The sequence below is a fragment of the Podarcis raffonei genome, chromosome 2 (genome assembly GCF_027172205.1).
Source record: "Podarcis raffonei isolate rPodRaf1 chromosome 2, rPodRaf1.pri, whole genome shotgun sequence".
NCBI classification, from domain to species: domain Eukaryota; kingdom Metazoa; phylum Chordata; class Lepidosauria; order Squamata; family Lacertidae; genus Podarcis; species Podarcis raffonei.
Genome location: NC_070603.1, coordinates 107,511,434 through 108,000,127, shown reverse-complemented (window position 1 = coordinate 108,000,127; position 488,694 = coordinate 107,511,434). Strand labels below are relative to the sequence as shown.

The following is a 488,694-nucleotide window of genomic DNA, read 5'->3' as shown; positions in this document are numbered from 1 at the left end:
ATCCTCGCGACGGGGTGAGCTCCCATTGCTTGGTCCTGCTCCTGCCCACCTAGCAGTTCGAAAGCACGTCAAAGTGCAAGTAGATAAATAGGTACCACTCCGGCGGGAAGGTAAGCGGTGTTTCTGTGCACTGCTCTGGTTCGCCATAAGCGGCTTAGTCATGTTGGCCACATGACCCGGAAGCTGTACACCAGCTCCCTTGGCCAATAAAGCGAAATGAGCACTGCAACCCCAGAGTCGGCCACGACTGGACCTAATGGTCAGGGGTCCCTTTACCTTTACATTTACCTGCCAGCCATTAAAAAAATTAAATATCAAGCACCATTGTTAAAGCCAGGGGTCCCTTTACCTTTATGACTGTATTATTATTATTATCGAGTCCAACCCCCTGCAATGCAGGAATTGGTCGGCCATTTTTATGACTACAACTCCCAACGAACATGGTGATGGGAGACAGCATCCAGCAGGTTCTCCACCCCTAGTATAAAAACCAATACATTTTAGGGAAGCTTTTAATGTTTGATGTTTTATCGCTTATTATTATTATTCTCTTAGGAGCTGCCCAGTGACCAGATGGGCTGGGTATAAATAATAAATTGTTATTATATTATTGCACTTAATACACATTTAAAGCACATATCTCCTCCCCAAGAATCCTGGGAGCTGTAGTTTATCCCTCACAGAGCATAAAGCTGCTGAATCCACACTTGCATGGGACTGAACAAGCATATGATCTGCCTGTAAAAATAATAATTAACTGTGCTATTCCGTAAGAGTCATAGAATCATAGAGTTGGAATAGACCACAAGGGCCATCGAGTCCAACCCCCTGCCAAGCAGGAAACACCATCAGAGCACTCCTGACATATGGTTGTCAAGCCTCTGCTTAAAGACCTCCAAAGAAGGAGACTCCACCACACTCCTTGGCAGCAAATTCCACTGTCGAACAGCTCTTACTGTCAGGAAGTTCTTCCTAATGTTTAGGTGGAATCTTCTTTCTTGTAGTTTGGATCCATTGCTCCGTGTCCGCTTCTCTGGAGCAGCAGAAAACAACCTTTCTCCCTCCTCTATATGACATCCTTTTATATATTTGAACATGGCTATCATATCACCCCTTAACCTCCTCTTCTCCAGGCTAAACATGCCCAGCTCCCTTAGCCGTTTCTCATAAGGCATCGTTTCCAGGCCTTTGACCATTTTGGTTGCCCTCCTCTGGACACGTTCCAGTTTCTCAGTGTCCTTCTTGAACTGTGGTGCTCAGAACTGGACACAGTACTCCAGGTGAGGTCTGACCAGAGCAGAATACAATGGCACTATTACTTCCCTTGATCTAGATGCTATACTCCTATTGATGCAGCCCAGAATTGCATTGGCTTTTTTAGCTGCCGCGTCACACTGTTGGCTCATGTCAAGTTTGTGGTCAACCAAGACTCCTAGATCCTTTTCACATGTACTGCTCTCAAGCCAGGTGCCACCCATCTTGTATTTGTGCCTCTCATTTTTTTTGCCCAAGTGCAATACTTTACATTTCTCCCTGTTAAAGTTCATCTTGTTTGTTTTGGCCCAGTTCTCTAATCTGTCAAGGTCATTTTGAAGTGTGATCCTGTCCTCTGGGGTGTTAGCCACCCCTCCCAGTTTGGTGTCATCTGCAAATTTGATCAGGATGCCCTTGAGTCCATCATCCAAGTCGTGGATAAAGATGTTGAATAAGACCGGGCCCAAGACAAAACCCTGTGGCACCCCACTAGTCACTCTTCTCCAGGATGAAGAGGAACCATTGAAGAGCACCCTTTGGGTTTGGTCAGTCATAGGATCGTAGCGTTGGAAGGGACCGCCAAGGAAGGAAGGAACAGATTGTCTGTGCGTATCCTTGCGATAAGCTTGTGGAAACTATTTTCTTACACTGATAACTCGTTTTTCTTCCCCAAAAAAGTCTCTCATCTAGATGATGATCGGAAGCAGACCTACCTGAGCAAAATGATGACCTCATGCGCCTTCAAAACAGAGTGACATCAACAACTGGCTCCTTTTCAGCCACTGCACAGTTTTCTCTCATATTTTTGTTTAAAAAAACAAACACAATTTCTAGGCTTGGCAACCCCACCCCCATTTCCACTGCTGAACAGCTTGAAACACCTGACTACCCACCCCAACCTCCATAGATGGTACCAGTGCCACGTCATGCCCATTCGGCCTTTGCAAGACCTCGACCGTCTTTGGAACTCCCTGCCTCTTGATCTCAAGTAGGCGCCTTCGCTGTGTGCTTTTCGGCGCCTGCTGAAAACACCCTTTTTTAGACAAGCCTCCCCCCCAGATACTTAGAAAGCTGAGGTTATATTCCTCCGTTTTAGTGGTTTAACCTTCTGTGTCTGCTTCTTGAGAACGAAGTACAGTGGTACCTCGGGTTACATACGCTTCAGGTTACATACGCTTCAGGTTACACACTCCACTAAGCCAGAAATAGTGCTTCAGGTTAAGAACTTTGCTTCAGGATAAGAACAGAAATCAGGCGCGGCGGCAGGAGGCCCCATTAGCTAAAGTGGTGCTTCAGGTTAAGAACAGTTTCAGGTTAAGTATGGACCTCCGGAACGAATTAAGTACTTAACCCGAGGTACCACTGTATGTACATCTACACTTTCATGAGCGTGTGCATGCACAGGTCACGAACCTTGAAAGATGTCGTCTTAAATCCCGAAAGAACCTCAGATCACCGCACTGTATTCTACTCTTGCAGATGTGTGACTTGCACTACTGTGGAGGCAGCTGACGACTTTCTCTGTGCATTGGCCTTCAATCACTGTCATTTTTTTTTAATGGATGACTTTATCTCTTCTGTAAACCAGTTTTTGTACAATCTAGCAGTGTATAAATGTAATAATAATAATAATATTTTTAAAAAATTCTTTATACCCTGCCCTTCCTGGTTTAAAAACCAGGCTCAGGGTGGCTAACAACAAATTTAAAACACTTAATTGATGCAACAAAAAAAACAGCATAAAATACAATATAAAACGTGAATAACAATAAATTCAGAATTCAAAAATCAATTTAGGGGGGAAATCCATCCAATAAACATTAGATGATCACCAGGGCTAGCTGGCTAAATTAGTCCTATTTGGGCCAGCGTGGAGACCAGGGGAGAATTAGCTGTGGGATCCCAGAGCGGGTAATATTCATAAAAAGGGGAGGGGGAGGGAAGGAAGGGGAATAAAAGATCAGGCTAAGTTCAAGTTGAAAGCCAGGCGGAATAGCTCTGTCTTACAGGCCCTGCGGAAGGAAGTTAAATCCTGCAGGGCCCTGGACTGAGAAGGCTCTGGCCCTTATTTATAAAAATCCCATCCCTGAAAAAGCTCTGGCCCTTATTTCTAAAAAAAAATTAAAAAGCACTGCTGCAAATTTTCCTCGATTTAATCTTTTAGTAAAACAGTTTTGAGGGGTCTTTTAAAAATATCAATAAAGGGGTGTGTATATCTTTTAAGAAACGAACAAGCAAGCAAGCCAACAGTCCTATTCCTTAGTAGTTGGGTTGCGAGGCGGTCTCCATAGGATGCTTTTGTGCTGGAGATCACGCGAAGGCTCCCCGCTTCTTCTTCCTATGCCGCAAGAAAAATCTCTGCATCCCGCGACTCTTAATGCAACAGCTCAACCTTCTCCCCCTCTATCTCTCTCCCCAGCTGCGGGATAGACTCCCTCTCCCCGCCCTCCCTAACTTTTAGACGCCACGAGCGACACCTGGCGCAGGCAGGCAGCGTCCAGCAGAGGGCTCCTCCTCCGCTTATTTCCGAAGGAAGCGGCGGGGCGAGAGAAATACGTTATCCACCGGGGCCCTTCCCTTCTCCCGCCCACGATCCCAGCAGATCGACGGGAGCAGGACCCCCTGCTGGGGAGGGATCTTGGGGACGCCCGCACGGAAAGGGACGCCAAGCTGCCGCAAGGGCCCGGATCCCGCGTTGCAAAGCCCGAGCCCGACCGAGGTGAGACGCAGCAAGCAGCCCTGGGCCGCGGCGGCCATTAGCTCCTCCCGTGCAGCCCGTCGAGTCTCTTTGCAAGACCGGAGGGTGGGGAGATTGGGGGGCGAATCGCCCCGGGGAAGACCCCGTCCAGGGGCCGAGCAGGGCTGGGGGCGAGGAAGCCCCCCAATCTGCGCCCAAGCGGTTCGGTTGGGAGAAAAGCAGAACGACGGACGAATGGAATGGGTTTTTTTTTTCCCCTGTCCGCAGCCTAGGATCTGCTCAAAGGGGGAGATCCGCCAACGAGGCAGGCGCTTTAGATCCCCGCGATCTCTCTACGCGTGAGAAAATAGGGGGTGATTCTCACGATCAGGACAATTAGCCTCATCCAGCCTCGCGCTTTGAAGAAATCGGTGTGGCGTATATTGAAATTGCCACGTTTTGCTTTTCAGAACAGCCCTGGGAGGTAGGACGGGCTGAGATACCTCTGGTTACAGACGCTTCATGTTACAGACACTTCAGGTTACAGACTCCGCTAACCCAGAAATAGTACCTCGGGTTAAGAACTTTGCTTCAGGATGAGAACAGAAATCGTGCTCCGGCGGCGCGGCGGCAGCAGGAGGCCCCATTAGCTAAAGCGGTGCTTCAGGTTAAATACAGTTTCAGGTTAAAAACAGACCTCCAGAACGAATTAAGCTCTTAACCCAAGGTATCACTGTATCATATGACTGCCACAGGCCTTGAGGAAGTGTGGGAAAAGTTGGCCATAGCGTTCTCCCCCAGTTCCTAGTTAGCGGGATTTGGAGAACAGCGCCAAGCAGAGCTCCAGGCCCGCTCAGCTTATGTGTGCTGGCAGTGCCACCCTGTTAACTCTGCAATCGTAATGCCACCCACAGGGCACCGCCAGCCAGTATAGATTGCTTATCTGGGACTGGGGAGTGTGGGGCAGCTCTGGGTCTTGAAGCCATGGGTTCGAATCCTACCCTTCAGAGTAGGAGAAAACAAGCTTGCTCCCTCTTCCATGTGACAGCCCTTGAGATATCGTAAGATGGCTATCATATCTCCTCTTTCCCAGTTTAACATACCCAATTCCCTCAGCCGTTCCTCATAAGGCTTGGTTTCCAGACCCTTGATCATCTTTAGTCGCCCTCCTCTGCACACCTTCCAGCTTGCTAATATCCTTCCTAAAATTGTAGCCCCCAGAACTGGACACAGTGTTCCAGGTGTGGTCTGACCAGGGCAGAATAGAGCAGTACTATGGCTTCCCTTGATCTGGACACTAGACTTCTGTTGTCGCAGCCTAAAATAGCATCAGCTTTTTTTTTTTTTGGCTGCTGCATCTCACTGTTGACTTATGTTAAGCTTGTGGTTACTAAGAGCCCTAGATCTTGGCCACCCTTCTCTGCACACATTCCAGGTTGTCAATATGTTTCTTTAATTGTGGTATGTCGGGGACAGGACTGGCATTATCAATTGGGTGAGTACCACCCATGGTGTTCACTCCAGCAGCGGTGAGTCCTACTGGTACCCCAAAGAGAGAGAAAAAGGAAGGGGGGTAGCATAACCGCAGAGAACAAAACAAGAGGCAAACTCTCAGAACAGTACTGGAAAAGGAATCATTTTATCACGTAAACCATTTTATCACTTTAAATTGATTGATTGAATTTATATACCACCCAATACCCGGAGGTCTCAGGGAGGTTCACGGAAAAGACCACAATATACAAAATCAAAATAAGAATGATAACCCAATACTGTAACACCCCTCCAAAAAAAGAGCCACATTTTAAAAGGGTATAGGATGTCCATCAGGCCAGCCAAAGGCCTGGTTAAAAAAGAATGTGTTTGCCTTGTGCCTAAAGGTGCATGATGAAAGCACCAGGTGAACTTCCTTGGGGAGAGCATTCCGCAGACGGGGAGCCACTGTAGAGAAGGCCCCGTTCTCGTCTTGCCACCCTCCGGACCTCTCGAGGAGGAGGCACACGAAGGAGGGCCTCAGAAGATTATCTCAGATCTCAGGGTCCAGGTAGCTTCATATGGAAAGAGGTGGTCCTTGATGTATTGTGGTCCTAAGTATGCTGCTTATATGCCCAGATGGCTTCAATGTATACGAAAAAACACCACCACCACAAACTGGCTTTGAAAAACTTTTTCATATTCTCCAGTGTGCTACCTTTGCCGTTGTGGCGGCACGGGGTTGCTGTTCTGTGATTGGACTTACGCTACTTGTTGAAGGGTTCATTTATCCAGTCTGTATAACGTTTACTGCACATGTAACTTGTTAAAATAGAGTTGTACGTTTATCCGCTCCATGTTTACAGCATCTCCAGGCTTTGTCTTGCACATGGCACCTTAGTATGTTTGTTGTTTCTATTCTAGCTCTTATTCTAGTAAATTTGGTTTTATACTTATAAGCCGGTTTGTGGTGTTGTTGTTGTTTTGTTGTATTATTATTACTGTCACCACATTTGATACTTTGTGTATATACTTCAATGTACACATTCAGTCTCTTCTGCTTTTTTCCTCTTCCATCTTAAGGTCAGACCCAAAGAGCAGCTTAAAAAATTTTTAATCGATAAACAATGCACCAAAGGCTGAGAAAATGGGAAGAAGGGCTTGTGAACATCAGTAAGGGGATTGTATGAATCGTTGAATTGTAGAGATGGAAGGTATCCCCACAGAACATCTCTAGTTTGACTCTCTGCAATACGAAACAATTTTTGGAGTCCTCAGCGCGGAATAATGCCTCATCTCTGTTTTTTCTCTCTCTCTGTTTCTTTTCAGCTATTGATAAAATGTTGACCCAACACAAAGAGGAGAAAACCGACCAGGAAAGTCTCTTGGAGGAGGGCAGCTCTAGGAGCACGCCTCACTTGAAGGCCTTTCTGGAAAGGCATGGAACTGGGATGCCGGAAGAACAAGTTCTCAAGAAGAAACACACGTGTCCCGATTGCGGGAAGAACTTCTGCCGGCGTTCTGACCTTGTCCGGCACCGGAAACTCCATACGGGAGACCGTCCGTTTATCTGTTCCAAGTGTGGGAAAGGCTTTGTTCAGAGTACCCACCTCATCGCGCACCAGAAAAGCCATGTGCGAGAGAAGCCCTTTTTCTGTCCTCACTGCGGAAGAAGCTTCAACCAGATCCTGAACTTCAACAGACACCAGAGAACTCACTTAAAGGAACCGCCGTTCCAGTGCTGCGACTGCGGGAAGACCTTCAGCCGCAGCTCAAACCTTATTATGCACCAGAGGGCGCACACAGGGGAGAGGCCCTATAAATGCTTCGACTGCGGAAATAGCTTCAGCAGGAGCTCCACTCTCGTTACTCATCAGAGAATCCACACTGGCGAGAAACCCTATAAATGCCAGGACTGCTGGAAAAGCTTTGGCAGACGGTCGACCCTCGTGATGCACCAGAGAATCCACACTGGGGAGAAGCCTTATCAATGTCCCGACTGCCCGGAAAGCTTCAGCGTTAAATCGGGTCTTCTAAGTCATCAGAGAATCCACATGACCGAGAAGCCCTACCTTTGCCTGGAGTGCGGCAAAAACTTCTGCCGGAGCGCAGACCTTATCATCCACCAGAGAATCCACACGGGAGAAAAACCCTACAAGTGCAACGACTGCGGCAAGAAATTCAACACGAACTCGCACCTCGTCACTCACCTGAGGATTCACACAGGGGAAAAACCGTACAAGTGTCCCGAGTGCGGGAAAGGCTTCTCTTACAGCTCGGTGCTTGTGGGCCACCAGCGGCTTCACACGGGAGAAAAGCCGTACGCCTGTCTTGAGTGCGGGAAAACCTTTCGCAACAATTCGCACCTTATCACACACCAGAGAGTGCACACGGGAGAGAAGCCTTACGAATGTGCCGAGTGCGGGAGGGGTTTCAGTGTCAGTTCAAACCTTCGGAAGCACCGGAAAATCCATGAAAGGGAGACCTCTCTTAAAGATTCTGAGTAGCAACCCTAGCTGATGAAGTCCCAGTTAGGTGCTAGCAAAGCTTGCAAACCAGCGCTTCTCAACCTGTGGGTCCCCAGATGTTGTTGGACTACAACTCCCATCATCCCAGAGCTCTGGCCTTGCTAGCTAGGGACGATGGGAGTTGTAGTTCAACAACATCTGGGGACCCACAGGTTGAGAAAGGCTGTTGGAAACGGAAATTGATGCACGGTGGGAGGTGCCTGAGAAAAACATCAGGAAAATCTTTTGCAACGCGGAATAGGCAACATGGCGCATAGGGTAGCAAGGAACGCAGACCAGATCTAGTCTTGGAAAGATCTGGTTCTGGGAAATCCTGACAACTCTGCTTCTCTAACGGGTGGGATAGGATGAGGAATCTTCCGTATTCTTCTTCTTCTTTTCACCAGAAAAACTCGCACGCTTTTTCTCAAAAGGAGCTAACGCCAATAAAGTAGATTTGTACATGCTTCCTTGGCAATGCCTGTGTTTCTGATGTCCTGCTTCTTCAAAATATAGCTGCAGCAGAGAGCAATATGGAAAGGGCATGATGAGAAAGGGAATGGGTGTCGGGGGCTGCGCTGGGCGGCGAGACGGGCGAATAGCACACAGATCATTCAAATACCTAACGTCACAAAAGTCAGTGCAATTCCAGTGGCCATCGGCTGAACAAAAGCTTGTGCACAATCAATAACGGGCAGATGGGGTAGAGCACCACAGAGATGGAATGGGGAGCCTTAGACCTTAGGGGCTGAATCCAGCCTTCTAGGCCTCTTATCTGACACTTGGGACTTTCCCTAGCCCCACCCACTACTGACCCTGCTCCACCCTCTCCTTGAGTGTTTTTGCCTGGCTTGACTTTATCCTCGAACTCCGGTGATGCCGGCAGCTGGGCTCGAGTGCATGCAGAAACTTGCCTACTGTACAAAGGCAAAGTTTAACATTCATTGCTCCGCCTCTTTTTGTCCCTGGCTCCTCCCACCGACTCCTCCCACCACTGGCACATGGCCCTCAGAAGGGATTGTGGCCCTGGGCCTGTAAAAGGTTCCCCACCCCAGAGATAAGAGGGTAGAATATCATCTGCCTCTGGTGGGGACAGCACAGATTCTGTTCTTTGCTAGGTTGATGTTTTATGTTTTTAATACTTTGTTAGGAGCTGCCCTGAGTGGTTGGGGCATCCCAGTTAGATGTCCGGCATATTATTATTATTATTATTATTATTATTATTATTATTATTATTAACAATAATCATACACACACCTGTGTGTTCAGTTTTCTGTACCGCATCTCATTCAGTGCTACAATTATACTGTCACGACAGCAGATCCAAGTATCCAGAGGGGTGCAAAGTGAATTTGGGGGGTGGGCAGAGGTGAATTTTGTTGGATTTCTTATAGAGAACCTGCTGGTTTATTTTAACACTCTCATCCTAAACCATGGGTGGGCAACCTAAGGCCCGGGGGCCAGAGCTGGCCCAATCGCTTTCTAAATCCGGCCCACAGAGGGTCCGGGAATCAGTGTGTTTTTACATGAGTAGAATGTGTCCTTTTATTTAAAATGCATCCCTGGGTTACTTGTGGGGCATAGGAATTTGTTCATTATTTTTATTTTTCAAAATATAGTCCGGCCCCCCACAAGGTCTGAGGGACAGTGGACCGGCCCCCTGCTAAAAAAGTTTGCTGACCCCTGTCCTAAACCTATGACCTTTGAAGCAAATGCTTTTACATTTTTTGATAGGGTTAATTTTCAAGAATGCATGTTAAGCCTTAATTTGAATTTGATGTCAGCTGTGCTAGTACAGCTGGAAATTGGAAGGTCGTGCCTCCAGAGATTTTAAAAAAAATGCCACCGCACAAGGAGACACTGGATTTTACGAAGCTGCTTTATACCAAGCCAAGACCATTGATCCATCTAGCTTAGTATTGCCCACACTGACTGGCAGCAAACAGGTTTCTCTCCCACCCATACCTGGAGATGCCCGGGATTCAACCTAGCACCTTCTGCATGCAAAACAGATTCTCTGCCTCTGATCTGTAAGGCTGTCGCCCTTTTTCATTGCATCTGTTGATATAACATCGTGGTGAAGGGCATGAATGATGAAGTCCCCAGGTCCAGTCTTTAACTCAAGCTTTATCCAAGCCATTATTCTCTGTCTCACTCTTCCTTTCCATCTGCAATATAGGGAGGGGGTGATAGCTCTCTTTACCAGGATGCCTGTGAAACACTGTAGATATTCAATATGTGGTTTTAGGGACGCGGGTGGCGCTGTGGGTTAAACCACAGAGCCTAGGACTTGCCGATCAGAAGGTCGGCGGTTTGAATCCCCGCAACGGGGTGAGCTCCCATTGCTCGGTCCCAGCTCCTGCCAACCTAGCAGTTCGAAAGCACGTCAAAGTGCAAGTAGATAAATAGGTGGGAAGGTAAACGGCGTTTCTGTGTGCTGTTCTGGTTTGCCAGAAGCGGCTTAGTCATGCTGGCCACATGATCCAGAAGCTGGACGCCGGCTCCCTTGGCCAGTAAAGCGAGATGAGCACTACAACCCCAGAGTCAGCCACGACTGGACCTAATGGTCAGGGGTCCTTTTACCTTTACCTTATGTGCAAATGACCTGCCACAGACCCACAGTTCCTTCTTTCAAGAAGGTTTACCAAGAAGTGTTTCTCCCCAAACTATCCAGGTCGTGCGCCTTCAGTTCCAGCACAATTAGATCTCAAGACCCTCGTCTTTCAGAGCTGTTGGTGCATGTATCTGCAAAACTGGTTGCTGCAGCATTCTGAATTCTATTTTTCAAATGCTCAGGGAAACCTCCATGTCCAGATGAACTCTGTTTGAATACCACATGCTGCGGAAGCACAATGGCAGCAGAGAGCAGTTGTCAATCACACCCCAATTGTGGATTTCTGGTCACCTCTGGCTGGCTACTCTTGGAGGCTGGATTAAATGCGCATATCAACCTGATCTAACAGGGGCCTTCTTCTATATTTCACCTGGGTATCACAAAATCAGTGACAGCTTTCCCATCCTCTGACATCACTTCCAATTGCTAGTTTTCTGAGGAAGCAATTCACATACAGTGGTACCTCGGGTTAAGAACTTACTTCGTTCTGGAGGTCCGTTCTTAACCTGAAACTGTTCTTAACCTGAGGTACCACTTACCTAATGGGGCCTCATGCTGCCGCTGCATGATTTCTGTTTTCATCCTAAGGTAAAGTTCTTAACCTGAGGTACTTTTTCTGGGTTAGTGGAGTCTGTAACCTGAAGTGTCTGTAACCCGAGGTACCGAGGCGTGCGTGTTTCTGTTTAGAAGATAGGGTGAAAAAGGCACTCCTAGCAAATTGATGCAAGAATCAAGCGCCAACACTGAATTCACATTTTTAAAACACTGCGGGATGGGGCTTCACAAAACATTGCAACTAAATAAAAACAAAAGGTACCCATGGCCTTGAAGTGCCATGGGAACACAAGCAAAGAGGAATATTAAATTATTGGGGGAGAGCTTCACATACAGGGCACTGCTATGTTCATGTGTTGTCGTCGTCCGTCCCTCCCCCCCACGCACCTCAGAATGAATATGCTCATGCATGGAGCCCTCATCAGTTGTTCTTAAAGAATGACAGATTCACTTTAGTCCCAAGTTGTCATAGGCTTCAGAAGGTCATAATCCACACCTTGTCCTGATCAAGGGAAGTAATAGCACCTCTCTATTCTGGCTTGGTCAGGCCATACCTGGAGTACTGTGTCCAGTTCTGGGCACCACAATTTAAGGAGGATATTGGCAAGCTGGAACGAGTGCAGAGGAGGGCAGCCAAGATGATCAAGGGTCTGGAAACCAAGCCTTATGAGGAACGGTTGAGAAAACCAGAGACTTGAGAGGAGAGATGATAGCCATCTTCAAATATCTCAAGGGCTGTCAAAATGGAAGATGGAGCAAGCTTGTTTTCTCCTGCTCTGAAAGCTAGGACCCGAACCAATGCCTTCAAGTTACAAGAGATTCTGACTAAACATCAGGAAGACCTTTCTGACAGAGCTGTTGGACAGTGAAACGATCTCCCTCGGTGGAACAATATTGCATCAGTAACTTAATACCTAGTGCAGGCATAGGCAAACTGCCCTCCAGATGTTTTGGGACTACAACTCCCATCATCCCTAGCTAACAGGACCAGTGGTCGGGGATGATGGGAATTGTAGTCTCAAAACATCTGGAGGGCCGAGTTTGCCTGTGCCTGACCTAGTTAGTGGAGAGAGGTGAGATAGCCAGAGAATAATAATAATAATAATAATAATAATAATAATAATAATAATAATAATTTATTTCTACCCCACCCATCTGGCTGGGTTTCCCCAGCCACTCTGGGCAGCTCCCAACAGAATATTAAAAACACAATAAAACATAAAGCATTAAAAACTTCCCTAAATGGGGCTGCCTTCAGATGTCTTCTGAAAGTCAGATAGTTGTTTATTTCCTTGACATCTGATGAGAGGGTGTTCCGCACAGTGGCGTAGCGTGGGGGGTGCAGGGGGGGCCGGCCGCACCGGGCGCAACATCTGGGGTTAGGGCAAATCCACGGGTTAGGGGGCGCAAATTACTTGCCTTGCCCCGGGTGCTGACAACCCACGCTACGCCACTGGTTCCACAGGGTGGGTGTCACTACCAAGAAGGCCCTTTCCCTGGTTCCCTGTAACCTCACATCTCACAGTGAGGGAACTGCCAGAAGGCCCTCGGAGCTGGACCTCAGTGTCCGGACTGAACGATGGGGGTGGAGACGCTCCTTCAGGTATACAGGGCTGAGGCCGTTTGCTGGTGTTTGAGGTGAACTCATGGCTCTTGGGGACTGCCCACAACTGGAGTCAGTTCACTGGCTGAAACTGGTTCCCCACCCTTGGATTCAGCCATGAGTTAGATATTGTGTGGGTGGAGTTCTCACATAATTATTGTGTGCATAACCAACGCAGGATGAATCAAAGTGACCAAATTTAAATTAGAAATTGTTTGCCCTGGTTGACCCTAAGCCTTCTCCTTAGACAGATTTTCCCAAGCAGAATTTTAAAAAATATATGAAATCAAGGCATCAAAGCCATTGCCTATTTTTTCTTCAGATTTCCTGTCTTTCATTCTTTGAACTTATCTAGCCCAAAAAAAAATGTAAATACATTTGGAAGTAAATATCTAAATAATTCCCTTGTGATATAGAGTAAGTGGGGTTCCCCTCCACCATTTGGCCTGCCTCTTATGTGCAATCGGAATTAATTGTATTAAATTTTTATTTAAATAATCCATCGATAATATAAATTATAAAACAGATTTCCTCTCAAACAGAATTATTTTAATTTTATTCACTAACAGCATTCATATGCCACCCAGTAATGACGATCTCTGCGTAGCTTACCAAAAGCAATGCATTTCGAAATACAGAAATTATTTTAAACTGTAGCTCTGGTCTACTTAAAAGGGGGGAAAGGAGGCTTCCAAATCAGACTAAATTTAACTAATCAGACTAAATTTAACTAACTCACAGAATCGCTATTTTTTAATCCCTGGCTCCTTTTTCGTGGTCATAAACGAAAGAAAAAAACCAGTTTCTGAATCAAACTAATGAGGAAGATGTAGCTTGATTTATTGTTTCAGGAGCAGGAAGCAAACACAAAATGTAAAGGCAAACCTAACGGAAAATGAAAAAGGTAAATAAGTACCGGTTTCAGGGGAAACACCAGCGTCTTACCTCCAGCCTCCTTCGGTGTTTTACAAATGGCTTGGGGTTAAGATGGGCCCCAGCTGAGTCGATGTGTGAGGGGCAGTCAAATCCTAAGCATACCCTCCAGAACCCCAAAACTACCTCTTTCCTGGAGGAGAGACTTGGCACATCCCTCCCTTCTGTGGTAGGAGGGCCAGGATCCTGCTCACCTATGGGCCCTCCTTTCTCTTAAAATCTCATCACCCCCAACCTTCCCCACCCACACCTGCTCTTCCCATAAAGTTGCTTTGGTTCTCTGTCTCGCCCCTGGGTTGGGTTCACTATGGGGGGATCCCTGGTGCCTGTGCTTTTGCAGTTCCCCCTGCCATCTGAAGCATCTGATGAGAAAGGAAAGTGCCATTCTAAACCTTGAGGCTTTGCCGCTGCTCCTCCATCTCCCCTGATGTCCACCCTCCTTACACACCAGCGGGGAAGATACGGTACTTTGTAGAGAGAATATAGGTCTGAATGGGTAACTTGTTGTGGGATGTAATCCGCTGAGAGCAGTCAAGCACAATATTCCTTGTTTTCCTAGAGTGGACACGTGGTGGAATGTTTGGTCCAGCCAGTCGAAAACTTCCTGTTTCCTCCTGGCTGGGACATTCTTCCTTTGCATGTGACTAGAGGTGGGCGTGACCTTACATGTCCAGGTAACAAAAGGACAAGGCGTGCTGCCACACTCTCTCTTTTTCACTTCATTCTTCGTTTGACCGGCTTCTAGCTTGGTCTGCCCTGCTAGCTTCTCAGCTAGCACAGGCTGGGATCATTCCTCCATATGGGGTAGATCCATATGTATATATTTGTAACTAAGTCTGCCTTCAGGGATCCAATGTTGAACTGACATGAGTAAACAACTTTTATTGACTTTAAATAAGATTGTTGTGTGTTTATTCTTTTAAGAGGGATAAAAGGGAACTTACCAGGAACATACAATTCAACACAGTGGTACCTCGGGTTAAGAACTTAATTCGTTCCGGAGGTCCGTTCTTAACCTGAAACTGTTCTTAACCTGAAGACCACTTTAGCTAATGGGGCCTCCTGCTGCCGCTGCACTGCTGCTGCACGATTTCTGTTCTTATCCTGGAGCAAAGTTCTTAACCAAGGGTACTATTTCTGGGTTAGTGGAGTCTGTAACCTGAAGCGTCTGTAACCTGAAGCGTCTGTAACCCGAGGTACTACTGTACTGAATTGTATGATAGTGAGAGGTTTACACAAGCCTGCAACCAGCTATCTGCTGTGCATGTTAAAAGGGGAATGTAAACTCTTCTAAGTAAAAGAACTTGCTAGCGCAAGTTAGGAAGGATATTAATAAACAATATGTCCTCTTCTGTCTCCCTGAACATTCCCACACTTGTAGGGGACTCCCCTTCTCCTACTTCCATCACTCCATCTGTTTCGGCTTTCTCCTCTCATTTCCCCCCAGACTCCTCCTCTCCATCCAGGCTCCTCCCACCCATATGAGATTATTAGGCCAAGGACTTCAGGATTATGCTCCCTGCCGCTTGGAAAGAGTGCAGTGGTCAGGACAATCTAGGCCACATTCACACCATGCATTTAAACAGGGCCATGGCGCTTTAAAATGGCTTCCCCCAAAGAATTCTGGGAGCTGTAGTTTCTTAAGGCTGAATTCTTAAGAGACCCCCGTTCTCCTCACAGAGCTACAGTTCTCAGAGTGGCTTAACCATAAGTCCCTCTTCACAGGGAACTCTGGGAAATGTAGTTCTGTGAGGGGAATAGGGAGTCCCCTACAACTCTCAGTACCCTTAACAAATGACAGCTCCCAGGATTCTTTGGGAGAAGCCATGACCGTTGATGCTTTAAAGGTGACCCTAGTCAGGAAACCACCATCCATTGATGGTATTCGTGGATTGGGAAGGGGGTCACCTGACAATTCTACCTGATGTCTGGGAATGGTACATGGTTTGCTTGCTTGTTTATTGTACAGTCGTACCTTGGTTCTTGAACGCGTTGCGACTCAAACGTTTTGGCTCCCGAACGCCACAAACCCAGAAGTGAGTGTTACGGTTTGTGGATGTTTTCTGGAAGCTGAATGTCTGACGCAGCTTCCGATGGAGTGCAGGAACTCCTGCCGCCAATCCATAGCTCTCAACGTTTCCCTTTTTTTAAAAGGGAAATTCCCTTATTCCGAATAGGATTTCCCTTAAAAAAAGGGAAAAGTTGACAGCTATGAGCCAATCGGAAGCCGCGCCTTGGTTTTCAGAAGTCAAACAGACTTCCAGAGCGGATTTTGTTTGATAACCAAGGTACGGCTGTATTTGTATCCTCATCTTTCTCTTCCAAACAACTGAAGATGGTCTATACAACAAGGTTTTATCCATTTCATCCTGCTAACAGCCCTGTGAGGTAGGTTAGGCTGACATGACAATTGGTCCCAGGTCACTGGCAAGCGTCATGGCCGAGTAGTCATGTCCAAACCAGGCCAAGCCCAACACTCTATCTGGTACATCTGGCTCTCAACTGCAGCAAAAGGGTTTGAAGTTTGAGTGAAAATGCCTTTTTCCAGCCACCTTCCCTTCAAACTCTAATTGTAGAAAGGATCTCACCATTTGCAGTTATGCGACAGGGTTTATCAAGGTTTCCCTTTCTTTGTTTTAGCCCAACACAGCCGGGACTTCACTGATTCGCTCCAGGACTGTAGCCACTGCCTTCCAGACCTACAGAACCGGGGGCAAATGGGTCACTCTTAATGGTCACAGCTGCAATGGGCAGCTGATAGCTTTCTCCAATGAGATGGGACATCTTATGTTGAATAAACTTCTTGCTACCACTGAAGTTTTTCCCGCAGTCCGGACATATGAACGACGTCTTCCCCGCGTGAATTCTCTGATGTGCGACAAGGTGCGAACTCACGCGAAAGCTTTTCCCGCATTCGGAGCACTGGTAAGGTTTCTCTCCCGTGTGGATTCTCTGGTGGATCATAAAGTGGGGTCGCTGGCTGAAGCGTTTCCCGCACTCCAAGCACATATATGGCTTCTCTCCCGTGTGAATCCGTTGGTGAATCGCTAGGTTCATTTTGACGCTGAATTTCTTCCCGCAGTCAAGGCACTCGTAAGGCTTTTCTCCCGTGTGAATCACTCGATGTTTCGCCAGGTGAGAGTTCCGGCTAAAGGTTTTCCCACAGTCGGAACATCCATAGGGTCTGTCGCCTCTGTGGCTCCTTTGGTGCCTCTTGAGGGCTGAGTTCTGAATGAACCTGTTCCCGCAGTCTGGGCAGACGTAAGGTTTCTCTCCTGTGTGTATTCTCAGGTGGTTAACCAGATGGGAACTGTACTTGAAGTTCTTTCCACAGTCGTGACATACGAGTGGCCTCTTAACCCTAGCAGGCCTTGTCTTTATCGTGACATCTTCCTGAGATATGAAACTACCTGTTCTAGAAACGACTTGATCCTGGGCCTGCTCTGAGGGGTTTCTCTGAAAGCTTCCCTGGTTCCGAATCTCTTTTTCCACTTGAGGATTGTGAGGGGAAACTCGTTGTATTCCAGGTGGTTCTAATGGCTCACAAACTTGCTGCTGAGGCGTCTTCTTCTTGCTCCTGCAAGGTATCCCTATAAGGATACGAAGAAGAAAAGGTTAAGGGAGAGAATGTAAAATGTAGGGTAGAAACTGCAAATCCCTAAAACAGGGGCAATCTGTGCGCCAAGGAGAGCTGAGAATTGTTAGGAGACCCTTATTCCCTGAGAGGGTTACAATTGCCAGAGTTCCCTGGGAAGAATTGATTGTTAAATTACTATGGGAATTGTGGCTCCTTGAGGGGCACAGGGGGGGGTCAGGACCCTTAAGAAACTACAGCTCCCATAACTATTTGGGGGAAGCCGTAATTGTTTAGAGTGGTATTTTAGTGCTTAAATATATGGTGTGTACGTGACCGTTATGCATGTGAAGTCCTCTGTGTGGGAACTGCAGTCAGAAAGTGCTAGTTGGTGCATGAAAGGGTTAAGACAGCAGAGCTGGATTCCTAGACACAGCTAGGTCATGCCTCCTCTTCTCTGACAAGGGAGGAAGTGAAGCCTTCTCTTCCTGTTCCATCTCTCTCCTCACCACATAACTGACAAAGGAAGACGTGTCTAAGCTTTGCTCCAAGCTTAGAGCATGAGTTTGAAGCTATCTTTTTGTATTTTCTACCTATTAGTATTCTGCATGTGTTCTCTTTGGTGCCGCTTGGATAAAGGCATGAATCTGACCTTTGAAACGTTTCGTAAGGAAAACATTTTTAACTTACTTAACACTGCGAGAGAGTAGAAAGAGGACAAAACTCCTCTGTTCATTGCCACAGGAGTTTGCAAGCAGACAAAAAGGGATAAAAAGGTTTAACAGCCTACATTTAGCCACACTATACCGCTGCTTGACTACTATGAGTTTAAACTCAGCAGCTGAGGGCTTTCTCCTGCTGAAGAGTGAGTTTAGCCCCACATTTTGAATCCAGGCACCCAGCTGGATTCTTTTGTTATTTACCCTATGCTTGTGGGTTACAGGATCATAATATTTTCTTGCCGTGCTCTGGACATTCTCTAGTGAGATATAACACGTCAGTGAATCAATTTTGTTATAACCCAAAGGAGAATGATTAACAGGCCTCAGAGGACAACATGTGAATGGGACAGTAACCACGCTTCCCTACCATTATGAATTTTCTGATGTGTAATAAGGTTAGAGCTTTGGTTGAAGCCTTTCCCACAGTCAGGGCACTTGTAGCATTTTTCTCCAGTGTGGATTCTACGATGCCGTATGAGGGCCGACTGGTAAATGAAGCTTTTCCCACAATCAAGGCACGCGTAAGCCCTCTCCCCGGTGTGGATTCTCTGATGTTGAGTGAGGGCTGAGCTCTGACTGAATCTTTTCTCACAGCTGAGGCAGGCGTAGGGTTTCTCCCCAGTGTGGATCCTCTGGTGCTGAGTCAGGGCTGAGCTCTGATTGAAGCTTTTCCCACAATCGTGGCACTGGTACGGCTTCTCTCCTGTGTGGATTCTCAGGTGTGCAGTGAGTGCTGATTTGTGACAGAAGCTTTTCCCACACTTGGGACAGGAATCCTTCCTTTCTCCCATGTCGACCGGATGACATTTTGCAGCGCTGATGCTCCCTTTGAACGGGGCTGTTTCGCCCGACTTCTCCACTGGTTGTTTCTCCTCCTCGTGACAGGGACTGGGAGATTCCCTCTCTCGGGAATATTTCAGCAATCTCCCACAAGGCTCCGTAGATTTAAGGTCTCGTTGTTGATAGCAACCACCTGCAAAGAAAGAGTCTGGACATTAGGCAATATGGTGGAACTAACAGCAGAAAAGGAACAGCAAACAGGTTTTCTCTGCCCTCTCCACCTGCTTCAAATCTGATTTGGATGTTTGGAGGACCCCTAGGAATAGATTTAGGGGTGCAGGCAGAGGAGGTGGGGGAATTCCCATTGCACAGCCAAGAGGATTTGTGCCAGCAGAAGGCCTTTGTTGGCTACCCCCCTCCATATTGCCAATAATAATAATAATAATAATAATAATTTTATTTATACCCCGCCCAACTGGCTGGGTTTCCCCAGCCACTCTGGGCGGCTCCCAACAGAACACTAGAAACAGAATAAAACATCAAACATTAAAAACTTCCCTAAACAGGGCTGCCTTCAGATGTCTTCTAAAATTCAAATAGTTGTTTATTTCCTTGACATCTGATGGGAGGGTGTTCCATAGGGTGGGCGCCACTACCGAGAAGGCCCTCTGCCTGGTTCCCTGTAGCTTCACTTCTCGCAGGGAGGGAACTGCCAGAAGGCCCTCGGAGCTGGACCTCAGTGTCCAGGCTGAACAATGGGGGTGGAGACGCTCCTTCAGGTATACTGGGCTGAGGCCGTTTAGTGTTTTAAAGATCAGCACCAACACTTTGAATTGTGCTTGGAAACATACTGGGAGCCAATGTAGGTCTTTCAAGACCGGTGTTATGTGGTCTCGGCAGCCGCTCCCAGTCATCTCTCTGGCTGCCGCATTCTGGATTAATTTTAGTTTCCGGGTCACCTTCAAAGGTGACAAACACCCAAGGCAGCCTTCACGATCCCCACCATTATCAATAAAGCTAAAAAGTAGCAGGGAAAAACAAATCCAGTTTAAGATGCCAAGGCTCAAGTGTTTAATAGAGGAAGAGACAACAGGCGTGATACTTACTCAGTGAAGTCCAGCGCTCGTAATTCTCCCGCATGACGTCCCAGTAAAGCGCTCGCTTGCTCGCATCCAGCAAGGCCCACTCCTGCTCAGTGAAATACACAGCCACCTCCTCAAAAGCCACCTGCATTTTAAAGGGTTGGTGTGTGTGTGTGTGTGTGTGTGTGTGTGTGTGTGTGTGTGTATGTATATATATATATATATATATATATATATATATATATATACATACACATACACAGTGGTGCCCCGCAAGACGAATGCCTCGCAAGGCGAAAAACCCGCTAGACGAAAGGGTTTTCCGTTTTTGAGTTGCTTCGCAAGACAATTTTCCCTATGGGCTTGCTTCGCAAGACGAAAACGTCTTGCGAGTCTTGCGATTTTTTTCGCTCCCCCCCCTTTTTCTAAGCCGCTAATAGCCTTTTAGCCGCTAAGCCGCTAAGCCTTTAATAGCCGCTAAGCCGCTAAACCGCTAATAGCGCTAATCCGCTAAGCTGCTAATAGGGTTGCTTCGCAAGATGAAAAAACCGCTAGACGAAGAGACTCGTGGAACGGATTATTTTCGTCTTGCGAGGCACCACTGTATACACATACATATTTAAGAATTCCTCCTCGGCCACCACCCACAATTAAGGTTCTTTTTCTTTGTTTCCACCCTCTCCTCCTGCATCAAGAATCTCAGCACAGGGCTACTTCCAACAGCCATATAAGAAGCTCCTTCAGTGCTTGGCATTGAAAGTCACCTCTGCTGCCTAGGAAGCCCATCAAACAGCTTGTTTCTGCAGATCTGAAACTGGTCTACGCTTCTAGTGCAGACATACCTGTATAGCCCTACACTGGCTTAACTGACCCGGCATGTGGAAAAATCCCTTCCTGTGTTCCTTTCACCAGCAGGCAAAGACTTTTTTTGTTCCAGTAGGCCTTTGGTCACTAACTGGCATTTGAGGCAGGATGAATGCTATTCTTAAAAAAAAAGAAGTTGAAAATGTTTTCAGTGCTGTTTTCAATATTATTGGTTTGTTTGTTTTTAATACAGTGGTACCTCAGTTTCCGAACGTAAGACCATTCGAGTTCCGAAACATTCGAAAACCAAGGTGCAAAGGGCGGTCTGCAAATTTAATAGAGAAAATTGAGAAACATATGCACTCAGTGGAAGCCGTTCGACTTCCGAGGCGTGTTCAAAAACGGAAGCATTTATTTCTGGGTTTATGGCGTTTGAGTTCCGAAACGTTTGTCAACGGAGACGTTTGAAAACCAAGGTACCGCTGTATTTATATCCTTGTGTGCTTTCAGTTGCATCTGCTTTAACTGCTGCTCGCACCCTGTGATTTATCATCTTGTGAAAGTGTTGCAGCCACAGGATAATTATCTCCCCTGTGGGGAAGGTCCTGGGTTCAATTCCTGGTGTCTTCAGGTACAGCTCCGGAACGTTCCTCCCTTAAGCCCTGGAGGGCCTCTGCCAATCAGCATAGGTGATATTGAGCTAGATGAACCAATGGCCTTACTCGGTATAATACAGTCTCCTAGCCTCCTCCATCTCCTCACAACTACAAATTCCAGAGATCTTTAGGGAAGCAATGACATAAAACAGTCAAAATGCGGGTCAGGACTGCAGCATATACAACACCCTAAGTTCTCAACCAGGCTGCCCCTGGTCCCTTGCCTTCTTTCACACAGGAGAAAAGGAAATAATGAGGCACCCATTTTCTTTCAAAACTTGCGTATTTCACCATAGCTGTCAACATTTCCCGTTTTTTAAAGGGAAATTCCCTTATTCCAAATAGGATTCCTCGAAAGAGAAGGGAAAAGTTGACAACTATGTATTTCTCTCTCTCTTTCTCTCTCTCTCTCTCTCTCTCTCTCTCTCTCTCTCTCTCTCTCTCTGTCTCTCTCTCTCTCTCTCACACACACACACACACATTCTGTCTTACAATTTAGAATATTAATTTAGACCTTAAACTATCAATGACTTCCCTTCTTCTCTTTCCATAGTTCATTTTGCATAGCATAAATCCCTGCATATTTTATATAAACTAAACCATTCAGAATTCCATTGTTTCTTCCATCAAAACTTATTTAAGCTATTGAATTTATCTTAACGCTGCCAATGTTTTCAAGCATACACAATTATCCCCCATATATTCAATAAACATTTTCCAATCTTCTTTAAACGAAGGTTCTTCTCGTTCTCTTATTCTGTAAGTTAAGATCTGCAAGCTGCGCATATTCCAACAGTTTAAGTTGCCATTCTTCTTTAGATGGGGCCTCACTCGTTTTCCATTTTGGGGCAAACGAAACACAGGCCACCGTAGTGGCGTACATAAATAACCCTTTTTGACACCTGGGAATTTCCATATGAATTATCCCCAACGAAAAGACTGTGTTGTGTTTTTTGAAAGGTGCTTTTAAACATTCCCCCCCAATCCATTATAAATTATTTCCCAATACTATTTTACCCTTTCACAGGTCCACCACATATTAAAGAACATACCCTCAACCTCATTACATCTCCAGATGTAGATGTTACACTTGCGTATTTCCTGTCCACTTCGTGGAACAGGCCCACCTGCAGATGCCGGCCTACCTGGGGAATTTCCATGCTGACAGGAGAATGGGAGGGTGCCAAAGGAAGCCAAGATGAAATCCTGCCATCTGTTGGGGTGAGGAGAACACCTGGAGATTAGAGAAGAGCCTTCTGTCTACACATCATGCCTCATGACTTTGCTCCCCACTCTCTCTCTTTTAAGGAAACACCTCCATGAGACCAAAACCCTGCAGTAGCATCCTGCCTCTACCCACCAGACCTAGATATTTAAAGGAAGGTTTCAAAGAAAAACCCAGGAGGAAGCTAGGAGCCCATTCCAAAGCAGTTTGGAGGGGCTTAGCACATACAACCTATGCCAGGCCTAGGCAAACTCTGGCCCTCCAGATGTTTTGGAACTACAATTCCCATCATCCCTAGCTAACAGGACCAGTGGTCAGGGATGATAGGAGTTGTAGTCTCAAAACATCTGGAGGGCCGGAGTTTGCCTATGCCTGACCTATGGGGTGTCTTGATTTATAGGCGCAAATGAGGGTTTGTGAGGGTGGTTTGGTGCAGGGATACCAAAGAAGGGTGCCAAAAACGTCAGGGTGATCCATTCCAGTGCTTTATTAGAAGGAAGCGTAGACTCACAACACAGGACTCAGCTACCTTCGTAAAGAAAAAGCGCTTTATGTGCGTTATAACACTGTGACACACCAGATGGCGCTGTGGAGTCCTGTCTTTCACCAAGGTGATTTCCCTTTGCAGAGTTTACAACGCGTTTAACCAAATCGCTTTTTTGATGTGTGATCCAGTCACAGCCTGGAGAGCATTGCTGCCTTTACAGATCCAGGATGGACACCACACCAGGGAGAAAGTGCCATGACTTGTCTGCACCTGGGAAAGCATTTATGCATTACTTATATCAGGACAGCATAAGCCAATCGGGCCAGAACCTCCCATTGATTCACCTGCCAAGGAAGGCATAGGTGGCAAGACTCCAAGTCTTATGGATAGCTCCCCTCCCTAGAGTAATAACTACGCGTCTCAGGCCCACAGATAAACATGGCCACAGGGTTCTGTCTTGGGCCCGGTCTTATTCACCATCTTTATCAACGACTTGGATGATGGACTCAAGGGCATCCTGATCAAATTTGCAGATGACACCAAACTGGGAGGGGTGGCTAACACCCCAGAGGACAGGATCACACTTCAAAACGACCTTGACAGATTAGACAACTGGGCCAAAACAAACAAGATGAACTTTAACAGGGAGAAATGTAAAGTATTGCACTTGGGCAAAAAAAATGAGAGGCACAAATACAAGATGGGGGACACCTGGCTTGAGAGCACTACATGTGAAAAGGATCTAGGAGTCTTGGTTGACCACAAACTTGACATGAGCCAACAGTGTGACGCGGCAGCTAAAAAAGCCAATGCAATTCTGGGCTGCATCAATAGGAGTATAGCATCTAGATCAAGGGAAGTAATAGTGCCACTGTATTCTGCTCTGGTCAGACCTCACCTGGAGTACTGTGTCCAGTTCTGGGCACCACAGTTCAAGAAGGACACTGACAAACTGGAACGTGTCCAGAGGAGGGCAACCAAAATGGTCAAAGGCCTGGAAACGATGCCTTATGAGGAACGGCTAAGGGAGCTGGGCATGTTTAGCCTGGAGAAGAGGAGGTTAAGGGGTGATATGATAGCCATGTTCAAATGTATAAAAGGATGTCACATAGAGGAGGGAGAAAGGTTGTTTTCTGCTGCTCCAGAGAAGCGGACACGGAGCAATGGATCCAAACTACAAGAAAGAAGATTCCACCTAAACATTAGGAAAAACTTCCTGACAGTAAGAGCTGTTCGACAGTGGAATTTGCTGCCAAGGAGTGTGGTGGAGTCTCCTTCTTTGGAGGTCTTTAAGCAGAGGCTTGACAGCCATATGTCAGGAGTGCTCTGATGGTGTTTCCTGCTTGGCAGGGGGTTGAACTCGATGGCCCTTGTGGTCTCTTCCAACTCTATGATTCTATGATTCTATGATTCTATGGCATCAAAGCAAGCCAATTGGCATATATCAAGGCAAGTGGATAAACATACGTGATGTCATTCTTGCAGCAACTACCAGTTAGTCTTGGGGTTATCTTGACTACCAAGATGGCGTTCACAGACTTTCTGGAACATTTGCTTCTATACACATGGAAAAAAGCTATTTGCAAATTGTCCATCACAAACCAACCCGGCACCTAAAATAGCATGGGGGCTACACAGAGAGCAGAGCAAGTGTAGTTCTCAAAAGCTGTGGTTGCCAGACAGATTTTGCATCCACACTGTGGGTGTCTCTCAATGCAAACCCCGTAGTTTCTCTGACGCGTAAGAAGGATTGCAGATTACTTCCTTAGCACTTGGGAGCACTGCTGCAAAGAGGGCAAAACCTCAGCTCCCTCACTCACACAAACCATGACGGATTCTGCAGGTGCCCATGAGCAAGAAAAACATAGGCTTGCCGATCGGAAGGTTGGTGGTTCGAATCCACACAACAGGGTGAGCTCCCGTTGTTCTGCCGCAGCTCCTGCCAACCTAGCAGTTCGAAAGCATGCCAGTGCAAGTAGATAAATAGGTACCACTTCGGTGGGAAGGTAAATGGCATTTCCATGAGCTCTGGCTTCCATCATGGTGTCCCATTGCGCCAGAAGCGGTTTAGTCATGCTGGCCAAATGACCTGGAAAGCTGTCTGCGGACAAACGCCGGCTCCCTCGGCCTGAAAGCGAGATGAGCGCCGCAACTCCATAATTGCCTTTGACTGGACTTAAACCGTCCAGGGGTCCTTTACCTTTACCTAGCCCTTCTGATTTAAAGTGCATAATACAGAAGGAAAACACTTTCTGTCTCCACAGATCATCATCATAAAGATGATCCTTTCTGCCATCAAATGCGCAACTATGATTGGCTTATGCCTATTGATTATAACCTATCCTGAGCCTTAATAATGATAATAATAATTGTATAATTTATACCCCGCCCATCTGGCTGGGTTTCCCCAGCCACTCTGGGTGGCTTACAGCATATACAAAACATAGTAAAACATTCCTTAAAAGAGGAATGAGTGTAAGATTGTATTAACAAAACTAATGTATGGCTTCACTGCAGATGGTAACAGCAGTCACAAAATTAAAAGATGCCTGCTTCTTGGGAGAAAAGCAATGACAAACCTAGACAGCATCTTAAAAAGCAGAGATATCAAAGGTCTGTATAGTTAAAGCTATGGTTTTCCCAGTAGTGATGTATGTAAGTGAGAGCTGGACCATAAAGAAGCTGATCGCCGAAGAATTGATGCTTTTGAATTATGGTGCTGGAGGAGACTCTTGAGAGTCCCATGGACTGCAAGAAGATCAAACCTCTCCATTCTGAAGCAAATCAGCCCTGAGTGCTCCCTGGAAGGACAGATAGTGAAGCTGAGACTCCAGTACTTTGGCCACCTCATGAGAAGAGAAGACTCCCTGGAAAAGACCCTGATGTTGGGAAAGATGGAGGGCACAAGGAGAAGGGGACGACAGAGGACGAGATGGTTGGACAGGGTTCTCGAAGCTACCAGCATGAGTTTGACCAAACTGCGGGAGGCAGTGGAAGACAGGAGTGCCTGGCGTGCTCTGGTCCAGGGGGTCACGAAGAGTCGGATATGACTAAACGACTAAACAACAACCACAATAGGAATGAGTGTAAGATTGTATTAATAATATTAATGTATGGCTCCGGTGTGTTTTAGAGAGATAAAGAACCGGGTTTCTTTTAACTTGTTTGCTGGATCCTTGAAAAAACAACAATCCTGCATGGATCTGACAAATCCAAGCTTTTAACACTAGGCAGAGCACTTACCGAGTGAAGTCAGGTGCTCGTAGTTCGCCTGCATGACATCCCAATATAAGGCTCTCTCGTTCGCATCCAGCAAGGCCCATTCCTGCTCAGTGAAATACACAGCCACCTCCTCAAAAGTCAGCTGCATAGTATAGAGTCAATAGCTATCATTATAAACCATCACAATCCCGTTTTCTTTCCACCCTTGTGTTTTTCTTCCCTGACCCAGAGTCCAGCCCTCCTACAGAAAACTGCCTACCTGGGGAAGCGCCATGATGCTTGATGAATGGGGCGGTGCCAAAAGGAAGCCAAAATGAAATTCTGCCGCCTCTCAGGGTCAGAAGGGTTCCTGGAGATTTACCACCCGAAGCAGCTGCTTCAGTTTGCCTAAGGGTGGGGCTGGCCTTGGTGGGGCTTGTACTCTACCCTGAGTTCCTAGAGGCAGGATAAAAAGATGTTAAATTGAGGAAATGGATAAACAAAAGGCAGAAATCCTTCAAGAAATGCAACTAGAGAATAAAAACAAGGCACACACACATTATTACACTATTCCCCCCCCCCAATACAGTTTTGTCTGTACTGATGTGAAGAAGATGCTACTAACCAGAGGTGGGAAATATGCAGTCCTGTTACTTTTCACAGCTCCTTTTTGCACCAGAAGCTCAGCCCTTCTGTTTTGCCTATGCCTCTTTCCATTCAAAATCACAGCTACAGAACCCAGGGGAGTTTTCGGTCTGAAGCAACAGGGCACCCCTCCTCCTTCCTGGCTGCAAAGAAGGCTGGCGCTAAGATGGTTCTTGCAAATCCCCTTTTGGAAGGTGCAGCCGCTGCCTCAGCTAAACCCAGTTCCACCTCTGCCTGCAGAGCAGGGTTGTGTGAGAAGAGAGGGTTGCCTCTCTTTCCTGCTTTGCAAACACCAGCGCCCTCTGCTGTCAATGTACAATCATGGCACTGGTTGTGGGGAAATTTCCTTTTGACAGCCCTCCTTATTTTTGCACTGGCTTCTGAAATGGGTGGAGGGTGGTTGCCTATTTGTTTAAATTTAAAATGTACACACTCTTTCCACCCTCCAAGGGTGTAAGATGGCTTCATCACATATGTAAATGTCCCACTGATTGTCTTCATTCAGTCATTACTGCACCAGAACAGCTGCAAATGAAACAGATTTGGCAGTATTTACTATCCGGTTAGGCAGCTCTGACTGGGGGGGAAAGGGGTGGAAAAACAAGAGATCAATGCAACTGCAATACCAGGAAGATGCTACAGCAAATTATAAATCAGTCAGCTAGTCTGTAAACATCTTGAAAACAATGCTGTGATTAGCAGAAGCTAGCATGGATTTGTCAAGAATTCTGTCTCCCTCACTCTCTTTTTAAAATTAGGTTACTAACCGGTTGGGGAAATGCTGAAAACATAGGAAACCCATACTTTCAGGTGAGAAACAAAAGTTGTCCTGTAGTTTGATTTCCAGAGTATATATAGATTAATAATGAAATGAAAAAACTTACAATGCCCAATTAAAATGATCCAGGTTTGTATTTGTTCGTGTGACTGATTTCTCTTAATCATATGTTAAATGCTGAGAGTCCTGATTCAGGAAAGAACTTTCAAAAACACCTTCTTTCTGGAAAGATCTTAAAATAGTCAAGTGCGATTTATGGTCTTTTCCAGACACCTTCCACAGTATTCACACCAGTATTCGCACTGCTGATTTGAGAAGCAGTGGACACACATTATCAACAATCCATACCTATCCTGTCATTTCTTGTGAAATACTGCATTTTGATGGGATGTCCTATTCCATTATTATTATTATGCTATTTATACCCCGCCCATCTGACGGGGTTGCCCCAGCCACCCTGGGCGGCTTCCAACATAAATAAAAACATAATAAAACATTAAACATTAAAAAAAACTTCCCTATATTGTACAGGGCTGTCTTCAGATGGCTCAAGGTCACATAACTCCATACCCTCCAACATTTCTCTGATGAAAAGAGGGACATTATATTATTATTATTATTTCACAGGTGTCATGGATTCTTCATCTGTCATGGATGCTTTAGCTGAGATTCGTGCAATTCAGGGGGTTGGACTAGATGACCCTTGGGTCCCTTCCAACTCTAAGATTCTATGATGATGATGATGATGATGATGATGATTTTACTATTTATACTCGTAAAGGTAAAGGGACCCCTGACCATTAGGTCCAGTCATGACCGACTCTGGGGTTGCGGTGCTCATCTCGCTTTATTGGCCGAGGGAGCCGGCGTACAGCTTCTGGGTCATGTGGCCAGCATGACTAAGCCGCTTCTGGCAAACCAGAGCAGCGCACGGAAACGCCGTTTACCTTCCCACCAGAGCAGTACAGTGGTACCTCAGGTTAAGTACTTAATTCGTTCCGGAGGTCTGTACTTAACCTGAAACTGTTCTTAACCTGAAGCACCACTTTAGATAATGGGACCTCCTGCTGCCACAGCGCCGCCGGAGCACGATTTCTGTTCTCATCCTGAAGCAAAGTTCTTAACCTGAAGCACTATTTCTGGGTTAGCGGAGTCTGTAACCTGAAGCGTATGTAACATGAGATACCACTGTACCTATTTATCTACTAGCACTTTGATGTGCTTTCGAACTGCTAGGTTGACAGGAGCAGGGACCGAGCAAGCTCACCCCGTTGCAGGGATTCAAACCGCCAACCTTCTGATTGGCAAGCCCTAGGCTCTGTGGTTTATGTTAAGTTGTGGGTGAACATATCAGACGACACAGCGATTCTTCAAACAGCTCTTGTTTATTCACAGGCCAGAACAGAACTGAACTGAAGGCTTCAGCCAGCCTGCCACTAGAACGCAACAGTAACCACTTTCTGTAACTATCCAATCACTGAATGTCACTTTCAATCCCTTATTTGCACATGTGGACCTGAGTGAAAACTATCTACAGTATCCCCATGCTGGCCCAGGGTGAGAACTTCAGTACATAACAGTTTAACCCACAGCGCCACCCGCGTCCCATATTTATACTCATAGGGACATTCTATTCTGTTGTTGTTGTACTATTTATACCCCACCCACCCAACTGGATTGCCCCATCCACTCTGGGAAGCTTCCAACATATATTAAAAACACAATAAAACAAAATATTAAAAAAATAATAATAATTAACCCCCTTCCCTAGACAGGGCTGCCTTCAGATGCTTCCGGGGTCCCACACCCTCCAACATTTCTCCGATGAAAACAGGGACATCCTCACTCCCAGCCAGTGGCTGGTCCTCGATCGGCGCTTCCCCGGCCTCCCGCCAGCAGAGGCCGCTGTTCCCTGCGGAGGCGAGATCCCTCCGCCTGCCCCCGTTTCCTGCCTCTCTCGCTCTTCTCGCTCCCCGCTCCGAAGCCTCGGTCAGCGGCGGACTTCCGGCCTCGGCAGCTGCGCGGCCACCATATTGGGGTTTGTTGCAGCCCGAGGAGGCCTCGGTGCCAGCTCTCCCTGAGGCCGCCCGAGCAGCGGGGACTCTTCCGGGGGACGGCGGCGTAGGCGGCGGCGGGGGGGAAGCGGCCCAGCTCCAGGCTCTTCGCGTCCTCCGAGAGCCCTTGGCTGTGTAGGTGGAGGCCCCGGCGGAGTTTCGGGCTTTCTTCCATACTTGCAGTTGTGTTTTTAAAAGCGGGGCGGCGGGGGGGGGGCGAGAGATCTGAGGGAAAGTGCCAGGAATGGGCGGGGCTGGAGGGCGGGGGGAGGAATGTTGGGGGGAGGGTCGTGGGGAGGGGGAGGGAGGGAGCAAAGGGGGGTGGGGGGGTTAAAAGAAAAGGGAGACCCTGCTTGTGGGACTCGCCTTTTGTCTCTTTGGAAAGAGCCCCCGACGCGGAGAGATGAGGGAGAGGGGATGCCCAGGAGAGCGACTCAAGTAAAATAAATTATTATTTATTATTATGATTATCATTACTATCATCACTATTATTATTATTATTCGGATCTTGCGAGGACGGGTGTACGTGTGAATGTGTCTAGGGGTGGGTTGTGTCAGGCTTTCGCACTGCCGCCACTTCCGGCTTTTTGGAGGCACAGATCTCCCCCCCATCGCGCTGAGGAAGGCGGGTGGGAGTGGGAGGTGAGTCATAATAACCGCTGCAATTATTGCATGCCCTGGCACCAGCTTTATTTGCGTGTGTTTTGTTGTTTTTCTCTCTTCCTCCCCTGGTCAAGGTGGAATCGATCGCTCGGGTTATTTGTTTTTTAACAGTTTCCTCACACTTCTCTGTGCTGTGTCCTTAATAGCAGAAGTTCCCCACAGTGGGTTGTTGTGAAGCCATAAAAGGGAAGGGAAAAGCAGGCTAGTGCAAATCCGGAGGGAGATGACAGGAGTGTAAAAGATCTAAGGGACATGGGAAATGTTTTCTAAACCGGTCTTTACCTGCTGCTGAAAAGAACCACAGCACAGGTGCCGGGAAAGTCAAACTGGGGAGGCCAAAACTGGCACAATTGGTGTCAGCACTCTCAGTTTAATAACAGACTTCTCAGCACTCATATATTGCTTAGGAATCTTTACAACAACCCTGTAAAGTAGGTCATTGACAGTTGGTGTTGACAGCAAAAACAGGAAAGGTTCTGGGTACCTGAGTGGGAGAGAATCAATCATTCTAAAGGCCCCTAATGAGCCATGCAGCTTGTTATGAGTGAGATTAAATAACTGGGAGCAAAAGTATATCTTTGTCCCTGAGTTTGGATTGTCTGAAAACTTTGTTCTGTAGAGGAAGTTAATGTTAAAATCGGATCTTGCTGAAAGGTGGAATCGAAGCACTCCAGTATATAAGTAAGCAAAGCAGAACTGTACAGTGGTGCCTCGCAAGACGAAATTAATCCGTTCCGCGAGTCTCTTCGTCTTGCGGTTTTTTCGTCTTGCGAAGCACGGCTATTAGCGGCTTAGCGACTATTAACGGCTTAGTGGCTTAGCTGCTATTAACAGCTTAGCGGCTTTAAGAAAAAGGAAACAAACTCGCAAGACGTTTCGTCTTGTGAAACAAGCCCATAGGGAAATTCGTCTTGCGGAACGACTCAAAAAACGGAAAACCCTTTCGTCTAGCGAGTTTTTCGTCTTGCGAGGCATTCGTCTTGCGGGGCACCACTGTATTAACTGGGAAAGGAAGAACCCAGAAGTTGGTACAATTAAGGCAAAGCGTGCCAACGTGAGTGCATGTGTCCCACAGAGACCTTTCGTGGCACCCTTAGGGTCTGCTCTGCCAGCTAAAATTAGGCTTGAAAAGAGCATTCTGTTGTAGCTAATAGAATAGATTGTGGTGTGAACTTGATTGTGGTGCCCACAACTGTTTCTCCACTTTGCAAATGTGTCCTTAAGCTCAGAAAGGTTGTTGACCCCTGAATTAAGGTAACAATTCTGGTGAATATCAGATTCTGTTTGTTTTGTGTTTTCATATAAATTCAGCGGAATACAAGTAAAGGAATTAGGGCAGTCACAAGTTGATGCCTGTTGTGTGTAGCTACTAAATAAGTAGGGCTTTATATGGGAGAAGACAGACATATAGATACTGCACAGCCCCAAACATGAGTTGCTTATGCTGGCAAAAAAAAAGTAATATTTGTGTGCTGAGGATGCAATGTTAATAAAATAGAGAATCGTTTTTGTGATTTTGTAATAAGCAAAAACAATGTTTAGAGCATCAGCGGAGTTAAAATATATAAACTGGACTTAGCAAAAGAGGAAGCTGGGAGAGAGAAACCTAAGCCAAGAGAATAGCAGCCATTTGTCATCATACTCATATTCTTTTTTTATTACTTAAATTATATGGTATCTCTATATTGTATAATGTATTTATATTTCTGAATGTAAAGACATTTGGACCTAATTAGGTAACCAAAAATAGTAAATAACTATAGATATATTGATATCTTATTCTTTTATTGTTTGTTTAAAATAATTATATACTGCTGTTCCTCATTAACAAGACCAGGGTAGTGTACAATAAAAGTTTTTTAAAAACCAGTAAAATGTAACTGACAATGTTTATGTGATTTGTTTTGTAGCTCTTTTCCGTGTTTACAGTTCATTTCAGTTCATTTGACTTTAGATGGCCTTGGGTGCTTGTAAGAAATTAGTACAGAAAGTTTTGACACTACTGTTATTGTATTGCTGGTCGTAAATAGAGCTACACATTGATAAGTGCCAACTGGCAAACCCAATTTAAGAGTCATCTGAGGCTAATTTGTTTGTAGCAAAAGCTTTACCGGCAACGCCCTGCTGGTATAGGAAAGGCAATAAGTCAGTTCCAGCCCAGTCCTGTGTGCTAAATCTACTGTGTTTAGCGCAGTGTCCTCTCAAGTGAGAGTAAAGGATTTCAGCCCTAATTTCAATGCCTTCTGCCTTTGCATTTATGCCAGAAGGAAGTGGACTGCCTATCCCTGCCAAAAGTTGAAAAACTCTTCTGCTAGGCTCTACAGCAATATCAGTGCCCCGAATCAGTGAGCTCTGCTTGGTGGCTTGTGCAGTGGGGTTTAATGGGCTTTTTCTGTTGTCTGTTGCAGGGGCTGAACGCCTTCTTGAAGACTCTGCTCAAAGCACAGGAGGGGGGAGGGAAAGTGAGAAGGGGAGATCTAGGGAGATCATGGAAGAGAATGGCGAGGATGTGACTTCCTTGGGTAAGGATCTCTTACGTCTCGTTGGAATGGTTCTGCATGTCCCGGTGGTAAGCCACAGTATGGCTAACTGATCACACAAACCCGTTGGGTCCCAGCAAGGAGCTTGAACCCCTCTTCCTCCTCCCTGGGCTTTTTAGGTATCTAAGTCTAGTGTATCTACTGAACCTAGTATCATGGTTATGGTTCCTCCTTTTTAACCGTGATATGTAGCCGTTTGGTACAGATCATGGTTAAATGACAGATCTTAGCCGTGATCTCTGGTTGAGTCAACATGCTAAGCCAAACCTTGGCTTGGCTGTCATGCTGCACCGACCTAAAAAGATCAGGGAGCTGCACATGGAGCATGAATGCAGGCACTGTGAAGACTCAGGAGTGCTTAGATATGTTTAGAAATTGTTCCTGTAGTGGATGTGTACCTGAAAAGTGGACCCTAATAATTCTAAATTTCGATTAGTTGATCCTTCCACAAATTCATGGAGCACAGAGCAAGGTGAGTTGAGAGTGCTTGAAGGCAGCTTTGCAAATAAGGTCATAAAAGTTACAAGCCCACAACAGTTGCTGATGGGGTTTTTTTGCCCCATTCATATCTGTGTTGGAGATCTGTGGCACATAGATGGCTTAGGAGGGCAAAAGCACACAGAATCTTAAAGGGTACAGAAGTTTCCTTGTCTGGTTACCTGGATGAGATCCTTGCTCTTCATAGACGAGCAGCCACTGCTGCCTGTTGCCTACTATGAAAAGCAGCCTGAATAGTAGGAGGAGTTCCAAAACACCTTGGAAGGAGGAGCTTTAATACCTTGTAGCATCTGAGTTGGTTTTCAGTCAGCTGAGATTTGTAGCATTTGCCCACGATCAAAAGGATGGTGCTTTTTTGGATTGAGCAACACTTCAGAGTTTGCTCAGCCAAATAGACTATACGGTGACTGCTTCCTAACAGTGAAATCAGAATTCCAATTATTCAGAAAAATCCCTAGCACCAGCTTGGGATTTATTTTGGCTTTAATGGGTATTTGGTGCAAAATTTAGATTCCTAAAAATCTGTTTCATCTCGTTTTTGTTTCAAAAAACCACATTTCCAGCGCTTTTGGTCGCGTGGGATAGTTGTTCCGTTGATTGCCCTTTCCTCGTGACTTTCAGTCACTTTTCCCCACCAGTATTGCTCATAAGAGATCCAGAAGTCTTCACCTCTAATTTTGCCTGTTTCTCTTTTCTCCCCGAGCGGCCTACATTTCAACAGATGGCAGTTACACAGGTGAGTAATTGTTCTTTTGCATGTCGATCAGGCCAGGGTAAAGGCAGGTGTGTCTAGAAAGCTGCTCTTAAACTGTTACGCGATTGGAATACGTTACGAAAATTTTCCTTAACTTTGTTTTTAATATATGTTGGTTTTTTTCTGGTCAGGGGCTTAGAATAGTGGAGGTTAAAGAGGGATGGAGCTTTTAAGATCGCTTCACACGTTACGCTAGACACGTGTATCGCACCGTTGTCACGTATCTTTTTTTTCGCATGTCGGAATGCAGACTCCCGTGCCATTTCCTCGAGGTCACACGTGTTTTCTTTGCAGGCCAACTTGCGGGAACAAAGATGCGAGACGCGTGTCTCTCGTAACGTTTGTGGGAGGTGCACATGTCTCAGCGGGGGAGTTGCCAGCGTGACCATAGAGTGCATTGTACAGAGCGTCCCGCCTCTCTCTATCCGCACTCTATCGTTAGGAGCTTCCTTGTTACACTCCCCCTCCTTCCCGCTAGTGCTCTTTTTACTGCGCCCCAGTTGAGACAGTTTCCTGCTGCCATTTTAAAAACAAATTCCTGCCACCGATATTGGCCGGGTCACCCTCGGAGCACACCATGTTGTCTGATACCCTTCCAGAGACGGTGCCGATGCCGAACCACGGCACCATGGCAGCTTCTTCGCAGGGCTCTTCGTCTGCCACGAAATCGAGGCGCCAGCCCGTTTGGACCGATGAGGAAACCCGGGCCTTCATCCAGGTTTGGGGCGACGATGCTGTGCAGAGCGCCCTGGCGTCCAACTACCGCACGGTCGCGCAGTTCCAGTGGATCGCGGACGAAATGCGAGCTCGGGGTTACAACCGGGACTGGGAGCAGTGCCGCGAGCGGGCCAAAGTGCTGCGGCGTGGCTTCAAAGAGATAGTGGATGGCAACAGCAACGCCGGCCACGGGCGCAGAGTGTGGCCGTACTACGAAGAGCTCAACCGGTTCCTCTGCATCAAGCAAAACCTGGTCGTTCCGCGGCTTTCAGGGAGCAACGCGCGGCCACCGGTGGATCGCCGGCGCCGGGAACACAGGGAGACTCAGGACCCTGCCTACGAACCGCCTTCCTCGGTTGGGAAAGGTGACAAAGGGACTTTTGAAGAGCCGGATGGGGACTGCTTGCTCTTGCCAGAATCAGCTGGGTCGCAGCACAGTGAAGCCAACATGGAAAACCAAGTGGGGTCTCCGGCAGCCAACTCCGATATATCCATGGACGGCAGTGCCGGCCCTGGCACTCCGACAGATCCATTGCCATCCAATGACTCGATTTCTGGTGAGTTTTGTTTGGAATTGTGGCTTGCCTGCTGTGGGGGTGGGCTTTGGTATGGTACATGGTTTGTTTCAGTTGTCTGTGGACTTCTGGACAGGGTGGATAATTTTGGGACAGGGAGGGGTTGCTTTATCACATGCACTTGTTTCCAAGTGCAGAGCAACGGAGTGAAGTCTGAGGATCTTGAGCAGGGCTCGGCAAAATAAGGCCCACGGGCTGGATCAGGCCCATTTACCTTCAGGATTTGGCCCACGGGCTGTCCGTGGATCGGCGTGGGGATTCTGTTCATTTGGGCTGCAACATTTCCCCCCCACTCTCCCTCACACACATTGCAGTGGCGCCTCCTCCCTCCCTCCCTCCTGGCTTCTCCCTGCCCTGCCTAGAGGAGGAAGGGGACTGGGCTGAGCTGGCTGAGTGCCAATTTAAGCAGTCCCTCTCCGGAGCCAGCCCTTTCATGCTGCTCATCTTCCCTCTGCTGCTGCCACTGTGCTCCTGTGGGCCAGAGAGCAGAGTGGACGAGCTTCATCTGCCTACCCACGAGACGTGGCAGCCCCTGGGAAGGTAAGTGCAGCGGCTGGGGCTGGGGAGGAGGACTACTTGCCCCCCTCGCCTCTTCTTCCAGCTCCCCCCTGCCGGTGCCGCTTCTTCAGCCTGCAACAAGGTCTGAGGGACAGTGGACCAGCCCGCGGCTAATTTTTTTTGCCAACTTCTGAACTTGAGAAACACAGCTTTAGTTTCAGCAGCCGGGGAATCAAATCCTCAGTCGATTTGGGATGGGTAATATTATGCTTAGGGGAAAACCTGGTGAGATTTCTGAAGTTGTAACAGGGCTGGGCTTCAAAGTGCAGGGTGGAGCTGGAGTTCTCTGCTTAACAGAATTTGTTGTATGACAGGTAAGCAAAGATATAGACATCTGCAGAAATCCAACAGTGCTGCCAAATTGCAGACTCGTGACTTTTAAAAAAAAAAATTTTTAGGGTGGCCTTGTATGGAATCTGGAAGCTGGCGTGTGCACGTATGAATGTTTTAGATTAGCGTGCGGTAGGCTGTTGCAAAGTCGCATTATTCATCGTTTTGTTCAGCCTGCTTTCTGATGTTTGCCCCTCCAGCGCCGAACCTGCGCCCTCGACCGCTGACGGCCGCCGAGAGGATGCGCAACCTCCGTTGCCGGCAGAGGAAGAGGAGGGGGGACACCTTGAAGGAGCTCATGGAAGTCACCTCGCAGGCCACCAGCGAACTTGTCCGGACACTGTCTGACCTCACGCACAAGGAGGTGGCTTCCTTTGAGCGTGCCTACAAGGAGGACCTCTCGGCCCGCAAAGACGAGATGGAGCAGAGCGCGGAGGACATTGGGAGGCTCGTCAGCGCCCTGGAATCGAGCGATCAGACGCTCAAGGAGCAGCTGAGCAGCCAGACCAGCGTGTTGCAGGGCATCCTGGAAGTTATGAAAGACATACGGGGCAGAACGTCATACAGTCCGCCCTACCCTTCTCAGTATTACGACTTCCCGGGCCCTAGCATGATGCATGCGGCGGCCACCTCCTCAAACGGCCAAGAGATGCCCTGCCCCTCCCCTTCCAGCCTCGCATTCGCTTCCCAGCAATCAGCCACCAGCAACGGAGACGTCTCTCCCCGGAAGCGAATGAAATGAAAACTGCCGCAACCCAGAGGCCCGTCTCATTTTAGTCTCATTGTGGGAGCGGGGAATCCTCCATCCCTCCAGCTGTCCGTTCTTCTCGTTACAACATATATATTGCTTTTCTTATTGCATAGTTAGAATGTGTTTTCACCACATTTACACGTGTGTCTCCCCACAGCGCTAACGGTTGTGTGGAAACGGCTGCCAGCAATGTACATTTAAATTTATTCTTATTGGGGGGGGGTTGGGTTCCTTTTTTTTTAGTGTACCTACATCTGTTTCCCTTCCATCTTGTTTCCAGAGGAATGCAGTGTTTGATGTACATGTGTACAAGTTTTTTAAACAAAACCAATAATAATAATAATTACACTTAACACATTACCGGCTACCTGTAAGAAGGTAATCTTTTAAAAAGAAATAAAGATGCACTGTTGTTCCAAATTGTTCAACACGTGTTTTCCAGTAGCATCTTAAAGATCCTGAGAATTCTTATGCTGGGTCAGAGATGGGAGTTCTGTCAAATTCAGCATTCTGCCTTTCGAGAAAAGAAGAGTCCGTGATGGGGTTCTGGTGGCATCATTCTCTCCTGTTCTTACCACCCTGCATATCTGGTCAAGGTTAAACCATCTCTGAAAATGGAGCCTGTGGTTCATATCCACCAAAAGAAGCGGCATGCATGCATTTACATAATCCTTTTTAGACACTGTTTTCGTGCATCCTCTGGTGATACATTTCAGAGCTTATAAAAATGCATTGACTTCAGAAGCACCTCTCGTTTTCCTTCAACCCACTACCTCCCAATTGCCATGGGTACCTCTTTATGTTTTGTGTACGTTGAGCAGCCCTGAATTTTTCTCCGCAGCGCTCGAGGCTCCAGACCTTTTGTGTTCTTCATCAAATGCCTTTTCTAAGCAGAAAAATCGCTTGTTTAAGGCACCAAACCAGACATGGATAGCAGAAGACCATCAATAGGTGTAGCCTGGTGATGTTCAAAAGCAAGGAATTGAGCAGGGTGTGGTTTGCTAAGCAAGAGACTTGAAGGTCTAAGAAGCTGAACCTCTCCCATATTTGCCACTCCAAATACTTTTCTTCCAGTCACGCCCACTGGGCAGGGAGAGGATTTAGCAATCCTCAACTACACACCTCTATCATTCTATCACTGGTAATTTTTCGCACCGCTTTGTATCCCAAGGACATTAGGCTCACAAGGCTGTAGTTTCCTGGATTTTGGCTCAAGGATGCCTATGTTCCATTGAATCATAGAATTGGAAGGGACCCCAAATGTCATCTGTTCCAACCCCTGCAATGCAGGAAACTCAGCTAAAGCATCCATGACAGATGGCCATCCAATCTCTGCTTAAAAACCTCCGAGGAAGGAGAGTCCACTACCTCTCGTGGGAGTCTGTTCCACTGTTGAACCGTGCTTACCGTCAGAAAGTTCTTCCTGATGTTTAGTCACAATCTCCTTTCTTGCAACTTGAAGCCATTGGTTCGAGTCCTACCCTCCAGAGCGGGAGCAAACAAGCATGCTCCCTCCTCCATGTGACAGCCCTTAAGATATTTGAAGATGGCTATCATATCTCCTCTCAGTCTCCTCCTTTCCAGGCTAAACATTCCCAGCTCCTTTAAGAGCTCCTCTTAGTTTCCAGACCTTTGATCATCTTGGTCACCCTCCTATGTTCACGTTCCAGCTTTTCAACATCCTTCTTAAAATGTAGTGCCCAGAATTGGACACAGTATTCCAAGTGTGATCTGACTAAGGCAGAATAGAGCGGTACTATGACTTCCCTTGATCTGGACAGTATACTTCTGTTGATGCATTCTAGAACAGCATTAGCTTTTTTTGCTGCTGCATCACACTGTTGTCTCATGTTAAGTTTGTGGCCCACCAAAACCCCTAGATCCTTTTCACATGTACTGCTAGTAAGCCAGGTGTCCCCCATCCTATATTTGTGTATCTGGTTCTTGCTGCCTAAGTGCAGAACCTTGCATTTGTCCCTACTGAAATTCATTTTGTTAGCTTGCGGTTCCCAGTTCTCCAATTTGTTAAGTTCATTTTGAATTCTGATTCTGCGGCATTAGCTACCTCTCCCAGCTTGGTGTCATCTGCAAATTTGATGAGCATCCCCTCGATTCCTTCGTCCAAGTCATTTGTAAAGATGTTAAGCAACAAGGGGCCCAGGACAGAACCCTGTGGCACCCCACTTGTCACTATTTCCCAGGATGACGAGGAACCATTAATGAGTACTCTAGGTTCAGTCAGTCAACCAGCTACAAATCCACCTAACAGTTACGTCATTCAACCCACATTTTACCAGCTTCCCCGCGAGAATATCATGGGGGATTTTGTCAAAAGCTTTACTGAAATCAAGATACACTATGTCCACAGCATTTCCCTGATCTACCAAGTTTGTAATTCCATCAAATATATCATTTTGGTCTGGTGTGACTTATTTTTGAGAAACCCATGCTGGGTCTTAGTAATCACAGCATCCTTTTGTAAACGCTCACAGACCGACTGTTGAATTATCTGTTCTAGGACCTTCCCTGGTATTGATGTCAGGCTCACTGGTTGGTAGTTACCTAGGTCTTCCTTTCCCCCCTTTTTGAAGATGGAGACATTTGCCTGCCTCAAGTCTGTAGGGACCTCACCTGTTCTCCAAGAATTCTTTAGTACCCTTGGATGCAGCTCATCAGGCCCTGGAAATTTGAATTCATTTAAAGTAGCTAGGTGTTCCCTTACTACCTCTTTTCCTATCTTGGGCTGCAGCTCCCTCCTTACATCATTTATTCCATTATCACCAGGTTGGGCATCACTTTCCTTTTGGGTGAAGACAGAGGCAAAGTAGGTGTTGAGTAGTTCTGCCTTTTCTCTGTCACCCAATAGCATTTCTCTCTGTTCCCCACGCAGAGGATCTACCGCTTGCTTGTTTTTCCCCTTCGGACATAGCCAAAGAAGCCTTTTATTATTATTTTTAACCTCTCTTGCAAGCCTGAGCTCACTCTGAGCTCTAGCCAACCTGACTTTCCCCCTGCAACTGTTGGCTACTCATATATACAGCTCCTGTGTGATTTCCCCTTTCTTTCATTTCTTATACATGCCATTCTTAACTTTCAGCTCATCTGTAAGTTCCTTACGCAGCCACGCCAGTTTCCTTAGATGCCTCTCACTTTTCTCTCTTGTTGGTATTGTCTGCATTTGGACCTTCAATAGTTCTCCTTTTAGAAACTCCCATCCTTCTTGGACTCCCTTCTCACTGAGTATTTCTGACCATGGGATCACACCCAGTATCTTCTTCAGTTTTTCGAAATTGGCCTTCTTAAAGTCCAGAGTGTGAGTCTGACTACACTCAGTTTTCCCTTGCCTTTGTATCCTGAAACCCAAGAGAACATGATCACTTCCTCCCAAGTTTCCGAGCTCTTCCGCTTCATCCATCAGTTCCTCCCTATTGGTGAGGACCAAGTCCAAGTCCCCTTGCTGGTTCTTCCACCTTCTGGGAAATGACATTGTCAGTGACGCAATGGAGGAATTTGTCAGACCTTACACTCTTGGCAGAGTTTGAGTCCCAACAAATATCGGGGAAGTTGAAGTTCCCCACGATTACTATTCCTCTCCTTTTTGAATGTTTGGTAATCTGCTCTAGGAAGGCATCATCCAAGTCTTCAGTCTGGCTTGGCAGTCTATAGCAGACAACCACAGTAAGGTCACTGTTGTTTCTCTCCCCTACAATTTTTACCCATTTTTGGTTAAAATTGCTTTTTAAAACTACCATTTTTTCTCTCCTACAATTTTGAGCATTGTTCCACCAGGTGGTGGTTTTGTTTCCTATTTAATGCCTATTTTGTCCACTGCCTCCCAATACTGTTTCCTATTTCACTCTTACGCTGCAATCCTATGCACACTTACCTGGGATTAAGCCCTGCTGAATACAGCAAGTGAACAGGCCTTGGACTGTACTGTTAAGTCTTCCAGTATTTGCATCAGTGCTCCTGTTGCTAGGAGGTCTTCCCTCCTCCTGCAGCACAATGAGTTGGTCAAGTGAGCTGGACCACTTCAGGCTGCAGATCGGGAGACCATGTGTTTGTTTGTTTGGGTGGTGGTGTTTTTAATGTTCTACATAAAAAGTTCCCTTCAAGTAGAAAACCAGCACAGCAGGTGAGAGGCTTGGCTAGAACTTCCATCCCTGATGTGCTATGTGTTTTAATTTCGGGGAGTGTGTTACGCAGATAGGAGGAGCATTTATTTTTATTTTAAGCCTGTATAATCCCGGCTGCAATCTGAAGTGGTGGGCTTCAGTATTCTACCACCTCTTCTGCATGCGTAGCTAATGCTATGAGTTTTCTGGAAAATTTGAACTGGAAAATGTTTGTATGCAAAATAGGGTAATTTAGAGCACAGGGGTGGGAAATTCTTTGGCCCTGGAGTTGTTGCTGTGCCACAATCCCCATCAACCCCAACTTTTGATACTGTCAGGCTGGCCCAATAATTGTATTTGATATACATGCACAGTTGTGAACAGAAATTTTTCTATAGGGGGGCAAACAAAAGACTCGGAAAACACATGCCCCACATGTGTGGGGCAGACCAGGCCTTACAACACAAAGCTGTGTATGTTTACTCAGAAGGAAGTTCCTTTGAATTCACTGGTACTTAATTCCCAATTTATGCATATATAGGACTGTAGTTTGCTGCCGACACAGCTGACCTGCTTTATCTACACATATAGCAGAGTGAAAAACTTCAGATGATGTGATTCTGGACTGTATGACTGAAGGTGGGGGGTAGAGAGCTTTTTTCAATGCCCCCCATTGGGTCTTGTTTTCAAAAACCTTCCCCACAAGTTAATTTTTTTAAAAGCACATTCCCGAGGATGCTAAAATTTTCTCCTTGATGGCTAATCTATGGGAGCTTTCAATAATTAAATGTAAAATGTTATAAATACACTTTTAGCATTGTAGTTTGTTTTTTTCAATTTGCCTTCGTAAAGTAACAACATTGCCGTGGTGTTGTTGATCGTATTGAGCAGGGATGGGAAACCTTTCTCCCTCAATGAAAATGCGTTAATCGCTTTCAACACACATCTTGAAGGCGATAAACAAAAAGCAGTAAAAATGGATGAAGACAACATAGAAAATGATAGCAGATACATTTGAAAACAGTAACAGCATTTGAAACAGTTAACAACAGGTGCATTAAGAAAAACTAACGGCAGATACATTTAAAAACAGCACAAAGTACCGTAGACACACATAACAGAGACATATTCATCTAGCTAGGAAGTCTTTGTCAGAAGAAAAATGCCTTCAATTGTTTCTGGAAAGTGCAGAGAGTGAGCTCCTGTCATGTTTGCAAGAATGCAGTTCCTCAGGACAGGGGTAGCCAGACATAAAGCTTTGCTCTGCGTTACTGCGTTTGGAGCCAGTGTGGTGTAGTGGTTAAGAGCGATAGACCCATAATCTGGTGAACCGGGTTCGCTTCCCCGCTCCTTCACCTGCAGCTGCTGGGTGACCTTGGGCTAGTCACACTTCTCTGAAGTCTCTCAGCCTCACTCACCTCACAGAGTGTTTGTTGTGGGGGAGGAAGGGAAAGGAGAATGTTAGCCGCTTGGAGACTCCTTCGGGAAGTGATAAAGCGGGATATCAAATCCAAACTCTTCTACTGTGGAGCAAGTTTCTGATACTTCTGAACTTGCAGAAAAAGCTCTCTGGCTTACATACTGGGTATATAAGGGAGGTGGTGGTCTCTCAAGTAATCTGGTCCTGAGCTGCATAGGGCCTTATATGTTTGATACACCTTGAACTGGTAGCAGATTAGCTTTTAAATGTGTTTCTGGGAAAGGGGGGTTATGGGCTCATTTTGTTTTGTTCTTCTATTATGCATTTTGTGTTTTTGTTTTATATTTTTATGCTGAGATTTGGATGAAGGGGCAGTATATAAATTTAATAAATTAGCAGCCAGGTCAAACCCCGCAAGCCAAGTGGCTGGCTGTAATTTTCCCCCAGAAGCGACCTTGCCATCTTCTGCACCAGCTGGGCCAACCTCAAGGGTAGCCCTACATAGAGGGTGTTGCAGTACCTTAATCTTGAGGTTATCAATGCCTGGACAACTGCAGATGTTGTTGGGCTCCCATCAGCCCCAACCAGCACATCCACTGATCTGCAATGATGTGAGCTGGAGTCCCAACATCTGGAGGGCCACAGATCCTTATCTAGGCCTAGGCTTTTCCAGGGAGTCTACAAATCTGCTTCTAGATCACCAGAGTGGCTGCTGAGCCTTTTGTTTATGTAACAAGTGAGGATGACCCAACCTGCCCTCTCAGGAAGTGAGGTAATAAGAGAGGGGCTTGAGCCCATTATTGCTTGATAGCTTCTGCAAGGGGGGACAGTGATGAACAGGTAAGATGCAAGTGCCTATGTTGGAGAAACTTGGAACGAACTAAGCAGGTAATTTGGAGGGTAAAGCATGATATTCTGGCATGGGGGGGGTACAGTAAAAGGCTGCTTCATGCACGCTGATGGTCTGTGTGCCTTACATAGCTTTCATTCCTTATATCCACCAAGGCAGCCTGTGTGGGACATCACTTTATTTAAGAGGAATTAACTTGTTGAGAGTGCTCTTGTATAGTTCAGTTGGTTAGAACATGGTGCTGATAGCGCCAGGGGTGCAGGTTTGATTTACCCCTGTGGATATAGTTGGACTAGATGTCAGGAGCGGTAAACCTGATTTTGAGAAATTATAAATTAAATTAATTTGGTTTGGTTTGTAATATTTTGGAAAATTAATAAAATAATAATTTGGGAGTTGGACTAGACAAGGCACCCCCCAAACTCGCCCCTCCAGATGTTTTGGGACTACAGCTCCCATCATCCCTAGTTAACAGGACCAGTGGTCAGGGATGATGGGAGTTGTAGTCCCAAAACATCTGGAGGGCAGAGTTTGGGGTGTGCCTGGACTAGATGATCCTCTGGGTCCCTTACAACTCCCTCCCAGAGGGGCCATCCTGTTAGGCTGCAATACATTGTAATGGGTTGCTTTGAAGGGCTTCAGCACCAAATGGAAAGAAAAGAATAATCGCATTTTGCCTTGGTTCAAATCCGCACTCAGCCGCGAAGCTCGCTGGGTGACCTTGGGCCAATCGCCGCCTCTCAACCTAACCTACCTCGCGGGGTTGTTGTGAGGGATTAAACGAGGACAGAGGGAAGAACCATGCGCACCACCTTCAGTTCCTTGGAGGAAAACGTGCCCTAAAGAGAAAAAGGCGCAGAGTTCAGCGGAGCTTCCTTCCTCCTTTGCAGGTAAAAGAAGTGGCTCTGGGGTTGCAGCCGACGCTTTTGCTCGGCGAGGCCAGCAGAGGTCTCCGGATTATTCCTGGCCGCTTTTGCAAAGGGCCGCCCTGCTGCTCCGAGGAGCCTCGCCGAGGTTGCGCTTCCTGCGCCTGACTCAGCTCGCGTCCGACGCCGGGATTGGCTGCCTGGGGCCGGATCGAAGGGATCTCGCCGCAGTAACCCCTGAGCAGCCAGCGCGGGCGGAGAGAGGCGGCCGATGGTGCGGCTCCTTTTTGCTTCTGGCAGACACACACAGCCAGCTTCAGTTTTTGCGCGGCTGCTGCTGCGCGCGTCGTTGCGCGCGGCGCGCTTTCGCGTGTCGGATCGGATCTGCCCTGCAAATCCCAGCTGCTCTCGCCCGCTGCTGGTGAGTAACCGAGGGATCTCGGGCACTGCGCTGCGGGGAGGGCCTGTGGCGCCGCCATCGAGCACTTAAGCGCTGCTTATCGCCAGATCTCCGGAGCTAAATCCTTCCCTCGGCTGATCCCCCGGGAAGGGAGCGGGGGTGGTTTGCGTTTCGCAATCCCCTGCCGCGCCGGCTTTGCTCGAGTCTGGGTTGGCCTGGGCTTAGTCGCCTCCTTGTTTTGCCTCCACCTGGTCTCCTATTGTTTTCCCGCTTGCAAATGATCGCTAGAATGGTTTGTGGGGTTTTTAAAAGGTGTTGCCAACAAAGGATCCCAGGAACAGCTTCTAGCTGTTTCTGTTCCAAGTCGGAGGATCCGCCGCCCCTGAAGCTCCATAACCCGTAACCCTCGTGACAAGGTTTTCCGCATTAATCCTCAACAACAATCCCGTAAAATGGGTGTGTTTTATAATCCCCAGGTTGCAGATAGGAGGCCGAGAATGACAAAATTAGACCCTTCAGGACGACTACACCCAAACTAGAGCTTTCTGTGTTTGATGGGCATGGTTCTGTGATACGGGAAAGGACATTGAAGCAAATTGCTTCATCGCCCTTTTAATGAAGTTTCTAGTTCTCATGAATGGACAGAGGAGTTTGAGCATGCAGCGGTCATGCAGCTTGAAAGAAACAATAGGTGTAGCACTCCCCGTGAGTGCACGACATCCAGGATGTGTACCTCCTCTTGTCAGTACAAAAAAAAGGATGCTTAAAATATTTTCAAAGTGGCCTTTTATGTATTCCTGTGGCTCAGAGGTCCTGAAAACTGGTCCGTAAGAAGGATTCAGGTGGTCTACAGACAGCCTGCTAAACAGTTGAGAAGGCACATTTGGTGACAAAGAACAAGGCAGGTTTGGACAAGGCTGGATTATTGAATAGGCTGGCAGAGCCCTACATGACTGCAATATTCAGCAAAGGTTCCCAATTAGCTACTGTGGTCCCCCTGTTTTTCAAAAGCCAAGCCATGGAACCCCTACTTTGAGAGGGGAAATAGTAGGTTTTTAATATATGTGAATGTTGCTACAGACCTGTCCTTGGACTACCAATCTGGAACCACTGATAGCACAAACCAGTGAGTGTCCCAAAGGAAGGACCCAAGGTGTTGTGGCCAATTGTTATTCAAAGGCCTGCTTCAGGGGCCAAAGTCAGAGTGAAAAACAGCCTGCAGAGATCTCTGCTAATGGTATTGCCTGAGCAGAGATTTCCTGTAGTCGATGTGTTTCACTTTGACCACTGAAGAAGGCATTTAAATAACAATTGGCCAAAACAAAACCCTCACATGTGTCAGCATATGGAGAGAACATCTCCTTTGTTTTGGGGTGCAGTTCCTGATATCAGTTCTGTATGTCCTCCTGCTTGTACAACTGCAGCAAAAAAGTGGTTTAATAATTTTCAAGTATTTGGGGGAGGGAGGTAGGGAGTTCAAGAATTGCCTGCTCTAGTTCTGTATCACTGGAGATGTTCTGAAGGGGTCTTTAAAACCATTGTTAAGAGTTGGGGTGGATGGGTTATAGGATCATGTCCTCTTTCCTCTCTGCGTCTCCTCTCCTGCTTCAACAGTAATAAAGGATAAATGTCAGCAGTTTCTACTGTTAAGGGATGGGGAGGGATTTGCGGCCAGGGGAAGGGAATACTTAATCCTTTCATCAGCTCTTGGTCTTTCTAACCACAGTTAAGATGGCCCCTCTGTGATTTCTGCTTTTCCTCTGACCAGCATATGTCTGCTCTTCTTCCTTGCCCAAAATCGTCTGAATTCTGCAAATAGGGCAGGACAAAAACCTTCCGGCAACGTAAATTTTCTGGGCTAAGAATGTTGATGTTGATAAATGCAAAATTTCCAGAATCACAGATCAAATGTTCCAAACAATACAACTATATGCAAATTAAAATATCTACTTGTGCAATTTACATAGTTGATCTGTGTTTCTGGAATTGGGTTTGTTACTTTTATTTATTTATTACTTTAATATGCCACCTTTACCTTCAAGGATCTGAAGGGAGTGTACATGGTTCTCCCCCATTTCATTCTCACAACAACCCTGTGAAGTAGGTTAGGCTAAGAGATGGACACCCAGTCAGCTTTGTGGCTGAGTGGGGGATTTGAACCCTGCTCTCCCAGGTCCTAGTCCAACACTCTAACCATTACGCCGCACTGGTTCCTTACAGTGTGGACTTCTAACTTGATGATGAACAAACCACAAAGATCTCCCAAGGTCAGGCAGGGTGAGGCTGTAGCCCTCTAGATGTTGCTGGACTCCAGCTCCCATCAACCTCTGCGGACATGGCCAGTGACCCAGGGATGATGGGAACAGCAATATCTGGAAGGCCGTCGGTTCCTCACCCTGTTCAAGACAAGCCGTGCAATCCTGCACACTCTTCCTCACAAGCAGGCTTCCCTGTTTTCCGTGGGGCACGCCTAGAATTGCAACCTACAAATGGTTTTGCAGCACAAGCTTTGGTAGACCAGAGCCCACCTGAACACAAATGCCAATGAGTAATACTGAATACCTTGCGGGTTCTTTTTCCCCTCTTTCCTTTCCAGCAGGTGAAAGGATGGTGAACGAGGAGGAGGAAGGGACTTCTCAGCAGGGAGGCCCTAAGCCGGCAGAACTACATGGGGCGCTGTCGGAAAGCTGCCCCAGGCTGGCCTCCCCAGACCTGGAGCTGGAGGGAGAGGAACTCAGCGAGAGCAGTTCAGAGACGGACCCCAGGAGCTCTGCCCAAGAGCTGGAGAACGACTCCTTTCCCATCAACGGAGACACCCTGGGGAACGAGACTGGTGGCGCCTGCCCATCGCAGACGCAGTATATCTGCCCTGTTTGTGGGGAGTGTTTCAGCGGGAGCTCCTGCCTTTCTGAACACCAGCAGGTCCACAAAGAAGAGAAGCCGCATGTGTGCCCCGTGTGTGGCAAGGGCTGCAGCCAGCAGGCGGAACTGGCCGACCACATGCAGACGCACACAGACGAAAAGCCCTTCACCTGCCTGGAGTGTGGGCGGAACTTCCTCTTCAGCTCCGACCTGGTGTCCCACCAGAAGGTCCACACCGGGGAGAAGCCCTACATCTGCCTGGAGTGTGGGAAGGGCTTCTCCCAGAGCTCGCAGCTCATGTCCCACCGCCGGGTCCACACGGGCGAGAAGCCGTACGAGTGCATCATCTGCGAGAAGAGCTTCCGCTCCAATTATGACCTGGTCAACCACCAGAGGAGCCACACGGGAGAGAAGCCCTACATCTGCTCCGACTGTGGCAAGAGCTTCACCCGCAGCTCCCACCTGATCTCCCACCAGCGGGTCCACACCGGGGAGAGGCCCTACCCCTGCGGGATCTGCGGGAAGCGCTTCCGCGACTGCTCGCACCTCATCCGCCACCAGAGGGTGCACACGGGCGAGAAGCCCTATGAGTGCTCCATCTGCGGCAAGAGCTTCCGGGTCAACTACGACCTCGTGACCCACCAGAGGAACCACACGGGCGAGAAGCCCTACGCCTGCCCCGACTGCGGGAAGGGCTTCAAGCGCAGCTCCCACCTCATCTGCCACCAGAGGGTCCACACCGGGGAGAGACCCTACCCCTGCGGCATCTGCGGCAAGAGCTTCAGCTACAGCTCCGACCTCATCAAACACCAGAGGATCCACACGGGCGAGAAGCCGTACGAGTGCCACATCTGCGGCAAGAGCTTCCGCATCAACGCCGACCTCGTCACCCACCAGAGGATCCACACGGGAGAGAAGCCCTACACCTGCCCCGACTGCGGGAAATGCTTCGCTCGGAGCTCGCGGCTCGTCTCCCACCAGAGAGTCCACGTCAAGGATGGGAGCCTTGGTGTTTCCCTAGCTGAAGCCGACACGTCTCCCGTGGCCGCTACCTGGTCGCCGGCTCCTGATGGTCTCTGGGGCCCAGGAGAGAAGGGGGCGGACGCGTCCCTTAAGCAGAGCGGTGACCCTGCGGCTCTCGCCGGCCTTGCAAATTCTAGTCAGCCATGCGATGCGCTTCCAGAAACCCAGATAGTTGAGATCAAGATGGAGGACCCGTCTTGATTCGCGGGACATGGGGGAGCTGAGTGGCAAAGGGGCTGTTTCCGATGGACCCTTCCTTTCCTGCGACGGAATAGTAACGAGCGCCAGAGGAGTCTTCCTTCCGTTTTTAATCATGCAGTTTTAAAGAGGAGGCTTGAATGAGCCTTGCGTTGACTGAGGGACGGAGTCAAGGATCTGTCTCTCCCGTTGTGTGTATCAGAGCAACTGTGCGGTGGCCGAAGCCAGGGCAAGAAGTTGCCCACGGTTTGGTGCCGCCAGCCGTGTCTCAAATTAAAAGCCATTTTTTTGGGAAGCTGCTTGGTTTGTCGTTGCTGCCCCCCCCCCCAAGGAATCCAAGGAGATGTAGATCAGTAAGGGTGCTGGGAATTCTTGGATTAGGAATCCCTTGTTGCTTTTATTTGGGGGAGTTAATTTTTAAAAAGGGGGTGCTTCACCTGTAAAATCAAAAATGCAACTGTGGAGCAGGAAGGAACACTGTTAATACATGCATTTCATAGGAATTTCGGAAACGAGCAAAAATGTAACTCTCCATTGTTGTTTGTTGTGACGTCCTCTCTTCAAAGATAATTTATTTCGTGTGTTAGGATTTTTTCCCCCTTGTTCCCAAGAGATCCATAGGAAACGGCCACCCAGCTTCTTTTGTTCCTCAGTGGGGAAACCGTGCTTCTGAAAACAGTTTCCGTGTGCAATCCTGTACTTTCTTGCTTCTGGGAGTAAAACTTGCTGAATTCAAGAGGGCTTGCTTCTGAGTAGACATATACAGCACTGCGCTATAGGGGAGCCTTTCTCAACCTTGGGTCCCCAGATGTTGTTGTACTACAACTCCCATCATCCCTGCCCGCTGGTTGTGCTAGCTAGGGATGATGGGAGTTGTAGTCCAACAACATCTGGGGCCTAAAGTGGAGAAAGACAGCTCTAAAGGGGGCATATTTAATGTAGGTCGCGCTCAGACCAGGCTGACTGAAAGGACTGGACATGACTAATTTAGGTCTATTAATTCCAGCAGGTCTACTCTTGAGTAGAACTTAGTTGGCTACAACCTGCCATGTAGGCCTGGCCACAGATTCTTTCCTTCTAAGCACAGATAGAAGACCCCGCTGTTTGCTATCTTCTAGCAGGTTATCCCGAACTTGTGTGGTTTTTTTAAAAAAAAATTAAAATTGCTATCAGTGTAATAAAAGTATTTTTTAGCTGGATAGTGTGGAGCTTTAATAAACGTTGCTTAACTTAATTTATAGGGTGTGGTCCTCCCTGGCAGGGCCGACTGCCTGCTCGTAAAGGGATCCCTATAGGACAAGGCAGATGATTGCTATTTCGGTTCTTCCCATACCTTCTCAATATGAGCATCCCTGGCACATGTGGAAGTGGCTGTCCAGGTTGTCACGACAACAAAAAGGCCTCCTTTCCTTCACCCCTCCAACCTTTAACATGTTGGGCAACCTATGCACGATTCCTAAAAAACAAGCCCCACTTTATTCACTGGGGCTTACTTCCAGGGAAGGGTGCAAACGGCTGCAGCCTCAGTTGCAGAAAAACGAGCACTGAGAGCGCATGTTCATTAGCTGAGCAGATTTGAGGGTGGGGATATGAGAAGTTTTACATCGCCCTCCTCCTCTCTCTCATGGGTCGGCGGTGTGGCTGTGCAGGTGTACACACTGAGCAGGGAGCAAAGTGAAAAAATGCCTTTGCGAGGCCCTGTGGCGATTCCTCTCTGCCGCCATGCAGAGAAGGATCACGGCCACTTGTTTTTCTTTTGAGGTGCATTTTTAAAAACATTCATTTCCAAGGAATTTACAATCCAAGTAGAAAAAAGAACTATTATGACATTTTAACATTGTTGCTCGAATATGATAAAAAAATATTTACTGTCTTCCCTAGTAATCTGACCCCTTTGCTTCTCGGTACTGTTGCTGTAATCTTTTTTTTCTCCCCTCCTTTGCCCGGATGTCTTTATTTTTTTGCTAACCTTTCATCTGTTGTAGTTGATGGGGGAGTCCGGTGCCCGTGAGCGACTTCCAGTACTTTAGTCAACATCGTTTGATAGCAGCCAGTGAACAAATCATGAAATATCTGGTCAGTCAAATGTCTTTGGTTTCAGCCATTGGTCAGTCTTGCATTTATGCACTTGGAACGGTAGCCTACCATAAAAGGTAAAGGGACCCCTGACCGTTAGGTCCAGTCGTGGCCGACTCTGGGGTTGCGGTGCTCATCTCGCTTTACTGGCCGAGGGAGATTAGTGGAGTCTGTAACCTGAAGCGTATGTAACCTGAGGTGCCACTGTATAGGTGATAAGGTTACCCACAGCTGGGATTAGCAAATTGTTGCAGGTTTCGCTAACCTCCTGTAGCTTAATATAAAACCCTAGGAGATCACCAGGAGCACCATACTATGGGTAGTGTCATGGCTGATATTCTCAGTTGTATTTTGACCATATTTGCAAAAGCATTGAATTTGATGAAGCAGCTGTCTCTCGGTGGAACACATTTCTGTTCCTTCCCCTATCTAATAAAATCCCAGAACACTTAAATCTGGAATGAATTTTTGATTTGCACCAGGCTCTTGCACTCATAGCTGGCAACTTTTCCCTTTTCTTGCAAGGAATCCTATTCGGAATAAGGGAATTTCCCTTTAAAAAAGGGAAACGTTGACAGCTATGCTTGCACTCTGCCTTATTTTAAGAGACTGGGAATTGACCATTTCAAGCTTTTCACCTACTGCTAAGGATGCTTGCTTTAAACCCTCCCAGTCCCTAAGGACGACAGAAACAGGGCCTTTTATTACTATATATTTGCTGATCCCCAAGCTCTGAGGTAGGTAACGCCAATAGTACAATATGTAAGACTGGATGCATTTACAAAAATCAACACAATAATTTTTTTAAGTTCCCCCATCATGTTATATACTGTATTTCTTCAACCCCAAGTAAGAATGCAGCGTTGATGTGACTTGATTTTGTATTTGCCTCTCATTATGTTCCAGTTTCCTGTTGATGTGGGTTTTTCGAGGTAGGCTGTATGGTTAACCATCTAGTATTAAGATTACGGTACAATAAATAAATATTGTGATACTAATAACTCCATTGCATATACAAATCAGCATTTATAATGTGGATACTTAAAAAAAAAAATCCCATGTTGAACTAGGTGTGCAAAAAAGAGTTGGCCTCAATCACTCATAGTTGAAACTGATGTGGAACTAAATCAGAAAAAAAAAATCACTTTCAAATAATCTGCCAGATTTTGGGTTTGTTTACCCTATGCCACACTCCCACCAAAAGTGGAGTTGTTGGCAGCAGCCAACTGTCTTCAATATTGTAAACTTGCCTGTTATAATCCTGTATCATTTAAGAAACATAACAGAGGTTAAGATCAGTTGGCCAAAGCCGAGTGCAAAATGCAAGACCAGAGATTGTGCACAGGTTAAGGAAAGGAAGGAGAAAACGCTGTTAGCTTGGAAATCTGGATTAGCTAGTTGTGGTTACATGGGGGCAAAGTTCTGATCTTTGTTACCTGAAGACCACCATCCATTACTGAAGGACAGACCCTCAAAGGCATTGCTAGCAAGGACTGAGATACCTGTGAACAAGGTAAGGCTTTTCTCTCTCTCTATATTTAGAAGGACCCAGATAGTGTTAGCTTGAACAGAAATGTACTCTCTCTTCATCTTGGCCAGCTGAATTGAAAGGAGTTAATTTTGGAAAAATATTCTTCTGTCTGGATTAACTCTCCCTTTGAGCTTTCTCTTTTTAATTTGTTTATTGATCTGTTTTGTTACATCTCTCTGTCTGCTGTTCTTCTCCTTGTATTATTTCTTCATCTATTATCCCTGTAGACTTGGGCTTTTCAATTTGAATTTATTGTATTCCGGTTTCTTACGATAGTCAATAAAGTTTGTTAAAATGCATTCCCGGTGTCTCGTCTGTTACTTGGCAACATCAGTCCGAACCTAAGAGGGAAGAGAGTTGGCGCTTTCTCATACAATACTGCTACTACGCCGATAATTTGGTTCCATGGATAAGCTGGAAGGATGGAGAATCCATGGTCCTTCAGACATTGGGCTCCCAACTTTCATCAGCCCAGTTAGTGTGGCCAGTGATCAAGGATGATGGGAGTTGTAGTCCAACATAAAGGGAAGGCTGCAGATTCCCCATCCTTACATTAGCATCCCCCTGATTTGAGTTGCTGCAGACTGATAAGTAAAGGTAAAGGTACCCCTGACTGTTAGGTCCAGTAGCGAACGACTCTGGGGTTGCACGCTCATCTCGCTCTATAGGCCAAGGGAGCCGGCGTTTGTCCACAGACAGCTTCCAGGTCACGTGGCCAGCATGACTAAGCTGCTTCTGGCGAACCAGAGCAGAGCACGGAAACGCCGTTTACCTTCCCGCCGCAGCGGTACCTGTTTATCTACTTGCACTTTGATGTGCTTTCGAACTGCTAGGTTGGCAGGAGCTGAGACTGAGCAACGGAAGCTCACCTCATCGCAGGGATTCGAACCGCCGACCTTCTGATTGGCAAGCCCAAGGCTCAGTGGTTTAGACCACAGCGCCACCCGTGTCCAGACTGATAGTTAGGCACATATTTATTGGAGAACAGAACTGATTTCAGTACCCTTCCCTAGTTCCACATCTCAAGTGCACAAAATTCATATATGACCCGAAGGGTTCTGTGGATTTAAATCACATGGACTTGTTCTTTCTTACGCTTAAAAAGGCCACACACACACACCCTCCCCGCTCATAAAAGGAAGCCTGTTCTCGAGTGATCAGTTGTGTGCTTATATAAGTGCATCAGCGTGACTGGCAGAACAGTCCTACAAAAGCAGTCACATTCGGTGGTCTTACTCCTGGGTAAGGAGGCACAGGATTATAATCTGAATTACCTTCTGAGATCCAAGCAGACTCCAGAAACCACGTTTAAGCTAACAAAAAAGTGCTGGTTACACTCTTAACCAGGGGTCAGCAAACTACTTCATCAGGGGGCCGGTCCACTGTCCCTCAGACCTTGTGGGGGGCCGGACTATATTTTGAAAGAAATTTTTTTTTAATGAACTCCTATGCCCCACAAATAACCCAGAGATGCATTTGAAATAAAAGGACACATTCTACTCCTGTAAAAACACGGGACCATCTGCGGGCCAGATGGAGAAGGCGATTGGGCCAGATCTGGCCACCAGGCCTTAGTTTGCCTACCAATGCTCTTAACTGTTTGTCTGCCAGCCTGCCTTTAAATAGGTTGAGGGGTGTGTGGGTGTGGGTGTGTTAAATCAGGGTGTGTGAATTTAAGCCCCCTTTTCCCCTCTAAATAAATATTTGCCTCTAAATAGTAGTACCCTTGACTGTTTGGTCCATCATTTTATTTTCTGTTGGTGTACAGCGTGGCAAACACAGCTTCCTTGCTCTGGCAGCAAACAGAACTAGCCAGCTATGTGCTTTATTATTATTATTATTATTATTATTATTATTATTATTATTTACCTAAGAACATAAGAAGGGCCTGCTGAATCAGGCCAAATGCCCATCTAGTTCACCATCTTGTTCTCATAGGCCAGGCAGATGCCCACTAGTAGGATGTGAGTGTCTAATCCTCTTTTAAAGTGAGTGTCTAATCCTCTTTTAATCCAAATTAGTGGCCATCATTGCCCCTGGTGGATTTCAGTCTCGTCAAGGTTGTCCAAAGTTCTCTCCCAAACCATCCTCTCTTCTCTTTTTGTTCTGTTACTTTTGGGGTGTGTACTTATCACCACAGAGCTGCACATTTTATACCCACACAGTGCCTGGTGTGTATTAGGTAAGGTAAAGGGACCCCTGACCATTAGGTCCAGTCGTGGCCGACTCTGGGGTTGCGGCGCTCATCTCACTTTATTGGCCGAGGGAGCCGGTGTACAGCTTCCGGGTCATGTGGCCAGAATGACTAAGCCGCTTCTGGCGAACCAGAGCAGCGCACGGAAACGCCGTTTACCTTCCCGCCGGAGCGGTACCTATTTATCTACTTGCACTTTGATGTGCTTTCGAACTGCTAGGTTGGCAGGAGCTGGGACTGAGCAATGGGAGCTCACCCCGTCACGGGGATTGGAACCGCCGACCTTCTGATCAGCAAGTCCTGGGCTCTGTGGTTTAACCCACAGCGCCACTCGCTTTATACATAATAAATTTTGACGTTTTTCTTGCCACCAGTCCATTTAAAATAGGCAGCTTACTTAAACAAACCCCAAAACAATATAAGAACAGTAGCAACAATACATTACAGCAACAAAATGCAGCAAAATTATTTGTATTGGATTTTGAACACTTCTACCCTGCCAAACTTCCAAGGAAGTCAGGTCTCTTAACAAGTTACGGCGCCAAAATAATATTTCACGAGATAAAACAACCCCCAAGTTAAACCCCGTCTTAAAAAGCAGTACACTTGAAAACGTTGGCAGCATTAAGATAAATTCAAGTTTTGATGGATGTAATAATGGAATACTGAATGGTTTAGTTTATGTAAAATATGCAGGAATTTATTATATGTGAAATGAACCATGGAAAGAGAAGAAGGGGAGTCACTGATATTTTAGGGTGCTTTAAATTATTATTTTAAATTGTAAAACAGAGAATTTAATAAAAATTATATACAAATAAAGCAGTAAGAACAAAAACAACAGAATAATAATGAACGCAGCCAAGAGAAAATCATCAGTCTTAAGGCCCTTTCAATCAGCTGTGCCTGAAACTGTATAGTCAACCAGAAGAAGAAGAAGAGTTTGGATTTGATATCCCGCCTTTCACTCCCTTTAAGGAGTCTCCAAGCAGCTAACATTCTCCTTTCCCTTCCTCCCCCACAACAAACACTCTGTGAGGTGAGTGGGGCTGAGAGACTTCAAAGAAGTGTGACTGGCCCAAGGTCACCCAGCAGCTGCATGTGGAGGAGCGGAGACGCAAACCCGGTTCACCAGATTACGAGACTACCGCTCTTAACCACTACACCACACTGGCCAAATCATAATACAGTAATCAAAAGGCATCCTAAAAGCATACAGCTTGAATGACACAAGTATCAATATGGCTTTACTGCTTTGCAGAAGGAGAACAGGCCTGAACAGAGAAGGTCCTGTCCCACTGTACCTCTGATGTACAGTGACAACCTCAGCAGTCAAGGAGGCTCATATGGGACAAGGATAAAGATCATGATACCCTCAATCTTAGGTCATTTAGGACTTTAGGCTGCAATCCTATGCACGTGAAATAAAAAAAAAAAAGGTCCTATATATATATATATATATATATATATATATATATATATATATATATAAATAAATAATAAATGTTCATGGATGTGCCAGGCAAAAACGTACATAAGTGTATGGGCCACATGTCTGAGGCAGAGAAAACCAAATGTTTTCTCTGAAAGGTCAAAGGAAAATGGAAAAGCCTCCCCATTGTTTTTTCATTCACAAAACCTGTCTTGAGGGTATATCTGTTTATGAATAGGGTGAGCCTGTGACCTGGCTCAGGAACAAAAGACTGGCCAGGCTCCCCAGGGTATCCAATCAAGTAAGCATTAATAGGTAACCTGCCAGACAGGAGATAAACAATGCACTCAAATTTCTGTTGTAGACCGTCCCTTCTGTGATGTAGGCATGATGTGTCTGGGGGGTGGTCTTGAGCTACACCCCTTCTGTGATGTAGGCATGATGTTTCTGGGGACTCCAGGGCGGGCAATTTAAAATGTCTATATAAGGGCGGGCACACCTTTGTTCAGGGTCCTCCTCCTTCTCCTGCCTGTGAAGGGGGCACCCTGTTGCAACTGTTCAATAAAGATCAGGCTTACTAGCTGCTTTGCTTCTCAGTATTCTCTGGTTGGCCTCTGTTATTTTCTCCAACCGATGCAGAACCTGCAAAGGACTCTATAAGGGCTCTTGTGTCCCCCATAAGGGAATAAGCGCAGATTTTCGTTGATTACACACGTTTAACCTAAGAGTCATTCTAACTCTACACAAAGCAAAAACTCGGGAGAACTGCATTGTGAAAGTCAAAAGCATATCTTGCACTGGACCCAGAAATGACGGAGATGGTACAATATAGGGGTTACATTCCTGAAACTGTGAGCCCCCCCCCCGCTTAACTGAGCTCTCAGGGTAGCAGACCATATTCTGAACAGATTTAAGTTTCCAAATGGGTCCTCAAAGACGGACCCGTGCAGAGTGCATTGTAGCAATCTGCTGAGAGACCTGATCCATGCAGTAGAAGCCCTTCCCTCGAAGATAGATATGGATCCACTGCAAAGGGGAGCTTCGGTTTCCTCTTTTCCCAAGAGGAAGGGCTTGTACTGAACCGGAGCAAGCGCCTCACGCACGCTGGAAAGAGTCGTGCCCCTTCCACGTCGGAAGCTGTCCTATAGAGAGGCAGACCATTGGTCCGTCGACCTCAGTACTGTCAACACGGATTGGCAGCAGCTCTCCAGATTTTCAGGCAGCAAGTACATAACTACAAATGTATTTCTGGAAAATTGAGTAATATGGACATTTTATAGAAAAAAATATTTATATAGGGTATTTGTACCCCTCTCTAAAGCCAGAAATGCTCTCAAAGCGGCTTACGTTCGGAACCATTTTTTCCCTTTAGTACAGGTTAGGTATGCTGAAACCAAAATCTATGATTTTGACCTATTTTGGGGTTTGGGAAACTGACTAGAAGATGAACCCCATTATTTTAAATCTCGTGATATCCCCAGTGCATATAAAGTCTTTGATTCGCGTGTACCGCTAATACTCTAGAGTTGATCGGGCTAATTAAATACGAATGCAATAAATATGACGTGATCACATAGCTCGAAGCTCATCTATTCCTATTTCGGCCCAGCGGTCGGAGGGTTAATTGTGCGGACGCCAGGAAGCAGCGTCCTGGTTGCCCAAGTGAGGGCGGAAGCTTCAGCACGGCTTCCGCGAATCTACTGAGCATGCTCGGGTGACAGACACGCCAGTAGCTGCTGTGTTCTGTGCACAACTTGCGGGTCTTTCCGGTTTCCCCGCGTTACAGCTGGCGGGGATCCTGCGGGTGAGTAAAGGAAGGTAAAAGTGCTGCTGGGGATCTTGGAGATCTGTGGGCATTCGATCTCCGGCACCCTTAACAGATTGCACGATAGGCAAAAAAATTAGCACGTGCGGATCTTTCGCCCCACCTGGACTAATATATTGTTTTTAAAAAATCTGTCACCATTGTCCCTTCTCACTTTTGCAGGAGCTTCGTTATCGTCCACGTTTCACTCTGGATTGTATTGTTTAAAAAAAAATGGGGCCGGGGGGGAGAAGGCAGGAGAGAGTTACCACCCTAATTTGTAGAAATGAATAAATTAATAAAGATTTGTCTTTGCTTTAGTTGAGATTCCTGCATTGCAGGGGGTTGGATTCGATGACCCTTTGGGTTCCTTTCCTACATTACCTTGTCCAGTCGTAGAATTTTACAGCTGGAAGGGACCCCAAATGTCATCTAGTCCAACCCCCTGCAATGCAGGAATCTCAACTCAATCATGCAAGACAGATGGCCATTCAACTTTTGCTTTGAAATCCTCCCAGGAAGGAGAGTCCGCAACATCCTGAGGGAGTCCACTGTCAAACAGCTCTTGCATTTCGAAGAAGAAAAAGAAGAAGAGTTTGGATTTGATATCCCGCTTTATCACTACCCGAAAGAGTCTGAAAGCGGCTCACATTCTCCTTTCCCTTCCTCCCCCACAACAAACACTCTGTGAGGTGAGTGGGGCTGAGAGACTTCAGAGAAGTGTGACTGGCCCAAGGTCACCCAGCAGCCGCAGGTGGAGGAGCGGGGAAGCGAACCTGGTTCACCAGATTACGAGTCTATTGCTCTTAACCACTACACCGCACTGGTGTACACCCGCTAACCAAGAAGGAAGCAAACAGCGCTTTGTGCCACTCAACATTTATTGTAGTGAGAAAGCTCATACAGAGACAAGGGAGTCAGCAGTGGGTGCCTGTGAGACAGAGACGGAGATCCTATTACCTCTCTCCAGAATTTGTTCTTGCTAGTCTTCCTTATACAGGTTGTAGAAAACATGTGTTCCACATCCTAAACACATTACCAGAAAGTTAATGCCACCAAAATGCATCCCACTTACATGGGAGGCATTGAGACCAAGTGATTATAGCCATGCCATAGTCCCCTTTATTCAACTACAACTTGCCCAAGTCAGTTCAAACAACCACAGGGCAAGCAGCATTAAAGGAGGAGTGAACGTCTGTATTTTTGCCTGTTGGACAGGAGAAACAAATTTTAGTAGGTGGTGCTTCTCAGCCCTGCATGATAAGCTTCCATTCCTGATTCACCAACTCTTTGAAGCTCCTTTGCATCCAATCACCCTCAGCAATAGTACATGCCAAGAATTAACTTGAAAAAGGGATTCTGGATAGACCTCAATAACTCATCAAGTTCCTACCTGGAGGAGGCAGGTGTGTGTTTATTTTGCAAGCGAGCAAGTGCTGAAAGAAACTGCAAGTGGGACTCTGAAGACCTGCAGAATCCAGAACAGCTTCAGGGTCTCCACAAAGACTCTCTCTGACAATTCTTCAGAGACTCTGTTGAGAGATGAAGAGCAACAATTGCATAGCGGGATCTTTCTAGCTGAGCATTCCATTTTGGAACAGCAGCTTAGATGCCTCCAGGACTTCACAAGCAACCCATGAAGATGGTGGAACTTCTGTTTACAAAACCAACCCAGTACCGATGCCAAGGACAGACCAGAGCAGGAGCAGCCAACATGGTGTTGAAATGTGGACTACGACTCCCATCAACCCCAGCTGTGGCCAATGATTGTGGCCAGTGATCAGGGGTGATGTAGCCCAACAACATTTCAACAGGGTGCCACACTGGGTACCTCTTTAAACTAGAGGAAGAGCCATATGATTAAAATTCTACAAGGAAGGCTCAAGCAGTATGTGGACCAAGAACTCCCAGAAGTGCAAGCTGGATTTAGAAGAGGCAGAGGAACCAGAGACCAAATTGCAAACATGCGCTGGATTATGGAGAAAGCTAGAGAGTTCCAGAAAGACATCGACTTCTGCTTCATTGACTATGCAAAAGCCTTGACTATGCAAAAGCAAACTATGGCGAGTTCTTAAAGAAATGGGAGTGCCTGATCACCTCATCTGTCTCCTGAGAAATCTCTATGTGGAACAAGAAGCTACAGTTAGAACTGGATATGGAACAACTGATTGGTTCAAAAAGTGGAAGACAGGAGTGCCTGGTGTGCTCTGGTCCATGGGGTCACGAAGAGTCAGACACGACTAAACGACAACAGAGCCATTCAGTTATAATGGTGAAAAACAGTCAATGGCCCTACCCCTTTAAGAGCTGTGCACGTTAGAGAACTTCCCCACACCAACTTTGGGTAGTGACCTGCAATACAGATTATGGGTTTGGGGCCCGACTGATAATAATCAGGTGGGAAAGTTGCCAAGTCAAGTAGAACAAAAAGTTGGGCTTCCAAGCAACTATTCTCAACATCACCAACAATGGCAATGCTCCTGTAGCTTTTGTTCTTGCTAATGCAGAGCCGGCTGGTACACGTGACAAATGAGAAAAAGAAGTTTGGGCAAATCTCATGCAAACCCACCCTCTGGATCACATCCTTTCTATCAAGGAAGCATTAAGCTACACTGGCTCCCAGTATGTTTCTGAGCACAATTCAGGGTGCTGATGTTGACCTTTAAAGCCCTAAATGGCCTCGGCCTGTATACCTGAAGGAGCGTCTCCACCCCCCATTGTTCAGCACCGAGGGCTTTCTGGCGGTTCCCTCCCTGCGAGAAGTGAGATTACAGGGCCTTCTCAGTGGTGGCACCCGCCCTGTGGAACGCCCACCCCTCAGATGTCAAGGAAATAAACAACTACAGTGGTACATCGGGTTACATATGCTTCAGGTTACAGATGCTTCAGGCTACATACTCCGCTAACCCAGAAATAGTACCTTGGGTTAAGAACTTTGCTTCAGGATGAGAACAGAAATCGTGCTCCAGCGGTGCGGCGGCAGTGGGAGGCCATATTAGCTAAAGTGGTGCTTCAGGTTAAGAACAGTTTCAGGTTAAGAACAGACCTCCGGAACGAATTAAGTACTTAACCCAAGGTACCACTGTATCTGACTTTTAGAAGACATCTGAAGGCAGCCCTGTTTAGGGAAGTTTTTAAAGTTTGATGTTTTTAATATTTTGTTGGGAGCCGCCCAGAGTGGCTGGGGAAACCCAGTCAGATTGGCGGGGTATAATTTATTAATTATTACAGTGGTACCTCTAGTTAAGTACTTAATTCGTTCCGTAGGTCCGTTCTTAACCTGAAGACCACTTTAGCTAATGGGGCCTCCCGCTGCTGCCGCGCCACTGAAGCACAATTTCTGTTCTTATCCTGAAGCAAAGTTCTTAACCTGAAGCACTATTTCTGGGTTAGCGGAGTCTGTAACCTGAAGCGTCTGTAACCTGAAGCGTCTGTAACCTGAAGCGTCTGTAACCTGAGGTACCACTGTATTATTATTACTACTGCTATTATTATTATGATGCCCACCTGAAAGGGGCTGGAACTGAGTTCCGGTGAGTTCCCACTGAAAAAAAAAAAACCCTGCTTGTGGTGTAAATACACACACACACACACACCAAGTTACCTGGGTTGGGGGCATTTAGCTCGGCCTAGCAAAGTCTCCTTGTTCCGTTACTCCCCTTTCCTTTCGGACCACCTGGTTTGTGGAGGTGCAGATGTCTCTTGAGGGCGGGACGGTGGAAGAAGCCTTTGTTGCACTCGTTGCAGAGGAAAGGCGGCTTCTTGGAATGGATCCTCCGGTGCCGGGCCAGCTTGGAGCTGGAAATGAACTTCTTGCTGCACTCGGCGCAGCCGTACGGCCTCTCACCGGTGTGGGTCCTCTCGTGCGTGTTGCGGCTGGACAGGTGGCTGAAGCACTCGCCACACTGACGGCAGGCGTGAGGCTTTTCCCCGGTGTGCGTCCTTCGGTGCCTGTTGAGGTTCGAGACGTACCGGAAGTTCTTCCCGCAGTGGAGGCAGCTGTAGGGCATCTCCCCGGTGTGGACTCGCAGGTGCTTCACCAGGTCGGAGCTCTGCGCAAAGCTCTTCCCGCACTCGGGGCACTCGTAGCCCCAGGCCGCGCCGCCGGCCTGGTGGCTCCGCTGGTGGATGAGCAGGCTGCGGTGCTGCCTGAAGGTTTGGCCGCACTCGGAGCACAGGAAAGGCATCTCGCCGGTGTGGATTCTCTGGTGAATGAGGAGGTTGGAGCGCTGGGCAAAGCATTTCCCGCACTCCGAGCACAGGTGGGGCCTCAGCCCGGCGTGGAGCTGCTGGTGTTTGAGGAGGTTCGAACTCTGGCGGAAGCACCTCCCGCACTGAGGGCAGTGGTAAGGGGTCTCCCCTGTGTGGATTCTCAGGTGAATGGTGAGGCTCGACTGCTGAGTGAAGCGCTTCCCGCAGTTCAGGCACTGGAAGGGCCTCTCGCCCGTGTGGATTCTCTGGTGAGTCAAGAGGCTCGGGCCTCGGCGGAAGCTCTTGCCACATTCCAGGCACTGGTAGCTTTTCTGGGCTGGCTGGGCTGTGGAAAGAATGGCGGCCTCCGTCTCTGCCTTGATGCTGGGCTGCCCTCTGGCTTCGTTGCTAGGGGGCTCCATTGTTCACTGAAATTATAGGGAAGGATGGGAAGTCTGTTATTATTATTATTATTATTATTAGAATTTATATACTGTCCTATACAGCCTCGGTCGAGTATACCTGAAGGAGCATCTCCACCCCCATCGTTCTGGCCGGACGCTGGGGTCCAACGCCAAGGGCCTTCTGGCGGTTCCCTTACTGCTATAAACCAAGTTACAGGGAACCAGGCAGAGGGACTTCTCGGTAGTAGCACCCGGCCTGTGTAACGCCCTCCCACCAGAGGTTAAAGAGAAGAACAACCACCAGACTTTTAGAAGACATCTGAAGGCAGCCCTGTTTAGAGAGCTTTTAATGTTTAACAGACCACTGTATTTTAAAACTTTGTTTGGAGCCTCCCAGAGTGGCTGGGGAAACCCAGCCAGATGGGCAGGGTATAAATAATAAATTCTATTCTGTTCTATTCTATACCCAGAGGAACAAAACAATTGAAATAGTAACCTGGTTTATGTTAACATTTGCAAAGCTTCCTCCCTTTTTTCCTTTGTGAAAAATTAATAAATAACAGCAGCAACAACCGTTTATTTGTACCCTTCCCATCTGATGCGGTTGCATATAAAAACGTAATAAAACATTTTTTAAAAACTTCCCTGTACAGGACTGCCTTCAGATGTCTTCTAAAGGTTATATAGTTACTCATCTTCTTGACATCTGATGGGAGGATGTTCCACGGGACGGGTGCTACTACCAAGAAGGCCCTTTGCCTGGTTCCCTGTAACTTCACTTCTTGCAGTGAGCCAACCATCAGCAGGCCCTTGGTGCTGGACAACAGTGTCCGGGCTGAACAATGGGGGTGGATAAACAGGAAGAGAGAATCTGCATGCAATTCCAGAACCAGAGAACAGAAGAGGAAATCGCAGGCACGACCTTCTTCCCCTAGTGGAGCTTCGCAATAGACAGAAATCCATCAGGTGAAGCCTTCTCTAACACGGATCAATGAAGGAAAAGTTTCAGCTCCTTGGTTCCTCCCCATTTGGTAATTGGTAGAGGCACATGTATTGAAAGACGGTCAGCTTCAGTCTTCAAGGAACCTGGGAGAGGAAGGAATCTCCAGCATCTCCTGATAGGGCTGAGAATGCCCCCTAACCAAAACCCTGGAGAGGCACCTGCCGGACAGTGTAGACAACTCTCAATTGATTCTGTATAAGGCAAGCTTCCTTTGCAACCTTAAACAGAATGATTCCATGCATATGTGGAATGACCTCTCCTCTTCAGCTAAACCTTTGGAGAAAGAAGTGCTCCCAGTGAGCTATACATGCAGATTAGGAGCAAGCAAAATAACCACCTGGCAAATGAGAAATATTGGTTGTAATATACAATGACTGACTCTCACTTGCATTCCTGGAAAAGTTAACCTGAGTCCTGAGCTCAAGGTGCCAGTGGGTGTAGCTTAGCAGGCTCCCAGCAGCCTTTCTCCCCTGCAACCACCTTTCTTGCTCTCTGCTCTTCTTCAGTGAAGCTGAAGTGAATGAAAACTCTAGAAAATATTTTTACAGCCTGCATCTTCGTTAACGCAAAGACTGCATGATCATTTTGTAATGGAACCAAGTTCTTTCCAAGTCATTTGGAACCTTCTTTATTTTACTGCCAATGCGTGGATACTTGTTTGCTGTAACTTGTAGAACTCTGAGTAAAATCGTCACTTATTTCCAAAGTCGAGGGTCTGTGATTTATTCTAGCCTAAGTATTTTTGTGGGGAATGTTTGTTTCAAGGTGGGTGAGGCTGATAAAAATCTAAACAAGTTTTAATGTGCTTGGAGCAATCACCATTGTGCTAATTCCGAATCTCCCAAACCTCTCTCTCCAACAATATTGTGGGGTTTATTAGAAACAATGGGCAAGAGAAGCTCTTTAAGAAGCCAATAGATCTATTTCCATGAACTCCCTGGGCTCCAGTTCCTAAAAGTGCACATGCCAACCCATACATGCCTTCCCCTTTTATCTAGGCTCCCCATTTAACTAGAGTTGGGGGCAAGGCATTGTCTGTTGGAAACAAGCACTTTGCATGTTTCCCAATAACTTAAGATCCCTGCTCGATCAGGCCTGTGGCTCATCTATTCCAGCATCCTTTTCTCAAATCAGCCAACCAGATGCCTAAGGAAAATCTGCAAGCAGGATCAAAGCATAACAACACCCTCCCTCTCTGTGGATTGCAGGAAGCATTTCTGCTATGGAGGCCAAGCTGCTAAAAGCACAGGAGCCCCTTTGAACCAGAATGGGAAATACTCACTTTGCCCCAAGCACCCCCAAACCCCATCTACTACTAGCGCTTCTCTGCTGATGAGCAGACTGTGTTGCTCTCCCCACCTGAGCAGGGGGCAAGTGAGGAGCAGAGAGCAGTCACTTTGTCATGTGGGAGGCCGCTAGCCCTTTAAGACTAACCTTGGATGACTGGCAACTGAAGCTAATTTGGCGCTCTTGTGCAACCAAGCCGCTGCCTTTCAAAACTGAACTTTTTTTTGCAATAGGGAAAGTAATAGGAAAATGCTCCAGAAAGCAAGCTATCAAACCTCTCCACAAACGTTGTGCAAACAAATCAGTTTGCAAGCTGAATAAAGAGGCGGTTTGGAAGAAGAACAAATGAAATTATGAATGAAGATGGTCACACTTACGTGAGAGCATATGGGGGTATTTAGCATGCAGGGGAATGAGCTTTGGGTGTGTGTTACAAATAATGAATGGATAAGGAGAGAAAGAGAAAAGGGGTTTCCTTCTCCATATGTACCTCACTATTGCTTCTCCTTCTGCTAATACTGCCCCAACCTTCAAAAAAAGTTACCCTCCCCTGTTTCAAAGGGATGGGCCATAATTCACTGGACGGCATCTGTGTTTTTTTTTCACATGCAGACTATTCCAGTTTCAACTCCCAGCAACTCCAAGTAGGACTAAGGGAGAGAGCCCTGTCTGAAATCCTGGATAGGAGCTGCTACCATGGGCCACAATGAGCTGCAGATGGACCAGGGATCTGACTCAGTGGAAAAGAACTTCCTGCATTCCTAAGGCAGAAAAGTCAAGGTCTTTATGATAAAAACGCAGAGTGCAGGAACAGAGGGGGGGGTGGGAACCCCATATTGCAGTGCCTTCAGAATGAAGCAGCCATGGGACACAGAACACAGAGGAGAAAGCCTTAATATAAGCTACTCTTTTTTATCACCTGTCCTTCACAGGTCACAACAGTTGAAACACAATATTCACAACGGTTTAAAGGAAGCAGAAAAGCTCCCAGTTTGCCATTTGGTTCCTTAGGGAAACGTGCAGAAGGAACAATTAATCGGAAACAGAGTATCAGCAACAATAGGCAAAGTTAGAAAACAGCACTTCCTTTCAGAGGCTCTCGAATAAGGAGCAGGTAATAATATCTCACTCACCTAAGTCAGATTTTTTCCTCTGTAGGCACTACTGTTTTTTGTTGCCTTCTCTTCTAGGTCAGGGTCTTCTAGAAGAGACCTAAAAGTGGGATGGGGTGGGTTTTATAGACCTTCTAGGGTGGGGTTGTGTGCTAGCAGGTGGCGGAAGGCTTTTCCATAAGCTGGGTCAGTTCTGCAGAAATTTCTTAAAGTAAAGTGACAGAAATGAAAGAGAAACGAAAGAGCGCAAAGCATAATGGATAGCTTGTTGATGGGGGTGGGGTGGGGGTTCAGACCCCTGGAGAAAAGCCCCCTCTCAGTGTGTGTGTGTGCAGAGGATAAAATGCAAGGTTTTAAAAAATAAAATAAAATAAATCAAGATTTTAAGCAGGGTGGGAGATTTCCATTTTTTACTTTTACACAGGAGCATGAAAAAAAAATTAAAAAAGAAGGGTGAGAGTAAGAAGAAACCCATTTTTGGGGGGGGCAGATGAAAAACTAGGGAGACTCGACAGAGGGCTTTATGGAGCTAGAGGTGCCTGTTTAATGGTACCTGCAATAGGTTAGGAGTTGTCACCTGTTAAAATTAGCCCCCCCCTGAAATATTTAAGATATGCAGGATGTACAGTGCAATCCCATGTATGTCTACTCAGAAGTAAGTCCCACCAAGTTCAGTGGGGCTTACTACCAGGTAAGTGGGCGCAGGGCTGCAACATCAAACAAGTGAAGTCCCCTCTCGCATCACTTTCTCTCATGCCAGGAAAAACTTCACTAGCCATATATAAGAATGTACACCCATATACCCAGGGGGAAATCCCTTATGCAGATCTTAACATCCTGACTGGGACATAGGGGAGGAGCAACCCTTGCACATATTCCCTCCCCCCCATCACTGAATCACAGAATTGTAAAATTGGAAGGGACCAAGAGGGTCATTTAGTCTCAACATTTTGCAATGAATCTTTTGTCCAATGTGCATCTCGAACCCACGACCCTGAGATTAAGTGTCTCATGCTCTACTGACTGAGCTGTCACAGCTTTCTCTACCAATTTATTTTATTGTTCTTGTTTTTTGTGCACGCCCCTTGGATACATTTGCTTGGAGGGCAGTTAAGAAAGAAAGAAAGAAAGAAAGAAAGAAAGAAAGAAAGAAAGAAAGAAAGCCTATATTCTGAGATATGGAAACTCTTGCCCCCAAAGAACAGACACCACACATTATCAAACTGGAGGTGGGTCTAAACAAAACAAAACAAAACAAATAAAAATCCTTCCAGTAGTCCCTTAGAGACCAATTATTTTAGTTTGTTATTGGTATGAGCTTTTGTGTGCATGCACACTTCTTCAGATACACTAGGTCTTGTACAACCTCTAGCCCAACTCCTTGCTCCATAACAGGAAATCCAAGGCTAGAAGGCATAGGGCAGGCCCAGGCTGCATGATATTCCATATTCTCCCATTCAAAGCTGCCCAGTCTCTGAAATCTGCAGGGAGGGGAGGCCCAGCACCCTCACAGACACACTGGGTGCGGGGATGCAGGACAGAGCCTTCTCGGTGGCTGCTCCCAGGCTTTGGAACTCCTTCCCTCAAGAAACTAGACTGGTTCCCTCTTTGTTCTTCCACTGGCAGGCGCAGACTGCCTTGTTCCAACAGGCCTTTGGGAACTGACAGCTTTTAAAGGAAAAACCACACTGTTTTCATTCTTTGCATTTCCACAGAGTTGCTTTAATTCTGTTAGAGTTTAATTCTATTTGAGTTTACAAGAAGGGAGATTATGGCTAAACATTATAGAATAACTTTCTGGGTTGACAGTAGAACGGTTTCCCTCTGGAGGTGGTGGACTCTCCTTCCTCGGAGCAAAGGCTTCAGGTAAAGGGCTCAGTGAGGGCCTTCTGGCAGTTCCCTCACTGCGAGAAGCAAAGCTACAGGGAACCAGGCAGAGGGCCTTCTTGGTAGTGGCACCCACCCTGTGGAACACCCTCCCACCAGATGTCAAAGAGAAAAACAACTACCTGACATTTAGAAGACATCAGGGAAGTTTTTAATGTGTGACATTTTGATGAATTTTTAATTTTTGCTGGAAGCCACCCAGAGTGGGGAAACCCAGCCAGATGGATGGGGTACAAATCATCATCATCATCATCATCATCATCATCATCATCATCAACTGTCATGGATGCTCCAGTTGAGATTCCTGCATTGCAGGAGGTTGGACTAAATGACCCTTGGGGTCCCTCCCAACTCTACGATTCTAATTGCTTTTTAGCTGTTTGTATTTTATCCGTGTTAACCCAGTCTGGGGGAAGAGACGGGACATTAATATTACCAAGAATCACAGAGCACACACATCCCCACAAATAATGCTTGTCTATCAGCCTCTGTTCATGTCCAGAGATCTGACTGAATGACCAAAAGGCACTCATGCGGCTGCAACTTTCTTGCCGAGCCGGACTCTCTCTCTCACACAGAGAGAGAAAATTACCCCAACGTAGAAAGCTGTTCCTACACGGCTCCCTGCGTCATTTGCCTGGGGTGGGAGGCAGAGATCCTGGCTTTGTGCATTAATGCAGGCGGGGGGTGGGGGGCAGCGGGTTTGGTTTTCTTAAAGGCGCACGTGCGTCCAAAGTTGGTGCGCCGTCTTCGGGGCGCGCGCCAAGCTGTCTTCCTCCTCCTCCTCCTCCTCCTCCTCTTTCTCCCGGCTCGGAGCTTGGCCGGGTTGCAATCGGGAATGGACAGCCGGCAGGAAGGGGCTGGAGCCCAGCGCCCGAGTGGGAGGAGCCGCTGCGGGAGCGGACGACGCGGGGGCGAGAGAGGGGGCGAGGAGCGGATCGAGGCCGCCGGGCTCCCGAGGCGCTGCTGGGGAGGTTTGCGCGCAAAGGCGCACGGTCGGGTGCGCTCAGCCGGCGCTGGGGCCGCTTTTCGAGAGGGCGCAAAACAAGACCCCTTTCCTTCCAAAAAACGACCCCTTGGTTCCTCGTCTGCTCCTCCCACCCTCCATCCCTGGCTTTACCAGAGCCCGAGGGAGATCGGGAAACTGGCTCTCTCCCCTCCTTCCTCCCACATCCCCGCGGGGGGGATCTGCGGCTCTTTAACCCCTGAGCAGCTGGAGCGACGTCCGCGGTAAATGCGGCAGGAGAAGAGGGAGACTTGGCGAGGGTCCCACCCCGACCCAAGGCAAGGGGAAAGCGCTTTTCTTCTTCTTTTGCACTCCTGAGGGGGTGGGGGGTGCGGCGGGGCGGGCATCTCCCGGCACTCGAGGAGAGGGGGAGGGAGGGAGGCAGCCGGGTGGGGTGGGGGGGTCTCGTCTTCCAGTCAAGGGATCGAGCATCTCCGCCGCTCGCTCCCGTACTCCTTGCAGCATCAGATGTCCCCAGACCGCTCGCTGCACCACTTGTGGGGAATGAATGGACAAAGGAGGAATCGGACGGTGGGTGCCAGTCCATGGGTGCGAGTAGGTCGCTTCAGGGCAGGGACCTCGGGGGCGAGGAGACGCAGGAAAGGGGCTCCTGCACCTTTAATAGTTGTGTAGCGAAGGGAATGTCAGCAGATGACATTGCTACAGCTGCTGCAATTGCCTTTTCCGCGCTGCTGTTAAAGGCGCACGAGCCCCCTTCTCTCTTTCCACCTAGAGATCCCCACCCAGCCATTCCGTCAGCCGCACTAAGGATCATTCTGTAGGGTGAACAGATGTAGAGAAGGAAAAGGAGTTTGGCCAGGTGCAGCTTGCCTTCCTGGCAGTGTGAGAAAAGCCATAGAGTTGGAAGGGACCCGAGGATCATCTAGTCCAACCCCCTGCAATATGCAGCTGTCCCATACGGGGATTGAACCTGCAACCTTGGCGCTATCAGCACCAGACTCTGGCCAACTGAGCTATCTGGCTGAGCCATCCCAGCTGAGATATTGGGACACTTCTCTTGTCTGTCACATTTCTAGCCTCCCTTTCTTCCAAGGAGCTCTATGTGAGAAAGGGCTGTCACTCAGTGGGCAGGACACCTGCTTTTCAGGTAGAAGGTTCCCAGCCAGGTTCAGCCACTGACATCTGCAGGAAGGTCTGGAACTCTGGAGAGTCACTGCAGGTCAGAGTAGACGCTAATGAGCTTTATGGAGCTAGACGGTCTCATTCAGCATGACTTTATTTATTTATATTAATAATTTCCACATAACAAATTATCAAAACATATCATATTCATTATTTTCCACCCTTTTCCCCACCCCTCTTCAAACCCTCCCCCCCAAGAGACTTCCCTCACTCCTCTCTCTGATTTCTCAGCACATATTATTCTCTGCATGTTATAAAAATTATACAGATCCTTACATTATCTATCTGCCATGTTACCAACCAGTAAGTTTGTGTATGTTTATTCAAAGCCTGCCAAGGAGTCCAATTCCTTTTGTTGTCTTTTTAGATAAACTGTAAAAAGCTCCCATTCCTCCTTAAAGTCACAGTTGTCCTGGCATAAGGTGACTTTATGTTCTCTCCTTGTTTTATCTGCAACAGCAACCCTGTGAGGTGGCTTAGGTTGAGACAGCGTGACTGCCTCAAGGTCTCCCACTGGGCTTTGCAACGGAGCTGGGGGTTTGAACTTGGCTTTCCCCATGCCTGAGCCTAAATATGCATGACACAAACGAAGGCCTAGAATCCTAGCATTGTAGAGTTGGAAGGGACCCCAAGGGTCATCTAGACGAACCCCCTGAAATGCAGGGATCTTTTGCCCACAGCTGACCCAGCAGCCAGCAGCCTTCTGGTTAACAGCCAGACTCACTGACCCATTGTGCCACTATTTTCCCGGTTTATAACTCCTCCCTCCCTTTACCTCTGCTGTCTCCTCTAGGTTGGATTTCAAATTGTGGGCTCCTACAGGCAGAGATCTTATTTGCTAGTGCTTTGTGAAGCACCGTGCATATTGACGACACAGTACGATTTAGAAGATTATAAAAATCCTGCAAGAGATTTCCATCTCCACTCTCGCCCAGCCTCAATTTTGTAGCATTTGCTTATGGAAAACCTGGATTGGCTGTGCAACTAATATGACTGCACTGTAACTATGTCCTTAGAATTAATAGGGAGAGTAAGAAAAGAGGGAACCTGTACACTTACTGGGTTAAAAACAAACAGCTGAGTTAACATAAGAAGAGAGCCAGTCGCCCGTCTAGTCCAGCTTCCTGTGTTCACTCTGGCCAGACATACACCTTTGTGGACCCTGCAAAGGAGGACCTGAGCAGAAGAGCTATTTCAAATTCCTGCTATTTCAAATTCAGAACCATTACTGTCTCTGACTGTGGAGGCAGGGCATAGCCATAGCTGGGGTTCTGTTTAGCATGTTGAATTTCTAGGCACTAAAAGGACTCGGGGTACAGCACATGGCAGAAATGGGTGGAAAATGTATATTGTATGCTTATAATAATTTATACCCCACCCTCCCCAGCCAGAGCTGGGCTCAGGACAGCTAACACCAATAAAAGCACAGTAAAAACATAATAGGGGAAAAAGGAAAAAACAACAAACCAATTTAAAATACAACTTAAAATGCAGCCTCATTTTAAAAGTAGCTGATAAATCAAGACCATAAGGGGAGGGAAACTGAGTCCAGGCCAAAGGCCAGGTGGAACAGCTCTGTCTTGCAGGCCCTGCAGAAAGATTTCAAGTCCTGCAGGGCCCTAGTCTCTTGTGACAGAGCATTCCGCCCAAGTCGGGGCCAGTACCGAAAAGGCCCTGGCCCTAGTTGAGACCAATCTAACCACTTGCGACCTGGGACCTCCAAAATGTTGTCATTTGTGGACCTTAAGGTCCTCTGCGGGGCATACCAAGAGAAGCATAGATACCTCTGGACAACTGATAATGGTGCTTAATAGCACTGTGTTTTCTGGTGGTTCTGAACACCTTGTAAACAAAAGTTAAAAGGAAGATGGGCAGTAGTTTTGGGGTCTGGAGCAAAAGACCCTCCGGGACTTTCAGGCTCCCTGGGTCACCCTCTAAAACGATGCCCCTGGTCAAAGGTATGTCATGGGCCTGAAATGGATGAAGGACAAGTGATTTGGAGTAAAATCTCAGACGTGGGGATCTGTTCTTTCCCAGCAGGTGAAAAATGCTGAGCGAGAGCGAGGCACAGACATCTCTCCAGGAGAGAACCGAGCAGAAGATTCTGCAAGATGCTTTGCCGGAAAAACCAGGCGCCAATGTTTCCCAAGGCCTGGATCGAGAGGAAGGCTGCGCGATTCAGTGCAATCCTGAATTGCCGCTGGTGTGCCCGCCAAAGAAGAGGAAGCGCAAGTCCTCCCATCGTGAGGAAACGGCCCTTGATCTCAGCAAGAGAGCAGTGAAGAAGAAAAAGGTCCCCCAGCCGGCAAAATCCTACAACTGCCCCGACTGCGGGAAATGTTTCAAGCGGTGCTCCCCTCTCATAAGGCACCGAAGGACCCACACCGGGGAAAAACCCTACGTCTGCCGTGTGTGTCTGAAATGCTTCAGCGACGGCTCTGCCCTCGTGAAACACCGGAGGATCCACGCGGGGGAGAAGCCTTACACCTGCCCCGAGTGCGGGAAAAGCTTCTCGCAGAGCTCGACCCTTATCGCACATCAGAGAATCCACACGGGCGAGAAGCCCTACAAATGCCCCGTGTGTGGGAAAGGCTTCAGCGTCAGCTCCAACCTTGTGGCTCACCAGCGGATTCACACGGGGGAGAAACCTTACGAGTGCTCCTTCTGTGAGAAGAGCTTTCTTGTCAGCTCGCACCTGATCAGGCACCAGAGGATCCACACGGCGGAAAAGCCGTACATTTGCCGGGAGTGCGGCGAGTGTTTCACGCAGAGCTCTCACTTGGTCGTCCACAAGAGAATCCACACGGGGGAGAAACCTTATCTGTGCGCCGTGTGCGGGAAGAACTATCGGGGGATCTCAGACTTCATTCTGCACCAGAGAATCCACACAGGTGAGAAGCCGTACACCTGCCTGGAGTGCGGGAAGAGCTTCCGCCAGAGCTCCTGTCTAACGAAACACCAGAGAATCCACACGGGAGAAAAACCTTACGAGTGTCACGAATGTGGGAAGAGCTTCAATCGGAATTCGCATCTTACAAGGCACCAGAAAATTCACACGGGGCAAAGGAACGCCAGGCAGGTGCTTATCAAATAAAAGTCTTCCGTTCCGAAATGGAAAGTTAGGCTCATTGTCATCACTGGCATTTGGCAAGGAGAAAGTCTAGCTGGTGGACATTTTCCTATCTATTGCTGTAGCCTTTGTTGTACCATCCTGCACCATGGATGTCTCTAAAGGAATCCAGGATTTCCCCAGAACTTGATGTGCTGTTGCTGTTAACCTTGTTTGATGAATATGGTTAATCTAATTGTTGTTGCATTCAGAAGAAGAGTTTTTGGGGCAACTGTATCCCTGCATCCGTTACAGAAAAGCTGTGCTTGCGGACCTGCCGGCTTATAACTTTTCCTCTTAGACTGTAAGGCGTGAGATGCTCTTAATGGTCTTCCCGGGAATTCGTGGAATGTCTTGCTTATTCCTAAGAGGTGAACTTGAAATGGACACTCTCATGATGTGAACTCTAGTCTTCCTTCCTCTGGGGTATTCAAATGCACCTAGATCGCACCGTTTCACATGATAAGTTGGGTTTGAAGAAGAGTTTGGATTTGATATCCCGTTTTATCACTACCCGAAGGAGTCTCCAAGCGGCTAACAATCTCCTTTCCCTTCCTTCCTCACAACAAGCACTCTGTGAGGTGAGTGAGGCTGAGAGAATTCAGAGAAGTGTGACTAGCCCAAGGTCACCCAGCAGCTGCATGTGGAGGAGCAAAGACGCGAACCCGGTTCACCAGATTACAAGACTGCCGCTCTTAACCACTACACCACACTGGCTCTGCACAATCCCTGGTGCAAATGCTCTGACTGTTACTCGCAAGCCCCTTTTCCGGTCGAGGCTAAGAAGGGAGGATTTGCCAAACTCTACACAACAAGCAAAGGCAGAAGTTGAAGGACATGGCTCTTTGTACATCAGTGGTTCCCAAACCTGCCCCCACACTGCCTAGCCGACTGCCTGAAAATTGCTTCAGGTTTATGTTGACCATCTACTGATTTTCTTCTGCCTGTTGTAGCAATTGTGCTGTGCTAAACACTGAATGGTTTTTCATTGCATTTTCATTGCTTCTGTCGAATTGCAATTTGAATGCAATAATATACAATGTTAGAAATAAGAGATGCAATAAAAAAAGATACAGCTGTAAATTACAGCAAATGTTTAATGTTGACATGCTGCAGACCACCTGAATGAAGCATGGGGATCACTCGTGGTCCACAAACCACAGTTTTGGATCGCCTCTTCCAGATCAAAAACCAGCTTGCTATATCCAGGAGCAGTATAGCTGCCCGACCTCTTTAACCTCACCTTCTTTGGGTTGCAATTCTAAATTCCCTCTCTAGGGAGTAAGTTACAAGAAAGGAGATTCGGACTAAACATCAGGAAGAACTTTCTGACAGTTAAGAACTGTTTGACAGTGGAACGGTCTCCCTCAGGAGGTCATGGACTCTCCTTCCTTGGAGTTTTTTAACCAGAGCTTGGATGGCCATCTGTCAGGGATGCTTTAGTTGAGATTCCTGCATTGCAGGGGGTTGGACTAGATGGCCCTTGGTATCCCTTGAAGCTCTACAATTCTGTGATTCTGTCTGCTGGTCTTAACACCCAGGAGAGTCTGTAGGGGAGAAGGCATTTGGGGCTTGAGCCACTTAGGGCTGCAAATGCTATCATCAGCATCTTGAGTTTTGCCTGGAAGAAGAAGAAGAAGAGAAGAAGAGTTTGGATTTGATATCCCGCCTTTCACTCCCTTTAAGGAGTCTCACAGCGGCTCACATTCTCCTTTCCCTTCCTCCCCCACAACAAACACTCTGTGAGGTGAGTGGGGCTGAGAGACTTCAGAGAAGTGTGACTGGCCCAAGGTCACCCAGCAGCTGCATGTGGAGGAGCGGGGAAGTGAACCCGGTTCACCAGATTACAAGACTACTGCTCTTAACTACTACACCACACCAGTTTTGGAAACAAAGCGACTTGCAGAAAGCTTTGGTGAAGGACAGAAATGGCAGGCATTTTGCATCTTGTTGTTGATCCATTGGCATTGATAAGGCCCTGTATGCCACTTACACTGAAGTAACTTCCCCTGACCTCACAGAAGCAAATACAGTTGACATGACAGTTGGAGTTGCGGAGGCTTAGGGGATGTAGAGTATATTATGTGGAGAACTGGTTGGTTTATCTTACTGTGAGCAGTGAAAGATGAACAATTAAAGAGATGTTTGTCAAAGTAATATGATTATGATATTTTTGCAGTGCCTTTAACAAATGCATCACAGACAAAACATGAAGCTTGTGTCATCTCCATGCTGGAAAAGCCGCACCTGATGAACTTCTGCCTGCTATGCTGGTGCTAAAGGATGGAACAAACAAACCAGCAGCCCTAGTTAGTGCAAAAGCATTTAACTGTTTCCATTCCTGTGGAGCACTGATGAAAATGATTGAAGCACATATTTTATTACACCCGTTATTTTAGAAAAAAATGAGCTAATGAAACTCCATTCTGAAGCAGAACAAAATATACAATATCCATGTTCAGGTTCTCTAAAGTGATGGTTCTCATTCACACGGTTTAGGAATGTTATCAGTTTGGATTGTGGGTTTTTCTGTGTGTGTGTGTGTGTGTGTGTGTGTATTTTCCCTTTCAGTTTTTATGACTCCCTCCTTCATTTGTGGGGAGATAAATGTGACTGGACTCCTTACATTATTTTGGGAAGATTTGAGTTTTAAAAAACCGTGCAAGCTGTGAGTCTTGCCACATTTACAACGGTCACAAATAACCATAAACTGTATGATCATTCAATAAACAAATGCAGTGCTTTATATTGTGCTTTGATTCTCATAATAATCTTCTGAGTAAGGCTGGGGGAATGAGAATTTCTGGATCTTGATGAAGCCTACAAAACGTTGCCAGATTTGATGTGGGAGGTTTGTGCTGTGCTTTTCAGTTTATGAGAAAGTGGGAAAGGAAGTACCCATAAGAAGAGCCCTGCTCCATCAGCCTGAAAGTCCAGTAGCTCAACATCCTGTTTCCTGCAGTGACCAATCAGAAGCCTCCAGGAAGCCCACAATCAGGGCATGAGCACAGTAGCCTCCTCTTGCTGTTGCTCCCCAGCAGCTGGCATTCAAAGCTTTTCTGCCTCTGATCCTGGAGATCATCATCATCATCATCATCAATCTTTATTACGGTCCAGAGACCCAACAAATCATTACAAAGCAATACACAATTCATACAGCCTACCTCCAGGTTAAACAAGCATTTTGTTTAGAATATAGGGATCATTTGTTCTTGCAACCACCGATAAAAACTTTGCCACTGCTAATTCCTGTGGAGCACTGATGAAAATGATTGAAGCACATATTTTATTACACCCGTTATTTTAGAAAAAAATGAGCTAATGAAACTCCATTCTGAAGCAGAACAAAATATACAATATCCATGTTCAGGTTCTCTAAAGTGATGGTTCTCATTCACACGGTTTAGGAATGTTATCAGTTTGGATTGTGGGTTTTTGTGTGTGTGTGTGTGTGTGTTTTTGTCTGGTCTTCCAGTAGGAACCTGACATAGTGAGCCTCTGATTTTCCCGGGAAAGGTACCAGCAAGGGTAGTATCAGTTCAGCCCTGGCTTGCTGATATTTTGCACAATTCAACAAAATATGTTTTATGGAATCGATGTCTTGAGCACATGAGCAAAGTCTGTCTTGGTAGGGAACTCCTCTCAACCTGCCATAGAAGAAGAAGAAGAAGAAGAAGAAGAAGAAGAAGAAGAAGAAGAAGAAGAAGAAGAAGTTGTTGTTTTATTTATACCCCGCCCTCCCCAGCCAAGACCAGGCTCAGGGCAGCTAACACCAGGGAGAAAAACAATTGATTAAAATACAACTTTAAAACAAGATTAAGATACAACATTAAAATGCAGCCTCATTTTAGTAGAAACTCAAATCAAAAACTTTTTGGGAATGAAAACGTCAAATCTTCACCAAGGCCCACTATCCAGACTGGTCCTACGTGGGCTAGAAAAAAGCCAGGGAAGTCCACAAATAGGAGTTCCATCACAGAAAGAGAAAGGAAAAAGGAAAGAGGGGGAGGGGATCAAGTTGATTCCAAGCCAAAGGCCAGGCGGAACAACTTGTCTTACAGGCCCTGCAGAAAAAAATCAGATCCTGCAGGGCCCTGGTCTCATGAGACAGAGCGTTCCACCAGGCCGGAGCCAGTGTTGAAAACGCCCTGGCTCTGGTTGAGGCTAATCTGACTTCTTAGGGCCCAGGACCTCTAGGGTGTTGCTATTTATGGACCTTAATATGATACCTTTGGCATGGCTAGTAACCATGTATAGACTTGTCCAATTCTCTCTCTCTCTCTTTCTCCTCCTTCTTGAAGTCCTGCAACTTGGGACTCACCTACACAGCTGCAAACAAAATGTTTTAAATGTGTTGTCAAGTGCAGTATACAAATGTGATGCTAGATGGCGACAGTGAGCTATGCAAAATTCAATGTCTTTTTCAAAACCTCTTTTTAAAAAGCATTTTCACAGCGTTTTTTTATACAGTGTGCGTAGATTCCATCTTGGTGGCCATCACTGCAGCAGTTCAGGGGCAGAACATCTGCTTTGCATGTAGTCAATACAAGGGTCTAATCTCTTTTATTTTTAGCTAGGGCCAGAAGAGGTTTCTGTCAATACAGTACTGAACTGAATAGATCAATGATCCAACCTGCGCTATAATCCTAGGAGCGTGCGTGCCCTTCACGCATGTCCTTGAAAAACGAGATAGAAACTTATGCAGGACTCATATTAAGGGTTGTTCAGAAAATGTTTAAACAGTTGATTCAGACCACATCAAAGGTTTCTTTGGGCAGCCAAGAGAAGCACCCATTTATTACAAAACATCAAAGAAATTAATCATCAGCTGGATAATATGGTGCAGCATAAACATAAGGTCACAGGTGCATTTAAACCAATAGCTTAACGCATTCACCTTCCTAGCCTAAAGAAATGAGAGACCCTGGTCTACAAGGAAAATTAAGCACTGGAGTTATGTCACTCCTAGGAAATAGAGAAAGACTGCAAAATTTCTACCTACAATGTGATTGGCAAGGCTCTTGCCATGTGATTCATTTTGTTTCATAAAATTTATATACTGCTTGTTGTTGTTTTTTAAAAAAACAACCACAACCACAACCTGAAAGCGGTTTATACATGTGAAATATGGTATATGGTAGAGTGGAGAGCAACTGTATATGCCTGAGTGCATGTGTTTGTAAGTGTGTGATGCAGCCAATGAGAGAGGCAAGGATGAGGACTTCCCAGACTTGGGAATGTGCAATTGAAACTCATAAGCTCTGCCTAGGGCAGTTGTTCTGAGTTTTAGGGATGACAGCCATAGAGGGAAAACTCAGCATTTCAGTCCTGTGGGTGCTGCTCCTAATAATGAAAGTGATGATGACTGACTGAATGGGTGAAAAGTTCTCCCTTTTGTAAGGTTTCAGACTTGATCTGTGCACATGGAAAGGAGGAAGCAGTTTGTTGAAGAAGAAGAAGAGTTTGGATTTGATATCCCACTTTATCACTACCCGAAGGAGTCTCAAAGCGGCCAACAATCTCCTTTCCCTTCCTCCCCCACAACAAACACTCTGTGAGGTGAGTGGGGCTGAGAGACTTCAGAGAAGTGTGACTGGCCCAAGGTCACCCAGCAGCTGCATGTGGAGGAGCGGGGAAGCGAACCCGGTTCACCAGATTACAAGTCCACCGCTCTTAACCACTGCACCACACTGGCACATAGAGGAGAACGGGAAGGGCTAATATGAGAGTTTGTAATATTCCTTCCAGATGGGCTTCAAGATTATCATCTTGCCTACATGTGGGACAAATTCCCGCATGCAGGGAAGGGAACAAGCTTTATTTTACAAATCCCTAAGTGTCCTAAATGAAGCCTACGAAGGCAGCAGCACTTGTTTGGAGTCACACTCATCCCTAAGGAAACTCATCTAATGGGTTTTCCTGGTTGCCAGAGGGTTTATCAATGCAAGCACCCTTCTAGTCTCTGCAACCAGAAAGCCTGTTGTTGCATTGTGTGCCGCAAACTGGGTCAGGGCTACAGAGGGACAGGTCTTCTACTGCAATGCAAGCAAGACTGATGCCTTGATCCATTGCAACAGAACCAAAAAAAGTCAGGAGAAGCGTTCTCCTGTCGCATTTGGTATATGGCAGCTTCCTATCTTCTAGGAGCAAGGATCCAGATGTGGGAGAGGAGGAGCCAACCAGATCAGGAGAGGCAGCTACAGAGGTTGCTGGACCCAGGTCCCAACTTTCAACTCGGCATTGAACCAGAACCCCAAAAGGCAGAGCCTCCAGGTTCTGCCAAGATACCAGAACCTTCAATGCCCAGAGACTTTGTGTTCCGCAATGCTTGTTTGTAGGCACAGGGCAAGAGACCAGCTCAGAACTGACCCAGTCTTTGCCTCCAGCCCCAGAAGTTGCCCCTTGAAGCGCTCCACTTTCCCAGGAACTGGCGGTGCTGCAATCAGTTGGATGTGCGATGCTATCAGGCAAGTAGTCTGCACCCAATGGACCTGTCCAGGGTCCTGAAAGGCCTTTAGATGGCTGCTCTTTTTTTGTCCTCTTCCCTCAGGGATGGGGAACCTGTCCCCCAACAAAACAGAGCACAAGAATATTAAGAAAGGCCCTGATGGATCAGACCAATGACCCATCTAGTCCAGCTCCCTGTTCTCACAGTGGCCAACCAGGTGCCCGTGGGAAGTCTGCACACAGGGCCTGAACGCAAGAGCACTTTCTCCTTCTGCAGTTTCCAGAAGGGTCTCCATTGTCTCCCAAGACACAACAGATGCCAACCAACCAACGTATTATGTTCTTGTATTCTCCCACACAGAGAGCATCCATGGTGTCTCTTTCTCCCTTGTGGGTTCTCAGAGCTGACAGTGAAGCTTCTCCCACGCTAAAGGCACCCACAGGGCGTATCTCCTGTGTGACTTTTCCTCCAATCCACCTAGGACTTCTCCCTCTTATGGGCTGAGTCATGAGGGCAGAGCTCTGAACAAAGCGTTGCTCATATTTGCCATACTTAAAGCCATCTTTCTACATTTATTTCATTCAGGGCGCTTGTGGCACTTTACTAGGGTAACTGGATGGGAAGGCAAAGCACACAACCGAGATGATATTTAAAGCACTTTTTAATCCCACCTCCAAAGTGTCTTTTGTTGTTGTTGTTTAGTCGTTTAGTCGTGTCTGACTCTTCGTGACCCCATGGACCAGAGCACGCCAGGCACTCCTGTCTTCCACTGCCTCCCACACTTTGGTCAAACTCATGCTGGTAGCTTCGAGAACCCTGTCCCACCATCTCATCCTCTGTCTTCCCCTTCTCCTTGTGCCCTCCATCTTTCCTAACATCAGGGTCTTTTCCAGGGAGTCTTCTCTTCTCATGAGGTGGCCAAAGTATTGGAGCCTCAGCTTCATGATCTGTCCTTCCAGTGAGCGCTCAGGGCTGATTTCCTTAAGAATGGAGAGGTTTGATCTTCTTGCAGTCCATGGGACTCTCAGCACCATAATTTAAAAGCATCAATTATTCGGCGATCAGCCTTCCTTTATGGTCCAGCTCTCACTTCCATACATCACTACTGGGAAAACCATAGATTTAACTATACGGACCTTTGTTGGCAAGGTGATGTCTCTGCTTTTTAAGATGCTGTCTAGGTTTGTCATTGCTTTTCTCCCAAGAAGCAGGCGTCCAAAGCATTAAAAAAACAACAACCACACTAATGAAATATACAATTCAACAAGGAAGCAAGGGTCAGCATCCATTCAACAAAGTGAGTAACTCAAATACCACTTTGAAGTGGCACTTAAGTGCTAGCAGTTTTACCACCTGGATTATGGTTTGGGATTTCCGTAACTGAGCCCAGGATAAAAATTACATAAAAAACCATTTGCTGCAACACTCGTAAGTGGCCGCACTTGGAATACTGTGCACAGTTCTGAGTGCTGCCTCTCAATAAAAGGATATTGTACAGTTGGAAAGGGTGCAGAAATGACAACCAAAATGATTAGGGCAGGCATAGGCAAACTCGGCCCTCCAGATGTTTTGGGACTACAACTCCCATCATCCCTGACCACTGGTTCTGTTAGCTAGGGATGATGGGAGTTGTAGTCCCAAAACATCTGGAGGGCCGAGTTTGCCTATGCCTGGATAAGGGGATTGGGGCAACTCCCCTACAAAGAAATATTACAACATTGGGGAGAGGGAATAAATAATTTTTTGGGGGAGTTATAAATAAGGGGAAGTTATGACTGAGGGTTCTAAAAAGATGTGTGATGTCAAGGAAGTAGATGGGCTTCTCCCTTTGATAACTCGGGGTCATCCAATGGAACTGAATGGTATGCAATTCGGGGCCGATGGAAGCCTGTGCTTCTTCACAGGGCAGACAGCTGCACCGTGGAATTCACTGCAGTAAGATGCAGCGGTGGCTGCCAACTGGGACAGCTTTAAAAGAGGATTAGGCAAATCCATGAAAGATAAAGCAATCAACGGGTACTAGGAATGGAGTCTAATTTCCAGGCTCCCAGGCAGCAGGCCTCTGAAGACCAGTTGCTGCGGAGTGACAAGAAGTGAGGGCTGTCATGTTCATGCTCTGCTTGTAGGTCTCTCATAGGCAGCTGGTTGGTCATTGTGAAGATCGGGAGGCTGAGAGCAGAGAGGCGTTTGTGGACTGAGGCAGCAGGGCTCATTTCATGTTCTCTTGATATGTACAGTGGTACCTCGGGTTACATACGCTTCAGGTTACAGACTCCGCTAACCCAGAAATAGTGCTTCGGGTTAAGAACTTTGCTTCAGGATGAGAACAGAAATCGTGCTCCGGCAGCGCGGCGGCAGCAGGAGACCCCATTAGCTAAAGTGGTGCTTCAGGTTAAGAACGGTTTCAAGTTAAGTACGGACCTCCGGAACGAATTAAGTACTTAACCTGAGGTACCACTGTAGAGAGAGAGAGAGCGCATGAAACACACTCTCCAACTGAGGTATCCAGCTGCTGTCCTGCTTACACATGGAAGACCATTGCAGGTAGGCCGCCGTGTTGGTCTGCCATAGTCGAAATAAAATAAAAAAAATTCCTTCCAGTAGCACCTTAGAGACCAACTAAGTTTCTTGGTATGAGCTTTCGTGTGCATGCACACTTCTTGGCTACGACGGGTCGCCAGAGGAGAAGGCAACCGTCTCTACCATTCGTGATAGTATTCTTTCTTTTGGGGGGGGGTCACTTCGGTGCATTCTTTATGCAGAAAAGCGAGATAACCAAACCAGACCAGCTTTGCTCGTGGTCCAGAGCACCGATCCCACGACGAGCCTCAGCTGCCGATTGCCCGGGGCAGGCTCAGCGCGCAGTTCAATCCTAAGAGCGCTTCTCAGAGGCAAGCTTAACCGGCTCCGATGGCCTTAAAAAGAAAAACTCTCCAGCCTCGCAGCACGAAAATGCACCGCGCGATTGGGTCCCCTTGCAGGCGCTTCCACGTCTCATCCCGCCGGCGCACGAGGCCATCTTGCGGAGGCGGCCGGGCTGCGTGGAAAAAGCCCTTGCGCGCCCCGCTCAGCTTCCCGGGCCTCCCTTGTCCGTAACGCAACATGGCGCTTTCCAGCGGGTCTCTTCAAACCGTCCTTCGGAAGTTTAATATCCTACCTTTCCCCCCAAAAAATCCCGTCCCGCGACTGTCTGGAGACCCATTCCCCGCCCCAAAGACCCCATGGCGGGCGCTGAAATGCGCGCTGCGCAAAAACGGCCGCCCTGTTTGGAGACATGGAGAGCGCCATGCTGTACGGACGAGGGCGCAAGGGAAGGGTGGTTTCCCTGGGGTCGGGGAGGGGGGGTTAAAGGAAGGATTTCCGTTTCCGCTTGGGCGGGGGTTGGAGGAGGTTGCAGCTGGAGCTAGAGGTAAATAGAGCGATTTTTTTTAAAAAAATATTTTTTTGGGGGGCCCGTGGTTCCGGCTTCCCTGCGCGCGCTTCCCCGGGAGGGGACCCGGAGGCCGACGCAAAAGAGGGAGGGGATCCCCGCTGGAGGCGGCGCGTAGAGGCCCAGCGGGGAGAGGAGGGCGATGACAGCTCGAGCCCGGGTTCAAAGCGGGGTGGTGGTCTCTTGGGCGCTGGCAGCCTCCCTTTCCTCGCCTCCGCCGAGGGAGCGACCGACCGCCGGGTGGTAGGGGTACTGGCAAGGGTGGGTGGTTCAGTCCCCGGAGAGGAAAAAAAGCCCTTATTTAAGCGGAGAGTGCCGCAAAATTAATAATAATAATAATAATAATAATAATAATAATAATAATAATAATGGATAATTGAGATTTCACATAGGGCGCAGCTGAAGGCGAAAGGTAGCAACTTCAGTTGACCATTTCCATACGGTGCTGCCAGTGTTTATGATGTCTGGCAGACGATTGGGGGGGGGGAATAAGGACAGGTCCCTGCCCCGGAGTAGCGTACAATCTACATATTGACCGGGGCTGGGGGAACTGGGGGAGGTGCAGGAGTGAGTGGATAAGGGAAGTTTTACTACTACTACTACTACTACTACTACTTGTACTACTACTACTATTTATTCCCCACCAATCTGCCTGGGTTTCCCCAGCCACTCTGGGTGGCTCACAGCAAATATTCTTGGTTCAATTAGACATGTTTGGACTCTGCTTCTGCAGGGGAGAGGGCCGTTGAGGCATGCCCAATGCTTCATAGGATTTAAAAGGATTTGAAGATGGGCAGGGATGGTAGCAACAGAAAGGAAATTGAGGGGTGGTGATGAGGTGACTGTCGTTTCTAGGCAACTAGGGCAGTGGGATGTTTGTCCCGTCTCTTAGTGCTTTATCTTCCATAATGATCAGAAGCCTTTCAAAAGTTATAACAAAGCAGCTCTGAAGTTTATGTGGTTTTGATCTTGCAACTCAGAACGCACAAAGAGAGAAGCAGTTTAGGTCACAGGCAAATGATCTTGGTCCTGATAGCTCCAGCAGGCACTGTGTGTGTTCATAAATAAACAGCTGATCTGATACGAACTGTGTGCTGTTGATTAGGAGCAGTAGATACAGGATTGAGCTGTGTGTCTCCAGTCACAGGGACAATAAAGTTATTATGGCAATATGTGTTCCCAGAAGCTTAGAAATGAGTTATTGGCATCTAGCAATCTGGAAAATGTGGATTATATCTATCTCGGGCACTGATGTTTAGTGTGGGAGAGAATCAACACTGAGCAGGAACAAATTGTTAAATATTTAAATGTGATTAGAAATATTTTATGCATTGGGCTGCAAGCTCCCTGTGGCCTCTCCCACAACCTATTCCTATCTGTCGTTGTGTTAGATGCCTAGAAGAAAGCGATAAACATTTCTGGCAGAGCTTCAAACCTCTTACAGTTGTGGCAAGTGTGGCGATGTGCTTCATTGTGACATGTAACCATTGTGGCAAGAGATTATCTAGATACAGATCTGGTGGGCGGCTTCTGTTGTATGCTTGCGTCACTTTTTGTTGAAGCCAGAATAACATTTTCAGGTGCCAGAGGTACATAGGTCCGAATTAAATTCCTAGGCATCATTGCAATTTGTGGCGCAAACGGAATAAGATTGCAAATATGTAAACGCACACAGAGTTTGCAGTTGGCCGAGTGGGATGTAGCTTTGCTGTTTGCTGACTTTTACAATATGCGTTGGGACACGGGTGGCGCTGTGGGTTAAACCACAGAACCTAGGGCTTGCTGATCAGAAGGTCGGCAGTTCGAATCCCCGCGACGGGGTGAGCTCCCGTTGCTCTGTCCCTGCTCCTGCCAGCCTAGCAGTTTCAAAGCACGTCAGCGTGAAAATAGATAAATAGGTACTGCTCCAGCGGGAAGGTAAGCGGCGTTTCTGTGTGCTGCTCTGGTTCTCCAGAAGCGGCTTCGTCATGCTGGCCACGAGACCTGGAAGCTGTACGGTGGCTCCCTCGGCCAGTAAAGCAAGATGAGCGCCGCAACCCCAGAGTCGGTCACAAATGGACCTTTACCTTTTTACAATATGCATAGTTAACCAGTCTCCTTTTTCATTTCCCCCCCAGCCCAGCCTGCACTTGACTGCTTCTGTTCTCTCGCCTTTGCTGCTGGATGCGGCCTTGGAGGAGGTGTCTTAAGGGTGTGCTGTAGATGAGGGGGTGGAGGATATGCCTGGTGGGGAATTTTCTCTTTTTTTTTTTATAAATTTTTTTTATTGCTTTTTTCCAGAATCTAAATCCATCATCAATAACACAACAAAAGCGGTTTTACAGAAAGAAAAAGAAATTAAACAAGAAAAAATTCATTTTTCGAAGTCTTTTTTTTTTTTTTTTTCATCATCCACTGGACTTCCCCATCTCCTCCATCCCTGCGTTCTTTATAATAAATATAAACAGCAAATTAATACCTTGTTTCCTGTGTTTTTGTATTTTCATCTAATTATTCACTCTGAAATTAAAACTTTTCTCAATCATTAACTTTGTTTCTATCAACTCCGAATTTCAATACTGAAGCATATTTACCTCAAACCTTAGCAAATTTTTAACATTCATATATCTTATAATGTTTTTGTAAATAGTCCTTAAATTTTTTCCAATCCTCTTCCGCAACCTCTTCTCCCAGGTCTCGGATTCTGCCAGTCATTTCGGCTAGTTGCATATAGTCCATCCTGGTGGGGAATTTTCTCCACCCCCTCCGTGAGTGAGCAACTGCTGCTATGTGCCTCTCTCAGCACCTCCAGGACTAAAGCCCTTTTAAGTTCCTCAAAAGAATCTCCTGGCATCCTTTCTTCCGTTCCGGGCAGCGCGTGGTCCCGGGAGGGTGCCCCATCGCTCTCCAGACCAGCTCTGTAGATTTCTGCCTGCTTCCCTTGCCAAATGCATCCTTGCAAACCCAGAAGCCCTGTGCCAATGCTCTGTGGATGGGCCTGGCGTTAGAATGGTGCCTGCCTTTCTGTGACGAGGCCAAACCGCCCGGGTGAGGAGGCTGCAGAGGGGCGTCGGAGGCTGGGCATGGAGGACTCTGACCAGAGGTTGGTGCTGGGTATGAACATGGGTGATGGGCGGGAAACACCTCCCGGGGAGCTGAGGACGCCCACCGAAGAGGGAGAGGAGCAGAGGACACCTGTGTCTGAAGCCATCTGTGACGGTGGCAGCGGTGATGCCAAAACTTCTCAGAGGAAAGAAGAGGAGCAGGAGGAAGAGGAGGAGCTTGACCCTCGCATCCAGGTCAGAACAATAGCATTTTTATTATTTTATTTTATTTTTTACTCTGCCCATCTGACTGGGTTGCCCCAGCCACTCTGGGTGGCTTCCAGTATACAGTGGTACCTCGGGTTAAGTACTTAATTTGTTCCGGAGGTCCATTCTTAACCTGAAACTGTTCTTAACCTGAAGCACCACTTTAGCTAATGGGGCCTCTTGCTGCTGCCACGCCGCCAGAGCACGATTTCTGTTCTCATCCTGAAGCAAAGTTCTTAACCCGAGGTACTGTTTCTGGGTTAGCAGAGTCTGTAACCTGAAGCGTATGTAACCTGAAGCGTAACCCAAGGTACCACTGTATACAGAAACACGATAAAACATCAAACATTGAAAACTTCCCTAAACAGGGCTGCCTTCAGATATCTATCTAAAGGGAGGGCATTCCACAGGGTGGGCGCCACTACTGAGAAGGCCCTCTGCCTGGTTCCCTGTTACCTCACTTTTTTCACAGTGAGGGAACCGCCAGAAGGCCCTCGGCGCTCAATCTCAGTGTCCGGGCTGAACGATGGGGGTGGAGACGCTCCTTCAGGTATGCAGAGCCGGGGCCATTTAGGGCTTTAAAAGTCAGCACCAACACTTTGAATTGTGCTTGGAAACCAGTACGATACTTCTTCCTGTATTCACTTGCCTGATGGCAGGCCTGGGAGGGGTTGCCATTCAGTTCTTCGGGGATTGCTCCATGTAAGCTTGTAATCTGGTTTGCTCTAAGGCTGTATTGAAAGTGTGGACAGAAACCAGTTGAACTACTGTGACTCGCCTCTTGGCCCTGCTGCCAGCGAGCCACTTAGCATTTCCAATCAAGCAGGAACAGAATGACCCAATAGTGTGTTTGTTTTTTCCCTTTGCCTCAGGGCTAGTTGCCAGCATTTTTGTTTTAGTAAATGCAAAAATTCCTTTGAGCAAAAGTAAGCAGCAGTCAGTTTGGCTCTTGGCACCCACCCAGCGCAGCAACCCTGTGGAAGCTAAGTGGGTCCATTTACAGTCATGGGATGAACGGGGGACCATTAGCATTATTTATTGGTTTTCACACCCCGCCCTTCTTCCCCAAGGAGCCCAAGGCGGCAAGCGAATACACCATTTAAGAGGAAAAACAAGGCGGGAACTTTCCGAAACAGTTAAAACCATTTCAGATAAAAACATTCTGAAAGCAATTACAGATGAAAATGCTCATCCATCCAGTGATCAGGGGTTTGCCAGGAACAGTATGCTTCAGGCACCAGGAAGCTCCCTGCCCTTTTCCAAGTGGTACATTTCCCCCAGTAAAAAAAAACCTTATCCATCTATTTCTGGGGGATAGTACGGGAGCTTATTGCTATTTACAGGGCTGGCATTAAGAACCATCAGCAATTGCAACCCCTGGGTTGGTGTGACAACCGCTGCCATCTCATCCTCCCCCAGCCCTTCCTGCCGTTTGGCGCTACTGCAGAGAGGAAAGTAAATTGGGTGGGTGGGTAAGGTAAAGGGACCCCTGACCATTAGGTCCGGTCGTGGCCGACTCTGGGGTTGCAGTGCTCATCTCACTTTATTAGCCGAGGGAGCCGGCGTACAGCTTCTGGGTCATGTGGCCAGCATGACTAAGCCCCTTCTGGCGAACCAGAGCAGCGCACGGAAACGCCGTTTACCTTCCCGCCGGAGTGGTACCTATTTATCTACTTGCACTTTGACGTGCTTTCGAACTGCTAGGTTGGCAGGAGCAGGGACCGAGCAACGGGAGCTCACCCCGTCGCGGGGATTCGAACCGCCGACCTTCTGATCGGCAAGTCCTAGGCTCTGTGGTTTAACCCACAGCGCCACCCGCATGGGTGGGTACCACGCTTCAAATCTGCAGCCCAGTGGAAGGTAGGGACCGCACTCTGGATTTGTGTAGGGTTTTACTCCTTAGCCTTTTCTTCTCCCAGCGATAACCCAAAAGACAGTGGAGTTTAGGATAAGAGTTTTCCTTCTCCCACCTTCCCAGGTTGATGAACCCCATCTGTCCCTCACTTCCCTTTATAGCATGTGCAGAATGGCGCCTGGGAGGTGCCAAATGTCTTGTCCTGCTTTCTGGACCACATCAGTGAGGCCGAGAGCGGGGTCTTGTCCTCTGGGCAGCTCAGGGCCTCCATAGACACTGCCCAGGCTTGCGCCCCAGGGAGGTCACTTTGGTGCTGCTAAGTCAGCGGTTTGACTTCACCCCCAGAGGCACACTCCATTGTCTCTTGAGACTTCCTGGCATCTTGGGCGTCCCAAGGTGAGGAGGATGTTTTCTTTTCCTTTTCTTTTTTTGATAATAATTTTATTACTTTTCAATTACCGTAATCCAATAATAGCCTCATTATAACAATCCCAAATTAATAATACCAATCACTGAGATACCAAATTATACAATTTAGATGGCCCCAGTCCGCATGCTAGAATTGATGGTTTGATGATTTACTTTACTTCTGCGTTCGTAAATTTCAATTACGCTCCAGTCGAAATAACAATCCCTTGTATTGCAACTGCAGTTTTAACAACTTCCATTCAACATTAAACGGTTTATGCAACTTTAAATGATTTATACGCCTACAGGCGAAGCATTCAGACTCTCTCCTTGTTCTTCCTGTGTGTGGCAATTATTCTGTCCCTAATGTTTCTTCCTGTCCTTGTCATATATTATGTCTATCCGTTGCTGCTGTTCTCCATCATGCCTTGGACTGACCTAGTGTCCCACTGTTGTTTCAGAAGTTCTCCATTGCTCCGTCCCTGCTTCATTGTTTTGCAACTTTAGCAGCAGGAGGATGTTTTCTAGCCCTGCTACCTGAGATTCTTGAAGTCAAGGATGGGGGACCTTTTGTGGGCCCGCCAAAGGTTGCTGGACTACAACTCCCATCAATTCTGACCATTGACCATGCTGGCTGGGGTTGATGGGACTGCCAAGATGGCGGAGATTTCAAGACTGAACCTGAGTCCCTCTGTGTGCCTTCTGCCTCTACATTCAGGAATACGAATTGGAGGCCTGACTGTTTTTCTTTCCTGCCTTTCTTTCCATCTATTCATTCTCTGTTGCCTTAGACCCCCAGTTTATATATACATATGCTCTATCTGTTAAGCAGAATATGTCCAGCAAGCAGCTGCATATAATTTTCCATCACTTATTGTGAGGAATGCAGGTTTCGTCCTAGTAACAATTTGCATGTGTTTGCAGGTAGTGCCAGGTACATATGCCGACACTTTTCAAGAGTTACAAAGTTAAACTGCGGGATATGCTCTCGCAAGTGGCAGTGATGGCCACCAACTTGGATGGCTTTTAAAAAGGAGGAGGAGGATTCATTGAGTATATTGTTTTTCCCACCAAAGTGTCTCAGAGCATCTTACATAATAAAAATAGCAATCACACACACACAAAAGGATTAAAGCCAAATATAAAAACAGAAATGAAACCGGGCCACGATGACGATGACAATTAATAAAAATAATAAAAATAAATAAGTGCTCATCGAGAAAATATAGAAATCAACACATTCTTTCCCATTCCACTTAATAGCATGAGCACAAAAAGAGACACGGCTATCAATAGCTACTCACCACAGTGGCCACACTCTAACTTCACTGTTGGAGGCAGTAAACTGAGTATAATCGTAATAATAATACCTGTTTATCTACTTGCACTGGCATGATTTCAAACTGCTAGATTGGCAGGAGCTGGGATAGAGCAACAGGAGCTCACTTCATCGCAGGGATTCGAACCGCCGACCTTCTGATCGGCAAGCCCAAGAGGCTCAGTGCTTTAGACCACAGCGCCACCCATGTCCCTATTGCAAGAGGGGAGTCTGTAGCAGTCATGTCTTGCTTCCGGGCGTCCCATTGGTTACTGGACTAGGATGAGCCAGTGGCTGGATCCAGCCGCTTCTCTTGGGTTCTTATAAGCCTGCTAGGAAAGGGTTCAGGGGATGAAGGGGCGGAAGTTGTACAAATGTGTCCTTCTGCACTATGCTGGTGCCTGTCTCTTGAGTCTGCCTTTCTCTCTGACCACAGGAGGAGCTGGAGCACCTCAATCAGGCCAACGAAGAGATCAATCGAGTGGAGCTGCAGCTGGATGTGAGTAAGGCAGCAGCTTCAAAGCAATTTCAGCATCCCTTCTGCTTCCGAACACTTCCTGCCTTCTGTCCCCTCCACGGAGGCTGCTTTATCCCTTGGCAAGTCAGCAGGCAGGGGTTCCCAGTTTCACTCACCGCCTGCACCATGGCGCATTTGGTAGAGTGAACTGGGGAGGGAAATTGTCCCTGCAGTTACTTAAATGTATAGGGATTGCACTGAAAATTGCCCTTTCGTGTGGGGTAATATGTTCCCTCTACTAATGTGAGGGTGAAAGATAATTGCGGAAAAACAAAATAATAGGAAAATATCAGCTAATAGGTACAACTCAGTTTAAGCTCTGTTTTCTGGCTTCTGTTTGGAGTCGTCTTCATCCTTCCCCATACAGACCTGCCTCATACTTAGAGGACCACGGATGTAATAAGGTTACCGTGGTTGTATCCAATGGCAATCAGCATGACCAAATTAGGTCCATTCATTTCAATGGGTCTGTTCTGAATATAAATTACAGCCCCGTGTCTCAAGGCTGGTTGGTGGTTAGAGACTCCTGTTGTAGTGAAGAGAGTCTGGCCTCAACCAGAGCCAGGGCTTTTTCAGCTGTGGCTCCGATCTGGTGGAACGCTGTGTCACAAGAGACTAGGGCCTTGCAGGACTTGACATCTTTCCACAGGGCCTGCAAGACAGAGTTGTTCCACCAGGCCTTTGGTCAAGGCACAGTCTGACCCCCTCCTTCGGTAATCCTCACAGAACACTAGCCCAATGGTTGCCATCAATTTGATTTGAACTGATTTTATAATGAATTGATTTTAGAATGCTGTATTATTTTACTGTTGTTAGCTGCTCTGAGCCCGGCTTCAGCTGGGGAGGGTGGGATATAAATAAATTATTATTATTATTATTATTATTATTATTATTATTATTAGTTGAGGTTGTCATAGGAGGGGCCTTGGGGGGGGCCCAACCCGCTGCTCAGTGTAGGATCTGCAGAGTGCAGCTGCAGCATCTCTGATAGGCAGCCGTCCAGCCTGCGGTTCAATGCCTTCAGGGAAGGAGAGCTCATCACAACCAGTAGCAGTCTGTTCCACAGCCAAACACCTCCTAGCATTAGGAAGCCTCCTCCTGATATTTGGCCGAAATGTGATGGGGTTGTGTTTGCTGCCTGTTTGCAATCTGCAGCTTTGTGCACCAGCAGTGCACCTCCATCAGGGCCCCACGGATATGGGTGTGCGAAGTAACCATGCGTTCCAGACACCCTGTGTGATCCGCCCTTGTGCATATATGATTCACACAGCACTTGAGCTCTGTGGGGCCAGCCACGGCACTGCAGCAACCCGTAAAATGCATCTTAGGCATGCATTTAATGCAGGCCAATTCCTTCAACACTGACATACTTTGCGCCATTGGTTTCAATAGGAAGCCCGTACCACGTATCGGAGGATCTTGTCGGAGTCTGCCAGGAAGCTGAATGCTCAGGGCTCCCAGCTGGGGAACTGTATCGAGAAAGCACGCCCCTACTACGAGGCCAGGCGCTTGGCCAAGGAGGTATCTGTTAACATTTCCCTCTGTTTCACCCCTGAAGTTGCCACTATTCCTCGGCTGTTGTAGAGCAATAAATCTTTAAAGGATCCGATTTGGGGGTTCCGGAATTCTTTAAGCCTTATTTTGTGTCACAAATAGCCACAAGTCATTGTCAAAAGTGGAAAGAAGCTGCCCCCTATGAAAAGTCTCAGTAAACATTCCCTTAAAAGTCCACAATGTGTCAAAAATAGTTTGCTTTTCCTTCAGAATTCCTGTTTTGCACATTAAATGCCACTCTGCGCATACTCATATTTCATTGGGTGCCAGGATTGGACACCCAGCCTCCCACCCAAAGCTGCTTCTTGTGAGCAAGCACAGTGATGGCCGACGTAGGTGCCTTTTCCTCATTCGTTTTGGGCGGGGAAGCCTGCACCATATTGTGGACCCTTTCTGTTCTTATAGCGTTGCCGCTCTCCCACAGTAGCCATTTTGTGACTGGTGCCCACGGAACTTTCTCAGAATTCTGCCTGGTTCCTATTGGCTGCTGACCCCTGTTCTGCTCCATCCCCCGTACCTAAGATTGGAGGCTAAAACGAGTTGTCACAGGACAACTGATTTTATAAGCAGGATTTAAGCTGTTTTATGAATTATTTTGCGTGGGGGAGGAATGGATTGAAAGGCTCTTGGCAGGACCTTGGGTTTTTGAGCTGCTTCTGGCAGAAGGCCCATCCTTTACCTGTGAGGAATAATGTAAACACAATGCTATCAGCAACACGTAATCCTGTTCCCAGCTTTAAACAGCTGGGCATATCCTGTACAGAGTGGCTTACGGCAGTGTGGAGGATCAAAACCCACAATTAGCAGTTTCAGATAACATGAATGTCAATGGATGATGTGGCAATGATGATGTGGGTTTCTGTCAACATGAATAACTGTATACAAAACAAAACAAAATAGCCGACTTGCACTTAATTAAAACCCTACCCTGTCAGCACTGTTAGAAACTCAGATATATAATCTAATTGCCAAATGGCACTTTAAATCTAGTTTACGGTCACCACAGTGGGATGGAGTCCCCCCCCCCCCAATGGGGTTTATTATTATTATTATTATTATTCATTTCTATACCGCTTTATATTTTAAAGAACAAATCTCAAAAGTGGTTAACCACATATTAAAACATGAAATAAAACAATCCAGAATAAAACAAATTCAAACTTCAAGGAAAATATTTCAGATCCTTCTCCCCAGTCGCTAGCCTGGCATCCAGAGATCTCCACATGGTTGCAATTGGTTGCAAAATGCTCCTGGCGCCTGGCTAATTTCTAACACTGCCTGTCAGCGAAGAGGTATTCTGTTGCAGGCTCTTTTCTGATACGCTAGTTTTATTTATGAAGAGAGCTGCTTTATTTAAAGTAAAGGAGCAGTCGAATGTGCCACCTCCGTGTCTGAAGTGGTACACCCCAGCAAGAGCTGCACCGTGCAATTCTTTTCCCTGTGTGTTTCAAATCTCCACCTTTCCCTCCTCTCTGATTATAACTCTACGTCAAGGCTGGCCAATGTGGTGCCCTCGGGATATTGTTGGGCTCCAGCTCCCATCATGCCTGACTGCTGGGGCTGATGGGAGTTGGAGTCCAACAGCACCCAGAGGTGGCCTCACATCGGCTACCCCTGCTCTATCTAGTGAGTGAGTGAGGAGAATTGGGGTGAGGGAGTGCTTAAAAGAAGGGGAGAGGGGTGTGTGTGTGTGTGTGTGTGTGTGTGTGTGTGTATGTGTATGTGTGTGTGTGCTGGGGGGAAACTAAAGCTTGGGGGATTTTTAATGGGATTTTTGTTTGCGTTGCGTTTCTCTCCTCCACTCACTACAGGCACAGCAAGAGACCCAGAAGGCTGCCCTGCGGTACGAGCGAGCCGTCAGCATGCACAACGCGGCCCGGGAGATGGTTTTCGTGGCTGAGCAGGGGGTCATGGCCGACAAAAACAGGCTGGACCCCACCTGGCAGGAGATGCTCAACCACGCTACGTGCAAGGTGAGGGGGAAGGCCTGCAGGAATCAGGAGCCAGCACAAGTCAACGCTCAGGAATGGTGGCCGCTGTAGTCTGGCCAGATTCAGGGGTGATGGTGTCCCACCAACACTGAAAGGACTGCAAGTTCCCCAATGGGGTAGTGGTCTGGAGTCATGGGAGGTTGAAGGCCCGTTGCTATTTCTGGAGCAGGGTCCGTCCCTGTCTCTGGCGTCTTAGAGCCACCCAGTCAGCATGGAAGGGGAGGTTTTCAGTCTTTGGATGCCCCAAAGCTAGGATTCAGGGACGCTGGAAGCACAAGGTGCTTCGGTTTCAAGACAACAGTGTGCGAGTTCTGTGACGTTCAGTGGAACTTCATGGAAAATGCAGCTCAAAGGGCTCTTAAGGAAGCTACGGAGCACTCCAAATCATGTGCCTGTGTATGTGCACATAAAATAGCAGATCTAGCTGAAAGGCAACACGTGGAGATCTGCACCGATCGTTGCAGGACACCTCTCATTGTTACTGTATAATTATCAGATTATTGTCTAATCTTAGAAGGGGGCTTGGCTGTGAATATCATAAAAAGACCCTGCACTCCTGAATTTGCCACTACGCCGCTGGATACAGACCATACCATCCAACACACTGTAATAATAATAATAATAATAATAATAATAATAATAATAATAATAATAATAATAATAATAAATTTCTTATACCTTGCCCATCTGACTGGGTTGCCCAGCCACTCTGGGTAGCTTCCAACAAAAAGACAATTCTTGATTAAACATTAAAAGCTTCCCTAAACAGGGCTGCCTTCAGATGTCTTCTAGAAGTCAGATAGTTGTTTATTTCCTTGATATCTGACGGGAGGGTGTTCCACAAGGTGGGTGCCACTACCGAGAAGGCCCTGTGCCTGGTTCCCTGTAGCTTCACTTCTTGCAGTGAGGGAACCACCAAAAGGCCCTTGGAGCTGGACCTCAGTGTTCAGGCTGAGCGATGGGGGTGGAGACGCACCTTCAGGTACACACAGGGCTGAAGTTGGTAAGGTTGGGAGAGTCCACACACGACTCGCATCTTTGCCGACTAGAGGAAGAGGGAAAGGACTGGTTGCTGGGGAAGACAAAGTGAAGGCAGAGTGGGTGGGAGGTTGTTCCGAGGGTGAGCTTTCAAGGCCTAGAGAGCATCCTAGCTCTGACTTAACCCTTTCCCGCCCTTCAGGTGAACGAGGCCGAAGAGGAGCGCCTGCGAAGCGAACGGGAGCACCAGCGCGTCACCCAGCTCTGCCAGCAGGCCGAGGCCAAGGTGCAGTCGCTGCAGAAGTCCTTGAAGCGAGTCATTGTGAAGAGCAAGCCCTACTTTGAGCTGAAGGTCCAGTTCAACCAAATCCTTGAGGTGAGACCTTCCTCTGGGTCCTAGGACTCGCCCCACACAGGCAGCCTTTGTGCCCTTAACAAACGACAGCTCCCAGAATCCTTTGGTGGGGGAATCTGCCACTGTTTAAAGTGGGTGCCTGAGGGTTTAAATGCCTGGTTTGTTGAAAATGTTGTCTATAAGAGTAAAAGAAAATTATTATAAATTAGTTTGGAGATGGTATTTAACACCAGTCAGATTAAATCAAACAAGCAAGCAAGGAATATTTGGTGTTATGTTGGAGGGGATGCCAGGAAACAGGGAATTATGTTCACATGTGGCGGGGGTGTAAATATGTACATTTTTTATTGGCAAAGGGTGTTTAAGGAGATAACAGAAATAAATCACCGGGTTAAAGCTGATGGAAAGTCCAGAGGTAGCATTATTATCAATTTACAATGGAGTGGAAGGTTCGCAGGCTGTGAAGGACCCGCTCGTAAATTTATTGACAGCTGCACAAATTATTACAGCTAGGAAGTGGAAGGGGCAAGCAGAATATAAAATAGAAGAATGGTATAAAGAGGTGTGGGATACAGCTATTAATGATAAATTAACCCATGCCATTAAGGCAGGACGTGGAATATGCAGGAGAAATGAGTTTGAGAAGACATGGAAGCTGTTTGTAGAATGTGTACTGTTAAAATGGAAAGGGGTAAAATCATCGCAAGAGGTGTTGAAATTTTGGGAGGTTGGATAGTTAAACGGAATTGTCTCGTGGGTGAGGTACACATTTTTATTCTTATTTATTTATGATTACAGTGGTACCTCAGGTTACATACGCTTCAGGTTACAGACTCCGCTAACCCAGAAATAGTGCTTCAGGTTAAGAACTTTACCTCAGGATGAGAACAGAAATGGTGCTCCAGTGGCGTGGCGGCAACGGGAGGCCCCATTAGCTAAAGTGGTGCTTCAGGTTAAGAACAGTTTCAGGTTAAGAACAGACCTCCGGAACGAATTAAGTACTTAAACTTAGGTACCACTGTATTACTTTGTCAAAGTAAAATAAAAAAATAAAAATAAAAATAAAATTGAAAGCATTTCCAGAAAAAGGAAAAAAAGGCTGGTTGGTGTGTATGTTGGCCTAATGCTTCACCTGTTCCTTCTCTGCTGTGCAGGAGCACAAGGCCCGGGTGACGTCCCTGGAGCAGCAGGTGGGCCAGGCCAAGATGCGCTACTCTGTGGCCTTGCGGAACCTGGAGCAGATCAGCGAACAGATCCATGCCCGGAGGCTCCAGCGCCTGGTGGGCCGGAGGGCTTCCCCGGTGGGCGCCGAGGCCAGCCCGACGCTGCTCTATGGGGCGGCGGCGCTGCCCCCCGAGCCGGCTGGCTCTGCCGACACGCTCTCGGTGCTCAGTTTCCAGACCATTGCCTCCGACCTGCAGAAATTCGACTCGGTGGAGCACCTGCTGGGGCTGTCCGACGCCGCCAGCCTCAACAGCGACGAGCTGGAGGAGCGGGAGCAGCGCCGCGAAGCCCAGCCCCACCCCTTCAAGCACCACCGCAGCATCAGCCTCTGACATGCCCCCATCACCCCCGCTCTCTGCTGCAGTCCCTTTCGCCCCCCACCTCCTGGGGAAATGGGGAGAAGAAGGGGGTCGGGCATGAGAGGAATGACCACGCCGAGAAAGGCAGGTCTTGGGAGCGCATTGGTCTGAAGTGCGGCTGTGGGGCTGAATTCCCCCCGCAATTTGCAGCCTTTGGCGCAACCCAGACGCCCTGCCATCCTCTGCAAACCAGTTCCTTGGAAACTTCGAGCATTTTGCTGGCCCCCATTCATCGAGCCACCATTTCCCCCACCCCTTATTTCCCCCCCTCCCCTCCCCCCAGCATGCACCTGTTTCCTGGGAGCACTGTATGCTGGGGACAATTCTGCGCCCCTGCACATTTCACCTTAGGTTTGTTGGCTAATTAGCGACGCCATCATCTTTCTCCAGGTGGGCTGGAGCGCTTGAAACGGAGGGAAGAAAAGCAGGGAAGGGTGCAGGAAAGAAACAACACTGCTGCTTCGTTCTCTCTCTTTTTACATGATTTGTTTTGGGTGGCTGAGTAGGTGTTGAGAAGGCGACTTTTTAAAAACCTCTGTCTGCATTTTAGAGAACCACCCCAGTCTGCTTTCATTGGATTGCCACCACAGACTGCAATATAGGAAAATATCCTTTTTTAAAAAAGAAACGGAACTCTTGCGCTCCCTATGGGGCTTTTTTTGACATACACTACAGTAAAATGAGGCATGCCATTCATTTATCTCGCCCCAGCAACAGATATATAACGGCAGGCACCAGTCTCTTTATAGCTTCTCCAGCGTGTAGACACGTGACCTGCTCTCGGTGCAGAAGCTGGGGAGAGACTGGCAGCCTGAGGGTGCCTTTCAGCGCTACCACGTGAGAAGACAGACGGCGGGAGGCTCCCTCCACTGAGACATCTCCTACCTATCTAACCCACTTGGTACATCCCTGTTTGCCCCAGTCAAAAGATGGGAGGCACTTTTGCTCCATGGCGATGACATTTGCACTAATTTAAGTAGCAAAAGGTGGGTCTGGAAAGGCTTTCTCTCTTTTCCCTCCTCAGTGGTCTCCACAGGCCCCCGTGTCTCTGTTTTCTGGGGATGGGGGCGGTTTTGGCCTCTCAGAACAAATTTGCTAGACCTTGGCTGTGATGAGAACCAGTTGCTGGTTTGAGGCAGCCTGATAGCGACTCTGTGTGTGTGCGCGTGGGTGTTTGTATGACCGGCTTCTGATGTGTATTTTATTTAAAGTAAAGTTTATGCCCTATCAAAAGAACCTTTCCTCTCTCTGTTTGTTTGATGTTTTGTTTTTTTGCCAAGTACACACAGATCCCATATTCAGTCGCTCATTATGCACAAATTCACTTATCCAAACTTGAATTAACACCTAAACCTTGCTATACGTACCACAGATTCAGATATCCAAACAGCCAGACCTGTGCATAGTACTGCAAACAAATAAGTAACCTTAAACGAGTCTCACTTTTGTGTGTGCAGTCATTTTGCCAGAAACCATGAGGTGGGAAGGGGAGGTAAGGAGATAGATCAGACAAATGAGAGCATTTCCCCCTTGTTTGCCTTTTGCAAGGTTTCAGAGGGTTTTCCTGGTTCCTACCCCCTCATGCTGTGGTTGAAATTCTATGGTCGGGAACGCATTAAAAATTTCCCCACAGGAATAAATGGAAATCATCGACTCATTATGCAAACACTCACCTAACAAACGATTTCCTGAGAAATCGTTTGCACTGCCTACCCACCAAGTCAAGGTGCCCAAAGCCAGGCAAATTGTTTTGGCACTTGGTGCAGAAAATTCTTCAAACTCTAGTCCCCCAGCAGTAAAAATATATTCATATATCATCATATACTTAAGAGTTTGCTGACACAAATCCTGCAACCCGATTCTTGTGTGACACAAATACTGCGTAGGAAACACAGCCATGTACCTATAACTGTGCAGCACCGTTGAGCTTTCTTTAAATAGCTGTGTTCCTGTGCTTGCTCATGTCTTTCTGAAATTACCCCTGCCCTCTTTAGAAGACTACCTTCACCTTCTGGTTTCTGCACAAAAGCATTCTTAATCAGTCCTGGTTGTATAACAAACTTCCAGTCTTGTTCCCAAAGGGAAAAAAGCTAATGAAGCGCACAAGATGTTAGGTTCATTGCATTTCACACCCATATAAGCACAGTGTTCTCCACAAAAGCAATAGAACGACATTTCCAAGTTGATCTGGGAGTACGGGCGATGAGTGTGTGTGACAAAAGCAAAGGAGCACATACAATAAAAGATAGAAATCTCAGTATCACTGTTATTTGCCTCCTAATATTGCAGCACTAGCACCTCAGTGGCCTCTCTCACAGAGAGAGCCTGGTCCATAATTCCAGCTGCAACCTTTGGGATGTTCCTGATGAGCGGACAGATAAATTCTTTGTTTTAGTCCCCACATTGAAATATCTAGGTGAAGTCTCGAGGTGGCTTTAGGATGCTGCAGTTCAGCCAAAGAGCCCCATCTTCCTACGTCCTTTGAGGTACAAACGAGGGCTCATCTCACACTGTTCAGAAGAGGGCAGAAGTGTAAGGAAGACCCCAAATTCTTCCTCAAGCAAAAAATGTTCCAACCATTGCAATATGTATACTTGACATGCCAACCAACAGTTCCTCCGGACAGGGCGATTCCCTCTTCGGTGAAGCAGCATATCGCCTATCAGTATTTACAAAAGGGTAACGTTTTTCAGTCCGAGGGCCACATGAGCTTCTGGGGGCCACATGGCAGTGATGGGCAGGGACAGAGACAAGAATGGGTGGAGCATCAAATGCACATTACACCTTTACAAAGTAGGGTCACTTCTTCACAATGACACATCAGAGGCATTGTTCAGAGTTCAAGGGCATAGTCCAGTCCGACAAAGACGTGAGGAAGGTGCAAAGTAGGGCTGGTGAGGGGTGTGGCCTGGTAAGAGTCACAAGGGCCAGGGGGAGAGGCCTAGAGTGCTGCATTTGGCCCCTCAATTCACAATATAGACACTTCTTGAGATGTTTGGCTTGTCCCCAAAATATCTTGCAACAGCCCAGCTCACTGAGCCATTCCTATGTGTTAGAAACATTGACACACCATTGCTTGATTGTCGTTCCCCTGCCTCAAGAATGCTGTTGAACTCCAGTTCCCATCAGCCCCAGCCAGAATGGCTAGTGCTTAGGGATGATGGGGGTTGGAGTTCCTGAGTCCAGATTCGCCCCTCCCTCCCTTATTTCCTCACATTTGACCACAGTTGAGTTCATATTCCCCAGTCTGCTTCCAAGAGCTTGAAAGGGCGATGGTTTTCAGATTTTCTCCCTCTGCTTTCACGCTAGAGGAATGCTGTCTTTAAATAAGAGCACAGCAAGAACCAGCCATTCCCAGAATGCTCTGGGGCAATGGCAATTGGCCTGTTATTGTGGTCCTGTGAGAGACAGGTGCTTTGTGGAATACACACCAAACAAACAGCACCCTCTCAACATTTTAAAAAGCACCATAAAGTACAACATTTTTTTTAAAAAAGTTTGATTGCACAAGATATAAAGTTGCTTAGTAAAAGAGAGCTTTGTGTGTGTGTGTGTGTGTGTCACTATTTTGGACTTTTTGCAAAAAGTGATGGGGGGAGGGAAATGCACTGTAAAGTGTGGGATGACACTTGCTTTGACACGACATCATCTAACCTCACCACAAACAAACCAGAGTGGATGCTTATTAAATCACCACCGTCCAAATACTCAATATAGCAGGTCACAGGGAAGTGACATTAAAAACAGACTACAGTGGATCTACCATTGTCAATGGTTGCGTCCCAACCTAAGACGTTCCCCCTCATAAAATCACGAGCTGAACCAGGACGTGGCCCCACTTCATATAATTCTCCCACAAGTATTTGATGTCCAAATAGCTCTTGACAGAGGATTCCTCCCCATTCACTTATTTATGGAGGTTTATCAAACGGACCTAGGAATGTAGGAATCTCAGATTATTGATCTGTCTAACCCAGAAGTGCCTAGTCTGACTGGCAATGGCTTTCTGGGGTCTCTGGCAGAGGGACTTTCCCTACTCCCTTGCTTCCTGAACCTTTTAAAAATAAGAGTTGCAAGGAATTTGAACCCATTACCTTTTGGCATGTAAAGCAGGCCTCCTGCCACTGAAGTAGAGTCTCTCCTCAGGTATAAAGTGCCCTCAAAGGTAGTCTGCCTCTCAGTATCAGCTGCTGGGCATCACAGGTGAGGAGAGGCCTATTGCACCCATGCCATGCTTGTGAGGATGCCATAGGCATCTGGTTGGCCAACTGCGAGAAAAGGACTAGATGAGCCTTTGGCCTAATGCAGGACTCTTCTTGCATTCTTATAATCCAGACCCTGAGCCTGACCTTGTCTCTGAAGAGCTTACAAGCTAGAAAGCAGAGAGGGCACAGGAGATAAGAGGAAATGGGGCGGATCCAACATCTACAAAAAGCCACTGGCACAGCAACATAATGACATGCATGCAGGACTGATCCAGAGGTCACATTTTCCAGCGTCACCAAGGAACTAGAATAGCAGATATCTCAGAACAAAAATGGGCAAAACCTTCGAGCGTATTAATCAAATGAAAGCAAGAGATTGGCAGGAGTGTGTTGTCGGTGTCTGGTACTAGAATCTCTCTCTACTTATGTTATGTGTGTGTGTGGACTCAGGCCTTGAATACCTGAAAGACCACCTCCTTCCTGACAGATCCCTTCAGGTGTTAAGTTTGGCCGAGGAAGCCCTCTTGGCTGTTCTACCACCCTCCGAGGCTTAGGGCGGGTGGGCCACATCTTCTGTGGCAGCCCATAAGTTGTGGAACTCGCAGCCCACCGAGATGCACCCACAAACTTCCCTATACAGCTTCCGGTGAATGCCTGACACACCTGGCTTCTGACACCTGAGGTGTATATTTTAAGAAAACACCTTAGACCTGCAATTGTGAAGTTGCTTTAAACTGATTTTAATATCGTGGTTTAATTAACTGATATTGTTGCAATCTGGCTATTATTGGGGCAATTTTGGAAAACTATTAAAAAACTTATTTGCATAATAATAATAATATTAATATTGTGGTTTAATTGTTGTAACCCACCCTGGGACCTTAGGGTGAAGGGCAGGGAAGAAGAAGAAGAAGAAGAAGAAGAAGAAGAGGAGGAGGAGGAGGAGGAGGAGGAGGAGATGTGTGTGTATGGGCACATATTTATATGGGTGGGTGACTGGGTGCATGTAGAGATTTTTTCAGCTGGATCTCGCTAGAACTCAATTCCAGGATCTCTCAGGTCAGCGCCATTGCCATTCTAAGAGAACACGGGAGGTGTTCATGGTGAGTTCTGACACCCCTTTTTCTAGAAAAAACAGCACTGGGTGCGTGAATGTATGGGTTTGTATATATGGCATAAAATGGATAAAGCCTGGAAAATACATAAGAGATTTGCGATGCAAATGAGAAAAACAAGTTCTGGACAGAACAAGGCACAAGAGTGGGTAATTCACAAGCATGAACACCACAACAGCAGCGGAACAAAATGGAGGGAAACAAAATGGAGGGCAATCAGGGGGGACAGCAAAGGAGTAAGAAACAAAGGAGTTGGAATGTCTCCTCCCAAGGAAGAACCTAGCTGAGAAGATGAGGCAGCTGGAAAAGGGCACTGAGCAGAAGGGGACGGAACAGAATATGGCCGATTTCTGAGGCAAACACCTGAAGCCATGCTGAGGAGCGTTAAGAAAAGTCCTGCTGGATTGGACCAAAAGCCCACCTAGTACACCATCCTGTTCCCCACAGAGGATAACCAGGTGTTTCTAAGAAGCCCCCAAGCAGGGCAGGAAGGCAACAGGGAGGATGTTATGGGGCCTGATCAGAGGGAACAGAGAGCAGGAAGGGCAACACATGAAGCCTATGAACTGTGTCACCAGGGAAAAGAGAGTCCCAGTTCCTCAGGAAAAGGGGGGATAACAGAGTGCGGAGAGCAGCCTTCCCCATCCTGCTGGACTACAACTCCCATCACCCCCTGACCACTGGTCATGCTGGTTCTGGGGCTGAGGGGAGCCAAAGTCCAACGACTTTTGGAAGGAGGAGAAGCTAGTTGATCAGAGATGAGGCCTGGGCCCCTGAAGGGGCAGGTGAAGGGAAGGAGGGGTGCGGGAAGCTCCTGGAGGGAAAGGACAGGGCCCAGGGCAGGTCCAAAGAAGGGATCGGGAGGGACGATGGAGAAGCAGGGAAGGCAGGCAGGGCGGGCAGGGGCCCAGGTGAAGCGAAGGAGGCTGAGAAGGCTGAGGCGGGCAGGGGAGCGGCAGGTTTGGCAGGGCTGGCGGCCAGCAGGGTGGTGTGGGCCGTCCCGGCGCTGCCGGCCGAGGCCTTGCCGTTGCTGTGGGTGCGCTGGTGCCGGTTGAGGTGGGAGCTGCGGCTGAAGCACTTGCCGCAGATGCCGCACTTGTATGGCTTCTCCCCGGTGTGGGTGCGCTGGTGGATGGTGAGCTCAGAGCGCTGGATGAAGGCCTTGCCGCACTCCCCGCAGGCGTAGGGCTTCTCGCCCAGGTGGATGCGCTGGTGCTTGATGAGATTGGAGCTGACACTGAAGCACTTGCCACAGGCGTCGCAGCGGTACGGCTTCTCCCCGGTGTGCATGCGCCGGTGCTTGGTGAGGTCAGACTTCTGAATGAAGCCCTTGCCGCAGTCGGCGCACTTGTAGGGCTTCTCGCCCAGGTGCGTGCGCTGGTGCTTCAGCAGGTTGGAGCGGACGCCGAAGCTCTTCCCGCATTCGGCGCACTTGTACGGCTTCTCCCCGGTGTGCATGCGCCGGTGCTTGGCCAGAGCCGAGTTCTGGGCGAAGCACTTGCCGCAGTCCAGGCAGGAGTAGGGCTTCTCGCCCGTCTGCGTCCCTTGGTGCCGCACGCCCTCCCCACCGCCCCTCCCGCACTCGCTGCAGGCCGGGCGCCGCCACAGGAAGCTCTTGCCGCAGTCGCTGCACTTGCAGGCCAGCAGGGCCCCTCGCCGCCGCTGCCGCCGCGCCCCAGCGAACCCGCACTCGGCACAGCGGCATGGCGGGCGCTCGGCGCTCCTGTGCACCCGCTGGTGCCGCTCCAAGTGGGAGCTCTGGGAGAAGCCCTTCCCACAGTCCTCGCAGCGGTAGGGCTTGTCGCCGGCGTGGATGCGCCGGTGTCGGTCCAGGTGGGAGCTCCAGGCAAAGCTCTTGCCGCAGTCGCCACAGGCGTACGGCTTGGCCGAGTCGTCCGGGTGCCGTGTCCGCCGGTGCTGCAGCAGGGCGCCATTCAGACCAAAGCTCTTGCCGCAGTCCTGGCAGACATAGGGCTTCTCTGCGGCATGGTGAGCGCGGCGGTGCTTGGACAGGGCCGCGTTCTTGTTGAAGCCTTTGCCGCAGTCATCACACCGATAGGGTTTGGCGCTGGCTTTGCTGGCCGGTGCCGCGGCCGCAGCCAAACAACAGCTGCATGACGAGGCCTTCTGGAGCCCACCGAAATGCGTCCGCCGGTGGCGCTCCAGGTGGGAGCTCCAGGCGAAAGCACGCCCGCAGTCCTCGCAGACATACGGCTTCTCTCCAGTGTGGATGCGGCGGTGGCGCTCCAGGTGAGAGTTCCAGTTGAAGCCCTTGCCGCACTCCTGGCACTTGTAGGGCTTCTCTTCCAGGTGCTGCTTCTGGTGTTTGATGAGGTGGGCCGGGAGCCCAAAGCTCTTGCCGCACACATTGCACTCGCAGGGCCGGGCTGGACCGGGCCCGCTCCGCTTGCCGGAGTGGGTGCGCTGATGCTGGATGAAGGCCGAGCCGACGCTGAAGCTCTTGCCGCACTCGGCGCAGCGGTAGGGCTTGGTGCTGGTGTGGCGGCGCTGGTGGGTCGCCAGGGTGGAGTGCAGCCGGAAACCCTTTCCGCATTCGCCACACTTGTAGGGCTTCTCCAGGCCGGCGGCGCCGTGCAGCCGGGAGCGCTTTCCGAAGCCGAAGCCCTTGCCGCAGCTGTGGCACCGACCGGTGTGGCCCAGCAGGCCGTGGTGGTGGTTGCGTGAGGAGAACTTCTTGAAAGCACGGTGGACGCTCGACTTGGCCTGTCTCTTCCCCAGGGGCTTCCTCGGCCGCTCATCCAAGGCCACCTGGTCTGGGCCTTCTTCGCTGGCTTTCAGCTCAGGCTCAAGAGGCTCTTTGGTGTTCTCCGGCAGGAGATCCTTTTGGGCCTCCACCTTCTCAACGGCAACATCCCCTCTGCCCTCTCCTTCTCCGTCCTGCGGTGCCTCCTCCTCTTCGTTCCCGTTCTCATTCTCACTCACCATCCCATCATCTGCTGGAACAACGAGAGAATCCAGTAACTGCTGAGGTCTGGGAAAGGAAACTTGGGAGAAGGGAATTGAAAAGGCCGTCATGGGTGAGCCACAACTCATCGCTCCCCCCGGCAGACCCCTGCCCTCCTCCTCCCCCAACCGCCTCCTGCACAGAAGAGAGGGAGACCAAATCTCCATCTGGCCCACCACCCCACACTGGGCAAGGAGATGCCTCCAGGACGCCCCCAAGCAGGGGAGCAGGCCTCCCCTGCTGTTACCCCACCAGCAGATGGCATTCAGTTCCATGGAGAAGGGGTGGAGGACCTTGTTCCAGCCATTCATGGGCAACCTTCAGGGGCCACTTGCCAGTGCTGGGTGGGGCCAGTCAAAAATGGGAGGAGCAAGTAATGTTAAGTTTCCCTTTATTTAGTAGGCTAGTTCTACACACACACACACACACACACACACACACACACCCCATTCAGGCAAGCAAGAGGCAGAGTTCAACACAAGGCAAAACTTCTCAAGGAGAGAGCGAAGAGATGAGTGTGGTCTGGGGAGAGCCCAGAGGGCCAGGCAGAGATGTTGGCTCCCCCACACACATTTGGCTCTTAAGCCGGAGGTTCCCCAATGTTTCTCATACGGCCATCATTGATTAATTGATTGATTTGTATTTCTGTGCTGCTTTTCATTCAGATGAGTCCCAAAGCAGCTGACAAAAAAATCAACAACAGCAACAGAATACAGCATCCTCACAATTACAGCATAAATCATACAAAACAATTAAAACAATTGAAGTCAGAACACACTATGAGCAAAGCAGCAACTAAAAAAAATAAGCTAAACCTCACCATTGCAGCAAAAGTCACATTATGTGATTATAAATGCTGTATTGTTAATCTATAAAACCATGCTTAAGTGTTCCTCTGCTATGCTGTGCTCAGCTATCCATTCCCCATTTTTTGCTCTTTGGAAAAACCCAGAGGGATGGCTGGAGAGAGCAAGGGCTAGGCAGGAACCTGGGTTCAAACCTCGGCTCAAGTCTTTGGCCAAGTCCCTCTCCTTCAGGCTCAATATTCCCATCTGTAAAATGGCCTAAGCCATCCCACACAGCAAGCTGTTGGGGTGGTGTTTCTTTCTTTGGCTGCAACTCCCACATGTTGCAGTCCTCTGGGCCCACAGTTTTCTTTGGTTGCCAGACCAGCCCCAGTCTCTTTCCAGCCCGCTGACAGAAGCACACAGGGCAATCCTGGTCTGCCTTGCTGAGTGGATTGTTTGCTCTGTTGTGAGTTTGCCACTGACATCAACGGAGGCTCCACAACAGACCCGAGCCCAGCAGATCATCTCCTCTGTGTGCTCCCAGAGCAAGTTGGTGGATATCTGGAAGCAATTAAAGAGGAACTGCAAAGAAAGAGTAATTGCCTAGCAACCATAAAATCTGTATCCGATTTCCTTCGCCTCCACCTTGCTTCTCCCTGTGCAATTCCTGGGGAGGGGGGAACCTCAATTTTTTTGGGGGGGGCCTTAAGTACATGTTGCTCAACCCAACTCCTTCACAGGTAGTTGAGGCCCTTGCTGCCAGATGGCCTTTGAAGGGAAGGTTTTTTTGCTTGGAATCCTTTCCCCTTAAGACTTCTGTTGCTCTTCCTTGCTTCCTGTCTCTCTTTTCAGCAGACCCTGATTTGGCTTTGGAGCAATTCGGAAGGTATCTAGGGCTCACAGACCGCTCATATGCCCCCACCCTGAACAGGCATACTGAGCCTATCATCTGCATTAACGGCCTCAGCCCAGTATACCTGAAAGAGCGTCTCCACCCCCATCGTTCTGCCGGATGCTGAAGTCCAGCGCCAAGGGCCTTCTGGTGGTTCTCTCACTGCAAGAAGCAAAGCTACAGGGAACCAGGCAGAGGGACTTCTAGGTAGTGGTGCCTGCCCTGTGGAACGCCCTCCCATCAGATGTCAAAGTGATAAACAACTATCTGACCACTGAAGGCAGCCCTGTTCAGGGAAGTTTTTAATGTATGACATTTTAATGTATTTTTAATCGGCCCCTCCCATTTCCACCTATAGGAACAAGACAAATTTGCCCACACCTGAGGCAACAGACAACTCACGCATAGGGCACACCTAGCCCTATCCTCCAATACTTGGGTGTGACTCCCTGTCCCCCGGAACCTGCTACTTGGGTGTCTCACTCTGCCTAATGATAGGACCGGTCCTGCCTGACCCTCTCACTGAAAAACTCCTGGGTCCTCTTGTAATCAGGTCCTGCATGCTACACTTCCCACAGACATCTGGCTGGCTGCCTACTGCGAGAACAGTGTGTTGGGCTAGATGGGCCATTGGTCTGATCCAGAAGGCTCTTCTTAGTTTCTTGATGTAGTTTGAAAACTACCACAGCTCTACAAATAAGCATCATGCCATGAGAAGCACAAAAAAGTAGAACAGATACCATTGATCTATCCTGATCAGTGATACCCTTCACCAAGCCAGTGGTCCTCCAGATTTTGTTAAGACTCCCCATAGATCTGGTCAGCATGACCAATGGTCAGGGGCTGTTGGAGTCCAGCAGGATCTGAAGGAACACAAGCTCCCTGCATCCCTACTTTTAGTGAAGAAGATCTTCTGTAGTGTGTGAAGGAGAAACTTCACCTCCCTCACAGTGAGATAAAAAGGGTAAAGGGATCCCTGACCATTAGGTCCAGTCATGACCGACTCTGGGATTGTGGCGCTCATCTTGCTTTATTGGCCGAGGGAGCCGGCGTAGAGCTTCCGGGTCATGTGGCCAGCATGACTAAGCCGCTTCTGGCGAACCAGCAGCGCACGGAAACGCCATTTACCTTTCTGCTGGAGCAGTACCTATTTATCTACTTGTACTTTGACGTGCTTTCAAACTGCTAGGTTGGCAGGAGCAGGGACCGAACAATGGGTGTTCACCCTGTCGTGGGGATTCTAACCGCCGACCTTCTGATCGGCAAGTCCTAGGCTCTGTGGTTTAATCCACAGAGCCACCCGCGTCCCCACAGTGAGATACCACCCTACAAATATACACAACAAGCTGTGGCGGTCAAGATGTGTGAGATGCGCAGTTCCATACCGCACATTACACTGGAAGCACAAGTCGCTCAGGAAGCCATGGTCACCTTATCATGCCCAGGCATGCTCAGGATACCCGTTCAGAAATTCTGCTGTATCCTGTTTCTGTGGCCAAGAGGAACACGGATGCAAGCTCTGCATCAGGGAAGGGGAATTTGGTTCCCTCCAGGTGTTGATGGACTACAACTCCCATCATCCCTGATCACTGGCCACAGTGGCTGGGTTGATGGGTGTTGGAGTCCCAACACCAACCTGCTCCGCAGCCTCCATTTTCTTCTCCGGACACTTGACTTACCAGGTGCCAACCCTCTTCTTCTGTGAGACTCGGCAAACGCGGTGATCCGGGGCCAGCTGATTGCAATTTCCTCCGCTGTGCGGTCATGCCGGAAAAAGAGGGGGAAGATGCAATTGGAAAGGAAATTAGATGCAGGGCTTTGGTTACCCAGTAATTCCCAACCGAGACATTCCACCACCTTTAGGATTCAAGAGCCTGCCACTTCCACCCACTGGGCCACATTCACGCTGGACATTTGAAGAACCATGACACTGTTTTAAACAGACGTGGCTTCGCCCCCAAAGAATTCTGGGAGCTGTAGTTTTTGTTAAGGGCGTTGAGGATGGTTAGAAGACCCCTGTCCATTTTACAAGAGGTACAGTTCTGGGAAGAGGTCTGAAAATGCTTTGCACTGGTATGAAATCTACTAACTGCAACAACAACAAAAGGCCCTTAACGGCTTCTAAATGGCATCTTACTGTTGAGCCATAGATGAAATGAATGGTTTGGCCTGGATGGAGACGTTTTCAGAATCTGTGCAATGGCAGAACTGGAGGAAAAACAGGGGAGGAAAAGCAAAGTGGACTCTGTTTATTTGATAAGTAAGTTGTTTCCAATTCGTAGAACGCTTTTTGAAACGATGTCCCAAACAATGGAAATGTTAGGTATGATGAGACAGATTACAAATCAGTTCTCAGCAGGAGTAGCCAACATGGTGCACTCCAGAGGTTAAAGGTAAGGATAAAGGGACCCCTGACCATTAGGTCCAGTCATGGCCGGCTCTGGGGTTGCGGGGCTCATCTTGCTTTATTGGCCGAGGGAGCCGGCATACAGCTTCTGGGTCATGTGGCCAGCATGACTAAGCCGCTTCTGGCGAACCAGAGCAGCGCACGGAAACGCTGTTTACCTTCCCGCCAGAGTGGTACCTATTTATCTACTTGCACTTTGACGTGCTTTTGAACTGCTAGGTTGCTGGACCACAAATCCCCACCATCCTTGGCCTTCGGGGAGTTACGGCTGGGGATTCGGGAAGTTGGAATAACAGAATCAGAACCACAGAGTTGGAAGGTATCACAAGGATCATCTCTAGTCCAACCCCGTACAATACAGATGTAGTCTAATAACATCTGCAGGGTACCATGTTGGACACCCTTTGTTTAACAGGCGAGATACTGTGCACGCTATAAATGTGGACATGCCAATATTGAATGCTTTGAATTGTTTTGGTGATGCCTTACCCAGAGAGATCACATTCTCATAGTTCTCCTGCATGTTGTTGCTGGGATGCAGAATAGCCCCTGCAGCATCTCACCTGGAGGACAAGAAGAAGGCGCAGTCACCCACCTTTTTTTGCAGGTGACCTTAACTCTTGCAAAAACAACACTCTCTGGTGCCCATTATCCTTCCACCCAAACCAGGCCCTTAACAACCATGTCAGGGTGTCGCAACCAAACTCCCCTAAAATTGCCTTCAAATTGCCTTTGTGCTTCCTTCTTCCAGGTGCACACCTCTTTAAGGAACTGGAGATCAGCGACTGTCATCCTTTGAATTTCGATCTAATAGAAGGGTAGCATCCAAAGAAATCAGAGTTGGGGAGCCTGTGGCTCTCCTCCAGGTGTTTCCGATCCCTTCTTTAATCCAGCATCAGGTCTCTGTGTGTATAGGATCACAGGCGCACAAGCTCATGGAAAACTGCCTTGTGCTACCTAGCACAGTATCCCCGACACTGACTGGCAGCGGCTCTCCAGAGCTTTTCAGGCGGGGGACATGATTCCCAGCCCTGCGCAGAGGTGCCAGGGATTGAACCCCGCGCCCTTCTGCACGCCAGACAGCTGCCCGACCACTGAGCATAGAATGATGTGAACATATATATATATATATATATATATATATATATATATATAGTCTGCTAGCCTTACCCACTGAACCGGGCGGTGTCTGTCTCTGCCGCATCCGGGTCCGCTTCTAATCGGAGGCGCCCGACACCGGGCGCGCCGTCGACCCTAGGGGCCCGAAAGCGGAGCCCGATCCGGAGTCACTCCCTTCCCTACCCATCCTGACTGCACTTCGCCTGGGTTCCCTCTGTGCCTTCTCTTCCTCCTTTAAGGGTTCAGGAGTGAGAGCCTTTGCAATATTCTTCTTATTCTTGGCGAGGAGTGGAGCAGGGTGGGTCTCACTCTGGTAGATTTCACCCCAGGATCTTGCAAGGCGCACAAACCCCACAATGAAACCGCGATCGGTTGCCGACCGGCTTGCTATTGCATGGACACAGGAAGGGGCTGGAGCAAGGCTGGGGGTGCTTGGGATCTGATGCTGGAGAGGAGGGGAGGGGGAGGCAGGAAGGCTCCGGGGAGGAGGGGGAGGCGGCTGGAAGGGGGGGCGGCGGATTGGAGAATCATAAAGAAAAGAGAGACAGGAGGAGGAGGTGGAGAGGACCAGAAATCGTGGTGGGAAGGGGCTGCCTCCGTCCTTGCAAGCGGCTCCTAAGCTGCACGCAGTAACCGAGCTGCCTCCGTTGCAGATCGCCAGCTGTTTTTTTTTTTTGGGGGGGGAGTCCCCCCTCCCTGTCACAAAAGGCTGGTGGGGTCCTCGCGCCGCCACGAAAGGGCCTCTAATAAAGATCGCGAGCCACGCAGGGACTTTCTCATTGTTTGAATTGTTCGGATCGGCACCCCAGAGCAGATTTATATTCAGCACCCCCGGCTCGGGATCTGCAGATCGTCTCCTTTTTCTACCCCCACCCCTCGCTCCTGAACCGGACTTATCAGGTAAATGCATTTTTTGGTGGCGACCCCCGTGCGAAAAGACACCCATTATCTCCCCCGGGGTCGACGCATGGGGTGAGAGGGGGCAGTGGATCAGCGGTGGAAGAAGTGGAAGGAGGTGGGGTGGGGTAGCTGGATCCAGAACCGCTCCTTTAAAAAACAACAACAATTGACACCTGATCCTTTTACGCTCGCGCAAGGGATGGATTCGGTTACCTGGTGGCCGAACGGAACAATGGACCAATCAGTCCCGGGGGCGGAAGGTGGTGGGCGATTCTGTTTCGTCTAAAAGTTTCCCAGGTGCTTTCGAAAGATGAGCGCAGACAAAACAAAATTGCCCTCAGGGCCGATCCTCTTTGCCTTGCTAGAGAGCTCCTTTGTGCAGCTTCCAGCTTTGCTGCTGTGCCGCACGCACTCCTTGGGTTGTAAAGTCTCCTCCTGAAAATTCCTATTCGTCCTCAGATCCCCGCTTTTTAAAAAAAAATCGGAAGAAATAAAACAATATTACAGTATTTGGAAATGATATGCCAGTGTTTATTGCAATCGCTTGGCTTGAGTGGCCTTAGGAAAGTCAGCCTCAGTTTCTCCCTTTCTGTGAAATGGGAATAAGAGGGGTGTGCTTCACGGATCTTACTGAGAAGGGAAGGAGATGTCCTTAAGCCAGATCCATCATTGTGCAGTGGATAGAGGAGCCCTTGAAATGGGACGTTTGAGGTTTGGCTTGAGGGAAATCCCTGAGTTGATGCCCATCTCATCCTAAATTGGGGGATTTGCAGGGTTTATATGCATGTTGTTGTTTAGTTGTTTAGTTGTGTCCGACTCTTCGTGACCCCATGGACCAGAGCATGCCAGGCACTTCTGTCTTCCACTGCCTCCTGCAGTTTGGTCAAACTCATGCTGGTAGCTTCGAGAACACTGTCCAACCATCTCGTCCTCTGTCGTCGCCTTCTCCTTGTGCCCTCAATCTTGCCCAACATCAGGGTCTTTTCCAGGGAGTTTATATGCATAGCAAAGTCTAATTGCAATTGGCTGTGTATAGTAACACCAGATATCGCACATCTCCCCTCCTTCCATGGTCCCAACTCTTGCTGCTGTCGGCGTAGAAAGCTCCATGGAGCGCAGCCACATATGGATTGGGGATCTGCGGCTGCACTCTCCATCATCCCTAACCATTGGACATGCTGGCTGGGGCTGATGGATCCAACAGCAACTCATAGGTTGGGTTTCCAGTTTGAAACTGCAACAAGTTGTCAGATACTTGGAAGGTCACAATAGGTGTGGGTTGGTGCCATTTCCCAGAGCTCTCTAGGAAGAGGGATTGATTGTTAAACCACTCTGGGAATTGTAGCTCTGAGTGGGGGGAAAGGGCTCTCCTAATAACGCTCCGCACCCTTAACAAACTACAGTTCCCAGGATCCCTTGGGGGAATCTGTTTAAAGTGGCATTGTGGTGCTTTAAATGTATGCTGTAACCATGGTCCTTGTTTGCTTACGGTTGATGAGGACAGTCCCTCTTAAAAAAGTCAGGAAACTGGTTTCCGAAATACAGGAGGATTTAAGGGCTGGTTAACACTGACCTGTGCATTCCCTTATTTCTCCATCACTTGGCTATCATGAATATAAAGATCTCCTGCTGTCTGTGCAAACTGACTGTGTTTGAGGTCATGCAAGGTGCCTTGGAAGTTCCGTGTGTGATAATTTATTCACACAAGTCGTCACCGGATGGCTATCCACAGTTAGCAAGTGATGAGTGCCCATGTGCGTGAATTGGCTCCTGACATCCTGGCAGCTGGACCAGTGCAAGGGGTATCATAGATGCCTACCTCCAAAGTCAAGGATAGGGAATTTGGTTCCCTGCAGATGTTGTCGGACTCCAACTCCCATCATTCCTTTACCACTGGACTGGGGATGATGGGAGTCTAACAACATCTAGAAGGCCTTAGATAACCCATCACTGCCTTAAGGTGTTTAACTTTTCTGCCATAGAGTCAGGATGGCTAAAGAGCAGTAAATTGTACTCAATACCTGACGCACTTTTAGGTAAAGTGAGGTATTCCACAATAACTATGTGTAGGTTAACAGTGGTATTTATTTTAGGAAAATTTAGAGCCCAAAGTCTGGCCCAGTGTTTGAGCTCCAGATATAATTTACTCCCACAAATAATTATAGCATTCTCTCTGTGACTCCCTTGAGACCAAATTACAAGGCGGTAGCTCAATATTTGTGTGTGTGTGTTAAAAAAGAGAGAGGCTAATTTGCAAACTGCCATTAAACACTAGACTGATGTGATATTGCTACTCTGCTCTGGTTATTAGGCTTGAGCAAGCAGGAGAATACTAGCTTAGCAGGGGCTACATGTGTGTTTCATGGATGGAACGATTGTCTTGTTTTTAGGAGCCTGTGGCTTGCTAGGACCTGGCTTGGCATCAGATCATGGAGGATGCGTGGCTAGTTGCAGATCCGAATCAGAAGCCCGTTTACAGGGAAGCTCACCAGGAGACCTGTGACAGTCTGGTGGCACTGAGTAAGTATCTCCTTCAGAAGATCCCCAACTAAAACACGCCATGTTGCAGAGCCCAGAAGCAGTAAAGTGGTACCTCGGGTTACAAACAGTCCTGCTTACAAATGCTTTGGGTTAAGAACTCCACAAACCTGGGAGTAGGTGTCCCAGGTTGCAAACTTTGCCCCAGGATTCGAATGCAATCTGCTTCCGGGGCTGCAGGAGGCCTATGTAGGGAATGTGCGTCTCGGGTTAAGAACGCTTCAGGTTAAGAACAGACTTCCGGAATGAATTAAGTTCGTAACCCGAGGCACCACTGTACTTTCTTTCTTTCTGCATGTTCTAAAGCAGGGGTCATCAAACTTTTTCAGCAGGGGGCTGGTCCACTGTCCCTCAGACCTTGTGGGGGGCCAGACTATATTTTTTGGGGGGAAATGAACAAATTCCTACGCCCCACAAATAGCCCAGAGATGCATTTTAAACAAAAGCACACATTCTACTCATGTAAAAACACCAGGCAGGCCCCACAAATAACCCAGAGATGCATTTTAAATAAAAGGGCACATTCTACTCCTGTAAAAACATGCTGATTCCTGAACCATCTGCGGGCCGGATTTAGAAGGCGATTGGGCCGTATCCAGCCCCCGGGCCTTAGTTTGCCTACCTATGTTCTAAAGAGTCTCTGAGCAACCTCCAAGTTGTGCCTGTAGGGGAGGCTTGTTCAGAAGCTGCAGTGTGACTTAGAAGGCAGTAAGTAATTAACAGTGCTGACAACTCTTGGAAGAATTAGTGCAGTAACTAGAATCTTTGCCTTATCATAGTGCATAAACTTATTTAAATTCTGAACTTGTATGGCTTTAAAAAAAATGTTTGTTTGCAAGGTCAAATGGGAAGATAACAAAGGCAGCCATAACTGCTTTTATTAATTTATATTTATTAATAGGTTTTATATACCCTTTGATCATCAAAACCTCTTAAGTGGTATACATAAAACAAAACATATACGTTAGAAATAACAGTAAAATTGGGTGTTAAAAACAGGGCTGGCCTAAAAAAAAACCAGAATATAAATAAAACGAGCAGTTAAAAATACGTTACAAAATAATATTAAAAAAATAATATTAAAAGTATATGTCAAATGTACATACATAGGTTGTTGTTGTTGTTTGTTGTTGTTTAGTCATTTAGTCGTGTCCGACTCTTTGTGACCCCATGGACCAGAGCACGCCAGGCACTTCTGTCTTCTACTGCCTCCCGCAGTTTGGTCAAACTCATGCTAGTAGTTTCGAGAACACTATCCAACCATCTCGTCCTCTGTCGTCCCCTTCTCCTTGTGCCCTCCATCTTTCCCAACATCAGGGTCTTTTCCAGGGAGTCTTCTCTTCTCATGAGGTGGCCAAAGTATTGGAGCCTCAGCTTCAGGATCTGTCCTTCCAGTGAGCACTCAGGGCTGATTTCCTTCAGAATGGAGAGGTTTGATCTTCTTGCAGTCCATGGGACTCTCAAGAGTCTCCTCCAGCACCATAATTCAAAAGCTTCTATTCTTTGCCGATCAGCCTTCTTTATGGTCCAGCTCTCACTTCCATTCATCACTACTGGGAAAACCACAGCTTTTACTATACGGACCTTTGCTGGCAAAGCGATGTCTCTACTTTTTAAGATGCTGTAGGTAGGCTTGGCTAAACAAAAAAGGGTTTTAACAGGTGCTGAAAACAATATAGTGAAGGTGCCTGCCTCATATCAATGGGCAGGGAGTTCCACACTGAAGGATTGATTCCTCGCAAGTGCGGAGCTCACATTATGTGGCACTTCTAAATGTGTCATTTCCATATATTGATGGAGTCAAGTTGGGCGTATATGGGGGAAGGTGGTTGGTTCTTCTTTGACCCTTTAATGGAAATCTTTTTGCCAAAACTTGCCCCATCCATTGTGGGCTCTCAGGCAGCCTAGGACAGCATACCCAAAAGTGAAAATGTGTTAGAAAATAATAGGTTGGCTTCAGATTTAAGAAACGGTTATGCATCATCCAAACAAATGAATACAGTGCACAGGAATGAGAGACCCAGGGCTCTCCAGATATTATTAGATGACAAATCCCACCATCCCTGATGATGCTTGGGGCTGACGAGAGCCGCTCCTTCCTGCTCCTCACCCCTGCAGCATTTTTATTCCTGTAAATCACACAGATTTGCGGTGGGTCAGCAAGTGGTTTATAGCTGTGCAGCTGCTGCTGTTTTGGTGTGAGGAAGAGGGTAGGACAAAGCAGCACAGCACTAACGTTAGATGGGGGAGTTGTGTTTTGATGATCACTTTGAAAAAACCAATAATATATATTATAGCATGGTATTCTTCTTGTTTTTTGGCGATCACTCGTAGCCGAGTAAGATTGTCTTCCATAAACATGGTTTTAACAGTGAGTCCGTAAGTGACTGTGGAGGCCAGTTCTGGATCCACACGTCCTTCCACAGTGGGGACATTGGTTTCCGGGCGGGAATTGATCACAGTGTGGATTTGCCAAGCGTGCCTTCTTCTTAGCACATTTCTCCCTTGTGTCCTGAGTTTGAGCATCTTTGATGAGTTTGGATTTGATATCCCGCTTTATCACTACCCGAAGGAGTTTCAAAGCTGCCAACAATCTCCTTTCCCTTCCTCCCCCACAACAAACACTCTGTGAGGTGAGTGGGGCTGAGAGATCTCAAAGAAGTGTGACTGGCCCAAGGTCACCCAGCAGCTGCATGTGGAGAAGCGGAGACGTGAACCCGGTTCCCCAGATTACAAGACTACCGCTCTTAACCACTGCGCCACACTACACCACATTTTGAAGCCCATTACACATTTGGTAAAGGCTGTTCTCCAACTGGAGCGCTCGCAGACCAATTTTTCCCAATTGTTAGTGTTTATACTACATTTTTTAAAAATTGCCTTGAGACAGCCTCTAAACCTCTTTTGTTGACCACCAGCATTACGTTTTCCATTTTTAAGTTCGGAATAGAGTAGTTAGTATTATATGGTATTGTGTGGTATTATAGCATGGTATTAAGCAAGGCGGAAGTATCATAGCTTTGATATAGCCTGTTTTTCCTTCTTTATGTAGGACCTGCAAGTCCCAAACCCAATGAGATTTTCCTGGTAGAAGAAGATGAGGAAACTTGTGTCCCGGCATCTATTAATAGGGAGAATGCCCGAAGAGCCACCTTAGGTGAGTAGTGCACTTTCAGTGGACCCCAATCTTTTTCTTTGACAGGGCCAACCGATTCTCTTCATCTGTAGTCTCCTGGAGGCAAGAAGTGTGAGAATATGGACCAGGCCAAACAATGGTACTGCAGAGACGAAGGCTGATTGATGGGTTTTCTTTTGCGCCTGAGATCTAACTGGACACCTTACCTAGGGTAAAGGAGATATTTTTATTTGGCAGGTTGGCATTGGACCCTCCTGTTCTTCTGCCCTCTCCTGAAACATGTCACTTGGCTCATTTACTCGAGCCACTTAACATTTAGTGCCCTGTTGAGTGTTGGTTGTGCTGTTGCCTTGCACCTGGAGGAAGGCAGCACCTCATTATTGCTGTTGTGATTTATTTAATTAGTTATTTCAGTTATGGATCATGTGACTATTAAAAACCCTGGTCCCAAGCTGTTATGTGGCTTTGTATACAAAAAGCAAAACCTTAAACTTGGACGGGCAACATTTTGGCAGCCAGATCAGCTCCTTCGGCAAAGGTGTCACACAGAGGTGTTACAAAATTAAAAAAAAAATTCCTTCCAGTAGAGCCTTAGAGACCAACTAAGTTTGTTATTGGTATGAGCTTTCGTGTGCTCATGAGTGTATCTGAAGAAGTGTGCATGCACACGAAAGCTCATACCAATAACAAACTTAGTTGGTCTCTAAGGCTCTACTGGAAGGAATTTTTTTATTTTGTTTCGACTACTGCAGTTAAGTGCAGGAAGCTTCTGCAGCCAATCAGAAGCTGCGCCTTGGACTCCCGGAATGGATTAAGTTCAAGAACCAAGTGGTACCTCGAGTTATAAACGCCTCAGGTTACAAACGCTTCCGGTTACAAACTCCGCTAACCTGGAAGAATACCTGAAGTTGAGAACTTTGCCCCAGGATGAGAACGGAAATCGTGTGCCGGCAGCACAGCGGCAGCAAGAGGCCCCACTAGTGAAAGCCCGCCTCTAGTTAAGAACAGTTTCAGGTTAAGAACGGACCTCTGGTTCGTAAGTTCGTAACTAGAGGTACCACTGCACACAACTTTTAGAAGACACCCGAAGGCAGCCCTGTATAGGGAAGCTTTTAATGTTATTGTGTTTCTGTATATGCTAGAAGCCGCCCAGCGTGGCTAAGGGAAAATAATAATAATAATAATAATAATAATAATAACAACAACAACAACAACAACAATACAGTGGTACTTCGGGTTACAGACACTTCAGGTTACAGACACTTCAGGTTACAGACTCCACTAACCCAGAAATAGTACCTCGGGTTAAGAACTTTACTTCAGGATGAGAACAGAAATCGTGTTCCGGCAGTGCAGCGGCAGCGGGAGGCCCCATTAGCTAAAGTGGTACCTCAGGTTCAGCACAGTTTCAGGTTAAGAATGGACCTCCAGAACGAATTAAGTTCTTAACCCGAGGTACCACTGTAATTATTATTATTATTATTATTATTATTATTATTATTATTATTATTACCACCACCACCTGAAAGCTGAGTTTTGAAGGAATCCTTAGCAAGGCTTATATTTTCCTCGAGCTTTGCCTGCTCCTTCAATGTGCTGACTGTCCTAAGGGAGATTTCTTTTCCTCTGTGTCTTCCCAGCAGTCGAGGGACTGGGCAGTGAAGAGGAGGAGGAGAGCGACGAGGAAGATGTCCAGCAGCACGACAGCCCTGCAGTGGTGCAGCTGGAGGCCGGGAACTGCCAGAGCCTGCACTGGAGGGTGGTGCAGCAAGTGGGCGGCGGCAAGGTCCTGGCGCGGGAGGGGCCTCCCCTCATGGTCCTGCAGAAGGGCTACGAGTGCGAGGACTGCGGCAAGGTGTTCAGCTGCAGCTCGCACTACAGCAAGCACCGGCGCACGCACACGGGCGAGCGCCCCTTCCGCTGCGGCGACTGCGGCAAGAGCTTCAACGTCAGCTCCAACCTCTACCGGCACCAGCGGGCGCACGCCAGCGCTGGCGCCAAGCCGCCGGCCCCTGCCCCCTCCCTGATGCCCAGCCGCGGGCTGCCCTACCAGTGCGCCGAGTGCGGGCGCTGCTTCCGCCGCAACACGGAGCTGGTGACCCACCAGCGCCTGCACACCGGGCGCCTGCCCTTCCAGTGCGGCGACTGCGGCAAGAGCTTCTCGTGGAGCTCCCACTTCGCCCGCCACCTGCGCATCCACACCGGCGAGAAGCCCTACCCATGCGACGAGTGCGGCAAGCGCTTCAGCCGCAGCTCGCACCTCTACCGGCACCAGCGCACGCACGGCACCAGTGCGGCGGCCAGCGTCACCCGCGCCTACATCTGCACCTACTGCGGGCGCAGCTTCAGTACCACGCTGCACTTTGACCAGCACCAGCGCACGCACCGTGGGCGCAAGCCCTACAAGTGCACCCTGTGCGGCAAGGCCTTCGCTGACGGGCTGGCTCTGGTGAAGCACCAGCGCCTGCACCTGATGGGTGGGGACCAGAGCCACCAGTGCGCCGAGTGCGGGCAGAGCTTCGGCGGGCGCTCGCAGCTGGCCCAACACCGCCGGCTGCACGGCACCGCCGAACAGCCCTACGGCTGCGGGGAGTGCGGGCAGAGCTTTGGCACGCGGGGCCAGCTGGCTCAACACCGCCGGCTGCACCTGTCGGCCGACAAGCCCTACCGCTGCGGCGAGTGTGGGCTGAGCTTCACCTGGAGCTCCCACTGGGAGAGGCACCGGCGCATCCACACGGGCGAGAGGCCCTACTCCTGCGCGGACTGCGGCAAGCGCTTTGGGCGCACCTCCCACCTCTACCGACACCAGCGCACCCACGCCGGTGGCCAGCCCCACGTCTGCCCGGACTGCGGCAAGAGTTTCAACAGCACCTTGCACTTCCAGAGGCACCAACACACCCACCACCTAGAACCGGATGGCGGTCCGCTCCCCGGCCGGGCCTGCGGGGACTGCGGGAAGCCCTGCGCCGCCTCTGCCGCCTCCTCTCTGCTCAAGAACCAACACACGCATGCGGGCGAGAGGCCGTACCCCTGCCCCCAGTGCAGGCGCCGCTTCCGCGACACAGAACATCTCTACCGCCACCTCCGCAGCCATGCCCACCGGGCAGGGGAGACTGTCCTCATGCCGGCTTCTACACAGCGCAAGGAGCTTGTCCCATGCTAAGGCGCTGAGGCCGGTTCGCCCGGCAGCGAGAGCGCTAGGCTTTGTGCTGGGGGGTCAGACGGGGGCCCTGCCCACGGCCAGCAGACGTTCAGTGCTTCCCAGGTGTTGTTTCCCTAGGTGTAAAGGCCCGGCCCAAAGTCCATTGGTAGGGGCGAGTGCGCTTTGCGTTCTGGAGGTACGAAGGAAGTAAAATGGGGCAGTATCCCGTTCTCTCGTTCCGTTAGCAGGAGGGTTTGTGCGGCGTTCTCCTTTTCCCTGCCACTGCGCACCCCTTCCCAGGTCAGCAGGGTGAGGTACAAGTAATAAATTGATTATTATTTTTCTTCCCAAATTTCTCCGGAGAGTTGGGAGACCCCCTAAAGCAATTTTAGGGGGGTGCGAGGAGAGGAAGAGAACATTACTTTGCGCAAGTGAAAATCCTTGTGTTGATGGAGCAATTGCGTAGCGCTACTTTGGAATCAACCCATGACGTCCCTACTGGACTGATTCGGGTCAGCATAAGCATAGGTGGAGTTTCAGGTCCCACTGATCTTTACATCAGGCACACTCTCTGCCTGTGAAAACGTTCTGTCCAATCCAGAAGCTGCCTCTGCACCCACCTGACCTTCTCCAATACGTTCTTCACCTGCCACTGCTGCTTTGCAGCTGCTCTCCTTTGAGTTCAAGATGGCTGCCATTGGATCCTCCGTTCCTGAGGGTAAGCTGTGTGATTTGTGCTTCAAGTAGCGCACGCTGTCCTTGCGGAAGAGGAAAGGGCCGGTGGAGATGGTCTGGGTGCATCTGCACGCCAGGCCAAAGGCACAGTCGCAGCAGCACGAAAGAAAGGAAGGCAATTCTTCACCAGAACAAATCGTGAAAATCGCACAAGGCTTGCAAAGCTGATTCTGCGACTGCACAATATTCAGTTTTTTTATTTCCAAGAGCGTTTTTGGTGAGGATTTGGAGAAGGGTTGGACCAGGCCTAGCCAAAGTAGGAAGAGGAGGGTGGCAGCCAGCACCACAGGAAGTCACGTAGGACACAGATGGTTGGCCTTTCAGGTGATGTTGGATTCCAACTCCCATCATCCCTCACTGCTGGCCCTGCTGGCTGGGGCTAATGGGAATTGCTGTGGCACAACATCCGGAAGACCTCAATAGGAAGATCACAAGAGTCCCATTTCTGTGGTACAGAAGGCTTAAAACCAGGCTTCCTCAACCTCGGCCCTCCAGATGTTTTGAGACTACAATTCCCATCATCCCTGACCACTGGTCCTGCTAGCTAGGGATCATGGGAGTTGTAGGCCAAAAACATCTGGAGGGCCGAGTTTGAGGAAACCTGTTTTAAACAGTGACAGACACACACACCAGATGATGTTGGACTCCCAACTCCCATCATCCCCAGCCAGCATGGCCAATGGTTAGGGATGATGGGAATTGTAGTCCATCAACATCTCTGAAGGGCCATATGTTAGCTACTCTGGATATGCAGCCCTGCCCAAGTCATATTTTGCCTCCAACAGGCCTGGCCTAAATTATTTTTCTTCCTGAGGGTGGAAAACGCAAATGGCACTCATCCCAGTTCAGTTGTCAATATGGTGTTGTCACCAATGCTAGTCCCACTCAGAGTAAACCCACTTGAGTTACCGACTGTCATGCGGCCGTTCCATTTACAAGAGCAGTGTCAAGGCAGGATTGGGGCCAGGTCTCTAGGATTCTGCTCAGCAGAATGAGGAAGAGTTCCCTCAGCCATGGCAGGGTTGGTTGAAGCAAGTGAAATGATACATGTGACCATCAAAAGAGGGGCTCACATAAGTTCATGAAGTGCAGAGTATAAAATTATCCAATGGTGCCGCTGCAGAGGAGCCCTGTGGAAAGGGCAAGATGGCTGCTCTGTTCCCACCAGTGTTCCTACCCCTGCCACCAGATTCAAGCGGTGGGGAAGGGAGACCAACCCTCCCAGAATCAGAATTATTGTGCAAAGTAAGCAACACACCACAGATTTTCTTATCTTAACACGACGGTCTGTGCCTCCATTTGTGTTTAGGTTCACACTAGCAATTTCTCTAACCTGAAAACTGCCCGTTTTGATCCATGGCTGTATTTTACCTAAAAAATGAAGCGAGTTGCAAAGCAGTTTTCCCAGCAAGGTGACTTTGGAAACTGAAGTTTTGGGGAGGTTTTGACCTCTTGCTCCCTTGTGGAATGCCAAGGTCTGTTGAGGAAGCTGTGCTTGTTCACCCGTTTTAAGTTTGTAGTACAGTGGTACCTCGGGTTACAGACGCTTCAGGTTACACACTCCACTAACCCAGAAATAGTACTTCAGGTTAAGAACTTTGCTTCAGGATGAGAACAGAAATCATGTGGCGGCAGCGGGAGGCCCCATTAGCTAAAGTGGTGCTTCAGGTTAAGAATGGACCTCCAGAACGAATTAAGTTCTTAACCTGAGGTACCACTGTACTGAAATGTCTCCTATTAAAAAGGCTTAACCAAAAATCTCCCCCCACCACCAGCGTGATGTGGTACAATCCATTCTACCGCCTCATTCTAATTTTGCTTTCCAGCATGGATAGACTCTGTTCTATTCCATGGCCATTCCAAACCTGATCTGAGCTGTCATTGCCAACATTTCACAAGTTTTTGTGCTTGGTTCCAAGACAGCTCTGCCTAATTGCGTTAAAATATAGCAACCATAGACATTTAGGACTAGTTTATACAATCAGCAGAACATGGTAGAATGTCCTCCTGGACTTTTAACACTTCAGGCTCCAAGTAAGAGGTTCCATGTCTTTATTCATGTCTATCATGAATAAAAATCCCTGCACCAAGAAAACTAGCAGATCAGGGGAATGACTAGGCTAAACTCTCTTCCCTGACATCCTAGTTTTCTATATGCATAAATGTGGATTCCATCCTTCAAGTAAGTACAGTCCAGCTTTACCTTTTGCAGAATGTATCATTAGCCTAGCTTCCTGCTCTCCAGGATCTTTCTAAGCCATTACCAATATTCCTGCATTGCAGGGGGTTGGACTAAATAATAATAATAATAATAATAATAATAATAATTTATTTATTTATTTATTTATTTATATCCTGCCCTCCCCAGCAGCTGACAACAATAAAAGTAACACAGCATTCTAAAATCAATTCAAAAATCAATTCATTCTAAAATCAATTCAAAATCAAATTAATGGCAACCATTCTGAAGGCAACCCTGTTTAGGGAAGTTTTTAATATTTAATGCTGTATTGTTTTTAACACTCGATTGGGAGCCGCCCAGAGTGGCTGGGGAAACTCAGCCAGATGGGCAGGGTATAAATAATGAAAATTATTATTATTATTATTATTATTATTATTATTATTATTATTATTATTACCATTGGGCTAGAGTTCTATGAGGATTACCAAAGGAGGGGGGCCCTTGCAACTCTACCATTTATGATTCTACGATCCTTTGAATTGGAACTGCTAGTAATCAACCTTCTAGAGCCCTAAGACAAAGGGCTATATTTCGTTGCAACATTTAAGTCAGATCTCCGACTTTTATTTCAATGGATTTTGGATTGGGCTGCGAGGGAGGGAATAGATTAGGTGGGTAGATTAGATAAAGAAGTAGATCGGAGCGATGTCGTAGCGAGGGATTGGATATTACGTGGAGCTGGGCAGTTCCTGTTGTAGAAGGCTTGGGGGGTCTTTTCTCGCATCCCGTATAAAACAGTTCCACTGGAGCAACTGGAGCAGACTGCTCTGTACCCCTTTGTAAGACCCCATTGTGCCCCTTTATAAAGAGGCTGGTGGAAGCCAGTTGGCAGTTCTGTCACTCTTGGGGCCATGGGAAACAGCAGGAAAAAGTCTTACCTGCAGAACTACCTTGATAGTTTTCTGCATAGGATGACCTGAGACAGACACACAAACACACACACACACCCCTCTCACAAAAAGACCTTGGACTGCCTTGAATCTCACTTGGGTGGTGATGGTGCGTTTCGTTCCTTGCGTCAGCACAATGATTTCATACTGGATGTTGTTAAGAACCCGTTTTTGGTATCCTGGGGAATATCTACGCCCCGCGGCCCCAATTTCTTCCTGCGTTGTACCACTTCCCACACCTCTTGTTGTAACGTTACTACCTGTATACACCAAACTGACCTCATTTGACCGGAATGCCGTCTGCTATCAGAGGTTTTTCCTGGGGGAAAGAAACCCCAGCCAAGGTCTCAAAGAGTTGATTTTTAGGCGTGTTAAGATTATACATGGTGCCCAAGTAAGGAAGGAAAAGGCCAGTTTTAAATACTTGATTTCATCTTTGAGGGTTTGCAACAGGCCAGAAAAATAAGCCAGCCTGTTTCGCTCCTTTTCCTTTAATGAAGGCTTAGTAATCAGAACTGATGAACATGGGAGTCAGACCATTGGTCCATCTAGTTTAGTATTGTCTGCACTGACTGGCAGCAGCTGTCCAGGTGTTTCAGGCCGGGGTCTCCCAGCCGTACCTGGAGGTGCCAGGGATCAAAACTGGAATCTGCATGCCAAACAGACGCTCAGCCACTGAGCTTTGGCCCTTTCCTGCAAAACCAGCCACATGAAGCTGTTCATGGCACGGAGTTACAGCATTGCTACCGCCTGATCATAGAGTTCGAGGGGACCTCAGAGGTCATCCAGTCCAACCCCCCTGCTAATGCAGCAAATCCACTTCTTGAAGCATCACTGGTATCCTAACCACTGCAGGTCAAGCAGCTGCTTAAGGGACAATAAAAGGGGCTTGCATCGAAAGCTGATGCAAAAGTTTTCATAATTCCCATCCTTTTTACTTCCAAGGAGAAAGCCCAGCACACTAAAGGGAGATCTAAACCTGTCATATCTGCTATTCCAAAGAAGGGACAACCCTGCATACTTGAGCACTGGAGAAAGGCCATTCACTGTCTTGTACCTGCCTTCCTTAACTGGGACTTAGGAGTTGTGCATTGTGATTTCCTGTCCCTTTACTGTTTTGCTCTCAAGGCCAAATGTTGAAGGGAGCACTTGGCAGTTGCTTAGCAACCGCAGGCTATAATGCCTCCCCAGCCACTTCCAGCTGGACCAAGAAGTGGTCCAGGAGCATCTCTTCCAAGTCCTTCCTTCTTCCCACGATGCCCCCACAGTCAGGTGAAAGTGGGTTGTGTGTCCCCTACAGCCAGCTTTGCAGTGTCTCCAACCGCCCCGTCCATCATCTTGAAGAGATGGAACAGCTTTTCGAAGGATGTTAGAAATTAGAACAGCTTTTCTCCCCAGGAGGAGGGCACACCTTGCGTGTAGTGGTCGCTCACAGACAGCAGCAACTCTCAGCAAACTGATTGTTGTTGTTGTTTAGTCGTTTACTCGTGTCCGACTCTTCGTGACCCCATGGACCAGAGCATGCCAGGCACTCCTGTCTTCCACTTCCTCCCGCAGTTTGGTCAAACTCATGCTGGTAGCTTCGAGAACACTGTCCAACCAAGCAAACTGATTAGATGAAACCAAGTGTGGGTTTAGAGAGAATTTGGTGGTAGGCTGTCCTGACCTTTTGTCCGTTTCTGATCCAGCTGTGTCTGAAGTGAGCAGGAACTTGTACGTACGTATTGTGAATAAAATAGACTAGGGGAATAAAAGCGAATAAATCTTGATCAATGTTCAGAGCTGTTTTTCTCCTCAGTTTTCTCTGGAAATAGAAAGGATGGGCGACGTCATGGTTAAGTCTCCGAGCTGTCCTTTTTATGTCGAAAGAAGAGCCTGCCAGTGGCCCACCTGGGCCAGCCTCCTGTTCTCACAGTGGCCTACCAGATGCCTATGGGAAACCCGCAAGCAGGATCCGAGCGCAAGAGCCCTCTCCCCTCCTGCCATTTCCAGCAACTGGCCTTCAGAAACATTAGTGCCTTTCAACCATGTAGGCAGAGCAGGGCCATCAAGGTGCTATGCAGGGCTAATGGGTGTTTGTGAAGAGGGATTGACAGTTAAACCACTCTGGGAATTGTAGCTCTGTGAGGGTCTCCTAACAACTCCCAGCACCAATAATAATAATAATAATAATAATAATAATAATTTTTATTTATACCCGGCCAGAGCTGGGCTCAGGGCGGCTAACACCAGTAAAATTACAATAAAAACATAATAAAGGTAAAGGTACCCCTGACCGTTAGGTCCAGTCGCGGACGACTCTGTGTGGTGCGGCACTCATCTCGCTTTATTGGCCGAGGGAGCCGGCGTACAGCTTCCGGGTCATGTGGCCAGCATGACTAAGCCGCTTCTGGCGAACCAGAGCAGCGCACGGAAACACCAGAGCGGTACCTATTTATCTACTTGCACTTTGACGTGCTTTCGAACTGCTAGGTTGGCAGGAGCTGGGACCAACCAATGGGAGCTCACCCCGTTGCGGGGATTCAAACCGCAAGTGTGGTGTAGTGGTTAAGAGCGATAGACTCGTAATCTGGGGAGCTGGGTTTGTGTCTCCGCTCCTCCACATGCAGCTGCTGGGTGACCTTGAGCCAGTCACACTTCTTTGAAGTCTCTCAGCCCCACTCACCTCACAGAGTGTTTGTTGTGGGGGAGGAAGGGAAAGGAGATTGTTAGCCGCTTTGAGACTCCTTCGGCTAGTGATAAAGTGGGATATCAAATCCAAACTCTTCTTCTTCTTCTGATCGGCAAGCCCAAGGCTCAGTGGTTTAGACCACAGTGCCACCCACGTCCCGAAAAGAAAACCACATGGGGGGGGGGTCAATTTAAAAAATTTTGGTTACAATGCAATATAAAATGCAGCATCATTTTAAAAGTAGCCCATGGATCAAAACCGTAAGGGGAGGGAAAACATAAGGGTCAGACTGAGTCCAAACCAAAGGCCAGGCAGAACAGCTCCATCTTGCAGGCCCTGTGGAAAGATGTCAAATCCCGCAGGGCCCCGGTCTCTTGTGACAGAGCGTTCCACCAAGTTGGGGCCGGTACTGAAAAGGCCCTGGCCCTAGTTGCAACCAATCTAGCCACTTTGCAACTTGGGACCTCCAAAGTGTTGTCATTTGTGGACCTTAAGGTCCTCCGTGGGGCATACCAGGAGAGGCGGTCCCGTAGGTACGTGGGTCCTTAACAAACTACAGTTTCCAAGATTATTTGGGGAGAAGCCACGACGGTTGAAGCAGTATATTGGCGCTTTAAACATGTGGCTCATCATAGCACATGCAACCAAACCCCTGCATTATCACTGAGGCTCTTCTAAAAAATTCATATTGACTGATCCTGAAGTACCTTCTGAGACATACCAGGAATAAAGGTAAAGGTAAAGGAACACCTGGCAATTCAGTCCAGTCACGAATGACTCTGGGGTTGCGGCGCTCATCTTGCTTTAAAGGCTGAGGGAACCGGCGTTTGTCCGCTTCCACAGACAGTTTTTCCGGGTCATGAGGCTCTTGTGGTACTAGGGGGTTGCCCCGTGTTGTTGTTTAGTGGTTTAGTCATGTCCGACTCTTTGTGACCCCATGGACCAGAGCACACCAGGCACTCCTGTCTTCCCCTGCCTCCCACACTTTGGTCAAACTCATGCTGGTAGCTTCGAGAACACTGTCCAACCATCTCGTCCTCTGTCATCCCCTTCTCCTTGTGCCCTCCATCTTTCCCAACATCAGGGTCTTTTCCAGGGAGTCTTCTCTTCTCATGAGGTGGCCAAAGTATTGGAGCCTCAGCTTCAGGATCTGTCCTTCCAGTGAGCACTCAGAGATGATTTCCTTCAGAATGGAGAGGTTTGATCTTCTTGCAGTCCATGGGACTCTCAAGAGTCTCCTCCAGCACCATAATTCAAAAGCATCAATTCTTCGAAGGAGCGTCTCCACCCCCATTGTTCAGCCTGGACGCTGAGTGAGCACTCAGGGCTGATTTTCTTCAGAATGGATAGGTTTGATCTTCTTGCAGTCCATGGGACTCTCAAGAGTCTCCTCCAGCACCATAATTCAAAAGCATCAATTCTTCGAAGGAGCGTCTCCACCCCCATTGTTCAGCCTGGACACAGAGGTCCAGTGCTGAGGGCCTTCTGGCGGTTCCCTCGCTTCGAGAAGCCAAGTTACAGGGAACCAGGTAGAGGGCCTTCTCAGTAGTGGCACCCACCCTGTGGAACGCCCTCCCACCAGATGTCAAACAGAAAAATAACTACCAAACTTTTAGAAGACATCTAAAGGCAGCCTTGTTTAGGGAAGTTTTTAATGTTTAATAGGTTATTGTATTTTAGTGTTTTGTTGGAAGCCGCCCAGAGTGGCTGGGGGGACCCAGCCAGATGGGCGGGGTATAAATAATAAATGATGATGATGATTATTAGGCGATCAGCCTTCTTTATGGTCCAGCTCTCACTTCCATACATCACTACGGTTGCCCCTTACAGGTCCTGAATCCTGATCCTTTCTGAGGATCCAGCAGAGGGCTCCGGCGGCTGCTTCTCAGCCATGGAGGCTGCTGTCTTCTCCCCTCCTTTCCTCCGGCTGCATCGGGGTTGAGCTTCCTGGGTCAGCAAGCGGCAGCTGCTGCATCCATAGTGACCTGGGCGTCCGTGAGGCCTCCCCACCCCGCCCCCTGCACGCTGCAGCGGAAGCTGCCCGCACGGCCCACTTTGCAACCCGATCCCAGGAGTGGGAGGCTAGATCGGGCCGCAAACGCCGCCACTACTCCGCTCCGGGAGAGGTGGAGGAGGAGCAGGCAGCCCCGGGGTCTTTTCACTATTAATTCCAGAGCAGCAACTGGAAACTGCAGGGCATTGCAAAGCAAGGCTGAGCCCGAGAAAGAAGCAAGCAAGCAAGCCACGCTTGCAATCTCTCCGGAGAGAGGCTCCGAAAGGGCGGGAGCAGAATCGGCAGGGATGGAGCCGGGCTGCAGTCTCTCCCCGCACTTCATTTGAGAGTAAGTCCCCTACAATTCAATGGCGCTGAAAGGTTGGAAGAGGGCCAGGCCTCTGTCTGAAGTCATAGACGTAGGAGCCAGTTCCTAGGGGCCCCGAGTCTTGCTGGGTGACTTGGGGACACTCCCTGTCTCTCTCAGCCTGGCCTACTCCGCAGGGCTGTTGTTGTGAGACTAAACAGGGAAGGAAGAGAACCACATAATAATAATAATATTTTATTTTATATCCCGCCCTTCCCAGCCGAAGAGCGGCTAACAACAATAAAACACATACGCTGCCAGGAGCTCCTTGGATATGAATGCCAATAATGATATAAAAGAAATAAACAAAATGTTGGGATTTGAGTCTTTGGGTTCTGACAAGTCGTGTACCAACCAGCCCCTCTGCCCCTTGGTCTCTCATCTTACAAAGACCGCCTCTCCCCCAAGCCCTAGGCCTAGAGGAACCTGATTAACTCCTCTGCATTCATTCCTCAGTCCTACCACATCTTTAAATGCGGAGGACGGTTGTCGTTTCAGGGGTTTCCCACATCTGCTGAAGCGCCTGGTGACCAAAATCATGCAGGAGAACTACGACAACGTCATCTCACTGGGTAAGTAGCCATTTCCATGCTTTTTTTTTTTGTTAGATATCAAGATGCTGACATACTGTCTACACCATCTTACCCCAACCTAGTGTCTCCCATCCTTCTCTGATGCTGTGGGCTATAAGTCCCATCAGTCCCAAATACTTGGCTTGCTGGCTGGGACTGATGGGAACTATAGTCCAAAATATCTGGAAGGTACCAGATTGTGGAAGGATGGTCATCTGTCAGATGCTTTAGCTGAGATTCCTGCATTTCAAGAGCATACGATTCTATGAAATATGCCAAATATAGCCATATTTCATCGAGACTTGCCACCCCTGTGCTTGGCCTATTGTATAAGTAACAAACGGTTGCCAAATGGAGGCAAAATGCATAGGTTTTGCTGCACCTTGATATGTCCTTAATTTATAATACTTTGTAAGTCAGTTTCTCAGAGATGAGAATAAACATTACTTGACCGAACCATCTATCTAAAGGAAAATCCAAAGACTCTATCCTCTGTTTTGGCTAGCAGTGCATTCTACTGCTTCTAACAGAAGCTCTTCCCTACATCCTGCTATGGGACCCACTTAACTAGGCATGCCAGGGCTTGGACCCAGGAACCTCTGCATGCATAGGGTTGCCATACTGCAGAAAGTAAAAACCAGGACTCCCTGAAAGTTGTTGGGCCTAAGGCATATGGCAGCCCTAGGCATGCATAGCTTGTGCTCCACAAACTAGGCCATATGGCCACTGTCTCCAAAGAACTTAGCCCTGGACTGATCCCTTAATGCGCTGCTCTAATCTTGGGAGCATCTCTCAACTTCCTCTGACTTGCCCCTTCTGTTTCTGTCTCCACAGCGGAGGAGATCGCCATCAGTTGGCCCCGGATTACAGCTTTCGCTGAGTCCCACAGGAGAAGAGGACTTGTGCCTGGTAAGTTGGCACCTGCCCACCCACCCCTAGGGCTGCGCGATACCTGCTTTTCAGCATCGCAAAAAAAATAATCACCAGCAAAACACCGCAATATACCGATAGATCACGAAGTCTGAAATAAGGATGGAGCTATGTGGAGGAATTGGCTGGCTTCACGTGTCTTTTTTTCCTGCGTCGTGATTTTTGCATAGCACGCACACATGCAAACAAGTACCATGATGCGCGATATATTGCCAGGTCAAAATTAGGAAGCCAATCTCACGATACCGGCTTCAAACTGGCCTTCGGCGATATGTCACCTAGCCGTAACACACATCATGTACTGCAAGAGTGCCCCTCTGGAAGGGAACACAGTCAAACCTTGGTTTTCGAACGTCTCGGCTGCCGAACAATTCGGTTTTCGGACGTCGAAAACCTGGAAGTACATGCTTTGGTTTTCGAACGCGCTTCGGAAATCGAACGTGCCACGTGGCCTCCGCTGAGTGTCGGCTGTTGCATCCTGAGCAACCGCGGAAAATGGAGATGATATTTGGCGCTATGTAGTTGGCTTATTATGATTTGGCTTATGATTTGGCTTATTTTATTTTATGCTGATTTGGTGTGAGAAAACCGAGGTACCACAGTATTTGGCTTATTTTATTTTTATTTTATTTTATGCTTATTTGGTGTGGTGTGAGAAATGGAAAGAAGCTGCGAAGAAGCCAAGAGAACCATGGACAGAACAACAACAGCGGTGGAGAAGGAAAATATTTCCAAACGCGCAAGTGGTGTCCCTGTATGTCGTCCGACAACGCAGTTTGGTATGGCCGAATCTACAATTGGTAGCATCTTAAAAAATAAAGGAGCCGTTGGAGGAGCCGATGTCGCAAGAGGCGTTGAAACACTTGCAAGACAAAGAACACAGACAATTGAAGAAGTGGAAAAATGGCTTACCATATGGATAAATGAAAAACTGTTGGCCGGTGACCACATTTCTGAGAACATAATTTGTGAAAAAGCTTTACAGTTGCATGCCGACCTCACCCAAAACACCCCTGGAACAAGTGCTGAGAGTTGTATTTTTAAGGCAAGTCGTGGGTGGCTTGATAATTTTAAGAGGAGGAGTGGCATTCACAGCGTGGTGAGACACGGCAAAGCTGCCGACAAAGAAAATGCCGACCGATTTGTTTTGGAATTTAAAGATTACGTTAAGGCCGAGGGTTTCCTTCCGCAGCAAGTTTTCAACTGTGATGAGACAGGCCTCTTTTGGAAAAGAATGCCAAAGAGGACCTACATAAGAAAGGAGGAGGAATTATGGCCAGGGCACAAGCCCATGAAAGACAGACTTACCCTTTTATTTTGTGCGAATGCGAGTGGAGATTTTAAGTTGAAGCCGTTGCTGGTCTACCATTCTGTGAACCCCAGGGTATTTAAGAAAAACAACGTCATGAGAAGCAAATTGCATGTGATGTGGAGGGCAAACAGCAAAGCTTGGGTAACCAGGCAGTTTTTTATCGAGTGGGTTCATGAAGTGTTTGGGCCAAGTGTGAAAAAATACCTGCGAGACAAACATCTTCCCATGAAGTGCCTGCTTCTTGTGGATAACGCCCCGGCTCACCCTCCAAGCTTGGAAGGCGAGTTGGTGGAAGAGTTCAGCTTTATCAGTGTAAAGTTTTTGCCGCCCAACACGACTTCGCTCATCCAGCCCATGGACCAGCAGGTCATATCTAATTTTAAGAAGCTTTACAACCGAGCCCTGTTCCAAAGGTGCTTTGAGGTGACCTCCGACACAGGCCTAACCCTCAGGGAGTTCTGGAAGAACCATTTCAGTATCCTACATGGCTTACATCTCATAGACAAAGCATGGAGGGACGTGTCTCAAAGAACACTGAAGTCAGCCTGGAAGAAATTGTGGCCAGAAGCTGTCCCGGACCGCGTACCTGAGGACGTTGAAGAGGATGCTCTTATTGTTGAGGATATTGTGTCTCTGGGGAAGTCCATGGGCTTGGAAGTGAGTCGGGATGATGTGGAGGAGTTAGTGGAGGAGCACAAGACGGAACTCACCGCAGAAGAACTTCGAAACGTACTGATGGAGCAACAACAAGCGGCAGCTGAGGAATTGTTTTTGCAGGAGGAGGAGAGAAGAGAAAGTGTTCCTACAGCACTGATCGAAGACATGTGTGCAAAATGGGCTGATCTGCAAGTTTTTGTTGAAAAATATCACCCCGATAAAGCTGCCGTGAGTCACGCCACGAGCACTTTCAATGATCATGCGATGTCTCACTTCAGACAAATTTTGAAACGTCGGGAAGAAGAGCAGATGTCCATTGTAAAATGGTTAGCGAGGAAAAGATCCAGTGAGTCTGAACCAGGTGTCAGTGGTGTAAAAAAAATCAAGGAAACGCAGGAGAGGAGTAACCCACAGTGATTTTTGAAGCAGGACCCCCCCCAAAAAACCCCATCATTGCAGGTAAGAAAAATTTACGTTTATCATCTGCGTTGTGTTTATTTATTATTGCTTTTACAATACAGTTTAATGTGTTGATTGCTTTCATTGTGTATCATTAGATAGTAAAATCCAAGTTAAATTGCTGTATTAGGGGTAATAATAATAATAATAATTTATTATTTGTACCCCGCCCATCTGGCTGGGTTTCCCTAGCCACTCTGGGAGGCTTCCACAAAGGCCAAAAATAAACTAAGATGTCACACATTAAAAACTTCCCTGAACAGGGCTGCCTTAAGATGTCTTCTGAATGTCAGGTAGTTGTTTATCTCTTTGACATCTGGTGGGAGGGCGTTCCACAGGGCGAGCGCCACTACCGAGAAGGCCCTCTGCCTGGTTCCCTGTAACTTGGATTCTCCTAGCGGGGGAACTGCCAGAAGGCCCTCGGCGCTGGACCTCAGCGTCCGAGCAGAACGATGGGGGTGGAGATTTTAAAGGTCTGGAACAGATTGATTCATTTTGCATTGCTTTCTATGGGAAACTGCGCCTCGGTTTCCGAACCCAAATGGTCTTCCGGAATGGATTACGTTCAAAAATCGAGGTTCCACTGTAATGCAGTAATCTTGGGGAAGTGTTGCAGAACAACTAGTTATAAATCTAATACTTAAATCAATAAATAAGCAGGATGATGTTTGCACAGTCCAGCATGAACCCACCACTTATATGCTATTTTTGTGTCAGTGTTATATTGCAGAATGCAGAAGAAAATGACCTGTCTTGAAAGCCCTTTTGTTTTGCTAATCCACCTGCACACCAGACTCTTTTTTTTAAGCATCTGTGCCCTTGCTTTTGAGCTGCTTTCACCTGCTTTATCTGACTCTGTTTCTATTGTGTTTACTATTTTATTCTGCTATTTTTAAAAAATAAAAAAACCTCTCTCTCTCTCTCTCTCTCTCTCTCTCTCTCTCTCTCTATATATATATATATATATATCAATCAGCAGCGCTGATCCTAAAACAGAAGGGTGGATTTTATTTGATTCTTAAATAAAAAAGAAAAGAAAATTCAGGTCTGTTCATTGGCATGGGAGCTGTACCAGTTTAATACAGTGGTACCTCGGGTGGCGCTGTGGGTAAAACCTCAGTGCCTAGGACTTGCTGATCGCAAGGTCGGCGGTTCGAATCCCCGCGGCGGGGTGAGCTCCCGTCGTTCGGTCCCAGCTCCTGCCCACCTAGCAGTTCGAAAGCACCCCTAAGTGCAAGTAGATAAATAGGTACCGCTTTATAGCGGGAAGGTAAACGGCGTTTCCGTGTGCGGCGCTGGCTCGCCAGATGCCGCTTCGTCACGCTGGCCACGTGACCCGGAAGTGTCTCTGGACAGCGCTGGCTCCCGGCCTCTTGAGCGAGATGAGCGCGCAACCCTAGAGTCGGACACGACTGGCCCGTACGGGCAGGGGTACCTTTACCTTTACCTTACCTCGGGTTACAGACGCTTCAGGTTACAGACGCCGCTAACCCAGAAATAGTACCTCAGGTTAAGAACTTTGCTTCAGGATGAGAACAGAAATCGTGCAGCTGCAGCGGGAGGCCCCGCTAAAGCGGTACCTCAGGTTAAGAACAGTTTCAGGCTAAGAACAAATTTAAGTTCTTAACCCGAGGTACCACTGTATTACGGCAAGAATGAGCAAGAACTCCCCATTATTCTGTTGGTTTGGTCTTGCTCCAGGCTGACGCTGGGGACAGTTTTGCCTATTTTTAAGTCGCCGTCTGTAACTGTGCTTTTTAAAAGTGGCTTGGTGCACAGATGTTAACCATTGTTCACCTCCATGCTGTAAAAAGCTCCTTTCCTGTATATCAACCCGCCATTAAGACATGGTCCTGTTTGGTTGGCAGCCCTGACTGGGCACCCCAGTCTGATCAGCGTCCCATTTTGTCCCCCCATGGTGCAGACGTGGAGCCCGATCAGGGCCAAGCAGAACAGACCCCGATGCACGATTCAACGGCAGCTGGCCCCAGCGAAAGTGGGATGAATGCCGACCTCCGCCGGCAGCTTGGCCTCATTCTGCAGACAGCCGGCAGGAACCAGGTGGAGAAGATGTTGCGGGAGCTGGTGAAGGAGCAGAGCCAGGAAGGGAAGCGGAAAGCCCGGAAGAAGGCGCCAAAAAGCCCCAAGGATGAAGGTGGGCGCGGCTCGTGGCACGAGCTGCAGTGCCGGTAAAACAGGGTGTGTGTGAAACTCCTAAGAAATAAGAACAAAACTCAGCTCAGTGAGGCTGCCAGCCTCTGGCAGGGCCAGCTTGGGCTTCCTGCCTTCCCCCTGAACCTGCTTGATAGATTGATTATTCTTTATTGAACTTACCACGCACCCTAAGGGTCTCCAAGCGACTTCTGTTTAATCATCTTTTATGTACTGCATTTACATAGATGGTTCCACCTTTCAGATCAAGCTCCACAACAACCCAGCGAGGTAGGATAGGCCGAGAGACAATGACTGGCCCAAAGTCACGCAATGAGCTTAATGGCGAGTGGGGATTTGAACCCTGGTCTCCTAGGTCTTAGTCTGAGGCCTTAATCACTACACCACACTGGCTTCCTTACCTTCTCTTCCTGCCCCCACCTCTCCTGCCCCACTGTCCCCCAGGATCAGAAGAGGAGTGAAATATGAGGAGCAGAGGCAGGCTATGTGCAGGCGTAGTCTTCACCTGCTTGCATGCAGCTCGGATAGGGAGATATACCAGTTGAGGTGCACTGGGTGCACAACTAGGGGTAGCTGAGATCCCTAAGACTGATGGACATGCCGTTTCCTAACTTGTAAGCGTACTTCTGATGATAAAGAGGTCATTCTTCACTCCAGACATTCCTTGCCTGATGGTGGGAATGTTGTGGATAGCAGGAGAAGATATATTGATTAAATATTATCCTTCCTCACTCACGCTAGTGAGATAGTAGCAAAGCACATTCCCAGAAACAAGTTCATGAATTAGTTAGAATCAAAAAAGTTGAGCAGTTTAGTTTGGCTTGTCCAGATTGGATTGTTCTTGGTAAATTTCCCCTTTATAAAGGTAAAGGGACCCCTGACCATTAGGTCCAGTCGTGACCGACTCTGGGGTTGTGGCGCTCATCTCGCTTTACTGGCCGAGGGAGCCGGCGTACAGCTTCCGGGTCATGTGGCCAACATGACTAAGCCGCTTCTGGCGAACCAGAGCAGCGCACGGAAACGCCTTTTACCTTCCCGCCGGAGCAGTACCTATTTATCTACTTGCACTTTTATGTGCTTTCGAACTGCTAGGTGGGCAGGAGCAGGGACCGAGCAACAGGAGCTCACCCCGTCGCAGGGATTCGAACCGCCGACCTTCTGATCAGCAAGTCCTAGGCTCTGTGGTTTAACCCACAGTGCCACCCTTGTCCCTGAATTTCCCCTTTAGTTCCCTCTTAAAAACAAGAATGATACGACAGTCTTCTTTAAAAAGTAATGGTAAAGTTTACTTCCATTCAGTTCACAGTATGGTCCTGAAGGCAGGCTTTAGCATGTAGTTACAGTTACAGATGTAGAGAAAAAGACGTCTGAGCTAGGCGTCAGACTTTCTACCTTGTGGCTTCCAACCTCTGTAAGGATGAGCCATGTGCTGCTGGCTGAGAGCCAGCGAAGAGCAGCAAAAGAGGCAAAGGGCCAAATGAGAAGGTCAAAAGAGGAAGATGGCTGCATGACTAGTCCGTTTATAGGGTCTTCTAGGGTCAAGCCCATCTACCTGGTCACACACGGGGAGGATGCTCCAGACCAGGTGTGACAGGAAGTCCTCCCTGTCTGGAGCTACACTCCCCTGTGTATCCACTCTAGGAAACAGGAAATGTTGCATTTGACTGCTACAGTGAAGATACACCCCACACTGACAGCTCCATGACAACTTGTCTCTTTCCCCCCCAACGAAATGACAGCCGCTGAGGAGAAGGAAGAGGAGCCACTTCAGGGGGAAATCAGCCTGGAGAAGGTAGAGCCGCCGGGTTCCCCGTCAACGGGGAGATCCAACAGCCCAGACGAGGCGGAAGAAGCCAGCGGTGGTCGGTGCCAGCTGGACCTGGAGGAGGGGCAGCTGCCGCGAGTGCCAGCGATCTGTCCGCCGGAGGCCAAGGCTCCCAAGAAGCTCCAAGACCGGCAGGAAAGGCCAGGAGTGTGCGTGGAGTGCGGGAAGAGCAATGCGAGCGGCAGCGGGCGAGGCCACAGCACCCCGACCCCGGAGAGGCCTCACCAATGCGGCGAGTGCGGGCGCTGTTTCCGTCAGCGCTCCATCCTGGCCAAGCACCAGAAGATCCACTCGGGCGAGAAGCCCTACCCGTGCACGGCTTGCGGCAAGCGCTTCAACCGCAGCTCCAACCTGGCTCAGCACCGCCGGGTGCACACGGGCGAGCGCCCCTTCCCCTGCGCCGCCTGCGGCAAGGCCTTCACCCAGAAGTCCGACCTGGAGCGCCACCAGCGGGTGCACACGGGAGAGCGGCCCTACGCCTGCTGCGACTGTGGCAAGCGCTTCTCCGTCAGCTCCCACCTCGACCGCCACCGCCGCACCCACCGCCACGGCCTCCGGGAGGAGGAGCCCCCCGCAGCCACCGCCCCGGCCGCCCACCGCTGCCCCGATTGCGGGAAATGTTTTGGGCAGCGCTCGGCGCTCTCCAAACACCGCAAGACTCACTCCGGGGAGCGCCCCTACCAGTGTGGCGCCTGCGGCAAGCGCTTCAGCCGCAGCTCCAACCTGGCGCAGCACCAGCGCATCCACACGGGCGAGCGCCCTTTCCCCTGCGGCGACTGCAGCAAGCGCTTCATCCAGCGCTCCGACTTGGAGCGGCATCAGCGGGTGCACACGGGCGAGCGCCCTTACACCTGCGCGCAGTGCGGGCGTGGCTTCTCCGTCAGCTCCCATCTCGACCGGCACCAGAGGGTCCACCAAGCCCAGGCGGCTGCTGCGGCCGCCCACCGCTGCCCAGAACACATCAAGGGGTTCCTTCTTGGGGCGGGCAGCAAAGCGGGTTTGAAACACCCTCTGTGCGGCAGTGCCAAGGGACGCTTCACGCGCAGCAGCCACTGCCTGGACTGCGGGAAGAGCCTGGGCAAAATGCCGTCGCTCTCGCTGCAGCCGCCGGCCGAGAAGCCCTTCAAGTGCGAGGATTGCGGGAAAGCTTTTGCCCAGCGCTCGGCGCTGGTGAAGCACCAGCGCATCCACACTGGGGAGAAGCCGTTCTCCTGCGCCGACTGCGGCAAGGCCTTCATCCAGAGGTCGGACTTGACCATCCACCGGCGCATGCACACGGGCGAGAAGCCGTACCGCTGCGACGCCTGCGGCAAGTGCTTCAGCGTCAGCTCCAACCTGCTGACGCACCAGCGCACCCACCTTGGGGAGAAGCCCTACGCCTGCGGGGAGTGCGGCAAGGCCTTCATCCAGCGCTCTGAGCTCACCATCCACCAGCGCACCCACACCGGGGAGAAGCCCTACAAGTGCGGCATCTGCGGCAAGTGCTTCAGCCGCAGCTCCCACCTCAACCGGCACCAGCGCACCCACAGCAACGGCAAGGCCTCGGCCGGCAGCGCCGGGACGGCCCACACCACCCTGCTGGCCGGCAGCCCTGCCAAACCTGCCGCTCCCCTGCCCGCCTCGGCCTTCTCAGCCTCCTTCGCTTCACCTGGGCCCCTGCCCGCCCTGCCTTCCTTCCCCTCTTCTCTCTCGTCCCTCCCGATCCCTTCTTTGGACCTGCCCTGGTCTCTGTCCTTTCCCTCTCGAGGCTTTTCCCACTCGTCCTTCTCTTCCCCTTCTCCCGGCGGGGCCCAGGCTTCATCTCTGATCAACTAAATCCTGCCTGTCCTACAGCTGTACACACACTGTATGTGGAAAGCTTCCCCCCAAAGAATCCTAAGAACTAGTTTGTCAGGAGTGCTGGGAACTGTAGCTCTCCCCCTGTGTGCAAACGACAATTCTAGGATTTTTCGCGGAGGGGTGTGTGCGCTTCAGGTGTGTGGTATGTCTCCATTTCCTGCTTGGTGCTCTCCTTTTCCATCTAATGGCCGCCTCTCATTCATCCCAGCTCTGTTCTCATTCTGCTTCCCTGGTTAAACTAGCACCACGTCATGCCCCGTTACAATTGCTTTGGCTTGAACCTGGATCATCTGCTCACCTGGTGAGCATCCCTCATCGCAGGCAAGTTTCTTCCCCTTGGCGGTTACATTGCCTGCGATGAATGATGCCACTGAAGGGAGCCAGTGACGAGTGAGGCTGCACTGTGAGAAGGAAGTTTCCCCTCTGCACCTGAGTGTCTTAAGTTGCATGGTCTGCAAGCAGCCTTTGGCTTGACGTGAAGGTCTTTTTAATAGGAGGGACCATTCAGAACTTCAGACCCACCACCCTCCTGCACGAACACTGCTCTGTGGACTGAAAGGACGGAGGACTGCAAAAGTTGAACCACTGTTTATGTAGTTGGAAAGGACCAAGAGGGTCATCTAATCCAGCCCAATTTTTTCCCCAACGTGAGATTCAAACCCATGACCCTGAGATTAAGAGTCTGCTGCTCTGCCAGCTGAGCTATCCTGTTGTGTTTGGGGCTCCGTGATCATGAAAGCGAGTTAGTGAAATGGTGGGCTGTCTCCTGCAGGGGTGGGGGCCTAATGGGAGCTGGAATTCAATCACATCCGGAGGGTCAAAAGTTAGCCGCCCTAGCTCTTCTCCTCACACACCCTTTCATCCTGTACTTCTCATTCCTCCTGTTCACGAATGAATCCAGCCTTCTTGGTGATCTTCATAAGTTTTGGACTACAACTCCCATCAGCCCCAGCCAGCAAAAAGATAGTGTAGTCCAAAATATCTGGAGGACACCAGATTGGCAATGGTTGACATAACCTAATGCAGATGAGCTTGCCCCATATGACTCATTCACACAAGGGGTTTTTTTAAGCATGAAAAAGAGGAGGATTGGATTCTTCTATGATTCTAAACTGCATTTAAAGAACGGGAGGGGTGATACTCGGGATTAATCGAGACCGTAGAGAGGTCCCATAATGTAGAAGCAGCATGGAAGGCAGGAGAAAGGACTGTGAGTCCAAGGTTTGTTAAAAGGCAGTCAACGTATATTCAGGCTACCTTTTGAAGTCTGGAATAGTGATTCTAAGTAGCTTCAGCTTTCATGAAAAAGGTCCCTGTTTGCACCATCCATTTAAAAGACTATTCTACCCTTTTAAACAGGTTTCCCCCAAAAGAACCTGAGAACTGTAATTTGTTAAGCGTTGAGAGTCATCAGGAGACCCCTGTTCCTCTCACAGAACTAAGATTTCCAGAGTCCTGGAAAGGACAACTGACTGTTAAGCAACTCTAGGAATCATAGGTCTGAGAGGGGAATAGGGATCTCCTGACAACTCTCAGAACCCTTAACAAACTACAATTCCCATGATTCTTTTTTGGGGGGGGCGGAGAGAGCCATGATTGTTTAAAGTGGTGTGATACTGTCTTAAATGTATCGTGTAGATGGGGGTCTTAGAAACTGGGATTAAAAATATATATACCTGATTAATCTGGATTAAAAGATTGTCAAACACCTCCCTGGATTAGGGCGCAGCTGCTGGGGGGGGTGGGCTGTATAATCCTGCGTCTACCCTGATGGTTTTATTCTGCAATTTGCAGTCTTCTGCCTCTTCCTTTCCCCAATTCTGCTACCTCTAACTCTTCATCTCTCTTCTTCACCCCGCCTGATTCCATGCATATTTACTTGGATACAATCCGCAGTGAGTTCAGTGGGCTTACTTCCATGTAAGGCGAGGTGGGGAATTTGTGGCCCTCCAGAGGCTGTTGGACTGCAACTCCGATGAGCTCTCCAGCCAACATGGCCAATTTATCGTGGGCGATGGGAGTTGTAGTCCAATAGCCTCTAGAAGGCTTCAGGTTTCCTCAGCCCAGATAAGTTTTCATATGATTGCACCCGTTAGCACATCTGTATCTCATTCCCTTTGGCCTTTCCACCATCTGCATCTGATGCCTCTTCAGTTTGGCAATATCTACCTCAGTGGTTTGGATTGCTTTAGTAGCCATTTTCTGCTCCCCAAGGAAGTTCTCATTGACACGAGCAGAAAACATGAAGAGAAAACATGCAATATAGTCGAGTTCTGAGGTTGTACGCTTCAGTTTATGAGAGGGGAATCGCAGTTTTTTTTTAAAAAAATGCACACCTATCTGAGGGATTTCTTGCTGTTAGAATGCAACAGAAGGAAAGGTGAATTAGAAACTTTCTCCTTATACACTAGTTGTGTTTTTGTGTGTGTATTTTTAGGAAGTGGTACAGCTCACACTTCAGTCTCATTTCCCCACCACATGAGGAGACCAGGCCAAAGCCTAAATTTTCCTGAAAATTTCTCGTAACAAAGTACCCTTGCCAAACTACAATTCCTGGGGTGGGGCACCCTGACGGTTCAAAACCACTTTAATGTAGATTTGCCTTCCTTGGTGTTCCTAACACCAGACTGGCTTCGCTTTTATCTTTGTATTTTCTTGCTTTTGGGGGGCCCTTCGTGCTGCTGGGAAAGGCAGACCTCTCACACTGTTATCACCAACTCGGTGCTGTTAATGTTATGGTGCATCTGTAGAAAGGAAACATGGAAGATGTGCTGCTTGGGGTGGAGGGGTGGGAAGGGTCTGTAGGGTTTTCATACTGGCGGAGACCAAAAATACAACGGATTGTGTTTGACCGCTTGCTGCTGAAGGGACAGAGGCAGGTAGCAAATTATGTGCCTTGTCTCCAGACATCTCTGCCCTCTCCAACCTGGAGAAGATTACTGCCGTTGACTTGAAGCTGTCTGCATCTGGGGCAAAGAAAAAAAAAATTATGTACATTGCATTAAGAGATCTCCGCTGGGAAAAAGCTTCCCAATTCTACCAAGTTCAAAAGGCTTCACAGTTCGTGGTACTCATGAATTGTGCATTTCAGCAAATCAAAATGTTGACAAGCATCTTTTCACACACACACAACATCCTTTTTATTGTTGGTATTATTAATATTATTGTTTGTGGTGTTGGTTTTTTGTTTTTGTATCGAGTGTAAAACTGGCTACTTTTTATTGTTATTGATGCTGATGAGGTTGGGGATTTTTTGCGGGGGAGGGGTGGAATTTCTAAACTGTGAAGAAAATAAAAAGAGAAGACACGGAATGATGGATTTTTTTTTTTTTTAGGAAGCGGAAAATCCATAAAGGCTTGCTTAAATGTTGACGTTAGGTTAAAACACACACACCAAAACCTTAAAGAAGTTTGGTCAAAGGTTTCAAAGAAGGATGTCAGAAACACTAGAGTGATTAATTTATGAGAAGGTCCACACTTAAAATGCAATGCCAGAGACCTTGCTACTTTTACAGACTCGGGCCGAACACCGAAACAGCAAGCATTCGCCATGACTTTCCACAAGAGACTAATATGTTAAGCATTATACAGAAAATATATTACGTCCAGTGGCTAATTAAGCCCACCTGTCTATAAAGACATAGGTAGCAGGCCTCCAAACTGCGCTGACAACTCCCATCCCTAGGCCCCAGCATCTGAAGCCAGCAGATAAGCATAGCATCAAAGCAAGAGTGAAAGGGATGCAGGGAGCGCTGTCGTCTAAACCAGGCTTCCTCAACCTCAGCCCTCCAGATGTTTTGAGACTACAGTTCCCATCAACCCTGACCACTGGTCCTACTAGCTAGGGATCATGGGAGTTGTAGGCCGAAAACATCTGGAGGGCCGAGGTTGAGGAAGCCTGGTCTAAACCACTGAGCCTCTTGGGCTTGCTGATTGGAAGGTCGGCAGTTTGAAGCTGCACAACAATGGTTAGCTCCTGTTGCTCTGTCCTAGCTTCTGCCAATCTAGCATTTCGAAAGCACACCAGTGCAAGTAGATAAATAAGTATCACTGTGGCGGGAAGGTAAATAGCGTTTCTATGTGCTCTGGCTTCCTTCACGGTGTCCCGTTGCGCCAGAAGCGGTTTAGTCCTGCTGGCCACATGACCCAGAAAGCTGTGGACAAATGCCGGTTTCCTCGGCCAGAAAGCGACATGAGCACCGCAACCCCATAGTTGCCTTTGACAGGACTTAACCGTCCAGGGGTCCTTTACCTTTTTACCAAAGTAAGAGCACAAACATATGTGGTGAGCTCATTCTTGCAGCAAAAAACAATTAGTCTCAGGGTGATCTTGACTACCAAGATGGCGTTCACAGACCCTCCAAAACCTTTTTGCCATTTGGTTCCACATGAGGTGTTTGGCCTCCGTTCCTTGTTCCAGCATTCTCAGTCCACTGGAAGTTATTGGTGGTGTATCTGCAGAGCCCTCTGGTCTGGTGCTGCTGAATGTCAGATCAGCCTATAATAAAACCATGCTCATTCATGATTTGTGGATGAGCAGGCTGATCTGGCTAAGACTTAAGTGAGTGAGCTGGGTGGGCCTGCTTTTACCCAGCTGTGCCCATTTGCTTTTTCCATACTGCACCAGGCTAGACTAGGGGGTTGAGGCAGGGGTGTTGCTATTATCTATAGAAACATCTCCTTGATCAGGAAGCCTCTTAACCATGAGACGGGTTTAGAGCAGGGTTTACCGAAATTGAGTCTTCAGCTATTTTTGGACTACAACTCCCATCATCCCCAGCTAATAGGACCAGTGGCCAGGGATGGTGGGAATTGTAGTCCAAAATCAGCTGGAGACCAAAGTTTGGGAGACCCTGGTTTAGAGGGTCTGAACCTATTGCTGGTCCAGAGAAATAGACCATGGCTGCTGCTGGTCTGCCAACCACCTTGTTTCCCAGCTGCATTCCTGATCAGGTAGTCCCTGGGATATTGGGGGGGGCACTAAATGGTAATCCTGGGTGACTTCAATATCCATGACAACTATGGGTCTCTCAGGTGGTCATTGCTGCAGCACACCAGGCAGGGCACACTCTCAATGTGATCTTTTCCCCAAGTGATAGCAAGGATGGACTGAAGAAAGAATGCCAACAAATTTCACTAGGCCCTTTTTCTATTCCATGATCTTCCTTACGGCACAAGTGCTGCAGATGTGGCCACACCAAGGCTAATTATATTGCTTACCTTCCTGCCATAAAGACAAACATCTTGACTTTCTGATAACTAGATCAATCTGGTGACAAAAGCACAGGGGTAGGCCAGGCTAGTTAAAGACAAAAGAACAGACTGCTGGATCAAGTCAAGTTGGTGGCCATCACTATAGTAATTTTTTTCTAGACAGTTGGCAAACTTAGATGGCAGCCTTCTGTGGATACTTTTAAGACACTTTTTATGGCAACCTTTTAGCTGCCCTCTGCTGTGGTCTTGAGTGGACTGAGGAATCTTCCTTCCTTCCTTCTCTATCACAAAAGATACATGCCATCACTGCCCACGTATTCATGATTCCTGCATGCAGTCCAAGAATGGTGATTAAGAACAGTGGGAGTTCTCTCTTGCTGGAGTGTACATGTTTGAGCATGTTTCTCTCTGCTGTGCTTTCCACGCCCAGCCATGCCGAAACCTTAAATGTTGGAGGCAAACTGTGCGCAGACTTAGGAGCGTCTGCAGAAGACAACATGGCCCAGTCTCTTGGCCTGGCCAATTTCTTCCTGTTCATCTTTGCAGGGCTGCTCCTCTATTATTACAGCAATACCTTCAGATATTATTTCAGGGTTTGCTTCCTAAATATTTGGATGTTCAATATGACCTCCCTTGCACTTCCTGTTATAGCTCTCCGGGGACGAAGAGTGTCAAATGTGAGGTGAGTGATCTATTACTGCCGTGTGGCTTTGTATCTTGTTTTTAAGGACTCTGTGCTCACACAAGAGTGTGCGATGTGACTCCTTTATAGCAGCCCAATAACTAATGAGCTTTTAAGTAGCGATGCCCTTCAGGGACTTTGGGGCAGGTGCCCAGAGCCACGCTCAGCAGTATGAGAGGGTGAGGTTGGGACCAAATCCAGCAGAACTGCCTTATCACATTTTGTGAAATTAGGCCCCCACCCCACTCTAGAGACACGATCCAGTTCACTTTTAAAGGCAAACCTACGGAATTTGCACTTTCCAAAACAATATGCGAACTGAAACACCTCCATCCTTCGATATTTACTTTTTATGGATTTTGCAATGCAGTTCTACAGACAAGTAAGGTGTGTGGAAATGCATACATTGCAGCAAAGTGTGCATATAGAAATGCATCTATTAGCAAAAAGCATGCGGGTGGCCTAGGAATGCACCAGGCTAGACTAGGGGGTTGAGGCAGGGGTGTTGCTATTATCTATAGAAACATCTCCTTGATCAGGAAGCCTCTTAACCATGAGACGGGTTTAGAGCAGGGTTTACCGAAATTGAGTCTTCAGCTATTTTTGGACTACAACTCCCATCATCCCCAGCTAATAGGACCAGTGGCCAGGGATGGTGGGAATTGTAGTCCAAAATCAGCTGGAGACCAAAGTTTGGGAGACCCTGGTTTAGAGGGTCTGAACCTATTGCTGGTCCAGAGAAATAGACCATGGCTGCTGCTGGTCTGCCAACCACCTTGTTTCCCAGCTGCATTCCACAGAGCCTAGGACTTGCCGATCGGAAGGTCGGCGGTTCAAATCCTCACGACGGGGTGAGCTTCCGTTGCTCCTGCCAACCTAGCAGTTCAAAAGCATGTCAAAGTGCAAGTACCGTAGATAAATAAGTACCGCTCCGGCGGGAAGGTAAACGGTGTTTCCGTGTGCTGCTCTGGTTCACCAGAAGTGGCTTAGTCATGCTGGCCACATGACCCGGAAGCTGTACGCCGGCTCCCTCGGCCAGTAAAGCGAGATGAGCGCCACAACCCCAGAGTCGGCCACGACTGGACCTAATGGTCAGGGGTCCCTTTACCTTTTTATCTCACTGTCCAGGAGGTGAAGCCTCTCCTTCACACACTACAGAAGATCTTCTTCACTAAAGGTAGGGATGCGGGGAGCTTGTTTCACTCCAGGAGGAATTCACTCTAAAAAATTTCGCGAGGACTTTTAAAAAAGCTGGAAAGGTGGAGAACTAAACTTCAGACTGGCAAAATGAGAGAAACTGGAACTGAGAGGGTCGCCCACCCTCAGTATGGAGTAGGGTTGTCCACAGCAAGAAAACCCCTTGTGGAAAAATGGTGGAGACCAAACCACCCTCACATTCCCTAGCACACAGGGACAAGCTCTGCTGAGGGAGGGAGGGAGGGTCCATTGGACATGGTGACTGGGGGTGGTGGGGATGGTAGTCCAAAACCTTTGGAGAGCAGCCGGTTGGGAAAACAGCAGAAATGAGTTGTGCCTTTTTGCTAAGCAGTCTTTTGTTGACTGGGTTGCCCATGATTGTGAAAGAAAGAGAGCTTCATGGTTGGGAAAGTGTTTGTTGACACTTAAGATACTCATCAAAGGCTGGAGGAGATGACATTCCTTCAGCTTCAAGGAGAGGCAGCTGTGACTTATTCAGGTCTGATTGGGAGCTTTAACCATTTGGCTTTCCTGCAATCCAGATCTAAGGGCCCTGTGCCTGCTATGTGCATCTCACTTGGATTATTTCATTTTTTCTATTGCCCCCCCTCCCCAAGCTTAGGGCAGTCTACAAGATGCTCCTCTTGTTATCTTCATGACATCCCTGTGAAGTAGCCAAAATGAGCATCATGGCCAACTAGGGATTTGAACCTGGGTCTCCCCAGTTGTGATGCAGCAGTCCAGAGGTCAGCAAACTTTTTCAGCAGGGGGCCGGTCCACCGTCCCTCAGACAGACCTTGTGGGGGGCCAGACTATATTTTGAAAAAAAAAGAGAACAAATTCCTATGCCCCACAAATAACCCAGAGATGAGGGTCCCTGATTATAAAATCATAGAAAATGGGAAATACGTAGCCACTCCAGCAACATATCTCTATTTCCTCGCATCCAGAAATGCAAGAAGGGATTTCACTCTTGCTAGAAGCTCGGCCTTGCCCTCATAGGTTCTGGAAGGCTCCTACAGAAGAGTCCCGTACGCACAGAGACTTTGCGCCTGCCCATTAGGGGAAATAGGAAGCCCTGAACATATATATTTTTAGATGTCCTTTTTATGCTGAGATTCGTAGAGACACCAGTGATCATTTGCTGAAGAGGCTCGCTGATCTTTCAGACAAGTCTAACCCAGAGATGCATTTTAAATAAAAGCACACATTCTACTCATGTAAAAACACTCTGATTCCTGGACTGTCCGCGGGTTGGATTTAGAAGGCAATTGAGCCGGATCTGCCCCCCGGGCCTTAGTTTGCCTACCCATGCACTACACCATACAGTCGTACCTTGGAAGTCGAACAAAATACGTTCCGGAAGTCTGTTTGACTTCCAAAACGTTCAGAAACCAAAGCGTGGCTTCTAATTGGCTGCAGGAAGCTCCTGCAGCCAATCGGAAGCTGCGGAAGCCCCGCCAGACGTTCGACTTCCAAAAATAGTTTACAAACCAGAACAGTCACTTCCAGGTTTGCGGTGTTCAGGAGCCAAAACGTTCGCGTCACAAGGCATTTGACTTCCAAGGTAAAACATTCGAGAACTAAGCTGTTCAAAAACCAAGGTATGCCTGTACTAGCTTTCATCCGAACAGGCTGTAGCAGGCAACTGTCTTGCTTGTAAAGTTCTCGCTCCTGTCCTTCAACGCCTTTGACCTTCCTGAAACGCCTCTGGTTTTGCTCCCTTGTTTCAGAGTCCTCCGCTTTGCCTTGCTGCCAGCGAAATACTTCCTCGGCATCAAATTCAAGGTGCAGGGCGCTCAGAACTTGAACCTGAAAGTGCCGTATGTTGTGGTTGCCAATCAGCAATGCAATGTGGACATCCTGGGTATGTTGGTTGCCTCAATCTCTTTCTCCCATCCAGTTTGAAGGGCTGGAGTGACCCACCTACAGCTTTACACATATTGCCCTGTGGCATCCAAATTGCAGTGGGCCACAGAGAGTAACTACCTGCCCTGCAGACATTTGCTGATAGAGAAAATATCTTCAGATCACCACTGGTAGGAGGGCATGGACTACCGGCATAATATACTCTTAAAAAAAAATATCCAAAGCCAAAAATGAAAAAAAGAAAAATTACAAACATCAAATTCAGAATCCATATTCATTTTCTAACATAAACCTGTTACATGATTAACTAAATCAAATATACCTAATTACTCTAAATTTCTCTTTGCTGTATACAAATACATCACAGTTAGAAATTTTATATTAAAATTTTTATATTATAAATACTTCAAATTCCCCCATACCCCCCACTCCTCTTCACTCATGTGTGATCTCAATCTTTTGCTTCTTCCGTCTTGTTGTGTTGTTATAATCATTATTCAGTTAATTTCTTGATTATTTCCTTGCTTACCCCTGCATGTTTTCCATGTTATCTATTAATATTCCAGTTCCGGAACCATATTTTTTCATATATTCCTTCACTCCATCCCACTCTTTAATTATTCTCTGATTTGAAAGGCCTCTAATAATTGCCGTCAAGATACCCTTATTGGGCCCACCAAAATGTCACAAAAATCACGTGCAAGCTCTTTTCTGTTCATAGGAGAGTTTATTTTATCCTGGCCATAGGCCATAATGAATAGCATTATATAAACATAGTAAAGAGGGGCTATGCATTGTGAGGGTTATACTCCTTGCGTCCAGGTGTGTGAATAGGCAGATAAAACACAACACGCACATCCCTCTCCCTCCAAGGAACCCAGGCTACTTTTATCTTCACAACCACCCTGTGAGGTAGGCCAGGCCAAGAGAAGATGTGTGTTGGACCCAAGATAATCCCGGTGGCTTCACAGCTAAGCAAAGATTTGGTACCCAGTCCAAATCTAATTATTACATCACCTCTCTCGCTAGGGGCTGTAGGGAAGGGTGGGAGGAACTGCACAGCCAGACTTCATTTTGACAGTCTTTCAATTGTCCCAGCGATGCTTCAGATCTTGCCGGAGAGAAGCACCTTCATTGTTAAAAGGGAGATCTTACACTTTCTTACTGTTGGCCTTGCCTGCTGGCTGAGCGGCTTCGTTTTCGTTGACCGCCGGAACAGAGAAACATCCGCCAATTCCATATCGGAGGCAGCAGACGTGATGGTCCGTGACAACGTGAGTGTCAGGGAAAATAACTCTCGCGATAAATGGTTGAGGGAGCTGGGAAGGTTTAGCCTGGAGAAGAGAAGGCCGTGAGGTGATATGTAAGCCATCTTCAAATATCTGAAGGTTGTCAAGACAGAGCAAGCTTGTTTTCTGCTGCTCCGGACAGCAGGAGCCAAACCACTGGATTCAAATTACAGTGGTTCCTCGGGTTACAGAAGCTTCAGGTTACAGACGCTTCAGGTTACAGATTCTGCTAACCCAGAAATAGTACAGTGGATGCTTGGGTTGCAAACATGATCCATGCAGGATGCACGTTCGTAACCCGCGTCTGTGCATGCGCGGGTTGCGATTTGGCACTTCTGCGCATGTGCGACCGCCGAAACCCAGAAGTAACTCTTTCAGGTACTTCCGGGTTTCGGCGGTCCGTAACCCAAAAAAACACAACCTGAAGCGGCTGTAACCCGAGGTATGACTGTACATCGGGTTAAGAACTTTGCTTCAGGATGAGAACAGAAATCATGCGGCAGTGGCGCAAGGCCCTGTTAGCTAAAGTGGTACCTCAGATTAAGAACAGTTTCAGGTTAAGAACGGACCTCCAGAATGAATTAAGTTCTTAACCTGAGGTACCACTGTAAAAGAAAGGAGATTCTGACTAAACAAAGGACTTTCTGACAGGAACAGTGGAATGGACTCTTTGGGGGGTGAGGGTGCGGCAACGTTGAGGTGAACTCTCCTTCATTGGAGGTTTTTAAGCAGAATTTGGACGGCCACCTGTTGGAGGTTCTTTAGCTGCAATTCCTGCATTGCAGGAAGTTGGACTAGATGAGCCTTGGGGTCATTTCTAACTCTTCGGTTCTATGATTCCATGAGAGGGGCAAGGAGGCAGTGATGTCTGCTCAGTGAAGGCACCAGCAGAGTCAATCCTATATAGTCACTGGTACTTTTACACCATGCCAACCCCACTGCCACCTCGCCCATCCTGCCAAGCTGCAGCAATACCTGTGACAGATTATGTGAGCGTTTATTGTTGCCCTGTCTTGCCAATGGCAACTGGTGGGAGGACAACCCTGTACGCCACTTTGCATGTCTTGGAGGAAATGAAATACAGTAGATAGACAGCTAGACAGACAGACACCCTTCCAAGCCAAGTGATTTCATGCTCTTTATTGCAGCTCGTAAAACAGTGAATAAAACCCTCCCCCCAACCTCTGGCTTTATATACATTATTTACACAATGGGTCCCGTCTGATTGGCTGATTTTGCTTCCCTACTGTGGCCTGATTGGGCTGTTCCTGCAGGCCAATCACTTGTTGCATTCTAGGATCCTACCGACCTAATAGGCTGATTGACTTCCTCCTGGGGCCTGATTGGGCTGCTCCTGCAGGCCAATCAGGTTGTTGCATTCTAGGATCCTGCCTGCCTATTGTTCTAGGATCCAAGCTTAGTACATAACATGGGCAGTGCTTTTTTTTCTGGGGGGGCACAGGGGTATGCATACCCCTAAAGGTTTTGTGAATCTAAGTTTGGCCTCATTGAGGGGCAGTATTTCAATATGAGTATGAAAATGAGAATACCCCTAAATATTTTAAAAGAAAAAAAGCGGTGGATATAGGCCATTATTTCTAGGCTTAAAAAAGTCTTGTTTTCTGTATTGAGTCCTCTGCAGTATCAGAGCAGATGAAAACTTAACTGGAAGAAATCACATTAGGGAGAGACTAAATTGTAGCCACTGGATTTTTCTGTATTCTGGTTCCAGGTGAAAGAAAATTCATGTTAGAACATCCTTTCAGTACAGTGGTACCTCAGGTTAAGTTCTTAATTCGTTCTGGAGGTCTGTTCTTAACCTGAAACTGTTCTTAATCTGAGGTACCACTTTAGCTAACGGGGCCTCCCGCTGCCGCCGCCACACAATTTCTGTTCTCATCCTGAAGCAAAGTTCTTAACCCGAGGTACTATTTCTGGGTTAGCGGAGTCTGTAACCTGAAGCGTCTGTAACCCAAGGTACAGTACACTGTAAGCGTATACGTTACATACGCTTCAGGTTACATACGCTTCAGGTTACAGACTCCGCTAACCCAGAAATAGTACCTTGGGTTAAGAACTTTGCTTCAGGATGAGAACAGAAATTGTGCTGCGGTGGTGCAGCAGCAGCAGCAGGAGGCCCCATTAGCTAAAGTGGTGCTTCAGGTTAAGAACAGTTTCAGGTTAAGAACGGACCTCCGGAATGAATTAAGTACGTAACCAGAGGTACCACTGTATTTTCTTTCCCCTCCAGCTGAGAATTTGCATGTTCCCTGAAGGCACTAGAGACAATGACAGCGTTGGTCTGCTCTCATCCAGACATGAGGCCTTCCTTCTGGCTGTGGAAGCCCAGGTGAGATCATTCAGCTTCCAATCCTCTTGTTTTTTCCTGCATTCAATTTACTAATAGTGGACTCATTCTCTGAGTGGCTATCCTAAGCTAAAAAGACCAGGAGCTGGGAGCATGTCCCACTTTTAAAGTTTATATGCTGCAGTTGGACTGAGGTCAGCCAAACAGGGCTGCCAGCTGTTGCCATTAGGCAAATTCACCTCAGGTTCAGTATAAGGTATTTTGTTGCGTAATCAATTTCAAATCACAGGACAGATTACACTCTCCAAATCCTGCCAGGAGCTGATGTAGTGATGCATACCCAAAGCAGGGAACGATCTTAAAGGGGTATTTTAAAAACACATAGCACTACAGCTCCTCCCCCACCACTCCCCCTTGTGTGCTATTCTTCTGACACTCCACTTAATGCCAATTTGGGATGGGGCACTGGGGAAAGCCCCATTGCACTAGCCAAAGTCTTTGGACTCAGCGACTTTAGTAAAGAAACAATGCTTTGAATGCGTTATAAACACACAACACCAGATGGCGCCAGAGGGCACAATATTTTTCTGTGTGGTTTTCCATAGGGGTTTTTTCTCCCCTTTTTGTTATAGCAATCTAATTTGTAGCATTTTCCTCTCTCCTGTGAGCAGATATGCCCTTTGTGTGGGCTTCTGCCAGCAGGACTCCTTCACTGAATCTGGCCCATTAAAAAAACAGTAAAACAAGAGACTAAAAAAAAAAAAGTTCAACAAAACACCAAAGATGAAAAGCAGGGAGGCAGGGAGCACCAATCCCCCAAACAACAACTTTTTGTGATAAGGACAGGGGAAATGCAGTGGAAACTTTGAGATAACACTTGTTTGATGTGGTGTCAGCGGACCTCACAGTGAGCAAATCAAAGTGAACGGTCAACAAACAGGTTGTCCGGAAGTGTGCTTAGTCTGTGAGAGTATTAAAAAGCAGGACTCCCTTGGAAGCAGCTTCTGAGGCTGCCGACAATTTACAGCAAAGGTAAATTTCCATCTGACTGGTGGCTGATGTGCCTTATGTCCACGCAGGTGCCAATTATTCCTGTGGTGATTTCCTCCTATCGGACGTTCTTCAACGAGAAAATTAAAAAATTCACATCAGGTAGCTGTGGGAAAGAAATGGGATGGGGAAGTGTTCTGGGACATGGCCTGAGACTATGAAGCAAACTCGTTTTTCCAGACTCCATGCTTGCTGCCTAAGTTGGACTGGGGAAGGGGGCTCCGTTTGCAGGGGGTACAGCATTTCCTTTGTTTTTTTCTTCCAAGGGGAAGTGACAATCCAGATCCTTCCGCCCATGAAGACCGAGGGACTGAGCACAGCTGATGTCCGAGAATTTGCAGACCGCGTGCGAGAGACTATGCTCCCTATTTTCCATGAGATCTCAGCACTGAAGCAGGAAGGTGTCACTGAAGAAGATGCTGACCAAGCTGCCAATCACCAAGTATCTTCATAAACCACCCCATTTATTCCCACCCTTAGGCTTCACATTTACCCCAGCTCTGCCTCGGCCTAACTGCCCTCCATGGCTTAGCTTGCGTGCGCCTGATGGACCAGGAAATCTATCTGTAAGGTCATAGGCTTTGACCTTTGCAGACCCTCCAAGTGTCCCTATTTTCCAGTGACGTCCCTAATTTAGAGAGGCCATCCTGGTTTCTGATTTGATTCCGGAATGTCACACTTTTCCTTAGGATGTTCCTACTTTCACTGGAGAAATGTTGGAGGGTATGGAGTTATCTGTCCCCCGAGCCATCTGAAGGCAATCCTCTATAGGGAAGTTTGTTTAATGTTTTCTTATATATTTTTTTATATGTTGGAAGCTGCCCAGAGTGGCTGGAGCAGCCTAGTAAGATGTGTGAGGTATAAATAGTAAAATTATCATTATGGAATGGGATGTCCCATTCCCTCTTTTCATCAGAGAAATATTGGAGGGTATGCCTTTAAAGCACCTTTCTCCCCTCGAAGAATTCTGGGCACTTCATGTAACCACTTATATATATAATATAGATCAGAAAATTGCCCAGAGTTACAATTGCCCAGTGTTACAATTCCCAGTAACCTTAACAAAACTACAGTGCCCAAAGGTGGGGGGGATGTGTTTCAAATGTACAGTGGTACCTCGGGTTACATATGCTTCAGGTTACAGACTCCGCTAACCCAGAAATATTACCTGGGGTTAAGAACTTTGCTTCAGGATGAGAACAGAAATCGTGCAGCGGCGGCGCAGCAGCAGCAGCGGGAGGCCCCATTAGCTAAAGTGGTGCTTCAGGTTAAGAACAGTTTCAGGTTAAGAACAGACCTCCAGAATGAATTAAGTTCTTAACCCTAGGTACCACTGTACTTTTGAAGCAGAAAAAGGGAGTAGCAGTAAATGGAGAGATATAGAAAGCAGAGTCCCTCAAAGATTGGTAATGGGACCTGTGCTTTTTAACTTGTTCATAAGCAATTTAGAGTTGGAGTGGCCAAGTTTGCTGGTGATACTAAATTGTTGAGGGTAGATAGAAAAGACAAAGACCAGAGCCAAGGGGGTGTGTAGGCGTGCGTGTGTGTGTGTAAGGGCAAGCTAGAATAATAGAATCATGGATTTATAGAGTTGGAAGGGACCCCATGGGTCATCTAGTCCAGCCCCCTGTAATGCAGGAATCTCAGCTGAAGCAGCCATGACAGATGGCCATCTAACCTCTGCTTGAAAACCTCCAAGGAAGGAGAGTCCACCACCTCTCCCGGGAGTCTGTTCCACTGCTGAACAGCGCTTACTGTCAGAAAGTTCTTCCGAATGTTTAGTCAGAATCTCCTTTCTTGCAACTTGAAGCCATTGGTTCGAGTCCTCCCCTCCAGAGCAGAAGAACACAAGCATGCTCCCTCCTCCATGTGACAGCCTTTGAGATACTTGAAGATGGCTATCGTCTCTCCTCTCAGTCTCCTCTTTTCCAGGCTAAACACACCCAGCTCCTTCAAGCGCTCCCCGTAAGGCTTAGTATCCAGAAGCTGGAGGAAGTAGCAAGCGAAATCCTGTGAGGGAGAGACATGCCTGATTTCTGCTCATATCCAAGGCTGTGGCTTTGGGTGAAGCAGGACCCTTTAGGGGTGCTAATGCTGTGAACCCCTCCATTGTAGGCTCAAGTTGTATATATGTGTAAATAAACCTTATATCATAAAGTCACTGCAGTCTCCGCTGTCCCTCATTCCAGAGGAAACACAAACCCTGTGTAAGCACCTGGAACACCTGGAATCTCACCCCGCTCGGATATTGGGGTGGCCTGAAGCAATATTTATCACTGGGTGTACTTACTGCGTTTCATTTTTCTGTTGACTGGACACTTCATAATCTCCCAACTGCCTATCTACTTACAACTCAGGATAACACTTCATGCACGTGATAAAGCAGTCTCTAGTCTGCGGAAGCTTCGACATACGATATACAGTGGTACTTCGGGTTACAGACGCTTCATGTTACAGACTCTGCTAACCCAGAAATAATACCTCGGGTTAAGAACTTTGCTTCAGGATGAGAACAGAAATCGTGCTCCGGCGGCGCGGCGGCAGCAGGAGGCCCCATTAGCTAAAGTGGTGCTTCAGGTTAAGAACAGTTTCCGGTTAAGAACGGACCTCCAGAACGAATTAAGTTCTTAACCCGAGGTACCACTGTACTAGACTCGCTAGGTTCCCCTACATGCTACAGATAAGCTTTCAGAGTTACGGGTTTGTTGCTGTTGTGTTTTAAACCGTATTTGCCACCTTGAGCTGCTTGGAGGGAAAAACCAGATGCCAGAAACCAAATAGGGAATGCAGTAAAAGCAGCACCCGGACCTTGAGATTACGAGTCTCTGCTGCTTACATCGCGCTGCAAACCCTCCTGCTCTCGACGGCTCAAATTTCTCTGAATATATAGGAAGACGAGCTGTTGCTCGTTCTCAAGGGCTTCTGCTGCCTCCGCTTATGTGAGGCATCTCTGGCAAGGCAGCAGCATTGTGAGGCGAGCACCTGCTGCCATGGCAACCAACACCGCTGAAGCGACAGGGACGGCTTGGCCTGTGCCAGAGAAGAGCCTGTTTGGAGGACTTCACCGTCCGCTTGGGTGAGGCAAGAGACACAGGCCTCCCATGCCCTCCCGGAAGGCTGGACCCGAGGCCTGTGCCCTTAACATTGCCCTAGAGATCTCAGCCTTATTGGACCCAGGTAAAGATAGCTCAAGCAGGCCCAGCTAACTTGATCCCCCTCTTCCCACCTCCGTCATTCCTCACCATGGACCCAGGCCAGGCCACAAGGTGCAGCCTCTCCTATTGCTCCGTTTCCTAGGGGTATGTGGGGTATTCGCACTCGCGACACTGGTAACTGTCCTCATTAATACTCCCTTATTCCAGTATTCCTCTTTGCAGGCTGCAGGTAAGACTGGGCTTCCCCAGCAGGGAAAGAGGCAATTTTGGGACACAAGGGTGAACTGGTTGAATTTTGGGTCTGACCCAGGCATAGGCAAACTCCGGCCCTCCAGATGTTTGGGACTACAATCCCCATCATCCCTGACCACTGGTCCTGTTAGCTAGGGTCCTGTTAGCTAGCCTGGTCTGATCCATCAAAATCCACAAAACTAGTTTACTGTATATTGTTGTGTGATAAATCTGCAGCGTGTGTTGCAAGCTCTGGAATATTGTGGGATTATGTAGTGGTAAAAGTGTCGGACTAGGACAGGCATAGGCAAACTCGGCCCTCCAGGTGTTTTGGGACTACAATTCCCATCATCCCTGACCAGTGGTCCTGTTAGCTAGGGATGATGGGAGTTGTAGTCCCAAAACATCTGAAGGGCTGTGTTTGCCTATGCCTGGACTAGGAGCTTGGAGGCCAGAGGTGCTTGCCCTGCCTGTGGGAGGCCCATTGAAATGAATGGATATTATTAACTCAGGTACGTTAATTTCAATGAATCTGCTCTGAGCAGGTGGCGAGAACCCAAGAGATGGCCAGGTCAGAGGCAGTAATGCTTCTGAATACCAGTTGATGGAAACCACAAGAGGGAAGAGGGCTCCTTTGCTCAAATCCTGCTCAGAGGTTTCCCCACAGGCATTTGGATGGTCACTATGACAACAAGATGCTGGACTGGCCTGATCCAGCAGGCTCTGCTTATGTTCTTATGGAAGATCAGGGCTATTAGCAATAAGGACTCAAGCAATACCATTGCTTATTGTTTGAATGTGTGGAGCACACGACAGGCAGGGGCAGATGCTTAAAGGACCTTGGACCAGTTTAATGGAACACACCAGATTTTACAGCTCAAGTTGCCACCTGCCAAAATTTGAATTCCATCCCAAATGTTTAAATCAGATGTACAGTATTTTCATAGTTTTAGTCAGTGGGTTTTTTTGGGGGGGTGCAGGGGTACGCATACCCCTAAACATTTTGTGAATCTTCGTACTTTTGTCCATTTACTGTATTTATTTTTCCCAATTTGAACTCAAAAATGGTGATTTTCTTGAGTCAAAATGAGAGTACCCGTAAACATTTTTTTTTAGAAAAAATCACTGGTTTTAGTTGTGTACTCCCCAACCTCAAACCCAAATTTTGCTCTGTCTCAGATTCGGGTTCTAAGAATTTGAGATTCCCATCTCGAAATGTGACTATTCCACACCCACACCAACACAGAAAGACACACATAGAAGAAGAAGCTCAAGTCCAAATTAGCATTTGCAAATGCTAAAATTTGGGACCAGGAATGGCCGGGGGCCGGGGAGGGGGATTTCACAATTTTAGAAATGCTGAACTCTTTTAATCTCCAGCTGACACCTGAGACCGAGCTGGCGTCAGGTGTTTAGAACGGTGTTTTATGGTTCGTAGTGACATTTGTACCATTGGGCACCACTGCATTTCGGGATGGGTGAATCTGTCGATTTCAGTTTCTCTTGGTTTCTCATTTTTCCAATCTCATGTCCAGTTCTCCACATGCCCACATCAGTTTGCAGTTCGTTTGTTTTTAAAAGTCCTTATAGAAATTCGTAAGCATTTTAGCGTAAATTTCTCCTAACACACATATTTTGTATGCAGTTTTGTCTAATATACTTATCTTTGCAAATCAGTATTCCCTAACATAGTTCATTTTTGTATGTTCTTTTCACGAACATTTTTTGTGGATTTTTTGTTCATTAATTACCCAACCATATGCATTTTTGTAAGGGATGCGGGTGGCGCTGTGGGTTAAACCACAGAGCCTAGGACTTGCCAATCAGAAGGTCGGTGGTTTGAAACCCCGTGACGGGGTGAGCTCCCGTTGCTTGTTCCCAGCTCCTGCAAACCTAGTAGTTCAAAAGCACGACAAAGTGCAAGTAGATAAATAGGTACCGCTCTGGTGGGAAGGTAAACGGTGTTTCTGTGAGCTGCTCTTGTTCGCCAGAAGCTGCTTAGTCATGCTGGCCACATGACCCGGAAGCTGTACGCCGGCTCCCTCAGCCAATAAAGCGAGATGAGCGCCGCAACCCCAGAGTCGGACACGACTGGACCTAATGGAACTAATGGTACTTAACCTCGGGTTAAGTACTTAATTTGATCCGGAGGTCCGTTCTTAACCTGAAACTGTTCTTAACCTGAAGCACCACTTTAGCTAATGGGGCCTCCTGCTGCCGTCACGCCACCGGAGCACAATTTCTGTTCTCATCCTGAAGCAAAGTTCTTAACCTGAAGCACTATTTCTGGGTTAGCGGAGTATGTAACCTGAAGCGTATGTAACCCGAGGTACCAATGTAGATCCATTTCCTCTCCCTCTCAATACAGAACACAATGGCATTTTTCACAGTCCCCCTCCAGGTCCCGTCCAACTTTGGCCCCACCACTTGGTAGTTTATTCTCAAACCGCAGCGGCATCCTGTCCCATGAAGTTGCAGCAGGATTGCAGAGTGATTTTTGCTCCTCTTCCTTGGCAGCAGCAACAGCCGCTCCACCGCAGCCATGGGGCCCCCTGCCCACTTGGTCACAGGCCTGGTAGGTGCTGAGAAATGGCACAGGGACACCCATGCCACCGTTCACGAAACCTCCAAGCTGACGCAGCGCTGCGCAAAGGATGCCCTCGACCTCTGGTGTCCGCTCCGAGCCCCAGGCCAGCCTGAGGAAACGCCGTATGAGAAAAAGACCAAGATCGACTCTTGGAAATTCAAGGTAGATGTCCACCCGACTGGAGAGGTGACAAGCAAGCCACCGGAGGGGCCGGGGGTGACCCTGTGGAGGAGCAAAATCAAACCCCCTCCTTGGGTGTGCAAGATGGCCTTGCCCTGCTGCCGAGACTACGCCACCCTCAAGAACAACGAGTATGTGGCCCAGTACGTCCGGGAGACGCGGCTGGTGGTGAGCCGCCTGCGGCAGGCACTCCTGGAGATCAACGACCAGTTCAAGATGCTGCTGCGTTGGAGATTACAACTGGACTCCACGCTGGATCAAATCCGCCAGGGCCTCGTTACCAACAAGCAGAGCCAGGCCATTCGGGAGCACCGACCGGAAGTAGAGAAGGTGAGACCTGCATCTCAACCCTGCAGTGAAGCCATCCAGTGTGCCAGTGTGGTGTAGTGGTTAAGAGCGGTAGACTCGTAATCTGGGGAACCGGGTTCGCTTCCCCGCTCCTCCACATGCAGCTGCTGGGTGACCTTGGGCCAGTCACACTTCTCTGAAGTCTCTCAGCCCCACTCACCTCACAGAGTGTTTGTTGTGGAGGAGGAAGGGAAAGGAGAATGTTAGCCGCTTGGAGACTCCTTCGGGTAGTGATAAAGCAGGATATCAAATCCAAACTCTTCTTCTTCTTCTTCCTCCTCCACTTACGAAAAACCCAAGGCTATCAGTCGCTACTCGTCCTGATGGCCATGTTCTCCCTCCACTGTCGGAGGCAATATGCTTATGCATGCCAGTTGCTGTTGTGCCTGGGTCCTCCTTGTTCATTTCCTAGAGGTATCTGGTTGGCTGCTATGCGAACAGGATGCTTGGCTAGATGGGCCAAGTTCCGGAGCCCTGTTGGCATCCTGAAGTGAACGTAACACGCAACTGCGTGTGCGCGGGTTGCGTTTTGCCGCTTCCACGCGTGCGTGCGACGTCATTTTGAGCGTCACGCGCATGTACGAGTGGCAAAACCCGGAAGTAACGCGTTCCGTTACTTCTGGGTCGCCGCAGAGCGCAACCCGTAAACACTCAACCTGAAGTGTATTCATCCCGAGGTATGACTGTACTGCAAATCTCGAAGTGTCCATGTGCTATGCAGTCTATTTTGCAACCATTTACCCACCCAACCTTTGTTCCTCTCCCTGGTATGTAGGTACCTGACAAGGTAGATGCACTAATGAAATGGGAGAAGGATGAGTTTCTGAAACAGAAAGCCAAGCTGGAAGGGATGATGGCGATGTCAGAAGATCATATGAAGGTAGGAAACAAGGCAGGGAATGAAGGCAGGGACAAGCCTCCACAACCTGTACAGGCAAGGGAGGCAGACCAGGTGGACACCAGCATAATAAATAAATAAATAAATAAATAAATAAATAAATAAATAAAATAAAAAATAAATATTTTTTTTGAATTTATATACCACCCTATACCCGGAGGCCTCAGGGCGGTTCACAGAAAAGATCAACATACAAACCAAATATATATATATATAATCAGAATAAAATCAGCAACCCAATAACACCCCCCTGCATACACAGAAGGGCTTTGCACTTGTAATTATCCCCTCTAAAGGGAAGACAAAGGAAATGAAAGACATTTTCTTCTTTTTAAAATAATTCTTATTGGTTTTTAGATAAACAAAAAGTTTAAAACGTTTTCAAAACATCTGGGGACACTTCCATTTATTTGGTCTTAGTTGACACCCTTGACAAATATAAAAGCTTAGGATTGCCTCAATTTTTTGTTATATTGCTATATTTTGTATTCTGCTTTTGGGGACTTTTTGCTTTTCTTATATAACGATTTTTAAGGCAGCAATACACATACTGCTTATACAGCACAGAGGCGGAATCCTATGATCTCAGGAGGTGAGGTAGCTTCGTTACGTGTGCTGGGATTGGTAGTCCTGTGAAATTAAACTACAGTTCCCAGCATTCTTTGCTGTGACCCCTTATGCAGCAATTCAACATAATAACTGGATGGAATTGTCACCGCAGGAGGCAATTCGGAGAGGGAAGGAGTTGGATTATAGTCGCTGCTGGCGGTGTGAGCTTTCTCCCTCCTCTGCACCTAAATGGTGTGGCTCAGATTTGGGGTTGGAGGGGCATGGATGGAAGCTAGTTTCTTATCATGGTTTCTTCCACCCAACGACTTGTTGCAGGCACTGGGCACATGTCGGCAAACTCTGAACATGCTGTGCAATGAACGGGGCCGCGTTCTGGACCTGGTGCCACAACCTTTCCGCATGGTTCTCCTAGGGGCTGGGCGTGACTCCTGGCTTGGACTGAGCCGTCCCTCATCCCCCTGGGTGGAGCGTAACGAGACACCCATCCCTAACCCCATTGCAGCCTTCACACCAGGTAAGGGGAAAATCCCTCCGCAGCTTCCATAAGGAACATTATTTACAATTCATATTACTGTACTAGCCATTCATTCGTTGGGCGGGCTACATAAAAATGAGGGGCAGTGCTTGTCTCTGGCCCCTCAAATATAATGGGTTGGCCTAGATTTGCATGCCAACAAAGGTCCGTATAGTTAAAGCTATGGTTTCCCCAGTTGTGATGTATGGAAGTGAGAGCTGGACGATAAAGAAGGCTGATCGCCGAAGAATTGATGCTTTTGAATTATGGTGCTGGAGGAGACTCTTGAGAGTCCCATGGACTGCAAGAAGATCAAACCTATCCATTCTTAAGGAAATCATCTCTGGGTGCTCACTGGAAGGACAGATCCTGAAGCTGAGGCTCCAATACTTTGGCCACCTCATGAGAAGAGAAGACTCCCTGGAAAAGACTCTGATGCTGGGAAAGATGGAGGGCACAAGGAAAAGGGGACGACAGAGGACGAGATGGTTGGGTAGTTTTCTCGAAGCTACCAGCATGAGTTTGACCAAACTGTGGGAGGCAGGGGAAGACAGGAGTGCCTGGCGTGCTCTGGTCCATGGGGTCACGAAGAGTCGGACACGACTAAACAACTAAACAACAACAACAAAGATTTGCATAGGCTTAACTTTGGTTAAGCTCCAAGACAAAAACACAGAACTGAACTGGAAACTTTCCTTAAAATAGGAGATTATTTAAGGGGCAGTGTCAGAGAATCACCCACCGGCAAAGGGAGGTGATTGGAGCTGGGGTATCATGCACCATTTTAACAGAACCAACAAGCCAGATTTTAGAAGCATTCCAATTTCCTTTCCAGAGTGTGCGGCGGCTCTAGAGGATGCCCGGCGCCTCACCTCTCTTACCAAGGATGTGCTCCAACAGATGCAAAAGGCCATCAATGAAGCGCAAGACACCCGCAATACAGCCCACACCACCATTGAAAACAGCCTGCAGGGCAAGAGGGATGAGACTCTCTGTCATAAGGTAAAGGGAGACCCAACATGCTGATAAATTGGCTGTGTTACACATGAAATTATTCTTGCATGTGCATACAGAACCACATATGGCGTGAAACCCTGCTTTTTAACACTAAGTCTCAGCCTCAGTGGATGCATCTGTGAAACTTGTTTATGCAGCGCTGCTCAAAGTCAACAAAGCTGTTCCCGCCTTCTCGATTAAACATGCCTCTGCAACGCAGAAATTGGGCCACTGCACACACACACACACAAACTTCTTGCACAGCAAAGTTACAAAACGTGGTGGTAGCCAGTAGCTCAGGGCCCAAGTAGATGTGATAATGATCCATGTTATTAGACCTTGCATGCTGTGTCTTTTGAAAAACATAAACAGCAGGCATAGGGACCCCCGAGATGTGTCAGGACTGGCATGGGAGAAGCGGGTGGGCTTTCACCTCTACCGCAGTCCCAGTTCGAATCTCTCCCTCTCACACACATCAAGTTGACTTAAAGCATTATCACAGTTTCTCTTTAGAGGCCTGCTGAATTTGCATTGCTCTTGTATTCTGTAATGTTTAGCGGCATAATAATATTAATTCACCCCTTCTCCAGTCATTAGATCAATCATTTAATGAATAGGGATGAGTGATAACCCCCACCCCCTTCAGCTGGCTTGCATGTGTCTCTGTGTGTTGTGTGTATGAGCGAGTGTGGGGTGGTCACCCCCACCACTGCATTGCCCCTGGTGTGTGGATGAAGAGTGAATACAGCCCTCAGGCCAAAAAAGTTAGCTAGCCCTGCTGTAAGGTGTGAGGAGTTTGCCGTGTTCTCAAGTAGGCGAAACTTAATAGTCGGAAATTTGTCCCCTTTTTGAATTGCTCCTACTCTTTGCATGCTTGCACACGCATTCTCACCTTTTCACATCAACAGCACCCCCGTGTTTCCAAGCAATCTGGCTCAACATCTCCTTCATTGTTTTCTCTTTGGTAGGAACGGCTTGACATTACGCTGGCAGGAACTCGCAGCACCCTGCATCGCTGCCAACGTTTCCAGCATGAGATGCGTGTTACCCGGGGCATGGCCTTGGTGAGCAGTAAGAGCTGGGAAGCGCCAGTGCTGTGGGTCTTCACATTCCGGTTCCCTCCAGCTCTGCCTGCTTGGAGATTAACTGGGGAAGACTTGTCCTCCCCTTTCCCTCTCCACCTCTGGGAATCCTCCTTTGATTCTGAACCATTTTTGTATCCACAGGGTCCTGAAAGTAGCAAGTACTTGGAGACACGGGAGAAGCTGACACGGCCAGTGGTGCAGGTGTACCAAAGACATGTAGGAACACAGCTGCCTGAAGCTGCTATCCTCAACCAGGTAGGATGCCAGTAGGGGCAATGAGCAGGCCTTTGACTGCAATATAACTGGTGTGGAGAACTGGATCTGGCTGGTGGGCCAGATCCTTATTCCCCATCCTCCCCTGCTACATCTTCTACAAGCCAACTTTGGCTGATAGGCGGGTTTGCCCACCTGTCAGTTATCTGACAATGATGTCAGGTGACCTGTTTTCCTCTGCCCGTGTGGCTTGAAATAAAACCACTGCTAGCAAAGGGACAGGGCTTTGGAAGCGCTGACAACGAGCTGATTGCTGATGCTTGCAAAAATTAGTTGACTCTCTTCCTAAAGCTGGAACCTTATGCAGGTAAAGTGGTACAGGTTAGAGACAGACAGAATTGCCTCTTGTTTGCCTGGATGAAGGTGGGCATGTTTGTACAGTGGTACCTCGGTTTAAGAACAGTCCGGTTTAAGAACAATTTGGTTTACAAACTCCGCAAAACTGAAAATAGTGTCTTGGTTTGAGAACTTTAAAGGTAAAGGTACCCCTGCCCGAAAGGGCCAGTTGTGTCCGACTCTAGGGTTGCGCGCTCATCTCGCTCAAGAGGCCGGGAGCCGGCGCTGTCCGAAGACACTTCCGGGTCACGTGGCCAGCGTGATGAAGCTGCATCTGGTGAGCCAGCACCAGCGCCGCACACGGAAACGCCGTTTACCTTCCCACTATAAAGCGGTCCCTATTTATCTACTTGCACTTAGGGGTGCTTTCGAACTGCTAGGTTGGCAGGAGCTGGGACCGAACGACGGGAGCTCACCCCGCCGCGGGGATTCGAACCGCCGACCTTACGATCGCACTGAGGTTTTACCCACAGCGCCACCCGCGTCCCTTTTGAGAACTTTACCTTGGTCTAAAAATGGAATCTGAACAGTGGAAGGGCACTGGCAGTGGGAGGCCTCATTAGGGAAAGCGTGCCTTGGTTTAAGAACAGTTTTGGTTTAAGAACAGACTTCCGGAACGGATTAAGTTCATAAACCGAGGTACCACTGTATAGGCTTCTGAATTTCTGGAATGTAGTCTACTGTTGAAACCATTGCTCCCACCCATTTTTGCTGCTGGGCCCATCTCCCACTGGCATGCAGTCCTTAGACTAAAAAGGGCTCCCTGCCTGTGCTGCATGTATAGGAATTGGGCTATTTCCACTATAGATGTCTACTCACAAGAAAATCCTACTGAGTTCAATGGAACTTACTGCCCACGTAAGTGAGTCTAGGACTGGAGGCAACACTGCTAAATTGAACTATCTGTACAATGCAAACCCATCTTACGGATGGGAAGCTGACGGGTGGGGACATCTTCCCTGACTCTGGACCACCTGCTTACTTGTCTTTTTCTGCCTTTGTCTCTCTTTGTAGTCCACGGCACAGTTAGATCGCTCTATAGTAGAAACAGGGGAGAACATTGATCAGCTCAAAGCCACTCGGCGTTACCTGCGCAACTGCATTCACGACAAGCAGACGGGCTACCATGTGGATGGCAGTATTAAACGGCTGCGGCAGCGCCGCATGCTTCCACGCACTAACATGAATGAGGTTCTTGACTTGGTCTACACCTAAGGAGCAGAGAAAATGCATGGAGACATCATACAAATAAAGAGCTGAACATGCTAGAAAGGCCCAGTATAATTTCCTCCCAACTGGGGATGAGGGGAAATATATGCCTGGCTGCAGTCACACAGCAGAGAATCTAATAATACAGCATTTTAAAGCTCAATCATTATAGATACATATATAGAAAATGCAATCCCAAGTTTTTAGAGGGGAGCATGATTTCATGAATGACAAGAATAAGTACTTTTCTATTTGAGAATCGAATCAGTAAATCCAAATCTGTCACTAATAAACTTTATGTGTTAAATATTAAATATACGGTCAATGCTGGAGCATCTTGTGTAAATGGAGTCTTTGAATTCTCTTCTTCAGGAAAAAATCTCACCCCCACCAAGTACTTTACTTAGGTACTGGTATCAGTTAGGAAGTAGGAAGAGAGAAAGATCTGAGTGTACTGGTGAGAGGAGGGGCCTTGTTTTGCAAGTGAGCATGTGGACCCTTTGCCATGGGCCCCTTCGATAGATCAAGTTGGTTTTCTTTTAACACTTGTCTGCAGTAGGATTCCTGCAAGGGAAATGAGTCCTCTTGCGAGAGGAACAGCATAATCTATTCACTATGAATACAGCAAAAGACAGAAACCAAATCTGTTAAGTCAGAGATGTGTTGGTGGGGACACATGTCAAGTATGCAACTACCTGGAACAGTAGTAGTGGCTGATAGGAAGCAACAGTAGGTTTCACATGCATTTGTGCCAGGCAGCAGGATGGCAGTGTCCATCAGGGGTGGTTGGGCAAATGCAATGAGACAGTCTGGCCATTGTAGGGCATACCAGACTGGGCACAACCCAAAAATGGGGAGGAGGACACATTTTCCCAACAGCTCAGAAGCAAGCCTTTATTCAGATGGGTGTACGTATGTAGGGTAGCACCAAGGGGAGGAAAGAGATGAATATATTCCAGCGACACATCTGGGCAGCATAATAAATGGAACCTGTTTCAGCTGCTCTGAAATTGATACTAGGGGTTTATTGGGTTGTTGTTTTTATTTTGATTGTATATTTTGTGGTTTCATATTTTGATTTTGTTCTGTGAACCGCCCTGAGACCTCTGGGTATAGGGTGGGGTGTGTGTGTGTGTACATAGACACAGACACACAGTCAAAGCATGGTCACTGAGCATGCCATGCCTCTAGTGCAGGTTTTCCCAAACTTGGCTTTCCAGGTGTTTTTTGGACTACAATTCCCATCATCTCTGACCACTGGTTCTGTTAGCTAGGGATGATGGGAGTTGTAGTCCAAAAGCAGCTGGACACCCAAGTTTGGGAAATCCTGCTGTAGCGTTCCAGACTAGGAGAAGAACTCTGAGGCACCAAACAGACGCCCCACTGCAAGTGTCTACTGCTTTCTTATAGGGCTCCCCGCCGCCCGCCATGTGCTTGTCTCGAACACACTTCGAAATCCGGCCTTCGCCGACTGCCACAGGGATAAGCTGCGCTTCGGTTAAAATTAACAGTACGCATGCGCCACCTCCCGAAACAACGCGATAAAACACACCGGAAGCCCCGCCGGAGAGACAAAAAAAAAGTTTAACTTGTAGAATCTCTACCTATATTCAGAGGTGCCAAACAACAAACAAACCCCACAACCGAATATTGGAAGCGTAACAAAACGTAGAAAGACGGGGTGGTCTGAGGGCAAAATATAAGAAAAATAACGTAAATTCCTTCAACAACCGCTTCTTCGGCATCCAGGCTGCCATTTTGAATCGGAAGTAGAGGGTGGTCACAGGCGCGCGTGCGCGGAACAAACCACGCGAGAACTTGGTTCGCCGAGAGTTTGAGAACGTAGCCGCGCATGCGTATGGTGCGCCGGAAGCCGGTAGCCCGTGCATAAGACTCTGGGTAACCCCGCGCGTGGCCCTTTTCTGCCTCTGCGAGCGAGCGGGACGCGGGGAGGAGAGCGAAGCGCCTCCATGTGAGTTTATACGGAGGAGGAAAATAAGGGTGGAAACCGGAGTCTTATTGGGGGGCAGTGAGGGGGGAAGGCTATCAACCGGCGTGAAGGCCAGAAAGAGGCCTCGGGGGGGGGGGGCGGGACGGGGCACGTGGGGCGGGAGGAGGGAGGCGCAGAGAAACCGAGGGCGGCGGTGAAGAAACTGCGGGGAGGCCTCGCTTCAGATCCCGCCTGACTGCCGAGCTGGCCACGTGAAGGAGGGAGACGGAGGACCAGTTGCGCTTCCCTCCCTCGGCTCCTGGGGGGGGGGATGTGATGAGTTTTATTTCAGCAATAGTCGTTATAAGAGGGGAGGGCGAGCGAGCTTGGCTTTCTCCCCATCTGGCCTTCCTTAGCTGATTGCTGCATTGCCGTGGGTTGGACTAGATGACCCTTGGGGTCCCTCCCAACCATAAAATTGTGCGATATGCTTCAGCCAGACTTGCAAGTCGTATTTAGTCCCACCAGTTTTATATGAGGCCCACTATAAGAGCCCTCTCTTTCCGTCTACACTTCACAAATGGGAAGGTAGGCCCGATTTTGCAGATCTGGTCCCACCTTTGCTTAAGAAAAAAAGAAGGAAGGGACCAAGCCTGCAGTCATACACTTTTGACACTTTGAGCAAAGATAGCATTTCGTTTCTTTTATTTGTTGTACAAGTCAGCCTGTGTTGTCTCAGTTGCATTGTCCCAAGGGTTTGGGGAGCCAGATCTTCACATTCAAAATGAGGGTGAAAAACAGTGTCCTAAGTTTCTAGACAAGAATACAGCAACATTACAGGTAGCTAAGATGATGGCCTCCGTAAATTGTTTCACTGCAGCTCGCATCAGCCCCAGAAATGATGGGAGCTGAAGTTGATAAACATATGATGGACACCATGTTGGCCAATTTTGATGTATTTATTTCTTTATTTTGGAAATGGCTCAAGTGGTGGATCTGATAGTGAGCAAGGTAACCCAGATTTGAATGAATGAGCATACAAATGTTGAATGCGGGATGTAGCTCACATAATTGATACATATCCAAACCTTTGCAAGAGTCTTGAAGCTTGCTCACAATATTTGATGTCCTGTCTACCAGTAAAGGGTGACAGCTCATACCTTTCATGTGCATAAAGGTACTTGACCTTGCTAGCAAAAAAAATCACTTTTGTGTGGCAGCCAGTACAGGTTCAGTTTGCATATTCTACCTGAGCCATTGAAGGGTAGATTGGGCCAATTCAAGACCTAATAGTTATTTATTCCACCTCTAGAATGACTGACTGGGAGACAGCCCCTGCTGTGGCAGAGACCCCTGATATCAAGCTGTTTGGGAAATGGAGTACAGATGATGTGCAGATCAGTGACATCTCCTTGCAGGTATGGAATGAGGTTGTAAACAAACTGGACAGAGCTCTTGGACAGTGTTGTCTTCCGGCGGATAATGAGCTTGCATCCCTGCTTGTTTCCTAATACTTTTTCCTTATGCTTCTTTAGGATTACATTGCAGTGAAGGAGAAATATGCCAAGTATTTGCCACACAGTGCTGGGCGCTATGCTGCCAAGCGCTTCCGGAAAGCCCAGTGTCCTATCGTTGAGCGCCTCACTAACTCGATGATGATGCATGGACGCAACAATGGCAAGAAGCTCATGACTGTGCGCATCATCAAGCATGCCTTCGAGATCATCCATCTGCTCACAGGAGAGGTGAGTTGGACATGGGAGCAGAAAAGCTGTCTGTGGAAGCTGACATATTGTGAGATGGGTTTTTGATCCTGGAGGCTAGAGGGAGAGGAGATGGATAAACGCCCACCAGAAGGAAATACCTGGTGTGACGAGGCCTAGCTATGCACATTGAAGCAAAATTTAGGTATAGTTTTAGAAAACATTAGTTGACTAAGAAATGTGTTTTTGTCATCTAAAGAGTAAGTGGATGTTCTTTCTACTCACTAGTAGTGTATTTTGGGAAGAATAGCCCATTATGTGTTGATTCAGAAGGCAAGCAATGGAAAAATCTTAAGTTTCCTCCCAACCCATCAGACACAAATTGTGTTGACTGATGTGGCCCATTACACGCTTCCCATTATTTTCAATGTGATGCAAAGTACTGTGTTTCTCAGAATATGTTCGGGTCTTGGTTGATGTAAAGGTTTTAATCCATTCCCTAAGGTCCAGCGAGATACACAGATTGCTAAATATGTATGTTGCAATCTTATTTTCCCACTTGACAAATTAAAAACTATCAAATCAAATTGGTTCTGACTCGCATCCACTTAAGAGTTCTTAAAGTTCTCATAAGTGAAATTGTGGGTTTTCCAATACAAATAAGTGATTTGTTCCTAAAATCAATCTCAATTCTTGGAAGGTTTCCAGAACTGCCGTAGAACTACTTGGTTTGTGTTGGGTTTTTAGCAGTGTTAAGCAGTTAGCATTTTCACAAGTGTTTTATTTGTATTATTAGACAGTTCTAGTGAAGGTTTCCACTACCAAGCCTTCTGGATATGGTGGGGTGAAAATTCAGCTCCCCAAAAGTACAGAATTGCATAGGTTTGTATTTACTGGGCTATCCTGATTTGCTATGCATCTTGTGTTTTCTATCTTCTTAGTAATACTCTGATATACTAAGAGCATTTATGTGAATTAATATTTGGGCAGGTCTCCCTTTCACTTGGGATGAAATTTGCAGGTTTTGTGGATGGGCTTACAGGATTCTTCTCAGTTCCTTAAGTATATATTACCTTTGTTCTCTAGCCGTGCTTTTTTGTTTTTAGTTTGGAGGAATTGTGTCTCTCATTGGAGGGATTGTACCATTGGTAACTGCAGAATAGTTCATACACCAATTTTATTGTCCAGGAATTGTCATTAACTTCCTGTAAGTCATTTCTGGTATATGAACCTAGAATATTTTTTGCTAATCTTCACTCGTGTTGGCTGTGTCCATCATACAGAAGTAGAAAGTGACTCTGAAGAGATGTGTCTTGTTTAAGTCACAACATTGGCTGTGGTTAGAAGCTGTACATTACTCCGTAGAGTAGACTGTAGTTGCAGCCTTAACCTGCTTTATCTTTTTTACAGAACCCCCTTCAGGTCCTGGTGAATGCCATCATCAACAGTGGCCCTCGTGAAGACTCTACCCGTATTGGTCGAGCTGGCACAGTGAGGAGGCAAGCTGTTGATGTGTCACCTTTGCGTCGTGTCAATCAGGTACGGGATTGTCCTGTAAGAGTTGTTTGACCGTGGAATGAACTCCCTTGGCAGGTGGTGGTGGTTTTCAAGCAGAGGTTAGATGGCTGTCTGTTGGGGAGCTTTAGTCAAGATTCCTGCATTGCAGGGGGTTGGACTGGATGATCCTCGGGGTCCCTTCCAACTCTACAATTCTGTGATTAAGGAAGAGCATTTTCTCAGCTGACTCTGCATGCCAATGTAATCTCTGTCTCCCCACTGCAGGCTATCTGGTTGCTCTGCACTGGGGCTCGTGAAGCTGCCTTCCGCAACATAAAGACCATAGCCGAGTGCCTAGCAGATGAGCTGATCAATGCAGCTAAGGTGAGAATCAACTAATAGCAAGTTCCTTCAGTGGGGTTTAAGTAGCATCGTGACAGTGGCACATTCTAAGCCTTTTTACTGTTGTTATTCTAGTGTGTGGTTAATTAATTTCCTGTTTTGGAAGCATTTTAACTGCTGCTGCTTCTTAATTTTGAAAACATGTTTTCTAGTAGTGTTGTGTTCTTGTGTTTTATGTTTTATGCAAGAGCAGCGTTTTCCTGAAAGGCAGTGTAGGAATAAGTAAATTGTTGTCACGTGGAAATCAGCAGCAGGGTTTTCAAAGCCAGATGCAGGGATGGTGAATAGGGCTCTCATTATAACCCCAAGAATGAATTGGTTTGCGGCGATAGTTGTCCTAAACTGCAAAATATACAAGTGCAGCACTCCTTGAAGATTTTAGCTGAAAGTTGCCTGAGAGATGCCTTGTGCAGCAGTAGGAACAGTTCCTGAAACTGAGACATTATCACAGCAGCCCACGGTTGCTCTAGGTCATGGGTAGGCAAACTAAGGCCCGGGGGCCAGATCCGGCCCAATTGCCTTCTCAATCCGGCCAGCGGACGGTCCGGGAATCAGCATGTTTTTACATGAGTAGAATGTGTCCTTTTATTTAAAATGCCCCATCTCCGTGGAGCATAGGAATTCGTTCAATCCCCCCCCCCCCAAATATAGTCTGTCCCCCCACAAGGTCTGAGGGACAGTGGACCGGCCCCCTGCTGGAAAAGTTTGCTGACCCCTGCTCTAGGTCCAGCTGTTAACATCGTTCTCAGGCAACATAATCTATCGTAAAATGATTGCTTGACACGCAACCTGGTATTTGGCCCAAAAAGCTTACAGTGTTGTGGGATTGAAACCATAATCTTAAATAGCTGGAATGGTATCCATTATGTGTGTATGCCAGTTGTTGCAACTATTCTGTAGCAGCTCCTTCAGCTGTTCATTGGAGGGGTGACTGTGTGAAGGTGTATGTGACTGGAATTGCCACCTATTGGGAAGAAGTTATTTGAGCAGATTGCTTCAGGCTGAGTTTGGGATCATGCTGCTGTGTGTGTATGTCTGTGTCTCATGGTTGCCTCCCATTTCTAGGGTTCCTCCAACTCTTATGCCATCAAGAAGAAGGACGAGTTGGAGCGTGTGGCCAAGTCCAACCGTTAAGAGTTGCTGCTGCTGCTGGATATCCAAAGCAAATAAATTCTCATTTTCACACTGTTTTGCTCCTCTTCCTTGCGATCCACCTTCTTCTGAAGCATGTGGACCCATGACCAAAAAGATAATCTGTGTTGTGATGTAGCAGTTTAGAGGCAGCAGTGGCTGCCAACTTGGATGGCTTTAAAAGAAAGAGGATTGGATAAATTCATGGCAAAAACTGTCAGGAACTACTAGCTATGATGGCTGTGTGGTACCTGACACACTGTGTGTGCCTCTGAATGTCAGTTGCTTGAAATCACAAGTGGGGAGAGTTGCTGTCACACTCAAGTCCTGCTTGTGGTTTCTCTACAGGCACCTGATTGACTACTTGGAAAATATGCTGGACAACATGGAACCATGATCAGATCTAGTTTGGCTGTTGTGTTCTTAAATAGATTACAGCAACAACCAACCCAGAACACAGCTAAAATAACTGAAACACTTAAAGCTAGCATAAACTGCACCCAACGGGAACTTGGTGCAGAAGTAAAGCACCCCTAGATTGTGATTAAAAGCCTGGGAGAGAACAAGATGTTCTCCTTATCATTTGCCCTGAAATAACATAGCGCAGGCTACCAGGTGAGCCACTGGGCTACCACTGACAAGGTCTTCTCCCTAGCAACTGCTCAAGTTAGACACCTGGAGAAAGGCCTCTGGTTATCTGCTGCAAACCACCTAGATACCTACTTCGTAGATCCCAATTCGCATTTTGCCCACTTCTAAAGGAATGTGGAAGAGTTGCTGTTCCCTGGAGCTTTCTGTCATTTTCATATCAGCAGGAGCAGAAGAGTTAGGTTACCTTGTTTGTTTTACTCCCAGTCAGGGATAAGTTAGTACAGCTCAGACCTTTATGCTCATTGGAATGCCATCCTTTGCTGCAAGCGATCCAGTTTGTGGACATTTTTCATTTCCAGTTTCTCTAGGAAGGCTGCATTCAGCTTATTTGTGTTCATGATCTGCAGAAGGTTTCACAGGTCAGTCATGCCTGCAAACCACACAAATCTTGGGTTTTGAATTGCATCCAAACAAACTTATCTCCTTTCTGTAAAACTTGGTCTTGCACTAAGCAAAGTACAACAGGGTTATTTGTTTAGAAAGGGAATTCCAAATATGTATGTGTTTATTGATGCTGGGTGTGCATCCTTCGTCCAAGTGCACTAAAAAAAATTCCACGCCAAGCAGAGTTTTACTTCCCTAAAGAATTTTTCATTCCACTTCCTGTGTTTGCAGAAGTGACTTTGGCATGGTAAAAGTTGGGAAAGGGCTGTAACTTAGCGGTTCCAACACCTTTGTATCCAGAGGCCAGGTTTAATCTTTTCTTAAATTTGCAGTTCCAAGATGAGAGATTGCATTGCAATTTGGTGCACATAAATACAAGTTGTGAAATTTAACAAATGCCAAAAGATTAACAGGTGTCTAAATTGGAGGCCCCCTTTTGAGCTTGAGGCCCTGGGCCGAAGAGCTATCCACACCCCCTCCAATCAGCCTCGACTTCTGTACATGGAGTCCAGTTAGCTAACATGGATCATGGTTACAGGTCTGTGGAGATATCTAAGCTGTTTGACTACGTCCTTGTCCTTTCACTTCAGACGATGGATGAGGAACACGCTATCTCCCATTATCTCTGAGTATTGGCCATATAGGCTGGGGTTGATAGAAGTTAAGAGTTGAATAGCATCTGGAGAGCTGCAGGTTCACATGGGGGGAAATCTCCACCAAACAACTTTTTGAAAGGGGTTTGCTGAAATCCAAGGATTCTGGTGAATCCAGTGTCCACGTAAAGTGATTGGCACCACCTGCTCTGCAAAATATGTGTCCTTGTGATGGCAAACAGAGCAGCGTTCCCCAGTTGTCCCTACTAAGATCCTGTGGGGCAGGTCCTCCCTGTCTGGCTGCATGTCAGCTACCCAACACCACCTGAAGCAAGTCACAAGCACATATCAGGCCACTGGGTTTACCCCAGGGGTAGTGGCTTCCTGTTGGTCAAAAATGCCTTTGGAATGACGTGGGAGAGATCTTCCGGTTTGGTCCTGTCTCACCAGCATGTATGTTCCGCGTTCCAGGACGGGTCCTTGAGGTGGTGCCCTTAAGGGCAGGTTGGCAGAAGAGACTGACTTTCAGGAGGATGCAACTCGTCCGGATGCTCTCCTATGGAAGCCTCGTCACAATAGCGCAAAGGCAACTCATACGCAGGTCCTGCTTAAAACCATAGAATTGTAGAGTTGGAAATGGACCCTGAGGATCATCTAATCCAACCCCCTGCAATGCAGGAATATATTTTGTGAATGAAGAGGTGTGGGAGGAATCTTTGGTCCTCTGAGATTGTGCCAAGACAGTTCCCAGCAAGCATAGCCTAATGGCCAGGGATGATGGGAGGAGTTCAGCAACATCAAAGCCAATGGTACAGCACACCTGTCTTAAAAGATTTCAATTCCGTAACAATGAAATTATTATTGAGTATTATTATTTATTAAATTTGTATACCGCCCTGTACCCTCAGGTCTTCACAACATAAAATCACAATATAAAAAGCACCAAATACATAATAAATACAAGAACAACCCCCCGCTCCCCAACACATTTTAAAAGGGCATTGGATTTTAAAACCTCTGCAGCAGAGGTTACAGAAACAGCCCAAAGGTCGTGCAACACAAACACACTTTATATGTTTTCTTTTTCCCATTGCTTTAGAGCTCACCAAAAGATAATGCCAACAGGTGGCAGCCTTCCTTAGTCAATGAGATAAAGCAGCAGGAGCTGGAGAATTGCCTTGCTTGTGATTAACAGAGTAACCACTTTGTGACAGAGGGGCTGGCTTTTTAATTTAATTTTTGTTTTATTGTGGGTGTATTCTGCAACATGTTCTAGACCAGGGTTTCCCAAACGTGGGTCTCCAGCTGGTTTTGGACTACAACTCCCACCATCCTGAGCTAGCAGGGATGATGGGAATTGTAGTCCAAAAACAGCTGGGGACCCAAGTTTGGGAAACCCTGGTCTAGGCACAGGAACATGGGAAGCTGCCTTGTATTGAGTCAAACCAGTGGCCCATCTCAGCTCAGTATGGTCTGCACCAGAAGGCAGCAGCCATCCAAGATTGCAGAGAGCGGCATCTCTCTCAGCCCTTCCTGGAGAGGCCTGGGATTGAACCTGTGACCTTCGGCATACAATGCAGATGGTCTGCCACTGAGCTACAGGACCTTCCCCACATAGTGCATTAATGATGAATTTATTCTGCTTTGCGTTTATTTACTTCATTTATTTTTACAGTTATACCACAGCTTTTCCTCCAAGGAGCTTGGGGTGGTGTACATAGGTAAAGGTAAAAGGACCCCTGACCATTAGGTCCAGTCGTGGCCGATTCTGGGGTTGTGGCGCTATCTCGCTTTACTGGCCAAGGGAGCCAGCGTACAGCTTCCGGGTCATGTGGCCAGCATGACTAAGCCGTTTCTGGTGAACCAAAGCAGCACACGGAAATGCCGTTTACCTTCCTGCTGGAGCGGTACCTATTTATCTACTTGCACTGGCATGCTTTCGAACTGCTAGGTTGGCAGGAGCAGGGACCGAGCAACGGGAGCTCACCCCATTGCGGGGATTCAAACCACCGACCTTCTGATCGGCAAGTCCTAGGCTCTGTGGTTTAACCTAGTGTTCCCCAACCTTGGGCTTCCAGCTGTTTTTGGACTACAATTCCCATCATCCTTGACCACTGATCTTGCTAGCGAGGGATGATGGGAGTTGTAGTCCAAAAACAGCTGGAGGCCCAAGATTGGGGAACACTGGTTTAACCCACAGCGCCACCTGCGTCATACATAGCGTGTACATAGCTCTCCACATTTTATCCTGTGAGGTAGGTCAGGTGGAGAGTGAGTCACGCTGCAAGCATCATGGCTAAGTGGGGATTTGAACCCTGCTCTCCCAGGTCTTAGATCAGCACCTTGACCACCCACACTGCACTGGCCCTTGTTCTGCCATGGTTCCCCAATGCTACCACATTATTGCTGTATGAAAAATTGCAGGATTTCAGCAGGATAAAGGTAAAGGACCCTGGATGGTTAAGCCCAGTCAAAGATGACTACAGTGCTACCTTGGGTTACAGACGCTTCAGGTTACAGTCTCTGGTAACCCAGAAATAGTACCTCAGGTTAAAAACTTTACCTCAGGATGAGAACAGAAATCCCGCGGCGGCAGCGGGAGGCCCAATTAGCTAAACTGGTACCTCAGGTTAAGAACGGACCTCCAGAACAAATTAAGTTCTTAACCCGAGGTACCACTGTATGGGGTTGCGGCGCTCATCTCGCTTTCAGGCTGAGGGAGCCGGCGTTTGTCCACAGAAAGCTTTCTGGGTCATGTGGCCAGCATGACTAAACAGCTTCTGACGCCATGGGATGCTATGACGGAAACCAGAGCGCACGGAAATGCCGTTTACCTTCCCGCCACAGCGGTACCTATTTATCTACTCACACTGGCGTGCTTTTGAATTGCTAGGTTGGCAGGAGCTGGGACAGAGCAACGGGAGCTCACCCCATCACAGGAATTCGAATTGCCGACCTTCTGATCGGCAAGCCCAAGAGGCTCAATTGTTTAGACCACAGCGCCACCCGCGTCCTGTTTCAACAGGATATGCATTGGCTAGAAATGAAACAGCGTGAGAGAGTGCCCCAGAACATTTGCAAGTGCAAATGGTGTTGAAATGATGATTGTGTATGACCACCCCAGTACTGTCGTGATGGATGCAGAATAAAATGGATGTCTGGAGGCGCCCACTGAGAATCAAATCCATGGATGAAGAACCCAATGGGTGATCTTTTGAGGCAGTTGAGGGGCTGCTTTCTCACAGTTCTTCAGGTCTTGCTGAACTACAAGTCCCTAGCAGTGGTCATGCTGGCCAGGCTTTGTGCCTTAGGCAGTCCCATAGGGTGACAAAGGAGATGAAGATTCCTGTACCTTTCACAGCTTTGTGAAAATGGGAATTTTGGAAGGTGCAGTTGTTGTGCCGGGGTGGTGGTAGGTGGGGAGACAAAAGCACCAATCTGCACACACTTCTACACCTGGGGAAGAAGAACCTGTGTCCCTCCATATTTTGTTGGACTGACTCCAACTCCTATCAGGTATAGTGGTACCTTGGATTACAGACGCTTCAAGTTACAGGCTCCGCTAACCCAGAAATAGTGCTTCAGGTTAAGAACTTTGCTTCAGGATGAGAAGAGAAATTGTGCTCCGGTGGCACGGCGGGAGGCCCCATTAGCTAAAGTGGTGCTTCAGGTTAAGAACAGTTTAAGATTAAGTACGGACCTCCGGAATGAATAAAGTACTTAACCCAAGGTACCACTGTATAGCCAAGTTCAGGGATACTGCAAGATGTACCGTATTTTTCGCTCTATAAGACGCACCAGACCACAAGACGCACCTAGTTTTTGGAGGAGGAAAACAAGAAAAAAATATTCTGAATCTCAGAAGTCAGAACAGCGCAGTGAAAGCAGCAATCCCTCTTGCTGTTCTGGCTTCTGGGATAGCGGCGCAGCCTGCATTCGCTCCATAAGACGCACACACATTTCCCCTTACTTTTTAGGAGGGAAAAAGTGAGTCTTACAGAGCGAAAAATACAATAAGTCCAGAACTCCATCGCTCCTCCTCCGTTCTACACTATTAAAAGATGCAGGAGTGCAGTACTTCACTTCTCGTGTCATTCTTTCACTAGATAGTGTGGAACAGTATTTGCCAGCCAGGCACCCTCCCAACGTTTTGGGCTACGAAACCCCACATGCGCTGGCTTTTGGGAGTTGTAGTCCAACCTGGAGGCACCCGGTTGGCAAAGATCGGTGTAGAGGATCAATCAGGTTTCTCATGCACAACATGAGGTGGCCAACGTGAAGGGGGAGTTTCTCTTCAATGTTGAGGTTTCCGCCCCCCAGGTTCTCTTCTGAGTTTTTTTCCAGTCCTGGCAAGGGCAAAACAGATCCGGTTCTGTTGGCTGTGGGAGGTGTGGGCTGGTTAGGCAAGTCAGACTTGAACAGGGACCAGGCAAGTTTTCAGAAACCTCAACACCTCAACACTGTCTTGTGGTTTGCTGTCGGGTATCACCCCTCCTTCTGAGAATGGGCAGGAGGCAACAAAGAGGTCTAGCTTCAGGGGACAGTCCAAGTGTTGTTGTTTTTTGCAGGGGGGGGGCAATATTCTAGTAGCAAACCTGGGAGTCTGTCAGCTTCAAAGTGTGTGTAGAAGTACAGTATATAAAATTTTGTAAATCAAACCTCCTTTGAGCTTCTATCCTTAAATAACGCGGGTGGCAGTTGTGCCCATAAAGAGAAAGAGAGAGAGATTGTTTGCTTGTTTGTTTGTTTCTTTATTATTCAATTTCCACCCCACCCTTCCTCTCAAAGAAGCCCAGGGAAACACATACGGTAACTAAACAGTATAATTAGAACTACAGCACATTCATCCCTCAAAGGATTCTGGGTACTGTCATCTCACAGAGTTATCATTCCCAACCACCCTTAACAACCTGCAGGGCCCAGAATTCTTTGAGGGAAAGAGCAAGTTTTGGATGTGCTTAGAAGATACAGCCAAAGTTCTGTATCAGAGTAGACCATTAAAAAGGCTAGACTAAGGTTACCAGATTTCCCCCCAATGAATCCAGGGACACTTTTCAACTTCCTACTAAATAGATTGATTTTGTCAGGGGATTGATTTGTAAATCTGGAAACTGTCCCCAGGAATCAGGGACGTCTGGTACCCTTAGACTAGACCCAAGTTAATTAACTTCAACAGGTCTCCCCTGAGCATGACTAAAGTTAGAGGAAACCTACAATAAACAAAAACATGTAAAATACTGAGAAAACGAGAACGTCTAAAAATGTGTGGAAACAGTCATTCACAGTTGGTAATGTCAAGGTTGCCGAGAACAGTATCTCACAGCCATGTGATGCTGGGTGAATAGGAATGTTTCAAAATCCCCCTGAAGTTAATCCTGAGGGGAAAAGATGGATGTCAGCCCAGAGAGCATTCAAAAAATGAAGTGTCACCACTGAGAAGGCCCTGTCATGGATCAACGCCAACTGAGGCCCATGTTTGTACTATACATTTAAGCACTATGAAGCCACTGTCATGGCTTCTCTAATGAATCTTGGGAGCTGTGGTTTGTTAAGGGCACTATTTCCCTCCCAGAGCTACAATTCCCAGAATCCCTCATGGAGAGGGAATGGTTTTTAACCACTCTGCGAACTGCATATTACTTGACTGATATATTAAGACTTTTCAGGCTTTGGTACTCTAGGTCTAAGAACTTTGCCGGTGAATCTCATTTTTCAAACCATCTGAGGCAGGAGAGGACCCCTGGACCGCTGGTTGTAAACCACTGCTGTTCTCCTCATGGGGTTTGTTCTCCCCATCTGCTCTCTCCTCCCTGCACATCCTGCACCTCTGAAAATCAACATTTTGAGATTTATGACCAGCTGTAATAAATCTACAGGGGAGAAAAGGCGCTAGGTGGCAGGGGACAGCTTATAAAATGATTTAGGGTGGGTTGGGGGGCTCCATCCCATAGAATCCTTTGCACCCACTTTAATTTTCAAAAGAGCTCTTTCCTCACATTGTAGTGCACAGCAAATGTGCTGCTGTCGACCTGCTGTAGGCCATGGTGACCAGTTTATAAGGACCGGTGTTTACAGGCCAAAAGAGCCTCTGTCCTGTGAGAAGGACGGACTCTGCAGCTTGCAGTTGATGTCGCGGCTGGAAGGAGGCACTCTGGGAACCCTGAGGAAGGATTATGTGCCGGCAAATTCCTCCCCAAGCAGCCTGAAGGAGAGAATGTGACGGCACCGGCTCGGCCACCCCTGCCTTGCCTCGCAGCAGGTGGAGCCCTGAGGTGGGGTGTGACCTGGGAATACATTCTCTCCAGGGGGCAGATTCCAGTGGCAGGGAGTGGCTGCGAGCAAGCGGGCGACTGGAGACACGAGAAGGCACCGTGAGGCGGGCAGGAGCGAATCTGGCACTCAGCTAGCTGGAGACAGAGCTCTCTTGCAGGAAAACGTCTGCCGTTCAAGATCAGGTGAGGCTTTGCAAAGAACTGGCAGGGGTGGGCCTGGAAGGAACAGGGGCTGCAGACAGATGGGCAGGAGTTTGGGGGGCTGGCAGAGATTGTGAAAAGGGCAAGTCCTCCAAAACAGGGCCAGCTGAGAGCAGAAGGTGCTCAATCCAGGAGCGAAACAGAGGGAAGCCTTTTGATGTGGCTGGAAGCTGATTTCCGGGTGACACACAATGTGCTGAAAACTATTCCTAGCGATGCACTCAGTGGATGCTGGATGCCTGCTTGTTTGTTTTGGGCAATATTGGCATGCGATTGTGATACATTGGGTTTAAAACTGCCCCTCTGGGAAGGTGGTGGGGAACCACCCAATGCTGAGAACCTCCTCCTAAAAGCAGACAATGAATACAGTACAAACTTGCTTCTAGTCCCCGTGGTTCCAGGAAAACCTATGAAGGCCATTTCTGCTAATGGCTTAATATTTAGAATAGAAGTGGTAGACAAGGAATGGTCATATTGCATAGATAGGGATTTCGAATGTCTGCAACAAGACTCGGTCCTGTTACCCAGCAGTATGAGGGAAGTGCACTCTGCATATGCTCAGGGGCACTCCGTCACAAGTGTGCCTGACTTCACATATTCCGGGATTGCATACTCAATCTGGAAATTAGTTTTGTGGTCTGTGGTGGGTTCCAAGTCCAACAAAACTCTGTATTTTGAGATCACTCCCTTGCTTGGTCTCTGCTTCGAGGCCCTGTGATCCAGGAATGTGACCCTCGTCGTGTTTTCAGGTGGTCCCTAGGACCACAATTGAGGGTGCTGAAGAGTCAAAGATTTCTTTGAAGAGGCTGTGCAAGAGAGAGAGAGGGAGAGAGAGAGAGAGAGAGAGAGAGAGAGAGAAAGAAAGAAAGAAAGAAAGAAAGAGCAAGCTAGCCTCTTCGGCAGCACCAAAAAAGAAAAGAAAAAAAGGCTAGCCTCTTCAGCAGCGCAAACAGCAGCAGCCATGAAAACCTGAGAGCACTCCTGAGCTGTTTGCACAGTTCTCCTGTGTGTGTTTGTGAGCAGATAGCTTTGCTTGATCAGGGCTATAGAGAGGCCGGTAGTGGAAAATTAGGGAGCCTTTCTGGAAAGCAGGGGCCATGGGGTGGAATGGAGGAATGTAGTGGTACGCAAAGAACAAGGCAAACAGAATAACTCCTTGGCTCTGTTTATATGTACAGTACTGCCTTTGCTCTGCTTGCATCCCATACTCCACGTTTGAAGCCGCAGGTGAGCAATAATACAGGACAATCTGTACATGGGCTTCAGGTGTCTTAAGGACAGTGCCTATTACTCATTTCCCTGGCTAAAACACTGTCCCTCTGTTACCTTTAAAGGAAGTCTCTCTAGAATTAGTTTAGGATATCTTTAGGCGCCAGGCAAAAACATTCCTCTTCACCCAGAACAATCTATGGCCTTTTAAACTGGATGGTGGTATTGTTTTTATTGGTTGCTATGTTATGTGTTTTCGTGTTTTTATATTGTCAACCGTCCTGTGATCCTTGGATGAAGGGCGGTATAGAAATTTAATAAATAATAAAAATAAAATCACCATCGGTGATTACACCTGCTCTAGAGTTCTCCAGGGCTGTGTATACATTTAAAACACATTCCTATTTCTCCTCTCACCCCATTAAAAAAAAAAAATCGCCTGAAAAATCCAATTAAGAAAAATCCTGTGAAAAAATTCTGTTAAGAGTGCTGATAATTGGATGATTTTTGTTGTAACTTTGTATTACAGTGGTACCTCTGGTTAAGAACTTAATTCGTTCTGGAGGTCTGTTCTTAACCTGAAACTGTTCTTAACCTGAGGTACCACTTTAGCTAACGGGGCCTCCCGCTGCCGCCACACAATTTCTGTTCTCATCCTGAAGCAAAGCTCTTAACCCGAGGTACTATTTCTGGGTTAGCGGAGTCTGTAACCTGAAGCGTCTGTAACCCGAGGTACCACTGTATTGCAATTCAAATATGAATCACCTTCTAAACCGCTGTCTTCATGCAATGTACACATGAGATCTACACAACCGTAGCTGTGTGAATATTCTTTAAGGAGAGGGGTATGTGTGATTTAAAGTCTACGCAACCCAGTTTTCAGGACTCCTTCCAGAAGTGTCTCGGATATGGTTCGCCGAGTCCTGCAAGGAACGGCTGGAAGCGCTGCGTGAGTTTAGCCTGGATGGTCGCCTTCAAATACCTGAAGGGCTGTCATGCAGAAGACGTTTCTCCACAGGTCAGAACTAGAACTAATGGGAGGAAATGGCAAGGAAGGAGGTGTTGGCTGAATCTTCTCAACAGCCCAAGCTGTTTGACGGTGCAGCACACAGCCCTTTGGAGAAGGTTGGACCTTCCTTCACTGCAGTTATTTAGGAAGAGGATGGGCAGCTATCTTGCAATGCAATCCTGCGTTAGGAACACAATGGCTCCTACGTTTGTCTGTTAAAGGATGCCCTGTTAGTTAGGATAAGTTGCGGGAGTTCCTCACTGTCTCCTCTGGTACGGGGATCTGAGGAGGCAGAGATTTGTTTTTTGCTTCTTCTTTTTTTGCAATATGCTTTATTGAGTTTGCTTATTAGTACAGTGGTACCTCGGGTTGGTAGGCGGATGGCGCTGTGGGTAAAACCTCAGTGCCTAGGACTTGCTGATCGTAAGGTCGGCGGTTCGAATCCCCGCAGTGGGGTGAGCTCCCGTCGTTCAGTCCCAGCTCCTGCCCACCTAGCAGTTCAAAAGCACCCCTAAGTGCAAGTAGAGAAATAGGTACTGCTTTATAGCGGGAAGGTAAATGGCGTTTCCGTGTGCGGCGCTGGTGCTGGCTCGCCAGCTGCAGCTTTGTCACGCTGGCCACTTGACCCGGAAGTGTCCTCGGACGGCGCTGGCTCCCGGCCTCTTGAGTGAGATGAGCGCGCAACCCTAGAGTCGGTCACGACTGGCCCGTACGGGCAGGGCTACCTTTACCTTTACCTTGGGTTACATACGCTTCAGGTTACAGACTCCGCTAACCCAGAAATAGTACCTCGGGTTAAGAACTTTGCTTCAGGATGAGAACAGATATCGTGTGACGGCGGCAGCTGCAGGCCCCATTAGCTAAAGTGGTGCTTCAGGTTAAGAATAGTTTCAGGTTAAGAACGGGCCTCTGGAACGAATTAAGTACTTAACCCAAGGTACCACTGTACAGTTGTTCATTTCATTCTTCAAAACAGAAAAAACACATTAAAAAACCCCCAGAATAAAACAACATCTTTAACAGTGACTTCCCTCCACCACATTGCGGGTCCTGACTTCTTCTTTTTTCTATTTAACTGTGTCCATTTTCACCTTTCGATTCATTGATCTCACATGGCGTACATTATCCGTCTGTTAACTAGTTTGTGAAAATTACTCAAAGCGTATTAGAGGTTTTGTTTGGGAACAATGTTTTTCTAAGTATACTCTGTAACACTCCCATTCAGTTTTAAATTTTTGGTTTGTTTAATTCCTGATGGCCTCTGTCATCTTTGCTAGTTCTAACTATTCACATCATTTAATTTGCCATTCTTCCTTCGTTGGAATTTTCTCTCCTTTCCAATTTTTTGCCAATCAACATTCATGCAGGAGGCAGCAATTTGTGTGCCATCCTGTGTTCACTGCAACCAGCACTGTTTCCATTCCGCTGCAGTCTGGCTTCTGCTGAAATATACATTGATCACAACTAATGTCATTCAATGCATTTCAATGGAAAGGAAAGGGCCAAACCAATGCCAGGGAACAACATGGTGATTTATGTGTAACCACCTGCGGACTAAAAAATCCCAACAATCGCAAATGCCACCCACATTCATTTTCAGTGTATCTGAAGAAGTGTACATGCACATGAAAGCTCATACCAAGAACAAACTTAGTTGGTCTCTAAGGTGTTACTGGACATTCTTTAAATTTTTAAAATATATGTTCATTTTTGTGGTTTTCGTCCCTGACCTCGGGCAAACATGAGAATTGCGGCAATTTCTAAATCCCATTTCCGATGTCCTGAGCAGTGGTGGAGGAAGCTGCTCGGGCGCCTGGGGCGGTGTGCCCAGGGGCAGGGCGAGCCACCCACAGAGGCTGGGCACACTGCAGGGTCTCCAGAGCCTGTTTGTCTCCTCCCACTCAGCTGCCCTACAGCTGGTGGGGAGGCAGAGGGCGGATCGTTTGGCCAGCCAAGAGCCTGTGCGTGCCCAAGCCCCGTGTCTCTCCTGGGGCAGGCCCCACTGTGAGTGCCACCCGGTATTTTGTCACCCTCCTCAGTGATGACACCCGGGGTGGTCTGCACCCACTGTACCCCCCTTCCTCTGCCCCGGTCCCAAGTCTCGAGAAGAGAAATCTGGGAAGATGGTGCCCCTGGCCTCTAAGGCATATGTTAAAAGCCAGCTGCACCATTTGGCGGTCTGAGGCGGCTGCCTCAGGCAGCTGACTTTGGATGTCATAAAAAGGCAGAAAGCTGTTAGTCATTCAGTTTATTGCTGTACTTGTACTGCCAGGGAGGGGAGAGGGACTTGTGGGAATCTGCCTCTGGTGCCCCAGATCCCTTGACCTGCCTTGAATGCTAGGCACTTTGTCTTGGGTCGGGGGTGTTATTTGTTCCTCTGCTGGCCCCCAAGGTTTCTTGGACTGGCCCTGACGATCGCAAGTGTACATACATCAGCACTAAGACCTCATTGCAATACTCAGTCCCCTGTTTCAGTCTAGGTATTTGTAGTAACTGGCAGTTACAGTGTTTATTTATTTCATGAAATTTATATACTGCTTGAGTGTAAACCTTGGGGCGGTTTACAAAAAAAAGAATAAAGCAATAAAATGATCGCTAAAAAATTTAAAACCAGAATCTAAAACGTGGAAAGTTACAAACCTCACCACAGAGCAGACTAAAACAAACTTGTACGAACTTTCTGAACATCTAGGTAAAGGTAAAGGGACCCCTGACCATTTGATCCAGTCGTGGCCGACTCTGGGGTTGCGGCGCTCATCTCGCTTTGTTGGCCGAGGAAGCCAGCGTACAGCTTCCGGGTCATGTGGCCAGCATGACTAAGCCGCTTCTGGCAAACCAGAGCAGTGCACGGAAATGCTGTTCACCTTCCTGCTGGAGCGGTACCTATTTATCTACTTGCACTTTGGCATACTTTCGAACTACAGTACTAGGTTGGCAGGAGCTGAGACCGAGCAACGGGAGCTCACTCCGTCGTGGGGATTCAAACCACCAGCCTTCTGATCAGCAAGTCCTAGGCTCTGTGGTTTAACCCACAGTGCCACTTGCGTCCCTAAAACATCTAGGTAGCCTTGTCTAAATAAGAATGTCTTCAGCAGGCACCCAAAAATGATAAAGGCTGGTAATATCATAGTTACTAATATTAGTAATATTATGGGTTAAGATCCCTACCAATTACTGCAAGCCATTTACTGCAATATCTTTTTATCTGTATATTGCCTTTCATGCACGATAACCAAGTGGTGTGCAGAAAGAAAAATACAAGAGACCCACAAAATCCAGATCGAAACGACAGCCACCAGCTTGGGTGTGCGGAATCTTTTTCTGCCCAAGGGACACATTTCCTTTGAGGTGACACTCTGGGGTCCACATGCTGGAGGCGCTAAAGATAAAAGTGGGTGGATTAACTAATGTCATTTTTACCTTTGTACCATGTGTGTGTATAAGCTAGCTTACTTCAGGTGCTATGGGAGAGGTAGTACCTTTGGTGGGGGACACACTGCGCTCCTTCTGGGGTAGTTTGTTCACCTTTGGTCCCCACCCTGCACTCATCTCTCACCTGCGGCTCCTGGAAGCTGACAGTGGCCACGCCCCGGGAAATGACCTCGATTCGCTGGACAAACCAGATGAGGGTAGCCAATGGGTCTCAAACCCTCAGTGAGTTAGGAATTTCCCTTGCATGCAAAGACAGGCTTTGGCAGATTGAACAGACGAGACCAACAGTGGGTCCAATGGTCAAGAAGGCAGTTTCTCCACATGCTGTAGAGGGACGTGAGGGGCAGATGGGGCCTGCCAACCTGGGAAGGTAGCAATGGAAAACTCTGATGGAAACCTCCACTGCATTGAGGGCCACATTGGGGACAAGAAAAGGCTAAGGAGTAAACCCTACTACACAAATCTGGAGTTGAGGTCCCTAAGACGGTTGGATATGTCTTCTTCCAGCAACTCCTGCAACCCAGCTGGTGCCAAACACATTGCTCTGCTTTCTGTTGGACCACATCAATGAGGCTGAGAGGGGAGTCTTGTCGTCTGGACAGTGGTTCTGCAGGAATGGTGCCTACTACAGAAAAGGTCATCTCTCTCCTTGCCACTAGAATAAGCCTCGTCAGGTCGAGGCACGACCAGGAGAGCGTCATCATCCTTTGAGGTTAGGGCAATTCTTTCTGGCTGTCAGTGGCTACTGGAGACCATTTTGTTTTGTTTTATTGACAAAGCTGCTTGTATGCCGCCATTCCATTGGTGTTGCTTGGGAATTGGAAGAAACTGAAAAAGTCAACACCATTTTGAAATCTCTGGTTAAAACCAGTGCAGGTTCGAAAGGTTCCGTTGGGCATCTTGGTTCAAAAAAGATGCCCGCCTGAATCCAAACATGTAGGACAACCTGCGCCTTGATCTCAGGAACCATCGTGCAGATTTGGGTTATGATCCCTTAAAGGTAAAGGTAAAGGGACCCCTGACCATTAGGTCCAGTCATGGCCGACTCTGGGGTTGTGGCGCTCATCTCGCTTTATTGGCCGAGGGAGCCGGCGTACAGCTTCTGGGTCATGTGGCCAGCTTAACTAAGCCACTTCTGGCAAACCAGAGCAGCGCACGGAAACGCCGTTTACCTTCCCGCTGGAGCGGTACTTATTTATCTACTTGCACTTTGACGTGCTTTTGAACTGCTAGGTTGGCAGGAGCAGGGACTGAGCAACTGGAGCTCACCCCGTCGCAGGGATTCAAACTGCTGACCTTCTGATCGGCAAGTCCTAGGCTCTGTGATTTAACCCACAGCGCCACCTGCGTCCCTCTTAAGAGGTGCCCAAATGCGTAGAAAAGGCAGAAACGACTTTTCAAAATTTTAGTAGATGTGTGATTGTGGAGCAAGCGAATGAAACACACCATCGCTCTAGAAGAGAGTGCAGAAGAGGCAGGTTGTGCATGTGGAGGTGACTCCTTTTCGTGAGTCTACCTGTTTGTTTTAAAAGCATCTTCATCCTGCTCTTCAGCCAAAGCAGGCTGCTCAAGCTGTTTGCAAGTAACAGAAACAAGGCAGTCCCTGCCCTGAGGCAGGCAATCTTAAAAACACAACACAAAAGGGGAAATTATTTCAAGGCGGGGAAAGAACAACAGGCGGCTCGGAGTTTAGGTGCAGTAGCAGCCGACTGGGATGGAAAAATCTCAAGGAGAGGCGGACAGATGCTGCTGGTCTTTCAGCAGTGCCAAAGGAGAGGCCTGCCAATCCCTTTCTCCCTCTCCTGAAGCCTGATGGATTGGAGCAGGTCTAGTTATTACACATCCATCTGACCCTATTTTTACCTGTCAAAAGCTGTCGAACATTATCCTCAAAATCCACATGTCATCATGGCACAGACTAAGGCCACCTGCACACCAAACATCTGAAAGCTATGATGCCACTTTAAACAGTCAAGAATTATGCGAGCTGTTATTCGTTAAGGGGGCTGAGTGTTGTTAGGAGACCCCCTCTATTCCCCTCACAGAGCTACAATTCCTCGAGTGGTTTCAAAACTAATCTTCGCAGGGAATGCTAGGAAATCGTAGCTCTGTGAGCTGGATGCGAAGGCTGCAAAAGTTGGCACAGGTTTGGAGGGGTTCCAAATGTTGGGGTTCGTAGTTAATTTTACTGCGGATATGGATTTCCCAGCAACCCTCAGCACCATAAACAAACTACATATACAGAACATACAACCATGAACCTGAGAAGAGCTGGATCAGGCCAGTGGCCATCTAGACCAGCTTCCTGTTCTTACAGTAGCCGACTAGATCCCGTGGGTAATCCCCCAAGCAAGACCCGAGAGCAAGAGCCCTCTCCCCTCCTGCGATTTCCAGCAACTGGGATTCAGCAGCAATTCTGCCCCCCAACCATGAAGGCAGAGGTCTAATAGTCATGAGGTCTAATAGCCATAGGGACACGGGTGGCGCTGTGGGTTAAACCACAGAGCCTAGGACTTGCTGATCAGAAGGTTGGCAGTTCGAATCCTCGCGACGGGGTGAGCTCCCGTTGCTCAGTCCCTGCTCCTGCCAACCTATCAGTTCAAAAGCACGTCAAAGTGCAAGTAGATAAATAGGTACCACTCCAGTGGGAAGGTAAATGGCATTTCCGTGCACTGCTCTGGTTCGCCAGAAGCGGCTTAGTCATGCTGACCACATGACCCGGAAGCTGTATGTAAAGCGAGATGAGCGCCGTAACCCCAGAGTCATCTGCGACTGGACCTAATGGTCAGGGGTCCCTTTACCTTTACCTTTACCTAATAGCCATGGATAGACTTATTCTCCAGGAGATAAATACAATATTCACGTTATGCACTCTTTTCCCCATCTGTATGGATTTTGGTACACATTTTTTGCCTCGAGAACTGTATTGAAAAATTTGTTGTTAAAGAGTGTCATCTGTTCTTCTGGAAAGTCGAAATCTGATCAATTTGGCTTCAAAAACAAACCGACTTCCGCTGCCACCCCTGGTTGCCAGGCTCAAATGAGATGAAGGCAGAAAGCGAGAGACAAAATTTCAATAATTCTTCCTGTCAAGTTTGAGATTCTCGTGATGTGGAGCTTCCGGACCCCCAAGCAGAGGGCATGAATTGGGGGGCGGCAACATTTAAAAAAAGAGAAACCAGCAGCCCCTTCTGTGGTTCCTTTAACAGTAGCTTTCCATTGTTGCCTTTAGCAGGTGACAACGCTTATCTCCTTTCTATGAAAAGCTTTACTTGCCTATCTGAGCAGAGCAGGGTCCTGTTAAACTAAGCCACAAAAGTTTTTTCCTCCTTCCTGCTCAAATTGGCAGCACTAGAGAGTTGCCAGAGGTTCATTTGCTCATGAGATTATTCCGGATTTTGAAAGGAAGAGTTTGTTACAGGAGAACAAGGATCTCGAAGGCAGAGTAGATGTTCTGTCTTCCAAAACACAAGAGCTCCTTAAGCGGATGGTAAGTCCCGAAATAGGATGGGGTGTGCTTAGTGGAACTGATAGGGGGTGGTGGAAGGAGGGGGGAGGACAATCGGATGGCCAGGTGTCCTGGCTGCACCTTTAACAGTGGGGCAAAACAGGGAATTGTGTAACCCGCAGCTGCTGGGCTTTCCCTGTTCTACCTCACTCTTAAAGTTGCAGCAAGGACACCTGTCCTCTTTCGCACCTGGCCTTCTACCCCAGCTGGGGAGAAGCAGTCATGGCTGAGTTCAGCATGCTGTCTTGAGATGAAATGTTTCCAGGAACTTCACAGGAAACGGAGAAGGGAATTTCTCGGGGTGGAGAGGGGGTGACGCTTTCCAGAAAGCAAAAAGCCTTTGCAGCCCTTGTTTTTAGCATGTTTCTGAATCCCACAGGGCTCTGTGCTCCTTCCAAACCTGTGCGCATGTATGTCTGTGGTAAAATGTGTAAGATCAAGCCTGCCAAACCAGTTCCTTTGTCCCAGGTAATGGCTTTGGCTGGGATCCCGCTTAGATTAACACACCTTCCCCCAACCCTGTGGAGGATGCTGCTGGCTTCCTAGGGAAAGCGGCGTTTGGTGGGTCCATTCTTGTGGAACATTTTTTCCAACAGAACAGGAACCTGTGGCTATCCCAGTGTTTTGGACTACAACTCCCATCATCCTCGACCATTAGCTGTCCAACACCTGGAGGGCTGCAGGCTCCCTCCCCAGAGATTTGCTGGAATGTGAGGAGAAACGTCTACAGTGGTACCTCGGGTTACAGATGCTTCAGGTTACAGACTCCGCTAACCCAGAAATAGTACCTCAGGTTAAGAACTTTGCTTCAGGATGAGAACAGAAATTGTGCGGTGGCAGCGGGAGGCCCAATTAGCTAAAGTGGTACCTCAGGTTAAGAATGGTTTCAGGTTAAGAACCGACCTCCAGAACAAATTAAGTTCTTAACCCAAGGTTAAGGGGTCAGCCAACTTTTTCAGCAGGGGGCCGGTCCACTGTCCCTCAGACCTTGTGGGGGGCTGGACTATATTTTGAAGGAAAAAAAGAACGAATTCCTATGCCCCACAAATAACCCAGAGATGCATTTTAAATAAAAGGACACATTCTACTCATGTAAAAACACGCTGATTCCCGGACCGTCCGCAGGCCAGATTTAGAAGGCGATTGGGCCAGATCCGACCTCCGGGCCTTAGTTTGCCTACCCATGATCTACATGGTTAATGACCCAAGTTAATGACCCAAGCTTAAGAAGCCTGCCTCAGAAGAAGCCTAGTCCTTTGGGGTGGCAATGCTAGGCCCTTCCTTTCTGGAAGCTGTTCTGTATTAAAATAATGAGCAGGATAATTCTGCCGTTCCTGCTAAGGATCAGAACAGCTTGAGAAGGCTATGGATTGGCAAACCAGAGAGGAATGGCAAACCAAGCTGATGGACCATGCCGAAATGGCAAAACTGACCGGAAAATGCAGAAACCAAGAAGACAAAAAGTTTATAAAAGAATGGGGGGGGGGGGAATTATGTGTTATTTAGGAGACCACTGTAGGCAGATGGAAACACTGGCAGGATTTTGATTTCACTTGTAGTCCAACAAATACCATGGACAATATAGACTGATATAAAAGTTAAGCGTATGGAATAATATGCAGTTGTAAATGTTCAAAACGAGACCCCATGGAGGGGGTGGGGGGAAGTCACGAGAATCAGAGAGGATTTATATTTGGATTTTTATAACTCTATATTTGTAAAACCAAATAAAAATGATTTCAAAAAGAAAAAGAGAAGGCTGTGGTTTGGGACTGAGACACCTTGTTTATAGGATGGGTTGGGATGAGGGGGGGTCATGGTAGTGCCGGCGGTGAATGTTTAGAGTCAGTGAGATGCACTTTGATAATTATAGCAAAGAGGGCAGGCTAGAGTAGCTGATTTACGCCAGCCTGTGGAGTGGGATTGAGGAGGAACCAGCTGCTCTCAAAACTCTGCTCAGATAATATTTCTGCAAGTGACTGGAAGCATAATCTTGCACTTGGATCCTGCTTGTGGGCTTCTCAAAGGTATCTGAAGAAGAAGAAGAAGAAGAGAAGAAGAGTTTGGATTTGATATCCCGCCTTTCACTCCCTTTAAGGAGTCTCAAAGCGGCTAACATTCTCCTTTCCCTTCCTCCCCCACAACAAACACTCTGTGAGGTGAGTGGGGCTGAGAGACTTCAGAGAAGTGTGACTGGCCCAAGGTCACCCAGCAGCTGCATGTGGAGGAGCGGAGACGCGAACCCGGTTCCCCAGATTACCAGACTACCGCTCTTAACCACTACATCACACTGGCTCTCTGGTTAGTTGCTATGAGAAAACAGGAAGCTGGGCTAGACTTGCCACGGGCTTGATCCTGCAGGCTCTTCCTCTTCCTCCCTTTTATGTTCATCATGACTTCTGAGCAGAACCCTGTGTGTTGACAGACGGTATGCAGGCAGGCTATCTTGGTTGTGGAAGTGGCATGAGAAGAGAGCCACTTTTTGCACATTCAGTCACAGACTCTGCAAGTGTTCTGGGAGAAACAATAGGGCATCCCGTTTTGCCCCCCTGCAGGAGAATGGCAGCCACTTTGGGCACCATGATCTTGCATGATTTTGTGCCAAGATCTCTCCCCCCCAAAAGTGCTTTTTTTCAGGGCCATAATCTTATGGCGCTGTGGGTTAAACCACAAAGCCTAGGACTTGCCAATCAGAAGGTCGGCGGTTTGAATCCCCGTGACGGGGTGAGCTCCCGTTGTTCGGTCCCAGCTCCTGCCAACCTAGCAGTTCGAAAGCACGTCAAAGTGCAAGTAGATAAATAGGTACCGCTCTGGCAGGAAGGTAAACAGCGTTTCCGTGCACTGCTCTGGTTCACCAGAAGTGGCTTAGTCATGCTGGCGACATGACCCGGAAGCTGTACGCCGGCTCCCTCGGCCAGTAAAGCAAGATGAGCGCTGCAACCCCAGAGTCGGCCACGACTGGACCTAATTGTCAGGGGTCCCTTTACCTTTACCTTTAATCTTGTGCAGCGCTCTGAAACTCATGTTTTGAGGCACTGTGCTCTCATGCAAGAGCATGATCCCCACTCCACAAAAAAAGCTTGTATTTGGGGCTCTGTGATCTTGCTCGGCCAGGAAGACACAAGTCCTGGTTTGGGGACTGAACATGTTGGAGGATATGCAGTCACATAATGTTTGGTGTCTGAACAGCAGCAATGAAAGCTCTCTTCGTACATAACACAGGAAGTTGCCTTATAGATGGTTAGGCCATTGGTCTCTCTATCCCAGTGCTTCCAACACCAGTGTTGGGGAATATCTGTGGCCCTCCAGATGTTTCTGGACTGCAACTCCCGGCCAGGAAGGATGGGAGTTGTAGTCTGACAAGCCACAGGTTCACCAACCCTGGTCTGCACTGGCTGGCTGAGACTCTACTGGATTTCACACAGGGTTTTGTTTCTTGGCCCAACCTGGAGATATCATTGGACATTGAACCTTCTGCATGCAAAGCAGATGTTCTACCCCTGAGCTATGGCTGAATTGCCTCTGGGAAGGGGCATCACGGTTACCAAAGGGCTGCATGTCCAGCCCAGTTCTCAAGGTCACCTGCTTCCTCCCAGCTGTAGAGGCTCCTTGCACAATTAGAAGGCTGAACTTAGGGGGCTGAAAATTGTAGGGGGAGCCTGCTTGGACAGAGAAGGTTCCTTGCTTCAGATGTCATCCCTTAGCACCTGAAGGCATGGTGCAACCTTGGGAGCTGGACTGAAACAGCAGGCCCTTTGTATCAGTGTTGCTCCTCCGTACGAGTAGCGCATAAATAGGGCTGCAGTTTGGGGGTGGCACAAATCAGACTATTATTCTTGTTATGTACTGAGTTGAATAGGATCCAAAAGGCAACAGTCTGATTGGTCCTAGAACAATAGGATCCAGAATGCAGCAGTCTGATTGGTCCACAGGAGCCACCCAATCCAGCTCCAGATGGAAGTGAATCCGCAACCTGATTGGCCTACAGGAGAATCCCAGAATTAGCCACTCACGTGGGGCCCATTGTGTAAATAATGTATATAAGGCAGACATTCTGGGGGAACTTCCATTCCTCCTCACCACTATGAGCTGAATAAAGAGCATGAAATCCACTCTCGACTCCATATATTTCAATTCTCAATTCCTGTGTTCCCCTTGGTTGAACTGGATAACCCTCAGGCTCCCTTCCAGCTCCACAATTCCATGATTCTGCTAACGCTGGCAAACATAAAATATGTCAGACATGATTCTAGATTCAGGTAGGTAGCCATGTTGGTTTGACATATTCAAAATAAATTAAAAAATTGTCCAGTAGCACCTTAAAGGTAAAGGTAAAGGTACCCCTGCACATACGGGCCAGTCTTGACAGACTCTGGGGTTGTGCGCCCATCTCACTTAAGAGGCCAGGGGCCAGCGCTGTCCGGAGACACTTCCGGGTCACGTGGCCAGCGTGACAAAGCTGCATCTGGCGAGCCAGAGCCGCACACGGAAACGCCGTTTACCTTCCCGCTTGTAAGCGGTCCCTATTTATCTACTTGCACCCAGGGGTGCTTTCGAGCTGTTAGGTTGGCAGGCGCTGGGACCAAGCAGCGGGAGCGCACCCCGCCGCGGGGATTCGAACCGCCGACCTTTCGATCGGCAAGCCCTAGGCGCTGAGGCTTTTACCCACAGCGCCACCCGCGTTCCACCTTAGAGCACCTTAGAGACCAACTAAGTCTGTTCTGGGTATAAGCTTTTGTGTGCATGCAGATTATACGCAGAACAAACTTAGTTAGTCTCTAAGGTGCTACTAGACAATTTTTTGATTTATTTTGAATATGTCAGACAGAATGTGTAAGAGAGACTAGGACCGTTTACGCGCTTTTCTCTGAACCCACTGGGCTCCCACCGCTGGTTTGGGAAGTGGTGCACCCATGAAGATTAGACACAACCCATCTCTGCCCTGTCATTCTTTACAAAGTGCTGTGCTTTGATGCACCCCCACAAACACAACCCCGGCTTTAATCCCAACTGAGAACGAGAATCGCTTAGCTGCCTTTTGAGCCCTGCGCCAACTTTTAATGTGGTTTGCCTGGTTCCCCCCATCTGGATGCCCTTTCATGGTCTCTCCAGATACAGTGGAACACCTCCCTTCTAATCCACATCGGGGAAGGTGGCTCCTGTACCAGTGTGGTTGTGCTGCCCCTTATCACCGGGGGTAAATATTTGGCCTCTCTCTCTTTCTCTCCTTTCTAGAAATGTCAACACGGGCCCAACCCAAGTCTCTGGGGCGGCTGAGCCGAGATGCTACCTGCTGACACGGAACAGGAGGCCTCGGCCTCTGGGCGCAGCGTGGGGGTCAATGAGGCCATGGACCAGCCTGACGTCAGCTTCCAGCCCGAGGTCTCGGCCCAGCAGCCGGCCTGCAAGGAGGAGGGGCCCAGCGCTGAGCCCAGCGCCCTCGACTGTGTTATCTGCTTCACCCCTTACGACCGGCTCTTCCGGCTGCCCAAGGAGCTGAGCTGCGGCCACATCTTCTGCCTCGAGTGCCTGGCGCGCATCAACGTCTCTTCCGAGGATGTCAACGCCCTCACCTGCCCCATCTGCCGGGCCCCCACGGCCTTCCCCTCCCGCAAGGGGTTGCCGGGCCTCCCCACCCGCAGCGACCTCCTGGAGCAACTCTCTTCCATGCCCACCGTCCCCCCGGGCTCCGTGCGCTTTGACCGTCGCCGGGGGCTGCTCTACCTGCCGGGCAGGGGCCGAGGCGGCACCCCAGCCGGGCCCAAGCCTGGGACTTCCCTCAACACCGTCAGCCTGAGTGTTGATGTTGGCAGGCCTGCGCCACCAGGAGCCAACCGCAACCTGGCCCTCTCAGGCTGGCCGTTCTACGTGGCCTTGGCGGTCGCCCTCCTGGTTACCATCGGCTTAATTACCTGTGGCATTTACATATTTTTGATGCCGTCCATGTACACTGTTTCCATGGGAGGCCCACATCACAGTAACCAGAGTCTTGGGCCAGGGCCGAACTTGACCTCCAGCTCAGCACATGGCTCTGTACCCTAGGGCTAAAGAGGGGCGAAGGAGAAAGGGTCCCGCTTGCCCTCTTCCTGTCTTCCAGTTGCCATTTGTAGCGGCTGCACCACTTGTAGCCTCCGATTGCACAGCGGCTGCTTGCCTCGCTCAGAAGCAGGATACTGGGGGAATTGCCACGTGTCCAAGACTGGCTGAAGCTGTGGAGGCACTTGCACTTTACCAGCTGAATTGCTGCTTGAATGACCGGAAGAATTCCCACCGCAGCCATCAGGAGCCACGTTGCCTCAATATGGCGTAACATGCCTTAAGTTGCCATCTATAATCTCGTCGCTGCACTCAGAAGCAGGGCAGTCCAGAGAGAACAAATCCACCTTCTCAATGCAAAATGAGTAAATGAGTGAATAGGACTATTGGGTTGGTCCAAGAAGGCGATGGCAGAACCGCGAGGTGATAAGACTTTCTGGAGGAAGGGGATAAGGGGTTGCCTTTTTGGAATGCTCTCCTGCATAAAAACATACCAACCTGCGTAGTAGGAAAACTAGTTCAGCAGCAGGTGGGTGAAGACACAACCTTTCCCTCCTTGATGTGCTTGATTTTTAACTTGGGACAAAGGAAAGCAAATGAAGATGGGGACCATAGGGGCACAATCCACTCTACCATCTCTGTGTGTAGAGTTTGCAGCATAGGCTCTAGATCTTTGGTGGGGGCTGAGGGTGGGGAAGTTAACTTGGCCAGGGGGCCTCTCCCTGATCAGCCTCACCTCTCTGTTGCTGCCCATTCACTCACCCTGCCCATCACGGCCCTGGAGGAGAGGGTAAGGGGATTGGAGGTGGCTACTTCTCCTTGGACCAGTCCCTGTTCACTTGCTGGGTGAGGGGGTTCCCAGGGCTTTGGGAGTCAGCAGCGGTGGGGTCCTAGCTAGGGATGTGGGGCCCCAGCAGATGCTCAGTAATGCTGACTCCTTGTACCAGGGCAATGCGAGTACAGCTCCTAAGGGATGACCATTTCTCCAACTTAATTAACATGCACAAGGATGAGGACTTGAGAGCCTAAGTGTGCATGTTTGAAACTTGACATCATGTTGGCTCTCTTGATTCTCACATTTGCAACCGCTAGCAAGACAGCCAGCTTGCTTTCTGTGTCTTGAACAGCTGCACGGCCAGCAAAAATTCAAATTGCATAGATGTGGCGATACGTTGGTGGTAGTGGCTTCACCTGTTAAATTTCTACCTGCCACACAGCAATTAAAGGCACAGGAGCCCTGTGGGGGTGGGGGGCAGCCCAGCACAGGAGGAAGGATAATCTGGTTTGGATTTGGGATTTCTGTCTCCATCACAGTCGTCATAACTTGTTATTGGACTTAGAGGGCAAAATGGTTACAGGAGAGACCGACTTGGCTCGTTTTTGTGCCTTTTTAAGATACAGAAATAATCTGGTAAAGCACAGAAATGAACATGGTTGGCTGCCAGTTTCCTGCAGATCAGATTCCTTCAATGTCACGCCAGTGGGGGTGCCACTCAAGAATTGGCAACCTGATTTCGCACCCACTCAAATTTAGTGCTCCAGCAAATTGTTTTCCATTTTATATTTCATGTCTTGCTAGTCTGCGTTGGGCAGCTGGGCAAGAGCCAACATGACTTCCTCCCTAAGTGATGCTGCTGGTCCAAAAACTCAGATATTCCTCAAAGACATAACCATATTTTTTTAAAAATGGAATCTACTACCAGCACAGGCCCACAGGTTTCTAAAGAACCCCTTGAGGATTTGTTCTGGATGGATGATATACTTATTTTTCTCTCCATATGGCTTTCCGTGAGCTGATCAAACTGATCTCCACTAACTAGAAACCTTGGGACAAATACTGGAAGCTTGATTATGGACACTTCCCATTGTTTCCCACGGGACTGATTGAAGGGACTCCTCAAATATTTGTCTCCCCCTCCCTCTTTGTCTCCCCTCCCCCAAATAAAATTTGTTTTCCAGAACAGTATTCCGTTTTTTAAAAAAGTTTAAAAACCCTGTGATTTCACAAATGGAATATAACACAGACCAATGTAAACATGCAGAGATATATTGCGTATAGAAGAGGGCAGGACATGGGAAAATGTTAACACATGTGGGATCTAGCTTTTTCCTCTGCTGGAAAGGCCGCCACACATAACCAGGTATAAAATAGTGGCACATGGGCCAAAGCTAACTGCCTACCTCAGGCCCTGAAGCTCACACTGGGGCAACCTGTGTATGCAGGTACAAACCTACAGGTGTGTTACTACAGATTCTAACAACAAACTTTAGGGCAGGGGAAACCTCCTTTGTTATTGCTGTTCTTAGGACAACTGGGAAACCCTTCCTGATCTACTGCAAATCACTCATTAGATCTCCCACTGTACTTTCTTCTCCGCCTGCTCTAGAGTTACAGCAAGACTACTCTAGTGATAAGTTGGGTGGCCAGATTCTTACGGGCTGAATGACGAACACAGACAGCTGTCTGTGCAAAGTACAGAATATGATAAAGGTAAAGGACCCCTGGACGGTTAACTGCAGTCAAAGGTGACTATGGGGTGCAGCGATCATCTTGCTTCAGGCCGAGGGAGCCGGAGTTTGTCCACAGACAGCTTTCCGGGTCATGTGGCCAGCATGACTAAACCGCTTCTGGCACAAGAGAACACCGTGACGGAAACCAGAGTGCATGGAAACGCTGTTCACAGTGGTACCTAATTATCTACTCACACTGGTGTACTTTCAAACTGCTAGGTTGGCAGAAGCTGGGACAGAGCAATGGGAGCTCGCCCCGTCGTGCGGATTCGAACCACCAACCTTCCGATCAGCAAGCCCAAGAGGCTCAGTGGTTTAGACCACATCCGTACAATACAGTTAAAGCAGTTCCCAGGATTCTTTGGGGCAAGCCATGCCTGTTACAAATGCTGTAAGAGTCATGGCTTTCCCCCAAGGAATCCTGGGACTTGTAGTTTGCTGAGCAAGCTGGCCACTTAGAGCCTTCCTTCACAGCTCCTCCACACTCCCCTACAAGCATCTTCCATTCCTGCTCACTCACCTACCCCTCCACCTGAGTTTTTCCATCAACCTGGATACTGTAGGGCTTAAGTGACAAAGCATATATTGTGCATGGATCAGAAGCCTGTGTGTGCAGCTTCCGTTTAAGCTGAAGACAAGCACACCGTTTTCAGAGCCAATTTGGAAGCAGCCTCGCCGCCTTTGAATCCAAGCGCACCTTCCTTCTCCTGGAGCTGGGCTCTGAAAGAAAACGAGTTCTGCAAGTTTGCAGCAGCAGCAACAGCCGGTTGTGGCTGGTGCAGATTGGCTGGCCCCTCCGATGTCACCGAGAAACCTTCTCCGCCCAGTCACCAGAGCAGCTTTGTGCTGTCCATTCAAGAAATTAAAGCACACTAATTTAGTGAATGGATAATTCATCTGCCTCTTACGAGCACCACCACCGCTACCTAAAGCTGGTGCAAGAAGAGAAAGCTGGAGCACAGGTTGGGGAAACTGCTTCATTCACAGATGACACGAGAGCCCAAATCTCATATTGTATTATTTTACTGAAGAACATCTGCACACTGGATGGGGACACCTGGCAGGCACCTAGACTTCCCTTCTCTCCCCCACTCCCCTTGGCAGCACCCACTGCTCCCACCCACATCTGTTGGGACAATAAAGTGCTCAGATTGGAAAAGTGTGGGGAGAAACAGGTGCTGACGCATGCATGCTTGCTTGCACACACACACATACACACAAGTTACTGGTCGAAAGGGAGCTGCTGACCCACATTTCCCTAATATTCACCAGCATCCTGCTCAGCTCTTACCCTCACTGTGGCTTCAGATCCTACATTCCTGGTGGGGTGAGAGATGAAGGCATTTGTGGCGAGTCTGGCAGAGAGTGCAATGCAGGCAGCAATCTCGTAGGCAGAGCTCAGAGTTGGCAAGCACACTGGAGATGCCTCTGCCCACCCCATGCGCCGAAGAGCGACGCTTCCCTATGAACTTTGTTACAAGAGAACTGGCAAGGTGTTCGTGTCTTCAGTGGCTGACAGCTGCCTCTGAAAAGGAAGCAACCTGGTTGGGTTTCAGGCTTCTTACACAGTCTCTGGATGTACCCCTGGGTGTCTGGATAGGAGCTTCTCCCTGTTTAACAAGTGCATTCTGCAACTGAGAATGCGCAGGAATGCTGCAACTTCCACCGCCCTACAAGCTGACTGCACTTGATCCCCACCTCCTTAACTTATGCCTTCAGTCTTAACACGCGCAGATGGGACTAGGTTGCAGTTGCGCACAATCCTGCGCTCATATACGCAAGCATCAAGGGAGGTCAAAATGAGGTTCGATGGCCTTGTGCAATGTGGCTTAGAAGTGCAACCACAGGAGGAATGAATGTGTGCGTGTGTGTGTGTGTGTGTGTGTGTCTGTGTTTCTAGTTCCCAACACAAACAGCCACAATCAGACTGGGCAGGGGGCCTAGTCTGACCATTTCAATGCCAAATGACATACGAAACCAATCTGTCGCAATCTAACTGCGTGGAACTGTTCGGGGTTTGCACAGTACAAAAACGCTTTGGCCGAGTTGTGCAACAGGTTGGCTTGGCCCACAAGTAAACGGATTATCCCTTTTAATACTGTTCATACAGGTGGACTGTCCCAGAGCTACAGTGGCTACCTTCTCTAGACAACCAGCTGCGCCCGGAAGTGATATGCTTGTGGGAAGCAAGGAGGGAAACGCACTGGTAACTGCAAGCACAACTGTCAATTGCTATGCTGTAGTTGAACCGTACTTAGATTGGGGCTTCTGTAGGCTGCAGCAGCCAGATAGCCAAATAGCTGCACGGGAACAGACACTGCAGGATGTAATTGTTCAGAGTCTTGAGAGATTTACACACACACACACACACACACACACACCCCAACCACAAAGAGCCACAGAACCCTTATTTCTGCCTGATGCCTGATGCACACCCATCTTTCCAGAGAGGCACACTTGTCAAGTCACCAAGTGTGCATGTGCATTTGGGGAGGGGAGGGGCAAAACGGCGGTGTCCCCTGCAATCCGCTACTTCTAAAACAAGTCTCCATAGAGTTGGCACCTGGATTCCAGGTTCAAGGGGCACAGGCAGGTGGACGGACACAAAGGTATTTTACAAAAACCAGAGGTTATGATTTCTCTTCTTCCCTCCCCCCTTAGAAAACGAACGAAAGAACTCTGAGCAAACTCCCCAGCCGGCTGTACAAGTCCCTACCCACTGGTTTCGTGAGCCTCTGCCCCGACCTGCCTTGGCTGCGCCGGCGCCACCCGCCCTCCTCCCCTTCTCCGTGTCGCTTGCCCAGGAAAAAGTGTCACTTGTAGAGCAGGTGAACGCGGCTGCCATCGCAGTTGTTTCGCCCCAGCTTATCGGCCTGCTCGGCCACCAGGCAGCGGACGAGAGGGAGGCTGGGCTGGTAGAGGTTTGGGGCGGTGGCTGCTGAGGCCGAGGCCGAGTTGTTGAAGTGGTTGTCGGCGGCACAGTTGGAGGAGTGCCGCCGGGACCGGAGCTGCTGCCGCTCTTTCAGCTGCTGCTGGAGCTCAGAGACTCGTTCTTCCTTCTGTTGGGTAAAAGAAAATAGAAAAAAGGTAAAGGACCCCTGGACGGTTACCGTATTTTTCGCTCCATAAGATGCACCAGACCATAAGGCGCAAAACAAGAAAAAATTATTCTGAATCCCAGAAGCCAGAACAGCAAGAGGGATCTGGCTTCTGGGATACCATGTGGCTGTTCTGTCTTCTGGGATAACTGCGCCAAGCCTCTTCAGGGCAGCGGGATGAAGGCTCCCCCTGCTAGAGAGGGAGAACTGCGCAGCGCCCCTTCAGCGAAGCTGGAGAAGGAACAGAAGGAGTCCCTGAAGGACAGGACAGGCGCATCCCCGAAGGGGTGCTGCACAGTTCTCCCTCTCTGTGCAGGGTCTTCTTCTGTTCCTCCTCCCGCTTCGCTGAACGGGCGTTGCGCAGCTCTCCCTCTCTGCGCAGCACCATTCGCTCCATAAGACGCACTCACATTTCCCCTTACCTTTTAGGAGGAAAAAAGTGCGACTTATGGAGCGAAAAATACGGTAAGTCCAGTCAAAGGCGACTATGGAGTTGCGGCGCTCATCTCGCTTTCAGGCTGAGGGAGCTGGCATTTGTCCACAGACAGCTTTCCAGGTCATGTGGCCAGCAGGACTAAACCGCTTTTGGCGCAACGGAACACTGTGACAGAAGCCAGAGCGCACAGAGATGCTGTTTACCTTCCTGCCACAGCAATACCTATTTATCTACTTGCACTGGCATGCTTTTGAACTGCTAGGTTGGCAGGAGCTGGGGCAGAGCAACGGGAGCTCACTCTGTCGTGGGGATTCGAACCGCTGACCTTCTGACTGGCAAGCCCAAGAGGCTCAGTGGTTTAGACCACAGTGCCACCCACAACCCTTATTGTTGGGGGGGGGCAAGGAGGGGAAGCGGGTGGCTGCAAGTGACTTAGAAGCATGAAAGGTGTATATCTCAATACCCCCAGGGCTTCCTCTCTTTCTCCAGGACTCCGCGTTCATAATATGAGGCCGTTCTTTGTGTGCCTCCTCTGTGTGAGGTCCAGAGGGTGGCAAGACGAGAACGGGGCCTTTTCTGTGGTGGCTCTCCCATTGTGGAATGCTCTCCCCAGGGAGGTCCGTCTGGAGCCTTCATTACATATCTTTAGGCACCAGGCGAAAATGTTCCTCTTCAGCCAGGCCTTGGGCTGATTAATATTTTACAGCCTTTTAAATGTGTTTGTGGGGAGGGAGGGGGGCTGTTTTGTTGTTTTTGTTTTAATAACAAAAACAACTGCCATCAGCCCCAGCCAGCAGGGGCAATGGTCAGGGATGAGGGGATTTATTTTTTTAATATTGTAGCATCCGGAGGGCCGCAGGTTGTCCACCCCTGTACGTTTCCCCTTCGCAAACAGACCCAGGAAGTAATTAACAGTAGGCCCTAAGGTTGCCTGGCAACCAAATCAGGCCTCGTTCCCTTGACTAGCTGAGTCGTACCATATTTATTGGTATATTTGGTTTACTCAGATCGTACGCCAAGTACTTTGAACGCTTAAGGAAGAGTTATAGGAACAGTAAACATCGTAACACCGCCTTGTGTGCCCTGAGGGTGAGATCATGCCAAGTCATACTCAAGAGTAGACCCACTGGTTATAACAGGTCTACTCTGAGTAGCTGTCATCACTCCTTATAGTACATTTGATGGCTTCATGGTGTGTGGCTTTATGTTTTATTGTATTTAATCTGATTTTAACTGTCGATGTACTATATCCTGGGACTTTTCACGGCAGAGCGGGTTTATCAACAAAAGCCAAAGAAAAAAATTCACTGGTTTGAGGTTTTCTTTCTGTTTTGTTTCAAAACATCTTCCCACCCCAACCCCCCATCTTATATGTGTATTTAGAAATGTAGGGGGAAATCGAAATGCTGTGTGCAATTCTGGCCCCCTCTCCTTAAAAAAAGAAACTGTGGAGTTGTAAAAGATTTCAAGTGCAACCAAGAGGGTGGAGCAACTGCCCTATGGGAAAATATTAAAACATTTCATAGAATCTTAAGAGTTAAAAGGGACCCCGAGAGTCATCCTAGTCCAGGAGCCAGCAAACTTTTTCAGCCGTGGGCCGGTCCACCGTCCCTCAGACCTTGTGGGGGGCCGGACTATATTTTGAAAATAAATCAATAAATGAATTCCTATGCCCCACAAATAACCCAGAGATGCATTTTAAAGAAAAGCACACCTTCTACTCATGTAAAAACACCAGGCAGGCCCCATGAACAACCCGGAGATGCATTTTAAATAAAAGGACACATTCTACTCATGTAAAAACATGCTGATTCCTGGACCGTCCGTGAGCCAGATTTAGAAGGCGATTGGGCCGGATCCGGCCCCCGGGCCTTAGGTTGCCTACCCATGTCCTAGTCCAACCCCTTGCAATGCAGGAATCTCAGCCAAAGCATCCATGACAGATGGCCCTCCAAGCTCTGGTTAAAAACCTCCAGGGAAGGAGAGGCCGCCACCTCCAGAGGGAGACTGTTCCATTTGCAGCTTTTTAGCTTAGAGGAATGATGTGCAGCGGGTGACATGACCGAAATGTATAAAATTACACATGCCATGGAGAAAGTGGATCGGGAAAAGCTTTTCTCCCCCTCTCATGGCATTAGAACTTGAGGATATTCAACATAGCTGAACGTTGGAAAATTCCAGGCAGATAAAAGAAAGGACTCGGTCATGCACCACACAGTTAAACTATGGAACTCACTGCCACAAGAGGCAGTGGCAGCTGCTGACTCGGACAGCTTTAAAAGAGGATTGGGCAAATGCATGGAGGAGAGGATTACTGATGGGTTACCTATGTTCTACCTCCACTGTCAGAGCCACTGTTATCAGTTGCTGGAAACCCCAGGAGGAGAGAGGGCTGTTGTGCCCAGATCCTGCTGACAGGCTGGCTGGCCACTGTGAGAACAGGATGGCCGGACTCGATGGGCGAGATCCAGCAGGGTTCTTCTTGTGTTCCAGAAGAGACAAGCCACCAGTGGCAGGAAGCACAGGGCAAGGGGGCGCGGAGACACACACACCCAACTTCACTGGAAAAAGTCACACCCTGCCTCACCTCTGCGATGATCTTCTCCAGTTCGCGGTTCTCCTTCTCCAGCATCCGCGACTTCTCCTCCTCGTTGTTGTTGGTGGACGAGCCCGTCTTCATGGTGTCCTGCTGCTCTGACTGCCACTCTCCCCGAGTGATGAGGCGCCGCATCTGAAAGAACAGGCCACACACAAGCACATGGGGCTCAGCCGTACCACTGCACCTCAGCGTCAAGGAAGGAGAAGACGGAGCCTGGCAGCAGGAAGGGGAAACTCTGGTGTTGGGCCAAAAGTGCCAACCTCAGGTCTGAAAGCAGAGGAATTTTTTCAGGGGGAGGTTGGAGAGATTCCTAAAAATGTGGAAGGGGGGGCACATGGGGGCCAAACGCTTCTCTATCTGGGCCTTGGGACTCTCCCCAAGCCCCATCCCTCACTGGGTTGTTGCTGTTGTTTTGGTTTTGTAAAACTCCCAAGCAACACTAGGCAAGTCTGCTATATACCGTATTTTTCGCTCTATCAGACACACCAGACCACAAGACGCACCTAGTTTTTGGAGCAGGAAAACAAGGAAAAAAATATTCTGAATCTCAGAAGCCAGAACAGCAAGAGGGATCGCTGCGCAGTGAAAGCAGCAATCCCTCTTGCTGTTCTGGCTTCTGGGATAGCTGTGCAGCCAGCATTCGCTCCATAAGACGCACACACATTTCCCCTTACTTTTTAGGAGTGAAAAAGTGAGTCTTATAGAACAAAAAATACGGTATTTTGGGAAATTGTTCCTTCGCCATCTCTTAAGATTCATAACCAAATGCTGCATGACGGAGTTCCTGAGATGAAGGGGCAGATTTTCCCTCTACGCTTGGGCATCCTTTTGAGAAGCCTTTCCTGCTCCTTGCTCTCCCTTGGGTGCTTTTGCCTGGCTGGACTATGCCCTGTCATAATGCCTCTGGCCTGTCTGGATGGAGAGACGTGTGTAGAGGAAACCTCTGGCTTTTGCGTGGCTGGAATGCAGCCCACTGTACATAAAGGTAGCTTCATGCCAGTTTCTCCACCCGCTTGTTGCCATTGAACCTCACCCACCACGGCCACCCAGAAAGTTGCCCGTGAGAGAATGCAGCCAGCTCTCCTGAGTAAGATGCCAGCGTGGAAACTGGTTAAACTACTTCTGTTTCTGTGTCCCTGGATCTGTGGGAGGACTTGGTGAGATGCTAACAGGCATTAAGGTTGGGAATGGTGAAATTAAGGACTAAGGAAGTACAGGGAAATGTGAACAGCAAAATAGTCTGTTGCCGCTGCAAATCCCTTTATCCACGCCCCGGTGTAACCAGCAGTGGCACCAGGGGGGAAAAACTGGCATGAGGGGCACAGAAAGGACAAAGTGTATTTCTAGGTGGGCAAGCTAAGTCTCTGGGGGGGGGGGGAAGTAACAGTATACATTGGACGCTTGGGTTGTGAATGTGATCCCTGCAGGAGGCACATTCGCAACCCTCAGCGTTCACAACCCTCAGCGTCGCGTCTGCGCATGCGTGGGTTGCGACTCAGCTATTCTGCACATGCGCAAAGCGCCAAAACCTGGAAGTAACCTGTTCCAGTACTTCCAGGTTCGGCGTGGCGCGCAACCCGAAAACGCACAACCCGAAGCGTCTGTAACCCAAGGTAAGACTGTAGAGGCAGCAACCATTAATAGGCCAACACATGGGTCCTTTTTGACCCCAAAGGAGGAAGAATGGGCCCCCCATGCAAAATTGTCACTGCCTGTATGTTAGTGGGAGGGAGCTCCTTTTGGGGGAGCGCTTACCATCCCCCAGTCCCAGTCCCCGTCCCCCAGTGTCATCCATGAGTATAACCTCATCTTCATCTGTTTACTTGGAAGCAAATCACACTAATTTCAGTGGGGCTTACTAAGAAATAGACGTCTGTAGGTTCACAGACTTTATCTCACCACGTTATCCGTGCTTTACGTCAGGGACTGTAAATTATGGGGACTAGAAACTTGGCCCCTTTTTGGGTAAGTGAAACCTGAGATTCTTGGGCATGCGCTAAGTTCTGCTGCATAGCACGCTAGGAGCTAGTTGCTACCAATGCGCAGCTTGATCCTGGCTTGGTTGTTACCTTGGGCACAAAGAGCACAACCAGGGTGATGTAAGAGGAGAAGACAATGGCGAGGGAGGCAAAAGCGAAGGCTGCATCCTGTTGACTGCTCAGGATCATGGTGACCGGGGCAGTGATGAGACACAACACCTGCAGGAGGGAAGGATTAGAGACAGGGTCAGGGGGGCTGTGCAAGTCCGGAAAACACACACTGCAGCAGTCATTAGAAACGAGGGCATGCAGGAATATTTTATTCTGTATTGCAAAATTGACAACTGTGCTTTATAGTCCAATCTTGTCTGTATAGCTCAGGGCGGATAGGTAAAGGTAAAGGGACCCCTGACCATTAGGTCCAGTCGTGGCCGACTTGGGTTGCGGCGCTCATCTCGCTTTATTGGCCGAGGGAGCCAGCATACAGCTTCCGGGTCATGTGGCCAGCATGACTAAGCCACTTCTGGCGAATCAGAGCAGCGCACGGAAACGCCATTTACCTTCCCACCGGAGCGGTACCTGTTTATCTACTTGCATTTTGACGTGCTTTCAAACTTCTAGGTTGGCAGGAGCAGGGACCGAGCAACGGGAGCTCACCCCGTTGTGGGGATTCGAACCGCCGACCTTCTGATCGGCAAGTCCTAGGCTCTGTGGTTTAACCCACAGTGCCACCTGTGTCCCTCAGGGCGGATAATGGCACTGAATTCCCACAATGTGACAACAAGACTGCACAAAGGCAGGTGGCTGGCACCGCGGCGCTTTACACCAAAGACAGCAACTTGTTTGAGGCCACGTGAGGGTCATGGCTAGAGTGAACCCAGATGTTCCAAGGGCCTCCCAGTCACAGAATCAACATCTTTCCTTGCAAAGTGGAGGCCGGGCCTGGGGAAGCACAAAAATCACCTCTAACGCCCAAAGGAAAGACAGCTTGGCACCAGGGTACATAGGGATGCAGTATGCTGCCTTATACAGAGTCAGACTATTGGTCCATCAAGAAAGGTCGTAGCTACATCAGTGGTTTTCAAACATTCCCCCCTCTCATCCCACGGGCCACTTGGAAATTGCTGGGGACCTTGGAAGATCGCTTAATGATTTTGCTGCCTATTGTAACAATTCTAATGCACTGTGCTGGATGCTGTTTGACTTTTCATTGTATTTTCGTTGCCCCTTTTATGTTTTATATAATCCGCTTTGCTTCACTACAATCCGAATTCCACGGAAATCAAATTGTAACACGGCAAAATGCAATATATAAGAAATAGGAGGAGCGAAACAAATACAATTAAAGATCATGGCAAATGTTTAATGTGATGAATATGCCAATGCATATCCCAAGGCGGAATTAAGATTGCCGGAAGAAATATCAACAACCTCAGATATGCTGATGACACAACCTTGATGGCAGAAAGTAAGGAGGAATTAAAGAAACTTTTAATGAAGGTAAAAGAGGAGAGTGCAAATTATGGTCTGAAGCTCAACATCAAAAAAACCGAAGATCATAGGCACTGGTCCCATCACCTCCTGGCAAATAGAAGGGGACGAAATGGAGGCAGTGAGAGATTTTACTTTCTTGGGCTCCATGATCACTGCAGATGGTGACAGCAGTCACAAAATTCAAAGACGCCTGCTTCTTGGGAGAAAAGCAATGACAAACCTAGACAGCATCTTAAAAAGCAGAGACATCACCTTGCCAACAAAGGTCTGTATAGTTAAAGCCATGGTTTTCCCAGTGGTGATGAATGGAAGTGAGAGCTGAACCATAAAGAAGGCTGATTGCCGAAGAATTGATGCTTTTGAATTATGGTGCTGGAGGAGACTCTTGAGAGTCCCATGGACTGCAAGAAGATCAAACCTATCCATTCTGAAGCAAATCAGCCCTGAGTGTTCACTGGAAGGATAGATCCTGAAGATGAGGCTCCAATACTTTGGCCACCTAATGAGAAGAGAAGACTCCCTGGAAAAGACCCTGATGTTGGGAAAGATGGAGGGCACAAGGAGAAGGGGACTCGAAGCTACCAGCATGAGTTTGACCAAACTGTGGGGGGCAGTGGAAGACAGGAGTGCCTGGAGTGCTCTGGTCCATGGGGTCACGAAGAGTTGGACACTAAACGACTAAACAACAACAACATATGCCAACGCCTGACTTGAACCACAAATCCAGACAAGCCACGTGGACCAGTTTAGGACCCCTGGTCTATAATGACTGGTCACAGCTCTCCAGGGCAGACTGTAAACCAGCATGGCTCAAAATCAAGCATTTGCATGTAGGAACACACGGCAAAACTTTGCTCTTTCTCCCCAGAGGTTGTGGGGTCAGGAAGACTTGTTGCTCTCTCTCTCTCTTGACTGCAGTCCAGGTTTGATTTCCCTCTCTCAGAAAGCCCACTCAACAAGAGCATGAGTTTTTCAAGCTAGCCCAGTGGTCTGGACATGTTAGAGACAAGCGACTCACAGCCACATTGTAGATCGCCATGCCCACAGCGCGGTGGTCGTTGATCTTCTCCGTGGAGACTCCCTTTGTCTCATAGGCAAGGAATATGCCCAGAAGCAGCAGCAGCCCTTTGAAGCCATAGAAGATACCTGCAGACAGGGAGAGGGAAAAGAAGGGGTCAGCAGGGGCCTTCAAAGTGCTAATGGAGGAGAAGGGTGAAGGGAGAAGGGTGAAGAAGCAGGGGAAAGGCCACTGCAGTGGGTGGTGGAGACTCTGCACATGGTTCATTGCTGACTGATAGTCATACCCTTCATTTCTATGTGTTTCCATTATTTATACCCCTCTTTTCCTCCAAGAAGCTGAAGGTGGTTTGTAGGTGGTTCTGCTCCTCCTCCGTTGATTATCCTCACAACGACCTTGCAAGGTCGTTAGGCTGAGAATGAGCGACTGGCCCAAGGACACCCAGTGAGTTTCATTCATATATATATATATATATATATATATATATATATATATATATATATATAATTTTTATTGGAATTTTATTTACAACATAACATAACCCCCCAATACACAAACCACCCTCATTAAACGTGAACATAACATACAGTGAGCATAACATACAACAAAACAAACAACGATATAAAAGACTTCCTTTATCCTGTATCCTTATTTACTTCTTACAAACTGTTTCCTTTATGAATAATTATTAAGATTTTTCTAATTATAACTTAAATATCCACAAAGTCTCCTGCAGACATTAATCGAAACAAGTCCAGGTATGTATTTTAGGGCACTGTTTGTGAAGCATTCTCTGCATTTCCCCCATGCTTTTTGAAACTCTTGCCTAGTGTGATCTCTAATTGCCTCTCTAGCCAGTTCAATATACTCTAACAGTTGGTCACCCAGTGAGTTTCATGGCCGAGTGGGGATTTGAACCATGCAAGAGGAACGTCTGAGAGCACAAGCCATGAAACAGGAATTGTGTTGCAGGACTGGGAGAAAGAAGGAAGGATGGATCGCAGTATGTGTGGGACGGTGAACTGAGTTGTTTTGGGTCCTCTCCAGACATCCTTTTTAATTGCACATAATCTGTTCTTGTGTATCTTCAAAATAGACATGGTCCCTTTGCTGGAACAATAGGCTATAGAATAGTTTTGTACGTGAAGCTTGGCCACCATCAGCTTCCTGTTTTCTGAAGGCAGAAGTGCCGCTTTCTCCCTAGCATATATGGTGTTTAATAGCAAGCAGTTGGGTTCAAATCTGGTATTATAGCACCAATTCTGAAAGCCTTGTTTTCAGAAAGGAGGAATAGGTGGTCCATGGACATTACTATAACTAACTTTAAAAGAACCTTGTTCAAACTTACCACCAATTTGCCTAGTCTGGAGACAGTTCAGTGATAGCTCAGTCAGTTGAGCATGAGACTCTTAATCTCAGGGTTGGGGGTTTGAGCCCGAAGTCGGGCAAAAGATTGCAGGCGGTTGGACTTGATGACCCTCGTGGTCCCTTCCAGCCCTAGGATAATTATTTGGGTTCATGGTGCTGATGGGGTGGTTATACCCAATGTGCTTTTCAACACTCCGCCTGCCAAAGGTTTATGGGAAGTCATACTGCTCCATTTCCAACCAGTGCATGTCCTGCAGTTGGTGTGTCCCATCTATGGTGCGCTGTAATGTAAAAGTGTCCTTCCAGATGGGAAGAATGCAGTAACACTGTGGAAGCAGCAGAGATCCATTAAAGGTAAAGGGACTCCTGACCATTAGGTCCAGTCGTGGGCGACTCGGGGGTTGCGGCGCTCATCTCGCTTTATTGGCCGAGGAAGCCGGCATACAGCTTCCGGGTCATGTGGCCAGCATGACTAAGCTGCTTCTGGCGAACCAGAGCAGCACACGGAAACGCCGTTTACCTTCCCGCCAGAGTGGTACCTATTTATCTACTTGCACTTTGACGTGCTTTCAAACTGCTAGGTTGGCAGGAGCAGGGACCGAGCAACGGGAGCTCACCCTGTCGTGGGGATTCGAACCGCCGACCTTCTGATCAGCAAGTCCTAGGCTCTGTGGTTTAACCCACAGCGCCACCCACGTCCCCAGAGATCCATTCTAATGTACTATTATTGCACCGATGACATGTTGCAGAACACACACACACACACACAGAGAGACACACACAGACACACATCCCAGTCTGGCAAGGGCTCTACTAGTCCTAGGATGGGGAAACAGGTATTCCAGAGGACAGGAAGGAGGGCACAGGCATAGGGAAGAGGGGATGGGCAGAAGCTGGACAAAACCAGCCCCCCAGCAGCATGGCTGAAGAGGCTCACCCAGCCAAGTGTTCATCCTCTCCGAACTGCAGTGCTCCAGCTTAGGGAGGATCAGCACATCGATGTCACTCTTGGGCTCCTCTTTGGTGAATTCCTGCAGGGGACACAGGAAGGAAGGGTTTAATCACTGAGGAAGATGCGAAACACGAGTTAACAACGATGAGTCACAGTGCCAGCCATTTATTTGGCCTTGTGTAGGCCAAAGAGCGTGTGACGCCGGGCAGAGTCAGGCCTGCCCCAATCACATGCCCAGGAGCAGGCGGAGATGCGGTTCAAACTGGAGAACAGGGCATGTGGCAAATGTGTTTGAACTAGGCCCTCCTCATGCCTGCTGCCTGTCGCTGGGTTTATCTTTCAAACCACGGCCAGGGTTCCACCCTTCCATGTGCCCTTTCTGAGGCAGAAACGGTGGCAAGCTTTCAACACCTCTTGGAAGACCCATCTATTTAAGCAGACTTTCTTTGGCTTGTAGGATTTTATCCCAACGCTCTGTTTTATTACCTGTTGAAATTTGCCCAGATGTTTTACCAGCGGGTTCTCTGCTTTTATATGTTTGCTTACGGTGTTGTGTATACATCTTTCTTTTCTCTCTTAATGATCTGGGGTGGATCTACCATGTAACTAATGGAGCTTAAGCTTCAGGCCCTCTAATCCTGGAGGGGGCTCATAGAAGTGACTTCAGCCCACATCGCTTTAAAAAAATTGTGTGTAGTAGACCCCGTCTGAGTCGCACGCTGTGGGTTAAACCACAGAGCCTAGGGCTTGCCGATCAGAAGGTCGGCGGTTTGAATCCCCGCAACCGGGTGAGCTCCCGTTGCTTGGTCCCTGCTCCTGCCAACCTCGCAGTTCCAAAGCACATCAAAGTGCAAGTAGATAAATAAGTACTGCTCCGGCAGGAAGGTAAACAGCATTTCCGTGCGCTGCTCTGGTTCGCCAGAAGCGGCTTAGTCATGCTGGCCATATGACCCGGAAGCTGTACGCCAGCTCCCTCGGCCAATAAAGCAAGATGAGCGCAGCAACCCCAGAGTCGGCCACGACTGGACCTAATGGTCAGGGGCCCCTTTACCTTCCTTTAACTTTATTTCAACATCCTCAAAGTTTGAGACTCCATAGCACAGATGCTGTAAATGTTTTTGTAAACGACCTCACGGAAGAAGATAACAGTGGTTACCTAGTTTGAGCTTCAAGGCCTCCAAAATATAGGTCCGCTCCTAGATTTCATTGCGTTTTATGTTTAAAATCCCTTATGGATTTTGTATATTAAGCAGCAGGTAAATGGGGATGATGAATGAATGAAAAATTACTCTGCACGCAGACCATGCGGATAAATGTGGCACCGGGGTTGACTGCCATTCACTCATATCCCTTTAGTACTGTAAACTGCAGACCCTGATTTACAAATGATGGGGGGCAGAGTGGCTGCTTTGAGTTTGGCCGGCCACTGCAGAAGAACTGTACCTCAAGGGTTGAGCACCTGCTTTGCATGCAGAAGGCCCCAGGATCAAACTCTGGCATCTTCAGGTACAATTGGGAATGTCCCCTGTCTGAAATCCAGTCCATTGCAGTGACTGATGCCCATTGGTAGGGCAGAAGGCAGGGAGGCCAACAGTAGGTGGCGCTAGAGCCAATGATATGCCAAATCCCAGTCCCTGACTGGATGCAAGACGGCAGGCTGGTGGGACCCGACTGAAAGCAGACTGAGGTTGAGGAGGGACAGGGAGCCAGTTCCCCCAAAGCACCAGCCTCTACTGTAGCCATCTGAGCTAGACGGATTGTGATGGCCTGGGAATCGGATTCAGAGGCTGAACCTGAGGAATCCCAGCCTGTACAGGAGTCCCGCCTCCAGGGCTGGCTGACCCGGGGCTGGGGCTTGAACCTGAAGGGCCCTCACCTGTGCTGGATCCTCAGGAGCAGACACCAGCTGAATCCGCTCTGGCTCCAGAGGTGATTGAGGACCCATTGCCTGCAGGTGTGCCTCTCTCAGCCCTGTCAGGGGAAGGTGAGGTTGCCTCTGGGTCCAGTAACCCTCCAGCCTCTCCGGAGCTGCAGAGGCTCAGGGCAGAGAGGTGGAGGGAACTAAGTTCTATCAGGAGGAGTGCTCGCCTCCAGGCCAGGAGAGGCGGGTCACCTGTGGACCGGGGCCGCCCTAGGCCTCAGAGGAGATAAAGGCCAGCCAGCCCAGTCCCAGGTTGCGGGAGCAACATCATTGGTAACCTGTTCCTGCCGGCACCCTGACCTGCTCTCCTGCCAGAGTTCCTGACCATGCCCGACTCCTCGCTTTGGACCTCGCTTCGCCCGTGATGGACAGCCTCATACCCTCAACCTAGAACTGGACTTAGACCACGCCGCACGGTAACCCCCCCTCCCAGGACCATCACACGGATGAATAGTCTGACTCACTCAAAGCCAGGTTCCTATCTCTTGTCTCATGCTAGTTGCAACACAGGTGATATTATTAATGTTCAGGCATCTCTATCTGACCGAGAACCACATGCCAACGTGATGCAAGAGAGACTCCTTGAACAAAAGAAACTCGCCAGTAATTAATCACTTATCTGTCAAAGGACAGAGGTTTGCAAACTTCCTGGTTCCACAAGGGTTGGAATGCAAAGAGGCTTTCCTTAAACACTTAGATGTCACATTCCAAGCCCCCACGGCTGCTTCCTCATCTTGGCCATTGGTTGCCCTCAAATCTCAACTTCTGAATCCTGTGGGCCTTCCTTGACTCACGGTCCTCAGCAGTAGGCTGAGGAAAGTTGTGTAGCTGTTGCTTGAGGGTTTTAGGGGGCATGTCTTATAGAACAAATGAGAAGAACAGTTGTGGAGCCCCCCCACCTCAGGAAGGGCTATGGCTCAATGGCAGAGCACCAACTTCTTATGAAGAAGGTTCCCAGGTTCTCCAGATTCTCCAAGCTGGGAAGCCCGGCAGAACTGCTGCCTGTCTATGTAGATAATGCTGGGGTAGGTGGAGTAATGGTGAGTCAGCTCATTGGTCCATCTAGTTCAATGCTGTCTGCACGGACTGGCAGTAGCTCTCCAGGATTTCAGACATTCCCAGTCCAACGACTATCTAGAGGGCTGAGAAACATTGTGTAGCTGTTGCTTGAGTTTGAGGAGGACATGACGGGTCTTCTAGCAGCAGACACACAATTTTATCCAGCTCCACAGGACCACAATTCAAGCCGGGCATGGACAACCTCCTGACACCAAGAGCTGTTCGACAGTGGAATTTGCTGCCAAGGAGTGTGGTGGAGTCTCCTTCTTTGGAGGTCTTTAAGCAGAGGCTTGACAACCATATGTCAGGAGTGCTCTGATGGTGTTTCCTGCTTGGCAGGGGGTTGGACTCGATGGCCCTTGTGGTCTCTTCCAACTCTATGATTCTATGATTCAACCTTTGGTATCTCAGGTACCAAAGAACTGGGCAAAGTTAGGTGTGCCTTCAGAATTTGCCTGAAGATGTGTAGTGAAGAAACACAAATGGCATGACTTAGGGGCTGCCATAGGGAATGTCCTCTCCTGGGCGGTACAGCTGAAGAGAGGGCTCCCTTTGCTGGTCTTACCACAGATACCTGTAAGCACATATCTTTATACCTGCAAACACAAAACCCTGTAAAACTTCTAACCCTTCTGGAATCAGGAAGTTCGCAAGCCTCGGCCTTTGACAGATTAATTATTGGTGACTTTCTTTTGTTCCAAGTTGTCCCTCTTGCATCACGTTGGCCATAACCGCTGCTAATAACTGCTTGTAACGCTTGGTCAGATTGAGATGCCTGAACTTTAATAGCACCGCCAGTGTTGCAACTACCAGGCGGTGGAAGATGGGAACCTGCCTTATAGTGAAACAGTCCATTGGTCCATCTAGCTCTCAACTGGGCGGGCTGCAGTGCAGGCTGGTCCATGGAGGGAACTGGTACACTGTCCCACCAACCTCTGTCTGCTCTCAGCTGGACCCACCAGCCTCCTGTCTCACTACCAGTGAGGATGGGCTCTGCCCCTCGGCTCTGGCGCCACCTACTGTCAGTCTCCCTGCCTTCTGCCCTATCAGTCCAAATGGGCAACAGACAGGCTGGCAGTGACTCGCCAGGATTTCAAACAGGGGGCACCCATAACCCTATCTGGAGATACCGGGGATTGAACCTGGGACCTTCTGCATGCAAAGCAGATGCTCTACCTGCTGAGCCGTGGCCCTTCCCCAGATCTGTGATTGGACCGCCTGACTCCCTGACCCCTAACTGGGTGGGATGCTTCTGCAGTGGTTTTGGAGAATGGACCATTCTGCTGTGCTGCTCCCCTGAGCTAAATCATCATGTAAAACAGTTGTTAGGCCCACATTTTTTTGGGGGGGGGATTATGTCTGCCCTTTCTCCATTGCTGCTCTGAAAGCTGCTTCCGGGGGTGGGAGGTATTTTAGACTGGGGAAATACCCCTTCTCCCAGCATCGGTGCTCCGATTGCAATTGCAGTATGCCTCCCCAGCTGTATTAAAGTGTGTATTGGGGACCATAGGGAGAACATATCATCGACCTCCTGCGTCCATTTCAGTTCTAAGATGCCAGCCTGGGTTCTGATAAATTTGATATACAGTCGTACCTCGGAAGCCGAACGCCTTGTGAGCCGAACGTCTTGGCTCCTGAACGCCGCAAACCCGGAAGTGAGTGTTCCGGTTTGTGAACGTTCTTTGGAACCCAAACGTCTGATGTGGCTTCCGATTGGCTGCAGGAGCTTCCTGCAGCCAATCGGAAGCCACACTTTGGTTTTGGAAGTCGAACGGACTTCCGGAAAGGATTCTTTTCGGCTTCCGAGGTACGCCTGTAATAAATTTGTATATCCTGCACCTGTAGATCTCAACGCGGTTCACAACGTAATATACAATACAAAAACACAAATATAAGGAAGGTCCCCTAACTGCCACCTTGCAGTATAAGGTAAGGCTGGAAGAGGTTCCCCTATAAGGCTTTCAGAAGGTATTAACTGACTGAAAGTATCCCAGGTTTGCAGAATGTCTGCCTGTAAAGAAAGGTGGTGATGGCAGATGGAGGACCCAAGAGTCACTTTATAATAATAATAATAATAATAATAATAATAATAATAATAATAATAATAAATTTATTATTTGTACCCCGCCCATCTGGCTGGATTTCCCCAGCCACTCTGGGCGGCTTCCACAAAGACCAAAAATTCACTAATATGTCATACATTAAAAACTTCCCTGAACTTTAACCGGTTCTAGAATTTTCACATGCACAGGAGTTCCACATGGGAATTCCCCAGGAAGGTTGTCCCATGTCAGGAACCAATGGTTACAAGAATATCCGTGTGCAGCAAGCGGGGCGTGTTTGTGTGCCAGCGACAAAGTGCGCAGAACATGAAGCAACAGCTGTAAATTCTTAAAAAGCAGATTGAACTGATCCTTCAACAAACATCTTAAAACTGCTGTCCGCCGGTGACGTCTTGCCACGAACCCTACGTGTGTCAGGGAGGAGGGAGGGAGAGAGAAAGAAGCAGACACACAGATGAGAGAAGGGCAAAAGGGGAGTCAGGATTATTAGGGTGGGAAGGTGCCAGGAAATTTTGGTGAGGATGTGGGAGAAGAACCAGCAGTTAGGATCAGGTAGTGGAGGGGAGAGAGGTGGGGAAACAAGAGACAAAATGGGAGGTGGAGGAAGATTCTTCCATGGCCTGCAGCTCGGGATAAGTGTTCGTGTAGATGCTTATTAGTGAAAACCATCACTACAGCCCTTCCTGCAAGGTCACGCAGTCCACGGAACAATTTGCCTACTGTGAATATGGCATTTCCTTCTTCCACTGCAAAAACAGACAAACCTGTCAGCTCTGTTTTAATAAACAATGCTCTGTCCTCAAAAGAGAGTCAAGCCTGGCTGAAAACCTTGCCGCCTGCATTAGACACCCTGTTCCACAACTCTGAAATATATGTAGGCAAGCTGCAGTTGCTCAGGGGTGGGCATAAAGGCACTCTGTGTACGCTCAGTGGCATTCCTCTCCATTTTTTCAGTCCACAGGATACCATCCTGCTCCCTATGCTATTGAACACATACATTCAGCTGCTGGGAGTGGTCATCTGGGACTTTGGGCTGAGGGGTCATCAGTACGCTGATGCTACCCAGCTCCATTTGTCCGTAGCAACTGAATCGGGAGAAGTCCTGGACCAGTGCCAGCACTTGGTGGCGATCTGGATGAAACTGAATCTGAGTCCTAGAAAGAAGGAGGTTCCGTGGGTGGGTGACTCCTGAGCCCTGCTCATTGGTCAACTGGCTGCAATGCACGGGGTCGCTCTGCCCCTGAAGGAGCAGCTTCATAGAGGTGGTCCTGGATCCGTCTGCGGAATCACTGCTAGAGGCCCAGGCGACCTCGGTGGCTGCCTTCGGCCTGTTTCAGCTGGTAAGACAACCACAGCCATTTCTGGAACAGGGCAGCCTGACCCCTATCGTCCATGCTAATCCCCGGATTGGATGACTGCAATGTGAGGCTGTCCTTGAGGCTGACTTGGAAGCTGCACTGAGTGCAAAATCATAGCTGTCAACTTACAGATTTGAAAATAAGGGACCAGCAGCCTCGGAAATAAGGGATCAGCAGCCAAAATAAGGGATTTTTGGAGCACAGGTATGTTCAACTTCTGAGCCCCTCCGAGCCAAAGGCAGAAAGCCCAGCCAGCAGCCAAACGAAGCCTCAAGTGGTGGTTCCCACAGCGCAGCAACCCGGCAAAGGGGATGCAGCAAGGAAAACCACTGTCACCTCTCTGCTGGGAAGTGCTGAGCAAAGGCGAGTCCCAAGGCAACGAGGCCGATTTGATCGGCACAAGGCATGCAAGCTCCACCCCCCCAGTCGTTCTTAGACTCCTTATTGGGTGAGCAACGCAGCCAAGCAACACAGTTGGAGCCTCCCTCCTCCCTGGCCGGCAGGGAGGGAGGGAGAGGAGCTGCTTCCTTTGAAACCCAGGAAATTTAAGGGACATCATCAATAAGGGACAGCAGCGGGACACAGTGCTGGGATAAGGGACTGTCCCTCCAAATAAGGGACGCTTGACAGCTATGTGCAAAATGCAACAGCTCAACTTCTGACCGGGACGGAATTGTTACGAAAAAGGAGCAATGCAGAAGCAAGCACCAGGTGGCTGGAATGGTAAACAGGAAACTGATGTTATTGGATTGTACCGTGGGAAACTGGGACTGTCTGTAAAGTGCTCTGAGAGCCGGATGTTACCTCAGAGCAGCACATGACCCTGTACTGGAAGTACATGGGTGGAGTTTATTCTCTCTCTGCGTTGGGAAGCAAAGTGTACAGACATGTTTCTCTGTACTGCTGAAAGACAGGAATAAAGACATGTAGATACATTTCTGTCTGTCTCATTCCCCCTCCCTGGGGGAGGAGTGGTGTGTTCTCCTTCACGTTGAGGAGAATCGCCGATTGGAGACCTCCTTTTATCTTGCCGGGAGTCGCAGACGGGAGGTCATAAGGATTCAAGCCGGGCACCTGGAGGGTGGCCAAATTCCTCTGGACTAAGAGCTAAGCTGGAGGCTCTGACTTTTGGCTTGAATCCCGACAACTGGTAGCAGACCGATGGATATCTGATCTATGAGAATCTGCATGAGAGGTGAGAGGTCGATGAATCGTTGCCATCCTCTGCACCTAAGGAGATAAAGAAAAGCGTCTGCCTGCAGCCAGAAGCTGAAACAGACAGCTGGACACCGAGAGGAGTGTATTTCAAGGCAACGGAGCCCCAAAAAAGGTATGCTGCATTTTGGGGGAGAGAAAAGTGAACGCAGAAAGGTTTAATTCTCTGGTTCACAAGAAAGAGCTGCATTTTAAGAAAAACAGCTCTGAAAGAGCAAGCTTGCATACCAGGAATTCCTGTGGTGAGATAAGGAGTTCCGTCCTGAGCAGGTTGCTAGGCAACGTCTGCCAGTTAAAGAATGGCTAAAAAGAGCCTGGGAAATCGAAAGTGTATCTGCGCAGCTGTGCAAGGGTTTTGAAAAAACAGCCCGAAGGTTTGCCTGCCAGTGAAGCAGTAAACAAAGACTTTTTGGAGTTTACTGGCTTGAAAAGTGAAAGCTGGCTTGAGATTGAGTGTAAAACTGACCCTTGGATTCAGCATGGATGCCAAGAAGGGGGGAGTGCCCCTGAGTGCCGTGGTTCTAGAAGAACACAGCCGGCATGCTGCACTGGAAGAAAAGGACAGGGGGAGGGAGGAACGGAGTTCTATTTCCCCCACTGATGAGGCTACTGGAAAGGATGCTGTAGCTTTGAATGTTGTCCAGTGTTACAATTGCGGACAGGCTGGGCATCTTCAGCGGAACTGTAAGAAGCCACGTCAGCCTAAAGGAGCGAAGGGCCGCTCAGCAAAGCCTGAGGCGTCAGGCAAAGGTCGTACCAAGCCTATGGTGGAACCTGCAAAGGCTTTGATGGCGAAAGGAACCACGCCAGATGTTGGGAACGCGTTTATTATCGACACTGCAGCGACGGTTCATATGTCCCCACACAGAGGACTCTTTTCAACGTTTAAGAAGCAAAGCTTCACTGTGCAACAGGCCAACGGTCAGGAGCTGGAAGCGGCCGGCGTGGGGACTGTCTATCTTAAGAGTCTGGACTTGACAATAAACAATGTTTACTTGGTTCCTGAATTGAAGTTCAATCTGCTGAGTGTTTCGCAGATTGCGAAGAGAGGACTGAAACTGTCCTACGATGCTGAGAGCTGCGAGATCTACAAAGATGGAGAGTTATTTCTTTCAGCCAGGGAGAAGGATGGACTTTATTTGTTGACTTTTGCACAAAGTGATTACATGGAATGTAATTCATCTGTGTCTAAGCCAGTTTCTCTTGCAGGTGTGAGCAAGAAGGTGACCGGAGTCAACAGAGCATTTCAGCGGGTGTATGCTGATGTGATTGGTCCTCTAGAACCATCTAGAGGCAATGCAAGATATTATCTTGTGTGTGTGGATCATTTCTCTAACTATGTCTGGGTTTATGTGTTGAGAAAGCCACAGGAAGCCTTGGAGAGGTTTCAGGAGTTTTGTGACAAAGTTAAGAGTATGCATGATGCTAACATTGATTGTCTATTCACAGATGAGAAGCAGATTTTTCTTTTACAGGATTTCCAAAGGTTCCTGCAGAAGAAGGGGATCAGACACAAGGTTTCTGTTTCAGCGGAAGCGTGGAACAGGGGTGTCTGTGTACGGGTGAACAGAGAATTGCAAAAGGGGATGGAAGCGCAATTGCTTAGTTCACATCTGCCACATGAGTACTGGGCCGAGTCTCTGATGTCGTTCAGTTATACGAAAGTGAGAAAGGTTTCAAAGGAGTTGGGAAGTTCTCCTTTTGAGAAACTGTTCCACAGAAAACCTTCTGTTACCCATTTCAAGGTTTTTGGGTCTCATGTGAGAACAGAAGCTCCAGGTGGAGTAAAGAATGCTAGAGGCATTTTTGTGGGGTATGAAAAGGGTCTCTACAGAGTAATTTTGTCTGAATCTGGTCAGGTGATTCTCACAAAATTTCTAGAGAGTGCTCCTGAACAGGAGAGAGTGATAGTACACACATTTCCCACTGAGGACGATTCAGATGATGATGATTTCACTGATTTCAGCTGTACTGAAAGTGATGACTCAGATAGCTCGGAGAGCTCAGTTGTCACAGTCATTGAGAGGAAGTCTCACACAATAGATAGGCCTTCACAACTGAAGGATGAACCACTGTTTACCATTGGAACTAGTTCTCCAAAGAGTCCTGAGACTGGACCAGTGAGCAGAGAGGATCAGCACCTCATACGTAGGTCTGAGAGAGTTACAAAGGGTCAACCACCCAAGAGGTACTCAAAAGAGTTTGCTAACTTAGCTGTTGCATGTGTTGCTGTTGTAAACAACCGAGGACAGGTTGGAGCTGTGTCTAAGTCAGAGACAAAGACACAACAGAGAGTTGCTAGCCAAGGTAATGCAGATGCACTCATTCCTTGGAAACCAGACAACCAGAGAGGTACACTGGGGAAACCAGTGGCGGGGAGTTCCAAGAGTGGAACTGAAACAACAGGGGAGTGTTATGTGTATAACAACTGTTTGTTTTCCTCTCTGGATCATGCTTTGCTTGCTGCAACACGCATTGATTCTTTTGGGGGAGGATGTTACGAAAAAGGAGCAATGCAGAAGCAAGCACCAGGTGGCTGGAATGGTAAACAGGAAACTGATGTTATTGGATTGTACCGTGGGAAACTGGGACTGTCTGTAAAGTGCTCTGAGAGCCGGATGTTACCTCAGAGCAGCACATGACCCTGTACTGGAAGTACATGGGTGGAGTTTATTCTCTCTCTGCGTTGGGAAGCAAAGTGTACAGACATGTTTCTCTGTACTGCTGAAAGACAGGAATAAAGACATGTAGATACATTTCTGTCTGTCTCATTCCCCCTCCCTGGGGGAGGAGTGGTGTGTTCTCCTTCACGTTGAGGAGAATCGCCGATTGGAGACCTCCTTTTATCTTGCCGGGAGTCGCAGACGGGAGGTCATAAGGATTCAAGCCGGGCACCTGGAGGGTGGCCAAATTCCTCTGGACTAAGAGCTAAGCTGGAGGCTCTGACTTTTGGCTTGAATCCCGACAGGAATATCGCCATTGTGTTATGCAGCTGCTGAAAGAATTGCACTGGTTGCTGCCACTCAGCAAGGCTCAATGCGTTAGTGTAGGTCTACAAAGCCTTATACAGTACAGCTTGGGACCAGGATACCTAAAAGACTGCCACACTTTCCTGATCACTGTGTTCTGCAGACGGGACTTCAAATGGGAAGGGGGTGGAAGGGATGGGGGAGGGTTGAGCAGCAGTAGCACAACCCTTTGCACTGGGCCACCTTTCCCAACCTGGCGCCCTCCAACTGTTGCTGGACTGCAACTCCCATGATCCCTGCCTGCTGCTCACGCTGGGAGAGGCTGATTGGTGCTGGAAGTCCAGCATCTGAGAAAGGCTCTTAGATGGCCAGGCTGCTCACCAGAACAGGACAGTTTGAGCATATATCACCAATCCAGGCCCAGTTGCACTGGCTGCCAGTTGGTTTCCAGGCCCAGTTCAAAGTGCTGGTCTTGACCTATAAAGCCTTACAGGACCTCAATACCTTAAGGACAGCCGTTCCCCATACAAACCGACCCACACTCTGCACTTGTCATCTCAGGCCCTTCTCTATGTCCCCCTTCCCCGAGAGGTTTGGAGGGCGGCAACACAAGAACCGGCCTTTTTGGTGGTGGCTCCCCATCTGTGGAATGCTCTCCCCAGAGAGGCTTGCTTGGTGCTATCATTAGATACCTTTAGGCACCAGGCGAAAACATTCCTCTTGGCCGTTAAATAATCTATGGCCTGTTAAAGCTGTGGGGTTGGGTGGACTGTTGTTATGATTATTTTATTATTACGCTGTCTGTTATTATGCCTTTTATTATGCTTTTATTATTGTTTCTCCATAAAATGAGTTCTTAATGTTGTACACTGCTCTGGAATCTTTTGATAAAACGGGGTATACAAATCAAATAAATAATAGTAATTAAGGCCTTGTACCGAAAACTGATTTCCTAGTTTGGTTCTGTCACCAGTTAAGCACTGGGCACGGAGCACCTTGTGTATTTGTGGATGTGACTTGTGTTCAATCGCACTGCAAGCTATTTAAGCCTCCCAGCATGAGCGCCACACGCAAGGGCATTACCTCTGTGGTGCGTTTCAGTGGGTTGACAATTTGCCAGATGGCCAAGATGACGAAGTCGAGCCCGACAAGCAGCCCAACCGTGGCGTAGAGCTTCCAGGGCTCCAGAGTCTGGAAGAAAAGAGGAAAGACAGAATGAGGGAAGAAGAGGCCTGAGGGCACTTCCAGACGGCTGTTCTTTGGGGGTGGGATTCAGTCCCATTGAGGCTGGCTCAGGTTGTGCAGTTATAGCTGCCTGGGAGACCTTGTGCAACAAACCCACTTCCCCAAAGGGTTGGGCATTTTTGTGTGTATATAATTTACATTTTCTGTTTTACTATTTAAAATACTTATTTAAACATCCTTAAAATATCAAGGACTTCTCTCCTTCTCTTTCCATGGTTCATTTTACATATCATAAATCCCTGCATATTTTACAAAAACTGAACCATTCAGTATTCCATTATTACATCCATCAAAACTTATTTACACTGTTGAATTTATCTTAATGCCGCCAACGTTTTCAAGTGTACACAGTTTCCCCCCATGGTATACTCAATAAACATTTTCCAGTCTTCTCTCATCGTATGTTCTTCTCGTTCTCTTATTCTCTACGTTAAATCTGCAAGCTGAACATTTTTTGCCAATTTAAGTTGCCATTCAGCGTTGGGCGTTGTTGTTTTTTTGAGAAGGAAAGTGGTGGGGAAATCAGTGGGAAATGTGGGATAATGCTTGCTTTGACGCAATGCCATCTGCGCCCCCTGCACACAATTCGGAATGAACGCTCAGTCGACGCCCAATGTCACCTAATCTCCCAGCAAACTAATCAGGATGAGTGCTCAAAAGACGGGGAGAGCCCTGAGTCAGCTGAAAGGGGTGTTCCAGAATACGCAAAAAAACATTCACAGAGGTCAAGCACAGAGGCTCCCCTCTATGGCACACCTGAGATTCGTTATATTGTATGAACCGCTCCACCCAAAAGCCTTTAACCTAGAGACACACCTGCCAGATATGAAGTAGGCAACTATAATCTGCATTAGCAATTCTGAGACCAAAACAAGGGAGCGGCGGTGTTGATTTCAGATAGGTTTCTTCTGAAATGGGTGGCTTCGGTCTTGCGATCACCCCCAAAGCCCCCACCCATAACTGCACAAATGCTGGGAACTATAGTTTGCCTCTCACATAGCTGCCAGGGCCCCCAACAGCCTTAACAAACCATAGTTCCCAGGATTCTTTGGCGGAAGTTGTGCGATTTACAGGTATGGTGCATGCATAGTTCTCGCCCAATGCTCCCACGGTATCTTCGCACACCATCTAGCCAGTCACAACTGTTTCATAAATAATGGCGTTTCAAAGAGAGGCCTTCTCAGCACCAAACGGCTGAACGCTCTCCCTACTGCACAGTGGTGTTACCTGCAACCGAAAACCTCAAAGTGTCTTGCGGCCAGCAAATCTTATTACAGCAGAAACATCCACGGACTAGAACCCACTTCACCACCACCACCAATTAAATTTATATACCACCTGTTAAGTTGTGGGTGAACATATCAGACGACACAGCGATTCTTCCAAAGCAGCTCTTTATTTGTAAGCTGGAACAGAACTGAACTGAAGAGCTCAGTCAGCCTGCTTATATAGAGCTCCAGAACAACGTAACTGTAGCAACTTTCTAAAACTATCCAATCACTGAACGTCACTTTCGATCCTTCATTTGCATACAAACTATCCAATCACTGAACGTCACTTTCGATCCTTCATTTGCATACAAACTATCCAATCACTGAACGTCACTTTCGATCCTTCATTTGCATAGCTATCTACAGTATCCCCCTGCTGGCCCAGGGTGAGAACTTCAGTACATAACACCACCCTTTATCCAGAGATCTCACGATGGTTCACAAGATAAAAATGCAGGATAAAAGCACAAAAATAGAAAGTTAAAACAAAAGCACCCCCCTCCCAATCCTTAGAAGCTTATGCAACAAACAAATTGTGAACCTTTCACGTGCTAAAAAAAAAGAAGACTATTTGTATCGCTTCTCGGCCTTTTGGCTAAGATCAAGTGTCAAAAAAGACTATTTGCTGGGTTTTGCCACAGCGCAGACTTAACATGGCTACACCTCTGAAAGCTACGCAACCAGAATGGGAAACCTGAGTTGGACTCCAACTCCCATCAGCCCTCAGCTGGCATGGCCAAGGGTCATGGATGATGGGAGTTGTAGTCCAGCCACGCTTGAAGGGCCACACAGGCTCCCTCATCCTTGCTAGGCAGTTTGTCTATGGCAGCATGACAAAGCAGGTCAAAGCGCCTCACCTTCCGCCGTTCTTTCTTCTCTTCCTTCTTGGTGAAAACCGTGTGCACCCACCAGATCTTGGTGAACATGCTGCCATAGCCCAAGCTGAAGCCCAAGCCCAGGAGCCAAAGACGAGCCTGTGGATTGGAGAGCCCAAAACAACAACAGAAGAGCATGGTGAAGAGCAGTGCCACATTTTGCCCAACATACGCAAGAACTGCCAGACCTCCCCACAAAACTGCAGCACAGAGACAAACTAGGCATTATGGAGGCAACCTGGATGGAAAAGCCATGTAGTTGCCAGTCTAGAGTGGAGAGGGCTTTAAAATGCAGCTTCGGTGGGTGGGGTCTCTCTCTCTGTGTCCCCCACCCCCCAAAAAAACCCCAGTTTTACCCCAGATTATTGTCTCTGTATCGCGGGTGGCACTGTGGGTTAAACCACAGAGCCTAGGACTTGCCGATCAGAAGGTCGGCGGTTCGAATCCCCATGATGGGGTGCGCTCCCGTTGCTCGGTCCCTGCTCCTACCAACCTAGCAGTTTGAAAGCACGTCAAAGTGCAAGTAGATAAATAGGTCTGGCGGGAAGGTAAATGGTGTTTCCGTGCGCTGCTCTGGTTCGCCAGAAGCGGCTTAGTCATCCTGGCCACATGACCCAGAAGCTGTACACCAGCTCCCTCAGCCAATAAAGCGAGATGAGCGCCGCAACCCCAGAGTCGTCTGCAACTGGAGCTAATGGTCAGGGGTCCCTTTACCTTTACTGTCTCTGTATAATATTATGATACCAGAGGCATTACCTGTTAGGAGGGAAATGGCTGGAAGAGTCCAATCTCCCATCTCACCACTTCTCCCAGCCTTCCCTGATCTGCTGCTTTCCAGAGGTTTTGGACCAGAACTGCCAGCAGTCTCACCCAGCTGTGCTGCCAGAGGTGGACAGGAGTTGTGGGCACCATTTTGGGGAAGGAAGACCTCTGCCGTATTTTAAATTCTCAATCCCACCCACCCAAGTTCCATGTGAATTTTGCAAAACTGGCTGGGTTGTGCTGCTGTAACGCACCATCTATTCCAGTCTTGTTCCCTGCTGTTTTGATTTCCCTCCCATGTTTCCTCTGCCTCTTTCTCCGCCTCAGGTCTGGGGAACCTGCATTGGACTCCAACTCCCATCAGCGCCCAGCATGGCCAAGTGTCATGGCTGATGGGAGTTGTATCTGGAAGCATGCTGCCTTAGATAAACCTCCTTTCTTCAAGGTTTTAAAGCCAAGGCTGGGTGGCCATCGGTCATGGATGATTTAGTTGAGATTCCTGCACTGCAGCGGGTTCAACTAGAATGACCCTTGGGGTCACTTCCAACTCCTCGAAAGATTCCACCAATGGTGTCCCTGAAAATTTTTACACATCACTTGGGAAGACAGGCAAACTAATATCAGTGTACTGGAAGAAGCAAAGATCACCAGTGTTGAAGCAATGATTCTTCAACATCAACTTTGTTGGACTGGTCATGTTGTGTGGATGCCTGATGATCGCCTTCCAAAGCAACTACTCTATTCCGAACTTAAAAATGGAAAGCGTAGTGCTGGTGGTCAACAAAAGAGGTTTAAAGACTGTCTCAAGGCAAATCTTAAAAAATGTAGTATAAAGGTGAAGGTACCCCTGACCATTAGGTCCAGTCGTGGCAGACTCTGGGGTTGCGGTGCTCATCTCACTCTATAGGCCGAGGGAGCTGGCGTACAGCTTCCGGGTCATGAGGCTAGCATGACTAAGCCGCTTCTGGTGAACCAGAGCAGCGCACAGAAATACAGTTTACCTTCCTGCCGGAGTGGTACCTATTTATCTACTTGCACTTGACATGCTTTTGAACTGCTAGGTTGGCAGGAGCAGGGACTGAACAATGGGAGCTCACCCCGGTGCAGGGATTCGAACCACCAACCTTCTGATCCGCAAGCCTTCGGCTCTGTGGTTTAGACCACAGCGCCAAACACTGACAACTGGGAAACACTGGCCTGCGAGCGCTCCACTTGGAGAACAGCCTTTACCAAAGGTGTCATGGGCTTTGAAGACACTTGAACTCAGGACGCAAGAGAGAAGCGTGCTAAGAGGAAGGCACGCTTGGTAAATCCACACCATGATCAGCTCCCGCCTGGAAACCAATGTCCCCGCTGTGGAAGGACGTGTGGATCCAGAATTGGCCTCCACAGTCACTTACGGACTCACTGTTAAAACCGTGTTTATGGAAGACAATCTTACTCGGCTATAAGTGATCGCCAGAGAAGAAGACTTCCAACTCTATGATTCTAATAAAGTAGAGGTAGAACATAGCCATTGTGGCTAGTGGCCAGTGATTGCTTTGTCCTCCATGAATTTGTCTAATCCTCTTTCAAAGCCATCCAAGTTGGAGGCCATCGCTTACAATTCTCTAATGGAAGCGTCAAGACTGCCACCTACTTTTCCCCATTGGTAAAATACAGCAGGACGTACCAACTTTACTTAAGCTTCAATGGTCAATGAAGATTTTACATTGTCTGCTCCGCTAAATAATATTCCCATGCTCTTGACTGAATGGGTGTGGCAACAGAAGAGAAAGAGAGTATCTTACAGCAGCCTTATAATGTAGTTCAGGGACAGGGTGGAGGCTAGTTTGGTTTTGCAACCCAAAACGGTCCTTGGAGCGGAAACCTTGCACTCCATCGAGTTGCATGCATATACCTCTAAACGTGTTTTAAAATTAAAAAAGGAATCAATTTTCCAACAGGTTCCTAGTTAGAAAGCGCATCAAATCCTCCACTGCTTGCTTACCCTTTGCTCTCTTTTTTCAGTGGTTGGAGGAGGCAAATTGGTGCCTGAGTGTTGCTATGTCAAAACTTGGGTTTCGTCCATCAATTTCCATGGGGAGCTCTCGCTTCTATCCCAGGGGAAGATGGAAAAAGAAGAGAGCTACGGGTCTCAGAAACAGCCCTATGCGTGATCTAACTGGGAGGTCTATGTCCAACAGACGATACCCCAGACCTCTAGAGAGTCTATCATGTACCTGGCAAACAAAGGGAAAGAGGCCCTTGCTGATGTGGAGGCCATCCAGTCCGAGCGGGAAGACAGACGCTTGCGCCAGTGCACAACCCACGGCTGTCATGTTGTTGAGGTACGGCTGCGAGTTCTGGATGTATCTGTGAAGGAACGGAAGGTGTGAGAGACCTAAAGCGGGGATTTGCATCAGAAAGGATCTAAACCAGGCTGCCCTCGGTGCCCACATTATGAAGTTGCTTGTATATTTTGTGAGATGTGTTGTATGATATATATACAGTGGTACCTCAGGTTACAGACGCTTCAGGTTACAGACGCTTCAGGTTACAGACTCCGCTAACCCAGAAATAGTACCTCGGGTTAAGAACTTTACCTCAGGATGAGAACAGAAATCGTGCGGCGGCAGCGGGAGGCCCCACTAGCTAAAGTGGTGCTTCAGGTTAAGAACAGTTTCAGGTTAAGAATGGACCTCCGAAATGAATTAAGTACCGTATTTTTCGCACCATAGGACGCACTTTTTCCCTCCTAAAAAGCAAGGGAAAATGTGTGTGCGTCCTATGGAGCGAATGCAGGCTTTCGCTGAAGCCTGGAAAGTGAGAGGGGTGGGTGCGCACCGACCCCTCTCGCTCTCCAGGCTTCAGGAAGCTATCCGCTAGCCGTGGGAGACCCAGCTCTCCCACGGCTAGCGGAGCGCTGCATTAATCCCGAAGCTTGGGGCGTGCAGAGCTCAGCGCGCCCCAAGCTTCTGGGTGCCGGCAAGGTCTCCGCTAGCCGTCTAGACCTTGCCGGCACCCAGAAGCTTGGGGCGCGCTGAGCTCCGCAGCCCCAAGCTTCGGGATTAGCGCTCCGCTAGCTGTGTCTAGGCTGCGGATAGCAGCCTGCTTCCCGGAGCGTCGGGCGCCCTGAAAGCAGAGCGCCCGGCGCTTCGGGAACACATCCGCAGCCTAGGCAACCCTGCGGGAGGTCCCGCAGGGATGTCTAGGCTGCGGATAGCAGCCTGCTTCCCGGAGCGTTGGGCGCCCTGAAAGCAGAGCGCCCGGCGCTTTGGGAACTCATCCGCAGCCTAGGCAACCCTGCGGGAGGTCCCGCAGGGATGTCTAGGCTGCGGATAGCAGCCTGCTTCCCGGAGCGTCGGGCGCCCTGAAAGCAGAGCGCCCGGCGCTTCGGGAACACATCCGCAGCCTAGGCAACCCTGCGGGAGGTCCTGCAGGGATGTCTAGGCTGCGGATAGCAGCCTGCTTCCCGGAGCGTCGGGCGCCCTGAAAGCAGAGCGCCCGGCGCTTCGGGAACTCATCCGCAGCCTAGGCAACCCTGCGGGAGATCCCGCAGGGATGTCTAGGCTGCGGATAGCAGCCTGCTTCCCGGAGCGTCGGGCGCCCTGAAAGCAGAGCGCCCGGCGCTTCGGGAACACATCCGCAGCCTAGGCAACCCTGTGGGAGATCCCGCAGGGATGTCTAGGCTGCGGATAGCAGCCTGCTTCCCGGAGCGTCGGGCGCCCTGAAAGCAGAGCGCCGGCGCTTCGGGAACACATCCGCAGCCTAGGCAACCCTGCGGGAGGTCCCGCAGGGATGTCTAGGCTGCGGATAGCAGCCTGCCGCCCGGCGGGTGGGGCGCCCTGAATCAGAGCGCCCCTCGCGCCGGGCAGACATCCGCAGGGTGGGGAGCCCTGCAGGAGTTCCCTGCAAGGCTCCCCAAGCTGCGGATAGCAGCCTGCCGCCCGGCGGGCGGGGCGCCCTGAATCAGAGCGCCCCTCGCGCCGGGCAGACATCCGCAGGGTGGGGAGCCCTGCAGGAGTTCCCCGCAAGGCTCTCCAAGCTGCGGATAGCAGCCTGCCGCCCGGCGGGTGGGGCGCCCTGAATCAGAGCGCCCCTCGCGCCGGGCAGACATCCGCAGGGTGGGGAGCCCTGCAGGAGTTCCCTGCAAGGCTCCCCAAGCTGCGGATAGCAGCCTGCCGCCCGGCGGGCGGGGCGCCCTGAATCAGAGCGCCCCTCGCGCCGGGCAGACATCCGCAGGGTGGGGAGCCCTGCAGGAGTTCCCCGCAAGGCTCTCCAAGCTGCGGATAGCAGCCTGCCGCCGGGCGGGTGGGGCGCCCTGAATCAGAGCGCCCCTCGCGCCGGGCAGACATCCGCAGGGTGGGGAGCCCTGCAGGAGTTCCCTGCAAGGCTCCCCAAGCTGCGGATAGCAGCCTGCCGCCCGGCGGGCGGGGCGCCCTGAATCAGAGCGCCCCTCGCGCCGGGCAGACATCCGCAGCGTGGGGAGCCCTGCAGGAGTTCCCTGCAAGGCTCTCCAAGCTGCGGATAGCAGCCTGCCGCCCGGCGGGTGGGGCGCCCTGAAGCAGAGCGCCCCTCGCGCCAGGCAGACATCAGCCAGCCCCACAAGCTCGGGGGACAGCAGGGAGGCGCAGCGCCACTATCCCGCTGTTCCTCGACCTGGTTCGCTTTCCCTGACCTGCTTTTGGGGGGGGAAATAAAGGGAAATTTTTTTCCCTTTATTTCCACCCCAAAAAACTAGGTGCGCCCTATGGTCCGGTGCGTCCAATCGTGCGAAAAATACGGTACTTAACCCGAGGTACCACTGTATACCTGATTGGCCATCTCGAAGGGGGGGCGAGAGACTGGGTTAGACCCCTGATGGCAGGGAATAGTGAAATGCTGAAGGACACGAGGAAGTTTTTTCGCGCCATGGATTTGATGTTTTCCAGCGAGATTGAACAGGGACTGGTGCGCAGACAATTGATGGCTTGCAAACAGGGGAGCCGATCGGTTCGTGAGTACTGGACTGAGTTTACAATGTTGATACATAAATTGGGATGGGACCTATCGGCGGAACCCATTCAAATGCTCTTTGAAGAGGGGCTTTCTTTGGCGGTGAAAGACGAACTTTCCCGGGCGCCCAGGGCGGAGTCTATGGACCAGCTGACCAAATCAGCGCTGACCATTGGAGCGCGCCAGGAGGCAAGAGCCTTGGAGAAGCGGGAGGGGAAAGGAGAGCGTTGGAGGGATTTCCGCATTCCAGAGATTCCAGAGCCAAGTTTCCCGCCAGGAGAGCCGATGGAAGTTGGAACAGCGCGCGCGCGCGCAGTTTCAAATCCCAGTGAAGGGAGGAAGAAGGAGGGAAAGAGCGCCAAGAAATGTTATCTCTGCCAGCAGCCAGGTCACTTTGCCAGAGTCTGCCCGCAAAGAAAGGAATGGCAAGGGATGGCGGGAGCTGTTGGGGGGAAGGAGGAGGGAGTTCAGGAGCCAGTAAAAGCCAACGCCTGGCTGCCACCGTCAGGGCACTGCAGCCAGGCCAAGGAGCAGTAAAAGTGCCCACTCCGGAACCTCCAAGACCAGCCCTAGTAATAGAGGTGTTGCTAGAGCTGGCAAACGGATACCCACTAAAGACAAAGGCGCTGTTGGACTCAGGCAGCTCCTGTAATTTTATGAGTAAGGAGTTTGCAGCTGAACACCAGATACAGACACTCCCTTTAAGCAACCCCCTGCAGGTGACCACGATCGATGGGAGGGAGCTGTTGGGAGGAGAAGTTAGCCTACAGACCGTCCCAATGGTTATGAGGGTGGCCAGGCACACCGAAAGGATAGCGTTCAATGTGGCCACCCTGGGAGGGGCTCCCGTCATTTTGGGAATGAGCTGGCTAGCGTTGCATGACCCGCTAGTGGGCTGGCATCAGAGAGTGGTCTCCTTTGGGTCAGCACATTGCCTGGAACACTGCAGAGAGGGAAAGGTGCCAGAAGGGGCAAAAGCCTTTCTAGCAGGGACGGAAGTGGCGGACAAAGGGAAGGTGCCCAAACAATACGCTGACCTGAGCAAGGTCTTCAGCGAAAGGGAAGCAGATAAACTACCACCGCATAGAGACTTTGACTGCCAAATTAACCTGGTCCCTGGGGCCCAGCTCCCCGTGGGCAAGCTGTACGCCATGTCAGACAGGGAAATGCAGGAGTTAAGGGAGTTTATTGATAAAAACCTGAAGAGGGGCTTCATCAGAGAGTCCAGAGCGGTGGGGGGGAGCCCAGTGTTTTTTGTGGACAAAAAAAACACGGATAAACCCAGGCTTGTAGTGGACTACCGGCGGCTAAATGCCGTGTCAGAACCAGTGACTTTCCCCATGCCCAGGATTGATGACATTTTGACCAGGGTGAGGAAGGGAAAGATATTCACGAAACTGGACCTGAGAGGGGCATACAACCTGATACGAATAAAGAAAGGGGATGAATGGAAAACCACCATGTTCACCCCTTTGGGGGCTTTTGAATATCTCGTTATGCCATTCGGATTGCAATCAGGCTCCGCCTGTTTTTAATCGCTCATGAACCATGTCCTGGGACCTTTGCTCTACAAGAATTGCGTGGCCTTCCTCGATGACGTGCTGATATATTCAGAGAATGAGGAGCAGCATGTAAAGGATGTCAGGGAAGTGCTGAGCCAGCTGCAAGCAAACCAGCTGTGGGTGAAATTGGAGAAGTGTCAGTTTCACACCAAGGAGGTGGAATTCCTGGGGTACCGCTTATCAGACAAGGGATTAGCCATGGATCCAGGCAAGGTCCAGGCGGTGCTGGAATGGAAGACACCGAAAACGAAAAAGGATGTGCAAAGGTTCTTAGGGTTTGGGAACTTTTACCGTAAATTCATCAAGAACTTTGCCCACTTAACGGCTCCCATCACGGACTGTCTAAGCAGCAAGAAGAAATTCGTTTGGACGGCGGAGGCGGAGCAAGCATTTGAGGAATTGAAAAGGGCATTCGCTTCGGAAGAACAGCTCCTGCATGTGGATTTACAAAAACCCATGAGAGTGGAAACTGATGCCTCAGACCGGGCGGTGGGGGCGGTGCTGCTTCAGCCAGGGAGCAATAAGTCGGAATGGAGACCGTGTGCCTTCTTTTCGCGTAAGCTGAACAAATCCGAGAGGAACTACACCGTATATGACCGAGAACTACTCGCCATTCACGAAGCGTTCCGGAGATGGAGACACTTACTAATTGGCGCACAGCATAAGGTGCAAGTGTGTACGGACCACAAGAATTTGGAGTATTGGAGAACGGCACGAGTGCTCAACCAACGACAAGTGAGATGGGCCCAGGAGTTCTCCAAATTCCATTTTGAAATCTGCTATGTGCCAGGTCCAGAAAACATCAGAGCGGACGCTCTCTCTCGCAAACCTGAATATTTGGGGGGGGAGGGAGCGCCTGAAGAGAGACATATTATCCCAGAGGACCACTGGGTGTGTGGGGCGGCCTGGGTGGGGCAAAGAGAACTGGTAGAGGGAACGGTAAATGATGAATACGCCCAGGATAAGCTCAGAGGTTTAAGGAGAGAGGGAGAAGACCCCGGAGGTTTTGAAGAAAGAAACGGGGCATTGTATTACAAAGGGGCACTATATATACCCGAAGGGGAATTGAGGGGGAGAGTACTCAAACAGCTGCACGACAATCCCACAGCGGGGCATTTTGGGCAACACAAGACCATGTGGTTGGTGACCAGGGAGTTTTGGTGGCCCAAGATGAGGGAGGATGTACGGGAGTATGTGAGAAGGTGTGACCAATGCCAGAGAGCCAAAGGAGAAAGGCGGGCACCAGCGGGGTTATTAGAACCGTTACCCACACCAGAACGACCGTGGGAGGCGGTATCGATAGATTTTATGACTGATCTGCCTAAATCCCAGGGGAAAACTGCCATACTAGTCGTAGTAGACCTGTTAACTAAGATGGGTCACTTTGTAGCTTGCTCACATGCAGTCACGGCGGAAGAGACAGCGAAATTGTTTGTAGAACATATTTTTAGGCTGCATGGCGCCCCCTTGAGGGTGGTCTCCGACAGAGGGAAACAGTTCACGTCCAGATTCTGGAGGAAACTTATGAGCTTGTTGCACGTAGAGGTCAACTTTTCGACTGCCAGGCACCCTGAGACCAATGGGCAGGCGGAGAGGGCAAACGGTATCCTCCAACAATACCTGAGGTGTTATGTCAATGACAGAGAGAACGATTGGGTCGAAAAGTTAGCGCTAGCGGAATTTGCTTACAATAATGTGGAGAATGTGTCCACCGGGATGAGCCCCTTTTTGGCTAATTATGGGTGCCACCCCAGGGCGTTTCCAGGGGGAGGAGGGGAGAGATGGAGTGTCCCGGCCGCTGAGCATTTTGTAGAAGAAATGGAAGCGATCCATCGTCAACTCCAACTCAACTTAGAAAGGGCCAAAGAAGAATATAAGAGGCAGGCAGACAAGAGCAGAAGGGAAGGTGAAACCATTAGGGTGGGGAGTCAGGTCTGGCTATCAACCCAAGGGTTGCCGTTCAAGGGGGGTTGCAAGAAATTGAGACCCAAAAGATTGGGACCATTTGAGGTCATCCAACAGGTCAACCCGGTGGCTTTCAGACTCCGGTTACCGAACCACATGAAACTGCACCCAGTATTCCACAGGTCATTACTGTCACCATATAGGGGGGAAGGTGAAGGGGTATCCACACGGGGGCCAGCCATAGAAGAAAGGGAAAGCAGCAACCATGTGGCGGAAATCATCGACTCCAGGTGGAAGGGTAATCAGGTGGAGTATTTGGTCGCGTGGGAAGGGGAACCGGAGTCGGAAAACACCTGGGTGACGGCAGAGGAGGTCCGTGACGAGATCTTGATCGAAACGTTCCACCAAAGGTTCCCCAGGAAACCTCAGCCAGTAGCGAGGTTCCGGAGGGAGTACTTTGGCACCACCGACGATGAGGAGGAACTGGAAGGATTCAGGGAATCGGAGTTGGAAGGAGGAACAGACTCCGATGAGGAGGAGTACTTGGAAACCGGAAACAGCAAGAGGTGGAGGGAAGTGTTCGAAACTTCGGAAGATGAGGGAGGTTCCTTCAGGGGTTTTGCTCCCTCGCCTCCCACAGAGGAGGGGAGGGAAGGGGGTGAAGGGGGCCCTGGAGGGGAGGTGGATGTCAGGGAACTGCCATCTGAGACGCAGGAGGTGAAAGGGCTCACGGAGGGTGAGAGAGACCATTCAGCTGAGGAGGGGACCAGCAGGGGGAGAAGTGGAGTTCCAAGGGAAAGTGAGTCGGAGGGAGGGCTCAGAGACACTTCAAGCGAAAACAGTGGGGAGGTTTCAGGACCTCCTATAGGGACACCCACTCCTCGCCGGAAACTGTCACGCCGAGAGTCCAGAAGACGCGTTTCCGTTAAGGAGCTTTTATGCTGGAAGAAGTTCCGTAAACGCCCACTGTCCGATTCAACGAGCGACTGATGGAGCCATGCTTAAGGAGCTCCGTCACAGACAGAGGTTTGTGGACTTAGCCAAACTCTGAGGGACTAGGATTTTACGCACAAGCAGCTCACCATCCCATCACAATATATTATTTTGAAGTGGCTTATTTGTACATTTGTATATTTTGAATGACATCATACCGATTATATATTTACTAACAGCTATTAGCCAGCGTGTTGCGTTTGCATTTTTGTAGATTGTCACATTTTGCAACACAGGGATTTGTGTTTGTTCACATTATGGGGAGCAACAGATTAAAGGTACGTTGTCCGGGCTTTGCATGCTCAAGAGCCATGCTGGTGTCGGATGAATGGTGTCTAACACAGAGTCTTGCATAGGGGGATAAGACAGGTGCCAAGTCCTCTCAGAAAATGTATGGATCTGTATCCGCACTGAGAACCTACCCTCGCATGTTATTAGCTCACTTTTTATAAGGCATCTGCATGACGTCATGATCAAAATATACTGTATTTTTCGCTCTATAGGATGCACCAGACCATAAGACGCACCTAGTTTTAGAGGGGGAGAACAAGAAAAGAAATTTCTCTCGCTCTCTGTGCAGCGCCCCTTCAGCGAAGCAGCAGGAGAAACGGAGCCCCTTCCATTTCTCCTCCCGCTTCGCTGAAGGGGCGCTGCGCAGAGAGGGAAAGCTGCACAGCACCTCTCCAGCGAAGCAAAGTCAGGAGAGCAAGAGGGATCGGTGCGCACCGATCCCTCTTGCTCTCCTGGCTTCGGCGAAAGCAACGTGAAGCCTCCGAAGCGCAGCGGGAGCGCTCCTACTGTGCTCCTGAGGCTTCGTGTTGCTTTCGCTGAAGCCATATTGCTTATTCGCTCCATAAGACGCATACACATTTCCCCTTAATTTTTGGAGGGGGAAAAGTGTGTCTTATAGAGCGAAAAATACGGTACTCCTCCCATGTTTTCCCTTCTCAGCTTCTAAGGCTTCCCACCATGCCCCGACTTTACAAAATCCAACTTCTAAAAACTGAATGGAGCAGCTGCACAAATTCCTCAGGTGCAGATGACTCGCTGAGCTGCTGTTCCATAGCTCTACCAGCAGAAGAGTGGGTGACTAAGTAGGTTGAGGGTTACCCACCTGACGTGCCCGTTGTAGATGTTGAAGGCCAAGCAGATGATGGCCAACAGGATACCCACGCTGGAGAGCACCGAGACAGAAATGAAGAGCTTCTGGGAGAGGTACCGGAAAGTGATGATGACCTTTGTGTAGTCAGCTGGCGGGACACCGCCTGTAGGGTATGGGGGGGAAGAACAGAGAAACTCAGGCACCGGGGAGCGCCTCATAGTCCTTTCCACCATTAGCATCCAGGAAGACTATGTTCTTTTTCCCCCCATGAATGGTTTTGCTTACCCCTTTCTGTGACCCTGGAAGACAGAGGGCAAGTTGGCCCCAGCCAATCTGACAACAACAAGGCCGCCGTGTGCATGGATGTGGCTGTGTGGCAACTGCCCTGAATGGCTCAACAAGCGCACAGACTGCCTCCTGACTCAACCCAGTTTCACATATTTCCCAAGGTCATAGCTGTCAACTTTTCCCTTTTCTTGCGAGGAATCCTATTCGGAATAAGGGAATTTCCCTTTAAAAAGGGAAAAGGTTGACAGCTATTGCCCAAGGTGCTTTACAGCAGCTTGGTCTCAGCAGACACTGGGACTTGACTTGTTTTTAAATATATCTATCTCTATTTCTTTGTGGCTCTATCAATCTATCTCTGTGTGTATGAGTAGTAAGAGAACCATGTATGGCACCTTTAGCTACTGGGAGGAAAGATGGGATTTAAATGCAGTAAATAAAATACACACACACACACACACACAGAGAGAGAGAGAGAGTCTAATTTTTCATTCACTTTTGTGAATAGCCACACCTATTTACAAATAAAATGAACCCAAGAAGTCAGGAAATTGAAAGTATTGTATGAACTATTTTGTATGCATTATATCCCCTTCATGGATCACTGCCTTGTCATGGCAAAGGGGCTTGAATAACTCCCAAGAAGCTATGAGCTATGCTGTGCATGGCCACTCAAGATGGACAGGTCATAGCCGAGAGTTTAGACTAAATGTGATCCAGCTGGAGAAGGAACTGGCAAACCACTCCAGTATTTTGCCAAGAAAACTCCATGGACATAAAAAAGGAGAAGCTTTGAGAAGAAAGTGAGAGTTTCCAAGGCATGCACTGGTTCATGGGGTCACGGAGAGTCGAAAACGACTAAACTAAAGTTACCAGTTGTCCCCGTTTCCCGGTGACAGTCCCCGGATTTACAAATCAGTCCCCTGACAAAATTCATCTATTTAGTACGAAGTTGAAAAGTGTCCCTGGATTCATTGGGAAAAAAAATCTGGTAACCTTAGACTAAACAACAACAACATGCATTATATCACTCCTTATTTTCAGTCCTGCGAGAGTCACACAACTGGTTGCCATGCCTAAAAGGTCAGTCTCTTACCAATCCATTTTTCATTGTTGTACCAGGAGAGATTATCCTTGGTGCTGTCATAATACCCAATCTTCTTATAGATGCCATCTGTTGGTAGAAGGAAGCATTACATACAGTCGGGAGGTGAAGCATTGATGCTGGGTAGGAAAGTGGGTAGGGACGCGGGTGGCGTTGTGGGTAAGAGCCTCAGCGCCTAGGGCTTGCCGATCGAAAGGTCGGCGGTTTGAATCCCCGCGGCGGGGTGAGCTCCCGTTGCTCGGTCCCAGCGCCTGCCAACCTAGCAGTTCGAAAGCACCCCCGGGTGCAAGTAGATAAATAGGGACCGCTTACTGGCGGGAAGGTAAACGGCGTTTCCGTGCGCTGCGCTGGCTCACCAGATGCAGCTTTGTCACGCTGGCCACGTGACCCGGAAGTGTCTCCGGACAGCGCTGGCCCCCGGCCTCTTAAGTGAGATGGGCGCACAACCCCAGAGTCTGTTAAGACTGGCCCGTACGGGCAGGGGTACCTTTACCTTTACCTTTTAGGAAAGTGGAACAAACCCCTAGCGGTGCAGGGGATGGGCCTGAGGCTCTCAACTTAAATTTCATGCGGATGTGGGGAGCATGGAAGGAACGGGGAGGGGGGGAGAGAAAATGAGGGGGAAGCCTAAATGGATGAGGGGGGGGGGGAGTCCAGACCTTTGGCTGGGTGGAGAGAGAGAGAGAGAGGGAGAAAGAAAGGGGTGTTAAAGAAGTTAACAAATAATAAGACAATGAATAATGGGAGGCTGAGATTGATCAGGAGCAGTACTGCACAGTGGCATATGGGGTCTGCCCAAAGTATCATGGGCCACACAGAACAGCTGCCTTGCAGGAATGTGTCAGAAGAGAAACGCACAACAACAATGATCCTCGCTCACCCTGCAGCTGTTCGATGAGGGTCCAGGCCATCCGAGAGCCGCTGGCATCAAAGACCACATGTCCCTGGTGAGGAAAGGGAAAGGGAGTTGCATATTCAGTAGTTGGGCCTGGTGAGCACTTCATGTTCCCAATTCCTACAGCTATAATTTGTGGGTTGCCATCTGTTTTTATTCTGATCTTAATCTGATTTTAAGATGTATTTTAATTGATTGTTTGATTTTATGTGTTGAATTTATTATATACTCTGCTGTTAGCTGCCCTGAGCCCGGTCCTGGCTGGGGAGGTTGGGATATAATAATAATAATAATAATAATAATAATAATAATAATAATAATAATACTTTTCAGTGCTTGTGCTTTTTCATGGGGGTGCAGGGGTACACATACCCCTAAACATTTTGTGAATCTTTGTACTTTTGTCCATTTACTGTACAGTGGAACCTCGGGTTGCAAACGCGATCCATGCGGGAGGCACGTTCGCAACCTGCAGCATTCGCAACCCGAAGCGTCGCATCTGCACACATGCGGGACGCAATATGGTGCTTCTGCGCATACGCAAAGCGCCGAAACCTGGAAGTAACCTGTTCCAGTACTTGCGAGTTTCGGTGCGTCCATAACCTGAAAATGCGTAACCCAAAGTGTCTGTAACCCGAGGTACCACTGTATTTATTTTTCCTGATTTGAACTATAAAATGGTGATTTTCTTGAGTCAAAATGAGAGTACCCCTAAACATTTTTAAGGGAAAAAAGCACTGTGCATATTAATACAGGGTCTCCCAAGTTTCAGGGTGGCATACAAATACTGTACAGACAGACAGACAGATATGTGGGCATTTCTAAATCCCAAACATCCACATTCTGCCCCAAGCAGATCCGGTTCAAGAGCCACGCACAGAGACTCCCTCAAAGGCTGAAGAGTTGAGGGCTCGGTAGATCTCATCTGTGATAGTCCTGTTGTTATAATTGAAGTCTTCCAGCCGCAGGCCCTTCTTCACCAGCTCCGTGGAGGTCTTGTTGAGTGCGAGTGCCAGGGCCCAGATGGCATCATAGGCCAGCGGAGCCTCCTGGAAGCCTCCCGTCTCCTCCGGGGATTTTTCCACCCGCTTCGTCAGCTTCTCAATGAATTCCTGTGATGTCTGTAGGGGACAAAAGTGTTAAGTTGTGGGTGAACATATCAGACGACACAGCGATTCTTCAAACAGCTCTTCTTTATTCAGATGCCAGAACAGAACTGAACTGAAGGGCTCAGCCAGCCTGCTTATATAGAGCTCCAGTACCTTGTTACTGTAACAACTTTCTAAAACTATCCAGTCACTGAACATCACTTTCGATCCTTCATTTGCATAACTATCTACAGTATCCCCCTGCTGGCCCAGGGTGAGAACTTCAGTACATAACAAAAAGAAAGATTGAAAATGATCCCCAGACATGTAAATTATGGTTAAGGTCGGATGGATAATGTGTTGTCTCTGTATCACGATTTGATTTTGCTACAGGATTGAGCCTTAAAGTTGCAGCAAGTTTTGTTTTTCCAGGCACCCCTGTCCTTTCACCCCATGTTGACTCTATAATGGCATTTTAATGTTTTGATGTTGTATTTTAATCTGGTTTTCAAGTTGTATTTCAATCAATTTGTTTTTATATCGGTTGTTAGCCGCCCTGAGCCTGGTCTTGGCTGAGGAGGGCGGGCTATATATAAAAGTTGTTATTATTATTATTATTATTAAAATACGTAAGTTAATCCTACCTAGTAAAAAAGAAAAAACCAATGGCTTCTCAAAGATCTGGTGTAAAATTCTTAAGACTGAATAAAGTTTTAAAAGTATTAACTGTCACATGAATCAACTCTCTTTAACAGACAGAAATCCATTAAGGCGAAATCTTGCTTAAAAAATCTGGGAGGGGGGAAGCGGGTTTTTAAAATTTGGTTTTCGTTTATTTGGAATAGTACAAAAGTTTTCGCTCCCTTTGACAGTGTATATTGCTTTCACCATTGTCCATAACCTGCAGTTTGAGCAAACGTCTGGTTTCTGTTTTTTTTTAAAATCACCTCTCAGCTTGAACCAGACCTCTCCAGACTTTCGCCTTGGAGCCAGCTCTCAACAACAAGAGTTAGGCTTGGGACATTTGACAACATTTGTGGCTTAGGACCCTTGAATCTACAAGACCGCCTCTCCTGGTATGCCCCGCAGAGGACCTTAAGGTCCATGAATAACCATAGTTTAGAGGTCCTAAGGAAGTCAGACTATCCTCCACCAGGGCCAGGGCCTTCTCAGTGATGGCTCCGACCTGGTGGAATGCTCTGTCCCATGAGACTAGGCCCCTTCAGGATTTAACCTCCTTCCGTCGAGCCTGTAAGACAGAGCTATTCCGCCTAGCCTTTAATTTGAATTCAGCCTGATCTTTTATTTCCCTTCCCTCCCCCTCCCTTTTTATGAAGATCACCCACTCTTGAGACCCCACAGCTAATTCTCCCCTGGCCTCCTCGCTGGCCCAAGGAGGACCAATTCAGCCAGCTAGCCCTGGGGATTATCTAATTGATTTTTGAATTTTATTGTTATTCATGTTTTTATACCGTATTTTATGCTGCTTTTATAATTAAGTGTTTTAAAGTGTTTTAAATTTGGTTAGCCGCCCTGAGCCCGGTTTTTGAACGGGGAAGGGCGGGGTATAAATAAATTATTATTATTATTATTATTATTATTATTATTATTATTATTATTATTATTAACATCACCTTAGAACACCTGCAGAGTGCATTTCCTTTGCCGGCAACAAATCAGAGCCAGCCTCTACGGCGAGGGCTTCCAAACGTCAGAGTGTGACTTCCAGGCAAGCTTAAAAACCCCAACATTTGACATTTAAAAAGGTAAAGGGACCCCTGACCATTAGGTCCAGTCGTGACCGACTGTAGGGTTGCAGCGCTCATCTCACTTTATTGGCCGAGGGACCCGGCGTACAGCTTCCGGGTCATGTGGCCAGCATGACTAAGCCGCTTCTGGCGAACCAGAGCAGCGCACGGAAACGCCGTTTACCTTCCCACTGGAGTGGTACCTATTTATCTACTTGCACTTTGACGTGCTTTGGAACTGCTAGGTTGGCAGGAGCAGGGACCGAGCAATGGGAGCTCACCCTGTCATGGGGATTCGAACCGCCGACCTTCTGATCCGCAAGTCCTAGGCTCTGTGGTTTAACCCGCAGCGCCACCCACACCTCCCTATCCCCCCATGCCCTCTGAGACGCTCCCTCACCATATTGGAGATGCTGCGTGTGTTCTCTGGGTTCAACATGACAATCTCGGTGGTGATGTGGCCCTCCACGGCCTCCCTCATCTCTTCCTCGGTGCAGTTAATATTCGCATCCTTGATGCGGAACCAGTTGTCAGCGTACCAGCCAATCAGGAACCAGACGTACTTCTTCCCAAACAAGCGCTCCTTGTAGACCTGTCCCCAGTGCCGCAAGAGAGGAGAAATGAAGGTTTGCCAATAAGTAGAGTGGTCCAGTCAGGGCCATGCCATGGCTTGCATTTCATCGCAAGCCTCCTATCACACATTCTAGGAGGAAGGGCTATAGCTTAGTAGGTAAAGCTCTGATTTGCCTGCTGAGAGTCGCAAGTTCAATCTGTTAAGTTGTGGGTAGACATATCAGACGACACAGCGATTCTTCCAAAGCAGCTCTTTATTTGTAAACTGGAACAGAACTGAACTGAGGAGCTCAGTCAGCCTGCTTATATAGAGCTCCAGAACAATGTAACTGTTGCCATTTTCTAAAACTATCCAATCACTGAACGTCACTTTCGATCCTTCATTTGCATACAAACTATCCAATCACTGAACGTCACTTTCGATCCTTCATTTGCATAACTATCTACAGTATCCCCCTGCTGGCCCAGGGTGAGAACTTCAGTACATAACACAATCCCCAACATAGGTAAAATTGGGAATGAAGGAAGCTCCTTCGCTCTAGCTTCTTGTATTCCCAGAGAGGAACCTCCGCCCTAGACACCCACCTCACAGAAGACCTTCCGCGCCTCCGTCTCATAAAAGAGTCCAACGATGATACGGGCATCTTGGCGCTGTAAGGGGAAAAGTAGGGTCAGGTAGCTGGAGGGCGTTTCCACGGAGTTAAGCGCGATCTATTACTTATCACAGATTGATTGGTTATATTTCAATGCCTCTTTTCGTTCAGACGAATCCCAAAGCGGCTTACAAGCAACAGATGACAATAGCAGAGCAGAACGTCACAAATGCAGCACAAATCATATCAAATAACTAACAAATCGTCAGCAAAACGACCCCAAATTATCAAGGAAACAATTACTGCCTATGAAACAGAACTACTAAAAATAAGGTAAGCGTCACAATTGCAAGGAAAATCGCATCACAGGATTCACAAAGTGCTACAGCATTATAAACAATAGTATTAACAACATTCCCAAAGCAGCAACCAAAAATAAACTGAGCATTGCTGAATTCATGCACACATTCTCCTAACCCGATAACTCAAACTTTCATGTATCTTTTAATGAATTGAACATATGAGCACGTAGTTTGCTTCACACACACAACTGGGCCAAAGGCCCATCTTGTCCAGCATCCCGGACCCTCCAAGTGCCCCTATTATCCAGGGAAAGTCCTGGATTTACAGAAGCCGTCCCTGATTAGATTTCTGATTTGATCCCAAAATGTCCCCCTTTTCCTTAGGAAGTCGCTATTTTCATCAGAGAAATGTTGGAGGGTGTGAAGTTATGTGAACCCCCTTCCCAAGCTAAGGAGGTAAGTAACTTTACAACCTTTAGAAGATATTCGAAGGTAGCCCTGTATAGGGACGTTTTTAAATGTTTAATGTTTTATTATGTTTTTATATATGTTGGAAGCCGCCGAGAGTGGCTGGGGCAACCCAGTCAGATGGGTAGGGTATAATAATAATAATAATAATAATAATAATAATAATAATAATGGACATCCCGATTTTCATCAGAGAAATGTTGGAGGGTATGGCAGCCTGTTCTCTCAGTGGCCAACCAGATGCCACTGAGAATCCCACAAGCAAGATCTGAGCTCTCCCTGCGTATAGTTCCCTAGCTTAGCGCTATGCTTCCAACTTCAGCAGAGGCGTAGGAAGGTCAGGTGGTACCTGGAGCGGAAAATTTCTTGTCACCCCTCCACACACATTGACTTTTTTTTTGCCTGCAAAAATGGTTTTATGTTATTTCATATCTTCTCACAAAGGAATAACAAATAATAATAATAATCATCATCATCATCATCATCATCTTTTATTTATATTCCGCCCTCCCCGGCCAAAGTCGGGCTCAGGGCGGCTAACATCAGATACATAACATTGCTATAAAACCAAGCAATAATTAGATTACCTCCTAAAAAGATGTCAAAATCAAATTAAAGTCTAATTAGATGGCTTTCCGCAGGGTTAGGGTTGGGAACAGTGAAATTGAAATTTCAGCCTTCATGACATAGGAAAACGGCTGAGTAAACAGCTATTTTCATGGATGAGGTTAAAGATATTAAATGATATGCATGCAATTTCATATATAGCTATATAATCTCTAGTGTAGTAAGATAAGACCTTTGGAGCAGGCATTTTCAAAAAAAGTTCTTTTATGAACGACCCTAAAAAAGGTAAAGGTAAAAGGACCCCTGACCATTAGGCCCAGTCGTGGCCGACTCTGGGGTTGCGGCGCTCATCTCGCTTTATTGGCCGAGGGAGCCGGCGTACAGCTTCCGGGTAATGTGGCCAGCATGACTAAGCACTTCTGGCGAACCAGAGCAGCGCACAGAAACACCATTTACCTTCCCGCCGGAGCGGTACCTATTTATCTACTTGCACTTTGACGTGCTTTCGAACTGCTAGGTTGGCAGGAGCAGGGACCGAGCAACGGGAGCTCACCCCGTCGCAGGGATTCGAACTGCTGACCTTCTGATCAGCCAGCCCTAGGCTCTGTGGTTTAGACCACAGCACCATCTGCGTCCCATTATGAACCACCCTAGTAGGGCAGTAATTGTTCCTTGATAATTTGTCACACCCCTCCATGATGGCACCTGGGGCGGCCCCCCTGCCCCCCTTTCCTATGCCCCTGCCAACAAGCTGCCTCTATGAAGCAGAGCGTGAAAGTGATGATTGTTCTCCCTTGTTTGTCACAGCAGGCAACCACTGCTCAGTGGTACGCTACTATCTCTTATTAAAAGGTAAAAGGACCCCTGACCACTAGGTCCAGTAGTGACTGACTCTGGGGTTGCGGCGCTCATCTCGCTTTATTGGCCGAGGGAGCCGGCGTTTGTCCGCAGACAGCTTCCAGGTCATGTGGCCAGCAGGACTAAGCTGCTTCTGGCAAACCAGAGCAGTGCACGGAAACACTGTTTACCTTCCCACTGGAGCGGTACCTATTTATCTACTTGCACTTTGACGTGCTTTCAAACTGCTAGGTTGGCAGGAGCAGGGACCGAGCAACGGGAGCTCGCCCCGTTGTGGGGATTCGAACCGCCAACCTTCTGATCGGCAAATCCTAGGCTCTGTGGTTTAACCCACAGTGCCACCCGCATCCCTACTATCTCTTATTACGGGAATGCTATTTATGAGCAATCTGAGTTAGTCTGATTCTTTCCAAAAAAACAACTCCCAAAACCATCAAAGCTACTGGCGTCACCATCTAATTGCGGTCCTGAATTCCTGCGCTGATTGTACATTGTGCAAAGGAGAGCTTTCTTTTGTGCGCCCTGAACTTCCTGCTGCACATCACACTGGCGCACAGGGCGGCTGGCCCAATCTAGCTGCGAATTCTGCATATTTGAAGGAGACAAGGCATTCGATGAGAGAGACGTGCCGCCTCTTGCTTGGGGTTCCTGCCTCTTGCTCCTGCAGCGTGAGCGCCAATGAATCCGAAATGCAGTTTTCATTAATGTTTAATAGACCTTTCCCAAGGAGCCAGGTGATCTGAAGTCACGATGCAAAACACCCTGTTTCTGGGGTGAGGGGAAAGGGGCCACGTTGCCTATAAGCCACCCTGGCCCCATAGGGTCCCAACCAGCAGAGGGAGCAGTCTTTGGGGTAGGCAGGAGATAAGTTCTGCACCAATCAAACAGCCCTCTCTCCAAGATATACCGCATTTTTCGCTTTATAAGATGCACCAGACCATAGGATGCACCTAGTTTTTGGAGGAGGAAAACAAGAAAAAAAATACCGTATTTTTCGCCCCATAGGATGCACTTTTTCCCCTCCAAAAATGAAGGGGAAATGTGTGTGCATCCTATGGGGCGAATGCAGGCTTTCGCTGAAGCCTGGAGAGCGAGAGGCATCGGTGCGCACCGACCCCTCTCGCTCTCCAGGCTTCAGGAAGCTATCCGCAAGCCTTGCGCGCACGGCGGGAGTTCCTGCGGGCTCACAAGGCTTGCGGGCAGCAGCCTGCAGCCCCTGCGAGTGTCTGCAAGCCTTGCGCGCCTGGCGGGAGGTCCCGCGGAGCGCATGAGGCTTGGGGCGGCAGCCTGCCGCCCGAAGCACGCGGAGCCCTCCGGAGGGCTCCCCGTGCTTTGGGCAAGTGTCCGCAAGCCTTGCGCGCCCAACGGGAGGTCCCGCCGGGCGCGCGAGGCTTGGGGCGGCAGCCTGTTGCCCAAAGCATGGGGAGCCCTCCGGAGGGCTCCCCGTGCTTCGGGCGAGTGTTCGCAAGCCTTACGCGCCCGGCGGGACCTCCAGCAAGACTTGGGGCGGCAGCCTGCAGCCCGAAGCATGCGGAGCCCTCCAGAGGGTGCCCCGTGCTTCGGGCAGGTGTGTGCAAGGCTTGGGGCGGCAGCCGCGGCTGGGGGAGGAATAAATTTTTTTTATTCATTTCCCCCCCAAAAAACGAGGTGCGTCCTATGGGCCGGTGCACCCTATAGGACGAAAAATATGGTATTCTGAATCCCAGAAGCCAGAACAGCAAGAGGGATCTGGTTTCTGGGATAGCCTTTTGCTGTTCTGGCTTCTGGGATAGCCACGCAGCCTGCATTCGCTCCATAAGAAGCACACACATTTCCCCTTACTTTATAGGAGGGGGAAAGTGCGTCTTACAGAGCGAAAAATACGGTGTGTATATATATATATATAGAGAGAGAGAGTGCTCTTGTTTTCTTCTGCAATAATAAATGCAGCCACTCGCTGACATGAAAAGGGAACAAGGCAGCTATATTCCGATTGCTGCTGCTGGATGCTTCTTGCAAGCGTTGCCTGCTTGTTCTTTTTTAAAAAAGAGAAAACCCAACCCAACAGGGGATGCGAAGTGCTGCGGCAGTATCTGGCTCATTCATTCTGATGGCATCAGTTCTCCCCTGAGCAGAAGCTGTCAGGAGGATTGGGGGTGGCGCTGTCTGTCCATCTGTCGGCTCAAGGGATGGCAGCTGCCGCCAGAACGAGAAAGGCACTGAATTTCAGGGGTGGCTTCTTTCTTCCTCACCTTGCCTTCCCCCCCATGCCAGTCTCCACCAGCACGTGTGTGTGCCAGAAGCACCTACCAATCGTGATTGGCTTGGAGCATGTGGGGGCAATGTAAGCCCATCTCATAGATTATATAGATTCACTTTTTGATATACACTCTGCCTTTCCACAAAGGAAACGGCGTTCAGAGGTGCTTAGGGTGAAGAAAATGGACGGGAGGTTTTTTTCCTCCGTTAAAAATTTGAAGGAAGAATAGAAAAAAGAGTTGGAGCAATGTATTGAGAAAGAAGTCCCTAAAAAGGTTAAATATTTAGGGATATGGTTAGCATCAAGAAATATAAATATCTACAAAGACAATTATGAAAAAGTGTGGCTCGAGACAAAAAGAAATCTAGAAATATGGAGCAGAACGAATCTCTCCCTGTTAAGAAAAAGAGCAGCAGTAAAAAGGAATGTTTTGCCAAAAATGCTATTTCTTTTCCAGTCAGTCCCAGTAATGGTGAAAGACGATTGCCTCAAAAAATGGCAGAAGGAAATTTCCAAGTTTATCTGGGGGTGCAAAAGGCCAAAGGCCCCTCTACGGAATCTACAGCAGGTAGGGATGGCCACCTACTACTTGGAAGACAGACAGACAGACAGACAGACAGACAGCTAGACAGACAACCTTGTGGAAGATAAGGCTATCACAAGGAAGCAGAGTGGCTGTTAAACTCCTGTCCTACTTGCCTGACAAAGTGCAGGGTAAACAATATCTACAAAATTTAATCCAAAAGCGTTCCAATTACAAGAGCAGCCATGCATTTCAAATGCAACATCCATGTTTCAATAATATATTGGTAACTGCTAGTTAAAAGCTTTCACTAACTCGCATATACAGTTGTACCTTGGTTTTCGAACAGCATAGTCCACAAACAACTTGGAACTTGAACGCCGCAAACCTGGAAGCAGGTGTTCTGCTTTACAAACTTTGCCTCAGAAGCCGAATGTCCGGTGTGGCTTCCGCGGCTTCCGATTGGCTGCAGGACGCTCCTGCAGCCAATCTGAAGCCACGCCTTGGTTTCCGAACGTGTCGGAAGTCAAACGGACTTGCGGAACACATTCTGTTAGAAAACCAAGGCACGACTGTACTAATAAAGGAAGCATTTAGTTTATTAATAGTCATCCCTGATCCAGGCTCATTGGAATCTCTACGTTCTTATAATTAGAAAACTGCCACTCAGATAATGTTAACGAACGTATCTAAGAAATGTTGCATGATTTAACTCCTAGTTCCTTTATCTCTCCCCCTTTGTTTCCTTTTCTTCTCTTTCCTCTGTTATTAGATTGCAAATGTATAAGTGTTGCACATTGTTAAATTGTTATAAACTGAATATGTATGTGTGTGTGTGTGTGTGTGTATGCACACATACACACACCAAAAATTTCTGCATAGGTTTTCAAAATCTAAGGACTGCATCCAACTAAGTTTTATTCAGGATAGACCCACTGAAATGCATGGACCTAAATTAGTCCTATCTATTAATTTCAAAGCATCTGCTCTGAATGGGACTAAGATTGGATGCAACCCTAACTGTGAAAAAGCATCATTGGTAGTTGGCCAAGTAATGGGGGTTGGGACGAGGAAGCAAGAAAGTTTTGACACCCTTCCTTCCACCCAGATCACCTCCCCCACATACACACACACTCTGTCACTTGGGGTAATATAACACACTGCCCCCCCACAGCAAGGGCATTCTCAAAATTTCAGTCAATTAACCCTCCATTCCCATCACTTGGGAAGACAGGCGAACTAATCCCAGTGTACTGGAAGAAGCAAAGATCACCAGTGTTGAAGCAATGATTCTTCAACACCAGCATTGTTGGACTGGTCATGTTGTGCAGATGCCTGATTATCATCTTCCAAAGCAACTATTCTATTCCGAACTTAAAAACAGAAAGCGTAATGCTGGTGGTCAACAAAAGAGGTTTAAAGACTGTCTCAAGGCAAATCTAAAGAAATGCAGTATAAACACCCCAAACTGGGAAACACTTGCCTGCGAGCACTCCAATCGGAGAACAGCTTTTACCAAACTCGGGACGCAAGGGATAAACGTGCTTAGAGGAAGGCACGCTTGGCAAATCCATGCCGTGATCAACTCCTGCCCAGAAACCAATGTCCCCACTGTGGAAGGACATGTGGATCCAGAATTTGCCTCCACAATCACTTATGGACTCGTTGTTAAAACCGTGTTTATGGAAGACAATCTTACTCGGTTACGAGTGATCGCCAGAGAAGAAGAAGAAGTATCACCCTGCAGATATATGTCAAACGATTAAGAAGTGGTCCCCAAATGCATGTTTGCATTAAAGGTGGGCCCTGGGTCTGAAAAGGTTGACAACGCCTGGTTAGCCGAGGCCAAAGGGATGTGGCTCGTGGTTATGAACCCTCCTTGCGGCTGCCACCCAGAGCACACTTACTCGGGAGAAAGCCCCACTGAAGACACTGGAGCTTATCTTCCAGCAAACACGTCTAGGATTCTGCTGTCCGTTTGCGATATGTACACTGGGACGAAACTTTTCACAGCTCCGCACGAGCCCGTCCCTGCCCCACAACAGCCTGAAGCTGTCCCAGGCAGCAAAAAGCACAGATCTGGCACGTACAAAAAGCAGAGATTCAAAGCAATCCAAATACAGCGGTACCTTGGGTTACATACGCTTCAGCTTACAGACTCCGCTAGCCCAGAAATATTACCTTGGGTTAAGAACTTTGCTTCAGGATGAGAACAGAAATCGTGCTCCGGTGGCGCAGCGGCAGCAGTAGGCCCCATTAGCTAAAGTGGTGCTTCAGGTTAAGAACAGCTTCAGGTTAAGTACAGACCGCTGGAACGAATTAAGTACTTAACCTGAGGTACCACTGTATCCCACCCACCCTTGTTGAAGGGGGTTTGGATGAAGCAAAGCGGAGTCCCTCTGCCCTCCCTGCCAACAGGGTTCTCTAAACCTGCGGTCAGTGCGCACCCACCCCTCACACACCCCCTCGCAGCCAGGATCACCTTCAGATTCTTGACGGGCACAGCAGGGTCAGAGAAGAAGCTCTGGCGGAAAGTGATCTCGATCCCGGCTTCTTTGACTCGCTCTTCCAGGTCATCCAAGGTCTATGGGAATGAAGAAGGAGGCGCAGAGATAAGGAAGGAATAGGTGATGTTGGAGTGGAACAATGGTTCAGTGTAAAGATAATGCTAAAATAGGGGATGCAATGGTGGTTTAGGATAAGGGTTTTAAAAATCAGCAGTGCACGTTCCCTGTGCTTCTACAACCTCACTGGTAAAGTACCTTTTGTAAAGGTAAAGGGACCCCTGACCATTAGGTCCAGTCGTGACCGACTCTGGGGTTGCGCCGCTCATCTTGCCTTATTGGCCGAGGGAGCCGGCGTACAGCTTCCAGGTCATGAGGCCAGCATGACTAAGCCGCTTCTGGCGAACCAAAGCAGTGCACGGAAACGCCGTTTACCTTCCCGCCAGAGCAGTACCTATTTATCTACTTGCACTTTGACGTGGTTTCAAACTGCTAGGTGGGCAGGAGCAGGGACTGAGCAACGGGAGCTCACCCCGTCGCAGGGATTCGAACCGCCGATCTTCGGATCGGCAAGTCCTAGGCTCTGCGGTTTAACCCACAGCGCCACCTTTTGTATCCAACAGCAAATGCAGCTTCCTGAGAATCCCTGTTTCTATTTTATTCAAAAAAAAATTCTAGCCCCTGTGGCTGTAGGGCAATACCTGAAAAATATTCAGAAACCTTTTGTTGTTGTTGTTGGAGAGGGGACGGCTTCACTGGGCAGCCATTCTCCATAACTCCTTTCCTCTTGCCGTGGCAAACAAAACCAATTTTGTGCAAAACATAAGTAAAGGTAAAGGTACTCCTGCCCGTAGGGGCCAGTCTTGACAGACTTTAGGGTTGTGCGCCCATCTCACTCAAGAGGCCGGGGGCCAGCGCTGTCCGGAGACACTTCCGGGTCACGTGGCCAGTGTGACATCGCTGCTCTGGCGAGCCAGAGCCGCACACGGAACGCCGTTTACCTTCCCGCTAGTAAGCGGTCCCTATTTATCTACTTGCACCCGGGGGTGCTTTCGAACTGCTAGTTTGGCAGGCGCTGGGACCGAGCAGCGGGAGCGCACCCCGCCACGGGGATTCGAACCACCGACCTTTTGATCGGCAAGCCCTAGGTGCTGAGGCTTTTACCCACAGCACCACCCGCGTCCGTGCAAAACATAGGTGACCGCTAATTTGGCTCCTCTTAAGAGCCAAATTACGCATTACATTAAATGTGCTTAAAAAACCCCAAGGATGATGATGGTGATAAAAAAGATGCAATGTAAGGGCCCCACCCCCAAACCAAACAGGAACTGCTGCACAGCAGTTACCAAAAATATATCCTTTCCTTCTTGCACTGGTTTAATGAGAATCGCCCCCAAGCTATTAGCTCTCCACTGGGCTATTTGCTTGCTGTGAGTAATAGCCTGTTTGCAAGTAAAGACCTAGGCAGGGAACAGCCAGGACAGGAAAGCTAATTGACAAGAGTAGGGGAGGAGGAGGATAACAAGGAGTTTGCTGGTGATCCTTTATCAGTGAAAGACAGGCAAGAGTCTCTGGAGGAAAAGTTCTGAGCGTGAGGAGAAGTGTTTACTGTCCCAATGCCAACTCCTTTCCCAGTGCCGGATTTACGTATAAGCTGAACAAACTATAGCTTAGGGCCCCGCTCTCTTGGGGGCCCCCCAAAAAAGTAAAAGAAAAAGAAAACTGGATGTACATTTCCAAAATATAAGATAAAAAACAAATGAAATGAAATCTACATACAGCAACAGTGTTTGGTGTTGTGTAGGCTCCTAGGATGTAATGGGCCCCACCTGTTCGCCTGTTCCCTAAAATATCACTGGTTTGCTCCTTTCTAGAAATAGGGTGCCTACATTCTGCATGGACTGGTGAAATGGCAACATGTGCAAATGGCTTTAGAGACCTATTAGGTCCATAAATTACCATATAGCATATATTCAGCACAAAAAACAGTGACAATTTGTGGACAAAGGACAGCCGGACATATAAAGTAGCTTAGGGCCTCATCAAACCGAAATCCAGCCCTGCCCTTTCCTCACACTGAGCCATAATCTATTCATTTATTTATTTTTATCTAACACGGGGTTGGGATGTTACTGGACTCCCATCTCCCATCCATCCCAGCCAATAGGCAGGGACTGGTTCAGTCCAGAAGCTTCTGGAAGGCCACCGCTTCCCAAGTGACACAAACTTAAGCACACCTAATGCCATTAGCATAAAGTCCACAGAAAGCAATGGTGGTGGCGTTCACTGCCTAGGAAAATCCACTGGATAAAGGGTGGTGCAGCATAGCTCAGTGGCAGAGCTTCTGCCTTGCGTGCAGAAGGTCCCAGGTTCGGTTCCTGGCATTGCCAGGTAGGGCTGCCACCCAGAAGAGCGGCTGCTGTCAATCAACGTGGTCAATACTGTGCCAGATGGCCCAGTAGTCTGACTCAGTAAAAGGCAGCTTGCTATACAGGTGTCGAAAGTAAGAATCGTGTCCTCTGTCCCCAAAATAAAAAAACAGTTCGTTTAAGCATGCTTTCGAAAATGCATGACTAATGTAACATGGAAGTTTGGTGCCTAACGGTACAGGAATCTGTGCTGCATTGTGATCCTGGTGTAAATAACAACAACAACAACAACAACAACAATAATATGTTTAAACATAATAATATTATGTCTAGGGAAGCTTTTAATGTTTGATGTATTACAGTATTTTAATATTTTTTGGAAGCCGCCCAGAGTGGCTGGGGAAGCCCAGCCAGATGGGTGGGGAATAAATAAATAATAATAATAATAATAATAATTAATAATAATAATAATAATAATAATAATTCCCCCCCAAGATTCTGTAAGAACCATGGGATGGCTTCTGTGACCAGTCACGTACTGCCTCAATCAGCACAACTATGGTCAGACAAATTTTCTAAGTGGCTCTTTTTAAGGACTGAGATTAGACAAAGGGTTTTCTTCAGCAGCCAGAGAATTGCCCGGCCCTGTGGGAGCTTCTGGAAATGTACCACAATGAGGCATGGAGGGCTGCAGCCCATTTGCTTATCGCGGTCCACACAAAAATAGCTTCATTAGCTTAACATTTGCATTAATGTGATGGACATGTCGGAGCGCAGCTGGTAGAAATGTTCCACTTCTTTTGTCGGTGCGATTTCCTTGTCTGAAACTGGAAGTGGTAATTCTTCTTAGGACATCTTGGAGAGGGAACAGCGCTCAGCAGAGATCTTAGATGACATTTATTAAGATTCAGTAGGAAAAAGGGACCGAGAGATATGCTTCATGGCAGAGAGAGCAGTCGAGAGGCAGACTAACAACATCCCTACCTCCTCCTGTTTTCATTTTAGCCATGCCTCTCCTATCTCATTCTTTTCTTCTCCTCTCTCTCTCAGCTGCCTAACTTCAGACTGCAAGCTCCTTGCAGCAGAGACCTCTCTCCTTGCTGCTTATATTACCCAGCACATTAACAGCCTGCATAATATTGATAGGTAAAGGGGTAAAGGGAACCCTGACCATTAGGTCCAGTAGTGACCGACTCTGGGGTTGCAGTGCTCATCTCGCTTTATTGGCCGAGGGAGCCGGCGTACAGCTTCAGGGTCATGTGGCCAGCATGACTAAGCCGCTTCTGGTGAACCAGAGCAGCACACAGAAAGTGTTTACCTTGCCGCCGGAGCGGTACCTATTTATCTACTTGCACTTTGACTTGCTTTTGAACTGCTAGGTTGGCAGGAGCAGGGACCGAACAACAGGAGCTCACCCCGTTGTGGGGATTTGAACCGCCGACCTTCTGATCAGCAAGTCCTAGGCTCTGTGGTTTAACCCACAGCACCACCTGCGTCCCATTAACAGCCTGCATAATATTGATACAATTGTACTAATCAAGCACAAGCTGATGTGTTTGATGTCTTAGATCGTTTTTTACTGTAATACTGTGGTTTTTAGTTTGCCTACTTCCTTCTGATTCTTTTTTACTAAGATGAAAGTGAGGTTTAGAAGCACTGAAAGTAAAACAAACAAATAAGGTCTTAAAGATAACTTGGGTCTTGATAAGGACTAGAAACTTATTTTGAAAGAAAGCTGAAAGTTTCAAGGTTCTAATACTACAGTATGGTGCATGGATTTGTGTGTGTTCAGGATAAAGCATCACATACGGATGAGGATTTTTAAGATGATGAACTTCAGTTGGATTGTGTTTGGGGATGATCAACCTCAAGGTTCCATGTTCAGCTCAGAGAAGGGATTTTTGTGCTATGAGACAAATAAACTCTGATAGCCTGCTGAAGTTTGGGAATCCACAAGATCAGTTCCGGTAGATAAACGACTCCTTAAAACAGCCTTTCCCAACTTGGTTCCCTCAAGATATTTTGGACCACAACATCCATCAGCACCAGTTTGGTGTTACAACCAGGAGAGTTGCTGCCAGCACTAGAGAATAGATTGGCTCTGACACAGTATCAAGAAGATAATTATTGTGTTCCACAAAATATAGCCCATTTGTTTGGTGCCGCAGAACTTAATGGGAACTCTTGAAAAGCAACTCTGTTTTTGGCTGTTGCCAGAATCAATCAAATATTGGGGACCGGCGTTTGTCCGCAGACAGCTTTCCGGGTCATGTGGCCAGCAGGACTAAATTGCTTCTGGTGCAACGGGACACCATGACGGAAACCAGAGCACATGGAAACATTGTTTACCTTCCTGCCACAGTGATACCTATTTATCTACTTGCACTGGTGTGCTTTTGAACTGCTAGGTTGGCAGGAGCTGGGACAGAGCAGAGGGAGCTCACCCTGTTGCTGGTATTTGAACCGCCGACCTTCTGATCAGCAAGCCCAAGAGGCTCAGTGGTTTAGACCACAGCACAACCCGTTCCCCTATCAAATCTGTCATCCTTTTCAGTGCTTAAGCAGCACCGCTGTCTGGGATTTTTTGGGGGGGGAGGGTTGGGCAATGCTGCAGGATGTCCCCCCAGGATGCCTGAAAGGTGTGTCAGGTGGGGGATTTCTGCTCAGGGCTGGGGTCTCTCCATACCGAGGTGAACACCTCTGTGGTCTGCTGTATGGTGGCGATCTTGGTCCAGCTCCACTTCTTGAAGAGCTGCACGCGGGTGGGGTTGTGCAGAGTGGCGGACGGGTGCGTGCGGAAGAAGGTGGGGAAGCGCTGGCGGTTGGAGAGGGCTGGAGAGCTGGAGCCGTAGGACAGCTGCAAGGAAAGGAGGAAGAGACGGGAAACAGGGCTTTAAAAGGCTGAGACCGCCAACACTGGCCTCATTCAGTCTATGGGTTCAAAGTTTCCCACCAATCGTTAACTCTGGCACAGAGACACCACCCAACCCTTCAAATCACAGAATCAGGAAGGGATCACGAGGGTCATCTAGTCCAACCCACTGCAATGCAGGAATCTTTCACCCAACGTGGGACTCGAACCCACGGCCCTGAGATTAAGAGTCCCATGTTCTGCCGACTGAGCTATCCCTCAGGGCCTCGCTCTCAAACCTGCTTTCTAGAGGTGCTGGTGGTGGATGCCAGACACTTCCAGGCGGCCTGTTTATTGAAGATTCTTCCTGATTTGTTTGCAGGGGGGGTTAGATCAGGAAGGGATAAAACCTTTGGCAGCCCAAGGGCCACATTGTCTTCCGAGGGCCAATGGTGGGTAGCACCACACCTGCTATTTAACATGCATTCGCTCTGATTTGTTTTGCGGGGGTGTTAGAGGACGTTGCGTCAAAGCAAGCGCCACCTCCCACATTTCCAACGTGTTTTCTTGTCACTTTCCTTACTGCAAACAGTCCGGCCATTTTTTCTTTGTTGCACAAGACCTTCTGAACAGCTATAATGGTTTAACCCCAATCAGCTGGTGGGTGACTGACTCCCACCTAAAAAGCATGGCTGTCTGGAAGCACCCACTGTGGGGTCCCGTCCCCCCGCAGAGAAGTTTCACCTGGAAACCTTATCTCCCGATCCTAGACATGGGCTGTGCTAGCTTAGGGTCTACAGAAGTGCACTCTGCACACGCTCAGAGGCACTCTTGCCACAGCCTCCACTTCTGAAAGCAGGTTGCTGAGCTGAACCCTCCCCATGAAAATCCACAGGCACCACACACACACAAATGGATACACGAAGTGCAAGTATACTCACCACAATGAGGTTCCACATGCGTGCTGCTTCGGCCACCAGGGTTGAGACGCTGCTGCAGCCTGGCATGAGGATGATCTTGATGGGGTCATTGTAGAGGAGCTCGTAGAGGAACTTGGTGGCCACGCCTGGTTCGCACTGCACGGAGCGGGGCGGACAGAGAACAAATCCCGTCACAAAGATGGCAAGGTATATCCCTAACCTGCACGCAAACACTCCCAACACACTCGGGGGAACAAACCCAGGAGACAGATGGGAGGAAAGGCTAAAATCACATACTAGGCATTGTTACAGATAGGTAGCCGTGTTGGTCTGCCATAGTCAAAACAAAAAATTTTTTCCCTTCCAGTAGCACCTTAAAGACCAACTAAGTTAGTTCTTGGTATGAGCTTTCGTGTGCATGCACACTTCTTCAGATACACTGAAACAGAAGTTGCCAGATCCCTCTATATAGTGAGAAGGTGGGGAGGGGTATTCCTCAGAAGGGTGGTGGGAATGGGTGATTGGCAGATAGCTGTGATGAGCCTGTTGACGACTCTTAACGACTGCAATAGGTCTTACAGGAAAAAGCAAGGGGTGAGAAGGTGAAAAATGGCTTTGTCATGTATAATGAGATAAGAATCCAATGTCTTTGTTCAGACCAGGTCTCTCCATGGTTTTAAGTTTGGTAATGAGTTGCAATTCAGCAGCTTCTCTTTCCAGTCTATTTCTGAAATTCCTTAATAGTAAAACAGCTACTTTGAGATCTTGTATAGAATGTCCTGGGAGATTGAAGTGTTCTCCTACTGGTTTCTCTGTCTTGTGATTCTTGATGTCTGATTTATGTCCATTTATTCTTTGGCGTAAGGTTTGGCCTGTTTGTCCAATATAGAGAGCAATATATCCCACCACCCTTCTGAGTAATACCCCTCCCCACCTTCTCACTATATAGAAGGATCTGGCAACTTCTGTTTCAGTGCATGCACACGAAAGCTCATACCAAGAACTAACTTAGTTGGTCTTTAAGGTGCTACTGGAAGGAAAAAAATTTTTTGTTTATACTAGGCATTGTACACGACGCGGACGCAGGACGTGGCTCCTGTCCAAAAGAGCTGCCGTCGACTTAGCAGGCGCGGAAGGTCAGTGCTTGAGAAGGCAGCGGTGGAGACAGGATGGGAAAGGGTCAGGTGGCCGTGAAAATTTGGGCAAGGCGATGTGCCATGGGATGAAAGAAGCTTTGCTAGCAAAATGGACCTGCAGGATGAGGAAGGGAGCTTGACGAACAGAGAGGTGAAAGGCCCTGGGGGTGTGGGGACTGTGGCTCAGTGATAACTAGCACATGATGCTGTGCATGTAAAAAGTTCAACCTCCAGCATAGCGCATTACTGACTGAGACAAATAGTTCCCTGTGTTCCTGGGGGTGCAACGCTAACCTGCACTCTCAGGCAAGGGCTCAACTGTGTTTCCTCGGTTTCACTCCTATGGCTGGTGAGAGGAAGAGGAAGAGCTGCAGATGAGCTTCCCCCTCTCAAATGCCTTCGTTTCCTATCCCCACCCTATGAAAACAGCGTAAACATCTGGAGAGGCCTCAACTGCTCAGGGCTTAAGGAACAAGGCCAAGAGCGGTGGACCAGAGTGCTTGGTTTGATGCAGGAACCGGGAAGGAAATCTATTTTCCTTTAAACAGGCCATCTACACATCTGCCCTGAGCAGTAAGGGATATGTGAGGGTGGGGGAAGAATTGTCCCTCTGTTTGCAAAAAACGCAAGACGACAAAGCCAGAGCCTGCGCAGGTTTTTCAACAGCTGCTGAGATTTTGATGGATGGGTTTCCTCCCTCCTTAGGTCTTGTATGGGGCTGGTTTGCCCACCTTTCTGTTGCCATCCTGCAAAAGGAAAGGTGGGGCAGGAGGAAACGCAGGCCAAGTCGTTGCATAACAAGGGATGTTTTTTTCTTGCCAAGGGGCCCATCTCCTCCTGCACTGGTCCTGCTATTAATGGCCAGTGGGAGGGCTGCCCCTGCGCCCCCTTCTTCCACCAGTACAGCATAATGGGAGACATTATGGGACTGCCAATTGGGATTGGAGATATTGTGTCCCTGAACATGGAGGCTCCATTCTTCGACATCACAAGCACGGCACAGAACAACGTGGCCTGCCGGCGTTCTGAGCAGCAGCTTGGGGAGGCAGGTTCCCAAATATAGCTGCCAGTTTACCCTCCGCTTCCGAAGGACTTAAAGAGGCAACGAACGCCTTTCTCCCTTTCTGTGCAGCTAAGATCTTCCCACACACCCCACCTGACCTCCGCCCCGCTGCGTTGCACTTTCTCTCTCTCTTTGGGCAAATACACTAGGCATCTAACCCTCTACTTCTCCCCCCATTCCAAGAACCGCCAGGGCTGCCCATCCTGCTCCTGGCTGCGCGCCTCCACCGCAAGGGGATGATGAATTATTCAGGGCATAGCCGCCCGGGAAAGAGGATCAGTTTCCATGGCAACCCCATCGCAGGCGCTGCCACGGCAACCTGTCAGCGCCAGGGAGCGGGGCTTCAATTGGGAGGGAACAATGGGAGGAACGCGGGGCGCAGGGCGGGTGGGGGACCAGGAAGCACCCAGGGTAGCCGAAGAGTGAGAGAATAGAGAAGAATCGGCACAGCAAAGGAAGCTTTTTTCGGGGTGGGGGAGGATTGATGCATATGCGTGGGAGGAGGGACAGACGAGACCACAGAGATTGACGGAGGGGCGGATGGATCAGTGGCTGTGAATTTTGGGATCGGGCACGGAACAGAGCAGCGCTTCTGGAAACGATGGCTGGGGACAAGGAAACGGGCAGGACAGACGGAGAGGCGACAGACTCGGTTTTGTGGGTGAACAGAGAGATGGGAGCGCTTAGGGTGAGGTGCACAGTGCTGGATGTGGAAGGAACACGCCACTTCTGGCAAGAAGCGTGGGCAGAGCCAGACAGAGAGTGGGAGGGCACGTGTGTTCGTGGAAGGCGGAGTGGCCACGGAATGGGCACTGGGAGCCGATTCGGCTTTCCGCAGTCTGCCCGTTGCTTGCACCTGCAAGTGAAGGGGAAGAGCAGCTGTTGCGTTTCAGGGACTCCCCACAGGAATTTAATTTCATTTATTAAATTTGTGTGCCACCCATCCTCCACTGATCTGGGGGGCCTTTTGCAGCAGAATAACACACAGCCCATAATAGAAAAGAGCAAAAAACTGTGACAGCAGGATGCCGGGCTCCATGGGCCTGTGGTCCAATTCATTCCCGAAGGGCTCTTCTTACGTCGCAAACATGAGCTGCAAACTCAAGTCTGCTGCAATATGGGCCTTTTTGGAAAAGATGCAAACACACAGAGACAGGTCTGTTTTTACCCATGACCATGCTCAGGGCAATGCAAGCAATCTACAGGCACCTGCCACTCAGAAAGCCAAAGGTACGTATACTCCAGCAGATGCCATCTCCCAGTTTGGGGAGATGAGGAAATGTGGCCTGGTTTTATTGCAACCTGGGAAACAGAGAACTACGTTTCAATGGCCTTTCCAGTACTACCAGTGAAAGCCAAAGAACCATTCCAGCTTGGCAAGAGCAACAACAGCCATGGCTTCCTCCCAGGCCCTGCTTGGCTGTGATGAAACCCTAGAAGGCTGAAGCCGTACAGTGAGAGTTCCTCTCTCCCCTTGTGTTGCCAGTTGGGTTCCTCTTCTTGTTCTTGACCTCTGGCACATTTCGATGCTCAGCGAAAACTGGTGACGAGAACAGAAGAAGGGCCTGCTGGATCAGGCCAATAGCCCAACTAGGTCATCAAATCAGAGGCGTGTGGGAAATCCGCACGCAGGACCCAAACAAAAGAATCCTTTTCCCTCCTGAGGTTTGCAGCAACTGGTGCTTAGAAGCAGGGCTACCCCTGGACATTAGCAGAGGGAGGTGTCCTGCTGCTATCCTGAAAGTCACTGAACATAGAAGACAGAAGTGTGAAGAGCTGGGTGGGTGTTTAGGAGCATGGGTGAACTGCCAACAGGTACGTATGCACGTATTGGAAACCAGACAGGATTGGCACCTGAAGAATGGCACAAGGTACATTAGAGGGGGAACACCGCCCCCCTTGAGAAAGGGGCTGTGGCTCAGCAGGAGAGCATTTTGCTTTGCAAGCAGGAGGTCGCAGGTTCAATCCCTGGCGCCTCCAGGTAAGACTACAAACGGCTCCCTGTCGGAGACCCTGAAGAGCGGCTGCCAGTCAGTGTTTTTGTCCCCTGTTGGCAACTCTGGAGAGCCCCTGAGAGCCAGCATAGATGGTACTGAGCTCGGCAAGACAAATGGTCTGACTCAGAACGAGGACGCTTCCGATGTTCCTGTAAACACACGGCAGGCACAGACGCACAACAGGCAGAGTGAATGAGTACACAGAGGCATGAATGCACAGGGAAAGAAAACAAAAAACAAGAACGGGAGAGAAAGAGAGAGCACGTGGCAAAATCTGGCTGTACAAACCACCATGCTGTTTGCCTGTGGAATCAAATTGGACAGAGCCTTTGGTTGCCGTTCCATTGCATTCGTACCTAAATGGCTAAGTCCCACTTGCGCAGGACACCGACTTAGAACAAGGTATATGCAAATATACAGTAAAGCAGTTAGAGAGGGAGAGGCCAGCATGCCTGAGAAGGCCCAGATCTGCCTGCAACTGTACTGGCAGCTCAGGGGGAGACCCTGGGACAGGTTCCCAGTTCAGGCAAGACCTGGGCCAAGTTAGAAGTCCTGCCTTGACAGTTTGCCTCTTGAGGATGCTGCAGTGCCTTCTAGATTTGCACACCCCTCTTAATTCTGCCTCATACTGGCTGTGACACACACACACATCCTGGAGCGGGGAAATTCATTTATGACTTTGGCTCAAAAGGTACCTCTAGGAAAGAAAGAACTGACAGGGTTAAAAAAATGCTGGGATTCTTCCACCACCCTCCACCTCCTGCTGCCATAAGTCCTTGTTGAAGTCTCTTCAATTTCTAACCTTGGATCCCCATATTGCTACCATTCCCACAACTGGGTAAATTGGCTGGGGATATAGTTGGACTGCAACTCCCATTATCCCCAGCCCACTTAGCCAGCGGTAGGAATGATGGGAACTGTAGTCCAGCAATGTATGGAGACCCAAGGTTAAAGAGGAGTACTCTTAATTGAGGTCAGCAATCCCGGAAACAAGCTTTAATCCAGCTCACGGCTCTAGGAAGAGGCAATGGAGAGCCAAGGGCAGGTGAGGTTCACCTGGGTTGTGGCTCAGTGGAAGAGCATCTGCTTGAGAGGCAGAAGGTTGCAGGTGGTCCCATCCCTGCCATTACCAGGTGAGGCTGGAACGTCCCCTGCCTGAAACCCTGGAGAGATGCTGCCAGACAGTGCAGACAGCACTGAGTCAGAGGAACCAATAGTCTGACTCTGAATAAGGCAGCTCCAGGTATTCCCTCTCAAATGGACCACTTGCCCTCCTGCAATCTCTACCCCAGGAAGCCGATCCACACTGGCACCGGCGACCACCCACCTTGGTGCCACATCATCCCATCTCCCACTCCTAGGACCTCTCGTTTGGATCCCAATCCAAGAGACAGTCTTCCCCTTAGAGACCACCAAAGTAGTCATCGCCCACAGCCTGGTCCATATTGCCAGAGGGGAAACCAACACACAGAGAGGATTCCTTCTGTAGCCCTGGAACACAGGACTCCATTGACACCAACAGATCTAACGCTGCTCTTCCAAATCACACTTCCCATAGCCACAAACAGTAGCACCATCCCTGCATGCTGATCCTTCCATTCCCTTGACAGAAGCGAGGTCCTGCATCTCCCCAGCTTCCCCACCTTGCAAGGAAAAAAGCATGGGGCGGGAGGGAGCACATCTCCCTATGCCTCCTTCTGTCCACACCATCAGTGGGTCACCTGGTAAGGCTCAACGCGAACCTTCCTCTCGTGCAACCTGCCTTGCACCAATGTCCCTGGAAGCCTCCCCACTTCCCACCAGCTCCACTCCCCCAGGACTCTTCTCCCACTGCATGCACTGCTGAGACTGCTTCTTCCCTTTGCAGACTTCTTGCCTCCCTTTTCACCTTGACTGCTGCTGCCATGTTGGGCCCATCACCCCACTTTGCAACCCTGGCTTACATCTCTCCCAAAGCCCCGATATATCTCTGTGGCACATCTCTCCCAACACCCCTTTTCCGATTAGAGCCCACCAAACCTCCCCATGCCCAGTTTCCCCCCAGCCCTCTCTGCCTTCCTCTCTTGGCAGCTGATGGGACCACAAGGTTCTCTGTCCAAAGGAGGTGCTCTGGCCCCACATGAAAGGTGAGGGGGCAGAAGGGGACCATCCGCGGCACTGCCCCGTTCAAGCTTGCATCCCTCCGGCCTTGGCCAGTTCCCTCGCCCCTCACCTCCCAGCTCTCATGGGGTGCTGGCTGGCTGTCTCTACACCTTCCCACACATCTGCTCCCTACTTTCAAGGTCTTTTCATCCATCCCTTCTCCCAGGGGCGTTCTAGTGGGAAGGATGGACAGCCCTTGGACAGATCTCCCAGCCCAGCCTGTGCTCTCCGTGCCCCTGTAGAATCGGCGAGGGAGTGGATGGAAGGATGCAGACCAGCCCCAGCACCTCAGTTACTCCTGTGAGTCCATGCACCCAGGGCTCCCTCACTTCGCTGCACTTGCACCAGGAGCTGCACCACCAACCCCTGCCGATGCCCCCCATCCTGCCCGTCCAGTGTGATGGGATGTCGCCGTCCCCCCGTCCCCCAACCTCCAGAGCCTCTCATCCCCGCAGCGATGCCCACGTGTCGCCCCCTGAACGGGCCGGGGGCGCTTGGGAGGGTGGGGTAAGGCTGGGACGGGTCGCGACGTCGTCTCACCTCGCTGTCGCGGTGGTCGAGGCGCAGCTCGTAGTCGGGCAGGATGTCCCTACGGCTGTTGACGTCGTCGAGGGCCATCTGGGCCGAGGGCAGGCAGGCTTGGCCCCCGGGCCACCCGCCGGTCATGGGGAAGAGCGCGCCGATGTGCAGCCTCTTCTTGCCTGCGCCCAGCGGAGGAGAGAGCAAGAGCCAGCCCGTGAGCACCAGCAAGGCCGCCTGGGCACCCCCGGCGGGGCGCGGGCCGGGCCAGGCCATGGTGTGCGGCCGGCCGGAGGTCAGGGGCGGCGGCGGCGCTGGCGGCGAGGGCGCACGGCGGCGGCGCTGGCTGCACTGTGCGGCGGCGGCGAGGGCGCCAGAGCCGGCTCCTCCATGGCGCTGCCCGGCGTCGGTGCTGCAGTGAGCGAGCGGGCGAGCGAGCGAGCCAGCCGAGGGGGGAGGGGAGGAGGAGGAGGGAGGAGGAGGAGGGAGAGCGGGGAGGGGAGGGGGAGGAGGAGGGAGAGAGGGAGGGAGGGGGCTGATGTCAGCGCGGAGCCGGCCTTACTCCGGGGCTGGGGAAGGGGGTTGCGATGAGAGCCCACCGCGGCGCCACGTCCCGGCGCAAAGGGGTGGGGATGGGGACCAGGGCAAGCGAGGCGAGGGAGGTAGAGGCCGAGGAGGCGGTGGAGGAAGGAGAGGGAGAGGGGGGGCACAGGAGGAGGTGTGGGGAAAGATGGGGGTGATGGAGAAGAGAGAGGGGTGGAGGACGGGGGATATGGAAACAACTTGGGATGGTGGAGAGAAACGGGAAAGGAAGGAGAGCAGGGAAAGTGGCAGGGTGATGGAGGGATGGGGAAGTCAGGTGAAGGAAGCGGGGAGCACAGGTGCGCGTGTCTGGGTGCGGGGAAGAGATGGAGGAGCAGAAGACATCCAGGGATGGGTGGAGGAAGGCTAGAGGCGCTCAGGGGTGGAGAACTTGAAAGGTATAGATTGGGAAGGGAGGAAGGATCAGAATAGAAATCAAAGAGGGGTGGATGGGAATGAGGGGCAAAGAGTTGGGGTGAGGAGGAGGGGGAAATGGCCTGTAGTGATGGAGCAAGAGCACGTGGTGGAGGCGCGCTAGGAGATTGTGGGGAAGTGAGAATAGGATGGAGAGAAAGGGAAGGAGGCAGGGGAAACTGCCTGGTAAGAAAAGATGTTTGGATGGAGACTCAGAGCGAAGAGGCAATGGAGGCCCAAAGGATGAAAAGTCAGGTGAAGATGGAGAGAAAGAGGCAGGTGGAGAAAAACAGAAGTGGATGGATGATCAGAGAGGGGGCGGGCATACTAAAAAGAGGAAGACTAGAAGGACCTCAGGCTAGCTCCAGGTCTTGCTGGGGCCCAGCTCCCATGAACACTGACCATGCTGGGTGGAGCTGATGGGAGCTGGAAACCGACAAGCTCTGGAGAGCCACAGGTGTCCCACATCCCTGTGTGGAGGGGATGGAGAAGAGGCTGGCGTAAAGAGTCAGTGAGGGGAAGATGCATGGAGGTTTGTGGAAGGAGGTGGCACAGGCCTAAAGTATGGAGGAGAAAGATGGTGAGGGCAGAGATGAGGGAGGGAGAGATGGATTGAAGGGGTGGAAAAGCAGCTGGTGGCGAAGCCGGGCAGAAAGGGAGTAGACGAGACAGGGAAAGATGGACCTGGGGTGGAGAGCTGGGCTGCTGCAGGGAGGGAGGGAAACTGACAGGGATGCAGAGATTCAGAGAGAGGAAACACAGCGATGGGGTCAAGGATGAAGGAGGGTTGAAGAAGAAGCAGCTGGTGAAAGGTGCCTCCAGACTCTCCCTGTTTTTCTGGAGGGAGTCACTCACATCCCAGAACTTTAGGTTTGCGCTATCAACGTGGATGGAAGGGCTTTGTTGCCCTAACAAGTCCACTTTTTTTTTTAAAAAAAAAGAAGAATTGGGAGGTTTTTTTTGTAGTTTGGGAAAGTGATGGGGAAATTCACTGAAAAGTGTGGAGTGAGCAAATGTCTAACAGGAAGACACAGAAATTAAATGGACGCAAGCAAATCAGGAGAAACGCTCATTGTCACATAACTGCCCCACAAACAGATCTGAACTAATGCTCAGTGAAGCCTGGATGTAAGGCATTTCCGGACGGACAAGCTGTTGGACATTGTTTGCAAGGAGATTAGATGACACACTGGCTATTTAATGAGCGTTCACTCTGATTTGTTTGTCCGGAGGCTGGAAGACGACATTGCATCCAAGCAAATGTCACTCCACTTGCCTTATCACAAGAGTCCGATCTTTTCGGGAATCAGGGTTTCATTTCATTTACCTATTTTTGCACAAGAGTTCCCGTAGTTGCCTGAACGTGCTGATATGCGACTGGATCTCATCCCAAAACAAGCGGGAGCCTGGAAGTGCCCGTAATCTAACCTCTGCGTAAGCGGTGCGCAAGCAAATGAGGACAAATGCTGAACAAACGGATCGTCTGGAGGCAAAGCAGAGACAGCAGGGAAGAGAGGAGACGAGATGGGAGAAGCTTTGTGGAGGAGATGTACAGAGATGGGGGGGCAGGGGAGGAGGAAGAGGAGAAAAGGCAGATGGGATCGATCAAAACAGTTGATACCGAGGGAGAAGCAGAGGCGCAGTCTGAGAAGTGCGGAGGACACAAGGCACAGCTGAATGAAGGACAGGGGTTCACAGCCATCGGGGCAGGGTGTGGGGAGCAAAGGAATCCCAGCCCCACATGCAGACGGAGCTCCATCGAAGGGGTGCATCATGCTTCTCAACTTCCAGCTGACCAGAAGAAACTCTATATATTAGTTCAGCAACAGATAAAGTGGTGGTGGTGGGGACCTGATGTGAAAACAAGCTAAAAGCAGTTGCTTTGAACTGCATCAGATCTGTTCCCTTTCCTGCTGTGTGTGGGGCGGGCGGGGGGAGAGAACAGTTTTCTGGTTTAGAACAGAGGCACTGGGGGTCAGGATTCCTAGATTCACTGGAAGGGGAGCCCAGATGATACAACGATGGTGGTACATGTGTGTGTGTGTGTGTGGTGGTACTGGTAGAGGGGGTGGGGGGCGCACTGTGAATTCCTCGGCTCTTTTCCCAGCTTTGGGGAACAGGGAGGAGGTGGTGAATGTCGCCAGCTCCCCTCCCTGCTGGCTGCTGACATTTTCCTGGCACGGAGACATGCGGAGGTGGCTGGGAAAGGAACGGAAGCAAAGAAAGGAATAAAGAGCTCCCCTGCAGATCAATGTACTTTCACCAGCAGCTCGCTGGGGTTCACCCCTGGCGGGGAAACGGAGTCTCGGGGAGAGGAAAGGGCACGCACAGAAGAAAACAGGGAGGGGGGAGGGAGGGGAAGTGGAAGCAGAAAAGAGCAATTCTTGGTTCTCCAAATCTCCCCGCTCTCACCCATCAGGGTCTAGGGATAACCAACGTGGCGCCCGCCCGGTGTTGCTGAACTACAACTCCCATCAGAGGCAGCATAGCCAACGCTCAGGAATGAATGGAATTGTAGTCTACAAACCACCAGAGGGCACCTCATTGGCTACGCCTGCCCTAAGCTAGCCTTCCCTCCTCACCCTTCCCTGGCTGTTTTGGACTACAACTCCCATCAGCCTCAGTCTTTGGAAACTGCATTTCAAAACATCTGGAGGTAGCCAGGTTGGTGCAGGTTGCCCTGAACCCTACTAATCTTTCAAGGAAACCAGGGGTTTGGGGTGTCCTCCCAGAGTTAGGAATAGGACATCTTCCCAGAGGGACAAGGTGCCTTGCTTCTCCCACATGCACCCAGAAGAACATAATGGACTGACTCTTAACATAGCTGGAGGGAGACATACAGGGGCCTCCCATATTTATTTTAGGGCCTAGAAGAAAGTTTTAAGTGCCATCTCCAAAATAAAGGTAAAGGTACCCCTGATTGTTAGGTCCAGTTATGGACGACTCGGGTTGCACACTCATCTTGCTCTATAGGTCAAGGGAGCCAGCGTTTGTCCGCAGACAGCTTCCAGGTCATGTGGCCAGCATGACTAAGTCACTTCTGGCGAACCAGAGCAGCGCACGGAAACGCCGTTTACCTTCCCACCAGAGCGGTACCTATTTATCTACTTGCACTTTGACGTGTTTTCGAACTGCTAGGTGGGCAGGAGCAGGGACTGAGCAACGGGAGCTCACCCCGTCGCGGGGATTCGAACCTCCGACCTTCTGATTGGCAAGCCCTCGGCTCTGTGGTTTAGACCACAGCGCCACCCGCGTCCAAAATACTTAACTTTTAAAGCACATCTATGGGCCCAAAGCTATGGTCTGCCATCACCACCTCTGGGCAAAAAAATTAGAGCCTCTCAAAAGCCCAGCAAGTAGGTCACTTGGCAGGCCGCTTGCCCCTCTAAAGACCTGTGCAATCACTTAGATCTTCAGCTGCTGGGTCAGATGGCACAACTGGGATGCAGCATAACATAAGGTAAGTTACATCAGCATTATTGCCACCATATGAATATATGGTAAAGAAAATATGAAGTGGGTACCCAAACACATCTTTGTGCTAAAGGTGGGTTGTAGATCTCAAGAAGCTGTGGACTACTGACTTAGATCATCTGGGGAACTTTTATTCATGGGACCCCACCCGACAGAATACGAGGCCGGTGACCCCAAATGGGCCTTTTACCAGCATAGCTCCTGCATCATGGAATGCCCTATCCCTCTGCCATATGTGAAATAGCATTGATCCAGTGGCTTCCGATGTCTTGTGAAGACATTTTCTTCATTTGCCTAGAATTTCCCTGACCCACAAGAATCTCTTGTTTCCGAATTCCTGCTTTAACCTGCCCCTGGTTTTTATCTGTTTTCATACCGACGGTTTACTGCTTTTAGTATGCTGTTTTACTGTTTTTTTATGTTATTTTTGTACACCACTTAGGGATTTATTTATTTATTTTAGATATATAAAATATCATGCAGGTTAGGAATGCTTTTAAATACAATACAATGAATTTTAAAAGTGATGTAAAACAACATAGTGCTTACTCATCCCTGGCAGAGGATGACGAATTTTCAGAGAGAGGCAGTCACATGGGCCTGTGGTGGTCTTTAAAAACCCAAAGGGTGGATTGCCAGAAGAGAGGCAAACAGCCCATGAAAAACAAGGTGGTTACCTCATTGCTTGGTATTCAGTAATCTGATGTCATTACCTAAATGGATGGACACATTCTGGCTGGGAAGGAAGAGGTCATTTTGCTGCTTTTTGGCCTAGGCAAGCCACACACTCGATAACAATGTGGGAAGGGGGACAAGAAGACACCTAGAATTATCCCCTGCCCATGTCCTTCTTGTAGCTCCTTGAGAAGTCCCATCTCACAATAAGAGGGACAGTACTGCAGGTAAGAGAAGCTGATGCATCTATCTGGCGGCGTTTGTTTGAACGCATTAGCTGTTGATGGGGAGCCCAACCACTAGGGAAGCTGGCTCCTGAAGGAAAAGGCTGTGAAACCAAAGCACGTTTGACGTGAAAATGCCGTTTCCAAAAACAGCCTTCCCATAACGTGTATATATATATATAAATCTGCGCTCCAGCTGGAACGTATACAGTTTCATGCATTAATAACCTCAATGCTCAGTTATTACAATGCTTGGGCCTGGTCTGGAGGCTGCCACTTGTGCACCAGTCCAGATGGTGGCTAGACTGCTGGTGGGGGCAGACTATCGCTGGCACATTTCTCCAGAGCTTGAAGGCTTGCACCGGCTGCCTGTATGCTGTCAGGCCACATCCCTTGAGCTTCATGGTTGAGTTGGCTTTCAAACCCATGTCTCTGTAGCCCAAAACCCATCTCTGATATATGGCGGAAGCAATCAGAATGGTATGCACCCTAATGGCCAAGACTGACAACTTTAAAACATGGGTACTGGTCCTGATCTTTTTAGAGAAGAGAATATTACCTACTGCAGGCAGGGGAAGAGTTGCACCTCAGTAGTGCTTATTGGGACTGGTAGGGCAGAAGGCAGGAAACCAGCCAGTAGGTGGCGCTAGAGCCAATGCAAGGTGGAGCTGACTCATTCACCTCCTTCCTGTTGATTTCTAAAGAGGAGGAAGCTGACAGGCAGTGCTGTCATTCCCTGGAACAAAATAATAGAATCATAGAGTTGGAAGGGACCACGAGGGTCCTCTTGTCCACCCCCTGTGGGAAGTTAGAAGGCAGGCAGGTCAGGCTGGCCAAGGCCAGATTGAAGCTATTAGGGCAGTGCCCCATTTCCCTACTGGATCAGCCTTCACTGTTTGAGGGATAAGTTAAGGATTAAGAACATATAGAATCATAGAGTTGGAAAGGACCCCCCCCACACACAAGGATCATCTAGTCCAACCCCCTGCAATGCAGGAATACAGTGGTACCTCGGGTTAAGAACTTAATTCGTTCTGGAGGTCCGCTCTTCACCTGAATCTGTTCTTAACCTGAAGCACCACTTTAGCTAATGGGGCCTCCCGCTGTCGCCATGCTGCCGGAGCATGATTTCTGTTCTCATCCTGAAGCAAAGTTCTTAACCCAAGGTACTATTTCTGGGTTAGCAGAGTCTGTAACCTGAAGCATCTGTAACCTGAAGCATCTGTAACCCGAGGTACCACTGTACACAGTTGGCTCACGGCCTTGACGTTATCAGCACCATGCTCTAACCAACTGAGCTAATGATATAACCTAAAAAGAGACTCCTGGATGTAGCCAATGGGCCATCAAGTCCAGCACCCTGTTCTCCCAATGGCCATTCAGATGCCTGTGGGAAGCCCACAAGAGCACACTCCCTTGTCCTGCCATTTCCAGCCACTGGTTCACTGACCTGAGGTGATTCATTGCCCTTAGGGCCAGTGGGCACGTCTGCATGTGGATGTCAGGCATAAAACCCTTGTGAAGGTGCTGCCAAATGGTGATCAATCAGGAACAGGCCACAGCTCAGTGAAACAGCAAAAGCTTTGCATGCAAAAGGTCTCAGGTTCAATCAAGTACATTTCCGAGCACAATTCAAAGTGTTGGTGCTGACCTTTAAAGCCCTAAACGGCCTCGGTCCTGTATACCTGAAGGAGCGTCTCCACCCCCCATCATCCAGCCCGGACACTGAGGTCCAGCGCCGAGGGCCTTTTGGCGGTTCCCTCACTGCGAGAAGCCAAGTTACAGGGAACCAGGCAGAGGGCCTTCCCGGTAGTGGCACCAGCCCTGTGGAACGCCCTCCCAGCATATGCCAAGGCAATAAACAACTACAGTGGTACCTCAGATTACATATGCTTCAGGTTACAGATGCTTCAGGTTACAGACTCCACTAACCCAGAAATATTACCTCAGGTTAAGAACTTTGCTTCAGGATGAGAACAGAAATCGTGCTCCGGCGGCACAGCAGCAGCAGGAGGCCCCCATTAGCTAAAGTGGTGCTTCAAGTTAAGAACAGTTTCAGGTTAAGAACAGACCTCTGGAATGAATTAAGTACTTAACCCGAGGTACCACTGTATTTTACTTTTAAAAGACAACTGAAGGCGGCCCTGTTTAGGGAAGTTTTTAATGTGTGACGCTGTATTGTTTTAAATTTTCAGTTGGAAGTTGCCCAGAGTGGCTAGGGAAACCCAGCCAGATGGGCGGGGGATAATAATAATAATAATAATAATAATAATAATAATAATCAGGCAATGAGAAAGGCCTCCCTCTAGGCCTGAGACCTTTGAATGCTGCTGCCTCTCAGGATACACAACAGCAGCTTCCCTTGCTGCCTGGAGCCCACCTGGGTGAAGATTCCCGGAGAGAAGCTATAGAGCAACCCTGGCGTCCTCCATACCAGTTCCTGGCGACTGTGGGGTGGGGTGGGGGTTGCACGTGAACAATGTGTGTCAAGAGACTCAAAACCAGAGAGCGTCTGACGGGTGAGAGGAGAAAAGGAGCCAATCTGACTTTTGACAGCATAAAGAATGACCCAAAGGGAAAGAACAGAGGAAGTGGCGTCGTGACAAGAAGACTCAGGCTTGACGGAGAGACGAAGTGTGCATGCAGATGGGCCCCGATGGAGACAGTCTGGCCACATCGGCGGCGGCGGCTGCTCTGTTAAGCACCGCCAATCATCAAGGATTCTGGGCAGGTGCGCCCCACATTGGGGGCGGGGGGAGAAACGGACTCTTGCCCTTGAAAGCAACAGTTGAGGTGCATCAGTGATACATGTGGAACACTGAGTGCTGGCCGGTACAGAAACTGGGGTGGATAGAGGGAGAGGGAGGTTTTTTACCCTTTAGGCTATTTTCAGCTGGAGTCACAGCATGAAACTGATTCTGCAGCCAACCCCCCCCCCGAAATGCCCTTAAAACAGAACGTTATGGAAAAGTTCAAAGCACACGTTGAACGAGAGAAGCTGGTGCTTTCGGATGCATGGATGAGAAATAGTTTTAAAGCGGAACGGTTAAGATGTTGGCTTGAGAAAAGGGAGTAAAAGGTAAAGGGACCCCTGACCAGTAGGTCCAGTCGTGACCGACTCTGCGGTTGTGGCGCTCATCTCGCTTTATTGGCCGAGGGAGCCGGCGTACAGCTTCCGGGTCATGTGGCCAGCATGACTAAGCCGCTTCTGGCAAACCAGAGCAGCGCACGGAAACGCCGTTTACCTTCCCGCCGGAGTGGTACCTATTTATCTACTTGCACTTTGACGTGCTTTCGAACTGCTAGGTTGGCAGGAGCAGGGACCGAGCAACAGGAGCTCACCCCGTCGCGGGGATTCGAACCACTGACCTTTTGATCAGCAAGACCTAGGCTCTGTGGTTTAACCCACAGCGCCACCCGTGTCCCAAGAAAAGGGAGAGCCGGGTTCAAATTGATGCTCAGTCATGGACTTCACGGGACGACCTTGGGCCAGGCACTCTGGATCAGGCGAACCTACCTCGCAGAGCTGTTGTGAAGATAAAGTGGGCTGATCCTGAACTCCTTGGGGAGGAAGGGTGGGGTCTACACTTAGGTAAAACGAGTGCCATGTTTTCTAACCCTTAAGCCATCCTGTATCCTAGATTTAGTTATTATTTTATTAGGTGTTGTGTGTTTAAGCCACCCTTCACTATAGGGTTTCAGGGTGGGTTACGACGACAAAATATACAATTTTAAAAAGAAAGTAAAACTATTTTGATTATAAAACCAGTAAAACTGTTCCGAATGGAACTGAACAGTATAAATTCAGCCAAAGACAGGCACCCCACAAAACAAAGTAACTTCACCATCACAGGCCAGGGAAAGATACCTATGGATTGACCAAGGTCAATCAGCTGTGAAGGAAAGGCACTCTTTGTGTGCTCAGAGGTTAGCGTCCACAATTTTTCATTTTCCATGTCACATCTGTACTATTCATTTTCTCACAGAACTACAATTCCCAGAGTGGTTTAACAACCAGCCTCTCTTCCCTGCGGAGCTCTGTGAGAAGAAGAAGAAGAGTTTGGATTTGATATCCCGCTTTATCACTGCCCTAAGGAGTCTCCAAGCGGCTAACATTCTCCTTTCCCTTCGTCCCCCACAACAAACACTCTGTGAGGTGAGTGGGGCTGAGAGACTTCAGAGAAGTATGACTGGCCCAAGGTCACCCGGCAGCTGCATGTGGAGGAGCAGGGAATCGAACCCGGTTCCCCAGATTACGAGTCTACCGCTCTTAACCACTACACCACACTGGCTCCCTGTGAGGGGAACAGGGGGTCTCCTAACAACTCTCAGCACCCTTAACAAACTACAGTTCCCAGGATTCTTTGGGGAGAAGCCATGACTGTTAAAGTGCAGGTGTGCACGCCAAAATCGTCTCTTCTTTGTAGCTAGTTATGGTGAAAGAAACGGCATCTGCCACTGCAATCTTATGTAGAGCCTTCCCTTTGGGGTGGTAGCTTTCATTTATTAAATTGCAAAGGCTTGTTTCTGCACTCAAGGGTAAAGTGGGGTGAGTTCCCTGAAACATATCATTTCAGGCTGTGTGTGATGTATCAGTATATTTGAATACTGCCTCTTCCCCTTTCTTTCTCTCTCTCTCTCACACACACACACACCTCAACCTCCTTGCATGTGGAAATCTAGCCTATCAGGAGAAAGGTTTCCACCGAGCCTTCTCCTTGATCTACAGTATTTGTATATATAGTGGCACCTCGGGTTAAGTACTTAATTTGTTCCGGAGGTCCGTACTTAACCTGAAACTGTTCTTAACCTGAAGCACAACTTTAGCTAATGGGGCCTCCTGCTGCTGCCGCGCCGCCGGAGCACGATTTCTGTTCTCATCCTGAAGCAAAGTTCTTAACCTGAAGCACTATTTCTGGGTTAGCAGAGTCTGTAACCTGAAGCGTATGTAACCTGAAGCGTATGTAACCTGAGGTACCACTGTACCAGGAATGCTTCGCCCTGCCGACATGGAGGAGCATTGAAAATGCACGCCCTCCGCTCACAGCCTTTAATGGAATCACCCACAAAGAGCTTTTAACACTTACCATTTTACTGGTAAGAGAAAGTATTTAAGCAGATTGATTTGGATGTGGTGGGTTCATTTTTAAAGGCAGATAAATCAGTCGTCTACAAATCCTCCCATTGGGCCTCCTTTCCTCTGCAAACTTTGACCACAGCAACAGCACTGGTGCAGAGATGGGGAACATGTAGCTCTCTACTTGTTGTTGGACTTCAATTCCCACCAGCCTCAGCAAGCATGGCCAGCGGTCAGGAACGATGGGAGCTGTAGTCTAGCAACATCTGGCGAGTCCCTTCTCTGCCCTAGCAAATGGGACACAAGACTGAGCCAGCGTTTTAACTCCCATCTTCTCCCTAAAGCAACCGCTTGCCTATTCCTTCTCCTTGCTTGTTATCTCTGCCACGTTACCAACCTGCTACTTCCGCTTGGTCCAAGAAGAGCTCTGAGCTGCGTGTCATTCCAGCAAGGGGATGTAGGTCAGCCTGGGATTAGGGAGGGATGTGGAATCTGTACGTACTCCCTCGTGATGCTAACGCACCTTCCTTTCTACATGAGAGGGCGCCAGGGCCCTCCTCCAGACGTCTACTCAAATGTAAGGTTTGCTGAGTTCAGTGGGACTTGCTGCCAGGCAGGCGTGTGTACAGGTTTGCAGCCTGAGTCTCACTACTGGGTTCAGGATCCCAGTGGGGCAGGGAGGGGCGTCAAAGCTCTGTCTACTATCAAGTCCTTTAGGGTCAGCTGGAGTTGGTTGCAAGAAGCAAAGGCAGCCGTTTGTCACAAGGAAAACCACACAAGCCAAGGCCAAGGATTCGGCAAAGTGGAAGGGTGAAGGTGAGACATCTTTGTAGACGTGGGAGAGCAGGGGGGAAGGGCAGTCAGAACACAACTCACCTGATCCAGGTGTGTAAACAGGAGGACGCCACACTGTGGAAGGGAGCAAGGTAGAAAAAGCAATCAGAACCAAAAGAGAGGTCTGTCTCCAATATTGGGCAAACTGAGGCAACTGCCTCAGGCCATGGGCGTGGCAAATTTTCACCCCAGGGGCCTCCATGAGCTTTTTTTGCTGGCCAGCCGACACACCCAGTTCTTGTGGGGAGATGCAGAGCATCCATCCCACCCCATGCTTCTCTTTGAGGGTCCTTTGTCAGAGCAAGGCATTCTGGGTAAGTTGGCCTGGGAGAGTGTCTGAACCACCACTGATTTTTCACAGCAGGTAAGGTGTTTTTTTAATAGAATTTTTAATTACGTTTGTAAGGCAGATTAAATGATGCAGAATTGAGGGAACTCTTATCATCCTGTCAGCACAATTAAAAATACCTAGGATCATAAACCTTAATTGATTTAATTGGTATATAAATCTGCTTTAATGGATCACTCAGGCATGTCCCAGCTGCAATCCCAAAGTGCGAACGTCTATTATTAAGACTGAGGATGAAGTTCCTGCTTATTTTTGGAAACTATTTTGGTTTTGGTGTGTTAAGGATAAACCTTCTTCCATATGGTCCTCCTCCCCCCACATGCTCTGTTCAACATCTGAGGCCTTGCTCCAAGTACCACTTCGTATGAAACTCAGTCAGCAACCACCAGGAGCAGGGCCTTTTTGGTATCAGCCCCACTCCATAGATGTCATGACCCCAGACCCTGGGTCCTTGCAGTGTGCTGCAGAATACTCAAGGCCATGAGATTCAGGCTGCTTCCTCAGTGGGGAAGAACTGTAAGTACAATTTCCAGGAGCCTCCTGGCCAGATAACACAGCCCCACACCACCCTCAGAGTCCACAGCTGTCTCTCCCACTCCCCAACTCAGACGAAGGCCAGTATAAGGAGACTTCCTCTGTGGAAAGTGTACTATGCGTTCAGTTGGTTTTAGCTCCTAGCTTGGTACAAAAGAGCTCCAGTGATGCTTGGAGCTGTCCAAGGTCCTGATTTTCTTTGCTTTCTGTCTAAGAGAGTTTCCGACCAGACTTGGCCTGCCTTGATCCAGCCTACCTAGACTGGACTTTACCTGCTTGATCAGGCCTTGCCTGTCATGGCTTAACTTCAGTGGGTACAACCCACTTCCCCTGTGAGGTTCAAGAGCCTACGGGACTGGATAATGGGATGTGTACTCAAAAGAAAAATTTACCAGGGTCCGACACTTCGTCCTTTTTAGAGTCTGCCCAAGACATGGCTGTTCCAGAAGGCCTGTAATTGATTGCTCTCTTTACTTTGTTATTTTTGAGATGTTTACCGCCATCAAGTACTAATGTTTTACTTGATGACATTTGATGTCATCAAATTTTATATTGCCTCTTTTAAACTAACTGCACAACGGGCGGGCTCTTATGCAAGCCTCAGTGAATTCCACTTTGTGGGAAGGGCAAGATATAAGGAAGCTCATAATAAGGGATCTCAGCAAAAGCCTTGCTATGCCAACCAATATGTGTGGCCACCAGTTTGTTAGCACAATCCAGGGGACTAGAGGCTTTCCTGAACCCCACCCCCAGTTCTTCCATACCAAAGCCTTTCTCATAACCTCATTCTTGCAACTCATCTCCTATATATTTTGGAAAGTCGCTTGCTTGTTTGGCATGCATCTGCACATTTCTTAAGACGCCATAACCAAATATTCCATGATGATTCCTGAGATCCAGGAGCAGGTTCTTGTCTATGTTTAGATACAATTGGTCACTCTTTTTAATCAAGCCTGACCCTATCAAACCTGCACTGATTTTAATCACCAGTATAAAAGCTGCACTGATCTTTAGTTTTCTTGAAATTCCCAAGCAAGTGCCTTATATTCCAGAGTGGTTTCCCCCCCCATAGAAATACCATTTCATTCCTTACTCTCTCAGCAGAGAAGAGGAACAAGAGCCAGAGTGCATCATGTACCAAAAAAGTATCAAACATAGCTGTTGTAGTGTTAATTCTAAGCCCATTATAACTATATATTTTAAAAATTCCTGGAAACTTCTGCTAGAGTCACAGATCCACACACTTTTTTTCCTGAGTGAGAACTTTCTGCTCCAAATATAGTTATGGGTGTCCACAGGAATTTCCCCGGGGGTGCTGATCGTGAAAGTAAAGTACCGGTAAAATACTGAAAGGGGAGCAGCCTGCCAGCTTCTCACCAAAAAAGAGGGAATAATAGCACCTGTGCTTTTTTTGTTGCATAAACCATAATCTAGGGGTTATGGTTCAATTATTGGGGGGGTGCAATTGTCGTTGTCGTCCCCCAACCCAGGACATCTATCCATTTGCCCTGATCCCACCACTCCACCCGCTTTCCTGCTTTGTGACTTACATTCGCAGACAGGTTTGGAGGAACTCCAGCGGCCCACCTTGGTGCAGTTGCTACGTGGGCTGCCCACCAGGTGGAAGCCAGGATTGCAGCGATACTCCACCCAGGTGCCCTCCACAGGCACCCGCTCAATCGCCCGGACATGCACTTGTCCGTTCTCTAGGCTCAGATGCATCTTGGGACAGGTGCGCACTGCAGGGGAAAAGAAAGAAGCAGTCGTTTGAGAAGCACGGCCCAATTACTAGAAGTACGTAGCTTGGCTTGGTAGCATAAGTATACCTGAAGGGGTGTCTCCACCCTCATCGTTCAACCCAGACACTGAGGTCCAGCGCTGAGGGTCTTCTGGTGGTTCCCTCACTGCAAAAAGTCAGGTTACAGGGAACCAGGCAGAGGACCTTCTCAGTAGTGGGGCCCGCCCTGTGGAACGCCCTCCCACCAGATGTCAAGGAAATAAACAACTATCTGGCTTTTAGAAGACATCTGAAGGCAGCCCTGTTCAGGGAAGTTTTTTATGACTGATGTTTTAATGTATTTTTAATATTTTGTTGGAAGCTGACCAGACTGGCTGGGGAAACCCAGCCAGATGGGCGGGGTACAAAATAATAATAATAATAATAATAATAATAATAATAATAATAATAATCTTAGAGCTATTTACACCTGGATATCAAATGACCCTGTTGAATCAAGGAGAGCTCCCCAGCCACACACCTGCGCCTTCAGGATGTCAGGTACGGGACTTCCCATCTCCCTTCTGGTGGCTCACCCATAAGAATTAACAAGTGTTTGGTAGATTTATGGTCTTTTTATTACAGCATTCTGTGACCAGCACAAACAGGCAACTCTCTGCAAAGACATTAGTTGCCTACTCCGACTCCTCCTTGCGATTTCCGCAGCAAGGAGTGCGCCAAACAGAAGTCTCTCCCCCCCCCCCACGTTTCCTTTGTTCTCTGACATGCTTGGACCTCTGAGTTTGGGGGGAGGGAGGGGATTCCCTCCCACTCTTGACCGATATATTGCCCAGCTGCCCCCTCCCTTCTGGTTGCTTAGCTACTATCGCAAAGCTGGGCAGCTCCTCTCTCAACTGTGCAGCTTGCATGTCTGCCTGTCTCCCTGCTATTCCGCCTGGCCTTTAATTTGAATTCAGCCTGATCTCTTATTTCTCTTCTCTTCCCTCCCCCTCCCCTTTTATTAAGATCACCCGCTCTGAGACCCCACAGCTAATTCTCCCCTGGCCTCCTCGCTGGCCCAAGAAGGACCAATTCAGCCAGCTAGCCCTGGGGATTATCTAATGCTTATTTCCCCTAAACTGATTTCTGAATTTTGAATTTTATTGTTATTCATGTTTTTATACTGTATTTTATGCTGATTTTACAATTAAGTGTTTTAACGTTGTTGTTAGCCGCCCTGAGCCCGGTTTTTAAACTGGGAAGGGCGAGGTATAAATAAATTATTATTATTATTATTATTATTATTATTATTATTATTATTATTATTATTATTCTGGAGACACTGGAAGCAAAGGGGGTGGGCGAATATTCCCCTTCCTCTTCTTTTAGGATCTGATCTTCCTGCAATTGCATTCCCCAATCTTCCGATTCAGACCAGCTCCTGACACAGGAGGGGTGGCATCCCATCCAAAGCAGGTAAATCCCCGGCCTCAGGAGCTACCAGACCACTTGCCAAGATTCAGATTCAGCTTAACTGACCCTCATCCAACTCATTGCTAAGTGTGGACAGTGGTTCAGCCCCTCTCCGCAGCCTGGCCTGGCTCTGGGGGCAAGCAGAAAGACATGCATGGCAATAACTGTTATGTACTGAAGTTCTCACCCTGGGCCAGCAGGGGGATACTGTAGATATGCAAATAAGGGATCGAAACTGACATTCAGTGATTGGATAGTTTTAGAAAATTGTTACAGTTACGTTGTACTGGAGCTCTATATAAGCAGGCTGGCTGAACCCTTCAGTTCAGTTCTGACCTGGCCTGTGAATAAACAAGAGCTGTTTGAAGAATCGCTGTGTCGTCTGATATGTTCACCCACAACTCAACAATAACAACTCTTCCCCTCCTGCCACATGGGACTCACAGCAGCGGCTCTCGACTTCACTGTCCGTCCAGGTGCCGTTGGACAGGCACTTCCGCACTTTGGGCCCCACGATCTCGCGCTCGGGCCGGCACACATATTCGATCTCGTAGTCGAAGGGCAGGAAGCGGGCACTCTGGACCTGTTCGCGAGTCAAGCCTCGGTAGCGGATGCCGCCATCCCAAGGAGGGAAGATGAGTTTGCAGCCTGAGAGGGGAGAGGGAGAAGAAGAGGTGGAGGGAAGGGGGGAGGGCAAGGTAGAGGAGGGGGAAAAGAAGAAGGGAACAATTCAATTTTATTTTATTTTAAGCAGTGATCAGCACTGGTTTATAAGCAGCCTGCACCATGAGAGTCTGTGTGCTGTACTGCTTAGGATCTTGGAGGCCTGAGTTCAAATCTTGAATCAGCCACAAAGCTTTTCGGGTGACCTGGAGCCTGTCATTTTTTGACCCTACATAACTCCATTCTTATCCATTCTTAAGGAAATCAGCCCTGAGGACAGATCCTGAAGCTGAGGCTCCAATACTTTGGCCACCTCATGAGAAGAGAAGACTCCCTGGAAAAGACCCTGATGTTGGGAAAGATGGAGGGCACAAGGAGAAGGGGACGGCAGAGGATGAGATGGCTGGACATTGTTCTTGAAGCTACCAGCATGAGTTTGACCAAACTGCGGGAGGCAGTGGAAGACAGGAGTGCCTGGCGTGCTCTGGTCCAGGGGGTCACAACTAAACAACAACAACAACAAACTCCACAAGGCTGTTGTGAGAATAGAAAGCACATGTTTTCATTCATATATGCCACCTTATGGAAACTTACGGAATGAAAATAATAACTTCCTTCTTTGGAGATTTTAAAGCAGAGGTTGGATGGGCATCTGTCATAGATGCTTTAGCTGAGATTCCTACATTGCAGGGGGCTGGACTAGACAGCAGTTCTCAAGCTGTGGGTCCCCAGATGTTGTTGGACTACAACTCCCATCATCCCTGAGCTCTGGCCTTCCTAGCTAGGGATGATGGGAGTTGTAGTTCAGCAACACCTGGGGACCCACAGGTTGAGAAAGGCTGGACTAGGATGAAACTCAGGGTCCCTTCCAACTCTATAATTCTATGATTCTATAACACAATTTAAAAAATGGGTCCCCCTCTAAATCTGTCCTGGGGGGGTGTCCCCCAAACCCTCCAGAGCAGATCTGTGGATGCCACAGGCCACACGTGAAAGGAGGAGAGATTAGGGGAGTCCAGCTGCCCAAGCGGAAGTTGTTCCACTGTGTGTTTGCTGAGCTGAACGCTGCCCAGCATGCTAGAAATAAAAGAAGCATTTAAAATACAATTAAAAAGTACGCCGCATCTAGCACAGCACATTGCAACTGCTAAAACAAGCAGAAACATTGTTAAGTGATCATCCAAGACCCTAAGCAATTTTCAAGCAGCCCGTTGGAATAAATGTTTGGGAGCCAATTCAGGTACAGTACAAAAATCTTTACACGGCGAAGGAAGTCTTCAGTGAAGGAATTCTGACATATGCAATGCGAGTTATTTTACATAGATACCCTCTAAAGCAGGGGTCAGCAAACTTTTTTAGCAGGGGGCCGGTCCACTGTCCCTCATACCTTGTGACTATATTTTGGAGAAAAAATTAAGGAATTTCTATGCCCAACAAATAACCCAGAGATGCATTTTAAATAAAAGCACACATTCTACTCATGTAAAAACACCAGGCAGGCCCCACAAATAACCCAGAGATGCATTTTAAATAAAAGGACACTTTCTATTGATGTAAAAACACCAGGCAGGCCCCACAAATAACCCAGAGATGCATTTTAAATAAAAGGACACATTATACTCATGTAAAAACATGCTGATTTCTGGACCGTTCGTGGGCCAGATTTAGAAGGCGATTGGGCCGGATCCGGCCCCCGGGCCTTAGTTTGCCTCTCCATGCTCTAAAGGTTAAGCAAACCGCATCAGCACAGAGGGAATACAGAAAGCCATTTCCCAAGTTGATAACTATTCCTCAGTGAGCAGGCAGCCACCTGGGGTGCTGATCAGCCATACTGCCGGCCCACCTGGAGAGGGTTTTTATCGCACTTCCGCAACCAATTAGGGAATCCAGGGAAGCAGAGGAGCCGGTACAGCTCTCCTCAGCTCAGCGCATGGGCGGGTGCTCCAGGCAGATGGTGGCTCCCCGTATGGATTGATGCCCACAAGTTGCTACTTCGTAAATGGCCATCTGCATACGCCCCTAAATATAACAAATTATTCTATATGCTCCAGGCAGAAGAAGGGAGAGGCAACAGGGAGTGCATTAGCACTGCATTTCTAGGGAAAGGGAGAAAGCGGGTAGGTCACGAGACCAGAGGATTAGTGCAGGGTAGCGGAGAGGATGGAATATTCAGACCAGGGAGACCTGGATTCGAATCACCTACTTAGGGATGTCCCAACCTGGCTCACACTAGAGGAATGTTTGAAAGAGCTGGGTATGTTTAGCTTGGGTGAGAGATTAAGGGGAGGCACTTTACAATGAAAGTGACATTATGGGACTTCGAACAGTTGTGGCTTCCTGGACAGTTTGTAAAAGCTGCTAAGAGTTGCTAGGAGACCCTCACAGAGATGTTTAATGGTTACTTCTACTTTCCAGGGAACTCTGGGAATTGTAGCTCTTTGACGGGAATTGGGGAGGAACAACTCTCAACACCCTTAACAAACTGCAGCTTCCAGGAGGCTGTGGGGAAAGCCATGACTGTTTAATTAGCAGCGGGTGGCGCTGTGGTCCAAACCACAGAGCCTAGGGCTTGCCGATCAGAAGGTTGGCGGTTCGAATCCCCGCGACAGGGTGAGCTCCAGTTGCTCCTGCCAACCTAGCAGTTCGAAAGCACGTCAAAGTGCAAGTAGATAAATAGGTACCGCTCTGGCGGGAAGGTAAACGGCGTTTCTGTGCGCTGCTCTGGTTCGCCAGAAGCGGCTTAGTCATGCTGGCCACATGACCCGGAAGCTGTACGCCGGCTCCCTCAGCCAGTAAAGCGAGATGAGCGCTGCAACCCCAGAGTCAGCCACGACTGGACCTAATGGTCAGGGGTCCCTTTACCTTTACCTTACCTTCAAATATCTGAAGGGGTGTCATTACAGAAGAAGATGAAGCAGAGCTGTTCTCTGTTGCCCCAGAGGGCAGGACTAGAAACTAAATTGCATTTCAACTAAATGCAAAGAGAAACTTCCCAACGTGGCCGTAGCCAAGGGAGGGCAGGGAGGGGCAGCTGTCCCCCCACTAATAAAAATCAATAAAAAATACATAGCAAACGAGGTTCTGCCCCGGCCACCCCCCTAATAGAAATCCTGGCTACGCCCATGGTTGGGCCTGTTTGACCATGGGACAGGCTGACTAGGGAGGAAGTGGGCCCTCCTCTGTGGCAGGTATTTCAGCAGAAGGACGGTGGCCATCTCTTGCGTGTGCTGTAATTGCATCATCTGGCAATGTTGATCTTGCGTTGAGTGAGGGGGTCAGACTGGATGACCTCCATGGTCCCCCCAGGTCTCTCAGTCTGTAACCTGGGTGACCTCAATGGCACAATTGCTCTCGTTCAGCAAGAAGCAGCCATTTGCCTGCTCACATGCCGCAGGTAACTAAATCAAGGCTCCCTGCAAGACTGTAGCCCCTACTCAAAGCGAGTGACCTCATCTGACAGTGAGTAATTCTGATGCAAAGATGCAGCGCGATTACCTGCCCATAAAGGAAATTGCCTGTTCGTTCTTTGCATTAGTCACCACTCTTGGCCTTACCTCTTCCAAGTTAAGGCACCCACTCAAAAGAGAGAGCTGTTTCCATCTCAGCTGGCCATCAGGAAGACGCGTAAGGAAAGAACAGGTATGTGGTTTTTCTTGTTTCCTCCTCCCTCCCAATTCGATTTTCCTCTGATGTCGTGCCTTTGTAGATTGCAAGCACGGTGGGCAGGAACTGCGTTGTTTTTATTGACTTGTAAGCCACCCCAGGAACCTCTTTTTAGGCTCCAAAATAAGCAACTCTTGGGAACCTTTTTTTAAAAAGAAAAATCGAAGAACGGGATAAAAAAATCTTTACGCAATGTAAGAGGATACCTGCTGGGTCAGAACAGAAAGTTCCCTTGGCAGCATAGGATCCTGCTTCCAATAGAGACCAGTCAGATGCTTCTGGGCATGTCTGGCTCCCCAGCAAATTGGTAGTCAATGAGCATTGACTATGTCTGAACATGGAAGTTCTGCATTCCATGGTGCTTCATGGAGAAAAACTAGGGTTGCTCTTCCTTTAGGTTAAAAGCAATCCTTTTTTCAAAAGAAGGAGGAAAAACAGTGCCTCCGATGTTGATTCAGGAATAAAAAGTGTGCTTTGGCTTTCCTTACACTGCACGCGGTTGAAGTGAGAACAAAGGGGAGAATTTGACATGGTCTGCTTTGAGTTCCCTAACACCGATTCTGCACAGTGGTTGTCCAGGAGGGTTTGAAGATGCATAACTCTGCAAGAAAGAGAAAGAGGCCAGAGGCTGACAAGGAACTGCGGGGGTGGCGAGGGAAGAGCAGGCAACCAGGAAGGCTCATCATGAAAGGCTTTGTATTTTATTTTTTTAAATGGTATTGTTATCAGATAGGAATAAAACAGAGCTGTAATTAATCACCAGACACAAAGGTGAGGCTCTTAATTTAATAATGCTAATTTAAGGTTCTGCCGAATGACCCCTTTATTCAGCATTCCTCCTGATCTGCATGCAGAGAGCTTATGGGTTGGTTAGGCTATATTTGGCAATTGCTGAGCATCTCTTCTGATTGGTTTACAGGGTGTTTACATGCCATATAATTACAGAATTGTAGATATATAAATGCAACGTAATTAGAAATATTATATTAGAAATTTATATATAGCAAAATGGGACGCGGATGGAGCTGTGGGTTAAACCACAGAGCCTAGGGCTTGCTGATCAGAAGGTCAGCGGTTCGAATCCCCGCTACAGGGTGAGTGCCTGTTGCTTGGTCCCTGCTCCTGCCAACCTAGCAGTTCGAAAGCACGTCCAAGTGCAAGTAGATAAATAGGTACCGTTCCGGCGGGAAGGTAAATGGCGTTTCCGTGTGCTGCTCTGGTTGGCCAGAAGCGGCTTGCTTAGTCATGCTGGCCACATGACCCAGAAGCTGTACGCCGGCTCCCTCGGCCAATAAAGTTAGATGCGCGCCGCAACCCCAGAGTCGGCCACGACGGGACCTAATGGTCCCTTTACCTTTACCTTATATATAGCAAAGGGAAGTCTATAGCAATTAGGTATATTTTAATCTAGTCAACTATGTGATAGGCTTATGTTACAAAACAAATATGGATTTTGAATTTGATGTTTGTAATTCTTTTTCAGTTTTGGAATAAAGTTTAAAAATAAAAATAAAATCATAGAATTGTAGAGTTGGAAGGGGTCCTGAGGATCATCTAGTCCAACCCCCTGCAATGCAGGAATATGCAGCTGCCCCACCCAGGGATCGAACCTGCAACCTCGGCGTTACCGGCACCATGCTCTAACCAACCGTCAATCATTCATTCCCCCCACATTTCTCACTTCCTTTCCCCATCACTTTCCAAACCACATAATATCTGGTCCCCCGCCCCCAATATTTAATTGTTTTCACATATTCATACAAGAAGCAACAATCAATATTTAAGAACCCCACCCCCACAGACACACCAAATTTTGTGTGTGTGTGTGTGTGTTAAAGTGGATTTGTTGTGCTAGGCAGGAAGATCACTTGAATCCGCTTTGATTATGCAAACCTAAATTTCTGATAGCTGCTAAAATCCTGCCCGGAAAATATAATGTGTCTGCAGATACCCTTATTAAGATAGTGAGGCGATAAATTAAAATAGAAGAAGCCGATCTAGGGAGATGGCTTCCGAGGGATTTTAGGCTGATATGGCTGGTGAATCATCCAGCTAGGCGTGGAGACCCCCTGGAGAGACCTGCTCTCATGATGTCTTCAAAAAATGGTGTGTGAATACAAATTCCTCTTTAAGCCTTCTCATTGGGAAGAACTGGCCATTTCTTCTCCCTTGGCAGGAGCCAATCACATGTACAAGAAAGGCTAATTATAACCCCCCTCATAGGTAGGTTCTAGTTAGGAAGAAATGAGAACATAGAATGGAATCGTAGAACTGCAGAGCTGGATGGGACATAGCTTAGCTGGTTAGAGCACCGTGGTGACAATGCCAAGATTGCAGGTTCAATTCCTGATATGGGAGAGCTGCATATTCCTGCATTGCAAGGGGTTGGAGTAGATGATCCTCAGGCTCCCTTCCATGGTATTCTAAGGGAGGCTGTTTCTTCAAGATTCTGGAGGAGGCCCTGGGCCTATTTTCTTATGCCAATGGGGCCTGTGTTACTGGACAAGGTTTAGTAACTCAAGTCCCAGATACCTAAAAGCAGCTTCTGTTGAGCTTATCTATATCTACTTGAGGGAGAGAATGGGAGTTGTTTTCTGCAAAACTGGCTGAAGCATGGCCGCTGAGGTCTTGGCAGGCAGGTTGACAATGGCTCAGCAGCAATCACTGTGTCCAGTTCTGGGCACCACTGTCTAAGGAGAACCTTGACAAGCTGGAATGTGTGCAGAGGAGGGTGACCAAGATGATTAAGGCTCTGGAAAGCAAGCCTTATGAGGAACGGTTGAGGGAGCTGAGTATGTTTGCCTTGGAGAAGACTGAGAGGTGATATTATGGTCATCTTCAAATATCTGAAGGGCTGTCAAATGGATGGTGGAGCAAGCTGTTTTTTTGGCTGCTCTGGTGGGGTAGGACCCAATCCACTGGATTCAAGTTACAGGAAAGGATATTCTGGCTGAATATTAGGAAGGAATTTCTGACAGCAAGAGTCGTTCTGACAGTGGAACCGACTCCCTCAGAAGGTGATGGACTCTCCTTCCTTGGAGGTTTTTAAATGGAGGCTGGACGGCTATCTGCCAGGGTTTCTTTGGTTTTGATTCCTGCCTTCCAGGGGGTTGGAATAGATTACCCTTGGGAATCCCTACAACTCAGCAATGCTGTGATTCTATGTGGAATGATTGGAACAATGCAAGTTAATGAACAGAGTGGGGCAAAGAATGTTCCAGGTACCGTATTTTTCGCTCTATAACACGCACCCGACCATAACACGCACGTAGTTTTTAGAGGAGGAAAATCTGTAGGCATGCCACCCGTAGGCATTCCCTCTATAACACGCACAGACATTTCCCCTTACTTTTTAGGAAGAAAAAAGTGAGTGTTATGGTGCAAAAAATACGGTATTCAGCGTGACAGAATGCGTGAACTGCGGAGAGATGATGTGTCGGTTCATGTTCGTGCGTGCATGAATCTCCTGATTTTTGTTCTTTGGGTTTGCCTGCAACAAGCTTACAGGAAGGTTGGTTTATACCAAGTCTTTATTTGGCATTTATTCTGATTTGTTTATAGGGCGCTTAAGCGACAATAAGCATACGTCCTGATTTGCTTGCGGGGCGTTTAAACCGTCTTTCCGTTAATCATTCATTCACCCCACGCTTTTTAATGCACTTCCCCTGTCACTGCCCAAACCACAAAGAGTCTGTCACAGCTTTAAAAACAAGAAGGGAGAAAGGATTGGATTTGTTGCTCTGGGGCAACAGAGCCCTCGAATCCACTTCTAATGCGCAAACCGGGCAAGCGAGCGCTCATCTCCCTCCTGCAGAAAACGGTGACAGTCTAGAGGCGTCCCATGTCATCCCCTTTCACTTGACTGATTGCATTTCTATGCAGCGTTCCATTCAATGAATCCCAAAGCGGCTTACAAACAAGCAGCAACAACAACAGCAACATGACAGAACATCATTCTACCGGCACAACTCATATAATTGTAATATACCGCTCCACCACGAAGCCAAGGGAAAAGACCATTGCAAAAGCCTTCAGCTGGCCTAATGACTCTATGGCATATATATATATATATATATATATATATATATATATATATATACCGTATTTTTCGCTCTATAACACGCACCAGACCATAACACGCACGTAGTTTTTAGAGGAGGAAAACAAGAAAAAAATATTCTAAACGAAATAGTGGATATATGATTTTTGTGGTTCATGATGTGGCCACAGACATGTGATCTGACAGTGAGTTTGGAGTAGCCCAATGCAAAAATCCTGAGGATCCATGCTTTGTTACCACAGAGGAGGGAAGGAAGGGGAACCATGGATCCTCTGCTCACGACTGCAGCAGATCCCCCCCGCCACCCACAGGCATTCGCTCCATAACACGCACAGACATTTCCCCTTACTTTCTAGGAGGGAAAAAGTGAGTGTTATGGTGCAAAAAATACGGTATATATAATTTAAGGGACGCGGGTGGCGCTGTGGGTAAAAGCCTCAGCGCCTAGGGCTTGCCGATCGAAAGGTCGGCGGTTCGAATCCCCGCGGCGGGGTGCGCTCCCGCTGCTCGGTCCCAGCGCCTGCCAACCTAGCAGTTCGAAAGCACCCCCGGGTGCAAGTAGATAAATAGGGACCGCTTACCAGTGGGAAGGTAAACGGCGTTTCCGTGTGCGGCTCTGGCTCGCCAGAGCAGCAATGTCACACTGGCCACGTGACCCGGAAGTGTCTGCGGACAGCGCTGGCCCCCGGCCTCTTGAGTGAGATGGGCGCACAACCCCAGAGTCTGTCAAGACTGGCCCGTACGGGCAGGGGTACCTTGACCTTATATTTTATTTAAGAAAAACAGGAAGGAGGCCTTTCTTGGAAGGTTGCTAAGGAAAGATGCGCCACCGGTTTGGTTTTGTGCCTTGGCTGAGCCGAGCCAAAAGGGAAGAAACAGGTGTGATCAGTGCAGGAAAAAACCTGAGCTGCGCATGCAAATCGAGCAATTACTGTAACCATGTAGTTGAGAAAAACACCCATTGGGGGAACTGACTTTCTTCCCCATTATGGGAAGGCTAAGGAATGATTGGGGGAAAACAATGAGTTACTGATTACCATCAATACCTCACAGGGAGATTTATTCCTATGCTCACAATGTAGCTGCATTTATGTATGGATTTTCTTTCTTCTTCAAGAGGCTGCCAACTTTACAACTGGCCCTGATAGCTGTGCCTCTAACAGCAGCATCATTTTAAGAGATGAAGATGTTGCTCTTCCGTACCTGTGAGTTTGTCCCGGAAGGCAAAGGGGCTGGCTGGCTGCAGCTAGTCGTGATGCTGTTCCTGAGATACCACTTCAGGTTTCAGCTCTTGCTCCAAGTAGGAACTGTGCTCTGTCGGACTTTAAAGGTAAAGGGACCCCTGACCATTAGGTCCAGTCGTGGCCAACTCTGGGGTTGCGGCACTCATCTCGCTTTATTGGCTGAGGGAGCCGGCGTACAGCTTCTGGGTCATGTGGCCAGCATGACTAAGCTGCTTCTGGCGAACCAGAGCAGCACACAGAAACGCCGTTTACCTTCCCGCTGGAGCGGTACCTATTTATCTACTTGCACTTTGATGTGCTTTCCAACTGCTAGGTTGGCAGGAGCAAGGACCGAGCAACGGGAGCTCACCCCATCGCAGGGATTCGGACCGCCAACCTTCTGATCGGCAAATCCTAGGCTCTGTGCTTTAACCCACAGTGCCACCTGCATCCCTTGTCGGACCTTAGAAAGGGGCATAAAATGGCCATGAGAAGCAATGGGAATAGGGCTCTCTCAAGGCCATTCAAACGAAACAGGAGAAAAGAGCAGGCGCCAACAAGGGTGACTGGGTCAACTGGAAGGAACACAATTCCCGGAGTTCCCTGGGAGGAGGGATTGACTGTTGCAGCACTCTGAGAACTATAGCTCTGCTGGGGAACAGGGGTCTCTTACCAACTCTCAGCACCCTTAACAAACTGCAGTTCCTGGGATCCATACCACTTTAAACAGCCAGGACTGTTTAAAGGGGTATGATGCTGCCTTGAAAATACAGTGTCAATGGGGAATCTCTCTAGATCAGGGGTCGGCAACCTAAGGCCTATGGTCCCCCAAACTGAGCTGCCCGGTCGGCGAATCCCCTTGCACTGCGCTAAACTGGCGCAGTATGGTGACTCGCTTCCACGGCACTGGAAATAGTGTCTGCGCATGCACAGATGCCGGAAATTGGATCTGCGCCGACGCCGGAAATCGCACCTGCTCAGACACAGGTGCCGGAAATCGCGTGAGTGTGCGCAATCCAGCCCACAGAGGGATCTCCGCCGAAGTGAATCGGCCCAGGCGAGGTAAACCTTGCTGACCCCTGCTCTAGATCTGCCAGGGTCTGTGGGCAACTGCCCTGTGGTCTGAGCAACTTTAAAAGCAGGTAGCAAATTCCTGCTAGAGGGACGCGGGTGGCGCTGTGGGTAAAAGCCTCAGTGCCTAGGGCTTGCCGATCAAAAGGTCAGCGGTTCGAATCCCCGCGGCGGGGTGCGCTCCCGCTGCTCGGTCCCAGCGCCTGCCAACCTAGCAGTTCGAAAGCACCCCCGGGTGCAAGTAGATAAATAGGGACCGCTTACCAGCGGGAAGGTAAACGGCGTTCTGTGTGCTGCGCTGGCTCGCCAGATGCAGCTTGTCACGCTGGCCACGTGACCCGGAAGTGTCTGCGGACAGCGCTGGCCCCCGGCCTCTTGAGTGAGATGGGCGCACAACCCCAGAGTCTGTCAAGACTGGCCCGTACAGGCAGGGGTACCTTTACCTTTACCTTTACCTTTAGCAAATTCCCAGTGAAGCATTTTTGGGCCCTGGAATGTCTCTGCCCTATGAATCTCCTAAATGTTCAGACCCAGGGCCTAGCAGTTTTCAGGCAGTATATAAAGAATATTTGTTATTGTTATTAGGCAGCATTCAGATTAGCAGGCCTATTAAAAGGAATGGACAAGGGGTTTACTCTGAGCAAGAGTACAGAGCTGAATTTATTATTATCCTTATTCTGCCTTTCTTCTAAGAATTTGTCCAATCTGCTTTTAAAGCCATCCAAGGTGGTAGCCACCATTGGTTCCTGTGGCGGTGAGTTTCATAGTTTAACGATGTGCCGCGTAAACTTTTCTTTTTTAACTGAGCAGCTTTGGTCCTATTGGAAGCCCCGGAGTTGGCGTAACCTAGAAATTTAGCAGAGTAAAATACACCGTCTCCCAAAGTTGCAACATTAGGAACTTAAGAACTGCTGCGCTGGATCAGTTTACAGGCCCATCTAGTCTTAGCACTTAGTACCCAGCAGTGGGCAGCCAAAAGCCCCTGGGAAGTTCAAAAATAGGGTATGATGGAGATGGCTGTCCCCTGCTGTTTGTCCCCAGCATCTGATAATTATGTTAGCCTGTAATGAAGGCAAACCGCTCAGCAGTCTCCTCAACAAAGAAAATTGCCGTGTAATTAACAGGCATTCAAGTGGGTTTCGTTTCCAGACAAAGAAGCAGCAAACCACCAACCACATTTTCGTATTCATTAAAGGCATTTATCCCTACATACCAAAAAGGTGGGGGGGGGGAGGGAATGCAAAAGAGGAAGCACAGATTTCGGCTATTGTTGCTTGCTCCATTGAGTTCTGAAAAGCTTTTGACTCCATCTGGCCTCCTGAACCAAACCTTAAATTGCTACCATGTGGAGTCTGAGGCGAACATATGACCTTATCAAATCCAATCTCTCAGTATGATTAAAGAACAAACAAACTGGTGCTTTGGATTGAGGGAGAAGAATAAATCAGGGGTGTAACGCCAGCTTAGTCCCAGCTCCGCTTTCAACCTGCGTATCAACAAACCACAATCTCCCCCCCCCCTTCCTTTCTTCGGCTCATCTTTAATAGAAAAATAAAGGAACCATATGGACTGAACTGGATGATCAGCATCCAGCCAGTTCTGGGCACTTGCAAGCTCTGCTGATCACCTTAAGAAAGCAGCAGATGAAGAGAGAGGCTGATTTGACGTAGCAGTGGATGGACCTGCTCGCAGGAGCAGATTGCTGCAAATGTGTTACTCTGCTGCAGAGAGAGCTGCATTGGGTGGTCTTTTCCTCCTGGGCCAGGTTCAAGGTAAGGTAAAGGGACCCCAACCATTAGGTCCAGTCGCAGATGACTCTGGGGTTGCAGCACTCATCTCGCTTTATTGGCCGAGGGAGCCGGCGTACAGCTTCTGGGTCATGTGGCCAGCATGACTAACCCGCTTCTGGCGAACCAGAGCAGTGCACGGAAATGCCATTTACCTTCCTGCTGGAGTGGTACCTATTTATCTACTTGCACTTTGATGTGCTTCTGAACTGCTAGGTTGGCAGGAGCAGGGACAAAGAAATGGGAGCTCACCCCGTCGCAGGGATTCGAACCGCCGACCTTCTGATGTGCAAATCCTAGGCTCTGTGGTTTAACCGACAATAATGCGCAGAGCGCTAAACAACTTGGGCTCACCGTACCTTGAGAACCACCTGATCCCTTGTGCTCCATTCTCCATCCCTGAGATCCACTGAGGGGAGACTTCTGGTGGTTCCCCACACCCCTGAGACGCAACACAACAGCCTTTGGGGCAGCAGGCCCTGCATTCCCTTCAACATTCGTCAGATGGAAATAGGGACATTTCTCACGACGACGCCACCACCCCAACTGACCCTCCTTGACTCCACCATGTTTTGTTCCCTCGCCTCACAGAGCATTTCCTATGAGAAGAAGGGCAACTGTGACCACCACTTCACCAGCGGGACACAGCACACAACCCCTCCACTGTCCTGAGAAAACCGTAGAAATCCTGATTTGATTTTATTCTTTGGTAGATTTACAAAAAGGGAAACACACACTAATAAATGAATTTTAGGAAGGGGCAAAGTGGTTTTTTAAAATCAAGACTCCTTGGCCTTTGTCCTATATACCTGAAGGAGCGTCTCCACCCCCATCGTTCAGCCCGGACACTGAGATCCAGCGCCGAGGGCCTTCTGGTGGTTCCCTCATTGCGAGAAGTGAGGTTACAGGGAATCAGACAGAGGGCCTTCTCAGTAGTGGCGCCCACCCTGTGGAATGCCCTCCCTTCAGATGCGAATGAAATAAGCAGCTATCTTATCTTTAAAAGACATCTGAAGGCAGCACTGTTTAGGGAAGTTTTTAATATTTAAAGCTGTTAACATTTGATTGGGAGCCACCCAGAGTAGCTGGGGAAACTCAGCCAGATGGGTGGGGTATAAATAATAAATTATTATTATTATTATTATTATTATTATTATTATTATTATTATTATTATTGCACTCCCCCCTGCTCCTCCTTTCTTCCTGCCCAGGGCAGCCATGTCCTCTGCCTGCACCTCAGAGCCGGTTTGTCACATGGGGCAGGGCCTTAATGGTAGCGACCTCTCCTCCTTGCCCGTTCTCCAGCAGCCACTACAGGCTGCCCAAGAGAGGAGGCTGGCAGTGGTGGCCATGGGGAGGCAATGGGGTGTCTCCTTGCAACTGCTGCCTTGGATGAGTGGTGGCTCCTCCTCTTCCTTGAGCTCAGCAGCAGCAGCATTGCTAGGGGCAAGAGGAACATTCCAAGATCAGATCAAACACCTGGATGGCTTTCATAGTTCTTGGACTGTCCCTGGAAAATTGGGACTCCCTGCCAGCAGAGATTTGGCAGGAACGGTCCCTCCGTCCATCCTGACGTCTTTTTTAAAAAATATATATATCTTTATTAACTTAAAATAAATACATTTATGAAAAAACAGACGTGCATACAAGTAAACAAACAAACAAATAACAGAAAAATCAAACAAACTGACACACTATAAGATACAAGAAGATTAATAGAATTATCATCATATATACTCCTGATACTGAACACAATTATAAAACTTATAGAGAAGAAATTTAAAACTGGCTTCCAGTTAATCTCACTGTACTTTATCTATCCATTACTTTATACCGCACAGTTACATATTTCTTATGTAATTTGTTTTCACCTCCCTACGAACTTATATTTATACAATACAGGGATCAGTCTAATTCTGCCAAGATGTTTCCCTTTATTCCATAGTTTTCTAAATATTCTTTAAAGATTCCCCAATCCTTCCTGACGTCTTTTGAAAGCTATATTGTTTAGACAGGGCTTGGCAATACTGATCTTCTCTTTTTAAAAACTGTCAGAAAGTTCTTCCTCATGTTTAGTCGGAATCTCCTTCCTTGTAACTTGAATCCATTGGTTCGAGTCCCACCCTGTTGTCTGGGCGGCCCAGGAACTCCATACCCAGTGCCCAGGCTTGCGTCCCAGGCAGGTCACTTCTGTGCTGCTCATGCAGCCATTTGACTTCACCCCTGGAGGCACACTCCATTGTCTCTCGAGACAGACAGATGCCCACAATGCAACAAAAAAACTGGACTTGGACCAGCGACGGCCCTTCAAACCAAGGACAGTCTTCTCTAAATTAGGTCACATGGCCATAAGAATGTAAGAGGGGCGTGCTGGATCAGGCCAGCGGCCATCTAGTCTAGGATCCTGTTCTTGCAGTGGCTGACTCATGGGAAGCCTGCAAGCAGAACCTGAGCACATTCCCAGTCACGGGCATTCAGAGGCATATATTGCCGCAGGTAGTGGAGGCCATGCCACTCGGATAACATTATGTTGTCCAGGCAACATACAGCCATTAGTTTTCAAAGAGAATTTAAAGCATGGTGTAACAACACCGCAAGAAAATTCAATATAGAAATCCCACATCAGCCTAGGGAGATAGGCAGCAATGACCATAATCCAAGAGCCTCATCGATTGAACGTGCTGAACAACTTCATTAAGGGTGTGTGTTTTTTAAAGAAAAAAACCTCAAGAAACTTCTGTTAAGACTGAGGGCGCTAATATTCAACCCAGTCTTTCCACGGTGCTAAAATTATCTTCAAAAGGTGTTCTTAAAATGTCAGAAGGCATTAAAAAGCTCGGGAGAACAAGGAAGTATTTGCCTTGCGCTGATAACAACGTCGGTGCCAGGCTCTAGGGAAACTGTTCCACAAGTGGGGCAGGTAGCGCTGCTAAAAAGTCCCCCTTCATCATAGCCACCGCCTGCACTTCAGACTGAGGGAGCACCTGGGGAAAGGTCTCCGTGGATATTAGGACAGGGGTGTGGCCATGGCTCAGTGGTGCAGCAACACCAGATTCAATCTCCAGCATCTCCTGGGAGGGACTCCCTGCCTGAATCCCCGCAGAGCCCCTGCCAAGCAATTCTGAGCTAAAGTTGATGGACCAGTGGTCTGACTCATCAGTAGAAGGCAGCATCCTAGGTTCCTATGGGAGCAGGCAGTTCTATGCGAACTAGGGCTGTTGTCAGGAGCTGAAGTCAGGGAGTGGTCAGCAATGAAACAATACAGTAAATCACCCCAAGTCAGGAAAGCGAGATCTTTATTCAAATCAACGGAACAGCTCAGTCCTAGCGGTCTCAACCACCCTTCCCAGTAGGTCTTGCGCCAATGAGGCACTTGCGCTCTCTAAGACTCCTCCCCTGGTTCCTTTCCCAGCAGCCTAAGACTCCGTCGCTTGGTCTCTCTTTGTTCCACCCTCTTTATTTCTCTCTGTGTTCTGGGAGACCAGGGGAGAAGGGAGATGCTCACAGCAGGAGGGGGAGACTCCCTGGATTCTTCAGCAGCCTCTTGACCTGTGCTGGTCCCGGGGGCTAACCGAGAGGTGAGGTCCAAGTCCAGTCCGAGGTCGATGGTGCAAAATGAAGGCAGTCCGTAGAAGTCAAAGCTGGGTGCAGGGCAGGGCGTCAGGTGTGGTCAGGAGCTCCGGCAGGGAAGCAGGTCAGGGATCAGGCTGGAACTGACAACCAATGATGTTGCTCCTGCAACTTGGGGCTGGGGCTGGCTGGCTTTTATCTCCCCTGAGGCATAGGGAGGCCCCGATCCTCAGGTGACTCGCCTCTCCTGGCCTAGAGGCGAGCACTCCTCCTGCGGGAACTTAGTTCCCTCCGCCTCTCTGCCCTGGGCCTCTGCAGCTCAGGAGCGGCTGGAGGGTTACCGGACCCAGAGGCAACCTCAGCTTCCTCTGACGGGGCTGAGGGTGGAGCACCTGCAGGCAATGGGTCCTCCATCCCCTCAGGAGCCAGAGCAGACTCAGCTGGTGCCTGCACCTGAGGATCCAGCACAGGTGAAGACCCTTCGGGCTCATGCCCCAGCCCTGGCTCAGCTGGTTCTGGAGGCGGGGAATCCTGTGCAGGCTGGGATTCCTCAGGTTCAGCATCCGATTCCCAGGCCATCACATGACCCTTCTCCTCTCCAGCCTCTGCTTCTGCCTCTGATTCTGAACTGCTCTCTGCCCCAGCTTCCTCCTGCTCACTAAACCCTGTTGCCCCTTCAGCTTCTGACGCCTCCTCCTCCCATTCTGCTGCCTCTTTACCCTCTGGCCACCCATTGCAGTCCCACCAACAGTCCCCTGGCTCTCAGCCTTCTCCCCCCAGGGGTTTCCCAGCTGGTACCTCCCACCACATTTTTTCTGCATCCAGCCAGTCCATGACAGCGGTGCATGCCCACCCCACCCCCAATCTAATTCAGAGCCTTACTCAGCACTTCGGAGCAGCCGCATACCAAATCTAGAGCCTTGCATAATCTTTTAACTGGGGCTCAAAAACCTAATGAAATATACATTTGGGAGGGAAGAGGAAACACACGCAGGCAGCCTGCACGCTGCTGCTCCTCTCTCCTGGGCCGCCTCCCCTCCTTTGACAGCTCCAGATCACTCCTCAATCAACTCTGGCCAAATCTTGGGTTGCAGACAAATCCTGGGTCAACCTCAGCTGGCCCGATTCAGCTCAGGATCTGGCATTCAGCTGGAATAGGTGCACAGCCCTAATACAGTAGTACCTCAGGTTACATGCGCTTCAGGTTACAGACTCTGCTAACCCAGAAATAGTGCTTCAGGTTAAGAACTTTGCTTCAGGATGAGAACAGAAATTGTGCTCTGGCGGTGTGGTGGCAGCAGGAGGCCCCATTAGCTAAAGTGGTGCTTCAGGTTAAGAACAGTTTCAGGTTAAGAATGGACCTCCGGAACGAATTAAGTACTTAACCCGAGGTACCACTGTAAGTACGTTTCTGCTGCCTCTACTTCAATTGCACAAAACAAATGAAATACCGTGAAAATCCCTGAAACTAGAATTAATCGGCGAGAAATATTATCTTATGGAAATAAACTAAATAAAAAAAAATCAAAAAGCTTAAGGAAAAAAATAGAAAAACCTAAGATAGAACAAAGCCTTAACGGGACGCTGGCTACAAACGTCGTTTCACTGAACTATTCAGTTTCCTCAGAAGGAAATAGAAAAATCACAAACTTTAAATGACCAAAATTCAAAAAAAGGGTAGAACCCCCCCCCAAAAAAAATTCTGAAGTATTCTAATCCTAGCTCAACCTAGGTAAAGCACAGTGCAGTAATAAAGGATTGAGGACTCAAAAGTACAGTTTCTAATACTGAATTTACAAAAAAGGTTTGAAAACCTAAATGGCAAGTTTTAAACAAAGCCCAACTTGAAGAAAACAAAGCACAGTAATAAAGGGTTGAGGACTCAGCTGTGAAAATTTTAGGGCTGCTTTTACAAAAAGGTTTAAAAACCTAAATGGCACAAATTCAAAGCAAGGAATACAAGACAAGTTGTTCCAGATTTTCAACAAAGTCAAGAACAGGGCTGAGATGCTCCCATGGTCTGGATGTTAAAGGTAAAGGTAAAGGGACCCCTGACCATTAGGTCCAGTTGTGGCCGACTCTGGGGTTGCGGCGCTCATCTTATTGGCCGAGGGAGCTGATGTACAGCTTCCGGGTCATATGGCCAGCATGACTAAGCCGCTTCTGGCGAACCAGAGTAGCGCAAGGAAACGCCGTTTACCTTCCCGCCGGAGCGGTACCTATTTATCTACTTGCACTTTGACATGCTTTCGAACTGCTAGGTTGGCAGGAGCAGGGACCGAGCAACAGGAGTTCACCCCATCACGGGGATTCGAACCGCCGACCTTCTGATTGGCAAGTCCTGGGCTCTGTGGTTTAACTCACAGCGCCACCCGCGTCCCTTGGTCTGGATGTTACTGCTGATGTTAAAGACGTTAAAGGGATTTTCACGGTATTTCATTTGTTTTGTGCAATTTCTCAGTTCCGTGACTGTCTTTTTTCAATTGGCCTTTACTTCAACGCCTGCCTTTCTCCTGCTTTCTTAAGGTTCTTAGACATGGCTCTCCTTTGAAGGCAAAATTTTGCCAGCCCTTACTCTGCTGTGATTCCCATAAGGCTGCCAGCTCTTGTGCAGGCTCCTGTAGCAATTCCTTTGATCCGCAGCAGTTTAAGTTTTAACTCTGATAAAAGCGGAAGAGCAGGCCGGACCATTTGTTTCTTTAATTCTTGCCATCTGCTGATTCTACAGCAACCTGACAGTCAGGAATCCAACAGGTGACCTGACAGGGGAACAGCTTCACCTGTTGAATTTTCGCTTTCTGTGCGAGTGCTGAAACATCACAGGAGCTCTGCCAGATAACAAAGCAATTGCCTCCCTTTGCTATCAGATCTTCCTGCCTTTGCCTCTGAAAAAAGCCAGCATTTCAGACAGAGTTCTGGCCCTTATATGGGTCAGCTCAGCTATCAGTATTCTAAACAGGCCTCCGACTGGGATCTGAGGAGAGAGCGAGAGAGCGGCCACTGAATTCTAAGTCGCAGGGAAAATGAAAAGAGCCAGGGCTAGGCTGCACCCTCACATTTCAAAGCTCTCTGATGACACGTACTAGGGCAGGGGTCTCCAGGGAAGCAGAGTCCTTGCATTTGCTCCTGCTTAAAGTCAAGGTGAATGGTTTGGATGCTGATTTTCATTTGTAATACCAGTGACATACCTGTCATTCGGAAGGACAAGCATCCCCACCATGGACCCCTTTTTGCTGGGGGCTCTTTCCAGGAGAACCGCAAACATGCCTCTCCCACCCGCCTTGAAATCAAAAGCAAGGAACCATAGGAGCTGAGGGGTCTTTGTCCCCTATTGCAGCTATTGTACTACCAACTTTTCTGTATGCTTGTGAAACATGGACCACTTATAAACAGCATCTCCAACTCCTTGAAATATTCCATCAACGGGTCTCCTAAATTTTTTACACGTTTCTTGGGAAGGCGGGAAAACTAATGTCAGTGTACTGGAAGAAGCAAAGATCACCAGTGTCGAAGCAATGATTCTTCAGCATCAACTTTGTTGGGCTGGTCATGTTGTTCGGATGCCTGATTATCGTCTTCCAAAGCAACTACAGTGGTACCTCTGGTTACGTACTTCATGCGTTCCGGAGGTCCGTTCTTAACCTGAAACTGTTCTTAACCTGAAGCACCACTTTAGCTAATGGGGCCTCCCGCTGCCACCACGCCACCGCCACACAATTTCTGTTCTCATCCTGAAGCAAAGTTCTTAACCTGAGGTACTATTTCTGGGTTAGCGGAGTCTATAACCTGAAGCGTATGTAACCCGAGGTACCACAGTACTCTATCTTATGGACTCACTGTTAAGACCCTGCTCATGGAAGACAATCTTACAAGTGATGGGAGAAGAAGGAGAAGAAGAAGACTGCAAGACTAGTTGGATATGCCTTAGTTTCTTTTTTTTTTTTAAATAAATGTTTATTAAAGTTTTACAAAACAAAAGATTCATCATTTCAAAATGCATCATTTCCATACATAAAGCTCATATAAAAAACAAATACAACAGAAAAACAAAAATATATAGCAGGGAAAAAAAGAAAAATAGGAAAAAAGAAAAACCCACTTTCTTAAATTTATAAAGTTCCATGCCCCTCTGTCTTGACCTCCTCACATCCCCCTTTTTTGTATTCCTCTTTATTCCAATCAAATTCAGCAAGTTCAAAACCTTATTTAAACCATACTTAGTTTTATATTCTTCTAGTTATTATGTCCCAATGGATATGCCTTAGTTTCCTTCCCCCCTTGCCCCATCCAACAATTTCTAGGTCTCTTAAGTTCCTTCTCAACCATCAAACAGAATTCCATGTCCACTGAGCATGCTCAGTCCTCAATAGCCTGTTTTGGACGGTTTCCCTATCCTTCGGCTCTTTTCTCTGTGTGTGCCTGTGTGTACACAGAAAGACAGAAGTGTACCATCCCCAGCTGCATCACAGTGTTTCATTTCTCCACTGATGTCTATGGCCAGCTCTCTTGCTCTGTCCCTGAGGATGTTTAGAAAAGAGCTGCTCAGCAGGAAGCAGGAAATGACCTATCCAAAAAACGGTAATGAGACAACCCTTTCTAACCTTTCTATATTTACATTTCTCTGTCTGCAGTGTTCCAGCGACTCTTATTCCCCCCCACCTCCACACCGCCCAGTTGCCAGGTTTTTTCCCTCTCAATCTTTCAATATTCCACAGCACCAAGTTATTATGGGGCTGTGTTTTCGGAGGGAGCTCCCTCGCTTCAGGTTTTCTTGCTAAACCTTTTTAAAATATGGCCATGTACCTCGGGGTTACCCCAAGTCAGCTCCTGCCATTCTCTTGTTTGTGGGTGGTGCGGCTTTGGCTGCAAACTCATAGGCATCTATGGAAGAACTGAATTGGTATTAGTCTTTGGAGACTGACTATTTTGCTGCGTAAATGCGCCCTAAGCTGAAAGCACGTGGCTTCCTCCAGAGAGTCCTGGGAGCAATAGTTTGTTAAGGGTGTTAGGAACTGTAGTTTTCTGAGCGGTAGACAACGGTTCCCGGGACAGTCATGTGCTTTAAATGCAGCCTGACTGTTCAGACAGGGTGCATGTCCATGCCATAGCAATATGTGGATTTGCACCAACCTGTTCCTCCATTAATCATTGGAGGAAGGTTGTGAGTTTCCCCTGATGTTACAGAGGCCAGACCGGCCTCAGCCAGAAGGCAGGCATTTAGCATTGCCAGGTCCATGCTGTGGAACAGTCTTCTGGTGGGGATTTGGCAGGTGTTTTCTTCGGACGTCTCTTGAAAGCTATATTATTATTATTATTATTATTATTATTACTACTACTACTACTACTACTACTACTACTACTACTACTACTACTACAGAGGTAAAGGTAAAGGGACCCCAACCATTAGGTCCAGTCGTGGCCGACTCTGGGGTTGCGGCGCTCATCTCGCTTTATTGGCCGAGGGAGCCGGCATACAGCTTCTGGGTCATGTGGCCAGCATGACTAAGCCGCTTCTGGCAAACCAGAGCAGCGCACGGAAACGCTGTTTACCTTCCCGCCGAAGCGGTACCTATTTATCTACTTGCACTTTGACGTGCTTTCAAACTGCTAGGTTGGCAGGAGCAGGGACTGAGCAACGGGAGCTCACCCCGTCGCGGGGATTCGAACCGCCGGCCTTCTGATCGGCAAGTCCTAGGCTCTGTGGTTTAACCCACAGCGCCACCCGCCACCTCGGGATAAATACGCTTCAGGTTGAGCGCTTTCGGGTTGCACTCTGCGGCGACCCGGAAGTAACGGAGCGCACTACTTCTGGGTTTCGCTGCCCGCGCATGCGCAGACGGTCAAAATGACGTCACGTGCATGCACGGAAGCTGCAAAACACAACCCGCACATGCGCAGATGCGCTGTCGTGTCTTACGTTCTGTTCAGGATGTGAATGGGGCTCCGGAATGGATCCAGTCTGCATCCCGAGGTACCACTGTATTATTATTATTATTATTATTATTATTATTATTATTATGCCAGCAGACCTATGCAGCTGTTTAAAATGCCCCTTGAGCAGCGAGCCTTTTTCATGATTGCTTTGTATTGCTTTTACATGTTTTTATGCTGTCATAAGCCACCCTGATGTTTTGAGAGAGGACGGTGTACAAACACTTTTGTAAATGAAAATCGATCAATCAATCAATCAATCAATCAATCATATGTAGGGGTTCTCCCCATCACAGCTGTATCTGGGACCTTTCACCTTCAAATGTGGGATTTCTCCCTCCTCTCACAATGTCACACACATACACCCACCCACCCACACCTGTATACATAAAAACAAAGGACCTACCCACAGTGGTGCTGACACAAACCCCCACACTAACACTATGCAACAGAAGGAAAGAAGAACAACACCTTGTGAAAAAGACTCAATCAATTGAAAGTGGAGATGACAAGTACTTTCCCCTGTTTATTTGTTTTGTAGCACAAGAAAATCTTAAATAAAAAGCAACACTTGGATGGCGGAAGACATCATGCTCTGGTGTGGACAAAACCCACAACCCCAACGATATTGTTATAGAAGTAGGGAGGGACACCCCTAAAACCCGAGAAATTAAAAAATGCTAGGATTCCGGGTTCTTTGTGATGTGAAGGGAGAATATAAGCTGCAAGGGGATTCCTGGGCTGCCTTACACAAACCAGTCTGGCTGGTTGAGGGAAGAGGAGAGCTGTTAGTATTACAATAGAGTGCCATCCACGGTTTGCAACAACTCAGTGTCCCAGGTGTGACCAGAGGCTGGAGATTGCCAGGGAAACTGCTCTGGGGGAGAGGCTTCTGGGAAGAAGAAAGGGGCGTTCCATCTTGGCGAGGTGGAAGGAAGGACTGCCTGCAATGCTCTGGGCCATGCTGTACGATCTGGACCCCCTCCAAGCAGACCAAGGGTGTAAATAGGTGAACAAACCCTAGTTCTTAAAGCATGACAATCTCCGCCGTGTCTTCTATTCTCAAAAGGGACACAGACCCTGAGATTCCATGTGCTCTCGCCAGGGCTTGGCAGAAAGAAGGACAGGCGCTGGGCATTTGTAACAATATTCTAAGCATTTTAAGTGTTCCTGCTTAATTAAAGTATGGCTTGCCAAGCTGTGACTTCATGCGCCTTAGACATTTGGGGGAGGGGGGAACATCCATCGCTCACCAGTGCTAAAAATAAACTCCAATCTGATGAATTTTCCCAACTCTGAAATAACAGACTTTTAAGATATAGAAATTCATAGGCAGATATGTGACCAGGGCTTGTCCCCCTATCCGAAAAAGCTTAATTTAAGAATGTATAGAGCATTCATTTAAAGAATCCGGGGAACTGTAGTTTGTGACAGGAACTTGGAATGGTAGCTCTGGAAAAACTACAATTCTCGGGATTTCTGGGGGGAAGCTATGTGCTACAAATGTACAGTATTTTTCTGTGTATAACACGCCCCCCGTGTATAAGACGACCCCTATTTTGGGGAATTCCAAATTGAGGAAATGGGGGGAGATTGCCCAGAGCTGTTAAGCCACCAATCGTCTGCCCGCTCACCGCCAGCCACCAATCGCCCGCCCAATTGCCGCAGCAGCCAATCGCCAGCAGACCTTGCCACAGCCACCAATCACCTACCCAAACATTGCAGACAATCTCCAGACAATCTCCAGCTCGCAGCAGCCACCAATCGCCCATCCCACCTCTGCACTATCTGTGTATAAGACAACCCCCAATTTTTAGCATTTTTTATAATAAAAAACCCTCGTCTTATACACGGAAAAATACAGTATGTATGCAAGCAGCAGGAAGCACCAGCTTGGCTGCAGGAGTTGCTAGAAGGGGGGATACAAGATACCATCCAACCGCCTTTGGGACTCCACTCCAGATTTGTGTATGGTCTCTACAGTCACAGCAGGTGCTGCAACCTTCCAACAGCTTGACCTCATCCCCAAAAGCGCACTGTTCCATTATCTCCCGAGACAGACGGATGCCAGCAACATGCAGCAGTTACAGCTGGATATATACTGGAATATCTAGCAAAAGTCAGCTTTTGGGGTTGGGGTGGGGAGTAGGGGTTCCACTCTATCTGAATGGGTGTTTCTCCAGTGTGGTGTAGTGGTTAAGAGCGGTAGACTCGTAATCTGGGGAACCGGGTTCGCGTCTCCGCTCCTCCACATGCAGCTGCTGAGTGACCTTGGGCCAGTCACACTTCTTTGAAGTCTCTCAGCCCCACTCACCTCACAGAGTGTTTGTTGTGGGGGAGGAAGGGAAAGGAGATTGTTAGCTGCTTTGAGATTCCTTAGAGTACTGATAAAGCGGGATATCAAATCCAAACTCTTCTTCTTCTTCTTCCTTCCCCAAACAGTTTAATTTATGTTTACAGTGGTACCTCGGGTTACAAATGCTTCAGGTTACAAACACTTCAGGTTACAAACTCCGCTAACCTGGAATCAGTACCTCAGGTTGAGAACTTTACCTCAGGATGAGAACGGAAATCATGCACCGATGGCACAGCGGCAGTAGGAGACCCCATTAGCGAAAGCGCGTCTCAGGTTAAGAACAGTTTTGGGTTAAGAACGGACCTCCGGAACGAATTAAGTTCGTAACCCGAGGTACCACTGTACTTGGTCATGCTTTCAGCTAAACAAGGGAGAGAAAGCAGAGGGACTTGAAGAGCCCCGGAAAAGGATTGCAACAGCAAAAAGATGCCAAAGCAGGTGAAAAACAGATTCCTATCTTTGGCAACCAGCTAAGCCAGGAAGAGGGGGGGGGGGGAATTGGCACATCCTTAAATGTACACACAGCCAGTACTTTCCTGACTAGCTGATGGACGTGCTGTTGGGAGACTTCCTCCCTCACAAAAGAGCCAGTCTGCAGAGCCAACTTCCCAATAAAGAACATTTTAAAATAATTATTCAGCCGCAGAATCCATACTGTTTTACTGTAAGGGCCACACTAGACATGATGCTAAATGCATCACTAGAAAGCACACCATGTTTTTTAGAAAAACCAATAGCAGAGGGAAAGGTTAAAACGCCAGTGTCTACAGGATGAGGTGAAAATCTCTCTCTCCCCCCCCCCCCTCTCTCTCTCTCTCTCTCTCTCTCACACACACACACACACACACACAAACCTTAAAAAAAATGCCAGCCATAGCATGCTTTCTTATGAAACATTAAACATTCAACAGCTTTGGGCAAAACTAAACAACTTTTGTGTCTGGAGTTTCACTTTTTGAAATATGGCAACCCGAAATATTAAATAACTTTTAGCATGTTTGTTTGTAACTCCCCTTTTTAGTGTTTTATCCTTAACTCTGCTTTCTCTATGGATATTTTTTTCTTGAGGACAGCAGAACTGGCCCCCACCCTTGTGTCAGAAACTCCCATGTTTATTACAATTCTACCTCATCCTTCCCTAAAGGTGGTCACAGTAGTTACCACATTTTACTAGGTAAAGGTTAAGGACCCCTGGACGGTTACGTCCAGTCAAAGGCGACTATGGGGTTGTGGCGCTCATCTCGCTTTCAGGCCAAGGGAGCTGGCATTTGTCCACAGACAGCTGTCTGGGTCATGTAGCCAGCAGGACTAAACCACTTCCAGCGCAACAGGACACGGTGACAGAAACCAGAGCGCACGGAAACATCGTTTACCTTCCCGCTGCAGCGGTACCTATTTATCTACCTGCACTGGTGTGCTTTCAAAAAGCTAGGTTGGCAGTGGTGAAGTTCGTGAGAGAGAGGGAGGATTTGAACCCAGGACTCTCCCTGGTCCTATAATGCACATCCATCGTTCTTCTTGATACCGTCTCAGGAGTGGGTGGCAAGTAGGGTTGCCCGATGTCCTGAATTTCCAGGGCATAGTAAGCAATGTCCGAATGAAAATTGCTTAAATGTCTGTGAAAATCTACCATGCCGGTAGTGTAGATTTCGGCAAATTCCATTAAAAATACAGTAGCTCTGTGATGGGATGATGAGCTGCTTGTGCATAAAGTCCTAGTCCCTCAGAGTTTGGCTAAGTCCACAAACCTCTGTCTGTGACGGAGCTCCTTAAGCATGGCTCCATCAGTCGCTCGTAGAATCAGACAGTGGGCGTTTACGGAACTTCTTCCAGCATAAAAGTTCCTTAACGGAAACGCGTCTTCTGGACTCTCGGCGTGACAGTTTCCGGCGAGGAGTGGGTGTCCCTATGGGAGGTCCTGAAACCTCCCCACTATTTTCGCTGGAAGTGTCTCTGAGCCCTCCCTCCGACTCACTTTCCCTTGGAGCTCCTCCTCTCCCCCTGCTGGTTCCCTCCTCAGCTGATAAGTCTCTCTCAGCCTCTGTGAGCCCTTTCACCTCCTGTTTCTCCGATGGCAGTTCCCTGACAAGCTCAAAAACTTATTTGTGAAATCTCAACAACTTTGGCAAAAAAGGAGAAGCAACCCCTGCTGTAACAGCTGCAATGCTGGATGTATTTGCTTACAGCTCAGTCCTCATAAATATTCTTTTATGCTGGCTAAAAGAATGTTCCGCATCAGGTTTTTACCACAAAGAAAGATCCCTCTTTCCATCATAAAAGCATCACATGCTGAAACGAGGAAACAGCACAAAAACACCATCCAAAATATAATCAAGCGACAACCCCAGGCCAAATACGCCACAGCTCATGACAACTAACAGAGGCAACAAGTGGCAAGGGTGGCCCTGTGTCCTACTTTACAGAGGGCAGTCCTCCATTTTACCTCAGGGGACTATCCTCTATTTACTGTAAATAGTACCAAGCTGTTTCCTGTAGCCTGTTTCTGATTTCAGGTTGTGAACTGCCCTGAGATATACAGATAAGGGTATACAAATCAAATAAATAAAAGTAAAATAATAAATAATAGTTTAAGTAACTGTAAAGTGGGGCAAAGGATGACTGTGACAACGACTGGCGTGAGGGCCTGAAATCTTCATGAACATTCCAGCTGCTCAGGGAACAAAGCAGTTAGGATGTTCGCAACTCAGGTTCTCTGAGGGAAGGGAGAGTTGTCGCTTTGGCTGGCGTTAAACCACACAGCTTTGGACAGGGGCAGACTAAGGACCAGAAAGAGGTCCCAGAAAGGCAGGGAAACTGTGGGGCGGGGGATACAATGGATACACAGAGAGCAGACAATGGACCGAGAGGCAGGAATTTGAGGGAAGGAGGGCCAGTGGGCATACACAACATGGTCAGGCAGTTCTGCGGGTCCAAAACAACAACAAAAACCTATGGTTACGTGAAACATACTCAGTTCATTCTCTAGTCAGTTCATTCATAAGGTCCATACATGTATAAGTGTCTATTTCACCTGTCTGTTCATAGAGTCCAGTAATCCACATGAAGGTTTGTTACAGTTCCACAGAATCCTTTCACAGACACTTATACATGTATGGACCTTCTGCATGAACTGACTAAAGAATGAACTGATTCACTAGGTCTTCTGCTTTTTTTTGTTGAACTTTATGAGACTTCCGCTGAAATCTACAATTTGATACAATGAATAGTATACCTTATTTATTCAAAAGTACAGCCGGTTACGTCTTGTGTGTTTATTGAGTTCTGGGGGTGCAGCATCTAAGCTGGGCCCAGCCACCTGCTACTGCCCCAACCATTCAGTTCAAATTTACAGAGGGGCAGCCACAGGCAGGCAGAAACCCACCATTTTGACATACCCACAGTGCCTCAGAGCAATGCAACCCTGCGGGCATTGTGGGAATGTCAAAATAGCTGGCGCTCACATGAGCCCCTCTCAAAATGTGGTGGTTTGCAACCTGGTGCGGTGGTGGCAGCGATAAGTCTGCCGATTGAGGGTGTACTGGAAGCAAGGTGGGGAAGATCCACTTGTCCAGGGAGGTCCTCACACCAGGAGGAGTCCTTGGAGGAAAGGGTGGGTTGAAAACAAAGAAGGCTTGAGGAAAAGGTCAAAGCGAAGAGGGATCTGAGGTAAGTTCAACACACGCACTTAGGCCCAGTCGCTCGATATCCTTCGGCTGCAGGCTTCTCGGCAATATTTTAACTGCTGAATAAATAATAAGAAACGCTAACAATGTCAAAGACACAGAAACACAACGAGAAACGGTTGTTTGAGCAGACGTTTAATGTGTGATGCAAACTGGGAGAAGTGTCTGGAAAGAACCAGCCTTCAGCTGTTCATTCATTTGCACCCCACAGGGAATTCAGCAAGCCAGAATTGCAGCTCATTGAGCAGATGTGGGGAAGCTGGGAAGGGGAACAGAGGTTCTTACCTTCGGAGGTGTTCAGATGAAGCGCCCCGTCGCCAGGTAGCGGTGTCGTCAGCGCCAGCAAGCTCAGTACTAGGAGAAGCGGCATCTGAGGACAGGAAGAGAGGAATGTTACCTTAGGATCGGTACACATTTGCATATATTGACCAATTTTGCATGGCTTTATTCTCTGTCTGGTCACCAAAGAAGGCCCACACATCATATAGTCATACCTTGGTTGTTGAACGCCTTGGCACTCAGACATTTTGGCTCCTGAACGCCACAAACCCGGAAGTGAGTGTTCCGGTTTGCAACTGTTTTTTGGAAGCTGAATGTCTGGCGCTGCTTACGCACCTTCTGATTGAATGCAGGAAAATCCTGCAGCCAATTGGAAGCCGTGCCTTGGTTTTTGAACTGTTCCGGGAATCGAACCGACTCCCGGAATGGATTAAGTTCGACAACCAAGGTACCACTGTATATATATATCTATTTCCTGTACTGCTCCAGTGCTGGACATGTAGCTACTCAGAGCAGGTATTCTGCTTCTAGGGGGCTTCTAGGTGCAATCCTGCCTCTCCCTCACCCATTCACTGAATGTGGAAGGGCATTCATTGGAACATCCATTTGATGTCAGAACATTCATCCATCTAGCCAGTGTCGTCAGCTCTCCCCAGTAACAGCTTTTTACAGGGATGTTTCCCAGCATGGTGACCATGTTGACCGATGGCAGCGGGAACTGAGCATGGGGACATAACACAGATGTGCTCATCTATTTCCACAACCTTAAGGGACAAGGCCATAGCTCAGTGGTAGAGCAACTGCTCTGCAGGCAGAAGATTGCCAGTTCAATTCCTGGTAGGGCTGAGACAGACCCCTGTCTGAAACCCTGGACAATATTGAGCCCAGATGGGCCAAAGATCTGGTTCAGTATATCACAGCTTTCTATCCTATGCTCCTGTGCTCTAAGTGCAAATTCTCAGGAGTCCAAAGTGCTGTGTCCGATACCAAATTCTGCATTTGTACAGTGAGATTATAGCATAACAAAATACAAGCGACCCTGTTTGTAATCTCAGCAATATCCCACATTTTCCAAGTTGCCATCTTCCTGAAAGCTCTGACCTTCTGGTAGCTGAACGCATGGCTCAACAGCATACTCCGTGCATATGATGTGTTTTCCTAACAAGAAGCAGTAAGAAGGTAATCCTTTTCTTTTAATTTAAACTTTAAATACTATTTTCCATTTCCTTTCATTTTAATTTCACAACATCTTGATTCCATAGTGCACAACAACAGGAGAGATCTGATTAAACCCATCGATTTAACTCCCCTCCCCTTCTGCTCATATCATGATTTAATTTTGCCTTAAGGACATTGTCTTGTGCTTTATTTATCTATTCCTTAATAACTAGGGTTTTTTTAAATAAAATAAAAAATAACCACTATCTGGCACACACAATCCTGACAGCTGTTATCATAAAAGAGGCCAGTTCTTTCCCTGTAAGAAAATAAGCACCATCTTAAGTGCATATTAATAAATCCAAGAATCGTTTCAATTTTCATTATTTATTTCCCAGCAGCGCTTCTTTGTTAGTCGACCATCTACATTATAAATGAAACAAATCTCCTTTGTGTGTGCTTCTGTACTTACAGCCCCTTGAAACTGTGATTCCCACTTGCAATATTGCAATATGTATGGGGTACTGTACCATCTGGACAACATTGTGAAGTGGTTCCACCCCCCTTTTATCCATATTCAGCGAAAAGCAGTGCCCAATTCCTCAAAAATATTACCACACATGCATAGGTAGCTTTCCAGATATGACTGGTTTGCCAGCTACAGCTTGCTTTAGAACAGAGATGACTTGGTCGCTGTACTCCATGCTCTAGTAACTTCCAGACTGGGTTATTGCAATGCTCTCTATGTGGGGCTGCCCTTGAAGACAGCTCAGAAACTCCAACTGGCCCCAAATACAGCAGCTAGCTTCCTGGCTGGGGTTCCATTGAGATTCCATATTACCCCATTTTCAAAGCAGCTGCACTGGTTGCAGGGGCACCAATTTTCAATCAGGCGGCCAGCCCCCCTCAATATTCCACAGCATGCAGTGAGCCCTGGCAGGATTTCCTGCAGCTACATTGGGCCCCTCTGGGCCTGCCTATGGCTGCGACAGGCCTTGTGGAGCCTGTTGACATTTCCATTCCACCTTAAGGATTGTTACGTGTCACAGGTCTGTTTACATTCCAGCACAGTATGCTGGGAACTTCCCTTGGGTGTATAGCTTTTGCTTTTAGCTGTTCTCTCATCTTTCTTTGTCCTGATTTATGATTAATAAATCTGTAGTTGTAGCATGCTTCCACAAGCCTCATGCCTATTCTGTGTGCGCAGTTCTATCTGCTGATAGTGTGCCCTGGCTCAGAAGCCCGGGTCGCCGATTTACGTCGGAGCAGAGGTGATGGTCTTCACAGCAGGACGGCTGGAAGGGAATGGCCTCCTCCTGCTGCATGGCATCACATGCTCATGCCAGCTCCCCCCCAAAAAAAAAGTTGGGGGGAAACCAGCGCATGTGACTGCTTGCCAGTTCATCTCTGGGCCCACTTCAAGATGTCCGCAAATACCTGAAAAAGCACCTCCTTTCCCATAGACCTCCTTGGGTGCTAAAATGAGCCCTCTCAGTTGTTTTGCCACCCTCAGAGGCACAGGCGACCCAGGAGAGGGCATTCTCTGTGGCAGCAACTGAGTTGTGGAACTCTTTCCCCACATTTCCCCTCCATTAAACCGTTCCTGGGCAGATGCTGAAGAAAAACCTCTTTACCCTGGCATTTGACACCAGTGAGATACCTTTTGACGGCCCACCGTATTTCTGTGTTTTCAACATTGTGTTTTTATTGTTGTGACCCATCCTGGAATTAAAGATTAAGGAATCGGGCAGGTGATTAATGATGATGATGATGATGGTGTTGATGATGATGATAAATTGGGTGGTGCAAGTAGAAAGCCTCCCCCACCCCACGGCAGATCTCCAATTCCTGTCAGTTTTCTCCTCCAACTGCCTTCCCCCAGCCCTGCAACCCACACAAACCTAGAGGGTTGTCTGACTCTCAGAAGCAGCTTTGGGTAGCTGGAGGGTGGAAGGGGCTCCAATGGGAAGGAAAAGGAATTCTACTCCCATATCTATGGAGTCTGCACAGTATCCACCAGCTTTTGCACCTTTCGCCACATGTTTGTGTGCTTGTCGAAATCTGCATTCATACACGTAGGAAAAATGAATTATTCTTTAACAAAACGGAAAGGGAGACCGACTAAAAAAAATCTTCAAACAAAGGAGTGCTTACTGCCGAGGCAGGGGAAGCTGTGGCCCTCCAGATGTTGGCGGACTACAACTCCCATCATTCTTGACCACTGACCATGCTGGCTGGGGCTGGTGGGAGCTGGTAGATCAACAGCATTTAGAGGGCCACAGGTTCTGTAGAATCATATTATGGTAGAGTTTGAAGTAATCCTCGAGGGTCATGTAGTACAACCGCCTGCAATGCAGGAATCTCAAATTCTTGCACCACTCATTTTCCCTCTTGATTTTGTTGTATGTGAATGCCCTGTGATCCTCGAACAAGTCTTCTTCGTACCTTTAGATCACAAGAGGACGGGGGGCAGAATTCTGGCAAAAAAGCAGTGAGGAGGGTGCTTAGCCCTTTTTCCACAGGTGATTTTTAATTAATATAATAATAATAATAATAATAATAATAATAATAATAATAATAATAATTTTTATTTATATCCCGCCCTCCCCAGCCGATGCCGGGCTCAGAGTGGCTAACAACAATAAAAGTAACACAGTTTACATAAAATCACAATCAGTTAATTGAAATGCATTCTAAAATCAATTCATTTTACACTTCAACACTCATGACCCCCCCCCCCGCCACCACGCACTTGGCTTTCCAGATCTCCACACTCATGTTCTTCTGTGAAATGGTTACTTTCCCATCTCTTGCGTAGATGGTTCTTTAATAAGATGACCAGCTGGCCACTTATGTGCTGCTGCCAAGGGAAAAAGAAATGCGTGGCTAAAAACGAGAATGCAGATTTGCCTGAAATTTGCATTTGTAGGTGCAAAGGTAAATAGGACAGCTACAATTTAAGCTGGAAAGTAACACATCTGCCACAATAGTGGGGGAAGACGGCGAGCAGGTGGCCTGTGTGCCTGGTCTGCCCGCTGCCTGGGCTCTCACTCTTGATGGGCAACCTCAGGACCCCTCCTGCTCTCCCTTCTTCAGATTACAGTGGTACCTCGGGTTCCAGACGCTTCAGGTTACAGACTCCGCTAACCCAGAAATATTACCTCGGGTTAAGAACTTTGCTTCAGGATGAGAACAGAAATCGTGCTCCGGCGGCGGCAGGAGGCTCCATTAGCTAAAGTGGTGCTTCAGGTTAAGAATAGTTTCAGGTTAAGTGCAGAGCTCTGGAACGAATTAAGTTCTTAACCTGAGGTAAAGGTAAAGGGACCCCTGACCATTAGGTCCAGTCGTGGCCGACTCGGGCTCGCGGTACTCATCTTGCTTTATTGGCCAAGGGAGCCGGCGTACAGCTTCCGGGTCATGTGGCCAGCATAACTAAGCCACTTCTGGCGAAACCAGAGCAGCGCATGGAAACGCCGTTTACCTTCCCGCCGGAGCCGTACCTCTTTATCTACTTGCACTTTGACGTGCTTTCAAACCGCTAGGTTGGCAGTGTTAGGATATTTCCGTTCCACCTTAAAAGGGAGCAGGATGTTTGTATAACAGCCTGCGTAAGTTCCTGTCTCACAGGATGTTTATGTTGTAAGTTCGTTTCGTTTTTGGCTGTTTTGCCTGAGCAGTCGGAGCAGACGGTCATGTCTCCTTTGTTCTGACCAACGCCTAATAAACTGTAAATATGCATGTCCTGCTCTCATGCTTGTGCAACTTTTTGCTGTGTGAATTCTGCTGTTATAGTGTGCACTAAGCCTGAGGCTTAGTGTCGCTGAATTGCTGATATTGCCTGACTACGGGAGGTTGATGGATCGTCCGGCACCGAGCTTGGGGGCATCAGATGGACTTTATCTCCCTGGCAGTATCCCAACAATAGGTTATGGGCCCAGATTCACGGCACTTGCAGGAGAGTAAGACTGCGACAGACTGCTGAGGTATGTGTGGGAAAAGCGAAAGCAGAGGCTTTTCTGTTGCCGCGGCAGCCTCTTTGATGTCCGGCTGGCCTAATTGGCCTGGGAACCGAGCCAAGCAGGCTTCGTGATTTATGGGTGCCAAGATAAGGAGTCTCTGAAGTGAAGAAGACTCACGGCTGGCGTTAAGAGGTGGAATGGAGTTTTTCCAAGCCTCTGAAGCTGCTGAGTGTCCTAAGTTAAATCGGGACAATTATGAGACCTGGGCAAGATGGTGTGAGGGTTTGCTGCGTCAGTTTGGAGTCTGGCATACTGTCTCAGAAGCCCCTCCAGTTCCTCTGACAGGGAGATGGGAGGCTCAGAATTCGAGAGCCATAGACGTAATAGTCTTGTCCGTCTCTCTGGAGGAAATTGCTACGCTAGCTGGCAACACGACTGCACGTCAGATGTGGAATGCTTTGAAGATAGCCCATCTGCCAGTCATCCCAGCCCAGAGTTTGACTGCATCGGAGGTCCTGGCTGTTTCCCAGAATGCGAGTGAATGCACGGATGCCGAGGGCACCGGTTGCAAGCTGCAGGGGGAGCTGACTGTGATGTCATCCCAGGCAGCATTCCAGCCTCCAGGGGGAGCCAAGGAGTCGGCAGCTGAGAGCTCTGTTTCTCGTGAGAACCAAGGTCAGAGCCTTTGCAGAGGCCGGAAGACCAGATGTAAACAGAGCAAGAAGCTTGCAGGTGGCCAGGAGCGGGGGGGCAAGTTGCAACAGCCCACGCCAGTGGAAAACAAGGCTATGTTTGCTGGCACAGCTCCACCAAAGGCTAAAGGCACGTCTGATGGCCAGGAGCAGGGGGGCAAGTTGCAAAAGCCCTCGCCAGTGGAAAACACGGCTATGTTTGCTGGCACAGCTTCACCAAAGGCTAAAGGCAAGCTGCAAAAGCCCACGCCGGTGGGAAACAAGGCCAAGGCCAGGTTTGTAATTGACTCAGGTTGCACGCGCCATCTCAGCAAAGACCGCCATCTGTTTATCTCCTTCACACCTCAAGATGGAGAGGTCCAGCTGGCTGATGGAAGGACTTTGCAAGCTACAGGAGTTGGAACTGTGAAACTTGCAAGTCTGAATACGACCATTAGCAATGTACTTTTTGTTCCAGGAGCTGCGGACAATTTGATTAGTGTACCACAGCTGACTGGGCGTGGTTTTGAAATTTCCTTCAAGAGGACTGTCTGTGTCATCAGAAAAGGCAAAGAGGACATGTGGCATGCAAAGTTGGTGGATGGTTTGTTCTGTCTAACTTATGATGACAATGCTGTTATATCTAATGCTGATTCTTGTTGTGTTGCACAAACTAACAAGGTTCTTCATGCAGGATGCATTCACGATGTACATCGAAGATTTTGTCACCTCTCTTGGCAAGCGCTAGCCAAGATGCCTGGGTTGGTTGAAGGTTTGGACATCAAACCTTGTAAATTTCACATGAAATGTGTATCTTGTGCAGAGAACAAGGTGAAGGTTGCTCCAAAAGGCAAGGAGTCTAGCAGGCAGGCTTCCAAACCCTACCAGCTAGTTCACGCAGACCTGGTTGGTCCACTAGCGCCCTCTTTAGGAGGAGCAAGGTACTTCATGGTTCTAATTGATTCTTTTTCCAGGTACATTCATGTGTTTATGCTCGAGCAGAAATCGCAAGCATTTCCTAAGTTCAAGGCATTCTGTACTTGGTTGGAGAATGCTCACGGTAAACGTATTGGTTGTCTGTTTACTGATCGAGGCGGGGAATTCACTTCTCAGCAGTTTGAAGCTTTCCTGACTGAGAAGGGAATCCAGCATGACTTGTCAACGCCTAGATCGCCATGGATGAATGGGCTTGCGGAGAGAGCAAATCAAACGTTGCTGCAAGGGATAAAAACCTTGTTGCATGATGCCAACCTCCCTGAGAAGTTTTGGGGGGAGGCTCTCTCGAATTTGGTTTACACTTTTAATCGCAGACTGTCATCACCTATTGGCTGCACTCCCTATGAGAAAATGTTTGGTAAGAAACCTAACACCAAGCACTTGAGAATCTTTGGTTCTGACATGTGGGTGCACACCCCACAAAGCAACAAGCTTGGGAAGCGTGGGGCACATGGTTTGTTCATGGGGTACGAAAAAGGTGCATACAGGGTATGGATGACTAACTCTAAATCCATAAAGTTCACGAGGAGTGTTGAGTACAATCCTAAGTGGGGGGAAAATGTGGGAATTTTCCAGAGTTACCCAGAGGAAGAAGAAGGTGATGTGAAGAAAGCAGATCATGCTGAGAAAGCTGAGGAAACTGAGGATGATGATGATGATGATGATGATGATGATGATGATCAGAGTTCGGATTCCAGTTCAGTGGGCGGCGCCGCTGCTGCTGTCAGTGACAGTGATGACACAGCAGACTACAAGAGCGCAAAGGCCTCAATCAGACCATCTGATGAGTCTGACAAAGAACTGGAAGAACCACTGTTCACCATTGGTCACTATTCTCCTAAGAAGGAGGAGATGAGTCCAGAAGACTTGCGTCTGGTTCGCAGGTCTGAAAGGGCGACCAAAGGCAAACCTCCAAAGAGATTTGCTGATGAGTTTGCTAAGATGGCAACTGCTGTTCTTAGTAGCTCAGAGAAGGTGTGGGAACCTTCAAGCTTCAAAGAGGTCCAGGAGTTAACCTCTAAAGATGCTGAGCCTTGGCTTAATGCCATGAAGGCTGAAGTTGATTCCTTAAACAGGAACCAGACTTGGGAACTGGTACCGGTAGTCCCAGGAATGAGACTGGTTGGCAGCAAATGGGTCTTCAAGGCCAAGACAGACCAGAATGGCAAGGTTGTCAGACACAAAGCCAGATTGGTTGCCAGAGGTTTTTCACAGGTACCAGGGCAGGATTACCACGAGACCTACTCACCCACGGTCAAATATGAGAGCATTCGGCTGATGCTCAAGATCGCTGCAGAGGAGAAACTGCGTGTATCCCATCATGACATAAATACAGCTTTTTTGTACGGGATTTTGAACGAGCAGCTGTACATGCTTCCACCTGATGGGATGCAGATACAGAAGGGAATGGTCTGTAAACTGCGGAAATCCTTATATGGTCTCAAGCAGAGTGCCAGGTGTTGGAACACAAAACTCACTGAAACGTTGCTTTCTCTAGGTTTTCACCAGGGCAAAGCTGATCCGTGTGTGTTTGTCAAGGAGGAGGGGCAAAACAAACTGTATTGTTTATGTTTTGTTGATGATCTTCTGATGTTTTGGAAGAATCAGGCTTTCTACCAAAGCACCCTAGCTCAGCTAAAGGAGCACTTTGACATGAAGGATCTTGGTGAGGTATCCAACTATCTTTCTCTGCAGGTGGAGAGGGACCAAGCAGGTAATTTTCTGGTACACCAAACACAGAAAATTGCTGATGTTTTAACCAGGTTGAATTTGGTTGATGCAAACCCAGCAGACACACCGATGGTGACAGGTTACCAGGTAGACAGTACTGCTGAAGCGTTTTCTGACACAACGCTGTACAGATGCATTCTAGGCAAGTTGAATTTCATTGCTAGATGTTTGAGACCTGACATTGCTGTAAGCACTAACCTGCTTAGCAGACATGCTAACAATCCTACTGTTCAGGATTGGAAAGCTCTGAAGCGCATAGCCCGGTATTTGAAAGGGACTATGCACTACAGGCTGAGGTTCACCAGTCAGAAGACTGGAGGTCTTGAAATCTTTGCAGATGCAAGTTTTGGAAGTGACACCACGGATGGTACAAGCACTTCTGGAGTATGCTACATGTACAACCACTGCCTGTTTGACTGGTTGTGCAAAAAGCAGACAACAGTTAGCCTAAGTTCCTGTGAAGCAGAACTCAATGCTCTGTCATTTTCACTCATGGATTGTGAATGGTTGATGCAACTGTTTAAGGACATTGGGGTTTCTGTGAAATGTCCTATACAAGTGTATCAAGACAATAGATCTTGTTTGGCTTTGCTGAACTCGGAGAGTTGCAAGCAAAGAACCAAGTACTTGCAGATTAAGCTACATCGTGCAAGAGAGTGTATTCAGAAAGGACTCATTCAGGTGTCCTACATGCCAGGAAATGAAATTCCTGCTGATCTGTTGTCTAAGGTTGTTAACAGAGAACAACTGAAGGTTTACGCACAAAGGTTGCAATTGGGTTGAACCACAGGTACTACAGGTTACACGGAAAGGGGGAGGATGTTAGGATATTTCCGTTCCACCTTAAAAGGGAGCAGGATGTTTGTATAACAGCCTGCGTAAGTTCCTGTCTCACAGGATGTTTATGTTGTAAGTTCGTTTCGTTTTTGGCTGTTTTGCCTGAGCAGTCGGAGCAGACGGTCATGTCTCCTTTGTTCTGACCAACGCCTAATAAACTGTAAATATGCATGTCCTGCTCTCATGCTTGTGCAACTTTTTGCTGTGTGAATTCTGCTGTTATAGTGTGCACTAAGCCTGAGGCTTAGTGTCGCTGAATTGCTGATATTGCCTGACTACGGGAGGTTGATGGATCGTCCGGCACCGAGCTTGGGGGCATCAGATGGACTTTATCTCCCTGGCAGTATCCCAACAGGCAGGAGCAGGGACCAAGCAACAGGAGCTCACCCCGTCATGGGGATTCGAACCACCGACCTTCTGATCTGCAAGTCCTAGGCTCTGTGGTTTAACCCACAGCGCCACCTGCGTCCCAGTGTAACCTGAGGTACCAATGTATAAAAAAACATAAGAACATAAAAAACTAAATCAGCCCAATGGCCCTTCTTGTCCGGCATCCTGTTCTCACAATGGCCTTGTGGGAAATCTGCCAACAAGGACCTGAGCGCAACAGAACTCTCTGCTCCTGCAGCTTCCTGCAAATAGAAGCACTATCAGCTCCAACTGCGGAGGTCTTTATCTTCATAAAGTGGACCACTTTCCAGAAAAAGGGCTCCTTCAAAGAGAGGACCGCCCTCCGCTAAGTAGGACATGATGATGCAGCCACCTTTTCAATGCAATCTGCTCTCACACACGTCGCTAATTCTGAGCCAAGGCTGCCCAGACACTTCTCCCAGCACAGACAGTGGCTATTTATATGATCATCTATTGACAGAGCACGAAGGGAAAAGTGGGGGAGAGGCGAGATGGGCCCCACACAATGAATGAGCTGGGAGGAGAAGGAAGGGAGGGGCAAACTCTCCACGGCCACGACTAGGACCTCTGAATCCCCAATCACGTCATTGTTCCGAAAGACATTCTATTCCGTGAAACAATAAGAGAAGTGAGATGAGAAACAACTGTGACGCAGACGCATCGCTTGTTATTGAGCACAGTCTGGAAATTAAAAAGCGAGGAGAGCACGTGGAATAGCAATGCGGGAGGAGAAAAGCGCGGCTGCCTCCTAGTGGACGTTCCTGTTAATAGTTGCTTTTTTTAAAAAATCCTTGCATCTGCTCCCCTCGTGTGGTCATTAGGTATCATTGCGAGAACACAGGATAGGTTTGATTTGAGGAAGTGATGCTTTTGAATTATGGTGCTGGAGGAGACTCTTGAGAGTCCCATGGACTGCAAGAAGATCAAACCTATCCATTCTGAAGGAAATCAGCCCTGAGTGCTCACTGGAAGGACAGATTGTGAAGCTGAGGCTCCAATACTTTGGCCACCTCATGAGAAGAGAAGACTCCCTGGAGAAGACCCTGATGTTGGGAAAGATGGAGGGCACAAGGAAAAGGGGACGACAGAGGACGAGATGGCTGGACAGTGTTCTCGGAGCTACCAGTATGAGTTTGACTGGAGGCAGTGGAAGACAGGAGTGCCTGGCGTGCTCTGGTCCATGGGGTCACGAAGAGTCGGACACGACTAAAGGACTAAACAACAACAAAAAACAAAAACCAGCACCTATTTTTTCAGCACTTCCGCTAGTCGCTGGCTTGTGTGACACAGTATACAAAAGCTCTGCTCGGCTCAGAGATGCCATCCTTCCCTTACTTAAGAGAGCAGTTCCTGCATTGCATGGGGTTGGACTAGATGACCCTTGGAACCCCATCCCAACTTTACAATTCTATGATTCTATGAAGGAAGAGCAAGACCTGGCCTGGTAAGTGCCCCTCGCCCCACCCCTTGCCTCTGAAAATGAGGCCTGCGATTGCACCTCCTACCCATCAGGCTTGTGTAGTTTAGCAGGGGGGCAATGTTATCACAGTACCCATTATCTGATAGGCAGTGCACGCTTTCAGAAACTCAGAGGAAGAACAAAGAAGAGGTCGTCAACCCAGGCTAACGCTACCTCTAGAATTGGTCCATGCCTGGGGGAAGATGGGAATGCATTTCTTATTGGAACACTCAAGAGAGAGATCAGCGCATGATGAAACCATGGAACTCACTCCCACTGGATGGCCACTGAAATATACTTGGAGTCCTGTAGTGATTTCATGGTCTTTATTGCAGCTTGTAAAACAGTGACTGAGTTGCCCCCCCTCAACCTCAGGCTTTTATATACATTATTTACACAATGAGTCCCGTCTGATTGGCTGATTCTGCTTTCCTCCTGGAGCCTGATTGGTCTTTTCCTGCAGGCCAATCAGTTGTTGCAATCCTACCAGCCCAATAGGCTGATAAACTTCTTCCTGGAGTCTGATTGGTCTTCTCCTGCAAGCCAATCAGTTGTTGCATTCTAGGATCCTACTTGCCTATTGTTCTAGGATTCAAGGTTAGTACATAAAGGTAAAGGGACCCCTGACCATTAGGTCTAGTCGTGGCCGACTCTGGGGTTGCGGCGCTCATCTCACTTTATCGGCTGAGGGAGCCGGCATACAGCTTCTGGGTCATGTGGCCAGCATGACTAAGCCGCTTCTGGTGAACCAGAGCAGCGCACGGAAACACCGTTTACCTTCCCGCCGGAGTGGTACCTATTTATCTACTTGCTTTGACGTGCTTTCAAACTGCTAGGTTCGCAGGAGCAGGGACCGAGCAATGGGAGCTCACCCCGTCACGGAGATTCAAACCGCCGACCTTCTGATCATCAGGTCCTAGGCTCTGTGGTTTAACCCACAGCACCACCTGCATCCCAGGTTAGTACATAACAGTCACCTATTTAAAAGAGGGTTGGACTGGACCAATTCATAAAGGACAGGCTCATCAATGGCTACCAGCCCCGATGGCTATGCTCTGCCTCCACAGAGACAGGAATGCGTCTGAATATCAGTTGCCGGAAAGCGCAGGAGGGGATAGTGCGGCTCCTGTGTTCGAATCCTGAATGCTGGTAACCCACAGGTAAGCCACAGTGAGAGCAGGACGTTGGACTAGATGGGCGGTTGGCCTGACCCAGCAGGCTCCACTTTTGCTCTCACGAAAGTAAGAGTGCATGAAAGGAGACCGTATTTACACCCAGATCAGATGTGCAATTCTGACCCACATTTGCATGCCCATTGGCAGGTTGACAGTTCATGACTTGTGGCCCAGCAGGTGACCTGTATCGTGCGCGCAAATCTTAGCTGCGTTCAAGAGGGAGCATCCTCTTATTTGGAGCAATGGAACTTTGGGAGTGGTTTCCTACCACTCTTATCAAGGGCTCTTTTGCTTTGATGTGAAAATGGAACTTCCATGTTCGTAAGTACAGTGGTACCTCGGGTTACATACGCTTCAGGTTACAGACTCCGCTAACCCAGAAATAGTGCTGCAGGTTAAGAACTTTGCTTCAGGATGAGAACAGAAATTGTGCTCGTGCGGCAGCAGCAGGAGGCCCCATTAGCTAAAGTGGTGCTTCAGGTTAAGAACGGTTTCGGGTTAAGAACAGATCTCCGGAACGAATTAAGTACTTAACCCGAGGTACCACTGTACTATACCACTGATGCCACTGACCACCAGTTGCTCGGGAAGAACAGTGGTAGAGGGCTGCAGCTTTGATCCCCAGCTTGGGGGCCGTCAGGAGTGCATGCTGGAGCCAGGCCCTGTGACCAGTAGGGCTTTGCAGGACTGGGACCTTCCTAAGTTTGTTCTGGAGAGGCAAGGCGGCTGCGCAGGTGAGGCCGATTGGTAAATCACAGCACCTGGTGGCAAGAGCCAGGAAGGGATATAAGGTCAGCATTTCCCTTCGGCTCTTTGGCACAGCATCACGCTTCCTGCCTTGCTGAGTTTGGCTTCTTGCTTCCTGATCCTCGGACCTTGACTTTGTGACTCTCTGCTTCCTGACCCTCGGACCCCTGGCTTCTGGACTCTCCTTCCTGCTCCCTCCCCGCCATCTTGCCCCCGGTCCCAACGTCCTCAGCCGGGACTTTGATCACCCGTAGACCGGACCGTGCCAGGGGCTTCCTAGAGGCATCTGGTTGGCCATGGTGGGGGGCAGGACATTCGACTTGTTAGAGTTGTTTGTGTGGCAGCACCTACACTTTGGAACTCCCTGCCACTTGACACCAGGCAGACGCCTTTGCTGTACTCTTTTATGCACCTGCTAAAAACATTTTTGTTTATAGGCAGGCCCTGTTTTCCGAATACAATTTCTGAGATGTTTCATTCTCTCACACACACGCAGGGGAAAAGAAAGCTGCTGGGCAGAATTTTCTCTGAATATTGCTTTCCATTTTTTGGTAGGTAGATGCCATTCCCCACTCTGCACGCCCTGAAACACTGCCAGGTCCAAGGTATTGAGGAAGATGCCAAATGGTGCCCAGCCTGCCCACTTTGAAACTAATGCTGATGTCCCTTGCAACTGCAGCAAACCCAAACCATAAGCTTAAGGGGGGGGGGGATAACCTGTGCTACTTCTGCTGCTTGTGGTGACCCCCACTGTCAACACAATATTGCCTAATTTCTATCCCTGCTGGGAAAATTCATTGATCAGCCACAATAGCTCAGTCGGTAGAGCATGAGGATTTTAATTTCAGGTGGTGGGTTCGAGCCGCACGTTGGGGTTGGACTAGATGACCCTTTTGATCCCTTCCCACTCTACAATTCCGATTCTATGAATCTATGAATTCCCCCAATCTCTCGGCTCACAAACAGGGCTGAGAATTTCAGTGGGCTGTTCATGCACTCTTCTAAAATGTAAGCATATTAAACGTAAATCGCCCTGAGACCTGCGAACCGGTATATAAATTCAATTAACAACAACAATAACTCCCAAGGGTTATGGTCAGTTTACTAACACATCCTGCTTCGGAATTCAGGTTACTACAGGGCATGTGGGTTTGTTTATTTATTTAGCAAGATTCAAATATAAGATCTCTAAGGGCTTTCCCATTAAACGGTATAAAATATTCATTTAAACTAGACTCATTTAGACTCTGAAAAACAAAAGTACAATAAAATCGTCAAAATACAGATAAATCAACGGAGTTCGAAAACAAATGTGTGTGATGAAATTGCATAATGAATGAATAATAAGTAGAATACCGCAGGCAGAAAATAATTTTCTGCTGTGTCACAGGGAAGAGGAGAGGCCCTGCAGCCCGGTTTCTCATCTATTACCACCTAGCAGACTGGATTAATGACACCTATGCCCCTCCAGATGTTATTGGACTCCAACTCCCATCAGCCCCCGCCAGCATCCATCACAGGTCCAGGATGATGGAGCTATGTAGAGCTGCTCTAACTAACTGAGCTATACATCATTCCTGGGGAAAGAGCAGGAGCCATCACAGCCCTTTTCTCAATTGTGGGGAATCTGTGGCTCTCTGTGTTTGGGGAACTACAATTCCCATAAACTCTGGTCGTTGGCTATGCTTGCTAGTGCTGATGGGAGTTAGAGTCCCACAACATTTAGATGGCTGAAATGACTGGCAGAATCCGTGATCAGGGAGAAGATTTGATTGAACAGGACTGGAAAAAGTTTAAGGACTATTTGCAGAAATATTGTAAAATCTTGGAGTGTTAATACGTTGTGGGAAGTGAAGGTGACAGGGTTTGTGTGACTTGGTTAAAGGTAAATTAAAAGAAGAATGTTAGAAAGGATAAGGGGTTATGAACAGAACATTATTATGTCATAGTATATAAGATGAGATATGGATTAAATTAATTGGAAAATCGGGACATAATAATTAGAAGAATGTAAAACTAAGTATGGTCTAATAAGGTTTGAATTTGCTGAATTGGATTAGAATAAAGAGGAACACAAAAAAGGGGGATGTGAGGAGGTCAAGACAGAGGGGTATGGAACTTCATAATTTCAAGAATAAGGGTTTTTTTCTCTATTTTTCTTTTTTCTTTTTTCCTTTTTTTTTGCTATATAATTCTGTTTTTCTGTTGTACTTGTTTTTCATGTGAACTTTATGTATGGAAAGGATACATTTTGAAATGATGAATTCTTTGTTTTGTAAAATCTTAATAAAAATTTATTAAAAAAAAATAGAGTCCCACAACATTTGGCGAGCCAAAGGCTTCTGCCACCTGCCTTTCATCCAGAGTAATTTATTCGACCTTTAACTTGTATGGTACAATAACAGCAGAGGGCAGCAAATGCACACATTCTCTCTCTGTATGCTATACAGTGGTACCTCGGGTTAAGAACTTAATTCGTTCCGGAGGTCCGTTCTTAACCTGAAACTGTTCTTAACCTGAAGCACCACTTTAGCTAATGGGGCCTCCCGCTGCCACCGCGCTGCCGCCATGACATTTCTGTTCTCATCCTGAAGCAAAGTTCTTAACCCAAGGTACTATTTCTGGGTTAGTAGAGTCTGTAACCTGAAGCGTCTGTAACCTGAGGTACCACTGTATCTGAAATGAAGTGGTTTGACCAAACATCAACAAGTTTTTCTGAGCCTGGGGCCACCTTTGGAAACCTAAGAAACATCACATAATGACAATCCGATATGAGAAAAACAGTTGAGCCCGAAACAGGTAAAACACCAAACACCCCCCCAAAAAAAACACAGACAAAACAAACAGCCCCCCCAAACAGGAGGAAACCACCCCAAACTAACAATAAAAATTGTTAGGTAATACAAATACAGCCCCCACTGCCAAAGAAAGAAACACAAGCGAACCCAAAAGTAGGCAATACCCACGATTACTCAGTTGGCAGAATGCACACAACCAAACAGAAAGGAAGCAGGCAAAATACCCTCACACACAAATACTCCCAACTAGGCAGACATCATCATCATCATCATCATCATCATCATAATTTATTTATACCCTTCCCATCTGGCTGGGTTTCCTCAGCCACTCTGGGCAGCTCCCAACAGAATATTAAAAACATGATAAAACATCAAACATTAAAAACTTCCTTAAACAGGGCTGCCTTCAGATGTTGTCTAAAAGTCAGATAGTGGTTTTATTTCCTTGACATCTGAAGGGAGGACGTTCCACAGGGTGGAACCCCTCATCCAAAAAAACTCCAGATATGTGCATAACACTCCCAAACAACAACAACAACAAGAAATAATGGAAGCAGAACAACCCTACCCAAACAATAAAGAAATAAAATAATTCAGGCAAACTAATAGTAGAAATGACTATAATACAAAATGGCAGCAAACAAAAGCAGGCAAGACGCCGTCAAAAGTAAAATACAGTGGTACCTCTGGTTACGTACTTAATTCGTTCCGGAGGTCTGTTCTTAACCTGAAACTGTTCTTAACATGAAGCACCACTTTAGCGAATGGGGCCTCCTGCTGCCGCTGCGCCACGGGAGCACGATTTCTGTTCTCATCCTGAAGCAAAGTTCTTAACCCGAGGTACTATTTCTGGGTTAGCGGAGTCTGTAACCTGAAGCATCTGTAACCCGAGGTACCACTGTATAAGGGCAGGCACACCTTTGTTCTGGGTCCTCCTCCGTCCTCCTGCATGTGAGGGGAGCACCCTGTTGCAACAGCTTTAATAAAGATCAGGCTTACTAGCTGCTTTGCTTCTCAATATTCTTTGGTTGGCCTCTGTTATTTTCTCCTACCAACAGGGAACCCACTTAAGGACTTTATACGGGCTCTTGGATACCCCATAAGGGAAGAAGGGCAGATTTTGTTTACAACAGCAGCATAACATAAGAATAGGCCTGTTGGTTAGGCCCATCAGGCCTAGCATTCTGTTCTCATAGCGGGCAAAACAAGATGCCTCAGGGAAGGGGGAAGATCTCCTCCTCCCTCATTGGTTCTTCTCAACAACCCTGCAAGGTAGCCTAGCCCAAGAGAGGACGACTGATCCAAAGTCACCCAGCAAACTTCATGGCTGACTGGGGATTTGAACCCGGAGCCACCCCAGTCCTAGCATGGCACTCTATAATCACCATGCCACACTCTTAAGACCTGGTTGTTGGCTTGAAATAATTTTATAGGATTTCTTATTTTATAAGCTGCTTTGGACTTTTTTGCGGGTGGGGGGTGGGAAGTGGAATGGACACCCTTGAAATAAGAATAAAGAATAGAAATTTATTTATGTATGCTACTACAGCAGCAAGAATGCTACTCGCCCAAAAGTGGAAAGAAGCAGAAGTCCCAGTAAAAGAAGAATGGATACAAAAACATGGAATATGCAGAAATGGCTAAACTTACTTGAAAAATAAGAAATCAAGATAACAAACTTTATAAAAGAATGGAAATGGTTTATTGAATATTTACAGATAAATTGCAAACAGAAAAGAACATTGGCAGTGTTATTGTAATAACCTGCAGTGTCATAAGAGTATATATTTAAAGTAGATGAATAAATGGGCAAATTAAATGAATTTGGATATGCAGAAGATATTAAAAAACAAATTTAAGGAACGGCAGAAAGTGTTGGGATACTGCCAGGGAGACAGAGTCCATCTGAGCCCCCAAGCCGGCTGCCGGATGATCCATCGATCTCCCGTAGACAGGCAGTATCAGCAATTAGCAACACGAAGCCTCAGAAATAGATTGCCACATTCTTAGGCTGGTGCACACTCTATCAGCAGAATTCACACAGCGAAAGATGCACAGCAGGAGAGCATATTTACAGTTTATTCAGCGTTGGTCAGAACAAAGAAACCATGACAGCCTGCATCGGTATGCTCAGGCAATAAGAAGAAAACGAAAGCAACTGAAAACATAAACATCCTGTGAACAGGAAATACGCAGACTCTGTGACTCACAAAGCCTGCTCCCTTTTAAGGTGGAATGGAAATATCCCAACAGAAAGAGGGGGGTGGAAGTCAAATTTTGAAATGTCAAAATGATGGTAAAACTAATGACATGTATAAACCTGAAAAGTATAAATAAAAACTTAAAATGAAATAAAAATGAAAGAATAATAAAGCGAAACAAAAACCTGATGGAGGTGTAGCAACACTACGAGCAGTTACATCCATGCCCACGGGACCAAGGGCGTTGGTGTGGCTACAACACACAAACATGCATCCAAAATCCCTTGTGAATATTGGCTAAGAACATGAGAGTCAGGCTGGAAGCAGCCAATACTTTTTAAGAGAGTTGGAGATGGTGTGAGAGAGCCATTCGGGTGTAAGAGGAGCCCTGGTGGATCAGTCCAAAGTCTTAACAAGTCCCAACATCCTGCTTCCCACAGTGGCCAGCCAGGGGCCTCTAGGAAGCCTGTGAGCTTGGCATGAAAGCAGCGGCTCTCTTGCATTGTGGCTTCCCAGCACTTGGCACTTGGCGATATACTGCCCCTAAACATGGAAGTTCCATTTTGCCACCATACCAATGAGCCATTGCTAGAGTAGTACAAAAGCCCTCCCAAAGTTCCATTTTGGCCATTGGTCTAGGTTAAGATGCTCCTCCTTACCCAGCTGAGAAGATTTGCATGCACAGTGCAGACTTCTCTGCTGGACCACAAGTCGTCAATTGGGCGGGCATTCGAATGTGGGTCAGGGCTGCACATCTGACCCACATTATGCAAATATGAGAAGAAGAATCTGCTGTTGCTCCTCAGGAATTGGTGTTTGGTGGTACACTTCCTCTAGGGTTGCCATATTTCAAAAAGTAAAAAAAATCAGGACACCCTGCAAGTTGTTGAGCTTTATTTTACAGAAACACACACACACACGAAAAACCACCTCACAATTTTTGGACTGACTTGCCTAAGATCCAGGACAAAGCACCGTCTTCTGGAAATTCCCCCTGGACGTCAATTCAGCCTTTGAAATCCTGGTAATATCCAGGAAAATCCAGACATATAGCAGCCCTAAATTCCTCTAAACATGGAAGTTCAATTTTGCCGTCATTTGTTGTTGTTTAGTCGTTTGGTCGTGTCCGACTCTTCGTGACCCCATGGACCAGAGCACGCCAGGCACTCCTGTCTTCCACTGCCTCCCGTCATAGCAAACTTGTTTTGGCCCACTCTGGCCCAGTGAGTACATGACCATCAGGAAAGGTGGGCTTTACTCCAGAGGAGCTGATGCCATAATTTCTTTGTTAGTGGTTAAGGTGCTCCAAGACTCTGTTTTCTTTGCTATCAGTCTCCTTTGTTGTTCAGTCGTGTCCGACTCTTCATGACCCCATTAAAAGACGCCTGCTTCTTGGGAGAAAAGCAATGACAAACCTAGACAGCATCTTAAAAAGCAGAGACATGACCTTGCCAACAAAGGTCCGTATAGTGAAAGCCATGGTTTTCCCAGTAGTGATGTATGGAAGTGAGAGCTGGACCATAAAGAAGGCTGATCGCCGAAGAATTGATGCTTTTGAATTATGGTGCTGGAGGAGACTCTTGAGAGTCCCATGGACTGCAAGAAGATCAAACCTCTCCATTCTGAAGGAAATCAGCCCTGAGTGCTCACTGGAAGGACAGATCGTGAAGCTGAGGCTCCAATACTTTGGCTACCTCTTGAGAAGAGAAGACTCCTTGGAAAAGACCCTGATGTCGGGAAAGATGGAGGGCACAAGGAGAAGGGGACGACAGAGGACGAGATGGTTGGACAGTGTTCTCAAAGCTATGGCCTCGGCCCAGTATATCTGAAAGAGCATCTCCACCCCATTGTTCTGCCCGAATGCTGAGGTCCAGCGCTGAGGGCCTTCTGGCGGTTCCCTCACTGCGAGCAGCAAAGCTACAGGCAACCAGGCAGAGGGCCTTCTCAGTAGTGGCGCCTGCCCTGTGGAACACCCTCCCATCAGATGTCAAAGACATAAACAACTACCTGACATTTAGAAAACATCTGAAGGCAGCCCTGTTCAGGGTAGTTTTAATGTGTGACATTTTAAAATATTTTTAATCTTTGTTGGAAGGTGCCCAGAGTGGCTGGGGAAACCCAGCCAGATGGGCGGGGTACAAATAATAAATTATTATTATATTATTACTAACTTGAGTTTGACCAAACTGCGGGAGGCAGTGGAAGACAGGAGTGTCTCTTACCTCTCTGTGGAAACATGAAATGATGCAAAGGGTGTCATGATAGCAAGGGGAGGGTACTGCCAGGGTAGCGGCCAATCCACATAGGAGGGCACTCATAGCATCACTCTGTGGGCTTGAATCATCCATGTGTCCTTAAGCAAGAAGAAACACCCTCACAGCTGTGCATAATCCTCCATATGCCATCCTCGGAAACCTGCGTGTGCATTTCGCCGTCTAGCCGCTAGAGCGCAGTAGCGTCAGTAGCATGGGCACAACCTCCACACAGCAGCCAGAAATAGACTCAAGGAGCAGGTTTATACTTGGATAAACTCTGATGCTTCACTCCTGCTTGCCACAGTAAACATGAAAAGTGTGAAGGGGAGATGCTACTCTGTCTGCCTCCTCAGGCTTTGGGGAATGAGCACTTGCATGTTTATCTTGAGTACCTGTAAGTGTCAAGAGATCCGAAAGACCAGGCAGCAATTCCTCCTATACAGTGGTACCTCAGATTACAGACACTTCAGTTTACAGACTCCGCTAACACTGAAATAGTACCTCAGGTTAATAACTTTACCTCAGGATGAGAACAGAAATCGTGCGGTGGCAGCGGGAGGCCCCATTAGCTAAAGTGGTACCTCAGGTTAAGAACAGTTTCAGGTTAAGAACGGACCTCCAGAATGAATTAAGTTCTTAACCCGCGGTACCACTTCGGGTTGTCCCTGACAGCAGGATCACTAACCGCGCACACACAGCAGCAGCAGGAGTCATGGTTGCAGAGTTGCCACCTTTCCCACTTGCCCTACTCCTGCGTCTTTAACTGCAGCCTGACCCAGAGACCTTAAACAGACCTTAAAAAGGTAAAGGTAAAGGACCCCTGATAGTTAAGTCCAGTCACGAATGACTCTGGGGTTGCGGCGCTCATCTCGCTTTACTGGCCGAGGGAGCCGGCATTTGTCCGCAGACAGTTTTTCCAGGTCATGTGGCCAGCATGACTAAGCCGCTTCTGGCAAACCAGAGCAGCGCACAGAAACGCCGTTTACCTTCCCGCCGGAGTGGTACCTATTTATCTACTTGCACTTTGACGTGCTTTCGAACTGCTAGGTTGGCAGGAGCAGGGACCAAGCAACGGGAGCTCACCCCGTCGCGGGGATTCGAACCGCCAACCTTCCGATCAGCAAGCCCTAGGCTCAGTGGTTTAGACCACAGCGCCACCATGTCCCTAAACAGACTTATGATTTTTCAAAGGAGGGAGCGAAAGCAATTAGTTTCTTTGTGAAACCAATTCTTGTGCATCAAGCTGCTGTTGATGGCACAGGAACAGAGCTATTGAAAAAGAAAGAAAAGAAAAGGTGGCGACCCCTGAGCACAGAGGTGAGCTGCAAGGAAAGAACCTCGGAAATCCATCTAACATGGATGATTTCCTTGAGATTCCTGCATTGCAGGGGGTTGGGCTAGATGACCCTTGCGGTTCCTTCCGATTCTATGATCCTATGAAAAAAATGTTTTAAAAAAAGTCCGTAGAAAGAACAACAAACAACAGTTTGCAACAACTGTGCAGCCTTCAAACACATAATACATTTTATTTGTTTATTGCATTTATATCCCACCAAGAAGATCAAGGTGGTATACATGGTGTCCCCGCTCCTCAATTTATCCCCAACAAGAACCCTGCAAGGTAGGTTAGGCTGAGAGGCAGTGACTGGCCAAAGGTTACCCAGTGAGCTTCATGGTCGAGTGGGGAATTTGAACCCTCGTCTCCCAGGTCCTAGTCCGGCTCTCTAACTAACCGCTGCATCACCCTGGCTCTATACATGAGACAAGTTACAGGGAACCAGGTAGAGGCCCTTCTCGGTAGTGGCGCCCGCCCTGTGGAACGCCCTCCTACCAGATGTCAAAGAGAAAAATAACTACCAAACTTTTAGAAGACATCTTTTTTTTTAAAAAAAAAAATTTATTAAGGATTTTCTTGTTTTACAGAAGTGTAGTGCCTCGTATTTTTTTTCTTCTTCTTCCATGTAACATTTTTACAAATCCGTTTCATTTGTTGAGGCATTAGGGGGAGAAGAAAAAAGAAAGAAAAAAGAAAGGGGGGTGGAGAGAGGGAAGATGGATGGGGGTGGGGTCGGGTGGCGGTGTTTCTATTATGTTTAATGTATGTAGAGTTTGGTGTCAGCGTTGCTTGTGTTGTTCACTTGTGTTCCTTTGGTGGTGAGAGAGGTTGGGGTTGGCCTAGGGTGTGATTGTTTGCTTGTGATTGGCTGTGTTGATCTTTGTTTTCGTGTGTGAGTGAGGTGGGTGGGTGTTTTGGATCAGGTTAGCCATATTGATTTGTATGCTGTTGGTGGATTATTGTCATTGTCCTGTTGGGTTGTGTATGTGATAAAGGGGAGCCATACCGGGGTGAAGGCGTCTTCTTCTGTTTGTCCCCGTGTCAGTTTCAGTTTATTAGTTAATTTTTCTAGTAGGGCTGTTTCCCATACTATTTGGTACCATTGGTCCATGCTTACTCCTGACAGGTCTCTCCAGTGTCTGGTTATGGTGTTTCTGGCTGCTGAGAGCAGGTGGGTTATGAGTTCTTTGTGGTGTAAATGGGCATTGTTGTCTTGGAAGATGTTTAGTAGGGCCAATTCTGGGGTGATGTCTATTACTTGCTTAGTTATTTTACATATTTCTTGTATGGCTGTTGTCCAGAATAGTTGAATTTTGGGACACTCCCACCACATGTGGAGGTATGTGCCTGTGGAGGTGCACCCTCTCCAGCATTTTGGTGAGGTTCCTGGGTGTATTAGCGCTAGTTTCCTTGGTGTTAGGTAGGTGAGTTTCAGTGTGAGTTCTTTTCTTTTCGTTGATATGGATTTAAAGGGGGGTTTAGACCACATTCTGGTCCATTGAGTGGGGTTAATCTCATAGCCTATGTCATTCTCCCATTGTTTTTTGATTTTTTAGAAGACATCTGAAGGCAGCCCTGTTTAGGGAAGCTTTTCATGTTTAATAGGTTATTGTATTTTAGTGTTTTGTTGGAAGCCGCCCAGAGTAGCTGGGGTAACCCATCCAGATGGGCGGGGTATAAATAAATAATAATAATTATTATTATTATTATTATTATTATTATTATTATTATTAACAGCAGGACTCAATCAGATGTGGAGGAGGGGAAGAAAAGAAAAATTCCACAGAGCATCTGTCAGATCTGGTATACGTCTCCGCAATGACAATTTCCGCCCTCGCTTCCCCACTGGTGGGCGGGGTTTGCGGCGCCGAGTGGGGCTCACCTGGGTGGTGACTCCCAACTGTTTGGGCTGGCCTTTCACCCACCCTCAGCCAGGGAGGACAATGGAGGGCCAGCCGGGGGTGGGGCTAAGGCCAAAGAAAAGAGGCTGACCCCGTTGCCCAAGCCTCTTTTGGTTTTCTTCCTTCCAGGACAAATGAGCTGGTCTGGGACAAGATGCCTCTATATTATTCCTAAAATAAGGAATAAACTGAAACCCGGCATTATCAAAATGGTCTCCTTTAGAAGATCTGCTAATCACCTAGCAATGAGGAGCAAATCATTCTGCAAGAGGTGATATTCCCTGCTTTGGAAAACCAGGAATATTGGGAAAGCTAAGCAAAGGACTTCCAGGGTTCCCCCACCGTAATCCTGACTGCCACCAAAAGTGGAAAGGCCCATGTCTTTTGAGAGGCAGCTGGATTTGCATCAGATTCCAAGGGTAGCAACACTAAAGCAGGGTCTGGGAATCACCTCTGGCCAGTAATCTCAGATACTGTAGAGAAGACCTTGGTGCAAAAGGAATCTGTCACACTGCATTCCCATCAAATAGATGGTAGACAGATGGAGTGCCTCTAGTTGATTGCACGCGCGAGAGCTTGCCGTGTTTTAAAGCGTTCTTATAGTAGGTTACTTTGGAGACGTGTCAAGAGAAGGTGACTCATGCCTCTCAAAATGACAAGTGCAAAACTATCATGGAACGTCGTACTGCTTGAAAGGACCACGGCGGTCATCTACTCCAACCCAGCCTGTTCACTGCAGGAGGCCAAAGGCTGAACTCCTGATAGAGGACCATCTAGTTCCTCTGCTTGAATGCCTCCAGCGAAGGAGAGCCCACCACCTCCCGAGCCAATCTGTTCCGCTGCCAAACAGCTTGTATCATTAGGAAGTTTAACGCTGAGCCAAAATCTGCGGAGCCATTGGCTCCAGTCCTGCCCCCTCTTCTGCATGACACCCCTTAGCAGAAGAATAGCCCTGTTGGATCCTCTTTCCCTCCATTGCCAACCGGATGCCTTTGGAAAGCCACAGGAAAGAAAGTGCTTCTTCACAGAGCGCATTGTTAAACTGTGGAACTCACTGCCACAGGAGACAGCCATGACCATCAACTGGGATGCCTTTAAAAGAGGGCCGGATGAATTAACAGAGGGCAAGGGCTATCAATGGCTACTACTAGCTATGATGGCAAGACACAGCTAGGCAGGATCCTGCTGGAAACTGCAGGAGGGGAGAGGGGTCTTGTGATGCTTATGAGCTTCCCACCAGCATCTGATTGGCTATTTTGAGAACAGATGGGCCATGGGCCTAACCTAGCAGAGCTCTTCTTATGTTCTTATGAGTGTGTGCACAGTCTTGGTTACCACTTTCCAGACCCCAGTGCCATCCTGGTCGCTCACCTTTGCAAACAGTCCAGTGTGTCAACCTCCATCTTAAAATATGGTGCCCAGAACTGGGTACTGTACTCCAATTGGGAATAAGACAGGAATATACAGCATGTGCTGCCCAGAGCTCATTGGCAGACAGATGGAGTGCAAATATGAGAAATGAAAGGCGGAAACTTTGATTGATTGTGTTTGTGGGTTTCCAGCTATGGAAGAGGCTGTAATCACACCCTGCTCCATCCTTCTCAAAGATCATGCATTTAATGGCTTTACCTGATGGCTGTTGTCCTTTAAAAGCCAGGAGCCACCTTTTAGAATACAGTAATCAGATTTTTAGGTTGCCACCTTGTCAGACAGCATGTTAATTTCGTTTCACGCTTTGTCAATTTTACTCTCCCTTAGTAATTTCGCTTTAGCCATCTCTGTTGCTGACAACTTGACAGCACGGCTTCTTTTTAAAGAAAGGTCACAAACATGACTAGGAAAAGTTATCCAGTGGGCCATTAACTTGGGAGAGGGGGGGCCTGCTTGGGGAGGGGGTTACAATGCCTTAAACACAAATACTTAAGAGGCTTTGAGCAATCAAATTGCCAGCGGGAGTCATCCACATTTGCTGTGTGTGTGTGTGTGTGTGTGTGTGGACTTCAGAATCTTCACTGGCCTGTTCTCAATTATCCTAACAAAAAAACAGGTCAGGCGAGCCATTGTTATTCTCATATTGCAGATGGAAAAACTGAGGCTGAGAGAATAGCAGCTCACCCAAAGTCACCTGAATGAATTCACGACACCGATGAGATTTTGAAGCAGAGACTGCCCGCTTGGTAAATACCGGCTGATTTGCAAAATATGGTAAAAGGCAAAGGTAAAGGACACCTGGAAGGGACAAGGGTGGCTGGCGCTGTGGGCTAAACTACAGAGCCTAGGACTTGCCGATCAGAAGGTCGGTGGTTCAAATCCTCGCGACGGGGTGAGCTCCCATTGCTCAGTCCCAGCTCCTGCCAACCTAGCAGTTCGAAAACACGTCAAAGTGCAAGTAGATAAATAGGCACCGCTCCGGCGGAAAGGTAAACAGTGTTTCCGTGCACTGCAATGGTTCACCAGAAGAGGCTTAGTCTTGCTGGTCACATGACCCGGAAGCTGTACGCCGGCTCCCTCGGCCAGTAAAGCGAGATGAGTGCCGCAACCCCAGAGTCGGCCACGACTGGACCTAACAGTCAGGGGTCCCTTTACACTTTACCTTTAAAGGACCCCTGGACGGTTAAGTCCAGTCAAAGGCGACTATGGGGTGTGGTGCTCTAGCAGTTTGAAAGCATACCAGTTTTTTTGGGGGGGGGTTTTAATGCTGCTCACTGTTTTAAGCTGGTGCTTTTTAGAATGCAAAGTCAGCAGCCCACAAAACAGTCTCCATGATTTAACTTGGGGTTGCGGGGAAGGCTGCTGACTTTGAATGTGCATCATCAAGGCTTGACAAGAGGCCCAGAGCTCTCCCAGATGGTTCCAGCAGGATTCCTGCCGCAGTGCCAGCCTTTGGCTCTTGGCCAAGGGAGGCAGGAAAGGGGTTACCGTTGTTTGTGGGAACATTTCTGTGTGTCTGTCTTGGAAATGCCTTGGAACGTTTCAAACAATCTGGTGCCCCAAACCAGACAGAGATGAATCAATCATGGGAGACTGAGGGCAGTGGGGACCCACTATGCCATTGTATAAGATGCAGGGCCTTCATCCTTGATGCCCCCCCCCCAGGCTGTCTGAATTCAGCCCAAGTCTTGGGTAATGCTCCAGGGCAGGCCTCGCCAATGTGGTGTCCTCCCTGTTGCAGGAATTTATGTGTAGGTTGGGGGGGGGTTGCCCCTCCAGCAGATACGCACATGCAGCCCACTACCAAAATCAGCACAATCACTTTTGTGACTTTTGTGATTTGTCCCCACAAAACACTTCATCACAGTTTTTTGATGATCTATTGCTGCACAATACCAAATGATAAATGTATCTATGTATGGTTTGAAGCTCAACATCAAAAAATGAAGATCATGGCCACTGGGCCCATCACCTCCCGGCAAATAGAAGAGGAAGAAATGGAGGCAGTGAGAGATTTTACTTTCTTGGGCTCCGTGATCACTGCAGATGGTGACAGCAGTCACGAAATTAAAAGACGCCTGCTTCTTGGGAGAAGGGCAATGACAGGCCTAGATAGCATCTTAAAAAGCAGAGACATCACCTTGCCAACAAAGGTCCGTATAGTTAAAGCTATGGTTTTCCCAGTAGTGATGTATGGAAGTGAAAGCTGGATCATAAAGAAGGCTGATCGCTGAAGAATTGATGCTTTTGAATTATGGTGCTGGAAGAGACTCTTGAGAGTCCCATGGACTGCAAGAAGATCAAACCTATCCATTCTGAAGGAAATCAGCCCTGAGTGCTCACTGGAAGGACAGATTGTGAAGCTGAGGCTCCAATACTTTGGCCACCTCATGAGAAGACTCCCTGGAAAAGACCCTGATTCTGGGAAAGATGGAGGGCACAAGGAGAAGGGGATGACAGAGGACGAGATGGTTGGACAGGGTTCTCGAAGCTACCAGCATGAGTTTGACCATACTGCGGGAGGCAGTGGAAGACAGGAGTGCCTGGCGTGCTCTGGTCCATGGGGTCATGAAGTGTTGGACACGACTAAACTACTAAACAACAACAACTGGCTCACAGGGAGAACTTCAGCTGCTGAGTAGCTCAGCTACTCAGCAGCCCCTCTGCCTGAGTGATAATTCCTGGCATCCTGATACCTGAATGCCAGACAGGTAGCCATTCCAGAAATAACAAACCCAGATGAAGACAAAAGGGTGTGATTAACTTGGCTGGGAAACAGGGAAATGTAAATATCTCTTTTGTTACACTTGATGGGTGTTTGGTGGAGGGCAAGGAGAACCATGGGGCAGGGTCCAGGATGCTCAGATTACTGCCACCAGACCTCCCCTTTCATGATGTAACCATGATGTATTAGTGATGTAGTTTGGGGGGGTGTAACATGGGGATTAGCAGCTAATTAAAGTTTGAGGGCTCTTTTGTTCGGGGCTTCCATCTTGCTTCGTCTTGCAGTGAGTTGGAGTCCTGTCGCGACAGTCTCAATAAAGTCCAAGCCTACTGGCTGCTGTTTTGCTCCAATTTTCCTTGATTTTTGTCCAAGGGAGCCCTCAGATTTCTCTGTTAACATTCAGATTTGTTGGACTCCCATTTCCCTTCAGCCCTAGTCTGAGATTTTCAGAGATAAATGTGGATTTTTTTGTCCATTTATCCCCCAAATCAGGTTAAAATTGATGGGAGGAGTGCACTGATGTAATGCAGATTGCTGCCTTTGAAACCTCAGTGTTGGCTGCAAGAGCCTTGGCTTCCGTTATCTGAAATGAGCCCTCCCTAGTCATTGGTTCCGCTGCTGTGACATAATGGAATGTTCAGGAACTGCTGTCCAATGAAAACAACAATCTGCCGTCCCATAAGGCCTACAGCAGGGACCACACGAGGCTGTTTGCTGCCAGTGAGAAAAGATTTAGTGCAGAGCAGCATCTGCGACACAAGTGAATTATTGTCCGCCTGGGCTGTGCGCGAATGTTGTATATGTATGAGAGTGAACTGTGGCTGGCATATGAGAGCAATGCCTATATATTTATAAGAAGGAACTGAATGTGACTTGTGTGAATGTGTGTGGGATGTGTGAGGAAGCGAAGGGGGAGTGAGCAAAAGAGAAGATACTAAATGGATTGTCCAGCAAGTCTGTCGAATTGCTGCAAAACTGCGGCTGGGTCTCTTATATCTTTGCTTCCACAAAGATGTGAGGCTCCTGAGTTCTGGGCTATGCTATGGCTGCGCGTTGCCTCCCTGCGATTTGTAAAGTGAAATGTCAGGAACTTGTGTTTCCTTATCTCTCGGAGCCAGACCTTTGGCAAATAAAGAAAAGGTGGGGAGAATAAAAGAGGGGCGATAACAAGGAAGCCTGGCTTCCGGAAGAATTCAGATCCTAATCAGACCTTCTTAACTACTGGCACAGGGGAGCATTTCTTGAGGGGAATATGAATGGTGGGAGAAAAAAATACATTGCCTGTAATCCAGCAGCAGGTGCGAAATTAAGCTTCTCTCAGACTCCCAAGACTTCAAGAGTGAACGGGAATTTGAAAAAGGAAATGTCTCCTCCGCAGATGTTTGGTCTGCATTGTATTTTTTCCAGCCTATCTTGAGTTGCCATTTTTTTGCTTTTCATTATATATTTCGTTTCTAATGTAATCTGCCTTGAGTGTCAAGTAGAAGGCAATTCATAAAATAATAATAATAATAATAATAATAATAATAATAATAATAATAATAATAATATATGGGAATTAGCTCAATATGATGGAGGTAACATACTTGTGCATGTACAGGATTTTTTTTTGTTAGAGATGGACACTGTTTTTTGTGGAATGTATAAGATAAAGTAGTTTAAAGATTATTTCCTCTGCAAATAATAGTTACTGTGTGTGCTCACTCTCATGCATACATAAGGAAGAGGGAAGTATTATATTTAGATTCCCAGGAAACCTAAGATGCACAGAAGCAAGTTTCTAGACCCTGTGGTTGTGGATATGATTGAAAATGTCTGCAAAATGCCACATCTCTGCAATCTGGGTTCCAGAGACAGTCTTTAAATCACAAATTCAGGCAGTTTCTGGTGTTCCCCTCTATCACACAGAAAAAGTGCTGCTGTTTTTACCCCCCCCCACTTTTGAAACAGGCAAGAGAAAAGGTCATTAAAAGAGTTTCACTGGTATACCAGAGCAGGCCCCCTGAACAATTTGTGTCAGTCAGAAATGCCATTCCTTTCTATTCTTATGTAGGAAAAAGATAAAGTTTTTAAATAAAATGGTGAATTTGTAGTATCTCTTTCTTGTTAGATTAGGTCCAAAAACTTGCAGTAGAACTACAGGTGATTCTGTATTTGCTAATAATGCCTAATAGTAATACAGTGGTACCTCAGGTTAAGTACTTAATTCGTTCCGGAGGTCCGTTCTTAACCTGAAACTGTTCTTAACCTGTAGCACCACTTTAGCTAATGGGGCCTCCTGCTGCTCCTGCGCCGCTGCCATGCGATTTCTGTTCTCATCCTGAAACAAAGTTCTTAACCCGAGCTACTATTTCTGGGTTAACCTGTAACCTGAAGCGTCTGTAACCTGAAGCGTATGGAACCCAAGGTACCACTATATGAGGTCACAGGATCTGAAGGGGAGGGTCCAAAGGTGTTTCAATCTTTCTTTTTTATTTTAGCACTGTTTATTAAATATTCCAAAATACAGTGTTAAATAGGAATGGGGGGCCTGTTAAACGACTCCCCAAAAATCCCAAGTCCCCACCACAGCCTCAAACTAAGGCCAGGTGTGATAGGAATTTTATGGTCTTAGATATATGGTAATGTTCATAACTGCACATACATAGATCAGCACAGGAAGACCAACCTGGAACCATTTTGATTCCTAAACTGACCAAATGTTTTCTCTGCAAGGTCAAACTGGAAAAGTCTCCCCATTGTCTCTTTCCTCACAAATCCTGTCTTAAGGACACATTTAAGATATGAATAAGGTGTGAGCCTGTGACCTGGCCCAGGAAATAAGTATTTTACCACTACAAAAGAATGGCCAGGCTCCCCGGGAAATCCAATCAAGTAACTTGCCAGACAGGAGATAAACTGTGACAGGAGAAAAACAGCATTTAAATTTCTGTGATGTAGGTGGGATGTATCTGAGGGGTGGTCTTAGGTTACACCCCTTCTGTGATGTATGTGTAATGTTTCTGGGGGTGGTCTTGATCTAGAGGATGGGAATTTCAAAACTCTTTATAAGCCCTTGCACAGCATTTTTGGGGGTCCTCTTCCTCTCCTGCGTGTGAGGGGAGCACCCTGTTGCAACAGATCAATAAAGATCAAGCTTACTAGCTGCTTTGCTTCTCAATATATTCTGGTTGGCCTCTGTTATTTTCTCCTACCAATAGGGAACCTATGTAAGGACTCTATATGGGCTCTTGGATACCCCATAAGGGAAAAGGGCATATTTTTATTTACAACACAGGGCAATCTTCTTCTTTGGCGATCACGCGTAGCCGAGTAAGATTGTCTTCCATAAACACGGTTTTAACAGTGAGTCCATAAGTGACTGTGGAGGCCAATTCTGGACTGTTTACACAAGCACCATACATAGACAACAGCAAAGAGACTCAGAAAAGCAGTGTATAAAATTGTAGCAGTCGGCGGGTGCCATGGATCGTACTGTTTCCTCTGACTATCCAATATAGAAAACTGTAGAAGCTTCACAAATAACCACCAAAATTCAACGTTTTGACCGATTTCCTTGGCTCCAGGGGCTAATGACTCCTCTGGAAGAGAGGAATCCAGGGCTCCCCCTGCCTCCATAACACCTTAAGCATAAGGTCACATACTCCTTGCCCCTCCAATAAGGCGTGAACTTAGCCTCACAATAGGAGGCAGCCTCACAAGACATCACCTTGCCAACAAAGGTCCGTATAGTGAAAGCTGTGGTTTTCCCAGTAGTGATGTATGGAAGTGAGAGCTGGACCATCAAGAAGGCTGATCGCCAAAGAATTGATGCTTTTGAATTCTGGTGCTGGGGGAGACTCTTGAGAGTCCCATGGACTGCAAGAAGATCCAACCTATCCATTCTTAAGGAAATCAGCCCTGAGTGCTCACTGGAAGGATAGATCCTGAAGCTGAGACTCCAATACTTTGGCCACCTCATGAGAAGAGAAGACTCCCTGGAAAAGACCCTGATGTTGGGAAAGATGGAGGGCACAAGGAGAAGGGGACGACAGAGGACGAGATGGTTGGACAGTGTTCTCAAAGCTACCAGCATGAGTTTGACCAAACTGCAGGAGGCAGTGGAAGATAGGAGTGCCTGGCGTGCTCTGGTCCAGGGGGTCACGAAGAGTCGGACACGACTAAAGAACAACAGGAGGCAGGAGGCAATCAAGGGCAGCACATGCCCCAGACAGAAATCCATTGGGATGGTGGATTGAATCCTGATATGTTCAAAGGAGAAGCACAAGAAAGGCTTGCAGCTAGGGGGATGGGTAAATACTTTTATTGTTCTTTGGGGAAGAGGGTAGTTAAAAGGTGTTGGGAACTGGGGTTATTGACAGGGGTGGGTGATGGGCTCATGTTTCTACGCCAAACATTCCTTCTTTGTGACATATTTGTGATGTATCGATGATGGTGTTGAAAAATGTAGTATGGGAAATGGGGAGAGGCCTTAAAAGTTCATGCAACCCCACACACGGGGTTCCTACTCTTTGTGTGTTTGCAACAAATAAAGACCACTGTTTTGCTTCTATAACTTGGCTGGAGACTCCTTCTTTTGCTGATTGGAGAGACCCGTGGGGCAGTGGGAGTAAATCCCTGCACCCTAGGATTTTTTCCTTATCATCTGGAATACAATAAATCCACAGAAATGTTTGATTGTGTATGAACCCTTCCTTCTATCTACCAGTTCTCCTCTATACCCCCCACGCCCCTTCTCCCCCCCTTCCCAAAAAACCCTGGGCTCATTTCCATACTCAAAGCCAGTTGTGGTCAAAATGGGGGGGGGGGGACATTCCTAGGAGGGGTGGTTGAGAAAATTGGAGGAAATGGTGGGGGATGGGATCTAAGCACTCCCTCCTGCTGATAAAAAGGTAAAGGGACCCCTGACCATTATGCCCAGTCATGACCGACTCTGGGGTTGCGGCGCTCACTTCTCGCTTTATTGGCTGAGGGAGCCGGCGTACAGCTTCCGGGTCATGTGGCCAGCATGACTAAGCCGCTTCTGGCGAACCAGAGCTGCACACGGAAACGCCGTTCACCTTCCCGCCGGAGCGGTACCTATTTATCTACTTGCACTTTGACATGCTTTCGAACTGCTAGGTTGGCAGGAGCTGGGACCAAGCAACGGGAGCTCACCCCATTGCAGGGATTCGAACCGTCGACCTTCTGATCGGCAAGTCCTAGGTTCTGTGGTTTAACCCACAGCGCCACCCGCGTCCTCCCTCCTGCTGATAGTGCCTTTCAAATCCTGCTCCCCTCCCTATGTTAGTATCAGGTAGTGGTGTCCAAACTTTTTTCAAAGAGGTCCAGATTTGATGAAGTGAAAGGCCGCGAGGGCCAACCAAAGGGCCAACCAAAGTTGCTGAGCTTTTTTTAGGATTGGAGTTTTGGAGCTTTTTGTAGGGTTGAAGTTGAGGGTTTTTTATGATTTTACCCCAGGAAATAAACTGCCACAGGGGATTAAACCAAGTGGCAGGCCGGATTAGGCACCGAAACAGACTTTGGACATGCATGGCAGGAGATAATCAATGTTGCCAACTCATGGGGGAATCATCCAAGAGTGATCCTCTAAAAGCACCTTGTGGCATGCCTCTCCATCATCTGATGGCTTGCAGGTATGACTGAGCCATCACAGAGTCAGCTTTGGCATTGCCTCCTATCACATCGAACCACAATGTTATCAGTGAAGCCCATTCACACATTCAGCTGTGAGCCAAAGATTAATGATTGCTTGGCTCCTATGAGCACTTTGTGGGGAGGGGAAACCCCTTTAAACTCAAGGTGTGGAGGGAGACTTGATTTTTAGCAGGGCAGCATTGCACATTATGAGAAATCTGGTGATGGGCCTGGTGTCACCTGTGCCATCTGGTCATGGCGGGCCAGATTCTTACCTCCACACACCCCACAGGCCAAGTTTGGCAGGTGGGTGGAGGCATCACCTGATGTCAGAGTGATGTCAGGTGACCTGCTTTTGTCCATCAAACTGGGTGGCCAAAAGAGGTGTCTGCTTCTTCTTTCTTCTTTGGTGATCACTCATAGCCAAGTAAGATTGTTTTCCATAAACATGGTTTTAACAATGCAATCAGTTGACAGCCAGCGCTATGGAGTCACTGTACAAGGGGCTTTGCATGCCCATCGCAGCAGCTGTTCAGAGGTGCCTACAAAGCTCTTTTCATCCAAGCTCAACCATCACTTGCCCCACACATGGCATTGGGTGTAGTGTGGGTTGTTGGGGCAAATGGGGAGGCCCGGCAGGCCTGATTAGGAAAGCTCCCCACCCCTGATCTATATGAACTTATTTCTTTTTGGACGGGCAAGACCTTAATTTTCCATTCTCCTGGATAGGAAACTCAGAAGCTGCGTTTAGATATCACTCATTAAGATCTCGAACCATTATTGGTGGTTGACATTGTTATAAGAATTTTAAGGTCTTAGATATGTAATAAATGTTCATAAATGTACCAAGAAACACGTACATAAATATATAAACCACATGTCTGGGGGTGGTCTTGAGCTACGCCCCTTATGTGATGTATGTATGATGTTTCTAGGGGTGGTCTTGAACTTCAGGGCGGGCAATTTAGAATGTCTATCTAAGGGCGGGCACACCTGGGTTCTGGGTCCTCCGCCTTCTCCTGCGTGTGAAGGGGGAACCCTGTTGCAACAGTTCAATAAAGATCAGGCTTACTAGCTGCTTTGCTTCTCAATATTCTCTGGTTGGCCTCTGTTATTTTCTCCTACCAATGGAGAACCTGCAAAGGACTCTACAAGGGCTCTTGTGTACCCCATAAGGGAATAAGGGCAGATTTCCATTTATTACAACATCTGTTTGAAAATGGAGGATAGGGCTATCGATGGCTGCTAGCCAGGATGGCTATGTTCCGCCTCCATGGTCGGCCAGGGGCAGCAATGCTTCTGAATACCAGTTGCTGCAAACCGCAGGATGGGAGAAGGCTCTTGCACTCTGGTCCTGCTTGTCTATTTCCCACAGGTTGGCCACTGTGAGAACAGAATGCCAGGCTAGATGGGCCATTGGTCTGATCCAACAGGCTCTTCTTGTGTTACATTAAAATATATCAGTAATTGGGAGTGGACCTTAACCACACGCAGCTTTAAAGTACAGTCGTACCTTGGGTTAAGTACTTAATTTGTTTCGGAGGTCCGTACTCAACCTGAAACTGTTCTTAACCTGAAGCACCACTTTAGCTAATGGGGCCTCTTGCTGCTGCCGTGCCACCGGAGCACGATTCCTGTTCTCATCCTGAAGCAAAGTTCTTAACCTGAAGCACTATTTCTGGGTTAGTGGAGTATGTAACCTGAAGCATCTGTAACCCGAGGTACCACTGTACCCTCTAACATTTCTACGATGAAAATAGGGATGTCTTATTCAACAACAACAACCAACCCATCTGACTGGGTTGCCCCAGTGATTTTGGGTGGCTTCCAACACTTATAAATACGTAAGGTACCACTGTAGAGAATAACCCCCTGGGACAAATAGAAGAAGACACCTTCACCCCGGTATGGCTCCCCTTTATCACATACACAGCCCAACAAGACAACAACAAACAATCCACCAACAGCATACAAATCAATATGGCTAACCTGATCCGAAACAGCCACCCACCCCACTCACACATGAAAACAAAGACCACCACAGCCAACTACAAATGAATAATCACACCCTAGGCCAACCCCAACCTCTCTCACCACCAGAGGATCACAAGTGAACAGCAAAGAACCTGCACAAGCAACGCTGACACCAAACCCCACATATAGTAAGAAATATAGAAACATTGCCACTCGACCCCACCCACCTTTCCCCCCCTCCACCTCTTTCCCCCTTTTCTTCCTAATGTCTCAACAAATGAAACTGATTTGTAAAAATGTTACATGGGGAAAAAAATACGAGAGAGAGAGACATTGCAAACACTTTTGTAAATCAAGAAAATCTTTAATAAATAATAAAAAAGTAGAGAATAACCTTCCCGTGCTCATGTTGACGCATTAGCCATAGATTCCGCCTACCTTTCTCCTTGGGATCATATCTCCCCAGACACGCTGGTGGGATGTTCCAGACCCAGGTCTTCTTGTGTTTCCTCTCCAGCCTTGATGGGATAAAGAGGGAAAGGGAGATTTGCTATTAATTCTAAGGTTAACCTCCTCCCCAGGTCACAAATTCTGGTCGGGGAAATATAAGAACAGTGCATTTTTGCAAGAGGGCAGAGTTCACTCATTCAGCTTCCACTTTTAAAGTGGGCAGGGATTGAGTGTAAAGAATTCAGTAGATATTCATGCAGGTTTGAGAACCAGAACTGAGAATCTTCTCACCAAACACAGAGCTTCACTGACTTCAGTACCCACAGGTATGACTGACCTGTGGCTCTCCATATTTTGTTGGGCGCCAGATCCTCATCAGGAGTGGCTGGGGAAACTCAGCCCTCTGTCTGGTTCCCTGTAACCTTACTTCTCGCAATGAGGGAACCGCCAGAAGGCCCTCGGCGCTGGACCTCAGTGTCCGGGCTGAACGATGGGGGTGGAGACGCTTCTTCGGGTATACAGGACAGAGGCCGTTTAGGGCTTTAAAGGTCAGCACCAACACTTTGAATTGTGCTCAGAAACGTACTGGGAGCCAATGCAGATCTCTCAGAACCGGTGTTATGTGGTCTCGGTGGCCACTCCCAGTCACCAGTCTAGCTGCCGCATTCTGGATTAATTGCAGTTTCTGAGTCACCTTCAAAGGTAGCCCCACGTAGAGCGCGTTGCAGTAGTCCAAGCGGGAGATAACTAGAGCATGCACCATTAATCGGATTACATTTCCTTTCAGTAACCTCAGGGGCAGCCCAACCGGAAGCCATTATCTGTGTGGAGGCCCACACCAAAAAGGGAAGCTTGTAGGAAGCGGACGGATGGAAGGGTTTTGTTTTTTGGAGAGCTCAGTCAGGAGGAAGCAACTGGCACTCTCCCCGAAGACTGGAAAAGGGCAAGTGCGGAGCCTGCATCTTTGCATGCAGATACACACACAGGAAGGCAGCAAACCTGGGAAATTACAGCTCTCTTAGCTCAACTTCTGCACCTTGGTGTACATTAGCGGAAATGAAAACACAATTAAGGGGCAATCCACATCCAATTGGAGTCAATAGCAGAGCCCCCATTGATTTTGACGGAGCCGGGCTGCAACCTTAATGTATCAGCACTCAGAGAAAATGGAGAGATTACAAGCCAGCCAGCATGGCTTTATTAAGCACAAATCATTCATGCCAGAAAGCCTACTTTCCTTCTTAAAGCTGGTTTCAAAAGACAAAGGGAAAGCAGCTGGACTCTTCACTTAGACCCACGAGGGCATCCTGAAAAGGAAGGTGGAGCGACATGGGAAAAGGCCGTGCCTCAGAGGCAGAGAACCTCCTTTTGCAGGCAGGAGGGCCAAAGTCAAATCCTTGGCATCTTCAGGAAAGAATCCTGCAGACCCTCCAAGGGTTCCTATCTTCCAGGGACAGTCCCGGATTTACAGAAGCCATATCAGTTTCTGATTCGATCCTGGATTTCCCAATTTTCCTTAGGACGTCCCTATATTCATTGGAGAAAGGTTGGAGGCTACGGTAAAGGTAAAGGGACCCCTGACCGTTAAGTCCAGTCATGGACAACTCTGGGGTTGCGGCGCTCATCTCGCTTTATTGGCCGAGGGAGCCAGCGTACACCTTCCAGGTCATGTGGCCAGCATGACTAAGCCACTTCTGGTAAACCAGAGCAGCGCACGGAAACGCCGTTTACCTTCCTGCCAGAGCGGTACCTATTTATCTACTTGCACTTGGATGTGCTTTTGAACTGCTTGGTTGGCAGGAGCAGGGACCGATCAACGGGAGCTCACCCTGTCGTGGGGATTCGAACCGCCGACCTTCTGATCGGCAAGCCCTAGGCTCTGTGGTTTAACCCACAGCGCCACCCGCGTCCTTTCAAAGGGAAGCCTGTTACATAGATTACCTAAATTAAAATATATGTAATTGCTCTAGGCTTCCCTTTGCTGTATGTAAATACAACGCAATTACCAAATTATATTATAAATGATATTATAGGTTCCCATATACTCCCCTTTAACCATGTGTGATCTCAATATTTTACTTCTTCCATCTTGTTGTATTCTTATAATTTAATAATTATTCAATTGATTCTATTGTTATTTTCTTGCTTACCCCTGCACGTTTTACACATTCTCTATTAATATTTCAATTCTGGAACCATATTTTTTCATGTATTCTTTCACTCCATCCCACTCTCTAATTATTCTCTGATTTGAGTGGCCTCTAATAATTGCCATCAATTTTGCCGTTTCTACAAACTCGCAGAGTCTGTTTTGCCATTCTAATAGTGATGGGATTTTCTCCCCCTTCCAGTTTTTTGCAATCAATATTCTGGCTGCCCTATACTTTTTTATGTTAAATGATTTATTATGTTTTTATAAGTGTTGGGGGGTGGCACTGTGGGTTAAACCACAGAGCCTAGGACTTGCCGATCAGAAGGTCGGCGGTTCGAATCCCCGTGATGGGGTAAGCTCCCATTGTTCGGTCCCAGGTCCTGCCCACCTAGCAGTTCGAAAGCACGTCAAAGTGCAAGTAGATAAATGGGTACCGCTCTGGCGGGAAGGTAAACGGCGTTTCCGTGCGCTGCTCTGGTTCACGTGAAGCGGCTTAGTCATGCTGGCCACATGACCCGGAAGCTGCCTGCGGGCAAATGCTGGCTCCCTCGGCCAGTAAAGCGAGATGAGCGCCGCAACCCCAGAGTTGGCCACGACTGGACCTAACGGTCAGGGGTCCCTTTACCTTTAGCTATAAGTGTTGGAAGCTACCCAAAATGACTGTGGCAACCCAGTCAGATGGGTGGGTTGTTGTTGCTGTTGTTGAATAGGACATCCCTATTTTCATCGTAGAAATGTTGGAGGGTATGATCCTGCCTAAAACCCCAGAGAGAAGCTGCGGGTCAGTGAAGACAATACTGAGCTAGATGGATTTGTTATAAAGGGATAAGTCAACTACCTAGGTTCCTGTGGACTAAACAACAATGCAGTGGTGGCTATGGAACCGTCTCTGTGTGGGAAACAGGCACACTCACTCACTCACTCGCTCACTCACTCAAAGTAGCCCATTGATTTAACTTAAATGAGCGTGCTGTTCTGCAGGGAGAAAGGCTAGTCCCAGTCCTGCTTAGAATCACCAGGAACGACTTGATTGATTGACACAGCGCATGTATCAAAGCCTTTAAGGAGCACAGAGTTGCACTGCAGACTGCAATGAAGCTGAAAGTTGGAAGATTCAGGACAGGTTAAAAAAGAGAGAAAGGGCTTCTTCATGCAGTGCGTAAACTATGGAACTCACCCCCACAAGAGGCACAGGGACTGCCACCAACTTAGATGGTTTTAAAAGAGGACAAAACCGCAGGAGAAAAGAGTCTCCTTGCAGGTTGCCCACAACCATCAACTTTAGAACAGGATGCGGGACTAGATGGGCCTGATCCAGCACCTATCAGGTGGGTGCCATTGCCAGTCTAAGAGAACAATGGAGGCGTTCATGTTGAGTTCCAGACTCCAGCGCCTCTTTTTTATGGAAAAATAGCATTGGGAAGGACTGTAAACATTTTAGAGAACAGACTAAAGTACCTGAGATGATTTCAGTCAACTGGTGATGTGGGTAGTGAACAGCAAAAGGGAAATGTAAAAAAGATTCGTATTAATAGCAGCCCTTCTTTGAAAGATTTAAGATTTCCTGTTGTTTAAGAGACACAAAGTTCCCAGAAGAAGAAGAAGGGGGTGGGGAGGAATTAAGACGCTTAGGCACTTACATTAGTTTTACAGTTCTATGTACTTTGTTGCGCATGCATTATTGACGGTGGTGGACTAAAATCATACGCTAATAAGACTGATGAGGCCTTATTGATTGATAAAGTGCACCACTTATGGCATTAAGCAAATCCCATAATACTAATCCAGAAGTCAATTAGCGCATAGAGAGTTTATAGGCAGGGACGCCGAAATGCTATTATGATGTTTGGAAGCTAGGATCTTGGGGGCATAACCCATAATAATGGAATCATAGGACTAAAGGAGTCTAGACAACCCCGTGCTAAAGGGGGCCTGGTAAGTGGTCTGGAACTTGGAACAGTCATAGCCTCCCCAAAAGAATTATGGGAGCCAGGAGTGCCAACTTGAATAATTTTATGGGGGGGGGGCGCAAAGACCCTGCCGCTAGGAGTTGGCTCCTATGATGGGAGCTGCAGTTTCTTGAGAGTGCTGAGGGTTCAGAAGAGGCCTCTATTTCCCCCCCAAAACACAGGACCCCCATTTCAGAGCCTTTCTTCTTCATAGAGAACTCTTGGAATTGAAACTATTTGAAGGGAATATATTTGTCTCCTCACAACTCTTGGCACCCATAGCAAACTAAAGCTCTCAGGATTCTTTAAAGGGAAGCTGCGGCCATTTTAAAGTGGCACAACAGTATACAGTCGTACCTTGGAAGTCGAATGGAATCCGTTCCGGAAGTCCGTTCGACTTCCAAAACATTCGAAAACCAAAGCATGACTTCTGATTGGCTGCAGGAAGCCATAGAAGCCCCACTGGACATTTGGCTTCCAAAAATAGTTCGCAAACCGGAACAGTCACTTCCGGGTATGCAACTGTGATGGCCTGGGAATCCGATTCAGAGGCCGAACCGGAGGAACCCCAGCCTGCACAGGAGTCCCCGCCTCCGGGGCCGGCTGAGCTGGGGCAGGGCCTTGGATCTGAAGCACCTGCACCTGTGCTGGATCCTCAGGAGCAGGCACCAGGTGAATCCTCTCTGGCTCCGGAGGTGATTGAAGACACAGTGCCTACAGGTGCACCTCTCCCAGCCCTGTCAGGGGAAGGTGAGTCTTCCCCTGGGTCCAGTAACCCACCGGCCTCTCCTGAGCTGCAGAGGCTCAGGGCAGAGAGGCGGAGGGAACTGGTTTCTCCCAGGAGGAGTGCTCGCCTTAAGGCCAGGAGAGGCGAGTCACCTGTGCGCTAGGACCGCCCTAGGCCCCAGAGGAGATAAAGGCCAGTCAGCCCGGTCCCAGGTTGCGGGAGCAACATCGTTGAAGAGCTGTTTCGGCCAGCACCCAGTCCTGTTCCTCCAGAGTTCCTGTCCTTGTCCAGCTCCTTGCTTTGGTCCCCGCTTCGCCCGTGGAGGACAGTCTACCAACCCTCGACCCAGGACCCTGACCTCGCCTCCCGGTAACCTTCCCCCCCCCCCCGGGACTAGCACAGCAACATTCGGGAGGCAAAACATTTGGGCACTAAGCTGTTCGACTTCCAAGCATAGCTGTCAACATTTCCCCCTTTTTAAAGGGAAATTCCTTTATTCCGAATAAGATTCCTTGCAAGAAAAGGGAAAAGTTGACAGCTATGCTTCCAAGGTATGTCTGTATTAACCATATGATGCAAACCCCACCCCCTCTCACACACAAACAAAACGCCCTGCATTTAATTGAATGCAACCAACCACACTCTGGGCTCTCCAACCTCTCGCACCACCAACAAAAAGAATCAAACAGATAAATAAAGAAGCTATCCTCACTACGTTGACAACAAAAACTATGCACACACACTAAGCAAAAGAATGAAAAATCACTACCCTCCTTCTTCGGTGTCTCACACCAAATTTAACTGACCTGTAATAATAATTTATTATTTATACCCCGCCCATCTGGCTGAGTTTCCCCAGCCACTCTGGGCGGCTCCCAATCGAGTGTTCAATACAGCATTAAATATTAAAAACTTACCTAAACAGGGCTGCCTTCAGATGTCTTTAAAAATAAGATAGCTGCTTATTTCCTTGACATCTGGTGGGAGGGCGTTCCACAGGGTGGGCGCCACTACCGAGAAGGCCCTCTGCCTGGTTCCCTGTAACCTCACTTCTCGCAGTGAGGGAACCGCCAGAAGGCCCTCAGAGCTGGACTTCAACGGCTGAGCAGAACAATGGGGGTGGAGATGCTCCTTCAGGTATACAGGACCGAAGCCGTTTAGGGCTTTAAAGGTCAGCACCAACACTTTGAATTGTGCTCGGAAACGTACTGGGAGTCCATGCAGATCTCTCAGGACCGGTGTTATGTGTAGAAAGGACTATGAATTTAAACAGAAAATCCTTTAATAAAAACATCTATCATCTATCTAGCTATCTATCTATCTAGCTAGCTAGCTAGCTAGCTATAGCTGTATGGTGCGAATGTGGCCATAATGTTGGAGCCAAGCATAAATGGAGTACCAGATCTGTACCTGGTTGAAGACCACAAGCAGCTGTCTATAAATTGCCCCAAGAACTCTGAAGAGAGAACTGGCTATGAGAATATTTTATTTTATTTCGACATTTATTGACCACCCATTAACTGCGTTCTCAGAGGCCGTTCAATAAAACAAAACAAAAAGAACCAGTGAAATACGCAACGATTAAAAAAAGTTAGAACAATAAGGCCATCACAAGTATCCTTTAAAAAAAACCCCAAAATCCAATGCAATCAGCAAGAAAATAATAATAATTCTAAAAGAGCATTTAAAACCTAGCAAAAAAGGACTAAGATGCACTATAGCATGATTCAGGAACCTAGAGCGTCTGGGCTAGGTGCGGCCCTTGAAGACTCCCCATCTGGCCCTCGGTGCCTCCCATCCCTGGTCCCTCCTGCTACTGCTGCTTGGCTTCTATGTTATCTGTGGAGAGAGGAGGGGAAGCAGCACATTGCAGAAGCTGGCGTCCTATCCAGATTGGGACACTGGTGTGGGTGGTAGAGGAGACTGGATAAAGTAAAGGGACCCCTGTCCATTAGGTCCTTTCGTGACCAACTCTGCGGTTGCGGCGCTCATTGGCCGAGGGAGCCAGCGTCATGTGGCCAGCATGACTAAGCTGCATTTGGTGAACCAGAGCAGCCCACGGAAACGCCATTTACCTTCCCGCCAGAGCAGTAGCTATTTATCTACTTGCACTTCGATGTGCTTTCGAACTGCTAGGTTGGCAGGAGCAGGGACTGAGCAACGGGAGCTCACCCCGTTGCAGGGATTCAAACTGCCAACCTTCTGATCGGCAAGTCCTAGGCTCTGTGGTTTAACCCACAGTGCCACCCGTGTCCACTTTGTGTCAAATCAGGGGGCCCCAGGTGAGCAATCTGCGTTGCCCAAAATGGAAATGGATCTTTCCCCCTTCCTTCCTTCCTTCCTTCCTTCCTTCCTTCCTTCCTTCCTAACGGATATTGCTTGGTTTTCTCTTCCCCATACCAATGTATTTGTAACCTGCTCCATTGAATTTATTCAAACCCAGAGCAGGGAACAATAAAATAAAGTAGGGTTACCAGACGTCCCCAGATTTGCCGATCTGCCCCTGGACAAATTCCATCCCCGGAATGTCCCTAGATTTGCAAATCTGTCCCCGGGAAACATGGCAGTGGCAGCCTCAGCAGCCTGGAGCCAGCCACACTATTTTTCCTCGCCGGAAGTCCCCATATGATGTTGAAATATACTCAGAGTTGCGAAGTGATTTCATGCTCTTTATTCAGCTCATAGTGGTGAGGAGGAATGAATGAATGTCCCCTCAAAGTATCTGCTTTATATACATTATTTACACAATGGGCTGCACATGATTGGCTAATTCCGGAATTCTACTGTAAGCCAATCAGGTTGTGGATTCACTTCTATCTGGAGCATGATTGGGTGGTTCCTGCCAACCAATCATACTGCTGCATTGTTCTAGGACCAATCAGACTGCTGCATTCTGAATCCTATTGTTCTAGGACCAATCAGACTGCTGCCTTTTGGATCCTATTGTTCTAGGACCAATCAGACTGCTGCAGTTTGGATCCTATTCAACTCAGTACATAACACATGTATTGCGCACAACACATATCATATGGGGACTTCTGGGAGGCAAACGGGCGGGCGCCACAGCAGCAAGCAGCAAGCAGCTCCTGAAGCCAGCCAGAGCCAACTGCACTACTAGGCTGGCTCTGGGCTGCTGACTGCTGCTGCTGTTGCCACTGCTGAAGGGGAACCGGGGACGTCTGGCGGTACAGATCTCCTGTCCCCCTTTGTCTTGACTGATCGGAGGAGGCTCGGGAGTCATGGGTGGGTGGCCGTTGCCCAGTTTTTAAAAACTCTTCGCATTTATGTTTCACAGGGTGCGAAAGAAGGGTTTTGCATCTTTATACAATCTGCATCTGTGCTTGGGCCCAGGGTCTTTTGCCTCACCATCCCCACTACTGACTCCCTGTTGCTACTCAGCTTCAAAAAAAAAAAGCGTCCCTGGATTCATTGAAAAGAATCTGGTAACCATAAAATAAAGTATTAATAGAAATATGAGCATTCAGGATAGTCACAAGAAAGCACTTCTTCACAAAGCATATGGCTAAACTATGGGACTCACTCCCACAGAAAGCAGTTTGGATTTGGATTTGATATCCCGCTTTATCCCTACCCTAAGGAATCATAGAATCATAGAGTTGGAAGAGACCACAAGGGCCATCGAGTCCAACCCCCTGCCAAGCAGGAAACACCATCAGAGCACTCCTGACATATGGTTGTCAAGCCTCTGCTTAAAGACCTCCAAAGAAGGAGACTCCACCACACTCCTTGGCAGCAAATTCCACTGTCGAACAGCTCTTACTGTCAGGAAGTTCTTCCTAATGTTTAGGTGGAATCTTCTTTCTTGTAGGAGTCTCAAAGCGGCTAACAATCTCCTTTCCCTTCCTCCCCCACAACAAACACTCTGTGAGGTGAGTGAGGCTGAGAGACTTCACAGAATTGTGACTAGCCCAAGGTCACCCAGCAGATGCATGTGGAGGAGCGGAGACGCAAACCCGGTTCACCAGATTACGAGTCTACCGCTCTTAACCACTACACCACACTGGCTCCCAGTGACGGCTACCAACTTCAATGGCTTCCCCCCCTATTTAAATAACTTTTTATTGGGTCATGGATCCTAAGAACAATAAATAATACAAATACATAGACCAGCTTTTCTCATATAATTTGTATAACACCAAAATATCATTAAAATTTTGCAGTAGTATCAGCGGCATATGGTTTGTTATTATTGGTCAATGTGCAACTTTTTGGCTTGTGAATTGGTTTAAATAAAAACAGAAACAAAGGGGAAATGGAATAGAGCAGAGTGAACAGATCCCATTCGATATTGTAGAGCCAAACTCCTAATTGAGAGTCCTTGTGGTTGTGTTTAGGTGAAGCATGACTAATAGCCGTTTTTCCTCTTATGTTACCATTGGAACAATATAAAGTGTTGGTATATTGATGGACGTGGGAGGGGAGTTCAAAGTGAAGATAATAAAATTACATGTTTAAATTTAAATTTAGATCAACCAGATTGAGCAAAGTGCTGATGGGTGAGATTGTTTATTTTCTGGAATACTGGCATATGTTATGAAATTAACCACACCGGGCTAAAGCCATCTTTCTTAATCTGTCCACATGTCAACTGTAGTTTATTTGTTAATCTGGGCTGTTTCCCAAACCGGTTTGTACAGTGTCTTGCATCTCATCACTTGTAATAAATGGCTTCTTAATTCTTCATTATATATACAGTGGTACCTCTGGTTGAGAACGGGATCCATTCCGTTCGCAACATGAAAAGAGCACAACCCACAGTGGTGCGGCAGCGGGTTGCAATTCGCCGCTTCTGCACATGTGTGTGACGTTGTTTCACGCTTCTGCACATGCGCGAGCGGCGAAACCCGGAAGTAACCCTTTCCAGTACTTCCGGGTCACCGCGGGACGTAACCTGAAAGAACGTAACATGAAGCAAACGTAACATGAGGTATGACTGCATCCAGATTGTTGTCTTGGAATAAAGCTAATTTTGGTTCAACTTCCAATTGTTGTTGTTGTGGGGTTTTTTTTGCTAGTTTCTTGGAATATCAAATTCCAGAAAGGCTGGATTACTGTACATTCCCACCACATATGGAGATACATACCTGGTGTGGGGCAAGGCAGCCCCTCCAACAACATGGTGAGGCACCAGGATGAATCACTGCCAGCTTCTTAGAGGGTAGGTACCACCTGTAAATGAGTTTTGTAGTTTAATTTTCTCTTGCTCGCTGAACTAGAGTTAAATGGGGCTATTGTCCAAAAGCTATTCCATTGTCCTGATTCAAGTTCATAGCCAAAATAACATTCCCACTGATGTTTAATAGGGTCAGGTGAATCAACCAATGCCCCAAGTAGAATTTTATAGATTGTGGATGTTATACCTGGGTCTTGTCCTTCTGTGGATACTACAAGTCTTTCAAATGGGGCTAGTGGTAACTGGGTTAGCCAAAATAGTGCGGCTTTAGTGGAGCAGCAGCCAAGGGGGTTGTAAGTTTCCTATTTAGCCCGTATTTCTTGGCCTTGATAATGGTGTATTTCTGTTATAAAAGCCACGAAACCAGTATAAACCTTTTGCCTTCCATCCAGCCACATCAGATTGTCATGAACTGTTGTGAAACAGTGTGTCGGAGACCAGGCTGAGGAGTACTGCTCTGATGAAGAATGGTGGGAGCCTACCAGCCAGTGTGGTGTAGTGGTTCAGAGCGGTGGACTCATAATCTGGTGAAATGGGTTTGATTCCCCGCTCCTCCACGCAGCTGCTGGGTGACCTTGGGCCAGTCACACTTCTCTGAAGTCTCTCAGGTTAGGGCACAGCTGTCAACTTATAGATTTGAAAATAAGGGACCAGCAGCCTCGAAAATAAGGGATCAGCAGCCAAAATAAGGGATTTTCCAGGCACAGGTATGTTCAACTTCTGAGCCCCTCTGAGCCAAAGGCAGAAAGCCCAGCCAGCAGCCAAACGAAGCTTCAAGCGGTGGTTCCCACAGCGCAGCAACCCAGCAAAGGGGATGCATCAAGGAAAATCACCGTCACCTCTCTGCTGGGAAGTGCTGAGCAAAGGCGAGTCCCCAGGCAACATGGCTGACTTGATCGACACAAGGCATGCAAGCTCCACCCCCCAGTCGATCTTAGACTCCTTATTGGGTGAGCAACACAGCCAAGCAACACAGTTGGAGCCTCCCTCCTCCCTGGCCGGCAGGGAGGAAGGGAGAGGAGCTGCTTCCTTTGAAACCCGGGAAATTTAAGGGACATCATCAGTAAGGGACAGCAGCGGGACACGGTGCTGGGATAAGGGAGTTTCCCACCAAATAAGGGACAGTTGACAGCTATGGGTTAGGGATACCTCTACCTCCTTCCATTGTTTCTTCCATTGTGAGGAGCTCCAGGAGCTTGGTGGCTGACGGTTGGTGGGGGAACAGAAAACCAGGAAGAATGATGGACTTATAAAAGGGTAAAAGAGTATTGGGAAATGATTCACAATGAATTGAAAAAAATGTTTAAAAGTCATTTCCCAAAAAACCAAGAGTCCTTTCTGTTGAGGATAATTCAGACTGAAATTCCCAGGTGTCAAAAAAGGTTATTTATGTATGCACCAACTGCAGCCCAGGTTTCATTAGCCCAAAAATGGAAAATGAGCGAGATCCCAATCAGAGAAGAATGGCAACTTAAGTTGACAGAATATGTGCAGCTTTGCAGACTTAACATACAGAATAAGAGAGCAAGAAGAACATACATTAAGAGAAGATTGGAAAACGTTTATTGAACATATGGGAAATAATTGTGTGCAGCTGAAAACGCTGGCAGCATTAAGATAAATTCAACGGTGTAAACAAGTTTTGATGGATGCAATAATGGAATACTGAATGGGATCATTTTTGTAAAATATTCAGGGATTTATGATATGTAAAATGAACCATGGAAAGAGAAGAAGGGAAGTCACTGATATCTTAAGATGAGAAATGAGTATTTTAAATGGTAAGACAGAAAATTTAATAAAAATGATATACAGAGAAAACTAGGAGGAACGGAACGGAGAACCACTAGAACTTGTGGACATCCAATGTTTGAGGACCCAGGGCAGATAAAAGAAAGCGCTTCTCCATGTCGTGCATAGTTAAACCACAGAACTCACTCTGACAGGAGGCAATGACGGCCACCAAATTTACAAGGCAGCTTTAAAAGAGAACTGGAGAAATTCCTGGCTGTAAAGGCTCTCAGCAGCTACTAGCCATGACAGGTGTGCTCTAACTCCACAAGCAGAGGAGGCAATGCTTCTGAAAGCAACTTGCTGGAACCGCAGGAGGGGAGAGGGCTCTTGCACTTGAGTAGTCCTTGCTGGTTTTCCACAGGCATCTAGGGAACAGGATGCTGCACAAGCTGGGTCATTGGCCTGATCCGGAAGGCTCATTTTGTGCTCTTGCACTCTTTAAACCAGGGGTCAGTGTTTTCGTATCCAGGACCTACCGAACGTGTATTTAGGAACCTATTTTTAATTCCGTTATACCATATGTTGTTAATGCTGCCACCACGCGACCCAGCTTACATCAGGCCACAACCTAGTAGTGGATCCTGACCCAGCAGAGCCAGCAAACATATTCTCAAGATCATGAATTCTCCCATAATATGCACATGCCACCTTTTAGCTAAACTGGGTTAATGAGGGTTAAAGGCTGGATTACCCTCGCATGCTTCCCATGCACATTTATGGGATGGCATTGGGTTTTTAAAAATTCTATTATAATCCTCTCTTTAATGTTTTACCCGAAATTAATTAACCTTGGGCACTTTCATAATCATTATGGTGGATTAGAACGATCCCTCTGCCCTTTAGATGCTCTTTGGGAGAAAAGCGAAACCCACCCTTTTGTCACTCTTTAACATGGGAGGAGTTAAAATGCAGCAAGCCTTTTAGGGTGCAAAGCAGGAGAGCAAGAGTCCTTTTGCAGAGCCCAGACGGAGAGGATGTGGAAGAAGAGAAGAAGAAGAGTTTGGATTTGATATCCTGCTTTATTACTACCCGAAGGAGTCTCAAAGCGGCTCACATTCTCCTTTCCCTTCCTCCCCCACAACAAACACTCTGTGAGGTGAGTGAGGCTGAGAGACTTCAGAGAAGTGTGACTGGCCCAAGGCCACCCAGCAGCTGCATGTGGAGGAGCGGAGACACGAACCCGGTTCACCAGATTACGAGTCCACTGCTCTTAACCACTACGCCACACTAGCTCTCAAGACCGGACAGTGGCATTTTGCCCATGTCCTTTAGAGATGATGATGGAAATGTACAAGCGGGTTTCTGGATGATCAAAGCAATAGATCTGTTGACCTGGTGGAAGAAGAATGGGGAGATCGTACCCTGCAGAATATCAAAATCCAGTGATGTGGATAGAGGCATCTTCTCCAACTGCCCTGCCATACATGAAGCAGCAACTGTTAGCGGCTTCAGATGTCCTACAAAGATGTTTTGCTCAGGCTTCCTTTGACCCGTAAGATCAGACCCTGCTGTATGTGTCTGAAAACCCTAATGCCTGTTTTGTATGCTTTCATACTGCTGTTTTATTGGTTTTAGGCTGTGTTTTTAAAATGACTTTTTAAAAATATGTAAAAAGAAATATTGTACCCACTGAGAGGCTTTCGAAATATTAGGCGCTTTATAAACGCTTTAATTTAATTAATTATGTAAGGAAATAATCCCGTGTCAGGCAATGGAGACGAAGGCCCTGTTGTCACAAATTGCTGAGCTGTGTCTGGAGGAGTCTATACACGGCTTCAGACCGTAGCTGAAGCAGCCCACGGGATGGAACTGTCCCCTGCGTTCATGGATTTTAGAATTACAAACAGCAAAACACCAGCAAGGCAGCAACACCCATAACTAACAAGATCCCATTCCATGCTGTATCATTAAAACGTATAAAATAATTCAGCGGCAGATCGATTAACAGCAGCAGAAAATGCTTATCAAAGAAGGGCCTTTTTTGGAACAAATAGGCCATCAGGGGGCTTTTGATGGCTTGCAGTGCTGAAGCAGACATGTAAATGATTGTGCTGTAAGTTTCTTACAGGTGAGAAAGAGTGCTACGTGTTAACCAGGTCATTTGGGTGTCTTCTAGTTTGTCTTGTAACACAACACCAACTACATGCCCTCTTAAACAACCCAACAGTAAAATCAGCAGCAACTAGGCCCCTGACAACCTTCGAAAACCTCCTCCTAACAACAAAGGGAAACGGTAAAGGGACGGTATCCGCAATATACAAAATACTACTCCAAAACCCCGCAAATCCCCTAGACGCAATCAAAAAACAATGGGAGAATGACATAGGCTATGAGATTAAACCCACTCAATGGACCAGAATGTGGTCTAAACCCCCCTTTAAATCCATATCAACGAAAAGAAAAGAACTCACACTGAAACTCACCTACAGGTGGTACCTAACACCAAGGAAACTAGCACTAATACACCCAGGAACCTCACCAAAATGCTGGAGAGCGTGCACCTCCACAGGCACATACCTCCACATGTGATGGGAGTGTCCCAAAATTCAACTATTCTGGACAACAGCCATACAAGAAATATGTAAAATAACTAAGCAAGTAATAGACATCACCCCAGAATTGGCCCTACTAAACATCTTCCAAGACAACAATGCCCATTTACACCACAAAGAACTCATAACCCACCTGCTCTCAGCAGCCAGAAACACCATAACCAGACACTGGAGAGACCTGTCAGGAGTAAGCATGGACCAATGGTACCAAATAGTATGGGAAACAGCCCTACTAGAAAAATTAACTAATAAACTGAAACTGACACGGGGACAAACAGAAGAAGACGCCTTCACCCCGGTATGGCTCCCCTTTATCACATACACAACCCAACAGGACAATGACAATAATCCACCAACAGCATACAAATCAATATGGCTAACCTGATCCAAAACACACACACACCTCACTCACACACGAAAACAAAGATCACGACAGCCAATCACAAGCAAACAATCACACCCTAGGCCAACCCCAACCTCTCTCACCACCAAAGGAACACAAGTGAACAACACAAGCAACGCTGACACCAAACTCTACATACACCCATCCATCTTCCCTCTCTCCACCCCCCCTTTCTTTTTTCTTTCTTTTTTCTTCTCCCCCTAATGCCTCAACAAATGAAACGGATTTGTAAAAATGTTACATGGAAGAAGAAGAAAAAATACGAGGCACTACACTTCTGTAAAACAAGAAAATCCTTAATAAAAAATATTTTAAAAAGAAAAGAAAGAAAGAGTGCTATGGCTTTTAACTGCTTTGTTTACGCATGTATACAAGCAGAATATAAGGTGAAACAAAGAGACAGAACATGCCCCAGAGAACAATTTGGGTAGTCTATCCTAGACTCCCCCTTCATGGATCACTGCCTTGCCGTGGCGAAGTGGCTTGAATAACTCAGAGAAGCTATGAACTATGCCGAGCAGGGCACCCAAGATGAACAGGTCATAGTGGAGAGTTTTGACCAAACGTGATCCACCTGGAGGAGGAACCGGCAAGCCACTCCAGTATCCCTGCCAAGAAAACTCCATGGACAAAGACAACAGGCATATAAAAGTTATGACACTGGAAGATGAGCCCCTCAGGTTGGAAGGCATCCAACATGCTACTGGGGAAGAGCGGAGGACAAGTACAAGTAGATCCAGAGCTGATGAAGCGGCTGGGCCAAAGCCGAAAGGACACTCAGTTGCGGATATGCATGGAAGCGAAAGGAAAGTCCAATGCTGTAAAGCCCCGGGCCTTAGGTTGCCTACCCCTGCTCTAACCACCGCAGCACAGCAGTTCAGGAACTCTTGTTTAGAATCATAGACATTGCAGTGTGTCCTTTCTCCGCTTGAGGCTATTGCCAGACTTCTCTCCTCTGCTGTACAGCCCACCTCCGCTGGCACCACTACCATGCCACCTGCACCACCACCTCTGCTGCCAGCATGGGTGCCAATTTCTGGGGAGAGACGATGTTGCTTCTTCACCAGGGATGGAGGTGGCAAGGTGATTGGGGTTCTCAAGGGGGCTCCTTCATGGGTGGGCCAGCCCTGATCATAGAACTGAATGGTTGGATTGGAAGGGATTGTCTCTGCCTTGTTCTGGTGCCTGCAAGCTGTGAGCTTCTCATTGACTCTAGGCCATGGGTAGGCAAACTAAGGCCCGGGGGCCAGATGCGGCCCAATTGCCTTTGCAATCCGGCCCACGGATGGTCCAGGAATCAGCGGGTTTTTACATGAGTAGAATGTGTCCTTTTATTTAAAATGCATCTCTGGGTTATTTGTGGGGCATAGGAATTCATTCATTTCCCCCTCCCCCAAAAAAATATAGTCCGGCCCCCCACAAGGTCTGAGGGATAGTGGACCGGCCCCCTGCTGAAAAAGTTTGCTGACAATGGGCCATGCCCATTGGCCCCATCCAAAGAGCCGGCGTTTATTTACCTTTTTGTGAAATCCAAAACTGGGCATCTGCAGAACGTTTACAGGTGCTGGAAACGCGGTTTGTTAAATGCAGGTTGTCTGTGTCCTTTTGGATGCTCATTGTCTGAGATTCAGAGCTATTGGAATATGGTCCTGGAGGTAATAATTACAGGCTACAGGTTCAAGAAGGAGCCTGCTATTATATTGCTGAATCCTGGCCAGTTTCTCAGTCGGTGGGGAATTTCCAGGGACACAGCTCCACCTAGGTTAGTTGTCTTCACAGGCGGGGAGCACTGGAGCAGCAGGAACATATTGCAATACCGCTTGCTTTATTTACAAAGACACAAGCAGAGCCATGAGCAGAGGCAAACAAGCCACTCCAACAACCAGAGATTGGATTTGGGCAGACACGCTCCGATTCAGCTAACACAGGCAAGAAACCTTCACTCTCTCTCCCCCTGTCTCCGGTCAGTCACACACCACACACTTAAAACGCATTCAACACACATACAAATCACTTGACTTCACTCCCCAAAAGAATTCTGAGAACGATGGTTTTCCCCTCACAGAACTACAAATTCCCAGCACCTACAGTTCCCACGATTCTTTGGGAAGAAGTCACCTGCTTTAAATGTATGGCGTGGATCTTCTTCTTGGCTCAAAAATCGACCTCTCTCTCCAAACGTGTGCCAAAGTTTTGCAATTGTTTTGCAGCGTTTTGCAGCAAAAACCCAGCATTTTGTAGCTTCCCACAAACCGAGTAATTGATACATCAAATATGGGGTTCATACTTAACATTAACCATGAACCCCAACATTTGGAATCCCCTCCAAAGCTGTTGTTTTGCAGCAAAAAACCCCAAATCCTATGTTTTGCAGCATCCCACAAACTGAGCAATTGCTCCTCAAATCTAGGGCCCTAGCTATCACTCCAAAATCCAACGTTGTCCTATTCACTCCAAAACAGTGCTGATGTGTGGCAACAGTTTTGCATCATTTTGCAGCATTCTTGTCCCGTTCCCCCCCTCCACCTGCCCAATCTCCACAGCTGGAGGAGAGTCACTCTTCTTTCAGCTCTCCTGAATATTTCAAAGTGCCTCCAGGTTGTCAGTATTTTGCAGGGTGACTTTTAAATGCATACTTTAGGTTTGCACATTTGGATTAAAGTGGATTAAAGGGTTCTGCCACCACACAAACAAATCAGAAGTAATGCTGGACGATGAAGATGAAGATGAAGATGAAGATGAAGAAGAAGAAGAAGAGGAAGAAGAAGAAGAGGAGGAGGAGGAGGAGGAGGAGGAGGAGGAGGAGGAGGAGGAGGAAGAAGACGTGCTCAAGAAAGACTTGCTATAATTTGACCTCCACATGAACTTTAGGAATCAGAATTGAATGATCAGTTAATCATCATCATCAAACCTTTTATTGGCATCACATCCAAACATCCAAAACAAGCTCAGTTAATAGTAGGTGGTCTGGAGAAAGCTATTGCAAAAACACAGAGAGATTTTCAGCAAACAAAAGATCATTTCCTAACCATTATCTCCCATTGATGAAGCATCAGTCCAACTATCCTGGACTTATCTGTAGTACAAAGGTCAGTAGCCTAAACAATGTTACTCAGATTACTGGAAGTAGTATGCTAAAGAATTTGTGATGAATTTACCAAAAAATAAAAAAGGATATGTTTTTGTTGATACTTACTAAAAGATATACAAAAGTTGATACCTAATACAATGTTATAGTATCCTGGAATAAAATAAATTCTTTAAAAATCTATTTTAAAAAGGAACAAGAGCAAAGAGGAGGAGGAGAAGAAGAAGAAGAAGAAGAAGAAGAAGAAGAAGAAGAAGAAGAAGAAGAGAAAAATTTATGACAGAAAGCCAGTGTTGTGCAGTTATTAGAGTGTTGGGCTCTGACCCAGCAGACCAGGGTTCAAATCTTTAGGCCCAGTCACTGCCCCTCAGCCTAACCCACATCACAGGGTTGCTGTGAGCATTAAATGAGGAGGGGCAGGGAGAACAATTTACACCATCTTGAGCTACTTGGCGAAGAAAAAACAGGATGCAAATGCAATAAATAACACCGGTGGTACCCTTTTAATTTTTTTGTTAAGGCCGTAGTGCCATTGCTGCAGGGGTGTCTTGATACCTCGCAACCCCCCGGCAGCTCTTTGCACCTGTGCTGCCCTCAGCACATCTTCATCTTCATGCCACAAAGCCTGCGCAGCAACTCATAACTATGCAGCTTACGCCAGCATGGAGAATACTGGCCAAACACGGCACACTTGGCTGCCCAAGCAGAGGCAAGCACCCCTCTGGGGCCCTGGCCGGCCGCTTCCCTGAACATAAGTCTTTTAAAGCTTCCTCTGAGAATAGGAAGCCTTTGCGAAGCCGGGCCAGGCAGGTGGAGGCGGTGGAGGAGTGAGGAACTGCTATGCGCTGAATGGCAGCTCGGGGAGAAAGCAGGTCCAGGAAGTCTAACCACAATGCGCTGCACGGCGCGAAGCGGGAGAGCACTAAGTGGGAAGCCGTGTTCCTTGCCGCAGGAGCGGAGTCCCCCCACGGAGGCTTCCCGGCAGCCAGACATCCCCTATTCATTATTCATACAATAGCAGGGACAGGCGGGAGAGAGGCAGAGGGGTGGGCAACCAGCAGGCAGACAAAATAATCCCCGGGTTGCAGCCTCCTAATCGCGGGTTCCTGAAAGGCTAATCTGGAGCCGGAGAAACATACACAGTGTCAGAGAAATAAGCACACATTCACACACGAGGTGAAGGCAGAAGAGCAACCACTTGTGAGTCGAGGACCCGCCACCCGCATAGGAGTATGCTAAGACACAAAGACACATTTGTTGTTGTTGTTGTTTAGTCGTTTAGTCGTGTTCGACTCTTCGTGACCCCATGGACCAGAGCACGCCAGGCACTCCTGTCTTCCACTGCCTCCCACAGTTTGGTCAAACTCATGCTGGTAGCTTCGAGAACACTGTCCAACCATCTCGTCTTCTCATGAGGTGGCCAAAGTATTGGAGCCTCAGCTTCAGGATCTGTCCTTCCAGTGAGCACTCAGGGCTGATTTCTTTCAGAATGGATAGGTTTGATCTTCTTGCAGTCCATGGGACTCTCAAGAGTCTCCTCCAGCACCATAATTCAAAAGCATCAATTCTTTGGCGATCAGCCTTCTTGATGGTCCAGCTCTCACTTCCATACATCACTACTGGGAAAACCATAGCTTTAACTATACGGACCTTTGTTGGCAAGGGGATGACTCTGCTTTTTAAGATGCTGTCTAGGTTTGTCATTGCTTTTCTCCCAAGAAGCAGGCATCTTTTAATTTCATGACTGCTGAGAGGAAGTCCTGTTGAGCTCAGAGGCACTTACTTCTGAGTTAAAACAAGAGCCCTGTGGCATGTTGAGGACCAACAAATGTATTTATCATACCACAAACTTGTGTGGTGCTATTAAGGTGCTACAGAACTCTCCATTGTTGTTTTTTCTGCAAAAGTCTTACACAGCTACACATCTGGAAATAGTAACTTCTGGGCAGACGGGCATAGGACTGCGCTGCAAATTCCACCTCATTAAAGGAAGTTCGTATATGTTACAATAACAAACAAATATTCGGCTTTCAGAGAAAATAGCATGCAGCCATTGTAATGAATATGCAGATTATGAACCAAAGAATGAACCGGATTCTGAATGCTCATACAATGGAGGTAGAATATCTCTCTCAGTCTAGGCACACACACACAATCTAGGAAATACCTTTTTTGTTTTTTTGTCTCACTTCATAAAATCTGCATTCTTTGAAGCTGCTAATTATACATAAAGAGGACCATTTCTCGCTCTGTTTCAAGGAGAACTAGGTCTAGTAGTACTTGTCTCTTGCTGTGTGGCACTGACTGAAGGGGAATTCATTAAAAACAATTTGTATTTATAGCAACAACCGAAAAAACACAGATCTGCTTGAACACCATGTGGCCATTTGAGAGGGGGGAGGAATTGGGGGGGGGGGAGAGAGACTACAATTTTACAACATTCCCATACCATATGATTTAAAGAGGTAGTCATTTGAGAGCCACACAATGCAACCACCAACTAGCCTCCACTCATTTGAGTGTCATTGTCTCAAAGGGATGCAGCACTCACTCAACAAAATCAGTTGTGCAGCCTGATCCTATGAGCACCAATGGCTGCTGGCCAGAATAGCTCTGTTCTTCTGAGAATCACAGGTGGGCGCAGTGCTGCTGTGCTCAGCTCCTGCTTTCAGACTTCCCTGTCATGGGTGGCCATTGCGAGAACAGGATGCCATTGGCCTAATCCAGCAGTGCTCTTCTTATGTCCTTCTGTTTAATAATAATAATAATAATAATAATAATAATAATAATAATAATAAATTTTTATTTATACCCCACCCTTTCCGGTTCAAAAACCGGGCTCAGGGCAGCTAACAACAAATTTAGAACACTTTAAAACACTTAATTATAAAAGCATCATAAAATAGATATAAAAACACGAATAACAATAAAATTCAAAAATCAATCAGATAATCCCCAGGTCTAGGTGTCTGAATTGGTCCTACTTGGGCCAGTGAAGAGGCCAGGGGAGAATTTGCTGTGGGGTCTCAGAGCGGGTGATCTTCATAAAAAGGGGAGGGGAAGGGAAGAGAAGGGAAGGGAAATAAAAGATCAGGCTGAATTCACATTAAAGGCCAGGCGGAATAGCTCTGTCTTAAAAGCCCGATGGAAGGAGGTTAAATCCTGAAGGGCCCTGGTCTCATGGGACAGAACATTTCACCAGGTCGGAGCCATCACTGGAAAGGCCCTGGCCCTTGTGGAGGATAGTCTGACTTCCTTAGGGCCCGGGACCTCTAAACTATGGTTATTCATGGACCTTAAGGTCCTCTGCAGGGCATACCAGGAGAGGCGGTCCCGTAGATACGAGGGCCCTAAGCCACAAAGGGCTTTAAAGGTCAAGACCAGCACCTTGAACCTGACCCTATACTCCACCAGGAGCCAGTGCAATTTGTAAAGCACTGGGTGACTATGCTCCCATGTCAGGGACCCTGTGAGGAGCCTTGCTGCAGCATTCTGCACTCGCTGGAGTTTAGACTCCAGTGGGACTTGTTCCAAAACAACGGTTGTGCGCAGCTTTGCAATCCTGTGCAGAATTACTTTGCAGAAAGCCTCTTGAAAAGAATGGGACTTATTTCTGAGGAAAACAACAACCACCTGTGTAGGAGCTTGCCAGCCTTTGCACCAACCATGCCGGCTGTGGGACTGATGGGGAAAATAGTCTGAGACATCTGGAGGGCAACCAGTTGAGGAGTGCTGCACTGTGCTGTAGATCTAACAGATCTCCAAAGCTTCCCGGCACCCCGGATTCATCTGTGTTGTATCTCTTTCCCAGGTCCCTTTCAACACACCTGTAGACAGTTCTAAGGAATGTACCCGCACTTTGCATGTTATTCTATATTATTGCAGGCTTTCTGTGACATCCCCGGTGCCCAAAGGCATTTCAGATTGCACAAGGCACTGTCTGCAAACATTAGTCAGTGCATTCTGCAATTACATGTGCAGCCATTGATGGCTTGACTCAGGCGGATGAGTCTGGGCCAATTGTGAATAGAGCGCGGGAAGATCTTCCTCATTCAGGACCTCCTTCGGATAATGTAATGCCTCGCACTCTTTCCCCACAAACAGTTTGTTCTCAATATATGGTGTGGGGTTACCCAATGCCATTCCTGCCTGCCGATCAATAGGGGTAGGCGAGGGGGAGGAATTCTGGCCCGACACCCCCCTGCAGCTGCCTGCTGCAATATTCTAGCAAACTGGCTGCAGGTGATGTCTTTGAGCACGAGCTGTGTGGCTCAGTGGTAATTAGGGATGGATGGATCTACCGATTTCGCTGTCTCTCCTTTTCTTGTTCTTCTAATTTTAAACTCTGCCCTCTACATTTCTGCAGCATTTTGCGATTTGTTCACTTTTTGGTCAGTGAACCAAAAGCCAGTGTGGTGTAGTGTTTAAGAGCGGTAGACTCGTAATCTAGGGAACTGGGTTTGCGTCTCCGCTCCTCCACATGCAGCTGCTGGGTGACCTTGGGCCAGTCACACTTCTCTGAAGTCTCTCAGCCCCACTCACCTCACAGAGTGTTTATTGTGGGGGAGGAAGGGAAAGGAGAATGTTAGCCGCTTTGAGACTCCTTAAAGGGAGTGAAAGGCAGGATATCAAATCCAAACTCTTCTTCTTCTTCTTCCTGGTCCTCATGAAAATCCATCAGTACATTACTCCTAACACCTGCGGTGAAATTTTTCACAGGGGAACAGTTAGGGCAGGGGTCGGCCCATGAGCCACCTCCGAACTGAGCCATCCGCTCAGCGAGTCCCTGCACGCGGTGCTAAACCAGTGTGGGATGCGGACTCACTTCCGCGATGCCGGAAATTGTGTCTGCACAGACACAGACGCCGGAAATCACGCATGGAGGGATCTCCGCTGGAATGAACTGGCCCAGGCAAGGTAAACCTTGCTGACCCCTGAGTTAGGGTCAAAGGGACCAGCTTGCAAGGGGAGATTGTGGGGTGGGGGGACATTGCACACATGAGGTCATGAGGTCCTGACATTGCATGCATGAGCAGTGTGCCTCCCTCCCTAAGCTAGGCAGACGCTTCCTGGACTTTGGGAAGGAGGTGCCAAGGGAACATTTAGGGCAGGGGTGGCCAACTCCCAAGAGACTGCGATCTGTTCACAGAACTAAAAACTGGCAGTGACCTACCCCCTTTTTGGTCAAAGTTGTTGGGCTTTTTTTAGCGAGGAGGAGGAAAGGAAAGCCCGCTTTTTTTAAGGGAGGCAAAGTTGTTGAGCTTCTGGGGGGGGAGCCAGTGATCTACTAGTGATCTACAACATGTCCAGTGATCACGATCTACCTGTTGGACATGCCTCATTTAGGGGACTAGCCTGGTCCCCCATGTCCACTGACCACATGCCACTGCTTCCAATATTTAATTTCTTTTCTCGATTAATGTATATACCGTATTTTTCGCCCTATAGGACGGATTTTCCCCCTCCAAAAATGAAGGGGAAATCTGTGTGCGTCCTATGGGGCGAATGCAGGTTTTCGCTGAAGCCTGGAGAGCGAGAGGGGTCGGTGCGCACCGACCCCTCTCACTCTTCAGGCTTCAGGAAGCTATCAGCAAGCCTGGGGAGCCCGCAGGAGTTCCCGCAGGGCTCCCTAGGCTGCGGAGAGTAGCCTGCTGCACGGAGCGCGGGGCACGCTGAAGCAGAGCGCCCCGCGCTTCGGGCAGACATCGGGCAGCCCCACAAGCTCGGGGGACAGCGGGGAGGCGCAGCACCGCCATCCCTCTGTTCCCCGACCTGGTTTGGATTCCCCAACCTGGTTTTGGGGGGGAAATAAAGGGAATTTCCCCCCCTTTATTTCCCCCCAAAAAAACTAGGTGCATCCTATGGGCCGGTGCGTCCTATGGGACGAAAAATACGTTAGTGTCCTTCTTGAAAGTAGCTCAAGACAGTGTACCTGGGTGGGTACTTTACTCTTACAACCCTGTGAAGTAAGTTGTGCTGAGAGCTTGCAATTGGTCCAAAGTGAACTAATCGTCTTTGAGGCCAAATGGGAATCTGAATACAGTTCTCCTATATCCACTACATCAGGTATCTTCAGCCTCTTCAGGCTGAGGATCCACTTCCAACCCAAGCATGCATTTGTGGACCCGTGTCTTAATCTTTTACTGTTTATCTACACAGTGGAAGTGCTCTAGTGCAACAACCCACCTTGGATCAGATCACGACACACTCCTGGGTCCCAATCCAGCAGCTGAAGACCTGTGCACTGCACCACATTAGTGCTCTCCGTTGAAGTTCATCTGAAAGTGCCACCTCAGTAAGATTTCCTCCAGCTTGGAGGAAATCTCTTGGCACTCATGCAAGACTCATTCTGTTTCCCTTGCTACTGGTAAGCGAGGTGACCAGTGGTGTGTTCTCGCGTCTCAAAAATAAATGACACCTCTGCTTACAGCATTCTTACCTGGCAATTACTGAGACAGAACAGATGATATTGCTTTGTCCCCTTGTGATTCTGGAGAGATTTAACCTCTGCGAGCTTATTTTAGTTTGTTGCATTGTGTCGCTAATTTTCTAATTCCTGTTGGAACTCGTGAAGTGTTGCAAGCCGCCCTGAGCACAGTTTCTACAGCGAAAGGGAGGAGGGATATAAATCCTCGGTTTAGGAAATGAAGAACGAGAGGCAGGCGTTCCTTTTCATTGAAGCTAGCAGGGATTCCTTCCTGAACACAAAACACATGTACACACACAAAGCTTCTCACTATGGATTGACACCATTGATCTACCTAGCCCAGTCCTGTCTTAGCTGTGACAGACAGCTCTCAAGGCTTGTAGGCCAGAGGGTGGTCTTTTAAAGCCGTGCTGCCTGAGACTGTGGATATGTGTGTGTTTTTATGAAGCGGGAGATTCCAAGGATTGGTCCTGGGAACTTCAAAATATGAGGCAAGAGCCTCAGAAACACCTCCCACCCAGAAATGTCTGTTACCATAAAATTGCAAAAATGTTAAATATTATTTATTTCCGTATTATATTTACAGTGGCACCTCGGGTTAAGTACTTAATTTGTTCTGGAGGTCCGTACTTAACCTGAAACTGTTCTTAACCTGAAGCACCACTTTAGCTAATGGGGCCTCCCGCTGCCGCCGCACCGCCGGAGCATGATTTCTGTTCTCATCCTGAAGCAAAGTTCTTAACCCGAGGTACTATTTCTGGGTTAGCGGAGTCTGTAACCTGAAGCATATGTAACCTGAAGCGTATGTAACCCGAGGTACCACTGTACTTTATTTCTTAGATGGCAGACACCAGATACATGTAAAGCACGGGACTTCCTCAAAAGAATCCTGGGAACTGTAGTTTGCTGGGAATCATAGCTCTGGAAGGGATAAACTACAATTCCCATGATTCCTTGAGGGGAAGCGATGTGCTTTAAATGTATGGTGCGCATGAAGCCAACGCTGCCCAGTCACAGAAGGGGTGTATGCGCACCCTAGGTGAGAGACAAGGGTGGCTTGATTTTTCTGTTTCTGTGTCACAAGACTAGCCGGCATATCAAACATGCACCCAATGTAATTGATGGGCATTTTGTGCTTTTGTTATTTTACATTGTTTTGATTGGTTGTATTTAGCAGACTTCCACTGAATATTTCTTATCTGCTTGTTGATTGTAAGCGAACTCCTAAGCGGTTTATAAACAACAACAACAACAACAACAACAACAACATTATTAAATCGGCAAAAAGGACATTAAAAACAGGTATTTTAAAAAATTCAAAATATAATTAAATTTAACCAATTAAGCTGGAAACAGATTAAAATGCATGCCAATTTCTTTTTTCTTCTTCTTTTTCTTAGCAAACAATAAAACATATATTGGTCTTAACACTAAAGACCCAACCTCCCGTCTATTCCATATTTCGATTTCATATTACTTATTGCCAATACACACTTTTATCATAATTAAACTTATTCTTAATATATCTAATTTCATGCCAATTTCTGCCTGTCTGGGTAAGCTTGCCTGAACAAAAATGTTTTTAGCGGGCACCGAAACGAGTACAGTGAAGGTTATAGATGATATAGATATGTACGCAGAAAGATAGATGTGGCGATATATATAAATACGTACACAGGCACACAAAAAGCAGCAGGACACAGCAAAATGCCCTGCAAAGAACTATTTGGGTCAGCTGACAGTCATGGAATTGTGAATTGGCAAAGGTCACTGCTGCCTCCCAGGAGGGAGAGGGGAGGAGTGAGGCAGCCTGGTGCAAACACGCCGGTTGAGGCTGTTGGGACATTTGCACCATGCCAGCCTCCCTCCCTTGCAAGTGACAGCCACCAACCTGCCAGGAATAGTGCCACTGCCCCACCTCTCAAGCTGCTTCTGGGCCGGGGAGACCTGGCTTCCCAGCCCTGATCAGCCCTGAAGTTCAACAGATGACTTTGAGCTCTTCACCCTCTGAGCCTAGCCTGCTCAGAGAAAGAGGGAACATTTTATCACATGTGGTGGGAATGTAAAAAGGTGAAATGCTTCTGGGATATGATATATAATGAGTTGAAAAAAATGTTGAAATATACATTTATAAAGAAACCAGAAGCATTTTTACTGGGTATGGTTGGGAGTGATATAAATAGAAAAGAATGTAAGCTCTTTTTATATGCAATAACAGCAGCAAGAACATTATTGGCCCAAAAATGGAAGCAAGAAGAATTACCGACGATTGAAGAATGGAGGATGAAGTCAATGGACTATGCAGAATTAGATAAACTAACAGGAAGAATTCAAAACAAGCAGGACCAGAAATTCACAGAAGACTGGAGTAAATTTATGGATTATTTGAAAAGTATTTGTGAAGATCAGATGACGTTTGTAGGTTTGCAAGATGTTCTGTGAGGAGTATTGTTGGAAGTATTGCAAAAATAGATAAGGGGAAGGATAATTTGTTAAGAGATTTAAAGGCAATATAAAGTTAAGAAATGTATAAGAAGTGGACAAAACGGTGGATTACCAGAGGTGCTGATGGAAGTCTAAAAAGATTGTATAAGTTGCTGGGACGTACTGCTGCTATAAAAATGAATGTATTGCCTAGAATGTTGTTTTTGTTTCAGGCATTGCAAATTGTGGACAAAGTGGACTGTTTCAAGAAGTGGCAGAGAGATATTTCAAGATTTGTCTGGCAGGGCAAGAAGCCTAGAATAAAATTTAAAATATTAACAGATGCAAAGGAAAGAGGTGGATTTGCCCTGCCAGACTTTAAACTTTACTACGAATCAGCAGCTTTTTGTTGGTTGAAAGAATGGCTACTTCTTGAAAACACAGACATTTTGGACTTGGAAGGTTTTAATAATGTATTTGGATGGCATGCATATCTGTGGTATGATAAGGTCAAAGCGCATAAAGCATTTAAAAACCATATTGTTAGGAAAGCATTGTTTAATGTTTGGATAAGATACAAGGATCTATTGGAAAATAAAACCCCAAGGTGGCTGTCACCGATGGAAGCAAAAGCTCAGAAAAAGCTCAATATGGAGGCTAAATGGCCGAAATATTGGGAAATTTTGGAACAAGATGGAGATAGATTGAAATTGCAGAGTTTTGAGAAACTAAAGAACAAAGTGCGAGACTGGCTTCATTATTATCAGATAATGGAGGCATATAATTTGGACAAGAAAATTGGCTTCCAGGTGGAAAAATCAAAATTAGAAACAGAACTGTTAGAACCCAAAACTAAGATTTTGTCAAGGATGTATAACTTGCTGTTGAAATAGAACACTCAGGATGAAACGGTGAAATCTGTTATGATTAAATGGGCACAAGATGTTGGATACAATATTATGTTTGCTGACTGGGAACAGTTATGGACCACAGGTATGAAGTTTACGGCATGTAATGCCCTAAGAGAGAATATTATGAAAATGATATACAGGTGGTACATGACCCCAGTCAAGCTAGCAAAAATCTATCATTTGCCCGATAATAAATGTTGGAAATGTAAAGAAACTGAAGGTACATTCTTTCACCTTTGGTGGACGTGCCCAAAGATTAAGGCTTTCTGGGAGACGATATATAATGAATTGAAAAAGGTATTTAAATATACCTTCTTGAAGAAACCAGAGGCCTTTCTCCTGGGCATAGTCAGCCAATCGGTATTAAAGAAGGATAGAACTTTCTTTATGTACGCTACAACAGCAGCAAGAATACTTATTGCAAAGTATTGGAAGACACAAGATTTACCCACCCTGGAAGAGTGGCAGATGAAGGTGATGGACTATATGGAATTGGCGGAAATGACTGGTAGAATTCGAGATCAGGGAGAAGAGTTGGTGGAAGAAGATTGGAAGAAATTTAAAGACTATTTACAGAAATATTGTAAAATTAATGAATGTTAGAATGATGTTGGATTGAAATTAAGTGGTTTCTAGCTGTAATGGTATAAAAGAACATGAAAAAACGGTCTTTTATAAGTAAAAATCTAATGTTATAATAACTTAAGATTAAAGATCTGGGTAGAATAAAGAGGGAAAGAAACTGCTAAGTTAATAAATTGAACTGGAATACAAAAAAGGGAGGTAAGAGGAGGTCCGGGAAATAAGTTAATGAAAAATAATGTGATGAAAAGATTGATTGTTTTTAATTATTTTTATTTTTTCTTTTTTCTTTTTTCTTTTTCTATTTTGTAATGTAAAAACCCTAATAAAAATTTTATATATATATAAAAAAAGATTGTATAAGTGATAAGTTTTGTGGTACAATTTATAATTTATATGTTAAAATCAATAAAAATTACTATAAAAAAGAGCCTAGCCTGCTCAACAAAGGATTGAAGCTGTCCTTCAACTCACCCCAAGCTCACTGCCCTGTCAAACACCACTCTGGCTGGCGGCCGATGCCCTTTGCTCCTGCTGTGAAAAGCAGTTCTGGGGTTCCACAACAGCACTGGCAGAAAACCACACCATTGCATTCTGGGATAGCTCATCCAGGTCTGGCGCCATCGCCTGATTTTGACGCTCAACGGGAGCACAACATGGCTTTAAAGCCAAGATGCAGAAACCAGTGGGACCCTTTAGATCAGCCTTTCTCAGCCTGTGGTTCGCCAGATGTTGTTGGACTACAACTCCCATCACCCCTAGCTAGCAAGGCCAGAGCTCAGGGATGATGGGAGTTGTAGTCCAGCAACATCTGGGGACCCACAGGTAGAGAACCGCTGCTCTAGATGTTGGTGGGCCACAGTTCCCATCCTCCTCCTTGGCTATTGACCATGCTGGTTGGCCAAGGGCCTTTGAAGGACTCACCTGCCTTAAAAGAAACCCTGTTTCCCATGCTAGGAAACACGACGCTACACGTTTTTTGGGTTCTTTTTTTCTTTTCTTTTTACTGAAGGAGCAAAGCGGCGTTCATCCTCTTATTATTCTCCTCACAGCTTCGTTGGGTGTGCAAAAGCGTTACTGGAGCAAGTTTAAAAAGGTAACCGAATGATCTGACCCCCGTGAAGCTGCCTTCGAGTGAGTCAGGCCACTGATTCATGGAGCCGAGTGCGTCTCCTCTGAGCTGCAGCAACGGTTCCCCAAGGTCTCAGGCAGTTACGAAAGAGGGAGAGGAAAATCCGACCATCCACCTTCCCCACTATTTTATCGTTTCCCATCGTATCACGCCCTCCTCCACCCCCAGCCATATTTTATTGTCTAAACCAAAAAGCTCCAGACATTTGCAGGGAAGAGTCTGTAGCCCCTTGGTCATTTTGATCCTGTTATTCTGCATCTTTTCCAGCTCTGCATATGTTAACATTGTAATCTGTCCTGGGATCTTAGGGTGAAGGGCAGGTAAACAACAACAACAACAACAACAACAACAACAACAACAACAACAACAAATCATTTTCTTTTCTTTTATTGAGAGAGGGGTGACCAGAATGGTACAGATCTTTCCAAATGCAAACCCATAATGGATTTATGTAAAACGCGCCGCAATATGGGTAGCTGCCTTCACAGTTATAGGTAAAGGTGAAGGGACCCCTGATCATTAGGTCCAGTTGTGGCTGACTCTGGGGTTGCGGTGCTCATCTCGCTTTATTGGCCGAGGGAGCCGGCGTACAGCTTCCGGGTCATGTGGCCAGCATGACTACGCCGCTTCTGGTGAACCAGAGCAGCGCATGGAAACGCCGTTTACCTTCCCGCCGGAGCGGTACCTATTTATCTACTTGCACTTTGACGTGCTTTCGAACTGCTAGGTTGGCAGGAGCTGGGACCAAACAATGGGAGCTCACCCCGTTGCGGGGATTCGAACTGCTGACCTTCTGATCAGCAAGTCCTAGGCTCTGTGGTTTAACCCACAGCGCCACCCACGTCCCTTACCTTCACAGTTATAGTATCGTAGAATTGTAGAGTTGGAAGGTTCCAAATGGGTCAACTAGTCCAGGAATATTTTGCCCAACATGGGGCTTGAATTTACAACACTGAGATTAAGAGTCTCAACTGAGCTATCCCAGGTTCTTTCCTAAGCATGGAATTTGCCTTGTTCATGTTTACTGAGGGTCATGGTCAGTCACTGCCAAGTCTCTCTCTCTCTCTCTCTCTCTCTCTCTCTCTCTCTCTCTCTCTCACACACACACACACACACACACACACAGATTTGCCTCAATAGGACTAGCTTTACACTTACTTGCACTGATTTTTACTCAACATTTTGTTGCCTCTAGAACCTTCCTGCTGCTGTGATTGTATTCATTTTACTGCCGCTGTCAATTTTATTGCCTTGTTTTATTATGGTTCCTTGGCGGATGCTTGTTCTAAATTACTTTCCAAGTCACTTTTGGCTCCCGAATGACAAACAACAACAGGGTAACAAATAACAAGCATACACAAATGGAGGGTCTGGCTCTTGTCCTGTGACCATTGAGTTCACTCATGAGCATTTGGGGGAGGGACCTCATCACAAACAATTGTGAGGGAAACCAAGGTACCTCTTGTCTCCTTGATCACTGCTGCCTACATCCATACTGACATTTGCAGCAAATGCTAAAAGGTTGGTGAGGCTGGCCTTCCTTTTCCAAAAGCCATGCTGATCCTTCATCAGCAAGGCTTGTTTATCTATAATTCTAGCTTACGCAGGGAAAGGCATTAAGTTGACAGGCTTGTAATTTTCTAGCTTTGCCCTTGCTATGCTGTTAAAAATTGATGTTATGTAGGCTACCTTCCAATTGTCTGTTAAGGAGGCTGATTACAGCGGCAAGTTGCAGGCTGTTATTGGTAGATCAATAATTTCACGTTTTAGCTCCTACAGAACTCCGGAGTGCTCTTCACTGCACACACACCCCTACAACTATATAATCAAGGCTATGTTAAAAATTGTCAGGGTGGACTTCGTGCTGAACCCTATTCCAAGGCCATCTATGCCTCTGACAAATAAACAATTCATCACACTCTCACGTATGCAGCCTTGCTCCCTTTTCCTTCTCTCCTGTCTTCCTTTATGTCTGAAATCTTCCGCAACACCAACCGGATGACCGTTCAAAACGATATTCAGAACTTTCCTGCAACCTGAAATGTTTCCCTTTCTTTGCGGCAAGGAAGCAACTTCTATGACACACATGAAATAAGCCCCAGCAAGGGGCAGGGTGGCCAAATACTCTTTAACATCAGGCAAACTCCTGCTGCGGTTATTATTACAGCAAGGGCTGCGGTGTGGCGACAAAGATCAGCAGAACAAAAGGAAAACGACGCAGAACAAAATACAAAGGGTCAGAAAGGTTTCGGCTGGAAATGTCTTCATCAGGAACAGAAAAGTTATCTGACTCACTGCCAAGGAAGAGTGCCAGGCAAGAACCAGGGGTCACTGCTAGTGGGCACCTACCCTGGCCAACACTCCAGAAGGCACCTGACCTGGCTGTTCCTCCTTGCTGGTGTTACTGCCTGTCCCACTGTCCTCCTAATTTTGTGGTGGAGGAGCTCAGGGCCCGGGGCCACATGCAGCCCTCAGTGGTAGACCTTAGGAGAGCCAGTGTGGTGTAGTGGTTAAGAGCGGTGGACTCGTAATCTGGTGAACTGGGTTCGCTTCCCTGCTCCTCCACATGCAGCTGCTGGGTGACCTTGGGCTAGTCACACTTCTCTGAAGTCTCTCAGCCCCACTCACCTCTCAGAGTGTTTGTTGTGGGGGAGGAAGGGAAAGGAGAATGTTAGCCACTTTGAGACTCCTTCGGGTGGTGATAAAGTGGGATATCAAATCCAAACTCTTCTTCTTCTTCTTAGGCTCTCAAATTTCAGCAGTGCCCTATGCAACGCTGAATTTGGAGCTCCGTTCCACAGCATTGTTCCACAGCACGGTGCCCGGCGCAACCGCACTGATCACACTAACATAAAACCGCCTCTGTGGCCCTCCAGACCTCTCTTTCTGGCCCTTGACATCTTCACAGGCCATCCCCCTCTCCCTCAGCCACACCGCTCACTAGCCTTGCCTCGCACCTTGAGCATTTTTGCCTGGCTGGGGCGCAAACTCGAAGTCTGGTAGTGCCTCTTGCTTTTCCGAAGGACAGAAAGGGATGGTAGAAACTTGTCCAGTGCACAAAGGTCAAATGTGCAGCCATTGCTCTGCCCACTTTGGCCCTGCCCACCACTGACATATGGCCCCTGGGAAGCTTGTGTGGGAGGGAATGTGGCCCCTGGGCTGAGAAAGGTTCCTATCCCTGGTTTATGCAACTGGTAAAAGGAAATGTGCCCACTTAGGTGTGGTGTGGAGGTACTGAGAGCAGTCAGAGAACAACCCACAACAGAGGCAACCCTATTCCCAGTCTCCACCAGCTTAACTTCTGAAAGGTGGGGAAATCAGAGAATGGCCTCCAAGGACTTAATATTCAGGTAGATTCATGCAGGAGAAGTCAGCTCTTGAGAGATCTACCTGGGTCACCCCTACCTAAGGTCTAAGTGTGTTGAATGTGCCCTGACTAATGATCATTAGTTCACAATGTCAGGGTGACCACACCCCAGTCCCCTTTCGTCATTCCAACCTGTTTTAGGAAGATGGGAATGTGAGGCTATGGTGGGCTGTAGCTCATTGGTTGAGCACATGCTTTGATCCCAGGTTCAAGCCCTAGCAGTTCTAGGTAAGGCTGGGGAAACTTATCTTGTCAGAAACCTGCCAATCGGTGTCAACAGTAGTTAGATGGACCAATAGTCTGAAATTGTTGTAAAGCCTACACACAGCTGTTGATTTTCTTCTAACCATGGTTCCCTGTGCTACTTTTATAAAGCAATCTCCCATGTCCCTACACACAGCTGTTGATTTTCTTCTAACCATGGTTCCCTGTGCCTGCTTTTATAAAGCAATCTCCCATGTCCCTACACACAGCTGTTGGCTTTCTTCTAACCATGGTTCCCTGTGTCTGCTTTTAGGATGCAGTGGAAAATGTCCTGGTCAATCCTTTTCTTAATGCTGGTGTTTTGTGAGATACGCACAAACTCTCTCACACAGCAAAGGCTTTCACACAACTGCCTGAGAATCTCCACATGTTGACTTGTGAAACAGATTTTTGGAGTTGGGAAAAAAGATACATAAAAGAGACTTCCCCTTCAGAAGCAGGAATTCCAGACTGGAACACGGCTCCAGCCCAAAACAGTCTATGCAGCAACATAAAACTTTAGAATCGAAATGTTGTCATGACTTATTTGCACAAATCTAAGCATTGCTATTATTGCGAGGTAACAATATTCACTCGTTGCGCCTAAATGGAATCAATAAAAAGTCAAATGATATAAAGGGAGGGAAAACTAAATATGTTTTGACAGTCTAGCTGTAGCTTTAAAATCCAGTAAAGCACATTTCCATTCTTCATATTTTTCAGTGCAGGCCAATATTTCTCCAGTGTAATTTACTCAAACTTCACCTCTGCCATGAATTCACTGTTTTATCTTAGGACAACCAGCATCCCTCAGCTTCTGCCCAAACCCCACCAAATACAGTTTAGTGATAGTACTGGCCTACCTTACAAGTTTGTTGTAACAAATACTGAAATAATGTAAGTGAAGCATACTCTGCATACAAACCATACATTTGTAGCACATTTGAAGCACATGGTTTCCTCCAAAGACTTCTAGGAACTGTAGCTTATTAAGGGTGCTGAGAATTATAGCTCCATGAAGGGTAAACTAAAGTTCTCAGAATTCTTGGGAAGGGAAGAATGTGCTTCAGATGTATGGTGTCTATGCAGCATACATTTCACTTACATTATTTCACTGTTCATTACAACAAACCTGTGAGGTAGGGCCAGTTTTAAAACTCAAAAATGCTATAAGGTGATAACAATAATGGTATTATATAATATTATAATTGTCTAACAACAACAAGAAGAAAAGCAACTTTGTGCCACACATTTCAATTACAGAGCAGCGTTCAAAAGAGTACATTATATTGGGATCAAACTATGATATTGTCCATGACTACCAGTGTGAGTTCTAGACATGGAGGTGCCTGAATTCATATATCTTTTATGGGCTGGAACTGGAATAGTACAGAACAAGAGGAGAGGAGAGGAAAGCTGTGGAACAAAGGGAGAGACCACAGAAGCTGAAGAAGAGGAGGACCCATCCTCCCCAAAAAGATATTGTCACATGTCTGTGTGTGGTATGTGGGATATAATAATGGGGTTATAAAATTCTGCCCTGTGAGGAGAAAGCGGCCAGAAAGAGAACCTTTTTTCTTCCACCTTCTTATCGTTAGAACTGGCAGTCAATTCAGGACAGACCAAAAAAACAAACAAACCAACATTTATCCACACAACACAAAATGAACTGATGGAACTCACTGCCACAAGATGTGACTATGGCGTCTGGGCTCAAATTCCTCTGAAAGGGAGAACTGGGCAGTATGTCTCTGGATTCCAGATAGCCGGAGCAACCTCAGGGGAGGACTGTGGCTCACACCGTAAACCATGGGTAGGCAAACTAAGGCCCGGGGGCCGGATCCGGCCCAATCACCTTCTCAATCTGGCCCACGGACGGTCCAGGAATCAGCGTGTTTTTACATGAGTAGAATGTGTCCTTTTATTTAAAATGCACCTCTGGGTTATTTGTGGGGCATAGGAATTCATTCTTTTTCCAAAATATAGTCCGGCCCCCATAAGATCTGAGTGACAGGGTACTGGCCCCCTGCTGAAAAAGTTTGCTGACCTTGCGGCGTAAACTCATGGGAACATTTGCCTGGCAGCAAGTCACTGAGTGGATGGGATCTTCTTCCATTGTTGGGCCTGAGTTTGGCCTGACTGAGATTAGAGAGTGGTTTACATGTTGGAATTGTCAGAGTTGCAGACAACTGCTATGTGTGTGTTTGTGTGTTTGTGCGCGTGTGCACGCACGCACGCAGGATGCACAAAGCTGTCAGAGGGGCCTTCTCCCCCACAGGTGCTCTGTATCCTGACCCCGGCGGGGTAATTAACCCAGGCATTAATAAAAGCTGAGAACAACCGCTAAGCCGGTTGCCTAGCTACGCACTCTGCCACAGGGCCTGGGCACACACACAGGCCTCACAACAGGCTCCTCCCAGCTGCACCTCTCCTGCTTCCCTTCCGGCACCTTCTTGGGTCCCACAGCACTCCACGCGCAGGGCAACGCTTGGCGAAGGCACCGCAGCTCCTAAAGCCAGGGCGCGAAACGCCACCAAAGGTTTCAGCCAGACGCTGCTGGAGGGAAGCTCTCTCAGCAAATCTCCAGCTGCCCAGTTTAGGCACTGCTGGAAGGAAGCTCAGAGCGGTGCCCTGGCCCTCCTCCTCTTTCCCCTTCTCCACAGCGCCATCCTGGCCACTGACAGTTCCTTACCCTTGAAGCCCCAAGAGACAGAAGTGATCAGGGCTGAGCCCTGGGAAACATCCGCTCCCAGAATCTATTTAGAGACCAGAGGAATCAGCACTTTGCCAGGAAACAAATAAATGCAATCAAAGAGCTTCTCCGTTACTTCTGCCACCTTGGTTCGTTCAGCCATTAATATTAATCAGGCTGCTGTCCCACTTTTCTGCGTGCAAAGTGCTTTACAGTCCTCGACGCATTTATCCCCGTAAGAGCCGTCCTGGGAGGCAGGCAGGGATGGCAACGTTTTGCATTTAACCTAGCGCTTCAGATCTGGAGGGTTTTTTAAAATAAATAATTTTTATTCATGTATTTTGCATGCGTTCTAACCCAAAATAGTCCATGCCACCACAACATAGACTTAGAATCAAGATATTGTCCCTACTTACCGGTATACACACAAAGCTAACAGTAATAAGTTACTAGGTAACACCTGGCCTGCATGCTATGCTTATGATTAATTGCATTTTACATTGCGAAGCTTTTTTTCCTTTTTTTACCTTTGAAGGTGATAAAAAAATTACTAACTTAAATTACTAACTAATATGGGACAGGGGGAGAGAGCCACATCATCAAATGATTTTTTTGAGGTTGCTTACTAATAAAAATAGCAGCAATGATGTTGTCTTGGCTAGCTTTTCAAGAACTATACATGGTGGGCAAACGTGATTAGTATTATCCCCATATTACAGACTCAGGGATTTAAGACTGAAAGACCAGTTTAGCGAGCTCACGGCTGAGGTGACCTTTGAGCGAGGGGTTTCCTGGCTCAAGTCTCATACGCTTTACCACTTTTCATATTAAACCTCAACCCAGTGGGGAAACTAGTGAGTCATACCTGCATAGCCAAACATCCCAAAGGAAATATGCATTTTGAAGGCAACCATGCTAGTCTGGTTACAAGCAAAGGCAAGGAAGGGTTTTTTGGCACCTAGTTGTTGCGGCACGCACGTCCGTGCATGAGAGTTCACCTCTTCAAATGCCTGGAGTGCTATCCTCAAATGATAGGCGCACACAAATAAATCCACAGATACATTCCACACTGATAATGCGCTTCATGTACCTAGCAAAGTGGATTCTAGTCCATGAAAGTTTATGCCGTCCAAAATCTGCGCAACAAAACTCCTTTGAATTTAATCTCCGTTCAGTGTGCCTGGTCTGGGGCTATCGGTCAGTACCCACCTATTGACCCCTCATTCCCCATCCACAGTCTCCATTGTGCTTGCAACCTGCCCTGAAGTGTGGGCCATTTGTCTTCATGTGACACTTCGATGTGGGATGCAGCCACCCCTGAGCGAATGCTTGCTCAGCTCTGCTGAGCAGCCTCTAGTCAGTGCCCAGAAGCATGCTTGCAGCTGCCTGGAGGGCTAAGGTGTACGATAGCCATGGTTTCCTAAACACAGGCAGGATCAAGGGGGAAACTCTTGGCCACAGTGACTCAAGGGAGGAGTGTGTGCGTGCGAACGCGTACGTGCTGTTTTGAAGGGGTGTGTGGGAAAGCAGTTAGCACAAGGAAGAACGTGGTTGTGGGAAGAAGAAGCACAGGAGTCAAGGGTGAGATGAAGACCATCTGGTCCAACTCCTGCCCTAAGATATCAGGGGTGGCCTTCAAGATGCCGTAGGACTTCAACTCCCTACAGCCACAGTCAACATGGCCAATGGTCAGGGATGATGGGAATCCAAATAACCTCGGGACGGCCACAGGTTAGCAACCTCTCCTGACCCCCTTGCAGGCATAAACTCCCTCTATTTCCAGATTTGACGGCTCTGCTGCAAGGCAAAGGGCCCTAGTGCCAGAATTGTCTACTCTACCCTCAGGGAATCATAGAACTGTAGTTAGAAGGGACCCCAAGGGTCATCTAGTCCAACCCCCCTGCAACGCAGGGATCTCAGCTAAAGCATCCATGGCAGACGACCATCCAGCCTGTCCTAGAATCATAGTCGGAAGGGGCCGCGAGGGTCATCTAGTCCAACCCCCTGCAATGATGTGGTGAATAATGGCAGCAACAGAGAGAGCCAGTGCGGTGTAATGGTTAGAGCATCAGAACTAGGACTTGGGTTCAAATCCCCGCTCAGCCATGCATGGAACTCCCTGAGCGACCTTGGGCCAGTCACAGTCCTCCACCCAACCTACCTCACAGGGTTGTTGTGTGGGGGGGAATGGGGGAGGGAGCAAACCACCACATATGCCAACCTTGAGCTCCTTGGAGGAATGGCGGGATATGGATGCGATAAATAAAGAACTGATAGTAAAATACCGCTACTACAAATTGCTCAAGCCAAGGGCTTTTTTGAAAAAAGAAGAAGAAAAGATTTCTCTGGGTTCATAGGGAGTAATAACTCATTTGGCCAACACACCGTGTGGGGGGCAAGCACCCTCCAAGTACACAGGGAGGAAGGGAGGGAGAAGGTGAGGCATGTCCAGACAGGAGTGTAGGGTAGAGCGGGGTTGTAAGTGATGGAGGGAGCAGAGGAGCGCATCAGAACCAACTAGGCCTTAATGTCACCCCATTGCTGCCCTCCCTAGAGATGCAGGCCTCCCCCTTACCCCTCTGCGCTCCCCCTCTCCCTCTGCTCTGCAAATGCCAAGTGAAACAGGACTAGTGAGAGCCCCTGATTAAGCTGTCTCCCTGGCCTAGCTCTGGGGACAGGCGTAAATCAAGCAGGCTGGCACCAGGCATAAATCCAAGCCTTGCTACAAAGCACCCGCTCTGTAAATCGCTGCCCTGCCCACAGGGGATGGCCCTGGCGCTTGGCCACCTGGGCAGCAACGCCGCCTGGTGCCCTGAGCTTCCCAGAAGACCAGAAATCCCCCCCCCTCCATCAAGCAACACACACACACACATAAACAGACTTGCCCTCCCCTCCTGCTCTCTCCCTCTGCCCCCTGCTAGAGTCCATTGCCCAACCTTCTCCATCAATTACCCCGGGACAACCTGTTCCCGATTGCCACAGCGCTGAGTGCCAGTAGAGGAAGGTGTTGAGGGGGGGAACAATAGGCAAGAATCGGGGAAGAGCTTTTGCCTCCATAACCACCACCACCACCAGTACTACTGCCGCCACCCCCGGCTCCCCCCCCCCCCACGGTAGGCCAAAAAGCAACTGAATTCTTACCTGGGGCGCTGTCCGCGGTAGCCGATTTTCCAGGCGAGGGCGAAGGAGGCGCCCGAAGAGGCGGCTCTCTGGTAGAGAGGTGGGCAGAGTCCCCTTGGTGATGGAGAGCGAGCGATCCGAGGAGAAGCCAGATCCCAGTCAGCGAGGGGTTCCCAGCGGCGGCTGAGCCATCCCAGAGGCTGAGAGAGCCGGCGGCAGCGGCGGCGGAGAGACCGACGCACGGGCGGGCGGATGCGGGAGGTTGTGGAGAGAGAGGGACAGCCCTCTTGGTGATGAAGAGATCCCAGCTGGGAGAGGAAGCAATCTCGCCTGGCAGCGCGGGCGTGTTGGTGATCTGGGGGGGGGTGAGTAGGCAGGATGGCGGTCTTGGTAGATCCCAGCGCTGGATCCTAACAGATCCAAGACATGAGGCGGAAAGGCTGGGAGAGGTGGTGGCGGTAGTAGTGGCGGTAGTGGCTGGGATCTCCCCGAGCAGCAGCTGGGGACCCGGAGCAGCGACCGCGCAAAGCCGAGAGCGGGAGGGGGAGGGTGCCCGGTGCCGGGAAAGGAAAGGAATGGGAGGGGAGGGGAGGGGCCGCTCTGTCCGTCTCAGCCCGCCTCCCCCGCCCGCTTGGGCGGCTGTCGCTGCTTTCTCCGGAGGAGGATGGATAAAAGGATGATGATGATGGAGGCGGGGAGGGGCCTGTGAGAGAGGGAGAGAGAATGAGAAAATGTGTGTGTGTGTTTGCGCGCCCGCCTGTATCCCTAAATCAATGGGCAAAGGAAGGAGGGTCTTTCTTTCTCGGGGGTGAAGTGGAGGGGGCGGGGGAGGTCTGTCCGGGCAGGACTTTGGGGCAGATGCCCAGGACCCCGCGCAGAGGAATGATCAGGAGGAGACTCCCCCACACACCCCAAAAATGCACGCGTGGGACTGCCTTACCCACATTTGGGGGAAAGCGAAGTAGCGCACGGCTACAGAGGGGGTGGTCCCGATCAAGTGCGGAGTCAACATCTCTCTCACACGCGCGACACCCCTTAATTCCACAGCCTCGAATTGCACCCGTGGACACGGCCCACGGGTGGCCAGGGAAGTGTCAAAGCGGCGGCGGCGGCAGCAGCAGCAGCAAAGCGCGCAGCCTGCAGGAGGCGGGAGCTGTCCAGGGTGCTGAACTGCCGAAGGGCGGCCCGGGCGTGCGAGGGAGGGAGAGGTGGGAAGCGCGAAGAGTTGTGGTGGCGTGAAAGGCGACCGAAGAAGCACCTCCCCGCGATACCAGGGGTCGTGTGAGCGCTTTCACGCGGGAGACAAAGCGTGGATCTGGCGTGGAGACTCGAGTTATCTCCCAGGGGCGATTTCAAGGAAGACACGTTTCCCATGTTGTGAGACTGCGCGCAGGAAGGCAAATGTAAACAGAAAGGAGTCTTTGTGGGAAGGGTGGTACGTTCACACACACACACACACACACACACACACACACACACACACACAATGTGACGCTGAGAACACCTTGGAAACTGGAACTCGAGTCTGGACACTTGTGAATGCGGATTAAGGGGGACACCAGTAAGTGTAAGAGAGTTCCTGCTTTAAAACGGAGCGCTCGTTCTATTTAGTGTAGGCTTTACTGCCAATGACAGAACAGCGGAGAGTTTGCGAGAGCTCTTCTTTCAGCACCGCTTCTGCAGAAGTTATTTGCGCTTTTTCTGAAATGGTACCCACTTTGGGGGGGGGGGTTCTGCACTAGGAAAGACCATCCAGTCACTTCCTCCAACCTTTCTTTCTCTCGGGTTAATAATTTTTATTTTTATTTTGAATGGGGCTGTGCTGCTTCCAGATGGTTGGTGTGGTATGTGTGTTTTAAATCTCTGGGGATGATGGCTTTTTCTTTATTCCAGCAAACTCTGTATACTGCTTAATCACAGCTGCCTCTCAGCAGAGCACAGGAGAATGTGTTTAAAAAAATCAACTAAAAATTAAATTAAATTATAAAATTATAAAATCAGAATTCAATTAAAAAGCCTGCCGGAATTTTAAAAACAAAGTCTTTGGCAAGTGCCAGAAGTTCAATAGGGAGAAGACATCAGCTGGAGCAAATAAAATTGGATATGAGCCATGCATCTGAGCTGTGGGGGGCCACTAACACTGACTCCCCCAAAGTGATTGAGCATGGATAGAAGGGATCAGGCGTCTCTGAGGTATTCTGGAAATTATTATTATTATTATTATTATTATTATTATTATTATTATTATTATTATTATTATTTATTAAATTTTTATATCACCTTTTGTTCTAATATCACAACATAAAAATACAAAACAGAGTACATCATCATCATCATCATCATCATCATCATCATACCAATAGCTCCCCTCCCATAAACACATTTAAAAGGCTATAGAATGTTTAATTAGCCAAAGGCCTGGTTAAAGAGAAATGTTTTTCCCTCACATCTCAAGCTATGGAATGAAGGTACCAGGCGAACCACCCTGGGGAGAACATTCCACAAACAGGGAGCCACCACAGAAAAGGCTTGTTCTTGTATTGCCACCACCTGGACCACTCATGGAGGAGCTCCTCAGATGATGTTTTCAGGGTCCAGGTCGGTTCATATGGGGAGAGGCGGTCTTGAGGTATTGCAGTCCTGAGCTGTTTAAGCTTTATAGGTCCAAACCAGCACTTTGAATTGGGCCTGGAAACTAACTGGCAGCCAGTGCAGTTGAGCCAGGATCAGTGCAATCTTCCCAAACCATCTTGCCCCAGTGAGCAACCTGGCTGTCGAATTCTGCACCAGCTGAAGTTTCCAAATGGTCTTCAGAGGCAGCCCCACAGATAACATGTTGCGGTACTCTAACCTTTGAAGTTAGAAACTTGAACCTGGCGCAGTAGCATATGAGCAGTCAGTGCAAGCTTTTGAGCACTGAAGTTATGAGCAAGCAGTAGTCTGTCCCCATCAACAGTCGAGCCGCAGCATATTGCACCAGCTGGAGCCTCTGCACCAGGGACAAGGGGAACTGAGCTTACCAGTGCATCCAGTTTATCCCTGTCCAAGAACAGCCACAGCTAGCATACTAAGCCATAGCTTGTAAAAGACAAAGATACATCCACAAACTCTGATGATTTTACGCTGTTTTGGATTGCCACATTCAATGGAGTCTAGTGTTATTTTGTCCTCATGTTCTAGTACAGTGGTACCTCAGGTTAAGAACTTAATTCGTTCTGAAGGTCCGTTCTTAACCTGAAACTGTTCTTAACCTGAGGTACCACTTTAGCTAATAAGGCCTCCCGCTGCTGCCACACCACCGCTGTGCTATTTCTGTTCTCATCCTGAAGCAAAGTTCTTAACCCGAGGTACTATTTCAGAGTTAGCGGGGTCTGTAACCTGAAGCGTCTGTAACCCGAGGTACCACGGTATGACCAAAAGAGGTGCTATGCAATGAATTTTTAAAAATGCACCACTACTGATGTACCTCTGCTCAAAATTGTGGGTGTAAATGGGTGCCTGGGCCAAGGTGTGTGTGTGTGTGTTCAGGCAGACTTTGTGCGATGTTATGTGGAGGTGTTGCGATGCGAACACATCCATGTGTGTGACTGGATGTGTGCCAGCACCAATTTCATTTTATCTATTTCTCTCTCTCTCTCTCTCTCTCTCTCTCTCTCTCACACACACACACACACACACACACACACAAAGAGTTACCACCCTTCAGAACAGTGTGTGCTTACGGAATTAAAAGTGCAGGTCCACAAAGAAAATTGAATAGCTTCGGATCTGCACAGCCAAAGAGCAACAGCCACCATCCACCTGAATCTAACAGTGATGTATCTGCCTGTGGAAGTGTGTGCGCCAGTTATTCACGGCTGTGCAAGCCCTTCCATGCTCATGCCTTGGAGGGATGTCTCAGAGAATGCGCAGCATCACCTTATTCTGTCAACATAGGTCTGGGATGTTGGTGTCTCAAGGCTGTGCGACAGTGCGACTCCACACCTGCCTGCTGCTGGCTTTGTTTCTTGCCGAGTTGTGAGCTGCAGTTCTGCATAAGTTTGTGACATGCGGGTAAAGCTACCTGCTATTTGTGTGAGGTTCCCTTAGCCTGTGCGCAACTCGCTGGCAACTTCTCCTCTGTGCGCCATTTGTTGTTGTTGTTTAGTCGTTTAGTCGTGTCCGACTCTTCGTGACCCCATGGACCAGAGCACGCCAGGCACTCCTGTCTTCCACTGCCTCCCGCAGTTTGGTCAAACTCATGTTCGTAGCTTCGAGAACCCTGTCCAACCATCTCATCCTTGGTCGTCCCCTTCTCCTTGTGCCCTCCATCTTTCCCAACGTCAGGGTCTTTTCCAGGGAGTCTTCTCTTCTCATGAGGTGGCCAAGATATTGGAGCCTCAGCGTCAGGATCTGTCCTTCCAGTGAGCACTCAGGGCTGATTTCCTTAAGAATGGATAGGTTTGATCTTCTTGCAGTCCATGGGACTCTCAAGAGTCTCCTCCAGCACCAGAATTCAAAAGCATCAATTCTTCGGCGATCAGCCTTCTTTATGGTCCAGCTCTCACTTCCATACATCACTACTGGGAAAACCATAGCTTTAACTATACGGACCTTTGTTGGTAAGGTGATGTCTCTGCTTTTTAAGATGCTGTCTAGGTTTGTCATTGCTTTTCTCCCAAGAAGCAGGAGTCTTTTCATTTCATGACTGCTGTCACCATCTGCAGTGATCATGGAGCCCAAGAAAGTAAAATCTCTCACTGCCTCCATTTCTTCCCCTTCTATTTGCCAGGAGGTATTTCGAGTGCAGGCAGATTGACAAAAATCGGAGTGCTGGGAAACTGTATGCAACAAACACTCACGTAGATATACCGTATTTTTTGCACCATAACACTCACTTTTTTCCTCCTAGAAAGTAAGGGGAAATGTCTGTGCGTGTTATGGAGGGAATGCCTACGGGTGGCATGCCTACGGATTTTCCTCCTCTAAAAACTACATGCATGTTATGGTCGGGTGCATGTTATAGAGCGAAAAATATGGTAAATAATAATCCCTGCCCCCCACATCCCTTCCTTCTCCCACTTTGCCTTTCCCAAGGATGCCCTGGCAGAACCTCCGTGATGCAACCTATAAGCTTTGGGGGCTGCTAGTATGCTCTCCTTCCCTACTTCCCACAACAACGCAAAGAGTGCCACAACCCCATTCATCTTTCCCATCTGCCTGTCCTTCCTCTGGGATTCCCCTCCCTCCACCCTCAAAGGATTAGGCAGATTATGGGATTATCTGCTCTTGGCAGCCCTGGGCACTGCAGAACAGAGACCCAATAGGACTCATTAGCCACCCCTCTGCCCCAATTTGCAAGAGGCGCGGAAGGATGACGCCACATCTCAAAAGAAGGCCTTGGGAACCTCAGGCCGAATGTGGCCCTCGGAAGCCTCCCCAGGGCCACACCCCTCGCTGGCTCTGCTTCACACAAGGAGGACTTTCCCTGGTTGGAATGTGTCCTTGAAACCTGCTAATGCCTCTTGCCTTATCTAGAAGAGGGAAGAGTGTCAAAATTAGCCTGCCTTATAAAGGCAACGTTTATTGCTCCACCCACTTTTGCCTCTGACCCCGCCCACACCTGTCATGTGACCCTCAGAAGGTTGCCTAGGTTCTAGAAGCAACTGTTGCCCTTGGGCTGAATAAAGGTTTCCCACTGAGCAGCTGCTGTTAGTTTGCACTTCGGTTTTAAAATCACTAGGTGACCTGGGGCCAGTCACCAATTCTCAGCCTAAAGGCTGCAGTCCTAAATATTACAAGAGCACTGTTCTTGGGGCCTCATGTGCTGTACTGGACTACAACTCCCATCATTCCTAAGCATGGGTTAAGATGGGTGGGAATGATGGGAGTCAGAGTCCAACAGTGTCTGGGGAACCAAGGTTCAAGAGCACTGTAAGCGCCGTTGAACTCCCTTTATATAAAAAAAGTAAGCATACATAGGATTGTGGATGCAGGCGACTGACCCATGAACCAGGAAGTTCAAATTGCATCTTGACTGCATAAACTGAGCCTGCTTATTGGAGAGCAAGAACCCTTGAACATAGTGGGACTGGCTTTTCTGAGTAAACATACGCCTTATAGTGCCATGAGGCTAATAATAATAATAATAATAATAATAATAATAATAATAATAATTTAATTTATACCCCGCCCTCCCCAGCCAAGACCGGGCTCAGGGCGGCTGACACCAGATATTAAAACAATTAACTGAAATACAACTTAAAGAACAAGATTAAAATACAACATTAAAACATTAAAATGCAGCCTTGTTTCAGTGGAAACTCAAATCAAAAACTTTTTGGGGGATGAAAACGTCAAGTCTTCACCAAGGCTAACTATCCAGACTGGCCCTGCAGGGGCCAGGGAAATCCCCAAATAGGAGTTCCAACACAGAAGGAGAAAGGAAATAAGAAAGAGGGGGAGGGGATCAAGTTGATTCAAAGCCAAAGGCCAGGCAGAACAACTCTGTCTTACAGGCCCTGCGGAAAGAAATCAGATCCTGCAGGGCTTTGGTCTCATGAGACAGAGCGTTCCACCAGGCCGGAGCCAGTACACATTCCCTGATCTGCAGCTCAGAGGGAGTGGTGCTGACCTTCCTTGAAGGATGAAAGGGTTAAAGCAAGATAGTGGGTGTGAAGTGCTTTGAACACTTTGATAACACTATATTATATATTTATTTAGTGCATTGATTTGCCCCCCTTTTCCTCTATGGAGCTCCAAGTGATGAACATGAGTCTCCCCCGCCCCCTGTTTCATCCTCGCAACAAACCTGTGAGGTAGGTTAGGCTGAGAGACAATGACTGGCCCAAGGTCACCCAGTGTTATGTACTAAGTTGAATAGGATCCAAAAGGCAGCAGTCTGATTGGTCCTAGAACAATAGGATTCAGAATGCAGCAGTCTGATTGGTCCTAGAACAATAGGATTCAGAATGCAGCAGTCTGATTGGGCCTAGAACAATAGGATCCAGAATGCAGCAGTCTGATTCGTCCACAGGAGCCACCCAATCCAGCTCCAGGTGGAAGTGTATCCGCAACCTGATTGGATTACAGGAGAATCCCGGAATTAGCCAATCACGTGGGGCCCATTGTGTAAATAATGTACATAAAGCAGACATTCTGGGGGAACTTCCATTCCTCCTCACCACTATGAGCTGAATAAAGAGCATGAAATCCACTCTCGACTCCGAGTATATTTCGCCCAGCTTCATGGTTGAGTGGGGATTCAAACCCAGCCCTCCCCTGTCACAGCCAGGAGCTCTAACCACTACACCCCACTGCCTCTGTGCAAGAGTAACAGCAGCCCCCGAGGCATGGGGGGGAGCACCATTTGGAGCAGTTGCTGGATCTGCCCTCTACCCCAGGCGACCCCTGTGTTTGCAGCAGGAAGCAGATTTTGCTGTCGTTGCAAGCGGGTCTCTGATTTCAGTGCAGTGGCAGAAATTCACGAGATCCCTATCTGTCGCCTCTTGGATCTGGGGACTTTGAGGGGAGCAAAGGTTTCCTGTTGCAGCCACTCCCTCCTAGGTTCCCCATCTCCAGTGAGAAAGGTCAAAAGAGCAACAGCCTGTTCGTTCATCTCCAGAGCTGCCTCGGAGGTTGCAGGAGGCTTTGGGCAAGGCAGGGTTAAGGTGCCAGCCTCTCGCTCCCCGCTGAGCCCTGATTCAGCATCTAGAGCTCCTGGAGTGCTTTGATCAACAAACAGCCAGTGCTTCTGATCCCACACAGCAGGCAGGGACAAGGAAGCAGATGGAGGGACGCAGATGCGCAGCCCTTGGAACCGGCTGAGGCACAGGCCCTGCTGGCATCCGCTACTGCAGAACCTCCCCCTGGCATCCTGGCCCTTGCCCTACGGGAGCTATGGGGCTTCGTCCAAGCCTGCGTTCTGCCCCGAACACGGCACACTCTGAAAGTTCCAGCCCAACAGCCAGAAACCTCACCAAAACCTGAAATGTAAAAAAGCCATGCTGGCTAGGAAACAGCATCTCATCGAAGGGTGAGGGACTTTTTTTTAACTCGAGGGCCATTTTCCTTTCTTGACAACCTTCCGAGGGCCACATGTCAGGGGTGGGGAAAAGTGGGAGGCTGGGACTCACCCTGGTTCAGTAAGTGCCACACTTTTTAACAGCGGAAAAGAGGTGCCAGTACTGCGTGCCCTTGAGTGGGTGGGACGTGGGTGGTGCTGTGGTCTAAACCACTGAGCCTCTTGGGCTTGCTGATCAGAGGGTCGGCGGTTCGAATCCCCGCAATGGAGTGAGCTCCTGTCGCTCTGTTGCAGCTCCTGCAAGCCTAGCAATTCAAAAGCATGCCAGTGCAAGTAGATAAATAGGTCCGACGGGAAGGTAAACGGCGTTTCTATGAGCTCTGGTTTCCGTCACTGTGTCATGTTGCGCCAGAAGCAGTTTAGTCATGCAGGCCACATGACCCGGAAAGCTGTCTGTGGACAAACGCCGGCTCCCTCGGCCTAAAGTGAGAAGAGCACCGCAACCCATAGTCAAGTCTGACTGGACACTTAACCATCCAGGGGTCCTTTACCTACCCTTGGGAAAAAACACTACACCCACACACAGGCCGGGACTCTCAATGGCGCCCCCCTGGAGGCTTCACCCAGGGCAAAAAACCTGGCTAGCCACACCCACCCTCAATAATAATAATAATAATAATAATAATAATAATAATAATAATAATTTATTTATACTCCACCCTTCCCGGTTCAGAAAACCGGGCTCAGGGCAGCTAACAACAAATTTAAAACACTTAATTGATGCAACAAAAAACAGCATAAAATACAGTATAAAACATGAATAACAATAAATTCAGAATTCAAAAAATCAATTTAGGGGGGAAATCCATCCAATAAACATTAGATGATCACCAGGGCTAGCTGGCTTACGCCTATTTGGGCCAGCGAGGAGACCAGGGGAGAATTAGCTGTGGGATACCAGAGTGGGTAATCTTCATAAAAAGGCTCTGCTATGAGAAACAGGAGGGACGCGGGTGGCGCTGTGGGTTAAGCCACAGAGCCTAGGATTTGTCGATCAGAAGGTCAGCGGTTCGAATCCCCGCGACGGGGTAAGCTCCCGTTGCTCGGTCCCTGCTCCTGCCAACCTAGCAGTTCGAAAGCACGTCAGAGTGCAAGTAGATAAATAGGTACTGCTCCGGCGGGAAGGTAAACGGCGTTTCCGTGGGCTGCTCTGGTTCGCCAGAAGTGACTTAGTCATGCTGGCCACATGACCCGGAAGCTGTACGCCAGCTCCCTCGGCCAATAAAGCGAGATGAGCACCGCAACCCCAGAGTCGTCTGCGACTGGACCTTTACCTTTACCTTTATGAGAAACAGGATGCTGGAGAAAACAGGCCTCTGGCCTGATCCAGCACTGCTCTTTTTCTATCCGTGTTATGACACCACACAGGTGGCTGGCTAGATGCTCACAAGCTGAACCTGAGTACAACAGGGCCATAGCACAGTGCTAGTGCGGCTGCAGATAGTCTTGGGTTCAGTCGCCTGTGGCATCTCCAGTTGGCACTGGGAGAGACCACTACCTGAAACCCCAGAGAGCTGCTGTCTGTCAGTGTAGACAATACTGAGCTACATGGACCAACGGCCTCAGTATCAGCTGCCTCCTGCATTCCTATGTAACAGGTGCTTGCCGATTCCCCTGTTGCTAATCCTTTAATGATGATTTTATCTCGCTCCTGGTTTTATTGTATTTGCAGTTGTTTTATTGGACTTTAATTGTTTTACTGCAGAGCTGCTTTGGGGTTTTCAGGGCTAAAAAGAAGCAGCATATAAATGCCTTCATAAATTTTAGAAACAAACAAAATTTCTCAGCTTCGCAGCCTGATAACCTGGTACATATAAAGGTAAAGGTAAAGGTACCCCTGCCCGTACGGTCCAGTCTTGACAGACACTAGGGTTGTGCGCTCATCTCACTCTATAGGCCGGGAGCCAGCGCTGTCCACAGACATTTCCGGGTCACGTGGCCAGCGGGACGAAGCTGCTCTGGCCAGCCAGCACCAGCGCAGCACACGGAAACGCCGTTTACCTTCCCGCTGGTAAGCCGTCCCTATTTATCTACTTGCACTTAAGGGTGCTTTCGAACTGCTAGGTTGGCAGGCGCTGGGACTGAACGACGGGAGCGCACCCCGCCGCCGGGATTCGAACCGCCAACCATGCGATCGGCAAGTCCTAGGCGCTGAGGTTTTACCCACAGCGCCACCCGCGTCCCATATACATATAGGTACATATAGTCTGGTACATATAGTCGGGTGTAAATGCCACTAATTTACACGAATGGGTCTTTCTTCTTTGAAGAAGCCACCTGATTCTCTGCGGGTTTCCTCTGAAGCAATTTCCCTTGTGGTCAAGGGGGTTTAATTCCAGGCTGCATTCCTGCGCTACTCTTGCTCAGAGTCCGCCCCATCGCAAAGAGTAAGACTTTAGTCCTGAGTAAAAGGTAAAGGGACCCCTGACCATTAGGTCCAGTCGTGGCCGACTCTGGGGTTGCGGCGCTCATCTCTTTATTCACCGAGGGAGCCGGCGTACAGCTTCTGGGTCATGTGGCCAGCATGACTAAGCCGCTTCTGGCGAACCAGAGCAGCACACGGAAACACCGTTTACCTTCCCGCCGGAGCGGTACCTATTTATCTACTTGCACTTTGACGTGCTTTCGAACTGCTAGGTGGGCAGGAGCAGGGACCGAGCAACGGGAGCTCACCCCGTCGTAGGGATTCGAACCGCCAACCTTCCGATAGGCAAGTCCTAGGCTCTGTGGTTTAACGCACAGCGCCACCCGCATCCCTTTAGTCCTGAGTAAAGGTGCATAATTGTTTATAATTGTTCATTAAATTGCCCTCAGGGGTGGTGTTTACAGCACGGGACACAAATATCAATAAATAACCCAAGAGCCGTTCAACATAAACACAGTTATACAAATACAACAATAATGATAATGCGAGATCCATAATAGAATACAGGTTCCCATAACAGCAATAGCCATAAAGAAACAGAGGAGAAAATCAACAGCAGAATATCTAAAACACAAACATCACACAAATATGGAGTCTTTTTACAGGTAATTCTTGGCCAGCTACAAAAAAGGACAGACACTCCCAGCTCACACCTGAGAGTTTTCCTCTCCTCTTCTCACTCTCTCAGCCTGGTAGATTTTCACTTCTGTGCCTCTCGCTCAGGGTCTTTCCACTATCTACCTGCCACTTTACATGTGGGTACAGTCCTTGGACTCCCAATAGTATCCCAGAAAAGGGGAGACATCAGAGGGTTAATGGCCTTTTTTTGTTGTTGGAAGGTTACAGCGCCTTCTGTGACTGCTTGATAAAACAAACTTGATACAGAAACTTGACTGCTTGATAAAACAATAAAACAATCATTAAGAACTTTCAGCAACAAAAAACAATCAAAAATTGAACTAAAAACAGATTAAAATGTGCCACAACCTACTAAATAGCTGGGTAGGCTCATCTAAATAAAAATGCTTTTAGCGGGTGCCGGGAAGAGTACAGTACTTAATCCATTCCAGAAGTCTGTTCCAAAACCAAGGCGAGCTTTCCCATAAAAAGTAATGCAAAATGAATTAATCCATTCCAGACTTTTAAAAGCAACCCCTAAAACAGCAATTTAACATGAAGTATATTATCTGACAAAAGCAATAATCAATGTACTGTCCTATTAAATAAATAAGACAGTATTGTAGATGATAAAAAATTAATTAAATTCTTTTCTTCCCTGCACTGATGATAGTCATGGTTTGGATGGGGGGCTTTTATCCATTTCCACAGTCACACAATCAATCAGTAGCTGAACTGGGTTCCACACAGTCACAAAAACAAATTAACTGAAAAATCCTCAAAAACAAAAAAGGCAAAACAAATAGCAAAAACAAAAGCGCCAAACTTAATCCATACCGGAAGTCCATTTGACTTCCAAAAATGTTCGAAAACCAAGGCACAGCTTCTGATTGGTGCAGGCAGCCTGGAAACAATAGCCGACAGCCGCATCAGACGTTCGGCTTCCACTTACAGTGGTACCTCGGGTTAAGTACTTAATTCGTTCCGGAGGTCCATTCTTAACCTGAAACTGTTCTTAACCTGAAGCACCACTTTAGCTAATGGGGCCTCCTGCTGCCGCCGCGCCGCTGGAGCCCGATTTCTGTTCTTATCCTGAAGCAAAATTCTTAATCTGAAGCACTATTTCTGGGTTAGCGGAGTCTGTAACCTGAAGCATATGGAACCTGAAGCGTACGTAACCCAAGGTACCACTGTACTTACTTCCGGGTTTTCAGAGTTTGAGAACCAAAGCATTTGAGAACCAAGGTGTTTGAGAACCAAGGTACCACTGTACAGTGACATCAATAGCCAGGGAGTTCCAGAGTGTAGGTTCAGCCACACTGACAGACTGAGTTCTTGCAAGTGCAGAGTAGTGCCGCAGTGCCAGTGCCGCAGATTGAAGTGGGTAGGGCAACCTCACAGCTAAAGTGGTCCCAAGTTGTTAAGGGTTTTAAATACTGATAGCTTGGCTCTGTAGCAAATCAGCAACCAACGCAGATCTCTGAGCGCAGGTGCTGACAGAGTCTCAGTACTGTCAGCAATAACCTTCCAAGCAGGGATGTGATAGGAACAATATTATAACACAAGTTGCATGTTGAAAAATGAGATGTAAAATTATGAAGAAAGGGCCTTTTCCCAGTCTCACCTTGTTGGCAGATTCTCTGCATTCTGCTATTTCTACATAAGAATATAATCTATTTTCCTGCAGAGGAGGGCAGGTTTTTTGCCCGGTGCACTGAAGAACTCATTATTTTCTTCCAGCTGAAATGTTTGGTGACATTCCATTGTAGGTGTGTATGCATATATATATATATACACACACACACACACACACACACACACACACACACATATATATATACACACAGTGGTACCTCGGGTTAAGAACATAATTCGTTCTGGAGGTCCCTTCTTAACCTGAAACTGTTCTTAACCTGAGGTACCACTTTAGCTAATGGGGCCTCCCGCTGCCCCCGGAGCACAATTTCTGTTCTCATGCTGAAGCAAAGTTCTTAACCCGAGGTAATATTTCTGGGTTAGAGGAGTCTGTAACCTGAAGCGTATGTAACCTGAAGCATATGTAACCCAAGGTACCACTGTGTGTGTGTGTGTGTGTGTGTGTGTGTGTGTGTATCAATTTAAACAGATTTCCAATGCAAACAAAATAATTTCCAGGTACTGTAAAATATTTTGATTTCCTGGGGAGGAGAGGGTGAGGGGGAAAAAATTCATGTCAGCTCTTTTCTCTGGTTTGTTTCATTTGTTTGTTCCACTAGGTCACCTCAGATCTTAAACAAGAAAACAATAAGCTCGACAACGTTCAGACCTGCATGATGAGAAGGAAAAGCACACCAGCAAAACCTGGTGCAAATTAAATTCAGAACAAGGTAATCAAAATGGTTATCGATGCTAAAGAGTGTTCTGCAAATCCAATCTCTGTTTCGCCACAGGAGGAATAAATAAAAAAAACCACCTGGAGGAGGCAGATCTATCACAAAGGAAGTTCGAAGGAATGTCGCTGGAGTAAGAAGCAGATTTGACACCGTCCCACACAAGGTGCAGACACCCTACCCGGTTCGCGGTCTCTCAGCCTTAGCCCTCCATCTGTTTGAGGGTAATCGCTGGGAACTAACGCAGAGAGGCTTTCTAAAGACTAATGTATTAAAAGTCAAATTTCCCTAAAGAGTAGCTGCGTGTTAGGATGGAATTGTAGTTCAGCGACGGAGTGCAGGCTTTGCACGCAAACCATTCCCGGGGGGGGCAGGGGGTGAATTTACAGTCTGTCGCTGATTTCGGGTGGGGTTTGATCACATATTAGCAAATTCAGGCTGGGCAATTGAAGGCCCCATCTGCATTATGCATTTAAAGCATAATCATGCCACTTTAAACAATCATGGCTCCAGTGCCAGATTTATGTATAAGCTGGGGGGGGGGGGCAAAAAAAATTAAAGGGAAATAAAACACCTGGATGTACATTTCTGAAATATAAGATAAAAAAACCAATAAAAACCTACATACAGCAACAGTGTTTTGTGTTGTGTAGGCTCCTATTTGTTATGTGCAAATGCCTTTAGATACCTATTAGGTCCATAAATTACCCCATAAAGGTAAAGGTAAAGGTACCCCTGCCCGTACGGGCCAGTCTTGACAGACTCTGGGGTTGTGCGCCCATCTCACTTAAGAGGCCAGGGGCCAGCGCTGTCCGGAGACACTTCCGGGTCACGTGGCCAGCGTGACAAGCTGCATCTGGCGAGCCAGAGCCGCACACGGAAACGCCGTTTACCTTCCCGCTAGAAAGCAGTCCCTATTTATCTACTTGCACCCGGAGGTGCTTTCGAACTGCTAGGTTGGCAGGCGCTGGGACCGAGCAACGGGAGCGCACCCTGCCGCGGGGATTCAAACCGCCGACCTTTCGATCGGCAAGCCCTAGGCGCTGAGGCTTTTACCCACAGCGCCACCCGCGTCCCCAAATTACCCTATAGCATATATTAAACACACAAAAAATATATGTTTTAAATTACCCTATAGCATATATTAAACACAAAAAAACAGTGCCAATTTGTTGACAAAGGACAGCTGGACATACAAAAGGGCCCCATTACCTTCAGTAGTTTAGGGCCTCATCAAACCTAAATCCGGCCCTGCATAGCTCGCTTCCCACCAAAGAATCCTGGGAATTATGGTTCATTATGGGCACCAAGAGTGGTTAGGGGTGCCCTATTCCCCTCACAGAGCTAGAATTCACACAGTTCCCTGGGAGGAGAGATGGACTGTGAAACCACTCCAGGAATTGCACACACGCTCCATCCTCCACCCCAGCAAGCAAGTGAAGCATTATCAAAGTACAGTGGTACCTCGGGTTAAGAACTTAATTTGTTCCGGAGGTCCGTTCTTAACCTGAAACTCTTCTTAACCTGAGGTACCACTTCAGCTAATGGGGCCTCCCGCTGCTGCCACGCGATTTCTGTTCTTGTTAAGTTGTGGGTGAACTTATCAGATGACACAGCGATTCTTCAAACAGCTCTTGTTTATTCACAGGCCAGAACAGAACTGAACTGAAGGGTTCAGCCAGCCTGCTTATACAGAGCTCCACTACAACGCAACTGTAACAAATTTCTGTAACTATCCAATCACTGAACATCACTTTCAATCCCTTATTTGCATATGTGGACCTGAGTGAAAACTATCTACAGTATCCCCCTGCTGGCCCAGGGTGAGAACTTCAGTACATAACAGTTCTCATCCTGAAGCAAAGTTCTTAACCTGAGGTACTATTTCTGGGTTAGCAGAGTCTGTAACCTGAAGTGTCTGTAACCCGAGGTACCACTGTACAAGGACTTTTCCTAGACAGGCATAAACTAGGGCCTGCCCACCAATGAGGCAAGGTGAGGCAGCGACCTGAGGCGGCAGGGTCCACAGAGGCAGCAGGTCCAAATGGAGATCTTTATTTCCCCCCTCCCCTTGTTCCTGATGTGGATCTTCATTCACCCCTTTCCCCCCAGCAGACAGGGAGAGCGGCATTTTGTGGTTCGCTCAGGTGCAGCCAGCAGTTCATTGTGAGATTAAACATTTTTAGGGAAGAGCCTGTTCTGGTCAGTTTGCTGGCATGCAGTTCCATTAGCCGTTGCAACGTAAGGTCAGGAATACAATGAGCAGTGGGTCAGGGGAAGCTTCCAGCGACATGTACTGATCCTTAAGGTAAGGTTAGGGATTCCTAATGCACACACACACACATGTTTTCATCTGAAATGCTGGAGAGTATGCCACTGGTCTCAGGGGTGGAGGAAGGGGGTGGTGGGGGCGGTATATCCCGGGTGTCATCACTGAGGGGGGGTGACATTTGATGCACCGCTCGCCCAGAACACCCACACCTACCCCAGGCCGGCAGGAGAAGGGGCGGAAGCTTGGGGGAAGCTTGGGAGTCGCAGTCTGGCGGCGTACCGTTGTCCCCCGCTCCAGGGTTGCTTCCGGGGGGGGGTAGCCTCCCCGAGCTGTCAAAAGTAAGAGGGATGGGCCTTTCAAGATGGCTGCGCTGAGCAAAATTATCCCATTTCTGAAAAATGCATGGGGAAAGGATCCAGTTGTCGTTCTCTTTTTCGGCATCGGTTTTATGGCTTTGGTGGCACCGTGGATCAGTCCCTTAACAAAATACAGTGCCATGGTGAACCAAGCTGTACCCTATATATATATATCCAGTTTCAGTTCGGGATGATGGCAATATGCCAGATATTACCTCCCACCCTTGTGATAATGAAGGACCAAATCTTGAATGGCTAAAGAACTTCTGAGACGGGCCCTTGTGATGAACAGGCCTAGAGAACCAACACTGAAGGGGCAAAATCTAAAGATTCATTAGCTGCCGCAAACAAAAGGTTTCCCAGAGATGCTTGCAAAAATGTACAAAAATAAACGGTTTTAAACCGTATTGCATTGCATTTTAAAAGAGTGCAAAAATGTTACTGGAATACGTGTGAATTTCTACGATCGTGCCAGAAGCCCAGCAACAGCCACAGACTTTGTATTGCAACCAGCAGTACAAAGGCCAGGATACCTTGCAGACTCCCTTCCCCAGACCGGACCAACCCACGCAGGAAAATCTTGCAAGCAGCTCCTGCTAGCCTTTCCAGGATGAGCGATTTGTCACGTGATAACAAAGTGGAAGAGGGCCTTCTTAAGGTTTTATGTGTGGTGCAGTGCAGGAACGAGGTTAGAGTGTTGGACGAGGACCCAGGAGACCAGGGTTCAAACCCCCACTCAGCCATGAAGCTCACTGGGGCTGCATCTACACAGCTATAAAAAAAAAAAGGCTCTGAAAAGGCTCTGGGGAAAAAACGTAAAGCTCACAACAGAAAATTTCATAGAGTTCTGATTTCAGCTCTACAGCGCCATCTGGTGTTACAGTGTTATAACACATTTATAACGTTTTATTTTTACTAATGTAGCTGATTCCAGGGTGACCTGTACTGAGTGTATCCCTGTACTGAGCCCTTTTTTGGGCCTGCGGTTCAGAACACCCCTCAATTCATGTTCTCTCTCCCCCCCAACCCCCCCATTTTTACAATCTTTTGAAAGAGGTGTGGTGCAAACTTCGTGTCTGTTGATATACAGTGGTGCCTCGCAAGACGAAATTAATTCGTTCCGCAAGTTTTTTCTTCTTGCGAGTTTTTCGTCTTGCGAAGCACGGTTTCCCATAGGAATGCATTGAAAATCAATTAATGCGTTCCTATGGAAACCGCCTTCAGACCAGGTCCGGGGACAGTCTGTCCCCCGACCTCTTCTGAAGGCGGGGGAGGGGACAAGGGCTTTTTTTCCCACCGCCAGCCTTCAGAAGGCTGTTCTGAAGGCTGGCGGTGGGAAGAAAAGCCCTTCTCCCCACCTCCCGCCCCGCAAGCTCCGGGGACAGGAGGGCTTTCCTCCCGACTGCCAGCATTTTAAAAGCCCCCAGGACAGTGGAGAAGTCTCCGTTGTCCCGGGGGCTTTTAAAATGCTGGCGGCGGCAGCGAAGGCTTCGCTGCCGCCCGCCAGCATTTTCAGATCGCCCCGGGACAGCGGAGAAGTCTCCGCTGTCCCGGGAAGGCAGGCGGGGGGGAGCAAAGACTTTTGCCCCCCGCTGGCCTTCAGAAGAGGTCCAGGACCTCTTGTGAAGGCCGGCGGTGGGCGAAAGTCTTTGCTCCCGATGGCCAGCATTTAAAAGAGGTCCCCGGGGATTTCCCTATGGGCTTTCTTCTTGCGAAGCAAGCCCATAGGGAAATTCGTCTTGCGAAACGACTCAAAAACGGAAAACTCTTTCGTCTTGCGAGTTGTTCGTCTTGCGAGGCACCACTGTACCGATATGCAGAGAATATATATTGGTATATAAGGGTGGCTAAGTCACTGTACTACTTCCTATTTTCCCTATTTCATTCACAGGCAAATGAAACCTGGCAAGGGGGAGCGTCCCAGCCCTGCAACATCCGTGGGCCTGCCCCAAGGGGGGTTGGCCTGAGAAAACACTCTCAGGGATATGCACATAGGTAGCAAGTGCTTGAGAAAGGCATGCTTGGTGCGCAACGAACTGCAAGTTCCAGCAGCATTCGCTTCAGAGCACAAGTGGTGTGGGACAGCGACAACACAGGGATGGCTTCACATGTGCAGCACGCCAAATAGGCCACTACGTCAAGCACCAAATGCACATTATCACGCTGTGTGTGCAGACCTTTGTTCTCCAAGTGCAGATCCTTGTTGTTTAGTCGCTTAGTCGTGTCCGACTCTTCGTGACCTCATGGACCAGAGCACGCCAGGCACTTCTGTCTTCCACTGCCTCCCGCAGTTTGGTCAAACTCATGCCGGTAGCTTCGAGAACACTGTCCAACCATCTCATCCTCTGTCGTCCCCTTCTCCTTGTGCCCTCCATCTTTCCCAGCATCAGGGTCTTTTCCCTGCAGGGAGTCTTCTCTTCTCATGAGGTGGCCAAAGTATCGGAGTCTCAGCTTCAGGATTTGTCCTTCCAGTGAGCACTCAGGGCTGATTTTCTTCAGAATGGATAGGTTTGATCTTCTTGCAGTCCATGGGACTCTCAAGAGTCTCCTCCAGCACCATAATTCAAAAGCATCAATTCTTCGGCGATCAGCCTTCTTTATGGTCCAGCTCTCACTTCCATACATCACTACTGGGAAAACCATAGGTTTAACTATACAGGCCTTTGTCGGCAAGGTGATGTTAATTTCGTGACTGCTGTCACCATCTGCAGTGATCATGGAGCCCAAGAAAGTAAAATCTCTCACTGCCTCCATTTCTTCCCTTCTATTTGCCAGGAGGTGATGGGACCAGTGGCCATGATCTTCGGGGTGTTTTTTTTATGTTGAGCTTCAGACCATATTTTGCACTCTCCTCTTTCACCCTCATTAAAAGGTTCTTTAATTCCTCCTCACTTTCTGCCATCAAGGTTGTGTCATCTGCATATTCATAGCTCCTGGTGGTGGTGAGAAATCAGGCTTCAACACCTTTGTGTTGTTGCTAGCAAATCGTCCAAGCCTGGAGAATGTGACCGTTTCTGCCGGGCTCAGCACGTTAGTCTGCAGCAGCACGAAATCCCATCCGATGTGAAACTCTGCGAGTGGCGTCCCTGCTCCTGTCTCCCAGTCACAAGGGCACGGAGGAAGATGCTCCCCCAGGGCCTCCTTAAAGGAACAGAGGCAGGGTGCTGAGGCACGTGGATCTGCTGGGACACATCTTTCCCACCAGCAAACACACACATGTGCACGCATGCGAGGCAGGCCCGGGGCGCTCTGCAGAGAAAGGCTCCGGCCTGTCAAGTCGGGCTGTTTGGGCTGAGATGATGGGATACAATGCTACAGGGGGCAGGGAGATGGGTTCAGTGAAGAGGAAGCAGACAGGCGAGACATGCACATCAAGAGAGGGAGGGAGGGAAATCTGTAGAGATACATTGTTGGCGCTGGAGAGGCAATGGAGCGTTCCTCCAAGGGTGAGGTCAAATTGCTATGTTAGCAGCACTGAAGTGACCAGCCTGGGAAGTGTGTATGGAGGTCCTGGGCTGCCCAGATGACAAAACACACACACACACCCCTCAGCCTGTGGTACAAAGGAAAGCAGAGCAAGAAGCTTGGCACCTGCTTGGCTGCAGGAGTTGCTGGAAGGAGACGAAGAAAGCACCATCCAAGTATCTTAGGGACTCGACTCCGGATTTCTGTAGGGTTGACTCCTTAGCCATTTCTTCTCCCAAAGATATCCAGGAAGGCTGCAAGGGTTTAACGGGGTAGGCAACCTAAGGCCCATGGGCCACAAGCGGCCCACGGGGGTCGTTTAACAGGCCCATGAGCGGCCCCCAAACCCAGCCGCCTGCTCAGCGAGTCCCCGTGCACTGCGCTAAACCTGCATATTGCCGCGCAGGGACTCGCTTCCGTGGCACCAAAAATCACATCTGCGCAGATGCCGGAAATCGCAATCCGGCCCACAGAGGTCTCTCCACTGGAGTGAGCCGGCCCAGGTGAGGTAAACCTTGCCGACCCCGGTTTAAACAGTCATGGCTTCCCCTCAAACAATACTGGGAACAGTGGTTTGTTAAGGGTGCCTCTATTCCCTTTTGAATTCCTAGAGAGGGTTAACAGTCAAAATCCCTCTTCCTAGGGATATCTGGGAATTGTAGCTCAGTGAGGGGAAGAAGAATCTCCTGACAACTCTCAGCACCCTTAAGAAATTACATTTCCTAGTCTTCTTCAGGGGAAGCCATTATTGTTTAAAGTGATATGATACTGCTTTAAATCTATAGTGCTTTCCAGAAGAGTCCTGGCTAGGGTTGATTAGAGTTGTAGCCCAAAATATCTAGAGAGGAACAGGTTAGCAAAGGTTGCCTTATGGCAAACAGATGACTTGTGGAACGACTGAGGTATTTGGGAATATATATGATAGGAAAATATCCAGGGGCTGCACATTTAAATTGCTGATGGAAATTAAGATGTGGTGGGGGCACTTGCAAGCTTTCTTCTATACCAGGGCAAACACTGATCCCTGTACATTTGATTCCTACAAACACACACACTCAAAATAAAGGAAATCATTCCAGAGTTTTCCTCCCCTGACATTCTCAGTCTGGTTTCTTCTTAGATGAGCGGATATTTCACGCTTCTGCATTTTGGAAATATTGGCTGAAACAGAAATGAATAATCATAAATCTATCCTGTGGAAAAGAAGACCAATATTGGTTGGTTTAAACATCCAGACACGTCTCCTGTAATTCCACTCCCGTTTCACCCAGCCCTGATCTCTTAGGGAGCAATCCCCACTAAAGACCTGCCAGCTGAGATACGACATAGGATTTGGTGGAAGCCCTACAACTTCCTGTGGGAAATCAGCTATGTTGCCATCATGTGGGTGAGCCCAGCAGGCAGGACTTCCAGGGAAAAGTCCATTCAGCAGAAAGACCAGGGGCTGGTGTGACTCCCCCTCCAGGAAAGACCACTTCGGCCACAGCTGGCTGGCCCATGGTGTCCAGGGGCTCAATTTCAGCACGTATGACTTGACTCTTTGCCACCAGCCTTTTCAACGCCGTGATAGCTGAGGGGAAAGTATCTCTATATATTGAGAAGAAATGGAGCCTGTCATTTCTCTGGCTTTATGATGGGCCGTTTGATTCCAGCATCACAGAGCTGCCCTTCCCTCTGCCGTAGTACGTGAAACATTGTCCATTGGTTGCCTCAGAGGCCCTGTGAAGAGATGTCTTTTTGTGTGTGTGTGTCCAGGCTTTCCTTGACCCACCACAGTAGGCCCTGTGTTCTGCTTTCATAATACAGTTCCATTGCTTGTTTTATGCCATACCACCATTTTTAATGGTACGTTTTATTGTGTTTATGCTGTATTTTTGTGTAGCGCTTAGAGGTCTTTCAACACGAAGCAGTTTAGGTATGCTTTCGGTTAATTCATCGGTCCTCTCAGTCCTTTAAAACCCAACTCTCCTTGACTCTTCTTATCAACCAGGTTCAGTTCCGCCATTACGGGCAGGCCTCAACTCACCACACTGCCTTCCCCTCTTAGGCCTGAGTGAGCCATTTGTGTCTTCAAAGCGCTTTCTCTCTCTCTCTCTCTCTCTCTCTCTCTCTCTCTCTCTCTCTCATTCTCTGCATGCATCTCTTCTTCCTCCACAGGCACATCATTCCTCGCGAGGACATTTCTGTCTCCTTCGGTTTCCTGCTAGCCCTGCGCACCATCTGCTCCTGACTCCTACAGCTTTCACTCCACCTGGACTCTGCTCCTCCAGGTCTAACCGCAGAGAAGTCTCCACCAAGATTAATGGTTGCTCTGGAAACTGCCGCGTTATTTTTGTCCTAATGCGAGGAGTGGTGTGTGTGTGCGTCTGCTCCACACCCTTGGTGACCACAAACGCCCCATTTAATAAACCAGAAAGGGAGGTGTGATGGCCTCATCCTGTTTCACACCCATTGTGATGATCACTGCTGCGTCAGAAGCACTGACCCCACTGCGATATGACAATGTGCCTCTGCGGAGGGAAGACAATCCTATCCCAAATGTTGAGCAGCTGCACACCAGACACTTTCTCCCCTGCCTTGCTCCTGTGGATGATGTGGCACTTAACCTGCTCCACGCATTTCAAAGGCTGTCTTTGGGAGATGGGCAATTTCCACCCCTCCTGGGGCTCAAGACTCCCCACATTAAAATTAATGAGCCTCTCCTTTTCATCTCAGCCCATCCAGAGCTTCCTGCTCCAGCATCTTGAGCTAATGGCAGGAGTCGTTAAAGCCTAAGTACCTTATTCACCCGTTGAATTTGTCTTTCTGGTTCTTTGTCATTCTGGGCTTTTTCTCTGTGCAGAGAAACAGAACCAGATTAATGATGAATTACCTGGTCCTCTGGAATTCGGGAAGTGGATGCACACACACACACACACACACACACACACACACGGGTGCGCGCAGGAACAGACACACACACAAACATGGCAGTTTTGATGTTATAGATATGAGAAGTGCACCTTTCATAGAATTGTATGGTTGAAAGGGGCCCGAGGATCATCTAGTCCAACCCCTGCAATACATTGTTACGTTTCCAACTTCCCATCATCGGATACGAAATGAGTGCTAGGAACTTGCCCTTCTTCAAAAGAGGAAGCTGAGGATCCTGGGATGCTTGAGTTCCGGTATTCACAACCCTGTTTTGTAACACCACAGGTTACAAGACGTGGGTGGTGCTGTGGGTTAAACCACAGAGCCTAGGGCTTGCCAATCAGAAGGTCAGAGGTTCAAATCCCCGCAACGGAGTGAGCTCCCATTGCTCAGTCCCTGCTCCTGCCCACCTAGCAGTTCGAAAGCACATCAAAGTGCAAGTAGATGAATAGGTACCACTTCGGTGGGAAGGTAAACGGTGTTTCCGTGCGCTGCTCTGGTTCGCCAGAAACGGCTTAGTCATGCTGGCCACATGACCCGGAAGCTGTATGCAGGCTCCCTCGGCCAGTAAAGCAAGATGAGCGCCGCAACCCCAGAGTCATCCGCAACTGGACCTAATGGTCAGGGGTCCCTTTTAACACCGCCTTGTAGGAAAATCTTGTTCTCTCTAAGCAGCCTACCCAACTCTCTCCTATGCCCTGGCCTCTCTCCTTATAAGCCAGTTTGCAACAACCCCCAGATGTTTTTGGACTACAACTCCCATCAACCCCAGGCAGCTGTGCCGATCTATTCCTTATTTGTTTTATGCATTGCATTTATAGCACTCCTTTTCCTCCAAGGAGCGCACATGGTTCTCCCCAGTGCTTTCCCCCCTAGAAAAATAGGTGTTGTTGTGGTAAATGTCACGCTTTTTAACAGAAAAATTTTTTCCTTCCAGTAGCACCTTAAAGACCAACTAAGTTAGTTCTTGGTATGAGCTTTCGTGTGCATGCACACTTCTTCAGATACGGCATCTGAAGAAGTGTGCATGCACACGAAAGCTCATACCAAGAACTAACTTAGTTGGTCTTTAAGGTGCTACTGGAAGGAAAAAAAATTTTTGTTTTGACTATGGCAGACCAACACGGCTACACTTTTTAACGACAATGAAAAGAGGTGCCAGTACTGCTTGCTGTCGAGTACCGCCTGGGGGGGGTGGAAACCACTGGTTCTCCCGCTCCTCATTGAATCCCCACAGCAAACCTGTGAGGGAGAATAATCTGAGGGGCAGTCACTGTCCCAAGCTCACCTGGTGAGCATCACGGCTAGGTGGGGATTTGAACCCTGGTCCAACACTCTAACCACTGCACCACACTGCCTCTGACAACTTTTCAATGAGAATGCATTGCAGGGGGTTGGACTGGATGGCCCTTGGGGTCCCTTCCAACTCGGTGATTCTATGAGATTCACCATCCCAAACACCCAGAGGGAAGTGTGGGAGAAGGCTGAAGCAACCTTAACAGAAGCAGGTGTCAACAAGAACAAACTTGCCCTGAAATGAAACCAAAGAAACGAGGCAGCAAAGGAAAAAGGTTCAGTCCTTCATGGAGAGACTCAGAAGCGGGCATTTCTCTTCTCATTTATTTTATCGCTGTGGCAGCCCTCTGGGGCGCCTCGGTTGATTCTCCTGGAATCCGGGCGGACATGTCCCGGTGTCACCGCACCGCTTCCGAAAGCAGCGCACGGAAGCCTCCGGAGCAGAAGACCCAGCTAAATGCTCAGGCTCAATTATTAATTAGGCGATTAGCATTCTCCCTCTATGCTCCACTTCCTCCTTAACTGGAAACCTGCCCTTCCCATCGGATCGCGCAACCAACTTCTCGTCCTGGGCGGCACTCATTTGTTAAGAAGGCGGCTTGCCCCCTTGGCTCGGCACAAGAGACGCTCTTGTCAATTGCTTGCCAAGTAGCAGGAGGGCCATAGCCAAGGGGCGTTGCAGGCAGAAGATGCCAGGATCAATCCCTGCCAGCTCTGAGTACGGCTGGGAGAGATCCCTGCCTGCAATTCTGGAGAGCCAGTGCCAGTCAGGGTCAACAGTACTGAGCGAGACCAGTGACTTGGCTCAATATAAGACAGCTTCCGAGGGACATGGGTGGCGCTGTGGGTTAAACCACAGAGCCTTGGACTTGCCGATCACAAGGTTGGCAGTTCGAATCCCTGCGACGGGGTGAGCTCCTGTTGCTCGGTCCCTGCTCCTGCCAACCTAGCAGTTCGAAAGCACGTCAAAGTGCAAGTAGATCAATAGGTACCGCTCTGGCAGGAAGGTAAACGGCGTTTCCGTGGGCTGCTCTGGTTCGCCAGAAGCGGCTTAGTCATGCTGGCCACATGACCTGGAAGCTGTACGCCGGCTCCCTCGGTCAATAAAGCGAGATGAGCTCCGCAACCCCAGAGTCGGCCACGACTGGACCTAATGGTCAGGGTCCCTTTACCTTTACCTTAAGACAGCTTCCTACAGGTTCCATATCACCTCGAGGAGGAAACTGGTGGGTTTTGTTTGCTTGTCTAGAAGATAAGTGATGGGAAAGGTTTGCTGAGTCCAGATGTGCCCAGCTGCTGTCAAAGGCACAAGAAGGGGGCTTGTAAACAAAGAGAGGGGTCCTATTAACTGCACAGGTGCTCTAAGAACACATTGGGATGCCTTGATCTCACACCAGTGCTTTGAGGGTCACTAGGTGGCCTTAGACAAACCATTTTCTCCGAGTCTCAGCCTCCATCTGAAATATGGGGATAGCAATACTGACCTGCTTTACAGGGTCGTTGTAAGGATTACTATTGTAAGGACCGCATGGCAGGGTTTGGAATAGATGACACCTTTTGGTCCCCTCCAGCTCCACAACTCTACAATTCGATGACTGCAGAAGGTGCAACTATGCATATGCATATTGGTGCCAATGACATACAAACCATTAGTTTGCAGAGAGGTTTCCAACAATGGGGGGACGTGGGTGGCGCTGTGGTTTAAACCACTGTGCCACTTGGACTTGCCGATCAGAAGGTCGGCGGTTCGAATCCCCACAACGGGGTGAGCGCCCGTTGTTCAGTCCCTGCTCCTGCCAACCTAGCAGTTCGATAGCACGCAGTGCAAGTAGATAAATAGGTACTGCTCCAGTGGGAAGGTAAACGGTGTTTCTGTGCGCTGCTCTGGCTTTGCCAGAAGTGGCTTAGTCATGCTGGCCACATGACCTGGAAAATCTGTCTGTGGAAGCAGACAAACGCCAGCTCCCTCAGCCTGTAAAGCGAGATGAGCGCCACAACCCCAGAGTCGTTCGCAACTGCACTTAACTGTCAGGGGTCCCTTTACCTTTTCCAACAATGGGAGTGAGTTCGAATCCTGATGGATCGGCTGCATGATCAAGTTCCCTGGGGAAACTCAGCCGTGCGTCCAGTCTCTGCAGAAAGCTGCTTTGCCACCTTGGTGCTTCGCAGAGCATAGGGCCGGCAAAGCCCCCTGTGCTATGGTTCCCAAGCGCCTGAAAACCATCTGGCACTTGGGTAAAGCTGCGCAAGGGACTTGGACGAGCAGGTGGGACAACCCGCCTGTCAGTTCAGGTGATGGACAGGCAGACCTGTCAGAGTTGGATAAGGATCAGTGGGGTAGGGACGGGCATTGGCCAAAAAAGGTTCCCCCCTCCCCTCCTGGGGGAAGCCCAGGGTCCACTGTGCTTGCTGAGCGAGCTGCCATTTCTCAGCCTGACCTAATTCATAGGGTTGTTGCAATGTTAAAAGTGCAGGATGGTAAACACCACCCTTTGGAGGAAAGTAGGGCTAAAAATAAATGCAGGAACCATTCTGCCCATTGAAAAACTAAATTATAGGATATCAGGGGGAGAGAAGAACCTGTCCGAGGTACCATTTCATTATGCATCACTGAGGCGGCATTAGCCTTTGCAGACTGTGAGCATAAAGATGGTTATTCAAGTGCTCTAAAAATACATGAGAAATATGACAGGTGGACCATTCGACACGTTTCACATTGTTGTTGTTTTTTCTCCAAGTAAGAGAGTGATTATAAACTGCCCCCTTAGTCACTAGTGTTATTCCTTTGTTCCATCAACCCTGGAACTAATTTGTGGAGGATGGGGAAGCTGGGAAAATGTGGGCTGGATGAGGCAACTGTTAGGTGGATTTGTAGATAGCTGGTTGACTGACAGAACCCAAAGTGTGCTCATTAATGGTCAAAAAAATTGACAAGTGGGGTGTCGCAGGGTTCAGTCCTGGGCCCGTTGTTGTTCAACACCTTGATTTGGATTTGGATGAAGTAACTGAGGGAATGCCCATCAAATTTGCAGGTGACACCAAACTGGGAGGGGTAGCTAATGCCGCAGAAGACAGAATCAGAATTCAAAAAGACCTTAATAGATTGCAGAACTGGGCCCAAACTTACAAAATGAATTTTAGCAGGGACATAGGTAAGGTTCTACACTTAGACAGGGATAACCAGCTGTGCAAATGTAAGATGGGGGACGCCTGGCTTGCCAGTGGTACAGGTGAACAGAGGTGGATTTAGGGAAGGAGGAGGAGGAGGAGGAGGAGGAGGAGGAGGAGGAGGGAGTGTGCCTAGTTGGGGTGCCACAACTATGATGCAGAATGGAAGGAGAAAGGCCCCCCTCCGAATTTTGGCATAACACAGGGTGCTGCTGATATTTGAGACCCCAAGATCTGCCACTGATATGAAAAGAAACTAGGGGTCTTGGTGGACTACAAGCTTAACATGAGTCAACAGTGTGATGCAGCAGCAAAAAAAGCTAATGCTATTCTAGGCTACATCAACAGAAGTCTAGTGTCCAGATCAAGGGAAGTCATAGTACTACTCTATTCTGCCTTGGTCAAACCATGCCTGGAATACTGTGTCCAGTTCTGGGCACCACAATTTAAGCAGGATGTTGAAAAGCTGGAATGTGAGCAGAGGAGGGTAACCAAGACGATCAAGGTCTGGAAACCAGGCCTTGAGAGGAACAATTGAGGGAGCTAGGTATGTTTAGGTATGGTTATCCTCTCACAAATGACCGGCAGCGGTCACCAAATCAGCACTCTCCTGGGATCACAACATCCTGACTCTGCTTTTAAAAGACAGGAGCTAATGCCTTTCGTTAGCTTCTTGCCAAATAGAAGAGAAGAGGCAACCCAGGCGGCCCCAAAGGAACAGACGCAGCCAGAGGCCAGAGGCATTATATAAACAGCAGCTAGAAAGCAAGAAACACTTTCTATCAACAGTGATTAACTTGGCCATTAAATACATGGCAAGCTCTGCCTTGGCTGGCTGGAAGGAGCTGCTGTTATATGGCTTCTGTATAACATCATCATCATCATCATTATTATTATTATTATTATTATTATTTACAGCCGAGCTGAAATTTCTCAGAAGGCATCCTCCGCCCCAGAAGAATTTCTGAGATGGGTGGTGGTGGTTTGGTTTTAACTCAACCACTCTGGAAAAAGAAGGCTGCTTTGCATCATTTTCTATGAGTCTTCTCCACCATTCATTCTCTCTCTCCCTCTCCCTCTCTTTTTGAGGCAGATGCTGTTCTCCACCGCCAACACATGGCCGTGGAATGGCATTCGGTCCTGGGCATTGTGGAGGATGCAAAAGGGTTGCCAAGCTGCCAGCACAGTTGCAGCTGTTGCCTCTTGTAGCAGCAGTATCCAAAAAAAAAAAAAAAGGTAGAAGGAAGGAAGGAAGGAAGGAAGGAAGGAAGGAAGGAAGGAAGAAGAGATGTGCTCTTTCTGCTGCCAATTGTGACTCCTAGACCTTGAGAAACTGTCGGATAATTTTCCACACCAACTAGAGAAAAATCAGTGAAATGGTCCACTCAGTTTCTCTAACCACAATTAGGGTGGAGACATTTTGAAAGGCCAAGGGCACCCCTCTTGCCTCTAAGTTGTTGTTGTTGTGATAACTTTATTCTCACCATTCCTCCAAGATGTTCAGGGCAGCATATATGAACCATATTATCCTCACAGTTAAAGCTATGGTTTTCCCAGTAGTGATGTATGGAAGTGAGAGCTGGACCATAAAGAAGGCTGATCGCCGAAGAATTGATGCTTTTGAATTATGGTGCTGGAGGAGACTCTTGAGAGTCCCATGGACTGCAAGAAGATCAAACCTCTCCATTCTGAAGGAAATCAGCCCTGAGTGCTCACTGGAAGGACAGATCCTGAAGCTGAGGCTCCAATACTTTGGCCACCTCATGAGAAGAGAAGACTCCCTGGAAAAGACCCTGATGCTGGGAAAGATGGAGGGCACAAGGAGAAGGGGACGACAGAGGACGAGATGGTTGGGTAGTGTCTTCGAAGCTACAAACATGAGTCTGAACAAACTGCGGGAGGCAGTGGAAGACAGGAGTGCCTGGCGTGCTCTGGTCCACGGGGTCACGAAGAGTCGGACACGACTAAACAACAAGATCCGCACAACAACCCTGTGTGTTGAGAGAGAGACAGAGAGACAAAGACAGGCAGACCCCAAGGCACCAAGTAAGCTTTCTGGCTGAGCGAGAATTTGAACTCAGGCCTACTCTGTCCCAGAGGAAGCTGGTCTGATCCATCAGGGAAAGGAGGCACTGCCCAACCAACCTCAGCCGGATCTCTGCCACTATCTATCTGCCTTCTTACTTACAGACAGACCCAGGGGTGGTCCTGGCTGTCAGCTTCCTCTTCCTTGGTCTCGGTGTTGCCTGAGGAAAGGCTTGAAACAACACTGGTCTGGGTTGCCTCCACCTGTCCTTGGCTCTGACTCCACCTACGGGTTGGGCTCCCTGGCTTCTGTCCTGCCAGCCACCAAAACATAACATGAGCCCTGCAGGGTCCATCTAATCAGCAAGCCCAAGAGTCTCATTGGTTTAGACCACAGCGCCACCCGTGTCCTAACATGGGGACATGTCCTATATTGGCACGTGCACACCCTGGACCACCAGAAGTGATGCCGTTCATTCTATATCTTGCTTCCCTCACCTCATTCTGTTGCATGCGTAGGCCAAGCCAGACATAACCATAAAACCACAGAGTTTGAAGGCCACTTTTGTCCCATTTCTTGCCTGATGCATCCCCAACAGTGGTTGTTCAAAGAGACCCTTAGTGAGGGTAAACCCTCCAGTCTGCTAGTTGGTCCATTGTTGGTCCATTATTTGAACTGTTCTTACCACAAGAACATGAGAAGAGCCCTGGTGGGTAAAGCCAATGGTCTACTTCAGGGGTTGGCAACCTAAGGCCCAGGGGCCCGATGCGGCCCATTCGCCTTCTCAATCCGGCCCGCGGACGGTCCAGGAATCAGTGTGTTTTTACATGATTACAGTGGTACTTCTGGTTACGTACTTAATTCGTTCCGGAGGTCTGTTCTTAACCTGAAACTGTTCTTAACCTGAGGTACCACTTTAGCTAATGGGGCCTCCTGCTGCTGCTGCTGCTGCCACGCCGCCGCACGATTTCTGTTCTCATCCTGAAGCAAAGTTCTTAACCCGCGGCACTATTTCTAGGTTAGCGGAGTCTGTTACCTGAAGCATATGTAACCCGAGGTACCACTGTAGAATGTGTTCTTTTATTTAAAATGCATCTCTGGGTTATTTGTGGGGCAGTGTTTTTACATGAGTAGAATGTGTGCTTTTATTTAAAATGCACCTCTGGGTTATTTGTGGGGCATTGAAATTCGTTCATTTTCTTTTTCAAAATATAGTCTGGCCCCCCACATGGTCTGAGGGACGGTGGACCGGCCCACAACTAAAAAAGTTTGCTGACCCCTGGTCTACTTGGTCCACCATCCTGTTCTCACAGTGGCCAACCAGGTGGAAAAACCACAAGAAGCAACAGCCACTAGTGATCCTCAGCAACTTGATATTCAGAGTCCTCCAGTGGTGGAGGGAGAAGTTATCAAGAAGCTTCCAGAAGCTTCTCCCAATGTTCAACTAAAATCTACTCTCCTATCATTTTAAAGTGCCTTAGATCTATTCTTACCCTCTGGGGAAGCCGAGAACTTTTGTATGACCCTCCGCTCACCCTCAAATGTGCTATATAATTGCAAAATAATGAAGGTTGGGTGTGACTGAGAGAAAGAAAACAACACTACCAGGAATCTGGGACAATAGGATGGACTGCAGCCTGTCTGAATCTTCCTTTGAATATTACAGCTCGGAAGAAAGTCATCCACTTCGCTGACTATCTAGGCCAAGCAAGGAACAAGCAAGTGACGTCTTCGCTGTTTTCACCCTTAAGCAATTTAGCTCTAGGTACTGCAGCATCAAAAAAAGGGTTCTTTCTAGCCAAAATGCCTTTCTCTCTTACTTCCTTACATTTATAGCCCATCTTTCAGCCCATCAAAAGATCCTTTTTCAATTCATCAGATGGTAAGACCTACAAGTGCATCATCCTAGTGCATTCATAATGCTGTATTCTTGCAATTAATTTTGTCCATCAAAATAAGGTGGGAAGGTTGTTTTATCGGAAACCCCCCCCACACACAAAACAAACAAACCATGGTACCTCAGTGTTTTGGTTATGACTCTCAGCACAAGCAAAGGTAGTTGGTGGGCTTATCTCCTCTGTCCACTTAAAGGTAAAGGTACCCCTGACCATTAGGTCCAGTCGCGGACGACTCTGGGGTTACGCGCTCATCTCGCTCTATAGGTCGAGGGAGCCGGCGTTTGTCCGCTGACAGCTTCCGGGTCATGTGGCCAGCATGACTAAACCGCTTCTGGCGAACCAGAGCAGCACACGGAAACACCGTTTACCTTCCCGCCAAAGTGGTACCTATTCATCTACTTGCGCTGTCCACATGGGCCACTGTAAAACAACTGCAATAGTTTGGCACCGGTTTGGAGGGGATCCCAAATTTTGTGGTTTGTAGTTAAGGTTAAGGGCCGCGGGTGGCGCTGTGGTCTAAACCACAGAGCCTAGGGCTTGCCGAATGGAAAGTCGGCGGTTCGAATCCCCGCGACGGGGTGAGCAGAGTTTTGGAGACGATCCCAAAATTCCGGGTTCATAGTTTTGCTGTCCACATGACCATCACACATTGGGACCACAGTAGGAGAAAGGGCCTCAAACCAGGTTAATTATTATAAAAGGCTACACCGATAATTGCGAATATTTGTTGAGCTAAAATGGACCAATTTTTAAAAATGGGTGTATAATTAGAGGAAATTAGAAATTAGGGTGTATAATTAGAGGAAACCAAATTTCCAGCTTCTGATTTGGACCAGCAATGTCAGACTAGGATTGATGAGATCCAGATTCGAATCCCTACTCCATCCTCCTTGAGCCAGCCATTTTCTCTCAGCCCAGCCGACCTTACAGGGTTATTGTGAGGGTACTGAGAATCATGTATCCCACCTTCTTTTCACAGGATGTCACTGTTTTAGGGAAAACCAAGGTCTTCCGCATTTAGTGATCAAGTCCATTTATGCTTTTCCGTGATGAGCCTGCTTGCTACCATCTAAAGATAACAAGGCCCAACATTCCCCTTTTAATCAGAGTTTGGCTCACTTACACAGAGGAGGTTGTGAGTAGAAAGCGTTATGAGTTTATTAAAAAGATGTTAATTACCGCTCTTACATTAATAGCTGGCTAATGGGAGAAAAGCAATCTCCCTTCTGTCTATGAGTGACAAAGTAAGTAGCTACAGCACACAGGAAAGAGAGTGTGAGGTTTGCTCATCTCATTCAAAGAGACAAAGCACAAAGAGAATATGCTCATTTTAGTCAAACATTTTGGTTAGAAGGGAGCTCACAGTCTAACAGAAGCAAGGATCATATAATAGACATGCTAATTATACAGCATATTAACAACTTAAGTGCATAATAAGTATACATTTGCTTTTCGATTTTGCATAGATGTATGCAATCCAACATGTGTATATAGCTCCAAATGATTTGGTATGGCTGGCACTCTTACTTCTCCCGCTCTTTAATTGTTTAAAAAATACATATGTAAATTCACCCTAAGCATTTTTTAAAAAGGAAGTATTGTAGCCTTTCCCCCCAAGGTTTAAATTGCATTGGCACAATTAAGGAAACCTGTGTTACTCTTAATGGCAATTTGAACTCCTGGCAATTAGCAGGTAATCATGTTTTGCTCCATGACCTGAAAAGCTTCCAGTCTTGGTTTCTGCATAACAAATCTCTCTTTAAATGGCTTGGAGCAGGTCAGTTGGCAGCCCCCTAATTTGGTTGACTGAGGCTCAGGGGGCAGAAACTGAGGTTTGTGTTACAGATAGGTAGCCATTTTGGTCTGCCGTAGTCCAAACAAAATTAAAAAATTCCTTCCAGTAGCACCTTAGAGACCAGCTAAGTTTGTTATAGGATGTGGGTGGTGCTGTGGGTTAAACCACAGAGCCTTGGGCTTGCCAATCAGAAGGTTGGCAGTTTGAATCCCCGCAACGGGGTGAGCTCCCGTTGCTCAGTCCCTGCTCCTGCCAAGCTAGCAGTTTGAAAGCATGGCAAAGTGCAAGTAGATAAATAGGTACCGCTCTGGCAGGAAGGTAAACGGCGTTTCCGTGCGTTGATCTGGTTCGCCAGAAACGGCTTAGTCATGCTGGCCACATGACCCGGAAGCTGTACGCCGGCTCCCTCGGCCAATAAAGCGAGATGAGCGCCGCAACCCCAGAGTCAGCCACGACTGGACCTAATGGTCAGGGGTCCCTTTACCTTTACCTAAATTTGTTATTGGTATGAGCTTTCATGAGCATACACACTTCCTCAGATACCAAGGGGTTTGTGGTTTGCCATCACCTTGGTGGAATGCTTTAAATTTACGTTCCATCTGATTCCCTTTAAACATTTTTTTTTTAATTGACTGGCAGAGAGGGAGGTATTACCACCTACCCTGAGGCTAGGGCAGGTTTAGGGTTTCCAGCTACACTTCTGATGGAGACAATGTGCATTCCATGCCCAGAGGAGGATGGCAGATGCCCTGGAGACCAAAAGCTTATTTTTTAACAAGTTGAAGGAGCTAGGTATGTTTAGAACGGGAGAAGAGATGATTAAGTGGCGATATGAGAGCTGTCTTCAAATATTTGAAGAGCTGTCACATGGACTTGTCATTTTAGCCTACATAAAAAAAATATATTCTGTCCTTCTTTGGCGATTACTCATAGCTGAGCGAGATTGTCTTTCATGAACACAGTCTTAACAGTGTGTCCATAAGTGACTGTGGAGGCCAATTCTTCCTGGTGTTGAGTCGGAGATGGACTAATCTTTGCTAGAGGTTTTTAAACAGAAGGTGCTGCAGTGGTGCATTTCCTGCATTGGCAGGCGGTTGTACTAGATGATCTTGCAATGTGCTGCAGCTCTTCAGCAGAGCATCTGCAAGTGCATGCAGAGCGTCCCAAATCCAAGTTCAACCCCTGGCATCTACAGGTAGGACTGGGAGTGACTCTTTTCTGAAAATAGGGACGCGGGTGGCACTGTGGTCTAAACCACTGAGCCTCTTGGGTTTGCCGGCCAGAAGGTCGGCAGTTCGAATCCCCGCGATGGGGTGAGCTCCCATTGCTCTGCCCCAGCTCCTGCCAACCTAGCAGTTCAAAAGCACACCAGTGCAAGTAGATAAATGGGTGCCGCTGCAGCAGGAAAGTAAATGGTATTTCCATGTGCTCTGGTTTCTGTCACAGTGTACAGTTGTGCAGGAAGCAGTTTAGTCCTGCTGGCCACATGACCTGGAAAGCTGTCTGTGGACAAACGCCAGCTCCCTCAGCCTGAAAGTGAGATGAGTGCTGCAGTGCCATAGTTGCCTTTGACTGGACCATCCAGGGGTCCTTTACCTTTTTTTACGTAAAGGTAAAGGGACCCCTGACCATTAGCTCCAGTTGCAGACGACTCTGGGGTTGCGGTGCTCATCTCGCTTTATTGCCCGAGGGAGCCGGCATACAGCTTCTGGGTCATGTGGCCAGCATGACTAAGCCGCTTCTGGCGAACCAGAGCAGCGCACGGAAACACCATTTACCTTCCCGCTGTAGTGGTACCTATTTATCTACTTGCACTTTGACGTGCTTTCGAACTGCTAGGTTGGCAGGAGCAGGGACCAAGCAATGGGAGCTCACCCCGTCACGGGGATTCAAACCGCCAATCTTCTGATCAGCAAGTCCTAGGCTCTGTGGTTTAACCCACAGCGCCACCCGTGTCCCTATTTACCTTTTTTTTTTACCTTGTCTGAAATCCCAGACAGCTGCTGCCAGTCAGTGTAGACAATACTGAGCTAGATGAACAAAGGGTCTGATTCAGTATAAGGCAGTTTATTGCATTCCTATGAGGTCCTTTCCAACTCCCCAAATCTATGGCAGCTCCCAGATAGGCAGGAATTAAAACGCCTCCATCTTTTTCAGCATTTGGGTGAAGTTGTGCCTATTGCAATGAACCTTGGTTGGCCAGCCGAGCAAATCCAATTAACTAATGGATGGATGAAAGCTGCCTGTTCTGTACTGCTCTAGTAGCACAACCCCATTCATGAATATCATTTCTGATGCTCACTTCTTTCCCTGTCAGGGTGAAACCCAGCTTGCATATTTTTCAATATTCCAAGAGTTTGCTAAGGAATCAGAGGCCATGCCTTTTACCAAAGCTCTTCCATCAGAAGTAATGGCTCCCCCTGCTGACAGTTATGAAGAATTACCACTGTTATTATATGAGGTATTTACCTTATCTATCGTTCTTAAGATTGCCGGAAGAAATATCAACAACCTCAGATATGCATATGACACAACCTTGATGGCAGAAAGTGAGGAGGAATTAAAGAACCTTTTATTGAGGGTGAAAGAGGAGAGCGCAAAATATGGTCTGAAGCTCAACATCAAAAAAACGAAGATCATGGCCACTGGTCCCATCACCTCCTGGCAAATAGAAGGGGAAGAAATGGAGGCAATGAGAGATTTTACTTTCTTGGACTCCATGATCCCTGCAGATGGTGACAGCAGCCATGAAATTAAATGACGCCTGCTTCTTGGGAGGAAAGCAATGACAAACCTAGACAGCATCTTAAAAAGCAGAGACATCACCTTGCCAACAAAGGTCCGTACAGTATAGTAAAAGCTATGGTTTTCCCAGTAGTGATGTATGGAAGAGAAAGCTGGACCATAAAGAAGGCTGATCGCCGAAGAATTGATGCTTTTGAATTCTTGTGCTGGAGGAGACTCTTGAGAGGCCCATGGACTGCAAGAAGATCAAACCTCTCCATTCTTAAGGAAATCAGCCCTGAGTGCTCACTGGAAGGACAAATCCTGAAGCTGAGACTCCGATACTTTGGCCACCTCATGAGAAGAGAAGACTCCCTGGAAAAGACCCTGATGTTGGGAAAGTTGGAGGGCAAAAGAAGAAGAGGACAACAGAGGATGAGATGGTTAGACAGTGTTCTCGAAGCTACAAACATGAGTCTGACCAAACTGCGGGAGGCAGTGGAAGACAGGAGTGCCTGGCGTGCTCTGGTCCATGGGGTCTCGAAGAGTCAGACACGACTAAATGACTAATCAACAACAACAATTTACCTTATCTATCGTTCTTAAGTAGGACTGTCAACTTTTCTAACCCAGTTCCAATGCTTTTATCACCTGCACAACTAGCAGATATTCAGCAAGTGGAGTGCAGTGGCTGGGGAAAGAAAGAAAAAAGCTTCACTTCCTGGATTTCTGCTGGCTGTTTTGTAATGAGCACTTTATGCATTGACAGATTAAACCGTAACCTCATCTTTCTCCCACCCATCAACATTTCTTTCTGTTGTGCCTCATCATACAACCAGCCAGTCCAGCCAGCTTGCACTTTTGCCAGCTGCAGTAGCAAGTACTGTATCACACTTGAGACTCCAGACAGACACTTGTCTAGTTTTTGCTCCCCCCCCTTTTTTTAACTCTGTTTTGGGGTACTTGCTTTGAGACACGATGTACCAGCACTTCAACGAACAAATCCCAGTATACTGGTTCCTCCATCAGGGTTCACAATGAACATTTTTGGTGCTGATCTCCTGCCTTCATTCAGCCAAGAGGGGCTCAGGCTAAGGGAGCGTCTCTTAAGAAACCTCCTCTGACCCTCTCCCTAAGGAAGCCACTTCAGAATTTTTAAAAATGGCTTTTGTGCCAGGGTCAAATAATAATAATAATTTATTATTTATACCCCGCCCATCTGGCTGGGTTTCCCCAGCCACTCTGGGCAGCTTCCAACAAAACACTAAAATACAATAACCTATCAAACATTAAAAGCTTCCCTAAACAGGGCTGCCTTTAGATGTCTTCTAAAAGTCTGGTAGTTATTTTTCTCTTTGACATCTGGTGGGAGGGTGTTCCACAGGGCGGGTGCCACTACCGAGAAGGCCCTCTGCCTGGTTCCCTGTAACTTGGCTTCTCGCAGCGAGGGAACCGCCAGAAGGCCCTCAGCGCTGGACCTCAGTGTCCAAGCAGAATGATGGAGGTGGAGACGCTCCTTCAGGTATACTGGGCTGAGGCCGTTTAGGGCTTTAAAGGTCAGCACCAACACTTTGAATTGTGCTCGGAAACATACTGGGAGCCAGTGTAGGTCTTTCAAGACCAGTGTTATATGGTCTCGGTGGCCGCTCCCAGTCACCAGTCTAACTGCCGCATTCTGGATTAATTGCAGTTTCCGGGTGACCTTCAAAGGTAGCCCCACATAGAGCGCATTGCAGTAGTCCAAGCGGGAGATAACTAGAGCATGCACTACTCTGGCGAGACAGTCTGTGGGCAGATAGGGTCTCAGCCTGCGTACCAGGTGGAGCTAGTAGACAACCGCCCTGGACACAGAATTGACCTGTGCCTCCATGGACAGCTGTGAGTCCAAAATGACTCCCAGGCTGCGCACCTGGTCCTTCAGGGGCACAGTTACCCCATTCAGGACCAGGGAGTCCTCCACACCTGCCCGCCTCCTGTCCCCCAAAAACAGTATTTCTTAAAACCACGTCACCATTGCTCCGAAATATGTGGTTAATCAGATCCAAGGCGACACAACCTGAAGATGCTTAGAGAGACAATTGAAATAAAAAAAATAAAAATAAAAAATTGTCCCGTAGCACCTCCAACCAAGTTTGTTCTGGTATAAACTTTCGTGTGCATACACACTTCTTCAGAGAGACACTTGGGCCAGAATCAGACCCAACTATGGTTCTTTCTTTCTTTCTTTCTTTCTTTCTTTCTTTCTTTCTTTCTGAATAACAAAGAGTTGGCCCTGGTGGGAGTGGCAGGGGGAAAGAACAGAAGTCAAATGCATCGATGTTTCAAGGAGAGGTCGTTCCACTAGCAGGATATACCTGGTGTGGGGAGTGGGGACTTTTTATGGATGTACTTTTAGTGGTAGGCTTCTTCTACTCAGTAGGTTTGTTTGGGGGGGGGTCCTTATCAAGTTCCCCATTCCCCCGTCGTTGAAATGGTTTCTTCCACCTGTAGCTTCATGCTCACTCTTCTCTCGCGACGCGAAGGCACTTTGCACCCGTTTTCCTTCCGCCTTCATGAGGACTAGCCGCGCGCAAGTTCAGCATCCTTTGGTTCTTTCCACCCATCGCTCCCCCTTACGTCGTTGGAGGCATTGATGCTGCCGCAGCTCCTTTTCCTTCCTCCCACTTGTAGGATTTTGTTTGGGGCTGGCGCTGGGAACGGGCGTAGTTGGTCAACTCAAGGAGCTAGTCCGCTTTACCGATCGCCTGTTGCAGAAATGCTGGAGCGCAGAGACGCCGCGAGTTCCGACGTCCAAAGTGGAAATTTTGCAAAGGCTGCAGGAGGTCCTGAGCGGAAAGATCTTGAGGTACAGCAGTGTCGGGGAACGTGGGCAAGCCTTAAGCTCTCTCTTTGGCCTGGGTGGCCTTCAGGAGGTTGAAATGGGCAGAAATTGAGACACTCCTAACCCAGCGACAGAACATCTGTTCTGAATTCAGAAGGTCTCAGGTCTCATCTCCAGGCAGATTCTACTTCTGAAATCCAGGAGATCCAGAACTGCCAGTCAGTGTAGACAGTTACACGACCAATGGTCTAACTCGGTATAAAACAGCTTGGGAAGGCAAATTTCTGTCCCCTCAGCAGCATCCACACAATTTCACCCAATGAGTTGAAAAGTCTGTGGGATTGGGTCAGATGGACTCAAGATTTCAGGCCCAAATCTGCCACCCCTGAAATTTCCCCTTTTTTCTTGTCACCAGTGAGTTTTGTGGCAGCTTTAAAAGACCAGCTGACTTATTACCACATAAGCTTGTGTGTGATATTCTAAAGGTAGATCTTTTTCTTGCCAATGGCATGTAGAAGTGGAGCTACGAGGCTCAAGTGCTTAAAAGCCCACATTCTAGCTGTGGTAGCTATTGTGGAATAATCAATCTGGAACAGAGGTGTGTAGTTGCATGTGTTTTACCTAGTTGGTTTATTATTATTGGCCGCCTAGTCACTTTCTCTCTCTCTTCCCTACAGTTGAAAATTAGATTAACTCCTCACCGAAGGAACCTACGTTTGTTTATTTGTTTGTTTGTTTGTTTATATTAAATTTGTATACCTCCCTTCATCCATGGATTTTAGGGCAGTTCACAGCAGCCATGATTAGTCTGCAAAATGCCAAATACTTATATAATAATAAATAATAATAATAAATTATTATTTCTACCCCGCCGTTCCCAGTTTAAAAACCAGGCTCAGGGTGGCTAACAGCAAATATAAAACATTGATTAAAATGTGATTTAAAAACAGCATAAAAACAACATAAAATACAACATAAATGCAGCCTCAGTGTCAATAAAATTCAAAAATTCAGGGGTCATTTTTTGGGGGGGAACCCTAGTAAGTAGACATCAAATGATCACCAGGGCTAACTGGCCAAGTTGGTCCTACTAGGGCCTTCAAGGAGACCAGGGAAAAATTTAAATGTGGGGTCCCAGAAAGGGTTTCTTCATAGAAGAGGAAAGGGAAAGGGGAATAGAGGATCAGGCTAATTCAAATTGAAGGCCAGGCGGAATAGCTCTGGCTTACAGGCCCTGCGGAAGGAGATCAAGTCCTGGAGGGCCCTAGTCTCATGGGACAGAGCATTCCACCAGGTCGGAGCAGTCACTGAAAAGGCCCTGGCCCTGGTGGAGGATAGTCTGGCTTCCTTAGGGCGCATTTCTTGGTGAATATTATCATCAGCATCTTCATTGTTAATATTAGTGGAGTTGGGGTGCCCGGCCGTGAATGATATCTTCAGAAATCTGAAAATGAGGAATCATGGAATTGTAGAGTTGGAAGGGAGCCAAGGGTCATCTAGTCCAACCCCCTGCAATGCCTCTTAACTTAAGTACACAGGAAGCTGCCTTTAAACAGAATCAGACCATTGGTCGTCTAGCGCAGGATTGCCTACACTACAGGAAGCAGCTCTTCAGATACGGAGTCTCTCTCAGCCCTGACTGGAAATGCAGGGCATTTGACCTTCTACCTGCCAAGCACTTGCCCTACTGCTCAGCTAAGGCCTTTCCTATTTTATTTTATTTTTAAATTTCAAAACCAATTTTTTTTTTACAAACATCAAATTCAAAATCCATTTTCATTTTCTAATATAAGCCTATTACATAGATTACCTAAATTAAAATATATCTAATTGCTCTAGGCTTCCCTTTGCTATGTGTAAATACAACGCCATTAACAAATTATATTATAAACGATATTATAGGTTCCCATAAACCTCCACTCCCCTTTACCCATGTGTGAATGTTGAATGTTGAATTTTATTATTACGGTCACAGACCAGTTCTGGGTCACTTACAATATCAGGAAAATCATAAAACACAACAGGGATACATTGAATTGCAATTGGGTACAACAGACCCATGTGTGATCTCAATATTTTACTTCTTCCAACTTGTTGTGTTGTTATAATTTAACAATTATTCAGTTGATTCTATTATTATTATTTTCTTGCTTACCTCTACGTTTTACACATTCTCTATTAATATTTCAGTTCTGGAACCATGTTTTTTCATGTATTCCTTCACTCCATCCCACTCTCTAATTATTCTCTGATTTGAGTGGCCTCTAATAATTGCCGCCAATTTTACCATTTCTACAAACTCGCAGAGTTTGTTTTGCCATTATAATAGTGATGGGATTTTCTCCCCCTTCCAGTTTTTTGCAATCAATATTCTGGCAGCTGCTGTTGCATAAAGGAATACATTTTTCTTATCTTTGGGAATGTCATTAGACATTAGGCCTAACAGAAAAGCCTCTGGCTTTTTTAATAAATCTTAAATCTTCCTAACAGAGCTGCTGTTAAAGTTTTTCAATGTTTTATACACATTCCAAACTTAATCACTCCACAAAATATTGGGCCGGGTGACAGCGAAAAGAGAGGAAGCGGCGGGAATCTGGAATATCCAAGATTATATATATCCCAAATTGAGAGTGCAGAATATCGTTCTCTTTCTGCAGGTCAACTTTGATGAATCTCAGCCCCCAAGCGGCAGGAAAAAAATGGACACAGCTGCTGAGCAGCACCCTGGGGTAAGACAGGAGAGGAAGGGTGTGCAGGATCAAGGTTTCTGTGCACTGATTGGGGCTCATCTATGCTGTCATTCCACGCAGACAGTAAGCTTTCTGTACTTCCATTAATTATCTCTTCTCCATATGGTGGTCCTCTAAATCCCTGCTTTCCCATGCTTTCGTCTCTCCAGATTCTCTCATCTCCTAACCTTTTTGGCATATCCTTGGTATGAGAAAATCCGGATTGAAGGGGAGGGGGGAAAATGGGGAGGCAGGGATTTGGAAGAGAACATCATGTGGACGGCAGAAAATTGATGGGTGTGCAAGAAACTTTCTGGCCACATTAATGGACAACATGGAGGAGCCCTTAGGGCTGGGCAATCACGGCAATGAACAAGTCGGACTATTGGTCCAGATAACTGTCATCTATGGGAAGCGGGTGGCGCTGTGGTCTAAACTACAGAGCCTAGGCCTTGCCGATCAGAAGGTTGGCGGTTCGAATCCCCACGACGGGAGGTTGCTCGGTCCATGCTCCTGCCAACCTAACAGTTCAAAAGCATGTCAAAGTGCAAGTAGATAAATAGGTACCGCTCGGGTGGGAAGGTAAACAGCGCTTCCGTGCACTGCTGTGGTTTGCCAGAAGTGGCTTAGTCATGCTGGCCACATGACCTGGAAGCCGTCTGTGGACAAAAACCGGCTCCCTCAGCCTATAGAACGAGATGAGCGCGCAACCCCAGAGTCGTCCGTGACTGGACCTAACAGTCCTGGCTGTCCAGGATTTCAGCAGGGAACACTCCCAGCCCTGCCTAGAGATGCTAAAGGCAGAACCTTGGAGCTGCAGCCCTTCAGGTCTACTCAGAAGTAAGCTCCATGTAGTTCAAGGGGACTTATTCCCAGGCAAGCGTTAACAGGACTCTCATCTGAGTAGATCCATCTACGTAAGACAAAACATACAAGTTGTCCAGGACTATGTGTCTCATGGCGCTAGTTGCTGGCAGCATTTTTCAGATCAGTGAACATGTTTTTGGGGGTGGGGAGGTGATAAGATCAGGACTATAGCCACTCTCTCTGCTCATGACTGCCATGTGTTTATATGGAGATCTGAACATAGTATATGCACCTAAACCTATATACAGTGGTACCTCAGGTTACAGATGCTTCAGGTTACAGACTCCGCTAACCCAGAAATAGTACCTCGGGTTAAGAACTTTGCTTCAGGATGAGAACAGAAATTGTGCTCTGGCGGCGCGGCAGCAGCAGGAGGCCCCATTAGCTAAAGTGGTGCTTCAGGTTAAGAACAGTTTCAGGTTAAGAACGGACCTCCGGAACTAATTAAGTACTTAACCCGAGGTACCACTGTACGGCCTTCCGTATGTTTGGGCCAAAACTCTCACTAGCCCTCGTTGTTGTTGTTAAAGTTTCTTATTTATTTATACATACATACATACATACATACATACATACATACATACATTTCACTAATTTTACAATCATTTTGACATTTCAAAACTTGACTTCCTTCCCCCTCTTTTCTGCGGTTCCTTAAATTTAATTTTAATATCTTCTGCATATCCAAATTAACTTAACTCACTCACTTATTCATCTTCTTTAAATATATATTCTTAAAAAACTGCAGGTTGTTACAATGATCCTGCCAATGTTTTTATCTGTTAAATATTCAAGAAACCATTTCCATGCTTTTGTAAAAGATTTGTTATCTTGATTTTTTATTCTTCCGCTGGGGCTGATGGGATCCAAGAAGTTCTAGAGGACGTTAGGTTGAGAGCAAGTCAACATTGGTAGGAAGTCAGCAATATGCTTTTCTGATCATTCCATCAGTGCAAGCATTCCTCTCTGTGCAATGTTCTGGGGGGAGGTTTCACACACCCCTTACACACACCGAGAGAGAACCAATTTTGGGGGCACCAGCTGGGGAGGAAGGAAACCCCATTGTGCAAGCAGAAATCCCTGCTCAGGGCTTCAGCCGTAGGGTTGTTAGCCAAGCAAGTCCTACCCAGATCGGAAGGTTGGCGGTTCGAATCCCCGCAATGGAGTGAGCGCCCGTTGCTTCTGTCCCAGCTTCTACAAACCTAGCAGTTCGAAAGCACACCAGCACAAGTAGATAAATAGGTACCTCTGTGGCAGGAAGGTAAATGGTGTTTCCGTGCACTCTGGTTTCCGTCACAGTGTCCCATTGCACCAGAAGCAATTTAGTCCTGCTGGCCACATGACCCAGAAAGCTGTCTGTGGACAAACACTGGCTCCTTTGGCCTGAAAGCGAGATGAGCGCCCCAGCCCCATAGTCACCTTTGACTGGACTTAACCGTCCAGCCTGCACCTCTGAACTGTACACTGAACCAAGCCCACCTGGGTGTGGGAGGGAGATCTGGGCATTCTTCCCCTCCCACCACCTGCCGTTTGAAAACACAGTGCTGATTTTTGGGCTCTTTTCCCTCTGTTTTAGGGGCCTACAATCTTTGAAGAGGTATCTGTGGTTCTCATGGAAGAAAAGGAGTTCACCTTGGACCCCCACCTGCTTGCCCTCAGTGGGAATAACATCCAGCAGTATTGCACCATGCTATCCTGGCTGGGTAAGTCTTGCATCTTCCAATAATAATAATAATAATAATAATAATAATAATAATAATAATAATAATAATAATAATTTATTATTTATACCCCACCCACCTGGCTGGGCTTCCCCAGCCACTCTGGGTGGCTTCCAACAAAATATTAAAAAACAGTAATGCATCAAACATTAAAAGCTTCCCTAAACAATTACAATTTATGAAGCATTTCTCCCTCCTGCTCTCCAGCCATACAGTTTGGTTTCACAACAATCCTGTGAGGTAGGTTAATTGGAGCGATTGTGGTTTTCCCCAGAGCCAAATTTATAAGCCTAAGCTTATCATTTGCCTGATAATAAATGTTGGAAGTGTAAGGAAACTGAAGGTACATTCTTTCACCTTTGGTGGACGTGCCCAAGGATTAAGGCCTTCTGGGAGATGATTTATAATGAAATGAAAAAGGTATTTAAATATACCTTCCTGAAGAAACCAGAGGCCTTTCTCCTGGGCATAGTCGGCCAATTGGTGCCAAAGAAGGATAGAACTTTTTTTATGTATGCAACAACAGCAGCAAGAATACTTATAGCAAAGCACTGGAAGACGCAAGATCTACCCACTCTGGAAGAATGGCAGACGAAGCTGATTGACTGTATGGGATTGGCAGAAATGACTGGCAGAATCCGCGACCAGGGAGAAGAGTCGGCAGAAGAAGATTGGAAGAAATTTAAGGACTATTTAAAGAAATACTGTAACATTACTGAACTTTGAAGGGAGTTGGATTGAAATTAATGGTTTCTAGCTGTTATGGTAAAAGAATATGGAAGAAATGTTTTTTCTTTTTCTCTTGTTTTAATAAGGTTTAAGTTACAATAATCTAAGAAGCTGAATAGAAAATAAGGGGTTAATTAAGTGCGAAGTTGGGAGATCAGGATTTGCTGGATAAATAATTTGATCTAGAAAACAAGAAGGGGAGGTTCGAGGAAGTCAAAGGACGATGGTTTGGAAACTAGGTTTTGAAAATTATGTGTTTTTAATATTGTCTTTTTTTGTGCTTTTTTTTCTTTTTTCTTCTCTTCTTTTTGTTTGCATGAAATGGAAAATTTTAATAAATATTTATAAAAAAAAAAAGATGAGGCCCTAAGCTACTGAAGGTAATGGGGCCCTTTATATGTCCAGCTGTCCTTTGTCAACAACAAATTGTCGCAGGTTTTTTGTGTTGAATATATGCTATAGGGTAATTTATGGACCTAATAGGTATCTAAAGCCATTTGCACATGCAGAATGTAGGCACCCTATATATAGAAATTAGCAAACCAGTGATATTTTAGGGGGCAGCCTAGCAGGCTGGGCCCATGACTTACATCATAGAAGCCTACACAACACAAAACACTGTTGCTGTATGTAGGTTTTATTTTATTTGTTTTTTTATCTTATATTTTGGGAATGTACATCCAGTCCCCCCCTATATTTTTTTGGGGGGGCCCAAGAGAATGGGGCCCTAAACTGTAGTTTGTTTAGCTTATATGTAAATCCAGCACTGGTTTTCCCACAGCTACCCTGTAAACTTCATCATTAGCAGGATTGTAGATGCAGCCATTATTATTATTATTATTATTATTATTATTATTATTATTATTATTATCATCCACCACTTCATGTTTCAATGAAGTCTCTAAGCTCTTTGCAACATTATAAAAACATCACAAATGCATATAAAAATACAATTTAAAACATCCACACTTAAAAGCGGTACAGAGCAATTGGATGAAAACGTCTTTTAAAGCATTGATATAAGCCAGGGGTCAGCAAGGTTTGCCTTGCCTGGGCCAGTTCACTCCAGCAGAGATCCCTCCCTGGGCCAGATCGCGACTGTGCCTGCGTTTTCCGGCATCTATGTCTGCGCAGACACGATTTCTGGCACCGCAGAAGTGAGTCGCCGCACTGCGCCGGTTTAGTGCAGCGCGCAGGGACTCGCCGAGCAGGCGACTCGGTTCAGGGGCAGCTCGTGGGGCGGTTAAATGACCCCCATGGACTGCTTGTGCCCCATGGGCCTTAGGTTGCCGAACCCTGATATAAACTAAAAAGTGGTCTTCCCCAGGCACCACTTGAAAATTACCGAGGGTTCTTGGTGATTTTGCTGCCCATTGTAGCAAATGGCATGCTGTATGGTTTTTAATTGTATTATTGCAGGCATGTCATGGAACCCCCTCCCCAAATGAAGCTCATGGACCCCTGGGAACCCCTGAACCTAGAAAAACTAACATATAGGGAGCATAGTAACTCCTGCCAGGTGTTGCAGGAATTTATGTGTAGGTTGGGGGTGGGGTTGCCCCTCCAGCAGATATCATGCACATGCAGCCCACTACCAAAATCAGCACAATCACTTTTGTGACTTTTGTGATTTGTCCCCACAAAACACTTCATCATAGTTTCTTCCTATCTATTCAAAGAGCCTTTGCTGCACAATACCAAATGTAAGAATTCACTGATAAATGTATCTATGTACTGGGAAAACTTCAGAAATTCATATAGACATGTGAGCTCAGCTACTCTGCCTGAGTGATAATTCCTGGCATCCTGATACCTGAGTGCCAGACAGGTAGCCATTCCAGAAATAACAAACCCAGATGAAGACAAAAGGGTGTGATTAACTTGGTTGGGAAACAGGGAAATGTAAATATCTCTTTTGTTACACTTGATGGGTGTTTGGTGGAGGGCAAGGAGAACCATGGGGCAGGGTCCAGGATGCTCAGATTACTGCCACCAGACCTCCCCTTTCATGATGTAACCGTGATGTATTAGTGATGTAGTTTGGGGGGTGTAACATGGGGATTAGCAGCTAATAAAAGTTTGGGGGCTCTTTTGTTTGGGGCTTCCATCTTGTTCCACCTTGTGGCAGGTGGGAGTCCTGTTGAGACAGTCTTCAATAAAGACCAAGCCTACTGGCTGCTCTGGTATTCCTGGCTGGTGTCCTTGTTTTTTGTCCAAGGGAGCTCTCAGATTTCTCCGTTAACAGTTGTCAACATAAGTGCAGCAAAGACAACCAACCCCACCCACCAAATATAAAAGCATGTCTTTTCATAAGCAGTGGGCATCACTCTCACTTTCACTACTGTCTCCCCAACTTAAGCTTATGTCAAAAATTGTTGCAGAATTCCACCCTCCTCTCGCCTGCAGTTCCTACCCGGTATTGTACTGGAGATGCAGAACAGCTGCAGGAATATGCGTGGATATCAGAGAGTAAGAAGGTTCTTCCTCCCCATGAGAAATCAAGAAAAGGAAGCCACAATGATCCATAATGAATGGGAAAAAATGTTTAAAAGTACTCCCTCCCCCCCCAAAAAAAAACCAGAGTCCTTTTCTGTTGGGGATAATTCAGACTGAAATTTCCAGGGGTCAAAAAAGGTTATTTACGTATGCCATTACTGCGGCCCGTGTTTTGTTAGCCCAAAAATGGAAAAGGAAGGAGGTCCCAGCCAAAGAAGAGTTGGCAATTTAAGCGGACAGAATATGCTCAGCTTGCAGACTTAACATATAGAACAAGAAGAACATACATTTAGAGAAGATTGGAAGACGTTTATTGAATATATGGGAAATAACTGTGTACAGCTGAAAGCCCTGGCAGCATTCAGATAAATTCAACAGTGTAAATAAGTTACGATGGATGTCATAATGCAATATTGAATGGTATTGTTTCTGTAAAATATGCAGGGATTTATGATATGTAAAATGAACCATGGAAAGGGCAGAAGGGAAGTCATCGATATCTTAAGGATGTAAAAATGAGTACTTAAATTGTAAAACAGAGAATTTAATTAAAAAATTATGTATATAAAAAAGGAAGCCACAAGAATAAGTGGTGCAAATTCACCCTAAGCATGTTGACTCAGAAGTAAGCCCTCTTTGAGATTAGCTGGTCACTTCTTGCCCAATATTCACGGATGTTAGGTTTTTTAAAAATGTAATCCTGCAATATTATATTTTGAAACTAGGTCATTTCTGAGTTTGAGGGCAGGTGGGAGTTATAGCTGACAACATATTTGAGGGCACCAGGTTGGGGGGTGCTAACCAGCAGCCGTTCTCCATGGTTTCAGGCTCAGATATTTCTCATCACCTGCTACTCCTAGACCCCTTAGCTGAAGATGACAGGAATTGAACATTTGACATTTTCAGTGAAAAGCATGTGGTCTGCCGCTAAGCTATGTCTGCTGTAGGAGAGAGTGAGCTGAACCTCTCCTAAGATTTTTGTTCTCTCTCTTTTGCTTGCTGGCTGAACAGAACTGAAGAATCCCAAGCCTGAAATTTACTTTGAGATGGAACAAGGCCTCACGTTGCCCCTCTCGCTGGCCCATATTGTCGAGGAGTTTGAGATTTTGCCATGCTTATCCCAAGGTGAGGAATGGCGTGTTCATCCCTGAACAAAGCGGCCGAGCAGGTCGCCCACATTACAGATGAGGAGAGTGAGGTAGAAATGCAGAGATGCTTAATTGTTCCACACTGAGAATCGATTCAAATAGATAATATTTGGTACAGTACAGTCCTCCCAGAGCTGTACAGTGGTACTTCAGGTTACAAACGCTTCAGGTTACAGACTCCGCTAACCCAGAAATAGTGCTTCAGGTTAAGAACTTTGCTTCAGCATGAGAACAGAAATTGTGCAGCGGCGGCGCGGCGGCAGCGGGAGGCCCCATTAGCTAAAGTGGGACCTCAGGTTAAGAACAGTTTCAGGTTAAGAACGGACCTCTGGAACGAATTAAGTTCTTAACCTGAGCAGTTCGAAAGCACGTCAAAGTGCAAGTAGATCAATAGGTACTGCTCTGGCTGGAAGGTAAACGGCGTTTCCGTGCGCTGCTCTGGTTCGCCAGAAGCGGCTTAGTCATGCTGGCCACATGACCCGGAAGCTGTACGCCGGCTCCCTCGGCCAATAAAGCGAGATGAGCGCCACAACCCCAGAGTCGGCCATGACTGGACCTAACGGTCAGGGGTCCCTTTACCTTTCCTTTACCACTGTACTACTGCAAGAGGTTTGCTTGTAATTTGTAATGATAGTGAGTGGTACCAGGGTGTATCGCAAACATGTTACAATTAAAACAGCTACAGTTTAAATCCTAAAATAAAATCACAAACAACCAAGGGCAAAGTAGCGAAACAAACAGGTTGGGGCGGGGATTGCGTATTTGAACATTCACCTTTATTACAAGAACGCCCTGCACACAGAAATATAGCAGGTCAGGGTGAAGGCAAAGCCAGAGCCCGTTTCCATTTGTGTGTGCTTGTGCAAATGTGTGCAAAGTAGCCCTTAGGATTATTTGCGCCTTTTATAATTCTGCAATTCTATTTTTTAAAAAAAGTCTAAACAAGGCTACTGTGTAGACACCCTCATTAATTTCAGTAGGTCTATGCTGAGTGGGATTATCAGGAATCCTTGAGCTACTATTGCCTTCTGGATGGAAAGGAGAGCAGTTGAAAGAGCTGGGTATGTTTAGCCAAAGTGGTGGGGAACCTTTGACCTTCCAGATGTTGCTGAACTCCAACTCCCATCAGTCCTAGCAAGCGTGGCAAAGGATGATGGGAGTCGTAGTCCAGCAGCATCTAAGAGCAGCGTTTCCCAAACTTGGGTCTCCAGCTGTTTTGGACTACAACTCCCATCATCCCTAGCTAGCGGGACCAGTGGTCAGGGATGATGGGAATTGTAGTCCAAAAAGAGCTGGAGACCCAAATTTGAGAAACGCTGGTCTAGACTAGAGGACTGACCCCAGACCTGATTTAAGGAGAGACATGGCAGCGGTCTTCAAGTATCTAAAGCAGGGGTAGGCAAACTAAGGCCCAGGGGCCGGATCCGGTCCAATCGCCTTCTAAATTCAGCCCGCAGACAGTCCAGGAATCAGCGTGTTTTTACATGAGTAGAATGTGTGCTTTTATTTAAAATGCATCTCTGGGTTATTTGTAGGGCATAGGAATTCATTCATATATATTTTTTCCAAAAATAGTCTGCCACCCCACAAGGCCTGAGGGACAGTGGACCGGCCCCCTACTGAAAAATATAATAATAATAATAATAATAATAATAATAATAATAATAATAATAATTTATTTATACCCCGCCCATCTGGTTGAGTTTCCCCAGCCACTCTGGGCAGCTCCCAATCGAGTGTTAAAAACAATACAGCATTAAATATTAAAAATTCCCTAAACAGGGCTGCCTTCAGATGTCTTTTAAAGATAGGATAGCTGCTTATTTCCTTTATATCTGAAGGGAGGGCGTTCCACAGGATGGGTGCCACTACCGAGAAGACCCACTGCCTGGTTCCCTGTAACCTCACTTCTCGCAATGAGGGAACCACCAGAAGGCCCTCAAAGCTGGATCTCAGTGTCTGGGCTGAACGATGCGGGTGGAGACGCTTCTTCAGGTATACAGGACCGAGGTCGTTTAGGGCTTTAAAGGTTTGCTGACCCCTGATCTAAAGAATTGTTTTCAGTGGCTCCAAAGGGTGGGTCTAGAACTAATAGGTGGAAATGGAAAGCAAGCAAGTTTTGACTCGAAAATGGGAAGAGCTTTTCATCCGCGGAAGAGAGGCTGCCATGGGAGATGATAATGGATCCTTCATCACTGGTGATATTTAAGCAGAGACTGTCAGGAATGCCATAGTTGCAGATTCCTGAGCTGGGCAGAGGGCTGGACTACATTAGGGGTGGAAGACCCTACAAATGCTGCCGAACTACAACTCCCATCATCCCAGGTCATTGACCAGGTTGGCTGAGACTCATGGGAGCTGCGGTCTGACAACCTCTGGAGGGCCACAGCTTTCCTATCCCTCATCCAGCTCCCCTATTGCTATACATTTTGTGTTTTACTAGGCAGATCTGCCTCTGGCATGCTTTATGCCCAAGGCTGGATTCTTGCTCTGTTTTCAGAACTGGGTCACGTTGACTCATTCCTGTATTTCCTTGTTCTCCAAGCAGACAGCAGGATACTGCAGACCTCGGAGCCCGAATCCCCGCAGCAGGAGAGTGCTGCCGTGCCGCTGGTACGACTGCAGTATAATTTTGTGCCCAAATTGGAAGGAGGCGTCCTCCAGGGGAAACCTTCGGCCGGCAGGACCGTTTCAGAAATCCAGCAGGGGACCGGCCTTCAGGCAAGAAGGAGCGATGAGCCCGTTTTCTCTGGAAAAAACCCTGGCAAGCCTCCAGAGGCGCCGAGAGATCATTCCGATGGGGAAGGCCTGGTGGGATGTTTACAGCAGGAAGGCTCCCGGCAGCCGACTACAGTGTGCTTTGCCACAGCGACCGTTTCGCAGGGATCTAAGCGGAGCAAGGCCCGAGATGTTGCTGGGCCGAACCTGCTTCTGAGAAAGGGAGGGCATCGCTGTGATGGCACTGCTGAAGAACCCACCATCCACCCAAGGAAAGGAACTTCTCACCTCTGCGGCAATGCGCCTCTGTCTTTCCAGATTCGTGAGGGAGCTTGTGCTGGAAGGGGGTCTTTCTTGGGTCCCAGAGAGGGAGGCAAACCCGCTCTGAAGCTAAACCCCCCTGCCCCCCCTGAGCAGACCCACAAAGGTCTTGACGGCAGATCCCCTGTTAGTTTCAGCGCAGCCAGCCATTCCGCACCCCAGAAAACCTTCACAGGTGAGCGGCAGAAACTCTTCAGCCCACTTAGCCTCCAGGGCCTTCCCAGCCCGGCAGGAGACATGGTAGAAAAACCATTCAAGTGTCCTGACTGCAGGAAGGGCTTCTTGCACCGATCAAGCATTCCCAGGCACCAGAACCTGCGTTGCCTGGGCGCCCTGCCCCATCAGAAGACGCCCTGCGGGGAGAAGCCCCTTCGTGTCCCTGGCGGTGGGATGGGCTTGATCGAAAGAAAGCAATGCAGCGCTTGCAAGCAACTCTCCTTCCCAGCTCCGGGGGTTCAGAAGAACCGGGCAGCTGGCGAGAAACCTTTCCGCTGCCCCGACTGCGGCAACACGTTCACCGAGAAGTTTTCGATGATCAGGCACCAGGCGCTGCACCAAAGCGAGAAGCCCTTCAAGTGTCCCTCCTGCGACAAAAGCTACACCCAGAGGTGCCATTTGAAGAGGCACCAACAGATGAAGCACACGGCGATTGCATGATATCAGAGGGCAGCTTTGGCCCCGTGTCAGAGAGCAAGAGCTGCAGCTGTGTGTCTCACCTCGTTTCGTTGTGGCGCTCATGAGAATTGTCCATGTTAGGCTATAGTTTCGTTCCACCTTAAAAGGAACAGGCATGACTGTTGTGTGTCACATGCCTGTCTCCGTGGCTTCTCACTTTGTGGAGTCGAAACATATACCGTCATGTGATAGACAACAATCCCATGACTGCAATCACGGAGCAGGAATTCTAACAGTCCAGGCAATGCAGCTGTCTCTCTTTTCTTCACTACCAGAGTGGAGGGCATGAGCCCGGCCTTCCTGAGATCAGGTGAAGGGGGGGCCTCCTGGAGGTTCCTGGACTTCACCTCCCATCAGCCTCAGCCAGCATGGCCAGCAGTCGGGGATGATGGGAGCTGCAGTCCAGCAAATGTCTGGAGGGCCAGAGATGCCTGCCTCTGATCATTGCTAGCATCCTTCAATCTCCACTTAGTTTCTTTCTCTTTTTGGGGGGGGGGAGAAGTCAAGGAAGCTGCCCATCAACCTGCCGGAAACAGCACCCGTTCACTTCGAGGCTGATCTGGGCCCTCTAGACTTTGGGATTATTTTCCTCTCGGAGGCAGGAGGCTTCTCAAATTCAGAAGAAGCAGGAAACTGGGGCTTGCTATCAGCCACGAACAATGAAACTTCCTTCTCTCACATGCAAAGACCCTTGAAGAGCACGCAATGCTCACACGCTCATTCCCGTCGCAACAAATAACAACGCCAGCTGTTGTGCTTTGGTCCCAAAGGGCCAGAGAAGCACTCTCGCAAGTGCCACATAATTACAATAATTGTGCTTTCAGATCTGCAGAGGAGACCCATCACCCAAGCCCACAGATGAACATAGCTCAAAGGATACACAGGGAGGACCTTAGCCCTGCCATGGAGCTGTCACTCACAGTTGGCTCCTTCCTTACTGAGTTTCAGGCATGGCCTTAAAGCACCCCTCTTTAAGCCAGACGGGTGCTGTTTCTTTTTTTTATTAGGATTTCTGCTGCATTTTTTTTATGGTTTGTATTCTTTAATACCAGGACTTCTTAGTTTGCATTTTACTGTTTTATCGTGCACGTTGCTATTTTAACTGGAGGGATGCGTAAAATCCCCTGGGTTCTTTCTTTTTTTGATGAAGGGTAGTTAAAACACTTTAAACAAATAAATATTTTGAACACACAAGCCTGGCACAGATGCTTAAGCGCAAAGTCAAGACTCAGTCAACTACTGCTCTGGCTGTAATGAGTGTAACTTATATTTATAACAATAATATTATAATAATTTATTATTTTTACCCCATCCATCTGGCTGGGTCTCCCCAGCCACTCTGGGCAGCTTCCAACAGAATATTAAAATACAATAGTCTATTAAACATTAACAGCTTCCCTAAACAGGGCTGCCTTCAGATGTCTTCTAAAAGTCTGATAGTTGTTGTTCTCTTTGACATCTGGTGGGAGGGCGTTCCACAGGGCGGGCGCCACAACCGAGAAGGCCCTCTGCCTGGTTCCCTGTAGCTTTGCTTCTCTCAGCGAGGGAACCACCAGAAGGTCCTCGGCACTGGACCTCAGCGTCCGGGTAGAACAATGGAGATGGAGACGCCGTTTACCTTCCCGCTAGTAAGCGGTCCCTATTTATCTACTTGCACCCGGGGGTGCCTTCGAACTGCTAGGTTGGCAGGCGCTGGGACCGAGCAACGGGAGCCGCAGGGATTTGAACCGCCGACTATGCGATCGGCAAGTCCTAGGTGCTGAGGTTTAACCCACAGCACCACCCGCGTCCCTCTGTGGATGTTAGAACCACACAAAAACCCTTTGCCAGTGGTGGCTGGGGCAGATAGGAATTGTAGTCAAAAACTCCAGGAGGGCGCCATGTTGGCAAAGGCTGCCTTAAAGGTTAAGGGCTGTGTGAGCAATGAACCTATTACTATAAGAGCCAGGCTCCACGCCCAGTGTGGCCAAACCGGTCATTACTTCCCTAAATCTGCCTCTGCCTGGAGCCCCTCAACCAGCAGGACCCCAGTGCAGCGGCCACTGCCCGCTAGCAAGAATCACTGCAACTGGTACTCAGAGGCACAGAGCCTCTGGTTACTGTTGCAAACAAAATCTGCCCTTTTTCCCTTATGGGGTATCCAAGAGCCCGTATAGAGTCCTTACGTGGGTTCCCTATTGGTAGGAGAAAATAACAGAGGCCAACCAGAGAATATTGAGAAGCAAAGCAGCTAGTAAGCCTGATCTTTATTAAAGCTGTTGCATCAGGGTGCTCCCCTCACATGCAGGAGGACGGAGGAGGACTCAGAACAAAGGTGTGCCTCCCCTTACAGAGACATTTTAAATTCCCTGTCCTGGAGCTCAGGACCACCCCTCCATACATCATACATACATCACAGAAGGGATGTAACCCAAGACCACACCCCACAAACATCACAGAAAAGGTGGTCTACAACAGAAATTTGAATGTTGTTTTTCCTGTCTGCCAGGTTATCTGATAATGCCTTATCTGATTGCCTTTCCTGGTAGTCTGGCCATTCCTTTGAAATGGTGATTACTATATTCCTGTAACAAGGAAGGGTTTTTTTTTCACCTCCTCCCTCCTTGCATAGAAACATTTGGTCAGCTTGGGAGTCAAAATGGTTTCAGGACTGTCTTCCTGTGCTGCTTCAGACGTGTGGTTTATATATTTATGTACGTGTTTGCTTGGTACATTTATGAACATTTATTATATATCTAAGACCTTAAAATTCTTATAACATTACAATAATAATAATAATAATAATAATAATAATAATAATAATAATTTATTATTTATACCCCGCCCATCTGGCTGGGCCTCCCCAGCCACTCTGGGCGGCTTCCATAAAAACCAAAAATACAGTAAAATATCACACGTTAAAAACTTCCCTGAACAGGGCTGCCTTAAGATGTCTTCTGAATGTCAGGTAGTTGTTTATCGCTTTGACATCTGCTGCAAGGGCGTTCCACAGGGCGGGCGCCACTACAACAGCCACCATGGTTAATATTTTATTTATTTACCGTATTTATAGCCCACCGTTCCTCCAAGGCGGTGTACCCGGTTCTCCTCGTTTTATCTTCATAACAATCCTGTGAGGTAGGTTAGTCTGAGAGGAAGCGACTGGCCCAGATGTCACCCAGTGAGCGGGGAATTTGAACCCGGGTCTCCCAGGTCCTAGTCCGATACTAACCCAGTGGTTCTCAAAGTTTTCCCTTGGGGACCACACTTTCAGAATAAACATTTGCTCACACCACACCAAATTTGTCTGACACCCCCCCTTGGTCCCTTCCAACTCTACAATTCTATTGTAAGAAATATATTGGAAAACCAAAAAGAAACAAGTCCTAGCAGTGCTTGATTTATAACACAGAACACAACTACTTCATAATATAATCACAGGGCATTCAGAAAGTATAAAACAGCGCAGCTACCTACGTTCATGAATCATTCCCAAAATATAATTATAAACGAGCCTCATATATATGTACCTTAAGTATGTATACAAACTCAATGGGAGGTGTAAGCCTACTTTTGCCAGGTAACCTCATTTATATTGGGTTGTAATTCTCATCTCCTCATCAACACAAAGAAACCTTTCTCCCCCCCCTCCGAGTTTTCATATTTGTAAGAGTGGAAAATCCCCGTTCACAACAATATGTCATGGAGAACTGTAGAAAAATAGCTAACACTCTTGAATAGAGGTGTGGGTCCTCTTTATGGTTGTGTATCCAACAAATTCTTTTGATATACCGTACTAGGGTTGCCATATTTCAAAAACCAAAACTCCTGACACCCGCAAAATTGTTGAGCTTTTTAAACCCAAATTGTCGTGCTTTTGGGGGTCAACCTGCCAAAAGTCATGGTTTTAAGCTTTAGCAGCCATTTCCAATTATTTTCCCATCGCGTTGCCATACATCCGAGGTGGCAAAAATACCCTCTGACGTGGTTTTTACACCCGGAAACCAGGACATACCAGGAATTTTCCTGACTTATAATAATAATATATTATTTATACCCTGCCCATCTGGCTGGGTTTCCCCAGCCACTCTTGGCGGCTTCCAACAAATATTAAAATACAATGGTCTGTTAAACTTTAAAAGCTTCCCTAAACAGGCAAGCCTAGATATAATGTAGCACCCTGCTTGTGGTTAATGCTTAGCTGGAATGAAATATTCAACGCAGCAATAGAGAAATTAAAATAATAATTTATTTGTCAGACAAATAAATGATAGGCACAGTGGTATATGGTTACCAAAGCTCTGCCTATCCTCCAGCCCTGATGGCCAGCACTTATATTCCCTCAGCCCAGCCCCCTTGCTCCTCCTTTGGCTGCCTCTGTCCAATCAGCCTGGTTGAAATTCCTATTGGCTGTTTGCTAGAACCAATCATAAAAGATACACCCATTTCCTATTACCTTTTATGGGAGACAGAGAGCTATATTTCCTTCTATCTATAAATGGCAAACAAGTAGCCATATATCTTACATTTGCCTCAACAAGGCACCTTAATTACCAGATCACCTTTTGCCCTTGTTACCCCTCCATTCCAAAATAGATGGCTAAAACAGATGCTCATTCTGTCTTACATTTTGTCTTAAACAGAGATCTTGGGTTCACATTCTCACACACCATCAATGAAATAAGAATCTAACATAAGAATCTAACTTTTCTTACTTTCTAAATCCTTTGCATCATTACATTTAAGCCAACAAATCTCATACATTAACATAGATAGCTTTTTAACGTAAAACTCTTCAATTTACACCCCCCCCCTTTCCTGGCCAGCTGCTTTTCCCATTAGCTCTTGCCCTTTAACCTTAGGAAAATGTGGCTAAAGTCTCTAATGGGAGGCACATGGTATTATATCTTGTTAAACAATAAATCCTACTATTTACCAACTCTTAATTAGTGCTTTTGCAGCTTGATTGTATTCTGTAATATGTGGGGTCAGTGTAACCTTTTTGCTCCCAGCCTATAATTCCCTTTTACAACTTTGAGAATTTTGGCTCCTGCTATCAATCAGGGGGTCCCTTGTCCAGGAGGATAAACATCTGCCAAAGTCCTTAGCCAGCTGGTCTTCTGCCTGGCAAAAAAAAAATATATGCAAATATATCTTTAAGCTCATTTTAAATACAGGCCTTGATCAGATGCCTCAATACTATACACTGCACCGCAACGTTTACATGTTTCTTTTATTGCCTTTGAATATTCCCGCCGCACTCCCTATCCTATCCTCTCCTGCCAAGCCCTTTTGAGAGCCGCTGCTCTAACCACTGCACCACACTGTCTCTCATGACCCATCCCTAAGCTGCATATATTCTCCAAGAATCCTTCCCAGTCGAAACACGAAGGCTGTGAGGTTTTGTGTCTCGTGTGTGTGTGTGTGTGTGTGTGTGTGTGTGTGTGTTTGCCAGGAAAAGAGTGATTTTATTCCTTCCTTCTCTCCTCCCCCCCACGAGCTCTTGCTCCGCTGCCACCAGAGGGCTCTGGCCAATTTAAAAGGCTCGGCAGCCTGGTCTCTCTCTCTCCCTCTTCTCTTTGTGTGTCTTTTTTTCGCTTTTACGCGCAGCCTTTCTCGGGATGAGTTTCCTGTATCAGGCGCTCGCTGCATCCGGATCAGCGGGAGCGAGCCTCGCACCGGGGAACTGGATCAGCCGCCGCCGCTGCCGCCGTTGCTCGGACGAAGCGACGCCCGATCCCTTCCCTTATTTTTTCCCCCCCAACTCCCTTCGCCGGACCGAGGTGGGAACTCCCTCCGGCCAAAGCGCGGCTCCAGAGGGCTCCGCCCAGGCTCTCTTCCGCAGCCATGCAGCCCAAAACGCCCCATCCGCCCCACACCCTCCTGCGCCCCGGGAGGAGGGATGGAGAAATGAGGATGATGGCCATTTGTCCGACACCCCTGGGGGGGTGGGGGGAAGGAATAGGGCGGTGGGTGTGGGGTGCGGTTCCCAAGGGAGGTGCAATTCACTAGAGAAGCGGGGAAGGAGCCACGTCGTCCAGGATCCCAAGAGAGAAGCCGCGTTTTTGGAGGAAAAAATTCCCCTCCCTCCGCTTCTCTGGCTTCCTTAATCGTGCTGTTTTCAAAGTCTGCCCGGGAGGCTGTTTCTGGCTGGAGAAAAGGGGCTGGGACTCTTATCCGAAGGAGAATATACTGGATGGAACAGGGATAAGGACCTTCTTGTAGGCTACCGCAGCTTCCGACCTCCCTGGCGATTAAGGCTAACAGTGGGGGGTTTGCATTCCGCAACATCTGGAGGGCCAGAGGTTCCCCATCACTACTTCTGTGAAAAGGGAGTGTTTAGGAGACATGTCCCTGGATAAGCGAGGGACCTCCCTTTCCCCTTCCCCTTTCAAAGCATTTCCCCCCCAGGGTGGGATTTCACAAGCTTTGGGGTGCAAAGGTTGCATATGATCTGCATTGTTAATTTATTTAGGGCGTTTGGATCCCCGCTCCTCAGCCAAAAAGGCTCCCCCAGTAGCTTGTGTGCAGTCCGCAAGGCAAAGCCCCTTCCTGCAGTCTTGCAGTTGAAAAGTCAGGGCACAAAAGGAAAAGGGGACCTGGAGGGAAGAGGAAAGATGCAAACTCCCGACAGGCGCCTCTTCTTCAAATTAAACATTGCTTTTTCCACCTCCGCCATCAGAGGCAGTATGCAAGTTTTTCCTGGGTGGGGTGCACAGAGTAGGGTGAGGTGACACCCCAGAAGGGGTGGCAGACAGAGTCCTCAAGTGGGTCTAAGGCAGGCTTCCTCAAACTCTGCCCTCCAGATGTTTTGGGACTACAACTCCCATGATCGCTAGCTAGCAGGACCAGTGGTCAGGGATGATGGGAATTGTAGTCTCAAAACATCAGGAGTTTGAGGAAGCCTGGTCTAAGGCATGCGTACATTGAAAGCATGTTTCCCTCCCCAAGAATCCCGGGAACTGCAGTTCACCCCTTGCAGAACTACAGTTCCCAGGCTTCTTTCCTGGAATTATTTTAAATAGTTGGGTGCGTCAGCATCCTCACTCTTGAAGGCAGGAGGCCTGAGCGAGCGTTAATTCAGCCGAGCAAGGAGGTGTGTTGCACAGTCTTCATTTTTAAAATATTTGCCTTGGCTTTCGGGTTTCTGTGGGGAGGCTTAGGGGCCCGAAAGAGGGAGACGCAACAGGCCGTGCACATTTTCAAATGTGTGCAATAATCATGAGGCCTAGACATGGCTTAAAATCCAGAGTAGGCTGTTCTAAGAAATGCAACTCTTGGTTCTGTTTGTTGTTTGCACAAAGAACCTTAGTAGACCAAAGTCCTACCTGCGTTGCGAGGGGGGGGCACAGGAGAGTATTAATGGGGTGGGTGTTGACATGGGTGGGGTAACCTGAGCAGTCCCTCCAGGCTAGATGATTGCCCCTCGAAAGCCCTCGCAGTTGCATAAAGCCAAGCTAATTACGTCAGAAAAGTTAATTGGCAGGCTGAAACAGGCTCCCTGATCAACACCTGCTTAATCAAAGGTTATTTTTCAATGCAGAATTGGGTATTTTTGCTTTGGTGTGAATTGGGGTTGGTGTGAGATTCAGAGCACTTGCAAGACCAGGAACTTTGCTTCCCCCCACACACAAAAAAAGGGGGATATGATTGACGGTTTGTGTGCATGTTTTTCCTGTTGCTTTCCTTTTTACTTGTGCAATTGGGTTGGTAGGTTAGGATCACGAGCTTGTGAGTTCTGCTTTTGCCTTCTGTATTTCCATTTATTCTGTCCTCCAATGCTTTATCGCGCTACCGACACCCAGCACAATTGCACAAGCAGCTCGGGAAAGGTGTGGCTTTCTTTTAAATTCTTGCTATTTTACAAAATCGATAGACCGATTGATCGTAATGAAACCTCACAAAGCGGTTTGCAAAAAGAATAAGATCCGCAATGTGGATTTTGCTTTGTGGGTGTGTCCGTCCCATGACTTACCTTTTGCCTGTGGCGTCCAAAAGTAAAACCCCTTCCCAGTTGTGAGACTGAAATGCATCTGCGGGAGAAAATACATTTGCAAATGACCCACACGGTCCAAGAATTGTGCTGCAGTAATACAGGAGCTCGCCTTACAGCGAGTCAGACCATTGGGAGGGGGTGTATTATTGCGTTATTGTTTTTATTTTTATTTTATATATTGTGATCTCTTTTGCGAACTGCCCCGAGACCTCCGGGTATAGGGTAGTATATAAATTCAATCAAAATCAATCAATCAATAATATCACCTACACTGACTCGCAGTAGCTCTCCAGCATTTGAGACAGGGGTTTCTTGGTCCAGCAAGAGTAAGCTAAAGGTAAAGGGACCCCTGGCCATTAGGTCCAGTCATGACCGACTCTGGGGTTGCAGCGCTCATCTCGCTTTACTGGCCAAGGGAGCCGGCGTACAGCTTCCGGGTCATGTGGCCAGCATGACTAAGCACTTCTGGCGAACCAGAGCAGCACACGGAAACGCCGTTTACCTTCCCGCTGGAGCGGTACCTATTTATCTACTTGCACTTTGACGTGCTTTTGAACTGCTGGGTTTGCAGGAGCAGGGACTGAGGAATGGGAGGGATTCGAACCACCATCCTTCTGATCAGCAAGCCCTAGGCTCTGTGGTTTAGACCACAGCGCCACCAGCAGCAAACTCCAAAAGAGGTGTCCTATTTTTCATCCTATTCTGCCTAATGCAGGTTGGCTGCCAACAGGAGAGCCCTGCAGGATCAAGACCAAGGGTTCGTTTTGCCCAGTGTACCATTTCAAACATTTCCCCGCAATATGACACTGCCAGCTTCATTTGCAGCCTCTTCTTATGGCTTTCCTTTCTTTTCACGCTGCTGATGCATGCTAGTTAATATCTCCATTGCGCTGCTCCCCACAATATCAGGGTTCCCTTTCCTGGAACTTTTTGAACTCACACTGTGTCTGTTGCACGACCAAATCTGCATCTACACAAACCGGGCTTGATCTTGTGACTCTTCCTTGCATGCAAAAAGTCCCAGGTTCAATCTAGGTAGGTTTGGGAGTCTGCCTGGCCTGAGTCCTTGGGCAGCTGCTGCCAGCCAGTGTAGGCAGCACTAGCCAGATGGAGCAATGGGCTGACTCAGTATGGGACAGCTTCCTATGTTCCGTCTTTGCTTACAGTGGGCTCTGTACACTGCAGTGTGCCATTCCAAAGACACCCCAGCCACCTGCCCTCTTCATCAGGCAAATTAAGCCCTGACAGTGAGTGCCAGGGAGGTCTCTTCCTACCCCAATCTGAAAGTCAGCCTACATTTGCATATTTAAATATAAATTAGCACGTGTGTGTTTTATGCCACTTTGTGTTAGAGGCTCAAAGTCTTCTAAATACCTAGATTCCCTCGCTGCGAGAAGCCACGTTACAGGGAACCAGGCAGAGGGCCTTTTCGGTAGTGGCGCCCGCCCTGTGGAACGCCCTCCCACCAGATGTCAAAGAGAAAAACAACTGCCAGACTTTTAGAAGACATCTGAAGGCAGCCCTGTTTAGGGAAGCTTTTAATGTTTAATAGACTATTGTATTTTAATATTCTGGAAGCCGCCCAGAGTGGCTGGGGAAACCCAGCCAGATGGGCGGGGTATAAATAATAAATTATTATTATTGTTGTTGTTGTTGTTGTTGTTATCATTATTATTATTATTTTAGATGTTTTCTCATGGGCCAGACATTGGGGGAGATCACAGATGTTGAGACTTTATCGCTCATCTCGCTGGCCTCTCAACATGGATGCGCCCTCCATAATCTGATGCCACATGATGACAGCAAGGAAGGTGTTGGACTCCAAATCCCATCATCCCTAGTCGGCATGATGAGAGTTGTAGTCCGGCAACATCCATTGCAGGGGTGGCTGATATGGTTTCCCCCAGATGTTTCTCCCGTCATCCCTGGCCATTGGCTGTTCCTCTCTTTTTTTGAAATCATTTTTATTTGATTTTACAAATACAAGGTTCTAAAAATCCAAATACAGTGGTACCTTGGGTTGAGAATTTGTTCTGGAGGTCCGTTCTTAACCTGAAACTGTTCTTAACCTGAGGTACCACTTTAGCTAATGGGGCCTGCCGCTGCACCGCTGCTGCGCGATTTCTGTTCTCATCCTGAAGCAAAGTTCTTAACCTGAGGTACTATTTCTGGGTTAGCGGAGTCTGTAACCTGAAGCGTATGTAACCTGAAGCATATGTAACCCGAGGTGCCACTGTATAAATCTACCATATTTTTCGCTCTATAACACGCACCCGACCATAACACGCATGTAGTTTTTAGAGGAGGAAAATCCGTAGGCATGCCACCCGTAGGCATTCCCTCCATAACACGCACAGACATTTCCCCTTACTTTTTAGGAGGAAAAAAGTGAGTGTTATGGTGCAAAAAATACGGTATATACAGAGATTCCTCCAAATCTCACGACTTCCCCCCGCTCCCTCCATGGGGTCCCATTTTGAACATTTACAACTGCATATTCTTCCATACTCTTAACTTTTATATCAATCCGTATTGTCTAGGGTATTTGTTAGACTACAAGTGAAATCAAAATCCTGCCAATAATAATAATAATAATAATTTATTATACATATCCTGCCCATCTGGCTGTGTTTCCCCATCCACTCTGGGCGGCTTCCAATAAAATATTAAAATACAATAGTCCTTCAGATATTAAAAGCTTCCCTAAACAGGGCTGCCTTCAGATGTCTTCTAAAAGTCTGGTAGTTGTTTTTTCCTTTGACATCTGATGGGAGGGCGTTCCACAGGGTGGGCGCCACCACTGAGAAAGCCCTCTGCCTGATTCCCTGTAACTTCGCTTCTCGCAGTGAAGGAACCACCAGAAGGCCCTCGGAGCTGGACCTCAGTGTCCGGGGAGAACGATGTGGGTGGAGACGCTCCTTCAGGTATGTTTCCATCTGCTTACAGTGGTCTCCTAAATAACTTTAATTTTTTCCCCATTCTTTTATAAAGTTTTTGTCCTCTTGGTTTCTGAGTTTTCCGGTCAGTTTGGCCATTTCGGCATAGTCCATCAGCTTAGTTTGCCATTCCTCTCTGGTAGGGACCTTGTCTTCCTTCCACCTCTGGGCTAGTAACATCCGGGCGGCTGTTATTCCATACAAAAAAAAATCTTTTTGACCATTGCCTATTCTAGCTTGGCTGAAAGTCTTAACATCTAGAGAGAACCATGTATGGTCCCTGATCTCTACGATGGCACGTTGGTTAAAGCGTTTGAGCCATGAACATCCATCGACATGAGCCAGGAATGGCGAGTGTGTGGCAGCAGTCTAGTAACATCTGGAAGCTACAGGACCACATCTGGAGGTTCCTCTGCCACGCAGCAATGGGTTGTCTTTCAGCAAAACAGCACCGATTATCCTGAGCATCGAAAACAGTGTTTCCCAAAGTTGGGTCTCGGGCTGTTTTTCGAACTACCGTTTCCATCATCCCTGGCCACTGGTCTTGCTAGCTAGGGGCGATGGGAATTGTAGTCCAAAAACAGCTGGAGACTCAAGTTTGGGAAGCACTGATTTCAGGAAGTATAGTTGTGAATATGACTTGACTTCTGGACTCTCCTTGTTTATCCCAGCAGGTGATGGAACAATGAAGGACCCAAAAGGAAAGACTCTTCAGGAGGAGGAAGAAGAAGAGGAGGAGGAGGAAGAGGAGGAGGACTTTGGGCCCCAAGTCGAACTGCACTTCACCATCTTGGAAGAATCCGAAGGCGGCATTTCTCAGGGGAAGCTCTGGCACTGCGAGATCGATGCTGAGCTGCAGCCCGCTGACTCCTGCCAGCCGGAGCTCGACGATGACTCTGTTTACTCTGACCAGTCGCGCTCCCCATCCCCGGAACTCCAGGAGGTCCTCCCGCACCCTGACCGGGGAGCCAGAGAGAGGCGGGCAGAGGCTTACCTTCCGCAAGACCCCGAGCAGCAGGTGGAGCTTCATTTCACCATCCTGGAGGAGTCAGAAGGGGGCATCTCTGAGGGGAAGCTCTGCGCGAGCGAGGTCAGGCCGGACGAGCCCCTGCAGGCCGGCTACCCCGAGCGCCCGTGGGACAGGCCCGTCCCCTGGAGCAGGAAGCTCAGCCCGCCGTCGGAGGCGGTGAAGCCTTCGTTCCTCCCGGCTGAAGGCCGGCCGGAAGGAGAAACCAAAGGTGAGGCCCCCGCGCAGGAGGCCTCCGACCAGCAGGTGGAGCTGCACTTCAGCATCTTCGACGACCCCGAGGAAGCCAGCCTCTCCCAGGGCCCTGAGGATTACCCGATGTGGGAGAGCCCGTTCAAGCCGGCCATGTACCCGGGGAACTACCCCAAGGAGGACTGGGATATGTCCATCGACAGCCTGGGGGACGCCTTTGAGGCGTCCTTCCAGCAGCAGTTCTACCCCGGGGGGCGGGCGTACCCGTGCACCGAGTGCGGGCGGGTGTTCAACCGGAAGTCGACGCTGACGCGCCACTGGCGGACCCACACGGGGGAGAAGCCCTACTCGTGCCTCGACTGCGGGCGCAGCTTCAGCCTCAACCTGAACCTCCTCACCCACCAGATGACCCACACGGGGGAGAAGCCCTACAAGTGCCCAGACTGCGGGCAGAGCTTCACCCGCAGTACCAGCGTCACCCGCCACCAGCGGAGCCACCGGGAGGAGGACGGCCCCTACAAGGGCGACCTGTGGGAGGAGGCTTTCCCCTACATGTTCCCGGGCCCGTTCCCCTACCCCATGCCCCCCATGGTGGAGGAGCGGCCCTACCTGTGCCCCGATTGCGGCGAGGCCTTCGCGCACAGCGGCAGCCTCAACCGCCACCTGCGCATGCACCGGGGCGAGCGGCCGTACCGGTGCGTCATGTGCGGCGAGGGCTTCTGCTCCATGTCGAAGCTGTGCCGCCACGAGAGGATCCACATGGTGGAGAAGCCCTACCACTGCGAGATCTGCGGGAAGAGCTTCGCCGTCAAGTCCACGCTGACCCGGCACCAGATGCTTCACCAGGCCGAGAGGCCCTATATGTGCCCCCACTGCGACAAGGGCTACGTCCAGCGGAGCCACCTGGCCAGGCACCACCACAAGGCGCACCCCGGGGTGCCCTTCAACCCCGTCAAAGCGAACAGTATGCCCGCCACCATCTTGGATTCCGACAACCTCGTCACCTATTTCTGGGGCGACGAGGAAACGGACGGTCCGGCCGAGCCTTTCCCGACTCAGCTGATCTACTCGGGGGCAGACTCCTGAGAGCTAAGCTGCGCCTGAAGCTACAGGTACATCTTCCATCCGCCACCCGGGAGAGAAGCACTTTGGACATGCCGGTCTCTTCCACTCGGTCTTTTTCCTGGGGATCCTTTGGATCTGAAGAGCTTGAGGATTCAGCCCCCCAGAGTTGATTCCCAGCGCGGGGTTTTGTTACGGACTCGGTGCCAAGATTTCTTTCTCGCCTTGTTGCTTTTTTGACTTGGAGTCCGGATGCCAGCGTGGTGCCTATGGAGCCTATGCTCCGACCCACGGTCTCCCCGCCGCGTTGGCGCCGGCATCAAAAGTTCTCCTGCCTGTTGCGGCAGCTGGACCCCATCACTGCAGCGGGCGATGGACAGACTGGGTTCACACGGACCGCTTCTCGCACTGCTTAACGGATCAGAAGCAAAAGCGCCCCCCACTTTGGAGGGGAAAAGGGGGAGCAGCCTGCTCTGTAGCAAAATGTCTAGTGTTAGGGGAGGTGGGCAGCAACTTGGGAGTTCGCCTGAGTTTGTTTTTCATTTGTAGTGGGGGGATTATTATTTTTCCTGAAAAGAAAACTATGCCTTGTTTTATCTCCTTAAGTTTCTAGTGAGAACGCTTGAATAAATTAGTAAAATATGGAAATGGAGAGAACAAAAAACAAAAAAAAACCCAGAGCCAAAATTCATGTGGCAGTGGTTTCCTTGTCATTTTTTCCCCCGAGGGGGCAGGGATGCTGGAAGTTTCGGAGACTGCAGAACCAAGGCTTCCCTCAATTCATCCTCAAATGTGCTCCCTTTCTTTTCTACCCCTCCCCCTGCACAGCTGTAGCAGATTTTTAGGAGAACACAATGAAAGTGGAGCACACTCTTGCCTTAAGATTTGCCTCCTCCATAGGCAGAGTGGAAGACTCCTAGGGATCATAGGATCAGGCCCTTAATGCCCGTGTTGACATTTCAAAAGGTGGGTAACCTTTTTGAGGATGCAGACTGGGAGAGAGAGAGAGTGGGATCATCATCAATCAAATAAGGTGTAGAAAAGAAAGAGTAATATTTTCTGTTTTAAAATCTAGAACGTTTCCTTTTTTTCCTGTACAGTACCAAAGCCAAAATTGGTGGCTGAATTCCATCAGTATTAAGAGGAGGTACAGGTGCAAAAATTCTAGCAAAATCATTAGCATGGTTAAATCTATATCACACTAGCAGCCTCACACATGGCGTTTTGGGGAATTCTGGGAAACAGAAAAAAAACAGTACAAGATTTAAATTGGTGGTAAAAATCAGAGCAGGTTTGAAAGGTTCCACCTGCCACCTTGATTCAAAATTGTGCTCAGTTGTATTCTAATGTGGACAAAAATCTGCCCCTTGATTTCAGGAACGATCCTGCAAAATGTGGTTAAAATCGGGGCACTTCTGGAAGGTTCAGTTGGCTGTCTCGATTCAAAATGGCATCCTGTTGTATCCCGACAGAGGCAAAAGCTTGCTCCTTCACAGGAATCGTTTTGTTACAGTACAGTGGTACCTCGGGTTAAGAACTTAATTCGTTCTGGAGGTCTGTTCTTAACCTGAAACTGTTCTTAACCTGAAGCACCACTTTAGCTAATGGGGCCTCCTGCTGCTGCTGCACCACCAGAGAACGATTTCTGTTCTCATCCTGAAGCAAAGTTCTTAACCTGGGGTAATATTTCTGGGTTAGCGGAGTCTGTAACCTGAAGCGTGTGTAACCCCAGGTACCACTGTATCTTCACAGGCGTCCAAATGCTTAACAAATTAGCAGCTTTCCAAAATACATAGTAGATTTAATTTATGGCCCGTTTCCTTCTATGGTAAGCCTCGTGGTGATGTGTGGAGGGTTTCTATGCCAGCGATGCTCAGACCCCTAACCTGATCGGCTTCAACAAGATTGACGCCTGTGTCTTGTGCCTTCAGACCATATTGCCAAGGGCACTTAACCTTTGAGTCTTACTGCTAGGAGGAAACTCACACGTGGGTTTTCACCAACAGACAAAAAATACAGTGGTGCCTCAGTTCTTGAACATAATCCATTTCGTTCGACTTCCAAAACGTTTGAAAACCAAGGCGCAAAGGGGGGTCTGCAAAAAACTGAAAAAAATAACACATGCACACAGCGAAAGCCGTTCAACTTCCAAGGTGCGTTTGAAAACGGAAGCATTTACCGTATTTTTTGCTCTATAAGACTCACTTTTTCCCTCCTAAAAAGTAAGGGAAAATGTGTGTGCGTCTTATGGAGTGAATGCACGCTGCACAGCTATCCCAGAAGCCAGAACAGCAAGAGGGATTGCTGCTTTCACTGCGCAATTTTTTCTTGGTTTCCTCCTCCAAAAACTAGGTGCGTCTTCTGGTCTGGTGCGTCTTATAGAGCGAAAAATACGGGACTTTAGGGTTTTCGGTGTTTTGAAAACTGAAACGTTTGGCTTCCAAGATACTCGAAAACTGATGTACCACTGTACCTGCTAGCTTTGGATACAAACTTGAAGGAAAAACCTCCGGGTTTCTTTTTCCCATCATAATTGGCACAGGCAGGGGAAAAGCCCGGCATATGTGTGCAAATTGCACAAGACATTGCACGGTACCCCCTGCCTGTGAGGTGTTGTCGCTCTTGTTCCTCCTGTAGAGATCGTTGGTGCATCTATCAAGTTATGGAGGACGGTGGGCCCTCCGGATGTTGTCGAACTACAACTCCCATCAGCCTCAGCAAGCACGGCCAATGGCCAGGGATGATGGGAGCTGTGGTTCAGCCACAACTGGGAAGGCCAGCAGCTCCCCACACCTGGTCTGCAGCCGAGTGCAGAGAAGGTGTGGCCTTGCAGATGTTGTGCTCCCAGTTTCCATCAGTCGCGATGGCTGAGAGTCTGTGAGTGCCATTTTCCTTGCTGTGTAAAGCAGAGGGTAGGTCACTGAGCCAGCACTTTCCCAATGGAGAATGGCGTAGCCTTAGGGCGATTTCTCAGCGAAGCAGAAAATGAGAACCGATCATATCCTGGAATCCTAGAATTACAGAATGGGAAGGGACCACCCCCTGGTTATCTAGTCCAACTTCCTGCAGTGCAGGATTTTTTTTTTGCCCAATCCAGGACTCGAACCCACGACCCTGTGATTAAGAGTCTTATGCTCTTAACAACTCAGCTATCTCAGCTTCCAAGATGTTGCCATCGCAGAATGTGGAATACGCAGCAGGCTGTCATCGACTTAGGTCGCTTTTACCGCTGAACGCTTGAGGAAGGATTTGAGCTGTAGAAATGCAACATTTGCGGATGAAGCATGCAGGCAGATAAACTGAGACTTCTTTTTAAATATATATATTTGGTTTTTCAAATTACAGATTTACAGTCACATGTCCAACTTGCAACATAAAAACAAGATTCCAAGGAATCTCTCGGACTTCCCTCCTCCCCTTTGTGGGTCCTATTGTTAAATCATTTCCTCCTGCTCCTCTTATGATTATCCAAAATCTTTTACCTCTCCATTGTGTCCAAAATTCACCATTAAACTACAAGTGATATTCCAATGCTACGAATGATTTTAACTGTTTGCAATGGTTTTTAAGATAAGTTATGAATTTCCCCCGTTCCTTATTAAAATTTTGGTCTTCCTGATCTCTGATTCTTCCGGTCGTTTTGGCCATTTTGGCGTAATCCATCAACTTGATCTGGTAGAGACTTTTTCTCCTTTCCATCTCTGAGATGGAAGCTGAGATTTCGACATGACAACACAATATATTATTACACCAGCAGCATTGGGACTAAGAAAAACATTCTTAGTCATGTCCATGAATGTACACAGTAATGTTTCAGTATTCTAAGAACACAAGAAGAGCAGACTGGATTAGGCCAATGGCCCACCTAGGCCACCATCCTGTTCTCATTGTTGCCTCCCAGATGCCTTTGGGAAACCACCAGGCAGGACCTGAACCCAAGACCCCTCTCCCCTCCTGGGGTTTCCCGAAGTTAATATTCAGAAGCTCTACCTCCTCTGACCATGGAGGCGCCTTCGTGTTCGCCTTATCCATTCTTTATCTGTTAAGTTCCTCTGCATATTTATTCTAGGAGAACAACAACAAACGTATGGTTTGCCCTTGAAGCTGTCCCAGAAACTCCAGCGGGTGCAGAATGCTGCAGCGAGGCTCCTCACGGGGTCTCTGCCATGGGAGCATATTCACCCAGTGCTTTTCAAACTGCACTGGCTCCCGGTAGAGTACAGGGTCAGATTTAAGGTGCTGCTTTTGACCTTTAAAGCCCTTCACGGCCTAGGACCCTCGTACCTAAAGGACCGTCTCTCCCGGTATGCCCCACGGAGAGCCTCAAGGTCCTTAAATAGCAACACCCTAGTGGTCCCGGGCCCTAAGGAAGTCAGATTAGCCTCAACCAGAGCAAGGGTCTTCTCAACTCTGGCTCTGGCCTGGTGGAACGCTCTGTCTCATGAGACCAGGGCCCTGCGGGATCTGATTTCTTTCCGCAGGGCCTGTAAGACAGAGTTGTTCCGCCTGGCCTTTGACTTGGAGCCAATTTGATTCCCTCCCTCTCTTTCTTTTTTCCTTTCCTTCTCCTTCTGCGATGAGGCTAGATTTTAATATTTTAATGTTTCAATATTTTAATGTTGTATTTTAATTTTGTTTTTAAGTTGTAATCATTCAACTTGTTTTTATTATTGCTTGTAAGCTGCTCTGAGCCCGGCCTTAGCTGGGGAGGGCGGGGTATAAATATAAATATAAATTATTATTATTATTATTATTATTATTATTATTATTATTATGGTTACGTGAAACTTACTCAATAAACACACAAGACGTAACCGGCTGTACTTTTGAATAAAGAAGGTATACAGTGGTACTTCGGGTTAAGAACTTAATTCGTTCCGGAGGTCCGTTCTTAACCTGAAACTGTTCTTAACCTGATGCACCACTTTAGCTAATGGGGCCTCCCACTGCCGCCGTGCCGCCACCACCCAATTTCTGTTCTCATACTGAAGCAAAGTTCTTAACCTGAGGTACTATTTCTGGGTTAGCGGAGTCTGTAACCTGAAGCGCATGCAACCCGAGGTACCAGTGTACTATTCATTGTATCAAATTGTAGATTTCAACAGAAGTTTCATAAAGTGCAACGAAAAAAGCAGAAGACCCAGTAGGTCACTTCATTCTCTAGTCAGTTCATGCATAAGGTCCATACATGTGTAAGTGTCTATTCCACCTGTCTGTTCATAGAGTCCAATAATCCACATGAAGGGTAGTTACAGTTCCACAGAATCCTTCCACAGAGTCTAAGACAAGGATGGCCTTGTTTCGCCATCCTAGGCTTCATCAGTAGAACAGGCTCATATGTAATATTACAGGATAGTGGATCTTATAGCATAGTAGTGGTTGAAATCGTTGTCTTAGACTCTGTGAAAGGATTCTGTGCAAGTAGATAAATAGGTACCGCTCCAGCGGGAAGGTAAATGGCATTTCCATGCGCTGCTCTGGTTGGCCAGAAGTGGCTTAGTCATGCTGGCCACATGATCCGGAAGCTATACGCCAGCTCCCTCGGCCTATACTCGCTCGGCGCCGCAACCCCAGAGTCGTCCGCAACTGGACCTAATGGTCAACCCAATAACAACCCAATAACATCCCCCCGAAAAGAGCCATATTTTAAAAGGGTATAGGATGTCAGACCGATCAACCAAAGGCCTGGTTAAAAAGGAACGTGTTTGCCTGGCGCCTAAAGGTGTGTAGTGAAGGTGCCAGGCAGGCGAACTTCCCTGGGGAGAGCATTCCACAGGTGGGGAGCCACTGCAGAGAAGGCCCTGTTCTCGTGTTGCCACCCTCCAGACCTTTTGAGGAGGAGGCGTACGAAGGAGGGCCTCAGAAGATGATCTCAGGGTCCGGGTAGGGTCATATGGAAAGAGGTGGTCCTTGAGGTATTGCTCAATGGATGCTTAATAAAGACCATACATAAGCTCTCCTCTTGAGGAGGAGGCACACGAAGGAGGGCCTCAGAAGTTGATCTGTTGATGGAAGGTAGTATACAAATTTTATAAGCAGTGGTATCGCAAGCTGCCCATGGAGTCTGCCTGGCGGACGCAAGCCCCACGCTGATGTTTCGGGCAGTGTGGGACCCCAAGCCACCGCGTCACTCCCAGGAGAGGCGTGTGGCTCGGGCGCTCTGCAAGCCAGGCCCCGCCCCCACGGTGCGCCATTTTGTCACCCCCTCAGGGATGACACCAGGGGCGGCCCGAACCCACCCACCCCCGGCACCCACCTTCCTACACCTCTGGCTCCAACAAGTTCCGGCTGAGAAAAATCCCTGATAATAACCCTGTTATATTCTGGATTCTTGCTCCCAGGAACTTGTCACTGCGTGCCTGTAAAGGCGTCAAATGCCACTCTGAGCAAAAGCTTCTGTGCTGAACTTTGCACAGTGGACTTGGGTCCACTCTTGGCACGCTTCCCTAGCAGTGCCTTTCTGCCACATGGCACTACCTTGCCCTGGCGCAGAGCCCAGCAGTGAGAAGAACCAGCAGCTGCGCTTTCGCTTCTGAAGGGATTCATCGAGCAAGGGAAACAAAACCTAAGCCTCCTGCGCTTCCTGGAGGGGAGAGATGGCTGACGCTCCTGCTTCGAAGCCGGCCTTCAAGCCCAAACCCCGGAGGCCTGTCTGTGCCCTATGCCAGGGGCCCTACAAAACAGCCGTGGTCGTCGCAGGGCAGAAATTATGCCGCTTCTGTTTTTCTCGCATGAAGAGGGAGGCCGCAGCCAGCGGGCCTTCCTCGAAGGATGGGGAGGAGAAGGGAGGAGACGGGGAGGAGAAAGGAGAGCAGGAGAGAGGAACTGGGGAAGAGGAGGAATGTCCGAGTCTATGCGAGGAGCACCAAGAAGACCTGACGTGGTTCTGCACGAAGGACAAGGCTCTCCTATGCGAGAGCTGCAAGGCCTCCGAGGTTCATGTCTCTCACTCCGTGGTGCCTGTTGAAGATGCTGCCCAGGAATACCAGGTGGGGTTTTCCCCCTTTCTTCCTACAGTCCCATTGCGTCCCTTCCCTTCCCAGCCTGCCCTTCTGTAGTTGTAAATATCTGAGGCAGCAAACGCAGCATCAAAACTGAATGGAACATCCAACTAAAATGAGAAAACCCCTCAGACATTCATAGAAGTTAGGGAATAAAGCTGCATTTTCCTTTCGGATGTGCCAGAGACGGTGTTCCAAGAGCAGGGTGCCACCACAGGAAAGGCCCTGTCTCTGGTTGAACACCTGCCTAATAGTGCCTCGTCCGCTGGCAGCTGGGGAAAAAGCCTCTGAAACAGTCCTTGAGGGGAAGGGGTGTAGCTCCGTGGCAGAGCAACTGCTTAGTTCCAGGTTTAATACAGGGCGTCTCCAGGTTGGGCTGGCAGATAGCCCTGTCTGAAAGCCTGGAGAGCTGCTGCCAGTTGGTGTAGGCAGTGCTGACCAATGGTCTGCCTCACTGAATAGTGAGTGAGGTTATTAAATTCAGTTCTGGAGAATGCCAGTAGCTCAGGACACCCTTAATGTATTCTTCACTGTTATAAGGTGCATTTGGGGGAAAGGATGGTATGTTGTGGTGGTAAAAATAGCAGTGTTATCATATATATATATGTGTGTGTGTGTGTGTGTGTGTGTGTGTGTGTGTGTGTGTGTGTACAGGTTACAGACGCTTCAGGTTTCATACACTTCAGGTTACAGACTCCGCTAACCCAGAAATAGTGCTTCAGGTTAAGAACTTTGCTTCAGGATGAGAACAGAAACCGTGCTCCAGCAGCGCGTCAGCAGTGGGAGGCCCCATTAGCTAAAGTGGCACCTCAGGTTAAGAACAGTTTCAGGTTAAGAACGGACCTCCGGAACGAATTAAGTACTTAACCCGAGGTGCCACTGTACATATACACATATACACACACATATATATATACACATACAACACACACACACACACAATGGGACTGACTCTCAGGTGCGTACATTTGAGTTTGTCGCCTAAGTCACACAAAGTAGCTCTGGAGCAGTTCAGTTGCTCAGCTTGATGCGTGGAAATCTGCAAGTCACTTTGCCAATGCCAAACCAATGGGCTGAGTAGTTTGGTACCAACTGAGGCTGCATACACCAAACATTTAAGGCGCATGGGTTCCCCCAAAGAACCCTGGTGTGCTCAGGGTGCTGGGAACTGTAGCTCTGTGGGGCAAAATACAGCTCCCGTGGTTTTTGTGTTGGGGTGTGTGTGCTTTAAATGTACGGTGCGTACACAGCCTTTGCTGAGCTACGAATTAAGCTGCCAGGATTCTCTGGAAGCGGTGAACTGGTCTGAAAATACTGAATAGAATTGGCTTGGGGGAAACCAAGGCTGAATAAACAAACCTGATTTGCTGGCAATTCTCTTCCCATTTTCCTGCCAGGGGAAGCTGCAGCACGCCGTATCTTTGCTCACTCGACAACTGGAAGAGTCTTTGGAGCAGAAATACAAGGAAGGGAAGAAAACAGCTGCGTGGAAGGCAGGTGCCAAGTTTGTGTTGTTGTTTAGTCGTTTAGTCGTGTCCGACTCTTCGTGACCCCATGGACCAGAGCATGCCAGGCACTCCTGTCTTCCACTGCCTCCCGCGGTTTGGTCAAATTCATGCTGGTAGCTTCGAGAACCCTGTCCAACCATCTCGTCCTCTGTCGTCCCCTTCTTCTTGTGCCCTCCATCTTTCCCAACATCAGGGTCTTTTCCAGGGAGTCTTCTCTTCTCATGAGGTGGCCAAAGTATTGGAGCCCCAGCTTCAGGATCTGTCCTTCCAGTGAGCACTCAGGGCTGATTTCCTCAACAATGGATAGGTTTGATCTTCTTGCAGCCCATGGGACTCTCAAGAGTCTCCTCCAGCACCAGAATTCAAAAGCATCCATTCTTCGGCGATCAGCCTTCTTTATGGTCCAGCTCTCACTTCCATACATCATTACTGGGAAAACCATAGCTTTAACTATACGGACCTTTGTTGGCAAGGTGATGTCTCTGCTTTTTAAGTTTACAAGCTTACAAGCCTCCAAAGATTTCCTCCTGCCGTAGGGCACAGGTGGCGCTGCCTGAAACCCTCCTCCTCCTTAGTCTCCGTATTAATCTTTGCAGAACTCCACGCGGAGCAGGAGGAGGAGGGTGGGAACAACACAAAAATTAGTCAGCTCTGCCCTTGGTTCTGGTGCAACAGACTTTTGGGGCTCCCTGCCAGCCTCAGTGAGCATCAGCCACCACGGGGTACAGGCACACACCGGTTCCTCGAGGGCTTTTCTGAAAACTGCCCCTTTGGAGGTGACAGGTAGGGATGGTGCTGCTGTTAGAGCAATGCCAGATTACCAAATAGGCAGAGCAGACGCTGGCCTAGGGGCCCCACAACAGTGGATCAAAATTATATTGCGCAATAAAAAGGGTAAAATTTTTAAAAAGTTAGCAGATAATTTGCGAGGGGACCCCCGAAATTTCGACCACCTAGGGGCCTCCATTCAGCACTGCATAAGAGAGAATGAGACAATTGCTTCAGGGAAGGCAGTGTTGGCAGCTCTGTCCATAGCTGAAAAAAGGTCAAGGTCCCCCTGAACGGTTAAGTCCAGTCAAAGGCGACTATGGGGTTGGGTGCTCATCTCGCTTTTCAGGCCGAGGGAGCCGGCGTTTGTCTGCAGACAGCTTTCCGGGTCATGTGGCCAGCAGGACTAATAATAATAATAATAATAATAATAATAAATTTTATTTATATCCCGCCCTCCCCAGCCGAAGCCGGGCTCAGGGCGGCTAACAACAATAAAACAATACAAAAGTACAACACAAACAACACTCTAAAATCATTCATTATAAAATTAATTAAATTCAAGCCACTGGCCACCATTGGGCCAGAGCTCTGTGAAGATTGCTGAGGGAGGGAGTCAGGCTGTGCCCTGGCCAAAGGCCTGGCGGAACAGCTCTGTCTTGCAGGCCCTGCGGAAAGATGTCAAGTCCCGCAGGGCCCTAGACTAAACCGCTTCTGGCACAATGGAACACCGTGACAGAAGCCAGAGCGCATGCAAACGCCGTCTACCTTCCTGCCACAGCGGTACCTATTTATCTACTTGCGCTGGTGTGCTTTCAAACTGCTAGGTTGGCAGGAGCTGGGACAGAGCAACGGGAGCTCACTCCATTACAGGGATTTGAACCACCAGCCTTCCAATCGGCAAGCCCAAGAGGCTCAGTGGTTTAGACCACAGCGCCACCCGCATCCCTATCCATTGAGGGGCTGATAGGACTGACTAGTGGATGCAGAAGAACCCACACAGCCCAGGCAGTTCTCCTTTGCAACTGGCCATCATAATCCTATCAGGGGCTATTAGCCACAATGGCTATGCTCTGCCTCCAGGATACCAGTTGCTGGAAACCTTAGGAGGCTCTTGTGCTCAGGTTGGCATCTGGTTGGCCACTGTGAGAGCAGGATGCTGGCCTAGGTGGGCCGTTGGCCTGATCCAGCAGTCTCTTTTTATGTATATAATATTTATGATTTTCAGTTTTATACATTTCAGTAATTTTACGATCATTCTAACATTTCAAAACTTGACTTCCTTCCGCCTCTTTCTGTGGTTCCTTAAATTTATTCTTAATGTCTTCTGCATATCCAAATTAACTTAATTTGCTCATTTATTCATCTACCTTAAATATATACAGTCATACCTCGTTACGTTCGGTTCAGGTTACTTTCTTTCAGGATACGTCCCGCCGCGACCCTGAAGTAACGGAACGGGTTACCTCCGGGTTTCACCACTCGCGCATGCGCAGATGCTCAAAATGACGTCACGTGCATGCGCAGATGCAGCGAATCACGACCCATGCATGCGCAAATGCAGCGAATCACGACCCGTGCATGCGCAAATGCGGGTTGCGTTCTGCTCAGGTTGCGAAGGGGGCTTCGGAACGGATCCCGTTCACAACCAGAGGTACCACTGTACTCTTATAGAACTGCAGGTTATTACAATGATCCTGACAATGTTCTTACTTGTTTACAGTTTGTTTGCAAATATTCCAGAAACTATTTCCATTCTTTTATAAAAAGTTTGTTATCTTGATTTTTATATTTTTCTGGTAAGTTTCGCCATTTCTGCATATTCCGTAAGTTTTTGTATCCATTCTTCTTTTGCTGGGACTTCTTCTTCTTCTTCTTAACTCTTCTGACGTTCTTAACCCTGGAGCCAAGAGCTGGAAGCGCTGCTGAATCTCTCTGTCTTCATCTTTCCTTGCTGATGAAGGACAAGGTGCATGGTCAGAAGGAGCGGGTGGAAAGCGAGTTTGCAAAGCTGTACAGCTTCCTGATTGAGGAAGAGGAGGAACTCTTGCAGAGGCTGAAGGCAGAGGAGAGGCAGACCCTGAAGAGGCTGGATAGGAATTTAACCCAACTCTCAAAGCAAAACTCCTCGCTGATTAAGCTGGTTAAGGAGACCAAGTCGAAGAGCCAGAAGGCACCTGCTGAACTTTTGAAGGTGAGATGAGGCATAGAATCAGACTTGTAGAAGTGGGAGGGACCGCGAGGGTCATCTAGCCCAACCCCCTGTATTGCAGGAATCTTTTGCCAACGTGGGGCTCAAACCCACGACCCTGAGATTGACTGGGACTTCTGCTTCTTTTCATTTTGGGGCAAGTAACATTCTTGCCACTGTAGTAGCATACATGAATAAGTTTCAATACATTTTAGGTAGTTCTGTCCCTATAATTCCCAAAAGAAAAGCTGCTGGTTTTTATTTTTACAAAGGTTATTTTAAATTTAATTGCTGCCTCTTATGGGGAAGGACCACACAACTCAGTGGTAGAGCACTTGCGTAGTAGTAATAGTAATAATAATGATAATATATTATATATAACCCACCCGTCTGGCTGAGTTGCCCCAGCCACACTGGGCAGCTTCCAGCAGAATATAAAAACACAACTAAACACCAAGAATTGATGTTTAAAGAGCTAAATAGAAAGACCCCCTTCTGGTTAAAGCAGCAGGGCAACTGCAAAACACTTGGATCTGTGCCTAGAAAGAGTGGGATAAACACAAAATCTCTCAGACCCTAGGGAAAACCAAAGTGTGGAGAGCCCTGAGTCCTCGATTCAAACTATTGGAGATACAAAATGCATCATCTGGAGAGTGGAGATGTTTTGTATAGTATATATTTATTTCCGTGTTAGGCATGATCATGTCTCTTGCTTCGTTTTAAGCTGTTAAATTAGATTAGCTCATTTGTATTGGTTTACGCAAAGTTGAATAGCACAATTTTGTGGGAAAGTGGCGTGCAAATAAACTGATGACATTGATGGCATTGGGACAAATAGCAAACTGGTTCTGTTGAGCTTGTTGAATTCATTTTTAGCCAGGCCCAGGGGGGTGACTGTGAAAATAAAGTGCATAGGCTATTTCAAAACTAGCAAGGCAGCAACACTGCAACAGATGAGGTATACTTTTAAAAGCATTCAACCATTTTATTTTTTTTTACAAAAAGAAAATAATAGCCACTTATTTCTCTCTTCATTTTCCGGTTACCCAGGATGTGGAGAATGTGTTAGCACGGTAAGCTTGTCAGTTTGCTTTCCAATTAAAAGGTTTGAAATATCCGGCAGAAATGTCACACAGTAATCAAGCCACAAAGTCTGGCTTCTAGGTGTAGAATCTGAGCCCTTTCCTCTAACTGATTTATTTAAAGCACTTATTTTTACTCCACACTTTAGCCGAAAAGGCTTCGAGAGTGGCTTACAATCATCCACATTCAGACAGCCTCTGCCCTCAAGCTTACAATTTAAAAGACACGACACACAAGGAAAAAGGGATGGGGAGGGAAGAGGGGGCTTAAAGTTGCATTTCTTACCATAAGCAGCAGGGATAGGAAACAGTTCCAGCAGCTTGATGGCATCACAGCCTACAAGGTGACATTTGAGGGAGCCAAAGGCAAGCTGGTCATTGAGCACAGGCAATGCTTCTGTTGTCTCCCTCTGCTTTGCAGTCTGATGGCTTCCTAATTCTCAGCTCCCACCCTGCTCCCCAGTAATTGTTTGGGGCAGGGCTGACATTGCGCAACCGGATGCAGAAATCAGTAGGGACCTTTGCAGGGATTAGGGTCACCCTGTCAGCATCTTGCCCTCTCTCTCCCCCCACTCCCATGAGTTTCTCAGCTTCGTCACCAAGGGCCCCAGTGTGGTGTAGTGGTTAAGAGTGTGGTCTCGTAATCTGGGGAACCGGGTTCGCTTCCCCGCTCCTCCACATGCAGCTGCTGGGTGACCTTGGGCCAGTCACACTTCTCGGGTCTCTCAGCCTCACTCACCTCACAGAGTGTTTGTTGTGGGGGAGGAAGGGAAAGGAGAATGTTAGCCGCTTGGAGACTCCTTAGGGTAGAGATAAAGCGGGATATCAAATCCAAACTCTTCTTCTCTTCTTCAAATATACCAGGTATAGAGAACCTGTGACCCTTCAGATGACTCCTATCAGTCGCAGCCATCATGCTCAATGATCAGGGGTGATGGGAACTGCAGTTCAGCAAGATCCGGAGGGTCCCAGGTTCCTCAGACCTGCAATATTTCTTCTCCCACCATCATCATACAATCCCTCTTTCCCCCCTTGATATTCTTCAGAAGGAACGCGATTCACGGGGCAGACCATTGTGCACTGATTGCACAAAAAGAACGGTTTCCCCTCTCTGCATTTCGCAGTTAACAGCTGTTAGGGGAGGAATCTGAGGGCTCCCTTGGACTAAAAACAAGGACACCAGCCGGGAATACCAGAGCAAAACAGCAGCCAGTAGGCTTGATCTTTATTGAAGACTGTCGTGACAGGACTCCCACCTGCACAAGGTGGAACAAGATGGAAGCCCTGAACAAAAGAGCCCCCAAACTTTTATTAGTTGCTAACCCCATGTTGGGACGCGGGTGGCGCTGTGAGTAAAAGCCTCAGCGCCTAGGGCTTGCCAATCGAAAGGTTGGCGGTTCGAATCCCCGCGGCGGGGTGCGCTCCCGTTGCTCGGTCCCAGCGCCTGCCAACCTAGCAGTTCGAAAGCACCCCCGGGTGCAAGTAGATAAATAGGGACCGCTTACTGGCGGGAAGGTAAACGGCGTTCCGTGTGCTGCGCTGGCTCGCCAGATGCAGCTTTGTCACACTGGCCACGTGACCCGGAAGTGTCTCCGGACAGCGCTGGCCCCTGGCCTCTTAAGTGAGATGGGCGCACAACCCCAGAGTCTGTCAAGACTGGCCCGTACGGGCAGGGGTACCTTTACCTTTAACCCCCATGTTACACACACCCCAAACTACATCACCAATACATCACGGTTACACCATGAAAGGGGAGGTCTGGTGGCAGTAATCTGAGCATCCTGGACCCTGCTCCATGGTTCTCCTTGCCCTCCACCAAACACCCATCAAGTGTAACAAAAGAGATATTTACATTTCCCTGTTTCCCAGCCAAGTTAATCACACCCTTTTGTCTTCATCTGGGTTTGTTATTTCTGGAATGGCTACCTGTCTGGCACTCAGGTATCAGGATGCCAGGAATTATCAGAGGGGCTGCTGAGTAGATGAGCTCACATGTCTATATGAATTTCTGAAGTTTTCCCTGTGAGTCAGTACATAGATACATTTATCAGTGAATTGTTACATTTGGTATCATGCAGCAAAGGCCCTTTGAATAGATAGGAAGAAACTGTTACGAAGTGTTTTGTGGGGGTAAATCACGAAAGTCACAAAAGTGATTGTGCTGATTTTGGTAGTGGGCTGCTTGTGCATTATATCTGCTGGAGGGGCAACCACCACCCCCCAACCTACACATAAATTCCTGCAATACAACAATATGGCATTTTGAATTTACTTTGGTTTTTATTGAAGTTTCTCGCAATACAGTTAAGATATAGGAAACTAATGTAAATTTAAAAACCGGAAATGAAAACACCTATGAAAAGGCGGAGGAAGGAGGGGGAGAGAAAGAAGCAGTAAGAAAGGAAAAGGAGAGAGGAAAAGGAAAATGTGGTGTTTTGAATTTACTTTAGACCAGGGATGGGGAACCTGTCACCCTCCAGATATTGCTGGACTCCAGCTCCCATCAGTCCCAGCCATCATGGCCAACCACCAGGAGTTATGGGAGTCGTAGTCCAACGATGCCTAGAGCCCACAGCAGAGGCAGTTTTAGGGTAGCACAGCCAGTATAGCCAGACTGGGTGTGGTCGTGGCAACAATGGTGTCGATAGTGAAGGGGGGGTGACGTTTAGTGTCGCACAGGGCGCCACTGAATTGGGAAAGCCCAAAGTCCACCGCTGCCCACGAGTTCCTCCTAATTACTTTAGAACACTCTCTGCACCACCTCCCCATTAGCCTCATAGATGGGGAATGCATATATAAATGAAATGATTATCCTTTTGTGTAGGGCGGAAAACGTGACCCTGTTCGAACCGCAAGTCGTTCCTACTGAACTGAAGAACGTTTACAACATTCCTTGCCTTGACATTATCCAGATCTTAACAAAATTCAAAGGTACGTGCACCCCAGTGCTTGGATTTTCACTCAAGATACATTCCCATTTGCTTTAGTGAAAGGATGGGGGAATTGATGGGCCTCCAGATGGACTACAGCTTCCATCATCCCTGATCATTGGCCTTGTTGGCTGGAGCCGTTTGGACCCAATGGCATTGGGGGCGGGGGGGGCACAGGTTCCCCAGCCGTAGTGTAGACAAAACTGAACTAGATGGGCTAAATCAGATTCCCCCCAACCTGGTGCCATCCAGATGCTTTGAACTACAACTCCCATCAGCCATAACCAGCATAACCAATGACCAGGGATAAATGGTATGGTGCAGTACGTTAGCCAGTGTAGTGTCCAGAGTGTCTGACTAGGTCCTGGGAGACCAGGGTTCCAATCCTTGCTTGGTCCTGAAGCTCAGTGGGTGGCCTTGACCCAGTCACCAGCTCTCCGCCTAAAACCTACGCACAGGGTTGATGCGAGGATAAAATGGCGAGGGCAAGAATCACATACACCACCTTGAGCTCCTTGGAGAAAATGTTGGGATATACAGTCATACCTCGGGTTGAATGTGCCTCAGGTTGAGTGCTTTCGGGTTGCGCTCCGCGGCAACCCGGAAGTAACGGAGTGCGTTACTTCTGGGTTTCGCCGCTCGCGCAGACGCTCAAAATGACATCACGCGCATGAGCGGAAGCGGCAAAATGCAGCATGCGCAGACGCGCCATTGTGTCTTATGTTCCATTCAGGATGCGACAGGGCTCCGGAATGGATCCCGTTCACATCCCGAGGTACCACTGTGTGTGTGTATGTATATATATGTGTGTGTAATGATAAAATAAATATATAAAAGGTAAAGGACCCCTGACAGTAAAGTCCAGTCGCAAACGACTCTGGGGTTGCGGCGCTCACCTCGCTTTACTGGCTGAGGGAGCCGACATTTGTCCACGGACAGTTTTTCCAGGTCATGTGGCCAGCATGACTAAGCCGCTTCTGGCGAACCAGAGCAGCGCATGGAAACGCCGTTTACCTTCCCGCCGGAGCGGTACCTATTTATCTACTTGCACTTTGACGTGCTTTCAAACTGCTAGGTGGGCAGGAGCAGGGACTGAGCAACGGGAGCTCACCCCGTCATGGGGATTCGAACCGCCGACCTTCCGATTGGCAAGTCCAAGAGGCTCAGTGGTTTAGACCACAGCGCCACCCGCGTCCTAAAATAAATATATAGAGGAAGCCTAAACAGCAGATGGAGGGCACCAGGTTTGGGTCTGGACTAGAGGACCCTTAGGATCATTTCCAGCAGTTTTTGTTATGGGTTTTGTGCCTGTCCCCTGTCCACTAGCTCTTTTCCTATATATCTCTCTCTCTGACCATCCTCTAGTGGACGTGTCTCTGGATCCAACCACAGCGCACCCAAGTCTTCTGCTCTCCACAGACAGGAAACGTGTGGAATACAGAGGATCCCGGCAGCTGCGGCCTCAGGATGACAACAACACAGAGAGATTTGACACTTATGTCCTCGTTCTGGGCTCTGAGGTGTTCACCTCTGGAAGGCACTACTGGGAGGTGGAGGTGGGAGACAGCCCAGAGTGGGACCTGGGGGTTTGTAGGGAATCGGTGAGCAGGAAGGGGCAGCGAATCATTTTCTCCCCCCTAAGTGGGTACTGGAGGCTGTGGCTTCGGAAGGGGGACCAGTACAAGGCCTTGATCTCCTGCCCTACGCTGCTTCCCGTGAACACAAGGCCAAAGCGGGTGGGAGTTTTCCTGGACTATTCCGAAGGGGAGGTTTCCTTTTACAATGTGACCGAGAGAACCCACATCTACACGTACATCGGGACTTTCTGTGGCCCCCTGCGGCCCTTCTTTAGCCCCAGCCGCCAACGGAAAGGGGCAAAGGGGGCCCACCCCTTGCTTATCTGCCCAGGCCCAAAAGCAAGAACGAGCAAGAAACCTCTGCACTAAACTAGGCCCATGTCATTCATGTTGATTCCAACAGTAAAAGGCAGCCATTGTCCTGCTTGCCAGCTGCCCCCAACATCCCCTCCTGTCTTCACCTCTGCCCCGATTAACAGGTAGGCTGCCCCACTGTTGCAGCCCCCCTAATTATCGCCCCTCGCTTTTGACAGGAGAAACGGCCCCTCTAGACTCCGAACTCAGGGGCAGTGTTTCAAACGCCGAAACAGCCCCCATCCGTTCCCGCTTTCCATTCAAGTGGCAAGATTTAGGAGAAGCCTTTTTGTCCCCTCTCCGCTCCAGACAACTTGCACACGTAGGGGAAAAATCCGTAGCAAATTTGTCTTGAAAATCTATTTTTGAAGACCCAACAACTTCTAAATATAATCATCCCCCACTTTGAGGGTTCAGTGTGGCAAGAATGAACAGCTTCCCTATAGACCTGAAGGGCCCTGCCCATAGCTGCCAACACTTCCCTTTTTTAAAGGGAAATTCCCTTATTCCGAATAGGACTCCTTGCACGGAAAGGGAAAAGTTGACAGCTATGGCCCTGCCCTACTTCTCTCCACCTGGCTTGGAGCGGGGCCTGACAGGCTCCATAAAGGACTGCTGCTGCTGGACAGAGAGGGCTGAGTTTTTGGTTTTTTAAATTGCTTTTAATTTTTATCTATGTCATTTTAAATTGTGATTGATATTGATGCTGTATTCTTAAGTTTTAGATTTTATGATTCATGTGAAAATTGTTTTCCACTAGGTTGTGTACTTTTTGATGTGTTTTATTTACTGCTTATGACTTTTTTGTTATGTTGGTAATTATGTAAATTTTGTCGTGTTGTAATCCGCCTTGAGCATTGTTTTAACTATGGAAAGGCGACATACAAATAAAATGATGTTTTAACTATGGAAAGGCGACATACAAATAAAATGATGAGGACAATGACCTGTGGGTATAGGGCAGTATATACATTTAATAATAATAATAATAATAATAATAATAATAATAATAATAAAGACTTGATTCTACCTTATTCTCTGTATAATAATAAAACCCTTATCATCAATGGATAAATATGAAGAAATCTGGAAGGAATATTTAAGCGATAAGGCGGACAGTAGGGGGAAGTAGGGGGAGGAGATGTGGGGAAATATTGTTAGAAAGGTGTAGTCCTAGGTATATCAGTATTCAAATCTGAATTGTCAAATTGTGTTCTTATGGTTTTTCTTGTATGTGTCTTTTGCGGTTGTTGTTTGTATTGAAAAAATGATTAAATCAATTAAACCCTTATCATGAATCTTCTTGGTAAAGTTGCTTTATAAAATCGTAATTTTTTAGTGTTGGAAGGGACCACAAGGGTCATCTAGCCCAACCCCCTATGAGGCAGGAATCTTTTGCCCAAGGTGGGGCTTGAACCCACAGCCCTGAGATTAAACGCCTCCTGCATCTTCATTCCAACTTACCGTATTTTTCGCTCTATAAGACGCACCAGACCACAAGACGCACCTAGTTTTTGGAGGAGGAAAACAAGAAAAAAAATATTCTGAATCTCAGAAGTCAGAACAGCGCAGTGAAAGCAGCAATCCCTCTTGCTGTTCTGGCTTCTGGGATAGCTGCGCAGCCTGCATTCGCCCCATAAGACACACACACATTTCCCCTTACTATTTAGGAGGGAAAAAGTGGGCCTTATAGAGCAAAAAATACGGTATTTAATAAGGACAAGCAATGGATCATGAATGAGTGCCTGATATCTCCTGGCACAGAAGACCAGCGCTATTTTCAACATTTGACCCATTTTATTGATTTTTCCAAAATCCCCCAAGCTCTACTGGATCAAGCCAAAGGTCAGCATTCGCCCCGCCCCGCCCCTTAAATCAAGTCCGTGATTTCTTCCCCATCGCCCCTGCATGAGTCCTCTGGTGGATGGTGAGGTTTGAGGACCGGCTGAAGCGCTTTTCGCACTGGGGGCAGGGATAGGGCTTCTCCCGCGTGTGGCCCCTCTGGTGAATGGTGAGGGTGGTGCTGCGGGTGAAGCTTTTCCCGCAGTCGGTGCACCGGTAGGGCTTCTCCCCAGTGTGGGTCCTCTGGTGCGCGATCAGGTTGGAGTAATCGCTGAAGCGCTTGGCGCAGTAAGTGCAGCTGTAGGGCTTCTCGCCCGTGTGCAGCCGGTGGTGGGTGATAAGGACCCCAAACTGCCGGAAGGTCTTTCCGCATTCGGGGCACGGGAAGCACTTCTCTTTCCTCTTCTGGGCGGCTGCCTTTGCGCGGCCTCCCTTGGACCACGCAGGCTGACCCGCGCCCGTCGCCGGATTAGTTCCTTGCCGCCTTCCTGTCGCAAAGGCGGCTTGGCCTGTACCCACCCACTCACGAGTCTGGGGAGCGCTGCATTCTGAGCGCAGCGGTCTTGTGGCGGGGAGTTCCACCGGCTCGTGGCCGTTCTGCTGCAGGTTCTCTTCTTTGATTCCGCCCAACAGCGTAACGCCTGCTGAAATGAAAAGTGCACAAGGAGCCAGGGTATGAACAAGGAGAAAAATGAACTTGGATAACCATCACATTGTACCCAACAATGCGTCCACTAATTGTTGCTGGACTCAAACTCCCATCATCCCGGATCACTGGCCCTGATGCTTGGGGCTGATGGGAGTTGGAGTCCCCAAACCCCACCTCAGTGAAACAAGTGGGGTCTGGGGCTCCTACCTGAAGGGATGCCAGTTTCCTCTTCCTCTTCCTTGATGGTCCTGGCGATGGCAGCAGTTGTGAGGGGCGAGTCCACCGGCAACTCCTCTGAATGTACTGCAGTTCTCTTGCAGGCTGTCAATTCCTGAAACACCAAGAACAGGGATGGGAAACTTCAGACTGGCACCGGGGGGGGGGGAGTGCAACCGTGGCCCCCAAATCTCTTTATCTGGCCCTTGGCGCTGTCCCCCACTGACCCTGCTTTAAGAACGTAAGAACTCTGCTGAATCAGTCTCATAGCTCCTTTAAATTCCTGGGAGTTTACCTTAGTGAGGATCTCACTTGGAAAATCAACATAACTCAGGTGGTCAGAAAGGCCCAACAAGAGACTCCATTTCCTCAGGGTCTTGAGAAGGAATGTTAAACAATAATAATAATAATTTTTTATTTATACCTCGCCCTTCCCGGTTCAAAAACCGGGCTCAGGGCGGCTAACAACAAATTTAAAACACTTAATTATAAAAGCAGCATAAAATACAGCATAAAAACATGAATAACAATAAAAATCAAAAATAAATTAGATAATTCCCAGGGCTAGCTGGCTGAATTGGTCCCACTTGGGCCAGCAAGGAGGCCAGGGGAGAATTAGCTGTGGGGTCTCAGAGTGGGTAATCTTCATAAAAGGGGAGGGGAAAGGAAGAGAAGGGAAATAAAAGATCAGGCTGAATTAAAATTAAAGGCCAGGCGGAATAGCTCTGTCTTACAGGCCCGACGGAAGGAGGTTAAATCCTGCAGGGCCCTGGTCTCATGAGACAGAGCATTCCACCAGGTCGGAGCCATCACCGGAAAGGTCCTGGCCCTGGTGGAGGATAGTTTGACTTCCTTAGGGCCTGGGATCTCTAAACTATGGTTATTCATGGACCTTAAGGTCCTCAGCGGGGCATACCAGGAGAGGCGGTCCTGTAGATACAACAACTGATGAACTCCTTCTACCGGTCCACAACAGAAAGTGTCCTTTCATATTGTATCACAGTGTGGTATGCTGGCCTGACACCCACAGACAGAAAGTCTCTACAGAGGGTGGTGAACACAGCGCATGATATCATGGGCTGTCCCTCGAGTCCGCTGGATGACATCGCAAGGGATCGTTGCCTTAGGAGAGCGAGAAAAATTCTCAGGGATGACTCACACCCCGGCCAGCACCTCTTTAATCTTCTACCCTCAGGCAGGAGATATAGAAGTATAATCAGCCATACCAACAGGCTAAAAAATAGCTTCTATCCGTGGGCTGTTAGGCTGTTGAATGAAAAAGTAACATAGCGAAATTGACTTGTGAGGTGGTGTGTTGTTTGATAAGAGATTGAGTGGGCAGGGGGCTCGTTTAATTTCATCGTGCACAGGTTGTACAATGACAGTAAAGGTATTATTATTTAGTCCAGAATCCTATTCCTACAGCGGCTGTGGCAAACCAGCAAGCAGGATTCGAACACTACCGTTGGTACATCACCCTAAGCTGGCCAAAATGTATAGGTGCCAGAACAAATTATGTTGGAAATGTAAGGTGAAGGAAGGGAACTTCCTACATATGTGGTGGTCCTGTGCTAAGGTTAAGGCTTTTGGGGATATTATCTACAATGAATTAAAAAAGATACTAAAATATAACTTCTGTAAAAAACCAGAGGCATTCCTATTAGGGCTAATTGATGAAGAAATTTATAAAAAAGATGTAAATTTATTTATGTACGCCACAACGGCAGCGAGAATCCTCCTGGCTCAAAGGTGGAAGCAGCAAGAACTCCCTACATTGGAAGACTGGAGAATAAAAATGGTAAAATTTGTGGAGTTGGCGAAGCTGACGGAGAGAATTAGGAATTGGCCCGAAGAAAAATATCAAAAGGGGGGGGCACCAGGTGGCGCATTGGAAGATGGCCGACAATAACATCTCTCCGACCCACACAAGGTAATAAAGAGGCTGCTATGGGAAGTATGCAGTCTTCCTGCCCCCCCCCAAGGAGATGGGGGGGACAGCCTTGCCAGCAATGTCCATAATGCACCCCCGGATTCGAAAGAAGGGGGTGCAGGACATTTGGCACCAGCCCTCGGTGAGCTCGGCTCTTCCTGACGCTGTCTCCAATCAGCGCCCTGGTTCGCTTCAGCTCGAAAATATAATTGGAAATATATAATTGGAATGAAGCTGAAGCACTTACATCAAGCAAAGTTCGAGAGATAAGGCTGCTGATTAATGCATCTCTGTGATTGGAGCGACGGGAGGAGACAAATAAATCAAGCGATGAACCACCATTACGAGACTGGTACGTGTGGAGCGGAAAAAAGGGGGGGTGGAGGAAAAAACTTTTATTTTCTTTGCCTTATGTGAGTATTTATAAACCTCCACCCCAGAGAGACGAATCGTCGCCTTTTACTAATCGCAAGCAAGAATTTAAGAGCTGTGCGGAGTGAATTATTGATTGAAGAGAGGACTGGTAAATATTGGAGAGCGGAGGAAAAATTCTATGACGCAGTTTTTAATGGCGTCTTGCTAAGACAGGCTTGTCGAAGAAAGACGAGGGGAGGAGGACCAGGGTCATTGGAATGTGAATGATGGATTGAACGTGATAACCTGGCAGAGCCCCTTTGTGATATACGTGGCAAGCTTGGGAAAATTAATAGGACAGACCGAGGATAAATTTTTGAAGGAGGGGAGGACTGGCGGCTGTCCTTATGAGATATGACACTCGGAGTGTGCAAAACCCACGCAGATGTTGTTTGTTCCTAACCTGCTTGTGAAGACTATCGGGGATTGCAAAGAAAGGAATACATGATAACAAGAATAAAGAGACTATCTGGACAGATCTGGATAGAACTGTTTGATAAAAGCAGTAACAGAAGTGATGCTTTGATCCTCGTTCCGAGCTTGATGTATGGGTACCCCCAACAAAATTTAAAAATTTGGCTGTATAATTTGGAAGTAATATGATTTGGAAATAATGTGATTGGATTGGCCTGTTAATAAAAATTATGTTTAAAAAAAAAATCAAAAGGACTGGAGCAAATTTATTAATTACCTGAAAGAAAATTGTCCTCATTTAAAAAACGTTTGTAGCACTAACGTGAAATGTTTTGCAATGTGAAATTAAGATGTTGTTTTGTAAACAAGAATGTGATATTTTAAGGTGATTATAGGATAAAGAAATGATTACGGGAATGCGAAAAATATGTTATAGACTATAGGGATGTCAGAAAGAGAGACAGAAGTAAGTCTAAGCTCATTTTGAGCAAATAATATAAGTTGTGAATATGTGTATTGAACTAAATGAAACATGGAAAAATGCAATAAAAATTATGTTAAAAAAAAAAAGCAGGATTCGAACACAAGAGCCCTCTTCCTTCCTGTCGTTTCCAGCAATTCAGAAGCACTGCTGCCTCTGACCAAAGAAGCAGAGCATAGCCATCAGGGTAAGTAGCCATCGAGACCCCTCCCCTCCATGATTTTGTCCAATCCTCTTTCAAAGCCACCCAAGTGGGAGCCGTCATTGCCTCCTGGCGCAGTGAGTTCGACAGTTTCAGTACGCGATGCGTGAAGAAGTACTTTCTTTAATTTATCCTGAATCCTCCAACAATCATTGGATGTCCACAAGTTCTAGTGATACTCCATTCCATTCCCCGTGGTTTTCAGTTTCCCCACCAGCAGTCAGGGCCTTCTCGGTAGTGGCACCCACCCTGTGGAACGCCCTCCGATCTAATGTCAAGGAAGTAAACAACTATCCGACTTTTAGAAGACACCTGAAGGCAGCCCTGTGAGGAGAATCAGAACCTACAGGGTTAAACAGTTCTGAGTGACGTCTCACATTCTGAGGCGTGGCTATGTTCACAGAGGGGAGTGTTTCTCTGTGTGTCTTTCTCTTTCGCTTTTGCCGAGAAGCGGAGAGGATGCCTGCCATTTCGCCGGGCTGAATTTACGATGTTATTCTACTCATTAAAGGCTGTTGGAGATAAGAGAAAAGCCTGCGTTGCAGTCTGAGTTATTACCCACACAAGCAACAGCTTTCCCCGCTGTGTAAACTCTGCTAAGAGGGCCAAAGAGGCTGGAAGAGATTATTACCGGCACGGACAGCAGTGACGCAGCTAAGAAGAGTGCCGGACGCCATTTGGCCCCATAAGCCCTGTATAGGGATTTTTTAAATGTTTGATGTTTTACTGTGTATTAATTTGTTGGGAGCTGCCTGGAATGGCTGAGGCAAATCAGCAAGATGGGTGGCAAAATAAAATAATAATAATAATAATAATAATAATAATAATAATAATAATGTTGATGATGCATTCTGTGTTCACTGAGAACACTTGCTTCTCAATGGTTTTGTGAAGCTCTCTCCTTTTACAGATCTTTTGTTGTACTTCTGCCAACCTTGGGGTTCCCCTTAACCTGCAGATACATCCCCACTTGTGTGGATGATGCTGTTTTTCCCCTCTACAGTGGTACCTTGGTTCTCAAACTTAATCCATTCCGGAAGTCCGTTCCAAAACCAAAGCGTTCCAAAACCAAGGCGCGCTTTCCCATAGAACATAATGCAAAATGGATTAATCCGTTCCAGACTTTTAAAAACAACCCTAAAACAGCAATTTAACATGAATTTTGCTATCTAAGAAGGCCACTGATCCATACAATAAAAACAATAAACAATGTACTGCAGTCACACAATCAATCAATCAGTAGCTGAACTGGGTTCCACACAGTCACAAAAAAAATAAGAGCCACAAGAACAAAAAAGCAAAATAAATAACAAAAACGGACAGACCGCAGCGCAACACTCAAAACGGAAGTGTGGCACTCAAAACAGAGCACATTCGGCTTCCGAAAAAAGTTCGCAAACAAGAACACTTACTTCCGGGTTTGCAGTGTTTGGGTTCCAAGTTGCTTGAGTACCAAGGCGTTTGAGAACCAAGGTACCACTGTATAAGGATCCACACTCACCTCTGAACTTTGGAAACAGAGAGAATGGTTAAGGAACATTTAACAGGGAAGGGTCTTAGCTCAGTGGTAGAGCACCTGGTTTGTATGCTAAAGGTCCTAGTTTCAATCAATCCTAGGTTCATCTTCATGCGGGGCTGGGGAGTTGCTGCCAGCCAGTGTTGACAAAACTAAGCTAGATGGACCAGGGGATCCGACTTCCCAGGTTCCTAACGCTTGCTGCTCTCCGAAAACCAGATACCTGGATCACGTCCGCTGCAGATATTTTGCTTCTGTTTTCCTGGGGAGAGTGGATCGGCACGGACTGAAGTGAGGGTGTTGTTCTGTAGCCTGCTTGAGCAAGAAGGGTAACGGGTGAGAATCTAGTCCATCGGAGAGGAAATAATCTTAATCATTCTTGGGCTCTAACTCTAGAGACATGGGAGGGGCATTTTATTCAGCACAGAGGCCTAGGAAGAGGAAGCAACATGGCTAGCCAAGTGAAGACAAGCCTTTGCTTCGAATATTCCACTGGGAATTCTGTTTGCTTGCAATTCCTCAGCTCCCCTGAACATCAATGGGTGGGAATAAATTTGGTACACATATCTGGGACACCATTTTTTTACATTTCAAGGTCAAATGGCAGCTCAACCTCCCTGCCCCTCCCCCGCCTGCTTTCAAAGTGGGGGTGGGGGAAAGAGGAGAGAAAGCAGAATACAGTGGTACCTCAGGTTAAGTACTTAATTTGTTCCGGAGGTCCGTTCTTAACCTGAAAGTGTTCTTAACCTGAAGCACCACTTTAGCTAATGGGGCCTCCTGCTGCCGCCGCGCCGCCAGAGCCCGATTTCTGTTCTTATCCTGAAGCAAAGTTCTCAACCTGAGGTAATATTTCTGGGTTAGCGGAGTGTGTAACCTGAAGCGTATGTAGCCTGAGGTACCACTGTACTGTGCAAAACGCCTTCCACAAATTATATAAACATACACACAACAGCGGAACAGGAATAGGGGTAAGGGTCCAGAACGAAGACGTGGACCACCCACCCTTTTATTCTCCAGTGGGGAGAGAAAGATCTAACCTACATCTTTCCCCCTTGAAGACAGAAAGAGAGGTTGGCATGCGCGCTCAGAATACCAGTATTTTAAAAGCACATATCCTTTTGCACCTCTAGTACAGTCATACCTCTTGTTACGTTCGGTTCAGGTTACGTCTTTTCAGGTTGTGTCCCGCGGCGACCCAGAAGTACCGGAAAGGGTTACTTCTGGGTTTCGCTGCTCGTGCATGCGCAGACGCTCAAATTGACATCACGTGCATGCACAGAAGTGGCAAATCGTGACCTACGCAGACGCAGATTGCGTTCTGCTCATGTTGCGAACGAGGCTCCGGAACGGATCCCATTCGCAACCAGAGGTACCACTGTACATACACCTATCTCCCCTGCATTTCCAATACAGTGATACCTCAGGTAAAGTACTAAATTCGTTCCGGAGGTCCGTACTTAACCTGAAACTGTTCTCAACCTGAAGCACCACTTTAGCTAATGGGGGCCTCCTGCTGCTGCCGCCGCCCCACCGGAGCACGATTTCTGTTCTCATCCTGAAGCAAAGTTCTTAACCTGAAGCACTATTTCTGGGTTAGCAGAGTCTGTAACCTGAAGCGTCTGTAACCTGAAGCGTATGTAACCCGAGGTACCCCTGTATTTTGTCCCTTCAGAGCATGCGGAATTTAAGACGAGCAAAAGTCAGGGATCCAGCAGTTACCATTTCAAAGACGTAAAGGAGCAACACAGATCAAATGGGGAAATATATTATGTACAGTGGTACCTCGGGTTAAGTCCTTAATTCGTTCCGGAGGTCTGTTCTTAACCTGAAACTGTTCTTAACCTGAAGCACCACTTTAGTTAACGGGGCCTTCTGCTGCGCTGTGCCACCGGAGCACGATTTCTGTTCTCATCCTGAAGCAAAGTTCTTAACCCGAGGTAATATTTCTGGGTTAGTGGAGCCTGTAACCTGAAGCATATGTAACCTGAAGCTTATGTAACCCGAGGTACCACTGTATAGTGAGATCAACCTCTTCATCCATCAGTGTCCTTTCGTGTCATCTAATGCCCCAGAGATAGCCATTGTCACATACCTATGTCTCCATCTGCTTCCACGCAGAGAGTCTCTGGAGAAGGGAAAGAAGAAGGCTGTAATCGAAACTCGCTTCCTTGGGAGAAAGCCCCATTGAGCTCAGTAAGGACTTACTTGGGGGGGGGGGGAGACATGCATAGTCAAGGACGGAGGAGAATTAAACTCTCGCAATAGATGGGGTTGTAAATGATTGCTATAATTTACGAGACAAAACAACCCTTATGGTCTGCTGATCTAGGCGACTGAGATTGGATCTTTCTGTAAGAGGAGTCAAGAATGGAACCAAGGGCTTGGATCTGAATTCAGCAGCACAATCTCATGTGTGTTTATTCAGAAGTCAGTCTGCCTGGTTCACACACAATACTAAACCATGGCTATATGAACCATGGCTTAGCAGTATGTATGAACCCAGCCCTAACTATGGTTTGTTTACTGTCAACAAACCAGCTTGAAACAAAGGTTTGCTGTTAGTAAAGACAAAGCCAAGTTTGTAAGTTTGTAAAACTTGGCGTTATGTGTAAACCCAGCACTGTCCCTTAACCATGGTTTGATTCACCACACCGGCTCCTGACGCTCACCAAACCGCAAAGGAACGAGGCAAAAGCAGCTGGAGACAAACCTAACTTTGGAGAAACAAGCAATGGTTTGTTTGATAATCTTTGGGACAAGTTGTGGTTAAATTTGTGGCTCAGCATGGTGGGCAAACCATATCAACTCGTAACGCAATGCTCCCAGGAGATTTTCAGAAAATAACCCTCAAGCTGCCAAGCAAACCAGGTCTTTTGTGTGTTTTTTAACATTTGGAATATCAGAGATGAGGAGAGTTGTAGCCCAACAACATCTAAAGAGCACCATGCTGGCAGACTCAAAAAGCCACAAAAATCAACCCCACCCACACGGCTGCTGGTATCACACAAATAACACAAGTCCCATGAGGCAGTGCAGCAAGACTCCTGTTTACCTTTGAATTGCAGCAGCGCCTCCTGCAGAATGGCCCGTTTCCTGGAGAAGTTGCTGAGTCTCTGCTTTAGCTCTGCTACAGCGAGGTCTGCCTTCAACATGCCATCTTCCATGCTGAAGGGCGAGGAAGATGAGAGATGATCCCAAAACCCAACATCCATTTCTCTGCTTGTTACAAACCCAGCAGAGATGCAGAGGGACGGGGCCAATATTTACCTGCTCCTTGTTCTTCCAACACCCTAAAAGGAAAGATAAAAAGAGGTTTATGCGCACATGAATCAGGGAAGCATACCTACCAGAATGTGGCAGCTAAACTGGTGACTGGGAGTGGCTGCCGAAGCCATATAACACCAGTCCTGAAAGAACTACATTGGCTCCCAGTACGTTTCCGAGCACAATTCAAAGTGTTGGAGCTGACCTTTAAAGCCTTAAACGGCCTCGGTCCTGTATACCTGAAGGAGCGTCTCCACCCCCATCATCCAGCCCGGACACTGAGGTCCAGCGCCGAAGGCCTTCTGGCAGTTCCCTCACTGCGAGAAGCAAAGTTTCCAGGAACCAGGTATAGGGCCTTCTCAGTAGTGGCGCCCACCCTGTGGAACGCCCTCCCATCAGATGTCAAGGAAATAAACAACTATCTGACTTTTAGAAGACATCTGAAGGCAGCCTTGTTTAGGGAAATTTTTAATGTTTGATGTTTTATCACTTTATTATTATTAATAATAATAATATTATGTTGGGAGCTGCCCAGAGTGTCTGGGGTATAAAAATAAATTATTATTATTATTATTATTATTACTACTACTACTATGATTATTATTACTGCAAAGCCACAAATATGGACCGTTGCGAAAAATGGCAATCACTGGGCCATCTTTAAAAGTACAACAGCTCTACCAAAAGTAGGAATCAGCTTCTGAATTGAATGAGACACGCATGCTGCATTCAGATGTTATAAAACACAAATACAATTACAGTATTATTATTTAAATCACCAGCATGTTTCAACCAGGAAAAATCACCTGGTTGGTGCTTTAGCCCCAGGTTCCCCAGCCCTGTTGCAGAACTTACGGGCGACACTTGTCCGCGCTCCCTGTACGGTTCCTGCTGCAGAGGATCCTCACTGAGCGTTTGGGGGGCTCCCTGGGCGATGTCTCTCTTGAGTTCTTCCCAATGGTTCCTCAAATGCCTCTCCTGCTCCTCCAAAAACCCACGCAACTCCTTCCATTGCTGGGCAAGCTGCAGTCCTTCCACTTCTGCCTGCTTCTGCAGTGACAGGATCGAGCAAAGCAAATCGAGCGTGTGGCAAAGGAGAGTTCCTGGAAGAATTGCCAAGGCAGAATTCCCCAGCGTAGCTCTCAGGCCTTTCAACAGCTGCCTGGCAAGCAAGAATTCAGCAGGCGAGGCTCCTCCTAACACACAGTTAACCTGCAGGGAAACTCCCCAGGCTAAATTTCTACCTGCGACACGCAACAGCCAGCACAGAGATGGGGAACCGGGAGCTGTTCAGGTGGAGCAGGAAAGATCTACTGGATGCAGCCAGCATGGCCAATGGTCAGAGATGGTGTGGGAGCTGTGATGGACTGGCTGTATTCAGAGGAGTGGTGGGAGGCACCCGCTGGGGAACCCCCAGGGGTAGAAGACTAAGAGCCAGGGGAGTGGTGACAATGGCGGCGAAGAGGGAGCAAACCGGGAGGTGGTGGGGTCAGCAGCTGAAGAGGCAGCAGGAAGTCTGTGGCAGACAGCAGTTCAGAATCAGAACCTTGCAGTTCATTCAGGAAAGGTCTACTGGGAAGAGTTGCTGCTAGGCCCGCACTGTTTTGGTTTCTTTGAATAAAGGGTTGACTCCACTGACACTACTGTTCATTTATGGCTGGCCCACTCCCGGCTCCAGCTCCTAGCGATGAACACCCAGAGCCCCAGGCTCCCTGACTCTGAGTTAGAGCATCAGGGCAAAGAGAGGTCCAAACACCCTCTCCGAGCCACGGAGGTCACTGGGAGACCTTGAGCCAGTCTCCATCTCTTAGCCTAACCTACCTCACAGGGTTGTTGTGAGGGCGGCAAGAGATGGCGCGGAATTGCACACTTCCCTGAGTTCCTTGAAAGAACAGTGGTGTGTGTACAGTGGACGCTCAGGTTGCGAACGTGATTCCGTGCATGATGCACGTTCGCAACCTGCAGCGTCGCTTCTGCGAATGCGCGGGTTGCGATTCGGCGTTTCTGCACATGCACAAAGTGCAATTTAGTGCTTCTGCACATGTGCGACCGCCAAAACCCGGAACTAACCCATTCCAGTTTTGGTGGTCCCTAACCCGAAAAAACGCAACCTGAAGCGTCTGTAACCCAAGGTGTGACTGTATAGAATTCAACAAGGGTGGCCAAATGCAAAAGCGGTTGTGGCTTCCGCACCGTTAATTGCTGTACAGAAGAGGAAATTTGTCATGCAAGTGACGTTTTTGCCTCTGGCTACCCTACTTGCAAATCTCATTTAAAATACCTACCAACAGCTCCTCTCTCTGCTTCTCTTCAATGATGCTGGCTTCTCTCTCCAGCTTCAGACCAGACTGGTCCACCACCAGCTTCCCCTGAAAGACAGATGTGGTTATTTGTGTGAACAGCTACACAAAGTGCTGCCAACTCTCAACACCACGCCGTGTTCTCACATCTTTAGCAAATCTCTGCTGATTTCAAATGTTCAGGGTGCTGTTAGAAGTGGCGGAACAGGCTAGGCGGTTTTATTTCTCTGTTCACGTGGCAACCCTGGCTATAAGACGTTTCATAGATCATCTGCGGGAGCCTGATGAGCGGTCCCCATATCAATGAGAAATTGTTCCTTCAATGTAAAGGTAAAGGGATCCCTGGCAGTTAAGTCCAGTCGAGGACGACTCTGGGGTTGCAGCGCTCATCTCGCTTTACAGACCAAGGGAGCCGACGTTTGTCCGCAGACAGTTTTTCCGGGTCATGTGGCCAGCATGACTAAGCCGCTTCTGGCGAAACCAGAGCAGCACATGGAAACGCCATTTACCTTCCCGCTGGAGCGCTACCTATTTATCTACTTGAACTGCGTGCTTTCAAACTGCTAGGTTGGCAGGAGCTGGGACTGAACAACAGGAGCTCACCCTGTCGCAGGGCCTCGAACCGCCGACCTCCCAATCGGCAAGTCCAAGCGGCACAGTGGTTTAAACCACAGCGCCACCTGTGTCCCTTCCTTCAATATAGTAGGCCCAATTCTATGGAACTCCTTTCCAGCAGAAGCCAGGCAGGCACCTTCCCTGCAAAGTTTCAGGTGTCAAGTCAAAACAGTTTTATTTCACGAGGCCTTTGCACCATGAATTCTATTCTAATTCTCTGATGCTTTAAATTTTGCACATTGCATGTTTTGCTTATTTAATTACCGTATTTTTCGCTCTATAACACGCACCCGACCATAACACGCACATAGTTTTTAGAGGAGGAAAATCCGTAGGCATGCCACCCATAGGCATTCCCTCCATAACACGCACAGACATTTCCCCTTACTTTCTAGGAGGAAAAAAGTGAGTGTTATGGTGCAAAAAATACGGTATTTGTAAGCTGCTTTGACAGGCACATGAAAAGCAGGGCATGATTTTTAAATAAATTCCAGCAGTTTGTGGTGATCCTTGGACCTGTTTGCCACTGCTCAGGGGACCACCATTCTGGCTGCAACACTATAAACCAGAGATGAAGAAGCAGTAGTCCTCCAGACATTGTCGGACTCCAACTCCCATCAGCCCCAGCTAGCATAGCCAAGGGTCGGCGATGATGGAAGTTGGAGTCCAATAAGACCTGAAGAGTCACAGATCAGCTCCCTTGCTAGGCACACTTATCTGAAAGGAATCCCTATTGAAAGCAAAACAATTTACATCTGACCAGACATGTAAGGTTAGCATTAGCCAAGGCTTGTTTGGATCAGGCTGCAGCTTACAGCTCAGAGGCATATTAATAAGCAATAGGCAGGGGAAGCCCAGGATGTTGAAAAGAAGGAGTTCCCCATGGCAGGTAAAAACATCATTCACCCAAAGCTCCTCCAGGCATTTGCTTACGTATAGACTTTGATCACAGTGATTGATACCAGCAAGGCAAGGTTATTTGTTCCCTTAACCCAATAATGTCTTTGCATTTATTTATTTTTTAAAAAAAACACATTATGACTATATTGCTGCTGGCTTAAAATGTTGCCCAGTTTTTCAGTGAAAAATCAGAGCCAAAACAGAATTTTAAAAAGCCTGGCAGGATGAGGCCAAGAGCTTATCTCAGGCATAGGCAAACTTGACCCTCCAGATGTTTTGGGACTACAATTCCCATCATCCCTGACCACTGTTAGCTAGGGATGATGGGAGTTGTAGTCCCAAAACATCTGGAGGGCCGAGTTTGCCTATGCCTGGCTTATCTGGTCCGTTCTCCCCGCTTGAAATTCCCAGTATACTGCCTCTGACAGCGGGAGACAGAGCACAGCCATTGTTCTTTTGTTTTATGGCTCAGGACGCTTTATTGCCAAGTGACCCGGATATCTCCCCCCCCCCAAAGAAACAAATACTCTTATAGACATCTAGATGCGTGCTTTTTCTGTTTCTTTTTAACGACAGCTGGAAACTTTTGAGATCCTGGCGACGCCTCCCAGCTTCAACACAGACACGTCCAAAGCATAGCTGTCAACTTTCCCCCCTTTTTAAAGGGGAATTCCCTTATTCCGAATAGGATTCCTCGCAAGAAAAGGGAAAAGTTGACAGCTAGGGTCCAAAGGCTGGAAGCAAGAGGCAGATCTCAACCCCACCCCCACCCCCCGCCCCGCAGGACCACCGAGGTTTCTTAAACCCCGCCACGCAGCTTCCACCCACCCCATCCCGGAGTATCTTTCCTGCTCACAGACATTCCCCCAAACACCCCCGCCGCCGTTCCCACGATCGAGGCCGAACCAGGCGCAATGCTGGACGACGATCCTCCGTCCACGGAAGCGGGGGGTCTCTCTCCCTCCAGAGGCGGCAGCGGGGGGCCGCGGCGGGGTCTCCGGAGGCGCTCCGCCAGGCTGCCCAAAAGCGGGCTGGGCTGCAGCAGGCGATGCAGCGGGAGCAGCTGCCGGCAGAGCGGGCAGCGCAGGCTACTCTCCAGCTGCCCCCAGCAGCGGCTCACGCAGGCCCGGCACAGGTTGTGGCCGCAGCCGGACACCATCACCGGGTCCCGGAAAAGGTCCAGGCACACGGGGCAAGAGAGCGCGCCCCGAAGGCCTCCCAGATCGGCCATGGCCGCAGTTTGGAAAGCACAAAAGGATCCCTGGGAAACAGGGTGGGATTTGGGGAGGTGGGCGGGGCCTTCTGTTAGCCCCGCCCTTTCGGGTGGAGGTGTTTAAGGGGGCGTGGCAGGTGGCGGCGCAGCAGAGTTTTCATTGTTTCCCCTAATTCCGGCCTCGGCTATCGCTTAGTACGCGTTGGAATTTGGGAAGAACGCGGCTGGATCAGGCCAATGGCCCAGCCAAGGCCAGTCAGTGCCGGATTTACGTATAAGCTAAACAAGCTATAGCTTAGGGCCCCGCTCTCTTGGGGGGCCCCAAAAAATTTAAATGGGAACAAAAAACTGGATGTACACTTCCAAAATATAAGATAACAAAACATAACAAAAAATCCTACAATTGCATTGTACAGGTTATAACACTTAATTTCATATTAATAAAGCTATTTATAATTATTAGTAGTTTGCATCCTATATTTACATTTATTATTTCATGTTATAGCAAGTTTCTAGAGACTGGTCATTGTAAATTGTGTTTCTAGAGGAACTTTTGTTACTGTGTTTGCGTTATTAAGTTTGTTATGAATAAAAAATCATTTTAAGTTAGAGCTTCATAATTATTTCACTATTAATATACTTCTTAATTGTATTTCAGTTCAACAATTACTTTGATAAAATGCATATTTTGTTATGTGCAAATGGCTTTAGATACCTATTAGGTCCATCAATTACCTTATAGCATATATTCAACACAAAAAACAGCAACAATTTGTTGTTGACAAAGGACAGCTGGGCGTATAAAGGGCCCCATTACCTTCAGGAGCTTAGGGCCTCACCAAACCTAAATCTGGCCCTGGCCAGCATCCTGATCTCACAGTGGCCAACCAGTGGGAAACCAGCGAGCGGCGCAGGAGCGCAAGGGTGTTCTTCCCTCCTGTGTTTTCCAGCAAGTGGGATTCAAAAGCATTACTGCCTCTCAGTGCCAGAGGCAGAGCGTAGCCTTCATGGCTAGTAGCCATGGATGCATTTCGCTCCATGAATCCCCTTTTAAAGCCATCCAAGTTGGGGGACCATTGCTGCCTCCTGGGCGCATGAGTTCCACAGTTTGAGAGGGAAAGGGATGCTTTGGCAGATCGTAACAACTCTCTAATGGTCTAAACCACTGAGCCTCTTGGGCTTGCCGATCAGAAGGTCGGCAGTTCGAATCTCCACAACGGGGTGAGCTCCCGTTCCTCGGTCCCTGCTCCTGCCAACCCAGCAGTTCAAAAGCACGTCAAAGTGCAAGTAGATAAATAGGTACCGCTCCAGCGGGAAGGTAAACGGCGTTTCCGTGCGCTGCTCTGGTTCGCCAGAAGCGGCTTAGTCATGCTGGCCACATGACCCGGAAGCTGTACACCGGCTCCCTCGGCCAATAAAGCGAGATGAGCGCCGCAACCCCCGAGTCGGCCACGACTGGACCTAATGATCAGGTGCCCCTTTACCTTTAACAATGCTTAACAAAACAAGTAGCAAACACGCAACCTCTGAATAAGGGTTGTGAGAGAAGCAGCAACAGCAGAGAGGGCTGTTGCTTCCCCGGGCCATTTGTAGAATAAAAACCGATTGGTCCTTAATTTAAAGGCACTATCAGACAATTCCTGTGAACTGGACAACGAAAGTGCCAAGAAAAATGTATACTGCCATCTATTGGCAAAGGTACTTATTTGCAATTCCTATTGCAATAAAATTGGAGCAAAACCGACAAAAGAATCTTGCGGTGCTTTAAAGATGAACAAAGTTTAAACTTCCATTGGCTATTTATTTATTTATTTACTGAGTTTATATCCCTCCTCCAAGGAGATCAAGCAGTGCACATGGTTCTCACCTCTCCATTCTATCTTCACAACAACCCTGTGGGGTAGGGTCAGAGACTGAGAAACTGGCTGGCCCAAGGTCATGGCTGAGCAGGGATTTGAACCTCCTCAGCCTCCCAGGTCCTAGAGTCCATTCTATCAGGTGCAATAGAGTAGAATTTCCTGATTACCGTAATTGTAACCCAGCAGTTTCACACTGGAGCTATTGTAACAACAACAAATATTTATATATATTTGCCCCTGACGGGACTCAAGGCAATTTACAGATTCATCTCATAATCGTGGGTGACTACAAAATATAGAGTAAGGGAGAAAGAGATTTGGGAGCCTGACTGACTCACTTCCACATGTGGAGAGAACTAATTTGCTGGAAATGTTTGGATATGGAGGTTTCTCACTCCTTGCAGGAGTTCAGCTCCTGAGGGCCAAGTTGTTGTTGTTTGGGGTGGTGGTTCTATTATTCCCCCATTAACTGCCCTGCTGGATATAAACTTGCCTCATTCAGTACTCCTTCTCATAATGGCTATGCATTGGCCTGTCTGAAGACCCCAGATCTTCAGGCTGTAGAGATTACTTAAATAACAAAAGAGAACTGTTGAAAGGCAAGACAAACTAAGCAGGAAAGGCTGGTGTCTTCCTCCTTATTGTTCTGTGCTCTTCATAAAATAATTCAGGGTCACCTCAAAAATCAGCCATTAGCGAGTTTTTAAAACTTCCCTTTTGCAACCTGAGGCTCTGGATTAATTTTGATACCGTCTTTAAGTATCAGGGGCCAGGGAGAAAGTGTAGAAACTTTAGGCTCCAGTTCTCCTGATTTGCCCAGGCTTTCTTTATCCTGTTGGCTTTGAGTCCTATTCGTGGTAGTAAATAAGCACCTTCATTTTGCCTCTGTCATGCATTCTGGGGATGTTTAAATATATATATATATACTGGTAACTTCAGGCAAGTTGCTAGAGGTTTTCCACCCCCTCCCTCAGGAAAGTAGAAAAAAATCTAATGCCATCTAGTCCACTACAGTGGTACCTCAGGTTAAGTACTTAATTCATTCCGGAGGTCCGTACTTAACCTGAAACTGTTCTTAACCTGAAGCACCACTTTTTAGCTAATGGGGCCTCCCGCTGCTGCCGCACCGCCGGAGCCCAATTTCTGTTCTCATCCTGAAGCAAAGTTCTTAACTTGAAGTACTATTTCTGGGTTAGCGGAGTCTGTAACCTGAAGCGTATGTAACCTGAAGTGTATGTAACCTGAGATACCATTGTATTCTGTTCCCTCCTCTGCCAGCTACCGAATTCAGGGAAGACCTTGCCAACCAGAGTTCCCTGGGAAGAGGGATTGATTGTTAAACCGCTCTGGGAATTGTAGGTTTGTGAAGAGCTCCAAAGAGCTCTCAGCACCCTTCACATGCTACAGTTCCCTGGGGAAAGTTATGACTCTTTAATGTGACATTGTACTGCTCTAAATGTAGAGTGCAGATGGGCCTTTAGTGGCAGAGTGTATGCTAGGGTTGCTAGGTTGGGATTTGGCCATTGGGAATCACTGAAAAAAGGCTGAACAACTTGGGCCAACAAAACTTTGCCTGGAAAAGCTCAACATTTGTGTCTGGATTTTTCATTTTCTGAAATATTGCAAAACTAGCACATGCTCTGCAGACAGAAGGTCCCAAATTTGATCCTAGGTCTCTCCAGGGGAAAGGATCAGGTAGCAAGCGATAAGAGAGGCCTCGGTGAGACTCTGGAGATCTGACCCAGTGATGGGGGAACCTGTATGGACCTCCAGGTGTTGCTGGACTACAGCTGCCAATAATCCCAGACAGCTGACCACAGCTAATGAGCGTTGGAGGCAATCAATATCTGGAGGGCCACCAGAATGTGACATCTGCCACATTCTCATGAGCAACCGTGGTGTAATGCATTTCTCTGAGAATGCTGCTCTAGACCAGGCACCCCCAACCATCAGCCCTCCAGATGTTTTGGACTACAATTCCCATCATCCCTGACCACTGGTCCTGTTAGCTAGGGATCATGGGAGTTGTAGGCCAAAATATCTGGAGGGCCTCAGGTTGGGTATGCCTGCTCTAGACCCACAGCAGAGGGTGGGGTGGGGCTTGCTATTTCACTCTATTTTTTAATTATCTCCTTTGACATTCCTCTCTCTCATTCTGAAAGCTCAGTTAAGAACAAAGGGTTTGAAAGGCTGCAAGTTCCTCATCTCTTGAGTCCATAATACTGGGCTAAATGGACAAACCATCTAACCTAGCATAAAGCTTATGTGTAGTTCATCACTTTTACCATATTTTGTATGTGTTTATATCAATACATTTTTTTACATTAAAAAAAGCAGTTTTTGACACTTAGAAGGATTTGCATTAAAAAAATTTGACTGCTTTGTAAAATTTTATTTTTTAAAAAAATCTAACCTTAAAAGCAGCTTGTGTGTGGCAGTGGCTACACATGCATGATTGTGTTTATACTACTGCTCTGCCTCTTGAGTGGCTGGGGAAGTCCAGCCAGATGGGTGGGGTATAAATAATAAATTATAATAATTATAATATTATTATTAAGAACGTTGGATCATGTTCCATTCAGCCTCCTTTTCACTGATGGCTCCCATGACGTGGCCTTTTCAGCAACCAGGTAAAAATACTTGCTTTATGCTCCCAGGCTTATAAACAAACATTTTAGGATGTCTTTGATCTTTTATGCCACTGCTATCCACAGCAGTTTTTTATTCTGCTTTAGGTATTACAGTCGTACCTTGGAAGTTGAACAGAATCTGTTCTGGAAGTCCATTCAACTTCCAAAACGTTTAACTTCCAAGGCGTGGCTTCCAATTGGCTGCAGGAGCTTCCTGCAGCCAGTTTGGTAGCCACGGAAGCCCCGCTGGACGTTCGGCTTCCAAAGAACATTCGCAAACCGGAACACTCACTTGTGGGTTTGCGGCATTCAGGAGCCAAAACATTTGACTGCTAAGGCATTTGTCAACCAAGGTACGACTGTATATTTTCCTTGTCACAGTTATAACATTGTACAGTCAGCTAGAAAACCTCACTGGTTGAGTGGTAAAAAAAATGTAGGAAATAAATAAGTAAAAACAGACCTGTGAGGGGTATGGCCTGGGGAGAATTCTGAGGGCCAGATAGGGGGACGCAGAGGGCCGCATTCAGCCTTGGAATCAGAGGCACTGTATACCTCTTACTATCAAGGACAGATGAGATATGACTCTTGATAATGGCCAGAATATGAACTTGCTGAGGTGGCTGAACTGCTTGCTCTCAAGACAGAATGTCAACAAAGAAAGGGCAGGTGTCTGGTTCAATCCAGGAAAAATTCCTGCCCCAAAGTCTATACTAAGCCAGACAGGTTAATGGTCTGACTTAGCACAAAGTAGCTCCCTAAGTTTCCATGGACCAACAGTATAAACCTGTGATGTATTTTTGTGTGACAGAGGCAAAGACACTGATCTGTATGGAACAGGTTTTTATTCAGGCGGAAATTGCGTTTTCCTACATTAAGGGAGAGCCCATCAGGACTGAATTTCTTGTCCGAAGGGCAGAAGGTGTATGGTCTCACCAAGCTTTGCTCTGTGGCAGATAATGGACTACAACTCCCCATCAGCCCCAGCCAGCATAGCCAATGGTCAGTGGTGATGGAAGTTGTAGTCTACCAAACATCTGGAGGACCAAAGGTCCCCCTCTATCCTTGCTCTAAGGCAGGACGTATGAGGTAGGAGAACAAAAGCGGACAGGATAAATCCCCAACTTGGGGGCTGGGTGAGGGGGTTGTTTTTTTCAGATATCCTCTTCCCACTGTGTGCACTTTCCATGGATAGGCACAAAGGGGTGGCTGCTGCAGAAGCGGCGGGGGTTCTTATCAGGAAAACGACATTTAAAAATGTGGACCAAAAGATTTTCAAGAAGTAACAACCAGACAACAGCTGGGTCAGGCAAGTTGTGTCACATACAAGACAAAGGAGGACGTAGGCTGGATTAAAAAAACAGTCTTACTTTATGGAGGAGCAAAAAAATGTCTTTCAGATCAGAATAGTGGTCACAGTGCAGATGGGAGTGGGGGCGGCATTTCTCAGTCCAGAATCCATTCTCAACAGCTGCGTGACGTGAGAGACAAGGTCAGGCCAAAAAAGCCCATCAATGGCAGAGCAGGGATCTATATACCCCTTTCCAGCAGACCTGCCAAAGCAAGCTTGATATTTTGGACGCATCGGAAGGGATGAAAGCACACATGGGAAAGCCACTGGAGATAAAGTCGTTCTTTCCTCCCTCCCTGCCTGCCTGCCAAGGCTCAGGAAGGCAAATATCCCTCCTAATCATCTTGCCAAGGGGCCTGGCCCATATTGGCTTACACTGTCCTTTCACCATATAGAGGTTTGCGGGGCTCAAACCGCCCCCGCCCCCCGCCCCAGGTTCCTGGTGCAACTGGGAGAGATGCAAGAAGGGACAAGCTAGCATAGTTCAGAGTCAGGGTGTGGCTGTCGCAAGAGTTTGCTTGGGAGCCTGATCAAAACAGCAGCCGAAGTTACAGCACGCAAGTGTGCCGATAGCAGTCTCAGCTTAGGTTGGTCTGTTGCGCCAAGCAGGTGCCCTCGGAGCTGACCTCTCCAGGAGAAGGGAGAGGCTGCCCCTCAACCAAACAGCCCAGTTACACAGCTCCCGACTGGTGCTTGTACTTCCTGTGCAAATTGAGCAAGTTCTTGCGCAGGAACATCTGCCCGCAGTCAGCGCAAGTGTACGTCTCCTTCCCGCTGTGCATCTGCCAGTGCACGGCGAGGCTGTGGCTGAACCAGAAGCTCTGCCCACACAGCACGCAAAGGTGGGGACTCTCCCGGCTGTGGGTTCTCCTGTGCTTGTTGAGGTTGGTGCTCGCGCTGCAGCGAAAGTCGCACTCGGGGCATTTGAATGGCTTCTCCCCCGTGTGGATTCGTGTGTGGATGGTCCGGGCATGTGCAGAAGGGAAGCCTTTCCCGCAGTGAGTGCACAGAAAGGGCCTCCTCTTGTGTGCGTTCTCATGTCTCACAAGCTGGTCTTGGTTCTCGAAGAACTGGTGACAATAGCTGCACTCATACCTCGGCTCTGTTTCCTCTGATTTCCACTCCCTGGGAACACCCTTGTCCCAAGAAGCTGGGCTTTGGGGTTCTGCTGCCATCGGACTCTGTGGCTCATCACTGCCTCTCTCCTTCTTGTAGATCTGCAGAGATGTGTTACCTGCTTCTCCCGACAGTGTCAGCTGCACTTTGGGCTGCTGATGGGCATTCTGGAGTTCATCTGCAGCTTGGGTTCTTTCGCAACTCTGCAAAGGGCTTCTTTCAGGCAAGGGTGACAACTCCGGCAGGTCTTCTTGCCCAACGATATCAAGGGGATCGCAGTTTCCTGCCATGCTACTCCCAGAGTCTGAGTTGCCTTTGGGGGAAACAGCTGTGTGTTGGTTCCTTTGAGGGCCGCTGCAAGTTTCTACCTCCTTGCAGACCCCTGGGGAGCTGGGGTTCCATCTTGGCCACATCTCCATCTTCTGAAGAGACGCATTCTGGAGTTCATCTGCAGCTTGGGCTCTTTCGCAACTCTGCAAAGGGCTTCTTCCAGGCAAGGGTGACAACTCCTGCAGGTCTTCTTGCCCACCGATGACAACAACATCATATTCTCCTGACGTGCAACTGCCAGAGTCTGAGTTGCCTTTGGGGGAAGCAGCTGTGTGTTGGTTCCTTTGAGGGCTGCTGCAAGTTTCTACCTCCTTGCAGACCCCTGGGGAGCTGGGGTTCCATCTTGGCCACATCTCCATCTTCTGAAGAGACGCATTCTGGAGTTCATCTGCAGGTTGAGCTCTTTCACAACTCTGCAAAGGGCTTCTTCCAGGCAAGGGTGACAACTCCTGCAGGTCTTCTTGCCCACCGATGACAACAACATCATATTCTCCTGATGTGCAACTCCCAGAGTCTGAGTTGCCTTTGGGGGAAGCAGCTGTGTGTTGGTTCCTTTGAGGGCCGCTGCAAGTTTCTACCTCCTTGCAGACCCCTGTGGACCTGGGGTTCCATCTTGGCCACATGTCCATGTTCTGAAGAGACGCATTCTGGAGTTCATCTGCAGCTTGGGCTCTTTCGCAACTCTGCAAAGGGCTTCTTTCAGGCAAGGGTGACAACTCCTGCAGGTCTTCTTGCCCACCGATGACAACAACATCATATTCTCCTGACGTGCAACTCCCGGTTTCTGAGTTGCCTTCGGATTCCCTTTCCAGCCCTTCCCTTGGCCCGTTCTTCAATGCAGCAGCAGTCAACATCTCCAGTGCAGCACTTCTGATAGTCTCTGGTTCGGATTTTGTGGAGAACGTTGTCTGGGATGGCAGGCACAAGCTCAGTTCTCCTGGTTCACAGCCCTTTGGGGAACTTCTGAGCAAACTGGAGGAAGCAGCTGTGTGTTGGTTCCTTTGAGGGCTGCTGCAAGTTTCCAGCTCCTTGCAGGCCTCTGGGGAGCTGGGGTTCCATCTTGGCCACATCTCCATGTTCTGAAGAGACGCATTCTGGAGTTCATCTGCAGCTTGGGCTCTTTCGCAGCTCTGCAAAGGGCTTCTTTCAGGCAAGGGTGACAACTCCTGCAGGTCTTCTTGCCCAACGATATCAAGGGCATCGTAGTTTACTGCCATGCTACTCCCAGAGTCTGAGTTGCTGTTGGGGGAAGCAGCTGTGTGTTGGTACCTTTGAGGGCCACAGCAAGTTTCTATCTCCTTGCAGTCCCCTGGGGAGCTGGGCTCCCATCTTGGCATCTCCTCCATGTTCTGAAGAGACACACTCTGGAGTTCATCTGCAGGTTGGGCTCTTTCACATGTCTGCAAAGGGCTTCTTTCAGGCAAGGGTGACAACTCCTGCAGGTCTTCTTGCCCACCGATGACAACAACATCATGTTCTCCTGACGTGCAACTCCCAGAGTCTGAGTTGCTGTTGGGGGAAGCAGCTGTGTGTTGGTACCTTTGAGGGCCGCTGCAAGTTTCTACCTCCTTGCAGTCCCCTGGGGAGCTGGGGTTCCATCCTAGCATCTCCTCCATGTTCTGAAGAGACGCATTCTGGAGTTCATCTGCAGCTTGGGCTCTTTCGCAGCTCTGCAAAGGGCTTCTTTCAGGCAAGGGTGACAACTCCTGCAGGTCTTCTTGCCCACCGATGGAAACAACATCATATTCTCCTGATGTGCAACTCCCGGTTTCCGAGTTGCCTTCGGATTCCCTTTCCAACACTTCTTTTGGCCCCTTCTTCAATGCAGCAGTGGTCAACATCTCTAGTGCAGCACTTCTGATAGTCTCTGGTTCGGATTTTGTGGAGAACGTTGTCTGGGATGGCAAGCAGAAGCTGTGTTCTGCTGGTTCGCAGTCCTTTGGGTAACCTCTGAGCAAACTGGAGGATGTAGCTGTGTGTTGGTACCTTTGAGGCCCGCTGCAAGCTTCTACCTTTTTGCAGGCCCCTGGGGAGCTGGGGTTCCATCTTGGCATCTCCTCCATGTTCTGAAGAGACGCATTCTGGAGTTCATCTGCAGCTTGGGCTCTTTCACAGCTCTGCAAAGGGCTTCTTTCAGGCAAGGGTGACAACTCCTGCAGGTCTTCTTCCCCACCGATGACAACAACATCATATTCTCCTGACGTGCAACTCCCAGTTTCCGAGTTGCCTTTGGGGGAAGCAGCTGTGTGTTGGTTCCTTTGAGGGCCGCTGCAAGTTTCTACCTCCTTGCAGGCCTCTGGGGAGCTGGGTTCCCATCTTGTCATCTCCTCCATGTTCTGAAGAGACGCATTCTGGAGTTCATCTGCAGCTTGGGCTCTTTCACAGCTCTGCAAAGGGCTTCTTCCAGGCAAGGGTGACAACTCCTGCAGGTCTTCTTCCCCACCGATGACAACAACATCATATTCTCCTGACGTGCAACTCCCAGTTTCCGAGTTGCCTTTGGGGGAAGCAGCTGTGTGTTGGTTCCTTTGAGGGCCGCTGCAAGTTTCTACCTCCTTGCAGACCCCTGGGGAGCTGGGTTCCCATCTTGTCATCTCCTCCATGTTCTGAAGAGACGCATTCTGGAGTTCATCTGCAGCTTGGGCTCTTTCACAGCTCTGCAAAGGGCTTCTTCCAGGCAAGGGTGACAACTCCTGCAGGTCTTCTGGCCCAACGATATCAAGGGCATCGTAGTTTACTGCCATGCTACTCCCAGAGTCTGAGTTGCTGTTGGGGGAAGCAGGGCTTCTTTCTGGCAAGGGTGACAACTCCTGCAGGTCTTCTTGCCCACCGATGACAACAACATCATATTCTCCTGACGTGCAACTGCCAGAGTCTGAGTTGCCTTTGGGGGAAGCAGCTGTGTGTTGGTTCCTTTGAGGGCTGCTGCAAGTTTCTACCTCCTTACAGGCCTCTGGGGAGCTGGGTTCCCATCTTGGCATCTCCTCCATGTTCTGAAGAGACGCATTCTGGAGTTCATCTGCAGCTTGGGCTCTTTCGCAA

General features: G+C 48.0%; 18 protein-coding genes and 1 pseudogene across 38 annotated transcripts; 13 read left to right on the top strand and 6 right to left on the bottom strand.

Annotated features, from left to right (window-relative positions):
- The first annotated feature begins 3,717 nt into the window (after positions 1-3,717).
- Positions 3,718-8,294, top strand: LOC128408917 (zinc finger protein 239-like). Of its 2 annotated transcripts, none has more exons than XM_053378987.1 (2): positions 3,718-3,973; positions 6,734-8,294. In XM_053378987.1, the coding sequence occupies exon 2, from the start codon at positions 6,745-6,747 to the stop codon at positions 7,909-7,911; it is 1,167 nt and encodes a 388-aa protein (XP_053234962.1). In that variant the 5' UTR covers positions 3,718-3,973; positions 6,734-6,744; the 3' UTR covers positions 7,912-8,294. The 2 variants fall into 2 exon arrangements, with proteins under 2 accessions (XP_053234962.1, XP_053234961.1); XM_053378986.1 differs by lacking the exon at positions 3,718-3,973 and adding an exon at positions 4,294-4,415.
- A 7,660-nt stretch (positions 8,295-15,954) lies between these two features.
- LOC128408891 (zinc finger protein 883-like) lies at positions 15,955-27,218 on the bottom strand. 4 transcript variants are annotated; one of them, XM_053378919.1, is made up of 7 exons: positions 26,769-27,218; positions 26,428-26,588; positions 26,190-26,310; positions 22,378-22,468; positions 19,799-19,920; positions 18,280-18,885; positions 15,955-17,206 (listed from the first exon to the last, which is right to left on the bottom strand). In XM_053378919.1, exons 2-7 carry the CDS (start codon positions 26,440-26,442, stop codon positions 16,275-16,277), a joined length of 1,887 nt encoding a protein of 628 aa, XP_053234894.1. In that variant the 5' UTR covers positions 26,443-26,588; positions 26,769-27,218; the 3' UTR covers positions 15,955-16,274. The 4 variants fall into 4 exon arrangements, with proteins under 4 accessions (XP_053234894.1, XP_053234893.1, XP_053234895.1 ...); XM_053378918.1 differs by having other exon boundaries at positions 26,428-26,603; positions 26,773-27,218; XM_053378920.1 differs by lacking the exon at positions 19,799-19,920 and having other exon boundaries at positions 22,380-22,468; positions 26,428-26,603; positions 26,773-27,212.
- Positions 27,219-29,664: 2,446 nt separating this feature from the next.
- Positions 29,665-37,430, top strand: LOC128408914 (uncharacterized). Of its 4 annotated transcripts, none has more exons than XM_053378976.1 (5): positions 29,665-29,759; positions 32,696-32,809; positions 34,029-34,061; positions 34,679-35,353; positions 36,460-37,430. In XM_053378976.1, exons 2-5 carry the CDS (start codon positions 32,776-32,778, stop codon positions 36,999-37,001), a joined length of 1,284 nt encoding a protein of 427 aa, XP_053234951.1. In that variant the 5' UTR covers positions 29,665-29,759; positions 32,696-32,775; the 3' UTR covers positions 37,002-37,430. The 4 variants fall into 4 exon arrangements, with proteins under 4 accessions (XP_053234951.1, XP_053234953.1, XP_053234954.1 ...); XM_053378978.1 differs by having other exon boundaries at positions 29,691-29,763; XM_053378979.1 differs by lacking the exon at positions 29,665-29,759 and adding an exon at positions 29,962-30,062.
- Positions 37,431-44,575: 7,145 nt separating this feature from the next.
- On the top strand, positions 44,576-74,909 carry LOC128408722 (zinc finger protein 271-like). The gene is made up of 4 exons (XM_053378746.1): positions 44,576-44,682; positions 47,258-48,744; positions 61,477-62,241; positions 71,859-74,909. Exons 2-4 carry the CDS (start codon positions 47,269-47,271, stop codon positions 72,906-72,908), a joined length of 3,291 nt encoding a protein of 1,096 aa, XP_053234721.1. The 5' UTR covers positions 44,576-44,682; positions 47,258-47,268; the 3' UTR covers positions 72,909-74,909.
- LOC128408930 (zinc finger protein 239-like) lies at positions 59,229-62,411 on the bottom strand. The gene is made up of 2 exons (XM_053379006.1): positions 61,386-62,411; positions 59,229-59,313 (listed from the first exon to the last, which is right to left on the bottom strand). Exon 1 carries the CDS (start codon positions 62,392-62,394, stop codon positions 61,411-61,413), a length of 984 nt encoding a protein of 327 aa, XP_053234981.1. The 5' UTR covers positions 62,395-62,411; the 3' UTR covers positions 59,229-59,313; positions 61,386-61,410.
- On the bottom strand, positions 72,315-380,697 carry GABBR1 (gamma-aminobutyric acid type B receptor subunit 1). Of its 2 annotated transcripts, XR_008329165.1 has the most exons (25): positions 380,217-380,697; positions 341,427-341,506; positions 305,593-305,677; positions 277,745-277,948; positions 275,661-275,849; positions 273,270-273,302; positions 261,969-262,129; positions 255,112-255,246; positions 254,006-254,176; positions 248,929-249,030; positions 241,482-241,547; positions 240,724-240,915; positions 238,366-238,608; positions 237,473-237,536; positions 236,584-236,661; positions 235,215-235,365; positions 226,886-227,018; positions 223,884-224,000; positions 221,594-221,701; positions 209,911-210,004; positions 207,606-207,733; positions 205,184-205,312; positions 203,103-203,246; positions 199,182-200,040; positions 72,315-72,325 (listed from the first exon to the last, which is right to left on the bottom strand). XR_008329165.1 is itself a non-coding variant. In XM_053378896.1 (24 exons), exons 2-24 carry the CDS (start codon positions 341,442-341,444, stop codon positions 199,795-199,797), a joined length of 2,991 nt encoding a protein of 996 aa, XP_053234871.1. In that variant the 5' UTR covers positions 341,445-341,506; positions 380,217-380,697; the 3' UTR covers positions 197,989-199,794. The 2 variants fall into 2 exon arrangements, 1 of the variants encoding a protein (XP_053234871.1); XM_053378896.1 differs by lacking the exon at positions 72,315-72,325 and having other exon boundaries at positions 197,989-200,040.
- On the top strand, positions 85,526-96,771 carry SH3BP5L (SH3 binding domain protein 5 like). The gene is made up of 6 exons (XM_053378989.1): positions 85,526-86,079; positions 90,109-90,171; positions 91,582-91,710; positions 93,555-93,716; positions 94,915-95,088; positions 96,222-96,771. The coding sequence occupies exons 1-6, from the start codon at positions 85,864-85,866 to the stop codon at positions 96,621-96,623; spliced, it is 1,146 nt and encodes a 381-aa protein (XP_053234964.1). The 5' UTR covers positions 85,526-85,863; the 3' UTR covers positions 96,624-96,771.
- On the bottom strand, positions 101,580-111,427 carry LOC128408886 (zinc finger protein 345-like). Of its 4 annotated transcripts, none has more exons than XM_053378908.1 (4): positions 111,255-111,427; positions 109,512-109,585; positions 108,295-108,369; positions 101,580-104,975 (listed from the first exon to the last, which is right to left on the bottom strand). In XM_053378908.1, exons 2-4 carry the CDS (start codon positions 109,543-109,545, stop codon positions 102,715-102,717), a joined length of 2,370 nt encoding a protein of 789 aa, XP_053234883.1. In that variant the 5' UTR covers positions 109,546-109,585; positions 111,255-111,427; the 3' UTR covers positions 101,580-102,714. The 4 variants fall into 4 exon arrangements, with proteins under 4 accessions (XP_053234883.1, XP_053234882.1, XP_053234884.1 ...); XM_053378907.1 differs by lacking the exon at positions 111,255-111,427 and adding an exon at positions 110,193-110,568; XM_053378909.1 differs by lacking the exon at positions 111,255-111,427 and adding an exon at positions 110,193-110,568 and having other exon boundaries at positions 101,580-104,927.
- On the top strand, positions 110,653-121,990 carry LOC128408893 (zinc finger protein 135-like). Of its 2 annotated transcripts, none has more exons than XM_053378926.1 (4): positions 110,653-111,041; positions 113,432-113,561; positions 116,632-116,736; positions 118,359-121,990. In XM_053378926.1, the coding sequence occupies exons 2-4, from the start codon at positions 113,471-113,473 to the stop codon at positions 119,876-119,878; spliced, it is 1,716 nt and encodes a 571-aa protein (XP_053234901.1). In that variant the 5' UTR covers positions 110,653-111,041; positions 113,432-113,470; the 3' UTR covers positions 119,879-121,990. The 2 variants fall into 2 exon arrangements, with proteins under 2 accessions (XP_053234901.1, XP_053234900.1); XM_053378925.1 differs by having other exon boundaries at positions 118,356-121,990.
- Positions 128,330-141,833, top strand: LOC128408888 (zinc finger protein 345-like). 4 transcript variants are annotated; one of them, XM_053378915.1, is made up of 5 exons: positions 128,330-128,737; positions 129,254-129,327; positions 130,162-130,236; positions 130,914-132,685; positions 134,610-134,707. In XM_053378915.1, the coding sequence occupies exons 2-4, from the start codon at positions 129,294-129,296 to the stop codon at positions 132,641-132,643; spliced, it is 1,839 nt and encodes a 612-aa protein (XP_053234890.1). In that variant the 5' UTR covers positions 128,330-128,737; positions 129,254-129,293; the 3' UTR covers positions 132,644-132,685; positions 134,610-134,707. The 4 variants fall into 4 exon arrangements, with proteins under 4 accessions (XP_053234890.1, XP_053234886.1, XP_053234887.1 ...); XM_053378911.1 differs by lacking the exon at positions 130,914-132,685 and adding an exon at positions 136,597-141,833 and having other exon boundaries at positions 128,335-128,737; positions 134,610-134,840; XM_053378912.1 differs by lacking the exon at positions 130,914-132,685 and adding an exon at positions 136,597-141,833 and having other exon boundaries at positions 128,335-128,737; positions 129,212-129,327; positions 134,610-134,840.
- On the top strand, positions 143,734-152,708 carry LOC128408926 (1-acyl-sn-glycerol-3-phosphate acyltransferase alpha-like). Its single transcript, XM_053378998.1, has 6 exons — positions 143,734-144,417; positions 147,348-147,481; positions 148,582-148,757; positions 151,024-151,122; positions 152,160-152,232; positions 152,397-152,708. Exons 1-6 carry the CDS (start codon positions 144,056-144,058, stop codon positions 152,582-152,584), a joined length of 1,032 nt encoding a protein of 343 aa, XP_053234973.1. The 5' UTR covers positions 143,734-144,055; the 3' UTR covers positions 152,585-152,708.
- On the top strand, positions 154,969-164,844 carry CCDC105 (coiled-coil domain containing 105). 2 transcript variants are annotated; one of them, XM_053378965.1, is made up of 8 exons: positions 154,969-155,307; positions 158,037-158,613; positions 159,407-159,511; positions 160,415-160,613; positions 161,449-161,615; positions 162,578-162,673; positions 162,836-162,949; positions 164,318-164,844. In XM_053378965.1, exons 2-8 carry the CDS (start codon positions 158,059-158,061, stop codon positions 164,516-164,518), a joined length of 1,437 nt encoding a protein of 478 aa, XP_053234940.1. In that variant the 5' UTR covers positions 154,969-155,307; positions 158,037-158,058; the 3' UTR covers positions 164,519-164,844. The 2 variants fall into 2 exon arrangements, with proteins under 2 accessions (XP_053234940.1, XP_053234939.1); XM_053378964.1 differs by having other exon boundaries at positions 154,971-155,307; positions 158,034-158,613.
- Positions 166,358-171,232, top strand: RPS5 (ribosomal protein S5). The gene is made up of 6 exons (XM_053379045.1): positions 166,358-166,484; positions 167,755-167,860; positions 167,978-168,187; positions 169,556-169,684; positions 169,928-170,026; positions 171,110-171,232. The coding sequence occupies exons 2-6, from the start codon at positions 167,756-167,758 to the stop codon at positions 171,176-171,178; spliced, it is 612 nt and encodes a 203-aa protein (XP_053235020.1). The 5' UTR covers positions 166,358-166,484; position 167,755; the 3' UTR covers positions 171,179-171,232.
- On the top strand, positions 177,371-196,431 carry RNF225 (ring finger protein 225). Of its 2 annotated transcripts, none has more exons than XM_053379033.1 (2): positions 177,371-179,258; positions 193,670-196,431. In XM_053379033.1, exon 2 carries the CDS (start codon positions 193,718-193,720, stop codon positions 194,474-194,476), a length of 759 nt encoding a protein of 252 aa, XP_053235008.1. In that variant the 5' UTR covers positions 177,371-179,258; positions 193,670-193,717; the 3' UTR covers positions 194,477-196,431. The 2 variants fall into 2 exon arrangements, with proteins under 2 accessions (XP_053235008.1, XP_053235009.1); XM_053379034.1 differs by lacking the exon at positions 177,371-179,258 and adding an exon at positions 188,072-188,416.
- Positions 380,698-396,299: 15,602 nt separating the features above from the next.
- On the top strand, positions 396,300-396,598 carry LOC128408963 (NADH dehydrogenase [ubiquinone] 1 alpha subcomplex subunit 3-like; annotated as a pseudogene).
- Positions 396,599-437,322: 40,724 nt separating this feature from the next.
- On the top strand, positions 437,323-445,071 carry LOC128408899 (zinc finger protein 771-like). The gene is made up of 2 exons (XM_053378937.1): positions 437,323-437,569; positions 443,393-445,071. The coding sequence occupies exon 2, from the start codon at positions 443,404-443,406 to the stop codon at positions 445,021-445,023; it is 1,620 nt and encodes a 539-aa protein (XP_053234912.1). The 5' UTR covers positions 437,323-437,569; positions 443,393-443,403; the 3' UTR covers positions 445,024-445,071.
- Positions 445,072-451,179: 6,108 nt separating this feature from the next.
- On the top strand, positions 451,180-463,296 carry LOC128408964 (E3 ubiquitin-protein ligase TRIM58-like). Its single transcript, XM_053379054.1, has 6 exons — positions 451,180-451,988; positions 453,398-453,493; positions 456,240-456,470; positions 457,518-457,540; positions 460,374-460,480; positions 461,845-463,296. Exons 1-6 carry the CDS (start codon positions 451,596-451,598, stop codon positions 462,423-462,425), a joined length of 1,431 nt encoding a protein of 476 aa, XP_053235029.1. The 5' UTR covers positions 451,180-451,595; the 3' UTR covers positions 462,426-463,296.
- Positions 463,297-464,187: 891 nt separating this feature from the next.
- LOC128408897 (zinc finger protein 394-like) lies at positions 464,188-478,431 on the bottom strand. Of its 4 annotated transcripts, none has more exons than XM_053378933.1 (9): positions 478,010-478,431; positions 475,624-475,707; positions 474,194-474,388; positions 473,342-473,364; positions 473,127-473,239; positions 472,167-472,199; positions 470,298-470,389; positions 465,109-465,232; positions 464,188-464,896 (listed from the first exon to the last, which is right to left on the bottom strand). In XM_053378933.1, the coding sequence occupies exons 1-9, from the start codon at positions 478,382-478,384 to the stop codon at positions 464,286-464,288; spliced, it is 1,650 nt and encodes a 549-aa protein (XP_053234908.1). In that variant the 5' UTR covers positions 478,385-478,431; the 3' UTR covers positions 464,188-464,285. The 4 variants fall into 4 exon arrangements, with proteins under 4 accessions (XP_053234908.1, XP_053234910.1, XP_053234909.1 ...); XM_053378935.1 differs by having other exon boundaries at positions 464,188-464,893; XM_053378934.1 differs by having other exon boundaries at positions 470,298-470,386; positions 478,010-478,430.
- Positions 478,432-484,631: 6,200 nt separating this feature from the next.
- On the bottom strand, positions 484,632-488,428 carry LOC128408882 (uncharacterized). The gene has a single exon (XM_053378895.1). It carries the CDS (start codon positions 488,394-488,396, stop codon positions 484,878-484,880), a length of 3,519 nt encoding a protein of 1,172 aa, XP_053234870.1. The 5' UTR covers positions 488,397-488,428; the 3' UTR covers positions 484,632-484,877.
- Between the last annotated feature and the right edge of the window lie 266 nt (positions 488,429-488,694).

Bases quoted from the DNA above. Each gene is read 5' to 3' on its own strand.
- LOC128408888 (XM_053378911.1), top strand. From the start codon at position 129,294: ATGCAGGAGAACTACGACAACGTCATCTCACTGG. The intron at 129,328-130,161 runs GTAAGTAGCCAT...CTGTCTCCACAG, and splicing joins CGACAACGTCATCTCACTGG to CGGAGGAGATCGCCATCAGT. The intron at 130,237-134,609 runs GTAAGTTGGCAC...CCCATGGTGCAG, and splicing joins GAGAAGAGGACTTGTGCCTG to ACGTGGAGCCCGATCAGGGC.
- LOC128408926 (XM_053378998.1), top strand. From the start codon at position 144,056: ATGATTCCTGCATGCAGTCCAAGAATGGTGATTAAGAACAGTGGGAGT. The intron at 151,123-152,159 runs GTGAGATCATTC...ATGTCCACGCAG, and splicing joins TTCTGGCTGTGGAAGCCCAG to GTGCCAATTATTCCTGTGGT. The intron at 152,233-152,396 runs GTAGCTGTGGGA...TTTTCTTCCAAG, and splicing joins AATTAAAAAATTCACATCAG to GGGAAGTGACAATCCAGATC.
- LOC128408964 (XM_053379054.1), top strand. From the start codon at position 451,596: ATGGCTGACGCTCCTGCTTCGAAGCCGGCCTTCAAGCCCAAACCCCGG. The intron at 457,541-460,373 runs GTAAGCTTGTCA...CCTTTTGTGTAG, and splicing joins GTGGAGAATGTGTTAGCACG to GGCGGAAAACGTGACCCTGT. The intron at 460,481-461,844 runs GTACGTGCACCC...ACCATCCTCTAG, and splicing joins GATCTTAACAAAATTCAAAG to TGGACGTGTCTCTGGATCCA.
- LOC128408899 (XM_053378937.1), top strand. From the start codon at position 443,404: ATGAAGGACCCAAAAGGAAAGACTCTTCAGGAGGAGGAAGAAGAAGAG.
- LOC128408897 (XM_053378933.1), bottom strand. From the start codon at position 478,384: ATGGCCGATCTGGGAGGCCTTCGGGGCGCGCTCTCTTGCCCCGTGTGC. The intron at 473,365-474,193 runs GTAAGTTCTGCA...CTTTCCTTTTAG, and splicing joins AGCGCGGACAAGTGTCGCCC to GGTGTTGGAAGAACAAGGAG. The intron at 464,897-465,108 runs GTAGGAGCCCCA...TTTTCATTTCAG, and splicing joins GGAAACTGGCATCCCTTCAG to CAGGCGTTACGCTGTTGGGC.
- GABBR1 (XM_053378896.1), bottom strand. The intron at 254,177-255,111 runs GTGAGTATACTT...CTTTCCTTGCAG, and splicing joins GCATGTGGAACCTCATTGTG to CTGTCCTACGGCTCCAGCTC. The intron at 238,609-240,723 runs GTGAGGGAGCGT...TGTCCCCTACAG, and splicing joins CACGCAGCATCTCCAATATG to ACATCACAGGAATTCATTGA.
- RPS5 (XM_053379045.1), top strand. From the start codon at position 167,756: ATGACTGACTGGGAGACAGCCCCTGCTGTGGCAGAGACCCCTGATATC. The intron at 169,685-169,927 runs GTACGGGATTGT...TCCCCACTGCAG, and splicing joins CTTTGCGTCGTGTCAATCAG to GCTATCTGGTTGCTCTGCAC. The intron at 170,027-171,109 runs GTGAGAATCAAC...TCCCATTTCTAG, and splicing joins AGCTGATCAATGCAGCTAAG to GGTTCCTCCAACTCTTATGC.
- LOC128408917 (XM_053378987.1), top strand. From the start codon at position 6,745: ATGTTGACCCAACACAAAGAGGAGAAAACCGACCAGGAAAGTCTCTTG.
- RNF225 (XM_053379033.1), top strand. From the start codon at position 193,718: ATGCTACCTGCTGACACGGAACAGGAGGCCTCGGCCTCTGGGCGCAGC.
- LOC128408930 (XM_053379006.1), bottom strand. From the start codon at position 62,394: ATGGAGCCCCCTAGCAACGAAGCCAGAGGGCAGCCCAGCATCAAGGCA.
- LOC128408882 (XM_053378895.1), bottom strand. From the start codon at position 488,396: ATGGCAGTAAACTACGATGCCCTTGATATCGTTGGGCCAGAAGACCTG.
- LOC128408886 (XM_053378908.1), bottom strand. From the start codon at position 109,545: ATGCAGGAGAACTATGAGAATGTGATCTCTCTGG. The intron at 108,370-109,511 runs GTAAGGCATCAC...ATGACCGCACAG, and splicing joins TGAGAATGTGATCTCTCTGG to CGGAGGAAATTGCAATCAGC. The intron at 104,976-108,294 runs GTAAGTCAAGTG...CCTTCTCCCAAG, and splicing joins AAGAAGAGGGTTGGCACCTG to TTTCCTTTCCCAGACCTCAG.
- SH3BP5L (XM_053378989.1), top strand. From the start codon at position 85,864: ATGGAGGACTCTGACCAGAGGTTGGTGCTGGGTATGAACATGGGTGAT. The intron at 86,080-90,108 runs GTCAGAACAATA...CTCTGACCACAG, and splicing joins AGCTTGACCCTCGCATCCAG to GAGGAGCTGGAGCACCTCAA. The intron at 95,089-96,221 runs GTGAGACCTTCC...TCTGCTGTGCAG, and splicing joins AGTTCAACCAAATCCTTGAG to GAGCACAAGGCCCGGGTGAC.
- CCDC105 (XM_053378965.1), top strand. From the start codon at position 158,059: ATGGGGCCCCCTGCCCACTTGGTCACAGGCCTGGTAGGTGCTGAGAAA. The intron at 158,614-159,406 runs GTGAGACCTGCA...CCTGGTATGTAG, and splicing joins ACCGACCGGAAGTAGAGAAG to GTACCTGACAAGGTAGATGC. The intron at 162,950-164,317 runs GTAGGATGCCAG...CTCTCTTTGTAG, and splicing joins AAGCTGCTATCCTCAACCAG to TCCACGGCACAGTTAGATCG.
- LOC128408914 (XM_053378976.1), top strand. From the start codon at position 32,776: ATGGAAGAGAATGGCGAGGATGTGACTTCCTTGG. The intron at 32,810-34,028 runs GTAAGGATCTCT...TTTCTCCCCGAG, and splicing joins CGAGGATGTGACTTCCTTGG to CGGCCTACATTTCAACAGAT. The intron at 34,062-34,678 runs GTGAGTAATTGT...ATACCCTTCCAG, and splicing joins AACAGATGGCAGTTACACAG to AGACGGTGCCGATGCCGAAC.
- LOC128408891 (XM_053378919.1), bottom strand. The intron at 22,469-26,189 runs GTAAGTGCTCTG...TCTAATCTCCAG, and splicing joins CGAGCACCTGACTTCACTCG to GTGTTCTCCTCACCCCAACA. The intron at 19,921-22,377 runs AGGCCGGCATCT...CTTTAAAATGCA, and splicing joins AGCATGGAAATTCCCCAGGT to GGTGGCTTTTGAGGAGGTGG.
- LOC128408722 (XM_053378746.1), top strand. From the start codon at position 47,269: ATGGTGAACGAGGAGGAGGAAGGGACTTCTCAGCAGGGAGGCCCTAAG. The intron at 48,745-61,476 runs TGATTCGCGGGA...GTGGAGGTGCAG, and splicing joins TCAAGATGGAGGACCCGTCT to ATGTCTCTTGAGGGCGGGAC. The intron at 62,242-71,858 runs GTGAGTCAAGAG...CCCAGCAGGTGA, and splicing joins TCGCCCGTGTGGATTCTCTG to AAAATGCTGAGCGAGAGCGA.
- LOC128408893 (XM_053378925.1), top strand. From the start codon at position 113,471: ATGGAGGATGCGTGGCTAGTTGCAGATCCGAATCAGAAGCCCGTTTAC. The intron at 113,562-116,631 runs GTAAGTATCTCC...TTCTTTATGTAG, and splicing joins TGACAGTCTGGTGGCACTGA to GACCTGCAAGTCCCAAACCC. The intron at 116,737-118,355 runs GTGAGTAGTGCA...GTGTCTTCCCAG, and splicing joins TGCCCGAAGAGCCACCTTAG to CAGTCGAGGGACTGGGCAGT.